Here is a 429,968-nt window from a genome sequence, read left to right on the forward strand (position 1 = left end):
ATATGACATCCTTTTTTATCCTGATCCCAATAAGTCTCTCCAAAGAGTTTCATGAATAACTGGAAATTTGGAACTACTAGGACAGGCTTGTCCAACTCCCAAGAGACTGTGATCTACTCCTGGTATAAAAAAACTGGCAGTGAGCTACCCATTGTCATGGAGGGAGGAGGCCAGAGTTGTTGAGCTTTTCGGGGGGAGGATTGCACAGTGTTTTTTAGCTTTCCCCCCATAACTTTTTGTACATGATAAGGATCATGTCATCTACCTGGATCTACCAGTTCACATTTAAATGTGAAATTATCTAATTCACCCTTCCCAAAACAATAAGCAAACTAAAACACAGTCATCCTTTGAAATTCACACTTCTCTGAATTTTGCAATACAGTTCTCCAGTCAAGTGATATCTATAAAAATCCACAGTCTAGGTTAAAGTGGTGCATATAAATATATATTCCAGTGAAAACAAAATATACTATATATGGGGAAATTATTTTGCAAAAAGTGTATATTTGGCAAAATTGTACCAATTTAATTTTACGAATTTAAGACTGGAAAAATGAACAACAGATAGAAACCAAAATCGACATATTCACCCACCTCTAGTCAAGAAACACTTAACAGTTGTGCCCTTTTTTTAATGCATGAAAATTGTTTCAAGAAGACTTGATGTCTGGACAACATTATTGCCTGGAAACCATTGTGTATTTTTGAAAAGAAGCACAGTATTTTTGAAAAGAAGTCCCCAAAGTCCCCCTGGAAGTCTACCATACACATGGAGCATCCCTGTTAAAGGCTTCCCATTCACTTCAATTTCAAAAATAGCTCTAAACATGCATTCACAAAGACTTCTAGGTTGGGGGCTTAAGGAGAGATTTGAAGGCCTCTCCATTTTTATTTTCCCCCTCCAGGACCCTACATCTCTAAACTTGATTTTCCCATTTAACAAGCAATCCCGGGAAGCTCAGTATTAAGAAAGAATAGACATACATGGGATTGTGAGCGTGTGATACGTAGGCTGCAGCATTTTTGAATAAGTGTTTCACCTGGCTTTTGGTTATGGCTCAGGCTGCTCCTACGCCTTCCCAGAATTTCATCCTTCCATTCCATGCACAGGCTACCCGTATCCAAAATAATCAAAGTTAAATTGATCTCATAACAGTATTCTGTTCACGGTTTGTCCATGGCTGATCATCAGTAGAAGCAACAGGACGTGGAGCTCACTGTTTTGCCTGTTTGCTGTTATCATCAAAGGTATTGGTAAGGATATCCAATGGACCCAGCAGTCAATCAAACTACAATGTTATCCAGGATAAAGTTGCCAACGTCTGATTTCCCACTGGTGAAATGACAGTTTTACAACACTGGCTAAAGAACAAGGCAGACTAGACTACGTTATCATCTGAAACACTATATAATGCTCTTTTCATGTGCTGGCAGGCTTGACACTGTTAAACAAAGAATCTGAATTCTGCTAGCTCTAAAGTCCAAGGAAATCAGAACATGAAACCTTTGTTGATGAATTTTCTTTTGACATATACATTTCTCGAAAAAGTGCTTGAAAGTCAGAAAATTGAGATAATTGAAAATTATATACAGTACAAGGACACTGAGGATTGGGTTCATTTTTTCCCTCTTGGTAGATGGGTAAGTTCACAGAAATGTTATCACAACAATCTGTCCACAATTTCAGACTAGTGTATATTTAACTGTTGTTCATCAGGGTTAGAGCAGTACCTGGTCTGTCTAGACATGCTAGTGTAGTTTAAGGAAACTCCAAAAATACTTCTTTACTTTGCAGAATTAATTTATGGAAGTCACTCCCACAATTTGTGGTGATAACGATTGACATAGGCAGCTTTAAGAGGAATTTAAGACATGTTCCTGGATAATAAATCTACCAGTAGCTTGTTCAAAGTGCAACACTGGGGGTCATTCCATTTGTAATGTAAAAGTCAACTCTGTCTGTGTTAATGTTGGCTAACCCAGAGAGACATAGTGGTGAAGGTGTTGCTTAGCAGCCAGCTGAGTGGCACAGTATTTGTTCAGATTTCATGTGCTCTGATTGGCTGTGAAGTTCTGATGAAACTTTTCCTCTGTGTGTTTGACTGAATGTCTCCCTACAAGGCCTGAAGTAAGAAAGACAAAACCTTGTTATCTATTTCTCCTCAAATTATGCACTGTTTTTGTTCAGTTTCCTCAGTAACCTGTTACCAGGATTTCTTTTCTCTCTTGACTCTGTCCGCATTATTTTAGCGGCTAGTCACAAGTGAGAACCACAATAAAACAGTGTTTGGTGGAGTGTTCCTGTTCAAGGTTTCAGCCAGGCTAGCATACGTTCCATTCTCTCCTTCCTCCCATTAGTCAACAAATATTCTGTGGGCACTGAGCATGTTCAGTCCTCACTGGACTGCATTTGTTCTTCCTTTTTCTACAGGTGTATTGCATCTCTGCAAACCCCAGGGGTTCCCTGAGCCCACTAAAACCTCCCTCTTATGTGTGCTGTTTTGACTATATAAGGACAAGCATTTAGACCAGGGGTCAGCAAACTTTTTCAGCAGGGGGCCAGTCCACTGTCCCTCAGACCTTGTTGGGAGCCGGGCTATATTTTGAAGGGGAAAAAATGATGCAAGAATACCACAAGTCCCAGTGGCTGCTTACCTGTGTCTTGTGAGCGGCCGAGACTGGAGGTGGCGGATGGATGGTGAGCGGCATGTGAAAGGGCTCTGGAGAGGGGCTGCTTAAAATGGCAGCCACTTGAGCACTGCTGCTGCTGCTGGCATCAACAAATCCCAGCTCCCTTCCTCCTCTAGGCAGGGCGACGAGAAGCCAGGAGAAGGGAGGGGGGAGATAGGGTGAGGCGCCGGCGCCGCCGTGTGAGGGAGAGGGAAAGAATGTGCATGCTGGCGATCCACACAGCGATTCCCGGACCGTCCACAGGCCAGATCCAGAAGGCAATTGGCCCTGATCCAGCCCACAGGCCTTAGTTTTACGACCCACAATTTAGACAGTTGACTTTGTTGTTAGTGTACATGATCTTCTAGTTCAGAGGCTGTATACTTCTGAATATCAATTGATGGTGGGAAACAGTGGAAGAAGGCTATAGACCTTGGGTAGGTGAACTAAGGCCCGGGGGCCAGATCCGGCCCAATCGCCTTCTAAATCCGGACCGTGGACGGTCCAGGATTCAGCATGTTTTTACATGAGTAGAATTTGTCCTTTTATTTAAAATGCATCCCTGGGTTATTTGTGGGGCATAGGAATTTGTTCATTTCCCCCCCCCCCCAAAAAAAATATAGTCCGCCCCCCCACAAGGTCTGAGGGACAGGGGACTGGCCTCCTGATGAAAATGTTTGCTGAGCCCTGCTATAGACCATGCCCTGCTTCTGGGCCTCCCAAAGGCATCTCCTTGGACCACTGTGACAAATAAGATAGACATTTGGTATGATCCATAAGTGACCCTACGTCTCTATAATGAGCTTGGCATTGTATGTGCTCTTGTGATCGATTGTCCACAATATCTCTGAAACCAGCGTGGAAAGCTCACACCTTGATTCTTTCCAGTCACTTGATTTAGCAAGTGGATTCTTTTCTCTCTCGAAACCAACAGCATCTAAGCACAAATCATTTTTGCCTCTTTGTTGTTGTGGTTCGTGAGCAAATGGTTTAATTTGTACCAATGTGAATTCAAAGTTTGGACAAGGCTGTCAGGCTTATACTTTCAGCCTTCACTGCCCCTTGAGTCGTAATATTTTGTTTTCTAAGGAAGATACATGAAATGGAAATTGGCAAACTCGGGATTCTACTTTAAGGGTGTCTGGTAAAATTATTTTGGAGATCTAGGAAAGTAGCCTAGAGAGTTGGCCAGACGCTCCGCACATTACATGCCAGAGGATCCCAAAAAACATTGCCTTTCTCGCAAAAATTTTCAAGGCTAAAGAAAGGCTTGATTATTATGGTAGTTGCTTCATACAAATATGCATAACTGAATGCACACGTATGGGAAAGCTGAAGTTAACCATTCATTGACAGTTCTGGGGACATTTCCTTCTCTGCATAAACACTTGTCTCTGGCATTTACATAATAATTATGGTAGACAACCATCTGGCTAAATATTTAGTGGTTTTCTAAAGTTGTTTGGTGTTCGTGTCTGCCCCAGTCCACTAGAAAACAGTTTGGTGTGTTGTTTCTAAGGCCATATGGCACCTTAGATCAGAGCAAAGGATTACAAGCTGTAACATGTGACAAAGAAGAATGCAAATTCTAACTGTTTGCGTGCCTGCTGAAATCCTTGCAGAGAGACTGCATTCATCCCCTGCCAATATTTATGACAGTGTTTATCATTATAACTGTCACTTTTTCACATATTCGGTGAATTACAATGCTGCAATGCTTTCTTGCTCACGTGTTCTGACATTTTGTTGGCCATCTACGCAAAGTCCTTCTTTCTCTTCTCTTTATAATGAATCAAACGTTCCTGACCACCAAATTCCCATGAAGTGTTTTTGGAGATTTAAGGATAGCAAATTTCTGACAAGCTGCCAATTGTTTTTAATGCATACAAATCCAATTCAGACAACCATTTTACAGTGTCTTGAAGCCACTGCTCAGTTCCAGTTTAACTCTTTCAGAAGATTGAGGGTTGCAAAGGACTGTTGCAGAGACACCAAGTTCCACGTGACATAGAGGGGGATTGTTGCATGCAAGTGATGTCACACAAGTGAGGTAATGCATGGCCGGAGGAGGCCACATCGCCCAGAGAGGCCTGCTGCCACTGTAGGGAGGCTTAGCAGGGCCTGACCCCTCAGAATGGAGCGGGGCCGTCAGCCCTGTCCCTGCATACTTTGCATGTGGCTGAGGTGTCCTCAGCTCCATAGAATTGGAACCTAAGAACTGTTGTTATACCAGCTGAGCGTGTGTGGATATATTCCAGAGCTTAGGGCAAGGAAACAATCTGGGAGACAGCTGAAATGTAAACAGAGAAAAACTCCAGTCAAAGGCAATCAAACACTGGTGAAAGTTCATCATTGAGCCTACCTGGTGGCAGTGTGTGGCAATCACACAGGGTCCCCGGACGTTTCACCGTCTATTGATCCCTGTGCCACCACTTTATTTCTCGCTGCCACCACCCAGGCCTTACCTGGTACAATACTGAGTCCAGTCAGGGTTAAATTGGAACATAAACTTTTGTTTGTTTATTGCAGTTTAACAAGCGTGTGGTTTCATAAACTGTATCGGTCAATTACCATCATGGGATACCTATCCAGACCTATAACTTCCGCTATCTGCTCTCACTCACTAAACCACCTTTCAGATAGTTACTTGTCTTCCTAGCCCCTAACTATTCCTGACTCAGCTTATTTTGCTACACTAATTCAACCTACCCACAAATTCTATCCCAATTCACTCCCACTCCAACCAACCTCCCAATGAACTCTTTCCTTTGCCCCTCCCAGAGCTGGTTTTATAGTCCCTCTGACTCCACCCCCTGGGGCCTGATTGGGTAACCTGTTTAACTATTTCACCTCCAGCACTCTCATATGTTAACCTCACACAGTGCAGCAGCAAAGAAGGCATACCTTTCTGCCTTCGTTTCAACCCCACTGTGCAATGCAGCAGAGCTTCTCTGCAGTGACTCCCCATTTGTAGAATGCTCTCCCCGGAGGCTCGCCTGGCACCATCGTTACATATCTTTAAGTGCCAGGCAAAACACTCCTCTTCTCCAGGGTCTTTGGTGAATTAAACAATCTATGGCCTTTTAAACTAGGGAGGTGTTGTTGTTTTTATTGTGGTATTTATTTTTGTGTTATTATATTGTAATCTGCCCTGTGATCTTCGTGTGAAGGGCAGTATAGAAATTTAATAAATAACAATAATAATAAATTGATTGCAAACAGCAGAGACTCCATCGCAGCTGAAGATTTGCTAGAATATCTGCCATTCCAAAATTGTTTTGCGGAGGCTGTTCTCAGTCTGGGTGACCGTTCTTAACTTCCTATGAAGAAATGACATTGGCGTGGGAGATCCGTAAGTAGGCCTTTGTTCCATTAACATCAATGTGTTTTCCCCAAGAGACTTCAATGTATAAATGTGAAATATTTAATCACCCGTAAACATCAGAAGCATGTGGGTATCCAATTCCTTGTGAGAAATGAAAACACACGTTCTCATTGGAGAGGCTGGTTTCTGAAGGCTCTCCTGAGATCTTTTCCAGCACCAAATGCAATAATGTAAGATAGCATGAAAATCTACAGCTCTATTGATCATTCTTCAGAGATGGGTCAAGGGGGCTTGAGAGGCAGACAAAGCAAACAATTCCACTCTTTCTGTTTAGACAAACTATAATTTAATACAGGCATGACATTGTGGTGAACAGAAAGCTCTCCAAAACAGTTCCATTTGAAGGCAGCTTGTATTTTTCACTAATCCTAGTCTCTTGTTGATTACGCAGCTGAGGTTTTCAAACTGGGGCTGTAAATGGTAGCTTTTTTACAGTTTTATTCCCCTGGAGGCACTGCTGCAGGCAATTTCTGTAATCTGCCTTTATTCCAAATTTGGCTATAGATCTACTGCAATTCTAAAAAAGGGAAAATGGTGAACAGAAGAGTTTGTCTCTATCTCCATTAAACCACATGCATTCACACATCATTTGCAAATGACATAACACAGGAAATTTTGATTGCTCATTAATTTCTTAATTTTTGTAAGCATCTGACAATGGATTTTCACATAAAACCTAGGCTGGCAAACAGATTCCACTGGTCTTTATTTACCCAGCCAATATGCATCCATCAAAGTTCAAGAAATGGACTTTTGAAAGTGGTTTTTGATGCTTGAAACTATTCACAAAACTGCCCAGAAAGTGATAGCTAGGAATGGAAGACTCGATCAATGTCAGTGTTCACGTTTTCCTATTGTTAAATTTGGTTCTCTGCACTTCTGCAGCAATTTGAGAATTTTATTGTAAAAAAAAATCCCCATGAAAATTCTGCAGCAATTTAGTACAGATTTCTCCTAATAAACAATTTTTTGTCTTAATCTTTCTGTGTTATTTTCAATAATATATTCATTTTTATGCATACTTTTACGTGGTATACGCATTTTTTGGAAACACTAGTTAGTTGAAGAACTGCAACACAAATTTTGGATGAGTGTTGATTCCAAAGAATAGCTAGGTTTCAGTTGCGTGTGATGACCCCCAAAACCACCCCCAAATAAAGACACAATAGACACAGAATTTAGTTTAAGGTTTTTGGCATTAATTTTGGCCACAACTTTATTGATTACAGCATGTGAGTGGTTGCTTAGGCATTGGTTCCAGACTACCTGAACCTGCACAGTGGCAGGAACAGGACTGACACTGGGCTCCACCATATGTCAGTAAGGGAAAGCATCCTGGGGGTGCAAGAAGCTGGCTTCAATCTCACAGCTCACCCCAGATGCTCCCAGGGGCTCTGGCGAGGCCCTAGCCCCTTGATAGGGTTCGGACAAAGGCAAGGCAAGCCCCTGGATTCCTTTAATGGAATTCCCTAGCAGCAGCAATTGAGGGGCAGGCACAGCCAACCACGTCCCCTCCGCAAGACATTGAACCAAATGCCTAACCGCCAACCTTACAAAGTTGTGACAATTTGCTACACGGTAGGCAAAAACCAAGTGGCACCAGCCAAATGGCAAAATTCCTACCAGGCCCCTGCTCCAAAAACAGACGACCCCTAGATAGGCATAGCAAGGCCAAAAGAACAACCCTAAATATAGGGAGAGGAGGGCGGCTGATCCGTTGCACGTAGCAAGAAAATGAAACTCTCCAGCGACGTGCAGCAGTTTAAATAGCCCCTCGGCAGCCAATAGCCAACCCAACTAACCAAATTTCTACCCCAACAACAGTGGGGCAACCAATGGGGTGTTGCGGCCAGCCGAACAGTCCCACCCCACAACAGAGAGGCAGTTTCTGGTGATCTCACCGCAACACATGCCCTCCATGGTGGAGGACTCAATTTCTCATTCTGTTTTGGAAATTTGAAAATTTTGGTTTTAAATGCAAACTAAACTGAATATACCTCCATCCCTAGTGACGTCAACCATACAGTACTACTTGAGAGTTCAGGTGGTGAAGTTTCACAAATGTTTGAATGCCCCCTGTGAAAAAAATAATCCCTGCATGTAGTAAACAAGCAATCAGGGAGAAACCTTCACCAAATCTCTTATCCCGATGTTCTAGATTACTACATAAATGGAAGGGATGCTTTTATATTGGGGCACATTCAAAATAGGACACCCCCAACCTTTGGTTTGTAGTGATTACAGTACAGTCCCATTCTGCTCATACACTTCAGTCTGTGTAATGTGTAGCATGTGTAGCTCTTGGAGTGAGTGCAGACTAGCAGTTATTTTGGGGAGATTCTATCCAATTGCTAGCCTTCTTTGGTGTGACAGTTTAGGGTCTGGAGGATGGGAGAGACTTTAAGAATGACTTGTGAAAATTTTCATGAAGCAATAAAATGGTTGTGGGGGTTGGAGAATTAGGCACCGATGCTTTGCAGCAATCCAAAAATAATACCATGTGACGACAACGATGACATGACATCTGGGTGCTATGCGGAGGTCAAGATATTTTTATCTACATTTGAGTAACGCATGAAACATCTGGGTTAAACGGAATATACAATAGGATATGTAGAGATATAACTGTGAATTGAACTTACACCTACCTCTACATCAGGTTTGCAAGCCTTAAATGGTCCAGGGCTACGATCCTATTCACACTAGTTTGAGAGTAAGTCCTGCTGAACTTGATAGGACTTACTTCAGGGGACTGGCATGCTTACCAGTAGATTAATCAGCTAAAGCTTTAGTTGATCAGTCAAGCAGAGGGCCATTTTTAATTGGTGTGGGTGAGTTTCCTTTGGTGGAACTGGTTTTAGTGGTTTTGCTGTGCTACAATAAAAGGGAATGACAATGAAAATGATATGGTTAGCCCTTGCATCCAAAAATGTTGTTTTGTTTAATCATATTTAACTCACATTTCCTTCAGCATATGAAAAAAGGCACTAATAGTGAGATTTTGGAAATATGCAAATGCATTTAAATATGGAGTCATATCAAGGTTGGAATCATATGGCCTCATCTAGTGGTCAAGGAGATAAGCACATGAATCCTCATAGGTACTACCTTGCTAAACCAGCTTCTTTTTTTATTAAACTGATGGCAGCTCCATCATTATGGGTAGGGACAGAGTTCCAATTTGGCCTGTAGTGGAACAGAAGAAATGGAACAGGTCATGATGACCTTGTGGCTTGGCACAAAAGAGCAAATATGCAGGCTTCCAGAGAGGAAGCTACAGCTGCATATCATAATTGTCATTTTGGATGACATTGCTACAAAATCTTCTCAGGCAACTAGGAAAAACAAGTCCCTGCAAATGCTGACATAAGAGGACAAGTGGCATCTCACACCATCAATGGAGGGACAGAAGGATCTGTCAATTCTGGTTCTGTCAGCTTCTCATTTTTTTTCCAGTTTTTAATTCCATTCCATACATATTGCTTACAAAAATAAAAAATTCATGAAAATTCATCAGCCTTTTAGTATGAATTTATCCCAATAAATACAGTGGTACCTCATGTTAAGTACTTAATTCATTCTGGAGGTCCGTACTTAATCTGAAACTGTTCTTAACCTGAAGCACCACTTTAAGCTAATGGGGCCTCCCGTTGCTGCTGCGCTGCCGGAGCACAATTTCTGTTCTTATCCTGAAGCAAAGTTCTTAACCTGAAGCTCTATTTCCGGCTTAGTGGAGTGTATAACCTGAAGCATATATAACTTGAAGCGTATGTAACCCGAGGTACCACTGTACATTTTATATGCAGTTTTGATTAACATATACATTTTTGCAATTAATTTCCCCAAATATAATGCATTTTAACATGGTATTTTCACTAACATCTCCATTTTTATGCACATTTTCCCCTGATACATGCATTCATGTGAACATTGTGTAGATTTTGAAGTCTAGCTGTGCTCTAGTTTGCATATTGTTTCAGAGAGTGCAAATTGGGTAGGCTTTAAATGCAGAGCAGTTTTTATCAGATGAAGAAATATTTATTTTTAAGGAGGGTAAAGCTTACATTACAGCTGTGCAAGGGAAGATTGCTAGAACAAAAAACGGCGCTTGGGTTTCCAAGTACTGTGCAGGGTTCATTGGGACACAAGAGACGGAATGAACACTTGACAGAATTCATTGCATATGGCCACTGAAACTGGGATAGACCATTGGCTAATGGCTCCATTGTGTTGCGGTTTGATTCTTTTCTGATTGGAATCTCGTGGACATGGGAATGAGGACGAAAACGTCTTGGAAGAAAGCTTTCGACCCCAAGCTGTTCTGTCAAACCTTTCACTTATTATCTACAGCGGTAGGAAGAAGTTGCTTTGAGTCTGATTCCTATAAACATTTTTGGCTCCAAAAGAAACCGAGTGTTCCATAAACACTCAGTGGATGTGCAGCAAAGTGCATCAGCCTTGCAGGAACAATCAAACAGTACAGGAATGTGTGACACCCCACATGCTTTGAATCACTTTCCAATCTGTCTGAGACACATTTACTTTGCTCATTTGAATTTGATCTTCCTCCTTCAGGGAAGTCACTCCGATGCTCGAGCAAGCAATTGAACCCAATTCATCAAGCTTTTTTGTCTCACAAATTTTTCCTCAGGCACGACAAAGCAAGAAGTAAAGAATTCAAGTATTATAAGGTGTACAGATCATTGGCTCTGAGGAGAATGTTCCACTTTGCTTGCTTACTGGGGCAGAGCCACACCATCTTGCTTGATCTTTCGGGATTCAGCATTTTTACTTAGAGCCATGGAAGGAGACAGACACTTGTGCAAAGCAACCATTCCCTCCTTTTTTCCAGTGATAAAGCTATTCACCTCAACCCCTCTACTTTTTTCACTCACTCTCTCTTTCTCCCACACACCCTCCTCTACTTCCTTTGAACTTTTCCTCCCCTCCCACCGGTATCTCTTTACTCTTTTATTTAATGTTGGAATTTATAGCTCGCCTTTTACCTTCTGGTCACAGGGCGAGTTAGAACCTAGCACCTTAATGAGATAGTCACACTGCTGTCCTCATTGAATCACTCCATATGCCTCACTGGGCCTAGTCCCAACTGGTTCCTCATTGCCACTCCACAATCTGTCACTTCATCAACCACTCTGCCTCCTCCTCCACTGTGTTGAGATACACCACTGTCACTCTGTGCCGTTTTGAAAGGCGACTCTGCATATTTGGCATCTCTGGATGCTTCAGTGAATGAGCCTTTCTGCGTTCTGTTCCCATTTAGCTCCACCTTTCAGAATTCCTCTCCCCACTCCCATGCACTGACCAGCTAAGAATAATACTTTGCCCATCTAATGGAAAGGACCCTAGTAATCCCCCGGAACTTGTACAATAATACAGTGGTGCCCCGCAAGACGAATGCCTCGCAAGATGGAAAACCCGCTAGACGAAAGGGTTTTCCGTTTTGGAGGTGCTTCGCAAAACGAATTTGCTATGGGCTTGCTTCGCAAGACGAAAATGTCTTGCGAGTTCCTGCGGGGTCCCCCCCCCTTTTCCCCAAGCCCCTAAGCCGCTTAACAGCTGATCGCTAAGCCGCTTAACAGCTGATCGCTAAGCCGCTTATCAGCTGATCCACTAAGCCCGCTAAACTGCTAATAGCCTTTTAGCGGCTAATCCGCTAATCCCTTAAGCCTTTAATAGCCGCTAATAGCCGCTAAACCGCTAATAGTGCTAATCCGCCAAGCCGCTAATGGGCTTGCTTCGCAAGACAAAAAAACCCGCAAGACGAAGAGACTCGCGGAACGGATTCTTTTCGTCTTGCGAGGCACCACTGTAATAGACGTGCCGGTCTTTTAAGGTGCCAGAAGATTCTCTGGAACAGCATAGGAGTCTGCCTCAGAGGGTCAGTCTATTGAACGATCTAAGTGTGGTCTTGTAGACACCGACTGGCTTTCCAGGGCTTTGGGGCAGGAGTCTTTCCCAGCCTACCTGAAGATCCTGGGGAATGAATCTAGGGCCTTCTGCATCAAAAGCCAGTGGTCAACACTGAGCTACGGCCCTCAGATTCTCAGAGTGGTTTAGCAATACAGCCCTTTTTCCAGGGAACTCTGGAAATTATAGCTCTCTGAGGGGAATATGGGTTTTTTAACAACTCTCAGTACCCTTAACAAACTACAATTCCCAGGATTCCAGGGGGAACATGACTGTTTCAAGTAGTATAATGATGCTTTAAAGGTATAGCGTGGATAGGGCCTTCAACGTGGATAACTTTATTTGGCTTTGTAGTTTAAGTTCGGACACAGCAGAGTTCACTAAGTGAACAGAATAATCTGTGGTTTGCAGCCTGTTGCATGAGACTTCAGAGCAAAGGGCAAATACCACTTCTTCACTTAAATCAACATCCGTATTGTCCTCGCAGAAAGGGTCACATTTTCCTTTAAACAAAAAACTTTGCACCAGCCATGAAAGCCTCAATTTATTGAGAAACAAGACGGGAAGAGAATCTTCCAAAGTCAGCTATTTTTGTTATTCTTTAATCATTGACTAATTCCATGAGAATTAAACAATGTTAGATTACTCCAGGTTGGCTCCCCAATCAAGAAAGTAGACTTCCAGGAAGATTCTCTCTGTTCTGATTTATGTTGGATCAGTTCAGCAAATAGAATCCCTTAATGCAATGTGACCCATGAAACCAAATAAAGCCAACCAGCCATACATGTTATTCCTGCAATACCTGGCTGGTGTATTGTCTTTCGCTTGGCTGCATGCATGCCTTGTACACATGATGAGAAGGAGCAAGGTTGCATTCCAACGTAAAGGCAAAACTAGACAATCCATTGTTATATTCTGGTCCTATGCTCTTATCCCATGGAGAAGGTAGCTGAGGCAGGTTCAAATTTGCTGGACCACAGGTAGCTCCAAGTAAGCTACTTCATTTGTTTATTTGAACAATCCATATACCTCATAACCGCAACAGCCTTTACAAAGATGCCATAGGAAAAATAAAAATAGTTAAAATTATAAAATCAAACTTGAATTAAAATTTATTTTGCTGGGGGTGGGGGGGGGGAAGTCTTCAGTAGGTGCGAGAAGCTCAGCAGGGAGAGGGTCAGTCTGACCTCAAGTGGAAAAGAGATCCATAGAATGGGAGCTACAATACTAAATGTGTAATGATCTCTAGTAGACAAGCAAGCTCTGATAAGAAGTACCGTATTTTTCGCCCTATAGGGCACACTGGCACATATGAAGCACCCCGTTTTTTTGGGGGGGGAATGAATAAAAAAAATATATTCCCCCCCCCCGAGCCGAGGGGCTGGGGCGGGGGAAGCCCGAGCTTCCCCCGACCCCAGCCCCCAGAACAGCCTGCTATCCGCAGCCTGCTATCTAGCTCATAGACTCTAGCTCTACCATAGAGTCTCATTGTCCTCTAGCTCATAGACTCCACATGTCTCTAAGTGGTTCCCCAAAACACCTGTTTCTGTGTTAGAGAGAAAGAGCCAGGCAGATTTCCCACGGTCTACAGACTATTGATGTCAAATTAAGCTGTTGTTTACATGGGGAACTGAAGCATATTGCCATCATGTTTTGATTATCTTGAACAGTAGAGATAGAAGAGATGAGAGTCAGCAAGGAGAAAACAAATAGCTATGAATTGGCTCTGACCACAGTTCAGGATGCTGCATTCTGCAAGTCTGTCTTGGGTCGAATATCCGTAGCTGCTGATCCAGAAAGATGCTCTTGTCATTACTTACGTTGCATTGTGCTGGCTAATAATTCAGAACACAAACCAGTATGTTAGATGCACTGGTTGGGGACATGAGGAACAGCAAATGTTGACTTTTGTGGAGAGGCTTCCTAAGGACAGCTGTTCCTGCTTGCTTCCCATCTGCTAAAGGGGCATGCAGCCTGAAATTGTGGGGTATTTAAATTGCAGTCAAGCCAACAATTCATGTTTTGCCAGATACGTACATGAGGAGTCTTCCTGTAAATTTGCTAAAGTGGTCTGTGAAATCACTCCCCTTGTGCCCTGACAGGAAGTGGGTGTAGCTATATATCCTCCTCCTGCCTGGGTGCACTCCCTTTCTTCTCTTCTACAACATGCCAGCAACATTAGAACATCTGGATGCCTGAGCTCCAAGCTCAGAATTCATTTTTAAGCTAGACTTAAGTATGTCTTTGTGACTGAATTACCATTTTTGGCCTCCCTGAACAAAGCTGCTGTATCTATTACTCTTCATCAAGTATTCTGAATGAGTAAATGTTATTTTTTAACCTTTTTACAATACTGTATTGTGTATGGTTGTTATTTTAAGGGGGAGTAAAGGCAGTAATACTAAGAAAAGGGACGCGGGTGGTGCTGTGGGTTAAACCACAGAGCCTAGAACTTGCCGATCAGAAGGTTGGCGGTTCGAATCCCCACGACGGGGTGAGCTCCCATTGCTCGGTCCCTGCTCCTGCCAACCTAGCAGTTTGAAAGCACATCAAAGTGCAAGTAGATAAATAGGTACTGCTCCGGCAGGAAGGTAAACGACGTTTCCGTGGGCTGCTCTGGTTTGCCAGAAGCAGCTTAGTCATGCTAGCCACATGACCCGGAAGCTGTACGCCGGCTCCCTCGGCCAATAAAGCGAGATGAGCGCCGCAACCGCAGAGTCGGCCACGACTGGTCAGGGGTCCCTTTACCTTTTTACTTAGAAAATCCAGTCTATCTTAAAGCATCCTGGATTACTTACACAGTTAAAACTAGCCGATCTAAGTTTCCCAGTTAAGCTGTGAAGGCATGGCTCTCTGCTGAACTCACAAACATGAGGTAGGAAGAAAGGATAATGTCTAATAAACATATCCTCTCCTAGCATCCAATCACATCCCAACATAAATTATATGTAATAAATAGCATGCAGATGTTTGAGAGCTTTTTTCTTGGGGGCTTCAGTCTGGATCAGGACTGCAGTAGGAATGAGGAATGAATTTAATTTAGTTTGTGTTTAGAGACAAATTCATGGAGGTTAAGGCTGGCAATGGCTATTAGCCTTGATGGCAATGTTTTAGCTCTGCTGTTAGAGGAATAATGCCTCTGAATACCAGTGGCTAGGAAATACAGGTGGGCAAGGTGCTGTTGGGCACATGTTCTGTTTGCAGACTTCCCACAGGCATCTAGTTGGCCACTGGGAGAACAGGATGCATTGGCTTCATTCAGCAGGCTTTCTTATGTTCTTATGACTGAGTGGTCTTTACCTGCGTGAACAGCAAAATGGATAGGCAGTTACCTGTGCCAAAGTGAAAAATGGAATGACAGGAGCACAGTGTCATGGGCGGCTCTCTCTGCATGCACACAAACAGCCATCACAAGAATCAGAGAGCTAAGTTTGGACTGTCTGCATTGGCAAAAGATAAAGTATTCCCTGAAAAAACAAGAGACACAGCTCAGCTGACATGCTAGACAGAAACATGATCACTGATCAAATACTCCAATATCCAAAAAATCAGTGTTTGAATTCTGCTCTTTGGATCAGATTCTTTCCAGGTCCGTGGGTATGCCAGAGACCCTTCAGACATTTATACAGACCATGTGTTAACTAGCAAACAGAGCTGTACAAACTCTGATGGGAAGATATCCTGCACTTTTCAACTGTTGTCACTGTGAACCTGCGTGTTGAATATCTTGAAGCTTGTCTCCATGAATTTACCATTGAGGCTTGCTTTGATATATATATATCTCAATGGCTTGCATGCACTTATGCAAAATAGGGATTCGGGCAGCGGGATTCATTAAGCTGACATTTTAATGCAGACCTTCCTAATTTGCATTTCTCAAACCAATAATACATGGATGAAAAGACAGCCTTCCTCAAAGTTTGCAGTTCTCTGAAGTATGCCACAAAGTTCTCCGGCCAAAAAAATGTGTGCAAAGCATATTTAAGTGCTTATATTCATTTGTGTGCTTGCAAAAATATGTACATTAGGCAAGATTGCCTAATATACTAGGTAAAACTGCATGCCAAAAGGTATATGTAAGATGAAATGCATACAATTTTCCTGTATTATTTTTTTTAATTGCAAAGTGAAATGGAGGAGAACTAAATGAGGAGAAGGGAATGCTTCTTCAGAGGTGGTATTTGGCATGTGTAGTTTTTATAGGCACTTGTAGTTTAAAAAAAATCTGTAAAAAAAATCTGCTGTTATTAATTGGCACAACTTTTGATTTGATAAACAAGTTTTATTTAATTAATTTGACAGATTGATTGGCTGACAGCGCATTCCTATACATGCCTACTCAAAAATGTAAGTCCCTCTGAATTCAGCAGAGCTAAACCCCAGGAAACTGTGTACAGGATTGTAACCTACATGCAGCAAATCTAATTGAGAGATTCATTGTGCCTCTTCAGTCCACCCTAATATTTACAATTAAACCCCAATCATATCCATTACGAGCAATGAAACCGAATGGCAGAAGTGGAGAGCAAGATCATATTTCACCAGGTTCCTACACTAGCAGGGAATATAATGAGTGCAGACTGTATTCAGGTTACTCAAGCAAGCAAATCATGGTGGAAAATGAGGAGAGGTTTCCAGAGTTGTCAGCTGGTGAAAGTTGCAATAAAATTCCTTCCCAACGTGAAACGAAACTGAAAGCAATGAGGGATGCTTATGTATGACCGTCAGCCAAGCAGCTCAGATAAATAATGGCCTTGGAACAAATATTATCTAGTTCATTGTGGCAGGATTGCAGCAGTTGGAGGGGTTGTTTAGTGAATGAGGGGCATCTTAAACAAGAAGACTTAAACAAGAGGCTATCTTGCAGGTTAAATGTCCCCATCCCAAGAATATCATAAATGGCTTGGTGGGGGATGGTTTCAGTGCTCCCAAAAATTATTAATAGAGCTCTGCAAAAAGAAGGGACCAAAACAAAACCTCATATTCAAAGGGCATGTCTGGGAAGAAGATAATGGGTCAAAATGCAGGAGGTGAATTGTATTGGTCTCCTTGCCTCTTCTTTTTTTATGAAATCGTTTACAAAGAATTAAGAAACAGATGTGCAACAGCTTGATTGCATGAAAGGAGAACAACAATAATTTTTGCCACAGGTCTGTCTTCACTTTAGCTTATATAATGAAGAGCATTCCCCACCCGCAAAGAGAGCCATTTGGAAGAAAGCTCTGTACAAAGAACCTGGACCGACACTCATCTGAGAACGAAAAACATTTGATTTGGGGTTGTTGTTTTTTGTAATGTCTTTGAGACACTGTGCTTTGAAGATGGCAATTAAATGTAATTTATTCAGTAATGATATTGTGCCACTAAAGAAGAGGAAACATGTATAATCAACTTTCCTTTATTTTTATTTTTAAAAAACCCTTTGAGTTTTTCTGCTTTAAGGAATTATCTTCTTCCATTTTAGTTATCCATTGGGGATGTTTTTAAATTGCTGAGATGATCGTCTACCTGTTTTTAAAGATCTGCTGAGCAACAGCATCTGCCAAATTAGAATATAGAAGCAGAAGTACTGATCTGAACCTACAATGGCAATCTTTAGTGACCATCAATAAAATCTGTGTCTCTGCCAAATTGCATTGATACTGCCACACTGGAAACCAGCTAGATTCTTTGTATTAGGAATATTCCCAGAAAACACATGGGAAGATGCTGTTGTTTGAGCACACCTTTGCCAGGTTCAATTCCCTGGCATCTCTAGAAAGGGCTAAGAAACTCCTATCGATCATGCAACAATAGACAGCCATACCAGCCAATGGCCTGGCTTCTTTTGGTATATAGAATTTTATATGATGCTTTATATTTTGCTTCCTTTTTATATATTTCATGCCACGTAGATACTTTTTAATGTTAAGTGTTTCAAATGTTTTAAAAATAAGAGGCATTATCTTGGGCAGGCCTTGCATGCTTCCTTATGGCATTGCACACTGATTGTGCAATGCCATATGAAGCCACCAGACTCAGTATGATGATAAATGCATTTCATCCTTGAGAAATTCTGCATTCAGTATTGGGAGATAACCCTAGTTTATGGCAGCTAACCGAAGGACTTGATTTTTGAGGGCAATAGTGGCTAACTCTAAGCAGCAGATAAGAAAGGGAACAAACAAAAATCTGTACTTGTACTTGATTTCTTTAAAAGGGTTCAAAAGCAATAATAATACTATGATGATGATGATGATGATGATGATGATAAAAATAATAAAGTCTGGATCAAATTTAGAGTTCAAAGCCATTTATTAATGGTTTGAGTGGTAATTTGCACATAGAATTTGATTACATCTGGGTTAGCATGGATAGGCATGTAGTTCTGTGAATTGCTAATAAAAAACAAGCGTATTATCCCAATTACCATTTCACCCTTTTGTGAAGTCTAAAGCGTACATGATTGCAAGTGAACCTCATGGAAATGCGTCTGGCCTCTTGCTTCCGTTCACAGTAAGACAACATACATAAAAGAAAACTCAAATAATTTGATTCTCTCTGTAGCATTTCCTTGTTGCAACAATGGATGTTTAAACAAATTATTGACAACTGAAATATGGCATATTTCCTATTTCATACTGAAATATTGCCATAAGCAAATGCAGCAACTGATGGTAGGATTGTTCAAATAATGAGGAGGTAAATGCTCGTGAACAGCAGATTTTTTTTTTTTTTTTTTTTGTGGTAAGACAATGAATCTTCCTGGGTACCCATTTATTGTTTTGTGTTTATGATTATTCCATTAGCAAAGGGCCAAATTAGATGTGATGTGAGATGTCTCTTTGCATTTAATGCAAATAGCAACCACTGGATGAGGGACTGATAGTTAATGGTAGTGCAGTGGGCATGGAAGGGGGGAATTAACCCTTTCCTTCCCTACAAATAGTAGCTTCATAGGTATCAATGGAGGATTTCTTCTCAATGGAAACAACAGCTTTAGAGGATGGATTTTCCCCAGAGTCTCAGCAGGGAAGGAAAAGGTTAAATCCCCCTTAGATTGCCTGCTGCAGCCCTGGTAATTATTTATTATTTATTTTTATTTATTAAATTTGTATACCACCCTATACCAATAGGTCTCAGGGCAGTTCACAACCACCACCCCAGCAGATGCTATTTGTATATATATATATTTCCCCCCCCCCCCATTAAATAAAGCACTTTAAATGCAAAGGTACATTCAGCATCATGCCCAGTTTGGAGATTATATTCCAGCCAGCTTGAGTGATTAACTTGAATCTTACATATTTCAAACAGTGTCACGCCTTTTGCTTCAATCAAAGAACAAGAATGGTATAAGCCATTTCTTCATAATTTGCATTGCCATCTGTGTGGGGGGGTTTTCTTCTTCAATATTTTGTTGAAGGCAATAGCTGTAACCTTCAGAAACGTGCCCACATCAGCTTTCTGTCCATTTGATTCAGCAGCTTCTATGTTTCCAGTGGTTGTGGTTTTCAGATGACTTTTTTCCTTGGCTTACATTACCAACCACCACATTAGGACCCTGCACCAAGGCTATCTCACCAGAATAAGATATTTTGAAAAAGAATCTTGGCAAGCTCATTTTTCTTCCTCCTTCATATGTGATTCTTTGAATGTTAATTATAGCAGATCTTTTATTAAAATAGCCCGAGGAATATAATAGGTTTTATATTGCAGCTGTTCAAACATGCATTTTCTCAACAATTCATATAATGTGGTGGCGGGCAGTTTGTTGCATCCATTTTTCCATTAAAATATCTCTTTCAAAGCTTTCAGATATTTTCCAGACATTCTTGAAGATGTGCAAAAAAGAACACTGATGGAACGTCATCTTTCCCAACAAAGCATTCTACCATCGTCATCTCTGTTAAGGATAAAAGGGAAATCAAGGTTGTGTCTACTACATCCAATTGTTTTGTGAATTAGATGCACTCATGCAATCCATCTGATGGCTGCAGTGACCATTTTCAATCCTCATGGGTTCCACAGACACCTGCATCAAGTGTGAGGAACCTGTGGCCCTCCAGATGTTGTGGGATGCTATACCTAGTCAGCATGGCCAATGGTCAGTGGTGACGGGAGCCGTGGTCCAACCACAACTGAAAAGCCACCCGTTTTCAATCTGTGGTCTGCATGATAGTGGGACCAGGACCAAGAGTGCAGTGTACATAACACATGCAGCAAATTTCTAGATTTCCCTCTGCCATGTTATTTCTAGACAGGAACATCTTTCATGCTTACCAATGTGTCGCTGTAGCGCAGGGGTCAGCAAACTTTTTCAGCAGCGGACTGGTCCACTGTCCCTCAGACCTTGTGGACTATATTTTGAAGGGGGAGAATTCCTTTGCCCCACAAATAACCCAGAGATGCATTTTAAATAAAAGGACACATTCTACTCATGTAAAAACACGCTGATTCCTGGATCATCGGCGGGCTAGATTTAGAAGGCGGTTGGGCCGGATCCGGCCCCCAGGCCTCAGTTTGCCTACCCATGCTGTAGCATATCTAGGGGAAGATCTATGTCTATTTACCGTGATATCTAGGAAATAAGCCCTCATGTTCATAGCTGTCAACCTTTCCTTTTTTTTGCAGGAAATTCCTTTATTCCAGCGCCGCTTTCTGCTGCTATCCCGGATTGTTAGATATCCCGTATGCTGTCCCCAGGACAGGTGAGGCTGCTGATCCCTTATTTTCGAGTCTGCTGATCCCTTATTTTCAAATCTGAAAGTTGACAGCTATGCTCATGATTGTGTGGGTACTTGGTGCCAAGGATGGGCTCCCTTCATCGTCCTATAAGCCTTCCCACAACATCTGAATGACCACTGTTGCTGACCAAATACTAAGGAAGATCTTACTCAGTATGGTAAGATCTCCACCCCTGGATGAGTCAGTCTCCACCCCTGTCTTCCATCACTTCTGATGACTGCCTAGTCTCCCTCCATACAATATACATCTCTCTCTCATTGATAGGGGGGATTTCTGGTGGGAAACATTCAATAGAATCATTAAAATGTAGTATTTTGAGTGTGTGTATCTATATTTGGTCAGTCAATAGAGGGATTATTCCATGATGAAGCATGACTGTATAAAGATGAGCAATATGGTGCAGATAATATAGCACCGGTGCTCCTCCCAAAGCAATACAGACTTTGAAATGGCAGTCAGTTGTGCCTGACTTCCCATGTTCTATGACAAAGAAAGATGGTTGCATAAGAAATCTACAATTATTGTACTTTCCAGTGACAGGTATTTATTTATGTGTACGTTAATTTATTCAAAAGTGTTCCTAAAGCACTTAATATCTTTTTAGAGACTCTCTACACAGTGTACACTATGTACAATACAAAAAAACAGTATCCATTAAAACAAAGATGCAGCCTAAAATCAATAAAACAGTATAAAAGCCTACAAAAGCAAATAAGAATGGAATGGTGTTATAAACAAGGGAGATGGAGCATTATATCCCATGCTGTGTGCTCAGGAGTGCAATCCCATGTACAAAAGAGTCCAGTACAGTGATGCTGTGCAAGTGAAAGAGGTTTGAGTGTGGATGGTGCCACAACTTCATCACAACTATTCAAAATGGCTCCCAAATAGATTTCTGTGATATACACTACCCTTCTGATTTCAAGAAATGCCACAACTGTGCAAAGGGTTTTTACAGATGGAGGAGGTCCAGAGAAGGCCATGGTGGAAAGAATCAAAGAACCCATTCTCCCGTCAGTACACAAGGTAGCTGCTCAGAAAAAATGGTGAAGTGGAACCCATGGAATTCTGTCAGATGAGTGGGGTGCAATGATCATCACCATGAACGTCATTGCCTCTTACATCTCAGACAGGAAGAGCAAGATTTGAAATCCTCCGGAAGAACATTTGAAGGGAAAGAAGAGAGGCTGTGATGAAGGGACAGAATTCAAGGTCATGATGGAGTGGCAGTCAGCTTTTCCATATTGCTTCTTGCCCAACTCTCTTTGTCCTACCTTGACTTCTACAGATCTTACTCAGCCAGTTGCAAGCATTCTATTCCAAGCTAATAGGTCCCTATGAAATGTGCAAACCATCTGTTAATGGTGTATTTGTTTTTGCACTCACACATAATCTGTTTCTTTGTGTGAACAGGGACCTTATCAGTTTTCCTTATTTTTACTATGAGATGGCTTGCTCTAGACCACCAACACACAGAGAGATTGACCAGGCAGATGCAGAGCTATTAATTATAGCAATATTTTAACATTTATTTTACCTCAGATTCTCATTTGCCCTGGTTTCTTTTTCTGGAAAAGCAATAGGTTTAACACTGTGTTCTTATGCTCCCTGTAGCAGCAAAAAAATGATAGTAACTCTCCAGGAAAGGGTGTATTAAAGAGGCAGCAAAGAAAATACATAGAATGCATGGTCACATTATTTAGCTTTTAAAAAAATATCCATAAGGACTGAGATTACAGTTGGTGAGCATAGGAAATAACATTTTCTCCTCATGCGGCAGTCCCAGTGCTGCATTCTTTGTTTTTAAAAGTGCAATGCAAATAAGTAATTTACATATCATCTCATTTGGCCCAAGGAGTAAGGCTGCAGGCATATACTCACTTAAATTGAACCTTAAAAAAAAAAAAGTTTTTATATGTGATACTCCACAGGTTTTGTTGGAATTGATTGATGTTATTTTACTACAGAATTAATGAAATACTCTACGAATAAAGAGATTGGTTGATATTGCTGTGAAGGTACTAATGAGAAGATACTGTAAGTTGATATTGGGCCTAGGGGATACTTGTAAATAGAATATAGCACCTATGAAAATGCCACTGCTCCACTCAGCTGTCGCTGGACCCCCATCTCCCATCAGCCCCAGCCAACATGGCTACTGGTGAAGGAAGATGAGAGTTGTAGTGCCAGAACCTTGACAGGGCCAGTTCCCTACCCCAGTTATTTAGACAGGCCCATCCAAGAACTTTCTCCCACCATTGATACAAAGGGGTGTGACAGCTGGACTCTACTGCTAGGTAAAGGTGCTGAAATAGCCTTGAATACCAATGTAACTACTGTGGCATCTTTTGCAAGAAACCTGGTATGTTGTCAATTGAAAAACCATTCTAACATTTCTCTGTGCATTGGAGAAAAGGCTGCCTCCACTGTATCATATTACAGCATCTTAACTGTCACATGCGCACAGAGTGAACTATGGGGAGGCATTAAATCTGCTCCTAGAGACTCTTACCATTGACTGTGTTTGTTTGTTTGTTTGTTTGTTTGTTTGTTTGTTTCTCTTCACAGCAATTTGAAGCTCTTGTTTTCTTCTTTTCTCCTGCTTTAGATTATATTTCCTCCTTGGATTCTTTTTACATCACGGCTGAGCTACAGGCAGCTGTCAGTGGTGATCCAGAAGTTGAGCCAGTTGGAGTTGAGGGATCAAGCCAGGACTCAGAGCTGAGGAACAAAGCCAGGAGTCACAGCCAAGGAACGCACAAGGTCCCAGCCCAAACAGGAAGCTTTTTATAGCCCTTCATCTCCAGGAGTGCCCAAAGACCAGCCTAAATGGGCAGGGCCAATCAGAGCCAAGCTGCACTTCTGATAGCTCATCTTGGCTCCAGCAGCTCCTGACACATCACATGCCTAAGTGATCACAGCCAATAAGAGATCATCTAGTAAATATTGTCACACCAGGTAACCAATCAGAGTTGAGTACCTGATGCCATCACTGAGGCAAACAAAATCGCTCAGTCTAAAATGGCGCAGGGGGAGATGGAACGTTCTTATAACCAAGGCAGCTCAGCTGTGCTGCTTTGAACTTACCCTAAATTGGTGGATAGGAACAGATATACCCCCATTGCTAAGAGAACAAATCTACTTCTGCGACTGCGGCAGCTCTACAGAGAGACAGAGCATCCACAGCTCAACCAACCACAGCAGTGGGAGGTAGGAGGCAGGCAGAATGGCATAATGTTCGGACCCAGATCAGGCCAGATGTTGGCTTGCGACAGCTGTGAAAACGACTCAAGGTCCTGTGGTTCCCAGACCAGCTCAGTCCCTGCACTCAGGACACCTGATTTCAGGACTGTTAGCTGGCCTTTGCCGGTGGGGCTACAGCTGGTGGGCCTTCAACCTTCCAGCATGTTCATTGGGTGGAAAGAGGATGTCTGCACTGGTGGATGGGTGGTTGGCAGACATGGGTGGGAAACTGGTTCAACCAGCGAAAACAGCCTAATAGAGAACCAGCCCACTTGCTTCAGCATCCTAACAACATGAGTCTTGACATTGTACCCCATTTGTTAACCCTCATTTGCCAGCCTAATGCAATGGGGGATCAGGTTGTGTCACAGCTGCTAACAACATTTCTGCCCGTGTATTAGTGCTACTCAAAATACAGATATTCATCTGCCCAACTACCATGCAAAAGACATTAAATAGCATCCAGGCATGGCTATGCCTTCTTCAGTGACATTGAGTGAATTGCTACAGGTTCCAAGAGCAACAGTCAAGAATAGAACAGTAGAGCACTCATGGCAGATGTTTTGCCGCAGGCTCTGCACTTTATGATTCCACCTGTGTTTGTCTAATTCCCGCCAAAATAATCTCCTCCCACCTCATTGTGGATAAAGGCAGATACTGTAATGAGAACCAAAACAGAGGGAAAGATAGACAGTTACTGATCTGCCTTGGGCGAGACTGGTGATATCACACCAAATATATAACATAAGAGCAGCTTCTTTGTTTACATGGAAAAACACCCATCAAAAATTTGGGTGCTAGAAGCATCTAGTCATGAGCGACTTGGTCTTCCATTTACATTATACTTGCTTTTATTTACAATGAAATGGAATGCAAACTCCATAGGTGGTCTTTTCCCTGTATATAATGGCACACTTTTTAAGCCACAAAACTTTTCCACCTGTCATGACAATGTATTTGATGACCACGGACCATGAATGAAAATATACTAGAATTTCTTTATACACCCTTTAAGAATAGAATTCATAACACAGTATGACTGAACAGTTTGCAAAGAGTAAGGTTTATGGTTGGAACCCCTAGAGATATAATCTAGCTTTATGTTTTACAAAACTGAGATAGTTTTAATGACAATATTTATTAAAGTAGTATTAAATGTGTGTTAAACTGAAAGCAGTGTGATAGATTCAGGTATGTTGTACAAAGAAAACAAGAAAACATAATATAATATGGAACACCAAGCCAAAGCTGACTTCTGTTGCATTATATACATGCATATGGAAAATATTAGGAAATATTAGGAAAATATTAACCATCTCCAAAAGAGAACTTGGAGGGTAAACGTAAGCTTTCTTGAAGGAAATGTTTTGTTTTCTTTTAAAAATTGCAAGTTTTCTAATTCTTTGGGTTTTTTCTATATTTAAATTCAGATTATACTGCTAAAAGCTTCCAGATTCAATTTGGTCAAAGTTTATTTGCTCAAGCAGTACATAGGAATGGGAGAATCTGTCAATTTTGGTTTCTTTCAGTTTTTCATTTTTCCAGTCATCAGTTTAATCTTCCAAATTTCTGTATATAATCTTCCAATATATATCTGTTTGTTTGCACTCTCTCTCTCTCTCTCTCTCTCTCTATATATATATAAAACCAGGATATTAGTATGAATTTCTTCTGGTTTGTGCATATTTGTATGCAATTTTACATGATAAAAACATTTTTGCAAATCAATTTCCCTTGATATAACACATTTTTGTATGTTATTTCACTAATATATACTGTACATTTAATGCCCATTTAGCTCTAGTATGTGTATGTTTGCAAAATTCGGAAAGCGTGAGTTTCAAAATTTAGCTGCATTGTGGTTTGTATATTGCTTCAGAGAGTACAAATTCGGTATGGAGGGGGGAATTAACCCTTTTCTCCCTAGTGTGGTCCTGACTCAGAATAAGCCAAGGATGCCTGAAACCTTGCGGGCAAATTGGTGCCATTTGGCCGAAATTCTTATGTTGATCATTTGCTGTGTCCCTGAAAATTCCATAAAATTCTAACACAAAGCTTCTAGACCAAACAGACAGTAAGTAAATGTTTAGGTTGAGGTATTTCATCATACTGATTCTCTTTCATTTTGTCAACCAGCACTTGACTTCAACTGTTTAGGGTATTTTTTTAAAAGAACAGCAACACTGTGTTTACATCTATTAAAGAGTTAGGTTTGCTAATACTTTCTCATCTATCTTTGATAAATCTTCCTGCGGTTTTACCAGTAATGGAGATTGTTGTCATTATTTCTTTCTGGCACACTTATGGCCCTTTCCAGAAAACTATTACCTGTTCAAGAGGCTTCATAGGAAGAAATTCATAGCAGAAAATGATTATTCTTATTCTCCATATTGCAAAGAAAGGGGCAGGCCCAGCACCCCTAGTGAACTAAAGGCAGAGGTGAGATTCAAACCAGAAGCTTGGGTGGAATCTACACACATATAAAAAAAGTTATGAAAATACTTTTTTTAAAGCATTTTTAAAAATACATTGAATTTTCCATAAGCCATCGAGTGGCACATTGTATATTGCACTGAAAACGTTTCATTTGCAGCTGTATAGCTGCAAATTATGCCATCTTAAGTCAATTCATTCCAAACTCTGTTCAGGAAGTATTTGGAGGAATTTGACTTACTTAACCCTTTTGGCTGGCTAAAGATAAAGGTAAAGGACCCCTGACAGTTAAGTCCAGTTGCGAACGACTCTGGGGTTGCGGCGCTCAACTTGCTTTACTGGCCGAGGGAGCCGATGTTTGTCTGCAGACAGTTTTTCCGGGCCATGTGGCCAATATGACTAAGCCACTTCTGGCGGAACCAGAGCAGTGCACGGAAACGCTGTTTACCGTCCTGCCGGAGTGGTACCTATTTATCTACTTGCACTTTGGCATGCTTTCGACCTGCTAGGTTGGCAGGAGCTGGGACCGAGCAATGGGAGCTCACCCGTCTCGGGGATTTGAACCGCCGACCTTCCGATCTGCAAGCCCAAGGCTCAGTGGTTTACACCACAGTGCCACCCGCATCCCTGGCTAGGTTCCACTAAAATTCTAGATTATGTGACTGAGCTGAAAGAGAGCTGGAATAGGTGCAAGTCTGTCCTTGCTCTCCTAAAGCCCCACCACACTCCTTTGGTGAACTTATTCCAGCTTAAGTTCTACTGGTTAAGCCTTGGCTGAGTCAGGGTAATGGATTTACACCAGGGTATCTTCAGTTAAGATGGGGTGATGAACTTATACAGACATAGCCCTGGTTGAGCTCTGGTTTGGTCAGGAAACCCCAAGATCAGATAAACCCAAACTCTCTCAGCCCAGGGAATCTTGAATTTAGATTGTGCTGTGACTATGCTATATTAAAAGTAAAGGTACCCCTGCCCGTACGGGCCAGTCTTGACAGACTCGAGGGTTGTGTGCCCATCTCACTCAAGAGGCTGGGGGCCAGCGCTGTCCGCAGACACTTCTGGGTCACGTGGCCAGCTTGACAAAGCCGCATCTGGCGAGCCAGCGCAGCACACGGAAACGCCGTTTACCTTCCCGCTGGTAAGCGGTCCCTATTTATCTACTTGCACCCGGAGGTGCTTTCAAACTGCTAGGTTGGCAGGCGCTGGGACCGAACAACGGACGCGCACCCCGTCACGGGGATTCGAACCGCCGACGTTTCGATCGGCAAGCCCTAGGCACTGAGGCTTTTACCCACAGCGCCACCCGCATCCCTACTATATTAGCTCTCTCTAAAACCTGACCATTAATGTCATCTTGTTGGACTTGTCTGCATTTATCCCTTCGATATTTCACCTTTAAGAAGCTCCCATCCATCTTGGACTCCCTTCTCTTTGAGTATTTCTGACCATGGGATTTCAGCCAGTAGTTCCTTAAGCTTTTTGAAATCAGGCTTCTTAATGTATAGAGCGCATGTCTGACTACATGCAGCTTTCCATTGCCTGTGTATTGTGAAACCCAAGAGGGCATGATAACTTCCTCCCAAGGTTCCCAGTGCTTCCACCTCATCGATCATTTTGCACTCTTTGTAAAAAATAACAAAGTGAGACTCATGGAGCACGGCTGTTCCGCCATTTTGCAGTATGATTGCTTTCAGACATAACCTTCCTGGTATGGCTATTAAATTCCTTGTTTTACTAATGTAGCCATAAATATATATCAAAGAGCAAAGAATTCCTAAGATGGTGATTGTTTAAAAGTTGCACATTTGTTTTTTATTCCGTATCATCACTAAACTGGCATACATGATTAAACATCTGAGTTTCCCCCCTTTCAAACCTGCAAGGAATTGTTGTAAATAATAGGAAATAATAGGAAGAGGAGACTGACCAAGTTAAATTATGATGCTTGGCTTGTGCCTTTGAAATGCATGCTTTGCTTGAAGGATGGCTGCAATTTCCCCAATCATACTCAGATGTCAGAACTGGCATCTGGTAGAACTGAGAACTGGTACATCTCCCAACAGCAGGTGTTCAGACTGACAGCTGGCAAGATAGGGATAATGGCCACACTCCAAAGCACTCCAAAGTTGTATTTTCTTAACTGTACTTTTTGTGTTTGTTCAGAAACCTAATTTTTGGTTAATTAAAGCAGTGTTTCCTGGTCTGGGAAGAATCTGACTAACCCTATTGGTCAGGGATGGGGAAACTGTGGCTCTAGCTGCCATAGCCAATGATGAGGGATTATGGGAATTGTAGTGCAACAGCATTGGAGGGCCACAGGTTCCCCATCCATGCTCTAGGGGAGCTCTAGGGGATTGGAAACTGGCATAGTTGTAACTTGGGTACCCCCATAAGACTTCTGCCCATCATGCACGAGTCATTTAATTCAACTGGTGACAACTATTTATTCTCTGGGTATTTTAGAATAGATAGGGAACCAGTGATAAAGTTCTTATCCATCTAATTCAGTTCACCTTGGGATGCCAGGTTAAGGGCAGGAGTAGAGGAATGTCTAAAAGGTCCCTCTTCAGCTACTATGTTGTTGTTGTTTAGTCATTTAGTCGTGTCTGACTCTTCATGACCCCATGGACCAGAGCACGCTGGGCACTCCTGTCTTCTACTGTCTCCCACAGTTTGGTCAAACTCATGCTGGTAGCTTCGAGAACACTGTCCAACCATCTCATCCTCTGTCATCCCCTTCTCCTTCTGCCCTCCATCTTTCCCAATATCAGGGTCTTTTCCAGGGAGTCTTCTCCTGAGGTGGCCAAAGTATTGGAGTCTCAGCTTCAGGATCTGTCCTTCCAGTGAGCACTCAGGGCTGATTTCCTTAAGAATGGATCGTTTTGATCTTCTTGTAGTCCATGGGACTCTCAAGTGTCTCCTCCAACACCATAATTCAAAAACATCAATTATTCGGTAATCAGCCTTCTTTATGGTCCAGCTCTCACTTCCATACATCACTAGTGGGGAAACCATAGCTTTAACTATACGGACCTTGTTGGCAAGGTGATGTCTTTGCTTTTTAAGATGCTGTCTAGGTTTGTCATTGCTTTTCTCCCAAGAAGCAGGCATCTTTTAATTTTGTGACTGCTGTCACCATCTGCAGTGATCATGGAGCTCAAGAAAGTAAAATCTCTCACTGCCTCCATTTCTTCTTCAGCTACTATACAATTTTGCAATACTTGAAAGACAAGACCAAAGTTTTAGGATATGAAGTAGACATGCAGTTTAAACAAAAGACCCTTGGGGTTGAATAGTGCTTACTCCCAGGTAAGAAGAGTATTGGGTTGCAGCCCCAGGAAACTTTTTCATTTATATGAAGACATTCAGCCTGGACACTGAGGTCCAGCTCCGAGGGCCTTCTTGCGGTTCCCTCACTGCGAGAAGTGAAGTTACAGTGAACCATGCAGAGGGCCTTCTCGGAGGCAGCACCCGCCATGTGGAACGCCCTCCCATCAAGGAAATAAACAACTATCTGAGTTTTAGAAGACATCTGAAAGCAGCCCTGTTTAGGGAAATTTTTAATGTTCAATCTTTTATCGTGTTTTTAAAATTCTGTTGGGAGCCGCCCAGAGTGGCTGGGGAAACCCAACCAGATGGGCGGTGTATAAATAATAAGTTGTTGTTGTTGTTGTTGTTGTTGTTGTTGTTGTTGTTGTTGTTGCCATAATATGAAAGCAATTATAGTTGATGTATTAAACTCTCAGGCTCTTTGGTAAGACCTGTATTATACCTATCTGTGACTACCACACTTTCAATGTGCTACAGAGCACATTCCCTCTTGGAAGAACTCTTGCAATATTTCAGAGTTCCTTAACATAAACAGGCATTAGCCATCAATACAGACATTAAACGGGGGGGGGGGGGATAAGCTTGCATTTCCTAAACAGTGTATTTTGAACCTTATCTACTATTCCAGTCTTCACCAACCTCGTAGCTAGCCTGCTGGCTGGGGATGATGAGAGCTGTAGTCCAAAATATTTGGAGGGCACCGGGTTGGTGAAGGTTGTTCTGTTCTCTTTGAATATTTAAGATGCTGTTTTTTTGTCAGATTGTTGTTCCAGGCTCCCATGCACAGATGCAGAAAGGTATCATTTTTGTTTAAAGCCAGTATCTGGCTCGTCCAAAGAAAATGGTTTTCCAATCCAAAATGCCTCTTGTCCTCCCACTCCAAATATTGACATTTTTTCTGGGTGATTCTTGCTGTTTAAATTGTCCATGGATCAATGTAATTTAGCCTTCATTGCCAAGAAGCAAGAATTGTCTCAGCTGGAAATTTCATAATTGGGGCAACTTTGCTCTACACCCCGCCTGCCGTCTCTGAATATTGTAATAAATCAAGTTAATTTGGACACTGATGCGCCTTCTTAGCCTTACTTGGTGAACGAAGATCATTCTGCATTACAAATAATGTTTCGCATCACTTTTTATTGGAGGATTTTTTAATCCATCAGTTCTTTTGTTGCTGTTTCAATTCCAGCAGGAAATTTTTTCATTAGTTTGAAGTTCAACCTCTTAGAACGGTCTTAATGCTTGTATATATCCTACTTTCCCACTATATATGCAGAGTCCTGGCGGCTTGCAGCAAATTTAAAACAACAAAATTCAGCGCAAAGTAGCAGCCCAACAACAGCAGGAATGGACAGCTGCAACGAATGAAACACAAGTTCAGCCTTGTCTTATCCAGGTCTACTCAGAAGTCCCATGGGTTCAATGGAATTAAGTCTCAGGGAAAGTGGAATTAAGATTGCAGCCTAAGAGAACATCAGCCAAGTAGGTCAAATGCATGTTTGTTTGTTTGTTTGTTTGTTTGTTTGTTTGTTTAAAAAATTGTCTTTTCTGTCATTTCAGCAAGTATGTGCTATTAAGTGTCTTGCCTCCATATTGGTGCCTTTGGAAAGCAACCTTCTCAGGTAAACCCATTGCTCCCTTTAAATCGGAACAAAAAACCCACCCTAAAGTATAAACTACAATCCCACGGAATTAGGCTTCTTAAATCCCCTTGACTTCTGTGGAATTTAAGGTTTCTGTGCATCCTGCTTAGCCTGTCTTGTGAACTGTCCTGTGAATGCAGCTGTCCACAGGATAGTTTCCTCTATTGTCATCCTAATCAAGCCCTATAAAGTCATATCGTTATTTTGAAGTAGACTTCTGTGCACAACACTGACCTCTTGTGTGAATTCTGTTGTTTGGCTAAGTCAAAACTGTTCCTTTCATTCATGCATTATTATAAATAGCTATACGATCAAACTACTATTCCTTGGCAGTTTCTCAGCAAGTATGTGATATTTTACATTTGTTACCAACTGACTAAAAAATTAATTGCTGTGCCAAAGAAAGAGTCCTGAGGGGGGGAAACCTGTGAGCAATGCTAAATATTCCTGGTGCTAATTTTCTTCTTTTACAACTTCCGTTGTAAGCAGAAACACAGTAAGATTTATAGACTGTTCCCTCCCCTTCTCTCTCTATCTCTCTCTCTCATACACACATTAATCTAATTTGCACCAGTCACTCTATCTTCAAACACAAACACAGAGAGCCTTTTCACCCACCAAAGGAAGCTTGCAGGTAGGTCACAGAAGTCTGGGAAATGTAGGAGCAGAGCTTTCCCCCCTCCCCCAGGGGTACTAAAGGGGACTTATTTTGTGGTGTTGTTAAAAAGTGTGGCACTTACTGTAACAACTTCATGGTGTGTACTGGCACCTATGTTTCGAAGGGGGGAGCACTGTGTAGGGACATACCCTCCAATATTCCTCAGATGAAAACTGGCCCTCAACTGACCCTCTTCAACCCTCCATTTTGTCCCCCTTGCCCCCACAGAACATTTCTTCCACCATTACACCAATGTCCCACAGCTCACACACCCTCCACTGTCCTGAGAAAACTCCTCAATCCCTATTTTATTTTGCTTTACGCTCCACTCTGCTCCCCCTTTCTTTCTGCCCAAACTCAACCAGGGAAAGCATGGGTAAATACAGAGTTTACAAAAGGTAGGGCTGTTTGGATTGTAGCCTTTACGCAATATTGAGGTATTGCAAGCGTTCGACGAGTCACTGAAACAAGCCTCTCAGAAAAAGCCAGAACAACAACAGGTTCTGAAAATAGTTGTTTTTCTCTTATCTTCCATCGGTATCGCATGAGACTCTTAATGTCAGGGTCAGGGGTTCAAGCCCCATGTTGGACAAAATATTCCTGCATTGCAGGGGGCTGGACTAGATGGCTCTCATGGTCTCTTCCAATGCTGCAATTCTATGATTCAATCCCTGTGACTTGCTGTTTTTTGTTGTGTGTGTGGTCTCCCCCTCTCTCTGGGTACTTTGTAAATTAAGAAAAATGAGTGTGTGTGTGTGTGTGTGGTATAGTGATAAACTTTTTAAAAAGATTATTTTAAAAAGGTTATTCAATTTAAAGAATATGTATTATTGTATTTAGCCCAAGAACCCTGAGTTTGTTTTTATTTTGATTCAGCAACAGTTTGTCTTTGTGTATATATAAAATCTAAAGAGCATTCTACCAATAATAAGAGGTAAATGCAAGAGTATTAAAAACAGCTGCAAGAATAGGCAAACTGAAATAACACAGTTGTTGCATCATTCCTGTTAAGTTGTGGGTTGACATAGCAGATGACACAGCAATTTCTCCAAAGCAGCTCTTTATTTTGTAAGCTGGAACAGAACTAAACTGAGGAGCTCAGTCAGCCTGCTTATATAGAGCTACAGAACAATTGTAACTGTTGCAACGTTCTAAAACTATCCAGTCACTGAACGTCACTTTTTGATCCTTCATTTGCATACAAAACTATCCAATCACTAAACGTCACTTTTTGATCCTTCATTTGCATAACTATCTACAGTATCCCCCTGCTGGCCCAGGGTGAGAACTTCAGTACATAACAATTCCATCCCATGCATCCATTGTCTAACAGAATTTGATTTAAATCCTGCTGTTTTTCTAGGCTTGGATATTTTTATGGCTTTCATGTGGTACCCTCCAGATGTTTCGGGACTACAACTCCCATCACCCCTGACCATTGGCAATGTTTGCTGGGAATGATGGGAGTTGGAGTCTAGCAACATGTGTCAGGCACCATGTTTGCTACTGCTCCTTTTATGATAGGTTTTCTTTTTTTTAATGTATTTACTGTTTGCTCATAATTCAAAAAGCACCTCCTAAATATTTGATAGCATCAGGGATTTAAAACAAGCAAATAAACATGAGCAAGACTGCATTTGTTCCACCAAATTCAAAACCTTCTACTATTTTGTCAGAGACAGGGAGATAATGAAAGACAGATTCATATACAAAACATATTTAACTCAATGGAGTTTTCCAGTAAGATGCCAAAATCTGAGTTGTATTTCATGTTCAAACCATTATCAGACATCTACTAAAGGTCAATCATTAATAAGAAACAAACATATTCTCTTTGTTCTAATTCCTTGTTCGTATGCTCTTGGAACTCTCAAAAGAACAACAATATGTCCTACCAATTTAGAATAACAGAGTTTAGAATAATACATGGCATTCCTTGAGGAGGGGGCGGGAGTTTAAGTTGGACAATTAAATAATTAATCCCTGTATCAGGATTTAAAAGCCAGTAGCAATTGAGGCAGCTGAACTGACAAGTTGCCAGTGTCTTGACCCTTCGACTAAACACAAGGAAGGAAGGAAATGTGTTGAATGGCAAAGCAGTCTAATATATTAGCTGAAGGAGCATTTTTTGATTGACAATACTTGATTGACACTCCGTACATTCTAAATTCCATGCTTCCATGAGACTTGGAAATGTTTGAGGGGAGTATAGGTGTTCGATTCTTTAAAAAAGACAAAATCAAACACTATCGCCTTGTATATTCCTGCAGCAAAATGAGGAAGGAGTTGATAGAATGAATTTTATCACTTCAAACTACAAGTAGGGAAAAGTTGGTGCCAGATCTGATATAACCCTCTAACACCCTGTACCACTCTGGTGGCCCCCCCCTCCGGCAGGGGAATAATTATCAGCTGCTGCGGGGGCTACTCTGAACTAAGCACTGTCACCCGTCCACTGCGTCCTCCAATCTCCCTACAATAAGCTTTTTTTTCTTTTTTATAGATGGGGTGCATTCAAAAATGGCACAATACCACAGTGTAATCTACCACTTCATTCTGCTGCATCTGTAGAGCAGGCATCAGTTTACTGATGGGAATCCATTTCCTTTGTTTCGAGAAAACTGATCTGGGAACAGAACAACTAGGTTTTGAAGTAACATAGTCTCACCACTACTGGTCAGGTCACAGAGAGCTTTCATGGAGTACCAAATCAGCTAGTCTTTTTATTGGCAAAACCTATTGGTGTTTCGCAACCTTCTGACTAGTTGCAGGGCCTTAGCCAGACCTAGCAGAGTAAATGCAGAGTTCACAAAAGCAATTGGCAACTTGGCTGCAGACAGGGGGACGAAGCAGGAACCAGGAACTTGTAGTTAGGTGTTTATTATATACAGTAGACTATTTAGAGGAACTGATCAGAACACGGATCTTTAGCTAGCTCTCTCATACACGACTCATAACTCTTAACCTCCAACTCCTACACTGACACTTGTACTAATTAGTAGGCCATTAATCATTATTCCCGTGAGAGAGCTTGACCAATCATGGAGCTGTCTCCATGCCTCTGTATTACCAGGCAGACTTACTCCTTCACATTGCTTTGACTGTCTGCCAAACCCTAATTGACTCTGTGTGAGTAGCTGCACGTATTCAGATTCCCAACACTTTTTGCTAATCCACTGAAGCTCACAGTGCTCTAGCCTAGTCCTCCACCAGGCCCTTGGTCCCTGGATCCTATAGGCCAAACTGCCTCACTGCATCATCTCCTAGGAATAGGCAGGGATGGAAAACCTGGTCTCCAGGTATTGTCAGGTGTTGCCTGACCTCAACTCTCATTAGCCCCAGTAGCATAGCCAATGGTGAGGGGATGATAGGACAGACCTGCAGTCCATCAACTGAAGAGTCACAGGTTCCCCATTCCTGCTGTAAAGCATTTTAGCAGCTGTGCCCACCACATTTCTCCCAAACAGACAAACTAGCCAAGGAAGAGTTCAAACCGTTCTGAGACAATCAGAAGAACCCGCAAGATGTGATTATTTCACTTCTGAAGGAAATGCCATTTCTCCATATGGGTGATTTCTCCAGGACACTAAGACATTAGCTAAGTGCTTAAGCTATTTTGCAGGAAAAATGTAGCGTCTATAGTTTGAAAGAGCAAAAGAAGCAGAAAACTCATTCTTTCCCCTGCTCCCATCTTTTAAAGGTGCTTTCTTTAAAAATATTGTTTTCATAGCTCCTTTCAAAATATTATCCATGAATTTCCTGGCTGTTTTATGTACCAGCTCTTCAGTGAAGGGAAACTGCTTAATTCTGAGTGGGAGTGTGGGCAGTGGTCTGGGCACTGGGCTATGTGCCAGGAACTCCTAGTGCTAACACCCAGCTGACCACAGGCTTGCTGGGTGGCCTCCCACAAGTTGCCTATCATCTCAGTCTCCTGACATTACAGCCCAACAATCTATTGCAAGGGAGTTAGTCCATAATTTCTACGCCATGATCCTCAAAAATGTTGCTCTGGAGTAGTTCCACAGAAGCCAGTAGAATTATTCTAGTCCTTGAAATATGGAATGGGTAATAAATTCCAGTTACGTTGAGCAGGAATTATTCTTTAGTAAGAATATTTGGGAATGGAAGCTTTAAGGTTATTGCATTTGTAGGGGACTGTCTTAAAGACATACAATGTACTGTATATGTATGTATGTATGTATGTATGTTTATTCTGATTTTTCTGAAACTACTTCCCCAATATATTTAGGTTATCATAGCAGTTGTTTCTCTCCCAAGTTAGCTCAGTCAGTAGAGCATGAGACTTAATCTCAGGGTCATTAGGCAAAAGTTTCCTTCATTGCAGGGGGCTGGACTAGATGACCCATGTTTCCCCTTCCAATTCTACAATTCTATGAGTCTATGGTGGAATCTACACACATATAAAAAAATGCTGTGAAAATGCTTTGAAGTTTTGAAAAATATATTGAATTTGCCATAGCTTACTGCCGCCATCTAGTGTCACATTTGTATATTGCACTTTACAACACACTTAAAACATTTTATTTATGTCTGTATAGCTTAGTCCTGTGTTTCTACAAGGAAGGTATTCGGTAGGCAATGAAATGGCAGCAGAGATGGTGCCCGTCTAACACGAAAGGCCCAATTCCTTAATTGCGCAGAAAGGACTTTCCTGCTAAAATGCTATCTGCAGGAAGCCCTCAGCTGCCAGTGATCAACTGAGTATATAGGGGATGAGACAACCTTTCAGGTATCCCACCTAACTTCATGCATCAAAATGAATGCATATGGGCTGTATTCCAAACAAATGCCTGGAAACTCTGCTTCATCTGCAGAATGGGGGTGCCAATACAGGACTATAGGGATTATTCTTACTTGCATTGTGCATGTGATAGTGAAAGACTTTAAATGGGGGGGGGGTATTCCCTAGCCCAGCTTTAAAATCCCTATCTCCCATCTATAATATCTATAATAAACTTTTTAGGCTCAACTGTTTTCAGCTCAAGGGCTTTCTATTATGACCTGGCTTCTGATGACTATTGTTAGATAACTATGCCTGGGCTGCCCATAATTTTTTCCACTGGAATAATTCAGTAAGCACAAAATTAGAAACGTGTTTCTTGGAGGGTTTCATTTAGGGGGGGGGGGGAGCTACAGGTTTTGTTACCGCAATTCAGATCAGTCCACAGATGAAAGCCTTTTTGATCACTTCTCTCTCAACAAAAATAACTTTCTCATGTAGTACCATCTGCTCAGCGCTCCTCAGCTGAAAATAAGAAAAACCTGTGGCCCATCTAGTCCGGCATCCTGTTCTCACAGTGTCTATAAGGATACCAACAGGAAACGCACAAACCAGGATCTGAGTTCAAGAGCACTCTCCCTGTGATTTCTAGCAACCGGCATATGAAAGGAAATCGCCTGCAGCTGTGCAGGTAAGAACATATTTATCGCTGTTTGTAGCTACTGCTAGCCTTATTCTGTGAATGTGTCTAATCTTCTTTTAAAACCATCCCATTGGGTAGCCATCACTACCTCCTGCGAATGCCATAGTTAAATTTTGCACTGTGTGAAGAAATATGTTTCTTTTGTCTCTTCTGAATCTTCCAACATTCAGCTTCATTAGATGTCTATGAGTTCTAGTGTTATGAGAGAGATATTTTTTTAAAAAAACCCTTTCTCTATCCATTTTGCCCCTAATATGCATAATGTTGTACCCAAATGCCAAACCCTTTCCTCATAGGGGAGTTCTCCAACTCCTTGATCGTTCTGGTTGCCCTTTTCTGAATTGGGGAAATGCATTGAAAAGTGTTGGGTGAATGAATGATTAACAGAAATGCATTAATAGCCAGCAAACTAATCAGGGTGAATTCTCATTGTGTAGCCTCCCACCAAATAAATCATGTCAAATGCTCAGGAAAGACCGGGTGCAATCTACAACCCATGTGAGCTTTGTGCAAGAAATCAGGATACATGTTCAGTGGATGGGTTATCTGGAGAGGCACTCAGGGTGCTGAACCAGCAAGTAGGCCAGAAATATAGGTGTTCTTGCGCCAGTGTGGTGTAGTGGTTAAGAGTAGTGGCCTCGTAATCTGGTGAACCGGGTTCGCTTCCCCGCTCCTCCACATGCAGCTGCTGGATGACCTTGGGCCAGTCACACTCCTCTGAAGTCTCTCAGCCCCACTCACCTCACAGAGTGTTTGTTGTGGGGAAGGAAGGGAAAGGAGAATGTTAGCTGCTTTGAGACCCCTTAGGGTAGTGATAAAGTGGGATATCAAATCCAAACTCTTCTTCTTCTTCACCTTAAGCAATGGCACAGATCTTACCCTCTTCCCTATCATACTAACATCTTGCACTGAGGAATGAATTTGGTGGCATGTAGGGGTCATTAAGGGAAGGGAACTGGAGAACGTTCTACCTACAGCCCTTTGAAACAGAGAGAGGCAGGATGATTTAAAGATTCAAAATTTTAGCAGGGGCCTGAAAGCTACGTTCAGGTAATGATGATTCCTTCTCTCTCTCTCTCTCTCTCTCTCTCTCTCTCTCTCTCTCTCTTCTCTCAGCTTCCCATGTCCCCCTATCTCACCTGGGAGCATGAGCGAATTGCCATTTTAGCTTACATGGGAATAAGGTGGTGAATTCATTTAGCTTCCTGGAGCACATCTGGCACTAATTGACAATCTAAGCAGGAAAGCATTCAAGGAACCACAGAATTTGAAATACCTGTGGTGTAGGCCAATGATGTCAGAGGGAAGAGGACTGGAGTGGGGTTTCCATTCCCATTGTCAGCTTTTTGGCCATCTGGAAGGAAGAGATCCACTCTCCCTAGCAGCCCTTAACACCAACTTAACACAGTACTGCTTTAAAATCCATGTTTTAGGAAGCTCTTTTTGGCTCCCTTTAGTTTGACCCTTCTTACATCCAGGCTTTTGCTCATGCTGAAACTAAAAAAGAAAAGAAAAGGTAAAGGACCCCTGACAGTTAAGCCCAGTTGCGGGTGACTCTGGGGTTGCGGCGCTCATTTCGCTTTACAGGCCGGGGAATCAGTGTTTGTCCGCAGACAGTTTTTCCAGATCACATAGCCAGCATAACGAAGCCTCTTCTGGCGCAACAGAAACCATAGCAGCGCATGGAAACGCTGTTTACCTTCCCGCCATAGTGGTACCTATTTATCTACTTGCACTATTCAGCGTCCTTTCGAACTGCTAGGTTGGCAGGAGCTTGGACCGAGCAAGGGGAGCTCACCCCATTGCGGGGATTCGAACCACCGACCTTCCAATCAGCAAGTCCAAGAGGCTCAGTGGTTTAGACCACAGCGCCACCCGCATCCCTCTTATGCTGAAACTAACAAGTCATCATTTTGAGTGTCCTTCAGCTGCCCCCCCCCACAACCATTCCTCATTGTTGTCACACAGGCTCACATGGGTACCCTAATCTGATTTTCTACCTCAGGTATAATGGATGATGCTATCTGCATTGAAATAAGATTCACCCACCAATCCAATCTGCTTCTGTTTATGGACCATCTTTCACTTCAGGCAGCAATATACATTGGGCTAGCCCTGAAGATATTTATGGAAACTTTTTCCTCCATTGGGTAGGGCAATTCCCCCCGCCCCCCAGGGATGGGAAAATAGTATTCAGAAAAACATAGCACAAGCTGCCTGCCGAAGGCCAATGCAATAGTTCTGGCTGGTGTTCCATGGAAAGGCCAGGTCCTCCAGAAATTAGTGTTAATGTTTATGGATTTTGTTTCAAGCACTTCTGTCTCAAGTGTGCTTTTTTTAAAGAAGGTGGGTGACCCAGGCTTCCAGTCGATGGCATGAAGCAAGCGGCTGGCAGGCAGTCTAAACTGACGCAGCTGCTGGCAAATTCTTTTGCCTTTGAAGAGTACACAGAGGCAGCTAGGGTCAGCCGAAGACAAAGAATCTCACACTCCCTTTGATACTGTCCGAACAAATCATCGCATTGAAAAGCAGCAAACTAGTCTAGACATGTATATAGATGGTTTGGGTCTTGTACAAACAGAGGTGGACCTTTGCAGACTTTTGAGTTTAAGGACACGCATACAAGAGCAGAAGGAAACCTTTTCGAAATGCTGGATCAGCCGTTCTGTTCTATACAGAAACAACTGCCAGGTCTATGGCGAAAAGTGTGGTTGGGGTTCAGGGTGTCAGACTAGGACCTGGGAGAGCAGAGTCCCACTCAGCCATGCAGCTCATCTTGAGTCAGTCACAGTCTCTCAGCCTAACTTGTCTTGCTCAGCCTCTGTCTCTGACTTTTCATCTCTGGTGTAAACAGTTACATTCAAAGGGCAATAGATAATTGAAGCACAAATGTGTGTTGCTAATGGGTTTTGGGTTTTTTTAGGGGGGGGGACATCAGGGAAATGTTATTACATACTGTACTTTGAATCTCTGTTTAAATCTAGGAAGAGAAAAGCCCATTTGTGCCTCTGCCATGCTATGAAAACATGCATAACAATTGGAGTTTTCTGGTACAAAATGAAAATCATTTATGACCAAACAGGGAAGTGAGGGGAGCACAAAAGAATTCCCTTTGGAAAATTCATTGTAGAGCAATGCCCCGTTTTTCATCTCTGACAATACTGAACTAGATGCACCAATCTTGACCCAGTATACAGCAGGTTCTGATGTCATTGTGTTAGTGCTGTTTGCCAATCATTTGAGGTTCCCTTTTCAGTCAGCAAAGTCAACCAGGAGGTCTTCCAGAATCACCTTTCTTAGTTCAGCCCATCTGTTGCTGAACTCCCATGTGGGAATAAACATCTCCCCCATTTCAGTCCTTCTGAAGCATTTATTGTTGAACACTACGGATTATATAACTTATATAACTACTGGTCTAAAGGGGGCAGGACTAGAACTACAGTGGCACCTCAGGTTAAGTACTTAATTCGTTCCGGAGGTCCGTTCTTAACCTGAAACTGTTCTTAACCTGAAGCACCACTTTAGCTAATGGGGCTTCCTGCTGCCACCGCGACGCCGGAGCACGATTTCTATTCTCATCCTGAAGCAAAGTTCTTAACCTGAAGCACTATTTCTGGGTTAGCGGAGTCTGTAACCTGAAGCTTATGTAACACGAGGTACCACTGTATATATCATTCCTCCCTCTGTGCTTCATCCATGTAGCCAGAGTAACAGCCTCCATGCCACAAACCGTTCTTTTCCTCCAGAGCCTGGCTTATAAAGAAGACTATTGCTAAGGGCAACTCTGTTGCTGGGGAATATCTTTGGTTGGGTAAAACTTGGTGCTAGGGGCAAAACCTTTAAAGGATCATTTCAGGTCTGTCTTTAGACTACGCCAACACATAGCTGGTTTCCTGACAGGGCTGTATGCATGCAGCCCTGAATCAAAGGCAGACACCCCACTTGCACCCCATATTTGCAGAAGCAGTCCCTCATCTAGCCTGGGAGATGCACTCACAGGCCAGCTTCTGAATGCATATGGCCCCTTATTAGATCAGAGCAAATGTATTTGTTTAGATGATGATGATGATGATGATGATGATGATGACGACGATGATAAATTTATTATTTATAGCCCGCCCATCTGGCTAGGTTTCCCCTGCCACTCTGGGTGGCTCCCAACTGAATATTAAAAACACAATACACCATTAAACATTAAAAAATTCCCTAAACAGGGCTGCCTTCAGATGTCTTCTAAAAGTTGGATAGTTATTTATTTCCTCAACATCTGATGGGAGGGCGTTCCACAGGGCGGGCACCACTACCGAAAAGGCCCTCTGCCTGGTTCCCTGTAACCTCACTTCTTACAGTGAGGGAACCGCCAGAAGGCCCTCGGAGCTGGACCTCAGTGTCCAGGCTGAATGATGGGGGTTCACAGTAACTGAACAGAATAAAAGGGGCGATGCAACCAATTTAGGGCTCTTCTAGACTTCAGGCTCTTGCATACTGTTGTTTAGTGTGGCTAGTAAGCTCCACTAATTCTCTGTTGTCCATGTGATGATCTCATTCAAATCAGTGCTTTCCCACACTTTCCCCACCCTCTGTCTGGATTTTCTCATACCAGGGATACTGCATAAGCAAAAAAAAGCAAGAATTACTTTTTAAAGAATCTCATCAAAATGTTTCTGAGAAGCTGAGAAATACAATCAAATGCATTGCTGTGCTCTGGTTTTCAAGTCCTGTATTCCAATGGGCCTCTAAAGAAATTCTGTTCAAGTACATAGCGAAATGTCCAGTAAGACTGAAAGCTCCCTCAGTTGTTTCTGATGGTTCCCTTTTCAGATAAAAGCATTGCCCAATGGTAGCTTTTTCTTTTTATATGCTTGACTATTATTAATGTCACTGCATTGTGGGTTCCTGCACACTAGAGGGCAGTACAATACTGTGCTATTTTCGCAATAAGCATGGCACTTTTAAAAAAGAAAAAGAAGCCTAAATTAGCCGTTTCAAGTAGGTTTAATATTTTTGGTTTTATGTGAAAAGGACTGAAATATAAAAACAGCATTTTTTCAGCTTAGCCCATTCCAACCCTATACCACCCCTTATCCCAAGCATCTAGGGGAGCATCAAAATAAACACTTTTAAAAACCCTGTATTTTTGCCCAACCCAAACCATTATCCATCAATTAAAGATAAAATAATTTTCTGTCTTAAATTTTCAAAAAGGGGGAGAGAGAAAATCAGAGATATTCTCTTTTTCCAAATATATATATTTTATTAATTTTTTTGTTTTACAATTTCAAATAAACATTTTACATACTTAAGATAGCTGTGACTTCCCTCCTTCTCTTTCCATGGTTCATTTTACATATCTTATATCCCTGAATATTTTACAAAAACTATACCAATTGGGTTTTCCATTATGGCATCCATCGAAACTTATTTATAATATCATGCTTGAGGTACAGGGTTTTTCTCAGGCTTACTTTACTTTTGAAGTGACCAAGGAATGTTTATTCTACAAATCGGCTTACCAGTCATGCGCCCTGCAGCATTTTTGGGTGCCCACACATCAGCTAAAGCCCAGGGTTAGACATCATGAGGTAACTCACACTGTGGGCCTTTTTTCTGATTAAGCAGCCAAGGATGCTGCAGAGTCCTGGAGACTTGGCCACCTCAGAACAAGGCAGGATTTTTTTCCAGGGGAGGGAAGCAAGCTAGTTTCTCAGAGAAAAATGAAAAGAATGGACCTTGTATATTTTGCCTCATATCTCAGGTTCCACCAATTCTACAAGTCCCTCCCCTCCCCCTTTTCCTCTCTACACAAAAGCTGGGAATCAGGGGCTTACGGCTTGTTAGGGACATCCGTGTGATAAAGTAAATGCAAAACATTACACCAACAGAAACTCCGAATAAATTCTCTCTTTTTTCAGTAATCTTTATTAATTTAAATTACACATTTATACAAAGAATTTACAAATAATTTACAATCTCATACTACAAAAAGAAAATTAAAAAACAGTTAAGAAAAAATAAAAGAAAATACAGAAAAAAGAAGAAAAAGCAAATTTACGTACATAAAAAATTCTTCCTAATTAATACTTAATTAAACACTTAAATAAAAAAGACTTCTAACAAAACGAGTCTTCCAATCATTCTCGTTGTACTGTTTATACTGTTCTTGTTTTTTCCGCGCAGTTTTAATTTAAACGGTATTTGTTGTGTTTACAAGTATCACTCAAGTTCTGCTAATATGGTGTGATTAGTACAATATGATCTTATATAATCCTTAATTATTCTCCATTCTCCAAATATTTTCTGGTTTAAATTCTCAAGTTCTCTGAGGATGAGGCATAAAAATCAAAGCCTCTTTCATAAAAGAGGAAAGCTTTCAGGAAGCTGAGAAGGCAGATGTCAGTATAGCACTACTTGTAAGAGTCAGTTTAATGTGGAGTATACGGGAATTCATTTCCACAGATGATGAAACAGGTTTTGTACCTATGCAAAAATTGAAGTGAATTACCGGATCCTGATAAGCAAGGAGTGAGAAAATAGATTCCCTAAAGACCCGACAGGCAAACCACAAATTTATGAAAACCTGAAATGGCATCGCTGGTCAGCCAACATTGTCAATAGTCACAGATGACAGAAGCCGTAGGCCAATACATCTGGCACACTTTAGGATGTGGAAGGCTGATCTAGATATGTAGAAATATCCTAAGGTGAGCAAGCAGGGCAGCCACACAGAGCTTCACATGTAGAGATGGAGCATACAAGTTAGAATTCTGAATCATATATTGTACATGAACACACATCATCAGTATGATTGGGGGAGTTGGCAACCTAGGCCTGAAATCATATAGAGTACATTCATATTATATCTCATGTAATTAGTAGAATAAAGGAGCAGGAAAAAATAGAGGCAGGCTGTTCTTCCGCTCCCATTATGGTAGCTAGCTGCCACACTAGGACAAATGTTTCTGGAGCATCAATGTGATTCTGTGCACTATCCATAGCAAAGCAATAAATCAGAGAATTGCAGAGTGGGAAGGGATCCCAAGGGTCATCTAGTCCAACCCCCTGCAATGCTGGAATCACTGCTAAAAAATATATCCCCGACAGATTCAAACTCTGTTTTAAAACCTCAAATAAAGGAGCGTCCACAGGGCAATGACAGGACATCATTGGCAACTTGCATTTATTTTGGTTTTGATTTATGTATATAGCTAGGGCTGCCATACGCCTGAATTTCCCTGGACATCGTTGAGATTTCAAAGGCAGAATTGATGTCCGGGAGGAATTTCCGAAAGGTGGCCACAATTTCAGTGGTTTCCTAAAAAAGAAAAATCTAGAAGTGGCATTAATTATAATAACTATTTTAATTATTATACACTCTAAGGTCCTAATTTAAAATACAGTTTTAAAAATATTAAAAATACTTAAAATACTAAAAATTTAAAATACTAAAAATATTTTTAAAATATTTAAAATACTGTTTTTGAAAACAGTTTTTAAAACCTATAATTAGAAAAAACGCATTCACAAAAAATAGGGTGGGTCCTAAAGATATATACCCCCAAGGTTAAGGGAAAGGGATGCGGGTGGTGCTGTGGTCTAAACCACTGAGCCTCGTGGGCTTGCTGATCGGAAGGTTGGCGGTTCGAATCCCCATGGCAGGGTGCATTCCCGTTGCTCTGTCCCAGCTCCTGCCAACCTAGTAGTTCGAAAGCATTCCAGTGCAAGTAGATAAATAGGTACTGTTGCGGTGGGAAGGTAAACAGTGTTTCCGTGCGTTCTGGCACTCGTCACGGTCCTCCATGTGCCAGTAGTGGTTTAGTCATGCTGGCCACATGACCTGGAAAGCTGTCTGTGGACAAACGCCGGCTCCCTCGGCCTGAAAGCGAGATGAGTGCCACAACCCCATAGTCGCCTTTGACTGGACTTAACCATCCAGGGGTCCTTTATCTTTACCTTACCTATACCCCCAAGCTGCAGACCTTTCAGGGGAGTGCAGCTCTGTCCAGGGCAGATTTCCCCACCTCCTGGATGTGAGAACTTGGAATACGTAACACCGCTGTCTACGAAAATGGCAGGAACCTGGGGAATAAATACCAGGAGTGCCCCCCCCCTTCATTAGCAGCAAAAAATGAATGCATATAATCAATACGACTACTGTCAAACAGACATCAAATGTCAATTTACAATTTGCTTCATATCCTTTTTCATAAACCTCATGTTAAAACAGTGCTTATTCCCTGAACTACTTACAGCAACGATTTTTTTAAAAAAAAATTCCACCAGAGGAAATTGAAGGTTACAGGAAAATCAGGAGAAAAGTTTCTGTGTTAATCCCTTGCTGCCTGTCTCTGAGTGGCCAACCAAAATGACATCATTGCTTCTAACTGTCAAGAGCTCCTCACATGGGAGACATTGGTTTATATTACAATCAGCTGTAAGGAATCCGACAAGGGTGATCTCATCCGCAGATGAGTGGGCTTGAACTTTGCACCTTTTCATCGCATGAAATCAACCTGTCCTGGATTGGGAGTAGGTCTGGGAGAGCTGTGTTTCCTGTAAGCCTTTCAGGTTATGTGTGTGAAGACAGAAGGAGCTGCTTCCAAAGTAAAGATATTGTTGTTATTATTAAAAAGCAGATTATGGTTCACGGTGTTGATTGACGCCTCAAAGCTCCCAATAGAAGAAAATACAGTGGTACCTTGCAAGACGAATGCCTCGCAAGATGAAAAACTCACAAGATAAAAGAGTTTTTTGTTTTCTGAGTTGCTTCGCGAGACTGATTTCCCTATGGGCTTGCTTCGCAAGATGAAAACATCTTGCGCCTTTTTTTTAAAACCACCAATGCATTCCTATGGGAAACCGTCAATACACAGTGGTGCTTCGCAAGACGAAAAAATTCACAAGACGAAAAAACTCGCAGAACAAATTAATATTGTCTTGCGAGGCACCACTGTAATAACATGGATAGATCCTGGTTGGATTAACTGGCAAAGGACTTTTTCCCATGGCTCTGTTAGGCCTACTGCAAATCTAGGCCTTACTAATCAAATGATGGGTTAGAATTTAGATGTGGGTGTTAATAAAAAGTATATAAATGTTAACACTGGATTTGCCTTATTGGTATTCTTGGATTCCAAAATGAAAATAGAACCTGGGTCCTGTTCTTTTAATTCCTGCCAAATGTCTAAATCAGAGTCAACTCCTTATTGTGGTGTTCCAGATACAAGGCTTTTGTTACTTGCTCAATGCATTACTGTCACTTCTAATGCACCGAGAAGATTCCCAGAGAGCGTACACTGTAGAGACCTTATTGGGTGTGGGAACAGACATTAACATTATGGAATACCTGGCGCAGGGCGTAAATTTAATCTGGGCATTTTGCAGGGCATGTATTTATGTCCACATTTTGTTCTGTGGCACCTGCAGGAATGTTCTGCCTTGTGAAGCGCTGCAGCATCTCACTGACCCAGCACTGTTCCTGGCTGTTCCTATCCACCTGCTGCCTCTTGGAAGAAAAGCAGTGGCGATAACAATGGGAGCTTCGTTGTTTAGCTTGGACTTCTTGGAAGTGCAAGGGCGAAAGGGTGGGGAGTGCCATGCCACTCAGAAAGCACCAGGTCCCAAAAATACCAGTGAGCTGACCAGACATCTGTAACACACACACGTGTCTGTGGTCATAGATTTGTTGGTGGCAACTGGATAGTCTTTTTTTACTATACTACTTGCAGCAGCTTTCAAGGTTTCCAAGCCTTACCTAGAAATGCCAGGGATTGAACCTGCCACTGAGCTATGTCATCTCCCTGCAGATGTCCTACTGACCACATTGCTTTTAATAAGCTAGGATATTGTGTGGCTATACCCGCCCCCTCCCACAGATGGAATAAATAAAGACACCAGACACCAGAACTTAGGTTAATGGGCGAAAATGGCCACAACTTTATTGATTACAGGTGGGAGCGGTATTGGCTTTAGGCATTGGCCCTAACAGACTAACCGGTCTAACCGGGAAGGGTTAAGCACCAACAGGGGGAGCCCCCGAGATGCACATCCCTGGGCGCTCCCCGAGGGGTTACCGCTCGGGGGGGGGCGCTTTAGGCCCTAGCCTCTGTAGGTTTCGGACAAGGCGACGCCCCCCGGAGTCCTTTAACGAACTACCCATCAAGCATTGGGGGAGGTGATGGCGATCCTCCCCCCCCCGACCTCATTTGCATAACAATACCCCGGCCAATGCCTAACCGCCAAAACCCGGGAGTTGTGACGTTTTGCTACGAGGTAGGCGAAAAAACCAAGTGGCTTCAAAATTCAGCCAATTAGCCAAATGGAAAAACTCCTACCAGGCCCCTTGCAAAGGGTAGCAGCGGTGATTCCTACATGGGGGACACAGGGCAGCTTTGCAGCATGTAAAAGGTAGACTCTGCTGGCCATGAAACTGCAAATGAAAGCAAGTTGTTACCATGTCCTGATGATTACAATGCAACTACATTCATACCTCATGTTACGTTTGCTTCATGATACGTTTTTTAAGGTTGCATCCTGCGGCGACCCAGAAGTACCGGAAAGGGTTACTTCTGGGTTTCGCTGCTCGCACATGCACAGAACCACCAAATCACGCTGTGCACCTGTGCAGATACAGCGCTTCAGGTTGTGGGCTTTTCATGTTGCGAACGGGCCTCTGAAAAGGATCCCATTTGCAACCAGAGGTACCACTGTATTCCTCACCAGTTATGGTGCTTAATGAAGATATTTTCCTGTACAACAGGAAGTGGCAAGATATGAACAAATAGTTGCTTGGGTCTGTCAGTCATATATTTAGCTCTGATCTTTACCATAACACAAGGACTCAGGCCTATAGATTTGTTTGTGGATGGAACATTGGAAGCATTTCAATACAGTGGTACCTCAGGTTACATACGCTTCAGGTTACAGACTCCGCTAACCCAGAAATAGTGCTTCAGGTTAAGAACTTTGCTTCAGGATGAGAACAGAAATTGTGCTCCGGCGCTGCGGCAGCAGCAGGAGGCCCCATTAGCTAAAGTGGTGCTTCAGGTTAAGAACAGTTTCAGGTTAAGTACGGACCTCCAGAATGAATTAATTACTTAACCCGAGGTACCACTGTACTGAAATGTCAGGTTCTGAAATACGGGAAATATTTGAGTCAGCCACCGAATTCCGGCTCAATGGTCACAGTGAACTCAACCAAAACCCCAACCACGCTCAGTTGTTTCTTCCTAGAGATCTTCTCATATTTATAAGATATCACATATTGTGTGATACTGGTGCCTTCTCTTTGGTGGTATGTTCTATGCTTTTGCTGGAAACCACAGGAGAGCAGAGTGTTTTTCTGGTCCTCCTTGAGAGTTTATCACTAGCCACTGTGAGAACAGGATGCTGAACTATGTGAACCATTCTCCTGATCCAGCTGGCTCTTCTGGTGTTGTTATATTCCTATGTACTCCTTCTTCACATTTATACACAATATGCAGAATTACATTCAGCACATTGATGTTACATCAAGCTTTTTCTTTTCATCTCCGTTGAATCCCATGCTGTTGGTTGCTTGAGAAACCTTATTTATATAAAAACTTTTAAAGAGAAAAATGTTATTAATATTTTGTGCATGGCTTCATGCTGAGGTCAGTTATCTCTCAGTACAGTATGAAGCGTTGCTAAGAGAAACATTAATTTAATCACCACGTTGCTGGTGAAATCCGAGATTGCTAACAGATTGTGTTCTCAGAAATCAAGCACAACAATATTTCTCGGCTGATCTGGTTGATGTTATTTACATGCTTTAGTGAGGCTCGTCTTTTGAGATGGCTTTCTTTCAATCGCAGGATGGAAGCTTGGAAGAATTGTTTTTATTATAAAGATTTTGCCATCAGTTCAAATGTATCTGTGGAACTTGTGTTCTGTCTGATTCAATGAAATCTAATTATATGGTTCGACCAAACAGAAGTTGATGTCTTTGGCTTCATACATGCTCTGGCACATGATTGGTTGGTTGAAATTCCATTTCAGTCTCAATTAATGCTATCTGGATGATAGCAGAATGCTGATCAAATACCCTTGTCCCAGTGGAGCCCAAAGACAGCTTCAGTGCTCCATGCCAGCATACACTTGTGCCAGTATAACATTCTGCCAGCATAACCACAACCCTGTTGCAAGTGACAAAAATAGGTGGCCTGGGTGTATGATGCGAGATTAGCGGAACTCAGAATCCTATGCTCATTCAAAGATTGGCCCAACTGCCCCTACAGTGAAATGTTTCATCAAAAAAAGAAGTGGTATACATTAAAACACTCAACGGAGAGCCCAAAATCACCATCGCCGCTTATCCTGCACCACCTCCAGTGCTGCAGTGGAGACAAAGACTGCCGCCAGCTCTAGCCAATAACAGCACGCCACGTAGATAAAACCCCATCCATCCATGTCTCAGACAGCAGGGTGCTTGTAACAGGGCCATACCACTTTATTCTTACACCTAGAGCACATAATGCACAACTTTGGTGAAAGGCCACTTCGTACAAAAAGGAAGTATTTTGCACAAAGAGACAGCAGGCAGGGCTTAAGAGCACACCACATACTCTTATGGGATCCCAGTTCAGGATCCCAGACACACGAGCCCAACATGAACCGCAAGTCAGGTGCGACATCTGGGACTGCAAAGACAAAGCACCCCACTCAATTAACCAAGCAGTGAAAAACCATGCCCCAAAGTAGGACGATGTATTCCAATACCCCATATTGCATCCTTTGGAAACTGGTTAAACAATATTCATTCCCTGCCCCTCTATCCGTGGGCAAAGCGTAGCAGTGGTGCTTTCCACATGAAGGACATGGGGTAGATATGCAGAATGCAAAAAATGGGCTCTGCTAGCCATCAAACTGCAATCGAAAGCAAGTTGTTACCATTTCCTGATGGTCACCATGCATCTATTCCTCACCACTTATGGTGCTTCTTGCTTAATGAGGATATTTTCCCGTACAACAGGAAGAGGCAAGATATTAACAAGTAGTTGCTTGGGTCTGTCCGAGTCAGAAACATAGCTCTGATCTTTACCATAACACAAGGACTCTGGCCTATAGATTTGTTTGCGGATGGAATGTTGGAAGCCTTTCAGTAGTGAAATGTGAGGTTCTGAAATATGGGAAGTATTTGAGTCAGCCACCGAATTCCGGCTCAATGGCCATGGTGAACTCATCCTAAACCCCAGCTACACTCAGTTATTTCTTCCCAGAGATCTTATCACATCTATGATTTCCTCCTGACTCTGACTCTTCAAAATTAATCTCCATCCTCAACATCTGCAAACCCAAGGGTGTTGGTATTTTGGTGTTATCTAAAAGCCATCTGACATGAGTTGACAAGTTCTCAAGATGTCTGTTTTTCTGTAGCGAAGCTGACTATCTGAAACAACTGTTCTCCTGTACCATTTATGAAGGCTGTTTGTATAATGTACGTCAATGTCTACCACAGATTTAAAGGGGTTTTACTTTCCTAAATGGAAGTCTGTAAATTTTCTTGCCTACTTCCCCAAGACATATGTGGCAGGAAACACCATCAGAGCACTCCTGACATATGGTTGTCAAGCCTCTGCTTAAAGACCTCCAAAGAAGGAGACTCCACCACACTCCTTGGCAGCAAATTCCACTGTCGAACAGCTCTTACTGTCAGGAAGTTCTTCCTAATGTTTAGGTGGAATCTTCTTTCTTGTAGTTTGGATCCATTGCTCCGTGTCCGCTTCTCTGGAGCAGCAGAAAACAACCTTTCTCCCTCCTCTATGTGACATCCTTTTATATATTTGAACATGGCTATCATATCACCCCTTAACCTCCTCTTCTCCAGGCTAAACATGCCCAGCTCCCTTAGCCGTTCCTCATAAGGCATCGTTTCCAGGCCTTTGACCATTTTGGTTGCCCTCCTCTGGACACGTTCCAGTTTGTCAGTGTCCTTCAATTGTGGTGCCCAGAACTGGACACAGTACTCCAGGTGAGGTCTGACCAGAGCAGAATACAGTGGCACTATTACTTCCCTTGATCTAGATGCTATACTCCTATTGATGCAGCCCAGAATTGCATTGGTTTTTTAGCTGCCGCATCACACTGTTGGCTCATGTCAAGTTTGTGGTCAACCAAGACTCCTAGATCCTTTTCACATGTACTGCTCTCAAGCCAGGTGTCACCCATCTTGTATTTGTGCCTCTCATTTTTTTTGCCCAAGTGCAATACTTTACATTTCTCCCTGTTAAAATTCATCTTGTTTGTTTTGGCCCAGTTCTCTAATCTGTCAAGGTCGTTTTGAAGTGTGATCCTGTCCTCTGGGGTGTTAGCCACCCCTCCCAGTTTGGTGTCACCTGCAAATTTGATCAGGATGCCCTTGAATCCATCATCCAAGTTGTTGATAAAGATGTTGAATAAGACCGGGCCCAAGACAGAACCCTGTGGCACCCCACTAGTCACTCTTCTCCAGGATGAAGAGGAACCATTGATGAGCACCCTTTGGGTCCGGTCAGTCAGCCAGTTACAAATCCACTGAGTGGTAGCATAGTCAAGACCGCATTTTACCAGCTTCTTTACAAGAATATCATGGGGCACCTTGTCAAATGCCTTGCTGAAATCAAGGTAGGCTACATCCACTGCGTTCCCTTCATCTACCAGGGTTGTAATTCTGTCAAAAAACGAGATCAGGTTAGTCTGACATGACTTATTTTTCAGAAATCCATGCTGACTTTTGGTGATCACAGCATTCCTTTCTAGGTGCTCACAGACTGTTTGCTTAATGATCTGCTCCAGAATCTTCCCTGGTATTGATGTCAGACTGATTGGGCGGTAATTATTTGGGTCCTCTCTTTCCCCCTTTTTGAAAATAGGGACAACATTTGCCCTCCTCCAGTCTGCCGGGACTGTTATGCCCTGATGCAAGATAAGACCTTGAAACTGGGCTTCATGCTGATGGCTTTAAAAGAGGATAAGTCTATCCTCTGGGTAAGGCTGTCAATGGCTATTATCCATGACACTGGCTAAATGGTGAGCTTCTTCTGGTCCAGATGACCCTGCATGCTGATTAGGACAAAAAAATGATGTAAATGGGAATGGGGAACTTGTGGTCCTCCAAATGTTGTTGGAATACAGTTCCCATCATGCCTGTCCACTGGTCATCCTAGCTGTGGCTGATGGAAGTTGGAGTCAAACAACATTTGGAGGGCCACAGGTTCCCTGGATCTGGTGTAAAAGGTATGCACAGGGAGCTCACATTGACTGGGATTCCAACCTGTGATGTATGTGGAAATTTTGTTGTTTAGTTGTTTAATCGTGTCCGACTCTTCATGACCCCAAAGCATGCCAGGCACTCCTGTCTTCCACTGCCTCCCACAGTTTGGTCAAACTCAAGCTGGTAGCTTCGATAACACTGTCCAACCATCTCGTCCTCTGTCGTCCCCTTCTCCTTGTGCCCTCCATCTTTCCCAACATCAGGGTCTTTTCCAGGGAGTCTTCTCTTCTCATGAGGTGGCCAAAGTATTGGAGCCTCAGCTTCAGGATCTGTCCTTCCAGTGAGCACTCAGGGCTGATTTCCTTCAGAATGGATAGGTTTGATCTTCTTGCAGTCCATGAGACTCTCAAGAGTCTCCTCCAGCACCATAATTCAAAAGCATCAATTCTTTGGCGATCAGCCTTCTTTATGGTCCAGCTCTCATTTCCATACATCACTACTGGGAAAACCACAGCTTTAACTTTATGGGCCTTGTTGGCAAGGTGATGTCTCTGCTTTTTAAGATGCTGTCATTGCTTTTCTCCCAAGAAGCAGGCATCTTTTAATTTTGTGACTGCTGTCACCATCTACAGTGATCATGGAGCCCACGAAAATAAAATCTCTCAGTGCCTCCATTTCTTCCCCTTCTATTTGCCAGGAGGTGATGGGCCAAGTGGCCATGATCTTCGGTTTTTTTATGTTGAGCTTCAGACCATATTGTATGTGGAAATAACCAGTACCAAAAAAACCCAGCGGTTGAAATGCTCTTGAATGTAGTAAAGAATGTTTTCCAAATTTGCGAAGGGCCTCAACTCAGTGGCAGAGCATGTTTTTCATCAAGAAGGCCTCAGGTTCAATCCCCAGCTTGCCCTGGTAGGGCTACGAGAGAACCATGTCTGAAATTCTGGGGAGCCACTGTCAGTCAGTGTAGACAGTACTGAGCTGGATGGACCAAGGCAGCTTCCAGTGTGGTGTAGTGGTTAGAGTGTTGGACTAGAGCCTGAGAGACCAGGGTTCAAATCCCCACTCGGCCAGAAAGCTCACTGGGTCATCTTGGGGCAGTTACAATTGCTCAGCCTAACCTACCTCACAGGATTGTTGTGGGAACTGAGTGTGGGTGGTGAGGGTACCATGTATGTCACCTTGAGGAACTTGAGGAAAAAAGGTGGGGTGTAAATGCAAAAAATAAAGGGGGGAAAATACACATATAAAGAAAATGCCTGCAAACACACTCGTTTTACACACACACACACACACACACACACACACAGACACACTTGAGGTCCCCTGGGATATGGGTTTTAATGAAAACACCTAAAGCCTCTCAGAATTGAGTTTATAAAAACGGGGAGACCTGGTGACCTGCTTTCTGTGCAACTTGGTGGTACACAAATAAAAGAAATACATTTTAGCACAGCACATTATGCTCCTCTCAGAGCCTTGAAACAGATCATATCACCAGATGTTTCCTCACAGCTTCTGGTGGGACTGTTTGTGCCTGCTTGCTGTTCCTAACTCTGATACTGTTTGGAAACAAAATGATCCCAAACTAAATTCTCAAGGCAGCTGACCTTGTTAACGGTTGCTCAGGATCAAGCATATGTATGAAATACTGAACTAAAAAAACAAAAAACAACAGCTTGGTGAATGCTACTGTTCCTTGGCCCTAGATTTACTTATCATTTACAAACAGCTCATAATAAGTCATTTTAAAGCATCTTGGGTTTTGTTTTGGTTTTTCCAAACGTTGGTGTAATGTGGAATGCTGCATGGTAAAGCCCTCTATGACATTCCTGTACAGCAGCTGCTCAGAACTGAAGCAAAGTGGGTTCTCAAATTAAGTGACCTCCATGCATAGCCCCAGCCCCTGTGAAAGGGTCATGGGCAAGAAGGGAGAATGTCTACCCGTCGTGCTTCAAATTCACAGGAGTTTAGACGAATTCATGGAGGATAAGGCTATTGATGGCCACTAGCCATGATAGCTGGGTACTACTTCCAGTATTGGAAGCAGCAGGGTTGGCCCACCCATGAGACAATGTGTGGCAACTGCCTCAGGTGGCAGAATTCACAGGAGTGACAGATCCTGATGTCAATCTTTCTCCCACTACGTTATTTCTGATGCAAACCCTCCCTCATCTCTTCTTCCCTGGCGGGGAGTGAGGATGCCATTTTGGGATCTGCCTCAGTTGCCAAAATGTCCTGGGCAGGCCCTCGGAAGCCTCTGAACACCAGTCCCTGGGAATCAGAAGTGGAGAAACAGTGCTGTTCTTCTTGTGCTATATACAGTAATCTGTTCGCCCAAGCTTTAGGGAGCAAATTTTAGAATAGGTTGTTCCCCTCCACACCTCACCTCATCCCACCCATGCCTTTTGCACTATACAAATTTCTGTGTGGTTTTAATTAGGGTGTTTTAATACTGGTATTTGATTTTTTTAAAAAATACATTGTATGCACACTGCTCAGGGAATTTGCAATGAAGGGCAGGCAACAAATTCAATTCAAAGAAACAAATACAGTGGTACCTTGGTTTACATATGCTTCAGGTTACATACGCTTCAGGTTACACACTCCGCTAACCTAGAAATAGTGCTTCAGGTTAAGAACTTTGCTTCAGGATAAGAACAGAAATCGGGCTCCAGCGGCGCAGCAGCAGCAGGAGGCCACATTAGCTAAAGTGGTACTTCAGGTTAAGAACAGTTTCAGGTTAAGTACGGACCTCCGGAACGAATTAAGTACTTAACCCGAGGTACCACTGTAATCACTTATTCCTTAGCCTCAGGGTTCCTAGCCTGTAAAATATGGGTATTCACTGGCCACCTTTGAACAGGTCTTTGTGCAGCTGTACTCTCCACTTTGAAAGTTTTGTTTTAGAAACTCCAATCTATGGTTCTCACATGTAGCTGTGTGTTTCTATACACGGTGTTTGAGTTCATGGGGTTCAGCAGGTGACCGATTCCACTCTCCCATTGTGCACTTGGTTCTGATGAATGAATCTTGGAGTTCTAACCATAGCAAATCAAGCAAGCCTGAAATCTGCCCACTCTATATAGCACCTAATACACTGGAGGTGGTCAATAAATCCTGCATAGTATTTGGAGTAAGCATTCATACCTAAGGAAACGCTTAGAGATGAATCAAGGCAGTTTACAGATGCAATGGTTATGATTTTGTTGTGAATGAATTCTCCTGCTTCTGATCATGTTGTTAAACCATTAATAGTTATGCTTTGCCCTCCCATTAATATAATGGAAGCAGTTTTCACAGTACTGCAGCAGACTGTGGTCAAAACTAGGTAAACTAATGTTTTGTGGTCTATGAAGGGGAAGCTTTGCGGAAGATGCATGGTTTAAATGTGGCCACGTTTATTGCTAATACGGTGAGCGCCATTTTGCCCATGTATATGATTCATTTCCATTTTCAAATAGCAGAGAGTCTTGAACTAAATTCTGAGCTGTCAGCAAAGGCAATAATATACTGCTTAATAATAGAAATGGGAGAGAGAGAGAAAGTCAGATAGACAGAGATTCCTTGTCTGCAATCTAATAATGACACATTCTCTGGCAGTACAGGATATGAAATTCCTGTGAAAAACTGAAAGCTTTATGTACAAGGAAGAGATAATAATGCAAAATATGGAGCTCAATAAAATGCTTAATGCAGAAAGAATCCCTTCTTAGTAGATGATGCAAGACCTAACCTGTTTTGAAGTAGCCAAATTGAGGTGTAGAAAAATTAAGAGGTAGGAGAAACAGAGACAACACAGTAAGATGGAAAACTCTACCTCTGATGAAACTGACCCCTTCTTCAAACATAGAGAGATAAAAGAGTTTTTGCAACTTTTATAAGACATTTCGTCCATTGCCCAAGCATTCTCACTGTTGCTAGAAAGGTCTTTAATTACTCATCTGAAATATAAATTGTCACAATGCATATCGCATTTGCTTTGATGCACTAAAGGAGACCCATATAGAGAAGCAATGCTTCCATGCAGGATTACTAACCATGCCCATAGCTGACACAGAAGATATGCACCCATATCACAAAGGCTCAGCTAAAGTTAGGTAGCATTACTACTGAAAGAGGGACGCGGGTGGTGCTGTGGGTTAAAGCCTCAGCGCCTAGGACATGCCGATTGAAAGGTCGGCGGTTTGAATCCCCGTGGCGGGGTGCGCTCCCGTCGTTCGGTCCCAGCGCCTGCCAACCTAGCAGTTCGAAAGCACCTTCGGGTGCAAGTAGATAAATAGGGACCGCTTACCAGCGGGAAGGTAAATGGCGTTCCATGTGCTGCGCTGGCTCGCCAGATGCAGCTTGTCATGCTGGCCACGTTACCCGGAAGTGTCTGCGGACAGCGCTGGCTCCCGGCCAATAGAGTGAGATGAGCGCACAACCCTAGAGTATGGCAAGACTGGCCCGTACGGGCAGGGGTACCTTTACCTTTACTACTGAAAGATGGGGGGGGGGGATATTTCTTAGCACATAGCTACTTGGTCAGGGGTCCTCAAACTAAGGTCCACGGGCCAGATCCAGGCCGCCAGGGTCCTGAACCCGTCCCACCTGCAAGGCCCGAGGCTCGGAAGCAGCCAGGTGGGAAGAGCTCTGAGGTGAAAGTGTGTGTGTGTAACAAAGCCCTGGTAACACGGTTGCTACCGCTGGCGCCGGCTGCTTGATAATGGCATGCTGCCCCTTGAAGCCGCTGGAGGGTGGGACGGTGGCAAAGGAACCCCTTCCACGCCAGCCCTTCCCCTCCTCCCTTCCCCTCAGACCGGCTCTGTTCTCGCCGCTGGAGCAGCGCCTCCCCGGCCAATTGTCTCCACACCAGCCCTTACTATCCTCCCTTCCCCTCAGGCCAGCTCTGTGCTCGTGGGAGCAGCGCCTCACTGGCTGGTTGCCTCCTTAGCACGTGTGCAGGTCCCATGCAGCAGCCTTGGCAACTTTAAAAGTTAGGGAAGCACCAAAAACACAGGCAACATATGCAAATAGAATTAGCAAGAAGAGAGGTCTGAATCACAACAGATTTTTGTACAAGGGAATCTCTGTGTAAATAGTGGTGGGTTAATCTTTAAAACAAAGCTCTCCAGCCAAACTTCCCCAAGTTTGAAAATAAACTTCAACGCAGAGAAATTCATATGCATGAGGAACAACAACATCAAAAATAACCCAGAAGAAATGAAGTATAGAAGTGAGGTATAGGTAATTTATATTATTACTGATAGCACCTGTTGTGTGTCTGTTCTGGCTATTATTTTGAAACAGTGGTTTTTTGGTTTTTTTTAAAGAATACAGTACATGAAAAAGAGCATGTTTCTGGCACCTCTTTAGTCCGGCCACCAACAGTGTCTGAGGGACAGTGAACTGGCCCCGTTTAAAAAGCTTGAGGACCCCTGGGCTATGTGATTTGTTCTTTGAACAAGCTCCTACAATATCATATAGACACATTTCCAAGTGTGACTAGGGTCAGGAAGCATTGTGCCAACTTGCTATTGCCAGCCTACTAATGGCACAGCTCCATTCTCTTCCAGGTTGCTGTTGTTGTTTTTTAAAAAAATCCAGTCATCTCTAGAGTGGGATGACACCTTTGTGGGCTCAAATTTCAGCGTTGCCCTGTGTGACGCCAAATTTCAGCACCCCACCGCTTGCCTTCCATTTTACATCATAGTTGCGGCGCCTCTAAGGCTCTGTGCCTAGTGTGATTGGCCATGTTCCCCTAAATCTGCCTCTGCTCCCTGCCTTTAAAAGGCTGCCTTTTAAAGACTGCTACAGACGCTTGCAAATCTGTGATCACTCACTCTTCTTTTGATTTGCCAAGCACAAGTGTTAAGCCTTAGTGTCTTTTGTCACAGGACTGTGAAACAGACCAGGAGAAAATAGCTGCAGCTAGGATAATGGAACAAGTTGCCACAGAGAATTTCCAAAATGTCAAAACTAGCAAGGACTTTAGCATGTTTCTCTCCTGGTTCCTACCAGCAAGAGGGATGCTTTTATTAGGTGCTCTGGGTGTATATTGTTAGATGGTATGGAGCTAAGCTAGGATGCAGATGAACCTGCAAACTTTTCATAAAGAGGATCAATTAACTGATTTGTTTCATGTTCAGAGTTAACTACTTACCATATCTGAGACTAGGAAAGTAATCGTCTCCCAAATCAGGTTAAAAATTGGAATTTAGAGAGGAATAGAATTGGATCTCCCTACAATACGGAGCATGATTCTTTTATTTGGCATGTATCTACTGTTCATAAAATATTCCTTACTTTTTGCAATTTATGACATGTAGCACCTTTTTGTCTGTGTTTTCGACACACTAAATGCAGATGAGATTCTTTACAGGCGCACATTGTTTTAGGTTATAGAAGAGGAACCTCTGTGACCAAAGTGGGTCCAATAAATTGAAATTATAGCTTTTAAATTTAATGTGCATTTGGCACCATGTAAGTGTAGCCAGTTGTGTAATCTCCAAACTACAGATGTGGAGTTGACGCTTAGCAGTGAGTTTATAGTTGAGCTGAAATTTGAATTGGGGACATCCAGCCCTATAGCTTGTACTCTGAACCACTATGTCAGAGGTATCTTCCAGATGTTGTATCAGCCCCAGCCAACATGGACAATGATCAGAGGTGATGGAAGCTGCAGTCTGGAACATTCAGATGGTACCACATTAGCTATACCTTCGGCTATACCATGTCTTGTTTATTTTTCAAGACTGTATCATATATAGTGTCTGCTGGGAAAAGAGCTTGAGAATACCAGATTTAGCCCACAAATGGAAAAAGTGGGGCGTGCTTAAAACAAACACACACTAAATAGGTGAGACGATATTGTGTTGTTAATCCAATCCAACTAAATATTTGCTTGGGGAAGAAAGATATCTTTAGATATATATGTGCAGACAGGAAGGAAGGAATAGATAAATTGTTTAAAATTGTGTGTCAGTCACATGGAGATCAAATAAATTTGCCATATAAAAACAGATCAAAGAAACTATTATGGTTATCTCATGTTGATCTGAGCACTTAAAAGAGAGATTGCTGCATGTGGAACTTCCACGCACTCAAGACAAATGCAAAAGCTAAATTTTGTTCAGAAGCTTCTAACTGCTTTTTAAATATTTTTGGTTTTGTGTTTCATAGCTACTTTATATAGTATGTATTTGCTTTAAACCAAATAGATTGCTCATGTTAACTATATGTTGCAACATATACCAGCTGCCCATAAGAACCCTAACGGCAGTGTCTCTTAAACAAGAACAGCTATGGCCTCTAAGAAGTTTATTGTAGCACAAGTCTTCCCGGCAACAGAACTAGACTCTACAGTTAGAGCCTTTCAGGACAACAGTTTTATTACGTGAGGAATGTATAGTCCTTATTCAGCTGTTGAGGGGAATCCAAATATTATTCTCCAAGTTGGTGCTTCCATTGCAGGAGAGTGAAAATCTGAAGCAGTTCTTTGGCTAATTATTTTATTGCAGCAATAATAAATTCTAAATAATTTGTTGATAGGAGACTGCAGCGTGTTCCACAATTATTATATATCCAGGTTTGTCTGTTTTCAAGTTAAGCAGAATATATATGTGTGTGTGCCTTTTTTGCTAGAAAAATAGGTGCAGGTACTCACCATTAAATTGACTACACCTTGAAAGAAAGGGTTGGAGGATTGTAAAATACAGAAAACATGCAAAATTGAGCTAAAGAGCACATGATCGCAATAACACTTTTAAGAAATGTCAATCTATACAATACTAGGCCGTGAACCGCAACTCACAAGGAAGCCCCTGTTGGAAATTCCCATTCCACCTTTAGTTACAGACATGGAACTGTTGCTTGTCGCATGTGTTTACATTCCAGCACAGTCTGCTGGGAACTTCCCCTTGTGTATATCTTTTGCTTTTTCACTGTCTCTCTGAGAAGGGAAACAACATGTTTTCTTTGTCCTGATTTATGCTTAATAAATCTTTAGCTGTTAGTATGCCTCACGCCTGTTCTGTTTGCGCGGTATGCTCTGCTAATATAGTGTGCTCAAGCTTTTGAAGTCTGAGTCGCTGATTTAGGTCGCACCAGAGATTGGGGGGGGGGGGGGAATCCTCACGGCTGGAAGGGCATGATCCAGCTGGGGGCTAGCCAGCTGGCATCTTGACCCCGGAAGGATGCCGACAGCTCCAAAGCCCATTTCGCCTGAGCAGAAACTGTTTTTGAGCACGTGTGAAGGGTGCCCTTCCATCACCTTGGAGTCAATTACCACTAACTTGGAGGATGTTCTCCCCCGCCCCCGAGGGGAACGACCTGCCCCCCCTTCCCCCACGCCTTGCATTTCAGCCATTCCCACAAGCTTCGCTCTAACGCCACCCGGGCAGAGTCCACGAAGGCCTTTGGCCACAACGCGCCCCTTCGCCTCCAAGTACCCCGAGAGGACTCTTTGTTGCTCTGTTTGTGTTTGCGCGCGTTTTCCCCTTCCCCCTCCTCCCAGCGAAGGAGTGCGCCTCAACTCCGGGAGGTGGGCGGGGAGGGGGGGGGTTAAGCGGCCAGACGGGCTCCGCTGGGGGACTTTCGGCTGCCGGAGGCGGGGAAGGGGCGGCTGCAGCGGACCCGGAAGTGGTTGCGCCCATCGGGGGCGGTGGGAGCGCGCCGTGCGGGTTGGTGGGTGGGGGAAGGAGAGGAAGAGGAGGGGGCGGCGGCGGCCGGAGGCTGGACGGATCCGCGCGGGGACGGCGCGCGAGCCGGGAGGAGGCGCGAAGAAGGAGGCAAGGCGAGAGCAGCGCGGCTCGGGATGCATTCGGACTGCCGGCTGCTGCGCCCGAGACGCGGGGTATGGTGAGCGGCCCGGAGCGCCCGCTCCCCCGGGGGACCCGGCCGGCGCTGGCCTCCCTCCTCCTCCTCCTGTTGCTGCTCAGGCGGGACGCGGCGGCGCAGAAAGGTGCGTGCGGGAGCCCCGTCGGGAGGGGAGGGACCAGAGGAGCAGCCTTCCCGCCTTTCTTGTTTGGCGCCCTCCCAGAAGCCCGCCGGGGGGGGGGGAGCGTCACCCTTCCTGCCCCTCACTCTCTCAGGTGCCGTCGCGGGCATTGGGGAGGGAGGGGGCGTCTAGATGGCCACGGGGCACCCCGCTTTTCCACGTCAGCGGGATTCCTTCGCCGCCTCCCTGCCCTGAGGGGACTCTGCCCCCGACAGCGCTCTTGGAAGCTCCCCTCCGAAGCCCGTCGAGGAGAAAAAGGCAGGGCTGCTGCTTGACCCTTTTAACAAGTGCTTAAAGGTGCATGAGAGCGAAAGGTCCACGGGGCCCTACAAATGGGTCTTTCGTGTTCGTGCAGCTGCTTCTCAGCGGCCTGCACTCCAGGCTTCCGACTTTGCCAAAGGTGCATGCCGCCCCACGCGTGTAACCCACGCCACGCACGAGGGGTTGGGGGCAGCGATGATAAAAAAGCTTCCCACCGACGCCACATGTGTGCGTGCAAAGTGCTTTGCATCCATATGTTGCATGGTGCTGATATCTTCGTGCTGATATCTTCACCGGAATGAAAGAGTGGTGTTTGAAATGTGATGATGTCTGCAGTCTTTCCCCCGCGCTGGAACCAGCTTTCAGTTGTGTTGACTGGAGTGCTTCTCAGAGTATCCAGATAGCATTTCCATTGCTAATCTCCATAGGCCCCATTGGGGAGGGGGCTAGCCAAATAAGAGATAAATTCCAAGAAGGCTCAAGACCCAGCCCTTCTCTTTTCAGAAAGTAAAAGGGGAATAGCCTGAGGAATTTTAAGGAGTGATACTTGAAATAACTCCCATTTTCCTCCAGCTTGACATTTTGAGATTATTAAGTAACATAATGAAGAAGAGGCAGTGTCTAAGAATGATTTAAAGCTGGTTTTTAATGTGTAGTGTCACTTTTGTAAAGCTTTCAGTAAGAAAGGAGAGTGCAGGCATAGATTAACTAAAGATGATGAGTTTGGGATAGGAAATCCCTGAAACTTGCTCTTTAGTGTTCTCTTTCAGTTGCATCTGACTGCATTTCTTGTTATTTACAGGACACAAATGAGAAAATAGAGAATGAAAGCTGATACCTTGTTTCAAAACTGCCATATTATGTGCTAGATGAGGCATTACATTTTATGGATATTGTAGGATTGTCATTTGAATGAGTTCTTATTTTAGAATAAAAGGATGAAAGTTGGTCAGTTCATGAAGCTTCAAGCATTGTAGGCTGCAAAATTAGTTAATAGAATTGATGTTAATTCATCTCCCCAGTAGAGCTTGTGGGTTGTGGTGGTGGGAGTTTCTGTTACTGTACTATTCTCCCTGAGAGAATACATTTGGAGAAAAGTACTCTACACACCTTTCCCTTTCTGACTGGGAAGTCTTAAGAAATGTTTATATGCTCCATTCAAGTCAAAAAACCCCACAAAATGATCATGAATTCTGTAGTGGTACATTGTCTCTGGTGTAGCATATGGCACCCAAGGACAACTCCTAAGGTAGTTCTTCCCGTAAACAAATACATACTGTCCTGTTGTGCGATTTGCACAATTTGCTTATGTGCAACAAATTAAATGTGCATACGGGTACTTATTTATTTAAGGGTTTTTTCCTGAAATAATTTCTGATCACTTACTTTTCCCACTCCCTGAAAAAGGTAGCCATCTTGTAGAACGTTCTTGGAATATTCTCAACCATTTTTTGTGGTTGCCACCATTCTTCTTTCTGCCTACCAGTGTCCTGGAATGATGCCAGTTTGGGAGCATTATGGGAGCTGCAAAGTGGTGGTCAGGCATTTGATATAGTTGTTGATAGTGGGAGGCCCCATCTCCAAGAAACAGAAAATTACCCTTGAGAATATTCAGAGAAAGGTAATCTTAATTTCTCCACCTGCAAGTAGGATGGAGAATTTTGAGAGGCCATTTTTGCCCAGCTCCGCTTTTCAGCCAGTATTGTTTACAATGGAACTCTACAAAAGAATGCAACATATTAGGGAAATGTTCATGACACTGTTGTGGGTCACTGGAATAGTTCAGGTTTTTCAGGCTCTTTGTTCCAGAGGAAGTGGGAAGAAGGAGCTGCAGCTGGAATCAGGGCCTGGCTGGTGGTAAGATGGCAACCTACAGAAGCAGCTTTTTCATTCACCTGCAGTGCCTTCTTAGGCAGCAGTCCTAGCTCTACCTACCTGGGAGTAAGCTCCATTAAAGACTTGCTTCCGAAAAGGCATGATTAGGATTGTGCTCTTAATTTTGGTTCCAATCTCTTCCTCACAATCTTAAGCCCAAATTGATGAAAAACCCGTCTAGTTTTCCAGAAAAGGAGTTTTTGCAGGCTGACCCTAAGCTCATTGCTTGCAAATAGATCCCACATTTTACTGATTCCCGAGAGAAAGTGCTAGAGGAAGAGGATATAATGGTTGTGATTTGACAAACCTAGTGTGTGTTATGCAGTATAAATTTACAAAAAGGAAAATCTACCTTTTTTCTATTCAGTGTAAGAAAATAGGCAAAGTTATCAGTCTTTAATCACTTTGAAAGCATTCATGAACCTTCTGTGAATCTTAACTCTGTAAGGACTGGCTGCAGATTGCCTGACAGATTTTGTGTATTCATATCCATATCTGTTCTCAGCTGTCATGTGCATTCACATTTCTCATTAACAGACACTTCTAGAAAAGCTGTCTGTTAAAAGCTGGAAGCCAAACTGTTTCCTAAACTGTTATAAACAAATATTTAAAGAAAAATAATCACATTTGACAAACTGTGTGGCAGCTGAATATCAGAATGTGAATGTGGATCACAATACAATTTTTATTATTATTGTGAGGCATCCCTTTGAGGAGGAAGGAAAGGTTGTAAATTTGATGTAATAAATACATAAATTAAATTTCAAAGACCCATCTTGCTTATAATTATGTAAGTTTGGGGTTGTTGTCGTTGTTTTACTAATGGCCTTGTGGAGTTGGACTGAAATCCACATTTGAGATGCCATTTAATGTAGTTACAGCTATTTCTCAGTGTACTTCATGACTTGGAAAAAGCTGGTATAATTGCAGTCAAATTCCTCTATGGATCATAGTTGGAACGTCTTCTTTTGAATAGGCATTTAGCTATCGTGAGGATAGTTGTTAAATCTAATACTGACTTGCAAGAACAAAGCGGATACAAAACACATGGCTTTAAAAATACTTGTGACAGATACACTGTGCAAAACGATGACAATGTGTATTATAGTTTTGCATTGACAGCATTGGTGTATGCTTTGTATGTAGCCCATAATCCAGAGAACACTCAATGAGTCTTCATAAACTTTATTTTAGTTTTTATTTTGTAATGCAACATTTCTATCCAACAGCAACATTTGTTTTGTTTTGCTTTTAATGTGCAATATGTAATGGGCTTCATATTTTTTAAAAAAAATCCAGTGACTTCTTCTCGCTGCATTACACAATGACAAATATTTGAGTTTTGCCATGGAAGTGGATTGTGATTGGGACGTATGTTCTCTATATCCAATTAAGTTTCCGAACTATTTTATGCTTAAAACAAAAAGGAGCCCCAAAAGGATCTCTCCAAGTTGGGAGAACTGGTAATAAAATGGCAAATTACTTAATAAGTGTTAAGGAGAAGTACACTGAGACAATTTTCTTTCTAATTTCACATATAAGTGAATGGGTTGTGAAATGGCGATGATGGATTAGAAGTGAGACCTTGGGTTAGTAGTGAGATAGCTTAAGTGATGTCTAGTCAGCTGTGAAAAAGGCAAATTCCAGGGAATATTAGGATGGGTTGGAAACAAAACTGCCAGTACTGTACAGTGGTACCTTGGTTCTCAAACAACTTGGAACCTTGATTGATTGTGTGACTGCAGTACATTGTTTATAGCAGTACATTTTATGGATCAATGGTCTTGTTAGATAGTAAAATTAATGTTAAATTGCTGTTTTAGGGGTTGTTTTTAAAAATCTGGAGCGGATTAATCAATGTTGAATTACTTTCTATGGGAAAGCGTGCCTTGGTTTTGGAACCGACTTCCAGAACGGATTAAGTTTGAGAACAAAGGTACCACTGTATCATAGTGCCATAATATGGTGTGACAGCACTTTAAATACTGTGTATGGTTCTGGTCACCTCAAAAAGGATAAAATCCATGATGGCTATGCTCTACCTCCAATAAGATGGCATGCATCGTGTTATACCAGTTACTTGGAACTGCAAGTGGGAAGAATGCTGTTGCATTCGGGTCCTGCTGGCAGATTTTCTATGGGCACATGGATGCTGGACTTAGAACACCTTTAGGGCTTTTCTTATGTTCAGGTCTGCCACCTTTCCCCAATATTTCACCACAAGAGCACAGCTTTACTTGACATTTTTTGTAGGTATAAGTTTTTTTTTTAACTCCCATAAACTTTTAATAGAGCATTTCCAGATCTAGTTTGATTCCATTTTTCAAAAACATCATTTTTTTAAAAAAGGGTAATACAGATTCAGATTTGTTTCTGTTTATAATCACTTATTTAAATATGCTGGCAGCTTCCCTGAAGCGCATTCACAGACCATCATTGGTTCAAGCCTATATTAACTCCAGGAACGTTCCAGTTTTTGTTGATGCAGAAGCTTTATGGGAAACTGCAAAATCTGTGCTCCATCCTTAGATATTGGTTAGAAGATCATCTGAAAAAAATAATAATCCACTTCGTGCATTTTTCTTCCGTCAATAGTAGTCTGGTTTGAACCCTTATGTAAGTTTGGTGAGCAGAGGATGCAAGCATCCACGGATCTCAAGCCAAGATCAGCCATCGTAAAACCAGATGGGTCTTGGCCATCTGTATTGCTCTTCAAAATATCCAGCAGCTATTGCTGCACTTGCATATCTTGGGGCGCCTCTTAATTCATGCCAGCTGATATGACAGATGGCTACCAGATATTGGTTTAAACTTCAAACTGAACTTCTGAACTATCACTAGGGACAGGCTGAAATGCCTTTGGCAGGAAGGTGAAGCAGCTCTACATTGTGGGTACATTCGTCGGTGTGGTTTTCGCCATGGTTTGCTATGTAGATATGCCTCAGTGAACTTGAGCAACGCACCAGGCTGCACTCCCCGCTTTCCCTCGCCTGCCCAGTTGGGCTATGGGTTTTGCAGTGCTTCCATTGGTGCTTAGTGGAAGAGTTTCAAAGCATCTTGCCTTAGTTTTACATGCAGGCAAAGAATCCTGGTTGTTATAAAAGGCAAATGGTTAGTTGCTAAGCAAGTCGACTTCAAACCATGGATTTTACAAAGCTAGCTTGTTTAACCATTGTCTGCACCCTACATTGGGCAGTGTGCCTCTGCCAGCTTGTCCCCTCCTAAATTGAAAATTATATAGAGTATCTGTCAAGTGTCAACAATGAGATTTAAATCTTATTTTACTAAATCTATGATGTGTCTGGTTCAATATTTAAAGGGGTACGCAAGTAATGAATGGCAAGAAACATGATTCTGGTGACTAGCAAGGAAAGTCTTTAGCTTACCCTGCCACAGAAGTAGCACATTTTTAAAAACCAGCCAGCAATAAAGCAAAAAATTATTTGTTTTATTATTACCCACCTTGCACTAGCAGATCACCAGGGGCATTATAACAATTTAAAATTGAGAAATTAAAAATAGTTAAAACAAATTGCAATCACAGGAATATGCATTTTTCAGAATGCTGCCAGGGAGACCTAATATGGCACCAAAGCTAATATGGTACCAATCCAGTATGGTTTTAATAAATGGTTGAAAGCAGAGTGTGTCCTAAGTTATGAGAAAAGCCTTCTGCTCCTTAGAATTTGAAAATTGTCCTCAAGGAGGTTCAGAAACAGGAACTGATAACTTAATGTGTTGTGAACCATAGGCTAAAACACACAAGCTGCATAGTAAATCTACAGTACTGTACACAGTAAATAAGGAAAACTATTGCCAGTGTTCAAAATATGGCCACGTGTATTACCATAGCAACAAAAAATATTTTGTGAAAGAGTTTCTAATGCTTTGCCACCATTGCCATGCAGCAAATAACTTTTTCCTTACAATCTTCTGGTCTGTTGTCTTCATTGGTTACAGTAAGGTAGAGGAGAAGCTTTTGCTCCCACCTGTATGTTGGGAATATTGGGAAGAAATACCGTCTGCATGCTCGCTCATGGTGTGTTTCTGGTTGTTAGGATCCATATAACAGGCGCCTTGTTTTCAGGGATTGCATTGAGAGCACCTTTTCCTTATTTGGTAATGAGCACAAAGGGGATTTCAACTTTGAGTCACAGTGCAACTCAGTTCACTCAGTCAGCAAGGTATCCTCAATGGGAACTTAAAGAATTTGTGTTTGCATTGCTATGTGGGGGAAAAACACACAAGTGAGTGTGCATGAGAACTGTGGTACTCTGCAGTTTAAAACTGGCCAATAAATAACAAAAAAATAATAATCATGATATTAGCAAATCTTGAACAATTTGTGGGAGAGTATTTTGCATCTTGTTGGAAGCTTGCTAGTTAAGAGCTCGCCATCTCTATGGCTGAATGTATCTCCTAAAGACAGTGAGGTTTCTTTTCTGTAACTATGAATCAAGAGTGCAACTCACCTGGTCCAGCATTCTGTTCTCATAGGGGCAAATTAGATGGCTGTGGGAAGCCTGCAGACAGGGCTTGATTGGAACAGCCTTGTGACTTGCAGCTTCTGGAATACACAGACATATTGACTAAGTGGAGGTAAAACACGCCAACACAGCTAGTAGGCACTATTAATCTCATCCTCTGTAAATTTGTCCGATCCTCTTATAAAGCCAGCCAAATTGGTTTTTACTACAATAGGCTGGTTGGCATTTAGAGATTTAGGATTGATGTGGAAGCATATGTCCAGCACTGCCTTATAGGGTCATATGTGAAACTTGTTCTTTAGTCTTTGCTAGCATCACGTTAAGGTTATGTTGTGTGAATAAGTGAGCAGTCATATTCACAAGGGCTAATTACAGACAAGTAATCTTTTTCTATCTAGTGAGCTCTCTGGCATCAAATGAAATGTTAACTGCTCAGATCAAAGTATATTGGCATCAAATAAAACGTTAACTTCTCAGATCAAACTATATTGGCATGAAATGCATAAGTTACTAGGAATGCAGACCCTTTTAATGAAATAATTCGTAACAAATCATGTTTCTTTTCTTCTGCCTGTGCTGCTCCCTGCCAGCATGAACGACAAAACTATGCACTGAAGCCATCTCAGAATAAATCAATCAATACAAGCATTTGGTTTTCCCCAATAACGTCAAAGGGAGCCTTTTAAAGCATTGGCTAGCTTTATTGTCAGAATACTGTCAATGGTATATTATGCTCTGATACTTGATAGATTATTTAGTCGTGAGAGTTTAACATTTCCATTGCCATGAAATTGACACAGGGTTCTTTAAGGCTGGCAGATTCAACACTTGCTGATTCATATGTATTACATGACACAAACATCTTCTCAGCAAGCAGTTTGAACTGCAGAGAACTTCCTTTTGACAATTACATTATATGCCGTATCTTTTACTATGTGAAGTGAATAGTATTTGGGAATAGGAGGATAGAGTATAGATACTGCATATGGAACTGTAAGTTTTCCACTGTGTTTCTTCAGCCCCACATTTGATAGCACATGCAGAAGCCCAAATGTATGGAGGTTAAAACCAAAGGAACCCCATCTTTTTGGCAGGCAGTGTTCCTGAGCATGTCCCATAGGGCAATGTAAGCACTTTTCCATCCAGTCTTTCCAGCTCATGTTTGGTAGCCATTCTGAATCATTCCCCTTGGTTGGTTTCAGGGGAAATGGTATAGCACTATGTGCTGGTTAAAGAAATAAAGTCAGCTGCAAAATATGCTCAGATAGCAACAAAACCCCACAAAATAGACCATTACACAGATTAAATGTTTTCAGTTACCTCTTGAAGCAAAAGAGAAAGAACAGCTTAGCACCTGCCCCCCCCTCCGCCTCCCAAAAAGAATCTGGATGCGGGGGGAAAAATCCAAGGGTCATGGCCACAAAACCCTGCCTGGGTCTTTGCCAATCTAAACTCTAAAGAAGAGGAACCCCAAGCAGTACTCCATATAAAAAATCTTGTATGTGGAAAGACATTCCCTCAGCTTAGCTGAGTCCAGGCAATATAAAAGGGTCACCGGCGTTCATTGCATTTTTTAGTGGAGGACTAAAAGGAACGTGACAACCTCTTGTTTCGTAAGGATGCCTTTTATAATCTCTTCCATAACCCACCCTGCCTCCCTCTGCTGGCCCCAACCAGTCAGATGTCTGATATGTGGTTGTTTAAATTTCCACATTAATTTTGTTGACGTTCAAGAGTAAAAGAGTCCGAAAGCGACTCAGGGAAACACAACAACTGGATTGCCTCGGGTTCCCCTGGTTTGGTTCCTGTCCCAACTTAAGCACTAAGCAGTTTATGAAACATTTAAACAAACAAATAAAGGCAGGCTGGACCTATTTAAAACAAGCTCATCCATGATATGTCTGGCCAACTGATTACTGCTAGTTGATCTTCTTGAGTGACCATTATTAACCCAACTCTGGACCAGAAAGGTTTCACTGGGTGTTGCTGCCATCTCTGCTATAGGGATAGGCCTTCAAATGGTTTCTTTGACCTGTTCAATGGGATTCAGCGTGGTTTCTCACCCACTTGTAGTTTAACTGACTTACCAACCGCTTCATGGACTAGAAATCCCACCAGACAGCTGGCAGAGGGCATTTTTGCAGACCCACATATGCAGCACCAGATTCATTGTGGTGAGTCTTAGAGCCCTTAAGATACTGACAGAGCCCCCTCATTGCCACAGCAGCTGTGAAGTTACCTGAGTATTTATTAATTGCATGAGGAAGTTTATATTAAATGGGGAGAAGGAATATATATATTATTTAAGCTTGGACTTCTGAATTGCCCTTTTTAAAAGAAGAAGAATACTTGTCCTCAGGGTGCTTTTATATGCTGAGGGTAACATTAGAATACTTGCATATCTGTTTACTGATTTATATTCCCTTGTGTAGAATTTATACATGAAAAATAAGAAGCCTAGAGCCAGTGCAGAAATAAGGCACTGGACTCTGAAATGCTACTATGCAGCACAATTCTATGTATGTTTGCTCTTGCATGGCAAGCTACTGTGTTCAGTGGAGCTTACTCCTGGGTGAGTTTGCACAGAGTTGCAGCTTTAACACCAGTACTGAGATGTGGGTTCGAATCCCATTCTTGATTTAAAAGTAGCATATGCATGAGAAAGCCACACTACAGGTCAATCTTTGTTTTTGTAGGTGATGGATGTGGACATACCGTTTTAGGTCCTGAAAGTGGGACTTTTACATCTATTAACTACCCGCACGCCTATCCCAACAGCACTGTGTGTGAATGGGAGATTCGAGTAAAGCCTGAGCAGAGAGTGCAGCTCAAATTTGGGGATTTCGATATTGACGATTCAGATTCTTGCCATTTTAATTACGTGAGAGTTTATAATGGAATTGGACCCACAAGGACAGAAATAGGTAAGAACCTCTTCTTGTTGTGTTGTTCAAAACAGGGGGGAAATACTCCTTTATGGTTTGCTTGTTATGTCTTTTATTTGCATGATCCAGTCTTCCCAAAACTTGAGGAGAGAAGAAATTTAATTTGATTCTAATGCTTTTTTAATCAGTATTGGACATTTTCTTACTCTGGGTTTGTTTAAATCAGAGCCATTTTACACATTATGGAGGAAAACCTGCAGAGGTGAGCTCTCAAGAGGGAGCTGTGGCCAGTCGTAGGTGTACCTGGATAGTTGGGCCCTCCAGATGTTGCTGGAGTACAATTCATATTTTGCTTGGTGGGGCTGATTGAGTCCAATAATATTTGGACAACACTAGGTTTGCCAGCCCTTCTGCAAAGCATGAACGAGGCAGACTTGAGCTTGCAAACACAAGCATTATGACAGCGTGTCTCCAAACATAACTTTAACACCTACACTTTACATTTTAAGATGTATGTGTAAGATGTTTTCGTGTACAACTAAAAGAGAAGTGTGTGGAGTGGCCTTTCAGGGGAGATATGCTCATCATTAATTTCTCAGGGTTAAGGCGTTCAAATGATCAGGAAGAGGATAAAGGAACATAGGAAACAGGAACTTGCCTTATACTGAGTCAGCTCATTGTTCCATTAAGTTATAAATCACCACTGATTGGCAGCAGCTCCCCACACTTTCGGATGGGAATCTTTCCAATCCCTATCTAAAAATACCAGGGATTGAACCACATACTCTACAAATGAGCTATGGTGCCCTCACGGTTATAGCTAGAACTTTCAAACAGGAGCTCGAAGGAATCTTATAATGGCAAACATTTGTTTTCCAACTTCTTTTTTGGTCGAAAGATCCTGGTCTTCTAAATTTAAATGTGCACTGAATAGAGAAATGTGTCCTTTTTTAATCGTATCTGGCAATATTTTGTTCTGCGCCAAAACGCAGCTGTGTCTAAGTGGTGATAAAGTTACCTGGCTTTTGGAAGAGAAGGATGGTGTTGGTTCTCTAATTGGAGATTGAGAAGCGCAGACATTATATGCAGGGCAAAGGAAGTCATTCCCCGAACTGCATTTTTGTAAGATTTCAAAACGTATTCTTTCTCTTGTAAATTTGTCAATATGGTGGTAAATCTGACATATATGAAGTGGCAGTAATATCCTGTGGTTTTTATTACTTTTGTATCTCTGACTGTGAAACGTTTAATAAGCCTTTAGTCTGTGCTGGGAACGTCTTTGTATGCTGCCAAAAAAAGGGAGGGGAGAGTGAAATAAAGACTTAAAATGTCATTGATACCAACAGAGCTGACATTTTCTGGGTTGATTTTTTTTTTTAATAAAAAAAAATATCTGTTGCACTGTTTTTCTTCCTTCTAAACCCATGACCTAGATACTACTTCTGATGGTGTATTTTTAGACAGAAGATTGAATGTGGTTGCACGACATCTGTAACGTGAAGGCTTTTATCAAGCTTGGTGACTCTTCTACTTAGATATTGCATGAAAACTTAGACTCGCTGTAAGCCAAGCTCACTCATAAAAAAGAGAAGAAAACATGAGGTCCTTAAATGGCAAGGAACGTCCAGTCCTGATTAGGGCTTAAACACTTTTACAAGTTGAGTTCACTGGCCCAAATAAATTATCTACTTTTGTTCCCTTTACCTCTCAGCTGTTCCCAGCTAGTGTGGCTGCATAAGAGATTGAGCAGTGTTTGTGTCTTGCTCTGCTGAGAGAGAGCTTTTTGGAAAAAAATAATGGTAAGGTTAAAACGGGCAGCCATCCCCCTCCCCCTTGAACTTCCAGTGTAAGTTTTGCATATTAGAAATAAGAGTCAGCGGAAGTACTTTGACTGCAGATAATGGGCTGGCGAAGGATTTAAACCTTTAAGCAAAGGTAGATGTAGCATATATTGTGGTGTAAGAGCGTCAGCATTTGAATGAAGTCTTGAAGCCAACTCTGTTGATGCTGGGAACTTTAAAAAAAAGGAAACTCCAGAGTGACTAGTTCTTCAGAACAGCTCCACAATCCATGCCAACCCCATTCACTTTCACAAATAGTTTTAACACTACAGTCCTATTAATGCTTAACAGGGAATAAGTCCCATTGAACTTAATGGGTATTCCTTCTGAGTAACAATGCATAGGAGACAATGTAAAATTATTGGTGTACGTGTATTTGGCTAAGAGACTGGATAGTAATTATTTGGATACTTGGTAGCATTTGTAGAGATGGTGAAGTGTACTAAAATTGCTCTGCACCATGCCTTCAGTATTCCTTAATAATTGTGTCCTGGTTTCCTCTCAGAATTGGAGGTTGTAGCCAGTGCTGTGTGTGCACAAGCAGAACAGACCTGCTTGTGAAGCAGGATTTCACCTTCCTCCCCTTTGCAAGATGATAAGAAAATCTGCTCTAAAGGGCCAGGGAACCTCTTGAGAAAGGCACATAAAGGGTGGAAAGGAAGAAGTCCTACTGTACAAGTAGAATTCATTTGCTTCAGCATCGGAGTCCACCCTGATAATTTTTGGAGATTTAGGAGATGGGTTTAGTCTCAAACAAACCCTAGCTTTGTGATTTCTTAATGCCTTGAAACTGTGGGGATGGTAAGAAATAGATTCACAAATTTGTTGAGCTGTCAAAGACGTTCTGAATGTGCAAATCCATACTAAATCAATAAATGCTTATTAACTATCTTCCTCCTGCCCCTTGCAGGAAAATACTGTGGTTTAGGCTTACAGATGGAGAATTTAAATGAATCAAAGGGTAATGAAGTTACGGTACAATTCATGAGTGGCATACACTTCTATGGACATGGGTTTCTTGCGTCCTATTCAACCACTGACAAAACAGGTATTTATATGTTTCTTACCTAGCGCTGTGTAAGCACTCCACACAACTAAGTGTGCTTTCTTACCGCATGTAATTCATTCTTACTTTTCTGTTACCCAATTACTGATAAATTATTCAAAGTGAATTAAGCATGGATGGTTACAAAGCCACGTCTAGACCGAGTAAGATGCATAATAACTTGGTTTATATGGTGCAGAACAATATGGGATTCGAATAAAGTTTATAAATGGCCCACTCATAAAACATTAAAGCAGTATACTGTAATGCGTACAGACACAATTGAATATAAAAAACCCTTAAAACAATGCAAAATACAAAACAGCTGGGTTTTTTTGGAAGTGGGCAAAGTCCTTAGGGTTCCTAACAGATAGCAACTATTGCACTGCAGCCACATCAGTTTTTGCCCAGTGACCTACCCATTCTCTTCCATTTCTGCAATCCCATCTATCGCTTGTATGTGAGTATGTTCCATTGTGTTCAATGGGACCTACTTCAAGTAAAGATGCATAGGATTGATCTGTGAGACTACAGTGCTCCCTCCCCTTTGTTGCTTTGTTTGGGCTGGTTTCAGTATGGGATAGATGTGGGTAATGATTATAATATGAACTGCAGTGGTGCCCCATTTGTGTATTTCCCTCCCCCCTCATAAAGACCCACCGTGCACCAGCAATGCTTGGAGGTGTCAGTGGGGCTATTCTTAGTCTCTCAGGCTTTTTAAACACATTTGACTTTTTTGTGAACTACCCTGGAATTTCTGCTAAAGGGTAGTATATTCTTTCAAACTATTTAAGCATGCTTTCGTTTCACTCAATTAATTTAATGTTTGCCACATTCGCTCCAGGATTTTTCCTGAGCCCTTAAAATGAATACTTTCATAATCTGATAGATCTTATTAGGTCTCTAGCTAATTATAAATGTGCAATTCTCTACTATGCTGCTATTGATGTATTATCAGACTGCAGCAAGTGCCTCATACTACATTGAATTGCAGATGAGTTGATTCAGGGAGATCAATTTTACTTCAAACTTTTCATCCCTTAATTATAGACATCCTGCTTTTTGAAAAACAATCTCTTCACTGTGTTTTTATTTCTAGATTTAATAACGTGTTTAGACACTGCAAGTCAGTTTTCTGAACCAGAGTTCAGGTAAGAATTGGTCCCTTTTTAATACTTTGATAATAATTCTTGATCTATAACACATCCCCAGATCAATCCAATATTCAATGAATTTAACCCCAATTAATTTCCTACCCTGATCCTTCTCCATGTCAGTTTCTCCAGTTCATTTTACTTAATTAATCCCATGGTCTTCGGAGAAGGCAGCAATTGAAGGATTAGAGTGTTCTATAGCTCACCTAGCTACTTCTGTGAGGGACGCCCTCTCCCTGCAATCATAACCCCAAGTACCTGGTTGTCTCTAGAACAAATGCCCTGAGCCCAGGTTAAAATTGACACAGCCCATATTGGCCTGAACTCACAGAGGATGGACATTCCGCACCCAGGAAGGGTGCACTTAGGCACTATGTACTGTCATCTGCTGGGGCCATTTGAAGCTCCAATACATGCAGTGGGACTTAATTTTAAAAATTTAAGTAAAAATAGATCACCACCTGTCTTCTTCGTACGTCTGGAACCAGACCTACAGAAAAGCAGACACTGGCCCAGACAGTATTATTTATTGAAATACCAGGCTGTCCATTAAGAAGGCGGACTCCTAGTCACCATAGAAATTATGGCATATGTTTTCAGTGCTTGTGATCCATTATTTTGGAGTATTAGTACATGGACTAACCCTTAAAATGTGGTAGATTGCATTAGGTCTCATAATGATCGGTTTTCAAGGTCTGAAGTGTGTCAACCTAGAAATTAATATGTATTCCCCCTCTCGTATAATTTGTGCTGACATACAGTTGAGTAAGTCTTTATTTCTTATACCTAAAAATGTTTGTAATCTCTCATGCCAGTAATCTAACGAAGCACGGCATCTTCAGTAGTACTATATTATGCATGGTTTAGCAATATCCCCATCTCCTTCCCCCACAACATCCTTAAATCACTGGACTTGTGTAGATGGATCCCTTAACTTGCTCAGTTAACTTTCCTGATTAAATTTTGCAGCTTGGCAGTTTTCACATGCTGTGCAGACCTGGATGTAATTACTTTGTAAATTCCACTGAAGTAATGGGATTTATTTAGAGTTCCAGGATTTAAGCATAAGGTGCACTAAGCCAATTCACAATAAGGCACTATAGAGGCATTTAAGTGTACATGCACACACACAAGGATTTCTGCAGATTTGATGTGTTTAGTATAAAAAATATAATAAGAATGCATTACCCAATTTTTATAGAGCCAGATTCTTCCTTAAGTCTACTTAAAATATAAACCCCCACAACACTTTTAGCTACATACAATTTTTTTGCTATGAAAGTCTTCTCTTGGGCACGTGATTTTTCTGACTCTGGCAGATATTAAGTATTTTGTCATGCTTTTGTGAAGTAGTGGTATGTTTGACATGCCAGTTCACAAGGAAGGAAGTTCACCACACAGGCTATTAAAAATTCCAGTTTTGTAATCGAAGGCAGTTTGCAGATCTTACTTTTATATTCCTGTTTCTTACAGTAAATATTGCCCAGCTGGGTGTGTGCTTCCTTTTACTGATGTTTTTGGGACTGTTCCTCACGGCTACAGAGATGTAAGTAAACTTCAGAATGGTTGTTTGAAACTTTTAATTGGGTATTCAACTGTGGTTTTCAGCTTATGGCTTTGTAATATGTCATGGGTCAGCTAACTTTTTCAGCAGGGGGCTGGTCCACTGTCCCTCAGACCTTGTGGGGGGCTGGACTATATTTTTTTGGGGGGGAAATGAACGAATTCCTGTGCCCCACAAATAACCCAGAGATGCATTTTAAATAAAAGCACACATTTTACTCATGTAAAAACACGCTGATTTAGAAGGTGATTGGGCCGGATCTGGCCCCTGGGCCTTAGTTTGCCTACCCATGTACAATGGTACCTCGGGTTACAAACGCTTCAAGTTACAGACACTTCAGGTTACACACTCCGCTAACCCAGAAATAGTACCTCAGGTTAAGAACCTTACTTCAGGATGAGAACAGAAATCGTGTGGTGGTGGCAGCGGGAGGCCCCATTAGCTAAAGTGGTACCTCAGGTTAAGAACGGACCTCCAGAACGAATTAAGTTCTTAACCTGAGGTACCACTGTAATATGTTAAGCACTCAAGGCAAATTGATGTAGATAGGTTTTCAGTGACAATATCTCTTAACCAAGGATAGCTAACTTTGGCCCTCCAAATGCCTCAGCTGGCATGATCAATCCTCTGGGATGGCTGGAGTTTTAGTCCAGCAACATCCAGAATGCTACAAGTTAGCCATTTCTGTTCTAGATCCATTTAAGATCTGGTACAGAGTTATATCTGGATTGAATGGGAGAGCTGTGTATTTTTTGCGTGCTTAGAATTTTGCAAAAGGAAAGCTTAATATGTATCAGATAGTTAGCAGTAGCTTCTTTAGCTTACTGAAAACTGTTGAAGTGGTATCAGATAGTAAGTAATCTATCTTCTCTCCTAAGTCGTCCTCCATTTGCATGGCTGGGGTGCATGCAGGAGTGGTGTCCAACGTCCTAGGAGGTCAGATCAATGTCGTAATCAGCAAAGGCATTCCGTACTATGAAAGTTCTCTGGCTAACAATGTCACTTCAAAAGCGTAAGTCGATGTGTTTGCTTTTCATTTGCTACTTCTCTGGATTGTTAAAACATCATTGCAGTTCTGAAATATGAAGGCTAAGTTCAGGCAAGGATATCAGTTAAATTGTTATGCTGCAGTGCTCCTGTAGTGTTACTAGATAGTTTGGCCTATAAGTAATGAAATATTGCTCCTGAAAAGTTGTGAAAATACCTCTTTTTAAAGCAATTTTCCATAACATTGTTCGTGAAATTCCTTCTCTTTCTTGCTGATTATCATGAATGCATCATGTTCATAGCCAACTTTTGTTGTCATTCCTTTTCTTTAACTCTTAAAATATGAGATGGGCAGTATTTAAAAAGCCTTCACACACTCCATAAAGATTTTCATGAAATATAGATGGACCATTTTATACACTGTCCATATTTCTTGGAAGTAATGCATTAAGATTTAGTCTGGTATATTATTATTTTTACTCAGGGTGAATACAGTATTGCATGACTTGTCTTGAATATCCGCATTTTACAAATGCCAATCTGGATGTCAAATTGTGCGATTTGGCTTTTTCTTGTTTTATCTAGGAAATTTTGTTGCCAAACCATCAATTCATTCAGCTCAATATTGGCAGGTAGACTCTCCTCAGGATTCTTCCCAACTAGAGATTACGGGGATACAAGGCAGATGCTCTATCGCTGAGCTATGGCTCTTTCCCAGGGAGAAGTCTTTTAGATCAACTTTTTGCACAGCTTTTATCCCATAGATATTAGAATAGTGTGCCAAGAGTAGTGAGTTTACTGCTATAATACAGAAACACCTCACCCTTGAACAATGTTGTAATAGAACACACACACACACAGAGAAATTAAGGGGAAATGTTACATTTTGTTGGAACTAAAGATGTAGTTTTGTGGTGTCTTTGGTTTGTTTTTTACACAGAGGAGCACTGTCTTCAGGTCTCTTCACTTTCAAAACTAGTGGTAAGCCTTTCTTCTCTATATTGCTTGCCCCTTTGTGTTTAATGGGATCTATGCTCTTATCTAGCCTGGTATCTCTTTGATCCCTTGCCAACATAAACTCGCTAAATGGAGATCTTCCAACCTTGGTCTTGAACTATCCCGCCTTCCTTCTCAGTTATTGGAGGAGATAATCGTTCCCACTCTCCTGCACCCCCTGCCTCGAAGTGATCTGTGAAGTTTTTCATTCTATTTCAGAATCAAAGATGTTTATTATTATATAAATGTTTGTATCGTGCCCTTCCGGTGCTTACCACTTAGGGCTGCTAACAGTTAAGACCAACCATTTAAAAAAACCCGATACTATAAAAGCAGAGGTGCTTCAGATAAAAACTGTGGCACTCCCTCCCCACTCAGATATATTTGGCATCAAGTCTTTCTGATACCAACTGAAGAAGACCCACTCTATCACCCAGGCTTTTGGCTGAATCTATATTGTTGCACTTTGTAAACAGCTATTTTAACTCTTGTGTGTTTGCGCTCACCTGTTTTTACCATTTTCTTGTTTAAATTTGTTGTGTGTTACCTGCAGTACCCTGCTTTGAGATTATTATATATAATGAAAAGTAGGTCGCAAATTTTAGGGGGGGGGGGGAATATGTATAAGCACCAAGTAGAGGTTTATCTCTACATTAGAACAAATGCATGGCAAAATTGATAGGTTTCTGCCATAGAACTAAACACCAAAAGGGAGGTTTCAACCAAACATCCCAGAGCAAAGTGCAATTTAGGTGTGGCCGGAGGGAAGATCTAAAATTGTGCTACTTTTATTTTAATGTTGCTAAAGTCCAGGTTTTCCTTAAAGTAGCGATAAAAACCTCTTGTTGGAATGATTGTCTGCAAAGATAGGCATTTCGATGAGAGATAATCAACTTGCTTGCATTTCAATATATGTTGTTTAAATGGTACAAGGTTCATTGTGATCTAGGTCCTGTTCTGTCTTTAGGCCTTGGGAAGGGTTTAAGTATTTATTGCGTTATAAAAGTTGCACCATCAAAGTTGCACGCTTTGTATGTTTAGGTTGCTACGGGACACTGGGAATGGAGTCTGGAGTCATTGCTGATTCGCAGATTAATGCATCGTCATTTCTAGAATGGCCTGAGCAAGTGGGGCAGCCCAGCACCTGGAGGCCAGAAAGAGCCAGGTTGAAAAGGCCTGGACACTCTTGGGCAGCTTTTACCAATGATGAGTATCAGTGGTTGCAAATAGACCTAAACAAAGAGCAACGCATAACAGGTAAGCACACCTGCGTTCATTCTTCAAAGGACAAGAGTCCTTTTAGGATAAGTCCTCTCCTAGCAGTAAACACCCCAATGCCTAGAGGTGGATTTAGGGCAACACGATTTGCCCTCCACCCCCGGGTGCAGGGGTAAAGGGAGTTCCTTCCCAAAGCTGGGCAAGTGAGGCACTGGGCTTTGGGAAGGAGGGGTGAGGCTGTGTCTGAGTCCTAGAGGTCCCCTGCCTCCTTCTCAAAGCCTAGTTAGTGTTTTCCCAGCTTTGGGAAGGAGGTAGGAGGGCTGTAGAACTCTGCCAGAGCCTTGTGTCTTCTTCCCAAAGCCCATTACCATCCTTATTGGAGGTGTGTATGGGGGGGTCATCAACATTTGGCCTCACACAGGACACCATAACACCAAGGTCCACCCCTGATGCTTTGAATGAATGAATGGCATTTATTACATCGGTCCGTGGACAATAGCAGATTGAAACACAATGCCAAGCATTAAAAAGCCATAAAAGTGCAGAAGTCACAATTACAGTGAACACATGGAGCTTTATTTACAAAACAGATAGACGTCATTAGAACAACAAAAATACTTGTGACATTTGGAAGTTATTTAAGGATATGTTTACTCTCGTGTCTTCAAATCTCCATGACAATTTACAAATACTGAATCAGATATTACGGATATTGCCTTTTCGGTGTAGAAAGAAGTGTGTGTGTGTGTGTGTGTGTGTGTGTGTGTGTTCATGTCCTCAGTCCAGTGCTATACATGAGCAATGCCCTTACATTAGTAATGGCCTCTTGTAGCAGAGATCGATGCTTGAGCCCTCTGCTAGTTTTGGCTCTGTGTTAGGCAAGGCAGGAGGAAAGCCTGCCACAAAGGTTTGTCTAGTCCAGCATCATGGTCTGCCTGGTAGCCAGCCAGAGGTCCATGTGAAGCCCACAAGCAGGCCATGAAGGCAGCATCTCCCTCTGCTGTGGTTTCCCCGTGACTAGAATTCAGAAGCATGTTGCCTCTGATCCTGGGGGTGGTAGTTTCTGTTAGCATCATCCTCCATGAATTTGTCTGCTTGCCTTTTAAAGCAATCTGAAGTTGGTAGACATCGCTTCATCTTGTGGTAGCAAATTCCATAGTTTAACCATGAGCTAGCTGGGTGAAGAAATACGTCCTCCTGTCTGTCCTGAATTCCCCATTCTTCAGCTTCACTGCATGAGCCCAGGTTCTCGTATTGTGAGGGAGGGAGAAGAAGGTCCTTCTACTTTCTTGTCCCCACACATAATTTATATACCTCTGTCATGTCCCTCCTTCTTGCCTTCCAAATTAAAAATAAATAAATCCAAACCTGGCAACCTTTTCTTACAGTTGAGCATTTTGATTAATTTGTTTTTGCAGCTTTCATTATCTTTTTTTTTTATGAAGTGTAGTTGAAGAACAGATTTGTTGAGAGGGACTACAATATTGACAGTTTTATTTTCAGTCCCTTTCCTAACAATCCTGAACGTGGAATTTCCCCCTTTTCCACCATTGCCACCTATTTGATTCAAGTTTCCATCGGCCTATCAACCCTGACCTCAATATTCCTTTCTGGTCAGCCATTGTCAGACTGGATAGCTCAGTTGTTTAGAGTGTGGCACTGAGAATGCCAAGGTTGCAAGTTTGATCCCCGTATGGGACGGGTTGAACTAGATGATTTTCAGGGTCCTTTCCAACTCTGCAGTTCTGTGATCCAAGGCCTGTAAAGCCAAGTGGAGTGTTTGCTATCACCAGCTTATAGCCCATCAGTGTATATGTAGATATATATTTTTTTGCCACAATGGGCAGAATTTTACCCTTACCCTGAACCACATTTGCTATTTCATGGCAAATTGAGCCAGTTTGGAAAGATCCTTCTTTAGAGTTCTTCGTAATTCCCTTTTCTGTTTTTGCTGGGCAAGCGTCTGTGTTGATTAAATGTTTGAAAAATGCTCTTGCTATTTATTGTAAATGAGAACCTTCTTATCCACAGGTATAATAACTACTGGATCCACCTTAGCGGAGTACCATTATTATGTCTCTGCCTACAGGATTCTGTACAGGAACGATGGGCAGAAGTGGACAGTATACAAAGAACCTGGTGTTGAGAGGGATAAAGTAAGCCTGCCCAATATTCTATGTGCAAAATAAGATGAAGTTGGAGTGCATAGGAACTCTGGGTGTGTGTTTAATGATTCTGGAATCATCACTTAAGTATGAAGGTGCTTTTCCAGAGGAATTAACATTCTTCCATGGATAGAAAGCTAAATGTTGGCGCACCCTGCTTATTACAGAACTCTGAAAATGGGAACATAAGTTAGTCTCTCATGGGTCACACGAGCCCATCCAGCATGCATGGAAGAAACAGAGGCTGGAGGAAAGAAGGATTTCTCTCCTTGCATGTGTATTCCTTGGATCGAAGGAGGAGAGAATTCCAGAAGAAGCCAGGAATATATCTATGCTTACAGTGTGTTTCTGTGTGTGATGTGCATGCATAGAAGGAGCGTGAGGAGATGGGATCCTGGGATTTTTTTTTGGGGGGGGGGGGAGATTTGAATCTAGGCTTTTGACACAATGAAGAATATGTATGGTGTGTATTTGTTAGATGGTAGTACATTACTGAGGGACGCGGGTGGCGCTGTGGGTAAAAGCCTCAGCGCCTAGGGCTTGCCGATCGAAAGGTCGGCGGTTCGAATCCCCGCGGCGGGGTGTGCTCCTGTTGTTCGGTCCCAGCGCCTGCCAACCTAGCAGTTCGAAAGCACCCCCGGGTGCAAGTAGATAAATAGGGACTGCTTACCAGCGGGAAGGTAAACAGCGTTTCCGTGTGCGGCTCTGGTGCTGGCTCACCAGTGCAGCTTCGTCACGCTGGCCACGTGACCCGGAAGTGTCTCCGGACAGCGCTGGCCCCCGGCCTCTTGAGTGAGATGGGCGCACAACCCTAGAGTCTGTCAAGACTGGCCCGTACGGGCAGGGGTACCTTTACCTTTACCTTTAGTACATTACTAATATTGTATGCTGTGTTGAAGTGTTTCGGCGTTACATTTTTGTACTGCTTGACCTAATGTAGAGCGGTTTGCCCTCTTGTGCTTGGAAAAGGCAACAGGTTGTGAACTTGGATGCTGTGAAAATCTGACTCTATCACTACCAAGGTTTTGGTAGCAGGTCACATCAATGAAGGTCTGCCTTCAGTTTCCCCCAGATAAATGCTGCGTATCTATCACCTCACGAAAATATAGGGAAGCTTTTCAAAAGATACGCCTGTTGATTGGTATTTCCAGTAGTACAGTGGTACCTCGGGTTACATATGCTTCAGGTTACATATGCTTCAGGTTACAGACTCCGCTAACCCAGAAATAGTGCTTCAGGTTAAGAACTTTGCTTCAGGATGAGAACAGAAATCGTGCTCTGGCGGCCCCATTAGCTAAAGTGGTGCTTCAGGTTAAGAACAGTTTCAGGTTAAGTACGGACCTCCGGAACGAATTAAGTACTTAAACCCGAGGTGCCACTGTAAATTAGATTAGTAAATATATTAAGTGCTTAGTACACTAGGAAAATGATCAGAAATGAACTGTAATCCTTGCTTTTGACTGCCCTCTTCTGGGCATACAAAATAATAATTTTGAAAAGCACATCTACCTAAACTTTTGTAGTTAACTGAGTGTAATCGACGGCAGGTTAGGTAGATGGGCTTTCTATTGGGTAGGTGAATATTTTAAACTGCAGTATGTCTGTGTGTGTACACACAGACACACACAGTATCTGGTTGGAGCTCATTTAATGTGTCATTTAGCAGATGTATACAAGGCTTTTCAATAAAAGGTATTTAATTAAAACCCCCAGAATAAGTTATTCATTAGTTGACCTTACACTACTAGAGCCATCTGTACTTTGAGAACTCTATGTCTGCTGCCCAGAGTAGCTTAGGCAAGCAGAAGAAAATATGAGTATTAGCTTATTTTCCTGGAGCAGTATTTTGTAATGCAGAACTCCTAATGTCTTAGAAAAATGATGTATTTTACATCAAATTTTGTTTTTCTAGGTATTTCAAGGCAACACTGGGTATTATCAAGAAGTCCGCAATAACTTCATTCCACCCATTATTGCTCGTTTCGTTAGAATAAACCCTTTGAAGTGGCACCAGAAAATAGCAATGAAAGTTGAACTGCTAGGATGTCAGTTTAGTGTTTGTAAGTAGAGTGACTTTTATCACTCTTTATATTAACATGACTTGCCTTGGGAGAAGAATGTGATACAGACTGAATTTGTTTGTGCCTTCCCAGTTTGTGTTATTCCCAGTTCGTTGAATAACATCTATACTAACAAATTTGCACTGCTTGACTGTCTGGCATGCAGCAATTGTATCAATGTTTTAAGTTTTATTCCCAAAGTATGAGCACAATACAGCTCGCAACAGTTTTCTTAGGCAGTAATCCATGCATTCATTTGCCAGCACAGCACGTCTTAGCAGCAATTTTGTATTGCCATATTAAAGATTATACAAATGCCATTGTATTTTGTAGCATGCTTCATTACATAAAGGAATCTGCTTGGTGCTTTAACGAATGGCGTGACCTTTAAATTTTTGTTTTCTTTAAAGTTCGGGCTCCAAGACCTACAGTACCCCCACCACCCAGGAACAGCAATGACTTTCCCTCGCACACTGATAAAACCACCTTCACTCCGGAGATCAAGAACACTACAGTAGCTCCAAGCGTAACCAAAGGTACTGACATCTATATAGCAAATAGCATTGTATAAGGCTAAGAGTCAATAGTAATGCTATATTGATTCCCTGCTATGTTTTTGGTATATTGCCAACTATATTGATTTATCAATAATATATATATATATTGTGGCAGAGATTAATGTAGCAGAGATAGTAGTTGACATATACGGTAAAGGGTAAAGGACCCCTGGACAGTTAAATCCAGTCAAAGGTGACTATGGGGTTGTGGCACTCATCTCGCTTTCAGGCCAAGGGAACCGGCATTTGTCCACAGACAGCTTTCCAGGTCATGTGGCCAGCATGACTAAACCACTTCTGGTGCAACGGAACACCGTGACGGAAACCAGAGTGCACGGAAATGCCGTTTACCTTCCCGCCACAGTGGTACCTATTTATCTACTTGCACTGGCGTGCTTTCGAACGGCTAGGTTGGCAGGAGCAGGGGCCGAACAATGGGAGCTCACCCCGTCACGGGGATTCAAATTGCTGACCTTCTTATCGGCAAGCCCAAGAGGCTCGGTGGTTTAGACCACAGCCAACAGGGCATGCTAAATTTGAGTAGAAAACTAGAAATGGATACCCAACTGCTAACCAGTTTATGTACAATTTAACAAACATTATCAGCTTGGAATGTTTTGCTGGGGTGATATCAAGATGGGCCTTTGGGTCTCATTAGGCCTGACTTTGGTCTGAGAGGACATTTCTCACCAAACCGCAGCTTAGGGGCCAGCTCTCAGGGCCAGCTGATTGACACTGCCAGCAAGCTCTGCTTTGTTTGCAGGCGATCATTTGGATTCAAACTGGCGCCTGTAAAGGGGCCTTGCTGTAAATGGGAATTGGCTGATTGGTGGTTACAATGAGGCCTTTTGAACTTTGACAGATTGGTGGCTCTAGTGACTGTCCAAGACAGCCCACAGGTGTGGTGGGTGCACAAATTCAGTTTCCCTCCCCCTCCGCTACATATTATTATGGATGCAAAATGGTATTTTGCTGCAGTAATATTTGGATGCTATTGCAAGCTTTAAATGAACTTTCTTCAGTATTTGTACAAGGAACAAAGGGGGTTTCGTTTAGTGTGCCTGCAGTGCTTATGGACTCTACTTGTTTAATGGCTTTCAGATGTGGCACTGGTAGCTGTTCTGGTTCCTGTGTTGGTCATGGTCCTTACCACCCTCATTTTGATCTTAGTTTGTGCCTGGCATTGGAGAAACAGGTAAAGGAATAATTAAATGCTTTGCATCCTCTACAAGGGAGGAAATGTAATAGGTACAGGAGGAAATGGGAGAAATGAAATATGGTCAATTAAAATGCTCAATTTATGCATTAACATGAAGAATAATTTAAATTAGTGTGGATGTGTGTTCAGGAGGGCCTTGTCCTGGTCGTGCAGTACTTTAACCTGAACAACTTTGATATGTATAAATCTTGAGAAGGCTGTGTAGGTTCAGCAGCTTTTATATCAACAGAACATGCAAATTTAACTAACTTCCAGCGGGACGGTTGTCTTTGCTGCTATTTCTTTGAAATAAAGTGAGAAGGAGATCAGTCTCTTAGTATTTCAGGCTCTCCACCATCACCCCCACCCCCACCCCCACCTCCAGAAAAGACTGTACCCGTTCTTCAAAACTAGTACCCACAGTGTTGGTCTCAAATGGCTGTTTCATATTGACACTAATTTTGGGTGTGTTCTGCATTTCACTCACTTTTTCAGAAAGAGAAAATCAGAAGGAACGTATGACATACCATATTGGGACCGTGCAGGTAATAACCATTGTAGCACCTCTAGCTGCATCATTAAGCATTGAGATGAACATATATTTGTGCAAATTCCATCTATTAATGGTTGGACTTGGGCAAGCACTTGCTTGCTCAGCCCCCTCATACAAAGCCTCTCTATTGTTTGACTTGATTACCTGAGCAGCCCAAATCCTTCCTGCCTTCTCCTCTCTGTATGTTTTAAAGGGGAGGCCCTTTCTGTTCCCACCAAGGGTGGAAGCACTGTTGATGGCAACAAGAGAGGCGGCCTTCTTATCGCCTCCACCAGTTTTGGGAACAACTTCCCCCCGTGAAGCATGGCTGGCTCCGTCTGTTGCTGCCTTTCACTGATCAGGAAATCAAACCCTATCTCTTAACCTGAACCTTAGCTCTAGCTCAAAACCAAACCCTATTTAACTCTCTCCCTCAGATACTGCCCCTTTTATTCTCCCTGCCCAAGTGCTGTTTCTCCCCCCTCTGTGGCCAGCTGACTCTGTAGCCCATACACAAGAGGCTCTAACATTCTGGTGGCGTTTCAGAGGAAGCGCATCACCAGACTCTAGTCTGGCTCTGCTGTCTTTGTCACAGGTGCTGAATGCCCCGCCCTCTTCCTCCTGGGCTGTTTGTGTCTTAAGAGGGACCTTCACACAAACACATGAGGGGATTCCTGCATTGCAGGAGGTTGGATTAGATGACTCTTGGGGTCCCTTCCAACTCTACAATTCTGTGATTACACACCCCCACCACCATGTATGGATCTACATGCGTAATGCTCTGCCACATGAGGTGGCGCCTAGGACCTATACATGCATATATTCATTGAACATACAACCCCCAATGCATTGAAAGAACGCATAAGAACATAAGAGCCCGCAGTGCCTGGCCAGTGGCCCATCTAGTGCAGAATCCTCACATTGGCCACCCAGAAGCACACAAGACAGGACAGGAGCACCACAGCTCTCTGCGCGTCTTAGCAGGTGGTCTTCCGTTTGTTTACACTATGGTTTGTTAACAAGCTGAGATCACAAACCATGATATGATTCTGGGTTGTTTGAACAACTGAACTATCCAAAGTTCCCCTGAGTTTAGACATAATGTAAACCACCCTGAGATCTTCGGTTGAAACATGGTATAGAAATGTAATAATCATCTTTATTTAATTAAAATACATACACACACACACATATATATATGTTTATATGTATACATATACACATAAAAATAAAGATAAAAAAGAAAAAGAAAAAAACATTCATTTTTTTTTTACATTATTATACAATCATTCATTAAATTTCTAAATAAAAGACTTCCAATTCTTCTCATTGTACTTGTATTGTTATTTACGTTTAAACACACAGCCTTCTATTACCCTGATTTGTTTTTGTGTACTCTAGTAAATTACACATTGTATTTTACAAGGATCAGTTTAGTTCTGCAAGGAGATTGTTATTTGAACAGTATGTTTTTAGGTCATCTTTGAATATTTTCCATTCTTTGTATACTTTCTGGTTTGAAGGCCCTCTTACTTTCCCCCTCATCTCTGCCAGTTCGAGGTATTCAATCGTAAGAGTCTGCCATTCTATTATCGTGGGCGTTGTTTCATTTTTCCAATTTCTTGCCACTAATATGGTATAGAGATGTAATAAAGAAATCTCCTATTCATTGCCACGCAGGAAGAGGAAAGGGGTAGAGGGGAAGCACGTGAGTCAAGGGCTCGCCGCTGTTTGTCTATGTAGCCCCCAGGTAACCATTACAGGGGAAGTTCCAAAGCTAAAGAAATGCATATTGATTCATAACCATGTCACTTGTAAACCTTGATATAGGTTGGTGGAAAGGCATGAAGCAGTTTCTTCCTGCCAAGTCTGTAGAACATGAGGAAACGCCTGTTCGTTACAGCAGCAGTGAAGTTAGCTGCCTTAGATCAAGAGAAGTTACAACCATGTTACAAACCCAAACTGCAGGTATTTGTCTTCTCCAGTTTTTCTTGATTTCAGTAAATGGTGCCTGTTTTAAATATCTTTGCAGATTAAATCGCAGTAGTCTTACCTTCCTGTATTTCCTCCCGTACCCTCTAAATTCTTTTAAAAATCTGTGCCGGGGATAGATGTCCAAATACAGCTTGTAGAAGGACTGATTCTGGAGTTAGCCAATGTGGTACGGTCCTCTCACAGAATTGTGTCACTTGAGTTTTTATGAACAATCCGCTTGAGTGTGGCTCGTTGAAAATCCCACCATGGAGAAGTTGCAAAACTAACTTTTCCTAATAATTGCTTGGTTTTTTCATGCTTTCAAGTAAAGTCCAAGTGTAACCAAGAATCATTTGAACTAGCTCACATCTTTTCAAGCAGCTAGTAAAACACAATTCACAAAATATTTAACTGGACCTTTTTACTCAGAAGTATTGATTTCTATTATTGTTTCACTGAATATGCCTTAAATATGGCATGTGTGATTACACTAGTAGGACTGCAAGGAGTTTTGTAAGGAGGATTATGGGAAATATTGCAGAGAAGATTTATGAATAGATTTATTTGTTAAGGATTTTTAAAAGTAATAGTAAAATTAATGAAATGCAGATTAAGTGATAAAGATCGAAAAATCTTCAGATGTCGTTGATGGAAGTCCAAAATATTGTATAAGATAAGAATATATGTTACATGATTTTTGGAAATTATATTATATATATTTATATATATATATATATATATATGCATAACAGAAGTAGATAAAGTATTGACATAATCCATTAATATGTTTGGACTGGTTTACACATGGTGGCCCCAGCCTGATCATCCCAGGAACACTTGAGACCACTGTTAGCCTGAAACCACTGCCCAAATTTCAGGTACCATCAGAAGATCAGAGTAGCCACATAACATGACTGATAGGCAGAGGTGCTGATTCAAATGAACAGTGACCCTATGCTCTCCTGAGATCTTCCCACTGGAGCAGTCTCATGTGTGATGTGCCCTTTTTTTTATTACCAGTGCAATGGCAGTATGTGACAGCTGGAAAACCCTTGACGATACTGGTCTCTCTTTGTACAGAGTATGCACAGCCCCTGGTGGGAGGAATTGTTGGCACACTTCACCAGAGATCAACCTTTAAACCTGAAGAAGGAAACGAAACAAGCTATGCTGATATGGATCCTTACAATTCACCCGAGCAAGAGATTTACCATGCCTATGCTGAACCGCTACCTATCACTGGACCAGAATATGCAACACCAATTGTGATGGATATGTCAGGTCATCCCGCAGCTCCCCTGGGCATTTCTACTGTATCTACTTTCAAAGCTCCAGGAAACCAAGCCGCTCCCATAGTTGGGGCATACAGCAAACTTGTTTCCAGATCGGATAGTTCATCGCCTACTCGAGTACTCTATGACACACCCAAAGGAATGCCAGGACTCAATCCCACAGATGAGTTGGTATACCAGGTACCACAGAACATGCCACATTCCACAGAGAATAAAGAAGATGTTAGCTAGAGAATGTGGCTTTCAAAAATTAAATCCTTTGGAGATCACTTTTTGCGTTGGAAGAAAAATGTGTGACTTGGTGGGAGCCCAGAAAAAATGAGTCAATTACCCTTTTGAGGGTCTGTACACAACTACTGCTTTCCTGTTTATAGAATGATGGGCTTTCCATTCACTACTGATGGGCACTACATTTTTTTGTTAGGCAGGTGTGAGAAGCTTTCAAAGATGCTGAATCGCTGAGTGTAAATACACGTTCCACAACAGATATATAATGTGCCACTATAGATATATAATTAATCAAAATGACCTATGGTCCATGAGCCAAGAAAAGGAAAGGTACTATTCTGGATATAGAAAAAGTCACTGAGTCCAACATACCAATTTCAAATTAATTGCTATCTAGCAAGCTGGTATTTTCATAAGGCTTCACATTGTAAAAGTAAACTGATTATTGTGCTTCCTGTAACAGGAAGTTAGTGGCAATTATAAGGAAAACTGATCCCTAAAATTAACAAGTTTCCTTTGTTGATTTCTTTGATGAAATCAACTGGTAGTGTAGAAAATACCTGGAATCTCTGGCAAGCATGACTTGCTATACACTAGTAATCACTCTCTGTTGATCCCTTTGGAGTAGTTTTGTATGAATGCTGTTCTCCCTACTATTTGGGTCTCCTTGCCACTTCCTAGGGGGGTGAAGTCCCTGAAGATGATACATTTTCTAAGATTTGTTACAAATTTACTAAAATTTGTAAAAGGGACCTTACTGAGAATCCTTGGCTCAACTAAAACTATAATTTATTTAAAAAAATAACCCCAAAGCCCTCCAATGATGGCCTCAAACAGCAAAAAATAATAATATTTTATTTAGATTAAAGGAAGGGATATTTTTAAGGAGGGAAGGATAAGTTCACTTCTATAAAACATAAGCACACTGGCATCATTGCATGTAGGTTTTTAACGTAAATCAGGGTGTCTTTACATGCATAGATGAAAAGCTTGGTTTTCCCAATATGATTTTAGGTATATGCCTTAAGAAAATGCATATATGCATTGATGTCATGGAGCCTTCTGAATGTGAGATGGCGATTAGATTGAAATATAGCAATGTTTAAAATATTGGCATTTGATCTACTATGTATTGCATAAAAAATATTTTTTTCACCCCTAGATTCTTCAAGTTCAAAATTATCATACCATTTCATTCGGGACTAAAGGTATTTCCCCTTCTAACTCCTCGTGAAATTATTTTTCCAAGGTTTATATACTTGAAACCAGTTAGTAACTTTTGTGCACAATGAGAATTGCTGAAAGCATAGCTGTATAACCTACAAGCCAGTCTCCCTTTGGCCATGCTTTAAATGTGTATATATTTTTTACAAAGCACATTAGGGTGACATGAAAAGAATGCTTTGTTTTTATTGTATTATAACAGCACTGTAGCGACGATGTAGAACAGATAAATGTGATATCCCCTCTATACGCAATAGCCCAGTTTTATGGACTTCATTATGAACATATAGTTCAAAAGAATATTGGGTGTTATCCCGTTGTGTTCGTCTGCTAGCAGCAGATTGTTCACTTGCAGAATGAGACTTTCTCCCTTCCTCTCCTCCTCTGCACAGACACCAAATCTTCTTCAGAGAGAGAGAAGCTGGCAGGGGGTTAAAGGGTAAGGAAGCCAAAATCCACTTGAACTGCATTGGATACTGCCCATTTCTATTTTTCTTGTGGTCTGTATTGTTGAATGCACAATATATCTCAATGTAGCTGGCTGGAAAGGTAAATCATGACAATCACAACTCTTAAATGTAGTTAGTACTCCTTAGCCCAGCTTTCTCTAGCCTGGGGCCCCTTCGGATGTTGAGGACCAGGCTATAGCTGGGACTGAAGCCCACAACAGCTCGAGAGCAGCAGCCTTAGTCCAATACTTAGTTTCAACAGTATGGCATGTTGGTTCGCTCTTGTGCTTTGTTCCATTTATATTTTGTTTATTTATAAAAGTGATAACATAACTTATTTTTATTCTGTAAACTACGGTACACCGAGGCTAAATGTGTGGCCTAAGAAAACTTTCAGAATATGTGTATATGTAGACTCTATTCTATGGCCCAGTCTATAATTTCTTGCTTCGTTTGGTCCAATGGATATGGGTACATATCTGCCAGGTTGGATTCAACGAAATCTGTGTTGAATATATGACACCCTAATCGTGTCATTGTCTATCTCTGTTAGGGTCTCTAGACTCAGCTGTCCTACTCGTACATATCTGCATCTTTGAAAACCATGCTGTAGAAATAGCACATTTGCAACAGAGTGATTTCCACCTCCTGCCATTGCCAAAAGGTGATTCATTGCTGGAAGTAAAATTCAAGGGATTAACTCTTTTAAGTTCAGATGGTAGCACTCGTGCACCTTGCCAGTCAAAACATAGTTCCTTAGCTTGGAACTTCTTAGTTACAAATTGGAATCAGAAACCTAAATTCTTCAAAAACCTGAGATTGCAGTTGGATTCAGTGGCGCACATCAAGCAAACAACTACTTGTAAACAGAATGAAAAACTATTACCTTTATTTATTGACAGTATTTATAAATCACTCTTCTGCATATGTTACAAGGCAGTGCACCAAATGCTACATTACAAATAGCAAAGTAAACTATGTCAAACTCTAAAATTAATGGCAGAAAAGCAACAGGAAAATAATCCTGGCTGATTTCCAAATGCCCAGTAGAATAGAACACAACCTAGGTTTCTTAGATACTAAAAATTCTTCTTAGAAACGTATTTTCTGCTCAGATTCTAAACAGATGGTAGCTATCTTTAAATGAAACTAGGCAGCAATCTTGTACCCACTTCCCTAGCTGTAAGCCCAGTGAACTGAATGGGGCTTATTTCTGATTAAACATGTTATAGGGGTTGCGCTCTGAGTGTTTTAACTTGAATGTTGCACCAGTTAGAGTGGCTTGGTGTATTTGTACCACGCCAAAGTATAGAACTGTGTATGTGTGATGTTTCTTACAAAAATTCACAAATGTACATACAAGAGACTACCAAAAGCCACGGTAGGGCTGTTTTTCAAAGCTGCCTGTTACTGGAATTGTGCACAAAAGTGTATATGCTTAGTTTGAAGTCTTGCAGGTATCCAAACCCACAAACCTTAGTACAAGCAAGTCCACCTCCACTGTATGTTGCAGATTTAAGCTTGCCAGCACATAAAATATTACAACAGTATAAAAGGGATGGTGTGAGCAATTGAATGTATCAAAATTAAATGGCTGATTAGATGAAAACAGCTTTCTTGATTTACTGCCCTGTATTTTAGGTACTAACTTATTGATTCCTGAATGTAAGACACACAGCACAGGCAAGTATCCACACAAGTGTTTTGGGGTTTAGGCTCACTGTTGGTATTGTCTCAAGGTATGCAGAGGGGTCACTCGGCTAGTGCAGGTGAGATGGGTGCAAATAAGTGTCGAGTGGCTGTTTTCCTAGAATGTACTTCCTTACCTCAGCATGTTCTGTAGTCACTCTGTATATGTTGCTAGAATTTAGATAATATGAATAGCATTTTTTTAATGTATGTGTTAAAACCTTTTAATAAAATGCACAATGTGGAACTCATGATTCTTGTACAGGAAAAAAAGTAAGCAGATTCCATTTTGGAGCTTAATGTCGCTGAATATCCCAGCTGATGGAGAGTCAGTTACAGCTACATTTTGACAAGCAGTTTCTGTTTGGCAGATTCTGATTTTATCTTGGGGGTACTGTTTGTGGACATGAGAACCTCAGTGGCAATATGCAGGTAAGACACAACGCAATAGACTTACATATTGTTCAGATGATTCGGAGCAGCCCGATCCTATTGCTTACTTGTGCAAACAGGCTTGTTCTGTTCTACCCCATCTGCCTTGGTAACACACCGTTAAAAGAGCGCTGATAATTTTTGAAAGGAATTATCTTAGTGAACCATTCCCCCCCCCCCCCTTGACTAATACTGGAACAATGGTACCAGACAGATGAGTTCTGTTAAGGACATCTTCACAGGCCTAATTTACATAATTCACTGCCATAAAATACAGTGGTACCTCGGGTTACAGACTCTGCTAACCCGGAAGAAGTACCTTGGGTTAAGAACTTAGCTTCAGGACAAGAACAGAAATTGTGCGCCGGTGGCAGCAGGAGGCCCCATTAGCTAAAGTGGTACCTCAGGTTAAGAACGGTTTCAGGTTAAGAATGGACCTCCGGAACGAATTAAGTTTGTAGCCAGAGGTACCACTGTATGCTGATAGCCACATGCTTAGATAAATCTACTGAGATTAGGTCTATATAGTGATGGTCACCTAAACAGAAGCCCCAGATTCAGAGGCAGTATTCCTCTAAATACCTGTTGCTAGTTAGGCAAATCATCTTCTTTGGCGATCACTTATAGCCGAGTAAGATTGTCTTCCATGAACATGGTCTTAACAATGAGTCCGTAAGTGACTGTGGAGGCTAATTCAGGACCCACACATCCTTCCACAGTGGGGACATTGGTTTCTGGGCAGGAGTTGATCACAAATAGCATAGTGTGGGGGATTGTTGTCTTCATGGGGCTTCTGGGAAGCATTTGGCTGGCTACTGGGCGACAGGTTGCTGGGGCAGAATGGATCCAGCAGCTCTGCTCTGACACACTTAACCACTGTGTTGAGAATTATATAGCACAAGACTAAGAATGCACAGCGCATGTGGAGCTAAAGCCCCACAACTTTGCACCAAGAAAACCCAGCATGTCTCCTTCCTTGTCATTAATATCCACAGAGCATTTCTTACAAGAGGGATTTAACTGCAACTTTTTTGCTTTAATTCTAACTTGATATTGCCTGGCGCTTTTTAAAATTCCCCCCTGGTGGCAGCTGGCTGTGGTGCCATTTATAGCTTTATCTCCTGAAGTGTATAAATGCCACTGCGTGCTGCGAAATAAATCACTCTTTAATCTCTCAGAGGCCGGTATTTGGGAAAGCTGTATATAATTTCGGTACAGAGCTTTTCAATACGAAAGATGAACTAATGGAAATAGACATTTTAATGAGCAGATTCATGTGTAAACACTACTTACACTGACAGCTTCTTCCTTTTTAAACTCTACATTTCTTGCAATGTGCTGTTCTGCCTATGACACTTCCGGGAACAGAGTCACTGCCGCAGAGGATGTGCAAGAGGCCAGGGATCCACATGGCTGTTACCTGAGAACTTGCGTGAACTTTTAACCTAGCTGTAAACATCCATCAGACCAAATGTACTGGCGTAGTTCCTAGCCAAGCATTCATTATACTAAGTACTAGATGAATTCAGACAGGAACTCAGCCCATTGCTGCGTGAGCCGAGACTTCACAGACTCCTTCCTTCGAATATTGTTGTTGTTGTTGTTGTTGTTTAGTCGTGTCCGACTCTTTGTGACCCCATGGACCAGAGCACGCCAGGCACTTCTGTCTTCCACTGCCTCCTGCAGTTTAGTCAAACTCATGCTGGTAGCTTTGAATATTATCCTTCGAATATTACTGTTTCTAAACTTCTGCCTGTGTTCTGCGTAAACCATGGTTTGCCACTGCATCCGTGCGCCATCTGCAGAGTGATTTTTAGCAAACCATTTGCCTTTAAACAAGGTTCCAAAATCCAAAGCTGTCTTTTGGAGTCCTGGTTTAAGGGCAGATGATGGTGTGCTGAGAATCAGGAAGGAAATTTAGGTATCTCTCATTTCTGGTCTCTGGCTTGGCAGGGCACTTGTACTATTAACTTTTTATCAAGTAAAGGGAATCGTCCTATAGTCCCTTGTTGGGGTTTTTCCTGGATTTCAAGTGAGCTACTGTAATGATACAACTTGCCAGCAGAGTCACTGCACCAGTAACTGTGTACGCTATTCCCAGAAAAGGATTTCTTCCTCCGCTCCATGTTACTGTCGAGAAGACCACCTGCTTTTCTCCTTTGAACTTTGAAACTGGGAAATCTGACAGGATGATGTTAAAGTTTTATTAACAGTTTGGAACATACATGAGCATTAAAAGATGCCGAAGGGTTAGGTATTGCTAACAGGATTAGATCCAGGATTAGATTCCCCGTCTTAGCACCTACAGTGCAAAAGGCATATTTAAAAGGAATATATGTAGTGTTTCACAGTTTACTCTCCTTGTTGCAATACGCATCTTCTATTGATGAGACACTACCACGATTATCAGCCTTTTCTAATGTGGTGCTCTACAGAAGTTTTGAACTGAAACTCCCATCTGCTCTAGTCGCCATGGCCAATGGTCAGGTATAGTGAGACCTACAGTCTAAAACAGGGATGCAGGTGGCGCTGTGGGTTAAACCACAGAGCCTAGGACTTGCCGATCAGAAGGTCGGTAGTTCGAATCCCCACGACGGGGTGAGCTCCCGTTGCTCGGTCCCTGCTCCTGCCAACCTAGCAGTTCGAAAGCACATCAAAGTGCAAGTAGATAAATAGGTACCGCTCCAGCGGGAAGGTAAACGGCGTTTCCGTGCGCTGCTCTGGTTCGCCAGAAGCGGCTTAGTCATGCTGGCCACATGACCCGGAAGCTGTACGCCAGCTCCCTTGGCCAATAAAGCGAGATGAGCGCCGCAACCCCAGAGTCGGTCACGACTGGACCTAATGGTCAGGGGTCCCTTTACCTTTACAGTCTAAAACATCTGTAGAGAACCAGGTTGGGGAGACTGAGCTAGACAAACAGAGATCTGCATCAGCCCACTGTATGTTTCCTCCACCCAAGTGACAAGCAGAAGCTCTCCTCAAAACTCAGCTATATTTTGCAATGAACTGCATGCATTATTAGCCTGCCAGGTAGCGTTCTGGCTATGTATTCCTTGATTACCCTCACCGTCTACAGAAAACCTGGCAATTATAACCCACATAGCTAAAACATGACACAAACTCACACAGAAAGGATACTATAGGATATTTGTAGCCCGTACGTCCCTGCTGGGAGCCCATTTGCAAACTGCCTGATGCGATTGAGGCGACGGTAAAGATTCTTGAATGTAGGAAATGCTGATACACGCATCCAGATGATAAAGTCTTCATTTGTGTAGCCATTGTTCTCTTGGTTTGCTTCATCTAATAAATATACTGGTTTTTGCCAGTAAGGTGGTCTTGCCGTGCCTGAGATAGATGGGGGCGGGGGGAGGGAGAGTGAGTGAGAGAGAAAATGAATAGCTATAGGTGAACCAGCTACCCCTACTTCTATATATTTCTTATAGTCTAACCTTAGTCTCACTAGTGGGTAAGCATGCCTCAGCCTTCGCCGATATGGTGCTCTCAAGATGTTTTGGACAATCGTTCTCTTCATTCCTGACCACTGGCCATGCTGGCTGTGGCAGACGGGACCTAGAGTCCAACAACACCTGGAACATCCAAGGTTCAGGAAGTCTGACCTAAGTAGTCTAAACAAAGGGTCTTACTCCCTAGTAAGTGAGTATTGAGTTATATGCAGCCATCACAGACACACTTATGAAGGAGTATGTCCCACTGTTCAGTGGGGCATGCAGGATTGCCTTGTAAGTCAAGCAACATACCAGGAATGTAGCTTCAAGAAAGTTGCTTTTCCAGTATGCATATAAGGTGGAGCAGATTTGCATCCATTGGCCCTGCTCCTGACCTCAGTTGAAGCGGGAAATTTAAGCGTGGTTAACATCAATATTGAGGCATCTTTTTAACCATGTTTAAAGCGAAGGTGCACTGCAAATGGGCACACGTTCTGGGAAGGAAAGGGCACATCATTTTGTGATGGTGTCCCAGGTGCTCGGCACTGGTGGAAAAAATCTGATGCATTGGCCTTGAGAAAAGGTAGACGTGTTGGGTTACATTGCATCAGGGATGGGGAAACCTTCCAAGGGCCACTTTCCCTCCGGGGCAACCTTCCAGGGGCCACATGCCAGTAGTGGGTGAGGCCACAGGCAAACAGGCAGAGCAACAAGTGAATGATTCACATTTCTGCAGCAGGTTAGTTTCTTCTGCCCTTCATCCAGACAAGCAAGAGGCATTTAAAAGGTAAAGGTACCCCTGCCCGTACGGGCCAGTCTTGACAGACTCTAGGGTTGTGTGCTCATCTCTAGAGGCCGGGAGCCAGCACTGTCCGCAGACACTTCCGGGTCACGTGGCCAGCGTGACGAAGCTGCTCTGGTGAACCGGCGAACGCCGTTTACCTTCCTGCTATAAAGCGGTACCTATTTATCTACTTGCACTTTGATGTGCTTTCGAACTGCTAGGTGGGCAGGAGCTGGGACCGAACAACGGGAGCTCACCCCGCTGCGGGGATTCGAACCACCGACCATGCGATCGGCAAGTCCTAGGCGCTGAGGTTTTACCCATAGTAAATGGCTAAGAGGCATTTACTTGTTTGTTTAATTTAATAAAAATTACATAACACTTGATTGTGGGGGGAAACCTCAAAGCAATGCATGAAACTTCAAAAGCATGATCAAAGTTCACAGGCACATTCCAGCCAGGTAAAAACACTTAGGTCTGAAGCAGAGCTAGTGAAAAATGTAGTCAGAAAAGTTTTCCAAGGGCCACATAAGAGGCCTGCGGGGACAGTTTTAGAAAGCCCATTAGCTGCATTTCAAAAACTGAAGAACCACCTTTCAGCTAATGGGATCATTCTTACCATCAAATGCAGAAGACAAGTTGTGTGCAGATGGATTGTGAAATTTCACATTTTTATCTGTCCACCAGGCATTCCCTTGCTTCAGAAGTGGGACTTTGACAGCCTTTACAGAAGCAGAATAGTAGAACAGCTGTATTGTATCTGTATGGAAATTAGAAACAGTGATTTAATGCTAAGTCAGTACTGAATGCCTTTAATTCGACTATTTTAGCTGATCTAAGAGAATATGGTCACATCCACACCATACATTTAAAGCACGACATTAAAAAACCTCCAATGGGGACTGTGTGATGACATCCTTACATTTCTATCATATAGAGAGAAATCTGCAGTTCAAATAGATAATGAAGATTGCGTATTCAGGTAAATATTATCAGATGCACCTAGCACTCACCATTGAACATGCTGTTTGCAATTGCACCACATGGAGCTATGGGTGTCCCGTTTTCGTAAGTTGCAAAAGGTGCACAATTGCTGCTCTGAATCTGTATTCAAAACCATAATGCAATTAGGAGCACATTTCTCTGAAAAATCAAGCCATAATGTTAAACAATGCAGCTATTCATAAACGGCAGGAAATGTGTTCTGAAAAAGACACGTTGTTTATCTGGTGATGAAAAATCAATGGGGAAAGACTGTCACACTATGCCAGGGAGTGTATTTCCTAGTGTGGCTGCTACCAGTTGGCAAAGGACTCTCCCTCTCGAATGTTTACATTGCCCACCTCACTCAGCATAACATTACAAAGTCCAGACAATGAATGAGAAGCACAACATTCCTGAACCAGCTAGACTTCTTTCTGGTCAATAATATATTAAGAATTACTACCCTTAAAATGGCATCATGTGATTAAAAAAACCAAACATCAGAAGTACTAAAAGAATTTCAAACCACCTTACGTTTGCCTTCCGACCCAATAGTTGTGCATCACTTCTGGAAAGGACATAGCGACGATGGTTCTGATAAAAATTATGCAATCCGTAGTACATGAAGACATCACCCTGCAATTTTTTTTAAGGGATAACGTGTAGGAATTAAAAAATGAGTTTCAAAGCTAAATCTGGCAAACTATTGACAATAGCCAATATGAAGGGGGACAGTAATTTGAATGTCCAAGATCTAAGTGCCATCAAAAGCCCTAGAGACCTTTGATGGGAAAGAATTGGTGTGACTCCAAATCACTAAGCCCAAGAGACAAGCCTAAATTGTTACTTTATTGGTTTGTGGAGTAAGGCTAGCAATAAATGAAAATGATCTCTTCCGATTACTCCACAAGGTCTTCCTCTAATGTTCATTGCTTGATGCGCTCGTGAAATCAGTCAAAACAGCATAGACAGGCTGCTCTGATTGCCTGACATTATTTCCACAGAGGCAGTTCACATCCTCAGCTGCTGAATTCAGCATTGGTTGAATAAACTGAAGGATAAGCTCCTGAGAGATGGGCAGGGATATGGGAATCAATCCCTAAGGTAGGGTGCCAGATGCAAAAGAAGACAGGGCTCCTGCACCTGTAACAGAAAAGGAAAATTTGACAGGTGTGGCCCGCATGACAAATGTCCTCTTTTTGTATCTGGTCACGCTACGCTAATGGTTGTAGCCCTAGTCATTGAATGACAAGAGCTAACACACTAAAATTGCTTAAAATTGGATAGAGTACCATAGGGTGCAACCCAGCCAATAATTGAAACACTGAGGTTCCATTGATTTTACAGTGAGAATTATGCATGTGCTTAACACACTCCCATTGAAATTACTGTATAAAAGTGTTTAACTCAGCTAAACGCTCAAAAAATGTTTTAAACATTTCAAAACGTTCACTTCAAAATCATTCTGGTTTCCTTAGGATCAATGTATTTTTCTTTATTCAATAGCCTTAAAATATTTGAGGTTTGGTAGGTAACATTTTCCTTTCCTCCTGTAGTTAATTTTAATTCTGCTCTTGTGTTGCTTATTAAAAAAAACCAACCTATTATTCACTTTTCCACAATCACTTACCTGCATGCTTTCCTGAAGTGTGAAGTTGGTGAGACACAGGCATTCCTTCTCCCAGTTTGAAGAGTTTTCACGCAGCTTTGAACAATGTGAGCATATATCGGAATAATTAATCTGCCGAGAAACGAAAGAAACAGGCCAAGTTATTGTCATCATTGCAAAAGGAGAACAAGATCTCTTAGCTTTAAAGGCTTTACAGTTTGGCCTTTGCAGATTTCCATGAGATGGTCAAATGTGACAGTTTGTCAGGGCAACTAAATGGCCTCACAGGAGCTTTCAAGCTAAGACAGCAATGACATGCCAAGACGTGTCCTGAATAACCCCTTTGGAACATCCTTCCCCCTAAAGTTCTTCAAAGTCCAAGCATCTTCCACTGGCAAATACTATTTCTATTTAGTTGCAGCCCACTTTTAATGTGTACACAATCATGTGTTTTTAATTACATCTATTCTACAAGAGAAGCTTGCCACTTATTGTGGTTAATAGTACTTCTGACTCATTCTTCACCAGAACATCTCAGAGTAGATTACAGCATTTAAAAACACAACAGTTAAACAAACAAACAAACAAACAAACACAACCCTTAAAGGAGTAAAAAACACCCCTGTGGAGAACAGGCCTGGAAGCTTGTCTAACGGCACTCCAGTATTGTATTTGAAATATTTATAACTCACCTTTCCACCAATGGTCTCAAAGGCAGCTGGCCTACAGATACAATTTAAACAAGACCATTGCCAGGTCCATCTGTAGTCTCTTCAGCATCTTCAGAATGCTTAACTGTTAAATAGTCTGAAGGGTCTACCCTTCCCAACCTCTCTAGACAATGGTAGACCTGTTGGTCCAAAAGCCAGTTCAGATATTCTATCCATTCATTTACTGAAGCTGCTCACACCAGTGTAATGCTTTTAAGTCTGGCCTCAGATCACTCCCTCACTCCCTCGATGTTACAATGCTCACCAATATAGACTACTTACATTATTGATTCCTTTGCGAAAGAAATAAAGAACATAATAGCCAAAGTGGGTATTGAAGTCAGGTCTCTGGGAGCCAAGGTCAGTACTTTCACTTTTGGGATTGCACCAAAATGTTTATTTTATGGCGTTAGGATTAATGAGGACATCATATACAAATGTTATGAAAATTAAACAAAACAAAATAAATCCATTGTAAATTTCTATTTTACAGTCTACCAATATTGTAATGCATGCTTTCCAGCACACAATGAAAACAAACCTTTATTTCTTTGACTCTTGTCGCAGCCAATAGAAGTACAATTCCCATCACAAGGCAGAAGAGGCTAATGATAAAGAAACTGGGGAGGACGAGCTCTGGGGTGAGCTGGGGCTTCCAGGCTGGGAGCCTCTGTTGTTTATATGCAGTATTATCAGGGCATCTCGACGGACGGTTTGGTGAAACGGTGCTCTTTTCATTCATGTTGATGCCGGACAAGTCTTTGGCTGGCCTTTTTGTCGTACCGTAAGGTATTTTTCATCTGTTGCTATCTACTTAGCATTTTTAAGAACCTTGGTAACTTCCTGGAATTACTTATTAACTTGATCCATTTGATTGGGAATAATGCCCTCCTTGTACTTTATTGTCATAATCACCTTTAGCCAGCCTGTGCCATCCTCCTGCTGGTGTACTTTAACCTGACTTACATCTGCTAGGCTCCTGCACCTGCCACTGCTTCCTGCCCAAGGCTGCCACCCTTTTAGCTGTTACTGTTGTTCCACACAGCTTAGGACACAATTTAGTAGGATCATCTGCACTGGTCTATTTGGAAATCCTGCACGCAGGGTGGTACATTACTCCTCAGATTTTCTGTCTGTCAAATTTATTAGCTGACTTGATTGTGTTTTTGTGACGACCAATGATTTTCAGCATATAAATTTTACCGACTGACACAACTTAAGGCTTCCCTTTCTCCCCGCCTTCACAGATTCCAAAGCTGCATTGAAACTGAGGTAAAAGGGCAGATTTTGCTAATAACAAGTAGGGTGAGAATCGAGTGATAGACAATGGTTACACCAGTTCTGCATTTTTTTTCTGGGGTCAATTAAGCATCCTACTCACAAGTAGCATCCATTTTGCTTCAAGTTTCCTGGTCTACATATCTGCCATAAGAACGAGAGTTTGCTACCTGATGCTTTGAATTCACAGTGGCATATTCCAGGTTACAACGATCTATGGTAATGATATTAGTAACACAGGGGAGTTCCCCTAAAGAAAATCAAGAAGGGTAGTTATCCCTATACATTGACAATTATGATCACTGGCACTGATCTTTAAGGATATTTTGGAAATACTTTAGCCATGGTTCTGCCACAGTAAGATGATCTATTGGTGGTTACTTCCTTCCAGAAAACTGAACTGTATTGATAAGCAGAGCTGCAGATGAAAAGCTCAGGAGACATTACTATCATTATTAACAGTTATAATTTATACATTTCCTCAGGTGTTTTGTACACATGTATCATGTTAATCATTGCAACTGCTCTTTAACGTAAGCTGGCACTATTATTTCTAAACTGCAGCCTATTAAGCTGAGATATGTACACCCAAACTGACCTGGAGGCTCATTCAAGGATTCCTAGTGAGCTTGTTGCTGAAATGAGTTTACCCGTGAAACAGTCTCTTACCCACTAGCTTATACTTTTGAGTAAATCTTTTGAGTTAATAGTTACTTTATGTGCTGGTGGAAAAATCTGTGTTGACTTTCGATTTCATATCATTATACGTGAACATTTCAGTAGAGGACTCCATACAAAAGCTGGCTTTATTGCAAAAGAATTGAGGGTGACAAAAGGGTTTCTACCATATGCATTTCAGAATTAAAAAGCAGCCTCAACTTGGGCAGACTGAAGGATGAGTTGAATTCAAGGGCAAACATTATATCTAAAAGAGTCCCACTTTCACAGAGCCCTCTCTGCACAGTTTGATCAGTCCCATTTCCAGAAGTTCAATGGTTTCTTTCCTTATCTGAAGAAAAAAAAAAAAAAATTAGAGGATTAAGGTTACCAAGGCCAGCACTTCCTTGAGGCGAGGTGAAGAACTTTGCCTCAGGAGGCAAATCTGCCCATTCCTCCCCACCCCAGCAGTTGTCAGCCCCACTGCAGCTTCACCTGTGCCACCACTGCAGCACCACCAGTGTGCTCACCACAAAAGCCACGCCCCCACTGCTGCCACTGCATCATGGTGGCAGTGCAAGTGCAGCTGCAGATTTAGGGTACAGTTGCAGTGGCTGGGCCAGGGGCAATCTGGGCACAATGGCGTAGTCAGGGAGAGGCCCAAGATCTGTGGGGGAGCAGCAGGGCATTTTGCCTACAGTGGCAAAATGTTCTGGGCCACCCTTGAAGGTTACTGCAAGACCCCCATGCAAACATTTATTGTGCTGTCTCTCTCACGAACTCACACACTCCAGCCAGCTGATACCTTATCCTTCTCTTATTTTTAATAGTGGCACAACACTCCCCTCATTAAACATGTACTTATGAAACACCGTTGGTTAAGAAACATGCCTGCAAACTTGCAGCTTGTAACTTGCCCATGGCAGTTAACAGTTCCTTCTGCATTAGGAGTTTATCAGATCCACCGCTCAAGTCAGCCTGGGCAACACTATCTGCATGTGGGAGGCTAAGCAGCCTAGTAAAAATTAAACAAATCTTGAGCTTGTCTGCAGGGAAGTTTTAACCTATACCTGTTTGAAAGGTCATTGGGGTAACTGACAGTAAATGATGTTTCAATTACAAGCATTTTGGCTAGAAAACAAATTCAATAAAACTCAGTTTTATGTATGCATATTAGTCATTTTGCCAGCTGCATCAGCTGCTACTATAATAATTTCACATTGAAAAATGCCACAAGGGGGCACCTTCTTGCTTCAGTTATGGAAATTCATTGCAATCTCTAGTAGCTGACTTTTCTGAACACTGAGAAAACCAACGGGCTTACTATATTGTGACATTTTCAACAGCTTGGTAAAACAAGGCTTAAGAGTGGAAAGGTCAAACGCAACACATTTAGTGCAAAAGAGGCCCTGGCCACATTCACACATAACAATTATTCTTGGATTGCTTGCTAGTGCATTGATCCTGATTGTTTCTGCTTCATTCTTGTGTGAAGTGTAAAGCCAGGAAGGGAAAAGCTGAGTGCTACTTCTAAATCCAAGATTTTGGCTTTTTAAATAATAATAATAACAATAATTGAACAGGAATTATAAGTGAACAGCATTTAAAGAGGGATAGCAATCCTGGCTTATTAGGGTCAAATATACCACATCCCCAGATATTCAGACATAACACAAAGCTTGCCCTTTCCTGGTTTGTTAACCAGCTTGTGAAAAGTGTGATAGAATGGATTTGCTGCACCAGAGGGCATCTCATGCATCCTATGGTTCTCGGTGTATCATTACTGCAAATGCTGCTTCCATGTATTAAAGGGCATTTTCTGACCGAGGCTGTAGCTAAGTGCCTGCTGGTTTGATAGCATATACAGAACAGTGTTTGCCATAAATTACAAGGTATAGCAATCAGCACAGTTCACTCACAACCCAACCCTAAACATACCCGAGGGATTAATACCAAGTTAAGTATGCTTTGGACTGTTTTAGTGGGATATAAACGTATTCTAATCAAGATATATTTTCGTTTTGGTTTCGGTGGCACAGGAGAAAATAGGTATAAATCATGTGATGGATGTATACATAGATTATATACATCTATGCAGTTGCATGTCACAGTTTTGTACAGCATTTTGTACTTTTCAACTGTACTTTTCTTTTTAAAATTTAAACTGTAATAAAGGGGGAAAGTATGCTTGGGAGTACAGCCTTAAAAGTACAATTTTCCCCACTAAGCTACCAGATTATTATCAAAAATTAAGTTTACAGGATCAGATGATTTGCCCTATTATGGAATTGTGTTTTTTCAAAAGAAGGTAGATGTTAGATATCAAATTGCTTCATCCTCCTTAGGTAGAGGGCTGGAGTTAACAAAGTACATATGTGAAATCTGCTAGAAGAATTTTTGTTCTGTTCTCCAGGCTTATCTCTAATGGATTATTGTTGTTGTTAGACACTCTATTTGAAAATCCTATGGTCTGGAACTTTTTGAAAGCAGCAGGAGGACTTGCTTATGCTGCTGCTTTCCTACATAGCTTATTTGAAAGGAGGTGTCAGAGAAATCAATGGAACTTGACTTTAATGAAAATGAATGTAGGCTTGAGGTGTTAAAGAGAATCACAGCAGGAAAGGTAAGCATGCCACAGAGCCTGAAGAGAGAGGCAGCCCAAGACATGACTGCATATACTTTCTCTCCTGCTTCAGCTAGACAGAGCCCTTCAGCACCACAGCACCATGTAAAGACTAGCTGACCCATGTAGTGACAAGCCCATGTTCCGCACATAATGTGTGCAATGGCCCAGCACATATCTCTTAAGCCTCGGATAAGAAAACTAAAATTATGGTATGCGTTTGTGTAAAAAGTCCCTTTTCCCCATGCATTTCTAGAATGCAAAATAGAAGAATGCAAGACACCACACAGGCTTTTACTTGTTAAATATTATGCTTGGTACCTCAGGGATGTCAATTAATCTTCTTAACTTCTGATCTCTCCAATTCCAGTCCAAGATGACATACTTCAAGGATGTCATGCTAAGACCATCTGAGGAGACAGTAAGAGACATTTGTTAGTAGCGTGACAAGTGCATTATCAAAATGATACTGGGCTTTTAAAATTCTTTGCTGCCCAATCAATCCCCAGGCAGCTAGTCTTTGCTAGTCCTGCCCTTCTTGGTTAGCGGACAATAAAGAAAGATCCCTGCAAGTTTCTGGCTATGAAATCAGTCCTGTGCCTATTGAATAGCTAAACACAAAAGCAGAACGGCCACTGGCATGCTAATCCCAAGTATGTGCCAGCAACTAATTCCCCAAACTTCTACTTCATAAAAACGCAAGAACTGTGCTTTTATTACGCTGATGATTTATTATTTATAAACTACTTTTCTGTTCAAATTCCCAAAGCGGTGTGTCATAAGCAGCATTATGAAAATGATGTAATGCTGGCTCTTGCTCAACCATTGTTAAGAGACTGGGTAGAAGCCGCAGGATTCCACACTCCAGCCCCTCCATTGTGCAAATTCCTGCTTTAAACTGCAAAAAAGGTGAGCATTAGCATCAATGGTACCCCCTTCTATAACACAAACCTTCCTGTACACATAGAGATCAACTCTGGAGACCCTCTTCTGAAGTTGGGGGAGCAGATGACAAGTGAAAGGGCCTTTTTGGTGACAACCCCATTTGTGGAATGGTCTTCCCAGGAAAGCTCAACCTGATGCCTTTATAGCACAGGCAACAAGCTTCATCGCAGTCTGACTGTGCTAAGCGCATTGTGTAGGTGTAAGCTATTCCCTTCCCAGTTTGCTTACCCACTTGTACAAAGGGATGAGTGAAGGGGAAGCAACTGGGCTGTGTACATCTGTATGCAGCTTGTGCATAACCATTGTTTATTAAGCACAGATTCTTGGCTTATTGTGGCATGCAAACATGGCCTGCCACAGATGATCAAATATACAGACTCATGAAACCATTCTTAGGGGTGGGGGAACTCTCCATTTTCATTACTGCAACACAGCCTTACCTTGCTCTAAGAGTGCTTTGATCCTTCCAGGTGTCCCAACACCCACATGGATGACCCCTTTCTCCAGCATCTTCACCTGCTCTTGTATCTGTTTGATGGAAAGAAAGAAAAAGGCAGCATTTGCAGGAGGCAGGGGAGAGAACAACTATATACATTTCCAGTTCCTTCTCAAATACAGTGGTGCCCCGCAAGACGAATGCCTCGCAAGACGGAAAACCCGCTAGACGAAAGGGTTTTCCGTTTTCAGTGGTGCTTCGCAGGACGAATTTGCTATGGGCTTGCTTCGCAAGACAAAAATGTCTTGCGATTCCTGGGTTTTTTTTTCCGCTCCCCACCCCCTTTTTCTAAGGGGCTAAGCTGCTAATAGCCTTTTAGCAGCTAATCCGCTAATCCCTTAAGCCTTTAATAGCCGCTAATAGCCGCTAAACCACTAATAGCGCTAATAGCGCTAATAGTGTTGCTTCGCAAGACGAAAAAACCGCTAGACGAAGAGACTCGCGGAACGGATTAATTTCGTCTTGCGAGGCACCACTGTATTTAAAAGACATCTGAAGAAATCTCTAGACTAACGGACGTTCGGCATTACTCCATGGAAAAGAAAAGGAAGCTAAGTGGGAAACTTTTCAAGGGGAAAAGGAAAGTAACTAAAGCCTACTAACTATAAACAGTGTTTGTTTTCTTTTAATGTGCTATTCAATGCTTCCACCTTTTTCCATAATGGACGTTTTTCCACCACCACCTACAAACAACTGAAAAATCAGTATGCTTCTGTGGAACTAAGAAATGTAAATCTGTATGAAGTTAACATGCATAATGTACTTGATTTTATAAAGTTAGCACCAGATTGAATTTGCAGTAGCTTGCCTAGGACTAAGCAGGGGAAATATACTTACTGGACACAGTTAGCACATGAAGGCAACTACACACTGTATTTAGCCATTTTGCTAAAGGGATTGTTACATCCCTTCTCTGCCATACCACTTGGTTTCTCTGCTAGATGAAGGAGGAAAGGCTTTTCCTCCAGGAGCAGCATAAAAAAAAAGAAGGCAAGCAGAGGGAGCTAGAGTGATCTTTCCCTCTTCCTCTTCCCTGCATGGTAGAAGCCTTTCTCTTTTTTACTAGCCCAAGAGGATAGTATCCCCTGTTTGCTGATCTCTTAGCAGACTAGTAATTGGTGGAAGGGGGAGGTGGAGGTGGTTAGAAGAGCTTTGAGACGCCCAAAGGGCAAGAGAACAGAAAATAGTTATAGAAATAAACTCGTCTCTTAACCACGCTTACCTTTATGTGTTTTGCAAACATCTTCATCACCTTGCCATCTCCTTTGAATGCTGCCATTGACCTAGAACAGAATATACTTTTAAAAAAGAAAAATGGAACTGAAAAGAAAACGAGGACAGGAACTGATGTATTTCAAGTACAAAAAGAAGGAATGCACCAAGGGAAAGTTTATTAAATTGTAATTATCCTCAGTGTTTCCAGCCCTGGGGAATGCCTGCTGAACTCCAGCCTACAACATGAGACACACGTTCAGGTTTTTGTTTTACCTCTCTCTCTGTCTCGGGGAGGTTGGCAAAATTATGGATCTCCAGAAGTTGTTGGACTCCAACTCCCATCAGCCCCTGCCAGCGAGACCAATAGACAGGGATGGTGGGAACTGAGAGTCCAGCAATATCTGGAATGCCACACGTTCCCCACCTCTGTTCTAGGTGGTAGCAGTCTTGTACCTTCACTAATGGTGTCAGACTTCTTGGCCACTGACATGATTTCTGCTTGAAGAATGAGAATGCTCAGGATTCAAATCCGGATAAACTTATGCAATAAGGGAGAAGGATGCACCTTTTACTAAAAAATATGGGGAGAGGGACCATAGCTCGGTGGTAGAGCTATGGTAAAGCAATGCTTTATTTGCAGAAGGCCCCATATTTAATATCTTTATCTAAAAATACAAGTAGCTTCATCTGAAGTAGCAAGTAATGTAAAAAACCTCTCTCTGTGTAAGACTTTTAAGAGCTGCTGCCTACCAGAACATCCAATATTGGGATATATGAACAAATATTCTAAACTAGTATAGGTTCTGGCTATTATGAAAAATTGGGAAATTCAGAAAGTGCACCTTACGTGGGGTGGGGGGGAGGACCAAAAAACCCCCCATCTGTTGTAATTTATTCTGTACACACCTATTAAAATGACCTCTGTCCTCCTTGGTGGTTTATCATTCTTCCCCTTCCCTTTAATAAAACCACACATATAAAACCAAACCAACCAAGGAAGGAGTGGAAGTGGTACTGGTGGAATACATTTGTAGCATCCCAATCCATTTGATGGAGACTAATGCTTCCCAGAACTAACAAAACACCATATGCAACAAGTTAAGATGCTTTTTTAAAAAATGCAAAATGTTATTTTGGACTTGAAATATTCATGCTAGAGCTAGGCAAGGAAGCTACCAGTGTAGGGAAGCCGCCTGAGCAAATACATCTGTGACTTTGTAGGCTAGCAGAGGACAGGCAGTGCCCGGGTTCTGCCTGTGATTCCGTGGTTTCAGACAAAACCTCAGAAAGGGGTGCCAGCTTCTATTACATCGCTTAACGACATACTTGATGAGTTCCAGACAGCGAAGAGCAGAGCTGCAGATTATCATCATCACCACCGACTTCTTCTCCGTGTGGTTTTTACGGAGCTTCGCCCATTTGGGGCAGACTGCAGTGGGGGAGACGACATGCCGCAGGAGCAGTTATGCAAAATGTAGAGCAATGACTAATTGCACGAGAACATGGTGGTGCTTACGTGCCTACTGGCAGGTAGGCAAACTTTTAAGTTTATTTGACTTTTGTAAAAGCAGCATTGTAATAAATAAATTTCCAAAGCTAATCACTCCAGGCAGGTAGGTGAGCATCAAACAGCATGGCCAAGCAAGACCACCTAAAATGTCAAGAGACACCGGACAAGCTGTCCCATCTCCCAAATGACCATAGCATAATATTGTTTTGATCTCTTTATATCTCTGGGTGTACGTGTGTATAAAAGAAACGCTACAGATTAAGTTCCACCTTACTCTTTATATTAAAAAAACCACAGATAAAGCTAAATATAGTAAATATTATAGAACTAAATATTGCACCAGTTTTATGACCACAATATATCATTGTATATTATTCAAGTATTTTTTGTTTTTGTGATTTGTATGTATACTCCATTTTTCTATAACTCTATCTGGCACAAGGGCTCCGTTAGATATTTTCAAGTATGAGAGCTTGGTTTTAAAACCCTTCCAAACACTGTTCATACCAGTTCAGAATCTGGGGAGAAATGTGATGATTTCTAGCACAAATTGATAATTGTTGATAACTGGACTGCAATGAGTAAATGTGTATATATTCTTGTCTTTTTAATCATCAAAATTTTTATTGTCAACCATCACCAAGTACCTAAAGCAAGCAAGTTTGTTACTGAACACTAAGAAAATAACCAATTCTGTTTAAAGGACCAAAACAAACATAACTTAACCACGTTAAGGTAATGCATCTATACAGAAAACAGACAGTAGAATAAGAAACATTTTTATATAGACTAATAATGGAAATCTAAATTTGATTATAATCCTTTAAGGAAAATAATGGGCATGAGAGTTATATGCACACAACACCTTCAGACCAATGAGCTACTCACTTTCTTTCAGGTAGGAAGAAAAACTGCGGGTGAGGTCATTTGCAGGGAGAAAACAGGCATCTGAAACCGCAAGAGAATATTGTTGCTTGGTGCTAAAACTAAGACCTTTGATTAAATCTTCCAGGAAAGCTCTTTTGCCAAAAGCCATGTAAAGTGCTCTTTGGAAAGGCAGAGTTTCACAAGCACTCACAGCTAATAACAAGAAGCTTTAAAGCGGATTAGCTAAATGATGGGAACAACATTTAGCCCAACCAGTGTTTTCCCCCTAGAAAAATAGGTGCTGGTACTGTGTATCCTTGAGTACCCCCTGAAAAAAAGCACTGAGTCCAACCCAGATTCCTTCTAAAATCATCTCGCCATACAGCCCACTCCTAATTTATCCTTAAACATAGCTTTGCTTAACCAGCTGTGCATGCTGCGGAATGTTTGCAGCTTTCTCCTTCAAGAGCTGAATCATTAACCAATACCACAAAACTGCACGGTTCAACTATACAGAACAGTTCCTGCAACCCACACCAAACCCTGGCTCAGCCTAGAACAGCAAATCCTATACTTTCTGTATCTCCAGGAGCTAGGGGCTTACAAAGCGATACACAAAATCCTGCTGCTTACACAAGTATGTTATTGCTGACTTTCGTTAGCAGCTAGAGATCCAAAACATCTCCCCCACTCTATCATACACAGTTCCATTTCTTTCAATGTGTTTTATTTTATTTAGGTATTTGTCTTTGGGAATTTACACTCAGCCATGCTTCCAGGGCACTTTACATAAAAAGAGATTATTAAACCATTGTTAAAGGTGAGGTGCCTGGCAGACAATCACTTAAACCTTGGTTTATGATGTCGCAGGATAACACCAGTGAGCATAGCAGACACTTGAGTTTGGTCTGAATATTCTGTTGCTCTTCACTTGCGGCTCTGTAGCTTTTGGGTGGTGATCACTCCTTAACCATAGTTAAGGAGGTGCTCTGGGTTTGCATATCACACTAAAGTATGGTTAATGTTAGCAAAGGTTTACCAAGAACAAACCTTGGTTAATGACTGACTTTTAACTATATTTAATAAATCATAGTTACATTGCTCGGCTGGGATCAGAATTAAATGTTGCAGCACAGTTTAGCATGAACGAACCAGGCCACAGTTGTGTTACAAACTAACATTCCTATTGTTCTTTCTGTTGGTGCATCTTTTATAATATCCTTCATTATATAATATATTTCATTACCTGGCAACTGTAATTCTTCTAATTCAATCACTGAACGTTTAGCACAAAAATGTTCCTTAAGAAGTTTCTGCAGGTCTTCAGGGACTCCTGGTTTTGGAGATGATTTTGAAAGAACATCAGAAATTTTCTTCTAAAGAAACAGAAGAAGAGGCACAATCAGCACAGCGATTCCATCTTCACCATTCTTGCTGATAAATACACAGTTTTCTATTCTTTTTCTGGCCTGAAAACAACAGGTCTTCAAAAACCTTACATGTGGGACATCTTATGTAGCCTACATAGATTAAGACACCAGGATTCAATCTAGAATACTTTAGATGGATATGGCAAAAGCTATCTAAAAGCTGTTGCTTTTTTAGCACGTTTAAACAGCTTTAACATATTTGCTCGTGCATATAGCTTCTGCAGTGGTCTGAAGAATGTGGAGTCACATCAAATGGGAAGCTTTTATCCATATTTCTCTAAACCATCCCCCAAATCTCTGCTCAGCTGTTCATCAAGTTTCTATGGGATTTTCCTAAACAAGCATTAAAAAAATCTCTAAGAAGAAAGGGACAGCTGAACTGTTGTGCCTTCAAGACCATAGCACCATCCATGCTTACATTTTCTAATTCAACAAATTAAAATTTTCCTTTAAGGGCAGAGATTGTCTCCTGGGCAATTTTCAGAGTGATCTTTTGCATTTGTTTAACATAGCATACATAAGCAGATAAGAATCTGACAAAGATCAATGGGACTCACTTCACTTAAAGCCGGGAGGTGGGGGGAAAGAGCACTATTTCATGGCGCTATTACATCATTCATTGAGTCACTCAATTCCTTCAGGAAAATAATGGTACTCTGGAGGGTGATGCTGATATTAACAAGAAATTCCATAACGGTAAGAACAAGGACACCTGAATATATTCCCTTCCTTCAAAGAGCTGTGGGAGGAAACGTTCTTCACGCAGGAAGTTTTATTATTTTGCTTCTAATTCATTCCAGATGCTAAAGAGCAAAAGGCTTTTTAAAAAGAAAGAATTGGGGGTGGGGACACAGAGACGTTTGCTGTGATATCCATGCCACACTTATTTCTTTACAGCTTGTTCATTCTGGGATTCAGTGCTATTATGCTACAAATATTGCTCTGGAAAGCACCAAAAATGAGGTGTGATGTCAGTCTCCAAAACAAAAACCTTCCAATGGAATATTTTTTTAACATGGATATTACATCCTTGCAGAAGAGCTTGTGAATATATATTCAGGTATGACAACTGAACCCAGCCTGGATTTAAGACAGCCTGGATAGCTCAGGATAGAGTGGTTAGAGTGTGGTGCTGATTATGCCAAGGTTGCAGGTTCAATCCCCATATGGGACAGCTGCATATTCCTGCATTGCAATGGGTTGGACTAGATCAGGGGTCAGCAAACTAAGGTCCGGGGGCTGGATGCGGCTCACTGGGCTTGTTAATCCGGCCTGCAAACCTTATGGGCCCTGCCACCCGCTCAGTCAGTCCCTGTGCAGCACAGAGGCCCCGCCGTGCAGGGACTGACTTCCGCAATGCTGGCGTGGCTTTGGATTGGCTGCAGGAAGCTCCTGCCACCAATCTGAAGCCACGGATGCCTCTGGGCGGGCGGCAATGCGGGCACGGTACGTCCGTCTTGGTACATGCAACAAATTAGTAGAGCTTTAAGATAATGCATAAGTGAAAAGAGTAATAATAGAACTTAAAAGCCTGATGCTGCATTAACTCAGCTTTTTTTTTGGAATACAATCTTATATCTGAGAAGTTGGGAGTTTTTGGCAACTGAGCACACCCATATATCAACTCAGAAAGGACAAGATCCTCATGTTTTACCTTCTCAATGGGAGTATGTTGGATTTATAACCTGCAGACAGTTATCCCTAGTGGTTTGAACAAGAGATTTGATTTATTAGCATTTTTGTAACAAGTTTAATGTTGCAATGTCTGTTTTCACTTCAAATACATTTCATGGCTATTCATGTTGTTTTTTAAACCAAACCTTACATGATACAAATAAGGCATGTCCCTTCACTGTACTCTTCTTGTATTCATTTTTGTTTAGACAAACCTACCCAGATATCACTTGCTTTAATTTTTAAAAAATGTTTAAAATTGTTGTATTGAACTGTTTTTACCAATAATTTTACTGTTTTAATGTGGACTGACTTTGAATTGGAGGTTGCCACAATGGGAGAAATAGGAGGCTCTTGGAATGTAATGCTTTGAATCCCTTTTATCACAGGATTGGGTTGTGTATACATGTAAATAAACCATATATCCGAAAGACACCACAGTCTCTGTTGTGCCTCATTGTACTAAAGGAAACACAGACCCTGGGGTAAGCGCCTGGAACTGCTGTGGAGATTGGGGTGATATGCAAAAAATACTTCCCTACACTGAATTACTCAGTTGTATATTGAACAGGGATTTAGCTCAAACATATTAGTGGAGTAAGATAAAACAAGGATGGAGTTTTCTTGAATGAAATGATTTTCAGTGACTGAAAAATAACCCTCAGAACTAAAAGGGTAAGGTGTGGGGATAAACTTCAAAGCTTTTAAAAAGTCATTTGTTTTGCGTTGTCTCATAACAGTTCTGAAGCATTTTATAACAGCCTCCAGAGAAGCAGTTATGCTGCTTATGTTGCAATGTCAGTTAGGAGTCAATACCTTTCTTCTTCTCTTTGGCTTTGCTTCACTTTCGTTTTTATCCACAGAGTCCTCTTTTTCTGCACCGAGGAAACATTCTGTAGCCTGCGGGTGGGGAAGGTGGGCAGGGAAAGAAAGAAAGAAGGAAAAGAAGCTGAGCATTTGGGCTGAGTTACATCATCATTAAAAACACTTTAGAAACACAACTGAGCCGGTGTGTGGGAATTAAGCACATGTCTCAGCTGCCAGGATCTGCCAAAAATGAAAAGATTCTGGATCATGCTCGATCTGTCCAAATCAGCCTGGCCGTGGAAGAAATCAAAAGCATACTGCAGCTGGAGATAAGCAGGAACTAACAACAGGAATAGGGCAGCTTTACCATTCAACAAACAAATAACTACTGGCTTCATGTTACATAATGAATGAACTCTATCCATTCTAGATATGGAACTTGCAGCTGGTTAACTGCATGCTTTAAACATAACAGAAAATAAAAAAGGCATTAATTATATAGAGTGAACAAGAAAAATGCACTCAGAAAGTGATTGTTGCTGCACTGTTTGCGAACGACCTTTTCTCAATGTATAATCATGTCCTGTGCCTTACAAAACATCACATGACTGGGGGTTTTTTTGTGGGGGTGTATATTTAAAGGAACATATTGAAAATCTGTTTCTGCACCCTGCCAGTTTAAGAGTATCTGACTCTACGCTTCACAATTTTCGCTTAATTTGAGGCCAAGAAGGGTCACAATGATTAGAAGCGATCTGCAATGGAATAAAGCAATTTATCTGACCCACACCAGCAACACTGAGAAGTGATGTGTATGTGGTTATTGGAAATCAACAATTTGTTGGCAGAGCCCTCCTCACCTGGCCTGCACTTCCAGAGAAAAAGGCCACAGGTGTGTTTGAAGCATGCACTGTTAGGCCTTGCTGCCAGAATGTGTCTTCCAGAAGTAGCACCGAATGTTCCACCCAGCCATCTTTTCCAAGGGAAAGGCTACATGGGACAAGCATGCTCTGTTAGCTGCCACTTCCCACTGGTGCTCCAAGTGCCTTCAAGCACTGGCAGCCAATGACAACCCTGTCTGCTTTTCTTCTTCCAGAGGAAGAGGCCTTCCTCCCAACTTTGGGACTGGTGGAGAATCGCTATAAAACGCCTTGGACAACCCTTTGTTGTTTAGTCGTTTAGTCGTGTCCAGCTCTTCGTGACCCCATGGACCAGAGCACGCCAGGCACTCCTGTCTTCCACTGCCTCCCGCAGTTTGGTCAAACTCATGCTGGTAGCTTCGAGAACACTATCCAACCATCTCGTCCTCTGTTGTCCCCTTCTCCATGTGCCCTCCATCTTTCCCAACATCAGGGTCTTTTCTAGGGAGTCTTCTCTTCTCATGCGGTGGCCAAAGTATTGGAGCCTCAGCTTCAGGATCTGTCCTTCCAGGGAGCACTCAGGGCTGATTTCCTTAAGAATGGATACGTTTGTTCTTCTTGCAGTCCATGGGACTCTCAAGAGTCTCCTCCAACACCATAATTCACTCTTCGCCAATCAGCCTTCTTTATGGTCTAGCTTTATGGACAATCCTACTCACCCCTATAGCTTTGAAGTTTGGAGTGCTCATCACACTCATCAGAGGGCAGTGCCACGTTCAGCACTGTGGGCGCATTTGCCGAAGTTTAACTTATGGCAACAGCACATGCAAAGTTCCTGGAAGAATGGGTTTTCAGACTGGTCTTCAAAGCAACAGTTATTTTAAAATCTGCTCCCCTCGCCTTCCAGACATTGAGATGTCACCAACACAGAAATATAGTGTTCCAAAAGAAAGCTTTGATGCAGAAAATCAGCTTGAACAGGCTGAAACAGCAGTATATACTAAAACGTAACAAATTAATTTTAAAAGGTAGTCAGGTTTTCTTTTAAAATTTTTTTTTTGCTTTTAGCCAAAGGCCTTTGCAAAACAGGCAGTCAGCATACAAGATGTCTGGCAGTATGTCTTGGTAAATTCCATACCTGCTAGCTTTTGGTAGGGAAATGTTTGTCCCCATCTGCCCACTCAGAAATTATTTTGGATTTTTCAAGTGCTCCAATTTAAGATGCAAAAGACTTTAAGAGGACTTTGCAGTTTTTGACAAGATGCTTCAGAGTCTACACTGCTTTTTTCTAGTGTTGTAACTCTAAAGAAGCTTTCACAACCTAGTGCCCTCTGGATGTTTTGAACTACAATTCCCATTGGCAGGAGACAGCATAACTGTGGACATTTGCACACTGTGGTCACTAAACTGGTGATAGATAAAATGATGAACTGTAGAGCTGCCAACCAAGTACCAACTAGTAGAATTGCTATAGACCCAGAAAAGCAAGTATTTGGATTCTACCCAACAAGCAGCACAGAAATTCTACTGCCTACTTTTCATTATGCATCATCTTTCTCTGCAAGGGTAATCGTGAGAAGAAAACCAACCAACCTGTTTCCTTTTCTTTGAAGTAGGTGGCAAAGGGGTTGTATGTTGCTGCTCTGTTTTACTTGTGCCAGCACATTCTTCCGAAGAGGCATCAGGTGACAGACCTAAAGACAAAAGTAAATCTCAAAAACATATCCACTGTTCTGCATTCTGATCAGATGACACTGATGCAATTATTTCCTCCAGTAGTAAACTTGGGGGCTTGAGTGCCTATCAGTTTGGATGTGCGATGCCTCCTCCACTGGCCAAAAAGAAATGGAAAAGGAAAATCTAGTGGCTTTTACATATTCTTGGGGCATTATGGTTGAGGGGAAACATTTCATTCCCTGCGCTGCACAAGGAGGGGGGTTGGGAGATGGAAGGAATACCAGTTTATCCGATTCCAGAGGAACACTCAACATAATAATAATAATAATAATAATAATAATATCTTTATTGTCATTGCCCCCTTCGGGAACAACATGATCCAGAGGTTCAAAATTCACTTGCAATGCAGCATTTACTATGCACTGGAATATATCTGTATTGCTCTATCCAGGTAGCCATATGCTGAGTCAACTGCTTCCCAAGATACCCTCTGCATCCTGTAACCTAGAGACTTTGTACTGTCTACAGCTTGCCAAGAAAATCTAACAGCTAACTTTAACGCTTCTTTATAAATCCTGACTTGGCATGTTCGGAAAGCGGAGAGGGAGGTGCCCCCAAAGCAGAGTCATAAATAGCCTCTTCTCCTGTATCTGCTTGTAGATTGCTCATTATAGAACTCTAAAAGTAGACAAATGTCTTCCAGGATACAACTTTGCAAACAATGCACCACCTGTTAACTGCCCATCTTTACTTTGGAACTGGACTGCAGTATGCAATACCCTCCAACTTTTTTTCAGCTTGGAATGACACAAGTTCAGCATCATGGGATAGCTCAGTTGGCAGAGCATGAGACGCTTAATCTCAAGGTCATGGGTTCAAGCCCATTGGGCAAAATATTCCTGCATTGCAGGGGGTTGGACTAGATGACTCCCACGGTCCCTTCCAATTCTACAATTCTACAGTTTAATTACATGAATCTGAGCAAGAGACCCCATAGCAATATATTAAATGCTTCCTGCTCCTGTGCAAACTTTCCACAGTTCAAATGCAATAAACTGTTACTTAATCTGGAAGAAATATCAGGATTGAATTCTGGTTTTGAAAGGTATTATTTACAGTTTAAATGGCTAAAAATTGCTATATACTGTACAGACCTAAAACAACAACAACAACAACAACAACCCAGACTTCTGGGCTTAACATCTAACTGACATGATCAGAAAAATGAAAAAGGGAGAGGAAAACTCTCTCAGGTACCAATTATTAAAGCTACATCAGTAGTTCTCATAAGAGTCAGCAAGACTAAGGGAGTCCAGGAACAGAAGGAGAGAAAGGGAAGCTTTTTTTCAGATAAGGGGAAGGGGTAGGTCTTGCTGTCCCATCTCGCCTGCTGCAGCCAGGTAAAGTGGTGATATTCAGATTCTATTTGTTCTTTGTTCCACCATGAAATTCATACTGGCATATAAACGGCTCAGGACGGCCAAGGATTGCCTCTTTCCATATGAACCTACCCAGACCCTGAGATCATTTTCTGAGGCCCTTCTTCATGTGCCTCCTCCTCGAGAGGTCTGGGGGGTGGCAACACGAGAACAGGCCTTCTCTGCAGTGGCTCCCCAACTGGCAAATGCTCTCCCCAGGGAAGTTCATTATATACCTTTAGGTGCCAGGCAGAAACGTTCCTTTTTAACCTGGCCTTTGGTTGATTTGATTGACATCTTATGCCCCTTTAAAATGAGTGTGTGCACGGGGGAGGGGGGATTATTGGGTTGTTTTTATTTTGATTATGGATTTTGTGGTTTTATATCCTGATTTTATTCTGTGAACCCCCCTGAGACCTGTGGGTATAGGGTGGTATAATAATAATAATAATAATAATAATAATGTTCCAGATCGTCTCTCACTCCAAGCTGTGGCTAGACCTAGACCTTCCTAGCTTCAGCAAAGTTTCTGCTTTACTTGTCTTCAGACCCTGAGACCATATGGATGGGCTAATTTAAGCACAGTGGTACCTCGGGTTACAGACGCTTCAGGTTACAGATACTTCAGGTTACAGACTCTGCTAACCCAGAAATAGTACTTCAGGTTAAGAACTTTACTTCAGGATGAGAACAGAAATCGCATGGTGGTGGCACGGTGGCAGCAGGAGGCCCCATTAGCTAAAGTGGTACCTCAGGTTAAGAACAGTTTCAAGTTAAAAACAGACCTCCACAACAAATTACGTTCTGAAGCTGGGGTACCACTGTACAGTGGTGCCTCGCAAGACGAAAAGAATCCGTTCAGTGAGTCTCTTCGTCTTGAGGTTTTTTCGTCTTGCGAAGCAAGCCCATTAGCGGATTAGCGCTATTAGCGGTTTAGCGGCTATTAGCGGCTATTAAAGGCTTAAGGGATTAGCGGATTAGCTGCTAAAAGGCTATTAGCAGCTTAGTGCCTTAGAAAAAGGGGGTGGGGAGCGGAAAAAAACCCCCAGGAATCACAAGACATTTTCCTCTTGCGAAGCAAGCCCATAGCAAATTCGTCCTGCGAAGCACCTCCAAAACAGAAAACCCTTTCGTCTAGCGGGTTTTCCGTCTTGCGAGGCATTCGTCTTGCGGGGCACCACTGTACTAGTATTACAAGGAAAGACATTTTTGGATAAGTACAAGGCTGATTTTTGACATATTATACCAGCTATGTGCCTCAACCTAGAGTTCTAGGCATCCTGCAAGGTACTCCAGGGCTATGTGTGCAGGAGTCCCCATAAATTTGAACAGAGGTAGGTGACCACACATGATATCCTTTGGCGCTCTGTGTGGAAATGAATGGAAAAGCCATGTGTGCACGGCAAGCTCTGCCTGCAGCTTGCAATAGATCCATAGAAGCAGGGCAAGTTCATAACTGGCATTCAACTATATTGATTCAACTATAGGATTCAACTATATTGACAGAATAAAAAAAGACAGAAAATATGTTCTGACATCAGCAATTATACAATATTAGCACAGCAGAAGCTGACTAACCACTTCCAGGCAGGGATATTCAGGGTTTTCAAAAATATGCTGAAGTTGGGAAACGATTCAAGTCCTCATACATATATTTGTTTTGGTTCCTGCAGTGACCATGACTTACATGCTTTACATGTGGTACATTTTTGCACAACAAACCACCTAGTCATACTTTGAGGGGCTACTTCATAGTACTTACAGCTGTCAGTTTGAGTAGGGGTCCCCAAACTGTGGCCTATGAGCTTCCATTGAGGTGGTTCACGGAATGTCCACGTCATTTTAATTTTTATGAGGAGATTTCACCCCTCCCATATCCAAGAATCTCCTGAGGAGTCTGCTGATTCTGCAGAGAGGAGGAGGCGTGCTCTGCTCTCTACATATTCTGCTCCAGCACCACAAATCAATGAGTCGGTCAGTCAGTGAGTCGGTCAGTCAGTCAGGGAGAGAGAGACTGAGTGTTAGAGATTGTGTGTTTCGATAAGGTTGCTGCTAAGAGCAGCTGCAGGCACTCAGTGCGGTTCAGCATTCTTTATGCTTAGACCTATTTAGCTCTGTATATAGTTGTATAATAGCTGTAGTTATAGAATAAAGAGAATATTCTACAGAGCTCCTCTCCGAGTTGTTTATATACTCTGCTAGACTCTGCTGTACTCTGCTGTGCGACGACTGTCTACTTGTGGAAGTGAATCCGGTGCTCACAACTCTAAGCTGTGAGTCCACAGCACTTTGACCTGTTCCTGTGCAGAAGGTGGTCTCTGGAAGTGCTACCCAGCTCGCCTAGCCCAGTCGGGGCTGAAGTGGATGAGTCCAGTTAGTGGCACTGGCTCAAGGGCGATGCTGACATTTTATTGCTTCTTTTATTTCCCTTAATGTATTATAAGTGATGTTGATGTGGAGACAAGCAATCATTCATTCATACATGGTACATTACAAAACAAATCAATGCAGATCACCCTGTTTAATATTCCCCAGCAACACTAAATAAACAAGCAAACATACAAAAGAGGCGGGGAATACTTGGGAACAGCTGAAATCGCAGAGGTTCAGAGAGTAATTAAGTCTGCATTCCATTTTAAGACTCACAGAAACTGCAGACTTTGGGGCTCCAACACCAAGCCCAGCTTTTTCGCCCTCCTGATCCCAGGTTTTGTTTAATATCTAGCCTTATGGAGAAGTTAAAAGCTTACTCATTGTTTCCTGACATTATGGTTGGTCTTAATAAACCTTTCTGGTTTTTGGATTCCACCTCCCCCACTCCCAAGGATCAACACAGCTATCTATGTCTTTTGTCTGCTTTAAATAGAGGTTAACATACTTAGCCTTCATATTTTTTTCATCAAAAACATTTACAGTCATACCTCATACTACATTTGCTTCATGTTATGTTCTTTCAGGTTACGTTCCGCAGCGACCCGGCAGTACCTGAAAGGGTTACTTCCAGGTTCTGCCGCTCACGCATGCGCAGAAGCGCAAAATGACGTCACGCGCATGCGCATAAGTGCCGAATCGCAACTCGTGCATGCGCAGATGCGCCGCTGCGGGTTGCGCTCTTTTCATGTTGCGAACGGGCCTCCGGAACAGATCCCGTTCGCAACCAGATGTACCACTGTATATCCCACTTTTCCTCAACAAGACCAAGGTGGCTAACAACATAAGTTAAATCAATAATGTAACAATTTTAAACACAATGTCATGGCTATAAATAAAACAAAGCATCCATGATATACTGAAACAGCAATACAAAAACACTATAGCCATAAAAAATAATTTAGTTTAACTAAATTCACTTCAAAAAGAGGACAGCCATTTATGATCCCAAAACCATTCTTAAAATGGAAGGTTTTGACCATCTTACAGAAAGCCATTAGAGAGGGGGAGAGGCAGATTCCAGAGCCTGAATACAGCTACAAAAAAGCCTGTTTCCTGGTCACAACTAGATATATTTATGGGGTATTTGGGATACACAAGAGGGCTTCTGACAAGCAGTCCCTCCTATCTACAAGCATGTGTGATACCCTTGCTCAGCTTCTAAATTATATACATATAAATTAGCATATGCAAATGTTTGCAAGCTTGTGTCCTCTCTGTGTGTGATGCCTTTCCTTCCTTTTTTTGGCAATGACTAAGCAACCACCCTGGGATGCAGGTGGCGCTGTGAGTTAAAACCACAGAGCCTAGGGTTCGCTAATCAGAAGGTCAGCGGTTCGAATCCCCGCGATGGGGTGAGCTCCCATTGTTCGGTCCCATTCCTGCTAACCTAGCAGTTTGAAAGCATGCAGTGCAAGTAGATAAATAGGTACCGCTCCGGCGGGAAGGTAAACAGCGTTTCCGTGCGCTGCTCTGATTCGCCAGAAGTGGCTTAGTCATGCTGGCCACATGACCCGGAAGCTGTACGCCGGCTCCCTCGTTCAGTAAAGCGAGATGAGCACCGCAACCCCAGAGTCATCCGCGACTGGACCTAATGGTCAGGGGTCACTTTACCTTTAAGCAACCACCCTAGGAATGGTTTCTTATCAAGCAGGGTAGTTTTCCATGCTCTCAAGCTACATACAGGGGCAGCATTAATATAAACTGTAGCACAGTTAAACTAGCTTCTTGTTTTGACTAAAAGGGGAAATGCTATGGGCTTCTCCACTGGGAAGTTTCCCCTTTCTTCCAGGCTTAATAAAGAAGGGAGGGGGAGATACTGGAAGCAGTCATTCATCTGAGAATACCCCTTTAAAAAATATGCACACAGACAGAAATTAAGCAGGATGCGGTTGCGATAGAGATAGCGTTCATACCTGGCTTGCTGCAAGCAGATGTCTGCTACTTGCATTATGTCCTATCTCCTCTGCAAAGAATGACAAGAGGAGAGGTCAGCTTTCCAACAAGGTCAGTATTTGGAGAGCGAAGCATGGAAAGTGGGTTGTGTTATATTTAGAGTTTGGTCTAAATCAGTGCCAGTGTTGGCCCCCTCCCATCTCTTCTTTGCAGTGCTGTCTCTCAGGTCCCTGGATCTTACACCGAAGGATCTAAACCTACCCAATACAAAGGGAGGGCAACTGTTCCAAAGCTTCCCAAAAGAGCAAACTGTGTGGCTTTTTGAAATGAGTGCTCTGGGTGCTCAGAAGATAAAGCTCAAGTAGAATTTCACTTCTGTAAAGAGACATTTTTATTTGCTGACCTGGATTTGTCCTTTGTGAAGGGGCGGAAAAAGGAAATTAGCCAGGAAGCTGCCTTCTCAAATATGGTAAGGTTTTCTATTCTAATGTCATTTTAGAGAAATTGTTGTGTGGCTGTTCAGTGTAACAAATTGTACTATATTTGCCTTTAGTGTGAGGTTTCCAAATATAAATGATAACAATTCTGCTTTGGATGTAATCTTGTTTATTTGATTAGAGATTATTACAGGTTTCCTATCCTATTGTGTAAATAACACACAAAATAATTATGTGCCAAAGTTCATCCCTGTCTATAAACTTTCACTGATTGGCAGGAAAAATATTAATAGAAATGGAAATATTACATCACTAAAATCCTCGGGTAGAGGAAATAAAGTGCATGTCTGTGCATATAGATTATGTCTTATTACTTTTGAACAGGTATAGCTTTTCACCTACAACATCAGTTTCATGGCAGGTAGCAATATATCTGAGGCAAATAATACCATCAGAGGTGTATTAGGTTGTGAGATGTGTGGCATCTGCTACCTCATCCTTTCCCCTTCTGCCCCAGACCTTACCACCTCAACCTGACCAGTGATTCCTAGGATAATGTCCACTCTGTAATACATTCCCAACTAAACAATGCTAGAGACTGCAGTTCTATGAAGTGGCTAATATCTCTAAAAAGAAACAAAAAACAAAGCCTTTTTGGAAGGCCTGATGGCTGAATCAGTTTAAAACAGAGTTTAGTTTTTTGGTGCTGATGTGTCTCAAAGAATCCACTATTTTGGAACTTTGCAGCTTTCCATTATGATTGTCACTGCTGTTGATTCTTTAATTACTTGGCTCACTTGGACCCAAGTATTTGCTCTGAAAGAACAAGGGCAATGCAATGGCACACTTGCACACCAGAGAGTCTTTCCTTTCTTCAACTGGGTTTGAACTGCTTCAAGGGCCATGAGCAACGGTTCAGGCATCATTTGTTACCATTGTGGCAGTTCCCACAGAAAAGTTTTAAGATGGAGAAACGAAACAGCTGGTATTTAAAGGTCAATGAGTTGCTTAGCACCGAGTCTTCATCCTGTCCAAGGCAAATGAGAATTCAGCAGTGAAACTTCAATTCCAGAATAACAATTTGATTCAATGCATGAGAGAAGGGTTCCTATAAGGGGATTTCTTCCATGATGCCTCATCATTGGAATATCTTAGGCAAACTACAAAATTACAGTGGGCCCCCTTGCCACCCCACCCTCAGATAAGGTGAGGCATATTTTAAAAGAGAGTTCATTTCTCATAGGTATGATTGATGCTATGCCTTACTTCTTCCACAACAAAATGAGCAAAGTAAATACTCAAAATGCTGTGGTGTGACATCTTGGTATTTAATGAGCATACTGAACTTATTATTTAAGTTTACTAAGTGGGAATACAGTATAAAAGATTGTCAAGTATAATCCACTGGTTTACAAATGCTAATCCATTGGTTATATGGATCTTAGCCATTGTAATAAAGCCAGTAACCTTGTATAATAAGGCAATCTTCTTTCCATTTGTGGATCATGAGTCACTTTCTTGTGGACCACCTAACGTCTCCTGAATGCTAGCATTATTGCAAAAATGAATGAATGAGGAAGAGATCTTGGTGAGATCTTGTATGGCACTTCTACTGCTGTTTAGCAGCATCGCTGAATAAACCTTCACCAGTAGCAGTGTGTGTAGCGAGCTGGAGTTGCCCTCCCGACACAAGCATCACTGCTGCTTACTTGGACAGGGCTGAGATTGGTCAAGGCAGCAACAAGACTGGGACTGTGCAGGTGAGTCCTAAGAAGCACCAAGTTGGTCGGGACATTCTCAGTGCTGTATTAGCACAGCCTCAGCCTCACCATCATTCTGCCCCACCCAGGCCATGTCCAAGTAAGCAGCAACATGCTTGTGTGGGGAGGGTGGCTCTTCCCCAAAACACATGCTGCTTACTGGCCTTAAGTATTATCCTGAGTATGCTTTGCAAATTTAAAAATACATTGGTGGACAATAGGGATCATAGAGTCATAGAATTTGGAAGAGACCATAATCCCCTGCAATGCAAGAATCTTTTGCCCAACACGGGATTAAGAGATTCATGCTCTTCTGACTGAGCTATCTTAAAACTATGTAAGTCTGATGTTGGTTCTTCCCCAATCTATCTTGCGTGAAACATTAACTACAGAATTCATATCGCATGCAGGATAGCCTGCAAGGTGCACTATGGCCAAGTCCCACAATGCCATCAATGGCTACACGTCCTGGATAGGAAGTTTTTCCAGGTGACTGAGTAGTGACAGTACTGGAGCCAAAATAGGCCCACTGAAAAGCAAAAGGGAGAATTGGCAGCCAAAGTTTAAGTAAAGAAGGGATGGAAATAAGTGAGAGAGAAGTGGTGGTTTTAAACAATGGCAGGGGTTTGAGTAAAGTACCTTCATTGCATGATGGTACTGTGGAATATGTGAGAGCTCTGAATTCTTCATCTCTCTCACATGAGCCAGCAAAAGAGGGAAAGGTCTGAGCACAGTGCAAAGGGAGGAACACTGAAAGGAAAAAAGTGGCTGTTTTAAACAATGCTAGGAGTGGGGTGGGGTGGGACAGTTCAGAACAATATTGAGTGTAGCAAGAAGGCTCTGTTGTATTAGCTTTAGGTGTCTGTTTCGGCCTCGGTCCAGTATATCTGAAGGAGTGCCTCCACCCCCATCTTTCTGCCTGGACACTGAGATCCAGCGCCGAGGGCCTTCTGGCGGTTCCCTCACTGCGAGAAGCCAAGTTACAGGGAACCAGGCAGAGGGCCTTCTCGGTAGTGGCGCCCTCCCTGTGGAACGCCCTCCCACCAGATGTCAAAGAGAACAACAACTACCAGACTTTTAGAAGACATCTGAAGGCAGCCCTGTTCAGGGAAGCTTTTAATGTTTGATGGATTGCTGTATTTTAATATTTTGTTGGAAGCCGCCCAGAGTGGCTGGGGAAGCCCAGCCAGATGGCCGGGCTATAAATAATAATAAATTATTATTATTATTATTATTAATTATTATTATTATTATACCCATCTCTGCTATTTCTCCTGTTTCTTCTCTGGTTAAAACATTTCCCCTTCAAATCCCCCCAAACAAGCCCTTAGTGGCTTCAGAAATGGGGTTGGAAAGGTGAAAAGTGAGCTTAGTAGTTGAGTGGGGTGGGAAGGGGGAGCTCTAGGGGATTAATGTGAGTGAGTGCTCAGGGAGTTGGGAAGCAGAGTGAGCAGCCCCTAGATTTAAAATAAAAAGGATTCTGGGTTTTATTTTTAGAGGAAGGGTAGACACACAGTAATTCATGTGAAGCACATCCATGACACACTGTCAACTAATTCCAGGTTCCTTTCCGCTTCTAAGCCACCTGCTACAAAATTCATTTCCAAAATAGCTTACACCAGTCTATAAAGGTACAAAAACTGACACTCGCGCAAATCATGCCAAACAAATTTAGGTTGTTCTTCCTTTGCTATTTCTGATGCTTACATTTTATTCAAGTTCTAAAGCAGGTGTACAACCAGTGCTTAAAGCAAAAATGCTGGATGGTTCTTCTAATCCTAACTCCCTCTAATAGCAAACTCAGCTGCTGCATGCCACCAGGGTTGCAGGTAAAATGAGGCCACTGAGAAACAAGAGGGAGATGGCAGCATATTTGGGGGAACCCCAAAGTTTGTACAATTTTTTTAAAGCAAAAACAAGGTGGCAGCACCTCCTGCAGTCCCACAAGGACTCAGCATGCTAAGCAGAGATGGAATTTTATATGGCTGTTGGGAAAGAAAGAAAAATGGGCCATGGGGGAAGTGGGATGCTTTGGCTGGAACCCTGAACAGGAGCACCCATTTTGGAGGAGGGGGGTATGTTGCAATAATATGTTGTAGGTCCCACTTGCTCCCTGTAATAGGGAACTCAGGTTGGTTGAGTGCCTATGTTTGGAAGCAGAGCAGGAGGTTGCCCAAAAATAGTGAAGTGGCTTCTGCATCCTTGAGTCTAACCTCTTTATCACTGAGTCCAATCCTAGTGTAAACTCTCTCACTTGCTCAACTGTCTGTAACTGTAGCTGCCCCATTTCAAGTGTGGTAGATGGAAAACATGCACTGTACATGGTCAAACACAGCCGCCAGTCTTACTAATAAATGACAGGAGTAAATCTGCAATACAGAGCACTAAGAGGCTCAGAGCTACATTGGAAAGAGTGGTACATTTCCTTCAGTGGTAAAAAGGGACCCCTGACCATTAGGTCCAGTCGTGACCGACTTTGGGGTTGTGGCGCTCATCTCGCTTTATTGGCCAAGGGAGCCGGCGTGCAGCTTCCGGGTCATGTGGCCAGCATGACTAAGCCGCTTCTGGCGAACCAGAGCAGTGCACGGAAACGCCGTTTACCTTCCCGCCGGAGGGGATACCTATTTATCTACTTGCACTTTGATGTGCTTTCAAACTGCTAGGTTGGCACGAGCAGGGACCGAGCAACGGGAGCTCACCCCGTCATGGGGATTCAAACCGCCGACCTTCTGATCAGCAAGTCCTAGGCTCTGTGGTTTAACCCACAGTGCCACCTACGGCTCAGAGCTACGTTGGAAAGAGTGGTACATTTCCTTCAGTGGTGGCTGATGTGAAAAAATATTTTCAAGGGAGATTTAACTGGAGAATAAATGGTTACTGTCTTTCCAAGCTGGCCCCTCCAAGAGGAACTGCAGCTTGAATGTGACAAGAGTCTGGAATGGCCCTCTAATTTCTCCACATGTTAAAAAAGATCGCGGATTTAAATAGAGAAGTGCGAAGGCCTAGAAAAGTAACAGCAGAAATGACAGAACTTTGCTGAAGTGCCCTTTCTAAGAACAGTGTATTTCTGGGCTCCTGCACCTGCCGGTGAAGTACAACTTAGGCAGCACTGAGCTATATTGGTATATTTCATTCAGAGTTTCCTTGAAGAATTATTTTTAAACAGCTTCTCAAGTAAGGAGAAGGGTCTCGTTGCATAAGGCAGCCATAAAACAGGTAAAATCCAAATCTTTGTGAATGCAAAGATTAACAACATGTAGTTATTGTATATATCGTATGCAATACACAGCAGCTATTATTATTATTATTATTATTATTATTATTAGCCCCACCATCATTATACTCTGAGCAGTTTATGTATAGTTGGCAAAAAGTGAGCTGTAGGGGTTTCTTTTGTTTCTTTTATAACTTAGGAATGAATGCCCTAGTTGTGATGTCGCACAACGGAGTGGCGGAGAGGTGATCTGACAGGAAAAGGCTCTACTCTGATTTGTAAATGCTATTTCGCATTTGCAAGTCAGACAGGATTGCATCCTTTATCATCACTACCTCTAACTGCAAATGCAGCCAGTGAGTGCCAACAAGGTTATAACCAGCAGGAACCCAGTGGGAAACAAGTATCAGCATGTTCAAGGAAACCCAAAACTTTTGCAAAAGTAGAAATATATTGAGGGTGAGAAAATCAGAGGGGGCAACCACCCTGAAAACAACAAGAGGTTCCAGAAAGGAAGGTGGCCCTCAGGCGGAAAAATGTTTCCTACCTCTACTCTATGAAATCAGGCTGGATAGGGTCTAGGGACTGGATATATTCTTTCCTTAGCATCCAAAAACAAATGCCAAAACCTGTCTCACGATAACTTGCCTGGCTTAATTTCTGTCTCCGTTTCCCAGGCAGCCCTGAGAGGCCCCTTATCTGTGAAGTGGTGTCATCATATTGTGCTGATGAGTAAATCTCCCAAGGTTGAAAACTCTGGGAGTGCCCTTCGGCTGCGGTTTTAGCGAGGTTTATGTTCTCATGAGCCCAGAATGAAATAATAGGTTAAAATAATTGTTTTGGGACAATTTACAGCAATGTCTTGTGGAGCACATTTAAACCTCTTGCAAACCTCAAACGTTACCAAATTTTCTTTTGTTATTTAATCACGCCTATTAAGTAGGCTCTCAATACTCATTTCTGCTATAAATCTGCATGGTGACGTAGCCGCTAAACGCTCTGTATAAATTCAATTGCCAAATCCTTTTTTTTTTGTTTGTTTTTTAAGTTCACATTTTATCAAAGGAACATTTAATTTCCCATTTTAAATAAGAGCTCTTTCCAAACCTCAGAGCTTTTAAAGAATTACTTAGGGAGCTGTTACTCCAACTATTTATGATGTCATAACAAGGCATGCACATTCAAGGGCCACCACTAACTTAGGCTGTGTCTTCACTTGCACATTACTCAAGGGCAAAGCTGAAATGAATACACACTGATGCCAAGTACCCTAAAAATGCACACAATAGTCTACTCTCGTCTTCTTCGTCTCCCTTCCCATCATCTGAAGTATGGGGCAGAATTGGACACATAATGTCACCTTAGTATATCACAACTGAACTGCATCATGTTGTGCTTGTTGCAGTAAGTAAATAATGTTTCTCGGAACATACAACTTAAAACACAACTTCTCTATCCTTAGGGGAAGGAATGTGGTGCACTAAGAGAGAATGTGCTTTGAATGTGGAATGTCTCACATTCAGTTTGTGGAATCTCTAGGTAGAGCTGGGAATTGTATTCTAAAAAGATAAATAAATCTGAAAGGGGTCGTTTATTTCGGGGCATCAGCATGCGTGGTAAACTGTTTCGGTTGTAAGAAAAAGATAACCCATTTCAACTGAAAGATGGATTATAAATCTTTTTGACAGGGCTTATGTGATCATATGGACGAACATCAGTTAAAAACTGACCAACATAGTTAAGTTAGAGAAGGTGAGCAGCAGGGAAACAAAACTACAGGAAACAGTAGAGTGGAAGACACAATACCTTGCTTAACAGGAATCATTTTTGTTTTGTTTTTGGCTTTCTCCTGTACTGATTGTAAATGTAGAAAAATGTAGTAATCATTACTCTTTATATGTATTTTCCTCTTTTGTTTTCTTAACTTGCCCTATCTTATTAATGGAAAAGAAATGTAGCTTAGAGGTAGAGTCTATGTTTTGCATGTGTAACAGGTTCAATCCCTGGCATCTCCCAGTTGAGTTAGGAATGTCCCTTGTCTGAAACCCTGGATAGCCATTGCCCACCAGTATAGACAACGGAGCTGGAATAACTTAGTTTATAAGGCAAGGTTTCTGCGTTCCGAATTGTAAAACCAGTGGATAAATTGTTTAAGAATGTTGTCTGTTGTGATAACTTTAAGTTAGACTATACTTCTTTGAAGAAGCTGTGCCTGTTTTCTACAAACTAATTTAAAATAGCATTTTACCAAGGGAAGATGAGAGAAAGATACAGCCTGAGGGAAATCCTATTTCTTGCCAGCCATTTATCTAATTTTCCCTGCTCCATTCTGACAGTGCTATGAATGTGATAGGCTACAATGGGATTTCCACCAAATACTGTTCTAGAAGTAATTGCTCATGGAACCAGGGCTTAGAGAGGATTCAGAGTGCAAAGTCAAAATAGCAAAGCATTGAATTACTGCGGTAGGACGTGGTACTACCTAGCCTTCCGACTTAGAAGCAGTTTCTGCAGAGGTTTGCAAGCTCCAGCATTCAGGTCCCCTCCCCCCCCCGCCACATTGCACTTCCAGCTGAGTGCTTAGTTCAAATTTCAGAGTAGCTGAAGTGATGCATTTAACACCTGCTATTTATGTTCAAGGTTAATACAAGGCTTAAAACATAACAATGTTCATGGAACCCACTGACCTACCTGCCCTAGGACAATGAACAACGGTAGGAAATCCCCACCATATGGAGAGGTCAAAAGCATTGACCTCATGTGCTTAGGATGCCATGCCCAACACACACAAAATGCTTTCATCCTCTTGTCCCTCATAGTTTTCTCCATCTCTTTGTTTACACATCACATACAAATGAGCTGTGGTAACTTCTGTATTGCAAAAGGCTTGACTTGAAGCACACAAAGAGTCATTCAGGAAAATCTGCTGGTGTTAACTGTGCCGCAGCCCAGGCACCAGCTGATATTAAAATAAGATGCTTGATAATATTCCAGAACAGTAATTGGTTGCTTGGTAATGGGAAGGTTGTTTAGCTATGAATAGGGGATGCCTTCAGTTATTGATTCTCAAAGTGGGGAATGAGCAACACAGAGAGGCATGCGTGCTACCCTGAACTTCTGTGATGAAAGGAGGAATATAAATGTACTAAATAAATAAATAAATAAATAAATAAATGGGGGCATGGGCAAGCACCAGAGAAAGCACAACCTTCCTTCCATTTATTTCCCATCACGACTAGATCATGAGTCAGGAGGACAGAATCAAGGTACTGTCTTCTTCACTAGACGGACTGGAGTTGACCGCTGTGTGTTGTACACTTCGTGTTGTCAATGGAGCTATGCTCCTCCTCCACCCAACCTCACTAGTCATCCCTATGGACCAGAGATGTTAAAGCTGTGAGCCTAAGTCTAATCACAATGTTGCAAGGAGCCAAATATGAACTATATGACCTCTGTCCCAAAGCAGACCACCCACCAATGACTCTGCAGATCATCCAACAAAATCCAAACAGGAAGCCACAAACCATCAGGTGAACATATAAACTTGCTTTTATATTGAGACAAACCACTGCTCCATCTAATCCACTACAGTTGACTCTGGCTCTCCAAGATATCAGGCAAACGTCGTTCTCCACACACACACTTGCTTAACCACTGAGCTATGAACCATCCTCTGAGCTGTGGATTCTGTCCAGTGTCCAAAAGCCAAGCCAGGTTAGGCGGAAAGGAAAACAGATTAAAAAAACCAAAATCCTACCAGAAAAGATATCACAAAGGGTAATCAATATAGTCACCCAACTGTGTTTTGAACCCAGAAGATTGGCAGCTAACACAAATACATGAAGACAGAACCAGGACTAAAGTGGCAGAGCAGAGTAAGGAAGGGTAGGAGAAGCTGGGGGAAAGAATTACTCTGCTCCCTGTTGCTTGAAGAGAAGCAAGGATTCACCAACAGCAACCAAACCCTCTCTCCCACAAGCCAATTACAATACTTTATTGTTACGATAACAAAAAGAGCTTCGGGATCTGACGGTACCACCCCAGCAATCTAACCTAGAACAAAGAGACCTGCATTGGCCGTTGCAACAGAACTGGGCTCTTAATTTACTTGTTATAGGTTAGTTATATCACTTAGTTGCATAGACTCCTTGCAATGTTAGGTTAGAAGGAGCTTTTTTACAAGTTAGCTTAGCATTGATTCTAGTCACCTTGCATCATCACAAAACAGAGGTACAGTATTTTACAAGGTGAAAAAGCTCTTCCTACTAGAGAACAGCACCAAAAAAACATTAATTTTTATAAGGAAAGGGTGTCCGGTGTATATGTAGAGGGTAATGACAATTCCAGACCTTTCTGCAGAACTTATTAGCTCAGTATGGGAACTCTCAACCCCTACAGATTAAAAAAAGGGTTTCTATTGTCTTGGCATAACAAGTTTTGTGGGGGGTTTTTTAATCTGGGGATTAGTGTCTCCTTTTCCTATAAACAAAACCCACAGACACTGTGCAGAAATGTTGCTTTAAAATGTGTGAAATGTACTGAGGTTTGCCAGCTGAACCTTGTGGGAAGGACCTGCATGATTTACTCCGATGCACACAAAGTATTTAAGCCATTTAAATGGAGAAACAACCAAGAGCCGTATCCTGCAATATGGGAAATATCTCCTCCACCACTATGCACATCTTCCTTTGGGACCTTTCTACTGGCTCTAAGCCGCAGAATCTTAAGGACCATAACCTTCTTAAAATAATAGACATGAACTTGTGCCCTCCAAAGAACCGCACTGCAAGAAGTAAGAAATGCAGACAAAGACGCAAAACAAAACCCTTCTGGAGAATTTAGCAGCAATTTATTCCTGTTCTATTATTCAGTAAGACTACTCAGTTCTATCTATCCGTGAGTCTTTCCCCATTGCGAGCAGCAGATGCAAGGGCAATTCTGCTTAGGAGCATGATAGAGGCAAAGGGTTAAAGCTGCATTCTCTGCCTCCCCCATGCCATTGCCCCAATCCAGCTCCCCCAATACAGCTGTTAAAGAAAATACAACTGCACAGTGCCAAGTATCATGTCTCTTTTGGCCCATAGCTTTTAACTTGAATTGGGGAGAGATCTAGTTCAAATCCTTGTTCAGCCACAAACCCTACTGGATGGCCATCTCTAACTTGTTGTGGAAATCAAAGGAGATCAAAGTCTTGAGCTCCATGGAGGAAGAGTATCGTAATGGTGGATATTATATGGTCCTCTAAATAAATGCAGAAATGATATGGAGGCATCACCTTAGGTTATCAAACTTTGCTATTACCCTAACTATGATCAGTTTAAGTCAGGTCCACGCAACCTGTGTGTCCCCATATGCAGTCCCAATAGGCATTTATGGCAGTCCACCGGAGCCTTAACAAACCTCCTGTTTTTGTGACCTGCTTGGGAATCCCAAAACAAAGAAGCTGTTGAGTACCTGACAGGCCACAAGTTATGCAGGCCTGCTTGAAGCAGTAACCATCAATATATAATCAACTTCTCACACACACCCAGCTGGAGTGACCAAGGAGGTAGGAAGCAACCATCCACCCACCACCTATCATCACCAGCTTCATCTGTTTGTGTTTTCAAAACTAATTGTAGTGACCCTCCACACATCAAATCTCTTATTCAGGCAGAAAACTTTACACAGTGGAAAAGACTGCAAAGTAAGATAGAACTTGACAGCTCTATCCTTACCAGGTAGAAATACCGTATTTTTTGCTCTATAAGACTCACTTTTTCCCTCCAAAAAAGTAAGGGGAAATGTGTGTGCGTCTTATGGAGCGAATGCAGGCTGTGCAGCTATCCCAGAAGCCAGAACAGCAAGAGGGATTGCTCCTTTCACTGCGCAGCGATCCCTCTTGCTGTTCTGGGTTCTGAGATTCAGAATATTTTTTTTCTTGTTTTCCTCTTCCAAAAACTAGGTGCGTCTTGTGGTCTGGTGCGTCATCATTTCATTTCATTTCATTTCATTTTCCGGAAGCAGCCTGACATGGCCTGGTACTAATTCAGAAAGAAAACCATAGAAAATCTATTACATGAGCTCTGCCCAAATGGAAGCTTTTGCAGCCTCAGCTTGTAAAGTGTCTTCCTTGTCCAAATCCAGACTGATTGTACTGATATCCCCCATGTTGGAAGTGCTGCTCAAATTGCCCCCCTTGATTAAAGTTCTGTGCACCTCTTGCTCCCCCCCAGCCACCTCCTTGCCCGCCACGGCCGCCACGACCACGGCCCCGGCCTCCTCCGCGGCCTCCACCTCGATCATTGGAGTGCCCATCTTGATATCTGTTGTCTTGCTGGTAGCTGCCGCCACCACCTTGATATCCGCTTCCTGAATATGAAGATTGATAACCACCATAGCCACCTCCTTGATAGCCGCCACCGCCGTGATAACCCCCAGTTTGAAAGCTTGCGTCTCTGTAGTTACTATCCCTATAGTTGACATCTTGATAGCCACTTCCTCCACCATCAGTCCAGCCTCCTTGGGGTTTGCCTCCTCTGCCTCCCCCTCTGGCTCCATAGTCATAGAGTCTTATAGTTTCGTCTTATAGAGCGAAAAATACGGTAACACTACAAAAGCACAAGCTTGCATGCTGCTGTGCTTGTGGAGATGAATAGGACTTGCTGTCTTGTCATTGTCACCGTGCACAAGCAGCCATTTTTGCAACTGATAAACAGCTGACAGTAATAAACCAGGACAGTATTAAGTACACAAAGTGGTCAGAAATGCTCAGCAGAGGTCAGTTGATAATTGCATCATCTGTCAGCAACTACAGAAGCAGATCAATGCATTATTGGGTGACATTTGGAGGCTAACATCTCCCAAGAGAATATCAACTTCCAAAATGTAACAGAACCTCAGCCATTTCAACCTTGCATGTGAATAACTATTATGTAATTGCCCAATCATTCACCGAGAACTTGCATTGCAAATGACAAGGTGCTATCACGACAATCTTAACCTGGAGCCAAAAAAATGCTTTTAAATTATAATTATAATGAAATATTATACCTGAAGGAGAATAATTCCACCCTATCTCACCAGGAAAACAAGTCCATAAAAATGTCACAGACTGCCTTCTAAAACAGTTCAAAAAAACATTATATGAACTATTCAAATCATTGGAGTTGTTGGTGTTTCTCACTAAGCCATTCTACCACATATTAGTACAATTTATCCTTCTTTCATCAGTCACCCTACACTGAAAGTTCAGCCGAAATCTATCCAATGCTATATTGTGTTGGCCCAGTATCCCATAGTAAATTCCATAACTTAAAAGTTCAACGAAACAGTAGCCATTAAATATAACACATGGACATTTGCATCAGGAAGGATTGCTCTCATAGTAGACGAGTCTGACAAATCCCCTCCGCTCCTCTTTTTCTTAGAATAGTTATATGTACGGCTATCAGCTGTGAAACCAGAATTCACGTTGAAAGTATGTGTAACCTTAAACCTTACTACAGATATTAGAACTGTTTTAGAACTTGGATAATGTTTCGTCACAGGGGGTCATAAGCAGGCATCCCCCAAAATAGATTGATTTTTGGGCTAATACCAACCCATATCCACATGTCTACATCTGGCTCCCTCCTTCCTTCTTTGAGTTACCTTATACAGTGGCATGCATTTGACCTTCCAGATCTGTGTTACAGGAAATTATGTACATAACACACACACACACACACACACACACACACACTGACAACAACAACTGTGCACCCATAGTTGCTACTGGTTACTAGTTGTTGTTGTTATTCATTATATTAAAAAAATCACCTTTCATCCCAAAGGGTTCCATAAAATGCAGTGCACTACAATACTACAGATATTAAATCCAAAGGCCGATAACTAACCAGCTATTTGGCTAATCTATCCTCAAAAGGCATGAGTGAAAACAATGTGGGGGTCAGCTACACCTCCAGTGGATGGTAGTTCCACCTCCAGAGTGCAACAACAGAGAAGGCTCTGCTCTGTATCACTGCAAAATGTCAATGCATGGGTAGGCTAACTAAGGCCCGGGGGCCGGATCAGGCCGAATCACCTTCTAAATCCAGTCCACAGACGGTCCGGGAATCAGCATGTTTTTACATGAGTAAAATGTGTCCTTTTATTTAAAATGCATCTCTGGGTTATTTGTGGGGCATAGGAATTCGTTCATCCCCCCCCCCCATATAGTTTGCCCCCCCCCCACAAGGTCTGAGGGACAGCAGACCGGCCCCCTCCTGAAAAAGTTTGCAGACCCCTGTGTCAATGGGACCACAAACAGAGACTTTCCTACAAAGCTTATGGCTCAGGCCAGCAGATAGTGGTCACAGCACTACTTCAAGTACTTGGGTCATAGAGGGTTTTATACTCCAAAGTCAACACCTTAAATTGGGTGTGGCAGCAAAACAGCAGGAGGGGGGAACCTCCCAGTGGAGCACTCTCTCCCCCTGTGATTTGCATCAACTGGTATTCAGAGGCAAATGCTTCTGATTATGGAGTCATTGATAGCTTTGTCCTCCGCAAATTTGTCTAATCCTCTTTTAAAGCCATCCAACTGAATTGAACAGAGAGAGCCTGGGAACACAGGAGCTCTGTATGCGAAAGGAATTGGCTCAGGAGTGGATTTTCCATTACAGCAGATACGCCGTTGCTGCATCTGACAATTAAGTTGTAAGAAGTGCTCTTCTTTCAGCATTTAAAGTTTGATTAATGCTTATTCCGTGAAAAGAGAGAATGCAACTTATAAGAGCCGAGATTCACCACTGTCTGTTTTCATGTGTATAATGTAGCTGAGTCTTTTCCTGGAAAGTGCATACATGGACTGACTTAACTGCAGCTAATACATTAGCCTTAATGTAATAATTAGTACACTCCAGTCCTGCATTTAGCTAAAATTCCTCAAGCACTAATGGCTTTTAAGCCCCGCCCCTCAGACCTCTGTGTTTACATGCACTATTACCCACATTCTAAAAGTAAGAAACAGTACATGTAATGACAAGCTGGTCAAAGACTCCAGATAGATCTTTATCAGCTTGTAGTTAATTATTACGAAGGGGCATATGGAACTAATTTAACATAATTTTCATTTTCAGACAGGCCAGCTCAGCTAGAACCATAAAGACACTGCCTAGGGTAAATGAGTAATTATCATCACATCATCTACCAAACTATGCAGCCTTTGCTCATGCTATGTTGGCTGGATGTACACTAGCTCACGCCAATGGCATCCTGTTGACTTCAACGGTATTACTTCTGTGTGTGATAGCAAACCCAGTGGTTACATATGACAACAAAAAGTGCCCTTTAACAACACTCTGAGGCAGGCAACAGGCATGATGGGAAATCAAATTTAAAAGAATGGGGCTGAGTCAAGAAACCTTAAGAAAACTAATTATAGAATTATAGCAGTGACATTCGTACCCCAGAAACTAAGAACCGAAAAGCAACCGAGGCAGCAAGAAGTTTGTGTAAGAGCTGCTTAAAACCTGATTCATTAAACCAAATCTGCCTTGAATAATTAAACATATAGTTAAGGGAGCTTAGGCAAAATGCTTGCGAGGCAGGGACACAAACACTTCTCAGGCATCCTGATTTCAAATACAGTAAGCCCACAACTTTACATGAGGTTATGTTCCGGGGATTGTGCTTAAAGCTAAATTTGTGTATAGTCAAAAGACACTGGCTTCAATTGCAGGTGGGATTACCCAAGTCTTTTTTCCCTAGATGCTCACCCCTGTTCATTCATTCATTTAGCCAAGCATGTAAAGCAGAATGTGCACAAGTTAAATGTGCGTAAGTTGCAGGCAACCTGTTTCTGTTTACAATAATCAGCATGGGTACATTTTTCAAACACACTTTCTTTGAAGGAAAAGACTTTACTGCATTTGCATTCTGCTATTCCACCAAGTGACTTAAGTGAGCATAAATGGCATTTATTTATTGATTGATTTAATCTATTAGATTTATGTACCACCCTTCTTCACAAGATCTCAGGGAGGTTCACAGAATAAAAACCCTATGAGGTAGGTTAGGCAGAGAGAAAGTGACTAGTCCAAGGTATCTCTGTGAGGTCCGTGGCTGAACTGGGGATTGGACCTAGCTGTCTCTGATCCAAGTTTGATATTTCTACCCACTTCACCATGTTGGCTGTCTGACGACAGCACATAAATACTCCAAATGTTGCAAGGATCTCTTTAGAGAACCTCAAACAATCTATCATGTTTTTAAATTAATGTATTTTCAATTAGCAAAGGTGATCCATTCTTTCATCTCCAGGACGATGACATGGCACATCTTCAATTTGCTCTTGTATAACCAGTTCAGTGAAGGTCATTGACTTGGCAATAACACATTACTTCAGAGCCATCCAAGAGCAGGAAACAAGAGACTTGCTGACTATTTGCTACCATAACGGCATCTTCAAAGTATCTCATAGCAAAGCCATGTGTTGTTGCTTAGAGGTGAGACCATTTGTACAACCTTATCTGAACACTAGTAGCTAGATAAGTACCTTAAGCACTGTTCTTATTCCACCAGCCCCTCAAAATAGAGTGCAAATCTATATTTGGATCTGTTCAAGATGAATAAGCGGTTTCAACTTTTTGACGGCTAGCATCAATTTGTTTTACTATTGCTCTCCTAGTAAAAATGGTAAAGCATTTTTAATAGATCAAATGGCTTTCTATCAATGGATGAATCTGTTTATTATCTAATTTAAAAATGCCAAAAGGGTAGCAAAATGGGGGGGGGGGGGAAATGGCACCGTAAAGGCTAACATAAAACATTAAACTATGGTTTGGCATTACGAATGATAAGTTGTAGTGAGCTTGACTATGCCCATAAATGCTATGCTGTTAAATATTTACAAAGTGTGTTCAAGAAATACAAAGTCTAGAATGTTATCCTCTTAAAATCACATTTTTGCTCTACCATGTCTACTTTGTGTTTTCATGTAGTTCCAGATAAATCTACCTCCATGTTCTATTCTAAGATACTATTTCAAAAAGCTGGAACAATGTCATTTATAATCTAGGAGACAATATGAAACACAGCTAAGAAACAGTATATTTGAGGGACACAATTCTGATCTCCTCATGAAGGGCAGCACAACTGAGTTCAGCATTGCTGTCAGCATAAAACAGAGTAGAATAAGGCACTTTTGTTGTTGTTGTTTAGTCGTGTCCGACTCTTTGTGACCCCATGGACCAGAGCACGCTAGGCACTCCTGTCTTCCACTGCCTCCCGCAGTTTGATCAGACTCATGTTGGTATCTTTGAGAACACTGTCCAACCATCTCGTCCTCTGTTGTCCCCTTCTCCTAGTGCCCTCAATCTTTCCAACATCAGGGTCTTTTCAAGGGTGTCTTATCTTCTCATGAGGTGGCCAAAGTATTGGAGCCTTAGCTTTAGGATCTGTGCTTCCAGTGAACACCCTGGGTTGATTTCCTTAAGAATGGATAGGTTTGATCTTCTTGCAGTCTGTGGGATTCTCAAGAGTCTCCTCCAGACCATAATTCAAAAGCATCAATGCTTTGGCAATCAGCCTTCTTTATGGTCCAGCGCTCACTTCTATACATCACTACTGGGAAAACCACAGCTTTAACTTTATGGACCTGTGTCGGCAAGGTGATGTCTGCTTTTTAAGAGGCTGTCTAGGTTTGTCATTGCTCTTCTCCCAAGAAGCAGGCGTCTTTTAATTTCGTAACTGCTGTCACCATCTGCAGTGATCCTGGAGCCAAAGAAAGTAAAATCTCTGTCTCCATTTCTTCCCCTTCTATTTGCCAGGAGGTGATGGGACCAGTGGCCATGATCTCAGTGATGCTGAACTTTAGACCATATTTTGCGCTCTCCTCTTTCACCCTCATTAAGAGGTTCTTTAATTCCTCCTCAACTACAGCCAATATTCACTGTGCCTAACGGCTATATTAGCAACATATGCACTATCTTAAAAGGTTTTGGTTATTTTGTAATGAGGTAATGTTTCCTCTACTAGCTTAAAACTTTCTGTCATGCAAACAGATTAGATTTTTACTCTTGGAAGGCATTAGCAAGTATCTGCATTGACTCATCTGCACAGATATGCTCATCATCTTTTTTAACCGTTCCGACTGTACAACCTGTGAGGGCATCAACTTAGAAAACGTCTTTGAGAAAGGGCAAAGCTATGACAAACTACCTTCTCTGTGCTAGGTGCAGAGAGAGATGCATAGAAACGTTTTAAGATGCAAGAAGCAAAATGCTTCTGTATCTTTTACGGAACCAGCTGAAGTTGGGGGTCGAAAAAAGAAGTCCTTGAACATTTCAACGCAAGCCAACTGAAGCTTTATGTTGAACAAGATTAGACAACAGTACAAATTTGTTGTTTAGTCGTTTAGTCGTGTCCGGCTCTTCGTGACCCCATGGACCAGAGCACACCAGGCACTCCTGTCTTCCACTGCCTCCCGCAGTTTGGTCAAACTCATGCTGGTAGCTTCGAGAACACTGTCCAACCATCTTGTCCTTTTTTTGTTTTTCTTGAACCAAGTAGTAGTTGGCTTAATTTCAATGCAGAATAAATCACACATCTCTAACTGGAAGACTATAAGATGAGCCCTCCTAGGTCAGGTCAAAAGTTCATCTAGCCCAGCACCCTGTTCTCACAATGGCCAACCAGATGCTCATGGGAATTCCATAAGCAGAACCTGAGCATTAACAGCACTCTCCCCACATATGACTTCTAGCAACTGGTATTCTAAGACATATTGCCTCTGTCAGTGGAGGCAAAACACATGCTTTTCATGCTGAAGTTACCAGGTTAAATCAGAATTCATTCTGAACCAAGTATGAAAACCTAATATTGTACAGGTGTGTGTGTTTAATATATACAATTTACCAAAAAGCAAAAACCATTTTTTCAATCCTGTAGTTGTTAGTTAATAGTAACAGTAGTGACAACAACAACAACTGCTCAAATGGGATCATTGTTATTAACCCACATAACACAAAAGGGTAACACCCTATCAGAAAACCGGTGGAAGGGATGCTTAAAGCCTATAGGAGAATAGTACACTTTGTAGATAGGCTTAACAAAACAAATTATGCTATCAACATGCTATTAATATGTTAGGCAGAGTCTTGCTTAAGTATCAGATGCAATTATTTGATCATGTTTCTCACTTGCTTTGGAACTCCAGTAACATTTGATTATATCCTGTGCATTAAAAGTGATGGCATAGTCTAGGAATTCAACTGAAATTGAACAGACCTGGGTACATTTCCCATCAAACCTGCAAAGTAAACCTTTGCTCATGTTAATGGTTACTGTTGGCCCTCTGACAACAACTTTAGACAGATATGAATACAAGCCATGTGCAGTCTATCAGATTTAAGCAACTGGAAGGGAAAACACACCCTGATTTTGTGTATCTAACTATGGTTGAGTTCACAGGGACCTATGCACCATCGAGAAAGATAACGGCTGAGGCAAAGTTATGTTGTTATGCCCTGAATTTGACTTTTATGTTTGGTTGACCTTACTGCGAACAAAATAAAACAAACCCAAGGGGTATTAGGCATTGTGAATGCAACCATCTGAAGAAAACAGAAATGAGGGTCAATGGGAAAATCCCATTGTTTTGCTATTACAGGACTTTTAGAACCTGGAAACAAATAAACCATTTATTTATTTATTTATTTATTTATTTATTTATTTATTTATTTGCTCTTGGATGAATAGCAAAATCTACTGAAATATGTGATGCCTTGTGAACAGTCTGCAGTCTAATAATTATCACCAATCATTTATCCAGGATCTTAAGTGGCTGTTGTTATGGATATTAGCCAATGTTAGTCATATAGTAAATCCACTGAAATCATTTTTATTTAGTTGTAAATCACCCAATTATTTCCCTTAAATTTAACTCCTCTTAAACAATTTTCAAAAGAATGTTGGACAATTTCAAAAGGACATATTGGTTGGGTTAAAAAAAAAAAATACCACATAGCAAGTTCTACACACCCAATTGAGCTTTTGGATTGTGAACAGCAGGTAACCAATGTAACACGACAAACAGCTTTTTAAACTCAGAGGACTGAGAACAATAGAACTGAAGAGTTGGAATGGACTCTGAGGGTCATCTAGTCCGAGGATCACCTAGACTTTCAAAAAGCTGTTTGCAAAATGGCATTGCAGGGCAGGGTGCCTGCTGTTTGGGTAAGTGTTAAAATCCTACTGAGCACACCTGAAGCAGAGCTTTCAATCCCAGCCAAAATGTTTTCCAAGACCTGTTTCATGTGCTACAGAATTCTAATTCATAGTTAAAAAAAAATCCTTGTGTGTGATGATAAGGAGAAACCCACACATACAATCAATACGTACAGTAGTACCTCTGGTTACGTACTTAATTCATTCCGGAGGTCCGTTCTTAACCTGAAACTGTTCTTAACGTGAAGCACCACTTTAGCTAATGGGGCCTCCCACTGTTGCCGCGCCGCCGCCGCACGATTTCTGTTCTCAGAAATCCTGAAGCAAAGTTTTTAACCTGAGGTACTATTTCTGGGTTAGCGGAGTCTGTAACCTGAAGCGTATGTAACCTGAAGTGTATGTAACCTGAGATACCGCTGTATGTAATAACTGACATACAGATTGCATATTATATCCTATTTGAAATTGCTCTCCATGTTTACCAGAGGTAGGGAAAGTTCAATGCAGGTCACTGTAACCGGCGATCAACTGATCATCAGTTACAGTGCCCTGTTGGTGCTGGAAGAGTGCCTCCAAAAAGGCTTGCTGTAGTTACCAATCAGCTGATTAGCAGTTACAGCAAGCTTCTCCAAAGTCCATTTGCAGGAAGCAAATTGGATTCAAACTGCTTGTGCCAAATGAAGCGTTTCTCCTCTGCAGACACATATGATGCCATGCGAGAAGAAGATGGGCATGGTTTGTGGGTAATGGCCTCGTGGGCCAAACTGGGATCTGTGCTGGGTCTAACTGGGCCTGTGGATCAGAGGTTTCCCATGGCTGAGATACAGTCTTTGAAGCAGCTCCATGAAAGGTTGGACTACGAACAGTACATTAATGTCTGTAATAACATTAGCATCTATAATATTGCAATGGAATGACAAAGACACACTTTTGTGAAAGGAGGATCAATTTATTTCAGATGTATAAGAAAGGCCTATTACAGACTGGCTTAAACAAAGAATTTCTAAAAGCCAAGGGGTGGGGGAGGGGGAGAGAGACATGTCATTTTTAATCTATGGGACTTCAGATTCCGTGCCAGTAGTGTAGTGAATAAAACAAGACAGAACCTACTAATTATTCTCATGTGTAACCACAAAGACATTACATTAAGGTTATTTAAAGCCTTGCGGGATTTACTTCTGACTGGATAAAGCATACTTTTCAAAGTACTTCATTGACAACTGTCCGAAAAATCTGTTCCAGAAAGTGAAGTACAAATTTTACAACTCCTGGAAAGATTTATTGTCAGGCTGCTTGTGTCCTGTAAAATAATCAAGATCCTTTCTTACTCTGAGAGTAATTGGCACCTGTGTCTTGGCAGATAGCTTTAAGTTTCACTTCTTAGACCGTAAGGATGTCACAAGGCCTGCAGAATGCTGGAAGGACCTCAACAATTGCCTACATGCTCTCAGACATCTCCTGAAAACAGTCTTATGAACTTGAGATTCTTTGCCAACCAGCTTTTACTGATTTCGTTGGATGTTCTTATTGTTCTTACTTTTGTATTGTGTTTTTAGATTATATACAGCCTCACAATATTTTAAATGGAAGTGCTGTTTAAAAATATTTAAATATTTTCCTAAAAGAAGAACAGTAGTTTTTTATATATTAAAAAAAGAAACTTTAGTGAATTCAGTAGTTAGAACAGCAAGGCGCAATACTTTTGAAAGCCCTGAAATCTTCAGAATATTAAAAAGAACACAATCAAAGGAGGGGAAAATTAAAAAGGAGGAAAAGCTGTATTTAAAATAAAGAAGAAAGAGAAAGGAGAGAGAGAGAAAAAACCCAAATTAACAATAATACAGTGGGACCGCCACGTACACATAATCTACTTACATGATCATGACTTTGGGTGCACAGCCCCTAAATAAATAATAAATAAATGGGAAGACTGGAACACACCATGGAAAGCGGTTTTAAAGTTCTTCACCTTGCTTAATGAGCTCTGGAATGGTCACGTGAGGGCCCTGGCATGCTTCCAGAGGCTACTAAACAAAGGAGGAGGGCAAGGCCCGCTTAGGACAGGTAAAGGTGTTCACAGGGGAGGGAGAGTTATTGCAATTTTGCCTTTGCACATGGACTCCAGGAACCATTCTGTTAGCTATCCTTTCATTCAGTCTTGATTTTCTTTGGTGTTGCTTTAAGTGTGCTTGTTGTGTATTAACTATTCCTCCACCCCTTACAATTCTTCTTTGCTTCTGTGTGTGTGTGTAGTCTTCCTTTAAAATCTGTCTGAGTCCTTTAAATTTATTTATGTATCGCTCTGCCTTACTTGTTTCACTCACTCTCAAACTTCCCCCACCGAGCAAAAAGCAGCTTTGGCAGATGACTAAGGACAATTGAGGAGGGGAGGGGGTGAGAGGTGCTTTGGGTCCTCAAGATGGAAGTTTCCATTACCCATGCCAACCTACGCCTCAAATCAAATCCTTTGCTCGCTGCTTTGTGTGCTTGCAATACCACCTAAGGGCACCAACGTAATTCCACTGAATCAGTGCCCACAAACAAAACCACTGGGAGGAAAGCAAATCCCTGGCAGTTCTTCCTTCACAACAAACCCAACTTTAAAGGCATAAAAACCCAATTTCTCTGTGATCAGGCAGGGTTCTTATCTAGGGGGGTCACCTTTCTTCTGCCTGTTCGTTTGCCCACAGAACACTGGGAGAGATTGCTATCCTTTTTTATACCCTTTTGGTATCTGGCAAGACTCATACCATCAGAAGAAGCAGCCTTGTCTGCAGATTTCATCCCAATCGACCCAAAAATAAAGCTGGAGAAGAGAGAGGAGGGATGGGATGACAGCAAGTCAGCAACCACAAAGCAGGGAGTAGAAGCAGTTCCGAAGAACTGTAGGATTTGAGCTTCCTAAGAACCAGGATGTGATTCTTTCTACATTGCATTTATAAAAGCCCTTGCAAGGCATCCAAGATTGTATACAAATCTCAAAACGCTAAAACAATTGGCCCAAATTGCAGAGCGAACATCTCTCATGCTGACTGATGGGGAAAGGCTGAAACTCCGCAGTACAGAAACTGCTTTGCATGCAAAAGGTTCTCAGGTTTAATACCTGGCATCTCCAGGTAGGTTATAAAGGCATTATAAAGACAATAATAGGCTAGAAAGACCAATGGACTAACTCGGTATAAGGCAGCTTCCTACGTTTCTATGGTGGTCCCTTCCAGAGCTAGCAGCCAGGGCTTCCTGGCCAGGGTTTCGCCACTTCAACCACTGAATCAAAATGTCAGCTTGCAAATTCAATGCACAGGCCCTAGCTTTGGTAATGGCAGAATTCATACCGAACGCCACTTTAAAAAATGCAACCTGGCATTTGTTTTGCAGGAACTACTGCTTTGGAAAGGGGAGGCGGGAGAGCTCCTGCTGAAATGAAGGATCAGCTTGCATGTGCTCTGTGAACTCCACCGTCTGCACCTCATCTGCCTTGTCTCGATTAATGTGCGCCATGGGAGTCTGAGGGGATTATCAGAGGGGTTTTAAAATGCTCTGCAGACAAGCCTACCAAACTTTTAAATGAAAAAAGTATGAATGAAAATGTCCCAGAGCACGCCACTAATGTACATTGAATTTTTGCTCTCTGGGTCAATGAGGAGTTTATATTTTAGAAGCGCATGCAGTAAATTTATTGACTAAGAGGATGGTTATTTGCAAAAGCAATGCCAGAAGGCCACTCCAGCATTAAACAGTATAATATATAGAGCATCCTGGTTTGAAGTACAATACCCTTTCCAACAAATAAAGGGGGGGGGGGACACACACACAAAAAACCTATTTTGTTTCCACTGGGATGCGTCAGGTTTTACATGGGGGGTGTAGGATTTGAAAGCTGCTTAGAGATTTGTACAGTAAGTGGAACAGCAGAAGCACAGCACACTAGGATGAGAAGTATCATGTCTGTCTGTTTTCACCTATGATTGGGGTGGGGTGGGGGGGGGGAGAGACAATAAAACAACATTACTCACTTCTTGGAAGTGTTCCTATTTTCCTTTTGAAGCCCATAGCCCTCCCTCCGCACAGTGGGATATTCACTCTCCTTAAGTCAAGAAGAATGTTACAAGCACTATCTGCAGGCATGTCATCATACTTCAGCTAATAAAAAGCAAGATAACTAGCAAAAACCTTGGCGCCGATGTAACCGAAAGAGAAACAGCAGGCAAGCAAATAGGATAGGTGGCCTAGTCAAAAGGCCCAAGTATGGCAAGGGCATGGAGCGTTTAGAGGCACACAGGATGTTAGCAAATGGAAACTAGGCTCTGAGAGTTGACCTTATTCATTCGTTAAACCAATGTATAAATATGTGCAGATATCCCGACATGTCTACAGAGCAGAGGAAAAAACTGTTGCTAGTTAGGAATGGCATCTTCATAATAAGGATCTGGGGGGGGGGGGTGGAAGGGGCTGGAATTGTTTTGTTGTTGTTGTTTAGTCATTTAGTCGTGTCCGACTCTTCGTGACCCCATGGACCAGAGCACACCAGGCACTCCTGTCTTCCACTGCCTCCTGCAGTTTGGTCAAACTCATGCTGGTAGCTTTGAGAACACTATCCAACCATCTTGTCCTCTGTTGTCCCCTTCTCCTTGTGCCCTCTATCTTTCCCAACATCAGGGCCTTTCCCAGGGAGTCTTCTCTTCTCATGAGGTGGCCAAAGTATTGGAGCCTCAGCTTCAGGATCTGTCCTTCCAGTGAGCACTCAGGGCTGATTTCCTTAAGAATGGATAGGTTTGATCTTCTTGCAGTCCATGGGACTCTCAAGAGTCTCCTCCAGCACCATAATTCAAAAGCATCAATTCTTCGGCGATCAGCCTTCTTACTCTGCGTTTTAAAAATCTTAATTGCCTGTTTGTTTTCTGTATCACTACTGCTCCTGTGATCAACGATTTATAACTGCTTCACTTCCCATGAGCTGCCTTTGCGCTATTTAGCAGAAAGGTAGGGTAGAAATAGGTAAAAACACCACAAAGGCCTATTCAAGCCCCCCTACCCCAAGAAAGCCTTACAGAGAACCTGGAGGGAGGGAGGGAATCACAGTTCTTAGCAGAAGTGTGGATTGAGTGGTTTTGGGCAGCTGCACAGGCAACTGACAAAGGTTTCATGGGAACCTTAGAGGTAATCAAAATATTTATTTATGGTTCCATTCTGCATGCTGAGGATTGTTGTGTACAAAACAAGCATTCTCTCACAGCATATGTGCTTCCAGACTGTTACAAGTTCCTGCAATCCAGGTCAGATCAGATTCTTAAACTGAATGCTGTTATTCCAAACATACTATGGAGAACCATAATAGTTCAGCCCATCTTCACACTAGTTAGGCAAGGCTATTTTGAACTGAGTGTTATACTTACTTGAGGAGATAGCCTTCTGGAAACATATTGACTGATACTGTTCTGATTTCATTTCTCTATTAGCACCATTAAATTCTCTGTATACGGAACTTTCCACCACCTTTTAAGAAAAATCCCCCAGAAAAACTAATAAATGGAGGGCAAGGGCAAGGAGAGCATACTTTTCTTCCAAATTTCAATTGCTGCCAGATCATGGTAAAAGGAAAGTAGCAAAACACAATCATTGCTGCCAAGTTCAAAATCACACAAGCATGGAAAATGGAAGCATGGTGAAATGGAAATGAACCATTTCAAAAAGCTGCATATCAAAGCAGGTGATCAGAAAGAAATACGCTTCTCCATTCTAAATGTATTAGTGAAGGAAGGTTTTTAGACTATGCAGAGCCCTCTGGTGGAAAGACAGGATTCAACACTTTCCAAAACTGCTCGATTTCTATGCCCAGAGGAAGGAGGTGCTTTAAAAGCATTTGGCTTCTTTCTGAATTGACATTTGAAGGGACTCTACTGACCTCAAGATACACCAGGAATGCTCTTGGATGTTTCATTCTGTATGACATGGAACAACAGGGTCGATTTCTCCTTTAGGAGACTGTAGATAAAGAAAGGCAGGCACCAGACGGTTTATGTATGAAGCTCCCTAACTTTAAAGTGAACATATTTTATGCACAATATAACCATGGGACAAAACTTCTCAAACCTTAGGGGCAGCAAAGGTTTCTAGGAACCAGGGGGTTGCAACATCTTGAGACCTCCTTATTCTTCTTTTAATAGTTCACATCTCAACACTGTCTTTGAGCTTTTCCACATCAGCCAGCATTCTATATTAGAAATGCATTTTTAAAAGTCAATGCATAGGAGGGTGGGGATCTTTAATTACTTCTGTGTCTTCAAGCAGCAGCTTGATTTGTAGATATCAAATATGGTTTTTCACAGCATGGAAATAAGCACCATCAGCTGATACAGCAAGCCCTTGTTAAAGGCAAATGATCATGGTGATCTGGTGAAAAAGTTGGCAGCAGTAAAAGACAGAGCTTTATGCTGAACTACCATTTGGGTGTAGGGAATGAACTTAGAACCCAGTTTTAAGTACTACTTCTGCCAAGGAGCCACACAGTAGTTTCAGACTGTGGCTTGTTCACAAAACAGAATATAAACAAGAAGTGGCCTTCCAGATGTTGTACGACTACAGCTCTCATCATTCCTGACTATTTGCTATGCTAGCTGGGGCTGATGGGAGTTGGGAGTCAAACAACATCTGTAGGGACACAGGCTTCCCACCACTTGTGTAAGCAAACCACACTTCTCTAAATTTAGATGCAACAAGCAACTGTGGTTTGCTTACAAAGAAGTGCACACTTCTGACTGTTGCAGCCGTGGATGAGAGGGGCAAGAACCAATGCGTAACCATTCGTGCTTTCTTTCTTCTAAAATTAAAGAAAACAACACAACTTCAAGAAGTTAGGAAATTAATTCAGATGACAAGAATTTGGCATGAGATTAAATATCAAGCTTATTTCAAGGAGCATTTCCGCATCAGCATTTACATCTAACTTGATAAGTTTATGGTAACAAGACAGAAAGTTTCATATTCTCATGGGGTTGATTATGATCTCATAAGGTAATCCTGAAGTCACGCTATTTCCTTTTGACTTTCTGAAATGCTTGAGGGAATTATGATGTTGATCAGTGGCACACATACTGCTGCTTCAACATATTTTGGATTCCTGGTCAATGATAGGTTGAGGCTGATGAGAGTTTGTATCCAACTACAGAGGACCACAGGTTCCTCCTTGCTATTCTAAAGCATGAAAATGGACTACAAAGGCCTATTCAAGCCTTTGAATAACAAGCCTTTCAGAAAGCAATAATAGCAGCAAAATAATCTCATCTCCCCTTAGCCCTCTTCCAACAATATTGTATATTCAGTTAGAAGAGTATAGCAAACATTTTGGTGGTAAATTTCAATGGATGCAACTTTTTCCTCATTACCCAGTAAACCATGCAAGACGCTTCCCTGCTATCCCTGTGAAAAGTGCGCTCTCTCTCCCCCCCCCCCCCCACTTCTCCTCTCCTCCCTTTTCAGAAGGCTGCATTGTTTGTTGTAAGGCTTCATTGCCACAGTAAAGATTGCTCTATAAAGGAAGGTGAGAAAAAGGAACATATGGACAAGATATTGAAATTATTGTTGGAAATGTTCAAAAGCTGTAACATGATGTGACTAAATTGAAGTGGTATGGTCAAACTGGTCCCAGTACACAACTACTGTCACAACTATTCTCAACTCATGCTTATCTGATGGCAGAAAGAAACCCTACATAGCTTTGTCTTAAAAGCCTTGCATTTGCTGACAGAAAAAAGCAACAAGGACACTGATCACTTGGTTTGTTCTCAATAAACTCTTGTTGTTTAGAGACATCACTTGCTCAGCTAACAAAGATTGATGCCATCTTTATTATAAAACATATTTTGTGCGAAAGACTGTTTCCTGTTCCTGGTGCTGAAGCATTGACTGTCTCAGAAGGAAAAGATCTCAACTTCACATTGAAAATGACTGATGAGGAAATGGACTTTTGTGTTGATTTTTAAAGTTGCTTCCAAAGGTACCTTGACTCCCTAGCCTATAAACTCTTCTTCCAGACTCTCTGGAACTCTATCTTCCAGACCCCTCCCCGCATGTCAAGCACATGTCAACTTTATGCCTTGTGTCCTCCCTATACAAGAGGAACTTTGCTTCCACAAAATGCAGCTTCTTCTTTCCAGTGACTCCTTACTCTCCAAATGTTCTCTTTCAAAAAAGGAAATCGGTCGGAAGAGATGATTTATTATTTTATAGGTTTCTACAAACTATCATATTTCTTGGAGCACCGAGGCAGGCAAGTTGGCAAAAAAAGGATACTAAATAGAGCTCAGCTTGCAATATATGCTTATTGAAAGAGTGTGGCATGGATAGGACTGAAAGTTTCAGCTGGCCACAAAACCAAAGCATGTAGCTCTGGTGCAGATGTACGGCTGGTTCCTTGTGTTCCAGGCTTTCCAAACTGGGATACAGACTTGAGAATGTGCTTCCCACCCCTTCCCTTTGTTTGCTTTAACCACGGTTACTGTACATGCCACAATTAGCCATTGTTAACCTAAAGTTCCCAAACATCAGAACCTTGGTTAAGAGGGGAACTCTTAATTAGATTGGGTGTGAACGGCATGTACATTGGGGCATTACAAGTTCAACAGGCCTACCCTAAAGCATGGCTTTGACAAACAGAGGAGGTTTGTGCCAGAGAAGAGAGAGGGGAAAGGAGAAGCATACGCCTAACACTGGTCTTACCATGAGCTTCGTGGCTTCATTGGGATCAGGGTGATACGGATAATATAACCCTCTTAATTTAAAGAGAGGTGGAGAGCAGAGCATTCTCTGCAGAAAGCATGCTTTGCTTGACTGCAAGGCGGCTTCACATTCAAATAGCTTGTATATCTCATTAATGGATTTATTGTGCTTTCCCTTCCCGTACTTCATTTCCTGCTTGGAAGCGCTACTTGGTAAATTATGAGTAGCCAGATCAGTAGCTGTCGCAGCGTAAAAACGTATTTGCTTTCACACAGCACAGCTTGTTCGCCTGGTCCTGCAGCATACAATAGGAAGAATAAACACTAAATCCGCCTTTCCACGAATTCTTTGGTTATGTATTGAATGACGAAATCTTCTTGTGGGAACAAGAATTAAGAGCTGGGGAGAGAGTTACTTCCTACCTTTGCTTGCTAAGCACACAACAGACATTAACTGGACAGATACACTGTCTTTTCCTGGAACAGCTCCAATTTCATATAATCTGTTCAAACCTTCTGAATGTTGTGATGCTCGTACTCAGCCATAGATGTTCAGAGGATTTTAAAAAACAAAAACAAAAAACCCGCCCATAACAAATGGGGCTTGATTTTATCTTATAGTACAGACCTGGCATCCTGGTTACTCTGCAAACATAGGAAGGCAACAGGAGCACTATATCACAGCTGCTTCCTCATGACATATGCAATCCTTATTGTGTTATCCCTGGGCAATAATTCCAGAGGAATGATCATGGCTGCCCAACAACAACTGAAGTGTTACTGTGTGTTTCCAAGAAGCACATGCCTATGGACAGCACAGAATTGGCCCAGGTTATCTCTGTATTTACTGTAGGGTTAGTTAACAGGTTTATGTTAAGGTAATATCCAAATAAGCTCTTTGTGCACTTCCTCAGTTATGCCCATAAAAGGTAAAGGGACCCCTGACCATTAGGTCCAGTCGTGGCCGACTCTGGGGTTGCGGCGTTCATCTCACTCTATTGGCTGAGGGAGCCGGTGTACAGCTTCCGGGTCATGTGGCCAGCATGACTAAGCCGCTTCTGGTGAACCAGAGCAGCACACGTAAACACCAAATACCTTCCCGCCGGAGCGGTACCTATTTATCTACTTGCACTTTGACGTGCTTTCGAACTGCTAGGTTGGCAGGAGCAGGGACTGTGCAATGAGAGCTCACCCCATTGCGGGGATTTGAACCGCCGACCTTATGATCGGCAAGCCTAGGCTCTGTGGTTTAACTCACAGCGCCACCCGGGTCCCATACTTTCAGCTATATATATATACTTTCCCATACAGCCCATACTTTCAGCTATAATTGTTTAAGCAAACTTCAGAAGCCAAATAGGTCTTCTAGGAGCTTCTTTTGAGATGGCACTTTGAGCTTTTTCTTCTTTAGGCTGTGCCTCAAACTGCAATAGTGGTGGGGGAGACTAGACAAAACAAACTGTTTTTTGAAAATCCGAGGCTTGTCCCAACTCCCACTCAAAACAAGATGACAGAGGCTGTTACTTGTATATGATCTTTGTTCGGGCAAGTAATGGTACAGACTCAGCAGCAGGCACAGCAGTGTGAGTCAATAGTTCAGGGGTCATGCAAGAGGTTCAGAGCTGAACAGAAGCAATGAAGATGTCCTAACAAGTTTCCACACCCTCCCCCCAAATTTAAGAGATGAGGTGTGGCAAGCTTGCTCACAAGATTCTCTTGCCTTGAGAAAATGCCAGGTTATGTATCAGAGCAGAATATGTATCTGTGATTATATATTGTATGGTGTTTAGCTCCATTCACTATACAGTATGCCACACCTATTACAGTGTAGTGGGTGGCCAATACAGGATTATAGTGATCTTTGTTGTTGCTGTTATGAAGTGAGTATGAGCATATATCTTATCAAGTTACATTAACTGCAACTGCATCAAAGAAAATTCAAGTAGGTACTTTGAATCAAGTGACAGTGGACTGTACAGATGATTCATTAACAGAGTAAGCTAAAACTTAGTGTAATTCCAGGATGTTTCATGGATTTGTTTTAATTTTAAATATGTTTATTTGCTCATGTTTGTGAAAGGACACATTTTACATGTATTGTTTGCAATGGCCTATGGCCACGAGCAATAAATATTAATCATATCATGAGATGTAAAGGAAGTTCACAGAAGGAATGCTTCTCAAGGCCAGAAGCAGCATCTGGAATCCTAATGCAGCTGTTAGTGCCATGGCTGGTGCCAGTCCCGGCCCCACTTTTTTTTGCCTGGCCTGGTATTCCAAGCAGTGCCAGGTTCTGAATCTAGCCACCCTTTACGTTTCATAGAATCATGAAATTGGAAGGAGTTGGAAGGAATCATCCTTCTGCGGCATTGGCCCAGCAACCTAGCAATGCTGGGAGCAACGCATTCGCAGCCAAGTAACCCTGCCAGGGCTCAGTGACAGAGGAGGGAACTCACCACAGGACACTTTGACCAAATCTTTCTCAAAACTGAGGTCAGCCTTGCAGGAAGGCCACTGATCCTCTAAAGAAGCTTTTTGGGGGGATGCAGGGGACGAGGAAGTGGGAAACAACTTCTGGGAATTAACTGGGATCCAAAGCCCAAGCTACACATGATGCTCTGCCTTTAAGGGTTTTGTTTATTTTATTGTATAAATAGCCAGCACAGGAGGTCCAATCTAGGCCCAGAACCTAGTGTGAGAAGAAAGGTGGGGTTCACTAGCTCACCCTATACTGCAATTTGTACTGCCCCCCCCCCCGCCCAAAAAAGTCCCATTGAAATGTTAGGTTCCAAAATGGATCACAACCACCCACTTGGGGCTTATCCTGTAAGAACCAGGGCTTCTGATTCACAACCCTTCACAGAATGTTGAGGAGACCACATTTCCATCTTCCAGGCGCTCTCGTTCTGTAAATGTAACACCTCACTGGAAGGAACAGAAATGCAAGCTTCACACACAGGTAGTTGGGGTAGGTAGCAAATAAATCTAAGGAGCAAATTCTGGCCTCACCATAGATTTAGATTCCAGGGTAGAAGGGATATTTTGAGTCATGAAGATGACAAGCACCCCCTTCTCTCCTTCCCACTTCCCTTCTGGATAATCAGCATTTTTCTCGTGCAGCCATAGGCCCACGCACTAAAAATAACTTTGTTTAGCCACAGAAATGAGTAGGAGGCTCAGGCTGCAAAATATTGTTTAAAAAATGTTATTCAAACAAACTAAGGAATGTCTAACATAACACAACTCCAGAGCATTCGAGGAAAACAGTTTTGTTTCTGCTGGAGGCTAGATGACACCACCGAGTCTCTCTGACAAACGTGTAGGTGTAACAAATATGAAACGACACATTTAGCATGTTAACATGTTATATATGTTGGTTAAAGCAGAGTTCCGTGCCCAGCGGAAGGATGAGGAGTACGTGCTGCATACTCTTGGTTGCTTTATTTACAGTTCAAAGCAGTTATATTACAGAAAGACATCTTGCCTCTGCCGGAGCAGAAAAGCATCCACTCTCCTCGACAGCTTGGAGAGAAACAACACAGTGAAAAACAGGAAACCAGTGTACGTCACATCCAGTCTCCCTTTCCCGTGAGAAACTCCAACAGTACAGTACAGACTGTGGAATGTAAACACCTGTCTCGTGACAAGCCCTTTCGCTGCACAGTGAAGGAAAACAGAAACCAACATCCTCCCCCTTTCTGTGAACATCACTGGGCAGCGTGTTCGTACAATATCAGTACAAACCCAACTTCTGCACATAGGTACAGTGTTGATCCCTTGATACAATCTTGGATAATACATCAGCAGGAATTTTATTACCTGGCATATAGGACACCGTTACGAGTCCCTTCTGAATACATTCCCTAGCATGCTGCAATTTTAATTGCAAGTGCTTCGTGCTTTGCTTACAACCTTCAGACTTCAGCAAAGCCAAACATGCTTTGTTGTCCTGGTAAACCTGGATTGGACATTTGACAGGAATTTTCATATCTTTGCACAATTGTATCAACCATTCACAATCCTTAAGTGAATAAGACAGTGCATTCAGTTCAGCTTCACAAGTACTTAAGCTAACTGTTGTTTGCTTCTTGCATGACCAATCAAACAGACCCTGATTGTACATGTAGCAAACTCCAGACGTACTTTTCCTGTCTTCAGTGTCACTTCCAAAACTTGCATCTGCAAATATCTCAAGACCACCAGACTTCTGATTGTTAAATCTCAGTCTGTAATGCATAGTGCCTTTCAAATACCGCGCTATGCGTTTCAGAGCTTTCCAATCCTTGACACTAGGATTGTTGACTTGTCTGCTTAGCAAATTACAGCTAACAGCAATGTCTGGTCTTGAACATCTGGCAATGAAGTTTAGCTTGCCTAGTACACTTCTGTACAGTGTAGAGTCAGAAAATGCTTCTCCAGTGTCATCTACCTGATAACCTGTTGTCATCGGTGTGTCTACAGGGTTAGCATCCATCAGGTTTAGTTTGCTTAACACATCAGCAATTTTCCGTGACTGGTGTACTAGAATGTTACCATCTTGATCTCTTTCTATTTCCAGAGATAGGTAGTTGTTTACCTCACCAAGATCTTTCATGTCAAAGTGCTCTTTCAGTTGAGCTAGGGCGTTATTGTACATTGCGACATCTTTCCAAAAGAATAATAAATCATCAACATAAAACAAACAGTACAGTTTCTTTTGCCCCTCCTCTTTGACAAATACACATGGATCAGCTTTCCCTTGCTGAAAACCTAGAGAAAACAATACTTCAGTGAGTTTTGTGTGCCAACACCGTGCACTTTGTTTGAGACCATAAAGGGATTTCTTCAGAGCACAAACAAATCCCTGTTTTACCTGTACGCCATCAGGTGGAAGCATATAAAGTGATTCATCCAGAGATCCGTACAGAAAAGCTGTATTAATATCATGGTGACTAATGTGTAGATTTTCCTCTGCAGCTAGCTTGAGCATAAGCCTAATGCTTTCATACCTCACTGTGGGTGAGTAGGTCTCGTGATAGTCTTCACCTGGTACTTGTGCAAAACCTCTGGCTACCAATCTGGCTTTGTGTCTGACTATCTTGCCATTTTGATCAGTCTTCGCTTTGAAGACCCATTTGCTTCCAAGCAGTTTCATTCCTGGAACTACTGGAACTAGCTCCCATGTTTTGTTCCTTTCCAAGGAATCAAGCTCAGCCTTCATGGCATTTAACCATGGTTCAGCTTCCTTTGAATCCAAACCCTGGATTTCTTGGAAACTTGAAGGTTCAAATACCTTCTTGGAGCTTTTAACAGCTGTTACTGCTATCGTAGCAAATTCATCAGCAAATCTCTTTGGAGGTTTGCCTTTTGTGGCTCTCTGTGACCTACGAATTAGCCTTAAGTCTTCAACACTCTCCTCTTCCTTCTTAGGAGAAAAGCGACCTATTGTGAACAATGGTTCTTCCAATTCTTGATCAGAGCTTTCAGAGGGTCGCATAGAGGCTTTCGCACTCTTGAAATCCTCTGAATCACCCGATTCAGTTTCAGATTCAGACTCAGAACCTTCATCAGTGGGTGTGGGTTGTTGTGGTTGCTTCTGACTATCCTCAGTCTCATCACTGTCATCAGGATAACATTGGAAAATTCCCACATTCTCCCCCCACTTTGCATTGTATTCAACACTTCTCGTGAGCTTAATTGTCTTAGAGTCAGTCATCATTATTCTGTAAGACCCTTTCTGATAACCTAGAAAGATACCATGCAATCCACGCTTGTCTAACTTTGAATTTTGTGGTGAATGAACCCACATGTCAGAACCAAAAATTTTCATGTGTTTGATGTATGGCTTCTTGCCAAACATCTTCTCATAGGGGGTACAACCAATCGCTGAAGATAACCTGCGATTGTAACTGTAAACAAAACACGAGAGAGATTCGGCCCAATAACTCTCTGGAAGATTGGCATCATGCAGCAAGGTTTTTAACCCTTGAAGCAATGTCTGATTTGCCCGTTCCGCAAGTCCATTCTGCCATGGCGAGCGAGGACTAGACAAATCGTGTTGAATTCCTTTCTCAGTCAGAAAAGCTTCAAACTGCTGAGAAGTGAATTCTCCCCCGCGATCACTGAAAAGAGTCTTTATCTTCTTACCATGCACATTTTCCAACCAAGCACAGAATTCCTTGAACCTAGGAAAAGCCTCTGATTTCTGCTTGAGATTGTACACAAAAATATATCTAGAAAATGCGTCAATGAGAACCATGAAGTACCTATTTCCACCCAAAGAGGGCGCTAGTGGTCCAACCAAATCAGCATGAATAATCTGGTATGGTTCCGTAGCTTGCCTACTAGACACCTTACCTTTCGCAGCCATTTTCACCTTGTTTGCTGCGCATGCTTTGCACTTCATGTGGTACCTGCAGGGTCTAATAGTCATACCTTCAACCAAGGCAGGCATTTTAGATACTGCCTCAAAATGCAAATGACCAAATTTTCGATGAAAATCATGAATACATCCTGCATGCAAACTTTTGTTAGAACCTGCAATGCAACAAGTGTCATCCTGCACAACATCATCATAATACAAAACAAACAAACGATCAACATATTCAGCATGCAATTCATAGTCATTTTTCTTTGTGATGATGCACTTCTTGTTCTTGAAGGAAACGTCAATGTTCCGCTCATTCAGTTGTCCAACGCTGAGCAGATTATGTTTGGCGTCTGGCACGTAAAGGACATTCTGTATCGATAAGTCCAAACTGTGAAGAACAACAGTTCCGTAGCCTTTACTGGGAATAGTGTGGTCATCCGCCTGGTGAATCGCACCTTCCTGCGGTGTAAAAGACACAAAAAGTCTCTTATCGTTGCACATGTGGTGGGTCGCCGCCGAATCAACAACGAAGAAAGATCTAGACGTCTTCTGGACCTCTGCAACCTTTGGAGTGAAGCGTGAAACCATAGCCTTGTGCTGCGTTGTCCTAGACACCGGACCTTTGCCTTTGCCTCGGCCTTTTCCACGCGACGAGCTTTCGCTGCGCTGCTCTGTCTTGGCCCTGGGATATCTGCATTCCCTCTTCATATGGCCTAGACGTCCACACGAGTAGCATTTCACTGCCTTCAAAGCTTTGGCGCCATCTGGTGGTTCCACTGCACTATGGGATGACGTCTGTGAAGACTCCCCCTTGCCCATGCAGCTAGCACCCCGGCGATCTGCTTCATTTAACACCACGGCAGTAACAAAGTCCACTGTTAGCTGAGCTGTTGGCTGCACAGCAATCTGGGTTGCAACAGACTCCCAACCTGAACCCAAAGATTGTAGTATCATGAAAGAATACACAGCCTCTGGAAAGTTGAGTCCTCTCTGTTGCAGCTCATGTCTCAGATTTTGCATCTCCATCAGATGTAAACGCACATCTCCACCTTCAGCAAGAGCCATATTATGCAGCTTGTTAAAGTAAAACATAGTAGATCCAGCTTCTGTCCTTAAGTGAGCCTCTCTCAAAGAATCCCAAATTTCTCTGGCTGAGGTCTTATCACGCAATAGACAGAGCTCTTCTGGGGATACTATCAATGTAAGTGTTCCCCGTGCTTTGGAATCCTTAACTTTCCATGCATCTGTAACTGGAGCTGGGGGGGTTTCTGTAATGACCTCAAACAAACCCTCTTTCCGCAGAATTGCCTCTGCATACAAAACCCAGTCGGCATAATTTTTCTTGTTGAGCTTAGGAATCCCACAAGCATCCTGAAGGGCCATCATGACTCTGGCATTAGCCTTCAGCGTCATATATGCTGCTTTAAATCTTGCTGCGTCACTGCTGCACCTGCTTTATTCCAAAAGCGCACTTAAAAGTTACTTTCGATTTCCCCAGCATAGTAACTTGAGCCTGGGAGCCATTTTCCTATTCCCGGCAAAACGGCTTTAACAGTTCAAAGTCCAGCCATAAAGCCATTAACTAGAAGCTGGCAGGCTGCCCGGAGCAGTAGCAACATACCTCATCAATCATGTTTATGCGCAGAGCAGATTCCAATCCGATCTGTACCTCTGCATTCCGATCCTTTGCCGGCACTCCGATTCGACTTCTGGAGCCCATAACCACGTGTTGGTTAAAGCAGAGTTCCGTGCCCAGCGGAAGGATGAGGAGTACGTGCTGCATACTCTTGGTTGCTTTATTTACAGTTCAAAGCAGTTATATTACAGAAAGACATCTTGCCTCTGCCGGAGCAGAAAAGCATCCACTCTCCTCGACAGCTTGGAGAGAAACAACACAGTGAAAAACAGGAAACCAGTGTACGTCACATCCAGTCTCCCTTTCCCGTGAGAAACTCCAACAGTACAGTACAGACTGTGGAATGTAAACACCTGTCTCGTGACAAGCCCTTTCGCTGCACAGTGAAGGAAAACAGAAACCAACAATATATACTGTAAGTGTAAGGGGGTGGGCATTGACCCTTTAAATGCTAGATATAAGAGGATCCTACTACATGCCATGTTTATTAAATGGGTCTAAGTATGTGGTGGAGCCAATACCACCACTAACTTCCTTGCAAAACATATGCTCCATATTACACAACTCCTTCCTCCCCCACACTATGACGGCATCGTGTTAGAGACATCAAGATCTCTCAACAGGGGCATGAAGGAAATACGATCCGCACAATGAGGAAGAAAGGGGTCACTTGAGGTAGTCACTCTAACCCCACTGACATCCTTTAGTGGTTGGGAAATTAAACTTGTTCTGAACATTTCCTCCAGCCTCTTCCCCTCTGACTCTTTGAAGTCCCAGCCCGATTTTACATAGGAGCTAATTTTCAAAGACCTGGGCTGAGATGGGATTTGCTACAGAGGGATTTGCAACCCTTCCCACCCACCTCGAACTTTCCTCAAATTCTCCTGCATTTGCAGTCTGCTTTTGTATGTCCATAAAGGAAGTATCAAAATGAAGACTGGATGCAGAGAGTCTCCGAAAGAGAAGTGGGGGTGGGAAGGGGGTGGGGAGAAGAGCTGATGTAATGTAACCCTACAAGCTGCAAGTCCCTGATCCAAATCCCAACTCAGCCAAGCGCTCACTAGGTGGCCTTCAGCAAGCTGCAATTCCCACCTCTCCCCCCTCTTAGCCATGAACTAACTAAAACCTTCACAGGAGCTATTTATCATTTCCTCAGTAATGTGGCTAGTTTGAGCTATTTGGCTTTTGCAAAATACAGGGTTGTACCAGGTCAATTTTTGTGAAATGGTAGTGCTGGGAATACTTGCTTCTACTACAGGCATACATCAATGAGCATGACACTTGGTTTCAGAATCTGTTGCCCTTTGGGATCCAGGAGGCATCAATATCTAAATGGTGTTAGAGGAAAAAAGTGAAAGTGGGCCAGGGCTCTAACCAAAGAAACTGTGGAATGGCAAGGGGTTAGCCCAATTCCATCTTGGAACCAGGAATACAATTATTATTGTATTATTATTATTATTATTATTATTATTATTATTATTATTATTATTATCATTCAAGGGAAAGATAAGGTAGAGGCTGAAGGTAGAGGAAAATCTAGGGAGGGAGACAAGCAGGAAGAAGGTGCTTGCTTTGGTCACAAAGGATGGAGTGAGGAAGTTTTGTAGCAAGTATTTTGGATGGTCAGACACTTTGGGCTCATGCTTGGAGTTCTATGAGGCCTAAACCAATCCTGTCCTGTTGGAGCATTCCCTGGCCAAGTAGGAAAAGCCTTAACATAAAAGCAAGTAAGTTTGGAGTGTGAATCTGAGTAGTGCTTAAAGGTTTCACATTGAGTGTTCCATCCATTCCACACTGCAATAGATCTGGCTTCCATGTAACAAGGGGACACCACTAGTGTCAACTTCACCTATCAATGTGCATGTTTCTCTCTTTCAGCTTTCCATAAATTCCTGCCACCATAAACGAACTCTAAAATAGAGAGCACAGTTGTTCTTTTTTTGTACTGGATCAAAATGTTTAATACTCACTGCTGAAATCCTCCAGAGGGAAAATAAGTTTATTTTGCATTCTCATTCAGTCCATAGCCAAATATGGTGAGGTTTTGCAACATGTAAAGTGACCCAATGCGAACTTCAATAAACTTACCAAATTATTTTCAAGTAGATGCCAAAGAGCTCTCCAAGACTGGCTGTTTTTATTCCTACTAACTTTGTCTGACTTGGAGCTGGCAATGAACGGATGTAAGTCTTTACAACTTACTGCCAATATAAAATTAACAAGACACACTTAAAATGGCAACATAAATCTCCAGGATGTGCCAGGATAGATTATCTTAGTTTGGTCCTGTGAGTCCTGAGATTCTTTGTTATACAGCACCATTATTGTCTCAAGGTTCTTTGCAAAAGGTAACCCAAAGAGCTTACAACCAGAATTTTAGCATAAGGAGAGAGAACAGGGAAGAAAAAGAAACTGGGAAGAGTACATACAAATGCAGTTACACATACTTAGGCTTAATTTTAGCAGAGAACAAGGACTAAAGTGGGATTGGGGAAGCTGTAGACTTCCAAAGGTTGCTGGACTACAAATTCCATCCTTCCCAGCCACTCACCATGCTGGCAGGGCAGATACAAATTGGAGGCCACAAGGTCCCCAGACCTGGACTAAAAGAATGGGCAAAAAGCAGATTTTGAGGAGGGGATTTTTGAAGAGAGAAAGAGAAGTGGTACCACTGAAACCTTCTGGAAGGGAGCCCTAACCATAATGGGCAGAAAGAATGAACAGGATTGTTAATGTAGCATTTGGGTAATAAATGTTCTTAGGTATGAATTAGGAAACATCTTGCCATTGGCTACTCTTACAGAGTAGAAGCAAACTGAGGCAGTATGCAGCGTACGCATATATGAGAGTGCTGTTGTGCTCATGAACCACATATGGACTTCCCATTCAGCACCTGGTTGGCCACAATGAGAACAAGATACCAGACTAATGAGCCTTTGGTCTGTTCTTCGTCTGCTCATTAACATAAAACAAAATTAGGTATTCATGATGGGGCTATTCAGAATTATCTAGGCAAAGAGCTAGGAGAAGGGAAAGGAAAGGGTGAACCCAAGTATACAAGCAAACTAGTACAAAGGCACAGTCACCCAGCAGCATCTCAGCTTAAGTGAACAAGGCATTTTAAAATGAGCACGTAACCAAAAAGCATGCTCAATGGAAAACAGGTAACACTAGATAAGTTTTATGTATTGCACACTATAAAAGTAACAAATAGATGCCACACAAATACAAAGAACAGGCACTGTTGATGATACTCCAATTAGTGGTAGAGGAGAAGCTTTGCATGTCCCAAAATCAATCCAAATTCAGGTAAGATTGGAAAAAACGCACAACTGAAACCCTGGACAGCTACAGCCTGCCTGTATCTAGTTTTAAGCAGCTGCCTAGTTTTCCTATGCTCCTATCTCAAAATATTCACAGTGCTATACTATAAACTCATTTCATATTATTGCTCCTTCCTGTTGAACATCTATTGGAAACCAGACTTCATACTAAAATCCTGTGATGCCCCTTGCACAGTCCAGATACTTGGCTACACTGCCCTTTTTGCACTTAGGGGTGGGAATAGAGAATCAAAATAAAATATAAAAATAATAACCGTTGTGTCTTCTTGAGACCCTTCTATAATTACAGAACATACTAGGAATGTAATTCTCAGGAAAAGGGAGCTTGCAGAACAAATGCTAAGGGAAAGGGGAGGTAGATCTACCATTCCATACAGATCACTATTGCTTAAAAGTAATTATTCCTGTACAAGAAATACCTAAGCCATTGAAAATCTAAGCAAAATAAATAAAGTGTACTTTGTGTGACACTACTTGGACTCCACCCCTTGAAAACACTGATTTGCTTCATGTCACAAATTACGGCCAAAGTCAACACCTTTCAGAAGTATTATTGGCCTGTTTCAACATTTATTGGACTGTTGTCATAATGTGCTCTATTGTATGAACGGTTTTTGTGTATCAGCATAAAATAAATGTTAACGTAGCTTAGAATGTGCCCAGTGCTAAAATTCCCCGCACTTGTAATTAAGACTACTTAAAATGACTTTGACAAAAATGTTGTATACTATGTCTGAAAGATACTCAGGCTTTGGCTTAAACAGTCGTTTGGTCACAAGGAAAGCCCATGTCCCTTCCTACATTGCCCTTGGCCACAAAATAGCTATCTGCTTCTCTGGTCTATAAAATGTCTGTAAAATATCAATGAAATATTTTTGTTCCTTCGTGAGAATTCCACAAACATGCCAAAGCTGGACCTTCTTCAAAGACTTGATAGAATGTCCTAGGGAAGCCATAGATAGATATAATTGAAACATTTCAGGAAAATAAAATGCAGAGAAAGATACATCAATGTGGGTTCTGTTTAAGTTTTTTTAAATCCCTTAAACAAGGCTATTATTATACACATTAGCGATTTTTTAAGGCAACGTCAGGACATTGGCCTCATTTAAGTGAGAGAATGGGCTATTGTGTTTTTTGTTATTTTCATTGGATAGCGCAAACAACAGCCATTTAAACAATTGTCTAGATACATGTTTAAACTATTAACTTAGTATATCATGTCAAGTCTTATACATTTTAATGAGTAAAAATAGTTAAAAATACCAAACTTAATTATAGTATCAGAGGATTAAGCTGAACCACAAAATCAGGTCACAGTCATGTTAGAGGTCTAATTTAAACCACGTGGTTTCAGCATAATCTCTGGAACCCTTTAATTTGCTCTCTCTCTCTTTTTCTGGACAGGGATGATTTATAAAGTCTTTCCCTCTAAGAACATTTTCTTTATACCCTCCATACGCAGCCCTGTGGTATAAGATTGGAGCTTCATACTTAACCCAGCAGAATACGCAATACTGTACTATTAAAACTCTTTAAAAGCTGCATGTTTGATGGTGGCAAAAGATTCATCATTTGCCGCATTCATCCAAAAACAAGGGCTCTGTCCCGTAAAGGCTTATGCCACAATAAATATGGCGCTGGTAAACATGTCGCATGACTCTTCCCCCCACAAAAACACCACAGCACTGTATAACAAACTTAATTCCAAACACAATCCATGTATACAGATGGAATTCTTTTAAAAGCAAGAGCTGAATCAAACAGGAATTTCCAAGCCACAAATAATTTTAGTATCTTTATTCCTTTGATATGTCTTTAGAAGTTGACCCTGCCATCTTTAAGTAATAAAGGAGCAGCTTTACAGAGGAATATGGAATCACCTTCACTTGCACATGGACATCACAGGCTATCCTTTCAAAAGTGCCCAGAGAGGGAAAACGGGGAAGAGGGAAGGGAGATGACTGAGAAAATAACAGAACTCTCTCTCTCTCTCTCTCTCTCTCTCTCTCTCTCTCTGTCTCTCTCTCTCTCCCTCTCTCTCTCTCTCTCTCTGTGTGTGTGTGTTTTAGGGATAGGAATGTTTTAGGGATAGGAGTGGGAAGAAAAACTATCCTAAAATTAGAGGCAGAAAGCAGACAGTTTGGGGAAGGGGAATTAAATTGAAGAAAATGCTATCTATGAAAGAAAGGTAGCATAATAAATTGACAAGGGGAGAAAATGCACGCAGATGAAAGAAAAGGACGAGCATGGAAAGCAACCTGGTGGAATATATAATTACCGTATATACTCGAGTATAAGTCGACCCGAATATAAGCCGAGGCAGCACACCACAAACCTCCTGGTAGGCTGGAGTGCGTGTGTGCGTGCATGCATGCATGTGCACACGGCAGAGGGGGCTTCTCTTTTCCCCCAGCCCCTCCTGTCCCCCTGCCTACCTAGGGAGGTGCCGAGAGGCAGAGACTGGTGGAAGAGGTTAACAAGGACTAATTGAGAAGTGAAAATTAAAAGAAAGGGGAGAGTAACTTCTGAGCAGCTCCCTCCTCAGACCATACAAAATTAAGGAATTTTGAACCACAGAGCCTAGGGCTTGCTGATCAGAAGGTCGGCGGTTCGAATCCTCGCAACGGGGTGAGCTCCCGTTGCTCGGTCCCAGCTCCTGCCCACCTAGCAGTTTGAAAGCATGTCAAAGTGCAAGTAGATAAATAGGTACTGCTCCGGCAGGAATGTAAACGGCGTTTCCGTGTGCTGCTCTGGTTCGCCAGAAGTGGCTTAGTCATGCTATAGAGCGAGATGAGCACCGCAATCCCAGAGTCATCTGCGACTGGACTTAACGGTCAGGGGTCCCTTTTCCTTTACCTAAGAAAGACAAACCCACTTCACTCCGTATCTGATTATTGCAGTGCCCAGAGCAAACAAATCAAGTGGTGATATGACATGAAGACAAAAGATAACTCAGGAATTCTCAAACAGCAATAATTCTTTGTTGACAGGAAAAATCCACCACCACACACTGGCCAAACTAAAGGAATGTTGTGGAAAATCAATACGAATGAAAAATGACTGTGCAATGACTGTAAACACATCTAAAGGCCAAGGAGAAATACTGTTTTTCAGGAAATAATCTATTTTAAACCACAGGACCCCAAGCCAACCTTGATGACTAATCAAGAATGCATTTCCCCATAACCATGCTTTTTTTTCAAAATAGTACATTTCCACATCAAACATCTTGTTTTCCATTGTATTTTTAAATAAAACAAAATAAAAGCAACACAGAGGAAAAGTCTATATGGTAGGAATCTTGACAGGAAAAAAGAGGTTCACAAGTGTAACAGGAACATCTCTCATTATACCACTTTGCTGAGAGAAAAACAAATAGCAAGAGTGTTGTTGCTGCAATAATTCTTGTTGTGGTATATTCTGAAGTGTCTAGGGACACTAGAGAATGATTCCATTTGGAACACTCACTAAAAATAGGCCAATAGTATTTGGAAGGTACCATCAAGTTTCATGTAGACCACTCCATTCTTAGGAATGGTACCCTGCTTGTAAAGAATGTAACAAGCTAGGGAACAAGACACCTTAAATTAAAAATTGGAACTGCTTTCCTCTGTCTCAAACTTGAAACCAATTTGTTACCATTTTCCACCTTTGTTGATTATTCAGTCTTTCCTGTAAATGCCTGGCTAAATTCTTTCCTAGCTGCCAGAATCCTCTTCTTTTAGGTACTCTCTAATGGATCAGTTGTGCCTGCCTTGATCTACACCATGTCTAGCTTCTGCTCACTTGTCTGAATTTTAGGCCATTCCTCTTGTCCTGTCCCCACAGTCACAGCCTGTCCAATTCTTGCAGCCCTGGTGACTCTTGTCCCTTTCTTTTGTCCCTATCTGAACACAGTGCTCCAACTTTAATCATACTATGGGGACCAAACATAACCCCCAAACACTAGAAAAATATATGATATGGAAGCATGTGGTCCTGTAAAGGACCCCTGGATGGTTAAGTCCAGTCAAAGACGACTATGGGGTTGCGGCGCTCATCTCACTTTCAGGCTGAGGGAGCCGGCATTTGTCCACAGACAACTTTCCGGGTCATGTGGCCAGCAGGACTAAACCGCTTCTGGTGCAACAGGACACCGTGATCGAAGCCATAGCACACGGAAATGCCGTTTACCTTCCCACCACAGTGGCATGCTTTCAAACTGCTAGGTAGGCCCTGTAGACTAGCCCCGCTGTCAATGCAGCCACTGATGCCAAATTTTGACCCCACTACATCACATACTCCTATCATCCACACACTTAACCAATGTGCAAAGGCGCTCTACATTAATTGGCCCACTTTCCCCTCTCCTTTCACACATCAGCCAATGTGCAGATGGCAGAATATGTGGCTGCAGTGCATGACCCTGTGATCCCTTCTGACACAGGTCTTATTGGGGAGGGGATATGATATGAACCCCCTGCTAGGAAGCTAAATTCTGGCATCATCTTGCCACTTTGAGTTCCTTCCCTTAATCACCTGGCAGAGTGAGGCAAGCGACTTCAGGTGGCACCATGAGGGAGAAATAGATGAAGGCAGGAATTTATCTTTGAATGGTGCAGGAGGACTTGGCCTTATTTTGTAGGGAGTAGGAAATAGCACTTGGGCTCTGCTTCAGGCCTGGGCCTAGAAAACTGATTTTATTATTGTGACATGGTTTATAAACAGCAGAAAATAAAAGGAAGTGGGTTGATATTAAGGAAAAGTTAAGCTGAAGTTCAGTATTTTCATAAGTACGAAGCCTGGACCAACTTAAATGTCTTAATTCTAAAAAGTTTCCCACTGCTCAGTTAGATATGTTGACAACAAACATCCTCAAGACTGACTGAGGCCAGAATCTCATCAACTTTGCTTGTCAGCTGCTGCTGAATCATTCAACTGAATTTCAAATCACTCTACAATAAACTAAAAGAAAAAAGACCACAGTATTTAAAGCGGTTTGTCTGTGGGATTAAAATTACTAAAATTATACCAACGTCACTGTAACATAACATTGCAATGTGGGGGAAGCTGTCCCACCACTGCTATAGCAACCACTCATAATACACAATATCAAACATTTAGCGAAATGAAAACAAAAATCCATCGTGAACAAGAAGATGACTCAAAATGTACATACATCTTAGAAATAATACATGTTCCCAGTAATTTATACTAACTCACTGTTTATATATATATATATATATATATATATATATATATATATAAAGATTTCAACGTTTATCCTAGAGCTGCTTTGATTTATTTGAGGATTAAATTCCATTTTAAAATATTAAATGCTTACAAAGACAGCAATAAAGAAAGCAAAGAAATATTTGTTCAAATAAGGTTATGGTTGAAGAGAAAACTCGTCATGCAAACATATACATACACCACAGAAATTCTCATGAGGGGCTCTGTCTATCTAAGATTTAATTTTAATACTTCATTTATCACCATAATGTCTCCATGCCTTTCAAGAACATAAAAACAGCAAATCCAACTCTGTCCAGATTCCCACTCCACACCACCACACCACTTCCCTTTTGACGGAACAATGTTTTCTAACAAGATCTTCTTGGACCAAACTGGCTTATTTTAGACTCCAGCCAAGGACACAGTTGGTTCACATACATAATGACAGCACACTGCAACCTCCCTTCCAAGCCAGTGGAATTAGAACAGTTATGTAACCTGCCTACTGTAGACTAGCTTAGCACATTTATAGTGGACGCTGAATTTCTTGGACTATTTGAAGACAGGACTCTGGGAAAACTACAGTCTAATTTTAAGTCCATGGTGCAGCCACCTTTGGAATGTTGCATAGAGTTCTGGCTGTCCCATCTTAAAAGGATATAACAGACCTCAGAAATGGAAAATAATCCTGGATCAGGGGGCTGAAACACCTACCCTATGAGGAAAAGTGAAAACATCTGGGGATTTTTTAGGTTTGTGGGGTTTTTCTGAGTGCTCACCCCTCAAAACATAAGAGAGGAACATGATAGTGAACATGTTCCACAACACCAAAACTCAGGGTCATCCAACAAAATAGAGGGCCAAACTAGACATGCGTGATTGCATGTGGCATAAATAGGGAGTTTTTCCACATCTAAACATGGAGGGAAGTTAATCAAGATCAGGACTGAATCGGGGGGGGGGGGGGGGAGGCGTGTAATGCATCTCTCCTGCTGCCAGTGCTTTTGTTAAGGGGTACTCTCATTTTCCTACTCATATTGAAATACTGCCCCTCAGATTCACAAAATATTTAGGGGTATGCATACCCCTGCACCCCCCCCCCAGGAAAAAGCACTGCCTGCAGCAATCCAAATACAAATTTGCCATGGAAGCTCGTATCACATGAAAGCCCTGGGAAATGGGATTTCATTGGCAACAAGGCTTTGCGAGGGAGACACCCACACTATTATAATAAACACAATTTCAAATAAAATGAAAGCATTATTTTTAGGCTTAGGCTGTAATTGCAGATATTTGTCCAGTTCTGGAGAAAGGAAGGAACAGACAGACATATCTCATAGCTCCTTGTGACAAACTTCAGATAACTTTAATCTGGGACACGTGGTGTCTATAGGAAAGAGATGCCTGAAATCAAAATTATTTACATCTCCCCCTTCTATAACGCTAGAATTCATGAACATCCAATGACACTGAACGTTGGAAGATTCATGACAGATAAAAGAAGGGACAGGGGTCTTCCCACTTACATGCGACTGTGCGCTATTGTGTAGACACACGGCACCGGGAAATAAAGAAATACCAGGAAATGGCAGTGGGCAAAGCAATCCCCAGAGACTGGAGGTGTAGTGGGTCTTTGTTTAGGCTGCTCAGCCTCTCTTCCTAGCAGCTGATGCACGCAGAGCACAGCAGCTGCCGCCACTTTTGAGGGTCTTCTAGTTGAACAGAGAGCTGGAGAACAGGGAAAAATGGACCTTTAGAGGCTTTTTAGAGGGTGCTCGCCACTTATGTGATTTTCACTTATGTCCACAGGGCCCAGAACGCAACCCTCACATAAATGCGGATGGGGGGAAGTCTGTACTTCTTCGCGCAGCACTTGCTCCCACAGGAGGCATGGTCTCCCATGAGATTATTTTGAGTTTAGTGGCATCAGATATACCTGATAGCTTGCATAAAACAATGAACACTTGACATACTCTTGAATATAGTTCCATAATGTATCACAAAGTTTCTAAATGTTGTGCATACCTTATGATTTGGCTGCAGGTTATTGGTGTGCCTGGTTTTATGCATTTTGAATTGGTGTGTGTGTGTGTGTGTGTGTGTGTGTGATTTACTAATGAAGATATGTTTTAAAATGTATTGGTGCCCCACTTTTTGAGTAGTAAACAGGATGCAGCTCTTAACAATCGCCTCTATTTTTAACAAAAGGAGATGTCAATCTTGTCTCCAGAAGTTTAAATTCAAAGTCCTACATATATAATTAAATCTTGCTGAACTCAGTAAGATTTACTGCTAAGCAAATAAGGACATAGTATAGGAATCTATTAAACACTGCATCTCTGGCGAACAACCCCTCCCCCAATAAGGTAAGTCTACGAATGGTTATTAGCCACATTGTCTAAAGAGAACTTTCAGGTTCAGAAATTTCTAAATGCCTCCTTCTTGGGGTGGGACAAACATAACTAAGAAGTTTGGACACCTGTCTAATTCTTAGGTAGATACCTAAGAGCTTTACTGTTGGCACTTAAGTATTTAAACTACTTGGCAGACCCAGTTCACAAAAGTTCATTCAAGTGGTCTTCTGCATACTGACAAATTTCATATATCTTTCCTCAGGGTAGCACAAAGATAACAAAGTTCCCTAGTCAGGGGTTGTATTTTGATTAATGAATGAGGCACTCAAACCCCGGAGACAGAGTGCATAACCTTCTTCCCCCTTTCTCACCAACTGGACAAAAACCTGACTCTTTCACCCCAAGATGTAGAGCTAGGAAATTTTTCTCCATTGTGCTGTAAACCCCATGGGATTCCAAGCAGTGTCTTAACACCTGGCCATCCTTGAGTATAAAAGGTAAAGGTACCCCTGCCCGTTCGGGCCAGTCTTGCCAGACTCTAGGGTTGTGCGCTCATCTCACTCTATAGGCCGGGAGCCAGCGCTGTCCGCAGACACTTCCGGGTCACATGGCCAGTGTGGCCAGCGTGACAAACTGCATCTGGCGAGCCAGCACAGCACACGGAACGCCGTTTACCTTCCCGCTGGTAAGCGGTCCCTATTTATCTACTTGCACCCGGAGGTGCTTTCGAACTGCTAGGTTGGCAGGCGCTGGGACCGAACGACGGGAGCGCGCCCCGCCGCGGGGATTCGAACTGCCGACCATGTGATCGGCAAGTCCTAGGCGGACAAAAGCTGGATAAGTTAATTTCTCAGATGTGTGGATATGTCAGATATTGCTGTGTTAGCACAGGAGTTTGTAGTAAGCTAAAAGTGCAATTTGGGTACGATTCATGACAGGTAAATGTCTTTCTTTTCACAACGAAATCTATTAGCAAAGATTAAAAGATTCTGGCAAAAAAAATCAAAAGAAAACCAGTGGGGTTCCAAACAGAAGTGGGCAAGAGAGAACGGCAAGACACTCTGAGGAAATGAGAAAGGGGACAGGGAGCCTGGGAGAAACTTGAAAGAGGAGGGGCATTCAGTTTCCCAATATCCGCCAATTTTTTGTCAAGGGAAATGTGGAAGGAGCCCCTGCCCCCACCAACAATGTAGAGCTCTAAGCCCCATCTAAAGTAGACACATCTCTCCTTTACCTTAGAAGGTATGAATGTGAGATGCAGCAAGAGTTCTGTTTTCCACCTTCTGTACAAGTCTGATGCATCCATCAGCAGAAAAAACACACACAAGACCGGCAATGTTGCTGTAATCTGAGTATTCCTTTTTAGGGAAAGCACGAAAGAAGCTGAGAGGGTAGTTCTTCTGTGCACTGAACACACAAAAATGTGTTTCGTTTCTGTTCTGCTTGAAAAGTTAAAGAAAGAGGCACAATCAGTGTAAAAGTATTCACCCTGTTTCACCTCTGCTCATCATATGAAGAGGAATCTGTACAGCCAAATTTATACAACTAATTCTGTTCTCCAGAATTGGAATTGACGATTGAGTCATCTTTCCTATAAATTCATTGTTTAAATGATTTTGGCATTATTCCTTTCAGATTCCTGTCTAGCTATGCAATGGAAATTTCGACCTCACACTCTGGTTTCTTTAACATCACAGATACCAAGATTATGAGTTAGGGGAGACTTCGCCAGTTGACAAAGAGATGGAATGGAGAAATTTGGAGTTTAAAAAGGAACAGAGTTGATCTAAATAAACCGAAGAGTAAATATTTAGTTCCAGTGACATTAAATTACATTCATACTCTTATAGCAACTAGTTTGTTACAATTAAGAATGTTCCTGCTTTCCAATACTTTATCATTTGGCCATAAAATGCAATTCCTAAATGAAACTTGGCATATAAAATTATGGCCTGGAAGCAATTTCTTCCTATGAATAAGTTACCATTTCTAAACCTGTTATACTTCATGGACAAAAAGAAAGATTAGTTATATCCAACCATGGATTTTTGCTTACATTTAAACTGGCAACAAGTTTAACAGCACAGGCTCAATATAGCACCCACACTTGAGATGAAGGCTGTGCCTATTTTAAATCAGCTAGAGCAATGGTCATCAACCTTTCCATATTAGGAACTTCTTCCTTCTAGCGCGCTACAAAAGGCAGAGTGGACATCACCCTTTTGGTACATTTGTGTATGGTTCCCCTAGAGATCTTCCATTACCAAATCCTTTTCAAATACTTTGTAAGCATATTTACACAGAGCATATAATTTGCCAAATCCCTTGAATGATAAACTCACAGTCTGCTACAAGAACCCTGCCCACCTTTAACAAATAGGCAGCAAGGTCAAGAACTACTGAACAGAGTAGTGAAACTCCAGTTTTCAGGTGCCTAAAAAGGAATAGTGATCCTGGGGAAAGACTGATGCTCCTATTACTCGACTTGACCTTATTCTAAAATATAGTGTTGCAAAATAAGATATTGATGGTGTTACCAAGGGAAAATAAAGTCTCTTATCTGACCTGCGTTAGAGGGATGCAATAAATGCTAAGTACAGGCGTACCTTGGCTCACGAACAAATCGGCTCCCAAACAATGGAAACCCGGAAGTGAGTGTTCCGGTTTTTGAACGTTCTTTTGGAAGCCGAACATCCGACGGGGCTTCGGTGGTTTCTGATTGGCTGCAGGAGCTTCCTGCAACTAATCAGAAGCCACGCTTTGGTTTTTGAACATTCTGGAAGTCAAATGGACTTCCGGAACGAATTCCGTTCAACTTCCAAGGTACGACTGTATTGTTGTTCTCTTCTTCTTAGGTCCCTTCCACACATAGTGGTGAGTTCCCTCACCACTCTAGAGTGTACATGAACAGTATAATCTCCTAAGCCTGAGACTTTCATACCCATTCAGCACCTTCCAACTCTCTGCTGGCTGGATGCTGATCAAGTAAAAAGACCCACATGATTGGCTCTGTCCTTGTAGTAGGCCCCAAACTAGGATGGAACCCAGATTGAAAAAGGTCAGCACAGAAGGTTTCCTCTAGAAATTGCTTGCCTTAGCAATTGCCACTAAGTGGGACTAGATTGAAGCAACTTCATCAATAGAGGATCAAGTGGGGGGGGGGATGTGCAGTCATTTCACCTTCTGGAGTATCTTCTTTGGAACAAAACAGGACAACTGAGAAGGATGTGATCTAGCTGACACAGAGGTAGCAGAAGGAAAATATATTCTCTGCTGCTACTATTGCCACCACCACATATGTCTGCAAAAGGGTTTGGTCATTAATTTTCTATCATTTACCGTATGTTCAAGCCATCTGACAACCTTTCACTAAACTATGCACTAGGATCTCCTCAAAACTGAAAAGATGGCACTCTGGTCAGCGCTGTCAATTGCCAAGGCCAAGCAGCAATTTAAGGAGACCACCTGGAAATATACAGTATCATCTCTAATGTCTCCACCTAAATATCCCAAAGCATTCTGGAAACATATAGGATCTGTAAATCTCTGGGCATAGACCATTCTAGTAAGCCCCACCTCTTGCAGAAGTGGGCAACTGTATACACTTGCACCTTGGTTCTGTTTATTTTCTGGCCATCTAACCACCAAAATTCTTCCCAATAAGTCTCTTTCAAACACAGTTTCTTTGTACCATTCTTTGCAAACAGGTATTATTAAACCAGGAACCAGGTTTCTTAAACGGCTTTGTAAGTAGTGCTTAAAGCACAATTTCCCAGTTTGGCCATAATGGTAAACTGTGGATATCTTCATTAATGTTGGGTACATGCTCAGAAGGAACGGGGTGACAAAGTGGGAAAGAAGACTGTAGGCACAGCGATGGTTCTCAATCCAATAAACCAAGTTAATTCAGACATCCTCCACCCTGAACTGGGTGACTGCATCTAAACTGGGTGATGGCTTTTCAGCTGGACAAAATTCAAATCCATCAGCATGATGCCCTTTTGAGCTTCCCAGAGGCATCTGGCTGGGCACTGCTGGAAACAAGATCTTGTTATGATCCAGAACAGCAGTTCTTCCACTTTCCTTTCAACTTTTTACAGATGATTCATACTACTTAAAGCCAGATTTCTTTGAAACCACAAAGCAGGCATCTAGTAAAGGAAGACTGCTTCAAGAAACATATTGGAATTATGCTCCCTGTCGCTTTTAATTGCAATAATATTAATCATGCATGGATGAAGGAAATATTCCCTTGTGCCAATTGAGTTGTTTCTCATCACATGACGGAAAACAAAAAACAAAAATTCTCCTAAAAACTATGCATTTGCTTGCATGCTACCATTTAAAGATGTAATTGCAGGTATTGTGATTTAGAAAAACAGAGAGCTATTTTTTTTCTTTAAAAAAATCCATTTAATTCCTTTTTATATTTTGTATTACACAATAAAGCCTCATTACCCTTTATGCTTATGTTGACAAAATAACAATATAAAATTACAGGATTTGGTTGCTGGAAAATGCAATTCCTCTTCAAGGTAGCAAGTGTCACTACCATGACTGCATCCAACTGCTACATTAGTTAGCAGTCGTTTTTCTGAGGAATGCAGAGTAATATTTCAATCTAACAAAAGCAGTGTAAAATAAGTGAGGCAGCACAATTGGGAATGCTACTTCGCACCAGGGACTATGGTCAGGAAGTTAAGAACACGATATTGGCCGATATGTCCAGTCCCCTTCCTACATTCCATCTTCCACATTTATTCTCCCATAAAAGGTAAAGGGACCCCTGACCATTAGGTCCAGTCGTGACCAACTCTGGGGTTGCGGTGCTCGTCTAGCTTTATTGGCCTAGGGAGCCGGCGTACAGCTTCCGGGTCATGTGGCCAGCATGACTAAGCCGCTTCTGGTGAACCAGAGCAGCGCACGGAAATGCCGTTTACCTTCCCGCCGGAGCGGTACCTATTTATCTACTTGCACTTTGAGGTGCTTTCCCCATACTGTCACACTATTTAAACCTAATGTAGTGCTAAGCAGCGCTAAGCAGGTCAGCACTCCTTCAGGTAAAGAGGTGGCTCACAGTGAAGTGATCAATATCCAAGAAAGAGAAAATTTACTTTTTAAAAAAAACACCACCAGGAAGATTTTAATCCTATAAAAGGAGCTGAACTTAACATCTGCTTTTTGCGAACTCTAGTTATATGTGCTAGGTTTAAGCAATTTTACATTTTCAATTATGTTGCAGGTTTTGTTGTCTGCAGGCTAACACACAACATATTAAAGGCCCTCCCTCCCCAGAAACCAATGTATTGTTCCAGTTAGTAACACTGGTATTTTAATACGGAAGAACACAAACATGTCAGTGGTTTGAAAGGCAGTTGATATAACATCTAGAAACATATGGTGTAAATTTTGTTGAAGCAGCTTAAATAGCTGCATAGCTGCTAATTTTGATTAATTCTTCAACATGTTATATTAATTAAAATTACAGAACTTTTATATTCTTATTTGGAACCATTATTTAATTTATATCTTGAGTCAGAAACCATAAGTACCAATCAATTAAACTGGAATTTTGCTGTTATTTTCATAATCACTAATGTGGCTGATGTATACTTGCCTCGATTCAAAGCTACCCAACATATACTAGATTCATAGCATTCAGCCTGTAGTTTTGCAAGCATTTTCATCTATGGAGGTTTATCTAGCAAAAGCATCACCTTCTATCGCTTTCTTTGGAGTCAACAAAGCAACACCTCAAATATTTCTGATCAACTTTACCGTGCTGTTATAAGGAGTACGTGATGAATTTAACTTTTGTATGTTTTAAAGTATGGTTGTGATTTTTTCTCGAGTTTATTGCTTTTTCTTTTTGTAAACTGCTTTGTTGTTGTTTTTTACAATCAAGTGGTGTATACATTTTATGAAATAAATAAATATGTATGAAGGAGTTTAAATATCAGAAAGTGCTATACAGTGGTACTTCGGGTTACATACGCTTCAGGTTACATACGCTTCAGGTTACAGACTCCGCTAACCCAGAAATAGTGCTTCAGGTTAAGAACTTTGCTTCAGGATGAGAACAAAAATTGTGCTCCAGCGACGCGGCAGCAGCAAGAGGCCCCATTAGCTAGAGTGGTGTTTCAGGTTAAGAACAGTTTCAGGTTAAGTACAGACCTCCGGAACGAATTAAGTACTTAATCTGAGGTTCCACTGTATAGATGCTTAGATTCCTTGGTTCAACCCCTTGGGAACTGTCTTGCAGCATGCCATAGGATTTGGTGTCATCACCAGTGCTATTTAATACCTACAAGAGAGAGGTGCAACAAAATGTTGCATTGTGGAGTGTTCCTACAGCCAACCATACCCACCTCCACAATATTCAATCCTATGTTGTCTCCTACATCGTTTTTTGTTCCACCGCCCGCCCGCCCGCCCCCATTATTCAGTCAGCAGGCTGTCCTCTGAAATGATATGAAATGATATAAAGCCAGATATTCTGATGACACCCAGCTCTGTTTTACTAAGCATCCAGGAGCTGCTATCTCAGGTCTGGTGGTTGTGGTGAATGTGAGGTAGCAACAGGCTTGAGCTGAGCTCAGACCAATGAATGTAAAATTGCAAGGAATCCCTGTGTTTTGGTGGGGTATTCAGGAACAGTGATAGATGAGTTGGCACGGAGGTCATTAATATGATTCCTTTCCAGAAGCTCCCAGCATCCTTATCTATTGGGTATGCTGGCTGGGACTGGTGGGAATTGGAGTCCAACAACATATAGCCCTATGTTGACAGTTGGCTTAGCAATTTCCCCACCTGAGGACACCTAGAGCCTGATGTCCTAGTCATGGAAGGCAGATAGCAACAACATCTCGGAATCTTTTATTAACTTCATTTATACATTTATTTGTAAATGTTGTTATGTGTTTTGAGGACTTTGGCTTAAAAGAGGGATTAAAAAATCTACCAAATAGACAAACTGTACTTGTTAAGTATACTCCACCCCCATTTGGAGAGAATGAATCTTTCTACAGTTTTCCATGATCTTGTGACTTCTAGGACAAATTTCTGCAACTGATGTAGCGAGCTGCTTCCAAAGGCAACTCAAATTGCAGGCAGTAGAGAATGCTGCTGCTCATGCTCCTGACAGATTCAGAGCGGCAATATATTTAACGGGTATTGCAGAACTAGCTCTGACTACCTGTTTTCTTCCAGGCCCATAGGTGCCTCCTATTAAAGATTTTAATGGTCTGGGACCAACATCTTTTAGATACACCATCACTCTTGCTTTGAACCCATGGTTTGTCAGTGCTCTATAAGCTGAGCTTAGTTTGAATATTGGCTGCAAGAAGGAGACATGGAAACAACTCCCTACAGCTGTTTCGGGCTGTTCTTCCCTTAGGTGCAGGTATAGGGAGCATGTGGCCATACAGCTGTTGTTGCATTGGCTCCCATCACGCCTGATCATTGGCCATGCTGGCTGATGGGGTCTGGAGTCTACTATCTTAAGCATCATAGGCTCCCCATCACTGCTGCCTTGGTGCTTTCCAGCAGAGGTGAAAAACTACCGTACTTATTCCATAATGCTTTCCATTGATTTGGTTCTAGCTTCTTGTTGTCTGCTTACTTGTTTTGTAGCTGCTTCTGCTGGTGTTTCTTCTTGCATCCGAAAATATACTTGCTGTGCATAAAACTGAAATTTCTCTCTCTTCCTAGAAAGCAAGCTCTTCGACTAAATTTTATATGGAAATAAGAGCACAGTGTTAAGCTCTCTAATTTGCTACATATGTCATAATGACCCAGACTGGGACATGGCATAGTAGTACAGGCCTCGGGTCATATTTAGAGCTCCAGGAGTTCATTTACTGACCATTAATATGAACACAATAAAGGCTTCTGGACACGTGCATGAATTGTTATCTGGAACCATATGCAGCCAATGGAGGTTACTTTGACCTCTACTGAGTAAATCTGGTATCTTAAAAGTTCCATCAACTCCCCAACTGCTGTCTCTGTGTTACTACTAGCCTCAGTGGTAACAGGAGCGCCCCCTACATCAATTAGCATTTATTTATCAATTTAAAGCTTTTATAAGCTGTCCTTTAGGATCAATTTCTCCCAAGGCAGCTTCTACCGATAAGACAACAATATATAATCTCTAATCAATTTTTAAAAAGAAAACACATGGCAATAAAAGTGGTAAAATAAGAGCAACCAGAAATAACATTAAGGCAACACCTAACCCAGTAAGACCCCAAAGCACCACCAGAAACACAGTAGCCCAGTTAGAAAACAGCAGTGAGCAGATACGTTCAGGGCCTAGTGATGCGCCTTGGAATATCACAACTGGAAAAGAGTTTACAGACGAATAGTCCTGCAGAATCAGGCCAAAGGCCTATCTAATCCAGGCTTTTGCTTCCTACAGTGGCCAACCAGATGCCTGTGGGAAACCTGCAAACAGGATTTCAGCACAATAGCACTCTTCCACTGTTACTTACCAGTGACTGGTATTTAGTGGCATACTGCTCAGATACTGGAGGTTACATAGAACCATCACGATAAGTAGCAATTGATAGCTTTCTCCTCTGTGAGTTCCACCACTGAAAAGGCCCTTCCCTTGTGCCCACCAAGCTCTCACACAGGAGCACACAAGTAGAGCCTCCGAACCAGATACCATTTCACCACATATGCACAGTGTCATCTCCAATCAATGCTTCCAAGCTCAATCAATCAATCAATCAATCAATCAATCAATGTTTATTACAGCAAACAGCCAGCAGATGCTTCCAAGCTAGATTAATTAGAAAGAAGCAGCACTGTGCAGTGTTTAGAACCTGTGACCTTTTGGAACAAAAGGCATATATGCTCTACCACTGAGCTACAGCCCTTCCCCTTGAGGGTGGACAGCTCTGTGAAAATCAGTTACAGATCTCTTTCCTCTTGCAATAGGTGTGAGTGTCTTCCTCCACAAAAGCTATTAAAGGATCCCACATGGTCTTCAGAAGTGGAGTGACTGCCTCATAAACTGCTTGCTCAATTCTTCTTTCCCTACATTTCTACTTACACTTTCCAGTTTTGTTTCTTTAACTGGGATGAATATTCCCTTTTCATTTTTTTGCTTGTGCATCTCTTGAGCAACTATCCACAGCTCCTTAATGGTAAAGAGGACAAGCATAGCTTTTAAGTAGCATCTCCAGGTTATATAGCAAATTTGTCCTGTAACTGGGAAGTCAGGAACCAGGGCTCATTTACTGAAATACAGTGGTACCTCAGGTTAAGTACTTAATTTGTTCCGGAGGTCCGTACTTAACCTGAAACTGTTCTTAACCTGAAGCACCACTTTAGCTAACGGGGCCTCCTGCTGCCGCCACACCGCCAGAGCACAATTTCTGTTCTCACCCTGAAGCAAAGTTCTTAACCTGAAGCAATATTTCTGGGTTAGCGGAGTCTGTAACCTGAAGCGTATGTAACCTGAAGCGTATGTAACTCGAGGTACCATTGTACAATGTGCTCTGTAAGAACATAATGTTGTTGTTGTTTAGTCGTTTAGTCGTGCCCGACTCTTCGTGACCCCATGGACCAGAGCACACCAGGCACTCCTGTCCTCCACTGCCTCCCGCAGTTTGATCAAACTCATGCTGGTAGCTTCAAGAACACCATCCAACCATCTCATCCTCTGTCGTCCCCTTCTCCTTGTGCCCTCCATCTTTCCCAACATCAGGGTCTTTTCCAGGGAGTCTTCTCTTCTCATGAGGTCGCCAAAGTATTGGAGCCTCAGCTTTACGATCTGTCCTTCCAAAGAACATAATAAAAGGGCCCAAATCCTCCATTTTCCTGTTTTCACAGTGGACACCCAGATGCCTGTGGGAAACCTGCAAATAGGATTTCAGCACAAAAGCATTCTCCCCTCCAGTGGAGTTCAAAAACATACTACCTCTGAGGATAGCCAACCTGGCTAGAAGCCATTAATAGTCTTAGTTACCCTGGATTTATCTCATCCCCTTTTGAAGCCATCCCAGTCGGTGACCATTACTGCCTCCTGTGGGAGTGAGTTCCAAAGTTTAACTATAAACTCCACAAAGTAGTACTTTCTTTGTTCTGAATCTTTCAACCTTCAGCTTCACCGAGCTCAAGTTCTCCATTTCAGAAAGAAAGTGTTCAGCACTTGGCTAGATTGTGCCTTTATTTTAGAAAAATAAATCGTAGGAAACATTGAAGTATTACATCATGCTTTTAAAGCTCCCAGTTGCGCACTTACAGACGTAATCATGATGCAACCACTTGGCATATGCCATATAGCGATTCATTTGCATTCTTCTTTCCTCAAACTATCAGTTTTTAATCATGCAGTTTTTTAATCATTTTGTTACCCAGAGCCCAGAGAGGTACTCAGAAACTGTTGCGCTGGACTTTGTTATCGGGTTTAATATGGTACAACATAAAGCTTTGATGAAAGGAAAGAAGAAAGAACACAGCAAGTTCATGAAGCTAAAAAGCCAAGATGTACTAAACTGGGGCATTCCAAGTTAAAAATAACTACCTAAACTGTGAGACGAGAGCTGTAATTTTGTGCAGCGCAGCATGACATCATGGTTTACATGGGGCCAGCTCAATAAATCAAGCTTTAGCTAATTAGAGATCCTACTGCCAGTCCATATTATTTTGACAAATAATTGAAACGGGACAGTTCATAACACAAGCCAGTTATGTTTGCTAAAAGCATGTTCTTTTCAAACTGTTTTAACTTCACTCCTGCTTACAGATAATTCACATTCAGAAAAGTACAGATCCCAAGTGCTTATTTTGAGTCTGACTTCACTGTCAAGGAATTCTTCAATTAACTTTATGTTGCTTTGAGCATTCTCTCGCCAATGAGAAAACAATCTGTGGTTCCTCGATCCTTCCCGTGCCAATGGCTGCCATTCACACTTCTCTTTTAAATGCCATACACAGTTTCTGCAACAGCCCACCCTTGTTTGGTGAAAACTAGCAAGCAGTCACAACATTGACACATCTTACTTAGGAAGGCAGGAGCAACAGGGAAGGTTGCCATTTCTTGTTGAACAGAATGAGAACATAAAGGCACCGACTTGCTACAAAATGACCTGGATGTTGCTTTTTAAAGACTGTTTTAAGGATGTTTATTTTTAAGACTGACAAATCAAAATATCCTCAAATCTACAAAACGGTCTTTAATAAAAATAAAAAAGCCTATAGAGTCACAATCTTGCTACTAATGTAAGTTAGTTTATGTTTACATAAAATAAAAACATGAGGCGTGCGCACACACACACACACACACACACACACAAATACACTCAACAGATTTAGGGGACATGGAGGGTGCATGGCAAAATAGGAGGGAGGGGAAGTTATTATGAGCTGTCCAAAGTACAAGCACATTAGTGGAACTATTTAGTTGGATACTGCCCTTGGTTCCCTTACAATAAATATGATTTTATGTGTGGTCTGCAGTTGGATAAGTCCAGTTTTAGTTTTTTACTTGGCACATGCTTTTAGCTCTTACTTTGTATCAGGAACACAATTGTATTGTTGGTTGTGTTGCACTGATCTGTGGTAGCCAAACACCATCTTCATTTCATTTCATTTTTTAATTTGCATATTATCTATCTATATTACTGCACTTGAGGAAGCCTACATCCATAGAAATGATAAATACTCCCCAAAAAATCACACTCCCAAACTAACAATTCTAAATATATCTAAAAACAAATTAACAAAATTCAAGAATCTTTTTCACACATAGCATTACACGATAATATTGGAAGCAGAAGCCAGAACTGGTATCTGTGAGCGTGGGGGTGGGAGGAAATTGGGACAGTATTATACCTTCTTCTTGCTTTTTCCAACAGCCTTTGGTTATTTCTAAAATGTGTTATCTATTGCAGTGTATCAGTTCTAAGAAAAAGGAACTAAAATTTAGCCATGTAAAATTTCTAGCCTACCTTATTCCAAAGAATCGGAACTGAAAACGTTAAAAAGTAACATAGTAAAGGTAAAGGACCCCTGACCATTAGGTCCAGTCATGACCAACTCTGGGGTTGCGGCGCTCATCTCGCTTTACTGGCCGAGGGAGCCGGCGTACAGCTTCCGGGTCATGTGACCAGCATGACTAAGCGCTTCTGGCAAACCAGAGCAGCGCACAGAAACGCCGTTTACCTTCCCGCTGGAGCGGTACCTATTTATCTACTTGCACTTTGATGTGCTTTTGAACTGCTAGGTTGGCAGGAGCAGGGACTGAGCAACGGGAGCTCACCCCGTCGCGGGGATTCGAACCACCAACCTTCTGATCGGCAAGTCCTAGGCTCTGTGGTTTAACCCACAGCGTCACCTGCGTCCCAAAAAGTAACATAAAGTAACATAAAATTGGAGTCAGGACAGAGCAGCTGATCATAGAATCATAGAGTTGGAAGGGGCTTCATCTAGTCCAATCCCTTGCAATACAGGAATCTTTTGCCCCACGACCCTGAGATACAGAGTCTCATGCTCTACCGACTTCACAGCTGCAAAACCTCTTACCAAATGGTCGCAAATGGTCAGGCCTGCTTGAGGATCAACCAAGGAAGCGCTCTTTGGGATGTCAGGGCTCTTGTGAGAGATCTGAAGTTTAAGTTTTTGAAAAATTATTATGGAACCATTACTTTATACACATTTATAACTTTGAAGCAGCTAATGGATTTGCTAATAAAATGATAGAAATCTTGTCTTGTTAATGGAAAACACTTGTAATTTCAGCCACGGGGTCTACATATCACAGGGCCTTCCACAGCTAAACACGCTATTTTGGTTAACATTATCAAAAACAAAAAGGTGACTTCTCCCCAAGCAACAATCTGCTTACAAAAACAACAACAACAGGCATTTGAAGCGCTGTGATTAAAGAACAAAATATATGCTTCTCTTGTATAAACTTGTACAGATTGCTTCCTATTGATTGTTCGAGTCATATTTTTGGCACTAAATTGCTATTCAGTTACAAAATATAAGCAATAGAGAACAAGTGATGTAATCTATTTACAATCTAGGTTTTTTTATTCTTTACATGACCAAAGTGTAATACAATCAGGTTGATAAAAATGAAAACCAACTGTTTGCATTTTTTTAAAAAAACAAGTTTAGTAGAATAATAATAAATATTTAATTCTATCTAGGGCTTTTTTTTCCAGCCGGAACTCTCCAGAACTTAGTTCCAGCACCATTGTCATTGTAAGAGAACAAGGGAGGTGTTTGTGGTGAGTTCTGCAACCTTTTTTTCTAGTAAACTTCCTTTTAAAAAGTGCAAACGTCGTTTTTCATTTTTATCAACCTGATTTTGTCTATCTGAAGGGCTGTCACATGGAAGATGGGGCAAGATTGTTTTCTCCTGCTCCGGAACCTATGGGTTTGAATGGAAAGAAAGGAGACTCCAGCTAAACATTAGGAAGCACTTTCTGATGGTAAGAGCTGTTCAGAAGGTGATGTCCTCTCCTTCATTGGAGGTTCATAAACAATGGTTGGATAGCCACCTCTCAAGGATACTTCAGCTGTGATTCCTGCGTTGCAGGGAGTGGGACTAGATGAGCTTTGGGATCCCTTCCAACTCTGCAATTCTATGATTCCACAACTGTGGTATTCCTCTGCCCATTAGGGCTGGGCAATATCAGCTTTTCAGCATCGTGGTATATCGCCAGCCAAACATCGCAGTCTGGCGATATATCGTGATGTTGGGGAAAAAAAAAGGCGTGGATCCTTTGTGCAGCTCTGCCGGGGATGGGGAGGGCACTCCATCCCCAGCTGAGTCATCCTCAGTGCTATCCCCGCTTGCGCAGGTGCCAACGCCGGGCTGGGGGATTCTTTAACTGCTTGGCTGAGAGAAGAGGCAACCGCACACTCCTCAGCCGAGCAGTTAAAAGATGCAGAGGGAGGAACAAGTTGTATTGGTGCCTCACCAACGCAGCTTTTTTCTCCCTCTGCGCAGTATGAGGGCAGAGTAGGATGGCAGTTTCTCTCAGCAATATATCACTGGTATGCCCCACAGAGAAACCTACGGTCTTCAATAAAAACATCCTGAAGGTCCCAGGCCTCAGAGAGGTTAGGCTGGCCTCAACTAGAGCCAGGGCTTTCTCGGCTGCGGCTCCAATCTGGTGGAACGCTCTGTCACAAGAGACTAGGGCCCTGCGGGACCTGACATCTTTCCGCAGGGCCTGCAAGACAGAGCTGTTCCACCAGGCCTTTGGTCAGGGCCCAGCCTGACTCCCTCCTCTGGCAACCTGCACAGAATTTTGCTTAACGGTTGCCGTTAATTTGATTTTAATTAATTTTTATAATGGAATGTTTTTAGAATGTTTGATTGTTTGATTATTTAATTGTTGTTAGCCGCCCTGAGCCCGGCTTCGGCTGGGGAGGGCGGGATATAAATAAAATTTATTTTTATTATTATGATGATGATGATGATGATGATGATGGTGAAACCGCCACCGCTCCCGAGTCCCTCTGCTAGCTGGAGGAAGTTGCTAGCAGAGGGACTCAGGAGTGGTGGCGGTTTCACAAGTGATATACCTCTGAGTGAAGCCAACATTGAAGTCTGCTCCTCATACCGGTCCTGGGTGATATCTTGATATTTCACCCAGGTCCTCGGCTCATCTAATTAAAACAAAATATATCCTTTGAGTGATTAATCAGGGATTAAAAATAAATAAATTTATATCCTGCCCTTGCTTCCAAAGGTGTTCTCTAGGGCAGGTGTGGGGAACCTCAGATTTGAGGACTAGAATGTGTCCCCCAGGACTCTTTTATCTACTAGGCCTTGGGATGCTCTTTAGACTAAGCTGCCTCCCCTGGTCACACCTTTCACTGGCCCTCCTCCACTGGCTGAGTGTCCTCAGAATGTAAATACTGAAGAGGCCCTTTATGATTCTTCTTGTTGGGATTGCCATTGGTCCTTCCTGGGCTTCTCACTCCTATAGACAAAGACATGGAAGTGAGGAGGAAAATGCAGTTGTGAAGGGAAGGAGGTCTGGCTACCAAGTTGGGTGAGGAAATTGTGGTAAGACAGCTGTTAGGCCAAGAAATCTCTCAAGAACACAGGAGCTGAGCAGGTCCATATATGCATGTATTAGGCTTGGCATTTCTTGGCTTGAGAAATCCATAGGAACATGGGATGCTGCCTCATATTGAGTCACACCACAGGTCCCTCTAAGTTAGTCGTCGTCTTCTTCTTCTTCTTCTTCTTCTTCTTCTTCTTCTTCCTTGGCAATCACTCGTGGCCAAGTAAGACTGTCTTCCATGAACATGGTCCTAACAGTGAGTCCATAAGTGACTGTGGAGGCCAATTCTGGATCCGCACATCCTTCCACGTGGGGACATAGGTTTCTGGGCAGGAGTTGATCAGGGTGAGGGTTTGCCAAGCATGCCTTCCTCTTAACACATCTAGGTTAGTACTGCCTACACTGACTAGCAGAGTGTTCCTCTTCAGACAGTTTTGCAAGTCCTGGCCCTCATATAGTCTGACAAACAGTAGAGGTCTGTAGTTAATTTCTCATGATAATAACTTCCAGGATTATTATTTTTCCAACTAAAGATATAGTTTCTAACTATAAAAATATTTCTAATTAAGCACATGAGACATTCTGCATTATGAAAGAAGAATAAAGTCTCAGCAAGCTATCCTCTGGCTTGTAAACATGAAAGTCTTCATGCTTTATTACATTTCTTCTACACCTTTAATCTTCTATAAGAGGGCAAAGACCAGAAGAATAATGCAGAAAACAAGCTCTAATGTTATTCTCACTCATACTCAGTTACAAACTACCAACTAACAGATAAAGGAAAGGCTGCAGTATTAGCTTCTCAGTTACTCTTTAGGAAGGGATTTAAAATGTCTCCTGCATTATTACCTCATGCTTGGACCTCATGAATTAAAACTATATACAAGTAGAAAGTAATTCAGTCCTGTAGTTATGTATACTATATCCTCAACTAAAATAAAAAGAAGTGGGGAGAGAAGGAAAAAGGGAAATGAACTCATGTTCTCAGCCAACTTCTCATTTCCCCCAACTTAATTGTGAACTGAAAGAGTTTTGTCTCTTTGGGGACTACATCAACATTGTGTCTAACTGCCACTTGAAAAGAAGAGATATGGGGAACAGAATGGTTAAAACAAGATTGCATTATAAGCCCAGTTTTACATTGATTAGCATTTCTATACCAAGTTTCTTTTCTACAGTACAGCCTGACTATTTTTGCTGTTGGAATTTAGTTGGTTTTGGAATGCTCTCCAAAAGTTTATTGTATAAAAACATTTAAGCTTAAAAATGTCCACTATAAAGATGCTTTGTTTGGCATGAAAGTGTTTTATGACATCCGTTAGGAAGATACGTGACCCCTCTGAGCCACAGTTAGCAGTATCATAGCTACACTGTTCTGTGCTTCCCTTATACAGTGGAAGCCAACACATAACTTAAGGTCAGAATTCCTTATGCTCCCCAATTTTCTCAAGGCCACAAGAGGAGTGCAAAGAAATCTCTTTTGTGTGATTTAATGAAGCACCTTGCAGTAAAACTGCTCGGACTCATCAACTCACCATCTCCCTATAACATTCTGAATGCTTCCACAACATTTTGAAAACTGCTAGCACATCCTACCTTGCAGTTTCACATACTTGTCACGTCTAATAGGACAACTTTGTCGTAACTGCAGCTTTTCTCCAAATCCTTTCCAATTTGGCCATCTCCTTAAACTGGGGCTGCGGTCTAAGGATACTATATGTAGTTATGCTCCCTTCTACTAATTACTTGAATTTTTATTACTTTGGTAAGTAACTTCAGAAATGAACTCCAACCAAGATGGAGTTTCATTTATAGACATTTCTGCTGTAGTTTCATCATTGGCTGCTCCTTTACATATGACTGATGGAATTTCTATTTGTTTTAAAACCTGCTAAGCTGTTGTTCTTCTGTGTAATTTACTACTGTACAGGTTTTTGTGTTTGTAAGTTGCTTCAGGAACCCTTGCCTAAGAGCTATGTTATAAATCTGAGGAATAGATAAAAATAGTCCAAGATTTGGAAAGAGAGTGTTGTTGCTTGACCTCATGGTCTTAGTATTATGGAGCTATAGTATCAGGTGCATTTGCCCATGGATAATTTTGTTCTGCTGCTTTTCAAAGGAGGACAAATGTGAGATGTTGCCATTTAAGACCATTATATTATATCACATTTCCATGCAACCCTTAGCTGAATGTCTGTGTGAGTGTCTGAGAGAGCATGAGACAGGAAGTCTCAGTACTGTTGGAAGTTTAGTTTCACTTCTGAAGGTGTGGCTGTTCCGTACTGATGCTCAAAGAGCACAGACGTGATGATGGATTCTCTGTATATAGACTTAAAATAAAGTAGTTTAGAGCTACTGATTGATTCTTTCTTCTGCTATGATATGCCAGAAGACAAGTGTGTTCCTCTCAGGAGGGAGGGGTCGCTTATCACCGGTCTCTCTGGACTTAAGGAGATTTACAGCCAGGGAGGACCACCAGAGAGACGCCCTGGTGTCTTGGGAAGTTGGCGACCTTCCTGGGCATGTTTCCAACAGAGTTTACATATGCATATCAATCAGGAACCCTGAGGACCAGGAATCTCAATGAAACACAGGACGCATGCAGACATTTAACTGCTTTCCATTTGTCCCCCTCAGCGGTCATTCACCATGGTTGTGCCATCTGAAAATGGCCATGGCCAAGAGCCATACTCAACTGGTACAAAAATAGTTCTGTGGGCATTAACATCTCCTCAATTAAAAAAGATGCTCATACATTACCGAATAAGAGCGTCCTGCGTATGAGATTCAACACAAACAGTATTCTTACCTAGAAAAAAGGCAGTAGAGGGAATGATCAGTTCCACGCTCTCAAAACACTTCCAAAACAATGTGTTCATGATATCTTGCCAACCAGGAAACACTCCTTTCCACCCACCCAACTGTACTAAAAAAATGTGAGTGACACAAGAGCCGAAGACTGAGATTAAAAGGAAAGCACAACTAAAGGAAATTTAGGCACAAACTAAAGGAAATTAATTAAGGCAGTGAAACTTGTCTTAAGCACCCACCCCAGAGACCATTAAATTAAAGCTAATTTAGGTGTTTAGAAAAAAAAACCATAAATGTTTAGGGGGGAAACCCCACATGGGATTCATAAAGCCACTTATGTTCAGGCCTATCTTCTGAAAACCAGCACTCTAAATTCTGAGTTGACAGCATAATGGGTTGGGGGTGGTATTTGTTTTCTGGCACGCTTATGTAAAATATTCAAGCAAAGACACATGAGAGTTTGTTAGCACTTAAATAAATAAATCTTATATTCCATTCTACTACCTGCATCTTTTGCCTAAGATATTGCTTATATTTTATGATGAGCCAGTCAATGCTATTTTATAACGCTTAAAAATTACTCAACTTTGCGCTCAATTTTAAAGTATTATTTTTATTCTTATTTATTTCATAGCAAAACAAATTAGACAGGGAAAGGAGTAAGAAGCAGGAAAATAGAATTTTTTATTTTCTCTCAAGAAAACATTATTGTATTTCTATATTTTTATGTTTTATCATAAAAGGTTCAGAACAAGCAAATTTAGCAGGTGATTGAATGAGAAGCCAGGACACACACAACCACACCCCTTATGGATAAGTAGTGATGGGTTGTAAAGTAGGAAGAAGTGAGTAGGAATAAACAATTTTCTAGTTTAAAGTTTCAGAAAGAGAAAAAAATATAATGGTCATCACAGAAAGTTCATTGAAGAAAACAAATTTGATGTCAGGAATCAGTATGAAAGTTTAAGAGATTGGAACATTCTAGGATTTTTTGGGGGGGGGGGGGGAGGAAGAGAATTAATGGGTAGCATGATGGGAAGCTGCAAACTTATAAACAGAGTGGAGAGAGTAAACAGAGTTTTCTGCATCTTAGAATACCGAAACTTCAAAAGAAAGCATTTCTCCACTTGAAATGTAATTAAGTAATGGAATTGCTTTAGACTAGCTGACATGGTTTTAAAAGAGGTTTGGACAAATTAATAAAAGATGTTCTTATTTTAGTCTATGACAGCTTTAAGAGAACTTTATGAAATATACCTCTGGATGAAGCAAACAAACATCTTGCTTTGTTGCTAAATTTCTGGGTGGGTAGAGGCAGAGGTGGGGAGGGGAGAGATTCTGACTAATCACTGATGGAGGCAAGTGTAATAGATTAGATAAACCTTTTTTCCCACTGGATCACGCCAAACTTAAAATCCATAAGGTTCTGAACATTGTCACCAATTTTACAGATTACAACCTAGCACATTTTAAACAAAAAGTGCATGCCAAATTACTCTATCTCTTGCTGATAAAGCTTGTACACCTTTCAGCTTCCAGTGTCAAGAAAATATGAATCACTCATCTAAGCTAACAAGGTTCCCATCATGTCACACTGCAATGACTTGTACTTCTTGAATCAGACAAGATGATACAAGCATTCCTTAGTTCTGTTGCTCAGTTCTTGTCCTTCTTAGAATCTCCCCTTAGTATAGGTTTCATAATCAGAATGCCTTGTTACAATTAAAATTGTGTAACTAGCATTGGAAAACAGTGTAATTGGTAAGGGGGCTAAAAGGGTATATTTTAAAACTTCACCAGTAGCTTGCAAGTACAGGTCATCATCGCTGCAAAAAGCAAATAATTTCATATCCATATTCTGTCTGACCTTACTAGAACTACGATAGCAATTTATGTAGCTTCTTTCAAAGTACTTGAAAGCTTTTTTACTTAAAACATACAACTTAGGAGGTACATTATGGCAGAGAAACACAGAGAAAAAGGCTTGCTCAATGCTACTCATGAGAACTTCATGACTAAGCAGGGAACTGAGACTGGACTGAGTCACATTCACACCCAGCACTCTACGGTTGCACAGAATCTGGCAGATTTTCAGTCCTCAATATCTAACAACAACAAATTTTATATTACATCGTCTGATGAAAGGTGATGTGCTTGATATAGTGACATCTGAGAGTCTGAGAGAAAACGCCTTATCAATGTTCACCCTTTTCCTTCTGCAGAAGGATACTGCAAGAAGAATATTTTCCAACCCTGCAGAAATTAGGTATGCTAACAGTGCAGGAGGATTACACACAGACACACACACACCTGACAGCTTAATGCAGACTAACGGAGGGAGGGTATTGCAATATATGGCCTAGACTCTGTGATGAGGTCTTCAAACTATTGTCATTAGGGCATGGATCCAAAAAACACATCTAAAGGACTGTACATGTAGCCAAAGCTTTGCTTGTTTGCTTGCTTTTTCACTGTAACTGTTCATACTGCTGATGAGACAATCATTTAAAAACAGAAAAACAGCATCCGGTCTCTTTGGCAGTGCAAACCACAGCAGGAAAAACAGCAAGCAAAGGTCTGGCTCTCTATGTGGTCCTCTCCACTACGCATGGATCCATTCTGTGGATCCCAGGAAAAGTTCATGAGGATTTAAAAAGGAAACTGATAAAAAGCGAGAACAAAAAAAACCAAGAACCCGAGATTGCTCCAGAGCTGTTTGAACTACTGATGCCTTTCTAGCTCATAGCATGGTTCACTTATCAGCACTAAATATGTGTAATGCTTCATAAATATCAGGCTTGAAGCAAAACTACTTCTAATCAGATCTGGCATAAAAAGGGGGGAAAACAGGGTGAGGTAAGTGTGATCATACCCTGCAGAAGAATAGTGGATGGCAGAGCTTCAGCACATTACTTAGACACTAAACAGTAGAGAGCTAGAGATAATTCTCAGGTAAACTTTCCATGAGCCACTACGTCATCCTTCCTAACCTCCCAGCATTAATCATGTCAGTAGTGAACCTGATGCAACCAAGCAAGAATGTCTGATTTACAGGGAGGCAGGGCAATGCTAAGGGAACAAACACATTGGCATGTCAAGAAAGGAAACACCAACTCAAGCTTAATTTCAGCTCTGTAACTCGCCCCAGAAGAAAACAAACATTTTCTATTTTCTCTTCCCACCCCCCACTCCAGCATGGTGTTTGCTAAGAGATTTACCAACTGAGAATAGTCTCTTATGATTTTTTCCCCCCTGGAGTCTGGACATCACAACCATGAATAAAATTATGTTGTGGGAAGAGACATGCACGTATCTCTTCCCAAATTCGACTGAGGTTGCCAAGTTGCTCCCAAAACTTTGTAGCTATGTTTCTATAAGCCTTCCCCGTCGTGGCAAAACTTAATAACATTAGTAATTTACTGAAAGTCTTGAAACACACAAAATGTCAACAGAAAAAAGACAAAATGGTAAACTTAAAGCTGGTGTTATGAAAGTCCCGTGGCTGAGAATGAAAACACCAACCCTACACCTGATTCCAACACCCACCCATCCCAATTTTCTAATCCAAAACTATGAAATAACAGGGGCTCAGACCACCACCCTTACACACTGTGGCATTTGAAGAGTGAACTGTGTTTATGTACCGATTCACTATATGGCAGCAGATATTTAAGCTGCATTTGCACTTGGACTTCCTGCAAAAAAACCAACATGTAAAATGTGAAGATAGCTTCCCTTTATATTTTACATGTTGGTGTAAACATGGCAAATGTTTAGACTCCTATTTAATATATTGGCCTTTTGGCAAAGGCATTGATATTCAGAGGAAGAATTTGCTGCTTTTGCAGTTGAACAAGGGCTAAACTCACTCACATCCTGCCCATTTTAACCAAGTTTAACTAAGAAAAGACAAGAGATCACTTGCAAAGTGGCTAAAGCAAACAGACTTTTCCCACTGTACCTATCTTAAGTTCAAGAGCCTGAAAGTGATGCATTATGAGAAAACACTGGGTACGCGTTGTGTGTTGAGGACAGGGCATTTCTGTCATTTCAATATGTTCAATGTGCTCCTTTTTTATCATGTCACTCATTGGGTTTTTTTAACCATGAGAGCAACACCCATTACATTAGTAATATGAATGACAGTTAGTCACTTGGGAGCAACTCAGTTGCTGTGTCTGTGGTGTAAGACTCGTGCATTAAATCCTCAGATATATGTGACCCAAAATTACAGCACAAGTCTCCCTAGTGAAGTGCCTAGCAAAAATCCCCTTAGTGGGGGAGGCATTAACAAAGCATTAGTTTGAGTCACAAACACACTACCGTTTCCCTTTGCATCATAGCCTCTGTCCACATGGTGAGAAGCACTGACAGTTTCACAAGAGGGGTATTCAAGGACATGTAGGGTCTTGAATCCAGGCCTTCAGCATGAAAAATCATGCTACCAGACTGCTAAGATATTGGCATCCATCACTGGGTGCATTTTAGAATTTCATAAATTGACATTATTGGAGAATATAATTGCTGAAACGGAAGCAACCATTTTTATCTCTGCTGCACATGAAGAAATGAAGGACACATCTGAAATGCAAAAGCCCATAGGTATCAGGATGATGGGAAGGGAAGATAATTTCAGTCGAGAAAAGGAAAGGATGCAGGTTTCAATGGATGATAGAGGAGGATGTGTTCAGGAAAGAGGCAGGGAGAACTGACAATATTTATTTAATTTAGCTTGCCTGCTGGGAGAAGATGAGTAGAAGGCAAGAAGAAGGAAAGTAGAAGGCAGTGGATGATGCACAACAATATCTACTACTCTTTAAGTCAAGCTTCCTCAACCTCGGCCCTTCAGATGTTTTGAGACTACAATTTGCATCATCCCTGACCACTGGTCCTGCTAGCTAGGGATCATGGGAGTTGTAGGCCAAAAACATCTGGAGGGCAGAGTTTGAGGAAGGCTGCTTTAAGTATTGGGATCAGTGGGAAGTGGAAGCTGTTCATTCATAACTGAACCAATTTGGATGGCTAAAAACACCAGGGCCTTCCTTATCCCAAGACTTGGAAAATAACTGTAAACTGCACCAGAATTCTTTTCATTAAATAAATTATTATTAATAAAATAATAATAATAAATAATAATAATTTTATTATTTATACCCCACCCATCTGGTATAGTGGACACAACTATAGCAAACAAATGCCCAAGTATGATAGCGAAGCAAAACCCATGACAACTACATCACATGATAGGGAGAGGACAAAGAAGTCTTGAGAGTCTATTCAGGTGGACAAACTAACCTGAGATTAACATTCTCAGCCTAGAGTGGCTTGGCCATTGGCATCATCCTGCCAAGGAGTAAGGAGGATTTCAGCACACATCAGGTGAAAGTGTATGCCCAAATAGTCCACCTGGATCCCCCCCACTCAGGAACTAGTACCACGGTCATATTCACAAGTGTCTTACATACTACTACAGTGGTACCTCTGGTTACGAACTTAATTCGTTCTGGAGGTCCGTTCTTAACCTGAAGCTGTTCTTAACCTGAGGTACCACTTTAGCTAATGGGGCCTCCCACTGGCGCCGCAAGATTTCTGTTCTCATCCTGGGGCAAAGTTCTTAACCCAAGGTACTACTTCCGGGTTAGAGGAGTCTGTAACCTGAAGTGTTTGTAACCCAAGGTACCACTGTACTCCGCTTTCAGTTGGCACTTGCTTCTACTGCAACTGGCCAAAGCTCATGCACACTTTTATAAGTCTCCAGCAGTGCTTTTTCCTAGAAAAACAAGTGTTGGTACTCATCATGAAGGTGCTACAGTAAGTGCCACACTTTTTAACAACAACAAAAAGAGGCATCTGTGTAACCCCCCCCCCCGGGTGCCCCCTGGAAAAAAGCAGTGGTCTGCAGTATACTATCAATACTATCTGCAGTAAGGCAAAGATCTGTAAGAGGTAGTTTAATACTATCAAGCAGGTTTATGATACAGTCAGAAATGCAGACTTTCTGAGCCTCTGCCTTTTGTTATTAAACATGTTGGGGCAGAGGAAGCCACCACATAACATCCCCAGGCTTCTTCTTCTACATTTATGGTCCTCTGCCAATGCCATGTGGTGCCTCACTCAAGCGCTAGCTATTCCAGTCGCTTACCTCTAAGACAGACAATTGCCTTTCACTAAGTTGCCTTTTGCTAATAAGTGTTTACATACATATTTTTGCTGCAGGGAACTTTTATTTTGCAAACGAGACTTGTGTCACAAGAACAGTTCCTGTAAATAAATATCTCCGGTGGGTTCCCAAACGGCTTTCGGTAATATTAAAAGAGCTGCACATTTCCCCCTTTGAATGAACGTGCTAGAGGGAAGTGAAGAAGAAAGATTATGAGTGGAAAAATTCTTAAATTTAAAACAAATAATACAGTATTTTATAGCTGAATGGAGCAGACAATTGCCATATGGCAAGCATCTGTTGGTGTCTACACCTCAAAGCTATTTTTTTAAATAATAATAAAAAAACCTAGACAGACTTTTTATTTTAAGTGGCAAAGTGTTGGATCAGTGTATGGTGAGACAGCATGCAAGAGAACTGTACAACAGTTAGTCTAAAAAAAGAGAAAAGACGGTATCAGTAGTCAAGAGAGTGGCCTATCAGTGACTTAAAAAGAGGCAGTTCACTACATCAAAAATGTACTAAGATGTCACAACTCAACTGTAGCTTTCTGAAAAGGGGAAAAAAAATCCTCTGAAAACCCAGCCTCCTAAAAGTTCACTAAAGAGTTATCCAGAATACATGAGCTAATGCAGACTAACTGGTGCCTTCTCCTCCTGCTCTGTCATTATCTATCAGTAATAGATGGTTTAATCCTAAAAATATATGATGCGGTTTTCACTCTGGGTACTAGCTTCCAGATGGAGGGGGTAAAATGCAGAATGTCACTGAGCTTGAAAAAGCTCTCCATGTGCATTAAATAAATTAGTGGCTCCCTGAGAGATAAGAAAAGTTAATTCTCACAAATTCTTTCCCATACAAGTCAGATTTTAAAACTTTTTTCTAAACTCTGTGTTGCATGTGTCGGCACCTAAGCACCTTTTGTAGCTTTTAATTTTTCCCTTCTCAGTCTCTAACATGTCAGGCAAAACCAGTTTATTACACAGGTGCAAAAGAACAGAGGATCACTTGCAGATTTAGACTTGTTACATGAAGGGTTCATGTTTTTTAAAAATCACTGTTTTATATATATATATCCAGATATTTTCTGTTTATTTTAAAGGTATGCGTTTTTGGTGTGTTTGAGTGTGTTTTTGTCAGACCTGTTGCTGATTACAAAGAATTCATAGCATGTTAAGTAAAGCAAACTATTAAAATTACGTTATTTTAAAGACCTGCGACTGATTTTAAGTACAGTGGTACCTCGGGTTAAGTACTTAATTTGTTCCGGAGGTCCGTTCTTAACCTGAAACTGTTCTTAACCTGAAGCACCACTTTAGCTAATGGGGCCTCCTGCTGCCGCCGTGTCGCTGGAGCACGATTTCTGTTCTCATCCTGAAGCAAAGTTCTTAACGTGAAGCACTATTTCTGGGTTAGCGGAGTCTGTAACCTGAAGAGTATGTAACCTGAAGTGTATGTAACCTGAGGTACCACTGTACATACTGAGCCAATCACAAATGACAACAGGTAGAATCTTCAAAAGCATTGCCATTACAAAGACCCCATGTTTTCAGCAATTTAATAATAGTGTACAAAGCCCTAAACAACAAGGGATCCAAGAATCTAAGAGCACCTCTCCTAGTAACAACCACCTCAGACCATCATGCTACACAAATGTAATGAAAACACACACACACACACACACACTACAGTTAGGCATCAGTGAATAAAATTGCCATTGAAGCCAATGGGAGGGGCATTTCTAACCAAAATACAGTACTGTGATTGTGGTGGGAAGGGTTAACATCCCCCCGCCATAAGTGATCTTCCCATAGACATTAGGTTGGCCATTGTGGGAACAGGGTGTTGGGACTAGATGGACTTTGGCATTTTGTTCTCTCTGCACATTGACTTTCCAAATAAAATCAACCCCATGCCTGCCATTAAATGCAGATTAGTACGCAGAACTAGGTTTATGCATGAAAAATGACTATAGTATAATGTTCAAGGTGGAAACGCACTCTAAGACATCAGGTTATCTAAAAGAACACCTCTCCTCAGAGAGATGCCTGCCCATTTTAATAATAAAAGACAGCCCCTTCTGTTTGTGCCATGTCCTATGGAAATCCATCTCACAGTCACTAAGAGGAGGGCCTCCTCTGCAGTGGCTCCAACTTTGTGGAATTGTCTCCCCCTCAGAGAGCTAGTGGGCACCAACTACTTCTGTGATTTTCCAGCTACTGAAAACCTACATATCTGTCCAGGTATCCCTAGGTCCCTGATGTCTAACTAGCAGATTTTATCTGTTCCTGAATGAGGTGGCTCCATATTTTATTATATTTTACTGCATTTTATTCTACTGTGAATTGCCTTAGCCTTATTTTTAGTTATATATATATGTGCACAGTGACACATGCATTTGGAAACTTAAGATTCCCCTCCATTAATTGTTGTTGTTATGTCGTTTAGTCGTGTCCGACTCTTCGTGACCCCATGGACCAGTGCACGCCAGGCACTCCTGTCTTCCCTCCATTAATATACCACCATAAATAATAATGCTGCCAAGGCTATAATAAAAACTAGTTTGTGGGACATTGAACGCCAGGAACTAACAGCAGCAGCAGAGAAAACATGTTCCCCTCTTAACTTTCTTGGGCACAATGAAATTAACCACAATTATCTAGAATTTTTGCTTAATCCTCAAGAAAGAAGGGCATTTTCACTGGCTAGGTTTAATTCAAGTGCTTCAAACCTCCTATGGGGAAGGTTCTCGGGAATGCTGGAAGGAGAAAGAATTTGCCCATGTGAAGACCATCAGGTGGAAACTCTTGCACATATGGTTCTTAAATGTAAACTACAGTGGTACCTTGGGTTACATACGCTTCAGGTTACATACGCTTCAGGTTACAGACTCCGCTAACCCATAAATAGTACCTCGGGTTAAGAACTTTGCTTCAGGATGAGAACAGAAATTGTGCTCCGGCGGCGCGTTGGCAGCTGGAGGCCCCATTAGCTAAAGTGGTGCTTCAGGTTAAGAACAGTTTCAGGTTAAGAACGGACCTCCGGAACGAATTAAGTACTTAACCCGAGGTACCACTGTATATGTTGATCTCCACCAGCAGTTCCTAGATCAACTCTGCATCCCCAAATGGAAACCAGAATTAGAGGTCATACATTTTCTATTATTGGGGAATAATCAGGAGCTCACCAAGTTAGTGGCTAAATACCTTTATCTGTTTTTTTGTCGTCAAAAAAACATTGCAGACGTCTGCTCTCCCTGGAGACCTAGAGATGTAATGTTAGACTGCTCTGTCTCTTTCATTTGACAAATGTTTTGTGTCACTGGGAAGGTGTGAATTCTGTATTGATTTGCTATGGATATTTATATGTGATGCCAATAAAAGGTTTGATGATGATGATGATGATGGTGATAAATAATAATGATCTACTGAAGGGGTTTTTTGGGGGGGGGGGAATCAGAGGAATAAAGAAAAATCAAGCCTTACTCCTTAACTATTCCTACACAAGCAGAAAAGACTGTTTCATCAACAAATTTTCCAGTTTTAATGCCAAATTGCCAATGTGGAAACTAATTTTGCTGGAGACAGCAATCTAACCAAGTTCTATGTAAATGGTTGATACTTTAGTACACAGCATATATCAGAAAGACATGGCATTTACCATTTTGTATACTAAAATAATGAAGACCATTCTTTTGGACAGGAATGCTGCTGTTGTAAATACATTTTTGCGGCAATTTAATTGTAAGTGAAGTTCAATTAACTTCAGTCTTGTAATAAGTGGCCCTTTGGGAGGGCATGTTTCTGACATCTTTGCATGCAACATATACATTACGAGTCCCGTTCCTCTTTTTTTTTCTGCAATCTCTTTTGGATAGTATTAGGATTATATGTCATAAATGAGGTCATCCAGACTTGTACAGATAGTTTACACCAGCTGTTAAGCATTTCTTTAAAACACCATTAACTCTTTGTTACTTCTGACAGTGCAACAGCTATCTCAAATGCAAACAGGATATTCCATACATATGGCAATTTCTGGCTATGAAGAATATTTAATTAATGAATGAAAGAAAGAAAATACCCTGCCTTTTGGTTCTGTTTTAAAAGCAAAGATTCGGGACCTGCACTCTCTACTTAAGGGGTGGGAGTAACCTCTTCAGCCCGAGGTACACATTCCCTTCTGAACAGTCTTCCAAAAACATCCCAGTGGTGCGCAAGGCAAGAGGCAAGAGTCTCACAAATTTAAAGATTAAAAGCTAAATAAAAGACTAAAAAACTAGGGAGAGTCCACAGACAATAGCTAATATGAAGCAAGAGGCCTTTCCTCCATTTTTAAATTCTGTTCTGGGTTTTTTGGTGTGTTTTTTTTTCCATACTCCTCTATTTTGAGGGAGAAAGGTTTATGCTGTTATAGCCTCCAAACTCAAAGCAGCTTTCTTCCAGTTTTGTAGAAGTCCTCTAACATGTTTAAATGCATGCATATTTATGACATCTGGAATCAAGTCCCACCTAGTTTCAAACTGCAGAAGCTAAGATTATTTCACGCAACAGGAATTTACTTTTGTTAAGCCCTTTCTACCTTGTCAAATCAAGTCAGTTTTGTGCATCCTTTTAATCTCTGCTCACTGGCAGCCTAGAGAAAAGCTCTATTGTGCTACAGGTGGTGTTGAAAGATAAGGAGCTAGAAAGCAGTTCCCAAATCGGCCTTTTGATAACCATGATGTTCAGCATACATCTTGCTTGACAATGCCAATGCCATAAAACCTTCAACAGATTTCTCTCTCTGTGTGTCCAATGGCTATCAGACTACAGCATTTGGGCAGGGTCCTACTAATTAGTTGTGCTAGCTGGAGCGAGTGCAACAAATCTCAGTAGCACAAGAGGGCCTCCTTCAATCCTCCCCACTGCCCCCCGCCAAACTAGCTTGGGGAGTTAGAAGAAGCCCTAGAATTGGGGGGGGGGGAGGGAGAGAGAGAGAGAGAGAGAGAGAGAGAGAGAGAGGGAGGAGGGGGAGGAGGAGGAGGAGGAGGAGGAGGAGATAGTTCTGTCTGGCTTGACAGAATGATTGCAATAATGCAAATTTAATCCCACCCTTTGTTTCTAGTACTGTATGTTTCTAGTCTTGGGTGATAGCCAGTTATGCCTGCGCAACAGTGGAACAAATTTTCACTGATGTAATAGGACTTCCCCTTCCTCTTTTCTCTCCCCCCCCACCCCCTTTCACAAAAAAGTTTGCTTTGGAGGGTTAGGGGGGCCCCTGGAGCAGGTTTACGGATCATGAGGGGCTGCAGGAGGAGGAGAGGAATAGAAAATGCAATTACACAACATTGAATATCACCATTAGTAGTCCCACTGAAATCAATAAGACTGAAGTTAGTTGACGTAACACATTTATTTCACTGGGTTTAAGGCATGATCAAGTCTGGATAGACCAATAGATAGATACCAAAACTTGCCTGAATTAAGAGGTGAAAACTGTGACTTCCTCCTGAAATTTATCTTTGCAAGCATTATCCTCAACAAGGATGACTGAGCTTCAACTGGGAAACTGTGTCCAGTGCTGCAAAACTGCTGCGCCATCTTCTGTGCTCTTCCACTGGTCTTTTCACCCACCTTTCTCTTCTGCCCTTCATACCAAGCAGAATTATTACTTTGCTCCAGAGAGTGGGTAAAGCAACCAGATGGAGCATGTTGATTTTGCACGTGGGGAGAGACAGGTTCAAATCTAAATATGAAGCTAACTGGGTGGTCACTGGCATCTCTCTTTCAATCCAATCTCCCAGTTATGAAATACCATATGTTGCCACCCCTCATTCCATCAGACCCCCTACAAAATAGCGTTATAGTGATTAACAAAATGGAACAGCGAGAATCCTGAAAAACACTTCCCCAAATACATCAAATTATTTAAAATCAGCCTCCAAAGTACCAGGATAGATCTTTTAATATGTAAAACATCTGTTTTATAAAAATTATTCCTGAATCTAAAAAAAAATTAGTTGTGACTTTCCAAAAAGGATTCCCCTCCACCCACATCACCTGACCACCACTCAAGTGTCCCAGCCCATGTGTTAATTAGGACCAGGTTAGGGTCACCTCTTGGCAAACATGACAATTAATTAGTATCTCCCACATATGCTTTTAAGTCACATGCTGAGTACCAGCATTCAGTTGTCACTTGGCAGATGTTTAAGTACTTCCATTATATATAAAACATCAAAGTGGGATGCATTTCTATCTGGAAGCCCTAAACTGAAGTAAAATAATGTAACAGAACACCCAGTTTGGCAAGCTGCAGAGATCTGAAAGATGATGGACATGAAATAAATAAATCCAAGGTGCCTTCTCATCCACTAGATTACTAGCATTGGTGCATATCTACAGGGTCAAGATGAGACACGGCCTGCTCACTGGATTACCTGATCTCTGGGAGAGAATGGGAAATTTTATTCAGGCCTATCTCTGACTAACAACATTTGTCAAAAGAAAATTCACACAAAATGCTTTGGAAACAAGCACAGGACCTTAAGTCACCACAATCTATTGAAAACATGTGTACTTAAATGTAATGTCTTGTATCCATATGTAGCTTAAGCATTTCCTTCTACACAGCAGTGACATCGCTTAATTTCATACCCGCCATGAGATCTCCTGCTTACATATGGAAATATGAATCACTATTTGTAATGGAAATAATGAGTTGTAGCAGCTGTAACCTGTCATATAAAGAATCAGAACTATAAAAATTAGTGTGGTTACACGGCATTACAATAATTTAGAGCTGGGGACAAAGAGGATTCTAATGCTGTACAATATACTATTTATTTTTAGAGATATCAGCAGAAACTCCATTATTAAATGAAACTGGTAATCCATTTGCTTTAAGAGTTTTCCAACTTCCCAAGGAGTATGCTTGAAACCCAATTAAATCTGCAGTCAGACTGAAGATTTTAGAAAGGCCACATTGAATTTCTTATTGTGCCAATGAAGGGTAAAGGTTTTACTGCAGTTTAGCTCCATTTACCATTTTCCTGTGTTTCCTTAGTTTCAGGGGAACAGTGCCCTATTATTAGTACCTGATTCACTGTGCATGAGCATATTGCAGTATTATGCAAACAGTGTTTTCAAATTTGCATAAAAATGCAAGCAATATTAACATTAAATGTTGACAACTAAACACATGATTCACTTGTAGGCCATGCCTAAAAATCAGGTACTTTAAATTTCACCTCCATAAACTCTATATTTTAGTATCAAATGACAGTAAGCAAGCGACTATTACTTCTTATCCTTTTACCTTGGGCATGGTATCCAACTGCAGCCACAACACAGAATCTAGCTCTTACTCTGAACAACAGCAAATCATGCATTTGATTTAAGAGTGTGTATGGTGAAAGTCGCAAATGTTCCATAGTCACTTGTTCTGCCTTGGACAGCAGGGGCTCCTGAAGAAGGCCCTTCATAGAAATTATTAAAATACAAATGGTAAAACAAACGAGTCCCAGCCATGAAGAAGGAACCACCATATACCTGTGGCATGTGGCTTTTCCAGCTTACCTAGAGCAGAAGCTGCTGTACTTGCGAAAATCCAAACTGAATAGCTGAGACAACCTGATAACAGGGAGCTAAACCACAGAATGACAAAATAAATATTGCAACTATCACTTTAGGAACTCTGATTTGGGTTTTGTTTTTTAAAGCCTGAAGTAGCTCCTTATATCACAACCGTTTCCATTCATTACGCCAATCATAAAATACTTGCGCTGCGTAACTACCAGCTGGGGGAAAAGGAGGATCCAGGGTAAGTGCTTCGAAAGGCAGCTGCAAGTTTGACAAGGCTATTTCTTACAAGACTGCTGCAAATCCACAGAGGGGTTTAACTCTCAGCAGAGTTACGTCTTGTACAGGTGGCCCATATAACTTCACGAGGATTCTGTTCCTAATAGTTTTCAAAGTCCACACACCACATTTATTACTATAGTTCTGACTAAGACCCCAAACTATTTTTATGGGACCCTATACAATAGTAATAGTCTAGGATTTAGTTAAGCTTTCAAATCTGAATTATATCTGAGGAAGTGTTGCCCCTCAACATGTAATTAATTCAGGGACAAAACCAAAAGACGGGGCACCAGGATATTACTAAATGTTTTAAAAACTGGCTTCAGCATGTGCTGGTATCTTACACATTAATTTGCCTTTTTCGTTGTGCGTGAATTTCACACGTAAGCAATTGGAAGTGTAGAATAGCCAACAAGTACAAGCTGGAGCCCATTTAGAGTAAGAGCAGGGCGGGGAAATCCTTCCCCCATCCAGCACAGGACAGCACTTCCGGGGTTAAATTTGTAGTTTCCTGTTCACTAGCCCAGAAGCTGGAGAATTTTAGCACAATAGCAAAATTATTGTACTGCAAGTCAGGGAGGAGAGGGACCTCCCTCACTCTACCCATGGTTCCCCAACCTTTCCCCACACAGACGTGAAAATTGCTGAGGGTGTTGGTACACCACTGAAATGATTTTCCTTGCAATGCATCACCTGAATGCAGCTCATCAACGGATGGCAGTTTCGGAACCCCTGCTCTACACTATATGTATGGGAGGGTTCGGAAAGTGAAGTCAGCTGCTGCTGCTTCTTGTTACATATCCCACAAAGCTATTTTTACCCCTATTCTAGGATACATTGTTAGGGGATTTTCACTATTTGCAGCTGAGAGTGTCCTTGAGGGCGCAGCTAACGAAGATCTGTAGAAGTGCTTTTCCTCCGGTCCTAATCAACACTCCCCCAGAACTCTTTGAGCTTCAAAAGGGTCAGAGTTTTCAAAAGTTCAAAGGGATGTGTTGTAGGGATCCTAGGCTAGGCGGTACAAATCGATGAAAGGCAGGAGGCATTTATAGCCCTCTGAACACAGCCTAAAGTGCTGTGAACACACCATCTTCTTATGCGTCTCACAACCCCAAACTAAGCAGTGCCCATATTATTTAAATATTTGTTTAATTTCTATACCAGCTTTCATAAACATATATTCCGGGATGGTTTGCAATGCAATATCCTCTTTACTGCAGACTGGGAGCCAAGGCTGAGAGAGAGTAGGTTGCTTAAGGTTGCCTTGGGAGTTCACGGAAGAGGGGTTTGTAGCTCACTCTCTTAATCACAACATTAGGCCAGCTGCGGATCGTAGTGTACAATGGAAGTTCTATGTTTATGTAGCTCACATTTCCATAGGCATAATGAATCTTCCCTTCTTTCAGACATGGTAGTTTGAAAGAGTCCCCTGTTCTTGAAATTTTGGTCAAACGGTCTTAGCTATATTTCAGTGCATATTTTATATTCATTCCCCATCTTATTCCAAAAAGTCAGGATGAGTTATCTGCAGGTTTCTTGAGCATCAAAATAGAAACATCTAAATGTTAAACCAGTGTAAGGTTAAAAGGTTATGACTTTCAAAATAATGCGACCTTTGCTCTGGAATGTATTTTAAAACTTGTCACCTATTCAATAGTTACCTCCTGGATGCCAATATGTAGACAGACTTGGTGGCTTATACAATCAAAACAACTTAAATTGATCACTTCCCTTCTTGCCCTACTACCTGAATTTATTAGTAGCAGCATGTTAACTAGAAGGCTTCAAGCAAATCCTATTGATCAGTTTCACTCCACAGAACCATGTGAGATAAGATTACTCTAAAATCTGTCCTCGTAATTAAGGAAGCAAATTGACTAAAAGGTGTGTTGAGTTGGCATCCTTGTTGAAACACCATTTCCATGGTTATTTGGTTGTATCTAGACAATGTGAGTTGGAACTAGTTCCTATTGAAGCCAATGGGATTTAAGTTCAACTTAGTTTGCTTACAACCCCACTGACTCCATGTTAGGGAAGAAAAGAATTGCTGCTTTTCAAACCAGATTTCTGGATTACAACTCCCATCCACAGCCAACATGATGAAAGGTTAGGAATAATGAGAGCTGTAGTCCAATGACATCTGGGGGGGCCACAGGTTCCACACCCCTATTTTTTAGAAACACTTTCAACGCAATCTGAAAAAGTGAGCAATAGTTTGAAAAGTTACATGCGCTAAATAAGAGAAGTAAAGAAAGAACAACGTCCGCTCTATTCCTAACTAAGAAAGACAAACATCCCCTTATGCATGTGAAGAACGGGAACGAAATCTGCTAGCACTGATGTCAGCTTCCATGTTAAAGCCAACAGATAGCACTTTTAATGTTGACAAACCAGAAAAATAACATACTTTCATGGGTAGAAACAGCATATTGAGTCTTTGAACATTACAGGTCAGAGGGTTACTACCTAGATGCATAAGCTAACCAGGACTAGGCACAGCAGTAGACTCAAGAGAATGCAGGCCAGAAGCAATTACACCAAAGAGCTAGCTCATATGTTACGTTAGCTGCTTGGCTTACATTAGCACATGTGCCTGATGCTTCCAGTTCCCATAATTCACACAATGTGTGGGTGATCAATGCAACCTGCAATAAGATCCACAAATCTCACTTCAAACAGTATGTTAATTGTGGGGAATTGGAAGCTCAAGACACTCGGACTTCTGCAAAAGATGCAATTAATTTAAGAACCCATTTTTAAAGTTCAGTTTATTAATTTATACGCTGCCTTTCCAGACACAAATGATTCATCATTTGTGAATCAAAAGATGCCTTTTTCATCATGGACTTAAATGACTTAAACAGTTTGACATCTGCTGGCAAAAGGAAAGTTCATAACCACTTTGAAGTTGTTGTTTTTTATAATCAAGTGGTATATAAATTTTATGAAACAAATAAATGAATATATTTCTGGGACTGGTCAGGCTGTCTATTTACTACATTTATATTGTGCCTTTCTTCTATGATGGAACCCAAAGCAGCACAAATGGGGTTCCCAGGTGATCCTTCATCTCAGCACCAAACAGACCCAGACCAGTTTAGCTTGGTCAAGAATACAGTCATACTGCTTCAGGTCGAGTGCTTTCGGGTTGCGCTCCGCGGCGACCCAAAAGTAACGGAATGTGTTACTTCCGGGTTTCGCCGCTCGCGCATGCACAGATTCTCAAAATGACATCATGCACATGCGCGGAAGTGGCGAATCGCGACCCGCACACGCACAGACGCAGGTTGCATTTACTTCAGGATGTGAACGGGGCTCCGGAACGGATCTTGTTCCTATCAGAGGTACCACTGTATTGAGTCATCATGAGCCTTTAATACCATGCACTGTGGCCACAACGTCCACCATCAACATGCCTTTTCTTTCTTGCATGTATGTGATGGATAAGTATGCAAAGAAAATTAGCTAGGTAAATAAATATTACCTTTTTCAGGTCCATTATTGAATCTATATAAAAAAGAATGAGACCCAGCTCCCAAAACTATACATTTGAAAGATCAACCACTATTGACAAATAACAACAACAACAATATTTATACCCCGTCCATCTGGGACAACTTATCCCTTTCTTGATCTATATCTTGTATGATTTTACCAATGTAAAAGGCATATTTAAATGTAAAGCTGTGCCTTTCATTGCTTCTCAAATTAAAAACAATTTTTTTATACTTCCTTATTCTTTTTTTACCGCCACAAAAATATTCTATGCTTATAGCTAACAGGAGAGCGCTGATGATGGTTGTAAATTCCTGGGTCTTCTACCAACATGAATTCATGAAAGGATCAAGCATGCCGATTTATCAGACATTACTAAGCACGTTTGAGTAGCCTGAGAACAGCTTCCTCAAAGGAAGATCAAAGGGCTGTGGCTTCTTTTCTTTTTTTATGTGTGTGAAAACTGGCTAAGTTGAAGTGAATATTCCCAGACAGAAAAAGGTTTAAGTAAAGCTGTGTCTGTCAGATTGCTTCAGAAGTTTTCAGGAGTAAACTGGGAACGATAATGAGGACATTGTTTTCACTATGCTACTGCCCATTCTACAATTTCTTCTTAGGACAAAGCTTCAACATGCACACCCCTAGCACTTCCAAGATGAAAAAGTTTGTGGGTGGGTAGGGAGAAGGGAATGCAAAGAATAGATTTGATTCTTTTCTTGATGGGCAACTACAACCTGCAGTCAGGCACAGTGCACATTGACCGTACAAACCAATGTTTTAAAGCACTGCAGTTGCAAGACTACATAGCTTCCTCTTTTTAAAAAAGAGAAATAAATCTCTAGGAGCAGATCAATGCACCTAGAGATAAATACAGCTGGACTGGGAAGGGAAAAATCTCCCTCTACCCTCATGTGCTGTGATCTCTATGAATGAATGCCACACCTCTCTCATACGGTTCTTGTAATGGCAGGCAGTTTGTCTCCCCAGAGAAGAGTAATTTTCCCCAGGGAGAGATGCCAACTTGAATAAAATAAGGGGGGGGGGACAGGTAAGCCCCACCCTGCATAACTGATCACATGACATGGCACGCACACACCTTTGAATGGCAATGCCCACCGTTTTTGGGGGTGGCCCCTCAAATATTTTATGGAGGGGCTGAAGGGACCTCTAGGACAGCCTTTCTCAACCTTGGGTCCCCAGATGTTTTTGGCCTACAGCTCCCATCATCCCTGACCACTGGTCCTGTGAGCTAGGGATCATGGGAGTTGTAGGCCAAAAACATCTTAGGACCCACTGCTCTAGGAGTTGGTGAATGCCCATAGCAAATAGAACCTTTCCTTGTTGCACAGACACAGCAATGCCCACAACCGTTATCACACTGTGCTGCATTCAGGAGGGGATAGCTCCAAGCCTGGATTGGGAGGAGGGTAGCATTGAGAGAGAGCGTATGGAAATTGGAACTGGGGAGAGCAGGCAAGGGAATAAAGGAGATAGCTGAGTATGCACAAGGTCACTGCAAATGGGTGAAAAGAAGCCTTCTGAGCATGGGCCAACCCAAACACAACCAGCTTAAGGAAACAAATATCTCCAAGTTCAGACTACACTACAGTTCATCAAACTATGCACGAAGATTACAAAGAGTCACCTGGAAGGAAAAGTTGTGTTAATCCAATCTAGATCTAATTAGTTAAGGAGGTGATGAATTTTTTCCATCAAGCCCTGGTGCAAACTACTTAAGTCAGCAGCTAGGATAAAATCAGAAACATGCGAAGCATGTTTTGAAAGGCACTTCCCCTAAATAATCAAAAATATTGAACTACAAAGGAATCCCAAGAAATAGAGGTCTGCTAAAAAGAAAAAAAAAGGAAAATAAAATGCCAAGGTTCTAAAGAATCAATTATTTGCTTCATAGAAGCACCAGTGTTTCTTACCACTTTACACCCTCTGCTAAACCAAAACAGGCCACAAAACCAGCTGCCTGATGCATTAGTCATCCAAGTTCGGTGTAATATAAAACATCCCTTTGGAGGAGTTTCAACATGTCCACCACAGCTTTCATTCATGTCTTCAAAGCATTAATAATGCCAAAGAGAAAAGCAATGCAATGCAATGAGAGGAATCACGAAGACCAATGAAAGCCGGGATAAGTCTTGATATAAAACAGGCCTTTATCATCTCTATGTCCATTTAATGCTATCATATGTGAAGTTACCACACCCAGAGCATCCTAAAAACCAGAGTCATGTGTATTAACCATTCTTTCAAATTAAGTCCTGAAGTACCAGAAACCACATCTACACATGGAATCATGGCAGAAGCACCAGGGAATTTCTTTTGAAAAGGATGATGAACTTTCCAATATGACAGGATGCATTTAAAGTTTAGGTACTGAAAAGGAGACTTAATTTCTTTGTGAGTCAGAACATTTTGAAGCGAGGAGTCAGTAATCAAAGTTGCATACCATAGGGAAATGGAATATATGCTTCAAAGAGTGATTGTGTTGATTCATAAATCAATTACTTATGCTGAAAGACCCATTACAGAATGGGGCATCCCCCATTCAGGGCCTTAAATCTTCCAGAATCACTAATAAAAACTTTTTTTTTAAAGTGTCCTTTTAAAAATATATACACATATATATATATAAATATGACAAAATACATAAATATAAATTTATCAATATGCTGAATTTTATCAAATTGATTCAACAGTGAGCAATTATAAATGCCACAGGAACTGTTATTTTGAAAAATGCAGTTATTTTGAAAAAATTTACCTGATTTCTGCCAAACAGGCACAGAAAGTTCTTATATTTGAGGAATATTTATAAAGTTAAAAGTTATAACTTCACAGAATATAATAAACAGTATACAGTTTTGAAGAAGTCAAAAACAAACTGTTGCCAGATTGACAGAATATATAAGTAAAGTTCCATAAGATTTTATCATGTGCTGCTTCACAGATACAACTCATAAAGGGCAACTACATTTATTTTTTTAAACACACACAGAAAATGTATTCACTCGCTCTGAAATATAATATATTATGTGTGTAACTATTCATCTGGCATGTCAGACAGTTATATTAGGGACACCTCTGTATTACAAACCACCTGCCACTGTGATGGAATAACATAACAGCATGGTATTTAATTCAGGTTCCTTCTAACCACTTTATCCAGCTGTGTGTGTATGGAGGAAAACACTTTTTCCAAATCCACGTTCCATCCATGTTTTCTGGTTAGGGTACTAAGAAATAGCTGCAATGCTCATCATCCTAGCTTTCTAAAACAGTCCATAAGTGAATATTGCTGGGAATATTCTAAGATAAGAGCAGGCTAATGTAGAACCCCAGATATGAGTGACAAAAGTTGCCTCTTTCCCCACTCACTGGTTTTAAGTTGATTCATCTCATCACGTTGCTTTAAATTTTCTTATGTCTTCTTCATCACACTCCTTCCAAAATATACCACCAGTTTCCACTTCACCCAGTTGTTGTTTTAAAAATGCTTTTCTTCTCACAATTCTTTTAAAAGAAGTTGCTATATACTCGGGTGAATGAGCATGTTGCTCCACTCCAATTTAACCAACCATTTCCAGGTGTAATACAATGTTCTTGTTGCCGTCACATTCAATCTCTTCCGTTTCTAGGTAGGGCCAGGGAAAACGGCTTCTGAAACACCAGAGAGCTGCTGCTAGCTAGATGGTCTGGCTTGGTAGAAAACAGCTTCCTAGGTTAGGTTCCTGTAATGTAACACCAGCATTGCAGGTAGATCCTCAGGTACACCCCTCAGGTACACCCCGAGATATTTCTTCAGCTGCCCAGGCACATCCCACAAACAGATCTGCATGGCAACTCAACAGACAATTCTGACTGTACTGAGAGGACATGCACATCACATGCACTGGGTATATAATTCTCTGTGCTTCAGATATCTATGGGCACTTCTAAGTTATTGATATTTTGTGGTTTGGATTCAATGCAAATGGATTTAGTGTTCTTGTACAACAAACTCATTTCAAACACACACACACTTTTATGGTTAAAAAATGATGGGAAATATGGAATTATTTTTTTTTGAAACAATGTATAACCAGGACTTTTTCCCCCAGTCAGAACTCGCAGGAACTCAGTTCCGGCACCTCTTAGCTGGGTGCCATTGCCATTCTAAGAGAACGAGGGAGGTGTTCATGGTGAATTCTGGCACCTCTTTTTCTAGAAAAACAGCACTGTGTATAAACTCCCCACAAATCTGGCTGGATGTGCAAATAAGCAGCCAACGTTCCCTAGACTTTTGGCAATTTTTTTGCCCACAAATAAGGATGTACCCTCAATATGCAGGTTATCTGGAAGCAGTCTATATGTCAACAGGTGTAGTACTTCAGTACTTTATTTTGTAATAACATAACAACTTCATAACAATGCAAGTAAATCGCTAGAATCTTTGATAAGATTCAAGAGCGAATTGAATTCTCATCTTCACAGTTCTGATGCAGTTTTATTTAACAGGACTGGCTGCAAAAGCCGTCACAGAAAATGTGAGAGTTCCATCTTACCATCCCATCTACTTTTACAAGGTATCCTGGATAAAGTTCATGGTCTGTTTACTTGCCTGACTGAAAATGTGTCTTGGTTAAGAGACCTTGCCTAGAATGTACCAGACCCAAAGACAATTCCGTTATCCACAAGGCTATTATATTTTGTGTTACTTTAGGTTTTTACCATTGGTTTTTGATCTTCCTTCACCAGGTATTTGGAAATGCGTTCCAGAAGTAACAGCACGGAACATTCTTCCAAGTCAAAACATTCTCAAAAAATGCCAAGTGACACTTATACAGAAGGCACCCCTGGCACCGAGAAGGTAAAAATGAAGAGGAGAAAAACAGAAAAGGACTTTGCAGCAACGACAGACACTATCCTGAGAAGCCCTGATTCAGACAAGAAACAAAGAAACTATTCCAAAAAGGGAGAAGATCTTTCTCGCGACGATCTTCTATTTCTTCTGAGCGTGCTTGAGGGAGAATTACAAGTCAGTATATTTTTTCGTTTTATTATAAATACACAGCTCTTGCTTCCCATTTTGAGAGCTCTGTTGCTATCACTGATGTAAAAACAACATGAATATATTAATTTACATGTGACAAATAAGACATCAGACTGTGGTTTTTTTTAAAAAAGTCAGTGATAATGTAGCATAGTGATTTACAGAGCAATCCTCTGCATATCTATTCATAATTAAGTCTCACTGACTTCAATAGGAATTGCTCCCACGTAAGTGTTTATAGGGCTGCAGTCTAAAAGAAAGAACCGTGTGAAATGCTACCTGTCAAGATGGAAAGGGGGGAAGGCAATCAAACACGCTGGGTTTTTCAGAAATACAGGTACTTCTACATCCAACTTCACAGGAACATGGGAAGCAGATTTATACCATTTCATGCTATTTGTTCATCCAGCCAGTATTGTACACTCTGACTGGCAGCATGTATTGTCTACTCGGATTGATTTCAAGGTCTCCATTACCTGATTCCTGGGTTTTTGTGTTTTTACTCTGGAAATACTGGGGTTAAAATTTAGGATTTTCCATATGGCACTCTACCACTGAGCTATGGCTCCTTCCACTTTAAGAGTCCAGCTCAAGCAAAGCACTTTTATGTGCCATTTATTTCATTACAGCCAAAGGGATTTCAAGAGCTTGGCTTCACCTGGGCTATTCATTATCTCTTTTCAAAATAAATGATAAACTCCATCTCTCCGCTTGCGTGTTGTCAAAGCAGCTAAAGATACAGAAGCAGAGTCTCCACCGGCCATGACTGTAAAAGGCCTTTTTTATTATTATTAGCATCTTACATCAGCCAATTTAAAGCGCCTGCTTCTTCTAAGGGCTTTGAGGGATCTAAGCCATGACACCTGAAATCCAACATCCTTAATACCATTAATTATTTTTGAAAAAATCTTGGCCACGTGTATGGAGTATTGTATTGTATAGGTAATCACAAACATACACGGGTCACCCTGCCAATTTCTAGGCCAATTAATCTTGTTTTAAAGAGCTGCCATTATTGCATGCTATTGGAATGCACGCTGCGGAAGGTCACATCCTCTGCAATGTGTACCTCGCTGGCTTCAGTGCACAACCACGTATATGTAACAATAGTAGCAGACGGTTTTCTGGTTTGACTTAAAACAACAAAGGGTGACTTTGTACCCTTGCTCCTTGGCTTCCCCCAGGAGGAATGAGTGACACGAAACTCCGAAAACAGCTGCCAATACCTTCAAGTCGTTCTTTTCCTTACAAAACTTGTCCAGTAAGAAAAAGCACGTGTTTGACTATAAAGCATTACGTTATCTGTTTGGCCATCGCACCCTAACATGTGCATGTTGGGGCCTGCCATCTGCCCTCTTATCTCCACCAAGGATAGCCAATGTGGTACCCTCCACATGTATTGGGCTACAACTCTCATCTGTCTCCACCTGCATGGTCAAAGGACAGGGGAGATGGGAGTTGTTTCCAGAAACATCTGGGAGACACCACATTTCCTACTGCTGATTGACAGTCCTTTTTTTAACGGCCATATTTCCATACACACTGCCAACATCTGGAAGATACAGGCATTGACTAAAACGGAAAGTGACTGATTGGGATAAGGGGATGGCAACAGAAGCCAGAGGTAAGAGAACAAAGAATGTGGTAGGCAAAGGTGAAAGGGGGGGAGGGATGAAATATTGTTTTAAAGTACTACTGTTGTCTTATAACAAGGATGGGGACCTGTGGCCCTTGGCACTGCAAATGGTCAGAGATGTTGAGAGTTGAGTGTCCAATGATACTTGGAGGGCAACAGGTTCCCTGTTCCTGTTTAAAGAGGCAAAGTTTTCCTTTTCCAATCACTCACGTGCCAGATGAATTGACAAAGGACTGGCAGCAGTAAAGGCAACTTGCATGAAAAGCTGACCTTAAAAAATAAAATAGGAATTAATTCAATACCATTGTTGCAAACAGCTGATACCCAGAATTCATCTCACTGGAGTAACTGTGTTTTCTCAGGCGCAGGATGAAGTCATAGGAGTTTTAAAGGCTGAAAAAATTAACCTGGCTTTACTTGAAGCGCAATATGGCTTTGTTACTCCAAAAAAGGTCCTTGAAGCACTTCAGCGAGATGCTATACAAGCCAAGGCTACACTATGGCAGGAGGATATCTATGAAAAGCCCATGGGAGAGGTATGTATGATGCATGTTTTAAAGCAGGATGTATGAACGCAGGGATTATCCCTCCAACCCAGTGAATCAAAGGAACGAGTCTCGTTGATTTAACTAGTGAAGGGCAAGTGCCAGCAAAGCAAAACATTGTTTTGTTGAATTCTACAAACAGTGAGCTCAGAGCTTAAAGATGCCAGCCTTTAAATCTCCACTACGAAACTGACACACACTTCTGCTTTGAAAGCATCCTTTAACTTCCAAGCGAGATGAAGACAAACCTAATTGTCAAATGGTAAAAAGTCTAAGTAGTGAACGAATCCCAAAGTATGCAATTAGATTCCTAAACCAACAACTGTGGACTCTTATCACTGACCTTTGGGAACTGTTTGTGAACCAGAAGAACCCTTGTGAACACATGCACTGCAACTCTTCCCAGTCCAGCTATAACCTCCCTGAAATCCCAACCCCCCCCCCCCGAGCTTGGGAGGTAAAGGCCTCCACTTGCTAATACAGGCTTCTTTCAAGCCTAATTTCAGCAGGGGGTGAAACTGTGGGCACCATGCAAGGCTTCTGTGGGCACATGTGTGCTTGAAGGCACCACACTGGTGAATCATGGGCTAAGGAATCATCCATATATTGTGCCACACTTCTGAAGACCTGCTCCCCTCATTTTAAGACCTGCTTTACCCATTTTAACCAAATTTCTCTTCCTCCCTCCCTTGATGTAACATACCTTTTCTTCTTAGTGTTTTGTTTGGATTGGATATGCTTCCAGGGGAAGGAAGTTGGTAGGATGGTCAGCCCACCGATATCCATTGTAGAATGCATCTGTGCATCATCTTCACCAGTACCACTCCTGTTCTGTCTACACAAACTACTTATTTTGGGACAGTAACTTATTGAATCATTTGCCTGCTGATTCCAGGGATGAATCAGGAGGTGAATTAAACCAACCATCCTGAGCCCTCTGACTTCTTGGGATGAGCAATAATATTAACAAGCAGGTTTAGTACAGTGATACCTTGGTTCTCGAATGGCATACCGAAGTTGTCAAACGCTGCAAACCTGGAAGTAAGTGTTCTGGTTTGTGAACAATTATCGGAAGCTGAACGTCCAACGCAGCTTCTGATTGAGTGCAGGAAGCTCCTGCAGCCAATTGGAAGCTGCACCTTGGTTTTCAAACGGTTTTGGGAGTCGAACGGACTCCCAGAGTGGATTAAGTTTGAGAACCAAGGTACCACTGTATCTCTAGACTGTAAAGTTCCATAGAAAGATGTTTCAACATCCAGCATTGAGCTAAAGAACTATGAATGATGAAAATGATGAAAAGTAATAAAATGTGAGCCAATATCTATCTGCATTCCTAAATGCTTTCCTCTTCACTCAAACACACATGCTTCTGGTATACAGCTCATTACAGCTCACTATAAACGACATCATGAATAGAATTCTTCCACAGGGCACTTTCCAGACTTCAGAAAGAAACTACGATAAAGTTCATTTCACATACGCAACCAATGTCACACAAAAAGGTTAGAATGCGTTTCCAGATCTTGAAGCCTTAACCCTCTAGTTATGATCCAAATCTCTTGAAGTTCAGGTGCAGAGGTCAATGCCTTTTCAAAACACTGTAGGGTATTAGGTCATAGAAGCTCTGAGCACAAAAGGAAATGATCCAAGGAAGGAACAGTCTTGCCTCCCCACAAATTTCCAAAACATAATTTGGACTTCTAGCTTGCATACATTATACAAATGTTTTCTTCCTAACGTTACATGGCAGCAAATGAGTTTCTAGCGCCACTTTCCTTGGCAATATCAAAGGCAAAGAAAAACATTCTGAAAATAGTAAAAAATGGTACAGATCCCTCATGCTGACTGGAGCCCTGGAAACGGAAGAAACTGATAAACACCATGCAGAACATTTTGCAGAACACTGTAACTTTAAATAGAATTTGGAAAAGATAAAGTATACATTCATTTGTTTCTAATGTTACATATTTATGAAATAAATAAAAGAGAGAGAAAGGGCCACCAGCACCAGTTACAGCTGGAGTGCCAGGAAGAAGCAAATTACTATGTGACTTCCCCACACTAATTCTGTCAATGTACCTCATTGCCTGGCTCTCACAGTCCCTGCTATTCTAATTGCTGGTTTCTCAGGAGCAGTCCCTAAGATGCTGCCAACAATGCGACAGCTTTGCCAGTTGAGAATTGCCAAGCTTATCCTATGTGCGTCTTGGTTCCAGTTCCATACTTGGGACAAGCATACGCATTTCCAAGAGGACAAATATGTGCAGCTTTCTTCACTCCTATAATGAAGTATTAAGAGAGGCAGACAACCTGGTTTTGAAATCATTAAGAACTTCATCTCACTTGTTGCCAGTTTAGCTCATTTCTCTTTGGCAACAACAACTCAAGCTATCGTTTCATAAAGACCAATTCACTCAAGCCACAACTGGTGGGTGTTGACCCACCAACCACTGCCACATTTACTATATATGCGCACAGGATATGATGTCACATGAAACTGTCCTAAGAGACTAAAGGACATACAGTCAAGTTATGTCGCCAGAGGGAGGCGGGGGAGCTTCATTTCTGTGGGAAACCTCAGCATCTTACCGGTAGTGAATTGTTTTGTCACTACTGAGCCCACTGTGTGGCAGTTTTGGTGACAAGTAAGCAATTTTCCTACCACCACTGCTCTTCACAGTGCCAACCCTGCAGAGCTTTTGTGTGGTTTAGGGGCTCCTACGATTTTGTCCGACAGGAGATGTAAAGGATCCCTCGGTAGCAAGAATTTGAAGATAAAATTGTTTGTATCCACCACAATTTGGATACCGCAGTTTATGCTGATCAGATAAAAAGGATGTCCAGAACAATATCTGGCTCCATTTTGTTGGATTTCGGTCATAAAGGACTCAGAATATGGGCATGGCACTTGGCTAACTGCCTGAATGTTCAACCTTTGCCATGCTTCACTTATTACAGCTAGTGGGTCTGAGTACAGAAGATGGCAAATGCCTCTTTGAGAGAATAGGTGCTCCCAGCCACATTAAAAGGTATGACCATTACTAAAGAAAACTGCAGTGGACCCAGAAGACCTGAACAACTGTCAGCTCATTGCTAACATTCCCTTGGGACAGGTGATCATCTAGGTGATTGCCAGCCAACTCCAAGCACATTTTGTTATCTAATTATCTAAATCCTTTTCAGTCAGACTTCAAAGCAGGATTTGGTGTAGAAACCAGATTGGACACACAGAAAGATGACATTTGCTGCGAGAGAGATGGGAAAGTGCAACATTGTTCTTTTGGACCTCTCAATAGATTTGATAGTCTTGACCATACAACCCTTTTGGAGAGGCTGTGCAAGTTCAGTGTTGGGGTATTGCTTCCTAGTGGCTCCACTCATGCCTTGGTGCTGATTCTAGAAGATGGTGCTTGAGTATTTTTGCTCTGCTGCTTGACATTTATGCCTCAGAGTCTCTGCAGGGTTCTATTTTACCCCCCCCCCCTTTAATCATATACATGCAACTGGAGTGAGGTCATTTTGAGATTTGGGTGTGGTGTCATCAGTATGCAGATGGCACCCTGCGTTCCTTTTCATCTAGCACAGGTGAGGCAGTGGGAGTAATAAATCAGAGCCTGGAAATGGCAATGGACTGGATGAGGGCCAATAAAGTGAAGCTCAATCCAGACAAGACAAAAGCACTCTTAATGGGTGGTTTAAATATTTGCCTACGTTCATGGTATCAACCCCCAACCCCCAAGAATCGGGCTCATGTTCTGGGAGTGGTATGAGAACTAACAGGGCCATATTTAAATACAGTAAGTAAGAAACACATTTACTGAGATGGAGAATGACATGGTTAAAAAACATTTAGGTTCTTATTTCCATATTGCCATATTATTCCTTATGAATGACAAGCTTAGAGTAGTTATAGCAGATTAGTCATCATTTACCTGGATAATGAGAATAACTTAAGTTAACATGTGTAACACAGCACTTTCAAAATTATACATTCATCTTAAAGTAGCAGGGGAGATCTGTGCACTTAAGCAGACTGCTGAACCCACGACTGCAGATATACATCTTCCTTGATATCATGACTCTCATCTGAATCCTAATATAACTGATATAAACTGAGCTTCTGGTGCAAATATGGATACACATCCCCTCCTGGGGTCACTAGTTGCATGCAACAAGTTACATGCAACTAAAGTAAGATTGATTTAGCTAGGTTTTATGAAAACCACCCTCTCCTTGCCTTCTTTCTCCTGGGAAACAGCTACTCTTGAACTATCTTTAACTCTCTGGCACTGAACCACCAATAGCAAGTTTAAAACAGTACTGTGCTTGCGCTGTAGCCCTTAACTACCATGCAAGGCCATGAATTACATGCGTCACTGAAGAGCTGTACAAATGCCAACATAAATAAAAAATAATCAACTACTTTGGCCTGATTTTTTTTAAAAGAATTCACTCTGGCCTCACAAATTTATGACTGATTGCAGACAAATTTATCAGAAAGGTAGTTTTGTATGTAGAGTGAAAAAAAAAACCAACAAAATATCTGTTGCAGATCAGAAAAATCCCACCGAGACAGACCTTCTGACAAAAGTATGAAGTCTAGACTATCTTGGTCAAAGGGCTTCCAGCTCTGGCAAAATACTAAAGAATAAGAGAAATCTGTTCTGTTTTTATATTTCCCTTCATTAGGCTCTTGTTCAGTTCATTAGTATAACAGCAGCAGCAGAAGCAGCAAAGAACTTTCATCACTTCATAGGGAAGCTGAAACTAATAATTACATGGAACTGGGCCTCTTGCCTTCCTAGACTGAACAAAAAGTTAATATGCATCACAGCTAGACAAAGAGCACTCCATCAATTAAGCACTGAGCCAAAAGGGGAAGGGAAGTTTCCAAATAAGACAAAACATTTGAATAAATCATGTTCATACAGAAGCACACTGGGAACCAAATCAGAAAGTACTAATGCACCTCACCAGTATCAGGTGTCATCAGTAAGATCAAGAACTAAAAAGTAAGGTGGCACAACCTACAGGGAGTCTCACTGGGTTCTCAAATGAGGGACTAGAGGAAGGTCATAGTCCTGACTTGAGTATGTTGCTGGTAGGGGGATTTATCAGAACCAGACAGAAACCTGAAGGCCTGTGCTCTTCTTGCCCTTTAAGAATCCCTAAATTAACACAATGGAAGCTGAGTAATACATTCTTTAGGATAAGGCCTGTACCAATTTAATCCCCCCATAGATATTACTAATGTTACTTCCTGGCAAAATCAATAATTAAAATGACTGTTCTCCCCCCACACACACACACACAAAAAAAACCCTACAGAAATGAAGGAAATCACAGTACTGTGTTATTCTTTTCAGCTTGACAAAGTTGCTGAGAAGCATAAAGAAACTCACAGGCGGATGCTGGAACAGCTCTTAATGGTAGAAAAATCTCACAGGCAAACCCTGTACGATCTGGAGGAGGAGAAGAGGAAACATGCAGAGTACATGGAGAAAAGCGATGAGTTTACCAATTTACTGGAACAAGAACAAGAAAGGTAGGACATATTTAAAGCTACCAAGTAGACTTCAAAATCTTAGTACTTTGTAAGTACCTTTAAAAAATATACTCCTGATTTGTATCCAACATTTGAACACATCAAGAACATGTTATGGGGCATGTACTGCATGACCTTTCGTGACATAGTGTGGTAAAGTTAATAGAGCCTGCTAGCCTTTTAGTATCATCCTAGAAATGTATCTCTCCCCCTCCTTTGTACTTCCCCATCTCCCATATTTCCTTCCTCTTTGTGGAAAAGGCCTCTTCTGATTTTTCTTGAGAATTATCTTCTTCGTCTTCTTTTGGTAGTGCAAAGGCAGAGAGATAAATTTGTAGTAAATCTTGATATAACCCGAACAAGTCTTTAAGGTCTCCTGCCAGTCACAAAAACTTATATTTCAAGTCCAATTCACACATGATGCTAGGGATGTGGCTATCACATTTATGTTGTTGGTAAGTTTTGCCTCTCCAGTTACATCCATGGAATCATTGTCTTGTGGGTCATTTGAATGATATAGGTCCCACCCATGCAGCTGTTATAGGAAGAGAACACATCACTTACTTCAACAATGAGGCTTTTTGCCCTACAGATGTTACAGAAGTAGAAAGGGAATTCAATGACACAGAACTGGCCTCCCAGGTCAATCCAGCAACAACCTTTCTTAGTGAGAAGGACTGTACAAGAGTTTAAATATGTTAAGAATCAAATTCTAGTAAGCCTAGTAACTCATATATTTACAGTAATACACAACACGACCCCAAACGGAGAAATTAGAACACAGTATCAACTGCAACGTATTTGGAACCAGTATATCTATGATATACATAGAGGGCTGCATCCTTCTTTTGAGGCCAGTGGAAGCATCTAGGGTGAAAACCAGACAAAAAATATTCCAAAGACTGCGTAGACAGTAAAATACGGTCTTGTGGACTGTTGCAGTCATGCATCAGCCTGGGTCATAAAAACATTATATGAGCCCTAAAAGATCAAAGTGAAGGTCCACCTAGGCCTGTGTTATATAGCACGGTGCAGGGGCCAGCTCAGCTGTCTCTGCAACAGGATTTTGTGGCAGGAACCATGTTGTGGATTCAGTCCAACCATATACAGCGGTACCTCGGATTAAGTACTTAATTCGTTCCAGAGGTCCGTTCTTAACCTGAAACTGTTCTTAACCTAAAGCACCACTTTAGCTATTGGGGCCTCCTGCTGCCGCCGCACAATTTCTGTTCTCATCCTGAAGCAAAGTTCTTAACCTGAGGTACTATTTCTGGATTTGCGGAGTCTGTAACCTGAAGCGTATGTAACCTGAAGCGTATGTAACCCGAGGTACCACTGTACTGTATTGCTGCATTATTATGATTATTATTTACAATGCATGCTCAGAGCAGCAGACAGTGCTTTGAGGACTGCAGCAAAATTCATCTGTAGAACATAAGCAATAAGGAAAATGAAGGCAGCCTAAAATATGCAGCAAGAGACAAAGCTAACCAAATGTACTGAGGAAATCTCTTTATGGATTCAGATACAATGGTTCCTCACCAACACACATGAGAAGAGACAAAAATGGCTTTTTTTTGTCATTTTATAAAATTGCCTATATTTCAAAACAGTAATTAATTGTAAAAAAAAAGATGAAGAAAAATCCCCCAAAGAGAAGAGGAAAATATTACGGTCACATTTCCTATTCCCCAGACAGCTACACTTGATTCTCAAAAGTATGAGAACATGGTCTCTGTATCCCATTGCTCAGAACAGCTTCCAGATGGAAATGTCTGGGTGTGAGAACGTCAAGCCCATTCTAACCTCACATGATGCATACAAGATAATACTTCCTCTCTTTGCCGGCATAACCTCATGTTTCATGTATCCTGGCACCACTTGCAACATTCACCCTTCCTGCTACACCTTTTTCCTTTAACGTCTGCTGTAGAAAGCTCACAGGCTCTCTCTCAAAGTACTCAAATATTTACGGAATAAAATTCAAAAATACTTCGTTGCTGATCTTGTTCTAAATTAATACAAAATTATAAATAAATACAGCTGGGCATGGGCATGAGGCATAAATAAAAGAGGGAGCTTTTTTTTAAAAAAAGAAAAAGATAGTAGGCACTCTGCCCATGCACAAGTTTATGCGATGCTGATACTGGAAGAGTCAAAATTCAAAGCTGGGTTTTTGAGCACACTTTTCCAAATACAAGTACAGCTCTCCAAATCACTACACAGAAAAGACAGAGCAGCAGAAAAATCATCAAATGTAAAGGCTAGGAATGGGGCAGGGGGGAATGGTTTTGATTAAATGTAACAGAATGCTGCATCATCTGCAAACAAATCAGTACAAAACTGCAAAGAAAGACAGCAAATATACAAGCTTTTAGAAGTAGTGGATTATCTAATTAAAATTTGTTGTTGTTTTAATAGTTGGAAACAGTTTACAATTATTATTGGTAACCAATATCTGTCTGGAAAGGAAAAACGGAGGTGGCTAATGAGACCTTAGAGAATGCAATAATAGATTTTAGATTAAGCCTCAATTTTTGTGTTTTCTTTGGAGTGCTCATTTTATGTGGAAAACCCTAAAGGAGCATGATGTCACATCTTGAATAATGTCCAAAACATTTGCCAAGTGATGTCGCCATCAGGATCTCTTAGCAATTGCCTACCAGAGTGAGAAAGCTCTCACACAAGTTAAGGCACGGCTCCTTTATTATGATAGTACACAAGCTGATGTTACACACACACACACACACACACAGCAGGGAAGCAGGGAGTGCCTGGGAATTTTTAGAAAGCAGAAACTGTTGTGATTTTAAAATGGATTCTGTACTTTGTGAGTTTGGGCCTGTCACACAAAAATTTGGGTGAAATCACACCAAAGTCAAATATTGGTCCACCATATTGATTCAAAATCGTACCTGCCATCCAAACCTCAAAAAAAAACAACACCCAAAAAAAACACACCACCACCTCAGGAACGCTTGTACTGAGTTTGGTGACAATATATTGACAGATGACTAAACCAGTGCCAAAAAACAGGTGAAGTTATGTCAAAGTCATGTTTTGGATTGTCACCTTGAATCAAGATGTCAGGCATCCAAACACTGACAAAGACTGCCACTCCTAGCTCAGGATCCCTTGTGCTGGGTTAGTGACAATATCTCATGTGGCGGCCTAATGTATACCCAAAAATGGGTTCGGTCACACACAAGTCACGTTTTGGTTCACCATCTTGATTCAAAATGGTGCCTGGCATCCAAATGTCAACACAGACCCTTAGCTCAGGAATCCTCGTCCCAAGTGTGGGCACAGTCTGCCTTGTTGATTCGAAACAACACCTCGTGTCCAAACAATGTTGAAGTCTGCCATCCAACCTCAAGAACCCTTGTGCCAAATCTGGCAACAGCATCAAGAGAGGCAACCAAACCTATGCCAAAAATGGGCAAAGTCACACCAAGCTGATGTTGGTGTCTACCATCTTGGTTCAAAATAACGGTCGGTGTCCAAACATGGACAAGGACTACTGCCTGCACCTCAGGAACCCTCACGCCAAGTTTGGCAACAATATATCAAAAAGCACCCAAACCTCTAGAGAACAGACAGAGCATTTTCCAAAATATAGAGTATGTCACACACACAGACACACACACACACACACACACACACACATCATTGTTGTGCTTCAGCTTACTTAGATTGCATAATTACTACTTCCCTAAAAGTCCTTCCAGGAGGTTGAGGAGACTCACCATCTTTGTGGGAGGAGTTGGGAGAGTGCTATAGTTGGGAGGAAATGAATCACCCCAAGCAGAGCAGAAAAATCCCACCCCACATGAGAGCATGACTCTTCCACCCACTTTGGGGAAATAATTTCATCTCCAACTGCAGCCCCGTACAACTCGGACCACAATTTTTGGTAACTCCCAGCAAACCTTTCAGAGGGTTTCATGGAGGATTAGAGGAAGGAAACGCTAATTGCTTAATGAACACTCATTCATTTTGCAGTTGGTTTAGAAAATTTTGGCTGTGAAATGTTTAGGTATAAAAATGACCCTGCAGGGTTTTTTTTCAGGAATACTCTTTTTGTGAATATGCAATAGAATTAGAATAGGAGAACAGTCAAGGACAAGAAAGGCATAGTGGATGTAAACAAATTTATGATAAAATCATGCTTAATGGATTTTTGATTTATTTTTGTTGTTGTTGTTTAACTGTTTGAGGTCAAGTGGGAGGTCAATTTTCAGTGGCATTTGCATCAAAATACTGAAAGAAAACAGACTAATTAAGGCAATCCATCAATTTCAGCATACTTCACTTGAATACTGAACATCAGCCAATGCTAGTAATACTTTGTTCTCAACTCATACATATGCACACATACTTGGGAGTAAGTGCTGTTCATCCCAGTGAAACTTACAAATTAAACAAGCTCAGAAACAGAGACAGCAACTTACATTTGGTAATAAGATTTGTAAAGGTAACCCAAGATCTCCCTACAAAAGGCAAAACATGGAGAGTGGTTACAGGGTCAGGGCTTAGAAAATTGGGAGACTTCTTAGTAAAAAGGGACACAATTGTAACATACACGAACATTCTTATAATGGTACACTGGTTGAATATTTAAGCTACTGACTGTTATTTTGTTAGCAGAATTAGCTAAGTCCGATAGCAAAGGCTGAAAACTTTATCGCCCATCTGCAGGAAACATGGCCTCTTAAGCCAAAAGAAATGCATGTTCAGCATCAAATCTCTGCAGAATTGTCAGCACACATACTTTCAATTAGAATCAGCACCACTTCTATATATGTAAGAACTCCAATACTCAGTTTTTAAGTGCTCATAGCATTTCAGTTACATTTCCTCAGCCATCTTTAAAGCAACACTCTGCAGTAGGGCATATTTACAGGTAATGGGGTTTATCTAAGAGTAGCAGCGAAGGTTAACCAGTGAGTTCATGGTTGGGCACATATTTGATACAGACATTTCCAGCTTAAAACTTGTGCAATGGCACAATGCAATGGCAGCTTCATATCATTTGTTTCCGACAGCCTCACAAAATGTTTTTTCTCCTTTCACAATGATTGCCAGCCTTTCTTAATGATTCATAGAGTGTATGCACTTAATTACACCAGTCCTTTCAAAAACATGTATTTGTCATAAGATGCCCTTGTCTGCAACTGAAAAAGTAGACGAGGGGTAGCCAGACAGTGTTGGACTATAACTTCCATCAGTGCCAGCCAGGATGTTGGGATGATGGGATCTGTAGTCCAAAAACATCTGCAGGATGGCACCACATTGCCTATCCCTAATGGACACACTCAATTCAACACATCCTGGTTTATTTGGAGCTACACAACCTATCCTGGTTGAGGAAATTTTCCTTGAGGACCTCCAAAATGTCTGTGTGCACTTGGACGTCATTCCTCAACATTTGCTTCCTCTAAACAAAAGGAAAGCACATTGTAGATTGGCAAAGTTTAAAAGTTTCATAAAAATATTACCATGCATAAAACTGAATTCCTGTAATCGCAGCAAATTATGCTGTCCTGCTGTTCAGCTAAGGAAATCTCCGTTTCAGAATTTTAAGTCACAAATGGGGCTGGCAATAAAATGTTGCAGCACATCCTTACCCCATGACAGGAGATCTCCTGTACAGGGTTCCAGTCAGCTACAGCATACTTCAAGGTATTATAAGCAGAAAGAGGATCAACTCACTCTTCCGCTAGTTTTTTATTTGTTTTTTCCAAGTGACACTCAATATTTTTAGGGTCCTGGAGGCCATTGAAGGTTCACCTCATTTGGCTATTTGAGGATGGAGTTTCTCCCTTTGGAGTCTTTTGAAAATGTTTTATATTGCATACTGCAGAGTTCACTCAAGCAAACTGACATCTCTCTCTATTTTCTCAGCAGCCCAGTTTTAGATCAAATCTCACTGGCACTCAACCACATGGGATTGTAATCAGAGGGAATAATTTTTTCCTGATTAATCCAAAGAAACTCGAGTGCATATGCAACTGCTCCTTGGGACAGTTACACTTAACACACACACACCATCATCTTTGGCAGGTGGGGAAAATGTACCTTACGACCCCCTCCCTCACTATCTGGAAGTGCCTTCAGAGTGTGGTAGGAAGGTAAGCCCTGCTATGTAATTGGAAATTCCCAACATAGCTTTTTGAATAAAGCGAAATCTGCAAAAATATTCTGAATGCAAACTGTTATATACTGAACCTTCTTGATTTCAAACTATTTAAAAGATCCATTCTCTCCTAGAATGCTGAAATGAAATAAACTGAAATTAATTCTATGCTCAATGCAAGATCAAGACCGTTAGCATTCATATGGAATGCTATAGAAACCACATATTGTATCATACAGCATTTCTTTCGATAGTTTGCAGACTCAGAGTACTTCATACTACCACTATTTACATTTTTAAGAAATTAAGATTCCCAAGGATATTTACATATAACATTAACTTGGCTTTATAGAATGCTAACGGCACGTAAACACTGTTGACTTATTTAGTTGACATATATGTCCAGCAGACTCCAATTTCATACACATTGAGCTATTGTTGAAGAATGCATTGTACTCAAATGCAATCATTTCCTTTTTGCTTTCTGGCAAGTTGTATGTATTACATATGCTGAAGACTATGTCTTCCAAGTTGTGAAATGGATGCCAGATCTCTGTACATTTGACCTTTTTCATGGGTATCTTGTGTTTTGTAGGTGAGTGAGCAAGACCCTCCACAAGCACAAGTTTAGTTCTATATAACACCCCAGTGGGAGAGCCCAAATACTTTAACCACGACAGCATAAAGATAGGCTCAAGGAAGTGATGCACACAGACTAATGACTTCATGCTAGCATTTGAAGAACAGTCTACCACTTCATAGCATAACTTTCAACAGATGTTGGGAAAGCATACTCTTGTCAAAATCCACATGATTCAAAGATTTTCACAAAGATCCTAGTGCATAATGAAAGGTTAAAATAACGGCACAGAAACAATACATCTTTTAAAAGTACAAATAAATCAAAGAATGAAAAAGCCAAAGGCTGGAAGAGCATTCGACATGCACCAATAATTCAATTTTCCTGTTCCCTAGTAAGAATGTAGAGCAATCCTCTCTTCAATATGGAGACTAAGAAAGAGACCACAACCACAAGAACGAATCATTAGTGCCTTCACATCAATTTTCATGCAATCAAAAGTTTTCATGAACTTAACGTTGCAATTTAAATACCTTCACCTATAATGAATTCAGTGATTTGTCTATGTACTCCAGGAAGAATAATTTCAAACTTAACTCTGAATTCATACCAACTTCAGCGAAGACTTATACCTCAAATTGTAATTAGGGTTTTGTGTTCTCCCCACCCCCAAGCACAAGACAATTAAAGACTGAATCAGTAAAACAAAATAACATAAATGAAATCAGTAAACTATTCTTCCCACAGACCATTAGTCTCTACTTTCAACACTGCTGGAAAAAGCTTTGACCAAGGCCACAGCTAAGCGTATTTCATGAGTTTTGTAAGTAAGTGGTAAGAGACCCACCATGACCATGCTTTTGCCAAATACCAACATCTGTAGGCCTGAAATATCTATCAAGAAGTACTGAGCACAAGACAACAATTTCTCTGAGCACTTTTACCACCACTCAAATAAAAAGCAACTCTCCACTGGCTTATCTGGCTCTACTCCATGGCTTTTAAAAACCTCAAACTCACACAAAAATATTTCTACTGAATGCATAGGTGCAGAACGCTGATACAACGGCAAACATTAAATGGTGTCACCAGATGTGACGGCAACTAAAATGTTGCCTTAAGGGTTAGGTCTTTCAAGAGAATTGTACACATAGGCTCCATAGGCCCATCAGTGCCTTCAGCATCCAGGTAAGTTTAAGGGGGAAATGGTGCATCATGGGAGGACTGATGAGCATGCAGTTGAGCTGTGAGTGACTTTTGCAGTTCAGACTACCACTGAGGATGGCAGATACTCTTTCTAGCATGCTCATGCTGAGCACTTTGTCTAACACATCCCACACAATGGACAGGACATTTGTCTTCGCCCAGCATTCTTTCTTTCAAGTGCACAAGGCCAGGCAAACTTGCCATGCAAATCATATCTGCATATTAAAACTCACTGGACCACTCACTCTCACCCTCCATTCTGTTAGGTGGAACATGTTAAGATTTGGATGCTGTAGGATGGGCAAAATAGATACTGCCCCACCTTGCAGGGTTGTTTTATGGGTTGCTGAAAATAAGGACGTGAAGTGCTTTGAACACCCAAAAGTACTATATAGATGTTGAGTACTATATCAAAGTACTTTGTAAAAATAAAAAAAAACCTACTTTTTGTTCCCCGTGAATAAGGAAAACCAGAAGCCTATCTCATCTATTGTGCACACCTAATTAAAAGAGCTTAATGCTTAGATCTCAAATTATTTAGGCTAAGAATGCAAACTTTGTTTGGACGCTTTGTCTCAAAATACACAGAGCCAAGATGCCAGCAAAGCAAACTGCATATTATCATTGTCAATGTAAATCACGGGTCTTGCTTTGCTGTAATCCTTTGCAGTGAGAAGCTGGCACAGGGCCAGGCAAAAGCACATAATTTAAACACTCAATCAGTTACATTCCAAGGCATTTGTTTAGTGTTTAATAGGCTCTCCAGGGATGAGAAAATTACTAAAGTGCATTGTTTTGACATGAGACAGAGTGAGTCATCGGTTGTCACTAAATTTGGGGGGCTTCAGTATTTATTGTCTGAGACGAACTTCTTAAAAAACACATTATACATCAGCACATATGTGCAGGCACTCACATGTGCATTACAATAAATGTGCTTGCTTAAACCATTATGGCACAGGAAATGTTTTCTGGTTCTCAAATTCTCTCTCTAGATTTAGGATTCTATTATATACATTCATGTTCTACATTACAATTATAGACAGATTTAATACACTTTCCCTTTCAAAGAGACCACATTTAGCTTGCTCATACTTGGCACATACAAAACTATTGAAATTCCGAATCAAGGGAAATAAACATTCTGTTCTCAAAGCAAGCTTGACATCAACATGAGGATTTAAAGTTAATGCAAAATTCACTTATTGAAATCTGAATTTGTACATGTTTTGTAAGTGAGAACTATTCCGCAGGTCTGATAATAGTCTACCTGTTGTTCATGCACACTGAGCTCTGCGCCCTCTGCAGCCAGGCAGAACACAAACCATAAACCTAAAACATGTTTTAACCTATTAGAGGTGTAACATTTTTATACAACTACAAATGAAAAATATCTCAAGGGGTTCCAAAAAGAGAGATTAATGAAATTTATAAGTGATTTTTTAAAATGCTTCAATTGTGATCCACTGGATTTGTAATACTATTCTTCACTGTCATGTTACTATTATCTTCTCTCGCTTGTGCTGGTATTTCAGAAACATTGCCAACTAGGATGTTCAATAGTGTGGCCTTCTCCCAAATGTAAGTTACTTTGGGGGAGATTCAGTGGGCAGGTTTTAGCATACTCAGGCTACAACTGACTGCCACATTTAGCATCAGAAAGGTATTTTCCTCTAGGACAAACTGGTGAGAGAACACGAGGTGCTTTTTTTCCCTTCCAAAACACATGACTTAGTTTGAATTATTCAAGCATCTGACCCACCTTCCCTTTGTCTGTGGCATGCTGATCTGGAAAATGTGAATTGATCTGGTGGGTAAATGGCTTTTCTTTGGAGGAGCTGGAAACAATGGCTTTTGGTCCATTCAAATAACACAGTTCTAAAAATACATGAAATGCCTTAAAAATAATCATCCTGTTAGAAAGGATGGAATGAAAAAGGTTAGCATTTGTACAGCTAAGATTATTATTATTATTAGTAGTAGTAGTAGTAGTAGTAGTAGTAGTAATATACTGCCCTTCCTCCAAATTTCACAGGGGGGTTCACAGCATAAAAATACAAAATGAGAACACCAAATACACAAAACCAAACCAATACCCCCACTCCCATAAACATATTCAAGAAGCCACAGAATGTTAATTAGCCAAAGTCCTGGTGCCTAAAGATATGTAATGAAAGCGCCACGCAAGCCCCGCTGGGGACAGCATTCCACAACTGAAGAGCCACCGCAGAAAAGGCTCGCTCTTGTGTTGCCAGCCTCTTGACCTCTCATGGAGGAGGCACACAAAGATAGGCCTCAAATGATAACTGTAGGTCCAGGTTGGTTCTTATGGGGAGAGGTGGTCCTTGAGTTATTGCGGTCCTGAGTCACTTAAAGCTCTATAAATCAAAACCAGCATTTTTATTTGGGCCTAGAAACTAACTGGCAACCAGTGCAGTCATGTCAGGATCAGTGCAGTATGTTTAAACCCTCTTGCCCCGGTGAGCATCCTGGCCATCAAATTCTGCACCAGATGAAGTTTCCAAACCGTCTTCAGAGGCAGTTTGTTGCATTCAAGCCCAGTGAATTAGCCATGTACTGTCCCCATAAGCGAAACCCAGCCGCCTCCTGTCCTGTGTTCAAAGCCCTATAAGGAATCTGCATATAACCCCCTTTAAACTGTTATCATTGTACCTGTGTAGAGCCTGGAATCAGCAGTGCACATTCAACAGATAACTGTATCCTCTCTTTGAGCAATAGTTTTCAAACCCCTGAACACAGGGGAAAATAATCTAAAAACAGTAGCAAATAGCAGCATTATTTTCTCCTGCCCTGCAAAACACACTGATAAAAACATCAATAAACAATTATTAGATTTCCACAGATGATTCAAACACCCCATCCTTTGAAATTTCAGAAAGCCTATTTCGCAATCTCTTAGACAGTAGGCAAGTAAGACACCTTTCAGTCCTGTCTGTGGAAAAATTGGCAGCACCTAAAACCCAGAATCCAAAGTCTTTGATAAGTGTGGCCATGACTTATCCCTCCTGGAATCCAACCTTAACCTCAAAACAGATGGGATGTCAGAGGTGTTGTTAGAACTTTGCCAACTGTGTGCATATCCTACCCTTTTACACTCCCCCCCCCGCTTCATATAAATGATGGATTGTGATAATTAATCATTAATACAGTAATCAGCCAGGTGTTTAAACATTTTGGGGTGAGCTTCCTAGGAAAGAACCTTAAAGTAAAAGGCAGGGTGCTTGCATTCAGCAATAGCCACAGTCTACAAAAAAGTTTTAAGACTTCTCTCACAGGAAATTGAGAGGGGGCTGTTATCTTGTCTGAGCACAGGGATGCTACTGCTGTGGAAAAGAAGGCTAGCAGCAAGTCCCCTTTACGTATACTTAAGTAACAGTATTGCCCATCTACAAAGTTAAAAGAAACAAAACATAATGACCACCTGCAGAGTTAGAGAAGTTTTAGCAAAGTATATGAAACAGTTTTGCAAAAACTTACAAACACTGGTTAGAGGTACAGGACTTCTAAGAAACAGTAAGCAAAAAAAGACCCAATTCTTATACTGGGCAGAACAGACATCCTGAAAAGGTAATATCTACAAGAGGCCCTCATTTGCGGAGCACAGTGATCCTAAGGTACATAAGGGGTAAGATGACTTTTCAGGTATCAAATCATATACAGCATAATTCTATTGATGTTTGCTTGAAGGTAGGACTGGTAGGACTGCACTGTAAACTCAACTGGGCGTGGGAGACATAATTAATAGTTAGTATCATAACGTATCCAAGGGCATTGAACATTAATATACCTGTGACTGTAAAACGCAACAACATGTTTGTGTATTTAATGCATCTCTGATGTTCCTATGTTATCTTATTTTTCTGTTTCTGAAATTCTAATTTAAAAAATGTTAAAGCTCACCACACCACTCCTCAATAAAAACTACCCATGCTCCTATTACACACTCCTGTCTGTCTGTCAACTTCCTCTTGGAACAACATGAGGCTAGCCTGATTTCTGTGCACGTAAGTCCTGCAGGCACTAAACACATACGGACTGGGAAAACTTACAGAAATGGAGAACAGTTTTTTAAAAAAATAAAATAAAACAGCCACTTCAGCAAGTTAAGTGTACCAATTACATGGTGCATATTAGGGCAACAAATTTCTCCTTGCCTTCTCAATGCCATATGCCCGTCTTTTTTCAACTATAGTTTCCATTCACCATTGCAAACATGTGTTGCCATTTAAATGTCAAGAAAGGTATCTCTCAACTATCCCCCTTATGTATGATGAAATGAAATGGCAGACTGAATGGAGCCATGAAGCATGCCATTAGCAGTTATTCACACTTCTGTTTTTCTTTAACTTCTGTCCCTCTGAAGTGTATTCATTCTGCACATGGATGTTTAACTATAATGACATCCATGACTCATAATCCAGAAAATATAACGTCAGAAATGAACTGCAGTGGTAAACTGTATGCGTTGTGTGTGGGGTTTTTTAAGCCACCTTAAATAAACCCATCCAGTTTCTAGACGGAAGATTCTTCTGCAACTCTCTTAATCCCACCATCAGCACTGATGATTCAAAATTATTTTCTTTAAAAACCCTTTACTACAGTCCCATGTCCAGTTACCCATCCTTTCATAGAGCACTTGTTCATTCAGGATCAAATGAGGCTGTGCAATTTTTCCAAACAGACAGCCTCAGAAAACATGAAAGGCACTTCCCACATAAACACACAAGCAGTGGTGAAAGACCATACACAGAGCATCATTCAGAATGAAAATTAACATACAAGATTATTTACAGGCAATGGTATGACTGAGGTCACAGGGCTGGCAGGCCTAAGAGTTCCAAAGACATGAGCTGAACACCACAAGTATACCAAGACTTAAGTAATACTCAGGAGTTAAAAATAGTTTGCCTTTCAGTGTCAGGGGCTTGGGACCTCAAACGAAGATCTGCTAGTGAAAGACACATAACTTTGCTCACTAGACCTAAGGAAGTTATCCTAGGGCTAATATATCACTAATAGCTTCAGGAGAAATCCCTATAGTCCCATACAGTTTGGGGGACATATTGTGGCATTTTCCAGATACAGTGGTACCTCGGGTTACATATGCTTCAGGTTACAGACTCAGCTAACCCAGAAATAGTGCCTCGGGTTAAGAACTTTGATTCAGGATAAGAACAGAAATCCTGCTCTGGTGGTGCGGCGGCGGCAGGAGGCCCCATTAGCTAAAGTGGTGCTTCAGGTTAAGAACAGTTTCAGGTTAAGAACGGATCTCCGGAACGAATTAAGTACGTAACCAGAGGTACAAATATATATCTAACTATCTTGAATACCCCACAACAGGTTTTCCAAATTGCACTGCATATAACCTTTGAGATACACATGCTAGACTACTTGCAAAAGCCCCACTACATATGTGCAATGTTCCAGCACAAGTAAAGGAACCTACTGGATTGCAATCGTTGTCAGCTTGGTTTCAATCGTGTTTCAAAAATAATCCCTATAGGGGATTTCATCAGGTAATCCCTGAAAAACAATGATTTGGTTGAAAAGTTGAAGTGAGTGCAATATAATTAGAGATCCCAATCCAGAATAAAAGCACTTAAAGTTAATTGAGATCAGTGGGACAGCTAGTCAGTCACATCTCATTTAAGTCTCATAAAGTTAAAGGCAACTAATTTTAACTGAAATGGGTGTGAATTGTATCTGAATACTTAAATATTCTGATCTGCAATGTGCTCCCAACATATAAACCTGATTAATTTCAATATGGCATGCAGGAAAGAGTGTTCTTTTGTAAACCGTGACTTTAGAAAGACCACATGGCAAACAATGCATTCACCCTATTTACAACTAGGGTTGCCAGCTGATCGGGGGGGGGGGGGCATGTGCTGGTGCATTTAACAACAGACAAGCAAATATTACGATTGCCTGGTAATGTCTGCAGATCAAACTGCTGTTAAAAGGTAAATGTATGGGACACAGAAGGCTTGTTGGAAAGTTGGCAACTGTTTTTACAAAGTTATAATATAGGGAGTCAGAGCTGCCTACACCTTCTCCCTTCCAGTCTACTGAAAGCGCTACATCAGTCCTGATGCAATCTAACTTATCATCTCCAGGCCTGCAATGACTTGCCACATACAGTACTAATGAACAAATGATAAACTCTCCAGACTGCACTGTAACCTGAACAGATTGGGACTTACTCTAAAGTAAATATTCCTATAAGTATACTGCAAAACACTTGCAATTCTATATACACTTACCGGAAGGTAAGTCTCAATGTATTCAAGGGGACTTACTTCTGAATAAACATGTATAGGATTGCACTATTAAAAGTAGCTTTGTAAGAGTAGTTTTATATTCCATGATTGAATTTCTTTCAAGTAGTTTTTAAGTGAATCGTTCGCCAGTAAATGTAACCACAGGCTGCAAGGAAATTGCTCTGCCTTCTTTGTATTCATTAGCAGCAACGGTTACATACTTTGTGTGAAATTTCAACGGCATGGTTCAGAAAGGTGGTTATAAAATTTTAAATATTATTTCCCTCTCTCTCACACACCTCATTGGCAGAAATAGTTAAAAAGAGACCTGTTAATGAAGTCATTATCTGCTTATCATACACCTTTTTTTCCTGAAGAATTCTGTTTGAAGTCAAATAGTTTTAACTTTTCAGACTACTATGTTAATAATATTTTATAACCTGCAATGTGAAATCTGCGAAGGTGTTCCACTGTTAACTAACAATAGTATCCTGCCCTCAGGGTAGTTTGAGTTAATAAGGCTTCACTCTCCCCCCTATATGATGTAATGCATTTACATTTATTACTGTGCCTGAGAGATTTTGCGGGTGTATGAAAAATCATAGGAATGACTCAGCAAGTGACATGATGTCATACTGGTAGTAAGTGGCAAAGCTGTTCGTCTAAGAAGCCTCCAGCCATAGTCACTGGGAACCAGGTGGTTTCCAGATCCTTAGCAGTTTTCTGTTGGTGCAGTTGCTTAAAGCTTACCACCACATATCTTGACCTCCCTTGTCAAAGAATGCTTTCCTGTATTACCTTACCTTGAACTCAATTGACAGCCTGTGGTATGTGTAGAATGGCAGAAACAACATCATCAACACTGCACACAGAGTATCAAGTGAAAATTCTTAACCGGTTAGCATTTTACCAAGGCACGAGAACCACTTGCTGCATTTATTTCCATTTTATTTGACCCTCTCATTTCCCCAGTTTTAAACGGTCTCCTTGCTTGAAACTGTGAGCTCAAATGCTTCATTACCATTTAATCTGTACCTTCAATGCATGAGCCCAGGTCCACTATCTTTCTATCCAGAAAATCATCCTATCCCACCATAAGTTTGTATTTGAAAGGTTTAAGTTGTTGAGCTGCCTCACCACCTGAGAGAGGGTATCATCCATTTGAGCTCCCATTGAAGTATTTTGTGTTCTGGGTGCCATTTTGGGAAGGCTTGGGTCTGCTTTGATGCGAGAGGCCTCTCCTTTATCCCTTCATTTGAATACGTCTGTGAGGCAAGAATCTTTGTTTCTGTTTATAGGCCTGCATGCCTCATCATTCAGGGCTACAAGTTTTTAATTAAGTGCGCGAAATCCTCTGACAAGGGCCAGTGTGTTTAATAAAGCTGAGGAGCTCTTACATTGAGTCTGAAGATCCATTCCCCTCACCTCTCTAGTTCTAATGTGCATGTGTGCTCCCTCTCAAGAGTGTTAAAGGGAGGATGAGGGGTGAGGAACAGGAGAAGAGGCTGAGAGGCACCTCAAAACATTTTGCTGCCCAAGGCCGAAAAATCCAAATAATGCTCCATGGTGCTATCAAGTAATAATACATGAACATGTGCCATCCTTTAATGGAGGTGTGAGAAACTTCAGGCCTAGGGTTGAATGCAGGCCCCTAGACTACATTATCTACCTCTTGAACTTCCTCCCCCAGACCACGCTCTGGCTTTGCCTTGTACCCCTGGGTGTTTTCGAGTAGCTGGAATGTGTCTCTGAGCAAAAATGTACATCTATTGCTGTACTCATGTATTGCTGTGCTCATGGCCCTATTGACCTTTGGTGTGTGGCCCTTAAGAGGTTGCCTGAAAGGGAATGTGGCTCTCAGGTAAAAAATGTTCCCCACCTGCTCTTTAATGAGACCACACATTCGGTAACACACCTCTGTGCCTATTGGTAAGCCATCCCTACAGTGGGATGCACTCCAGTGGTGTGATGGGAGGGAGAGCATAAGGCCATATCCAGTTCAGGATCCCTTAAATGTAGTTAAGGGGCCCCTTTGTTACATCTGCACCTGACCTAGGAAACCAAGTCAAGATTCAGTTAAGTGCCCAAAGTTAATGTCATTGGGACAGTTTTTTCCTCAAATCCCTTCTGTAGAAATTAATGAGGCTTCAGAGTGCTTATCGTTGGCTGGATCATGTCCCCAAGATATTAACAAAGTACTTTTCCAGAATAGAGAACTGAGCCACACGACCAAGACAAATACCTGTGTCATCAATCTATCAAACAGATAAGTCAACATTTCTTTAAGCGGAGTTATTTCCTTAGAAATCTGCTTTCCAGAATAGTGCATGTGGGATATATTAACCACTGTGTCGGTTCAGCACAAATTCCTTAACAGAAATAAACTTGCTCAGTACCCCTAGGGTACTGATATAGCTGTTTGGCTAGTCATAGATTTGTATTTGGAAGGAGGGTAAATAGAATTTGCCCTGGATATGATAGAGAGGGGCGCAGGACACTTCTTGTGAGACTAGACCACAAGTTAAGAGTTGTTTTGGGAAACAACTCTGAAGGAGACATATTAAAAATAGTAATTGTGTTAGTAAAAATTAGACTGTAATAAAATCCTAATTATCATTAGAAAGAATACTATGTCCCTAGTACTGAATGGTAGAGAAGAATGATTGTTGCATCCATAAACTATGTTACTACAGTGTAATATTGTATAGACTGCAATGGAACAGGATATAGAAATACAGAATTTGGTATTGATTGCAGAATTCAGATTCCTGACAATCTCAGCTTCCATTTTATTCTTAAAGGAAGTGTGTAGCCAACAGGTTCACAAAGATATATCTAAAGTCTTACTGGAAATGTCAACTGAAATCTCAGAAATCAGAAGTGAGATGTGACTAAATAAGATTTTCGGTGGTTGGCAAGAACAGAAATCCAGAGTTCTTGCAAGAATAATAATATGAAAATGAAAAAGATATATTCCCATTTAGATTTGGTTTCCAACTTGTTATGCTCTTTTAACACTCTTTCAAAATAATTGCTTAGGGCAAGTTTTCTGCTGCAGCTCACTTAATCTCTTTGTTCAGTTGCTTCTTTTGTTCTTGGGTTTTTCTATGGCTGTAACTGATCGTCTCCATTTGTTATTGAGCTCTTCCAGTTCCACAACTAAGACAACAGGTAAAAGAGGCAAGTTATGCAGATTTGATCTTTTTTTTTTGGTGGGGGGGGTGTGATTAATTTGCATAGTTTTTGCAGGCTAAACAATTCAGATTTTATTAGTTATTATAACTGCATCCTGGAATTTTAATATCTAGTGCACACACCCCAGAACAAATACTGAGTACATCTATGCATCTGCTAGCCAGGTGTATAATGCAGATGTCCCACTCGCTTCTTCCTTCCCATTCTATGTTGAGCAATTGAGATCATACCTTTCACTTAGGTCTGCACCCATCAGTCTCCATTTAACCCAAGCTTCCTTCCCATTCTATGTTGAGCAATTGAGCAATTGAGATCATACCTTTCACTTAGGTCTGCACCCATCAGTCTCCATTTAACCCAAGCTACCATACTTTTAGGGATGCGGGTGGTGCTGTGGGTTAAACCACAGAGCCTAGGGCTTGCCGATCAGAAGGTCAGGGGTTTGAATCCCCGCAATGGGATGAGCTCCCGTTGCTCAGTCCCAGCTCCCGCCAACCTAGCAGTTTGCAAGTACGAAGTGCAAGTAGATTAATAGGTACCGCTCCGGCAGGAAGGTAAACGGCATTTCCTTGCACTGCTCTGGTTTGCCAGAAACGGCTTAGTCATGCTGGCCATATGAACCACTTGAAGCTGTATGCCAGCTCCCATGGCCAGTAAAGCGAGATGAGCGCCGCAACCCCAGAGTCATCCGCGACTGAACCTAACGGTCAGGGGTCCCTTTACCTTTTACCATACTTTTAAGACACAGCATTAGATCTTTGATTAACTGAAATCAAACCCCCATGCAGAGATTTCCTTGGAAGTACTATCATGCATGTAACAATTGCATGCAGAAGATCTATGTGCAACTACAGGTTTCTTCTCAAGGGAAAGAAATGAGTCACATCAAGTAAAGCACCACGAGTCTCTGACACCATAAGGAACAAGAGCTTAGCACATATGATCATATGGCAATTCTGCCTAACTGAAACACTGTGTATCTTTCCCTACCCACAGAACACTATGAGGAAAAATGCAGAAACACTGTGCAGAACAATTTCCCTCCCCACCTTGCACGAGTTTGTGTGTGTGTGCGCACACAAACACACACTTCAAATTGTACTCTATTGTTCCTGTCATGTCAAAGCAATTTTTCTCTGGAGCTAATCAGATTCAAAAATTAACACATCCTCAAATTCAGTTTGACATCAGAAGGTTTGGCACAAGCTTCCACTTAAAGCGTTCCTCAATTAGTTATAAAAAGGCAACATATTCTATTTGACTACTTGTTATAATGTAATTAAACTTTTTTTTACAAAGTCTATGTTTGCACAGATAACTTGCTTTAACTCTTCTATCCTTCTTAAAACTACAGAACCATTGAATACCTAAACCACAAAATAAGAAATAATACAAATACAAAAGCTTATTTCATGACTTCCAGCTTGCCATTCAATTAATTCAGTAGTCATGTGGCTTACAAGCCTGTTAAAAAGGCAAAAAAGTTCACAAAAGTCTGGTTCACACACCACGTTAAACCACAGGACACTGGTGCACGCTACTGAAAATGTATCACCTGGCTCCTCCCCACTTTGCCAGGTCACCCACCTAAATTCCTGGACACAAGAATCGCCCAACCACAGCATCTCCATCTCATAAGGAGTCAGTCTCAGTTTCATCTAGCCCAGCATTTTCTACATTGGGTTCTAAGGTCTCAGCCAGATCAAATCTGAGACCCACAGTACACAAAGCATATTTGTACCTCTGAGTCATAATCCCTCCACATGAAAATTATGGGGAGGTAGGAGAAAAGCATTGCCTAACACATGGGTGAGCTCAAACCACTAGCCCTTCAGTTAAAAGCCATGTGCATTGGCCAACTGCCTCTTTGATAAGAAGCAAACAGGGTCAAGGAATTGCAAGCAGCAAGTTAAACTGCCCATATAGCCTCCCTTTACATTTTAAAGTGTATGCTTAAAATACTTTACACCTAAAACATGTAATTTGTAAGCTAAGAATGCAATGAACATGCTTGCAGATACATGCATCATTCTTCTCAGAACTGTGGCAGCCTGAGTGATTTATGCAGCCAAGGCTGCTGTCTGCATAGTGTGTGAAATTTTATTTAAGGCATTTTTATACTGCTCTTGACACATATTTATATCAGGGAGGTTTATAATACAATTTAAAATCTGGGGGGAGGAGAAATCAGGTATACAACAGAACAATTAAAACTAATAGACAATTGAACAGACAACCAAATAAAAGAGCAGAATGGAAAAGCTTCATTGCCACAGCTTAAAAGCACAACTCACTAACATGCCTGAGAGAATTTTCTTCTAAATGTCTTATCTAAAAAATAATACAATGGGCGCCAGAGACACTTCCTTGAGGAGAGTGTTCCACAACCTGGGCACCACAGATGAAAAGGCTCCTTTATTGACACCAGCTTGATCTCAGGTGGTTAGTAGCACTGTGAGAAAAATCTCAGTGGAAGATCATTTGGACAAACTGATATGGGGAAAGGTGGCCTTAACCAATGCAGAACTCTCAAATGTGCTGAAATATGTTCCCAATGAGTCACCCAAGTTAAAGTCTTGGCTGATTATTTTGAACTAATTGCAGCTTCCAAACCAGCTTCAAGGTAAGCCTCATGCATGGCATGTCACAACACGTTATGGCAGTCTGAAAGAGATGTTACCCAAGCATGGGTAACTGGTGCCAGACTATCTCAGAAGACATGACAGCCTATGCTGGTTAAAGAAAAACACTCCACATTACGGAAGTCACCTTTGCCTCAAGTGAAAAGGTTGAATCAAGGAGCACGCACAAGCTGAGATCCTGGTCTCTCAGCGGGATCGAAAGCCCACCCAAATCAGGATAGTTACCTGGTCTGGAGAGAGGGATTCTATCTATCCAACAGTGCTTCCACTTTATCAGGGTTGACCAAGAAAAAGAAGACTGATTTTTGAATTTACGTTAATGGCATTATGCTCCTTAATTCTTGATCGATCAATTGATCTATATGTGCTTTGTTAAAGCTAATCTGTGTGTTTTTTAAAGCACAAAAAAACCAAAAGTTCAGGCCCAAATTATTTGAAAGCATTGAGTAGACAAAACAAACCAGGCTCAACAGTCAGGAGGGAGCAGCTCTGTGTTGGCACGCAAGGGTCGCAATGACCTAATCAGGCTTTAGCTCTTGTTTCTCTGATTCTGTGGTATTCTATCCTGCCATAATATTTACAAGTACAACAAATTTTAAAAAACTATGATTAGTTACTAAGGAGACAGGAATTGTTTAGCAAGAGTCAGCATCTAAATCATTCCCTCTCCTCTTATAGAAGAGCATATTTGTAAGATCCCACTGTTTTCCCAGCTCCTTCTTACTAACGGTCTCTTTCTACAACAAGAAATGAATTTTATCTACCAAAATCACTGTTCAGTGAGGGACCATGGCCCAGTGACAGGGCACAGGGATTGTGTGCAGATGCGCCTTAGTTCAGTTTCTGAATTATTATGTTTTTAAAAGGACACAGGTAGCAGAAAGAGCTCTGTCAGATACCCCGGAGAGCCACTCCCAGTCACCAAGACCGGGGATGAGGAACCTATGGCCTTCCATGTGTTGATAGAGTCCAACTCCGATCACCCCAGACAGTTTGGCTAATGGTAAGAAATTATGGGATTTGTGGTGCAGTAACATGTGGAAGGCTACAGGTTCCCAATCCTTGCAGCAGAGCGTCTTGGTTTAGCTCAGTATTGGAACAGCTTCATAGGTCTATGTTCAAACCAAGCCAGCAGGATCGGGAAACACATTTTCTTCAGCTGCACTCTAAAAAAAACAGGAAACAGAAAGTAGAATAGATACTAGCATTTAAGATTCCTGCTCCATTTTATTATGGTAGGGGATAGCATAAAGCCACATATGTGCCAGTTAATTTTGTGATGGTCAAAAAGCAGGTGAAGTGTTAACATGTCCCTCAGCACTCACTAAAAGTCAAAGAAAGCATCTCCATAAAAATACCTAAATTACACAGCACCTAGCAGAGTCGAGTACTTTCACCATATAAATGTGTGTTAATTTCAGCAGTATTTGAAAGATAAATACGGCACTTAAAAAAACTCAGTTCCTCCAAAATAACCTATGAAATATCTTCTTTGAAACAAGAAAGTGAGTATGGGGAGAAAAAACATGTGGTGCAGGGCACCATAGACTACAAGTGATGTACAACATGATTGACCACTTCCAAGGACAACATGCATGGTTCCCTTAAACCTTCCCATGTTATCCTTGCAGCAACCATACGAGGCAGGTCAGCCAGTGAGCTCCATGGACAAGTGGCAATTTGAACCTGAGTCTCATAACCACTACATCACATCAACTAGTATGTTGGGGAGGTTCAGAAAGGTTATGGTAAAGTTCTTCTCCCTAAAATGAGTACTGAGGGAGTAACTGTTTTTAAACTTGGAACTCAAAGAAGAAGTGTTGTACCAAGTGATACACAGAAATAGATCAGTGGCTACCATGGACCCTGAGACTCAACCACTACACACTCGGTGTCAGAAAATGCCCTACAGGAATAAAGAAGGGGTAATCTGAGAATCAGGCTCCAAGGCAGATGAGGCAGGTAACTATGCAGGGATTTCTGGCTCAGGATAAGTTGATGATCCACATTGTGGGTTGAAGGGAGAACTCCTCCACTCTTGCCTACCAAATCTATTGGGCTCAAGGGAGCAATATAACAACAACAACAACAACAACAACAACAACAACAACAACAACAAACAACAACATTTTATTATTTCAACAACAACAATTTATTATTTATACCCCGCTCATCTGGCTCGGTTTCCCCCGCCACTCTGGGCAGCTTTCAACAAAATATTAAAATACAGCAAAAGGGCCAGCCAAAGTTGTTCACCTTTTTTTAGGATTGAAGTTGTTAAGCTTTTTTAGGATTTTACCCCAGGAAATAAATTGCCACAGGGGTTGGATTACACCGGCCAGCAGGCCGGATTAGGCCCCCGAAACCGACTTTGGACATGCCCGCATTAAAACATCCATGAACAAAATAGTTTGGTGTCACGTACTGTGAAGCCAGTTTGACACATATGCTGCAAAAATGACACTTTGAACACCTTGGTCCCAAATGAAATGCACATTCAGTAGAAGCTGGCGCTGTACATGTTAAGTCCTCTTTAAAAAACAGTAGCCAGCTATTCATGGGGAGTAAAGAGCAGGCAGGAATGAATTCAGCATCTCTAGAAACTGGTTGGAATAAATGCTGTTTTGTCAAAGCTCTTTGGGTGCAGCAGCAGCAGCCACTGGATCAGGGAGATCAACTTCATGCATAGCACCTGTTCACATGCTTGGTTCTTTATACATCTAGGGACAGGCACAAAGAAGCCATATGGTCCTTTCTTGGATTAGGGCACTTGGTTGAATCTTCAAGTTTATAAACAGACGGATTAGAACTTTCACCCAGCCCCCAAAGCTTGAAATGTCCAAAGCTTGCAATTGCTTCCTAAGGGTGACATTCTGAAAATGGCACAGACTGTAATCAGAACATTTAAGCCAAGGAGACAGAATATGGTCACCTTTTACTAGGTCACAGTAAAAACCCAATCCTTAAGTCTGGTATGTTTTAAGTATGCTTTTAAAATGGAAAGAGGCCATATTCCCACATTCAATTTAAAGATGAAAATACAACAAACGAGCAAGCATTTGTCAAATATACGTGAGGAAAAGGGGATAGTGAAGAATAAACTGGACATTTTATTTCAAAAAAAAACTTCATAGTCTTCTTCTCCCCACCTCAAGCCCATGACTAGAACTCAAAGCACTTTATGAATTTTTTACACACACATACATACACATGTAACAGTTAAAGTCAAGCCAGAATGTACAACATGAACACATAATCCAAGTTATTTCCTCCAGAAACTCCTACTTTATTCTCTCCCTCAACATTAATGAAACACACTCTTCATTTCCTGTCCTAAAGCATTATGTAATATTTGCTGTTACCCAGCTTTGGATAGTAACCTTTGAGTTGGAAGCATTTAGATGAAAGTGCAAGTATATCAGCTGCTTATGGTATATACAAGGGCAATTTTGAGTGCATACCATACAGTATTCTCTGCTCAACTCAGAAATTAGGGATAACCAATACACCTTTACAGCTGATATTGATAAAATCAAGGTCTTGCACTATTTTTTCACACATTATCTGAGCCTAATTCTCCCCACCTCCCGCCTTTTCACTTTACTTCCCCCACCTTTGAAAGAAAACCAGTTTCCCCATCACTTCAATGGACAATTCCCTTCCCATTTTTTTGGTACCAAGGACGGGTTGTGCCCCCGTTGGTTAGAGTGTGGTGCTGATAATGACAAGGTTGCAGTTTGATCCCTGTATGGGGCAGCTGCATATCCCTGCACTGCCGGGGGCTGGACTAGATGATCCTCAGGGTCCCTTCCAACTCTATAATTCTATGATTCTATTTGTAAAGAAGTGTCTCTTTACAATGCTAAATTGGTTTCTATGCAAGAATACATAGGGTGATAGCCAAGATCCACTAAAATCAATAGGCTTAACTACACTGATGTCAATGGGTCTACTCAGAGTGTAGCTAACCCTGGCAGACTATGTGAAGAAGTGTCTTAGAAAAACAGAATTGGTCATATATCATCAGAGGTGCTTCAGGTTTGTAGTATCTACTTTTATTCTATAACATGATGCTGTGGTTCACCCTGATCTTTGATAGTTCAGCATGTTTGGTTTTGTGGAATTCAGCCCTCTTGTTGAATTTATACTGTTATATTCCTTTTAGAACCATTTTACTTGTTTTATAACACTAATGATTTGATCTGTGTCATATTCAATTAAGTTTTACTCAGAGTAGACCCACTTAAATTAATGACTGTGTTATGGCCATAAATTTCAGCAGGTCTACTTAAACTTATTTGAATACCACCCTCTTTTTTAAATTGTATCTTGCATTGTTGCAGCGTGTTCTCGAACCTTATGGTGAAGTGCAAGCAAGAAATCTTATAAATAAATAAAATAAGCAAGGACACACTTAAAATTATGAGTTGAGCACATGCTCAGCCTGAGAATCATATTTTCAAGAGCAGAGCACACACAAACACACTCCTGGTTTTCTCTCAGGCTTTCTCCATTTCAGCAACCTAGTTGTTGATCGACTGGGAGTAAGAAACCCTACAAATCGCGCAGAGTCCTAGTAGATGTGTCCTCTATCCACCACTACACAAAGGGATATTTTTAATTTTGCATAATTGCATACAGTGACCCCAGCTCAGTGATACAGCACATGCTTTGGATGCAGAAGGTATCAGGTTCAACCACTTACATCTCTAGTTAAAGGAAGCAAATGGGAAAGGCCTGTCTGCCTGTCTCCAGAGGCTTGCAGGTAGCACAGGTGTGGGGAACCTTTGGTCCTCCAGATGTTGCTGAACTACAATTCCCATGAACACTGGCCACTGGGGATGGTGGGAGTTGTAGTTCAGAAGAGACAAAGGTCCCCCATACCCAAGTAGACAATACTGTACTCAACTAGATGAGCAAGTAATCTAATCTGGTAAAAGGATGTTTCCCATGTTTTGACAGTTACATAATTGAAATACATTCTTGTCAAATATTGTATATTTTTTAAAAAATCAATCAAATAATTGCTTCATATTTTCATGGTGTCACTCAACATCTTTTAGAAAGTCAGACTGAGAAAACCATAGGCTTGTGCTATTTTATGCATCTGAATATCAAGACTAATATATTATAATATTTGAATAATTAAAGTATGCATCAGTAAACAACTAAAGGATGAAATCTTAAACTCAGTGTCTAGGGAGCAAATTCCACTGAACTTTGAGCAACTTAAAAGAGCAACTTACTTCTGAGTAAACATGGACAGACTTATACCGCAAAGGACTGAACTTCAAGTAATTCATAAATGAAGGCAGATGTGCTCTGCTACATGGATTAGGGACACAACAAAGTGGTTTTAAAGAGCTATTCATATAGTTTCAGACTCTTTCATTAACATGCAGGGGATTTAATCAGATAATTCCCAATAACCTTTCAATGAGATTTTGCAGCCCTTTTCTTGCAGTCCCTCCCCCCTTCACATACCACAGAACACAGAAGCAAATTAGGTTACATGCCCTTAAATTCTAAAACTCTATTTTCAGCCTCCCTGTATTATCTTTTCCAGTTATTAATCAAATGAATGTCCTCTTTAAAAACTTCCAATTTAGTACAGCATAACCAATGAAGAATCTTAATCAAATTTAAGTGAAAGGGCTGTAAAAGTGGGCTTAAAGGGGAAAATAGTGAGCACACACTCAACACACACCCCAGTTTCTCATCTGGCCTTCCCATCATCACTTGAAGAATTGTTTTCTAGTTACATCATCAGGAAATAAAACACAGAACAAAAAGAAGAAGAACGCTTGGTGTTCATACTTCTCTCAAAGGATTCCAGCTAAGCTCCCCCCCCCCCCCCCCGCTTTTTTTAAGAGAAGGAGCAGGAGGGAGAAACCTACGATCCAATTCCCCCAAACAGTTGTGTTGTGGAAAACCAAGATGAAAAGATTAAAATGCAACAACCAGTTTATTACTCTATCATCAGCAGAGAGAAGGAACTGCTCTGAACTTAACTCTCCCGAACATTCATTTTGGCCACAAACTGATTAGACAAATGAAATGTTTCACACAGTCCAAAGCGTTAGCTGGAGCCAGAACACATTAATAAGCTTTGAGCTCTGGCTATCATTGACATACACTACAGACACAACGAGTCTGCACAACACAGAGTTCCTTATATGGTATTGCCATGACGTAATGCTCCATAGGCTTGGGGCATGCAGAGAGACTCTCTCTCATTGTTTGGTGTAACTGCTGGAATGCTCACATCCCTGATGCCTAAGAGAATCAAAATCCCAGCACCGCGGAGCAAGAGCTAACACAGGGACTCTGCAGTTCATTCACTGAAGGTAAGAGGGAAGTTGTGGGATGAAGTTTCTTTTAGCAACCAATAGACATTTTGCTTCAAAGTTAACTTGGTTCACTTTAAGAAATCCACAGCGTGCATGATTTAATTTGCATCACAGAGGTTTTTGAAGCATCAGCTACAGCAAACAACTACTAAACTGTTTTTAATGCTCTCCCTTTAAGCATAGGAGGCTATTTCCAAACCAAAAGATGAGGCTTTGATATTGAGAAAGGGGGAAACCTATGAATTACACTCCGATTCCAAGTGTGTGCTGGACAGAGTCATAACTATATTTAAAATTGTGGGAAAGGACCCAGCAACGATGTAATGGATAAAAAGTTTTAGCGATTATTTTTATACATTCAAGTGACACACTAACAGGCATGTGGAAACATGTATATAAAAGAGTTTATTGTACTTTTCAACAATTTTAGAAGATGTGCTCAAGGAGATACTGCCTTAGTTTTTTTTTTTTTAATGCAACTATTAATGCAAATGCTTCAGTTATATTTAGGAGTTGCTTTTTGTTTGTTTGACTGCATATGTTCAGTTTAAAGAGGAAAGGGAGACTAGTTACCTTTAAGATCCTTTTCATACCTTTGTTTAAAGAAATAGTGCTGCTTAAGAAACGGAAGCTTTTCTTCCCTGAAAAGCACATTTCTGCAAGGTGCTAATTGGTCCAGGTTACCAGGCATTAAGGTCACTCAACATTTCTCAGTACAGGGCTGAACCCTAACAGAGTGATCTGTACCATTTTTCCTATCAGCAATATTTATTCATGGCAAGATTAAACAGTGTAGCCAACTGAATTTAACATGTGAATGCAAATGATTTTTTTTAGGGGGGGGGAGTTTGAAGGTACACATAAACTTGCACTATTCTGTAATGTGTATTCTGTATTCACCAGCTATATCTTTAAAAATTGTATGTTGATTTGTGGAAATTTGAACTTCCTATGTATTAATTTAAGGCTACTATTTTAAAACAATGCCTCTGAAGGACAATTGGAACCATGCAATATTAATTTTTTTTTAAAGTACTAAATATTATGGAAAGAAACAGCTAGCTTAGCAGTATTTGTTTTTGTTTTTTAAGAGGTGCTTGCAATGTATATAGCATGTGCACATCACCACACGTATAACTACCTGACGCTTGAGAACTTTGGATTTTGTTTTAAATACTGTACCAACGTAGAAGCAGTAAGCACAATGTGGGGGAAAGCATCTGATTCTTAGAAACTTTCCCAAATGGCTAACATTCTAAAATCTGCCAAGGTGAACCTTTCGCTCACTACTAACTCACCTACATCTGGCAAATTAGCAATGTTTTCTAGGCTTTTAGAACAAAGCTGCTCAATTAAGGAAGAGAAAATCCTAGTTCTTTTGGTGCTTTCAGACCGGCTCAAAGCAGCTTGCTGAATTGATTTACAAAGCGAAAGACATCAACTCAAACAAACTTGGTTGGGTTTTTTTAAGGGAGCAACTTATATTTAGGAGAGGCTTCTTTCTACTTCTTTTTAGCTGCACCTGCAGAACAATCCCAGATGTTATAGTTCCCCAAGTCTTATATGGTTAACTGTTGCTTTATCAAATGCATCTGCCATTTCACTGCTTAGTAAACAGAAACATTTCACTTCATTGAGGAGAAAGGCATACCTTGAGCCAAAGGGTGCCAAAAAGTACATTACAAGGCACCACAAGATAAAGTTCAAAAGCTAAATCAGTTATCTGAAAATGAATAAGTAACATAAAAGTTTATTCGGTAGAGCTTTTAAGCAGCAATGCAAAGGTTCTTCCAATCAGCTTTTGAAACCACCAGGAGGGAAATCATTAATTACTATTTAACATGCATCTTAAAAACACTGACAGAGGAACAAACTGCATCTAAGCTGATGAACTAACTAATCAAAAGCATTTACACTTCTTGTATAATTATACGGATTAAAACTTACTTCAGACATAAAGTTAAATATGGCTCTCATTCACCTGACATAAAAGTTAGTTTTTAAGAATTTCACCCACTCTTCTAATTTCAAAACCACTAATCAATATCACATTATTTTCACCCCCTCTTGTTGTTTTTACATGATCCTTGGTAATCAAACTGTGTAAAGACATACTAAAGAAACCGGCAAAAACTAAAGCGTGATTGATTCCTGTGGGAAATTTAAGCACATGCTGAACTTCTTTGCAGATAAGACCTTAAACCTTTAACTTTGGTTTATCATGCCCATTCCACCATGTGAGTGGAAACCCAATTACATTTCTAATTGTAAGAAATGCACTGTATAGGGACATTCTAATATGTCTTACTGGCCATCTGAATTTGCTTTGCAAATGCCAGTGGATTACTGATGATTGATGGGAGTCATGTTTATAGATTCAACAGTATGTTTATGGAACAAAGGGAAACTCTGAGAGCCATGAATAGTACTGGTATTGCTTTAGTGACATCACTGTGGACAATGTAACTTGTGGCCCATTACAACATTCAGTGTTCTAATACGGTGGTACCTCTGATTACAAACTTAATTTGTTCTTATCCTGAAACTGTTCTTAAGCTGAGGTACTACTTTAGCTAATGGGGCCTCCTGCTGCCGCCGTGCCACCAGTGAATGATTTCTGTTCTCATCCTGAGGCAAAGTTCTTAACCTGAGGTACTACTTCTAGGTTAGCGGAGTCTGTAACCTGAAGTGTTTGTAACACGAGCTACCGCTGAATACTGTTCCAAATACCCTAAATTCCATAACATTAACTGGTTTCATCCTCAAAAGATATTTTTCCCAGAACATGTAATTTTCAAAATTAGTTAATATTAAACAATTAAAGTGTTCTGTGGTGACTGAACAGCCTTTTATGCAGATGTAATTTTATTGAAGTTGCTACTCCATCAATTGCAGCCATTCTAAGGTGTTTTGCAAGAATCAACATAAAGTATGCCTTCATGTATTTATTTATTTTTCTTAACAGCCAGTTCTTCACAAGTAGCTATCAGTTTAATGGAATCAGCTGGAATTCTAGTTTTTTAAATGTTAGAGATTGGCACCCTTCAAAAATTAACTGGAATGGCGATTATTTAGCTCCTTTGACCGTTAGAACCTTAAATGGAATGGAAGTGCTTATACACATAACTTTTCCTTCCGGAAAAAGGTCAAAGGAGGTCACAGCTGATTTTTTGGGAATATCAGAATAATAAAGAATAAGTTAAAAGAAAAGCCTTCCAAGTTGAGAAGGCAGCATAAAACCACATGGCTACCACAAAATGCCACACCACCTTCCTCTGTGCCCTTTTAAAGCAATAAGGGAGAATTTGGGGATGCTCTCACCCTATATTTCATGTCTCTGTGCCCATCTCTGCTACCCTGATGTAGGACAGCTAGTGTCTGCAGCAAGGAGCATGCTGTACCCATGCAGGCTCCTCACATGATTTAGAAACCAGAAGGATCAGGGTTCGTAATTATGCTGGGAGGCTACAGTAGAGAAGCCGTCCTGCTATAGACATTCAGACCTCCAACTCCTAGAGGATGACAGGACTGGTGATGGAGGGGGCGGAGGCAACATGCTTGTTTCCTCCTTCTCCCTCGCATCAATTGTGTGGAGAAATTGACCAGCCACATAGTACTACAGATCACTAAACATCCACTGTCCTGCTCCATCCACAAACCACTCAGCTGAAAGGAGCAGAGGGGCAGGAAACAGGTTAATGTAACAATAATATTGTGGGAGTAAACAAGCTTATTTATATTCTCACATCAGCTCTTAAAATTTCAGGTTTTAATCCTTCTCTAAGAGAGAGAAATCTATCTCAAGCAGTACTGATAAGAAAAAATATATAGAAAAAGGTATATAGTGTATTTACAACACGTCATTTAGCAAACCACATCCATATAGAAAAAGGTATATAGTGTATTTACAACACCTCGTTTAGCAAACCACATCCATTAATAATGTCAACTGCCACAAAGGGGCTGCCTTACAATGAAAATGGTAAAGATTATGTACTGTTTTGGGTGTGTTTTTTTCAAGTGTCTTTTTATCATCTGCTTCCCTTGATGTAGATTGTTCACTCAAAATCCAAAGAAAATGCTATTTACACTTTCTAAGTTTGTCTTTTGTATCCTATGTCATAACTAGGGAACTGCTGTAGTCCCCCTTGATGAAATGTAATTTAAAATCCGTTTCGGGACCAATTAATGTTTTTTTGTACACCTAATTCCTTATGGTAATAATGAACAGAATGCAGTCATCAAAATTAGGTTCTTCTTTCTTCAGCAGGATTAAAGGCTTAGTTGAATGACTAATGTAGTACTGACTTCATAAGGGTAATGGCTAGAATGCATAATCATTGCTAACAGAGGCAATGATTGCTCTACAGAACCCCATGTGGTAGAACCATTTTGCATTCTTTCATACAACTTTCTACATGCATTTCTCAGACTGCGACCTGAATAACCACTTTAAAAGGTACTAGAAAAAGCTCTGCTCTTGCGAGAAGCAAAGGATGCTTCATACCAGATGAAGAGGAGATAGCATGTCCGCCACATGTCCCATCACAAATACTATGACATTTGAAGGGGAGTCAAGCATTTGCTTGTGGCATGTTTGCCACTTGTGAGTACAGTGGTATCTCGGGTTACATACACTTCAGGTTACATACGCTTCAGGTTACACACTCCGCTAACCTAGAAATAGTACCTCGGGTTAAGAACTTTGCTTCAGGATGAGAACAGAAACCGTGCTCTGGCAGTGCGGCAGCAGCAGGAGGCCCCATTAGCTAAAGTGTTGCTTCAGGTTAAGAACAGTTTCAGGTTAAGAACGGATCTCCGGAATGAATTAAGTATTAATTCAGAATTAAGAGGTACCACTATAGTCAGAATCCCATTCCACACTGGTAGCATTTGAATCCAGGAACACTGTAGCTCAGATGAATTATATGTAAGCTTGACCCACAAGATCTCAACCACACAGCAGTGACAAACCACTTGATTTAAAACCTAACCTAAGCATTTCTTTGCACTGCAGTCATGGGGGAACCCATCACCCAATGTTAAATAAAAACACCAAACACATCCCATCTTTATATCCTGTCCTCTTCACCATTCTTCACGTCTCTAAATAAATATTTCTTAGCACAGCACAAGTTCAACCATGTGTTAGTTAAAGCATCCCCCTTCCACTCCCATTCCTCAACAGTACTGCTCAGAGATACAAGAGACAACTCCACACTCCCAACAGCGTCCAGCCAATGAGCTTCTCCTTGTTAAGGAAAAGCAAGTTTAATAACTACTAGAGACTGAAATGTTTCTAAAGCGCTGCAGTCAAACCTAGAAAACTAAGGCACCACAAACACACATACAAACAGTGCCTAAGAAATTACAATTACTGATTAATAAGCAGCTATTTAAGTAGCAAAACCAAATAGATTAATTGCAATGCTATCATTCCTGACCTCTTCCAGCTGTTGAAATATTCTTGCTAGTTATCTAGCTCTAAATTTTTTTAATTATGCAAGGGAACTGCAACTCTTTCTAATGTAAGATTAACCTTGGCCATCTTTTCTCACTGTGATTTCCATGGATTGCATATGTAGTACTGCATGTTATACTTCAGGCTTACCTAAGAAGATTTTTAAGATTTGTATCAAACTGTCTGTATTTAGTGCTACAAGCTTTCTTTCGGTAGGGATTCTGATTGTAAGACTGTCTCGGGTTTTCACTTTCAAATTTAAGCTGCATAACTAACTTGTGAGAGGTGTTACAGCTCCTGAAGGGAGCTGGGTTCTTGTTAGCATTTCACACAATATTATCAGCATACATCCAGAATCTTTTGCAGCCTTCTGGGACCTAATGAAATGTCTAGCTTTCACACAGCAGATGCCAAGAATTTGATATAGAAGAACCAACAGTCCATTTCTAGGAATAACCTATCACATTAACACTACCAAGCTTTATTGCACTCAGCAGGGCATGGCGGAGAGATAGACTGTACTCCTTCAGAGTCAACAGCAGACAGAACTTCCTCTTCTCACACTGATTTAGCGCATGAACACCTGAAATTAAGTCTGCTGGCAGATGTGCAAGCTGAGGTGCAAAAACAGTACATGCATCTTCCCACAGAAGAAAACACCTGGGCTTAGATTCATGTGTTCTAAATAAGCATGCAACTTGCTTGTGCTTCTTCTTTGGGATCTTTAAAAATATGCTACATGTAATACACGCGCGCGCACACACACACACACACATATATATATATATATATTTATACATTTTTAATGCCCTCCCCATCACACCCTTCACATGTCACCAGTATTCTTCCATACTTTTGTCACAACTTTGCCTCCCCTTGATGCAAGTTATGTTTTACAGATAAGCCCTCTTTCCGCTTGTTTAGAATGGTTGATCCCACTCTAGGGATTGTTTACCGAAGCTGCTCTGTCAGACCATTCTATTGCCATAATTCAGCCAAGCACTGGAATGCTGCTGCTCTCCTTCAGCTTCCTACCAGCCGACAGGAAATTTAGGCACAAATGTGGACCAATCGCAATCCAGCTCGCAGGGGGAGGGAAAATTCAGCTGAATGTTAATGTAATAAATAATATGGACCCGGTGCAATAGGAAACGAGAGGAGTAGAAAGAAGCAAAGAAAATTAAGCATGGGCAGTGTGTGAATAAGGGAAGTTATAGGAAAGGAAGCAGGGAGCGAGAAAGACATGTTCATGGTTGACAACAGAAAATAAGAGGGGGAATAGCTAAACATGGCATTTCAGAAGGAAAGGCATCATGAGATGGGGCAGAATGGCTAAAGGAGGGAGGAAAGAGGAAGTAGTATTAGTAGAAAGAATCATAGAGTTGGAATCATAGAGTTGGAAGGAACCCACGAGTGTCCTCTAGCCCAATTCTCTGCATTGCAGGAATCTTTTTGCCCAACGTGGGGCTCGAACCCATGACCCTGAGATGAAGAGTTTCATGCTCTACCAACAGAGCTATCAGGTGGTGGAGGAGCTCCTACTCTCCCAGTGCCAGCTCAGTGTCTAGACCTGCATCACATGCCCTTTAGGCTGAGAGCCAAGGTGGTCATACTTGACTTAACTTTTGCATTCAGTCTATAGGGAAAAAAATAGTTTCAGAGCACGCCCAGTTCCTGGAAATGTTCTGGGAAAATGACATTTATGACCAGTCAACAATAAGTTGTTAGTGGCAAAGAGCCATTTCCAAATGCATCCAAAATATTAGCTAATTTAAGAAAGATAAAGTATCAGAATGGTTGCGTAATTTTTCTTGCGTTTCCTTAAGATAGCAGCACAAACCAGCAAATTACAGTAATACTTGAAGGAAAGAATGTTGTAATGCACAGAGGAACAGATACTCTTCTCAAAACAATTTTTTGGAACAGCCATAAACTGAGTCATGGTCCAAAGCACACTTCCTGAGAAGCAATGCTCCCTGAAACCAGTGAAGCTCACTTCCAGGTCATGCAAGGGCACTTAGGATCAGGATGCCAGTGCCCATTCCAAAGAACAGGAAACTTGCTAAATCAAGGAACTCAATAGTCGTATGTCACACAACTTTTGGACAAGATGTGACTCCAGAGATTTGCAAGTGAAACCAGATGAGATTAATTAAATACACAAACATGCAAATTTGGAGACAAAGCTCAACATTAACAAAACATTGGTTTTGCCTAACCCCTCCATTTATGTGGCTTGCAACCATACTTAATACACCCTATAGCCAGAATCCTAGAAACGCCGCTATTACTAGTAACTGCCTTCATGTTGTACAACCAAAATTCAATTGCCTTAAGATGTTAACTCAAAAGCAAACTAATTGTGATCCTAATATACTTTAGAAATGCTGTATCTAATACAAAAAGCTGCTGTGCCACTGGCACTGGAAGACAGCATGCTTTTTGTGATAAGGTATACCAATACTTCTTACTTAACTGTTACCTTATACCTTGCAGAGCATGAGCTAGAATTTTCCCTCAGATATAAACTCATGAGAGGACCTTGGGCAATCCACTATCTCTTAAAGCTTCCCCCATCTGTGCAATGGGTAAATTAAAAATGGCTCATGTGAGACGGCTGTTGTGTTCCGAACACTTTGGGGAAATGGCATATGAATAGCAAGTATCTTTAGATTCCACACTATGCTAACATCATGGGTGCTAGCAAGGAAGTAGTGAGCTTCCCACTGTCCCAATATGCTTTAGCAAAAACCAGCTTATGGTGTCTGGAGCAAGATAGTACTTTCTTCTCTTGTGGGAAGACGATAGAACTTGGGATCCTAGCACTGAAATCCATGTTTTTTTTAACCTCTTTATTATTTTTGAAGCACCACAAATAGCCAACATGAACTTGGGGTTACCTTAGGGCCCCAAAGACCCCACAACATTCCTGAGAGCAGCTCTGTTTTCTCCACTCCTTGTTGCTGGTCTTCTGGGGGAGAGATACAATTCAGGGGTACAGCATCTGCCTTGTATGCAGAAACTCCCAGGTTCAATCCCCGATGTCTCCAGGCTGGGTTGGGAATGCCTCCTGTCTGAAACCCTGGAGAACCATTGGTAGTCACGTGCAGGCAAGACTGAGCTTGGTCTGACTCAGAATATGGCAGCTATTCTTACTGCCAGAACTAGAACTTTTGTTTCTGGCAGGAACTCGGCATTTGGGGTGAGCAGGCTTTTGTTCTTCACTAAGAGACCCAGGGGCTTTGGGTACCTAAGACCAGTCCACCAAACTACATAAAAATAAAGAAATGTTTGGTACTTTGGGTCAAGAACAAACAAGGGTGGGAGAGACCCAATACAGTCATTCCATTCATTATATGATTACATTGAAAAGCTAAAATGGCAAGTTTAATTTAGGAACAAGAGAGGAAAGCAAAGTCAGAAGATGAATTAAAATTCAGGGAGTTCTTTCCTCATAGCCCTGTGCTCTGACCACCATCCCACATCTCTAGTGTCTAATCTTTCCATTTCCTCCTGTTAGCCTTGCATCTGCACAACAGTAATTTCCTGGCTGATGTAAAACTCAATGAGTTCCAGTTTCTGCTGCTACAAATGAAATCACTTGCTCCTTTTTTGGCCTAGAATCAATCTAGTCATGAGATAGAAAAGGAAGGCGCTTAACTCTCTCCCTCTCTCTCTCGCACCACAAATGGGAGAACAAATAAGATGGCATTTCTGCTCAATAATTGAAGCTCCATCATTAAAAATAAATAGTCTCCTTATAAATGCTCACTGCAAGCAAGGGTAAACCAGATCAAGGCCATTTCATTAGGCTGGAGGGTAAGCGGTCAGAAGGCAGACAAATCTAGCCTCGGAATTCAGCCTAGGTATGTACTGAATGAGGCTTAAGGCTAAGGAATGCAAGCAGAAACCTCTATGATTGCTGTAACAAAGGCTGGTTGGCAACATGTAGAGCAATCCTATACAGGTTTACTCAGATGCAAATCTTATGGAGTTTAGTAAGATGTACTGAAATGTGCACAAAAATTTCAAGACCTCCGATTATCTTCCACACATTGGCTTTTCTAGTTATTGGAAGCAGAAGTGAGCCTCAAATTCAGGTTGGAAATTTACATGTAAGGCAAATTTATATCTGTTCACTGAAGGATCTTTGTGGACTAAGCCAGGACTACTGGAGTTTACAGAGAGGCTCTCAATAGCTGCTCTCTCTCTCTCTCTCTCTCTCTCTCACACACACACACACACTTAAAATGATGAATGGTGGGACAGCACATAAGTTCCGGGTTCAGCATATGTTAACATTACCATTCAATTGCAAGTCAAACTTTACATATTGATTCAGAAGGAAGTTCCACTGAGTTCAATGCGGCTTCTGCCCAGGTAAGTGGATGGCAGGATTACAACATTAGGCTGCTGTCCAAACGCCACTGAACTCAGTGGAGTTTCCTTCAAAGTCATTAAACACAGGGATGAACTGTTGAGTTATTTGGGCACCAAAGCAGCTGGTCAAAACAAACAAACTGTAAGAGTTTATTCGAAATTAAAAACCTCTTATAGGTTAATTTAGATTTACATCCAGAGTGTGCATGTGGACCTTTGAAACTTCAAACAAAATCTTAAAAGACTGCGGTGTCAATTGAAGAGGTATTGGTGCTTGTAACCTCAAAATCCACTTGTTGCCCACTTACGGTGCAGAAGATACTAGGTCCTAAGCCTAAGGCAATTGTTGTAGATACTCATAAAACCTAGAAAAGAATAACTGCAGGGGAAGTTCAGATATATGAACTCTAACATATTTTTTCGAGACTAAAATAAAACAATACATTATATTATAAAATATGATGTTGCTACAAGCTGTTCTCATTACCTAAATAAAAAGTGTAATAATAAACCATAATAAGAATAGGAACTTACATAGTTGTAAGAGACTCTAAAAGACAAGCAGTAAAAGAGATGCTTATCTGAATCAGTCTAGCTCATATTCATGTCTATAAAACTTAATTCAAATAACTGCTTTTGCTGGAATTTATTCAATTTTTGAGTTTAAAAAAGAAAGAAATCAAAATGCTTGGCTACATGATACATCTAACTTTCCTTTCATGGTTGCTGCATTCTTATGAAAAAGAACTGAAAGTCAAAGTAAGTTATTTCATCCATTTAAGAAGCTGGTTATTTATTAATAAATCACATTCATTTTTCATGTTTGCACAAATAAATACAGCTTGGGACACAGAACAACATGATAACCCTATATCAAATATCAAGAATGTGCACTATTGTGAAAAATTCCATATTCCAATCACCCAATCATTTAACTTAAAGTTTTAGAACAGCTTCCCTTTGTTCCTAAGGTGGCTGGAATGTAAATGAAGAAATTAAGACTCTCACATGACAGTTATATCATGTCATAATATTAATTTCTTTCTTTAAATACATTTCCAGCTACAGTATAAAAGGAAACATGTAGAGAAATAACAACCTTTCATTTCTCTGTCGATTGAGAACTACATTTGTCAACCTTTCCATCTCTTAAGCTTCTTCACTGGAGCAGAGGGGAAGGGGGGGCAAATAAAGAAATGGCTCATTTTGATTTGGCTGCAACTTCAAAATGAACTCAATAAGTGTGCAATTGCAGACAGATTAGATTATTTTAAAAAGTCAATTCCGCATGTCAACTTCCCTTTAGAGCTTTTTGGAAAATTCACAAAGTTCTACGGGAACATGAATATGTGTGACAATCTTCGTTTTATTTCTGCACTTGACGAACTTTGGCTACAACTGTCTAAATCAGGGGGGAGGAACCTCGGGCTCAGGGGCCAGATATGTCCCTCCAAGTCTCTCTATCCAGCCCTTGGGAACTTCTTCCCTGTCAGTATCCATTCGAGACAATTTGGTCCACAATCCACAGCCATGCCACATTTTACCTTGTCTACCAACAGGAAGCCTGTCTGAAGAGCCATTGATAAGACAGGCGTTAAAACCAGAAGATATCCAAATTGCAATAATACTCTCAAGGCCTTGCAAGTCTACATAACCGCTTTGGCAATAAACTTCACAGGATGGGTTTCATCTACCCCAGCCAATTCTCAGCTTTGTAACTTGAAGCAAGGGCCCATTCCAGAAGTTGTTAGACTCAACCCAAGTAAGCATGGACAATGGTTAGCGATGAGGGAAGCTGAATTACAACAACATCTGGAGGGCCACAGGCTGCCTACCCCTGATTTAATGGAAATTTCAGTAGGATCCCCTCAAGTAATCTTGAAACAGGGGAGCTCATAGGGAAACAAAGTACAAGGCTTCAGGGACAAGGATAATTCTGACATTTTGAAGTTCCGCAAACATAGTTGTTTTCCAGCTGCTTGGGCCCTCTCACCTTTTTATATTATGCCTTGTTAAATTTGGGATATCATAGATATATATGCAAGTTAAAAGGATAACTCAATTATGACCGGATAAGTCTTTTATGATGGAGAGATTTTATATTATTTGGTTATGTTTAAGTATTATATTTTGGAAGGGAAATACATCGCCCCTCCTTTTTTTAATGCTGGCTCCTGAATAATACTGCATCACCTATGCTTCCACTATAAATTGATTTTACATAAGCTCTTCCCCCCCTTTCAAAAACAGATGTATTTTAAGACACAAAAGGAGCTACTTTTTATTCCCACTAGATCTTTTTAATTCCATCATACTCTTTTTCTTAACTAAATAGGAAAATGTTTCCAACATGCTGAGGATATCCCCTCTTGTTCCCGAATGGATTTTTCTGGAAAAAGAAAGACGACAAAAGCCTTCCAGGAATACTCCCGGTTTTATACCAAATTAAAACCACAGCTGTGTCAAGCTGTTTTTTCAACACAAGCAGGATGTGCTGAGATTTCCACCTCAGTCCTAGAGTAAATTTGCTTGTCCGTGTCGGTTGCTTCCATGTAACGTATATGGAATTTATTTTAGACCCGGATGCTAAGTATTTGCACCAGCAATATGAGCAAGCTTATCTGTTTGCAATAAGAGCGTCATGTTGCCGTAGTGTCAGCTATGCAGAGTATGCTTCATAAAACAGCAATTGAATACTATTATTATAATTGCTACTACTACTATTACCACTACAATGTGTTACCCGTCCTTTACCCTAAGGTGCCAGGACAGATTAATTAAAATGCAACATTAACATTAAAGCACAATATTATACACTATTAAAACAGTTTAAAACAAATTACAGAAATAAGGTGGGACCTAAAAATATACTTCTCAGGTATCAAAAGCCAGGATGAACAGGTGCATCTTCACCAAAAGCTGTAGAATGAAGGTCCAGACACACCTCTGTGGGAAGGGCAATGGAGGAACCGGAGTGCACCCTCTGCCAATCTTAGCACCCTAGAGGGTCGGTAGGGAAGGAGACAATCTTTCACGTATTGGAGGCCTAAGTCATTTAGGACTTTACACACTAACATGAGACACAATAGCTCTTACAGCATTCTGTACATAGTACTCAATTCAGTATACAGCGCAACAAGAGAGTATGGTAAGGAAACAAACAAACATAATACACCCAGGCCTTTCTCAAATGATCTCAGGCTTCAGATCCTTCTCCGTCTTTCACTGGAGGAGACACCCACCATAGTGCTGCACTGGGAAACGCAGCAAACTACTACAGGTGGCCACTTCTCTCATTGTGATTTTGTTGCAAGATTTTGTTGGGCTTCAAATCCCATGAGGCCCAGCCAGCATGACCAATGATTCAGGATGGTGGAGTTGTGGTCCATCATCGTCTGCAGGGACCCATCCTTTCCTTACTAGCCATGAGGGAAATATGTGGGAACCATCTGCACTGCCAAATGCTGCAGGGATTTGCTGTGAGTACACAAAGCAAAGCTGCTCTCTTGCAACCCTCTAGATGAGTAGCAAATGCTTAGGTCTCTTCATGGTGGTAAACCTACGCTTGGGTTGCAGTATGACTCATGACTGCAGGAGAGAGACTCATATATTACAATGCTCCGGGGTGAGTGGAGTACAGTGGTACCTCGGGTCAAGAACTTAATTCGTTCCGGAGGTCCGTTCTTAACCTGAAACCGTTCTTAACTTGAGGTACCACTTTAGCTAATGGGGCCTCCCACTGCTGCTGCGCCACCGCTGCACGATTTCTGTTCTCATCCTGAAGCAAAGTTCTTAACCCGAGGTACTATTTCTGGGTTAGCAGAGTCTGTAACCTGAAGCGTCTGTAACCCGAGGTACCACTTTACCTACGATAAATTCAAGGGACTTAAACACAGCAGCTCTCAGCTAATTCCTACAAAGGCAAATACTCTGAGCATATATAACTCAGCATTTTCCTATTCATCGAGAGAGCGGGGAAACTTATCGTGCATGCACTGGAGAGAAAACTGGAAGTGGAAATCAAAGCTATAACAATTTCTTTTAAAATTCAACCTACCCCTCCCGCCGCAATGATAATCAATATTGTCAGCTCCAACATGCTGGTCATGTCTGGGGTACGTATACCACTCATTCTCTGCAGCACCTCATGCATGCAATTAGGGAGATGCAGAAGGGCAATCTATTTGTGGAAACCTTATTGGATCACATAACTTCCCTGCAAAGTCAGGGGAATAGACTTCAATGTGGCATAAGCACTTGGATCAGAGCATTTACTTCCTGGCACTCTCGCAACAGCTTTGAAAGGTAATACTTCAAAAAGAGCATAAATATACAAGATGGGCACAATTAAGTACTCATAACTTCAGTGCAAGAGCAGTCATACATCATCCATGCAAAATGAACCGTATTGCCTAATCAATGCTAGAACTGTTCAAATCCCACTCTCGAAAAAAATTAGGATTCTGCAGTCAACTGCAGAGATGTAAAGGAAGATTAGTAGTTAAATACTTTAGCTTATTAAGCTAGTGAGTAATTGTCACATGCCAGAGCTATGACTGAATACTGTTATGTCTTTGGGGTTTTGTCAAGCCAATGTTCATTTAAAAAGAAAACTTCCACGACAAAGTAGTATTTCATAAGATGAAAATTCAGCCCAGTGACTAAATCTGAGTATTATTGTAAGCCTAACCGCATGGATTCCCAAAAACAGAATGAAAATGATGGTTACTCTTCTGTTATGATTTGGTATCTATGGCAATAGCTTTCATCAGCTTCATGACAAACATTCACAGGCAGGAACTAGAGAGGCAATGGTGTTTCATTAAGGAAAATAAAAAGTGATGCTTCTTAGTAAGACATACCTATCCTCTCTAGTTCTTGCATTAGATTCAAATTCTTCTCTCTCTAAGGCAGGCATAGGCACACTCGCCCCGCCAGATGTTTTGGGACTACAACTCCCATCATCCCTAGCTAACAAGACCAGTGGTCAGGGATGATGGGAGTTGTAGTCCCAAAACATCTAGAGGGCCAAGTTTGCCTATGCCTGCTCTAAGGTAACACTCCCTTTAGTCTCTTTTTTGCAGTGCATTTTTGGCCCCCTTTATTGTTTACAGTAAAGGCTCATTGAAAGCCAATTTCACTATATTATCTTCAAGCTGTCTGTTGTATACAAAGCTGGAGTATAAAGAATTCTACTTATGGTGCCCCATAAATATAAATACCATTTATACTGTCAAAGCCATCTGCTTGTCCCTCAATACGTTTTATATTTAAATATATGTACATGTGCACACAAACACTCAGCTTTTCAGCTCCAGAACACCCGCAAGGCAGCACACAAAACATCAACGAAAACAAATAAATAAGAACTAAGAGTCCACAGCAAAATAAACAAAAGCACTGAAGGTTATGCCTTCAACTAAACAATGTCTCTAACTGCAGCCACTGCTGCTTTGTTTACTGAATTCTACATGAAGAGATTGTAGGTTACAACAGTTGTGTTTAATGAAAAACCCAGCCCCAGGCCATGACAACAGTGACCCCCATGTTACAGAGGAGTGAGTGGATTTTGCCGTGCTGGACATAATTTTTAACTGGAAAATTTCTATGCAAATAGGATGAATTGCATTGGAAAGCCGATGACTCCATTGGTAGAACATGAGACTCTTAGTCTCAGGGTTGTGGGTCCAGTTGGACTAGATAAGCCTTATGGTCCCTTCCAATGCTACAATTCTATTCTTCTATTATTCCGATGTTCTAAAGGGTATCTAATTTAGAATGTTTACTTTACTTAGGGTTAGTAAGCAGTTTAGTAAACAGAGCTAAGAACTTTGAAACTGCCAAGCTTGCCTAATAATGTATTTTTAATTGGTAACCATTCATTTTCACTAATGAACTTAAGAAATGGAATATTCTTCGCAAAAACAGAAAGCACTGAAAAATGCTCTACCCCACGTAAAATTGTCTATTACTAAGCTAATTATAGTTATTACCACCTTAAGGGGCGTTTTCTGGATCTGAACATATTGCCTTAGGCAATTAATGGGAATGGGGGATCAAACTTTTATTTACTGCTACAAAAAAAAAAAAAATCAAGATAAAGCTTCCAACACAAAAATACTAAAGCTCTCCAAAAAGTAGAGTTTCATGCAATTAACATTTGTGTATTTTTAATGTAGCTTTGTATAGCCATAATAGGACTTTTAAAATATGACACAGGCAGGTAACATGCTATTAAAAAGTATATTGGGTCATGAAATGTCTATATACAGGGCAAGATATTGGCCTTTTGCTGACATGAAAAGATGCATGGCAGTGAGTTTTAGATCTAGTGTGCCAGAACCACAAATATGCCCATAAAATGGTAATTACAAGGCAGAAGATAACATGAAATTACAAGATGCACTCTACCTTCTACCTCCTTCCTAGCCTAGGGCACTATATAATCCATATTAGCATCCACACCAAAGGAAGAAGAGAAGGAGTTATGGAAGCGGATACCTTTGAACAAGTTAAAATTACAACTGCGGGAAATGTATATCTGTTCAAGAAATATTATTTTATCTGTTCAAATGTTTTCTAAAAGAAAGGATTTCATATTTTCTAAAACAGCACTTCATTTCTCAAGTACATATCTGAAACACTATCACAAAATTAATTTTGATTTTTTATTTTATTTTTTGCCTTTCAGATTGAAAAAGCTTATTGACCAAGACGCAGCCTATCAGGCAAAAAAAGAAAAGGAAAACAGCAAGAAAATAAACAAATTGAAGGAGGAGCTGACAAAACTCAAAACATTTGCGTTAATGGTCGTGGATGAACAGCAAAGACTCACAGAACAGCTAAGCCTGCAAAGCCAGAAGATCCAAGACTTGACCATCACTGCGGAACAAGCTCATGAGAAACTCTCCACTGCAGAAGCAAAAGCTCAAGAAGAGGAACAGAAAGCTCTCCGGCTGGAAGCAGAACTTCAGGCGCAGTCCTGTAAGGCCTGCCAAGAACAGGAGGTCGCCATGGCCAAACTAACCAACGAAGAGAGCCAGAACCGCCAGCTCCGCTTAAAATTAACAGCTCTCAGTCGGCAAATTGATGAACTTGAGGAGACTAATAAGTCATTGCGGAAGGCGGAAGAAGAACTGCAGGACCTGAGAGAGAAAATGAACAGAGGGGAATGTGGAAATTCTACCCTTATGTCTGAAGTGGAAGAACTAAGGAAAAGAGTACTGGAGATGGAAGGGAAGGACGAAGAACTCATAAAAATGGAAGAACAGTGCAGGGAGCTTCACAAGAAGCTAGAAAAAGAAGCATCCCAGAGTAAGAACTTCAAAGCAGAAGTTGATAAGCTCAACAAGAGAATAATGGAGCTTGAGAAACTGGAGGATGCTTTCAGCAAGAGCAAGCAGGAATGCTACTCTTTGAAATGCAACCTTGAAAAAGAAAAAATGTTAACAAAGCAGCTGTCGCAGGAACTGGATGGCTTAAAAGCCCGCATAGGAGAGCTTGAAGTAATTGAAAGCAAATTGGAAAAAACAGAGCTCACACTTAAGGAGGATTTGACTAAACTGAAATCATTAACGGTCATGCTTGTAGATGAGAGGAAAACAATGAATGAGAAAATAAAACAAACGGAAGAAAAACTACAAACTGCAAATACACAACTTCAGCTGGAACAAAAAAAAGTTATGTCAGTCACCGAAAAACTAATTGAAGAAAGCAAGAAGGCATTAAAATCTAAAACTGATGCAGAGGAAAAAATGTCCCATCTCACAAGAGACAGGGATGAGTTGAAAAACAAACTAAAAGCAGAGGAAGAGAAAGGAAGTGATCTCTCCTCCAAAATGAACCTGCTAAGGAAAAAGCTTCAGTCCTTAGAAGCCATTGAAAAGGAGTTTCTTAAAAATAAACTTAAGGAAACTACCAAGCCTAGCCCATCTTTGCAGCAAGAAAACAACAAGATTAAAGAACTAGCCCAGGAAATTGAGAGGCTCAAGCACAAACTTAAAGAAATGAAAGCCATAGAAGATGATCTCATGAAAACAGAGGACGAATTTGAATCTTTAGAACGCAGATATATCAATGAACAAGACAAAGCCAGATTCCTATCAGAGGAACTTGATGTTGTGAAAAGAGAATTGGCTCGGTATAAGTTAGCAGAGAAGACGGAATGCAACCACGAACAGAGATTATTCAGGAAACTCAAGGAAGAAGCAGCCAAGTCAGGACACCTTTCAAGGGAAGTAGATGCACTGAAGGAGAAAATTCATGAGTACATGGCAACAGAAGATTTAATATGTCATCTAAGGGAAGACCATACAATCCTGCAGAAGAAACTCACTCACCAAGAAAACAAAAACAAAGAATTGGGAAGAGAAATGGAAATCCTTACTAAAGAACTAGAGAGGTATCGGCGTTTCAGTAAGAGCCTCAGACCAAGTCTCAACGGAAGGAGAATTTCCGACTTGCAAGTTCTCTCTAAGGAAGTTCAAACAGAACCAGCAGACAATGAACCACCTGATTACAAGAGTCTAGTTCCTTTGGAACGGGCTGTCATAAATGGACATTTATACGAAGAGAGTGACAATGAAGAAGACGACGACAACAACGATGATGAGCAAACAATATCCTTCAAGTACAATGCCGCTGTTGCAAATGCAGTAAACAATAGTAAACTTTGGATACCGTGGATGAAGTCCAAAGAAAGCCATATCCAAAATGGAAAAGTTCTCACCAAGCAGAATGGAAACTGCATTCAGCCTGGAAATTTGGTTCTAAGCCATACACCAGGCCAGCCTCTTCATATAAAAGTTACTCCTGACCATGGTCAAAACACAGCTACCCTTGAAATAACAAGCCCTACTACAGAGAGTTCCCACTCTTTTACAAGCACAGCTGTGATACCCAACTGTGGCACACCAAAGCAAAGAATAACCATAATTAAAAATGGGTCTTTAACGCCTATAAAATCTAAAGTAGCTGATGGTTATACAAGTCCAGAGCAAGCCGTGCCACCACTTACTGTGTCTGCCTTTGCTAGATCTCAAACACCTGAATCATGTGGCTCAGTAACTCCTGACAGGACAATGTCCCCTCTGGCTCTTACAAGTTCTTCAAGTTCCCCGGAGCAGGTACTTTCACCAGAGCCTCTGGAAACTGGTGACAAGCATGCTATCTTTAGAGTATCCCCTGAAAGGCAGTCGTCCTGGCAGTTTCAAAGATCTAACAGTTCTGGTTCTAGTGTGATAACTACTGAAGATAATAAAATACATATTCACTTAGGAAGCCCTTACGTGCAAGCTATTCCCAATTCAGCAAAAAACATTAGCCCTTGCACCACAGCGCAGGATAGCAGAAGTCCAGCGTTAGCTAACGGAACGCCAACTAAAGCTATCAACAAAATCACCAGCAGCATCACTATTACACCAACAGCCACTCCTATCTCACGGCAATCACAAATTACAGTAAGTAATGTGTATAACTGACCCTCCCTCGCTGTGTTGACTTACTTACTTACTTACCACCAATACAAACTTATACTCTCCATCCTGGCAAGAAAGATTTGGGACTATTTTAATTAGAACTTTGTGAGATTTCCTTGCATGTGGTCCAACAACAGCATACAGAACTAACATGAAGATCCGTCTCTTTAAACATATATAAAGTGTGCACTTACTGTATTACCTGTTCATTTAAATAACTTTTTGTAAGACACTTAAGACTTGCACCTGTATAAATGCATCTTTGTGTATTGACGTTTTCAATAACTGACATTATTTCTTGACTGCAACTTTTTGGGTGAAATATTTTAACATTACAAAACAGTAAATAATTGTGTTTTTTAACCACTGCCTGCAGAAATCATTTCGTTTTTGTTCCTCTGTATGTGAATTTTTGCACGTAAAACAGTTTGAGTTTAATCTTTAGACAGCGTGTTGATTTTCGTTCACTACCTTATTCATTCCCTGATTTTTCTATTACTATACAGATCAGTACTTTCTGATCAAATAGCATACAAAATTGCATGTACTTTAAAATAATGATGCATGAAATTACATGAGACCCCAGAGTAGCATAGTGGTAAAGAGAATGAGTCGAGAGCCAGAAAGTGGCTGAGGTGAGATCTGAGCCAGCAATGAGCTCTCTGGGTAGAATTAAGAGAAACCGCTATCACTAATTTTCAGGATTGAAGAGAATATGTGCAAAATGCTTTCAGCACTTGGGATAGCACTATATCAATTCAAAGCAAGCAAGTAAAAATATTTCAAAGCAAGCAAGTAAAAATATTTCAAAGCAAGCAAGGATAAACATTTGTGGAAAATGTAATCTGGTAGTTCTCTCCCCCCCCCCCCCCAGTAATGCAAACTGGATCATGGGAATTATACTCCCAACTTCTTTAAGCCAGTTATTTCTCTCCCCTACCCACACACTTTGAATATGGGGATCTACTTTACAGCAAGTCAAAATATTCATCGAGCCTAGCATTCCTTACTCTGACTGGCAGCAGCTCTCCAGGATCTCAGGCAGACGTCATGTGATCCTATTAACTGGAGATGCCAGGAATTCAACCTGGGAAACTCCTGGATGAACTGCAATAGCTTTGCCACTAACCTGTATCAAATTAGGTACCGCATTTTTCGCCCTATAGGACAGTGTTTCCCAACCTTGGGCCTCCAGCTGTTTTCGAACAACAATTCCCATCATCCCTGACCACTGGTCTTGCTAGCTGAGGATTATGGGAGTTGTAGTCCAAAAACAGCTGGAGGCCCAAGGTTGGGAAATGCTGCTATAGGACACACTTTTCCCCCTCCAAAAATGAAGGGGAAATGTGTGTGCGTCCTATGGGGCGAATGCAGGCTCCTTGGCTTCAGCGATAGCAACGCGAAGCCTCCGAAGCCTGTGCTCTGGAGGCTTCGCGTTGCTTTCGCTGAAGCCAGGAGAGTCTGCTCTTTGAGGCTGGCGGTGGGGGAAAGCAGCGCTCCCTCCTCCCTCCTGTGGGCTTTTGCGGGAGATGGGGGAATTCCCCCACCTCCCGCAAAAGCAGGCAAAAGCCGCACACTCTTTAAAGGCTGCACGGCTTCTGCTGGCTTTTCTACGGGGGGGGGGAGAATCCGCAGGAACCGCGCACCCTTTAAAGAATGCGCCACTCTTGGGGGCTTTTCCCCGAAGGGACTGACTGGCTGTTTCAGTCCCTTCTCCCTCCTGGTTGAAAAGCCCGCAGGAGTCGCGCGTGGCTCCTGTGGGCTTTTGCGGGAGGTGGGGGAATTCCGCCACCTCCTGCAAAAGCAGGGAGAAGGTCTTGGAGTAGTGCACAGGTTGCGTGCAGCCTGTCCGCTGCTCCCAGAGCTGCGGGGGGGGGGGTCATATTTTTCCCCTTGATTTCCCCCCCTGAAAACTAGGTGCGCCCTATGGGCCGGTGCGCCCTATAGGGCGAAAAATATGGTAGTGAACACAGGGGAAAAAATTGCCACTACATCTAATTCTGACAGAGAATATTCAATGAATACCAAGGCCGTGTAAAAATGTAGCCCAAGTTCTGTTAAGGATAACAGATGCCTGTACTATGGGATAAACTATAAAATTTGTCCTTAACTTTGGGTGCATTCACAAATATTTCACTGCAAACACACACACCAGCGTTGTACCAAGTACCCAGCAGATTTTTGCTCCTACAAACATGCAAATATGATTCCAACACTACCTCCCTTTTTAACATGACCACTTCATTAAAGAAAGGAAAATCAGCAAATGTTTTAAGTGTTATAAATAAATTGAGACATATAAATTCATTCATTTAAAAATACATTTCTTCCACCTTTCCATATGTATGTTGTAGGTAGCTCTCAGAAAGACAAAAGCAAATATCAACACAACATTAAAATCTAATACAAAGAACATGAGCATAATCCACAATGGCACAACAACCTGCTGTCCACAGACTGCTGTTGTTCAGTCAAATGCCCAACAAGACAGCAGAACAAGTTTATTCAAACATGAAACACAACTTTTTCAAATGGGAACTTAGTGAAACAGAAGGTGGCCATTTAAACTCCCTGGAGAATGCATTCCAAATATAGGGACCATCACTGAAGAAGCCCCACTTCCATTTGCCACTCACCTAATCCCTGAAGGTGGGGGCACTGGCTAATGGTGAACTCAAAAAAGCCAGATTCATGTAGAAACAGGTGACCCTGTAAGGCAGGAGGGGAACTGGAACTGTCTAGTGGGCCTGGCTGTTCTCTCCTCTGGCCCTAACATACCAGGTTAGACAGGTGGGTGAAACTGGCCATCTGTCAATCACCTCCCAATGATCTCAGGTGACATTTTTTGCCCGCAGACATTTGACAGAGCACTTGGCAAAACATTTCACGAAACAGCACTTTGCAAGTCATAAATTGGAATATCTATAAGTTGGTACTCCAGTGTGCATGTAACTCTAAACCATAGTTAACAATTAACTATGGTTTAATATGAATGAGCAGTGTGCTGGTGCATGGTGCTGGTGCATGGTGCTGTGTACAGAGGAAGGCAACCAAAATGGTCAAAGGCCTGGAAACAATGCCTTATGAGGAACGGCTAAGGGAGCTGGGCATGTTTAGCCTGGAGAAGAGGAGGTTAAGGGGTGATATGATAGCCATGTTCAAATATATTAAAGGATGTCACATAGAGGAGGGAGAAAGGTTGTTTTCTGCTGCTCCAGAGAAGCGGACACGGAGCAATGGATACAAACTACAAGAAAGAAGATTCCACCTAAACATTAGGAAGAACTTCCTGACAGTAAGAGCTGTTCGACAGTGGAATTTGCTGCCAAGGAGTGTGGTGGAGTCTCCTTCTTTGGAGGTCTTTAAGCAGAGGCTTGACAACCATATGTCAGGAGTGCTCTGATGGTGTTTCCTGCTTGGCAGGGGGTTGGACTCGATGACCCTTGTGGTCTCTTCCAACTCTATGATTCTATGATTCTATGATTCTATGATTCTAAGACCTGACAATCAGCTGACTAGGGGTGCTCACAAACCTATTTTTGGCTGAGCCAGTTTTGTTACCTGTCCCATGCTGGATGCCCTATATGACATCAGGTGTAGGGCACGGCTTGGCCAGAACTATCCCCTAGGCCATATGAGGAGGCCTGGTGGGACTATTTAGGCCCATGAGCCTGAGGTTCCCCACGCCTGCTGTAAGGCAAAGGCATATCCAAGATCCAAGTCATAAATTGGAATATCTATAAGTTGGTACTCCAGTGTGCATGTAACTCTAAACCATAGTTAACAATTAACTATGGTTTAATATGAATGAGCAGTGTGCTGGTGCATGGTGCTGATTAGTGCATGCTTCGCTCCGCCTCCAATCCTATCTCTGATGCAACTGTGGAAAAGACGCTATAAAGGCTGGCTTGGTGTTAGATGTTAACCATTGCTCCTAGTTCCCCCACCCCACCTCCCCAAGCAAACCATAAGGAGTCAGCCAATAACAAATAGTGGCTTCTGTTCATGGTTTGGTTAAACTGTTCAGTCTCATTAAACCATATGTACTTTTAAATTATGGTTTAATGTATGACTCAGACCAAAATGTTACAATTTCCGTGGTAAAATAAAGTGATAAATTAAAGGTGCAGTTAAGGGGGGGGGGGAGCTTTTACAGATGTTTAATCTAAAGTACGAGAAGAGAGCCTACTGAAATTAAGGTAATCGTGTTCATGACCTGCAGCCTTCATAGGTATTGCTCATATTTTCCAAGCAAAAGGTATGTGCATCAGCAATCACATTGGAACAGTTATATTTAAAACAGGTGTGAATGGTGGAATAAGAGGTATTTTGAGAGGTAAGCAAGCTTGTGATGTTGTATTAACACACAAATTCACATTAAATACCAATATTCTTAAACATCTCAGTATCTTCTACACTTACAGTGCAATCCTATATATATCTACCTAGGAGTAAGCCCCACTGAGTTCAACAGGTGCATAGGAGTGCTCCCCCAGGTTCATAAGAGTGCAGCCTTAGTTATTCTGGTTTGATATTACAAAATAAAGTAAACTGTATTTCAGATTGCTTTATCAGCTGCATTTAAGTCTTTAAGACATAGATCGCCATCTAGAGAAATTTAGACACACCTTAAATTCTGCTGAAATCCATGGAAATTCACACTGATTACTTTCTCTGGATTACAATTATTATGATTATTATGAAGAGGTGTTTTTAAAAGCTGAGAAAGTTAACTATTAGAAGAACAGCAGCACAGTTGCTGAACTATTTATTTAGTTTGCAAGACTATATCAGAAATAATGTGCATTCAACAGAGACAAGATTTAAAAGATAAGTGGATCCTATCAGGAAATAGCAGGCCAAAAAATAACCAGGGATCCAATAAAGCCTTGCTTTGGATGAACTTTTAAGGTATCGACTATAACTATGCGAGAAAAAGAAATTGAACTGAACTAAACACACAAAACATGATTTGCAAATGAATAGTTTGCCAATTTGACAAACAAAACTACCAAATAGATGTTTGGTTTTTTGAAGGTACCGTATTTTTCGCTCTATAAGACGCACCAGACCACAAGACGCACCTAGTTTTTAGAGGAGGAAAACAAGAAAAAAAATATTCTGAATCTCAGAAGCCAGAACAGCAAGAGGGATTGCTGCGCAGTGAAAGCAGCAATCCCTCTTGCTGTTCTGGCTTCTGGGATAACTGCACAGCCTGCATTTGCACCATAAGACGCACACAGATTTCCCCTTACTTTTTAGGAGGAAAAAAGTGAGTCTTATAGAGCAAAAAATACGGTAAATAACCCAAGGTAAACCTAGGATGCAGTCCATAAAACTACCCTATCAATCGACTGAAAGAGCTGGTTTCACTTTTCAAAAAAACCAAGTCCTATTCCACACAACTGCCTAATCTGCCAGGATGGAATACAGGGTGTACAAATGATCTAACAAAGGAAGATGCAAACAAACTACATATACAAATGCAGACAAGCAAAGAGGCATTATTTTTAAACTGGGGCAGAGCAAGCATTGTAACACACCTTATTTAAAATGTCAGCCAAAGGGGGAGGCATTGCACCCATGCATTCCAGATAGGATTCAGATACAAAACACAAGTTTGTGTTTTTGACCCAGGTATCTGACTACAGGTATTTGAAGCATATTATTAAATCTGTTTTAGTATGGTGGTCAGCTTGGCCCACATAACATACAAATAATGCAAGAACTGCATACTTGTAATCCTGGTCTTTATAGATCAGAGCCCCAATTTAACAGGAGAAATTTATTAGGCATGTGAGGCAAATTTCTGGGTTTAAGCGTTGCACCTCAGGGAACACTCCTCAAGATAAGCATATGCAGTGGAACAAATAGCTACCTTTCATAGGAACAATAGAACAACAACAACAACAACAACAACAACAACAACAACAACAACTCTATTGCTTCTACACAGCAGAACTACATGCACATCAACAAAAGAGCTTTCATGTGCATGCACATTTCTTCAGATACCAAGAAGTGTGCATGCACACGAAAGCTCATACCAATAACAAACTTAGTTGGTGTCTAAGGTGCTACTGGACGGAATTTTTTAATTTTGTTTCAACTACGGCAGACCAACACGGCTACCTACCTGTAACTAGAATCAAGAAAAGAGTTAGGTGTAGATAATAAATGACCAAGCCACATGCAACAGCAGCTACTTAGACAATACAGAAAGACTGGCTGAGAACATCCTATTAAAGCATTCTATATCATTACAATGATTAAAAGGATCACCTGGACTAATTATCAGTAACTCAACTGAAGGCAATCTAATTTGATTTGATTTATTAAAAAAAGATCAAAAGGAGAGACAAGACAGTAAAGTTTCTGCAAAGTTCTAAAGGTTGGCTATCTACTTCAAGCTCTGCTTGGCTCATTTAATAATGCCAAGCCACAACTCTCTTTAATCATTGCTAGAAACCTGCATATGCTACTGACGTGCATGTAATTTATAGTGATTTGAAAAGGACTTACTCATGAGGAAAAATATCTATAGGCTCACAGCTCAACAGAATAAAAGACCTCTACTTCTATTCCAAACTCCAATTCTATGCCAAATAACATGTTAAAAAAGAAAAACCTATCATAATATTACTATAACGGGTTGGCAACCGATTATGCCAACTGCCCCTAAGGTTCCTCTGCTTTTCACTTAAATATAGGGTTTCTTTCTAAATGCTTCAAATGGTAACCACATCCTGTGAGATTAAGCAATTCTATACTGAACCCACATTAAATTAAACAACCTATAATGCAAACTTTAGAAATCCTTGGGTGATCAGTTGCATCATAAAGGGCAACATGAACAAGTTTAAAATCATGCATTTGCCCATTATTTCCCTGAGGCTATCCTAACTGAATGCTGTAACTGAAAACAGCAAAAATCTAAGACTATTTAGCTCATATTGTGCACCACCCAGGCAAGTACTGCTTTTGTGGATCAGACCAAATATACTTCTAGGGTGACGCTCCATCTCCTACAGTGGCCAGCTATGTATTGCCTCCACTACTGGAGATGGCATGTTTCGAGTCACGAGTGAAGAGAGTGCTGTTGAATTCAGGTCCTGCTTGCAGGACTCCTATAGACATCTGGCTGACCACTGAGGGAACAGGATGCTAGACGAGATGGGCCTCTGACCAGATCTTAAAAAGGTTCTTCTTACATTATTATGCCACTGGTGAGCTCACAAAGAGAACTAGAGAAAAAGCCGTTTATAGCTTGTTCCCAGCCTTTGACATAAGTTTAGCAGCGAAGACCTAAAAATATTGTGCTAGGAAAAAGAGAAGGGCCGAAGCAGGATAAAAGTGACCTTCCTTTCCTTGGCACTCCCAGTTCCTTTGCCTCAGTCTGGTCAGTGGGCTCATCTGCCGGCCAACTCCAAGAAACAGATACTAAACCCAGTGGTTGTCACTGACAGGCTGCTTCCCTAAGTGGTTCTTTCTAAGGCCACAACACAGAAAGACCTGGCACATATACATTCAACATTTTAAAAGGGGGCTGTAATCTATCTACAAAAGCGGAAAACATGAGAACATTTTACTTCCCACTAATGTCAATGGCAACAATCATCACTTGTTCAGCATTATTCCACTGAAATCAGCTGAACCCAGAAGCTTAGCTTGTGACCACCCTTGGTATTTACAAATGAATGGGAACTTTTTATATCAGGTATGACAGTTAGGTTTCTGTCTCTAACCAATACGGCCTTATGGATCTTATATACCTGGAGATAAGCATCCTTGCGGTAAACAATGCCAGATTTGAGAATTGTATCAGGTGCAACTTCACAGATGAAGTGTCCTTAGAAGGCAGGGGTGAGGGATCTGGTGCCCTTCAGATATTATTAGATGCCTGCTCTCATCATCCCCAGCCAGCATGACCAATGGTCTGAGATGATTTTTTATTTGTTTCAAGTTTGTGGACTGCTTTTGATCAAGGGGTCTAGAAGGTTGCAACACAAGAACAGGCTTTTTCTGTGGTGGCTCCCCACTTGTGGAATGCTCTCCCCAGGGAGGCTGATCTGGCAATTTCCTTACATATTTTTAGGTGCCAGGCAAAAACATTTCTCTTCTCCCAGGCCTTTGTTTATTTAGCCAATCAATGGCCTTTTGAACTGGGAGAGAGGTATTGTTTTTGTTGTGACTATGTCATGCATTTGTGTTTTTATATTGTAAACTGCCCTGTGATCCTTGGATGAAGAGCAATATAGAAATTTAATATAGAATATTATAGAAACAACATCAAGAAGATGATCCTAAGTACCTGAAGTTCTGCTACCTCATAGAATCATAAAAGTGTAGAATTGGAAAGGACCCTGAGGGTCATCTAACTTAACTCTGCAATTCAGGAATCTCAACTAAAGAATCCATGACATGTGGCCATCCAACCTCTGCATAAAAACATCCAATGAAGAAGAGACCACAACCTGCAGAGGGAGTTGGTTCCACTGTCAAACAGCTCTTACCGTCAGAAAGTTCCTCCTGATCTTTAGTAGGAATCTCCTTTCTTGTAACTTGAATCCATTAGTTTGGGTCCTACCCTCCGTAGCAGGAGAAAACAAGCTTGCATATTTGTATGTGTGTGTATATACATATATCACTTTTATTGTACGAAACATGCTTCACAATCCTGATTTCACCAAGCTACGTAAGCCCTGTGAAACAAGGTACTGTATTAATTTGTACTGCAGACATGAAAAATTTAAGCTGACACACAGGGGCAGTTGCCAAAGAACTCCAAGGCTAAACTGGTATTTGCACGTGGGTTTCTTTGGCTATATGTATTGCCAAAGAGGAATTAGAAGCATTTGGAAAGCTTACAGGAAAGATGATGAGTCCTAGGAACTAATCAGGAATACTTCCTAAGTAGAACTGGACTCAGCAATTCAGGCAGAAGCATTAAAAAATAACAGAAACAGTCCAGCCCATTTTTTCCAGGCTCTCTCATATACGAAAGAATTGTATTCTCAGCATATCAGGTCTTCTGCCCAGGTGGGGGATAAATACCCATTGGTATGAAGGGAACTTGACTACATCACACTCAGCAGACTATAAATGGAACAGAAATTAAGCAATTGCACCCTCTGCAGGCCAAACCTTATCAGTTCAACATCATATACACACAAATTCCGTTCAACAGTTACCTGTAATTTTTCCAAGAGGGGATGCATGTGCTCAATCAGACATCAGATTGATGCATACACATGCAAGGCTGGTCCAAGCGGGCCTTCTGCCCACATAATAAATTAGGTAAAACAAATCAGACAGGTGTCAACCTGGGGAGTAAAGTACCCCAGTAGGCAATGTTCAGCTTCCATTGGTCTCTCATGTTTGTAGCCTCTAAGCGCCATATTTGTTTGCATTTTCAGATTGCCAGCCACACTCTTTATCCTTTCCAGCTGATCAGCAGGATAAAAGCCTTCCTTTCAGAATTAGTCTTTCTGAACATCTCTCTCTTGGTTGCCTTAAAAAAAAATCTCAGTAGACTTTGCAGGTGCAACAGGTGCCCTTGATAGCTGTTTGGAAGCTGCAGCTACTGAACAACATAGTGGCCCACCTGCTGATCGAAGAAGAGCCACAGTACCCAGAATCAGCTGAGCACCCATATTTATTCCAGGACCCTAACCAAAGTGTTAACTTTTGACCTGTGAAGATTTTTACGCTATGTTGATTTGCAATCTCCAAGATCAGTCAATACCTCTGATTATACATTTATTTGGTGTGGTTTTTAGCAGCCAAGTTTAATGGGTTTTGTTTAATGCAGGGATGGGAAACCTGTAGGCTTCTAGTCATCACCTTCTAGTCTTCACCCCGACAATTACCTATGCTGGCTGGAGGCCAACAATATTTAGATGTCCACAGGTTCTCTATCCCTACTTATATTTACCGCAGTCTTGTCATTTCCTTCTTGCCCACCATGAATTGCAGCTGCCTCAAGGCAGCATCAAAGTGGCTACAAGATGGCTTTTTCTTCTAGCCTACTATCTGCACAGCTCCAGAAAGAGGCGCCATTGCCAACTCAAGCCACATGTGTGCCTTTCTTATATTTATTTATTAAAGTATTCATATACCGTCCTCCTACAAAAACATCAGGGCAGTGTATAACAACATAAAGACACTTAAAAACAATACAAAGCAATCTCTAAAATGACTAGCTACTCAGGGTACATTTTAGACAACTGCATAAACCTGTCAACATGAAAAGGTGTTTAAGAGATATCTAAGTCAAAAGCAAGGATGCCTGCCAAATCTTCCCGTGTCTTCTAATTTTACAAAAAGTGAAAACAGCCTAGACACCAAGTCACAAAGTGACCAAATGATCAAAGAAGTGCTGTTCCTGATTAATCCTATTAGACTGTAAATCAGGACATAGAAACTGAACAGAAATAAAGATTTCGTGTCGCTCTCACCCAAAATATGGATGTAATATGGACCCAAAAATATTTCCTTTGCTTTCCCTGATGGTCCCTTTCACAACACATCTTGAGCAATTTGTAAAAACATTTGTCTTGATTATCCACTTGGTTCAGTTAGCTGTGTAACAAAATCTAGAACCCCACTGTTCATAATTTGGTCAAGCAGAATCCCCAGTGATGCTAAAAAAACATGCTTCAGAGTTTGAAAATGGTCATTTATACAAATTATTGAACTTTGCTGCCATCTAGAGACAACGTCCTTCACAGCTCTTACATTCCTATCTAGTATCTTCTTTAAAAACAACCCCAAAACTGTATTATTCCAGCAATTTTAAGTTATATTTCATGCCAATTTGTATGTTTAGTTTACTAAAGAACTGTGCAAACTGCCAGCCTTAACAATTACTTCTATCCCTTTTGTTGTAATCTATCCCAGATTGCTGATGTCTTTCGTCAAGCGATTCCTACGCGGATCCCTAAACCAAAGAATACCAGTGCAACTGTAGTACCAGTGAGGACACCTACTGGGCAGCTCAAGACACCACTCCAGGACAGTAAAGCTGGAAAATCACACATCACCAAAACCATTCCCAGCGTTGTGATTCAAAATGGTGGGAAAAGATAGACTGGCCTGATACGTAATAGAATAATGTCTAACTTTTGAGTGACGAGGATACACCATGCCCATTTTGTCCCCAAGACCTATGCAAGTAAAAGGTAATATAAAAGCATCATACATGGGCAGAAAACATTGACACTGGAATTATAAAGCATCAGGACATGCTTATGAAGTTTCTGTTCTCCACAAAGCAGTGTAACGGTGCTCCATATTCCTGATCTGCACCAAGCAGCACATTAACATATATGCCTCTTAGCACAGAGTGAGAAATGAGGTTTCCAATTAGTTCAGATGTTAGCTCTTGCAAGGTTACTCCACACAGCAGTGAAATTATGTCCATCTACATATGGTCTGTTACTACGTAGATCATTTCACTTGCTTTAACGGTAGCTATAGTTAGAAGGTCACCTGAGAGCATTTTATTCTGGTGAAATGGTGATGGTGTTTCTTAAGGTTGTTTGCATTGCTATGAAACAGAAAAGTCGTATCAAACAGACAGTATACTAAAACTTTAGATATGACCAAGGTAGAGGAAGATGCTGCAAATGGGTAACTGGGAAGCAGACAACCCAGGCCAAATAGCAATGGATGCCTGTCCTGCTCCTTCCACCTACAGAGAACCTGGTGGTATGGCACCAAGAACATACTTCTCCTGCCAGACACCAAAATGGCAGCAGAAGAAACACAAGAGAAGGCTAGAGGGTTTGACATTCAGTACCCTTCCCCAACAGGAAAAAGAGCTGGGGAGCAATGGCACTAGAGAGGCAGAAATGCTGTATATGAAGGAAGTGGATTATTTGCAAGGAGACTATGTATTTTAAAAGCGAAGGTGCTGTGTATTTTAATTATTCCCATGTACTTTGTGTGTCGAAGTGTTTAACATAGCAGGTTGAATGAGAAAGTATTTTTTAAATTGACAGCTAATTATTTTAAAGCCAGTACCATTCTTGTGTGTTTGGGTTTGTAAAGCAAGGCCGTGAACATTCTCCTATGTCTCATTATAAAGCTAAATCTTTTCATATGTCAATGTGAAATAATATGCATCACTGAGCCACATTCCTAAGGTGCTATCCAAAGGAGGGAGATGTTACTCTTACAACAATTCCCTAAAAAGCATATGTGAAAAAATTTAAAGGGGGAGGGGGGGGATGCAATAAGTTACCATGTTATTTTGGCTTCTGGTGTCAAATGAGGGTCTCCCATGCCCTAAGTGACTATAAAAGAAGAGTTTTCCCCCTAAGAATTGAGGTGGGACTGTTGAAGGAGGCAGAGGCTGCTTCTGAAGGAGATGAGAGTCAACCCTCTCCCAGGCATGTGTGCCTGAGTGAGGACACTGGTGGAGGAAGAGGGGGGCGGGGGGAGCACACCGCCCCCAGCAGTGTGATCCCGGTGGGGTGCCATCGCAGCTGCCCCCCACCTGCGCTGGGCGCCATGCCCCCAGGACATGCACCACGCCACTGCGGGCAGTGTGCCACACCCACGGGACATGTGCCAGCCATGCCCCCGCCTGCTCTCCGCCCCCCGGTGCCAGAGCATTAAGCTCCGCCACTGAGAATTGAGTGACAAACACCAAACACCCCTACCATTCAGCGCAATGTAATTATGAACAGTGTAGTATAGATACAATACTGGAATACCTGCATAAGATAGAGGTGCCTGTTGCATTTTGTTATTTCACTCAGAGACCTGCAGAGTTTATTTCTCCCCTTGACACCTTCTAGAGCTAGGATCTCCAACATGGTGCTTGTGGGTATCACAAAGCCCTTAGACACACCACACTTTGGTGCCCACCAAGGTCCCCTGTCCTACCGATTTGTTTTTTAAATTGAAGATTTGTTTGTTTTGGCGGGTGTTGCCTGCTTGGTGTTTTGTCAAACAGGCATTTTGTGGTGCCTATGAGCGTTTATTAGATTTCAAAATGTTTTTCCTAGGCAAATAAGGTTAGGGAACTCTGTATCAGGGCAAAGCTTGTAAACATCTGACCTCCAGACAGGATCATGTCAGAGTTGTGTATAGACATTGAATCTTGTCTAAACACATGAGAGCTGACACTACGTATCCCAACATACAAGTGAAGCCTAACCAGGTCCATGTCAGAACATCAGTTAATGCATACCCTAGTTGTTTGTCTACAATAGTTTTGCAAGTTTTATTTACACCACATGAGATGGGAAAGGATGTCTATTGAACACAAACTATTGTGTTGGACAGGAGAAGCCTATAGACGTCAAACAAGTAAGCATATGAAACAGCTTATAAAATGACACACGTTGCTTGTTTAACAAAAATTATATACCACTTGATCGCAATAAAACCTTAAAACAGTTTACAAAAAAAATACATCATCAATATAAGACCATTAAAAACGGGTATTTCAAAACTTTCAACAGCTAATTAAAATCAAAAACAAACCAAAAAGCAGAATAAAACACATGTAACTTCTACAAATGTCCGGATACACCTGCCTAAACAAAAATGTTTTACGCAGGAGCAGAAAATTTCAGCGAAAGTGTACGTGCCTCCACACAAAAAATGCAATTCATTACACAGCCCTGTAAGAGAAATACAACTTTGGGGAAATGGCACATGGCAAGAAATTGGAGGGGGGGTTATTTGTGTAATAACTAGTAATTGTGCTGAAGAATTTGGGGTAAAAAATGAGGTACACCAGATATTGCTAATGGTGCTATGGGTGCCAGCACAAAATGGCTGCCATAAGCTGCAGTACAAAAAAAAGTGACAGTACTCCATAATGGTGAGTACTGTAATTAAAAAAACCAGGCCGCAGTTATCCTAGGTGCAAACACCCATAGGAGATGGAGTTGCTATGGATCCTGACACCCTAATAGAGTTGGCAGGACAGTAAGGAAGTTTCCCATAGAATCTTAGGCCCAAGATGCTACTGTGAACTCCCTTGGAGATGCCAAGATGGAGAAGCCTCCAGACTCCATTACACTCATCATGGTACCAAGCTCAGGAGCATGACGGAGTTTGGAATAAAACTGACCATAATTCAGGCACAAATATAGCACAAATTAACTCTTTTGCAGAAGGCTCGCTTTGAACCATTCCAGGAAGCTCACCCTCCTCCAGCAGTAACAGAACATTATAGTGTAGTCCACCAAAAACTGGTTATACAGAAAGGCCTTAAGTGAGGGACGCTAGAGGGCAGCATTCATATTGCCAAAAAGCACTCTCTGGCTATAGCTACACAACATGCTCTAATAGTTTTCACAGTTGTTTGTCTCCTCAGAAAAACCTGGGAACTGTTGTTGGAGGAAGGAAGAGATCTGGCATATGGTAGCAAAAAATACTCAGCACCATCACCAAGCTACAACACTCCGGATATTTTGCAGCAGTGCTCAGCAAGGTTTACCTCGCCTGGGCCAGTTCACTCCAGCAGAGATCCCTCTGTGGGCTGGATCGCGCATGCGTGTGATTTCCAGCGTCTGCGTAGACGCAATTTCCAGCGTTGGAGCATGTGCAGGGGCTATTTCCGGCACCCCGAAAGCGAGTCCTCGCCAGTTTAGTGCAGCGTGTGGGGACTCGCCGAGCGGGTGGCTCGGTTCGGGGGTAGCTCATGGGCCGATTAAACGTCCCCGTGGGCCGCTTGTGGCCCATGGGCCTTAGGTTGCCAACCCATTTCACAGAATGAAAAGCAGCCGAAGAAGTATAAGACCAATATATATTTATATGTGGTTCACAGACTCACCAAACTGTAGAGTTGGAAGGGATCACAAAGGAACTACAAAACCCCTGGCCATGGAGGAATCTTTTGCCCAACGTGGGGCTCAAACCCACAACCCTGAGATTTCTTTTTGTAATATATATATTCCTTCTCTGTCTTCGTAAGTGAGAACCCTGGTCTTTTGTTATGTCAAGAAGACCCTCTTCAATATATTAGGCATATATGTATGTAAGCAAAGGCCAGAGATTAGATGCAGGTGATGGGTATGCATGGTCACAATGCAAATGTAACATATATGCCCAATCACACGTACACATTTTACATACTCATTCTTTTCACAGACAAGGATCCCTACACATCAACCAAGTCTCCAGAATGAAACCCAAGAAAGGGGTCAGCCATATGTCCCTGAGAACTGTACCCTCCACCCCCTTTTATATTTATCCCCCTCATAAGCAGCAGTCCTTAAACCCTTAAAGCTTCAAGGCCTTTTCATAAGGGGATCTGCTTCCAGTTTCACTCCTCCTGAAAGGTCACTTCGGCTTTTCATTCGTGCCACCTGTTTCACAGGCTAGTTGGAAGCCAAATTGGTTTCAAAAAGTGCAGTGCGCCCAAGCTCTTTTCCTAAAGGGGCTGAAGGGAGACAAGTCCCTCCTCAGCTCAGCTGAAGAACAAATCCCAGTCAGAAACCTAGCAGGCAGTTTAACACTGTTTATTCATTTGTTTTTAAAATGCATTTTATTGGTTTGGGGCCATTATCCTAACGCCCCACATCTCACCAGGAGGAAAACTCTAGCACAGGCATCCCCAAACTTGGCCCTCAGATGTTTTGGGGCTACAATTCCCATCATCCCTGACCACTGGTCCTGTTAGCTAGGGATGATGGGAGTTGTAGTCCCAAAACATCTGGAGGGTGAGTTTGGGGGTGCCTGCTCTAGCAAAACAGCAGTGAAGAGAGTACAATAAACATGGCTGGATTTAGGTTTGATGAGGCCCTAAGCTACTGAAGGTAATGGGGCCCTTTATATGTCCAGCTGTCCTGTGTCAACAACAAATTGTTGCTGTTTTTTGTGTTGAATATATGCTATATGGTAATTTATGGACCTAATAGGTATCTAAAGCCACTTGCACATAACAAATAGGAGCCTACACAAAACTAAACACTGCTGCTGTATGTAGGTTTTATTTTATTTGTTTTTATCTTATGTTTTTGAAATGTACATCCAGTTGTTTTTTTCCTTTAATTTTTTTTTTGGGGGGGGCAAGAGAGTGGGGCCCTAAGCTATAGCTTGTTTAGCTAATGTGTAAATCCGGCACTAGCCCCATATCTCACCAGGAGGAAAACTCTAGCAGTGAAGGGAGCGCAATAAATCAGAAGTTGGGGCTGGAAAGCGAAGATTTGAGTTGCTTTGCCCAAGTGGAGGCAAAATGTGTAGAGGAGAGAGAGCGAGAAAGGAAAGTCACAGAGTTGGAAGAGACCCTAGACCGAGAGGGTCATCTAGCCCAACCCCCTGCAATGCAGGAATATGAACTGAAACATCCACGACAGGCGGCCAACCAAGCTCTAAGAAGGCCAAAAGAAAGTCTGAGGCAAAGCAAGGCTTTTGCTTTTTGACTTCCTCAGTCACCAGCAAACGCCCCTGCTCGGTACCTGGACTGCTGCCGCTCCCTTCACGTGGTTCCCACCAGGGCTCGTCTAGGGTGTCCCCCATGCTGCAGGTTCTCCGCAGGCCACGCCGCTCCTACCAAGGGCTGAGAAGGGGGAGGAGCGGAGGAAGCCGCCGGCTGGCCCTGCTCCGACCGAGGACGGCGAGGTCCGCCCCGAGGGGCGGGTGTGGGACGGGGCCTCCGCAGGCGTCCCGAGCAACGAGCGCGGCGCCGCCCTCGGGAAGAGGAGGAAGCCTTACTCCGGAGCCGCGTGGTCGTCGCTCCGCCTCCGCGTGCTTTGCTTGTGGATAAGCGGCTTTAGGATGGGGGCGTTTGTGCACGGGGTGCTGGTCCGGAGCGGTAAGGGCTCATAAAAGGGTCCAGTGCCACCCCAAGTTTAATTCAGATTTAGCCTTCTTTGGAAAAATCATGTTGCTTTTTCACACACACACACACCAGCCCTATTGCTGGAGAACCATTTGCAATACAGTATCTCGACAAGCCGTTTACAATGCAAAAGTCAGTTCTCTTTGGAAAGCACCAGTGTCTACATTTCGGGGTTGCATCCTTCTCACAACATCACTAATAGATGGTGCATTGATTGGATAATCGTGTAATACGACTTTTGCTCTAATTGCGATATCTAGTTGTTGCTTTGTTAGCAGTGTTTTATAGGTTGCAATCGTTTCGCTTACGATGTTAATTATACTACATTATTTATGCCGGATGTGTGGTGTTCTGTTCTTATGTTCTTTCACACTTGTTTATTGCTTGTAAGCTGCTTTGGGATTCATTTGAATGAAATATAATGAATAAATAAAATCATGGATACCTCCATAAATATATATTGTTTCCTTATGGGGAAACAGAAGCACTTCTGTCCAGGGACAAAACCAAACACACGAACGAAAAGGGGGGAGAGCTTGCAAAGGGGACTCGGAACCTAAAGGCTGTGCGCCAGTTATTTTATCGTAAGTCTATACGCGAATGCTGCGCTTTACGGCAGCCATGTCGCAAGGAGGAGAGGTTGCGACAGAAAACCTTGGCAATGTCGGCCGCGCTTTACGGCTTCGGTGGTGGGGCACGTCAACAGCTATGGCGGGAGCGGAGGAAGCGCTCCCACCGAGAAGCTGGTGAGTTGGACAATCCATCGGTTAATGGAGTTCTCCGGAGGGTGGGGTGGGCGGACGGGGGTCGCTTTTCCCACCTTCGCGGCCTCTCGTCACAGAAACTGCCCCGCCCGGAATGCCTGTAGGCTCTGGGCAGCCCCAGCCCGGAGCCCCCTAGCCGACCGACTCCAGTCCGCCTGCCGTGGGCAGCTCCCTTCTGCCTCTTCCCTCCGCAAGGGCCGGTGTCTCGAGGGAGCAGGCAGGGCTCTCTGCACCCGCAGCCCCCCATTCCTCTCGGCTTGCCCCTGCTCGCTCCCGATGGAGGAGGAGGACGAGCTGTCAAGTTGGGCTGAAAGCCAAGGCTGGGATCCATCCCCACCCCACCCCTGAAACCCAGGCTCCTTCGAAACAATAATAACAATAATTTATTATTTATACCCCGCCCATCTGGCTGGGTCCCCCCAGCCACTCTGGGCAGCTTCCAACAAAACACTAAAATACAATAACCTATTAAACATTAAAAGCTTCCCTAAACAGGGCTGCCTTAACAGGGCTTCCCTAAACAAGGCGGCATTTCTCAAGGGGGGGCGGGCGAGGTGGGATCTGGGTCTGGGATCGGGTCTATGATCTGTATAACCTGTTATGGCATTAGGTTATCCGGAACGCCCTTCTTTCATGCAGCTTCTCAGCAGCCCTGTGGTTCAGTTTGGGCTGAGAGCTGAGCTGGATCAAGGTCCACCCGGCCAGGTTTACAGCTGAGCACCTTGGACTCTCCTCCCCAACCCCCGGTTGCTACTCTGTATTATAACTGCTGTTCCCCACTAGTAACAGTGGCTGAATGGCGCTCCCTATGCAGAGGCTCCAGTTACTGGATGCTGAGGACATAAACACTATTGGGGGGATGCCCCGTCATCTTCACGCTTCACCTGTGAGCATCTCACATGCTTCTGGTTAGCTGTTGGTGTGACTAGAATAATGTAAAGTTAGCCAGATCTCCATCTCATTCAGCATGGCATTTCTTAAGGGTTCACACTAAAGCTGACTTAACTTTCATTGGGTCTATATGATCCAGGCCAATATGTGTGCCTAACGTATTTTCATTTTAGTTAGTATGGTGTCAGTTGTTTTAAAATCTGACCTGAACATTCATATTCGTGGCAGTTTTCAACTCAGTTTCAGGAAAATGTCTAAGCGAGTTCATCTTTTCTAACTTTAATTTGGAGTGGACTTTTGTTCAAACTTTTTCTTTCTACAAAACTGCTATGATACTAATATACTTGGATCTTTCCCATGTTATCATAGAAGTAACACCCTCTAAATTCAGCTGACCCAGTTTCTGAGTAATAATAATTCTAATTATAATAATTTAGTATTTATATGCCACCCATCTGACTAGGTTGCCCCAGCCACTCTGGGCGGCTTCTAACAAATTAAAACATCAAACATTAAAAACTTCCTTTCAGATGCCTTCTAAAAGTCAGATAGTAGTTTATTTCCTTGACATCTGACAGGAGGACATTCCACAGGACTTATACTCTGCAGCATGACTGGTTGCTTGTTTACTTGGATTAGAGCCTTAGAGAATACACACACACACACACACACACACACACACACCCCTTGCTGTTGTTATGAATAGAATCTGGTCTCACCTGATTGGATAGTACACATAAAAGTGATCTTTAGTTTTTTTCCTTTCACTGAATGATTGTGACTTATATATTTGGTGCATCTTTTGCCTGTGCATAAACAGTTTTGGCTTTAATTAATTTGGCGTTAATTACTGTAAGCTACATATACCATATAGTTTACAGTAATTAACGCCAAATTATCTGTTCTTCTAGATTTCTTTAGGTATGGGAAAATTTACCCCATGTCAAGTTCATTATCCACTGGTGTCAGAATATTCAAGTTGGCTAAATTTGGTGCATGATTACTCTCCTTTATGATTTCTAGTGTGTGGCTGTTTCAAGGAGTTTCTATCTAAAAAGTTAATTTTTAGACTTAAATACTGGACCTTTTGTTTTGCTTTATGTCACAAATGGGGAGTCCAGCTTTCTTTATAATGGGATTGCTTCCAAATTCCAGTCTGGGTTCAAAAAGATTTAAGGTGCAGCCATATACTGAATTAGAGTAGCACTCCATGTGACTTGCAGCAGACCTCAAACTTCACTTATCACAGGTTGCTTCTAGTCAACCTGTTTATTGAACATTCATTCTGATTTATTTGGACAAAGTTTGCAGGGAGGTTGAATGGGGTCTGTTATTTATTAAGCATTTGTCATGTCACAATGTAAATGATGCACTTAGTTATTAGTATCTCTTACTCAGCAATATTAAGCATGTTGCCACTTGTTTATAACATTGTCAAGCGCATTCTGAGATAAAGCCTACAAGTTGTAACTTTACTGTGGCAAAGTTTGTACTAGATGGATGAGACAAGAAATGGGTGTACTGTGTGATATGACGATGAGCAAATGAGTTTGGAAGTTATAACATAAGCAAAGACTGCTGGATAATTCCAAAGGGCATTGTGATGTTGGAAGGTCTTTACAGTCTTTTCTGCTTACTTTTTAACAAACACAGAAGTACATTGGATAAGCGTGGTTCAGAGAGAAGTATTGGGTAGAAGGTGCAAAAACTAATGGTGCTAATGGAAGTCAGGGCTAAGCGCTAGCATACAAAATCTTTTATTCTAGGATCACCTCCAGGATTGAACTTGTCTGTTATGGTCCTGCACTTGTGACTTCCTGGAGATAGACTTCTTAAGTTCTTCATATACATGCAACCCAAAAAGAATATAAGGATCTCTGCTAGAATCCAGAAATTTTATATTCTAGGCACATGTCAGAATTTATGGTTGTCACCAAATTTCTAGCAATATGTGTTTTGGGGAATGTATTGATCCATTGTGGGAGGTCTTGGGAAAATCCTGATTGTTATAAAGACAAAGAGTACCTCATATGGATACTAGCAGTTGTCAAAAACACTTTGGAAATTTTAGCTCATGATCATGTTTCAGAAAATGTACTTGAGTTTCCATGTAGTCTGAGAGAGTGACAGTGGCAGAGTTCTTGAATCTTTGTTTCAGGGAATCAAAATGAAGAGTTTTCCTTTTTTTAAACAACCCAGTCTAAGATTTTTAGGAACTACTCTGCATGGATTGGAGGGAATTAAAATGTCTAGACTCCAGTAGCAGCTTTTTAAGGGTTAGGAGCCTGACTTTTTTCAAGTGTAACATATGGGCTTGGTCCATTTTGCTTAAAGTAGTAACTAGCTCTCTAAAAATCATACTGCGCATTTTGCCTTAATGTGGCCAGTCATGTAGAGATTTCTGTTTGGACAGTAGCCTGCTAGCTTTATCCCAGTGTTGTGCTGGTAATTTGGAACAGAATCATGCCTATTTTTCTTACTCCCTGTCCCCTCGCTAAACACATAAAACATGAAATGGGTATTTAGCAAATATTTTTTAAGTGAGAAATTATGTCAAGAAGAGTTGGGAAATAAGATGTAAAAAGCAGAAGAAAATCATTGTGAAACTGTTAGTGAAAAGGGCATTAAAAGTGTTAGAATGCAGCTTTTACGTGCAACGTTTCCCTGGCCCTCCCCATACAATATTCAACTCCTTCCTTTGGAAATACATTAAATTACTGGAAATATGCAGGAATAAGGAGTCTCACAATAGTACAGTACAGTTTTAAAAGTAAAACGCTCATTCATAGAATACCAAACTACTGCATAATGATAACAACAACAATAGTTGGTGCCATTTTCTTCCTCAAACACATGGATCTTTATCATAATAATTGATGATGGTCCAGCAGAGAGCAACACAAAGCACACATGTAGTAGAATGGAGGATGATGGAAGTTCCTCTTTTACGCACATGAATCAGGCTCACATGGGAGAAACAAACATTAGCGGTGGCCATGAGGAATGCAGGACTGAGAACTGAATAAGGCAGACATGATGAAACGGAAGAGGTGGTTACGCTCCAACCACCTTCAGACTGTGGTAGAGGGAATTTCCAGTGGTAGTTAAGAATGTGTCTGAGCTTCCTTATTGTTGCTAAAATGTGGTTATTAGTACAATGGAACTAACTAAATTCTGTGAGAATTTTCCAAGACTCAATCAAGTTTTTCACATTTGAAGGTAATAATTTCCAAATAATACTGTAGTTTCATTGGCAATCTTAAATTATGGAAGGCACCATAAAGCAAAGGGCTGCTTTTTGAAGGTTGACCCTAACAGAAGAGCAAATTGCTCCTCATATTTGTCTGGGCTTTGGTAAAAGGTGATTGGCAAGCAAGTTCTGGGTGTGAGCCAAAGGAGACCAAATGCGTTGGCACATCAAAGTCAGCGTATAACTTGTTGAACTGGCTGCTGTGCTGTTAACACATGTGTTACTGGAGGAAATACATAGAACAATTGAATCTGAGGTTCTCAGAATGCATGCAATGTTTTTATAACAGGACTCTCTTGAGAATATAGGCTGAAGCAATGAGTGACTATTATTAAGAGAGGAGGGATAAAAAAGCATCATTACATCTCTGAGGAGCATATGAATAAGCGCTTCAGCAGCCTAGGAGGAGATTAATTTTCCAAGGTTCCAGCTGGCTGATCAATGAGTTGTTCCAAAACAGGTGTTCATTACAGTGAAATAATTAAAAGATGAAAGAGATCCTAGTTTGGCTTAGCAAGCAATAATAATAAGTTCATACGCTGCTGAATAAGAACAGCAGGGGAACCATTGCCTTCTCCCAACAGCAAGATAGTACAGTTTATGTTAGTATGATATAGTACAGTATAGTGTATACTAACTTATAAAATCACCCCAAGAGCTCTTCTTTTCTTGCTTTTTTCACCCCCATTTCATTACATCTTGACAAATCAATATTATTTTGAGAACAGCCATTTTACCACTAAGGGACTACGAAAAGCACTGTTAATTTCTAATTTTTTTCAGCTCAAGGGTTGTGTTGAGGGCCATATGCATTACGTTTGTCCACACAGTCGCACATACATGTGTACACACATGCACTCATACTTGCCACACATACAGCACAGATATAGACCACACACACACACACACACACACACACTGTGTGTAGGTTGTCCCATTCTCTGCCTATGAGTGGGGGAGGGCAGTTTCGTCTACATCGGCAGGCTGCAGTGGGATATAAAAATGGGGAGAAAAGCCCTCTTCATACCTATAAAAGGGGCCTCTTATCGCTTTGGGTTGCTGCCATCACCAGAAGGTATTAGCTCTCAGGAGCCCTCTTTTCTGTTTTCTGAGCTGTTAAACTTTTGCCCCCATTGGTGGCTCCCCAGAGGCAGAACTCCGCCTCCCCACTTTTTAAAGGTAAGTAGTAGTTCCTGAGGCTTTAGAAAAGGGAAATTTGGGTGGGGGTGCTTTCCACGAAGGGAGTTCCAGCTTACAGAAGCTGCCAGTTTTCAGGGATTCTTTCTTCTTTCTCAGCCTGCTGTGCTATATACCCAGTACTATTCAGGAGAGTCTTCCAGCCCTTGGCGGAGCATTTTCAGGAGACTGGGTTGGCTGACATGGGGCAGAGAAATGAGGTAGTTGGCTTCTACCAGCCTAATTACATGCTTAACTCTGGATCAAACCTGTTAAGATTTGTGCCATAAATATTTGAATGTTTCTTTAATCTCTTTCCACCACCCCTTTCGGCACATGCCCATACCCACAAGACAGATCATTAAAATATAATCTAAAGCATAACAATGTCTCATTTTCAGAAGGATGAATATACTGTAATATCTAAGGTGCTTCACTTCAAATGAGATGGAACTTGAATCATGTATGCTTCTATTTATAGGCAAATTGCTAGGGGCTGTTACCTCTTCTCACTCTGCTTGCTAGCCTTGCCTATCCTTTGGCAACCCTAACCCTTCCCCCAGTACTTGACCAAACCCTGTCTCCATCCCTTTACACCTCACCCACCATCTCTCCTATCCCCTCACAGCTAGTACCAAGCCCCTCTTCTGAGGGGGGAGGCACTTCACAGAACAGCTTGCTAAACCACTGTGTGATACGTCTCAGCACCTCCCCCCCCCCCCCAATTAAGCAATGAGTGCCCACTTCTTATTGGTTTTAAGTACATCTTGGGGGTGTGGGGGTGTTTTTAACTGGGTTTTTTTTAGCTTTGTGTAAAATATTTTGCGCATCACTTTGGGGTAATAAGAAATAATAATTAAGCCTGTACTAAGAGATGGCGCTGTGGGTAAAACCTCAGCACCTAGGACTTGCCAATCGCATGGTCAGCGGTTCGAATCCCCGCGGCGGGGTGCGCTCCCGTCGTTCAGTCCCAGCGCCTGCCAACCTAGCAGTTCGAAAGCACCCCTGGGTGCAAGTAGATAAATAGGGACCGCTTACCAACGGGAAGGTAAACGGCGTTCCGTGTGCTGGCTCGCCAGATGCAGCTTGTCACGCTGGCCACGTGACCCAGAAGTGTCTGCGGACAGCGCTGGCTCCCGGCCTCTAGAGTGAGATGAGCGCACAACCCTAGAGTCTGTCAAGACTGGCTCGTACGGGCAGGGGTACCTTTACCTTTACCTAAGAGATGATCATGTTGAGGTGCTTTAAATTCACTTAATCTTATTTAAGATAACTTTTCCAGGGAGAATGACCTTGCAGAAGCTCTAGAAGAAGGTGGTTGTGATCTTGAAACTGTCCGAAACATAATTCAAGGGAGACCTTTGCCTGATGACCTAAGAGCCAAGGTCTGGAAGGTAAGGCCTTTTTTTTTTTTTGAGAGGTAGTAATTTGTCTTGAGTTCTTGGCCTCTTTCAAAAGAGACAGGAACCACTTAGAGGGGGCCCTTCAGCTCTTATCATTATAAAGCTAACAGTCTCAGTTGTATTTTGGTTCATACTTGGTGTGTGTATATGTGTTTTAAAATCCAATAATTGCTTCTTTTTTACAAGAAAGAACTACAATAAAAGTTAACTTTATGGCATCCTTTGTTTTAAGCAGCCGCATTTCATGTTGTAAATGCAAAATGAAGTATTCCTCAACATCTTTTTTACAGCCTCACTGCACATAATAAGCAAAAGTGTTCCCTGGTATGTTAGTGGCCATGTCACAGATGGAGAAGTCACTTCAGAGGGTGCTGTTCGACGGGGAGAAGCATCGTAGGAACAGGACATTTGTTCCTTTCCCAGCTTGCAGTTTCTTCATTGCTTCTTCAAAAGGCTTTTCATGGGGGTCCCAAATGCATGTTTGAAAAGACAAACACCTCTTGAATCCTACAGGGAGGGAAAGCAGCTGGGGAAATGTACCTGAAGCAGAGAAATAGCCATTTAGGGAAAGGTCCAGCATGTCATTCCCCCATTTTTTTCTCAGGTCCCAGTCACCCATATCCTGAAATGGTCTTTTTTGTTTCAAAAAGGGAATTGGGTTTCTGAAAATAACAGGACTGGGAAGCTTCAGGCTCAGGAGTCAAATTCAGCCCTCCACCCAAGCCTCTCTGTCAGGCCCACCCCTCACTTTACACCCCAGGGAAATATTTGTTTCATTTTTGTATTATAAACAGATACAGAAACAGTTTGACAGTCCAATAGGCTAGAATGTGTACTCTAACTCTGAATATACCTCTTTCTTGTCTTGGTGAATGCATGTCTGGCTGGTTACTCCATAATTAGCCTTTGTACTTTTACAGAGGTAAAAGTGACATTTGTTGCTCTTCCCAATTTTGCTTCTGGCCTTGCCTGCTTCTGGCATGTGGCCCTCAGAAGGTTGCCTGGAAGAGAATATGGCCCTCAGGCTTAAGAAGTTTCCACATCCCTAGTTTGTAATATGTAGCCAGGCCCTTAATTTGACCAGAACAAGTAGGATGTGAGCTTTGGCTATTTAGGTGCACGGAATAACATTGTTCTAGATTCAGGTAGGTAGCCATGTTGGTCTGACAAAGTTGAGGGGTGTGTGTGTGTGTGTGTGTGTGTGTGTGTTGTCCAGTAGCACCTTAGGGACCAAGTAAGTTTGTTCTGGGTGTAAACTTTCGTGTATCTGAAGAAGTGTGCATGCACACAAAAGCTTATACCCAGAACAAACTTACTTGGTTTCTAAGTTGCTACAGAATAACATTGTTTCATTTTTTTGCATTAATAGAATAAATAACGACCAAGTCTGATCTAGAATGGTTACTTTGTATTAAACATAAACGTTAAGGAAGTTTATTATTCAAGAATGCTGAAAGTTATAAAGAGATAATTTTAAAAGCTTCCTACATTTGCATTTAAAAATGTTTTTCTTGAATAATTTTAAATAATTCAGGTTTAAGAATTGTATTTTGTGTACATTGGAACATACTGAAGGTTTTCCACCCTCTCTTGTATGTATTTTTAGATTGCACTGAACGTTGCAGGTAAAGGAGACAGTTTGGCATCATGGGATGGCTGTCTAGATCTGCCGGAACAGACACTGATTCACAAAGATTGTCAAGAACTGGTTGGTACGTCTGAAATAAGATTAAATTGCTAGGCTGAAACCCTTCTGAACACTTTATTCTCTCCATAAGAATTACCTTCCTGTCCTATCGCCACTCTAAGAGCTGTGGAGTGCAACTCAGAATTACTTCAGTAAAGTCTAGCTGAAATATCTTGGTAGTCTTGCCAGCCTTCTTTAAGGGTTATTGCTGAAAAGTATATTAATGCCATCATTAGCTTAATGACCCTGCTAATACATTTTATTTTGTGCAATAATCAGATGGCTAAATGTGGACTGTGCTACCATACTAGGATTGGCGGGCTTTCTCTAGATGGCTTTATTTTCCTAGCCCTTTAAAAATATTGGCCTTTTAAAATATTGTTGTTGCCTTATTATTTTATTTAACTTGTTTTTGTCCTGAGAGTGTTATTTTTACAAAAAGGCAGGGGTATAAATCGTATGTGTCTGTATGTATGTATGAATGATTGAATGAATAAAAGCCATTATCACTTAGATAAATGTTTACTTATCAGCAGTTGCTGTTTGTAGAACTGAAAAAAGCAGCCTCTGTCTCTAAAAAAAGGTGAATAAATGAATTCTGCAGTCGCTCACCTTGCATTCTAAAGCCCCCTTCTCAGAGAACTTTCAAACATGAACGTGCAACAGTAGAATTTTAGCATTCACAGTGCAATTTGCCAGTTGATTGCTCATGTGAAATGACTTATGTCTGCTGTCAAATGAGCAGCTGAGTGCATAATCATGCAGCCTAGTGCAACAATGTCCTTCTCTTCAGGGAGAACTGTTATGTATTATAACAATGAGACAGAACCCAAAGGGCCATTCATGAGCTTCCACAGGTACACTGAGGCTTTCCAGCTCTCCCATTAAAAAAAAAAATACTCCTTAATGTTGTCACGTATTATGGAGGATTATCAGATGCAATCTTAGAGGTGCAGTTAGAAGGGGAAAGTAGCAGAGTTGGCGTATCAGCAGTATTGGTGCGCTTAAGGGACTTATTAGATGTTGGTTGCCTTGTGTTGGGACAGCACTATAGCAGCTGTGTATGAAGTGCCCTCTCTTGCTCTCTGACATTCCCGGTTTCTGAGAATGATCCCAGCATGATAAGGTACCACCAGTGAATCAAGTGATAAATGACACATTTTCAACATGGTTTTGATATTTGTCTGTTTTCAGATCAGCTGTCAGTGCCAGAGGAGGAGAAGTCAGTATTACTTTTGGATATTGAATCTGTGATTACCTTCTATTGTAAATCTCGTAATGTCAAATACAGTTCTAGCCTTAGTTGGACATATCTACTTAAGCCATTGGTGCATCTTCAACTTCCACGAAGTGACTTATACAACTGCTTCTATGCTATCATGAATAAGTACATCCCCAGGTAAAGAAAAAATATATTCATGGGCACTCTGGTTTTAAATGTTGTTTGCCGTCTTCCCCAAAAACCCACCCACTCTTTTCCGGGACAGAGGATTTGCTAGCTGTTTTCAAAGAAAGGAATAATTTTCTGTTGTGGATTTGATAGACGGTGTTTTCCATTGTCGTGTGTATATGAAACAAAGCTACAAACTGAGCCTGATATTTTTATTGTCACAGGTGTCTATGTCTTCAGTTTTAATGCTCTGTTTATTTTGTTTAAGAATAGAAAGTTGTGTGCAATAAGAATAATTGTGCTTCTGTTTCATGAGCACTCTTGCTATTCTTCTTTTTAGGGACTGCTTCCTGAAAGGGAGACCATTTCATCTCTTCCGGCTGCTCCTCCAGTACCATGAGCCAGAGCTGTGCTCTTTTCTTGACACCAAAAAGATGACCCCAGACTCATATGCACTCAACTGGGTAATAAAGTGAAAGTAGGAAAACATAATGAAAAGCATACTTCTGTAGTAATTTTAAAAAGTATCATTTGCTAAATAAGGAAGCTTAAACAAAAACAAAAAAAGGCATGTATAATCTGTGAGGGGACCTTATTGTATTAAATTTAGATGCTAGGCATTATAATATTCTGATGTCTGCTTAGCAGATTGGGCACAAATGTGTCTCTAAAAATGAATCCCATGCTCAAAGATTGGCATTTTAATAAGCAAAGCAGTAACTGTAAACACTTATGGTGCATTATTATTATTGTAATAGCCAAACAAATTGAGGTTCCTGTTTGTTGCAAAATCCTAGTCTTCTGACAGAATTGTAATTCCCAGACTAGGGTAGTTATTTGTAATGCAGAAGCTACACTGTGTGCACTTTAGACACACTCTACTACGCAGCTGCTATTTCCAAATATTTGGTTGCAGAGTTTTACTGGCATTCAGATTTTTGCTAAGGAAACCTCAATGGTGTTTGGGAAGCTATGACACTGCAGAATATTTAAAACTGACCAGGATTCACAGGAAATGTGGAAAGCTGCCTTTTAATACAAACATAGCTGAGGTTTTAGGATATGTGCAACAGGATTCTGTGCAAGTAAGTCACAAGTTTACTCTGATTTAAGTTCAGCGATGCTTCCTCCAAGATAGGTGTGTGTAGGATTGTAGCCTTAGTCCTTACTCTTATTAGATGAGTCCCTTGAAATCATGGGGGACTTACTTCAAAGTACATGGAATCATAGAACTGTAGAGTTGAAAGGCACCCCAAGGGTTTTGGATTTTGGAGTATTAATTATTCCCCCTCCCTCCAGGTAGTTTGTGAATATAATAATGTTAACTACAAACTTGCTTGACTTTCCTTTCATTCCTTCAATTTTCCAGCTTGGATGCCTGTTTTCAAGCTACTGTTCTCATGAAGTCACTCGTGCAATATGGGACGGATACCTACAGCTAGCAGATCCATTCTTCATTTATTTCCTAATGCTTATCATCCTTGTTAATGCAAAGTGAGTATATAGTTAATGCAGGGCAACAAATTAGTTGGCCACATAGACTTGTCTCTGCTTTGCGTGCTTATACCTTATCTCCACTTTTGCCTCTTTCCAGAGAATTCATCTTAGCACCAGAGTCGGAGGACAAAGAAGATGTTGTCAGTAAGTCCTGCCATTCTAATGCTGCTGCAGCTGTAGAAAAGAAAATCCTTAGGCACTAGATAGCTAAGGTTAGGTGCTTGGAAACCCCATTGATATGGAAGAATTAAGCTGGCCCTTAACTTTCACCTATTAAATGAGTTGGTTCTTTAAAAGATGAGCCTAGTTCTTTAGGGGCCAGATCAGATGCAAAGCTAAACTATGGTTTAGCATTATGTGTAGAAGGCTACAGCAACTTTGAGCACCCACGCCATCTCCCCTCTCCTCCTGCAAGGTTATTTTTTTAAAAAAACTAATCAAAGTTACTTCCATATGTTTTGAACTTCAGATTGCAGTGTGGCATAATATACAGGGCAGGCTTGTGTGCCCCCCCCCCGCCTACTTTGTCAGTTCTGCCGTACTCAGATGAACCTATATTTGACTTGGTTTGCTGTTTGCTATGATTAATGGCTCCTTGCACACCTGCATTTATCTGGAGAATCTGAAATATTTTTCTGTGGATCTACAAGATGGCATATTTCTCTTTTTTAAAAATGTAGAACAGTTGTTTGTGAAGGCAGCAAACAAATGAGACCTCTTCTCATTGAGTGTTTGAAGAAATGCACATCAGCAAAATTTCTGGTTTGGATGTTGGGAAAGTATGTGGCTTTGTACAGGGTTTAAGGGATGCACTGCTCTGTCATTTCTGACTTTGGTGGACAAATGGAAATGAACATTGTCATGGTTGCTCAGGCAGCCAGGATATGCTCCTGTATTACCATGGGACTTGGGAGTCTTCTCCCACCCCTATGACACATGCCGTTTGTGATGAAGCTGACTGCCGTATAAGTAGTGAAATAGAAAATATTTGAGCTCTGTAACCAAAAAGTGCTTGAGTGTCTAAAAGAGGTTCAGCTGCAAACATGTTGGCTTGAGTAATTCTTCTGGGTTTTTTTTTTTTTTAATACATTTTACTTCTGGCAAACACAAATTTTAATGTTTGGTTTTTAAATTCCCCAAACCCTAATTTCCCTGTTATATGTTTCAGAATTCCTAGAAAAATCCCCTGCCAGTTTGGAAGTAGAAGATATAGAGGACCTTTTCTCCTTGGCACAGTATTATTGTAGCAAAACTCCAGCTTCCTTCAGAAAGGTAACTGACAAGCACTTAGGGTGTTTCCCAAAGGGTATTCTGCATAGCAACATCACATCGGAATCAAGCAAGGGCTCCCAGGCCTGATCTTATGATATGTAGGAAGTGGTGAGCCTGAGACAATCGAACAGTTTGGGTTATGTTTTCTCTATCAAAAAAGTCAAGATCAAATATGGGTGCCTGTCTTGTTCTGCAGTGCCTCTCTTTCTTTTTTTTTAGCTTATATTTTTATTGGCCCAAATGTTACTTTGAGCATCACAGAAGGCTGAGAATACAGCCCAGCTTCTCTGTAAGGATACAGAGGCACAAATTTCCTTGTCTCCTTCCCATTGGCTCTTAAACCTCAAGCACCTTGCCCACCAGAAACAGGAGGAAGCAGAACATGTGGTGGTGAATAAGTTTATTGCTCCCCTGAGAGTGAAAAGCTGGTTGCCTGGTTAGCTGGTTGAGGTTTGGGTCTACAGAATATATTGGATTTGCCTTCTCCCACTTCCCTGCCTTCCTCATCATTTGCCTTTGCAACAGCTGCCATTTAGGGAGGAAGAGGAAAGCTGCCTTGCATATCCTTTCCTCCCTTTGCTTGCGTGCAGAGTCACTTCATAGTGCCTGCCACAAACGACATGCAAATTTATAGGGTGAACTGTGTAAAGGGTAGATAATATTAGAAGCTTGCATTGTCATATTAATTTTTTGTTCATTCACTGAGTCATTCCAATAATAATAATGCCAAGCCTTTGGTCTCACGTGTCGCCTCAGCTTTATACACAGTACAGTGTTCCCAGAAGTGATTTCAGGATACTTTCCTACTGCTTAGCCAGTTGCAACAGATTTGGTTTGGACCTTGGCACTTAATCAAGCCCGTCCTTTCTGGAGATGCAGCTTTTTCTTTTTGAAACAGTAGCTGTGAAACCATTTTGGATACTACAGCAGTTTATCACTGTTTGGAACAAGTCCTGGAGCGGCTTGTGCCAACATTCAAATGGCTTTGAAAAGCATTGATTTTCAGTTATGTAAGTTGGCACTCATTCCAAAACAGCATTATTCAAGTATGCTTCATTCAGTTTCGTGTTGCAGGAGCAAAATGCAGTTGAACATTATATTATTTCCCACTTGCTACACACTTCTGGGGGTAGAAATGCTGTATTAAGACTTGGGGAAATATATGTAAAGCTGCATATAATATGATCACATTTTATTCTATATTTTTGATGGAATTATTTTTACTCAGTCATAATATTATTGTAAACCAGCTTTTTTGGGAGTGACTGTAGACTGTAGTAGATTTCTATCTGAATAGAAATCAGAAAAGAAATTGGACTTTGTATAGTTAGGGGTTCATTCCTTTCATTTTATTTCCATAATTGGCTAATAAATAATAAAATATTTCCTACAATTTTTTCCAAAATAGAACCCAAAAGCAGATAATGGTTCATGGTACAAAATGATAATGGTACAAAAGCAGATTCATGGTTACATATGCAGATCAGTTTAAAGACTGAATTGCTAGCATATTCTTTTTGACTTTCAGTAGGCTTGTGAAATCCTGAGCCTGTTTTAGAACAGTGGATTTTCTGAGCCACAAACCAGATGCATGATGAGGCATTCCCCCCATCATAATGCAAAAAAGTAAAGGCCACCACTGCTATATGAATTCTATACTATCAAAGAAGCAAGTGTGATATGTGCTTTGAGTACAGCTACTATATGCCTAGTATAGAACCTATACTACCATTTTCATGGCAATAGCTGGAAAAACTATCTGTAGTGCTTGCTGATCTTGGAATACTGTGCGACAAAGGCTGATGCAAAATCTACTCGCCAGGAACAGGGAAGTGCCGGAGGTCATTTACAGTTGCAGTATCTTTGCCTATGCTGGTGGGTATGAGGGGAGAGAGAGGGTCATGTTTTAGGCTTTAGTGGATCATACCTATTACATGTCTATGGAGACAAAGGAATGTGTTTCCAAAAATGTAACCAATAAACCATGTGTATCAGCTGTTGGACATGATTTTTGAAGGGTATTTTGACACACTGATCGGGAGAAAGAGCTTATGAGAGATCTTCTCTTTGATAAAATGAGAGCCAAAACAGCAGTATGCACAGAGCCCCAGTAATAGTGTGAAATTGCACTTAAAGACATGCATTTGCATCTCTTTTTGCACACTTTCTGAATTGTGCGAGTACATAGTTGAGTTTTATGAGGGTCACAAATAGGACACCGCCTAGGTCTTGGTTTGGGGTCTTTATTTAGCACATAGCCTTAATGTTGGCCATAACTAGTGTTCTCTCTTACAATTACAGGACAACCACACTCTGTTTGGCAGCAGCTTGCTGGGTCTCAAAGACGACGATTCAGACTTGAGCCAAGCTTTGTGTTTAGCAGTTTCTGTATCAGAGATTCTTCAAGCTAATCAACTGCAAGGGGTCAGTAAGTCTGAAACTGTTTTCCCCTAAATGAAGGAAATAACTTAACATAGCTATCAGAGTTTCTACCTCCTGGGAGCTCCAAAAACAGAGCTGTTTCCCTGGTCATTGGCTAGAATCCAACAAATTGTGAAACTAGTTTCATAAGCCCAAGAGGAGTTAAGTACAGTTTTACTGGAAAGTACTTTTAAAGCTAAGAATAATTTCAAAAGCAGTATATGATATATCATCACACAGCAGTGTTTGTAGGTCTGTCTGTCATTGTCTACTATTCAAAGGAAACAAGTTAAAAAATTCCACTGGCCATGAGACTAAGTACAGTGGTGCCTCGCAAGACGAAAAGAATCCGTTCCGGGAGTCTTTTCGTCTTGCGGTTTTTTCGTCTTGCGAAGCAAGCCCATTGACGGAGTAGCGCTATTAGCGCTATTGGCTAAAAAAGGGCTAAAAACGGCTTTTTTGGGGGGTGGAGATTAGCAGTTTTGCTGCTAAAATGCTTTTAGCAGCTTAGCGATTCAGAATAAGGGGTTTTGGAGCAAAAAAAAAAATTCGATTTTTTTCGTCATTTTTCGTCTTGCGAAGCAAGCCCATAGGGAAATTCGTCTTGCAAAGCGCCTCTGCAGACGGAAAACCCTTTCGTCTTGCGGGTTTTCCGTCTTGCGAGGCATTCGTCTTGCGGGGCACCACTGTACATCTTGGGAACCCTGCCAGTGATCCTGCCCTTCAGCACAGCTATAGTATAGCACAAGACAGTGGCTGTTTGTGTATGGATAAGCTGTTTTATTTGTTTCAGACTTGTTGCCTGCTAATTTCATTGAGTACCTACTGTGTGGGTGGAAAAAAATACTGTTTCCTGCTCATATATTCCAAATAGCTATTGCTTTTCTACACTGCAGTGACATCCCCTTTATTTGTTGCCTTTTAAAGATTGCTACTTTATACGTCTCACACCTAAAGAGTTCAAGGTGGCATATGCATAGTTCTAGGGACGTGGGTGGCGCTGTGGTCTAAACCACTGAGCCTCTTGGGCTTGCTGATCAGAAGGTCGGTGGTTCGAATCCCCGTGACAGAGTGAGCCCCCGTTGCTCTGTCCCAGCTCCTGCCAACCTAGCAGTTCAAAAGCATGCCATTGCAAGTAGGTAAATAGGTACCGCTGGGGTGGGAAGGTAAATGGCATTTTCGTGCTCTCTGGCATCTGTCATGGTGTTCCGTTTCACCAGAAGCGGTTTAGTCATGCTGGTCACATGACCTGGAAAGCTGTCTGTGGACAAACGCCGGCTCCCTCAGCCTGAAAGCGAGATGAGCGCCGCAACCCCATAGTTGCTTTTGACTGGACTTAACTGTCCAGGGATCCTTTACCTTTTACCTTATACATAGTTCTCTTCTCCCCCTGCCATTTTTTCCTCGAAACAACCCTTTAAGTTAGTTGCATTAAGTAATAGTGACCTCCGAAGGTCATGCAGTAAATTTCTGACCAAGTGGGAATTTGAGCCCAGTCACACTATTACCAATCTGATCTTCTATTACAGCGGTTCTCAAACTTTTTTTCTCTGTGCCACACTTTCAGAATAAACATTTTCTTGCACTACACCATTTTTTTTACTGATAAGAAATACACAGGATGGGGGGGGGGGGAGAAACGACTCCTAGCAGTGCTTGATAGATAACATGGAACACAACTTCTTTATAATACGATTCTGGGACATCCAGAAAGTATAAACAATGCAGCTACATAAAAACATGAATCACTTGCAAAATAAATGAGCCTCTTACATGTGCACCTTAATGTATACTTTTTGAACTAAATGAATAAAATGTTCTTATTTCAGGAAGGAGTAAGGTTCTTTGTGGTGGATTGTCGTCCTGCAGAACAGTACAATGCTGGCCATTTATCAACTGCCTTTCATTTAGATTCAGACTTGGTAAGCATACATTCTAGCTGCTTAATATGCTCGCTTTTTCATTTCCTTACATTAAAAAAGAAGGGTGAAATCCAAGAGTTCTCAGAATCTTAGTTTCAAGATGCCTGGTTTATACCACCAAACTGTAGAAGTGAGCTTCTTTCAAAGGATTTTCTTTGTAAACAGCTCCTCTAGTATTTATAGTCTTCATGTCTCTTTCCTGAATATTTTCCTAAAATGCAATTTGTTCTAAAGGATTGACATGGTCTTCACCAATTTTTAGTTCGCTGCTTGGGAATTCTAAGAAACAAGAAAAAATGAGTGCCGTTTTGAAATGAGTACGTAGTTAAAATCAGTGCTGTTTTTGAAAGGTTCGACCCACCATTTCAATTCAGAATGGCAGCCAGTTGTATCCAAACAATGATAATCTCATGAGCCACCTAAACCAACTAAATGCAACATTTAGATACAGTATCTTAAGAAGTGTACAGATGCATAGCAAACAAGTAACTTTCCTAAATATATAATTTATTTAACAGGCGGTAACAATAAAGTAACAGTTACAGTAAAGTGATAATTATTCAGTTCCTAAATGAAATGATTTCCAGAGTGTTAACTGTGTTGCAGAACAACAGATGTTTCATTTGCCCATCCTGGTAAGCCAGACTTGGAACTGCTTTGTTGCTCCCTGGTCTTTTGCACTCCCATGCTGCACTGAAATGATCCAGGTTTTGGCTTAGTTTGTCATCTAAATCCAAGCTGTGGCTAAGCTTTCTCCTTGCTAACCTCTTCAAGGAGGAGCTTCAAAGCCCTCCCTAGTAGCTTACATGAGCCCCCTTACATAAAGACTCACACATTTGTTATAGTACAAGTTGTATAGTCCATGGTACTGAAATACAGTGGAACCTCGGTTGTCAAACGCTTCGGAAGCTGAACAAATCGGAACCCAAACACCGACAACCCAGAAGTGAATGCTTCCATTTTCGGAAGTCGAACGGCTTCCGAGCCGCGTTTCTCCATTTTTTTCTCCATTTTTGCAATGGATTTTGCTGACCGGCAATTGTGCCTCGGTTGTTGAGCATTTTCAGTTGTTGAACGGTCTTCAGGAATGGATTATGTTCGACAACCAAGGTTCCACTATATTAGCTTTTTAGTCTATGGCATACTTAATGCGTTAATCTTGAAGTGCCACAACACAGTTTGCACACTTTCGATGATACAGTGTTTACTTGTGAAACATCACTCTTGTATTCTGCTCCTTACGTGGAAGTAAAACACAAATTGAGGGAGTGAAAGTGGCACAATCAACTCGCAGGTGGGAAGTAGAAGTCCTCTGTGACTTTTTGCAGCTTTGAGGTGCCTTCCTCCACTTCTTCCCAACTTTGATGGCTGATAGTAGTAGATGGTGATGAGGATATTTGCAATAACCCTTTAAAAACACTATTTGCTTCCCTGAAGAGATGCCTTAGTAAATGTTCACACACCTGGTTCCCTTACTTCTTTGCCTTCAAGTCAAGGACTCAAATAAACTTCGTAAAATTATCCACCTTTATTTTTGTTTTAAATGGTCTTGGAAGGGTATGGACATTTCTGCTTTTGATTTACGAGGTCCATTTTGGCCATGTTTTAGACTCTACGTTCTTTTTTTTATAATTTTATTTTTTACCAACCACCAAAACACAAACAGTGAAACCCCCCAGGCAGCTGGGTATACAATATTCAGTAATATACATATTCAGTAATATTCCATAATAACATACGTTCTAAGAACCTTTGCACAGTTACATTTTCCTAAACACAGGCTAGTCTATATAGAAAAATGTGATACATGCACTACTTATAAAACTAATTAAATTGCACTGCAGATGCTCTTGGTGTCTTAATGCTTAAATATACCCATTTGTTTTTGAGTGGTTTTTAGTCTCTTTTCAGTCCGTGCATGTGTTCTTTGACTTCACAGATGCTCCAGAACCCATCGGAATTTGCTCAGTCTGTGAAGTCTTTGTTAGAAGCACAGAAACAGTCTATTGAATCTGGTTCAATAGCTGGTGGAGAGCATCTTTGTTTTATGGGAAGTGGCCGGGAGGAAGAGGATATGTATATGAACATGGTACTGGCACACTTTTTACAGGTACATCTAAAATATTAGAATGTGTTGTATTTAAACATAGTGTGTGATATCCAGCCAGATAATGCTTAGAGTAGAGTAGAGTAGAGTCATTTTTTCAGCTACTTTCCCTTCATCCTACAACCCCACCCCACCCTGCCCTTGCTTGTGCCCCCCACAAGTCCTGCTCTTGAAAAATAGTCCCCATTTTACTCCACTGAAAGCCTCCGCTGGGTCAAAGACCTTTCTGCGAATGAAGGCAGCCCTTCTATTCACAGAGGTCTAGATCCAAGCCATTATCTTAATTTTATAACAGAGAATATTCACCTGTGAACTCCTATATATGAAAGTTCTTAGACCAGAGTGCTCAAAGTCTTCTAGCCATACTCTGATGAAATGCCAGATACAGCTAGTCTAAGCATTCTTGGCCTGTTTCATGTTTCTGCTTACCTTGTGAAGAACAGTAATTTTAGTATTCCCAGAGTGATTTACAATCTTCTTATTGCAGAAAAATAAAGAATATGTAAGCATTGCCAAAGGAGGATTCATGGGTAAGATTTACATTTAGTCACATCAGTTTTTATCTTTTCAAATGTCTTTTCCACTAGTTAAATGAACAGTCAGATGACTGGGGAGGAGACAGTTTGCATCCTTATCAAGGTGCTGGGCTCTGCCTAGCACAGCACTTTTCCTTTTTCTTGCTGCCAGACTCAAATTCTGATCTTAGTTAATCCATTTTAATTTCTTTATATGTATGCGTGTGTGTGTGCCTGCCTGTGTACATTGGTTTAATAGTGCCTGTTTTGTTACAAGGACAAAACAGAATGCATAGTGCTATACAACACAAAATATGTAATGTCCTTTCTCACAGCACTGCAACAGCACTTAGCAGACATTAACGTGGAAGGACCAGAAAGTGGATATGGCCATTGGATTGCTAGTACTTCGTACTCAAAAAGTAGTCTTAACTCCTTGGTTGACGTGAGTATATACTTCTTATATCAAATTGTGTAGCTGTGGATTGGACTGGTTTTCATGCAGAATTCATCCACTGCAACTTGTCTTCAAAGACATTTACTTCCAGGCTTTTGCAGCTCAAGCTATATTACTTAAACCAAGAATATCACAAGAGACCAGCTGAATTAGTCCAGAGGGCCATTTTGTTGAGCATCCTGTTCTTCCAGTGCCCAGCCAGAGGTCTATGGGAAGCCTGAAAGCAACACATGAGTGCAAGAGCACGCTCTGCTTGCAATTCCCAGCAGCTGGTATTTGGGGTCATGTTGCCTCCAACAATAGAGGTAGAACAGAGCCATTGTGGCTGTCTTTCTCTGTTCTTAGGCACTAGGCAAAGACTTTCTCTTTACCTAGGCTTAAGGGTGGCACTGTGGCCTCTTAGTGGATTGGTATGTGTACGGTCTGCCTTCTATCTGTATAGCTGTGCTTTTAGATTTTTATTGAATGTTCTTAGTTGGTTTTAATATAAGTCACTTTGGATCTGTGAGAAAAGTGACTATTAATAATTATAGCCATCTGACTCTCTAATTGGTCAAGAAGTGAAGGAAACATAGCTACACACAAACACCCCAAAAAAAACCCTTATCCTAGATTGTCCCTTTAACTAGCTCACGTCTCCATCTTTGAGATAAATATGACAATAGCCTTCATGCAGATTACTTATGTACAGTTCAAATAACTGCAAAAGTTTCTTTTCCAGGGCGATTCTCCAAATGGTTCAAATGATGGGAAGGGTGTCAAGTCCTTGGTCAACAAGATGACAGAAGCTTTCAAAACGAGATCTGTGAATGTGAAAGAAAAAGTTATTAGTTTTATTGAAAATACATCAACTCCAGTTGATAGGTGAGTTATTTTGGTGTGACTGCTTTTAGTGATTATTGGCTGAAGTCGTGCATGCTTACTTGGAAGTTAGTCATATTGATCTCGGTGGGACTAACTTTTGAGTAAATGTGCATAGGAGGGGAGGATTCATAGAAACTTTCTTCCTTCAAAATGTCTGTAACAAGCACCATCACCTGATTGTTCACCATTTTAGAGCTCCATCGTTTCTGTGTAAACAATTTTGGTGCCTTTAAAAGCTATTTAACCTCTCTCTGAACAGTTTGAGTGTGGACACTGGATAACTAAAAGATTCTCACATTTAACTATTGCCTCTCTTGTTGTATCTTGCTATTGGGAAAGTGGATTCTGGGTTTAATAACTTGACCTTGTAAAAATTAGTAAAATAAAAGGAACTTCTAAGTTTTAGCCAACTGATTAATCGTGATCTCTTTCTTTGAACTCAGGATTATGTTATCCACCATTCCTCGTACTCCAAAATAGCTTTGTGCACATTAAGCCGTAATTGAAACATTACTACTTCTGTGGAAGAGTAGCAGATCTTACTAACAGTTCCTGAAATCCATGAAATAGTATTTATTGTATGGAAAATACAGCTCTTTTCTTTCTTTCTTTTTTAAAATGCTCATTGAAAAAGATTTTTTTCATATTTTCTCATACTCCCTCCTGCTTGATACTCTACTGCCAAGTAAGAAGAAATAAATCAGATACTCTTTCTTATAGATTTTAATTACTTTGTTCTGTCCTCTGCCCCAATTTGCTATAGAGTTTCTTTCAATCTTTCCTGGCCTGAGACAGCAAGTTTGCAGCGGTAAGCCATTGTATTGAACCATCTGAGTAAAACTGCCTTTGTCCTTTTTTCGCATGACTTCACAATGTTTGTAAGCATTGGTTACACTGACAATCTCTCTCAGATTATTTTTAACATCAAGCTATCAAAGCATTTCAAGTGTTGTCTTGGAAACTAGAGAGAGAGAGGGAAGCGGTATACAGTCCGTGTTCATATTCATTTTGTTGTTTGTTCTGGAACATCTTTCCCCTTTTACATATCGTGAACCACACCGATTACTTCTTTTTCAAGCTTTTAAACGTCATTGCCATGTTCAGATAATCATATCTCTTCTTAAACTGTGGTAATCCTTTTTCCTGCAGACAGAGCCCCTTTGCTCCTCAGCTTAAAACTATTATTTGCAACAGAGAATTGCCATTAAACCACATTACAGTGGTGCCTCGCAAGACGAAAAGAATCCTTTCCGCGAGTCTCTTTGTCTTGCGGTTTTTTTCGTCTTGCGAAGCAAGCCCATTAGCGGATTAGCGCTGTTAGCGCTATTAGCGGTTTAGCGGCTATTAAAGGCTTAAGGGATTAGCGGATTAGCTGCTAAAAGGCTATTAGCGGCTATTAAAGGCTTAAGGGATTAGCGGATTAGCTGCTAAAAGGCTATTAGCGGCTTAGATCAGCTGATAAGCGGCTTAGATCAGCTGTTAAGCGGCTTAGCGAACAGCTGTTAAGCGGCTTAGGGGCTTGGGGAAAAGGGGGGGAGGGGAAAAAAAAACCCCAGGAATCGCAAGACATTTTTGTCTTGCGAAGCAAGCCCATAGCAGATTCGTTTTGCGAAGCACCTCCAAAACGGAAAACCCTTTCGTCTAGCAGGTTTTCCGTCTTGCGAGGCATTCGTCTTGCGGGGCACCACTGTATCAAATTCTCATCGAGCAAGATTTCCATAAAAAGTATTTTGGCAAAGGAGACAGTTATTAATATCAGTTTATGAACGCATATCTTTAAAAATGCTCCTTACATTTCAACAAAGCATAGCACAGCTTTTCTGGAAGTGCATTCCAGAGGCGTAAGGAAATTTCCAAAAGGCTTTGTTCCTTCCTGCCACCAACCTAAATTTCCCCAGGTAGCACCACCTGGAAGCAGCTCTATCTGAAGATCTTAGTGGAGTAGGTTCATACAGGAGCAGGTGAAAGTTTAAAGAGGTAAATTACCTGTTGAGAGAATTGGTGTTTCTTCTTTGGAGGCTTCATTCAGAAGAAATAATGTGTTGTTTACAACTTAACAAACCCTGATCCAAAAGTTTGCAATGTGTTCATACTTAATAACAGCAACATTACCTTAGTATGTTTTGGTGCCACTAAACAGCAAAGTCTTGACCAGAGGAGGCAGGCTTTGAGAATGGAAACATTAAGGCAACCAGAAATGTATGCTCAAGATGGTGCTATGCAAATATAACACTTAACCATAGTTGGTTTCTCCCAAACATAGTTTCAACTAAACTAAACTAAAGTTGTATCATCCCCATACCCATCTGTCACACTGCCCATTTCATGTGTACATTGTCAGTGTTACTGATGCTTATTGTCTTAAGTTACTAATGAGCACTCCCAACCTTGCTTTATTTGGGTAGCGCATTTGTTTGCTTCCCCCTTTAATAATTTTCTTTTCCCAAGTAGTATCCACTTTTAATACCTTCGCGTCCTAGAAAGCAAAAGCCGTAAGATATGCCTTCAGGAACAGAGTGAGACCTCTTTCTCTCCACCCCACGCCTTTAACAGCAATTGAATTTAAATTTCAACAGCAGCGTGTAAATATGAGCATCATCATTTTCTCTCTCTCAAAAACAGAATGTAGAAAGATTTAAAAGGAAACATTCAGCCACTGTAATTGTTAGGAAATGTGTGACAAGTCGGAAACATGTGCCTCTTTATTGAGTCATGCTCGGTATCTATGCCAAGTAATATTTTTAGAAGGTCAGCAAAAGATGAATGGGCAAGATACTAGCAGCAGCAGCAGGGGAAACTGAATAGAGGGAATGCCATTGTTTATACTGTACCAGCTGAGGCTGTTGTATTGTGCCGTAAGAAGGTATCTTCAGAGATTATTTTAAAGACTCTCAACTTTCTAACCTACCAAAGCTGTGCTGTGCTCTGTGTGTGTGTGTGCGTGTGTGTGTGTGTTTGTGTGTGTGTGTGTGTGTGTGTGAGAGAGAGAGAGAGAGAGAAAGAGAGAAATAGCTTGCCCAATAGCACAACTCAGTATTAGGAGAGAGCCTTAAAGATGCTTCTGATTTCTGACATAGATTATTTGACCTGCTAGAGAGAGCTGTGTTCGCTGCAGTTTAATGAGAAGGCAGTTTCACCATTTTCTCCAAAATGGACCACACCACTATAATACCACTCAGCCCTTGTTGTCTGCTTTCACTAATCCAGCGTGGCTCGTTTGGCCACTCTCTGCTTTTTTCTCACGGCCAGCTGTCTTCATCTGGAATCCTTTGGCTGCACAGACAGGTTCACGTCTTTTGCCGTTGCATGCTGCTATGGGAAATATCATGGTGTCGTCCTTTTTTCCAGTTTCTTTTTTTCTTTCTTAACGTGTAGGATTTTTCTCTCCCACCCCCGCCCTATAATCTTCCCTTGTCAACAGACATGTGAGCAGCAGTGACCGAGTGGGAAAACCTTACCGAGGCGTGAAACCGGTTTTCAGCATTGGAGATGAAGAAGAGTATGATACTGGTATGGCAGAGAATGCTTCTATTTGAAATCCAGTGTAAAAAAATTCCCCGTCCCATCTTGCAGTCATTAGATGTATTACCAAAGAGGTGTTTTAACCAATGCCTGAACTTATGCTGGGATCTGTTGAGTTAAATGCACTTGTCACTTTACTAAAGCAGTCAATATGTTTTGTTTAGCATCCTTCTAACCTTAGGATGTGGGTGGTGCTGTGGGTTAAACCACAGAGCCTAGAACTTGCTGATCAGAAGGTTGGTGGTTCAAATCCCTGCGACGGGGTGAGCTCCCGTTGCTTGGTCCCTGCTCCTGCCAACCTAGCAGTTCAAAAGCACATCAAAGTGCAAGTAGATAAATAGGTACCGCTCCAGCGGGAAGGAAAATGGCGTTTCCGTGCGCTGCTCTGGTTCACCAGAAGCGGCTTAGTCATGCTGGCCACATGACCCGGAAGCTGTACGCTGGCTCCCTCAGCCAATAAAGCGAGATGAGTGTCGCAACACCAGAGTCAGTCACGACTGGACCTAATGGTCAGGGGTCCCTTTACCTAACCTTAGGACAAAAAGGTTGCATGGGGAAGTTTGCTGAGGGCATCAGTCATGTGCCCTGAGAATTCTAGGGCATCTCCTGATTTAATGCAGGACACCGACTAGGCCTTTACTGTTGCCTCATGTGAAGTGAGGCTACAACCTACCAGAATCACACGAGACTCCTGCAGAGAGGAGACAATAGAGAAGCCTATCTGCCATTACTGATCTTCTCACTGAGAATCACCCAATAATATTTCATTTCAGTTTTAATTTGTATACCACCTTTCTTGATCAGTACACACAAGGCAGTTTGCAAGCTGAAGAAACAACAAAATAGACTGCAAAGATCACACCACACCCGATAACAATCTGACCCACTACAAAAAGTCACAATAAAAACGTAACTTTAAAATAAACAACTTGCATCAAATAAAGCAATATTCAAAAATTCTTTAGAATAGAATAGTAAAGTTAAATGTCAGCAGATAATAATTAAACTGTTTACAGTTTCAACAGTTACAATAAAGAATTACTGAACTACAATCAACAGAAATAACAGCAAGTTACAATGCATAAAATACCACAAAACATACAAAACCATGTAAAAGGGTCAGATAGAGAAACATGCTTCCTAAATTTGAGAATCCATCAGGGGCCCAGGGAAATCAGGATTTTTATTACTGGCTGTGGGGTAATTGCTCAAGGCCTCCCACAGGGAAAGGGCTGAATCAACCTTGACAAAAAGTGCATTCAAAATAGCAAAAAATGACATTGGCATAAGAGCAATGAGACGAGGGGATATTAGTTGGCCCTTTGGTGCTCTCAGGACATGGCTTTTGTGAATGAAAAAAAAAATCCATCTTTGTCAATTCCTGTAGTGAATTTGTGAGTCCAGCAATGAGAACATTTTGTTTGCAAAACAAAACATGTGATCTAAAATCACTTAGGAATGACAGCTGACTGGCCTCCCAATACTATATTTAGAGTTGCTTTTAGGATTGACCTGCACTCATGCTGGAACTCTCAGTTGCATTGATCAATACATTATTTAGGAAAATAAAGTGCAATATTTTATTTAGGACAAGTAGGACACAAAAATAGAATGGAAAAATCAGATAAGGAAATGGGATGATTCCATTCCTGTCTTCTAGTCAATCAATTTAAGGAGTGATAAGACAGAAGAATTAGCAGACTTTGAACTTAACATCCTCTTGTGCAGATAATGCTGTTTTCTGAATTGTGAAGTCACTGCCAGTGTAAACTTTTGATCCATAATTGTGCATTCCTACTCAGTGTCAGAATGAGTAAAATTCCTTCCTCCAACTAGGGAAGCATAGCTTAATTAATAGCTCATATTACTCAATTAAAACAATTCAATTTCCCTGAGTTAATCAGGCAAGCAGATTTTTTAATAGGCACATTTTAAAAAAAGACAAATGTTTATAAAAACTGCAGGTGGCAAGTGCCACCTTCGAAGAGGCATTTTCTCGTCTCGTGTCTCTTCTGTGAATACCTGCTGTGACTTGTGCATTGTCAAAAAACAACAACAAGCAAACATGCATCTTACTTTGGAAATGCTTTTATTATCCACATTCACTTTTATACACATTTATCAAGAGGGTGGTATCCAGTGGTGGCTGTCTGCTGGAGGAAGGGAATCCATCAGTGGAACAGGAAAGGAGACAATTTTTGGTTATCCCCCTCCCAAAAGAAAATCTGCTCAACGATGTTAGGGGTCTGCCTCCCTCTTCTGCTGATGAGTTTCCTTCTGGCAGAAGAGAATAACCATTGTATATCACCCTAGTTTGCTTGATTCATATGTTTAATAGATTAAACCATGTTGCAGCCCTGCTCCTACCATGAACAATAACTTTCATAATAGCAAAATCATTAGGAAGCTTAAACCAAATAGGCAAGCTAGATTTGAGGTGAAATGACCTACTTTTGACACTGCAGCGTTAGTTATTAATTTTTGGAACTGAAACTGAACTGAAACTTTAGGCTTGGACAATACATCATAACAAAAATGCAAAGAAAACCATGAAAATGTGAGAATTCAGTTATGTGATAGATACAGGGTTAGATCCAGATTTTTGTCATGCCTAGAGTAGACCCAGCTGTCTAAAATGATCTAGCATAAAACCCAAGACACAGTTTTTAATAGCAGTGATGCATTGTATTCTTCATTTTAGAAATTTCAAATAATAATGTGAAAATTATTGTTATTATTCAAAGGAGCGGGTAGGTAACATTAAAAAAGTGTTTATCTATGCTTTGTCCACGTGACATCACTCCTTTCTTTTTTAAACAGATGAAATTGACAGCTCCTCAATGTCAGATGATGATCGAAAAGAAATTGTCAACATCCAGACTTGGATAAATAAACCAGACATAAAGTTTCATTTCCCCTGTAAAGAGGTGAAAGAAAATGGACACATGTTTCCAAGGTATTGTTGGATGGATAATTATAATCACTAATGCATATTATAAAAAGTACATAAATATCATAGATAGATAGGTAGATAGATAGATAGATGATAGATAGATAGATAGATAGATAGATAGATAGATAGATAGATATTTGGTATTGATAGTTGTTGACTTCTATGTGTTAGTGAATTTTGTGGACTCACATAATCATCTTTTCTACTACAAGGTGAATTTCTGTTTATCTCATGGTGAAGATCTGCATGATCTGGGAATGAATTCAGTGTACAAACTCTTTAGTCCTAGACTTATTTACCAGGAATTGAGTTCCATTGATCTCAGCAACACTCACGTCACAGTAAACATGCTTAAGATTGGCATCATGTCTAGTTTTCACCTTCTTTGTTGAAGAAAAGCTTTAAAAAAGGAGTTTTCTAATACTATAGCAGGCACCTGGTACTTGTGCGTGTTTAATTTGTTTGTATGACCTGGTACCTTGTGGATTTTTCACTGTGAGGTCCCTTCAGAAAATATTTTCACAGTAGAGGTAATGGTTGAGAGACTTCATCCCAAGAAACATTTCACCCTATGATAAGAAAAACAGTTTGAGAAATTCCAGTATCAGCTGATTAAAGCACTGTCATGTTCTGTTAGAGGAAAACCAGCATTTTAATTCTGAAATAAATATTTATAAGAGGTTACAAAGTCTTTTGAGGCATTTGCTTCAGGAAATGAGTACTGTTGCTAATTTTCCCACCATGCTTTTTCCCATCTCTGGATTGTGTCCTATGTTCTTTATGTGTAAGTGGAACAGATTTCTGCTTGTGGAATGGGACTTCACCTTCTCTCCATTGCAGTCTTGCACATGACCTCAAATTCTGCTGTGGAAAGTTGGGGGAGCCTCTGGGGCAAATTAGACATTTTGTTTCAGAGGTCTATAATAAGAGAGTAGAAAGGTGTAGTCCTGTGTACAAACATAATTCTGCTCATGCACCATTGGATTCCACCCTCTGTATTTCTGACAAAAAAACCTTTCCTCTTTTTACTTTGTTCACAGTCATCTTCTAGTAACAGCAACACATATGTACTGTCTGAGGGAAATTGCCTCCCGAAAGGGATTTGCTTACATACAATCTCGCCAGGCGCTAAACTCTGTAGTTAAAATAACATCCAAGAAAAAACATCCTGAACTAATAACCTTCAAGTATGGAAATAGCACCACTTCGGGCATAGAGATTTTGGCAATTGAGAGGTAAGTTTGTTCGTTTGTGTTTTGCTTCAGACTCATCTACACATGACTATTCCCAATCAATTGCAGTGCATTTTCTCCTCTGAGATCAAATTGGGAAATCAAAATAGTGCGGTACAGACAATTAGACACTCTTAGTAATCCAAGCTACGTACTTCCTCTGAAAGGCTCTTTCACCTTTTCTGACTTAAAATCTCTCAACATATTACTCAAAAGTGTTAGATGAACCTCAATCTACAAACTATTATTCCATAGTTAGTAGTCTACATGATCTGCACTGCTAGACTTTTATGAGATTTTCTTACCAAAGCCTCAAACTACTTAGCGTCCCAATATTTTTTTTTTAAATGTGGAGGTAAGACATACAAAGTGCTAAAAGTTTCCATTTCAGTGGCTTTTCATCTAAGTTGTTTAAAGCCTGTGCAAATTGCCCTGTTTATTAGGTGATAACTATTACTGCAAACATCACATGATTACAGGATCATATTAAATGGCTATCTCCATTCAACCATCATGGGACAGAGGTTTTTATTTCTCACTTCCTGGAATGGGTTGGATGCAAAGAACTTTTGAGTATGCAGAAAACAGCTTTTACATAGTCTGCTATATATTTTGGAGAGTTGCTTTCCTATTCAGTATGCATTTGGATACCTCTTAAGATACAGTCAGGACGCAGGTGGCACTTTGGGTTAAACCACAGAGCCTAGGGCTTGCCAATCAGAAGGTTCGTGGTTCAAATCCCTGCAACGGGGTGAGCTCCTGTTACTTGGTCCCTACTCCTGCCAACCTAGCAGTTCAAAAGCACATCAAAGTGCAGGTAGATAAATAGGTACCGCTCCGGCAGGAAGGTAAACGGCGCTTCCGTGCCCTGATCTGGTTCGCCAGAAGTGGCTTAGTCATGCTGGCCACATGACCCGGAAGCTGTACCTTTCAAAACAACTGATTTTAACCACAAGTTTCAAAACTGCTGGGCTTTTTCTTCATTAGAATTTCTGAGTAATCCAGGGTACGAGGCTGCTAGTGCTGGTATAAGTCAATTCTTTAGTAGTTTTCAGGTTTTGACTTGCTTAAGAATATCACCTTTAGACTTATACAAGGAGTGCAAATCATCCATTTTTCTCACGTGGTACATGAGGGTGCTCTTCCAAGATGCCTTTGGTTATAACTCATTATATGTCAGCAAGATAAAGTGTACCCGCAGTGGGAATTACACAACCATTTACACAAGGAAATTCTAGCTGGATGGGCTGTGATACAGTAGTTATTTTGCAAATTGCATATGAAAGCAGCAAACAGGCATTAACGTGGCTATTTGAAAAGAAGCCTTAGTTGGTGTTTCCTGCTTGGCAGGGGGTTGGACTCGATGACCCTTGTGGTCTCTTCCAACTCTATGATTCTATTATGAAACAATATTTTTAATCCATCTGTCCTGGATGCTTTAGTTGAGATTCCTACATTGCAGCAGGTTGGACTAGATGACTCTTGTGGTCCCTTCCAGCTCGACGATTCTATGACGATTCTATACTAAATCTTTGATCAACAGTGAATTTGTTCAGTATGTCAACAAATGTTCTTTTTGTTTCCATTTCTTAAGGTACTTGATTCCAAATGCAGGTGATGCTACCAAAGCCATAAAGCAACAGATTATGAAAGTTCTGGATGCCCTGGAAAGCTAATGAGAAAAAGACTTTTTCAGTTGTGTCTTAAAAAAAAGAAAAAATGACAACCTGGATACTGCACATGGACCTAAAATGAATTTTCCTGTGGAATACTAACCTAAGAGGACATTTTCAGTTTACTGATGGGAGTGCCTGGGTAGCAGGTTTAAGATAGGAGTAAATTATACATTTTGAATATATTTTTAAAGTCTTTTTCTTTAACACTCTTGGATTTTGTAAAAGTTGTTTATTATAAATGTCAGTTATTTTTCAAGTAGCTTTTGAGGATCTGACCTGTTCTTAATAAGAGCGATTCAATACACAGATCACTTTGAAGAATTGTATTGAAGCCACACAGCACTTCTAAGATAATGGGAAAACATTTGAAACCCATTTTCTTCTTAATATTACAAACTGTTAAGTAGCAGCTGTTTTTTAAAGGCCCGAAGCACTGAATATGTGGTTTGATCTGCTGGGTGAAACATCAAGGAGTGACGACAATACATAGGCTAGGAAATAGAACTAGGAAAAATCGGGACCCAGCTAAAAATAATATTGCAGTCCACCAAACTGGGTGGGTGTGTAACGTCTTCTGTATGCTATCAAGTAAAAAAATAGGGGCTAAATGAATAAACTTGAAATGTTGAATTGGATGCCGTAATGAAAAGTTTACACTCACAAGTATGTGGCTGGGTTATTATGAAAGTGGAGGTTTTATTGGGCCATGGTCAGCATTAGAATGGACGCTGAAATCAGAATTCATGTGATGGAATATCAAAGTTGGCTGCCATGATGGGGAGAAAAACATAATTGTTGGATTATCTTTTCAGAAACTGTCTGGCACGGACTGAGGGTGTACTGTTTGCAAGTGAGGCAAAGTGATCAGAGAGCTACATATTTGCAATGATTGTTTTATACATATGACATGCCTTTTTCCCCTCTTCGAGTCATGTCAGTTAAGTTTTTTAAATAATGTCTTCACTGCTTGAGAATTACAGGTTTTTGCTGCAAATCTGTAGCTATCACATATTGACCAAATGTTTAAGAGGAACTTGAATGCTCTTCGTATTCTGGAGCAAGTTCAGTACATGATGACATGAAAGGCTGCAAAACTGTTGGGATTAAATGTGCTGTGCAAAACAAAAGCAAAGCTGAACACCTGCAGTCGCATAAGATTCTGTTGCGGTATCATCACAAAATAAATTAAGCTGACCTTTATAAGAAATCAGCTCTTTAAAGTTACGTTCTTAGTAGGAATCAAGTTATGGCACCTTAATCCTGAAACTAACTCCCGTTTTTAAACATATCTAAATGAACAACACTAAAAGAAGTATTTGACGATGCATTGCATGAACTGCACCTCTGCCAATGCGCCTGTATTTATAATTCTGCCCCAGAGCTGTCATTTTACGTATTTTTTTTCTCCAGTTCTCCTTTAAAGTAAAATCTCCTGAAGAGCCTCCAATTTGTGCCTACTTCAACACAGAGATTCCCCCCATAGTGTTAATGTAAAGATGTTTGTGTTATTGTTTATAAACTGCAGTTGTAAATAAACCAGTACTATTTGAACACAAATGGTTCAGATACAAAATGTTTGATCCGACGATGTCATTTCTGCGGATTTAAATATTTTAGCGCTTTAAAAATGTACTGTAATCTGTTTTTCTTTATGATTCATCAAAATCAAACATGAAGGGTGATGGATTCAGACTTAAGCTTTCCATGAATGGAAGGTCTTCTCTTGCTTGTGACAGGAAGGTAAAGATGGGAAGACCATGTCTTTGGGGACCCTGCCATCTTCCATTCTGTGGGCATGACCAAGCCAGCATAGACATCACTTGAGACAGAAGTGTGAAAGTGTAAGAAAATATTAAAAAGAAATGAGGGCATTCTTTACTAAGCGTGTGCAGGTGCCTGAATCACTAGACCAATCATTGCATTTTTCCAACATAGCCAGAAATACTGTACTTTTCACCCTAGGTACAAGAATTGGGCCGAACAAGCAACACAATGCATGCCCACCTTGGCCCAAGAGTTCCTCGTAACACCTCAAGAGAGAGATTTAAGGCTGCAATCTTTTGAACAGTAGGAACCAGTCCAGTGGAACAGAATGAGACATGGTATTGATGCGTGCGTAAACTGGCACAGCAAGTGGTTGCCAATTGCCAAGATAATAATTTGAAACGACCTGACCTCATTCTATTCCTTGAAGGCAGCGTGGGCTATTTGCCTGCAACCGTCCTACAACTCTCATCAGCCCCCACCAGCATAGCCAAGCGTCTGGGGTAAAGGGTAGTCCAACAACATCTGGAGTGTCTTTTCCTGTAGGTTTCTTCATTTCAGCGATCTAAACCTGATTGCCTGCTAACTGGTGCGATCAAATGGCTGTGGTAACTTTGTGGGAAGCCTTTGGTGCTGCATGTTTGGTTTCCATTTCTTCTCCTCCTCCTCTGGATAATAGCCTAATTCTCCAGTGCCTTTAGTTTGCTTACCTTTGGGAAGATTTGAAGAGCTAATAATAAAACATAAACCGAATATAGCGATGGGACAGCTGTAGTTGCCACCATTTCAAAAGCCGTCTCCCTCTTGCTGCTGCAGGTTAAGCTGAAGCTCAGTGAGAGCACCTTTTCCCCAGCATGAAATAAATTTAAAAATTGTCCAGTAGCACCTTAGAGAACAACTAAGTTTGTTCTGGGGTATAAGCTTTCATGTGCATGCACACTTCTTCAGATACACTGAAGCACGGCTGGGACGAAAAACTTTTTGTTTCATGAGGATGCCGATGCTTTTGGACATCTCACCTATCTCTTAAGAGTACAAGAGCCCTGACCGAATTGAGTGGGGAATATATATATACAGTGGTACCTCGGGTTTAACTCATTCTGCAGGTCTGTTCTTAACTTGAAGCACCACTTTAGCTAATGGGGCCTTCTGATGGCGCTGCATGATTTCTGTTCTCATCCTGAAGCAAGGTTAGCAAAGTCTGTAACCTGAAGCGTCTGTAACCCGAGGTACCACTGTGTGTGTGTGTGTGTGTGTGTGTGTGTGTTACATGTGTGTGTGTTACATGTGTGTGTGTGTGTGTGAGAATTTATTTCTATACATGTGTGTGTGTGTGAATTCTTTTCTATATGTATATGTATATACCCGCCTCCTTTATGCGCCACAGCTCTTGCAGGCAACCCTAATATTCTCTTTTAATCCACTCCTATGATGCTTTAGCAGAGAGCGCATTGAGTCCGGTCCGGCAGTTAACGGAACTACATTTCCCAGCACCCCTTCGCTCCTACGGAGCATGCGCTGTGCTCCAAGCCCGCCCCCCTCGGAGAATGTGCATTTGCTGGGGCGCGGAGGAGCCTTCGCGGTTATGCAGCTGGCGAAAGGCGTCATGGCCAGTGAGTGACTTCCCTGCCGGGGTGGGGGATCCTTGGGCTTCGTTAGGGGCTCTTAATTTCCGGTGCAAAATGCAAAATGATCTGGGCTGGCAGTTAAACACCCGCTTTGCTCGTGGGAGAGGAGGGGGAGTTCCCTAGGAAAACAAGGTTGCTCTTTCCTGCTGGTTTGCACTGATCTAGCTTGTGCACGGCTCTGTTCAGAAGGAAGGGAACTGCATTTGGAACTGCACCCTGAGATGCTCAGTCTATCCATAATCGCTGCTATGGGGTTTTTTTTGGTAGGAGACCGCTCAGCCTTCTCTCCCCCCTCCCCCCAATTAGATGTTGCATGTGGTGTTTCGGGGCGATTTTCAGCGTAGTTATGATAAAAGTGCCTGAAACCCTAATGCCAGACTACTTCGAAGTAAGTCTCAATGAGTTCCGCGGGGCAACGGGATTGCAAGTCCAAGTTTGTCATCTCCTTAGTGGATTCTTATCCAAGGCTGATTTATTCACCCCACCCCACCCTCGCCCCGTGAAATACTTGCTCTCCTTTCTGCAGGAATTAGGAGGGAATACACATTTTGAATATTTAGCCATGCCAGGGAAGAAATTCCATTCTAAACCAGTGGCCCTATGATTTGAAACCAGAACAGGGTTTCAAGTGGTTCTGGTGTGACCTGGGACGGTTGTCCTAAAACGAATGGCAACAATAACTGTGTCACACTTTACAGTTTCATCCTTTATATTTCTGTCTACTAGTGAGCCTGAGTTTATTGAGATTTCCCCAGTTTAGGGGTCCATAGCCTCACATTGCCATCCTTAACACTGCTAGTGAATAAGCCCACACAGTTAGATTGTCTTCTCCATAAATATACAGAGGATTGCGCTGTAAGAAAGCTCTCGGCACCAGCGAAGTTTGTGCTACATACACATGCTTACCCCACAAAAGATTTAAAATTAAATTGACCTTTGTTACCGCTTCCCTTTCCCCTCTAACTAGCGGGAGGCAAACAATTCTGCTCTGTGCAAGTTTTGTTGGCAATTTTCCAGTAAGTTTAAAGGACTCTGTTTTGGAATTTCATTGACTTCTGGTAAATTTGGAAAACTCCGTGGCTGTGCAGGAATAAAAGGCTGCGCTCTAACTTGTCCACATGAGAGACATCATCATTATCATTATTAATGTACAGTGGTACCTCAGGTTACATACGCTTCAGGTTACATACGCTTCAGGTTACCGACTGCGCTAACCCAGAAATAGTACCTCAGGTTAAGAACTTTGCTTCAGGATGAGAACAGAAATCGTGCTTCGGCGGCGCAGCAACAGCAGGAAGCCCCATTAGCTAAAGTGGTGCTTCAGGTTAAGAACAGTTTCAGGTTAAGAACGGACCTCTGGAACGAATTAAGTACTTAACCCGAGGTACCACTGTATTACCTAACCTCCACCTTAAGGTCACAACAGTTTGAAATGTTGTTGGCATCTGTCTGTCTTGAGAGACAATGGAAGAGTGCCATGGGGGGGGTAAAGTCAAACCATTGGAGAGGGTAACTGCAGTGGCTTGGCCCCTGCCAACATCAGCCCTGCCTACAGAATGGCTTTTACCTGCGTTTTTTATCCATCTCGACTCCCCCCTTCCCCCGCAAGCATCACATCCTTGTCAGAATTTCTGTCATAATCCATAAATTATCTAGCAGGTTGTCTGTGCATCATTTGGAGCACTGCAGGTACAATAATAATTTTTGGGGTTTTAAAAATTATAAATTTAGGAGTATTTTCTGGGGTCTTTCCCACTAGTTCATTATCTGCCTTCTTGCTTGTTAGATTTCCGTATCGCTCTCATCCAGCTTCACGTGACTGCTGCCAAAAATGAGAACCTGAACCGAGCCTGTGGTCTTGTGAAGTCTGCAGCACAACGAGGAGCAAAACTTGTGGTTCTCCCAGTAAGTACTTTCCCTGTTTCCTACAAAACCTTCAGACTTGTTTACTGTTTATTATTCACAGAGTTTCAGTCTTCCTCCCTGGAACTGCGAGTTTCCTTCAGCAGGGTTTGAAATAACATGCAAATGTAAGTTGTTCTTGGTTCTGTGCATTTTGGATATGACAGCTAAAACTGTCTTGTTTGCATTTCTGGGTTTGGTTTGGTTTTTAGGTTATTTATAGCCTGCTTTCAACAGATTTCCCAAGATGGCAAAATATAAAATACTGTTTCTGAAATGCCAAATAGAAGATTAAAAGCCATTTCTAAAACGTGTAACAGTAGCCTGTAATTCCACAGAGGAGAGAAAAGTGATTTTAAATTGAGCAATAATATAATTGTAATAGATCTATAGCTGGTGCGAAGACACTAGCTGTGCCATTTATTTATTTATTACGTTTAAATCTCCCCTTTGTTTTGTTTTATTCTTCCATGTATGATGATTTACAGTATTTTAATATTTTGTTGGAAGCTGCCCAGAGTGGCTGGGGAAGCCCAGCCAGATGGGTGGGGGTATAAATAATAAATTGTTATTGTTGTTATTGTTGTTGTTGTTGTTGTTGTTATGTTTTGCTTTACTACCTTTAACACACAGTTCTCTTGCCTGAGTTTGTCATTAACCTTCTGAGTTGGTCATTAACCTTCTACTGCCTTGTATGCGGCCCCAACAGTGCAAAGTTCTTGATAAACCAGCCGGAACGTTTAAAGTGTAGGATGTTTCCCCTCCTGCTAATGGATATTCCGATGTCAAATAAATATTCCCATATTAGCTGTATGTAGTAAACAACGGATGTTCAAAATGGTCCTTGCTGTTCTCTTCCTGAGCCACTTAAAGTGATGACATATACATTACTTGTGAAATTATCATGTTTGAATGTGCCAAGCGTTTCATGAATCTTGAAGAACGTGGATTATCTGTGTTCACCAATTTCCCCCTTTGCCTTTATTCCACAGTGTAATTGGCTCCTCAGTGAGCCAGGAAGCAAAGTGGGGAGGTAAAGAAACTTGATTAACTTGGGCCTAGATGCACCAGATTATGGAGGTAGCTATGACCGTATCTGTCTTGTGAGAGCGAAGGCACCTCTTGTTTCAGATTTAATCCAAATAATGTTGTTTCTTGTTACCCAAATCTCAAGGCTAGACTTCTATACCGTGGTACCTCTGCTTACAAACTTAATTCTTTCCCGAGGTCCGTTCTTAACCTGAAACTGTTCTTAACCTGAGGTACCACTTTAGCTAATGGGGCCTCCCGCTGCCACCGCCGCGCAATTTCCGTTCTTATCCTGGGGCAAAGTTCTTAACCCAAGGTGCTACTTCCAGGTTAGCGGAGTCTGTAACCTGAAGTGTTTGTAACCCGAGGTACCACTGTAATGCATCCTTCTGATTTCTCTGAGGAAGTAGACCGTGGCCCAGGTTCTGTGGTGAATCTGGCATTGTTATTGCCACGCCTTTTGTTGGGGCCCACAGTACACTGACTTCTTGTTCACTCCCAGACCCAGCACAGACTCTCTTTACCAACTTCCAGTAGCGTCGAGGCAAATTCAGAAGTGCATGGTCCCTTCATGATAGTTACAGCCATACCCCCCTTCTAAGAGTATATAATCTTCTAAGACTATTCAATAATATTATGATTACACAACAATTATAGTTAGGACCACTACACCTCTGGCTGCTTCTGTGGCCTTGCCATAACATATATATTGGTTATTATATCCTGGCCTGTGATCTTTGCTTCTCCACTCCCACCAACATCCAAAGGTTCTCCATTTCTCCTTTGCTGCCCTGTATTCTTGAAACTACCTGTCAGAACACCTGTATGATAGCACCTCTCTTACTTAACTTCAAATCCTCATTTAACCCACCTTTTCCATGAAGCCTTTGACACTGCCTTTGCTCAGCCCCCACCCATTTCCCAAATCCTCCTGTAGCTTGAACCATCATGAAGCCTAAGAATTTTCCAAAGGAGCTGCCTGACGTAAGCAAGTCAGATGTAAGAGGACTGCATCTCACGTTTAAAGATACATTGTGTGTGCTTGCGTAGAAATTCAGAGCTATATTTTATTCTGTAAACAATTCCAGTATTGGAAGTTCATCCATGTTTCGGCTTTGTCAAGAAGAAGTAGTAGTTTGTAGAGCTCACTTGCGGCCAGACACATTTGTACAGATTACTTTAAAAATCTTCTCAGACTTTGAGAGGGCCGTCATAGGCATATTTACTCAGAGGTAGGCCTCATTCAGTTCCGCGGGACTTGCTCTCAGGTAAGTGTACTTAGGGATTGCATTCTGAATATGCTACACAGATGTCTGTTTCATTTTGCTTTCAACTTTAGGAATGCTTCAATTCCCCTTATGGCACAAAATATTTTCCAGACTATGCGGAGAAAATTCCTGGCGAGTCCACACAGAAGCTCTCGGAAATTGCAAAGGAGTGTGGCGTTTATCTGATTGGAGGTAAATTGCCATATTGGCGATTGTGATGAGTGTTACAGTTTTGCTTGTCCTAAATACAGCTGTAAGGTTAGAATAAGCATTGTGTTTGAATATCTGCCTAAGTCATAACAATTTTCTTCTCTTTAATGAAAGGATCTATTCCAGAAGAGGATGCTGGGAAGCTTTATAACACATGCACTGGCTTTGGTCCAGATGGTGCTATGATAACCAAGTACCGAAAGGTAAAATATAATAGCTATGGCCATGTTTTGATGTAAAGGAAACCCACTATTATTTGTATAAGGTGTACATTATCATTAAAACAAAATAAACAAAATATGCTTTGCTTTGCTCATTATATATATACGTGAAAATCTACGAAAGCATATATATATATATATATATATTCATCCAGCACCTGAGAGAAGCCTCCTCGTGGCCACGTATTTAAAATACTTGGTGGCATTGAAGAATAGTTTGTTACATTTGCATCCTGCACTTTCTGCCAGGATTAGAATGGAGTCACAACAAAGGGACTTTCCAGTTTGCTCCATGGCAAATACCTGAAGTTTCCCATTCCCACATTTAGATCTAGGTTTACTACATCTAAGATGGCACATTAATTGCTGCACCACGCTGGCATTCTCACCATAGTTCCATAAGTTGCAGGTTAAATTGCAGTAGCTTATCTTTGGACTAAACATTTCTATGGGCAGAAAAGCAAATCTGGATCCAGCCCAGTACAGGCGTCTTCCCCACTTGCACGCATTCAGTATGCATGCTGTTGCTGACACACATGTTGAAAATGGCACCCAAAGGGGGTGGGGGAATCCCCCCCACTTGCGCTTGTCCTGGTGATGAACACAGCGGCCTGGAATGGAACCCCTGCGAAGGTGGGGATTCCCTTGTATATACTTCTCAAATGAGAGCACTACAAGGTGTTCTGGAAAATGGAAGTTATTTAGAAGATATATGCAGAGCATAGAATTGCCTGTTGTGATATAAATATATATGAATGGATAGAGGGCATATAGAGAAAGCACAATTAATGTGGAATAATTTGCAAGCGGCGCACCTTTTTTATTTTGAAAACAGATTCATTTGTTTGACATTAATGTCCCCGGGAAAATCCGGTTTCAGGAATCAGAAACGCTGAGTCCCGGTGCCACATTATCTGTGATTGATACACGTAAGTAAAGCGTCTTCATTCTAGTGAATAGCAATTCACTTCAGGATGTATTGTGGCTTATGTGTGGTCAAAAAATGGCTGTGCTGTTAGCTTCTCTATGTAGACTGCGAGTTTATTTTTTCATTGTGTATGGGATCTTCTCAGCCATATTTTTAATAAGGAAGTATTAAGTGTGTGTGAGAGAGAGAGAGAGAGAGAAAGTGAGAGAGAATGAGAGAGGTAAGCATTTATAGACTGAGCTTTCTGCTTGGACTTCCCAAGGCAGTGACATATCTGGCATGTTTTTAATGTTTTGGAACAGCTTATTGCAAGATAGGTCTTGGGATCTGTTACGACCTCCGCTTTGCTGAGCTTGCTCACATCTACACACAGAAAGGTGAGGACATCCTGCTGAGTTGAATGAATTTGTGGTGGGGGAGAAGGGTATGACAATTCCTTGTAAAACACCCAATTTCGTATCCTAAAGTTCCATAAACTAGCAAGGAGAATGTGCTTGCATCCAAGCTACAATTCGGCATATTCATAATTGATCTTATTATGGGAATCTCCTTGTCCCAAAAGGCAAGCATTTATTTGTCTAATTAGAGAGGTTCCCCATTAAGGTGCAACAACTAAAAGTCGTCTAATTGACGTTGAACAAAGAGGACACCTTCTCATCAGTCTGTTAGTGCTTGCCTGTCTAAAGAAAACTCATGTTTTCTCTCCACATTCTGTTGATTTCAATGAGACACTCAGTATGGTACCTGTAGTTGCTACTCACTCTACTGCCAGCAGGGGGCTTGGTTGAGTAGCATTGTTGTTGTTTAGTCATTTAGTCATGTCTGACTCATCATGACCCCATGGACCAGAGCATGCCAGGAGCTCCTGTCTTCCAGTGCCTCCAGCAGTTTGGTCAGACTCATGTTGGTAGCTTCGAGAACACTGTCCAACCATCTCGTCCTCTTCTTGGGTCTTTTCCAGGGAGTCTTCTCTTCTCATGAGGTGGCCAAAGTATTAGAGCCTAAGCTTCACGATCTGTCCTTCCAGTGAGCACTCAGGGCTGATTTCCTTAAGAATGGATGCGTTTGATCTTCTTGCAGTCCATGGGACTCTCAAGAGTCTCCTCCAGCACCATAATTCAAAACCATCAATTCTTTGGCGATCAGCCTTCTTTATGGTCCAGCTCTCACTTCCATACATCACTACTGGGAAAACCATAGCTTTTACTATACGAACCTTTGTTGGCAAGGTGATGTCTCTGCTTTTTAAGATGCTGTCTAGGTTTGTAATTGCTTTCCTACCAAGAAGCAGGCGTCTTTTAATTTCGTGGCTGCTGTCACCATCTGCAGTGATCATGGAGCCCAAGAAAGTAAAATCTCTCACTGCCTCCATTTCTTCCCCTTCTATTTGCCAGGAGGTGATGGGACCAGTGGCCATGATCTTCGTTTTTTTGATGTTGAGCTTCGGACCATATTTTGCGCTCTCCTCTTTCACCTTCATTAAAAGGTTCTTTAATTCCTCCTCACTTTCTGCCATCAAGGTAGCTCTTCCAAAAGGCCCCAGACTGATTTGGGCACTGACTAGCCATCGCTGCTGAAAGGATCTCTGGACAGTGATTTCAATGATAAACTTCATACAGAGAACATTTCCAACACAGCTGATATTTATTAGGTATTCTAACCTGGCCTTTCTTGTGGGCTTGGAGCAGGTTGCATTTTCTGAAACTTGTGGGATCGCCTTACCCTTTATACGCCCTCCTGGCCACTTCAATCTACACAATTACAGGTGCCACATTTGTAAGAAATCAGTCTTTTGGTGTGGCATCATCTACACTTGGGAGCTCCCTTCCTATTGATATCAAGAAGGTATCTTCGCTCTGCTCTTACCAGTGCTTGCTTAAAGCATCTTTGTTTAGGCAAGCCCATCCAAATATGTGGACGATACATGTGTTTTAATCAGTTTTTAGATTATTGTTGATTTTAATTAGTTTGGGGTGCTTTACAATACCTGGGTTTAACTGTCTTGTACTGATAAGGTCAATGCTTTGTTTAATTGCTTCTGTAAACCACTTCGTAATGAAACCTCACTCGAGCGGTGTATAAGTTTTTGTTACACAAAAATATGCTAAACAGAATGTCCAGTGGTGGCTGAGGAGAGCAAAGCATAACCCCGAAGACGTGACCAAAGGAAGAGAAATGTCTCAAAAAAACATTGTGGTGAGATTGCTGCTGCTTTTCCATGACTATGCCTTTCTCTCCCAATAATATAAATGCAACTCAGCCACCATCTCCTTCCTTTTGAACCAGGTTGCCAGCTCTTGGTGTATCCAGGGGCTTTTAACTTGACAACGGGGCCAGCCCACTGGGAACTGCTCCAAAGAGGACGGTGAGATCCAGCAAATTATCCCTTCTCCCAAGTGCACGTCCAAAAAATAGTTCAATAGTGACACTCGTTACATTGCTGAAGGTGCTGTTCTTTTTAAATAGGAAAGCAATCCCTCACTAAATTAAAAACAATATGGTACTTGCTTACACTGAAGCAGATATATGATGAATGCATGCACAGCAGAATAGAACTTCAAGCTTGCTCCGTTCATCTGCTGCATTTTCTCCAGTGCACAAAGATTCATACTGAAGCCTTTTATTCCTTTTCATGCAGAGCTGTCGATAACCAAGTCTATGTGGCAACGGCATCTCCTGCCAGGGATGAGAAGGCGTCTTATGTAGCCTGGGGACACAGCACTGTGGTAAATCCATGGTAAGTAGGAAAATGGAGTGCACTCGGAACATGTCTTGCATTCAGTACCATCCCATGTCATGTTTTCTGGCTCAGTTTCTAGTTCAACGTTTTTGAATTTGTGGCACGATACCAGACCAATTCATTCAGATAAAGCCTTGCTGAGAATCTATTTTGTACTATAATATTTTAGTAAAACTTTGAAACAGCAAATGTTGGGAAGGCCAATAGGAAAGGATACATGAGAGAAACATTGAACATGATACATTTTCAAAAGTGCATTTGAACCTGTGGTGGTGATCAAAACCTGGATTACCTTGAAAGCTTGCTGCTTCAGAATTTTTTGCCCTACTTCTTTTCTTGTTTGCATCTAGTTTGGATGGGAATCAAGTGGCCAAGTCAGGAACTTCCATTTCCTATCAGCCTGTCCTTCTGGAACTCTTTCCCATTCCACCTTTGGGCTCGAAGGGTTGAAGAAGTAAATGGAGGTTGAAGGCCTTGGTTTAGGAAGTCTGTGGCTCTTAAGGGGTGCATGTACAGTGGTACCTCTGGTTGCAAACGGGATCCGTTCCGGAGCCCCGTTCACAACCTGAAAGGAAGCAACCCGTGTCTCGCACACGTGGGTCACGATTCACCGCTTCTGCACATGCACGTGATGTCATTTTGCGTGTCTGTGCATGCATGAGTGGCGAAACCTGGAAGTAACCCTTTCTGGTACTTCCGGGTCGCCTCAGGACGCAACCTGAAAAAACGTATCATAAAGCAAACGTAACAAGAGGTATGACTGTAATGTGTTTAAGTTTTAAAATTTATTTAAAGTTTATTTTAAGTTTTAAAATATGTTCATTAACCTATAACAAGGTAAAGACCACAGCTCTGTTGACCGTTTCCTCCCAGCTCCCAGAGAGCTTCTGTCATGGCTCTGTTTTCTTTTTCAGGGGGGAGGTCATAGCCAAAGCTGGCACTGAGGAAACTGTTATCTATGCAGATATAGGTGAGTCCGCAGTAGTGTTTTTTGTCCTCCCATGGCATGGGCTTCTTCTGTAGCACTAAACCGGGACAAAGTGACACGATTCAGTTCCTTGACTATAAAATGGGAATAAACAACCACCCCCCGCAAGGATATTTATGAGTGAGAGCGCAGAGCAGGCTCAATAACTTTGCATGTCTTTCATGCAATGGTAAATTAAAATTTACCACTGGATCTGCCAAGCTAAGATTCAACTGATTTTGCATGTGAAAATTAAGGATTTAACCTTCATCTTGTTTTCTGGGATAAAAACTTACCCAGGCACACTTTTCATTGTGCAGTTTACTTATAAATAGACATATAGGGTAGCTCTTCTAGCCTAGGACATTGTCACCTGCACAACATCTCCAAATTTCAGCCAGTTGTCACTTACTGTTTTCCTTCTGAAAGGAAGAAAAAACCACCCAAACCACACACATAAGAAATGCATTGAATGTTACCATTGGGATACTAAAATATTCCATTTTTTCCATTAAAAAATGGTCAGGGAAAGGCCAGGAAACATGGGGGGCATAGGGTGTCAATAGGTTGGCACAAAACATAGAATCTAGTTTGGGGAACAAGGACAATGTCATGCAAGTTTATCATTGGAGTGAGATATACAAGGTTAACCTTAGTTTTGAGTTGACATACTGTAGTTTTTTTCTAGATGGTATCCAATATTTTCATGGCAGTTTTACTTTAAAAGGTAGTTTTTGTTATTGTAATTGAAAATAAAAAGCATAGCTTAGTTAAGGAACAGAAATTGTGTTGTTTGCTCAATATGCAGGGACAATTGTTTCCTGTACAAAACAATTATACCTCCTTTGGATAAGTTCTTTCTGGCTGTGGGTGTATTAGTTTTGTCAAGCACACTTCATCTAGAACAAACACAATTTTTTTCTGTGAACCAAAAACTCCCCAAATTTACACTGATAAATGTCATTGGGGTACTAAAAATACTGCAATAACTGGGTTGTGGGGCAGTTTTTTGTTGTTGTCAACATTGGATAAATGCTAAATTATAGTGGCTACAGGGCAGTGTGGGGAGCAGTGAGTGAGAATTGGTGGTAATATGGGCCTTCTTATTTCTGTTTACAGACCTAAAGAGGCTTGCAGAAGTTCGACAGCAAATCCCCATTCTTTCTCAGAAGCGGTCTGATCTTTATGCTGTAGAATCGAAATTTGCATGATGTATAGAGACTTGGACCAGTACAGAAAAATCACCTTTCTTTTCCTAAATTTTTAGTCAATGATGTTGAAAAAATGAAGTGTCCTTCGGATAAAAATCTATTAAGGATAAGAAACCCAATTTATAAATAAAAAATTCTATATAAAATCTAGTGGTAAGCTTTGAATGAGAGGGGTTCATTTGAGTTTTTTATATTAGGGTACTTGATTAAGCCACTTCACAATGCATTGAAATATATGTGTATCACCATAGCAGTGCCTTAGAGATCAAGCGCGCATGGATATATAGATATATATAGAGTGAGAGCAATGGTAAGATCGACTATTCTGCTTTGATAAATTGCCTCAGTCCCGTATACCTGAAGTAATGTCTCTACCCTCATTGTTCAGCCTGGACACCGTGGTCCAGCTCCGAGGGTCTTCTGCTGGTTCTCTCACTGTGAAAAGTGGTTACTGGGAACCAGGCAGAGGGCCTTCTTGGTAGTGGCGCCCACCCTGTGGAATGCCCTCACATCAGATGTCAAGGGGATAAAGAATTGCACAGCTTTTAGAAGACATCTGAAGACAACGTTCAGGGACGTTTTTAATGTTTGATGTTGTATCGTGTTTTAACTATTCTGCTGGGAGCTGTCTAGAGTGAATGGGGAAACCCAGCCAGATGGGCGGGGTATTATTATTAGCAGCAACACTTGGGACAGTATATTTTGACCTTGCAGTATTTTGCAAAAGCTGTACCATCATTCAGTGAAAAGCAAGGCTCTGAGCTGTCCTTGAAAGTTTTCCCCTCCCTATCAATCTCTTCGCCAATTCCCTCACTTAGCTGAATTCTGTTGTTTCGTGTCACGGCAGGTTTGGCGCTCTATCCCACTCCAGTCCAAGGGCATTACTCCCTTATTTATGTTAAAGGGGAAGTTACCTTGTTTAGGCTGCATTGTCCATCAGTTCAAGAAAACTAACTGTGCCAGGAGTAACTAGTGGTGGAGCACTGAGCTGCTTTTTCCATGAGATAACAGGTTTATTTATGTACAACACTTGTTTGCTCATACAAATGTTAGGTACAACAAACCTCAGGCCTGGAATCTAGAAGCAACTTTCCATGTCTTTCTCCCCAGGTCATTGCCTACTCAAATATTTTTGCCTGGCTGGAATGTGGCTTTGAATTGTGCAAATCTCCCAAATATAAGAGTTTGTAAGCATCTGTGGTTAACTACCAAAGCCACAAGGATTACATGCGTCTGCTGCATTTAACATTTATTTTCTAGTGCTTCAGCAACAAAAAGACACTGACATATACTGTGTTGTTTGCTTGGGGGTGTATTTATTTATAGAACCAAAATCAATTATTAGAATAAGTCATCCTTGGGGCAGGGGCTTTTCCTGGAGGGAGGGAGGGAGAGGTGCTGTAGTCAAGTCATAAAGCACATGTTTTGTAAACAGAAGGTCCCTAGTTAGTGTCAACTACTGAGCTAGATAGACCAGTAGGCTGATTTGAAATAAGACAGCTTCCTGTGAAGGTGTTCTTGACCCTTGTGGTTGTGATGACACAGTCCAAAGCTGTCCTGGGAACCTTTGAAGGTGGGGGTGCAACTCTGTTAAAATATAAATAAAATTACAACTTACGTGTTGTAATTACGTGCGTGTGTGTGGGTGTGTGTGCATATGTGTATTGTTTTTATGTATAATTTTACAACTTTTAATTGACACCATCATTCCCTCGTAAACTACTGTTGTTTTTATGCTTTTTTCTTTTCTTCTGGTCTATGACCGTAATAAACTTATTCATTCATTCATTCATTCATTCAACTTACGTGGATAACATTCCATTGCAAATCCTAAAATAATGAACTACATTGTCTCTTGTCTCTCAGTGAAGAATTGAATTAACGTAGTCTTTCTAGGGATAGGTACTTCCTAGGCTGTTTTAACAATGATGTCTTTAGAACATATATAGAGATTATCTGGATTCTGACTTCCAGTTGGTATTTGTGGCCAAGTTTGCTGACACCGTGCACTGTTCATTGCTCATCATCAAACAGCAAGTCACATAAATCTGCCACAATCTACACCTGTTGGAAATTTTACCTACATAAAGGATGATAAATCTACCAGCCTGTCAATCCTGTAAAATATCTGGACAGTCAGAATGATTAGTACCGCTGGGACCATGGGCAGATTCATGGAGTGAGTGAAAGCAAAGAAGAAAAGAGAATGCTACTCTTAATAGTGACCACTGGTTCATAACCCACTTCTAAATATACTTTCACCAAAACAGGAATTTTGATTCCATTAATAAAACACTTACAGGTTTTAAATACTTGTGCTCAGCCCAATAGTATAAATGTGGAATTACTGCTGCCACAACCAATAACTACTTTTCTTTCTGATGGAATACCAAGTTTGTTACATTTTTAGAAAGCAAAAAGGCACATACAGTGAAATGAAATTTATTTTTTTTAAAAAACACACACCATATATTCAGTATCTGACGCCTTTGTTTAAAGCCACAATGTAAACTGCCAACTGTGCACAAGCACATATAGTACCACCCCAGGACCCCCACTTGAGATTTAATAGCTGTCATACTAGCTGCTGTTTTCCAAGTAGCTTGGACTTGATAGTTCTTTTCTAGCATCCCCCTCTTCTTGCTCATTCTCACTGATTCACACATCTATACCTGCCAAGAAAGCAAAAAACCCTCAGTATGTATAGTACAAATTTTAATCCCCTCTGGAGAACAGAAAAATCTGTTTTATAGGGCTCTCAAGTTAGCCTTTACATATATAAAATGCAGGAGTTCTAGTACTATGTAATAAAAATTAGATTCTCATAGGGGAGAGGGGCCTTACAGAAATTAAGGCTATAATCCTATACCCACTTACCTGAAAGCCAGCCTCACCTAATGCAGTTACAGGTATAGTGTTACACACGTTACGATTCAGCTAAAATAAGGCCTATTAAATTGCAATTGATCTCAATGGGAGATAGTCAAGAATTTATTTAAATTTGCCAATTAAATGCTTCTTACCTTTGGCTAGATCACACCTTTAAATTTTGGAATGTTTGTATTTCCACACTGTAGCATGGACCACACAATAGGCTGATGGCTCAAATACCAACTTGACAGCTGGTATAATGCCTAATCTTTCTTCTTTTTTGCTGACAGCATTAATTCTTATTCTCTAGCTAAATAAGAGAAACTACAGAAATCTTGTTACCAAGATGTAATGACTGAAGTAAGCCTGATAATGAATTCCACTATGCCCTAGTTTTCAACAAGTTCATCAGCTTGTCTTTCGTTTGCTGTCTTGGATAAAACTGGAGTGTGTACATAGTTGCAATATCCAGTTCTGAAAAGCCAGTCCTTCAATGAAAACTGAGCGGCCATTTTCCAGTTCTCAGCAATGCTACTTTGATAGAGATCAACTGTCAGCACCAGGGATGGGCATCCTGTCATTTGTTATCTGGTTAAATACCCAAGTAATCAAAGGACAACACCAGTTGTATGTGGGAAAGCAGCTTATTTCGAAGTCTCAACAATTATATTCATGTGTGCGCGCGCGTATTTACAATTTAAATAGAATCACCACAAATAGTTGTGCTAGGTATATTTCCCCAAATTCACTTCCAGTTGTCTAAAAATTTTATGGCTATGGCCTGCTGTGCTTCTGAAACCTCTTAACATTTCATTAATAAAAAAAATATTTCCTAGAACTTTCTTGTAACTTTTTTTGGGGGAGGGGGTGAGAAATCGTTTTTTAAATAGTCTTCCTTCTTCAGGAAGCTGAATTTCCTTAGCAATACAAATCAAAATATGCCTAATCTGAAAATACTGATCCCAGGATAGTCCAAAAGTGTCTTTCCCTTTACATTTTTATACGTTACTGTATCATGTTACATGTAAGGCTTTCATTCATTAAGAGTCCTATATTTCCAACAAAATAGACAACTTGTTTGTTATAATTTATTCCACTATGAAACTGAAGATTGCATACATGGGTTTGTCAAATTGTCTCCCATCAGGGCATTGACAAGACCCAGAGTAGCTTAGCTTCCACTAAGAGCCTTCAGACAATGCCCATGGATAACCATGATCTTGGAGCAGATTTCAGATATCTACATGCTGTACAAAACAATTCAAACCCATGTTGCTTAAAAGCATGTTGTATATACTTTTTCACATAAAAAAGATTGTGTGTTTACCTAGTCTTTCGCAAATTAGCAAGACCAGGCAGTTCTATACCATCATTACATTTGTTTATCCCGACTGATTGATCAACTTTCAGTATGGGTATGGTTTCCTGCCATAAACAGTAAAAACATTTGCTGATGTGTATTGGTCGTATTTGTTTTGTTTATCATGGTGGGATCAGAGACCTACTTGTCCAGATCCTCTGTGACTTTTGATGGAGTCTAGTTTTCAACCACTTTTCTAAGCTATTCTTGCAACCTAACAGCACAATCCTAACCAAATCTACTTAGAAGTAAGTCCTACTGAATTCAGGTTAGCAGGGTTAGGATTGCAGCCCACATCCTTTAAACAGCCTATTGTCAGATCTCCAGAAGCCCCTTTCAGAGCACTATTTTGCACAGCCCTGCAGTTTTGCAGGTACTACTGGTCAGCTGATCAGCAGTGCCTACAAGCACTTTTTCAGTCCAGCCCCACACCTGACTTCACGTAGAGCAGGGGTGTGTGGCTGGGCCGAATGGTGAGCTCTGGTAGGCAGGCCCATTTAAAAAGCTAGGCTGATTCCATGCCCCTTAGGATAAATTGTCTTGTTAGGTAAGTTACCCATTTTTAAAAGGTAAATTCTATAGCAATAAGGTTCCTTTTAAAAAAAGTCACACCCCATTGCACCAGCAAAAAAAAAATGGGGAAATAAAACATGGTTATTTGAAGTTTCACTATTCCGTGCAGAGAAGTTAGCAGCACATTCACATAACATGATTGTCTTTTTTGTATGCTGATTTTCCAAGGAAGTAATTTTAAAACCAATACCCTAAATCTTACATGTCTAAGAGATATTTGAATGTAATATTTATTTGGTGACTTTACAAGTGTAAGTCATTTACAAAAAAATAACAAACAAATGTAATTCTCAGTGCAGTTTCAAATATCTGAAAACAGGAAACAATCTGATGATTTGGAATGCTAGTATCAGACAGCACATGCTTAATTCTTAATTGTTTTCCAGAGACAGAAGTGTCAGTGTACATAGAGCCACGCAAATAAAAACCCTTTTGAAACACATGATACAATTACAGATGAGAGGGATACTTCAATAGAAAACTCAATAACTCAAAAATGCTTCGTCTCCTTCCTCTTTTTTTTTTTGGGAAGCAGCTGACTTTCTAAACTGAACATAATGGAAAGATTAAAATTATCACTGAATCTTGTCAATTTTCTTCTTCATTTATTACATTAACAGAATGAACTCTTTTCAGCAAAATGAAGTGTAACTAGTTTTTACAATGTGTGGCTTAGGAAGCAGTCTAAAACTAACTGACCTCAGAATACAATCTTAACACATCTGTGCTATACAATGAATTTTGTAAATCTGAAATAGTACTATTACAGTTACTGGTTCGCTTCAGTAGCTCCTAGGAACAGTAGGGCAACTGAGAACAGTGGATTGAATCCAGACTTCCCAGGAGGTTTTCAATCCAATAGAGATCTCACCTGTGCAGGGAGACAACTGTTACAGATTGCCTCCTCACCCTGCAGCCTCTAGCATCATCTCCCACTCTTCTAAAGGGTCTCATAATTCTCTTGAAGTGTGGAATGTGGTACCGGAGGAGAAGGAAATTCACCAACAGTAGAATCCTCTAGGCAAAACCCCATTCAGGAGATGTTTCTACTGATGGGAACAAAGTGTGGATCCAACCCAATATGTGCAATTTGATAAATACTCGAATAGAAACAGCTCTTAAAATAGAGCTGAAAAAGTAACAAAACTGCAGATGGATGCTTTGTGCCATAGCATAAGCCCAAAAGCATCTTTTGAAGCCTAAGTTACTGTTTCCAATTCAGTTGGACCCTTTCAACTAAACCTCACCCCAACAAGGTCTGATACTTATTTCTACAATAATACTAGCATGCATACTAACCTGACGAATCCAAGACCAGTGTTGGCAGTGTCCTTAACAGAGACAATTTTGCTCTCCTGAAAAACGTTTTGACAAATAGGCTTTTTCTAGTGACGTTCAAATTAAGACAAGGGAAAGGAAAAGTTGCTTTTGGGGACACAGGGCTACTGATAAATGGTAGTTAGTAAATTGCAAAAGATCTTTGAAGTAGTTCTCTAAACCATGCACTAGAAGAGCAGATTGAGAACTTCGGTTTCTGTATAGCTGCCACTGTTCTATTAAATGAAGAAGAAACTGTAAACGGGAAGAAAGAAAACTGCACATGATACCTATGTTGAAATGATTTAGCTTCACCCACAATTGCCTTAAAAATCCCTACTATTCAACAACTTTGCAAATAATGTGTTCTTTGCAAAAATAAAATCAAGCCAGAGGGATTCATTGCATATAAAAAATTACACAGCACTATTAATTTTTAAAATCAACATAATAAGCAGTAGTAAAACATCCTGTAGATAGAGCCAGTCATTCACAACATCCACCCTCAAAACATGAGTCAAAACGGTTTTTATTTGCATGGCCAAAATAATATTTGATCCCCTTGCAACTCTTTTAACCTCCCTCTAACAATTATTTGCTGCAGGGGGAACAAACTGCTTACTCTGATGGACAGCCACTCCAGCAACACCTAAACATTTAACAGATAATTACAACACCATGGACCCAAAAAAAAAAAAAAAAAAAACCCAACCCCCCCAAAACCACCCCAGATTAACTTCCACCATTCAACACACTGCAACAGTGTCTTTAGGACTAGGTCGAAGGGGGCAGCTTTACTTTTAAAAAGGTCATTTCCCTCCAATTCTTTCTTTACAATGTTGGTGGTTTCAATCCATATTTCTTTGCAACTTCTGTCTGGGCATAGGCAGCATCACAGAGTGAGTAGAGGTGAGCCATTTCCATCTCAGATTTGGCTAGGTTAATAGCTTTATTGAACATTTCAATGGCTTTATCCAGATTGCCTCTAAAATAAAGGGGAAAGGTTGCATTAATGTAAAGGAAATAAAGCTTGATATGACAAGAGAAAAGCCCATTCTAAAACCAGAGACTAAAAATAATCCAAGGACAATGCCTGGGATAGAGCTGCATTCTGAAAGCTGAACTTTCCTCCTTAGCAATCACCAGTATTGTTATAGATATACAAGTCCTTTATCAAATACCGTAAGTTAACGCTTAGCAGTTACATGTGGATGTTAAAAGAATGTGTGGTTTTTTCCAATTGAAAAAAAAATTGCAGCTTTGTTGGTGTCCTTTAACTACTGTATGCCATTTTTCTCTCAACTTCCTAATAGGCATTATTCGGAAATCTGTGTCCCTGTTTATCTGGTCTTAGAAATTCATTATGATGAAAGTATTTTGGAGATGCTGGATGCACAACGATCTCCGAATGTCCATGTCTCAAACAACAGCTTCATTCTTTAATGTGCTAATTAATGTGATTGTTCTGGCCAGCTGTCACAAGTTTCTCTAAAATACTAGATATCCTATGGAAAATGTAAAGGTATACAGAAGTATGGCCCCCCAAAAGGTGCAACTTATATGATAAACAATTTGAGCAGGTTATTTGTTTATTGCTGTTGTGTGGCCAAAACTCTTAGCTGTGAGTCCTGGAAGACCTGCAGACCTTTCCCCACCAGGCTTGGGAGGGCAGGGCCCTAACTGACTCCAGCTACAAAAGCTTGGGCTGCTGAACAGAATCTTGGGCTGGGGTAAAGTTTAGGGGGTTTTGTTTGTGGGAGGGTTGTTGCTGTTATCAATTTTTGTATCTATATTTTAGATCTTGGGATTTATGTGGAAATTGTTCAGTTTGGTTGTGTACTCTTTGATGTTTTATTTACTGTTTATGACTACTTTTGTTAGGCTTGAAATTATATAATGTTGTTTATGCTGTAAGCCACCTTGAGCAAGGTTTATACTATGGAAAGGCAGCATATAAATAAAATGGTGTATGTACGTATGTATGTAACTATGACTCTGCTTCCGGAATTCCTGCATTGCCTACAACACTTTTTGCAGTTTAGGCAACATCTGCTGGGGCCCACGTCCAGACCTATATGCTATGAGCAATCTTAACTCTAAGGCTGCAATCCTAGGCCCACTTCCCTAGCATAAGTTCCATCGAATGCAGTGGGACTTAAAGTAGCTTACATATGACTACCCTATAATTAGGTGTGGGTGGAAGTACACATACCTCTCTGTGTGTATAGACACAGACAGACACAGACACAGATACACACTGCACTATTATATACTGCATCATGGTGCTTCAATGTCAGTGAGACCACATTGTTCACTACTACAGAACTGGCCCAGGGTTATAGTGCTTTTGTCCGAGATTGGTTTCCAGCGAGGAAGCTTTTCAAAGTTTAGTAGCATGGAATGCATAATAGCTGCTTGTCTTTTGACAAGCTGGAATTGTAATCGCACCAATATGATAGTAGAGAAATGATACTGGTTTAGTAACAGGTGATGCCAAAATGCACTTCAGCTGAAGAAAAGTTAACATCAGTTCTGCAAAGGAAGTCACTAATGACTTAAAGCACTTGTTTTCAACTAGTACACCAGTAACTAACCAGAGAAGCATTTCTCAACCTTGGGTCCCATATGCTGTTAGACTACCACTCCCATCATCCATAGCCAGCAGGGGCAGCAATCATGGATAATGGGAGTGGTAGTCCAACATCATCTGGGGACCCAAGGTTGTGAAAGACTGTACTACAGGATCAGCGCCTGATCCAAGGGATATACACTTGGCACCTAGAGTACAGAAGAGGGAGACGGGCAATGAAGCTTATCCCTTTCCTATACCAGCAGGGTTGGAGTACTGGATCAAGCTGGTGGCTGGATCCTTACTTCCCGAACACCACAGGGTCACTTTGACAAGCATGTGGAACCATTTCCTTTGCAGACTGGCAAAGTGTCAGGGAACAGATTATCAGGCTCATGTGGCAGAAGTTCCCTACTGCTGTGCTATAGGGCCATCTGCTTCCAACAAACAGTCTTGAAGGAAGAAGTCAAATGACAGTAATGTAGCATTCTAGACTCCCAAACTGGAAAAAATATGGTACTTACCTTTGCACTTCAATTGTCCCCATAGTTTCATATGCAAAGTCACATTTGTTATCAATTTCAATGGCTTTGCTTATAAGTTCCAAACCTTTATCTAAATCCTGCTTCCACTGAAGTTGAAGTAAACTGCAATAAAAACAATTGCAGTCCTAGGTGAATTGTATGAAAACAACAGACCTAACATAGTAGCATTCTAAGAAAGAAAATACAGTCTGAAAAAATAAAGAGCCCTAAAGTCAAGTAGGCTCTGGATCCAAGTCAGATGTAGTTATTTACATATACAGTGGTACCTTGGTTTGCAAACGTTTTGGATTACAAACATGTCAAACCCGGAGGTTTGTGTCCCAGTTTGCAAACTTTTTTTTGGATTACAACCCCTTCTTTTGGATTACGAACAAATTATTTTTGGAAGCCCCATTGGCGAAAGCACACCTTGGGTTACAACTTGTTTTGGTTTACAAACGGACCTCTGGAATGGATTATGGTTGTAAACCAAGGTACTACTGTATACCTTTTGTGACTGTATCATTGACAAAATAGAGGCCGGATTCTATTTAAACACGCCAACTTTTGTTTTTGTCAACAGCACAGCTGGATTCAAATCAGGTGAGAGTTCTTGGACAGAAATCCAACTGTTACTGCTGAAAGCAGAAGGTGAAACATTAAGCCTCTCTATCAGTTCAATCACACCTTTTAGTCCAGCACATACCAAGCAGATACCTATTTATAAATTAACGATTTTAGCTTGAATCCAGTGTGTCCCTACCACATTCATACCATTAGTATGAATCATTTTCCACCCTTCAGCCCTCTCTGCAGTCCCGCACACGTTTCAAGAAGAGGGGGAAAGATAAAACTAGCAACAACAATTATTTCACTTCTTCTACTGGGAGCATCCCATAAGCAGAGCTCTGTTCATGGGAACTCTGGATCCAACCCAATAATATCACTATACCTTTAAAACATTTTAATGTTAGATTATTACCACCAATAAAGTGAGCTTTCCAGAAAATTATGGATTGGATTTTTTCCCCAAAATATTTACAGCTGCCCTTAAATGCTGGAGATCTGATTTAGCATGTTTGACTTTCATTTAGTAAAAAAAAAAAATTACAAGACGCATGTCTTACTAATTTAATATGTTGCATAAATATCTGAGTAGATTTTCCAGTAGCAATGAACTGAAATATGTGATTAGGAAAAAATGGAAGTCCAAGTAGTGTGATTTTAATTCAGTATTCAAACAAACTCAAAGGTTCACTTGGAAATTTTTATTGAAATGAGTATGTGTATCAATACTTTTAAAATACACATAACTACTCAATAGCATATTTGATTTCAGTGGAAGGGTTCGATGTGGAGGCACTGTTAACATATTTATTTTAGTATGCTTGAAAAGTTGCACATATACATACTTAGGTAGTACTGCATAAAACTAAGTGGAAGATTTTAACTGAAAGATAACATAGTGGAATTTTTTTCATGCCACGTCCATTTACTAGGGAAGGATTTTATCCCTCTGTGTCACCCTCCTGATGGAACGGCTTCCATCAGTGTAATGGAGAGCAAAGCAGTTTTCAGTGATTCTCCTCCCTCCAATATAACCTGGAGCACAAGAGGAACAGGTCATCCAAAACTGTTTCAATCCCCATTTTGTTAACAGAAGCTTTACCATCAGTTGAGAGACAGAACTGGATACAACCCATTATCTTTTTAGACAGATTATTTCAGATCTAAAATTTAGGAGACGTTTTCACACATACAATAAACCACAAAAGCAGACCTGCAGATAAGTCATAAATGTAGCAAGCAAGTATAGTACTTACCCTTTATGAACATAAGTAGTAGCATTATCTGGCTCAAGATCAATACATTTATCATACATCTCATCAGCTTTGCCAAATTGCTGCTGATCTGTTAATGCCTGTATGAATAAACATAATTGAATAATGAAAGAAATGTAGTTTAAAGATTACGTTCCCATTCTCGTATACCTCTCCAAAAATAAGTGGCATATACTAGCCCAATCTGTTAGCACATGAAGTATTAAGAAGTATTATTTATTGAGCTGGTTCATGATAATACACAATTTCTTCACAACTGAAAAGAAACATATACCTGGGCATATAGTGCATAACCTTCAGCACACCTCGGGAATTTTTTAATAACATCTTCGAAGCCTTTCATTGCCGACTGTACTTGTAAAGCGTTATTTCCAGTATAGGCTTGACGATACTGTTAAAAAAACACACAAGTGACTATGTAAAAAACATGGCAGAAAACAAATTTATTGTCATCTAACCTCCAAGCAATAACTAATACATTCTGAAATGTAAACCATCAACTTCCTGAAAGCAAAACAGTATTTTGACAAAATATTTGACTGCTTGACAGTAAAATCTTAATAAAACCCCATATACTTACCAATGCAAAGCATTTCTGTGCTTGTGCCAAGGCAGAATCTGGCCGCAAACGGATACATTCATCAAAATCTTCTACAGCATCTTCAACTTGGTCAAGCAGAATTTTTAGCTAACACAAAGAAAGAAGTATGAGCAAAGCTCTGCATGCTGTACAAGGAAAAGTTAATGCCACTGATAGAAATACCAGAAAAAAATCATTCCACACTCTAATTACCAGGGAAGATAGGCCTACTCCAATTAGAAAATATATTTTGCATGGGTAATTTCTAACCAGCTGCCTAGTACTTGTCTCTTGTTTATAGCAAGTTTAGCATCCATCCCCATTTAACACTAATCTTGCACTTCTCTCCAGTTGCTTACTTTTTAGCAGTTAAGAGATATTTAAGAACTACTCAAATATCAAAGCACAGTTGTCAATCTCTCTCTCGCTCTCTCTAATATTCTGTAACAATATACTCTATCTATATGTTACAGAGTGTCTTATTTTGAAGGGGAAATAACCAAAACAACTCCTACCTACTGCGAACTATCCCTGGATTATCACTTTACATTCTACTATTTTAATATTATATAGATATTTGCATTGGTATGTATTCCACCCTGGAATCCCTTTGTGGATGAAGGTATGGGTGGGAAATTTAATAATAAGTAAAATAAATACCTGCCCTCTGTGATGGTAAACATCTGCATTCTGAGGATCAATATCGGCAGCCATATTAAAATCTTGAGTAGAGAGCAGAGGTTGTTGTTGTTGCATATACATACTGCCTCGCTTGATGAGGGCATTAGCACGAAGCTGTTAAAAGGAATAATGGAAATTATAGCTGCCAGCTAAAAAGTCTTTTCAGAGTTTTAGGCTGCGTTAGTCATCCCACTTACCTGGGAGTAAGCCCCAAGAAATTAAATGGTACTTACTTCTGAGCAGACATAATTAGGACTGATCAATCAGTCATGAAGTCCTATACTTGGGTAGTATTTGCAATCTGAACATGATACTGCACAAAATTACTACCGTTTAAACTGTTAAGAAGCCCCAAACAAGGCTTAAAGCAGGCCATGATCCAGTTACAGGAAGACAAATATCCTAGATCCAGAGAACTGAATTGGGTGCCCAGCTAAAATTGGATTCTTTGTTCTTCATTCCTCCCATAACACAGGGCTAGTCATATTATATTGAAGATCCAGGCACCCTTGTCATGATCTGGTATTTCTCTTATTCCTTCTGCAATTTAAGTTTCATATAGCCCTGGCATGGGGAACCTTTGGGCCTCCAGATGTTGCTCAACTAAAACTCTCATAAGCTCCAGCAAGCAAAGCCAATAACCAGCAATGATGACAGTTGTAGTTCAGAGACATCAGGAAGGCCAAAGGTTCCACATGCCTGATATACCCTAAGGCAGTAAATACATATGGTGGCTCATGGCCAATCAGTGGTTAATAGAATCTTTGTGAGCAGTTTGTCAGGAAATGGTTATGCAGGGTTTCACTTCCTGGTTAGGTTTCACTTCCTGGTTAGGAGTCAGAAGTGCTTTAGCAGTCTGAAGCAAAGATGCAATTTATGGCCAGGTCTCCTTGGCCAAAAATTTGAAATTCGCCTATTTCTAGGATAATTTTGTTTAATGTCTGCAACACAATGGGCAAAAGTAAATATTGGGCAATGTATACTGCCAATCATGTGCTTGCAAGGAACTGAAGGGAGAAAAGGCTGGCAATATGCTTAATTCTTAGTCTACCACTTTCCCTCTGTATATGCCCTCCACTCCCACCCCCAGGGTAGTGGAAATTGTTTTCAACATTCACTTATTGAATTTATTGAAAAAACACTTAAGCCATCTCACTTGAATCCTCAAAAGGTATAGTAATGAAAATATGTACTGGCTGAGGTCAGGTAAGAGGCAACATAGTTACTTATATATTCTACTCAACAGCAGGATCATAGAAATAATTGAACATAGTATCACTGCTTCATCAACTGCAAAACATTTCAGGAGGAAAATAAACACATTCATCACTCACCTTTACATTGGCATCTTCCATACCAATAACCTGATTCAGATCAGGTTTGGCAGCGTTTGCATTACCAATAAGCAGGTAGAATGTAGCTCTTAATAGTAAAGCTTCTGCGATATATTTTCCTTTAGCCTCAATTTCTTTAGTACACTCACTAATTATTTTGTCATAGTTTTCTTCTTCCATATATTTCTTTGCCTTTAAATAGCCAGAGCTGAAAATAACATGCATGGTGGTCATTAATGGACAGTGAGGAATTCTCCCTAATTCTAATAAAAAATTATGGAGAAGGCATTTTGGGTGGTATCACTGGCCTATACATTAACTCACAAACCAATTGGTCCAAAATATCCTATTCCTCATCAATCCAGCTTTTAAAATTTCAAATATGCAAATTAATAATTTACTTGGGTGTTATCAGAACTATTTCAACAGACAGCATGTATTAAAGCACACAATCAAATAACAGATATATGTTCAAAATGTTTCAAGAATTTATCTTAAAAAAAGGTTTCAGTATCCCAAGTACTCTGACTTTGTAAGGTGGCGATGGCCTTGAAACTAATGGTTTGAGTAACCTCCAGTTCAGAATGTTCATGTGTCCCGATTGACTGGTTGAATCAAATGCACTGTGTGTATACACACACACACCACTCTTCAATGTGTAGCTTATGGTGCCATTCCTTTGATATCTATGACCCATCTTCAGCAAAACTGAACACTCGAATTAACAGCATGTGCATTTGATATTCTCTTGAAACTGAACAACTGTCACTTCTCTTTTTGTATGCTCTCATACTCAAGTATCAAAAGAATAATTTCTGCTGCTCAGAAAATAAAATATTGGTTTTAATTATTTTAAAGACTTCAATACTACCCTTTATTTAATACTAGCTTTCAACAACAAAATTCCCAGGTAGCTATCAGAAATGAAGCTAAACACAAACCTTTGTTCTAGTAATACCTGAGATTTAACCTCTAATCCCACTATTTGCACATTTATAAACCAAAGTGGCGGTGCTTTGGGTATTCCTTCCATAATAAAGAAGCATTTGTTTTTAAAAAGCAATAAATGTTTTTGCTTATTGTTTAAATTTATACATTTTCTTTTTGCACATATGCCCAACAATCTGAAAATGATTCTCCTCCTGCACTACAAACGTATTCTACAGAATCAGGCAAGTTGGTAGTGTACAGCTAGGGCAAACTTAAGCCATGTTCTAAGCAATTCTTTTCCTTACAGATTTTCAAAGCTGAAAATATACAGCACCATGCATTTTACCTTTCTTATAAAGCATGCTTTAGAAACATAACGGTTTGCTCTACCTAATTCTAAGAAAATGTCACTTTCTGTGTACTTCTTGGATCGATACCTATCTTTCTGACTCAGTGGACCACCACAGAGGGAGGTGTACACCTAATATTCCTGATGACTTAAGCCAAGGAAAGAATCGTAAAAGGGATGCAAAATGTCATGCTCCCTCACTCCAGCCTTCTTTCTTTCACTCTTTCCTCCTGCTAGCTCTAGCCATGGTAAAGTGCTGTGATGGTACCAACTATAACCAGGCTTCAATTAATGCCTAACTAGAATTTGAAGATAGTAAAAAACAAATCCTGGTTAATATTAACCGTGTCTGACCCACAGAAGTAGGGAAGCAAATACACATTTGTTACAATGCTAATATTTTAAGAATAGTTAAAGCAACATCAGGATAATTATGTCCAGACAAGTCCACAGATCAGTCTCCCGAGCACTGGAAAATGCACAACCTAACACCAATTTTTAAAAAAAGATATGGGGGGGGGAGATCCTGGAAATTACAGGCTGGTTACTGGTGGAATGTATTGTTAAAGATTAAATAACCAAGCATATAGAAAAACAAGGCTTGCTGAAGTAGAACCAGGATGCCTTCTGCTAGGATAAGACCTGTCTCACTAACCTATTAAGAGTTCTTTGAGGGTGTAAGGAATTATATAGGTCCTCTTATGGATCAGGAATTGGTTAAGTAAAAGGAAGCAGAGAGTTGGAATAAATGGGCTGTTCTCCCAATAGAGGGATGTAGGAAGCAGAGACTCGTGCTTTTTAACTTTTTCATAAACAGCTTAGAGTTATTGAACTGGTCTTTGACTGTAATAAGAAATTACTTACTTACTTACTTACTTACTTACTAGCCTAGAGTTAAGGGTGACTAGTGAGGTGGCCAAGTTTACTTTTGATATTAAGTTGTTCAGGGTCATAACAATAACAAAAATGTGAAAAGAGGATTAGACAAATTAATGAAGGATGAGACTCTCCTGCTATTGTGCTCAGGGCCTGATTCTGGCCTTCCAATATGCATCTGATTGGCCCTTCTATAAATGTCTGTCCAGTATAAGTTAACAAGAAACTAACAACAAAACCAAATACCAGCTTCCATGTTGAGGATAAAAGGTAAGGGTACCCCTGCCCATACAGGCCAGTCGTGTCCAACTCTAGGGTTGTGCGCTCATCTCACTTAAGAGGCCGGGAGCCAGCGCTGTCTGCAGACACTTCCGGGTCACGTGGCCAGCGTGACGAAGCTGCTCTGGCGAACCAGCACCAGCGCAGCACACGGAAACGCCGTTTACCTCCCCGCTATAAGGCGGTACCTATTTATCTACTTGCACTTAGGGGTACTTTCAAACTGCTAGGTGGGCAGGAGCTGGGACCGAAAGACGGGAGTTCACCCCGCCGCGGGGATTCCGACCATACGATCGGCAAGTCCTAGGCACTGAGGTTTTACCCATAGCGCCACCCGCGTCCCATGTTGAGGATAGAGACATTTAATTACACTCTTATCCAATGATAGAAATGAGAACTATTATTATCATTAAAAACAAGCAGCAGCAAACATTAATTGGGGGTGACCCCATTCCACAAAAAGTTGAAAATGTTTTGCGAGTCTTAAAGTCTCACACCCACTTTTTAAGAAAGGAAATCATGTTACATGCCTTCTTACAACATTGCTACAAATCACTTCTTGCTCACTGTCACAACATCTACCTATCAACCATACCTTATTACAAAATCACACACCCTTACACATAAATACATTAGCTAGTAACCTGTTACTCCGTGTAGGTGCCACAAGCAAACGGTGAGCTGGTCCTCACACTGTATGCAGACTCCTATTACTGGAAGGAATGTAAGCACTAGCTTTATTTAAATTTTCCTGTTTAATTAATTATATGTGATACCACAGCAAAAGTTCATAGTTATAAATATGCAGAACAGACAATGATGAATACTAGAAAACCGAAAATTTACTCACTTAGGTTTATCATTTACTTACTTTTCTTTTATGACAGAGGCTTCTCCTTCTTTATCTTTATCTTCATCAGATTTCTCTCCCCTAAGAAGTGGTTGGGAGATAATGTCATCCGTGAAAGAGCTGAAGTATGATTTGATAAATTGTGGTGAAGGCATCAGAGGTTCTCTGTTCTGAAATAAGATGAACAGTGTTGGTTCAAATGCCATTTCTAATTTTTTTATCAGTCAATGGCAAGTAACTAATCCAACTGAAATTAGCACACAATTTAATTACACTTTAAAAAAAACTGATATCTGGTTCAATTTCTAAGTGCAGTTTAAGTGCTGGTGGCAGCCTATGAAGTACTAAACAGTCTGGCCAGGGTTTTTGAAGCACTAGTCCTTCCTTATCAGTCTACTAATTCTTTTCCATCTTCATGAAGACCCTTCTTCTATTCCCACACCTAAATTAAGGGGGTGTTAATGAGGGTGCTAATTCTTACTCGAGAATATTCTTTCATGGAAAATCTGGATGAACACCATGCTGTTATTAATATTCCAGGTCAGGAGGACTATTTTCCTGTAATATTGATACAACTGCTGATGTCTTGCTGGTTTACCATGATCACTGGTATTGTAGTTGATTCCTTGCTACTGAAACTGATAATTAAACTATCTACAACACATTATCCTACTGAAACCAAAGTATGTCTAACATAAATAAGACAGACCTCCATTTCCCTTCCCTTCCTGTTTTTCTTATGTTTACTTTTAAATAATAAGCTATTTAGGGTAGGAACCTGGTTTTTGTTCTTTGTGGAGAGCCATGTATATACCCGAACATGGTTGGTTTTTGGCATGTTATGCAGAAAAAGAGGGATAAATATCGTAAAGTATCTGACTTGTGGACTTGCTGCTTCTATTGCCTGTATCGGCTACTTCCACTGTAGTTACCAGCAATCCTTACTTTCACTAGGACCAGTTTTCAAATCACTTCACACTTGCTGTAAAAACCATTAGCACAGCTTTATTCTTGTAACCACCACCAAATCACAGTTGTGTTACTATCACAACCAATATTGAAAACATACCTTATATTTTTCTTTGGCCTTTTCTTTCCCAAGAAGTTTAAGAACTTTATCAGCTAGCAACATACTTTGCTGATTTTGAAAGCCTTCTAAAATGCACACTGCAGTGACATCTGGGGATTATAAACAGAAAACAATGATATGAATTATGAGTTCTTTAATCCTTGAAAAACTTTATAGCCAGTTGCCACAATGTACATTTTATCCCTCTAAACACATGGCTTATACATACCCCTCTTTGCAGCCAAGGATTTTGAAAATAAACATATTCTTTTGCTGAATTCAAACAACTTCTGCATCTTTAACTTTAAAGTACAACATACTCACCTTCTAAACATTCTTTCTTATTGTCCAACTTCTCATGTGCCTTTGCACGCCTGAAGAGCGCTTTTATGTATCTGGGATTTAGCTCAACTGCCTTTGTACAGTCTTGTGCTACCTCTTTCCATTTTTGCTGTAGATATAAGAATAACCAGTTACAAATATGCTATGTTCTCAAAGGAAAAAAACTACAGGAGATTTCTACCACTTTTAACACTGCAACCTAGTATGCTTTAATAGTTCTTAGTCCGAAATGATCTTATCTTCAGATGCTGCTCTAGATTTAAGTTCCAAATCCATCAATGCAAGCCTATGCTTGTTTACTCAAGAGCTAAGTCACAGTGTGCTCTAGGCAACTTACTCCCAGGTTGATGTGTTTAGGATGACAGAAAATGGTTACAACTACAGAGTAGTCTTACTAAAGTATTAGTAAACAGTTTGACCATAAAGCATATGAATTTTTCGCTCTCAGAGTAGCATCTTGGAGACAGATGTCCGGGAAAGCAAAGAGCAGAAGCAGCCAGTCAAAAAGGAAACTGGGAAACTCTGCAACCCAATAAGAAAATGAGTGTGTGCATGCTAAAACAAGATTTTCTAAAGAGATACAGCTGGTAGGAAGAAGTATTCAAAGCCTAGTGAAATCAAGACCTGGTACTGTACTATTCAAGCCCGAATAATGCAAATAAAGAAGAAATACCTTTAATAAGATACTTAGAAACATGCTTATTAAAAGTAAGTTTGCTACTGCAACTAAATTTAATACAATCCTCCCACTATGATTCTTATACTCAGAACTAAGACCACTGTGTTCTTATACTCAGAACTAAGACCACTGTGGCTTATTCCCTTGAATGCAGGCTTAGGCAGATTGTCTATTTGAAAGCTTACCTCTCCAGCAAACAAACAACATTTATCCTGCTTGCAAATTTCTTATCAGTTTCTGTCAAAAAGGTTTGCCATCTCACCTAGTCACACAAATTACTGGATTTGAAATTCAGTACTACCATGATTCATAAATTCAATGTGTTAATACATTTTTCAGTTTGGTCATTAGCGTATTGCAAATAAAAATAGAAATATAAATTTATCAGCTTTAAAAATTTTGAGTATGGAGAGCAGTATATTTATTAATTTTCTAGAGCAGCGTTAGGACAAAAGTAAATATAGTTTGCAGAATACAGAAACAGTAGAGTAAGCCGACAAACACAGAGTAGCCAGTATTTAATCAGAAATGTAAGGTATGGAAGTTTAGAAATCTAGCATTCCAAGAAACAGTGTCATCTTTAAAACCAAGAGAATCTCAGGTTCCATTTAAAATACACAGTCAGGCAACTGGGAATGTTATAATCTGTATAAGGCCGTGGTCTTTAGGAGATGCAACACAGCCATGTGTGAATCCTGCAATTCAGAACTTCCAAACAACAAAACTCACGAGTTTCATTTGGGTGTTCAAACTTAGCCTAACAAGGCAGGATATGCCCAAGTCCTTTGCTGCCCCCTCCATGCAAATGGGGAACAAGTGAGACAGCTTCAGTTAACCACAGCTTCGTGTGTGAACTGGGAAACTATGGTTAATGGCTCCCAAACAAGCCAGGATTTGTTATCCAACTTTAAACTATGGTTTAATATATATATTCACTTGTTTGGAAGGCATTAACCAGTTTCCCAGTTTGTATTTATCATGAAGCAATAGTTAAGTTCTCCTTCATGGTTTGTTTCCCTGCTCACATGAAGAAGATGTGTCTGAGTGCATGGAACTCATGCATATCCTGGATTCTTAAGTCTGAATTTGATCATGAAAACAAGGTCTATGTGCTGCTTCTCCCTACAAATGAATTGCAAACAGCAAGTATCACTTGTGAATTAGAAGAATTTTAAACCTCTGCATGTGCGGAGTTTAATGCCTAGGGGCTAGAACAAATAAAATGTCTAAACATACAAAAAAGCAGATGAAGTCTATATTAATAATGTTTGTATTTAAGATACATACCAGTTGCTCATATGCTGCAGCTCTGTTCTGATAAAAAGTAGAAAGGTCAGCATTTTTCTCAGGCGGACATAAACTGATGGCTTCGGTATAGCACTGAATGGCTTGCTCATATTTCCCAGCTTTAAAATATTTGTTGCCTTTGTTCTTTGCTGCTTGGGCTCTATCAAGAGGGCTCTGGGGAAAAAGATATATTTACCATTCATACATATTTTGAAAATACAAAAGGGTGGTCTTAATAAAACTTTAAAATCTCCAGGACCACCTTATAGAAACTGAGATATGAAAACTAGGAGCTAAACAGCAGCTTAAACCTAGGTTATGGGCGCAACAACGGAATGTCTAGGCACATTTTTTAATAATAAGAATACAAAGCTGAAAATGAATGAACTGCAGCTAAAATATTATGTTCATTTTTCACACAGTCTAGTCCTTCCCCTGCCCACCCCCCATATATTCTTAAGAGGGTCTCTTCTCCAGGCTTCAGAGAGTATCTGGAAGTGGGGAGGCAGGAAAAGGTCCTCTTTTCCTTCCACTCTGCAGTTTTAATCTGAAATCTTAGGCGCAGTACTGTACCAAGCTCAGAAACTGGTCATGCTAATGAAATTCTGTAGTAAAATGTGCCTAGAAAAATGGGAGTTCCGAACACTGATGGGGGCTGATCACAAGAAAGCCACTATTTTATAAAGATGCTCCTTCTATAGGTAAACAAAATACAGCATTCAAAATGTGGCAAAGATTTAAATATTTTCCCCGCCTTTATTTAGAGCAATCTATATAGAGAGCATCTTTAGAGGAGGCCTATATGAATCTCAGCTATGTATGGTTATAAGATGATGTGTATAAAAGGCTGCTACAGCTGCCAGCTGAGAGGACTGTTTAAAATATTTCCCTAGCTTTGTGGTGTAGATCTTGCTACCAATTTAAACATAAACATAAATTAAACATACTCTATCACACTAAGATTATTATTTTAATAAATAAAATAGAAGTAGAAGATAAGCCTCTTTTTATTACCAGCACAGGAAGGCAATATAGCTTACACATGTATCTCCTTTCAAGTCCAAGAGAATACACAACTTAAGAGAGAAGACTGTTATGGTCACTGAACATTCTGTGATGCTTCTTGCTTGCTAATAGTTATGAGTGACCAGTTGATACTTGCACAATGACAGCTAACAAGACAGCCTTCATGCTTTCCTGCTGACTTAGAGCCTATGACAAGCCTTTGAAAGGCAACATTCTCCAACTAGAAAGGAGGCGCTAAGAGAAATTCGTGTTAGTTTGAACTTTAAATTTGGCCTCCTAGAGAGTCAGACAAGAGAGCTGAGTTTTAAGCTGGAGTTGACTAGAACTGGGTTCAGTCTTGGAGCTGAGTGAACTAGTTATTCTCTGGGAATCTCAGGAATGATCAGCAGCTGTATTACTAGCTTGCTTGCTTCCATAATGCTTTGCTTATTTTTTGTAAACTAAAAACAAGTATTTATAGGATACCATGTATCTCTAGGGTTTTTTTTTTATAAATAAAACACTTAACTCTGTAGCACTGAACCTAGACAATTCTCTGCTCAAGGAAATGAGATGTGTGTTGAGGATGTTACTATGGACTTTTATTATTAAACTGCTCAATGTGCAACCAATGTGGTGATATAATTACATTCTCACTTGCAGCAATAACTAAGAATTACATCTTCAAACACTATGAATTTTGTTTATTTCTAAGGGGTCAAGTGGAAGAATTGACTTCTTCAAAATTAATGTTTTTAAAATTAAGACTCCTAGTTCTGGGGGGAATACATTTCAATGGTAAAATTTACATTATGGCCTCAATCCAAAGCTTTGTGGATTCCTTTGCAAACACAAGAACGTCAAACATGAAGCAGGCACAGGGCTGTATTGCATGACTTAGAAAATTGTGTTGCTCACAATGGAGAATCCCTACAAGCATGCAAAATATCCTCTAATTTCTACATTGAAAGAAAACACATCATAACAGAAATGTTAATAGTTTAGACATTAGTTGCTAGCAGATGAAATCTGTACTACCTGTCCAAAACTGCTCAAGTACCATAATATAGACTTAATGTCATTTAGTCTTGCAAAGGCTGTTTGAATAGCGCTTTATGATTACTACCTTGTCTCTCAAACACAAACTCCCTAAATGAGATAATGCAGGAGAGTATATTTGTTCATTTGTAAAGAAAACTATGGTAAAACCAAGCTTGATAAAAAGGTCTGTGGTAAAAAAGTAAACACTAAAGGAATGTGCATTGGTCTTCATTATTTTTCCATGTCACAAAGCTTATGAACAAGGCCTTTGTTTTTAGGGACAGTGTCTTCTCAAGCAGAATGAGGAATTTGCTGTCATTTAATGGGCATGATCTCAGTGAAGCCAACATATGACAAAAATTGACTAGAGATATATAAAGGACAAGTTTCAGCTTTTCCCTTACAGATGTCTAATTAAAAGCTGTCTATCAAACAACACAGGCAATTTTTTATTCTTGTGGTCCAAGATCAGTACCAAAATGCCAGTGAAAAATAACTGGCACCAACCACTTACACCAACAAAAATGCAGTGATTGTCTCTATAAGATATTAAAAGCTTGAGATTTGGAATACCTTTGGCTAAAAAGAGATTTCCAAATTCTAGGCACCTACATCATTTGTTAAGAAGGATGACTTGGGGACTTTTTAATATTTTCCATTCATTAATACAACAACAACATACAAATGCTATTAAGCTGCCTAAACAATAGAAGATACTTATCCTATTTCACTTTAAAGAAAGGAATATATTTATAACTACTCATAAGATCAATAAGTTTTAAAAGTGCACTTTAAAAAAAAATTGCCATTAATTATTTAACCTGATATGGAAAGTGCTAATATTCATTCTCCAATGCTTGCAAAGAGAATGCAAGCATTCCAATTTCACAGGCTTTCCTCAGATAGATTAAAAAATAAAATTCCAAGTTGGAAACAGAATTAAGCAACTGTTCACATCATGCAATCGGACTACACATTTTCAGGGCACAAGAATGTAGGCAGAGCTACTTTGGGAGCTGTGCACCATGTAAAAAATAAAGCCCTTACTTTAAGCCATGCTTTATATTCCTAATCCATGGCCTGGCATAATTGGCAATTAACAGCTCCCATCAAATGCAAGAGACTACAGTGGTACCTCGCAAGACGAAAAACTCGCAAGACGAAAGAGTTTTTTGTTTTTTGAGTTTCTTCGCAAGACGAATTTCCCTATGGGCTTGCTTCACAAGATGAAAACGTCTTGCGCCTTTTTCTTAAAACCGTCAATACATTTCCTATGGGAAACTGTGCTTCGCAAGACAAAAAATTCACAAGACGAAAAAACTCGCAGAACGAATTAATTTCGTCTTGCGAGGCACCACTGTATATACATTTCATTCTAAGATTAGAATGCTGGTAGATCCCCACTATCTAATGACTGCACTCGGCTTAGAAATCTCAAGAGACACCAAGAACTTTCATTTTTATCTATAGGAACATTTACTAAGACAGCAATAAGATGCCTAACTCTACATTAAAACAAGAACTGTTTCCAATTTATGTATCTTCCTCATGAGTATTTATCTCTGCCTTTCTTAACTTAACTGAATTACCTAGTAAGATTTAGACTGGGCACTAATTCCCAAACTGTGTGGTCATAAGTGCTAAAGTATGATTTGAAAAAAGTTTTGGAGCCTCAGACTAGGCCATGGGGAAGACCCCATACAGCTTTAGCTGCCAGTATGTGAACTATACCACCCTGAAGACAAAGATGCACTTGGATTTCCCAAAACAGTCATCAGTACAGATGGCAAGAGCATGGGAATCTCTGAAGCATTCATTACCACTGCCCAGAAAGCACACCTCCATGCTCTGGACACCCTGGGCAGTGACTTAATTAAGCACAGGGGAAAGTAAGCCTCCACTATGATGCACTTTGAACTGGAGCATCCTGCAGTTACAAGGTATCTTTTGAATTTAAAAACAAATTTCCTCCTATTTTAATCAAAAGTTGTTTATGGAATCAAAAGTTTGAGAAATATTTACATAAAATTTCAAAATATACGTCTCTAAATCAAAGCTGTTGCACTTTATTTCAAAGCAGTCTAGCTGAATCAGACAAGGCCCACTTAGTCCAGCATCCTGTTCTGTGACCAACTACATACCTATGAGAAGCCCACAATAAAGATATGAGAACAGCACTTGTGTTCCGGAACAACTGCTAATCAGAGGCATACCACCTCTGAAACTGGATGTAATACTCAGCCATTGATAGCCTTATCCTCCATGCATCTGTCTAACCCAATTTTAAAGTCATCCAAGCTTATGGTCATAACTACCATCCTGTAGCAGTGAATTCTAGTTTAACTATGTGCTGTGTGAAGTACAGTGGTACCTTGGGTTAAGTACTTAATTCGTTCCGGAGGTCCACCAAGGTACCACTGTACTTTTTCTCTTGTCCTGAATCTTCCAACGTCAGCTTCACTGGATGAGCCCTGGATTCTAGTACAGTGGCACTTTGGTTGTCGAATGGCTTGGCTCCCAAACAAATCAGCTCCTGAATGCCACAAGCCCACGAGTGTTCTGGTTTACGAACGTTTTTAGGAAGCCAAACATCCAACATGGCTTCCAATTGAGTGCAGGAAGTTCCTGGAATGTCCTACACCTATAACAGTTAAGAGCTGCCTTGAGGAAGGGCTTTCAAAGGTATTCATACTCTTAAATCCAAACCTATGAAAATATATACTGTATCATCAAATGGATCCCCAATCTCCCAGTGATGGAGTCTCATAACTGGATTCCCCACTTATTCTAGTAATAGCACTGAGTCTCACAACTGAGGGCTTTGTAAAGGCTAACTCCAGTTCCTATCCCAAGTCAATTACAAACTGGGACCAGACCCTGTCCAATTTCTAACGGGCATAAAACCATCTCAGTCCTTTCCGCTACAGCAGTTGTTGTTTTTTCCAGCTTGCCAGGGCCAGCAGCAAGAGCCTAGAATCAATGGCGGGGGGATCAGCAACTTGGAGAGGTCGCCCCTGTAATTTACTGGGAACATTTGATTCTATTCTCCAACCGAAACAGAGCGGCTGCCAGCTGCCCTCCGAAAGAGGAGAGAGAATCGGGCAGGGCTGAGGAAACGAGGGCCCTCAAGCGCTACGTACATTTAACTCCAACGATCATTCCCGCCCAGCCAAAGGTGAGGAGGGATTGGCGGAGGCGACAATGGGCTGGGTGTCTTTGCCGCCAGCCCCTGGGAGGGGCCGCGCGTTCTGGCCCTCCGTGTTCCCCGAGAGAGAGAGGCCCTTCAACACAACCGAGGGCCGTCGGAACCCCAAGGAGCTGTTGGGCTCCGGCACGTGAGCGGCCTCCCGCCGAGCGCGCGCGGCCACCTCCTCCCAACGGTTTCGCCTCCCCAACGTTCCATTCCCAACGGCCGCCCTCGAGCCCCGTTCCTCTCAGCCCGTCACCCCAGCCCTTCTCACCATCTCGTCCCCGCTGGGGCCATCGGGGTGTCCGGCCCCTGAGCCGTCGGCGGGCCCCGGGCTGGCCCTTCCCTCGGGGGTCTTCCTCTCGCTCGCCCCTTTGCCTCCGCCCCGCGTGGCGCGCCTTCGCCGGCCCCACAGGTACAGGGCTCCGGCCCCGAGCAGCAGCGGCGCCCCCAGCGCCAGGGCCAGCTGCCAGCGCGGCATCCCCGAGCCGCTCCCGCCCCCGCTGGCCTCCACGGGCTTCGAGGCGGCCATGATCCCCCCGTAGCAGCAGCAGCAGCTACTGCCGCTGTTCCTCCGGCCGCCGCCGAATCAGCCCAGGAGAAAGGGAGAGCGAGGGGTCAACGGAAACGAGGGGCATAACGGGAAAGGAGGCCTATTAAAGCTTCCGCTCGCCGCGTTCCTTCCCATTACCAGCAAGTCCTAGGCTACAGCGCCACCTGCTGGCCGGATGGAGCCGGCGCAGACACGGCGGAGGCGAAGGAAGGAGGGACAGCCGTCTGTCCACCCGCTGGCGGGAAGCGGTGTAAGCGGAGAATGCAGAATCGTAGAATTACAGAGTTGGAAGGGACCCTAAGAATCATCTAGTTCAACTGCTTGCAATGCAGGACTGTGCAGTCACGCAAGGGAATGTTACTGAAATTTAATTTCGTGCAGGGATGAAAAAAATGTACATCCTGCTAACACGTGACATATCTTAGACGTGTATGTATGTATATCTATAAACACATACGTATATATGCAAAACATATAAATGCGAACATTTTTTACAATTATGAAATAAAATCACATCAACAAACACCTCATTCAGACAATAAAATAATGAATATTTGTGGGGATCACATCAGCAACCTCTACTCCCATCAAATATACTCTAGTATGAAAACAGCCTATAATGGTGCATGGAAAACTGCACAATCACATACCCACTCCCTACCCAGTAGGGTTGGATCTTGGCAACTGGTGAGTACAGTGGTACCTCGAGTCACAAACACTTCAGGTTACAAACACTTCGGGTTACAGGCTCTGCTAAGCCGAAAGTAGTACCTTGGATTAAGAACTTTACCTCAGGATGAGAAGAGAAATCACGCGGCGGTGTGGTGGCAGCAGGAGGCCCCATTAGCTAAAGTCCCTCAGGTTAAGAAAGGTTTTGGGTTAAGAACAGACCTCCGGAACAAATTAAGTTTGTAACCAGAGGTACCACTGTACAAGCTAAGAACTTCAAAAGAAGGCTACAACATGAAATTACTGAATTGCAGTTCATCAAGAGGTTCAATGCTCTCCTTTGTGGATTGAGTGGTGGGAAGTGTTAACTGGTGTACTAATGCCAGGGTGTTTGTGCTGACAACTTATTTTACTTTGTGAAGGAACTGGGAACTGTACTCCTCACAGAGCACCCTTGACAAACTACAGTTCTCAGGATTCTCGGGGTGGGGGTGGTTGCATATGGTATGCAACAGCCTTATAGTTGTTTATATTATCTGACCTTAGGAAATATATTTAAATGTGCAGTGAATCCTATACTTACTATAAAAGCTACTTCTTTTCTTTCTAATTTTACTGTTGGTCTCCCACAGCATTCAAACTTCTACTTTTTGCTTGGAGATGACAAATTTGTAAAAATATTTGTCTGGTGATGCTGAATTGTCTGGTAGACCCACCAGAACAAGACAACTAAGTGACTGTTTTAAGTCCAACATGGCTGCTCACCTGCAAACAAAATGCTTCCTGTGTTGCTTCCGCTTGTTTGACTGCAGCATTTAGTGGAGGGAGCACATTGCATTTTCCTCCCATTTTCTTGCCTGCAGAATGCAGTGGAGGAAGAAAAACAGGATTTGTCATTGCGGAAGAAGATGGAGCATGCTTGTTTGAACCTCTAGTTGGATGAGAAGGAGTTGTGGTCGACAAGGGTGCTGGTGCTTGTCTGGCTGATGTTTTCACTGGTGGGAGATGCACACTGAACATTGATGGTGGCTTTGCTGTTGGTCTTAATGGTGGAAGAGTAAAATCTGCCATTGCATACACTTCTGTGAAGCTCTCCTGAGAAGAAGAAGAGATATCTCTCAGATTTTATTTTACAAAATCTGAATTCACTCTCTAGCCTCCTCCCCAGGAACTTTTTTTACATTATCAACAACTAAAAAGAAATCAGAAAATGTAAAGTATATATGACTGAGATAATAACCATAGCCCTATGGAGAATAAGTCTAATCCTTCTCTTTAAAGCTCACTAAGGTAATAGCCCTTACCATGTCCTGTTGCTATGGGCTTCATAAGTTAATCACCATTAATTAAGACATCCTGTTTCATGTTCATCCTAAACATCCCACCAATTGATTTAATCTGATGGTCTCTTGAGGGAGGAAGCAGTCTGTTATAAATGTGTATGGTTTCTTCACCAGACAGTGTGGTCAGATGAATGTTTTGCATGTTTATGTACTAGACATAGATTTCAAAAGTTTGTGTTTATATTTTTGTTTGTGTTTATATTTTCCACAGGTGGACCACTTTTTCTGCTTTGGAAATATCAATTAGTATACCTGAAACATAATTATAAGAGGAATAAATGTATAAATGCACATACAGTGGCAGATTGGAACCAGTCTTTGGTTGGCACAATGTAGTGTTAGCCAAATTCTAGAATCTTCCTAGGAGAGCCTTTTTGTATAGATGCAATGTGTAATTTGAATATTGGAAGAGAGAACATGTTATTTTGTACAGTCATTTAAGATCTATACTGTGCTAGTTCCTGAACATGGTCAATACATCAATTTTGCTTCCTCAAATTGCAAGCCAGATCTAAATCACAGCCTGAGCCTTGCAGGCATGTTATCATGGAAAGCTCTCCATTGGTATTGACAGCTGGTGCACTCAACAGCAAGACTATGAAGCAGGCGGCCCAGTTCTCTTGTCACCCTGCAGGATGTGTGACATTGGGAATTTCTGTAATGGAAAGGTTAGAAACAAGTAGCAATTGTTAAAATAGATTACCAGGGCTGGGCTTGTACATATATAGACAAGACCAAGGGCAGCGCTGGACTAATATATATTTGTTGGGTTGCTTTTAGGTGGCAGCATTTTCAAAATAGAAGGGACCAATTTCAAATTGCAGCACTATTCCCTCATAGTTGTTTGGCTATAATTCAGCAGTGCTGTTTCACATACATATTTCCCGTCTGTACATGGACTATGAAGAGGATGATGATCTTTCCTTTGCAAAATGGATGAGTAGTTTCTGGGGCCATAGTGTGACTGATGAAAGAGAGAGTAGAGCACACAGGAAGCAGCAGACAAGATCGCTGAGTGAAAGGAGAGCCTCTCTTCCGGTAAGACCGTAAGTAGAGAATGTGAAGAGAAAGCCAAAAAAATAGGAGAGAAAGGATCATGCCCTGTGGTTGTGTAATTCAGACCTATGGTTGAATTATTGGATGGTGGTTTTATTTATTTTTTAAAAATCCAATACATAGCAAGATGTGAATCCTAAATGCTTTTCAGCATCCATGTCAATACAGTAAATTTCCACAACCAGAGCTAATAAATAAAATATAAATGAAAATATTGTAGAACTCAAGCATGAGAATTGTTCAGGATGAAAAAAATGTTTTTATCCCATAAGATCTTGAGTCAAATTTGCACGGCCAGAATTAATGGACACGTTTTGTTTGTATGTATGAATCTGAGCTGATGGAAGAAAAGTCAGTATGAAGTTTGTTGTGAAAATACCCTGGTTTCTCTTCAGATCATATAAATATTTTGTCTTTTACTAATGAAGTTCACTGTGAAATAGGAGGGTGCCTTAAGTTCCACTCTGGCTGTGTTAGTTACTGTATTTTTAAATTTTGTTTATTTATTTGAAAGTTCAGAGTCTGCACAGAATCAGTGAGGAGCTGGGAAATTTCCCATAGCACATGGCTACATGAATTGCTCTAAAACAAGATCATCAAACACAGTCCCTTGTCTATGTTTCCATAAGCATACCATCCCTTGCATGTAAAAGATCCTTGCAAGAGGGGCAGAGGAAGTTTTACCCCCCCATCCTTATAAATCTCCCCACAAGCCCCAACTAATTTAGTTTCAGTTGGATCAGAACTCTTTAATAGGTTAAAGAATCCTGAACTAGAGTAGGAGAGATTTGGATGGGAAGAGGTGTGTCTCACAGCATGCATCTTCTGACCACAAGCCACTCTCCCTTCTGTTTATCTTTTTCTCATCTGACCTTGAAATAACCTCAGCATTCCCCAGATCCCGGAAGGCAATGAATACGCTCAGTCTCCATCAGGCTTTTTTTTTTGCAGAGAGGGGATGGAGGTTGTTTTGGTTTTTTGTTTTAATTAAGAATATGTTTCTGTATACCAGCAGAGTCCTTTGGGTATACAAAACCTTTGGCTTTCTCTGTGGGTGGTCCAGTTCCACTGCCTTTCCGATAGTCATGGGATCTCCAAGTTCATATTACCATATACAAGTGCAACAAAACGTTATGATGTATCTCTGCCTCCTAACAGAGTTCCTGTTCAGGGTGTGCATCAGCCAGCTATGGCCTTCCCTAGGACATCCCATTCCATTCCACGCACACCTTCGTTTTCTATTGTTCTTTTCCAATCGATGCTCAACATTCTGTGGCTAGTGAGCAAGCTCACTGGGGCTTTTTGTGGCTTTTGGTCCCTCAGACTTAATTAAAAAAAAAATGGGTTGTAGTTAGAATTCCTTCAAGCATGGTGATACCCCCACCCCTGTTTCATACTGTTTTGGCTCCTGTTTGAGGGTGATGGTGTCTGAGAATCATTAGGGAAAAGGTTAATAAGTTAATTAGCAAATTTACGAAATGATTAATAGTCAATTAAATTTGAAAATAGACAATGACTAGCTAAAATAAACACTTTGTGAACTTATCAAAGCATGTTTCCCCAAGTTGTTGCATTCACCTAACTTCACTAAGGAGCAACACAAACTTTTGGATTCGTAAAAAGTGTGATGAGATGTGAATCACCGGGGGAACACAGAGTTTTGAATCTGTTCCAACATGTGCCCAATTGACAGTTCACCATTCTATCCACTATCCATCCCACTTTTTCTATCTAATAGGAAGATTCCAGATAAATTCAGTACTGTGCTAGGGTACTTGGTATTTTCCATCTGGGGAGAACAGGGCAAGAAGAATGTGTGCATGTAAGAGTATTGAAGTCCACATAGGTTCACTTTTTGTGAGCAAAATTCCCGTCGGCTCTAAATTCTTGCTGAACAAATCCCAAAATTGTCACTAAAACAAATGATGTTCTACAAAGCTGTGCTTAAATTGCTAATGCAAAAGGTTAGGGAACAATTATATCTGTTGGTTTATTTTTAATGCATACAATGTCCATGTGTGTGTGTGTGAGTGACTGAGAGAGAGAGAATGTAATTCATCTAATTTACATCAAGAGTGACTACTAAAAAATGATATACAAATGCTTAAGGTATGTCATACTTAAAAATAATTCTGACACTTATTATTTTTGAACATTTTAAAATATATTCATTACTCTTGTAAAAACCCAGCACCTGTGTCACCTTTTATGAGGAAAGGCAGTAGGGCATTTTTCAGTTCCAGTTTTTACACTATAGCCCTATAACACTGCTACGGCATTATTTGTCAGCTAAGAACAGTATTAAAATTCAGCACTTAATATAGCAATATATTATGAAGCAATGCTCTTCCCCATGGCCAAAATCCTTATACAATGACTACTAAAAGTAAATATCAGCAAAGATCTCTTGCTACATTAATTGAAAGCTTCTTGTTTGCTCTTTCTGTCCCTTTTTATTGCTTCCAGATGAGCATGGCAACAAAATTATTGATGAAGAACCTGTTAATTGCCTCTTGATTGGCCTCTCTTAATTGCTGGCCTCTAAAGAAGGCTTTAATAACTAATTTCATCCCATTTTTAGAATGTTATTTTTATATAGAAGCATAAATAAATCTACCATATATACAAATGAAAAGTTCACTGCCATGGTTAACAGGAAGCATTAAAAGAGCAGAACATATAAATTGGAAGGTTTTAATTAAAGGTGCATGAGTCCTAATAAGCTTCAATAGCACTTTTTCAGTCATCACTGAATAAACTTCAAAATCCTCAAATCGAAAATGGAGGACAAAACAGACAACACTATAATGTACATATTTGTTCATGTGATTGTCTGGATTTTCCATAAGTGCGTAACAAATGATAACAATTCTAGAGTAAAGTAAATATGAAAACAACCCATTATATATGCAGTCCACTACTTTTTTCCTAGCCACAACCAACCAGATATCTCTGGGAGCTTACAAAATGGACATAAATGTCCCTAACATCAATTGTTCAGAGGTATACGTAATCTGAACATGGAAGTTTTATTTAGCTAGTGTGTCCAACATCTATAAATGCATCCTCCATGATTTTTAAAATCCTTTTTAAAGACCAGCGCTACAGCCTGTGGTATTTAATTGTCATACTAAAAGTCTTTCATAGGATCAGTAGAACAGCAAGGAGGGAAATGGGCCTCTCTTTACACCCACATTGTACTCTAATAACTAGATTATCTATTCTGTGAGATTACAGCCTCTTACTCTCTTTGGTTTTAGTTATAAATAATTCAGTTAAAGTTACTTGTCCATATCTGTAGTACCTTCTTTAAAATTATAACTTGCCTTTAAAACATCAGAAGATCTAGAATCTTTCAATTAACTCATTTACAGCCCATTTCCTAAAGCAGTGCTTCTATGATCAGATCAATATTCACTGCATACTCACAGTGGGAACAATTCACTAAAAGCTTGCGATAGGAAATCATGTTCTTTGAATGGCTTTCCAGATACAGATACATGCATATAATTCCCACTTCATTATATCAGATAACCTCTCAAGTTGTTGGAAGTTTCTGTATTTCCTCATCCCCCCCCCAAGCAAAATGGAATTTCCTGTGATTCCCTACAAACCATTGGTGATGGTTTGATTAGTGGCTTTGACTCCTATATGCATGCTCTCCTAAAGTTGGGGCTTCCTGATGCCAGATTAGAAAAGGGAAGTTAAAAACAGCTTGTATGATTAACATGATTAATTCTGTACTCCCCAGTCTCTGCTGTGTAACAGCAGGATCTTGGGTTTTTCTCTCTCAGTAGCATGAAACGAATAGGAAGGTACAATAAGGCAAGCACTGCTCTTTGGTGTCTCGTCACCACTACACAGTGGGCCCAAATTAAGGAAGGAGTTGTGAAAATCCACCAACAGCATACAAATCAATATGGCTAACCTGATCCGAAACACACCCACACCTACACCCCTCTCACACATGAAAACAAAGATCACCACAGCCAATCATAAAAAACAACCACACCTTAGGCCAACCCCAACCTTTCTCACCACCAAAGGAACACAACTGAATAGCAGAGAACCTGTACAAGCGACGCTGACACAAAACCCCACATATATTAAGTATAATAGAAACATCGCCACCCAACCCCAACCCCACTCACCTTCCCCCCCTCCACATCTTTCCCCCTCTTCTTCCTAATGTCTCAACAAATGAAACTGGTCTGTAAAAAATGTTACTTGGAGAAAAAGAGAGAGCCATTGCACATACTTTTGTAAACCAAGAAAATCTTTAAATAAATAAATAGAGGAATGAGTTTATTAAAGCTAAGGCTGGGGTTACAAACAGGTTTTGGAAAACACAAAGGGCTCTTCAATCTAGTTTTTGAATATTCATCCTGATTTGCTTGCACAGAGCTTATGTGGAAATTAAATTATATCAACTATTTATTGAACATGTGTTCTGATCTTTTTATATGGTAAAGTTATACAACACTGAGCATTCATCCTGATTTGCTTGTGGAGTGCTTATACCCCTTCCTGCTATTCATTCCACACTTTTGGGTGCATTTGTCTTTCACTTTCCTTATTGCAAGAAGTCCATTTCTTTGGGAAGTTTTCATAGCTGACAGTGAGCTTACATCTATACTATATTACCCACATTTGGACAGCTCCTATGAATTCCCAATGCAGCAGCTACTGAAGGACCAACCTAACCTCGCAGTAAGAGCTTTGTATCATTATCACAGAATGCTTTCTATCTGAATTGTTCTCATATTTTACCTGAACAACCTGAGAACTTTAGTATTAACTGTTGGAGGTTTTAAATCAATAAATAATGACTTTTTAAAAGATGAATGTCATTGTATTCAGCTGTCACATGAAAACTATCCTTTTTCTCAAGCCTTTTAATCAAGTGTACTTACAGAACCAGATATAAAAACATTAGGAGAGAAAATACATATGGGAGGTAAATATTACAAACTACAATGTTGCTCCTAGCCAGAAGTCCAAGACATCTGACAAAAATCCTGGCAGGAAATTCCTGTGGAAAGGCTTTCATTTGAATCCAATAGCTGGATGGCTGCAATAATCCATGAAAAAGGTACTTAAGGAAATACTTCCAGTCAGTTATCAGTCTATGGGCTCATCTGTGCTGTACTTTTGAAGCAATATTATACCACTTCCTCCAAAGAAGCCCAGGAACTGTTGTTTGTTAAGGCTGCTGAGAGGTGTCAGTAGATCCCTATTTCCCTCAGAGAGCTACAGTTCCCAGAAATCCCTGGGAAAAGGGATTGACTGTAAAACCACTCTGATGATACCACTCTCAATTTATAGTACAGATGAGGCCTAAAGAGTTTTTCCCAATCTAACATCTGAAGAACAACCAACCTCAAAGCATGCTTGAACACTGGGTAAGAAAGTAGCTGATTCCAGGTCCTTGGAAAATGAGTCCATTTCCACTCTGGCACAATACTGGTATGACTAAAGGTTGCAACCCTATATCTACTTACTTGGGAGTAGAACTCATTATATTATAGGATTGTGCTGTAAACCATTAGAAAGGGGATTTGGTTATCAGCATTTAACATTGCCACTAGATTTCTAAAAAAAAACCATGGCTACCTCCTAATTACCTAGAAGCAACCAAGCAGGAATAATGCTGAAAAATAAAGATAAATGGCTGGTGCGGGGAGGGCAGTTACTTTCATTTTTTGGACTCAGTGCGTGTCAATAAAAATATCTTCCTTACACATAACAAATGAAATGATAAATAATATACATTTATCATTTATTTCATTTTGTTAAGGCGGGTGACTAAAAACCGTGTTCATAAGGAAAGTATTATTTTGACTGCCCCACAATATGTAGCAACAGCCAGAGATCTACATCTCTTCAAGAATGTAGACATGGGATTTAAAACACACACACACACACACACGTGTGTGACTTCATATCATGGATGAAATAGAGTAATGAAACCTATTTTGTGTCAAATTTCTGCATAAAGGTTATTTTTATTTTTATTGCATAATGATTCTTTTTTTTACAGGCCAAGCTTTCTTCCATTCATATGACAAGGCTTCATGGTTCTACCAAGATCCCATCCTCAGGCCACCTAAAAGAATTGCAAGAAGATCAAGATACAGAATGCCATTGTCATATGAAGGCAAGCAAAAAATCCTCAAATGGTAATTCTTCCCAAGGGACAAGTGGACCAAACAGTAGATCAAACTCCATACAGGAATTTTCAGAATCCTTTGAGCAGCAGCTGCATTTCAAAAACAAGCGCTCAGTTTCTTTGGTAAGTGCAACCATTTGCATATGCTAATCTAATTGAACAATGTGTTTAACTTTACGTAATTTATACTTTTCAAGTGGCAAAGTGGAACGGATATAAAAAATGCTTAGCCCAACCAGCACCACTTCCACTTTCATATCAATATGGAATAATTAGTTGGTCCGGGTCAACCATGATATCAGCTAGATTTGAATGGCTTCTCCAGCTATCTTGAACTATTTTACTCAGCTGTTTGACAATGTGGTTCTGTTTCTTTAAAGGTACCTATATTATATTTAAACTTATAGTAAATCAATATGAAAAATATTTAATAATTGGAACATTAACTCAGTTACCATATTCGTGCCATAGACATATTATTAAATTAATTTTCAGTGCTCTGTTTCTTTCAGGAACCTGAAGGGATGAAAGAGAGGAGAGAAAGAGAAAAACTGCATATTCCCAAGAGCAGGTCTCGTAAGAAAGCGGGAGAAAAGAAGGAGCCAAAGAGAGAGCAAGGTGAAGGAGAACACAACACGGAATTTGCAGCAGGGAAACATAGTTAATAATTTCCATGATGCCCAGGAATAAAGAGGAAATGTGTTTGCATCCATTAGGATAGACTGACTTTTTAAAGAAATGATGGTATAAAATAGATTCTGACACTTAGTTTTTATTCCCTAAGTGTTATATAAGTAGAACAAAGCATAAATGTTAAAATTAAAATACTTTGTATTCCTTTGAAGCTGTTTGTATAGACTTGTTAAAAAAAAACTACATTCAATCAGAAACATTTATCTAACCAACATGAGCAATCAATTGTCAGACAACCATTCAATGTGTTAATTTGCAAACACAAATATAAATATGAAAGGCTTGTGCTAAGCCTTTGAAGATGGTTTTTGTTAAGGCTGGAAGCTGAGCAAATATTCAGCAGTAGGTTCATGAAAGAGGAAGAATCATCCATGCATACTGACTACTGACTTCTGCTGCATGATTTTAAGTTTCATAGATAACAATACAGTGGTACCTCGGAAGTCGAATGGAATCCGTTCTGGAAGTCCGTTTGACTTCCAAAACATTTGGAAACCAAGGCACAGCTTCCAATTGGCTGCAAGAAGCTCCTGCAGCCAATCGAAAGACACATCGGACATTTGGGTTCCAAAGAACGTTCACAAACCAGAACACTCACTTCTGGGTTTGCGGCATTCGGGAGCCAAAACGTTTGACTCACAAGGCGTTCAGAATCCAAAGTACAACTGTATTGTAAACACCTGTATATAGTCATGTACTGTATGAAAACAAATTGGGAGTTACTCTGTGTTCCATGTCAAACCTTGTTTTTTCTGTTTGTATAAAAGTACGGACCAAACATGTTTTAAATATTCACCCAAAACAAATGTATAAATTAAATTGCTTTGTATGTTTAAAATTCTATATAAAGGGAACCAAAACTATACTGAAGCTATCTAAAGTCTAAAAACACAACCTCTTGTTGGGTCACCTGTTACACTTCTTTTATTTCTTCCACATCTCTGCTGCCTCATTTCTTCTTTTTCTACCACATTCTCATACCCCTCTCCTAGAACAAACATATGTTTCCAGTGCTATTCTCCTGTCTAGCCTATCACATTATGGTACCCCTTCCCAACAGTCAGTGGCACTTTCCAGAATTCATATTACTTTTAAATTCTAAACTATTTTTTTTATATAAATCGCCCAATGGGCTTGGGTCAAGGAGTAGTCTATGAAGCAGGAGTTGGGAATCTATTTCAGCCCAGGGGCTATATTCCCTTCTAAGCAACATGCCATAGGCCATACACCACTGGGTAGTTGTGGCTAGAGGCAAAAGTGGTTGCAGTAGTGAATATAAAGTTAGCCTTTGTACTGTAGGTTAGCATTTGCGCGCACTCAACACACCCTACTCTATCCTCTATTCAGACAAGCTCTATCCCCTTAACCATTTTGCTTGTTCTTTTCTGAACCTTTACCAGCTCTATCCTGTAATATCCTTTTTGAGGTGTGACAACTAGAACTGTACACATTTTTGTTTAATGCCATGATATTGGCAGTTTTATTTTCGGTTCCTTTCTTGACAATCCCTTGCATGGAATTCAGCTTTTTCACAGCTGCTGAGCACTGGCATCTTCATCGTTCAGCCTGGACACTGAGGTCCAGCTCCGAGGACCTTCTGGCGGTTCCCTCCCTGTGAGAAGTGAGGTTACAGGGAACCAGGTACAGAGCTAGGATTAAGGGGATGGAGCGACTCCTTTATGAGGAAAGTTTGCAGCAACTGAGACTTTTTAGTTTAGAGAAAAGGCAAGTGAGAGGTGACATGATATAAATTTATAAAACTATGCATGGCATGAAGAAAGTGGAGAAATTATTTTTTGCTCCCTCTCTCAGAACACTAGAACCTCTAGACATCTCATGAGGTTCATGGTTCTGTGTTGGGTCTGCTGTGCACCTAGGTGCCCTCATACTATGCAGAGAAGTACTTTTCTGAAGAGAAAATCATAGAATCATGGAATCTAAGAGTTGGAAGACAGTGCCCAGGGTCATCTAGTCCAACCCCCTGCAATGCAGGAATCTCAGCTAAAGCATCCAAGACAGATCAACCATCCAACCTCTGCTTTAAAACCTCCAGAGAAGGAGAGTTCACCACCTCTCATGGGAGTCTGTTCCACTGCCAAACAGTTCTTACTGTCAGAAAGTTTCCCCACATGTTTAGTCAGAATCTCCTTTCTTGTAACTCGAAGCCATTGGTACGAGTCCTCCTCTCCAGAACAGCAGAAAACAAGCATGTTCTTTCTTCCATGTGACAGCCCTTAAGTCTGGGAACTGTGTACACACATCTGAGCAGCTCTGCTCAATAACAAAGACTAGTTCAGAGCAACATAAATATCCTGGAGGAGAGATAGTATGTCAACGTCTTCTTTGTAAAGTACTGTATAAACTCTAAACAAAAGTTTTAAGAGGACCAATACAGCACCTGTGTCTGGCTATTTGTCATACAGCAACAATAAATCTCTTTCAAAGACAGCATATTTTTATGTTGTTAGTACATCTTCAGAAATAATTTGTGCCATTTAACAGAAAGCAATCCCCCGCCCACACCTACCTGGGATTCAATTTTGTGTATCTGCTGCTTAGTAGGTTTCTCCATTGTTCCTTAGAGGGGAGTGCATTGGTGTTTTGACTTGCCAATCACACAGATGTTCAGTAGAAGTCAGATTTTCCTCCACCACCATTTGCAGAAAATCTTCATTGCTCTTTATTCATTGTTCATGATGTCCTTTCGTTTAAGGGCTAAGCAAAACAGGGAGGTTGGGGAGAAAACTGAAAAGGTAGTTATTTTCAGAATGGCTTCCTTCCAAAAATGCAAACATAAACAACCACAGCCACTAAAAATATATTTCTGAAAAAGATAGATATGTAATGTTTGGTAGATGATCAAGTGTTGCTTATGGTAAGCCATTTAACAAAAGCAGGAGACAAGAATACTGTAATGCAAAATCTTTATATAATGAATGTAATTTAATTAATGGTTCTTAATTTATTTCAACATGATCTTTCAAAAGCATTTGGTCAATACAGCAATGAACATTACATCTATACTAAGGATTAAATCAAATAAATAGTGGATTTATGATCCACTTTTTGACTCGCATCCAAAGTCCACACAAAGTCTACAAGCAAACTATCCTGGAATGAGCTTTCTCACTGGATGGTTTGGTTAGGAGTGGTAAGGAAGACTTTATCACACATCAGGTGCATACGTGTGACAAATGCATAGTAGATGTGTGGCAAACACATAGTAAAGTCTGTATTAATCTCATCTGTACCTAAGCCAATGATGTCCCTAATTATTTTGGAAAGCATGAAATCTCCAATGTATGGTATATCCATTTTTTAAAAAGAAAAGTTTGCAAAATTCATGTTCAAAGAGAAAAACAATCACTTTATCATTTTAATTGTCTGGCTCATGGTGTCATGACATGATGTTAATGAATTCATAATTAGTCATTAATCAAACATCAGAACTCAAAGCTGCATAAGTTGTGTGTACTAAACATTACTTGGCAAACGACAGCAAGGAGTATGTTCCATTTTAACGTTTCTTCTCCCAGGTCTTTGCCTAATTAAACAATCTATGGCCTTTTAAACTGGGGGAGGGGTGTATTGTTTCATTTGTTACTATTTGTTACTATTATATATTTTTGTGTTTTTATATTGTTAACTGCCTTGTGATCCTTGGGAGAAAAGATTTTGCCTGGTCCCTAAATATATGTAATAAATGCACCTGGTGAGCCTCCTTTAAGATAACCAAAAGATGGTTGGTTGGTCTTTAATACATTTCCAGAAGGCAGGACCTAATTTTGAAGAATTTCTTGAGTGACTAATAATATATGTCAAAAAATTACTTACACTGCTGGGCATTTTTAGACCTTACAACCTACTGGGTATCAAGCAGTGTATCTTTGTAGACCAGGAGAAGGAAACGCTTTGCCACACTATGTTCAACTTTGTAATCTCCATATTTCAATGGGAAATAAATTGAGCTCCACTCTATTAAATTGTAAGCCACAATAATAATTCAGAAGACAGGTTGGTTCCTGAAAAATATCCAAAACTTATTCATGAAGAAGCCTATGTATGTCAAGCGACCTGATGAACCCAGAAATAGAACTGAGAAACTTTCTCTGGTCTTTTGCAATGAAAAGAATTCTCACAGTTTATCTTCAAATAACGACTGAATCATGTTACTTGTTTTTTACCTTGAGGTTTTCAGCTGATGAAACAGTTTCAGTGTATATTTTGTAAGCTCTTTCTGTTTTCAGTGGGATGATTATGGCACATGGTAAGAATTATTTACATTGGTATCTACCTGTGCATTGTCTTAGCCGCATTCACATGCAGAATGTATCTAAATAGATGAGATTACCTTATTATTAAAACAGGTTTTGTCTGAAGTCTCTTTTCTCTGTAAGCCATCCTCATCGTTAAGAGTTGTTGAAACAGCCAAGTTATTGTCACATTTGTGATGAAGATCACAGGAGGCCTGCATCAGCAGAATTATTAACTCAGCAGTGATGTCATCAGACAATGGACTAAGCCCATATCCTCAGTATATAGTCAGAGCAGTAGCAAGCATTTTCAATAGTTTTGGCTCTCCTGCCTCCCCCCAAAAAACCTGGGAGCTGCAGTTGGTTAAGGGTGTGGAGCTATAATTTACAGAGTGGTTTAATGATCAATCCCTCTTCTGAAGGAACTTTGATAACTGTAGCTCTGTGAGGAAATAAGGGTCTCTAAACAACTCTCAGCACCCTTTACAAACCGTAGTGCCCAGGATTCTTTGAGGGAACTATAACTGTTAAATGCGGCAAGATGCTGTTTTAAATGTATAGTGCAGATGCGGCCTAAAATGGCTTTTTTGGTTGGGTACAACAACTAGTGAGGTAGCTTAAGAGGTTGTGGCTGGCCCAAGGTCACCCAGTGAGCTTCATGACTGAGTGGGGATTTGAACCCCGATGTCCCAGGTCCTAGTCTGACACTCTAACCACTACACCATACTGGCTTCCTAGAGTACTTCTGCTATGGGGCAGCTATGTAAATTAAGAAGGTAAAAAAATATGGGGAAAGCCAAATGTCACAGAGAAGGATCTGAAATAATTTTCTTGAAGCTTGGCTTTGTTATATTCTGGATTGTTTTATTTTATGTAAAACAGCTTTTTCTTTAAATATACAGCGGTACCTCGGGTTAAGTACTTAATTTGTTCCGGAGATCTGTTCTTAACTTGAAACTGTTCTTAACCTGAAGCACCACTTTAGCTAATGGGGCCTCCTGCTCCTGCTGTGCCAACGGGGCACGATTTCTGTTCTCATCCTGAAGCAAATTTCTTAACCTGAAGTACTATTTCTGGGTTAGTGGAGTCTGTAACCTGAAGCGTATGTAACCCGAGGTACCACTGTAAAGCAGAATAATAATAATAATAATAATAATAATAATAATAATAATAAATTTGTATAGCTGCGTGCACATACTAAAAGCCCAGTCAATACAGCATGAAACTCTTAATCTCAGGGTCATGGGTTCGAGCCCCACGTTGGGCAAAAATATTTTTGCATTACAGGGGGTTGGACTAGATGACTCTCAATGTCCCTTCCCGCTCATCAATTCTATTTCTAAATTTTGTATGTATTACACACACAGAGAGAGAGAACATACAAAAGAAGATCATACTATGTAGACATAATGTAGTAAATATAAACTATTTTGGAAAAGTGTATTTGGGGAATTCATCTCGGCATTTAGCACTGAAAAGAGACAATACTAAACTAGATACACCAGTGATGTGACTTGGCCCTTCCTACATTCCAATATGCAGGAATAAGGTTAATATCTGGGAATATAGGCAAGTGACTACCAGAGGACCGCAAGTATGTGGGACAGGAGTAATTTATGCAAAGTTGCTCTTTTGGGTTATCTTCCCCTACTGCCCTTTCTAAGTCCGTCCCCCTGTATGCTCTGACAAGCAGGGCCAGTCCTACCATTGGGTAGGGTAACGCAGCTGTCTCAGGCGGCAGAGGCTGTAGGACAGGGAGAGGTGGCAAGCCAGAGCTGCCTGTATGCCCTGCAGCTTACCATGAGCTAGCCTGCTGCCTCAAGTGCAGTGGAGGGCATTTTCCTGTCGCCAGCACTTGAAATAAGATTCAGCTGCCAGACCAGTCAGCTTCTGGAATAGGAGAAGGGTGTCATCTTGTCCTTTACCAGGCAGCAAAATGTCTCGAGCTGGCATTGCTGACAAGGAGTTATTTACTTCCAGGCACTCATCTTTAAAGCTGTAGGTCTGGATCTTCTGCAGCAGATTTCTTACATAACTGCAGATAAGCAACTTTCTGTGACAGAACATGGCCTCCGCTATAGGCAGTCTCTGCTTGTGACCTACAGAATATGGCTCCAGCACACAGTGACATTTATTTCGATTGCCGTGGGATTTTTGAGTCACTCAGAAAGTCATTAAAAGTGAATGTTTTCATGGAGTGCTGAAATGGCAAATGGGCTGCTTGGGAACCAAATCACGATGGACCTCTCTTTTGGCGACATAGTTGATTTTTGTATATACCACCCTTTACTTCACAAAATCAAGGTGATTAAAGAGTGGGATTTTGTCTGCTTTACCAGGACACATTTATGTATGGAGTATGACCAGTTTTGAAGGAAGAGAGTCTAACTTAAAGGAGATATCACCACCACCATCTTTCTGCATGCTAATTCCGATTGAATTCCCCAAGTGTTGTTGCTTAAGTAGCCAAAACAGTATCAAGCAACCAGACATGAGAGCAGCACACCATCATCCTTAGGGCAGTGAAATGTGCAGAAGTACAAAAAACAGTATTTAGAAAAACTCTAAAGGAGGGGGAGGGAAACCCCACAAAGCAGTCCAATGAAGACTATGCTTGACTAGTGAACTGAGAATGCTGGCTGTGAAAAGAAAAAAATCTGGAAAAACTGGATGCACATCACCACTCTCTGAGCACTGAGAGACTCTAGGGGTTCCATCACTTACCCAGGGTTCTGTTTCTTTGGAATGAAAGTCAGCTGAGACTCTGCTGTCTTTTAAGATATTTTATTTGAACACAACCTGAGCATAGGATGGAAGGGCTCACAGCATGAACACCCTCATAGATCTTGCTTTCAGGGAAGCCCCAAAGTCCAGCAAAGAGCAAACACGTCTCTCTCTCTCTCTCTCTCTCTCTCTCTCTCTTCTGCTTTATCTTCTTTCCAGCTCACTGATCACAACTTGGCTATCCTTCTGCATACCAGCCAGATGAGATGGGTGGGGAAAGCCCTCACCCATTTGGCACCCTTGAAAAAGGAACTGGTTTGGCAAGCTTGGTTTTATATACCTCTACGCCCAGAGATGACGGAACCCAAGAATCGAAAGGAACCAGAGTATCACCCAGACTGACCCCACAAGCTTGTGCGCGTGCATGAACACATACACACACACACATACATATATATGAAGGAACCCAACTGTTTTCTTGCTTTCATGTCATCCAGCACCCACCCACCCACTCACTCTAAGCAGTCCCCTGTTTGAAAAGGGCAAACTCTGAAGGCTCCTCCAAGACACAAATAACACATATTGTTCCAGGGACCCATCGGGAGGAGCCATAGCGCAGTGACAGAGCATCTGCTGTGCATGTAGAACATCCCATGTTCAACCTCCAGCATATGCAGGTGGGACTGGGAAAGACCCCCTTTCTGAAACTCTGGTGAGCTGCTGCCAGTCTGTGCAGACAATGCTAAGCTAGACAGACTGCTGGTCTGATGCAGTACAAGGCAGCATCCTATGTTCCCTCTATTTCCAATTTCCAGGAATGAACGTCTCATGCAGCCAAAATTACACCACCTATGCACAAGAGGGAGGTATTGGCACACTTGGTAAAACCATAAGGCCGTACTAGATGCCACTTGCTGTACCTTCCAACTCTAGAATTCTATTATTCTGTGCCAGCGCTGCTGAGGTTTCCTGCTCCCTACCCCCACCAATGTGTGATATCTTAACATTGTAAAATGCCAAACATTTGTTTGCCTATCGTTTGTAGCACACTGATGTTTATCAGATGGCACAGAGATATATGGCTTTCCTGGTTTTCTGTTCCCCGTTTTGCTTTTCTATTCTTTCTCTTTAAAAACGACTCTTTTACAATAAAGAAGAGGAAGAAGAAGTGTGAGGATATACTGCAAACAATAGGCTTACCAGCTGCAATAGGAGAGTCAAGCATACCAATTTCACACAGAAGCACATCATTGCTTACTTCAACTTGCCTGTAAAAACAACTCAGAGGCCATGAAAGAAGGAAGGGTAACAAGAGGAAGATTTAAAGGAACTATTGGAAACTCAAGGCAGTAGAGATATAAGATGATCAGAGCCCCACCGAACTTGAAGCGTAGGAAGTCCCAACAAAAAATTATTATTTGAATATTTGGACTATATGATATGTATTTGTATAATTTGGAATATGTAATGTGCTTTGATTGGATTGTTAAAATGGAAAATTTAATAAAAATTATTTTTTAAAAAAATTCTAATTACAACCAGAAAACAGAAGCCTCTGAGGATGATGGATTCAAGAAGAGAGAAGCGGTCACCCTTTCCCTGTGCTGGAGAATAAGGGCCAATTTTAATGGGGTCTTCTTCCTTTTGGGGCTGTCCAGCTCTGCAAAAACAAAACCTTTTAGTAGTAACTGGAACCAAATACAGTAAAGGAATTGAATTTGCATCTATCAGGCCAGGGAAGTTTGCCAAACGATTGCTGCTTAAAGGGTCCTCCTGAAAAATCCAGAGGGCTGCTCTCTCTCTCTCTCTCTCAATTTCTTAAGACCAGCAGGAGTTCCTACAAAGGAAATAAATGGCTGTTTTTCTGGGACTCCCAAAAGTGCCCACAACGAGGGAGGAGGGAGAGAACATCTTCGCTTGACTCTTGGTAGGAGAGCACCCCTCGTTTTCTCCTCACAAGGCAGTAGTCCTCCGTGATTCCCAGTCGGGCCAGTGGGCGCCAGTTGTGCCCATCTCGCCTGTGGGACAGTCTCTCCCCTTCCCTGCCTTTGGCCACCTCCCCTCGGTGCCACATCACTGCAGCCCCTGAGGCAGTGCCCCTCTTACCCCAGCAGAGGGCGGCTGCAGGGAGGCGGGGAACTCTCTCGCAGACGGACGTCTCCTCCAGCCCATCCGCAGGCGAGAGGGGGTAGAAGGGGCCAATGGGACGCGGCTGGGAGGCGGGCGCGGAGGCGAGAGGGAGAAGGCGCCGGCTTGATTGTCCCAGCGGCGCCACTGGCCCGAAGAGGCGCATCTCTGGGCAGCGGGAGGAGGCGGGATGGGAGCGGGGAGGAGCCGCCGCGCGGGTGCATCTTTCCCGGACGACGATCGCCTCCAGCCTTTCGTAGCTGCTGCTGAGGAGGGATGAGGTCACCCACACGTCCGCATCCCTGAAAGTCGCCGGAGCGCCGCGGGTTAAATGATTCTCAGAAGTTCCCAATTGGGACAATAAGGATCATTTTGCAAAAAAAAGTTGCAAAGAAGCAGACCAAGTTCGGTAAGCCTTAGCCCCTGTATTTGCGTGGTTCTCTCCCCCCCCCTCGCCCCCGTTTCCACAGATTTGAGGGAGTGGATCTCTCCCGTCTGCTCCGGAGTGGATCTCTCTCGTCTGCTCCGGAGTGGATCTCTACCATCTGCTCCGGAGTGGATCTCCCGTCTGCTCCGGAGTGGATCTCTCCCGTCTGCTCCGGAGTGGATCTCTCTCGTCTGCTCCGGAGTGGATCTCTACCATCTGCTCCGAAGTGGATCTCCCGTCTGCTCCGGAGTGGATCTCTCCCGTCTGCTCGCTGCCCGATCCTGAGCACGTTCACGCCGCAAAAGTCTCCTTTCCTGAGTTTAGCGCTACTCGGGCAGTTCTGCGCTTACCTGGGAATAACTGGATTCCCATGGAGTTCTGAGTAGGGAAAGCATTTATATGTGATTTGCAGCGACGTCGACGCACGTCTTTGAGCATCTCTCGCTGGAAACTTTCCGCTCAAGCCTTTCTCACATTCTAGCGGGACGTTCTTTTGCGCAAGTCCCGTCGAAATGAATGTTAAACGCCTTTCTCGCACCATGGGCGCAGTTTGTTGGGGACTGTGCAGGAGAACTTCCCGCCGGCTGCTGTCTTTTTCTCTTTGGCTCCTGGAAAGTCGACTCCCTTACCCGCTACACCGGAGTTTGCCGAATCAAGGAAGAGTGGTGTATAGAATAGTTTTTTCATATTTGCTGTTATTTGGCCTGCCTTCTATTCTTTATATATTGTGGGGCTTGGTGGGAAACACTCAGTGTGCCTAAATAAATAGGGAAACTTGTTGAAGATTAATTAACGTGTTTTAGTTGCTCCTTTGCCTTCAAGACCAGTATGGGTGGTTGTTTTTCAACAACAGCAACAAGGATGTGATCTAACCATTTCATTATTCTGGTAGCACTGCAGATATTTTCAGCATGAGTCAAATGCTGATGGCAACTGATTTATGTGTAAATACAATACAGCATGTCACAGAATATTAGATACAGGTCTATAGCTTGCTTGTTCCTTTATATGCTAGACTGTGTTGTTATGACCCACAGGAATGCTCCCAGTAATTGGAAACACCTTTTTTCCGACTGAAAATATGACCCCAAAATATTATCGCCCCACAATAAGATATTTCAGCATAGTTTTTTTTTGTTACTGTTATTAAATCTTAACCTATAAAGCATGCTTTCTATACCAAAGGTGATTCTACAAAGCAATGTTTCCCCTTATGAATTTCATAAAAGTAAGTCATGGAAGTTGAGAAAAGCTGCTACAACTTAGTTCCCTAAGACAGAATCGTCCCTGCCACAGCCATGATGCCCAATATGATTCAAATATTCCAGGTGGTAGAGAAAATGGTGAACAAAGTCTGTAAGATGAAAGATGGCTGTCTAATTCAAGGGATAAATTAATGGAAGTACTAAGTAATGTAGGCCTTCTGGGTCATGTCCTTGTTATCTACACCAGCCCTTAAGGGATACTGTTGCATATTTTACTGTGGAGAATTATAGAATTGTGGAAGGGATCTTTCAGTTCATCTGCTCCAGGTGTGGGCAGCTGCAAAATGGTGGCTTGGGGGCCTGGGCGTAGCCAGGATTTATGTTGGGGGTGCAGGATTTATGTTGGGGTGTGTGCGCGGAACCAAGCTAACTGCAATGTGATTGTTCAGTTAGTAAAGTATTTATTTATTTTTATTTGATTTGGGTGGGCAGCTGCTTGGGGGTGACATGCAAAATCTACCCTGGAGTTTCTGCAGATCAGGGATTCTTAAAGCTTTTTAGCATGTGTGTAGGGGGCCATTTTGTTGTTGCCATTGTTAAACTAATGGGAATCTGAAACCCCTTGCCTGTGTACTGAAAATTGCTGAGATATCACCGATTGTTGTAGATTTGTCTTCTGCCTGGCCCATGTCTAGCTGAACCAATCCTCTGCTTAAGGCAGGTTCAGCAAGACAGGATATGCTACTGGGCAATGCAACGGGCTTCTTATTCTCTCTTCAAGTTCTGGAACAGATTAAAAAGGTCTTATTAACTAAGCCCATTTATCATCTCCAATACAAGGACCCCCCCCCCATGATGCATAAGCAGCTCTCCAGCCATAATGCGCCACATGCTACAATTCTCCCTACTGGGGGCACCGAGTCTCTTACTCCATTCTAGATTTCTCTAGACAGCTCTGATGGGAATGGGGATAGTTTGCTTCAGTTGCAGGCTAGTACTTCATACCCAACAGGTTCCATGTGGTAGAAGAGGAAGAATGAAGTGATGGCTCTGTGCAAGAAGTCAAATTTCCCCAAGAAGTCAAACCTTCCCATTGCCTTTTTCAAGAGAGTCATTACATGCCTCTCATGTGTTGATATTTGGTTACCTTAGGTCTTACTCCTCTGTCACCAGAGTTGAGGCTGGGTTGCTTGACAGGAAGCCACCAGAGCACATGTGGCTTCCTATCAAGCAACCCAGCCTCTTGCAAATTTCAACATTTGTTTAAAAAGCTTGCAATGTGCCTCCTTCCAGTGTATCTGGTTAGTGTGCATGTGCAGACTATCGTTTTCCACCTTTGCAACAGCAATGAAACAACAGAAATTGCCAACAGTGGAATCTTGAGCAAGGTAACCCTTCAAAGAAAAAGAAAGAACCGGGGTGGATTTGATTGAAATCAAATTGATTTAAATCATGATTTAAATCACTAGTCAGTAAGACTTGATTTAAATCATTTTTTTTTTACAGAAAGACTCATGCTTGCTAGTATAATCTTAATATTTACAACCAGATGAAGGTTTCATTTTTGGAATAATAAATATTCAGACTAGCTTTTACAATTATATCAAAAATTACTGATTTGGTTATACTATTAGAAATACATAGACAGATAATTATGAAATGATTGCTTATATTTAGACAACTTTTCTGCTGCCTGAAGGAGAAAAATAATCATTTCCTTAATAGCAATTTAAACCATTTATTTAACTAAAACAATAACATTATAGCATATGTATCCATGTTTGTTAACTGATGTGGTTAAACAATTTTTTTTAAAACCCCACACACCTTAGACTGAATTTTAGCACACATGAAAAAGTTAAAACAAATTTTTATTCCCTGATGAATAGCCTTTGGACTATAATGTAACTTAAATAGAAAACTCTCTTTAGAAAGATTTTTTCTCCAAAAGCGTTTTATTTTAAAAATCCAATTTAAATCCAAAAAAATCCGATTTAAATAATAATAAAAAAAATCATTTTATTTTTTAAAAAATTAATCATTTCTTTTTGTCCACCCTGGAAAGAGCATTGAAACTCAGCTGCACAAGCAGTATGCACACAAGTGGAGGTTAATGAAATAAAACAAATAGTTCTCTTTAACTGCTGACCAACAACAACAACAACAACAACAATTTATTATTTATATCCCGCCCATCTGGCTAGGTTTCCCCAGCCACTCTGGGTGGCTTCCAAAAAAGTGTAGTCTATTAAACATTAAAAGCTTCCCTAAAGAGAGCTGCCTTCAGATGTCTTCTAAAAGTCTGGTAGTTCTCTTTGACATCTGGTGGGAGGGCGTTCCACAGGGCAGGTGCCACTACCGAAAAGGCCCTCTGCCTGGTTCCTTGTAACTTGGCTTCTTGCAATGAGGGAACCGCCAGAAGGCCCTTAGTGTCCGGGCAGAACGATGGGGGTAGAGACGCTCCTTCAGGTATACTGGGCCAAGGCCATTTAGGGCTTTAAAGGTCAGCACCAACACTTTGAATTGTGCTCGGAGACATACTGGGAGCCAATGTAGGTCTTTCAAGACTGGTGTTATGTGGTCTTGGTGGCTGCTCCCAGTCACCAGTCTAGCTGCCACATTCTGGATTAATTGCAGTTTCCGGGTCACCTTCAAAGGTTGCCCCATGTAGAGCGCACTGCAGTAGTCCAAGCGGGAGATAACTAGAGCATGCACCACTCTGGCGCGAGAGTCCGTGGGCAGGTAGAGTCTTAGACTGCATACCAGATGGAGCTGGTAGAAAGCCGCCCTGGACACAGAATTAACCTGCGCCTCCATGGACAGCTGTGAGCCCAAAATGACTCCCAGGCTGTGCTCCTGGTCCTTCACTGGTTCTGATTTGAAAGAGAGTACATAGGGTGCCTCTGCTATAGGTGTCTAGTTAATTGAGATAATTGCTCAAATTAAAGCTGCATCATTCTCTGCTGTAGGAATGTAGGAAGTCAGTTCCGCTGGCTAATAACATTTTATACCTTAGACCCATTAAAGATGATCCATTGACTTCTTCTTAAGAAGGTCCACAGTGTGACTGCCCTCTCCATGTGTGCGTCTTGCACATCTTCAAATTCCATAAGAACATCCATTACCTGCCTGGAGGATCTTACAAAAAATGCACTGCAAGTTCAAAACAGGGTGAGACAAAACACGTTTTGTTTGTATGTATGAATCTGAGCTGGTGGAAGAAAAGTCAGTATGAAGTTTGTTGTTAAAATACCCTGGTTTCTCTTCAGATCATATAAATATTTCGTCTTTTACTAATGAAGTTCACTGTGAAATAGGAGGGTGCCTTAAGTTCCACTCTGGCTGTGTTAGTTACTGTATTTTTAAATTTTGTTTATTTATTTGAAAGTTCAGAGTCTGCACAGAATCAGTGAGAGCTGGGAAATTTCCCATAGCACATTGCAAATTCCATGGCTACATGAATTGCTCTAAAACAACAGTCCTTTGTCTATGTTTCCATAAGCATACCATCCCTTGCATGTAAAAGATCCTTGCAAGAGGGGCAGAGGAAGTTTTACCCCCCCCCATCCTTATAAATCTCCCCACAAGCCCCAACTAATTTAGTTTCAGTTGGATCAGAACTCTTTAATAGGTTAAAGAATCCTGAACTAGAGTAGGAGATATTTGGATGGGAAGAGGTGTGTCTCACAGCATGCATCTTCTGACCACAAACCACTCTCCCTTCTGTTTATCTTTTTCTCAGCTGACCTTGAAATAACCTCAGCATTCCCCAGATCCCAGAAGGCAATGAATATGCTCAGTCTCCATCAGGCTTTTTTTTTTGCAGAGAGGGGATGGAGGTGGTTTTGGTTTTTTGTTTTAATTAAGAATATGTTTCTGTATACCAGCAGAGTCCTTTGGGTATACAAAACCTTTGGCTTTCTCTGTGGGTGGTCCAGTTCCACTGCCTTTGCGATAGTCATGGGATCTCCAAGTTCATATTACCATATACAAGTGCAACAAAACGTTATGATGTATCTCTGCCTCCTAACCGAGTTCCTGTTCAGGGTGTGCATCAGCCAGCTATGGCCTTCCCTAGGACATCCCATTCCATTCCACGCACACCTTTGTTTTCTATTGTTCTTTTCCAATTGATGCTCAACATTCTGTGGCTAGTGAGCATGCTCACTGGGGCTTTTTGTGGCTTTTGGTCCCTCAGACTTAATTAAAAAAAATAATGGGTTGTAGTTAGAATTCCTTCAAGCATGGTGATACCCCTACCCCTGTTTCTTACTGTTTTGGCTCCTGTTTGAGGGTGTCTGAGAATCATTAGGGGAAAGGTTAATAAGTTAATTAGCAAATTTACGAAATGATTAATAGACAATTAAATTTGAAAATAGACAATGACTAGCTAAAATAAACACTTTGTGAACTTATCAAAGCGTGTTTCCCCAAGTTGTTGCATTCACCTAACTTCACTAAGGAGCAACACAAACTTTTGGATTCGTAAAAAGTGTGATGAGATGATAATCCCCGGGGGAACACAGAGTTTTGAATCTGTTCCAGCATGTGCCCAATTGACAGTTCACCATTCTATTCACTATCCATCCCACTTTTTCTATCTAATAGGAAGATTCCAGATAAATTCAGTACTAGGGTACTTGGTATTTTCCATCTGGGGAGAACAGGGCAAGAAGAATGTGTGCATATAAGAGTATTGGAGTCCACATAGGTTCACTTTTTGTGAGCAAAATTCCCGTTGGCTCTAAATTCTTGCTGAACAAATCCCAAAATTGTCACTAAAACAAATGATGTTCTACAAAGCTGTGCTTAAATTGCTAATGCAAAAGGTTAGGGAACAATTATATCTGTTGGTTTATTTTTAATGCATACAATGTGCATGTGTGTGTGTGAGAGAGAGAATGTAATTCATTTAATTTACATCAAGAGTGACTACTGAAAAATGATATACAAATGCTTAAGGTATGTCATACTTAAAAATAATTCTGACACTTATTATTTTTGAACATTTTAAAATATATTCATTACTCTTGTAAAAACCCAGCACCTGTGTCACCTTTTTTGAGGAAAGGCAGTAGGGCATTTTTCAGTTCCAGTTTTTATACTATAGCCCTATAACACTGCTACGGCATTATTTGTCAGCTAAGAACAGTATTAAAATGCAGCACTTAATATAGCAATATATTATGAAGCAATGCTCTTCCCCATGGCCAAAATCCTTATACAATGACTACTAAAAGTAAATATCAGCAAAGATCTCTTGCTACATTAATTGAAAGGTTCTTGTTTGCTCTTTCTGTCCCTTTTATTGCTTCCAGATGAGCATGGCAACAAAATTACTGATGAATAACCTGTTAATTGCCTCTTGATTGGCCTCTCTTAATTGCCGGCCTCTAAAGAAGGCTTTAATGACTAATTTCATCCCATTTTTAGAATATTATTTTTATATAGAAACATAAATAAATCTACCATATCTACAAATGAAAAGTCCACTGCCATGGTTAGCAGGAAGCATTAAAAGAGCAGAACATATAAATTGGAAGGTTTTAATTAAAGGTGCATGAGTCCTAATAAGCTTCAATGGCACTTTTTCAGTCATCACTGAATAAACTTCAAAATCCACAAATCAAAAATGGAGGACAAACAGACAACACTATAATGTACATATTTGTTCATGTGATTGTCTGGATTTTCCATAAAAAGTGCATAACAAATGATAACAATTCTAGAGTAAAGTAAATATGAAAACAACCCATTATATATGCAGTCCACTACTTTTTTTCCTAACCACAACCAACCAGATATCTCTGGGAGCTTACAAAATGGACATAAATGTCCCTAACATCAGTTGTTCAGAGGTATACGTAATCTGAACATGGAAGTTTTATTTAGCTAGTGTGTCCAACATCTATAAATGCATCCTCCATGATTTTTAAAATCCTTTTTAAAGACCAGCGCTACAGCCTGTGGTAGTTAATTGTCATACTAAAAGTCTTTCATAGGATCAGTAGAACAGCAAGGAGGGAAATGGGCCTCTCTTTACACCCACATAGTACTCTAATAACTTGATTATCTATTCTGTGAGATTACAGCATTTGTCCTCAGCCTCTTACTCTCTTTGGTTTTAGTTATAAATAATTCAGTTAAAGCTACTTGTCCATATCTGTAGTACCTTCTTTAAAATTATAACTTGCCTTTAAAACATCAGAAGATCTAGAATCTTTCAATTAACTCATTTACAGCCCATTTCCTAAAGCAGTGCTTCTATGATCAGATCAATATTCACTGCATAGTCACAGTGGGAACAATTCACTAAAAGCTTGTGATAGGAAATCATGTTCTTTGAATGGCTTTCCAGATACAGATACATGCATATAATTCCCACTTCATTATATCAGATAACCTCTCAAGTTGTTGGAAGTTTCTGTATTTCCTCATCCCCCCCCCAAGCAAAATGGAATTCCCTGTGATTCCCTACAAACCATTGGTGATGATTTGATTAGTGGCTTTGACTGCTGTATGCATGCTCTCCTAAAGTTGGGGCTTCCTGATGCCAGATTAGAAAAGGGAATTTAAAAACAGCTTGTATGATTAACATGATTAATTCTGTACTCCCCAGTCTCTGCTGGGTAACATAGCAGGATCTTGGGTTTTTCTCTCTCAGTAGCATGAAACGAATAGGAAGGTACAATAAGGCAAGCGCTGCTCTTTGGTGTCTTGTCACCACAACACAGTGGGCCCAAATTAAGGAAGGAGTTGTGAAAATCCACCAACAGCATACAAATCAATATGGCTAACCTGATCCAAAACACACACCCCCACACACACCCCCACTCACACATGAAAACAAAGGTCACCACAGCCAATCATAAAAAAACAACCACACCTTAGGCCAACCCCAACCTTTCTCACCACCAAAGGAACACAAGTGAACAGCAGAGAACCTGCACAAGCGACGCTGACACAAAACCCCACATATATTAAGTATAATAGAAACATCGCCACCCAACCCCACTTACCTCCCCTCCTCCACATCTTTCCCCCTCTTCTTCCTAATGTCTCAACAAATGAAACTGGTCTGTAAAAAATGTTACTTGGAGAAAAAGAGAGAGACATTGCACATACTTTTGTAAACCAAGAAAATCTTTAAATAAATAAATAAAGGAATGAGTTTATTAAAGTTAAGGCTGGGGTTACAAACAGGTTTTGGAAAATACAAAGGACTCTTCAATCTAGTTTTTGAATATTCATCCTGATTTGCTTGCACAGAGCTTATGTGGAAATTAAATTATATCAACTATTTATTGAACATGTGTTCTGGTCTTTTTATATGGTAAAGTTATACAACACTGAGCATTCATCCTGATTTGCTTGTGGAGTGCTTATACTCCTTCCTGCTATTCATTCCACACTTTTGGGTGCATTTCTCTTTCACTTTCCTTATTGCAAGAAGTCCATTTCTTTGGGAAGTTTTTATAGCTGACAGTGAGCTTACATCTATACTATATTACCCACATTTGGACAGCTCCTATGAATTCCCAGTGCAGCAGCTACTGAAGGACCAACCTAACCTCGCAGTAAGAACTTTGTATCATTATCACAGAATGCTTTCTATCTGAATTGTTCTCATATTTTACCTGAACAACCTGAGAACTTTGGTATTAACTGTTGGAGGTTTTAAATCAATAAATAATGACTTTTTAAAAGATGAATGTCATTGTATTCAGCTGTCACATGAAAACTATCCTTTTTCTCAAGCTTTGAGACATTTTAATCAAGGGTACTTACAGAACCAGATATAAAAACATTAGGAGAGAAAATACATATGGGAGGTAAATATTACAAACTACAATGTTGCTCCTAGCCAGAAGTCCAAGACATCTGACAAAAATCCTGGCAGGAAATTCCTGTGAAAAGGCTTTCATTTGAATCCAATAGCTGGATGGCTGCAATAATCCATGAAAAAGGTACTTAAGGAAATACTTCCAGTCAGTTATCAGTCTATGGGCCCATCTGTGCTGTACTTTTGAAGCAATATTATACCACTTCCTTTAAAGAAGCCCAGGAACTGTAGTTTGTTAAGGCTGCTGAGAGGTGTCAGTAGATCCCTATTTCCCTCAGAGAGCTACAATTCCCAGAAATCCCTGGGAAAAGGGATTGACTGTAAAACCACTCTGATGATACTACTTTCAATTTATAGTGCAGAGGAGGCCTAAAGAGTTTTTCCCAATCTAACTTCTGAAGAACAACCAACCTCAAAGCATGCTTGAACACTGGGTAAGAAAGTAGCTGATTCCAGGTCCTTGGAAAATGAGTCCATTTCCACTCTGGCACAATACTGGTATGACTAAAGGGTGCAACCCTATATCTACTTACTTGGGAGTAGAAGTCATTATATTATAGGATTGTGCTGTGAACCATTAGGGGATTTGGTTATCAGCATTTAACAGTGCCACTAGATTTCTAAAAAAAATATATGGCTACCTCCTAATTACCTAAAAGCAACCAAGCAGGAATAATGCTGAAAAATAAAGATAAATGGCTGGTGCGGGGAGGGCAGTTACTTTCATTTTTTGGACGTGTCAATAAAAGTATCTTCCTTACACATAACAAATGAAATGATAAATAATATACATTTATCATTTATTTCATTTTGTTAAGGCGGGTGACTAAAAAACGTGTTCATAAGGAAAGTATTATTTTGACTGCTCCACAATATGTAGCAACAGCCAGAGATCTACATCTCTTCAAGAATGTAGACATGGGATTTAAAACACACACACGTGTGTGACTTCATATCATGGATGAAATGGAGTAATGAAACCTCTTGTTGGGTCACCTGTTACACTTCTTCTATTTTGTGTCAAATTTCTGCATAAAGATTATTTTTATTTTTATTGCATAATGATTCTTTTTTTTACAGGCCAAGCTTTCTTCCATCCATATGACAAGGCTTCATGGTTCTACCAAGATCCCATCCTCAGGCCACCTAAAAGAATTGCAAGAAGATCAAGATACAGAATGCCATTGTCATATGAAGGCAAGCAAAAAATCCTCAAATGGTAATTCTTCCCAGGGGACAAGTGGACCAAACAGTAGATCAAACTCCATACAGGAATTTTCAGAATCCTTTGAGCAGCAGCTGCATTTCAAAAACAAGCGCTCAGTTTCTTTGGTAAGTGCAACCATTTGTATATGCTAATCTAATTGAACAATGTGTTTAACTTTACGTAATTTATACTTTTCAAGTGGCAAAGTGGAACAGATATAAAAAATGCTTAGCCCAACCAGCACCACTTCCACTTTCATATCAATATGGAATAATTAGTTGGTCTGGGTCAACCATGATATCAGCTAGATTTGAATGGCTTCTCCAGCTATCTTGAACTATTTTACTCAGCTGTTTGACAATGTAGTTCTGTTTCTTTAAAGGTCCCTATATTATATTTAAACTTACAGTAAATCAATATGAAAAATATTTAATAATTGGAACATTAACTCAGTTACCATATTCGTGCCATAGACATATTATTAAATTAATTTTCCGTGCTCTTTTTCTTTCAGGAACCTGAAGGGATGAAAGAGAGGAGAGAAAGAGAAAAACTGCATATTCCCAAGAGCAGGTCTCGTAAGAAAGCGGGAGAAAAGAAGGAGCCAAAGAGAGAGCAAGGTGAAGGAGAACACAACACGGAATTTGCAGCAGGGAAACATAGTTAATAATTTCCATGATACCCAGGAATAAAGAGGAAATGTGTTTGCATCCATTAGGATAGACTGACTTTTTAAAGAAATGACGGTATAAAATAGATTCTGACACTTAGTTTTTATTCCCTAAAACTGCAAGTGTTATATAAGTAGAACAAAGCATAAATGTTAAAATTAAAATACTTTGTATTCCTTTGAAGCTGTTTGTATAGACTTGTTAAAAAAAAACTACATTCAATCAGAAACATTTCTCTAACCAAAATGAGTAATAAATTGTCAGACAACCATTCAATGTGTTAATTTGCAAACACAAATATAAATATGAAAGGCTTGTGCTAAGCCTTTGAAGATGGTTTTTGTTAAGAGTGGAAGCTGAGCAAATATTCAGCAGTAGGTTAATGAAAGAGGAAGAATCATCCATGCATACTGACTACTGACTTCTGCTGCATGATTTTAAGTTTCATAGATAACAATACAGTGGTACCTCGGAAGTCCGTTTGACTTCCAAAACATTTGGAAACCAAGGCACAGCTTCCAATTGGCTGCAAGAAGCTCCTGCAGCCAATCGAAAGACACATCGGACATTTGGGTTCCAAAGAACGTTCACAAACCAGAACACTCACTTCTGGGTTTGCGGCATTCGGGAGCCAAAACGTTTGACTCACAAGGCGTTCAGAATCCAAAGTACAACTGTATTGTAAACACCTGTATATAGTCATGTACTGTATGAAAACAAATTGGGAGTTACTCTGTGTTCCATGTCAAACCTTGTTTTTTCTGTTTGTATAAAAGTACGGACCAAACATGTTTTAAATATTCACCCAAAACAAATGTATAAATTAAATTGCTTTGTATGTTTAAAATTCTATATAAAGGGAACCAAAACTATACTGAAGCTATCTAAAGTCTAAAAACACAACCTCTTGTTGGGTCACCTGTTACACTTCTTTTATTTCTTCCACATCTCTGCTGCCTCATTTCTTCTTTTTCTACCACATTCTCATACCCCTCTCCTAGAACAAACATATGTTTCCAGTGCTATTCTCCTGTCTAGCCTATCACATTATGGTACCCCTTCCCAACAGTCAGTGGCACTTTCCAGAATTCATATTACTTTTAAATTCTACACGATTTTTTTTATATAAATCACCCAATGGGCTTGGGTCTATGAAGCAGAAGTTGGGAATCTATTTCAGCCCAGGGGCTATATTCCCTTCTAGGCAACATGCCATAGGCCATACACCACTGGGTAGTTGTGGCTAGAGGCAAAAGTGGTTGCAGTAGTGAATATAAAGTTAGCCTTTGTACTGTAGGTTAGCATTTGCACGCACTCAAAACACCCTACTCTATCCTCTATTCAGACAAGCTCTATCCCCTTAACCATTTTGCTTGTTCTTTTCTGAACCTTTACCAGCTCTATCTTGTAATATCCTTTTTGAGGTGTGACAACTAGAACTGTACACATTTTTGTTTAATGCCATGATATTGGCAGTTTTATTTTCGGTTCCTTTCTTGACAATCCCTTGCATGGAATTCAGCTTTTTCACAGCATCTTCATCGTTCAGCCTGGACACTGAGGTCCAGCTCCGAGGACCTTCTGGTGGTTCCTTCCCTGTGAGAAGTGAGGTTACAGGGAACCAGGTACAGAGCTAGGGTTAAGGGGATGGAGCGACTCCTTTATGAGGAAAGTTTGCAGCAATTGAGACTTTTCAGTTTAGAGAAAAGGCAAGTGAGAGGTGACATGATAGAAATTTATAAAACTATGCATGGCATGAAGAAAGTGGAGAAATTATTTATTTTTTGCTCCCTCTCTCAGAACACTAGAACCTCTAGACATCTAATGACGCTCAATATCTCCCAGATGCATGGTTCTGTGTAGGGTCTGCTGTGCACCTAGGTGCCCTCATACTATGCAGAGAAGTATTTTTCTGAAGAGAAAATCATAGAATCATGGAATCTAAGAGTTGGAAGAGAGTGCCCAGGGTCATCTAGTCCAACCCCCTGCAATGCAAGAATCTCAGCTAAAGCATCCAAGACAGATGAACCATCCAACCTCTGCTTAAAAACCTCCAGAGAAGGAGAGTTCGCCACCTCTCATGGGAGTCTGTTCCACTGCCAAACAGTTCTTACTGTCAGAAAGTTTCCCCACATGTTTGGTCAGAATCTCCTTTCTTGTAACTCGAAGCCATTGGTACGAGTCCTCCTCTCCAGAACAGCAGAAAACAAGCATGTTCTTTCTTCCATGTGACAGCCCTTAAGTCTGGGAACTGTGTACACACATTTGAGCAGCTCTGCTCAATAACAAAGACTAGTTCAGAGCAACATAAATATCCTGGAGGAGAGATAGTATGTCAACGTCCTCTTTGTAAAGTACTGTATACACTCTAAACAAAAGTTTTAAGAGGACCAATACAGCACCTGTGTCTGGCTATTTGTCATACAGCAACAATAAATCTCTTTCAAAGACAGCATATTTTTATGTTGTTAGTACATCTTCAGAAATAATTTGTGCCATTTAACAGAAAACAATCCCCCCCACACACCTACCTGGGATTCAACTTTGTGTATCTGCTGCTTAGTAGGTTTCTCCATTGTTCCTTAGAGGGGAGTGCATTGGTGTTTTGACTTGCCAATCACACAGATGTTCAGTAGAAGTCAGATTTTCCTCCACCACCATTTGCAGAAAATCTTCATTGCTCTTTATTCATTGTTCATGATGTCCTTCCGTTTAAGGGCTAAGCAAAACAGGGAGGTTGGGGAGAAAACTGAAAAAGTAGTTATTTTCAGAATGGCTTCCTTCCAAAAATGCAAGCACAAACAACCATAGCCACTAAAAATATATTTCTGAAAAAGATAGATATGTAAAGTTTGGTAGATGATCAAGTGTTGCTTATGGTAAGCCATTTAACAAAAGCAGGAGACAAGAATACTGTAATGCAAAATCTTTATATAATGAATGTAATTTAATTAATGGTTCTTAATTTATTTCAACATGATCTTTCAAAAGCATTTGGTCAATACAGCAATGAACATTACATCTATACTAAGGATTAAATCAAATAAATAGTGGATTTATGATCCACTTTTTGACTCGCATCCAAAGTCCACACCAAGTCTACAAGCAAACTATCCTGGAATGAACTTTCTCACTGGATGGTTTGGTTAGGAGAGGTAAGGAAGACTTTATCACACATCAGGTGCATATGTGTGACAAATGCATAGTAGATGTGTGGCAAACACATAGTAAAGTCTGTATTAATCTCATCTGTACCTAAGCCAATGATGTCCCTAATTACTTTGGAAAGCATGAAATCTCCAATGTATGGTATATCCATTTTTTTAAAAGAAAAGTTTGCAAAATTCATGTTCAAAGAGAAAAACAACCACTTTATCATTTTAATTGTCTGGCTCATGGTGTCATGACATGATGTTAATGAATTCATAATTAGTCATTAATCAAACATCAGAACTCAAAGCTGCATAACTTGTGTGTACTAAACATTACTTGGCAAACGACAGCAAGGAGTATGTTCCATTTTAAAATTTCTTCTCACAGGTCTTTGCCTAATTAAACAATCTATGGCCTTTTAAACTGGGGGAGGGGTGTATTGTTTCATTTGTTACTATTATATATGTTTGTGTTTTTATATTGTTAACTGCCTTGTGATCCTTGGGAGAAGAGAAAAGATTTTGCCTGGTCCCTAAATATATATAATGAATGTACCTGGTGAGCCTCCTTTAAGATAACCAAAAGATGGTTGGTTGGTCTTTAATACATTTCCAGAAGGCAGGACCTAATTTTGAAGAATTTCTTGAGTGACTAATAATATATGTCAAAGAATTACTTACACTGCTGGGCATTTTTAGACCTTACAACCTACTGGGTATCAAGCAGTGTATCTTTGTAGACCAGGAAAAGGAAACGTCTTGCCACACTATGTTCAACTTTGTAATCTCCATATTTCAATGGGAAATAAATTGAGCTCCACCCTATTAAATTGTAAGCCACAATAATAATTCAGAAGACAGGTTGGTTCCTGAAAAATATCCAAAACTTATTCATGAAGAAGCCTATGTATGTCAAGCGACCTGATGAACCCAGAAATAGAACTGAGAAACTTTCTCTGGTCTTTTGCAATGAAAAAAATTCTCAGAGTTTATTTTCAAATAACGACTGAATCATCTTACTTGTTTTTTACCTTGAGGTTTTCAGTTGATGAAACAGTTTCAGTGTATATTTTGTAAGCTCTTTCTGTTTTCAATGGGATGATTATGGCACATGGTAAGAATTATTTACATTGGTATCTACCTGTGCATTGTCTTAGCCACATTCACATGCAGAATGTATCTAAATAGATGAGATTACCTTATTATTAAAACAGGTTTTGTCTGAAGTCTCTTTTCTCTGTAAGCCATCCTCATCGTTAAGAGTTGTTGAAACAGCCAAGTTATTGTCACATTTGTGATGAAGATCACAGGAGGCCTGCATCAGCAGAATTATTAACTCAGCAGTGATGTCATCAGACAATGGACTAAGCCCATATCCTCAGTATATAGTCAGAGCAGTAGCAAGCATTTTCAATAGTTTTGGCTCTCCTGCCCCCCCCCAAAAAACCTGGGAGCTGCAGTTGGTTAAGGGTGTGGAGCTATAATTTACAGAGTGGTTTAATGATCAATCCCTCTTCTGAAGGAACTTTGATAACTGTAGCTCTGTGAGGGAATAAGGGTCTCTAAACAACTCTCAGCACCCTTTACAAACCGTAGTGCCCAGGATTCTTTGAGGGAACTATAACTGTTAAATGCAGCAAGATGCTGTTTTAAATGTATAGTACAGATGCGGCCTAAAATGGCTTATCTGGTTGGGTACAACGACCCTGTGAGGTAGCTTAAGAGGCTGTGGCTGGCCCAGGGTCACCCAGTGAGCTTCATGACTGAGTGGGGATTTGAACCCCGATGTCCCAGGTCCTAGTCTGACACTCTAACCACTACACCATACTGGCTTCCTAGAGTACTTCTGCTATGGGGCAGCTATGTAAATTAAGAAGGTAAAAAAGTATGGGGAAAGCCAAATGTCACAGAGAAGGATCTGAAATAATTTTCTTGAAGCTTGATTGTTTTATTTTATGTAAAACAGTTTTTTTCTTTAAATATACAGTGGTACCTCGGGTTAAGTACTTAATTTGTTCCGGAGATCTGTTCTTAACTTGAAACTGTTCTTAACCTGAAGCACCACTTTAGCTAATGGGGCCTCCTGCTCCTGCTGTGCCAACGGGGCACGATTTCTGTTCTCATCCTGAAGCAAAGTTCTTAACCTGAAGTACTATTTCTGGGTTAGTGGAGTCTGTAACCTGAAGCGTATGTAACCTGAAGCGTATGTAACCCGAGGTACCACTGTAAAGCAGTATAAAAATATAATAATAATAATAATAATAATTAATTTTTATAGCTGTGTGCACATACTAAAAGCCCAGTCAATACAGCATGAAACTCTCAATCTCAGGGTCATGGGTTCGAGCCCCACGTTGGGCAAAAATATTTTTGCATTACAGGGGGTTGGACTAGATGACTCTCAATGTCCCTTCCCGCTCTTCAATTCTATTTCTAAATTTTGTATGTATTACACACACAGAGAGAGAGAGAACATACAAAAGAAGATCATACTAAGTAGACATAATGTAGTAAATATAAACTATTTTGGAAAAGTGTATTTGGGGAATTCATCTCGGCATTTAGTGCTGAAAAGAGACAATACTAAACTAGATACACCAGTGATGTGACTTGGCCCTTCTTACATTCCAATATGCAGGGATAAGGTTAATATTTGGGAATATAGGCAAGTGACTACCAGAGGACCGCAAGTATGTGGGACAGGAGTAATTTATGCAAAGTTGCTCTTTTGGGTTATCTTCCCCTACTGCCCTTTCTAAGTCTGTCCCCCTGTATGCTCTGACAAACAGGGCCAGTCCTACCATTGGGTAGGGTAATGCAGCTGCCTCAGGCGGCAGAGGCTGTAGGACAGGGAGAGGTGGCAAGCCAGAGCTGCCTGTATGCCCTGCAGCTTACCTTGAGCTAGCCTGCTGCCTCAAGTGCAGTGGAGGGCATTGTCCTGTCGCCAGCACTTGAAATAAGATTCAGCTGCCAGACCAGTCAGCTTCTGGAATAGGAGAAGGGTGTCATCTTGTCCTTTACCAGGCAGCAAAATGTCTCGAGCTGGCATTGCTGACAAGGAGTTATTTACTTCCAGGCACTCATCTTTAAAGCTGTAGGTCTGGATCTTCTGCAGCAGATTTCTTACATAAGTGCAGATAAGCAACTTTCTGTGACAGAACATGGCCTCCGCTATAGGCAGTCTCTGCTTGTGACCTACAGAATATGGCTCCAGCACACAGTGACATTTATTTCGATTGCCGTGGGATTTTTGAGTCACTCAGAAAGTCATTAAAACTGAATGTTTTCATGGAGTGCTGAAATGGCAAATGGGCTGCTTGGGAACCAAATCACGATGGACCTCTCTTTTGGTGGCATAATTGATTTTTCTATATACCACCCTTCACAAAATCAAGGTGATTAAAGAGTGGGATTTTGTCTGCTTTACCAGGACACATTTATGTATGGAGTATGACCAGTTTTGAAGGAAGAGAGTCTAACTTGAAGGAGATATCACCACCACCACCTTTCTGCATGCTAATTCCGATTGAATTCCCCAAGTGTTGTTGCTTAAGTAGCCAAAACAGTATCAAGCAACCAGACATGAGAGCAGCACACCATCATCCTTAGGGCAGTGAAATGTGCAGAAGTACAAAAAACAGTATTTAGAAAAACTCTAAAGGAGGGGGAGGGAAACCCCACAAAGCAGTCCAATGAAGACTATGCTTGACTAGTGAACTGAGAATGCTGGCTGTGAAAAGAAAAAAAATCTGGAAAAACTGGATGCACATCACCACTCTCTGAGCACTGAGAGACTCTAGGGGTTCCATCACTTACCCAGGGTTCTGTTTCTTTGGAATGAAAGTCAGCTGAGACTCTGCTGTCTTTTAAGATATTTTATTTGAACACAACCTGAGCATAGGATGGAAGGGCTCACAGCATGAACACCCTCATAGATCTTGCTTTCAGGGAAGCCCCAAAGTCCAGCAAAGAGCAAACACATCTCTCTCTCTCTCTCTCTCTCTCTCTCTCTCTCTCTCTCTTCTGCTTTATCTTCTTTCCAGCTCACGGATCACAACTTGGCTATCCTTCTGCATACCAGCCAGATGAGATGGGTGGGGAAAGCCCTCACCCATTTGGCACCCTTGAAAAAGGAACTGGTTTGGCAAGCTTGGTTTTATATACCTCTACGCCCAGAGATGACGGAACCCAAGAATCGAAAGGAACCAGAGTATCACCCAGACTGACCCCACAAGCTTGTGCGCGTGCATGAACACATACACACACACACATACATATATATGAAGGAACCCAACTGTTTTCTTGCTTTCATGTCATCCAGCACCCACCCACCCACTCACTCTAAGCAGTCCCCTGTTTGAAAAGGGCAAACTCTGAAGGCTCCTCCAAGACACAAATAACACATATTGTTCCAGGGACCCATCGGGAGGAGCCATAGCGCAGTGACAGAGCATCTGCTGTGCATGTAGAACATCCCATGTTCAACCTCCAGCATATGCAGGTGGGACTGGGAAAGACCCCCTTTCTGAAACTCTGGTGAGCTGCTGCCAGTCTGTGCAGACAATGCTAAGCTAGACAGACTGCTGGTCTGATGCAGTACAAGGCAGCATCCTATGTTCCCTCTATTTCCAATTTCCAGGAATGAACGTCTCATGCAGCCAAAATTACACCACCTATGCACAAGAGGGAGGTATTGGCACACTTGGTAAAACCATAAGGCCGTACTAGATGCCACTTGCTGTACCTTCCAACTCTAGAATTCTATTATTCTGTGCCAGCGCTGCTGAGGTTTCCTGCTCCCTACCCCCACCAATGTGTGATATCTTAACATTGTAAAATGCCAAACATTTGTTTGCCTATCGTTTGTAGCACACTGATGTTTATCAGATGGCACAGAGATATATGGCTTTCCTGGTTTTCTGTTCCCCGTTTTGCTTTTCTATTCTTTCTCTTTAAAAACGACTCTTTTACAATAAAGAAGAGGAAGAAGAAGTGTGAGGATATACTGCAAACAATAGGCTTACCAGCTGCAATAGGAGAGTCAAGCATACCAATTTCACACAGAAGCACATCATTGCTTACTTCAACTTGCCTGTAAAAACAACTCAGAGGCCATGAAAGAAGGAAGGGTAACAAGAGGAAGATTTAAAGGAACTATTGGAAACTCAAGGCAGTAGAGATATAAGATGATCAGAGCCCCACCGAACTTGAAGCGTAGGAAGTCCCAACAAAAAATTATTATTTGAATATTTGGACTATATGATATGTATTTGTATAATTTGGAATATGTAATGTGCTTTGATTGGATTGTTAAAATGGAAAATTTAATAAAAATTATTTTTTAAAAAAATTCTAATTACAACCAGAAAACAGAAGCCTCTGAGGATGATGGATTCAAGAAGAGAGAAGCGGTCACCCTTTCCCTGTGCTGGAGAATAAGGGCCAATTTTAATGGGGTCTTCTTCCTTTTGGGGCTGTCCAGCTCTGCAAAAACAAAACCTTTTAGTAGTAACTGGAACCAAATACAGTAAAGGAATTGAATTTGCATCTATCAGGCCAGGGAAGTTTGCCAAACGATTGCTGCTTAAAGGGTCCTCCTGAAAAATCCAGAGGGCTGCTCTCTCTCTCTCTCTCTCAATTTCTTAAGACCAGCAGGAGTTCCTACAAAGGAAATAAATGGCTGTTCTTCTGGGACTCCCAAAAGTGCCCACAACGAGGGAGGAGGGAGAGAACATCTTCGCTTGACTCTTGGTAGGAGAGCACCCCTCGTTTTCTTCTCACAAGGCAGTAGTCCTCCGTGATTCCCAGTCGGGCCAGTGGGCGCCAGTTGTGCCCATCTCGCCTGTGGGACAGTCTCTCCCCTTCCCTGCCTTTGGCCACCTCCCCTCGGTGCCACATCACTGCAGCCCCTGAGGCAGTGCCCCTCTTACCCCAGCAGAGGGCGGCTGCAGGGAGGCGGGGAACTCTCTCGCAGACGGACGTCTCCTCCAGCCCATCCGCAGGCGAGAGGGGGTAGACGGGGCCAATGGGACGCGGCTGGGAGGCGGGCGCGGAGGCGAGAGGGAGAAGGCGCCGGCTTGATTGTCCCAGCGGCGCCACTGGCCCGAAGAGGCGCATCTCTGGGCAGCGGGAGGAGGCGGGATGGGAGCGGGGAGGAGCCGCCGCGCGGGTGCATCTTTCCCGGACGACGATCGCCTCCAGCCTTTCGTAGCTGCTGCTGAGGAGGGATGAGGTCACCCACACGTCCGCATCCCTGAAAGTCGCCGGAGCGCCGCGGGTTAAATGATTCTCAGAAGTTCCCAATTGGGACAATAAGGATCATTTTGCAAAAAAAAGTTGCAAAGAAGCAGACCAAGTTCGGTAAGCCTTAGCCCCTGTATTTGCGTGGTTCTCCCCCCCCCCGCCCCCGTTTCCACAGATTTGAGGGAGTGGATCTCTCCCGTCTGCTCCGGAGTGGATCTCTCCCATCTGCTCCGGAGTGGATCTCTCCCATCTGCTCCGGAGTGGATCTCTCCCATCTGCTCCGGAGTGGATCTCTCCCGTCTCCTCCGGAGTGGATCTCTCCCGTCTGCTCCGGAGTGGATCTCTCCCGTCTGCTCCGGAGTGGATCTCTACCATCTGCTCCGGAGTGGATCTCCCGTCTGCTCCGGAGTGGATCTCTCCCGTCTGCTCGCTGCCCGATCCTGAGCACGTTCACGCCGCAAAAGTCTCCTTTCCTGAGTTTAGCGCTACTCGGGCAGTTCTGCGCTTACCTGGGAATAACTGGATTCCCATGGAGTTCTGAGTAGGAAAAGCATTTATATGTGATTTGCAGCGACGTCGACGCACGTCTTTGAGCATCTCTCGCTGGAAACTTTCCGCTCAAGCCTTTCTCACATTCTAGCGGGACGTTCTCCTGCGCAAGTCCCGTCGAAATGAATGTTAAACGCCTTTCTCGCACCATGGGCGCAGTTTGTTGGGGACTGTGCAGGAGAACTTCCCGCCGGCTGCTGTCTTTTTCTCTGTGGCTCCTGGAAAGTCGACTCCCTTCCCCGCTACACCGGAGTTTGCCGAATCAAGGAAGAGTGGTGTATAGAATAGTTTTTTCATATTTGCTGTTATTTGGCCTGCCTTCTATTCTTTATATATTGTGGGGCTTGGTGGGAAACACTCAGTGTGCCTAAATAAATAGGGAAACTTGTTGAAGATTAATTAACGTGTTTTAGTTGCTCCTTTGCCTTCAAGACCAGTATGGGTGGTTGTTTTTCAACAACAGCAACAAGGATGTGATCTAACCATTTCATTATTCTGGTAGCACTGCAGATATTTTCAGCATGAGTCAAGTGTTGATGGCAACTGATCTATATGTAAATACAATACAGCATGCCACAGAATATTAGATACAGGTCTATAGCTTGCTTGTTCCTTTATATGCTAGCCTGTGTTGTTATGACCCACAGGAATGCTCCCAGTAATTGGAAACACCTTTTTTCTGACTGATAATATGACCCCAAAATATTATCACCCCACAATAGGATATTTCAGCATAGTTTTTTTTTGTTACTGTTATTAAATCTTAACCTATAAAGCATGCTTTCTATACCAAAGGTGATTCTACAAAGCAATGTTTCCCCTTATGAATTTCATAAAAGTAAGTCATGGAAGTCGAGAAAAGCTGCTACAACTTAGTTCCCTAAGACAGAATCGTCCCTGCCACAGCCATGCTGCCCAATATGATTCAAATATTCCAGGTGGTAGAGAAAATGGTGAACAAAGTCTGTAAGATGAAAGATGGCTGTCTAATTCAAGGGATAAATTAATGGAAGTACTAAGTAATGTAGGCCTTCTGGGTCATGTCCTTGTTATGTACACCAGCCCCTAAGGAATGCTGTTGCATATTTTACTGTGGAGAATTATTGAATTGTGGAAGGGATCTTTCAGTTCATCTGCTCCAGGTGTGGGCAGCTGCAAAATGGTGGCTTGCGGGCCTGGGCGTAGCCAGGATTTATGTTGGGGGTGCAGGATTTATGTTGGGGTGTGTGTGCAGAACCAAGCTAACTGCAATGTGATTGTTCAGTTAGTAAAGTTTTTTTTTTTTTTTATTTGATTTGGGTGGGCAGCTGCTTGGGGGTGACATGCAAAATATACCCCGGAGTTTCTGCAGATCAGGGATTCTTAAAGCTTTTTTAGCATATGTGTAGGGGGCCATTTTGTTGTTGCCATTGTTAAACTAATGGGAATCTGAAACCCCTTGCCAATCTACTGAAAATTGCTGAGATATCACCGATTGTTGTAGATTTGTCTTCTGCCTGGCCCATGTCTAGCTGAACCAATCCTCTGCTTAAGGCAGGTTCAGCAAGACAGGATATGCTACTGGGCAATGCAAATGCAAGGGGCTTCTTATTCTCTCTTCAAGTTCTGGAACAGATTAAAGAAGTTCTTATTAACTAAGCCCATTTATCATCTCCAATACAAGGACCCCCCCCCCACTATGCATAAGCAGCTCTCCAGCCATAATGCGCCACATGCTACAATTCTCCCTACTGGGGGCACCGAGTCTCTTACTCCATTCTAGATTTCTCTAGACAGCGCTGATGGGAATGGGGATAGTTTGCTTCAGTTGCAGGCTAGTACTTCATACCCAACAGAGTTCCATGTGGTAGAAGAGGAAGAATGAAGTGATGGCTCTGTGCAAGAAGTCAAATTTCCCCAAGAAGTCAAACCTTCCCATTGCCTTTTTCAAGAGAGTCATTACATGCCTCTCATGTGTTGATATTTGGTTACCTTAGGTCCTACTCCTCTGTCACCAGAGTTGAGGCTGGGTTGCTTGACAGGAAGCCACCAGAGCACATGTGGCTTACTGTCAAGCAACCCAGCCTCTTGCAAATTTCAACATTTGTTTAAAAAGCTTGCAATGTGCCTCCTTCCAGTGTATCTGGTTAGTGTGCATGTGCAGACTATCGTTTTCCACCTTTGCAACAGCAATGAAACAACAGAAATTGCCAACAGTGGAATCTTGAGCAAGGTAACCCTTCAAAGAAAAAGAAAGAACCGGGGTGGATTTGATTGAAATCAAATTGATTTAAATCATGATTTAAATCACTAGTCAGTAAGACTTGATTTAAATCATTTTTTTTTACAGAAAGACTCATGCTTGCTAGTATAATCTTAATATTTACAACCAGATGAAGGTTTCATTTTTGGAATAATAAATTTTCAGACTAGCTTTTACAATTATATCAAAAATTACTGATTTGGTTATACTATTAGAAATACATAGACAGATAATTATGAAATGATTGCTTATATTTAGACAACTTTTCTGCTGCTTGAAGGAGAAAAATAATCATTTCCTTAATAGCATTTTAAACCATTTATTTAACTAAAACAATAACATTATAGCATATATATCCATGTTTGTTAACTGATGTGGTTAAACAATTTTTTTAAAAACCCCACACACCTTAGACTGAGTTTTAGCACACATGAAAAAGTTAAAACAAATTTTTATTCCCTGATGAATAGCCTTTGGACTATAATGTAACTTAAATAGAAAACTCTCTTTAGAAAGATTTTTCCTCCAAAAGCGTTTTATTTTAAAAATCCAATTTAAATCCAAAAAAATCCGATTTAAATAATAATAAAAAAATCATTTTATTTTTTTTAAAATTAATCATTTCTTTTTGTCCACCCTGGAAAGAGCATTGAAACTCAGCTGCACAAGCAGTATGCACACAAGTGGAGGTTAATGAAATAAAACAAATAGTTCTCTTTAACTGCTGACCAACAACAACAACAACAACAACAATTTATTATTTATATCCCGCCCATCTGGCTAGGTTTCCCCAGCCACTCTGGGTGGCTTCCAAAAAAGTGTAGTCTATTAAACATTAAAAGCTTCCCTAAAGAGAGCTGCCTTCAGATGTCTTCTAAAAGTCTGGTAGTTCTCTTTGACATCTGGTGGGAGGGCGTTCCACAGGGCAGGTGCCACTACCGAAAAGGCCCTCTGCCTGGTTCCTTGTAACTTGGCTTCTTGCAATGAGGGAACCGCCAGAAGGCCCTTAGTGTCCGGGCAGAACGATGGGGGTAGAGACGCTCCTTCAGGTATACTGGGCCAAGGCCATTTAGGGCTTTAAATGTCAGCACCAACACTTTGAATTGTGCTCGGAGACATACTGGGAGCCAATGTAGGTCTTTCAAGACCGGTGTTATGTGGTCTTGGTGGCTGCTCCCAGTCACCAGTCTAGCTGCCACATTCTGGATTAATTGCAGTTTCCGGGTCACCTTCAAAGGTAGCCCCATGTAGAGCGCACTGCAGTAGTCCAAGCGGGAGATAACTAGAGCATGCACCACTCTGGCGCGAGAGTCCGTGGGCAGGTAGAGTCTTAGACTGCATACCAGATGGAGCTGGTTGAAAGCCGCCCCGGACACAGAATTAACCTGCGCCTCCATGGACAGCTGTGAGCCCAAAATGACTCCCAGGCTGTGCTCCTGGTCCTTCACTGGTTATGATTTGAAAGAGAGTACATAGGGTGCCTCTGTTATAGGTGTCTAGTTAATTGAGATAATTGCTCAAATTAAAGCTGCATCATTCTCTGCTGTAGGAATGTAGGAAGTCAGTTCCGCTGGCTAATAACATTTTATACCTTAGACCCATTAAAGATGATCCATTGACTTCTTCTTAAGAAGGTCCACAGTGTGACTGCCCTCTCCATGTGTGCGTCTTGCACATCTTCAAATTCCATAAGAACATCCATTACCTGCCTGGAGGATCTTACAAAAAATGCACTGCAAGTTCAAAACAGGGTGAGACAAAACACCCCATAAGTTAAGAAAGTCAGCAACGTTTATTGCATAGACAACTTTGGATATGATTCAATTCGCCGCTCATGCGATAGATACAAAAATGGTGGCATGCCAGGCTCTGTAGCTGAAACACTGAGAAGCACACACCCCATTCAAAGTGTATTCAGAGATAATGCATTGAAGGATATCCTAATAGAGTCTGAGACAAGAGGAAGGTGCTCATCACACAGACAGAGGGGGGAAAGTATTCAAAGTGACACACCTTATTCTCTATACCAGTCCTTTCGGAATTTCCAATACCAAGGGAAAATCCAGAAATTATAGACAAAACCTCAATGGCACAAACCTAAATACCCTGAGAAGCAGCATTCAGATAGGTTCCAGAATGCCATGAAGAATACCAAGTCCCACACCAAGGAAACTGAATACAGTAAGGTTGGAGTCATCTTCAATATTTGTTCATGTGTTACAGCACGCAACCATGGATTGCTGGTCCTGAACGTGATAAAACATGGATACAGAATTCCTATCGACACCCCAATGCTTCCCTGCATTTCCTCCCAGTGGTCCTAGTCCTCATACAGAATGAGTTTTGTCCAACCACAGGGATGTAGTCAGGACAGAGGTGAGGGACCTTTTCCAGCTGACAGCCACATTCCCTTCTGGGGGCCATGTGCAAATGGCGGCGGGGCCTAGAGGCAAAAGTGGGTGGAGCAATAAATGGTAATTTTACATTTTGCACAGTAGGGTAGTTTCTGCACACACACACACACACTCCTTTGTATTCTCTATGCAGGCAAGCAGGAGACATTATCGGAATTCAGCTTGTCAAAAGCATTGAGAAAGGTGGAAAGCCTGGCCTGGGAGAGAAGGTGTGGTTTGAGGAGAATCCCGAGGGCCAAACGGAGAGACATGGAGGGCCGCATTTGGCTGGTGGGCTCAGGGTTCCCCACTCCTGTCCTAGGTAATATAAAGATCAGTTCATGCAACAACTCTGAAGGACAAGCCAGTATGATCATAAAATAATTGGGAATTCTGCTGAGAAATACTACCTAACATAAAATCACTTGGTGAATTTCTTGCTGATCTGAGTTCCAGCTCATTCTTTTAACCACTGCCTTACCCCGCTTCCGGATTTCAATGAATAGGGATTGTGAAACATTTATGCACAGTCACAAAAGATTGTTCCAGTGTTTGATGTGCCCCTGAGCTTGGAGACAAGTCAAACATTGATAAATATATTTCCCCAAAAATAGTGATTCTTTTTCTCCTAAGGAAAGGTTACTGTAAAAGATATGTTTCACAGTAACCTTTTATCAATGGTGTTAGAAGAAGCACACACACTATTTTTAGATAGATAACATTTATTTGTCAGAAGACAATATTATTCCATACAATATTTTTCCCCAATTCAGTTTTGGCTCCATATCTAAGAGGAAAGTTATTTCAAAACAAAACCCCTCATTATTTCTGTTCTACAGTGATTTAACACAGCACATTCTGTTTTTAAAGATGCCTGTACTGTAAGGTTCTGCCAATATTTACAAACCTGCTTGGATAGCCAGAAAATGAGAAGGAAAGTCTGAGAGACTTACTGGAGTCATCAGTTCCTTAAAAAGCACTTTTGTTGTCTGCCATTTTGAGTCTGACATCTTCTAAGGTTTACACAGCACATTGTAAGGTCTTTTAATACCATAAACGAAGTTGGCACAGAAAAGGAACAAAGGGCACATATTACACCTCATAATTTGTGCTATCAGTTTGATTCTTCCAGAGACTGGTGACCACAACATTTCCTTCAGATTGCTTGCATACACTTTCTCTCCTTCTGGCCCACAAATTTTGGCTGTTTCTGTGCCAGCACCCATTGCAGCCTTTGACACTTTACTTTCTACCTCATTGTTTCTTCTTGCACTGTACAGTAAAGGCTGAGGCTTGTGACTTGTATCAGTGGCATGGTGCATAGTAAGAGGACAATTGTGGGGTTCTTTTTAGGCTGTCCAGTCTGCTGGATATGGGAAGAGGAGGGTCATGGTGATAATGTGAGGCTACCTATTTGATCATCAGTTGTTCAACATTGCATAGATGAGTGTTGAGATGCCCTAATCCAGGTGCTCTACCTAACCAGGTGAGAACTGGGGAAAGGGCTCTAGTAGTAGTAGCCCCCTGCTTAATAACAATTTATTTAACTAAAACAATAACATTACAGCATATGTATCCATGTTTCTTAACTGATGTGGTTAAACAATTTTTTAAATAAAACAACAACTTAGACTGAGTTTTAGCACACATGAAACAGTTAAAACAAATCCTTATTTCCTGATGAATAGCCTTTGGACTATAAAGTAACTTAAATAGAAAACTATCTTTAGAAAAAAAAAATCTCCAAAAGCATTTTATTTTAAAATTCTGATTTAAATTTTAAAAATCTGATTTATTTTTTTAAAAAATCCATTTTTTGGGATTATTATTATTATTAAAATCATTGATTTTTATCCACCCTGCTCCCTTCTGAGTAGACACATATAGGACTGCGCTGCATGGCTACAATGTTCTGCACATGTATCTGGAAGTTAGCCACACACTTAGACTTACTTTTGAGTAAGCATTCCTAAGATTACACCAACAGTCTTTTTGGGAGCAGGAAAAGCATGAACGTTGATCTTGTGATTTGTGCATGTTTATAAGCAAAATGGAATTTGTCACAGCATTTTTACCAGATTCTTATTCCTTCTTGAGCCCCATGTTTTTGTTTACTAAACATTGCAATAATGTGCTGCTGTTCGTTTGAATTCATTGTAACTGCAATCATTATTATTTATTATGGCTGCTAATTGCCTTGGTGGTATCTCAAAGCGACTTGCAAGATGCTTAAAGCACAGAATGACTGATCAAATATTTAACCTCCAAATGCCATTGAACAGGCACAAAAAGAAAACGTCAAAATGACTAAAGGTGTTCATCATTCATAACTGCTTCCTGAATGCAAGCTGTTTGTAGGCTCAGTGTACATCCACTGGCTGCCTTTGATGTGCTGGCACAGGGGGCAGCTTTCCTGCCTGGTCTGTGCACCTGCAGTGCCTATTGTGACAAAGAATAAATTCAAAGGCATTCAGAGAGATCAAAAACCAAGGGAAGGAGAGCTAGCTAGCAGAAAGAAAAGAAAAACATTGCTACATATAAAGACAACAGTAGTACAGTCAAACCTCGGATCCCAAACATCTCCATTTTGGAACGTTTCGGCTTCTGAATGCTGAAAACCCAGAAGTAAGTGTTCCAGTATTTGAACATTTTTCGGAAGCCGAACATCCGATGCGGCTTCTGCTTGAGTGCAGGAAGCTCCTGCGACCAATCAGAAGCTGTGCCTTGGTTGTCGAACATTTCGGAAGCCAAACTGGCTTCTGGAACAAATTACGTTCAACAACCGAGGTTTGATGGTATATCAATCAGGCAGACAGGCTTTGAAGTGTTCCCATTTCCAAATAAATGCCTTTTGTGACTCAGGGATGGGGAACCTCAGACTCAGGAGTCAAATGCAACCTGTCAAATGCCCTCGAAATTCCTCAAGCCTCACAAACTTTCATGAGTCACACCCCTCAACTGTTCTGCTTTGCACCCTCGTTGAGTGTTTTTTGCCTAGCTGGAATGTGTCCTTGAATGCTAACAATGCTTCTTGCTTGGCTGGAGAGAGAATAGAGAAAGGTATGTGAAAGTGACGAAACCAACCTGTTGCCTACTTTTTGTGGCCTACTTTTGCCTCTGACCATGTCCACCTCTGGCATGTGATGGGAGGGCGTCCAAACTGGAATGTGGGAACACGCACATCTTTTGGAGCCGAACATGCACACGCATATTTTTTAAATTTATAGCTTACCCCTTCCCCAATGGGAAGGGGAAAACTCAAGTAAACAAATCAGTGAGTTTCTTCTAGTTTAACTAGTTTCCTCCCAGCCTTCTTCAGCTAGCACCTGGACCCAAAGACCAGCTCAAACAGACAGGCCTCATGCACCTTCTGAAAAGTGTGCTAGGTTGGACTTCCACAAATGTAAAGTAGAGAGAAATTGGTAATTGGGGTTTGCAGCATATGCAGCAGAGGGTTTCAAGTTTTTGGAAGTAGGAATTTCCTTTCCTCAAGTAAAATGGTGCCTGTTAGTTTTATGTTGTTGACGTTTCTGTGGTTATCACAAGGTGAACATATATAAAATGGCTGTGGCGTCACCACAGCAAATATTCCCTTTCAATTTAATCTTGGTTATAGCAAGGAGTGCCTTTGAACTTTGCTACTAATCTCCCCACTCTCCCTGCTTCAGATAAATCTGCAAATGTGTTCCTGGGCTAAAATAGTAAACTAACAGGGATGTGTTTATGTTTTTTGCTATTCTGGGTATTTACTGACAGGCAGAAGAAGAAAACCCTGACCATTCAAAGCAAACCTAGATGTGAACCTTACAGAGTGTATGTTGGGTATGACTATTCAAGCCTGACCAAAGAAAATATTTGTTAAAGAGAAGGGATATATATCCTACATCAGCTGCCCCCCCCCAAATTAATCAAAATCAATGCAAATCTGAGGTTCTGCCCCCCCATCAAAAGCCTCCCCCCAACAATAATCCTAGCTACACCCATGCTCAGGAGGGAGACTTATCGAAGGTTGGGGAACTGACAGAAAGTACTACCTTGTTTCAGAACCAAAGCTTTAAGACTTAAGCTGTAACACCTCAGTGTTTATTTTAAGGAACAGAAGAAAATATAAGTTGCACATTTATCATCTTGTTTACAAGCCTGTAACTACCCCTGGATTTTACATATATATGCTTCTTGAAATAATTCCATCTCCTGGTGCATCTCTTGTTTTATTAACATTGTTGTAAAATAAAATCTTTTTCTTGTTTAACTTCCCCATGTCTCCAAGTGCAAACGTTTTCTTTTAAAAAAGCAAAAATTAGCCAGTCGTGAGAGAGGGCATATCTCACCAATACAGTCACAATTGTTTTTCAGTAGAGAAATTTGAATCAGGGTGGTGAATCAGCTGCTGTTTTGTTCCGCCGTAAAATAAATATTCATTTGCTTAGCTTTTCTTTTTTGCATGTTGCCTCTAAATATTGCCTCTAGCTGCAACTTTGCTGTAGGCACTGCCTTTTCATAGGGACAATGGGTCCAACTATCAGGGTCAAGGGTAAATAGCTAGCGGCCATAAAGCAATAAAAGCAAAAAAATGCTGATTTTGAGCCTGACAATCTTCGTTAAAGATTAACACTCAACCCGCATGTTCACAGACACTTTAATTGCATTTACTTTCCATTTAACAAGCCATTTCCATGTTGTAACAATTTTCAAGGACCTGCTCAGCTCATTAGAAGCTTTAGGCTGCAGTCCAAAACACAGTTAGAGAACATGGGGGGGGGGGAGCTTCATGGAGCTGGAGGGGGGGGGCACCACAGCATCCACAGCCCTGCTGCTTATAGCAGCTAAAGATGGTGGGGCCGGCAAATAGCTGCACCAGCCTAGGGCTTTCTGTAGGCCAGTCGAGACTGACAGGGGCTCTGGCTATGAAAATAAAATACAAAACCGAGCCTGGTACAAAGGGAATTTGGATTGCAGCGTTGAGGAGGGATGGAAAGGAATCTGGAATCAGACTGTTTCAATCAGAAGTGCATATGCACATATCTTTTAATACAAGCTGAGATTACAGGGGGTTGGAGTAGATCACCCTTGGGTTCCCCCCTTCCAGCTCTACAATTCTATTATTCTAAGAGTGGAGAACCTGTGGCTCTCCAGATGTTCTAGGACTTGCAGCCTAGCACTAGTTATGCTGACTTGGGCTGGTGAGAGTAGGAGATCCAGCCTCATATGGTTCCCCACCCCTGCTCTAAAGGAGAGCTCAGATCTTCCAAGCATTATAACACTAGGCTCCTCGCCATCTCCAAGGCTTTATCTGTCCAACATAATGAGGATCCACATGACAAGCAAATGTTGTAAAGCCACCTCCTGCAGCAATATGTTTATATGCAGACTGAAACTTAAGATTAGAGCCACAAGTAATGGGTTTCTCCCAGGAACGCTTTACTGAAGAACACTCTTTGACTGTATCTTTTTGTGCAGTAGGAAAAGATGGCAAATTTTAAAGGTCATGCACTTCCTGGGAGTTTCTTCCTTATCTTTGGCCTGTGGTGGTCTGTGAAATATCCACTGAAGTACCTCTGTCGAAGGAAAAAGAACGCTTCCATTGGTTCCAAGGCAGGATTTCATCGCTTAGAAATAGCAGAAGGCATAGCCAAAGCCTCCTTTGCCCTTATTGGTAAGTTGGTTTTCTTTAGCATTTAAAAATGGTTAGGATTGAGGGTGTTTGGGTCTTCATGAATAACAATACAAACCATGATTATTTTTGAAACAATATGCATTAATGGTAAAGCAAATTGTAGTGTGGATTCTGTCTGTCCTTGAATGGGAGAAGGGTCATAGCTCCGTGGCAGAACATCTTTTTTCTGTGTAGAAGGTCCCATGTTCAAAGTGAGCCTCCCTGGGGAGACCATGAGTGGAGGGCTTCCACAGAAATGGCCCACTCTCATATTTCTGCCCACCAGACCTCACATGGAGGAGGTACACAAAGAAAGGCTTTGTATGATGATGACACTGTGTCAGGATGCTGTCAGTGGCTCCTGGCTGGTTGCCCAGGAAAGTATAAAGACAAGGAAAAGTTTCTTACAGTCTTTCTTTATTGCAAACTCTACAGAGAGAGGCTATAGAACCCAGCCTCTTGGATAATGGCATTGTCCCAAGTGAATCTCCACCCCCGGTCTCTCCCACTTTCTCATTCGTCATTCCCATTGCCTCCTCTACGGGTGCCGCTAAGTGCCCTCTTTCTTCGAGCTCTTTGCTCTCCTACTTTTAAGGCTCGCTGGGTTCTGGGAGATGGACAGTCTGGAATGCTTTCTAGTGACAACGTGTCAGCCTACTTCTGCTTTGGCTCTCCCATGATTTCCCAACTTTCTCCCTCATCTGCCTCTGAGCTGTGACCTCCCACAAACCCCTGTTGTAAATCTATATTGTCTTCCTCTTCCTCCTCCCTGGATGAGGCCTCCACGATTCCTCCTCTGCCCAGTCTCTGGGTCGGTTTATATGATGGTCCTTGAGGTATTACGGTCCTGAGCTATTTAAGGTTTTATAGGTCAAAACCAACACTTTAAATTGAACCTGGATACTAATTGGCAGCCAATGCAGTTGGGTCAAGATTGGTGTAACGTGCTCAAACTGTCTTCCCCTGGTGAGCAACCTGGTCGCTGAATTCTGTACCAGCTGAAGTTTCTGAACTGCCTTCATCATGATGCAATAATCTAACCTGGAAGTTACCACACCATAGACAACTGATGTTAGGCTATCCCTGTCCAGATAGGGGTGTAGCTGGGCCACCAGCCGAAGCTGATGGAAGGCACCTTTTGCTACCAAGGGCACCTGACCCTCAAACAACAGCAGTGGATCTATTCTGTGTACCCATTCCTTCAGGAGGAGTGGAACCCTATCAAGAGCAGGCAGCCTCCCATCCATCCAGTCTAGGGAACCACCCACCAACAGTGCCCCAGTCTTGTGGATTGAGCTTCAAGTTCATTGGCTCTCAACCAGTCCATTACAGGGATGGTGTCAAGTTTCCTTTTGGGGTTCATAGCTGTGGTTCCAGATGCTTAATAGTGCTAAAGAAAGAAGATATGAAATGGAGTTGTGGGCAGTAGCATTGACTAGACCAAGAGGTATGCGTAAAGGACTGACCTGAATTTTCAGCTCTTGCAAAATAAGCAAGGAGAAAGGCTGCCATTACCACAGTGATGCTCAAAGGCTTTAACTAGTCTTTAAGCAAGCAATTGAATAAGAAGGTTGTTGACACAGTCTGCCATTGTTTCACACACAGGTATGATCGCCGAGCAGTTTGTTCCTGATGGGCCACATCTGAAGTTATACAATTATGAAGAGAAACAATGGGATCACCTAATGAACTGGCAGCATGCAACCATGTATCTTTTCTATGGCATCTCAGGGCTGGTAGACATTGTGGTGCACAGCACTAATGTGTTACCAGTAGCCCTGGACAGGTTGATGCTTTCGATTGCTGTTTTTGTGGAAGGTGAGTTGACTGTATCATACTGTTAATGGAGGAAAATCTTTTCTGAACTCTTAGCACAAAAATGAGAAGATGAAAGGTTATCAATTAGCGCAGCACTCGCCGACCTGGTACCCTCCAGTTGTGTTGGTCTGCAACACCCAATAAACCTGCTTTGCCCCAGGTTGGTAAAAGCTGCATTAGAAAAAGCACATCATATAGTCATGTATGAAAGGGTGCGACAAAGAGAGGCTGAAGGAAAGGTCAAGAATGAGAATTAATGGAGCTGAATAATGAACTTTCTATCTTTACGTATTAGGCAGACTAAGGGCAGGATAGAAGAGTTAAAGATTTGGGGTTTGAAGTAGGGTTAAAGGCTCCTTATATTTAAGTTAATTTAGCAGACATCATGGTGTGTATGTATACTGTGATCCCAGACATAACACACTTATTGATGAGTGTGGCTCTCTGCTTTGAGATAACAATATGTTTAGAACAGAAGCATGGACTTTAGGGTTGCCATATTTCCAAAATATTTAAAAAATAGGAAAGCACATATATGTACATGCATTTTCATTTATGAAATGAAAATACCTCAGCATTTAATGTAAATTATGTCTACAAATATAATAAGAACAAAACCTTTGGGGGGACACAACCAATATTTTTGTCCACATTTTATCAATCTGTTTGCTGCTGGTGTTCTGTAAGCTGCCTTGTGATGAGTCTTGCCTGAAAAGCAGAGTATAAATCTTTCAACAAATAAATAGAGGGGAAATGTGTACATCAAAACTTTCATAGTGGGGTTCACGTTCATACTTCCCCCTTCTGTTAAGAGTTTGGGTGTAATCCTTGACGCCTCCCTTTCCTCTCTTGCCCAAGTCCTGATAAAAATCGCTTCCCCACTGGACTGCGTTGCTCTGTGTTGCCAGTTAAAATAGTCCCCAACACCTATTATTAGTTACAGAGAGGGAGCACAAACCTAACATGGTTGCTAATTAGTATCCCACCTAGTTTCTATTTTGGCCCTGAGCACCGCAGACTTGTGGAGTCCTGAGCTATCTCCCCTCTAGTATCCAAGGGAGGTGGGATATTGGATTCTCCCTACTGAAATTCCAGGTACCTGAGCACTTCTTGACTTTTCTAAAATAATGCATGCATATACACATAGGTTACTTGAAACAAAACCAAAATATTACGGTTTGTAACAGAAATTTTGTTCAGTAAATTAATACGTGAAGCAAAAGTAGACCCTCTCATTTCTTTGTTACCAGGATTTCTCTTTTATTTCCACATCCACGGGCGACCTATGTTAGATTACCATGTTCATCAGTTACTTCTAGTGGCCGTCTTTGGAGGAGCTGCTTGCATCTTCTTGGAGGTCTTCTTCCGTGGCGTCATTGTCCTTGAGATGTTCCGAACAAGTCTTTGTATACTGCAGGGGAGCTGGTTCTGGCAGGTGAGCGAGTCTATGTTTCCTGCCTTCGTAATCAGTTAATTCCCAGGAAAACTTTGATTTCAGGCCCAGCAGCAGCCCGCAATATCCTTAGGGAGCTGATACCATTGCCCTGCCCCCATCTTCTGGTGTTCCTCTAATTACGAAGAAGTCACCATTGAAATTGGAGCTGGTTATGTCACTCTGGGGCATTGTGTTTTATTACATTGATGGCTGCCTGGTACTCAACAGAGGAAGGCTGCCACCACCTTCCTCTTCATTCATCATCTTCTACCTTCACAGGAAAGCCTGCTTTCTCATGCCTGCATTCAACAGAAACGTACTTAACTATTGCATTTATATCCCAGCTTTTCTCCAAGGAGCTCAAGGTGGTCCACATGGTTTCCCCCTCCTCATTTAATCCTCACAGCAACCCTTGTGAGGTTAGTTGGGCTGAGAGACAGTGGGTGGCCCAAGGTTACCCAGTGAGCTTCACAGCTGTGGAGATTTGAACTGGGGTCTCTCAGGTCCTGGTCCAAGACTCTAACCCAGGGGTCTGCAACCCGCGGCTCCGGAGCCGCATGTGGCTCTTTTACACCTTTGCCGCGGCTCCGGGGCGGATACTAGCGAGGGGAGGAGGCGCATTGTGCGCCCAGACACTCCCCACTGTGGCGGGCGCTGTACTGGCTGTGACGTCGGGGGCGGTGCGTGCGTTAGTCACGCACCGTCCCGACGTCACCTTCCCACCCGCCCACCCGCTACATTGTAAGGGGCATGTACACTGGTCACTGCATTGAAAGGGGGCATGTACGCTGGTCACTGTTTTGAAGGGGAGTGAGGAACACACACACACACACACACACACACACAAAGGTAACTTGTTAATTTAACGTTTATTTCTATGAGGAGGAGTAATTCTAAGGGGTCAAACAAAGAAATAATAAGAAAAAGTGACAAAAAAGTTATTTTTATAATGACGAGTTTTGCGGCTCCCAGGTATTTTTTTCTTCGGAAACAGGTCCAAGTGGCTCTTTTTGTCTTAAAGGTTGCAGACCCCTGCTCTAACCACTACACCATGCCTCTGAGTCAGAGGAGGAGTCAGACCACCCAATCCAATAGGGATCCTATCAATCAGGCCCCATGCCTGGTCCACTCTGCAACAGGGATCTGGCCTGTCTGAGATACTTGTGGGGAGAAAATGAAAGGCTGTAAAACGACACTCTTGGGGGAGCAGCCCGGAAGATGAGATTGAAAAATGGGAGGGCTGGTCCTTAGAGGGATAAGTTTGGAGCTGTTCATTTGTCTTTCAAATACTGCACTGCAGATCAGACAGCTGCATTGTTTGTAACCAACCATTTCTCCTATTGAATAGAGGTGGCACAACAATGTACTCATTCTGGCAAACTTTCATATTACTGGGATGGATTATATCTTGCCCCATTATTGAAGCCACCATTGCTTCAAAGCTCAGGGCAAGGGAGTTAAATGAAACTCTGAACTCTACTGTTTTGTAAATCTTCTGTGTTTAGCTTTGTACATGCCACTTTGTTATGAGTTCCGTAGGCGCAGTACTGTTGTTTGAGAGTATATATTATGACAAGGAAAACATCTAGGTAAAAAAGAGAAAAGGTGCAGTTTCTTTGACAGATGGAAGAGTTCACAACAGTAGAATAAGTTTCAGAAGGAAAGGCAGCTCTCCCATTTGCAGTGCTTTCCATAAATAAGCTTAAATACACTGGTACCTCAGGTTACAAACGCTTCAGGTTACATACGCTTCAGGTTACAGACTCCGCTAACCCAGAAATAGTACCTCTGGTTAAGAACTTTGCTTCAGGATGAGAACAGAAATCATGCTCCGGCGGTGCAGTGGCAGCGGGAGGCCCCTTTAGCTAAAGTGGTGCTTCAGGTTAAGAACAGTTTCAGGTTAAGAACGGACCTCCAGAACGAATTAAGTACTTAACCCAAGGTACCACTGTAAATATGTTCAGTACCATAGTAGAATTCACCAATGCATTCTCTTCTCCAGGGTGTTCCTCTGTAGATTTGGGATTGAGACTTATCTTCTTTTACTTCTGCTTGTAAATTTCTATTTAAGAAGCATTTCAAAAATGTAACTGTGAAGTTACTTTCTTTGGGCTGGTGTTATTATAAAAATATAAGTGTGTGTCTTACATCTTTCAAAATATAGACCAATGATGCATCATTTTATAAAAATTCTCTTTAAAATCATAACACAATGTGAATTTTAACCCTTTAGTCCACATATACTCTCACTGTTCCATCTGTATGTTATAACCAATTTTGTTTGCTCATTTAATCATGCATTCTTTAATTAGTTCTTCTTCTGTTTCAAATTTCAACAAAACTTTATACATTTTTGCAATAACATATCCATCATCTGCCACATGTCCTTTTTTTGATACCACAGATTGGATTTGTACTTTATCCTCCAAGTGGGGGTCCAGAATGGAACCAAACGGACCACAACAATATCATGTTCATCACCATGTGCTATTGCTGGCATTATGCATTTGCACTTCTAATAATGGGTTTGAATTACACTGTAATCAGCTGGTAAGTAAATCCCGAAGAGCTTCATTTAACTTGCCACTAAATGCTAGAGCGCTGTTCAACATAAGAAAACTCTCAGCTATGAAAAATTGGCTACTCCAGTTCTGGAGGAATGCGAAACTGCAATGGCCTCCATATGTCAGCCTGCAACCATTGGCACAACCCAAGTGGGCTTTGCTGTTTTCTCACAACCTTGCTAGGAAATAAGCAAAGTTCCTCTGTGTCATTTATGTAGCAGTGAACAATGTGCATTTATTTTTCTTCTGAAAGAGATAGCAGTCCGTTGAACTCTGTGAGGCTCTTTCCTGTAGTCTGTCTCTTCTCAAAGCTTAAGATCAGGGAAGACGTATGAACATTTTGCTCATGGATTTATTTAAAATGCCAGCACCCCTAGAATATTATATGGTCGGGTCCAGAGAAATGCCATTGAAAAGGATAGGAGTGGCAGAGTGGTGCCCCTCATTGGCCCTCAGGTCAGTTGCGTCACTACTGCCTACCAGGAGGTAGAGGGTGAGGGATGAGGTCAGAATGGTTGAAATGGACCAGCAGGAGCACAGGCATCCTAGCCTCACACTCCCACTCTGCACTCTGTAAGTAGTAGTGACACAACTGACCAGAGATCAGGCGACTTCCAGCACCCATTGCATTGCTGGAGGGTTATTTTCCTGCCTCTGCCAAAGGCTGAGGGACTCTGCTGAATGGCGCAGGTTGTGGTACAGGGGGATTGAGGAGGGGATAGCTGACGATTGTGTAGAGGCACCATCCATGAGCACTTCAAAGTGTGACAAAATGTTGGTAAGTTGACTTGGGGTATACATTGTTACTATGTAATCCCATATAAAATAAGCAGCTCCCCACTTGATTCCTACCCGGCTTAGAATATATGACTGGGACTTTACAATTCATGTGCAAAGCACAAATATATATAAACAACTAAGGTAAGATTGCCAACTTCAATTAAAAATTATATGAAATGAAACATTTGTTACATTTTAATGAAAGTTTCCAGTCTCTGATGTCACCAGGTTATATTGGCCACACCATAGGGAGAAAAGTCATTTAGTAATCAGCTAAGTGCCCTGGATGAGCTGATAATGGGGTTATTAACTATTTTACACAAATATCTTAAAAAGAGCAATATGTGAGTGTTTCAGAAGTACCCTCTCTGCATGGACATATATGATTTTGCTTTAAATGACCCTCAAATATTGTTGAAGGCAGCTCATTCATTTGTGCATTTGAGAAAACTCTTCTATATTTTAGAATAGTTGTATCCTGTAGATATATATGCCACTGTGTCAGGATATATAATTGGAAAACAGTCAAACCAGGAATATAAGTTTCTCATTCAGAAAGGCTCTTCCGTTGTTTGATATCAAATAGGTGTTGATTTCCTGACACCTAACCGGATGAATATGTAGCTCAAATGGTTCTGCTTTGTTTTCCCCTCTCCAGGATAGTTCGCACAAAACTAAAACAAACTCCATCCATGGAAATTGGATTATTGAAAACATCTGAGCGAGACCAGGAATCAGAAGATGAGATCTAATTCAGCACAAATATTTTCTTAAGGCTTAGCACCTATTCTTTCCACTTCTGAATTGTAATGGCGTTGTTTATCACATCATTAAGACTCTGCATTAATTTATGAAACTTCCATTAGTGCATCGTTTATCCTTTGCTTGAAGTAGAAAGAGAATGTTTTGCTAATAAATAGGCTAGGGTGACACTGTCATGGGCAAATCAATCCAGGCCATTATTATGGGGCTATTCTTTCATTGCTCTTGGGTAAACTGGGAGATTTTCACAAGTGGCAATCAAATGCAACCCTGCCGTTGCATAAAACTGATCCAGTCATAAAAGGTGCATATCTATTTTTAACTATAAAGAATAATTTGTTGTCTGTCCAAAGTGTATCTTGCAAATTTATATTTTTCAAAGTTATTGCTTTGTTTATTATTATTTATTATCGAGTACGATCTAATTGCATTACAAATCTTGTGCAAAAAAAAAAGTTAGTGTTGTGACTTAGGACACAATGGTATTCTTGAAATGGTGGATGATTGTAAGCACTATGTTAGACTTGTTACTTACCTTGTAGCAGAGTCCATTTATATAAATAAGGCATATATGTCTGCTGTATATCTTAGAGCCTTTGCTCTGAATTTACTCAGTGTGTAGTAGAGTTGGGTGAGAGGGTTCAAATCCCCACTTGACCATGAAACTTGACCACACCTTGGAAAAGTCATTATGTCTCTGTGAGGCATGGGGAATACGAGGCCCTCCAGATGTTGTTGCACTCCATCTCCCATCAGCCACAGACAGCAAGGCCAATGACCGTGTAGGATGGGAGTTGTAGTCCAGAGAGCCACAGGTTCACTATCCCTATACTCAAAGCAAACAGTGATTACTGTTTGGGAGAGGGCTATGGCTGTGCTACCTCCCTCACTTGCAGATACCTCTTCCTGGAAGTAGTGCTCATTCCTTTTGAGTCTGCTTACTGGGAAAGCACCATTTAGAAGTATCCTTATTTGTGCCACGTTACTCAGTATGAAGCTATACTCAGGAAATACCGTATGACATTGCGTGCCTTTTAGCTCTCCTGTCAGTAAGTATATTATCGGCTGGGAATAGCATATGTGGGACATAAAATAGCAAGTGTGTCTAGCAGATTTAATAGGATGTACATATGTTCTGTTTAGGAAATCCAACTTTAAATGACTCTTCTACCAATGGACAAGAGCATTTTGATTTCTACGTCATATGCACTTTCTAAACACCAAAAGTTATTGTTACAGCAATCTTTTGGTAGAGAGGAAGAAGAATTCTGTTTATCAAGTAATCAATGAAGGATCCTTCCGGCTAGTGCAGCTACTTAAAATTATGAATAATAACTTGGTTTTAAATGTTGAAATAAATTGTTCCAGTTTACTTTGAAACAAGCAACATTTGTAGTCTGGATTGTTTTTTTACCCTTTTGTTGAGTTCCGTTGCTTAATCCACTTGCACTAAGGTTCTGGACATGTAGCTATCCTTCAGCCAGATCCTTAAAATGGAGAGCCTCTGTTTTCAATGGGTATTTATTACCAAATATATGTGCATAGGATTTCAGCATTGGATGCAGCGAAGTAAACTGCAAATTATGATTTTTATTTGAGGTGTGCAGTTGCAATTGTGAGAATGGCTTGAGTCCACACACATGTGGCTTAAGTCGTCTGCTTTTCATATGTATATCCCTGTTACAGCAGTGGACAATGAGAAAATGTTTCCATGCTGTGTGTTCCAGCCCTTCAAAAACTATGTCTCCATCTTCCACAACCTTTTTCCATGTGGGGATAGCAGGTCTGTCTGTACCTATGCTCATGTGACTTACACAGGAAGATTGCAAGAGCAAACATTACCTGACCTTAGTTATCTTGAGCACAATGGAGCCTTGCTTTTTGGGTGTGTGGGAGAAGACTTCTATCTTAATTTGGTGGGTTTCTTTGGGTTTCTTTTTTAAAATATTGTTATTATTATTATTATCATCATCATAGAGTTGGAAGGGACCCTCATTGTCTTCTTGTCCAACCCCTTCAATGCAGGAATCTCAACCAAAAAAATCTCCAAGCAACTTACATTTAAAAAAATAAACATACATACATTATGCCTTTTTAAAAAATCACAGCATTAACATTCTCATTCAAAGACCACAAATCATATAGACAGTGCTTTTTTTTCTTTTAAAAAAATGTTTAGGGGTACTCTCATTTTGACTCAAGAAAAATCACCATTTTATTGTTCAAATCGGGGAAAATAAATACAGTAAAGGGACAAAAGTACAAAGAACATGCATTGCACCAGGAAAGGAAATGAAGCTGCCATCGGAGGTGGTAACAACGAAACTGACCAATCACCGTGCTAGATTCCAACTCCTACTTCACACATTAAACGCTTGCTTCCATCTGAGACTCAGGAAACACTGTGACAGAAAATGAGGCTGCCATCAGGAGTAGCAATCGAACTGACAATTCACCATGCTAGAGAAGAAACTAAATAATAATAATTTTTTTTAAAAGTTTCTTCTTCCATTAGATTCACAAAATGTTTAGGGGTATGCGTACCCCTACGCCCCCCGCAAGCACTGCATATAGATATGCAGATGTACCTGCTCCTCAATAACAGCCACTCACCAAAAACATCCATACCACATATGAGAAATCACCCACCTAAAAATAAAAATCTGATAAGAAGCTTCCAAAACAGCAGTGACTGGGTGTATAATGATTTCCTTTTATGTACTGGATTTTCTGTGGTAAGAGGAAATCCAAATTAAATATTAAAGCACCATAGTTAAAGGCCCACTTCTTCAGATACACTTTTCAGAATTTTAATGATGTAAACATTCATGTTATTAGTATTTTTAGTGCAAGCTGATAACAAGCCACAACATGCTAGGAGAAAACCAGTGGTTGCCTCTTCATCGAAAGCTTGATCAGTCTTAATATATTTGTGGCCAACTTATTGTGGGGAAGACCACTTTAACTGCCATAGCCTTTGAAATATACTCGGAGTCGCGTAGTGATTTCATGCTCTTTATTGCAGCTCGTGAAACAGTAAATGAATTTCCTCCCAAACCTCTGCCTTTATATACATTATTTACACAATGGGTCCCATCTGATTGGCTGATTCTGCTTCCCTCCTGCAGCCTGATTGGGCTGCTCCCGCAAGCCAATCTGTTACATTCTGGGATCCTACCTGCCTAATAGGCTGATTGACTTCCCCCTTGGGCCTGATTGGGCTGCTCCTGCAGTTTGGTGCATTCTAAGATCCTTCCTGCCTATTGTTCTAGGATCCAAGCTTAGTACATAACTCCCTTCTTCAAAGAATTATGGGAATGGTGGTTCACTGAAATACTGAGAATTCTCAGAGCTTCTCCCTCTGAACTACAACCAAAGTTTTCTGGGAAGATGGGATGGCTGTTAAAACTAATGTTTTAGAGAAGCTACACCCTTGCATCTTTCCAGATATTACAACTCCCATTGGCCACAAGCTAACATGACCAATGAACAAGGTTGTAGTCCAACAGCACCTTGAGCATTATAGGTTCTCCATCCCTGCCTTGGTGGATCTAAGTGGTTTCCAGTGTGGGAACATCTTGCAGGCAGGGAGCTCCATATTCACAGCCAAATTCAAGGAGGAGAGGGCTACTGATGGCTCCTAGTCATGATGGCTGTGTTCTATCTCCATGGTGGAAGGGAGACAGCAATGTTTCTGAATACCAGTTGCTGGAATTCGGCTTTTCTTCTCAAATACCCACATGCAGGTTTCTTATGGGCTTCTGTGAGAACAGGATGTTAGACTAGATGGGTTGTTGACCTGATCCAGTGGGCTTTTCCTATGTTCTTACATGTTCCCAAGCCATTTTAATTGGGGTTCCATTGTGTATGGAAGCCCCAGGAAGGAAAATAGCTGCTTGTGAATGTGGCTGCTCTGTCCTCCCAATTCAGTACCTTCAAATCTCTTGGAACAGGCTCACTGGCTAAAGCAATGCTTTTAAGACCATTAGCCCCACCCTCCCAGCACAACTGGCTAACAAAAATGAGCATTAAGTGCGTTTAGTATGAAGCTTGCTGTTAAGGAATGAAAAGGTAAATGTTATTGCAGGGATTCTATTACCTTAGTGCTTTTCCATAGCACTAAATGTCCTGCTTCTGAAAGCACTTTCCTGCAGTTTCCAAGTTTTCAAGGGTGGAGAGGGCAGTCTTCTACTAGCTGTGAAATCAAACCTAGTCTTAATACAGGCATTAATATTTGATGTGGAACTTGAACCTTCTGGATTTAGAAAATAAATGTACTGGTGAAAGTAATTATGGCATGCCTGCCCTAAACACATTTACTTAGAGCATGAGTGAGATACAGATTGAGTTGGGGGCAAGAGTGGATCCCTCCATAAGCATGGAAGCACACCAATGGTTTTGTCATAGCATGACTTGATATCAGTTTACAGTAAAATGCAGACAACATCCATGTTTCTGTTATTAACTGACTGATAAGAACAGCTGAAAGAGTGGGCTTTTAATTATGACTCACCTAATGGCCCTTGGATGTTGCTGCTCTCCATCTCCTATCATCTCCATTCAGCATGGCCAGTGGTCAAAGATGATGGGATTTGTAGTCCAACAACATTTGGAGGGCCACGGAATCACCATCCCTGACTCAACAAGCAAGCAAGCAAGCAAGCAAGCCAGGCTAGAGTGTTTTCTAATAAATTTATTGTGGCATAATCTTCCATAGATTAGAACCCACAGATCAGATACATGAGGCGTCACCCTCTATTCATTCTCTCTCTCTCTCTCTCTCTCTCTCTCTCTCTCTCTCTCTCTCTCTGTGTGTGTGTGTGTGTGTTACATATAGAGACAAAGAGAGAATGGAACTAAATGGCCATGAAATGGGGGGGGGGGGTCTCTGAAAATTCTTTTTAAAGTAATGGGATTGTGCAGCCCACCACTAACTGGGGATAACGCTATTGTCCTAGCTTTGTTTCTGAAGAAGTGAACTATGGTTCACAAAAGATGGTGCCCACAATAAATACGTTGTTCTTTATGGTGCCACAATTTTTTTTAATTTTTTTTTTTTTTTGCTGTTTTTGCTGCAGAAGTTTTCTGCCCTGGAAGCTGATTTCACAACAACACAAACCCTGATAAATGGGTTTATAACAACATAATAAAATTTGGGCTTGTCATATGTTTATTATTGTTGAGAGAGATAGATGATGGGGCACTTGTAAATCTTCATTTGTGTTGGCTGTGCTCAAGTCTGGGATGTATGGAGTGTTAGGGGAGGGGTAGTACTTCTGGTGGGTGACACGCCATGTTCCTGCTGGGTAGTTTGGTGCCCACTCAGCTCTCACCTGTGGCTCCTAGAAGCTGTCAGCATGTGACAGCAGCCACACCCCAGGAAACGGCTTCAACTGGCTGCCTAAACAAGATGAGGGTAGCTGATGGGTCTCAACCCCTTAGTGAATTAGAGACTTCCTCTGCATGTGAAGACAGGTTCTAGCAGATGAGACCAATAGTGGGTCCAACGGTCAAGAAAGTGGTTTCTGCACATGCTGTAGAAGGAAGTGAGGGGCTCATGTGGCTTGTCACCTTGGGAAGGTAGCCCATCTAGGAGAAGGAAAACTCTGATCCTAAACCTCTGCTGCCTTGCAGGATGTCTTTGAGACAAGAAAAGGCTGAGGCATAAACCCTACACAAATCTGGAGTAGAGTTCCTAAGACGGTTGGATGGTGCCTTGTACGCCTCCTTCCAGCCAAGCTGATGCCAAGTATATCACTCTGCTTTCCTTTGGACTACACCAGCAAGACCAAGACTTGGGCAGCCTTGACCACCAATGTTTAAGAAGGCGGCTACTGCAGGAGCTGTAGAGGGAAACGCAAGGGAAATGGGGGTCATCAACCTAGGAAAGTCGTCCATCTAGGATAAGGAAAACTCTGATCCTAAACCTCTGCCACCCTGTGGCTATACTCATTCATGAGAAAGGCAGTGTCTGTTAAATGTGACATCAAATTTCTTCACCAGCCCCGCTCACTGTATTTGTATACAATCAGGTCTACAGCAGGCATGCTGCCACTTGTGAAATCACAATGCCACAAAATAGACAAGAAGGCATTGCCTATTCAAGCCTTCATCTGGAAGCTTGTAAACTACAGTATATTGCTGTAATAACTATATATCCATGTGTACACACACAACACATTTCTGGCATAAGAATATATTTCCCAATCCAGCAAGAGGGGTCACTGTGCATCAACATATGCCCATGCAATGGTCTCCAAGGTGCCTCGCTTTCCCAAATGATGGGTGCTGTCACACCACGCACACTGAATAAATGTGGAGCTTGTGTCCCAGGAACGGAAATGTAGGATCCAGCCAAATCTCTAAGTCGCTTATGCACACCCATGAAAAACATTAAGTGCTGGAATGTGAATATTTTGTCAGTTTTAAACTATGTTGCATTATACACTCAGTCCAAAGTTCTCAGTCTGAGGTGTGATAAGAAATACTAGATATCAACAGGGTTCAAATAACTGGCACTAAATAACTGGCAAATAAAAGCAAGTCACTTCCTCCTTTTGTCATGGTGCTTAGTGCTGTAACAAGGTGCTTTTGTTGCTGTTTGTTCTTGGGAAACCACTCCCCACTCACTCACACCCATGGGTGTAGAAAGAGGGGAGTGGGGGGGGGGCAAGTAAATAAATAAAAATACTTAACTAAATGTAGAAAGATTTTGACAGATTTTTCTGAGCACTTGGGGTCAAAAGAAAGTAATTTTTAAAAACCCAATGCTGGGCAGAGCCAGATGGACGACAATGACAGGTGGGTGTCTTGCCCCCACAACATATATTCTGGCTACACCGATCCTCACACTATTTGTTCATTCCCTCACATGCACAACAATTATCTCTCCGTGCTTTCATTTTCTCTTCCTCACACACTTCATCTTTCTATTCATATTTATACACAAGGTGGGGAGGAGAATGCTAAAGAAGGGAGGCTGCAGGCTGTATGGACCAATGGTCTGATGTGATTTGGGCTGCTTTCTATATTCCTGTTCGGTTAGTGGAGATTGGTGTACTAAAAGATGGGCCACAGCCATGAAGAACACACACTTGCCATTTGCTACATGCACAAGTCTGTTCCCCACATATTGGCTCTTGCCTGCATCAGACGCACAACGCATGCAGGGAAGAGCTGGCTGAGCATGTCTGGTAGGGATTGCTTTCCTTTTATTCCTTCACTGATAAGGCTGTGTACACACTTCTGTCTACTCTGCACACAGTGCGCTCACAGCACTGGTGTGGACAGACAGCAGGTGTCTTGGAGGCACATCCAACCGTAATGCGGTTTCCGTACGGCGTTTCTGTACGCTCTGGCTTCCGTCACAGTATCCCGTTGCGCCAGAAGCTGTTTAATCAGGCTGGCCACATGACCCGGAAAGCTGTCTGTGGACAAATGCCGGCTTCCTTGGCCTGAGAGCGAGATGAGCACTGCAACCCCATAGTCGCCTTTGACTGGACTTAACCCTCCAGGGGTCCTTTACCTTTTTAGCTTACTGAAGTGTACAATAATGTGAAAATGTGATTGGAAATGCAGTGGGTGAGGGGGAACACAGCCTTGCTGCCTTTTGAGCTGGTAATCCAAACATTGCCAAAGAGCCTCTCCTTGCAAAGAGAGGAGGAGGGTGTAATAAACAAAAATATGCCCTTATTCCCTTATGGAGAACACAAGAGCCCTTATAGAGTCCTTTGTAGGTTCTCCATCAGTTGGAGAAAATAACAGAGGCCAACCAGAGAATACTGAGAAGCAAAGCAGCTTGTAAGCTTGATCTTTATTGAAATGTTGCAAACAGGGTGCTCCCCTCACAAGCAGGAAAGGAGGAGGACCCTGAACAAAGGTGTGCCTGCCCTTATATAGACATTTTAAATTGCCTGCCCTGAAGTCCAAAACCACCCCCTGAAACATCATACATACATCACAGAAGTGGTGTAGCTCAAGACCACCTCCCAGATACATCATACCTACATCACAGAAAGGGCAGTCTACAACAGAAATCTGAGTGTGTTGTTTATTTCCTGTCTGGCAGACCTGTTAATGGTCACTTGATTGGATACCCTGGGGAGCCTGGCCAGTCTTTTGTAATGGCAAATACTTAGTTCCTGAGCCAGGTCACAGGCTCACCCAATTCATACACAGCCATACCCGTAAGGCAGGATTTGTGAACGAATGGGGAGGCTTTTCCATTTTCCTTTGACCTTGCAGAGATATATTTGAGGTCAATTTGGGAGGGACAAAATGGTTTCAGGACTTTTTCTGTGGGGTTTCAGACATGTGGTTTATATATGCAGTTATGAACTTTATATATATTACCTTATTTTTTTTATTTCAGGGGCATGAGCGTTGCCAGGATTTATGTCGTAGGGGAGGGCAGAACCTCAGTAAGTTATTTTTTTTATTGATCTACTTGATCTGGGGGGGGGGGCAGCTGCCTCCTCTTCGCTACACCCATGGAGGAGGAAGAAAGCAACCTGTAACTACTGCATCCTGTTGGGACTTTAGAACAGGAATCAAGCCTTCCCATCCTGCTCATCACAGTGCATTAGTGTCATTATGGGCCGCAGCTTAGTACTGATTGCATCTGGAAACATTTCTCCGGAGCTTTAGGAATGTATTCTGCTTCCGTTAAATTTATCCAGTAAGTAAATAGTGTTTATTCTGAAGTCATCACAATCTGCTGGTTGCAGGTTGTACTGCAACAGCACCTATGCCTCTGCTCTCATTTAGAACTGGAAATAAGTCCCACTGAATTCATTCACATCTAAGTAACTGTCTTTGGATCACAGCTAGTGAATTAGCCTGAGATACAGCTTAAAGACGGCTTGGACTTGGGGCCAAACATGATGTGACAACTGAATGCATTTTTGCATCTAAAGGGCAGGTTTCAATGCGATTGCATTATGTGGTGTGGTAGTTAACAGAATGGATCTGTAGATGAATTCCATTCCTTGTTGCAGTTCGGGGGGGGGGGGGGACTGTTCCAAAGATGGTTTTTGCTTTTGAGTGGAATCTCCCACTGGGTCCAATCCTGATTACTCCTCATAGTTGCTCCTTGACATTTTTAACAGAACGACACAACATCACAGTCAACATAATGTGTGTAGTTTGGCCCTTTCTGTAATTATTTTGAATGACTCCCACCCAAACATCCCCGTGGATATTTCGAGTGAGCAGGAATTTTCGAATTCACCTTCAGTTTCAATTTAGGTAAAACTTAGTGAATGCCAACTCTATTTTTCTTTCGGAAAAGCTAAAAGCCCCTCCTTTTTTAATATAATCCAGGTTTCTGTGTTTGCACAGCTTGCACAACTGCCACATGATTTCACAGTTTTATCCATTATTGCAGAATGCTTTCAGTTAGTGTAAAGGAAATGTAAGACTAAAAAGTAAATATGTTTTCATGACTGCTTTATGAACTCAAAACCAGAATTTTCTGTTTGGATTGCAGCAGTGCTATTGACTTTGAAAGCGCCTGAAGTAAAAAGGCGTTGAGTATGTAGCCTCTTTAAGATGGAACAAGGGCTAAGCAGCTGTCATTAAAGGTCAGAGAAGTAGTTAATAGCTGATTGATAACAAGGAAATGTGTGGAGCATAAGCTCCCCAATAAAGCAGAAGAGGGTGCCTGCTACAACACTGTATGCCTTCATAGCAGCCCAACCTGAAAACCATCATTGGCATTTTCTGTGCCACAGTGATCATTGTCCTTTGGGCACTATGCATTTGGCAGCTCCTTATCAGGTTTGCATCAGGTAAATAAAGAACTCTCTGTAAGTTTCAGTGTACATACCTGATTTAAGATAAGAATTGTGAGCTCATAGCTAGTAGTACTGTCTGTTAAATCAGAAGTGTGTTGCGGAAGCGTTTTTTATTATTATTTGAATTAACTTATGTATGTAACAGGATGTTCTACACAGTGTGCTGGCTAGCTTGGCTGGATTTAATTTATCTGATCAACAGATGGCTCCTAGCTATGTTTCTTTGGAAGTGTGCCCTGCAGTGTTCCACAGAGCCTATGAAGTATTGTTGTGAGTTGGTGGGTTGTGTGTGTGCAGGTTAGGCTGCATGAGGCTCAAGTCCCTTCTAATTCCTGGATCCAGCAAGGGTTAACATCTAATGGACGATTCCATTGTTGAATTAGCCAGGCAAGGGCCATAGTTACCGCCTAAGTACAGTCTTTAGTCTAACAGGAAGCTGCTCTGTGCCAGAGGGCACATGGGTGTCGTCCTCTCTCACCTGGCTGGCGCTGAGAAAGGTAAATCCAGAGTTGTGAGAGAGAGCTGGGCTAGAAGCAGGCAGAAATTAGAGAAACAGAGCCATGCTTGACTTCTGCTTGAAGGCAAGGCTGTGACTATGGGAGAAGCAAGACCTTCTTGACAGGGTGTTAATGCTGTGAGCCCTTCCACCGCAGGCTCAGGCTGTATATATGTGTAAATAAACCATATATCATAAAGACACCACAGTCTCTGCTGTCCCTTACTCCAAGAAAACCGAACCCTGGGTTAGTGCCTGGAACCGCTGCTGCTCAGAAGTTGGGGTGGCACAAAACTGTATGTTTAGGATGGCAGACTCAGCAATTTGCTTGTTAGAATGTCCATTTACTTCTTTTCAGCTACTCTTGGGCTTTTGTACAAGGTTAACTGCCTATGGCATCTGGAAGCATTACTGTTTATGTTATTGTATCATGAGCTGCAACACTAGATCTGCAATACCTGAAAGACTGTCTCACTCCTTATATACCCATTCGATCACTGCACTCTGCCTGTGGGGATCTGATCTTATCAGGAGGCCTGTACCGCACAAAGCAGGAACTGAAGCTTTGGTGTTGTAGCATATACTCTGTGGATTTCCCGCCTGTTAAATATTAACAGGTGTCATGTCTGCTGTCTTTTCGGTTCCTACTAAAGACTTTCCTCTTCCAACAAGCCTTCTAAGCAGAGATCTTTCATTGTCTGCACCTGGAATGCAACTGATTCAAAGTTGTGTTAAACATGGTTTTTCTTGTTTTGTCACTTGTTTGCTTCCCTGGGTTCCTTTGGGATGAAGGGAGATAAAGTGAATGAATGAATGGATATAACATAATGCATACTTTGTTATGCATATTTGAACTGTGTTGTGTATATTTGATAGTTGCTAAAAAGTTTCTAATGGATGCTGTGCTATATTTTGATGTTATTGCATTAATGTGTTTTTATACTCATGTACACCACCTTGAGGAGAATAATAATAATAATAATAATAATAATAATAATTTATACCCCGCCCATCTGGCTGGGTTTCCCCAGCCACTCTGTGTGGCTTCTGACAAAAGATTAAAAATACATTAAAACACCAGTCATTAAAAACTTTCCTAAATAGGGCTGCCTACAGATGTCTTCTAAACGTGAGATAGTTGTTAATTTCTTTGACATCTGATGTCAAAGAAATAACTACTTATTGTAGTTGGTGACATATAAATATTTCTATAAACAGATACAAAAATATCTGTAGTTTAACCCATGCATATACTTGAAAAACGCAACTGTACTAAATACAGAAGTATTAGGATATAACTATCCTTGAAATCTTATATTCTTACTGTTTCTGCCAAAAGTGATTGCAACCAGCTATGGCAACATTATAGTAGCATGAACACCAGTAGGAACATTGTGGCTGAATGAATTGAGATACAGAGCTGGATCTGGGAGAGCTGGAGTCAAGGGTGTTGCCAGTCCAGAGGACCTGAGCCTTAAGCTTTCTGTGCTCTACCCTGATCTCCTGCCTCTTCCTTCCTTGTAAAAAAAATAATACATTGATTACTGCACAACCAGGCACACAGCAATTTGCCACAGGGCATTGTATTGGTTCTATCTGGTGGTTAGAGTGTCAAAGTGGGACCTGGGGGGAATAGGGGTTGTAGGCAATGCTAGTTCTACTCGGGGTAGGCCAATTGAAATGAATTAACATGCCTAAGGGCCATTAATTTCAATGGGTCTGCTCTAAGCAGAACTCAGTTGGATACAACTCCAGGGTTCAAATGGACACTCATCCACAAAGCTCTCTGGGTGACCCAGAATCTCATTCTAACCCACCTCAGAGGAGTTTTTGTGAAGATGAAATGGGGGAGAGGGACTGCCATGTTTGTACACCACCTTGAGCAACTTGGAGAAAAGGTGGGATATAAATATAAAAAATAAAAATAATTACATACATATATAAATGCAACACAATAGGAATTCTGTACACACAGTGAGACTTTGCATTCCTCTCTTCCTCCCAACCTCCTCCAAAAGTTGCCACAAAGGTCTGGCAACTCCCTAGAGCAGATTATGAGGATGAGGAGAGGAGGAGAAAGATCCACTGTGCAAGTGGAAGTCTGCTATGTGAGCAGAACAGCAGGTTTGGACACAGTGCAAGTAGATAAATAGGGACCGCTTACCAGCGGGAAGGTAAACGGCGTTTCCGTGTGCGGCTCTGGCTCGCCAGAGCAGCGATGTCACGCTGGCCACGTGACCCGGAAGTGTCTTCGGACAGCGCTGGCCCTTGGCCTCTTTGAGTGAGATGGGCGCACAACCCTAGAGTCTGTCAAGACTGGCCCGTACGGGCAGGGGTACCTTTACCTTTACCTTTTTATTTATGCACCTTTGTGTCCCAGCTCAGGCCTGGGCCCCTAGTTCTTTAAGTACCTAGCAACACCCCTGGCTCAGTTTATATTCAGTCTGTCTCATGGACTCATTCAGTGATTCTGTGGACATGTCTGTCCTTCAGCCTCTGTTCCCTATTGGAAAAACAACCACATATGTCACATGACTGTTGCTCTGTCAGAGAAAGATGATAAAGTATTGACTACAATAGTTGCTATGGTGTATGAGAGGCATATTGCCCTTTGATCTTTTATAAGCGCTGAATCAACAGAGCTCTTGATCTGCTGATTATTATTTTTTAATCATACTTAGGTGCATTTTAGAATAAGATCAGGCTCTTGTAAATTCTAAAAGAAAAACCCTTTCCAAAACTTACCGACTCCTCCTTGACTGGACGGTCAAGGAGGAGGAGGAAACAGTGGCAATGGTGAGGTGGTCCCAGGATTTTGGCCACTCAATAACCATGGCCCAATGGGAAAATTTATGGAAGATCAATTGGAAATTCACAAATTGTTACACGATTAGAGAGAACTTTCAAAAAATGCAACATTGATGGTATCTAACACCATGGAAGCTTTCAAAAATGTATAAAAATGTATCAAGTAATTGTTGGAGATGCGGAGACTCAGGAACATTCTTCCATATGTGGTGGATATGTTGGAAAATACAGGCATTCTGGGAGAGTATACATGCAGAGCTGCAAAAAATGCTAAAGATCTCTTTCAATAAAAAACCAGAGGCCTACCTCCTAGGAATAACAGATTTGGATATTCCACAAAAGAGGAAGGGTATCTTTTTATATGCCACGGCGGCAGCAAGAGTTTTGATCGCAGCAAAATGGAAGAGTAATGAAATCCCGTCTATTCAAGATTGGATCCAAAAGCTGACAGAATATGCTGAATTAGATGGTTTATCAGAAAAAATAAAGAATAAATCAAAACAGGAATTTGTTTCTAAATGGGAGGTTTTCAAAGAATATCTGAAAAATAAATATAGTAGTTTAAATTCTGTTGCAGCATTCGAGGAACTTCAGTAATAGTTGTAATAAGAAATTAGATTTAATGAGAATAAGTTTAATTATAAGAAAAAATGTGTATGGGCAATAAGTAATATGAATTTGAAGTATGGAATGGACGGGAGGTCGGGTCTTTAGTGTTAAGACCAATAGATGTTTTATTGTCTGCTAGGAGTATTGTGTGTCTATGGTTGTTTTTGTGATTAGTGTATGGTTTGGTATTTGTGTTCGGTGTTTGTTTGTTTGTCTTTCTTGTTGTATAAATAAAAAACTTTATATATGAAAAAAAAAAAGAATAAGATCAGGCAACTTTTACCACATTACATTAGCAATGTTATGGTGTTGTGAGTTGTGATGCAATGGTGGGACATTTTAGATGGGGGGGGGCTTATGTGGCATCCTTTTCTCATCGCTGCAAGTGCAATAGCCTTGAGACATGGAATGCTCTTATTTCCTGCCATGCCTACAAGTATAATAAAGGATATATATCTTTGTACAATCCTTCCAAGAGCCATTTTCTTTGTTTCATGTTTACATTTTCTTTGAACAGATACAACATCTCCAGCAGAACCTCCATGCTTTTGCCAAAACAATGGAATCTGTCCAGATCGCTTATGCCTTTGTCCAGAGGAATGGATAGGCTACCACTGTGAGATAGGTCAGTAAAGTCAGTCTTTTCTTTCATCAGTTAATGCAGTTTTTGCATATTGGGAGCAAATGAGCAGAAGTTACGTGGTGCAGTTTAGCAAAAGGTCTTCTCTTACTACTGAACACTTGTGTCTGATGATACTGGGCATGTTAAAAAGGGTGCATTTCTATTCCCATTTACCTGGGAATAAGCACAAGTGAACTCAGTGGGACTTATTTCTGAGTAGACGTGTATAGGAATGTGTTGTTCCATTGGATTCTGTATGATTGGTGCCATATTTAACTCTGGTTATGGTTCCTTCAACTGAAGTATTAGTAGGTACTTACAATCTGTGAGCCTGGCATGCTCTGGTCCATGGGGTCACGAAGAGTCGGACACGTCTAAATGACTAAACAACAACAACAATCTGTGATGTGGGTGCACACCATATCGGTAGCTTCCACTGCATGTGTAGACACCAGTGGCCCAGTTTAAACATGATGCCTACCGTGTGGAACTCCACAAGACTGGAGGGCTGTAGCACAATGGCAGAAGAAATGGTTTGCACACACGAGGTCACAGATTCAATCACTGACGTCTCCAGCTAGGCCTGGAAAAGACTCCTGTCTGAAAGTCTGATGGGGCACCTGCCGATCAGTGTAGACAAGACTGAGCTAGATGAACCAATTGCCTGACTCAATATAAATCAACTTCCTATGTGTATTTATTTTGTTCCATATACCTCACATTACATGTGTCTGTTTTGGTTCTTTTCTTTCTTTTTACAAAGTAATAATCATAAATAAATAAGAATAAAAATGTGCACCCCACCACTGAGACCATTTCCTTGTAAGTATCCAACCTCCCAAAATTTCAACACCTCTTGCAATGGTTTGACACCTTTCCACTTTAACAGTACAAATTCTACAAACACCTTCCATATCTCCTCAAAATCCTTCTCCTGCAAATTCCCCATCTTACTTTAATGGCACATGTTAATATATCATTAATAGCTATATCCCACACCTTTTTATGCCTTTTTATATTCTGCTTGCCCATTCCACTTCCTAGCTATAATAATTTGTGCAGCTGTCAATAAATTTGTGAACCATTTGCTTCTTGCCATTGCTAATGACAGTATGATGCTTGGGAAAATTCATTTTCCAATGAGTGGGATGGTTAAACGGTGCACAGTTTAGCCTAGAATAGGAACAAATGGCCACAGCAGAAAAGCATTTCAAAATTGCATTAGAGAGCTTTTGTGTGTGTGCTACATTAGATGACCAAACTCCCATTTCCTTGTGTGTACCTTTCTGGAAGTGATTTACTGTGAACTATTGTTAAATGAAATAATTGCAAATAAAATTGCTAATACATATCCCAGAAAATGTTATCCCTAGCAAGTGGTTTCTTTTTCCTGTAAATGAGGCAGGTGTTTGATGTAGTTTGTGGCTTTACAAATAGCTATAATTACTGGTGGGGTCTTGAACTCGCATCATCTACAAATGTGGACGAAGGGACCCCTCTTTCCCACACAGGCTGTATTCTTCAAAGCACTTGCTCCAAAATAGTTCTGGAGTAGCCCCACGTGTTACAGCTAAGATAGGTACACAGGAAACTGGCTTATTAATGAAAAAGTCCATATAGTCCAGGATTGTCTTACTAGCACCATGTCCCCAGCAAGGGCCTTCAAGTGCTTTTCCCTGGCTAGAATGTGCCATAACTCTGATAAAGCCTCTTCCTTGCCTGGATACACATAGCTGGAATGCCACCTACTGTACAAACCTAAGAGTCATCTATTGGTCTCTGCCCAATTTTTGTCCCTTGTTCTGCCCACTTTTGCTTTTGACCCCACCCACCACTGGCATGTGGCCCCCAGAAGGTCACCCATGAGGGAATATGGCCCTCAGACCAAAAAGCTTACCCACCCCGATCTCCAGTATCTCAAGGAACCTCAAGCTCTGTGGTGCTCTTTGAGAATGATGTTCCTGCAAATTTGCTCCATCCCTGACAGTGGCATAGCTAGCTTCTCGGGCACGTGGGGCTGTGCATGTGCCCGATGGGTGGGGCAAACCGTCCATGGGGTGGGGCGAGCCGTCCACAGGGTGGGGCAATCTGAGCAGGGTGCGCTGCGCAGAGCTGGGGCTTGCATGGAGTCCGCTCTGCCCACTGCCTGTGGGAATGTTCAGAAAGGCAGGAGAGGATATATTGTTTATTAATATCCTTCCTAATTTGTGCTATCAAGTTCCTTTACTTCGCAGAGTTTCACATTCCCCTATTAAATGCACAGCGGTTAGCTGGTTGCAGGCTTGTGTAAGCCTCTCACTATTACGTTCCTGGTAAGATCCCTTATATCCCTCTTAAAAGAATAAACACGCCACAATCTTGTGTAAAGTATATAAAAGTAGTTTACTCACATTCTGTTCTCAGTTGGATCCCGGAAGGCAGACTTAGCTACAAAGTATATACATGTGGAGCTATTCCATACAGTGGTACCTCTAGTTACAGACTTGATCTGTTCCGGGGTGCTGTTCGCACCCCAAAAGGTCTGTAACGAGAGCGCTGCTTCTGCGCATGCACATGCGGTGAAACCCAGAAGTATACACTTCTGGGGTTTGCTGTGTTCACAAGCCAAAAAGATGCAACACGAACCTAACATAACACGAAGTATGACTGTATGGGGATAATGCCAGTGTCCTCTGTTGGCAGAGCATCTCTACCTAAATGCTGCTCCAACTATGGAGGAAGTCAGAGAGAGAGAGAGAGAGAGAGAGAGAGAGAGAGAGAGAGAGAGTGCTGCGTGCCTTGTCCCTTTTGTTACCTGGACAGGTAAGGTAATGTCCACCTCTAGTCACATGCAAAGGAAGAATGTCCCAGCCAGGAGGAAACAGGAAGCTTTCAACTGGATGGACCAAACATTCCCCTGCATGTCCACTCTAGGAAAACAAGGAATGTTGTACTTGACTGCTATTTACGTATCACATCCCACACTGCCTCCCCCTCAGTTGCAGGCACTGTGCCACCCAAAAATGTGGTGTGGGGTTCACATCCACCTGCTGCCTCCCCCTCAGCTGCAGGGCGCTGCAGGCACCACGGTAAATTGCCATCCAGCGTACCCCTCCCCCCAAGCTACACTAGTGATCCCTGGTCTGAAGGAGACTGCCTTGGAATTCCTTAATAGGAGGGGACACAAAGGTCACCTGGGTCATCCATTTTGGGGGAGCGGACCTGGCCAAATTAGGACTGCTCCAAGTCCTACTTGTTCCATTTCTTCTTCAGGGGTATGGTGGCAACAAGTATCACAGGAGCAGAGCACTCCATGTTTTTAATTTTTATCTGACAAGTATAACTTTAATGTAAGAGTGAAGTTCTGAAAGGAGTCCAGGTCCAGATCTGTGGTCCCGCCCCCATGTTCTTGAAAATTGTTCTATATGATAGAACATGGAGATGTTTCCCCCCCCCTGCCTTAAACCTCTGTGATGCAAGTACTTACGTAATCAACTCTTCTCAAGATATTCTAAGCTTTGAGATAATTATCATTGGCAGGTATGGATATTCCAGGGAAAAGTGTGCCAACAACACTGCGACTAGTATGTGTATGTTTTTCCTTCGTTCCTTTTCTTCCTCCATTTCAGTAAAGTGAGTAATTAGACTTGTGGTCTCAAGCCAACAGATAAAAGTCCCCAAGTGAATGCAGGGACATTACAGTCTATTTGCCAGATACAAATGGAACATGGGGTGGTCAGGTAGGCTGATGATCAAGTTTGAACTGGATTTTTTTTTTTTTAATGCAACATCTTTCACTCATCTTGATTAGAGTTTCACAGTAAGAAATGGGCACAATTGAAGCTTAGAGGTGGCTGGAAATTTTAAAATGCAATGCCCAGTTTTTAGCCATGCATGCAAAAATGATGAAATGTTGTAAAATCAATGCCAGGGATAGGGAAATCCAGCCATCCAGATGTTTCTAAATTCCTAACACCCATCTTCCCAGAAGAGAGTCACAGGTTCTGCACTCTGCTATATGTTATATCTAGCAATATTACCTTTAAAAACTCTATCATATGGTAAACCTTCCCCCAAAACATAGCATGCTTATGTCATAATTATGCTACGATTCCTTTCAGCACTGGAAAATTAATGTATAGGATGAGAAGTACACTACAACCAACCTTAATGTTACAGGCTGTAAATATCTGTAGAATTACAGAGTTACATAGCAGATCTGAACACAGTTTGAATGACCTCATAAATCGCAGAATAGTTTAAATAAAGAATGTCCTGAAACAATGAAGGGTTAGTTTGGGAAAAGAGAATGGAATGAGAAATCCTTCACAGAACACTACAAACCCTTTCAGTATATACATTTCTCAGACAGATAAGACGATTAATCCCATAGGAATGTTGTGAGTACCTTACAGTTAAGTCAACCCTGCATGGAATATGGTACTTTAAATATTTTCCACAATATTTACAGGTGGCGTTCCTAAAGCAACTCAAATGTGCACTAGAAAAAATTGGAATACCTACTCTTGAACCTCCTAATATATTGAATTGCAATGTGACCCTACTTGGCCTCTCTGAAAAGGCCAGTATGAAAATCTCGTATTGATTGGAAGTACTGAGTGGCCATGGGTACTAATTTAAAAAGGACTGCCATCGTCTATTTGAAGGGATATCCAGTCCAAGTCTGGGGTAAGATAAAGACACAAAAATGTTCTCTGTTAATGGACTGTTCAAAGTTTGAAACAGGCTTTAGCACATATTGGATGAAATCATTTTAACCTGCTATACTTAAAAATTGCCATTACTGACGCTGCACTGCCATCTAGTGAATGTTAAATAAGCAAGCTGTTTAAAAGCTAGGCTTCTCATTTTTGCTGAATTTTCTGCCAAATAATTGGGAGAAAAAAAACGAGGAATAAAATTGCACAGGACTTTGTACATTTTTTAAAAAATTCGGGTGCCATTGTGCCATTGCTCAAACTCAACCAATGTGTTTTTATATACATTTAAAAAATGTCTGGAAGTATTCTTAGAACTATGATATGATACATGGGATGAATGTGGGAAATGTTTGGAATGACTGATGTTGAATAATAATTACAAATTTTTAAAAGGCACTTATTTCATGAAAAACATGCATTTATTTTACATAGGAAGTAATATTACTTAACTGAAATGTAACAACTGGTTTTCAATCTACGATCTCATATTTTTTTCCTTGCAAGAACCCTGTGAAGTAAGTTAGGCTGAGAGAGAAACTGTCCCAAGCTCACTGTGAATTTCATGGTGGAAAGAGGATTTGAACTGTGGTCTCCCAGTTGCCCATCTGACACTAAGCCTCTACATCATACTGGTTCTCTGAATGTCATTCAGTTGTGTGAATGGCCTAGGCTCTAGCTCAGGGTCACCAACATTTTTAGACTAGTGGACACATCTCAAATTTTGAGGGAGTGCTGGGGGAACCAACTGCAGAATGGATGCCATGGAATCAGCATGATATAACACAAAATTAGAGAGACAAGCATCCTCTGATAACCTTCTGGAATATGATCATACATACACTTTTGAAATCATGTCATGTTTGTTAGAATGGGAATTTGTGATTATGAAGAAATATGTAATGTTGATCTTTTTAATTGAAGTGCATTCAAAACTTACATTCACAACTTAATTATTTTTATAGTGACAATCAGTGCAAATGAAGCCCATAAAATCTCTGCTTCTTCCCTGGCAACTTTATTTGCTGCTTTTGCAGAGCTTGCTAGTTTATTAGTACCGAATGTC

General features: G+C 41.2%; 10 protein-coding genes and 3 long non-coding RNA genes across 27 annotated transcripts; 10 read left to right on the plus strand and 3 right to left on the minus strand.

Annotated features, from left to right (window-relative positions):
* The first annotated feature begins 61,182 nt into the window (after positions 1-61,182).
* On the plus strand, positions 61,183-93,253 carry DCBLD2 (discoidin, CUB and LCCL domain containing 2). 3 transcript variants are annotated; one of them, XM_083438361.1, is made up of 15 exons: positions 61,183-61,616; positions 70,972-71,199; positions 73,912-74,049; positions 75,146-75,197; positions 76,674-76,746; positions 77,643-77,776; positions 78,692-78,732; positions 79,789-80,004; positions 81,997-82,121; positions 84,043-84,190; positions 84,601-84,726; positions 85,849-85,942; positions 86,441-86,490; positions 88,308-88,445; positions 89,532-93,253. In XM_083438361.1, the coding sequence occupies exons 1-15, from the start codon at positions 61,511-61,513 to the stop codon at positions 89,972-89,974; spliced, it is 2,112 nt and encodes a 703-aa protein (XP_083294487.1). In that variant the 5' UTR covers positions 61,183-61,510; the 3' UTR covers positions 89,975-93,253. The 3 variants fall into 3 exon arrangements, with proteins under 3 accessions (XP_083294487.1, XP_083294489.1, XP_083294488.1); XM_083438363.1 differs by having other exon boundaries at positions 61,508-61,949; XM_083438362.1 differs by lacking the exon at positions 61,183-61,616 and adding an exon at positions 70,413-70,449.
* Positions 93,254-93,605: 352 nt separating this feature from the next.
* Positions 93,606-276,230, plus strand: FILIP1L (filamin A interacting protein 1 like). Of its 3 annotated transcripts, none has more exons than XM_083438287.1 (6): positions 93,606-93,765; positions 210,400-210,679; positions 212,693-212,866; positions 218,242-218,420; positions 261,343-264,109; positions 275,027-276,230. In XM_083438287.1, the coding sequence occupies exons 1-6, from the start codon at positions 93,740-93,742 to the stop codon at positions 275,213-275,215; spliced, it is 3,615 nt and encodes a 1,204-aa protein (XP_083294413.1). In that variant the 5' UTR covers positions 93,606-93,739; the 3' UTR covers positions 275,216-276,230. The 3 variants fall into 3 exon arrangements, with proteins under 3 accessions (XP_083294413.1, XP_083294414.1, XP_083294415.1); XM_083438288.1 differs by lacking the exon at positions 93,606-93,765 and adding an exon at positions 123,271-123,553; XM_083438289.1 differs by lacking the exons at positions 93,606-93,765; positions 210,400-210,679; positions 212,693-212,866; positions 218,242-218,420 and adding an exon at positions 244,659-244,807.
* Positions 95,493-103,212, minus strand: LOC310676491 (cell cycle control protein 50C-like). Its single transcript, XM_083438461.1, has 7 exons — positions 101,843-103,212; positions 100,613-100,723; positions 99,517-99,618; positions 99,012-99,102; positions 98,618-98,758; positions 96,904-97,113; positions 95,493-95,946 (listed from the first exon to the last, which is right to left on the minus strand). The coding sequence occupies exons 1-7, from the start codon at positions 102,041-102,043 to the stop codon at positions 95,762-95,764; spliced, it is 1,041 nt and encodes a 346-aa protein (XP_083294587.1). The 5' UTR covers positions 102,044-103,212; the 3' UTR covers positions 95,493-95,761.
* Positions 103,367-280,777, minus strand: CMSS1 (cms1 ribosomal small subunit homolog). Its single transcript, XM_083438487.1, has 10 exons — positions 280,549-280,777; positions 117,257-117,357; positions 114,813-114,896; positions 112,139-112,268; positions 110,914-110,973; positions 109,842-109,944; positions 108,523-108,583; positions 107,245-107,332; positions 106,181-106,269; positions 103,367-103,588 (listed from the first exon to the last, which is right to left on the minus strand). Exons 1-10 carry the CDS (start codon positions 280,607-280,609, stop codon positions 103,505-103,507), a joined length of 861 nt encoding a protein of 286 aa, XP_083294613.1. The 5' UTR covers positions 280,610-280,777; the 3' UTR covers positions 103,367-103,504.
* On the plus strand, positions 129,267-146,420 carry LOC310676543. Its single transcript, XR_014510602.1, has 4 exons — positions 129,267-129,899; positions 138,780-138,964; positions 145,376-145,801; positions 146,061-146,420. It is a non-coding gene; the product is annotated as an uncharacterized lncRNA (long non-coding RNA).
* Positions 170,684-172,112, plus strand: LOC310676965. The gene is made up of 2 exons (XR_014510822.1): positions 170,684-170,796; positions 171,935-172,112. It is a non-coding gene; the product is annotated as an uncharacterized lncRNA (long non-coding RNA).
* A 739-nt stretch (positions 280,778-281,516) lies between the features above and the next one.
* On the plus strand, positions 281,517-313,503 carry TBC1D23 (TBC1 domain family member 23). Of its 4 annotated transcripts, none has more exons than XR_014510723.1 (20): positions 281,517-281,677; positions 288,295-288,406; positions 290,022-290,127; positions 291,297-291,501; positions 291,833-291,956; positions 292,862-292,986; positions 293,087-293,133; positions 294,158-294,261; positions 296,563-296,685; positions 298,512-298,604; positions 300,544-300,714; positions 301,199-301,241; positions 301,562-301,671; positions 302,405-302,547; positions 303,311-303,355; positions 305,969-306,057; positions 308,890-309,025; positions 310,063-310,257; positions 311,849-313,026; positions 313,078-313,503. XR_014510723.1 is itself a non-coding variant. In XM_083438877.1 (19 exons), exons 1-19 carry the CDS (start codon positions 281,532-281,534, stop codon positions 311,928-311,930), a joined length of 2,199 nt encoding a protein of 732 aa, XP_083295003.1. In that variant the 5' UTR covers positions 281,517-281,531; the 3' UTR covers positions 311,931-313,503. The 4 variants fall into 4 exon arrangements, 1 of the variants encoding a protein (XP_083295003.1); XR_014510725.1 differs by having other exon boundaries at positions 281,578-281,677; positions 288,282-288,406; XR_014510724.1 differs by lacking the exon at positions 303,311-303,355.
* A 1,704-nt stretch (positions 313,504-315,207) lies between these two features.
* On the plus strand, positions 315,208-325,963 carry NIT2 (nitrilase family member 2; the record flags this gene model as incomplete). Its single annotated transcript, XM_083438480.1, has 10 exons — positions 315,208-315,307; positions 317,109-317,227; positions 319,593-319,713; positions 319,846-319,934; positions 320,788-320,881; positions 321,183-321,257; positions 323,167-323,245; positions 323,519-323,617; positions 324,535-324,590; positions 325,707-325,963. The coding sequence occupies 10 exons, from the start codon at positions 315,208-315,210 to the stop codon at positions 325,796-325,798; spliced, it is 924 nt and encodes a 307-aa protein (XP_083294606.1). The 3' UTR covers positions 325,799-325,963.
* A 2,261-nt stretch (positions 325,964-328,224) lies between these two features.
* On the minus strand, positions 328,225-366,291 carry TOMM70 (translocase of outer mitochondrial membrane 70; the record flags this gene model as incomplete). Of its 4 annotated transcripts, XM_083438370.1 has the most annotated exons (15): positions 328,225-328,470; positions 332,718-332,904; positions 335,013-335,135; positions 336,836-336,933; positions 337,128-337,244; positions 337,434-337,541; positions 338,094-338,228; positions 339,449-339,656; positions 342,754-342,902; positions 343,802-343,911; positions 344,126-344,252; positions 346,110-346,283; positions 353,330-353,659; positions 364,353-364,570; positions 366,177-366,291. In XM_083438370.1, the coding sequence occupies 13 exons, from the start codon at positions 364,395-364,397 to the stop codon at positions 332,751-332,753; spliced, it is 1,878 nt and encodes a 625-aa protein (XP_083294496.1). In that variant the 3' UTR covers positions 328,225-328,470; positions 332,718-332,750. The 4 variants fall into 4 exon arrangements, with proteins under 4 accessions (XP_083294496.1, XP_083294494.1, XP_083294495.1 ...); XM_083438368.1 differs by having other exon boundaries at positions 328,225-332,904; XM_083438369.1 differs by having other exon boundaries at positions 328,225-332,904; positions 364,353-364,540; positions 366,177-366,289.
* Positions 352,023-362,666, plus strand: LOC310676513 (leukemia NUP98 fusion partner 1-like; the record flags this gene model as incomplete). 3 transcript variants are annotated; one of them, XM_083438506.1, is made up of 4 exons in its annotated part: positions 352,023-352,145; positions 354,688-354,945; positions 361,004-361,255; positions 361,645-362,666. In XM_083438506.1, the coding sequence occupies 3 exons, from the start codon at positions 354,802-354,804 to the stop codon at positions 361,795-361,797; spliced, it is 549 nt and encodes a 182-aa protein (XP_083294632.1). In that variant the 3' UTR covers positions 361,798-362,666. The 3 variants fall into 3 exon arrangements, with proteins under 3 accessions (XP_083294632.1, XP_083294633.1, XP_083294631.1); XM_083438505.1 differs by lacking the exon at positions 352,023-352,145 and adding an exon at positions 353,659-353,854; XM_083438507.1 differs by lacking the exon at positions 354,688-354,945 and having other exon boundaries at positions 352,071-352,145.
* LOC310676522 (leukemia NUP98 fusion partner 1-like) lies at positions 354,823-382,553 on the plus strand. 2 transcript variants are annotated; one of them, XM_083438530.1, is made up of 3 exons: positions 354,823-354,953; positions 381,485-381,736; positions 382,126-382,553. In XM_083438530.1, exons 2-3 carry the CDS (start codon positions 381,506-381,508, stop codon positions 382,276-382,278), a joined length of 384 nt encoding a protein of 127 aa, XP_083294656.1. In that variant the 5' UTR covers positions 354,823-354,953; positions 381,485-381,505; the 3' UTR covers positions 382,279-382,553. The 2 variants fall into 2 exon arrangements, with proteins under 2 accessions (XP_083294656.1, XP_083294655.1); XM_083438529.1 differs by lacking the exon at positions 354,823-354,953 and adding an exon at positions 380,505-380,528.
* An 8,947-nt stretch (positions 382,554-391,500) lies between these two features.
* On the plus strand, positions 391,501-411,263 carry TMEM45A (transmembrane protein 45A). Of its 2 annotated transcripts, none has more exons than XM_083438488.1 (6): positions 391,501-391,794; positions 402,322-402,517; positions 404,123-404,335; positions 405,586-405,770; positions 408,175-408,320; positions 409,773-411,263. In XM_083438488.1, the coding sequence occupies exons 2-6, from the start codon at positions 402,331-402,333 to the stop codon at positions 409,864-409,866; spliced, it is 825 nt and encodes a 274-aa protein (XP_083294614.1). In that variant the 5' UTR covers positions 391,501-391,794; positions 402,322-402,330; the 3' UTR covers positions 409,867-411,263. The 2 variants fall into 2 exon arrangements, with proteins under 2 accessions (XP_083294614.1, XP_083294615.1); XM_083438489.1 differs by having other exon boundaries at positions 391,640-391,794; positions 402,325-402,517.
* Positions 393,805-394,856, plus strand: LOC310677130. Its single transcript, XR_014510946.1, has 2 exons — positions 393,805-394,224; positions 394,259-394,856. It is a non-coding gene; the product is annotated as an uncharacterized lncRNA (long non-coding RNA).
* Positions 411,264-429,968: the final 18,705 nt, after the last annotated feature.

Source organism: Podarcis tiliguerta, assembly GCF_965153285.1.
Source record: "Podarcis tiliguerta genome assembly, chromosome: 4".
Classification (NCBI taxonomy): Eukaryota; Metazoa; Chordata; class Lepidosauria; order Squamata; family Lacertidae; genus Podarcis; species Podarcis tiliguerta.

Coding starts and splice junctions, on each gene's coding strand:
- TBC1D23 (XM_083438877.1), top strand. CDS start 281,532: ATGCTGCGCTTTACGGCAGCCATGTCGCAAGGAGGAGAGGTTGCGACA. Junction 296,686..298,511: donor AAGCTAATCAACTGCAAGGG/GTCAGTAAGTCT, acceptor TTCTTATTTCAG/GAAGGAGTAAGGTTCTTTGT. Junction 298,605..300,543: donor TTCATTTAGATTCAGACTTG/GTAAGCATACAT, acceptor TTGACTTCACAG/ATGCTCCAGAACCCATCGGA.
- CMSS1 (XM_083438487.1), bottom strand. CDS start 280,609: ATGGGGGACACCCTAGACGAGCCCTGGTGGGAACCACGTGAAGGGAGC. Junction 110,974..112,138: donor AGAAGAATTACAGTTGCCAG/GTAATGAAATAT, acceptor TTGCGGTTTCAG/ATGCCTGTTTTCTCCCTGCA. Junction 108,584..109,841: donor CGCTGTCTGGAACTCATCAA/GTATGTCGTTAA, acceptor ATTCTGTTCTAG/GTCAATGGCAGCATTCAAAG.
- LOC310676522 (XM_083438529.1), top strand. Junction 381,737..382,125: donor ACAAGCGCTCAGTTTCTTTG/GTAAGTGCAACC, acceptor TTTTTCTTTCAG/GAACCTGAAGGGATGAAAGA.
- LOC310676491 (XM_083438461.1), bottom strand. CDS start 102,043: ATGAATGAAAAGAGCACCGTTTCACCAAACCGTCCGTCGAGATGCCCT. Junction 99,619..100,612: donor CACTTCAGGAAAGCATGCAG/GTAAGTGATTGT, acceptor AAAAAATTGCAG/GGTGATGTCTTCATGTACTA. Junction 98,759..99,011: donor TGCAAACAGCATGTTCAATG/GTGAGTGCTAGG, acceptor ATTTCCATACAG/ATACAATACAGCTGTTCTAC.
- FILIP1L (XM_083438287.1), top strand. CDS start 93,740: ATGAGAACCTCAGTGGCAATATGCAG. Junction 210,680..212,692: donor TGCTTGAGGGAGAATTACAA/GTCAGTATATTT, acceptor GTGTTTTCTCAG/GCGCAGGATGAAGTCATAGG. Junction 264,110..275,026: donor CACGGCAATCACAAATTACA/GTAAGTAATGTG, acceptor AATCTATCCCAG/ATTGCTGATGTCTTTCGTCA.
- TMEM45A (XM_083438488.1), top strand. CDS start 402,331: ATGGCAAATTTTAAAGGTCATGCACTTCCTGGGAGTTTCTTCCTTATC. Junction 404,336..405,585: donor GATTGCTGTTTTTGTGGAAG/GTGAGTTGACTG, acceptor CTTTGTTACCAG/GATTTCTCTTTTATTTCCAC. Junction 405,771..408,174: donor AGGGGAGCTGGTTCTGGCAG/GTGAGCGAGTCT, acceptor TTGATACCACAG/ATTGGATTTGTACTTTATCC.
- DCBLD2 (XM_083438361.1), top strand. CDS start 61,511: ATGGTGAGCGGCCCGGAGCGCCCGCTCCCCCGGGGGACCCGGCCGGCG. Junction 71,200..73,911: donor ACCCACAAGGACAGAAATAG/GTAAGAACCTCT, acceptor TGCCCCTTGCAG/GAAAATACTGTGGTTTAGGC. Junction 84,727..85,848: donor AGCTCCAAGCGTAACCAAAG/GTACTGACATCT, acceptor AATGGCTTTCAG/ATGTGGCACTGGTAGCTGTT.